The sequence below is a fragment of the Amphiprion ocellaris genome, chromosome 21, assembly GCF_022539595.1.
Source record: "Amphiprion ocellaris isolate individual 3 ecotype Okinawa chromosome 21, ASM2253959v1, whole genome shotgun sequence".
NCBI lineage: Eukaryota > Metazoa > Chordata > Actinopteri > Pomacentridae > Amphiprion > Amphiprion ocellaris.
Genome location: NC_072786.1, coordinates 11,443,045 through 12,019,760, shown reverse-complemented (window position 1 = coordinate 12,019,760; position 576,716 = coordinate 11,443,045). Strand labels below are relative to the sequence as shown.

The 576,716-nt window shown below is 39.2% G+C and overlaps 10 protein-coding genes and 1 long non-coding RNA gene across 38 annotated transcripts in view; 4 read left to right on the top strand and 7 right to left on the bottom strand.

Moving 5' to 3' along the window:
* pyroxd1 (pyridine nucleotide-disulphide oxidoreductase domain 1) overlaps window positions 1-8,479 on the top strand; it is a 9,409-nt gene extending 930 nt beyond the window's left edge. The window contains exons 4-13 of one of the 2 annotated variants that reach the window (XM_023289204.3): window positions 356-484; window positions 968-1,041; window positions 1,203-1,399; window positions 3,266-3,363; window positions 3,526-3,628; window positions 3,748-3,860; window positions 4,992-5,114; window positions 6,167-6,304; window positions 6,510-6,599; window positions 7,513-8,479. In XM_023289204.3, coding sequence (XP_023144972.1) covers window positions 356-484; window positions 968-1,041; window positions 1,203-1,399; window positions 3,266-3,363; window positions 3,526-3,628; window positions 3,748-3,860; window positions 4,992-5,114; window positions 6,167-6,304; window positions 6,510-6,599; window positions 7,513-7,671 — 1,224 coding nt within the window. In that variant the 3' untranslated portion in view covers window positions 7,672-8,479. Of the gene's footprint in view, window positions 1-355; window positions 485-967; window positions 1,042-1,202; window positions 1,400-3,265; window positions 3,364-3,525; window positions 3,629-3,744; window positions 3,861-4,991; window positions 5,115-6,166; window positions 6,305-6,509; window positions 6,600-7,512 lie in introns of both variants that reach the window. The other variant, XM_023289203.3, reaches the window with a different exon arrangement.
* A 3,807-nt stretch (window positions 8,480-12,286) lies between these two features.
* On the top strand, window positions 12,287-28,914 carry etnk1 (ethanolamine kinase 1). The gene is made up of 8 exons (XM_023289198.3): window positions 12,287-12,594; window positions 15,438-15,697; window positions 15,911-16,051; window positions 18,139-18,281; window positions 23,195-23,278; window positions 23,391-23,551; window positions 25,389-25,462; window positions 26,508-28,914. The coding sequence occupies exons 1-8, from the start codon at window positions 12,448-12,450 to the stop codon at window positions 26,578-26,580; spliced, it is 1,083 nt and encodes a 360-aa protein (XP_023144966.1). The 5' UTR covers window positions 12,287-12,447; the 3' UTR covers window positions 26,581-28,914.
* A 78,701-nt stretch (window positions 28,915-107,615) lies between these two features.
* Window positions 107,616-405,463, bottom strand: sox5 (SRY-box transcription factor 5). 14 transcript variants are annotated; one of them, XM_055006506.1, is made up of 19 exons: window positions 405,292-405,463; window positions 349,145-349,209; window positions 283,979-284,052; window positions 243,686-243,778; window positions 201,553-201,748; window positions 192,140-192,362; window positions 166,212-166,298; window positions 158,338-158,510; window positions 156,131-156,199; window positions 145,264-145,390; window positions 141,586-141,671; window positions 130,529-130,690; window positions 124,117-124,312; window positions 118,396-118,488; window positions 117,439-117,614; window positions 114,172-114,274; window positions 113,080-113,253; window positions 112,108-112,324; window positions 107,616-110,561 (listed from the first exon to the last, which is right to left on the bottom strand). In XM_055006506.1, exons 4-19 carry the CDS (start codon window positions 243,721-243,723, stop codon window positions 110,264-110,266), a joined length of 2,418 nt encoding a protein of 805 aa, XP_054862481.1. In that variant the 5' UTR covers window positions 243,724-243,778; window positions 283,979-284,052; window positions 349,145-349,209; window positions 405,292-405,463; the 3' UTR covers window positions 107,616-110,263. The 14 variants fall into 14 exon arrangements, with proteins under 14 accessions (XP_054862481.1, XP_054862482.1, XP_054862477.1 ...); XM_055006507.1 differs by having other exon boundaries at window positions 349,149-349,209; XM_055006502.1 differs by lacking the exons at window positions 243,686-243,778; window positions 283,979-284,052; window positions 349,145-349,209; window positions 405,292-405,463 and adding an exon at window positions 212,023-212,282.
* A 38,159-nt stretch (window positions 405,464-443,622) lies between these two features.
* bcat1 (branched chain amino-acid transaminase 1, cytosolic) lies at window positions 443,623-457,832 on the bottom strand. Of its 4 annotated transcripts, none has more exons than XM_035941138.2 (11): window positions 457,743-457,832; window positions 457,163-457,232; window positions 454,433-454,627; window positions 453,847-453,957; window positions 453,632-453,751; window positions 452,930-453,084; window positions 451,435-451,577; window positions 451,143-451,228; window positions 450,766-450,906; window positions 448,711-448,779; window positions 443,623-446,186 (listed from the first exon to the last, which is right to left on the bottom strand). In XM_035941138.2, exons 2-11 carry the CDS (start codon window positions 457,190-457,192, stop codon window positions 446,148-446,150), a joined length of 1,089 nt encoding a protein of 362 aa, XP_035797031.2. In that variant the 5' UTR covers window positions 457,193-457,232; window positions 457,743-457,832; the 3' UTR covers window positions 443,623-446,147. The 4 variants fall into 4 exon arrangements, with proteins under 4 accessions (XP_035797031.2, XP_023150409.2, XP_035797033.2 ...); XM_023294641.3 differs by having other exon boundaries at window positions 452,930-453,087; window positions 457,743-457,831; XM_035941140.2 differs by having other exon boundaries at window positions 452,930-453,087; window positions 454,433-454,578; window positions 457,743-457,799.
* Window positions 456,753-510,063, top strand: lrmp (lymphoid-restricted membrane protein). 8 transcript variants are annotated; one of them, XM_055006625.1, is made up of 39 exons: window positions 456,753-457,099; window positions 461,399-462,144; window positions 464,938-465,048; window positions 467,515-467,695; window positions 469,499-469,557; window positions 469,658-469,733; window positions 470,147-470,305; window positions 470,395-470,512; window positions 472,689-472,739; window positions 472,907-472,984; window positions 473,201-473,257; window positions 474,540-474,599; window positions 475,208-475,272; window positions 476,623-476,716; window positions 477,736-477,882; window positions 479,544-479,645; window positions 480,321-480,472; window positions 483,524-483,635; window positions 484,398-484,665; window positions 486,597-486,643; window positions 490,384-490,483; window positions 491,815-491,992; window positions 493,791-493,863; window positions 497,136-497,182; window positions 497,300-497,388; window positions 497,493-497,659; window positions 498,305-498,389; window positions 498,506-498,560; window positions 498,645-498,672; window positions 499,766-499,906; window positions 500,872-501,006; window positions 501,093-501,240; window positions 502,317-502,360; window positions 502,472-502,534; window positions 504,198-504,256; window positions 504,534-504,632; window positions 506,274-506,402; window positions 507,791-507,945; window positions 509,041-510,063. In XM_055006625.1, the coding sequence occupies exons 2-39, from the start codon at window positions 461,454-461,456 to the stop codon at window positions 509,181-509,183; spliced, it is 4,566 nt and encodes a 1,521-aa protein (XP_054862600.1). In that variant the 5' UTR covers window positions 456,753-457,099; window positions 461,399-461,453; the 3' UTR covers window positions 509,184-510,063. The 8 variants fall into 8 exon arrangements, with proteins under 8 accessions (XP_054862600.1, XP_054862602.1, XP_054862599.1 ...); XM_055006627.1 differs by lacking the exon at window positions 506,274-506,402 and adding an exon at window positions 507,203-507,229 and having other exon boundaries at window positions 493,788-493,863; XM_055006624.1 differs by having other exon boundaries at window positions 493,788-493,863.
* Window positions 510,064-510,115: 52 nt separating this feature from the next.
* Window positions 510,116-511,638, bottom strand: LOC111580116 (dynein axonemal intermediate chain 7-like). Its single transcript, XM_023287706.3, has 2 exons — window positions 511,212-511,638; window positions 510,116-510,391 (listed from the first exon to the last, which is right to left on the bottom strand). Exons 1-2 carry the CDS (start codon window positions 511,290-511,292, stop codon window positions 510,116-510,118), a joined length of 357 nt encoding a protein of 118 aa, XP_023143474.2. The 5' UTR covers window positions 511,293-511,638.
* Window positions 511,639-522,989: 11,351 nt separating this feature from the next.
* LOC129347865 (uncharacterized) lies at window positions 522,990-527,575 on the bottom strand. The gene is made up of 3 exons (XR_008600165.1): window positions 527,196-527,575; window positions 523,271-525,221; window positions 522,990-523,207 (listed from the first exon to the last, which is right to left on the bottom strand). It is a non-coding gene; the product is annotated as an uncharacterized LOC129347865 (long non-coding RNA).
* A 1,435-nt stretch (window positions 527,576-529,010) lies between these two features.
* Window positions 529,011-540,442, bottom strand: dnai7 (dynein axonemal intermediate chain 7). Of its 2 annotated transcripts, XM_055006773.1 has the most exons (17): window positions 540,384-540,433; window positions 540,080-540,097; window positions 539,736-539,820; window positions 539,501-539,589; window positions 538,787-538,891; window positions 538,366-538,503; window positions 538,084-538,218; window positions 537,885-537,988; window positions 536,449-536,607; window positions 536,216-536,363; window positions 536,052-536,142; window positions 535,316-535,479; window positions 535,075-535,234; window positions 534,737-534,951; window positions 532,899-533,057; window positions 530,978-531,091; window positions 529,011-530,128 (listed from the first exon to the last, which is right to left on the bottom strand). In XM_055006773.1, the coding sequence occupies exons 1-17, from the start codon at window positions 540,384-540,386 to the stop codon at window positions 529,853-529,855; spliced, it is 2,163 nt and encodes a 720-aa protein (XP_054862748.1). In that variant the 5' UTR covers window positions 540,387-540,433; the 3' UTR covers window positions 529,011-529,852. The 2 variants fall into 2 exon arrangements, with proteins under 2 accessions (XP_054862748.1, XP_054862749.1); XM_055006774.1 differs by lacking the exon at window positions 540,080-540,097 and having other exon boundaries at window positions 540,384-540,442.
* Window positions 540,443-540,446: 4 nt separating this feature from the next.
* On the top strand, window positions 540,447-542,566 carry lyrm5a (LYR motif containing 5a). Of its 2 annotated transcripts, none has more exons than XM_023282306.3 (3): window positions 540,447-540,590; window positions 540,745-540,818; window positions 540,896-542,566. In XM_023282306.3, the coding sequence occupies exons 2-3, from the start codon at window positions 540,774-540,776 to the stop codon at window positions 541,106-541,108; spliced, it is 258 nt and encodes an 85-aa protein (XP_023138074.1). In that variant the 5' UTR covers window positions 540,447-540,590; window positions 540,745-540,773; the 3' UTR covers window positions 541,109-542,566. The 2 variants fall into 2 exon arrangements, with proteins under 2 accessions (XP_023138074.1, XP_035809654.1); XM_035953761.2 differs by having other exon boundaries at window positions 540,499-540,590; window positions 540,748-540,818.
* LOC111576566 (sodium-coupled monocarboxylate transporter 1-like) lies at window positions 542,379-552,586 on the bottom strand. Of its 2 annotated transcripts, XM_023282305.3 has the most exons (17): window positions 552,090-552,585; window positions 551,194-551,313; window positions 550,914-550,979; window positions 550,769-550,820; window positions 550,625-550,692; window positions 550,329-550,367; window positions 550,001-550,116; window positions 549,504-549,644; window positions 549,207-549,336; window positions 547,586-547,674; window positions 546,948-547,057; window positions 546,774-546,841; window positions 546,499-546,585; window positions 544,689-544,900; window positions 544,382-544,485; window positions 544,194-544,282; window positions 542,379-544,120 (listed from the first exon to the last, which is right to left on the bottom strand). In XM_023282305.3, the coding sequence occupies exons 1-17, from the start codon at window positions 552,312-552,314 to the stop codon at window positions 544,040-544,042; spliced, it is 1,797 nt and encodes a 598-aa protein (XP_023138073.2). In that variant the 5' UTR covers window positions 552,315-552,585; the 3' UTR covers window positions 542,379-544,039. The 2 variants fall into 2 exon arrangements, 1 of the variants encoding a protein (XP_023138073.2); XR_008600268.1 differs by lacking the exon at window positions 544,382-544,485 and having other exon boundaries at window positions 552,090-552,586.
* A 1,647-nt stretch (window positions 552,587-554,233) lies between these two features.
* Window positions 554,234-564,981, bottom strand: slc5a8 (solute carrier family 5 member 8). Its single transcript, XM_023282304.3, has 17 exons — window positions 564,602-564,981; window positions 564,343-564,462; window positions 563,124-563,189; window positions 562,996-563,047; window positions 562,825-562,892; window positions 562,655-562,693; window positions 560,915-561,030; window positions 559,280-559,420; window positions 558,823-558,952; window positions 557,514-557,602; window positions 557,299-557,408; window positions 556,537-556,604; window positions 556,296-556,382; window positions 555,918-556,126; window positions 554,696-554,796; window positions 554,512-554,600; window positions 554,234-554,437 (listed from the first exon to the last, which is right to left on the bottom strand). Exons 1-17 carry the CDS (start codon window positions 564,833-564,835, stop codon window positions 554,318-554,320), a joined length of 1,839 nt encoding a protein of 612 aa, XP_023138072.2. The 5' UTR covers window positions 564,836-564,981; the 3' UTR covers window positions 554,234-554,317.
* Between the last annotated feature and the right edge of the window lie 11,735 nt (window positions 564,982-576,716).

Below are 576,716 nucleotides of genomic sequence, written 5' to 3'. Positions count from 1 at the left end.
TCTGCCCAGATAATCTAATTGCATTAAATATTTGTGACTGCAGATCAATTATATATGCAACAAATATAACACCATAATGCAGTGTAACATGATGCAGACAGTGATTTACTGCAACACAGCTCCATAAAAACGTTGTGATTATTATTTGTCTACTGTCGCCACCTTGTGGACGTGTTGTTACAATGTGCAGTCCAAGTTCAGTTTAACAGGGCTGACATTAAGACTACAAATTTGGCAGAAGATGAATCAGTTTAATGTCTAAAATAACACCTACAATTTCTGATGTCTAAAATTTCTAAAGAAACACCACTTACCTAAACGAAAATCTATTGAAACTTTTTGCTCTCTTCCTCAGTCTGTGGAAACCGCAGATGGTCGGGTTTTTGGTTATGAGAAGTTGTGTATCTGCAGTGGTGGCCGACCCAACCTCCTGATGAAGGAAAACCCTTATGTGCTGGGGATTCGAGACACAGACAGTGCCCAGGTACAAGCCAGTGTTTCTGGATGTTTCTGTGGTTATTGATGTGCAAATTTTAGATTCATGAGGACACTGAACTAATAAGACTTCAAAAGTTTGTCCAGACAAAAAAAAAACTTGTCTCTATTGTTATGTATTGTTCTCCATTTATTCCTCTCTTTTTCTTTGAATCTACTAAAGAAATATTTGCTGCTAGATACTACTAGACGCTAGCCTTGTGTACAATACTACATCCAAATCTTATCTACTGCAACTACTGTAGTATCTCAGATTTTTTTTTTTTAAAATAAAGGCACATCTTTTTATTTATATTTATTTATTAATGGTTTGAAATGTGATGCACATTTGGATTATTTACACACAGGGAAACATGAGATGTATGTGTGCAAATGATTGAAATTGCCTGTTAATTATCATAGTCGAAACGGTGACCTTTTGGTTGAAGATTACAAAACATGCTGATCAGTTTTTTCTCTATTTGTGTTTCAGGAGTTTCAGAAGCGTTTATGTAAAGCAAAGAGAATTGTTGTTGTTGGAAATGGAGGGATTGCTTTGGAATTAGTGTAAGTCCACCCCAACCAAAATGCTGAAATAGCACTGAAAAGAAAATGTTTATATGTTTTCTGACTGTAATTGAGCACTTGACCCTGCAACCATCACATATTGATTAGTTTTTCACACTGTCCATTCATCCATTCGATGTTAATGAACATGTATCGATTAGGTATGAGGTGGAGGGCTGTGAAGTAATCTGGGCTGTGAAGGACAAAGCCATAGGAAACACCTTCTTTGATGCCGGAGCTGCACAGTTCCTCATCCCATCCCTCGAGGCTGACAAACCAGAGGTAGCTGCTCCCTGCAAGAGGACTCGCTACACTACAGAAGAGCCAGCGCCTGGAGCCTCACAGACCTTCACAGCAGGTCTGACAGGAATTTTCACTTCCAGTTCCTGTGTTTCAGGGCGACATCTTACTGCACCATCATGCTCTTCTTCTTTTTTTAACCCTCTGAGCTCCAAAACCTGTGGCAGGTTTGAAAGGCATGTTGTCTTTCCAGAATTGCCAGAACTACACTACTTATCATAGTCAGAAAAATATAAAACAGAGAGCAGCGTTGGAATTTAAGCTGTCTGTGACCTTTCTTTCTTAGGAAATGTAACCAAATCTAAGCTTAAAATCTCGATATTTTGTTAAAATCCCTTTATTATACACGTTTCATTGAAACGTTTGCGAAAAATAAAGCATTCGCAATAACTAGATTCTGTGATGTTGAAAATGATGCCGAAACTGTCAAGGTAAAAATCAACATCTATGGTTTCACCTTATGTCTGAGCAAAAGAACTCAAAACTACTGCATTAATAAGACAGACATGATGGATGTTTTTGAAGTAGGTTCTGCAAAAATGTAAAGGTTCTGCTTCCCCTTAGTGCAACTGAGAAGCCATGACAGACTTGGCTACGATAAACAGTCTTGTGACAAAAATTCAGGGACTTTTTTTCCTGAACTGCAGGCTGTGCTTAAAGGGAGCAGATAGGAAACGAGTATGAAAACAAATTAACAATATAATAAGTATTATAATACTAAGAAAATCTAGAATATAAGTCTTTTATTTAAAATGCAACAAGTATCATAATATTAGAAAAGAGAATGTAATTCTTGTATTGTCATTGTGTAATATGCAACAAAACTAAGCAGCATGCTGTTGGTTCACTTACAAAACCAGGAATTTAAATAGAAAAAGCATACTAAGAAATGTGCAAATATAAAAATCTAGTAGAAAAATAGTATGTAGAAGTGTAGCCTCTGAAAACAGTCGTATAGATTATTGTTGTAAAGATGGCTTGTTGCACACTGCTGAACATATGTGCAATTCTAATGAAAAAATAAGCGTAATAGTGTACGATTGTAGCATACTATAATATTATACTTGTAACATACAGTAGTAAAATATGTATAGTAAGCACAGTCGTTATTGATGATGTCTCATTCAGCTCAGCCCAGTATTGTATTTTTTGTGTATGTTTTGTAATATTTTTGATCAGTCAAAGTAGTTTTAAAAGGGCATTTGGACAGTTACATGTGTTTTTCCTTCAAAAATGAATGATTTTAACATTCATTTTACTTGAGCTGATTTATTCTCTGGCCTTTTTTTTGGATTTGATGGCTTGTGTAGTTATAGATCCTCAAGTGGGATGTTTGCCATGTTACGCTGGAACTTGGAAAAATGTTGGACATAATTCCAGCATTTTTAGTTATTGTAAAAATAAGTAATCACAGATATTTAGCTTTTGTTCTTTTTTCCTTTTTGGCAAAAACTCGTCTAAACTGCAGGCTGTGTTTACACAGTGTAAAGAGACAAATATGGAAAGAAACTTAACATGTAAATAGGCCAAAATCTACAGCATGTAGAGTCCTTTTTATAGTTTTGGTAACAGCTGTGGGCACTTGGAAAAATATTGTACGTGTTGATTCCAGGTTTTAAAAAACATTTTAGCAAGATGAGCGATCAAGGAAGTTAAACTTCCGCTTTTTCTTTTTTATATATATATATATTTTTTATATATATATATATATATATATATATATATATATATATATAAATAACAATAAAATTTATGTCTTTATGACTGTGTCATACTGATTGTTGTGTTTCCATACAGGTGCAGGATTTTATATTGCAGTGAAAAATGAGCCCACAGCGAGAGACAATGTGACAGAATGGAGGAGAAAACTGTCAGAGGAGGACAGATAGCACTCAGATGTACTTTTGTGTTTGTTTATTCTCAGATAGAAGTTCACGAGGACATGGTTCTGGTCCTACAGAGCCTGGTAGTGCTCTGGGTCCAGACTGGCATGAAGGAATAGCTCTTCGAGGAGCCCAGCAGGTGAGACAGTTTGTGCACGTTTGCTACCTTTATGCATGAAGGTCGGTGTGTTTCTGTGGGAAGCAGCTAATGTAATGTAAAACAATCACTTTTGACCTTCTGTACTGTGTATATTATCTTCCTGTTCCAAAAAGTCTCTTCACTTGGCTGGTGTGTGCTCAGGTTTCCCGCAGAGTTTCAGTGGAATACCAGTGCGAAGTGGAAAAGATCCTCACCTCTGAGGAGCTCCTCAATTCCCCACAGCAAACACTAAGACCAGAGAGCGGTGAGAACTAGATTTGCTCCTCGGGCTTGTCCTCTAAATGCTCCCACCCCCCCTTTATTTTTCCTTTCTTTCTCCTCCTCCACTTTTTAATCCGTCTGGCTTTTCTTCTGTCTCAGTAGGATCCTGGCCAGTTTACATCCAGCTGACCAATGGCAAAACATTTGGCTGCGATTTCGTTGTCAGTGCCACCGGTGTCGTGCCAAACACCGAGCCGTTTCTCCATGGCAACAACGTAAGAAAACTCATCCATATGCAAACTAGAATTTATTAGTAAGTGTGCCAGTGCTGTGGGGATCTTCAGGCTTTGGGGACACTTGCTTTGTATTAGTATTAAACCCAATCCCACTGTTTGTCAGTCATTGTATTGCCACATGTCTGACCCGATATCATTAAGATGTCACAGTGCTATTGTTGATTTCATGTCTGCAGATTGCACACACAATTCCATGACAGCTCCTAATATGGGACAATATTTTCCTGCTCCAATTTTTGAAGCACATGAAAGGCTTTTGCCGATATAAATAAAGAACAAATGAGCTCTTGTGCTCCTAATTGTTTTAGCCGGGATAACAACACAGAGCCTTTTTTGTGAGATCTGCTTTTACCTACAATCTTATTTGTCTTCGTAATTGGTAAAGTGGATTTAATGCTCCTAGATGTCAGCACAGGACAGATGACCTTTCATTGGTCTGGTTTTTAGCCTCTGGAGGAAACCACTGCATCAAAATTAGACAAAGTTTTATTTATTTTTTAGACTTTATTTGACAGGAACAGTTGAGAGGCAGACAGGAAAGCATGGAGAAGAATGAGGGGAAGACATGCAGTAAAGGGCCGTGAGCTAGAATAGAACCCAGGCTGATGCGTTCATGGGTCACTCGCTCAACCAGTTGAGCTATCAGGGCTTCCCAAAAAAAGTTTTATTGCCAAGTGAACTCCCACACACAAGGAATTTGTCTTGGTAACTGAAACTTATAAATGTAACAATCTAAAAAATTTAGGTGCGCTAAGGAAGAAGTACTATATAAAGGCATAAAAATAGCTTCAGCCATGTTGCACATATTACAGGCGTTCTATGAACAGAAGGAAACATTACAGGTGAATTAATAAAAGTGGAATTTACACTCTGAAGATAGGTGGCATTATACTTACAAAACAAATTATATTATGAATAAATTATAATATTGCACGAGTATTAAAGAATTACACATAAACTATTGTACATGAATTGGATGGGTTCGAAATTAGTGTAAATTCTACTGTAAACAGTTGGTGTTTGACTTCTTTTGTCTGTTGTTCGTTATCTCCCTCCCTAATTCCATGTTACTTTTATATGAAAGCTTTACTTTCTGCTGTATGTGTTTAGTTTTCAGTGGCAAATGACGGCGGCCTGCAAGTAGACGATCATATGATGACGTCAGAGCCAGATGTGTACGCAGCAGGAGACGTTTGCACTGCATGCTGGAAGCATAGTCCGCTATGGCAGCAGGTAAACTAACTAATATTCTATTAATCTGTGTAGAAAAGCATTAGTTACTTTACACCTTGCTTCTTTGTAAGGTTATTAACGTTGTCCTTTGTGCCTGAACAACAAATGGTTTGACTTGAGACCTAAATAGAAGGTTGAGCAATTTGATTTGATTTTAGCAAAGTTGGATGTACCATCATTCACATTCTGCTTTTTAAATCAGAGTAAATCCAGTTGTTGTCCAGTTATTCCAGAACACTTAACTCATCTGATTCTGTCATCAATACCCAACCATCCCAACTCCAAAACCCACAAGTGTGTGTGAAAAATGTCTTTAAAAAAAGCACAGAAATGACGTCATTTTTCCAAACCAGAAACAGTAAAAACAGGAAATATCTTAAAATTTTCCACTGATCCTTGAACTGATCATGTGGTACATATAGTTTTTAAGGAAAATTAACCAATTATAATAGAAAATATAGTATAAGATTGTAATCACTTTATTCTACATGTCTTATTTAAAAAATATATCAAAAATAAACAGTTTGAATGACCAATTTCTGTAAGAAAATGCAAAATTCTGCACTTATTGGTACAGCAAAAAAAGCTCGTTAGGTACTGACCTGAGACCAACAGTCATGTCCCACGAATTCAGGGACTTTTCAGTGGAACTGGGCTGAACTGCAGGCTGTGTGGAGTATGGAAACCAATTAAAATGTACCTCATAAAATATCTGTAGTATGCTGAGCCACCATGAAGGTGACTTCTCTCTTCTTCTAGCAGCAGTTGTGCTGTTTCCATCGAAGTGCAGGACTTTATAATGCAGTAAAAATGAGCCCAAACAAGCAAAAACTGCCCAGAAACTGCTTGGATTTAAACACAAGTACTTGCAACCTTTAACTAAAAGAAAAAGAATAAACCTAATAATAGATTGCAGATAATTTCCTCCTCTGGCGACACTTTATTCAGGCAGTTAGAGTCTATATAGAAGATGAGAAGCTAAAAACATAATGTTATGCATTACATTTCCTCTATGATGTATATTAAAATGTCATACTGTGTGTTGTTTGCAGATGCGTCTGTGGACTCAGGCCCGTCAGATGGGCTGGTACGCTGGCCGCTGTATGGCAGCAGAGGTTCTATCAGAACCCATAGAGCTGGACTTCTGCTTTGAACTCTTCTCCCATATCACCAAATTCTTCAACTACAAGGTCAGCGCCGTTTTACTGCAGGACATTAAAGTTATTCAACTAATAACCAGTTTGTTAATCATCTGCTACTTTTCTGTAACTGTTTTTTTATTACCTTCAAGACCCATGAAGGTCATTTCCCCAGCGCCAGAGTCCCCTCTTTCTCTGCCAGTCGGCTCATTCCCAGCATGCTTGAACAACTTCCTGTCTTATGATCTGTCCTCAGGTGGTCTTGCTGGGAAAGTTTAACGGGCAGGGGCTGGGGCCGGACCAGGAGCTGCTGGTACGCTGCACCAAGGGCCAGGAGTATGTCAAGGTGATGACGTGGAAGGGAATCATGTTGTGATAACATTTTATTGCGTTGGTGTTGGTGTGTCTGCTGTTTTTATTTTGGCCGTCTATTGGGTCATTCCATCTCACACCATGAGGGGACAAACTACTGAACTCTGCTCTACTTGGCTGTCTGTCAGTGCTTTCGTTCTTGTCGCCCAACTTGTCATAAATAGTCAGTTATGAAAGTTCAACAAAAATAGCTTTTTTTCATTTGCTTTCAAAGAAAGTATTTCATATTTAAAACGCGTTCTGTATATTTTGTTTTGTATTCTTGTGACATGCGGCTACATATTTTGCAAAATGTTATCAGTCGTTGACTCCTGCATTTTTATTTTTTTTTGTTTAGTGAACTCAAAGATGGGACTTTTCATGATGATTAAAAATGTTTTTTTTCAGATTTCAACCCTCCAATAAGCAGAGATTATTTGATGTACTTGTCCAATATGGGAGATTAAACGTGCTGAAAGTGGGTCCACACCAATTTAAAAATAGATATATTTTGAAAAGCTTGGGAAATATCAAGCTCAAATTATACAGATATCTTTATAAATATCCATATTTTATGCTATAAGAATTTCAGGCAAATTGAACAGGAATAGTTGCAAAACTCTGATGATTTGAGATGGAATTACCCTATTTCTATTTCTGGCTTATTTACTGACAACAAAAGCAAGAATTTGTTGCTTTCTACGCATCTCAACTGAGCAATATTTAAAGATCACATTCTTTAGATGCTGTTTGTGGTGTCTGTGACATCTGAAAAAAAACATTTGCTATAATGACCAACATGGCTAGTCTGAGCTGAAATCAATGACATAAAATAGACATAAAAAAGAAGAGTCATTTGCAGATGTCTGTGAAAAAATAGAGGAATTAGTCCTGATTTTTTGTTCCAGGTGGTCGTCAGCGGAGGCAGGATGGTGGGAGCGGTGCTGATTGGGGAAACAGATCTGGAAGAGACTTTTGAAAACCTGATCCTGAACCAGATGGATCTGACGCCGTACGGAGAGGAGCTGCTCAACCCCAACATCGACATAGAAGACTACTTCGACTGAGCTTAGACTTTGGAATATCACTGCAGGCTGAAGAATTATGCAAGGTAGAGGACAGTGACGAGGAAGTCAGACCTGAAGAATGTCCAAAGAAACAAATCGTGCATTCTGTCACGTCTGTGCAACGTGAGAAATAGAGATTATTTTGGCATTTAGAAATCAAACATTTTATTTTTTTGCTATTAAATTATTTGCAGAACCACATGTAGTAAATTGCTGTTTGAATCATATGTTTTAAAAATTCTTTTTCACTTAGTTGTAATTTTAATCTATCTACATTTTAGCAGGTTTGACAAACTTGTTATATTTTTAAAGAATCGCCAAAATTACACCATTGATCAGAGCCAGAACCTGGAAAAATATAAAGGATTAATGTTTTTTTTACTCTCTCACTCTCTCACTCTAACCTTAAAATCGTGATATTTCATCCAAACCACTTTATTCTGCGTGTCTTGTTTTAACAAAGCACCAAAAATATACTGTTTGCTTTAAGCAGAATCTACAAAAAACAAAAAATCCTGTGCTCTTCGGCAGAAATATAAATCTGTTAGTGACTCCACTGCGACCAACAGTCATGTGACAAAAATTCAACAACTTTTCGGTTGAACTGCTGCCAGTGTTTGCAGCACAAGGCAAGTACAAGACACAAATGGAAACAAATTGAAGTTGTACATACATAAAATATCTATATGTGAAGCCGCCATTTCCTCCCAGTATTAGTAACACCTGTGGGAGTTTGAAAAATGTTGTGCAATGCTGATTACAGTTTTTACAAATAAATAAAATAAAATAAATTTTGTAAAATAAATCATCCAAGAAATCCAACTTTATTAGTGATATGCAGTGTTCTAACTGTGTCATATTACACAAAAGAGATCTCTGAGTTCTCTCTACTTCCAGTCATGGTTCTGCCGTTTCCATAGAGGAGAAAGACTTTATGTTTTGGTGAGAAATGAGAAACGCACACGACATACTGTGGATAATATATAAAATGCACCAACGCCCACTTGCTGTTTAAACAGCTAAACACATTTTTTTTGTACTCACAGGAACTGAATATGTTCAGTAATACTTACATGATATGAAGGAAAATCCTTCTGTTGCTATGTTGTTATAGAAACTCTTGATCAGATTTCAACCTGAATGGTAACTATATCTCCTTCTGTGCCTCAGCAACAATTGGCATTATCAGCCTCACACAATGTTATCTATTGTCCCTGGGATATGTTGCTTTTGGGGATGTTGCTATTTGAAAATACCCTGAAAGTGCTTCTTTTGAAAGGACAAAACACGTTAGAAGTGTAGTGAAAGGAGCTACCTCAATAGGCTGGATTTAGAAGACTAAAGATGACAATCATCCATTTCCTTACTTGCTGGTTTGCCTCCGGGCTTGTGTGTTTTTGGTGCCCATGTTGGTTAATAAAAGCTGCAACTTTGGTTTTTACTCACTAGAAATTATGGAGCGTGACTAAAAACATACATATGAGGAAACAACAACTGTGGAATATGCCTCTGGGTCCTTAGTGTACATCTGTGGAAGCAAGTCATCACACAGCCAAAGAAACACAGATATCATGCTCTGCTTCTCTTAAAAATCACTGCTGATGAGGTTTCCCTGGTCAGGACAACACCCTCCATTTAGCCTTACTAGGTGTACTTGTGTGGGTGGGGAACAGGGCATCATTTACAGCACTGGTTCTCACATTTTTTGCCTCTTCAGAAGCCATAAAATGCTTGCACATATCTCCCACAACACCCATTTTTCCCAGTCATTAGCAGTGATCGTGGAATCGACTAATAAAATAGGATTCAAGTTCAATTTTAGTGAAATAAAGGTCAACATCAGCCAAGTTTTGCTTATTTTCCCTACACAAATCCCATTAATTTGATTATTTTTGCTCCATTTTTCACCCAATGCCCTCTGCAGTCACTCCAAGTCCTCCCAGAGGAGCCGGCACCCCAGTTTGAGAACCACTAGTTCACGGGGTGAGTCGACACTACCCACAGTGTCACATGCATCAAGATAAAATTTAAATCCCTGTTTATACAGAGACGGCTGCTGGAGCGGAGGGCAGAACAATTGGGGCACTGAGATCCGTATGTTACCAAGCAACCAAGCAAGCCGGATCTGCTGTGACTCGGTGTAAAACAGACACGATCAAATACATCAGCGGTGTCACCCTCGATATACAACATTTCTACATTTAAAAGGGAAAAGCATTTTGGTTTACTGTATGGGAGTGCTTGTTTTAAAAGCAGTCATTAAATGGCTCATTGCACATAGATTTTGGACAGACGGTGCATTTACATGTTCAAGTTGTCATGATAGTGACTTGGCAAAATAACTCAATTTCCCTCCTGCATGTTAGTCAGAATTATATAGTCAGTTAGTCCACATCCAGGGTGTTTTTCTGGCTCTGAATGGACAAACTGGCATATGACAATATGACGTGAAAGCAGTGAGTCTGTGTTGCAAAAATCTATGCATTTTGCTGATATTTGTGACCATCTGAAAAACAATAAGTGTGTGTTATGTGTGAGTAAATGCAAAGCCAATGACAAAACTGGTTACATTCTTTCATGGTTTTTTTAGTTTGGATATTTTGATGCAGGTGATTTTCCTTTTGGAGGATGCCTAAAATACTACTTATGGTTCCAAAAGGTTTGTTCCACCCAAAATACTATTTTCTGTACAGGTAGTTTCAAAGGTTTATGTCGCCCAACTGGTACTTTCTGTCAAAATACTTCCAGTTTTATACCACCCGAAATAAGCATTTATAGTTTTAAAGGTTTATTCATCCCAAAATAGTACTTTAAATCCATATACTTACATTTTTAAAAAAAAATTCCACCCAAAATATTATTTTCTGTACAGGTAATTGTAGTTTTAAAGGTTTATTTCACCCAATTAGGACTAATGTTCAAGCATTTATAATTTTAAAGGTTTATTCATCACAAAATAATACTCTCAGTCAACGTACTTACAATTTTAAAGGTTTGTTCCACCCAAAATACTACTTTTTGTTCAAGAACTTAGAGTTTAAAAGGTTTTTTCTTCCCAAAATACTACCTCCCGCCAAAGTATTTATGGTTTTAAAGGTTTAGCACTTCTAGTTTTAAAGGGTTGTTCATCCCAGAATATTACTTTGTCCATATACTTATGATTTTACAGATTTATTCCACCAAATTAGCACTGTCCACGTACTTACAGTACAGTTACAAAGTTTTCTTTTACCCATTTAGTATTTTCTGTACAAACATTTACAGTTTTAAAGGTTTATTCCTCGCAAAATACTAGTTTCTGTTCAAGTACTTATGATTTGGAAGGTTCATTCAATCCAATTAGTACTTTCTGTCCAAGCATTTGTAGTTTTAAAGGTCTGTTCATCCCAAAACAATAATCTCTGTTCGAGTACTTATAATTTTAAAGGTTTGTTCCACCTAAAATACTACTTTGCATCAAAGTATTTTAAGTTTAAAGATTTATACATCCCAGAATAATACTTTCTGTTTGACAATTTATAATTTTAGAGGTTTATTCCATCCAGTTAGTATTTTCTGTCTGTGAATTTGGAGTTTTAAAGGTCTATTCATTTTGTCAAAGTGCTTGCAATTTTTAATTATTTTTTTTTCTATCCAAATAATACTTTTTGTCCAAGTATAGAGGTATAGTTTTAAAGGTCTGCTCCACTCAGATTTTAGTTTCAAATGTTTGTTTCACCAAAAATATTAGTCTGTCCACACATTTGTAGTGTTAAATGGTTTATTTATGCTTACAATTTTCCCACCGAAAAGGGTACATAGTTTCTTTTTTTCTTCTCCTTTTTTTGTGCCAGTGTCTGTGGGTTATAAAAATGTTCTCACTTTTGGTGTAAACAACTGGATGTCATGTTATCTCTCCCAAAAACAGGTGATTTCAAACAAGGGTCCTTTAAATGGGATCCTACAACTGGAGTTCTGAAAATGCACCCTTCGTTGCTTCCTGCAGGATATTCTCTGACATACACATTGTAGGTGCGGTTTAGGGGTATTTTAAGGTGAGTGCATGCTTTTCCAATACATTTCTACCATTTAAATATTAAGAATGAAGCAACAACCGCAGATATAAAACAGAAATCGATTTAATCAGCAGAAAACCTTTAGGTTGCCTTTAAATCTAGCTTTCTAGTTGCGTTTCTTTATGATTAAAAGGGCGGATTAACCTAAGTTACAGTGGATTTAGCCTCTCCATGTCGCACTATCTGGCCCTTCACAGCGCTGCCATTTAAACCGCTCAGACGTGACGCAACACGTAATTCATTCAAGTAGATTACGCATGTGACATCGGCGGGGGAGTGAGCGGCGAGGTGCGTTTGTGCATAACTGCTATGACCACCGATTTGATTTATTGATGTGTGGTTTTTAGTAATTTTGTATTGTGTTATTTTGTTTGTTTGTTTGTCTTGAGAGTCAAGGATTTTATTCTGACTGTTTCTGAACGTTTTTAAGTATAAGAAGATGGTTTAAATGACAAGCACCGCTCTATTGGTGTACGCCGTTTTATGATCAAGCGCTTCCAGTGAGTCACCCGGCTACCAGCATGCACCGGGGTGACATTTTTTTTGGAGGTGGGTGGGATTTTTTGAGAGGCGTTGCCGCAGCACACGGATCGCACCAGCAATATATACCCGCAGTTTCCTCGCCCGTTTTCATACATTGCGCATTTTTGCCGCCGACCACAGCAGCTCCCAGAAGTTTTAAGATATCCGAAGAAATAAAAAAAATAATAATAAGGACGCCATGGCTAACTACATCCACGTCCCCGACGAGGCTCCCGCTGTGCCCAAAATAGACGTGACAGTTGACGAGAGCGACTACCGACCCGGTGCATTGAAGCTCATCAAGGAGCTGAGACCGAGCTGGAAGCCGTCCGAGGTCAAAATGAAGGTACGGTCAAATTAACATTTTTTTGGAACATTTAACCGTTTCAGTTCTCGTTTTTGTATCTTTAATAGCCATTTCGTTAGCGCGAAAGACGTTTCAAATCGCGATTTTAGCTAGCAAGGTGCAAAGCTCCTGCTAGCTAATGTTTCTTACGTAGTTATATGAAACTAGCTAGCTGATTTAACCGCAAGCAGCTGAAAACAACGCGTTAATGTCGTTATAAAATTGCTGTGTAACATTGTCAGACTCCTTAGGGTTAATGTTTTGCCTTTGCAAATTGAATATGCGTCAGCTCGGCCCAAGATAACACACAGTGGGAGTTTCTGTTTGACTGCGAACCTGCTCCTCTGCATTTGGTAGGACCTGCCAAAGTGATAATATAACACAGGAGCTTCCTTGAATTGATGAGGATGGCAGGGAGGGTGTAAGACATAGTGATCATGGGGGAAAATGTAGGTTATCTTAACTTGTTAAAGGAACACGGGCAATTAAACGTGCATTGCTGTGGCTTTCTGTTCATTTGTGATTAAAACTAATCAGATAAAGGGTGTTAATTGACCCACCAACGTCAAAGAGGACTAATGACTAGACCTTGATCTATATGGGATTATTGGGACCAATGCACATACTGATTTACTGATATCGTCATACTAGCTGATATTCTCTTAGATGTATGTTAGATTTATGTTGTAAAGAGCATATAATAGTGTCATTGTTAAAACTTTCTAGCAATGTATTTTGCAAATTACATGAAGTCACCACTTGACTCCGCACTGCCATTTGCTCAGCTGTACTCTGCTACATGCGCTGCACAGAATGGAGTTGGAAGATGACAGTTTCTAAATCATCTCCAGCATCTGCTTCTGAATTATAATCTGTAACAAGAAGAAAAAAGTTTACATATTGGCACATATTGGGAAACATTAATGGCAATGCAAACATATCTGTTATCAGCTGATGCTATTATCTGGTTAACATATTGCATCATCCACACAAACACTTTGATGTACATACAACGTTGTTAACTTCTAGAAGAAACACAAATGACAAAAAGAGCATGGCTATTGATTTTTTGCATTGGTGGGTTAAAGAAATTCTTGTCAGATTGTTGATTAATGTTTTAAAGTGTGTGTGTGTGTGTGTGTGTGTGTGTGTGTGTGTGTGTGTGTGTGTGTGTATATGAGTGAAAAAACTGAATAAATTATACTTAAACTGTTTGTATCCTCTGCTGTACTCTGCTCCATATTGTCTCAAGTATCTGTTTTACTGTTTTTTCTGTTTCATGACCTGTAAGGAGAAAAAAAAAAGTTTTCATATCGGTGCATATTGGCCAGCATATACTCAAATACTCATATATCTGTGATAAGCTGATATCAGGAGATGATACAAGCTGACTGATGTATTGTATTATATTATCCAAAGAAACACTTTAACATGCATACAATAGTCGCAACTTCTAGAAGAAGCAGTGATAAAAAAAAAGAGCATTTTTTTTAAAATTTGTGATATAAAGTCATGCTGTAAGAGTGTTGAGTGGCATGTCAGAGTTGACTACTCAGTCGAGCCTGGCCGATATTCAACATATACCAACTTTTTATGAGTAAAAAATGGAGTGAATTATACTTAAGTTGATCGCATGCTCAGCTGTACTCGACACTGTTTATAAATTGTCCTAAGCATCTTTTTCTGGATTAGAATAGAATAGAATATCCTTTATTAGTCCCACAAAGGGAAATTTGCAATGTCACATATTGAAGAAGAAGAAAACGTTTACACATCAGCACATATTGGGCAACATTCACGCCAATACAAACATATCTGTTACAGACTGATATCAGCTGATACTATTAGCTGATCAATGCTTTACATCATCCAAGGAAACATTTTGACACCCATACAGCATTCTTAACTTCTAGAGGAAAGACAAATGACAAAAAGAGCACAACTCTGGATTTTTTTTTTTTTACATCTGATTTAAAGTAAGTAAACAAAATAAATTATAAATACATTGATCATCTGCTGAGCTGTTCTCCTACATATGCTGCAGAGTGTTGAGCCTATTGTACGAAATGTAGTCAGAGCTGCTGTGTTGGACAAACGATTTGATGGCACTGTTTTTTTTTTTTTTTTTTAAATAATTCACGCCCTTTTTCTGTTTTATGTATTCTAAGAAGAAGAAAAACTTTTCATATCAGCCATATGCGCCAGTGACACACTGATATCATCTGATAATATTGGCTTAATATTGTATTTCCATGTATTGTGTGTTATCCAAAGAAACACTTTGACTTGCATACAACATTGCAGCCTGGACAAACAGCCTGGAGGGATATTTTCCTTTTCAGTCACCAGCTGGGGGTGTGGCTCTGCTTAGTAAACACAGTGAGGATGGAAGCTCGTCACATGCTCAGACAGCCACCCTTTCCCAGTATATTCATCAATGAGAGCAAAAGTGGGAACTCAGCGAATGCCAGTCATTGCTTCCTTGTGCAAAATAAAATTCCAGACGGTCCTGGCGTTCCCAGTCAATCCCAGATTGAGTGAACAATTAGAGGTGGTATGTTGGCCTCTCATCAAAATCTCTCCAGCTTCACAGCAGAGACGACTCCGCTTAAATCAGCCATATTTTTCGAGGCTACATTAATTCCGCCCTCCTTTCCTGCAGTTTGCCAGATCCCGACTCCTCTCAGAAGTTATGTAATACTCAAAACAATGTAGGTTTTCAGGCAGAGTACTTGAATAGAATTGTGTGGATGGTCCCACTGTCATTTCACAGTAGACGTTAAGGACAAATTGTGATTATTCCCTGATTCACCTGTTCTCTACTTTTTTCTCCATGTCTACAGTTTTTCACAGATGGAATCACCAATAAATTACTCGGCTGCTACGTGGGCGCGGTCATGCGGGATGTGGTTCTGGTCCGTATTTATGGCAACAAAACAGAACTCCTGATCGACCGAGAAAACGAAGTGAAAAGTTTTAGAGTGCTACACGCGCACCGCTGTGCCCCGCGCCTTTATTGTACCTTCAACAATGGCCTGTGCTATGAATTTCTGCAAGGAACCGCCTTGGAGCCTGAGGACATCCGCAGCCAGCCTGTTTTCAGGTAATCGGAAAAGTGCTTGTTGTTCAGAGAGCACTCTTTTAGGTATTTGCACAATGTCATTAGGGGTGTGTCACCTATCACTAACATCCCGAGGCTTCATATGCAAACTTAACACACACAGTGACTCACAAAACAGCCTGTTAAATGTGCTTGACTGATTTTATGTGCATATTTTGGATGCGCCATTTCTGATTTTGTGCTTCTACCTTGCAGGCTAATCGCCCGGCAGTTGGCAAAGTACCATGCCATCCATGCCCATAACGGCTGGGTACCACAGTCTGACTTGTGGCTGAAGATGGGCAAGTACTTCGCTCTCATCCCAAAGTACTTCAAGGACCCTGAGCAAAATGCCAGGTGAGGTCACAAAGAACGCACAGAACGCTTTCTTAAGAAAATGAAGCTATAGTCACATGTTTGGAATCATATAGTATTGCCTCATGTATATTTCTGTTATCTCACAGTGGAACTTTTTGACTTTGTACCTCTGTTATCAGTGAGTCATGAATGACTTCAGGATCTTGCACTTGCATGACATGAGAGTATTCATTATCATTCTTTGTGTGTCCGAGGAAGTACGTGGAATTCCTTTCATCACCTCAGCGGGTTTATTTTACTGATGTGACATTCCTGAGAACTGATAACAGTGTGTGTATCTCTAAAGTGTAAAACATAGAAGAGCAGCCCCCTGTAAATAGAAAACATAATTTATTTATGCTGAAATGGACAAAAATGAGGTGTGCTGCATCACGTGTGGATTGACTTTTGGTTATCGCTTCTTCGGAAACTTGGCACCATTAATTTAAAAAAATGCTTTGGCAATAACAGCCTCCTTTGTTTATATTGGCACCAAAAATGAATACAAAACAAAGATTCACGTGTGCTGTTGATTTCTATTGAGGTCAGCCTAATGATAATAATACTAAAGGAGAAGCGCTCATGTAGTTTTAAGGATTTAGTCACCTGCAGCATCCTGAAGGTCACGTAAACTAAAGCCAAAAGCAGACAGGTGGACCGCCTTTAACCATATGGACTGAAGCTAGCTTTTCCCTTCTTGCTTGCAGTTTTTTTTTTCCATTTTCACCTCCCTGTGCCCTGATCATCTCCTGCAAGTGGAAAAAAACACAGAAGGCAGCTTTATTATTTACTTAGATTTTGTTAATGTTTTCCCATGTCTTAGTCATTTTAACCCTTTGAACCCCAAGCAGTTTTGGTGCATTTATTTTATTTTCCCATCGTCACATTTTTACTCAGTGTAGCCTCAACGGAACAATCATGGATGGAAGTAGAGAGAACTCAAAATGTGTTTGGGGCTGTCTAACAAAGCTATAATTCCAGAAATTATAAATACACGAGCTGAATTTCTGTATTTATTTTACACAAAACTGAAAGAAATACCTGGAATCAACATGTACAATGTTTTTGAAGTGCCAACTGGTACTACCAGAACTGGGGAAAAAAATGGTGTCTCTACATATTCTAGATAATGCACTGCTAATTTGTTTTCATTCTTGCCACTTCTCTATTCTGTGTAGACATAGTCTGCGGTTCAGCTTAAAAATATCTCAGAATTTTTGTCATGTGAGTGTTGGTCACAGCGGAGTGAATCATTGCTTCTTATTTTCACGTTTTTGACAGACACTGCTTAGTATAAATGATTTGTTTTTGGCTCATTTTTAAATGAGCCCTGTAGAATAAAGTGATTTAGATGAAATATGATTTGAAGCTTCAATTTGATTCAGTTTTCTGACAAATTTGCACACAAATGAGTAGTTCAAAGACCGTTGGAACGTTAAAAAATCCTTTCTGTTTTTTACAGTTTCTAGTTGCGAAAAGCGGTGTAATTTTGATGATTTTTTTTTAAGGGAACATACCTTTCAGTCTATTGAATTATATAGAAATTAACTAAAATATCTTGAATTGGTACCATATATTTGAATTTTGTGCTATTTATGGTGAAATTACTGTCACAATATACTGTAAGTTGTTGCGAATTAGCTCAAATTTTTTTTTAAGAACATCTTTTCCTGCAGTTGAAAAATGGTAAGGATTTCAGCTTTAGTAAATCTTATCATTCTTTTCAGAAATGTTTCCATTGTGCTCAAATTAGGTTCTTGTGACACCCAGCTTTTGTTGTGTTGTCACGCTTGGCATTATTGAGACTTGTGGTGTGCATGTATCTGCAGTGAAATGACCCAGAGATTACATAAATATGTAAATGTATGTACCCAGTTAATGTATTTGTCCGCAAAATGAGTATTATTTCTTATTCTCTCATCTCTACCAATGCTTTCTGTTTCTAGTTCCATACTCTTTTCTTTTCCTGTCTACTTTCAGGTTCCTCTTACTGATTTATCCCCCTCTATCTGCTATTCTCTTGATGCTACTAATACACCTACTTCTTCCACATGTACTCACTTTCTTGTCCTCTTTGCCCCCTCCAGGTTTAACATGGAGGTTCCCAGCCCACAGTGCCTCCGAGAAGAGCTGGTGTGGCTCCAGCAGAGGCTGTCGTTGCTGGGCTCACCTGTGGTTCTCTGCCACAACGACCTGCTGTGCAAAAACATCATATACAACGAGGCAGCAGGTGAGTATGAACTGCAGAAGTGCAGTCGTAGACATTACCCGTGTGACTGATTTGTGTCATAGTGTGATCTGCAGTGGTTCCTTTGCTCAGGTAGGAATGCATTACCTGGACTTCCTCAACCCTAGTCACATGCTTCACTCATTGTCGGTGTTTGCATCGGGCTGCAGGCGGAGAATTAGAACGGTCAGACAAGATAATCCAGTTTGTTGCGTGTTCTGTTAAGGCATTACACTGAATTTTTGCACAAATTTGGCACATGCAGTTAAATGTTGTCACTAAATAATGCAGAACGGGCCAAAACCTTCTATTTTGGGAATGCGAAGATCGATTAAATAAATGCAAATTAGTGCAGGAGTGGATTTGAATTTGTCTGATGAGTCGTTCTAATTCTTCGCTGAAAACTTAATAATGTAAGCTAAAACAGAAAATGTCATTGCATCATACCACATACTCAGTTTTATTGGCAGCACATGCTTTCTTTTTGGTGCTGTAGCCATTTTTTTCATGGTATGAATGCCAAGCAGCCTGTCCTCAGGTGAACTTAGTTTTACACTTTAATTAAAGCAGCCTGTGAGGCTAGTCAGGAATCTGTGCTAGTCATTGTCTTTGTAGCAGATGAATGACATGGTAAACGGATAAGAAAGACTTAACAAGCCGGGAAAAGAGGATAGTACAGGCTTATATATATGTATGTGGGAGGTGGGCGGGGGTGTCTAAGGGAGGGTTTATGAGCTGTCAGTCTCCTCGTCATTTTGTGACGAGGGGCGAGGCCCTTCTCACAGCTCCTTGTGTCTAGCCTTTCTCCCATAGGAATGACAGCTGAGGCTGTGGCTGCCCAGCGCCGCCCTGCCCTGGGGAGGCAATGGAGAGACAAACCTCACTCACAGTCGGCTCTGAGGGCCCTCGCGTAGTCTGCCCACTGCTCAGGCTAATCGGGATGAGCAGCAGTAGGAACCACGTACCTACATATTACCCTCCAATGCTACTCCAGTTGACACCTTATTGCTAGGCTACCTACAACACTGGTTAATACACAGCTGTTTTTACAGTTTACCCTTATTGTAAGCAACTGAGCACCATCCAAAGGCCTGAATTGCAAGGTTACTTGTCTTTATGCTGCAGTTTTTCCTCCCATAGCATCAATATTATCATCACTGTGAAAGTCATATAATTAAAAGAATATAATGGTATGGTATTCCATATTTATTTTGTCAATAAACCCCAGGAAAAGATCAAAACCAATGCTGAATTAACAAGTGTTACCTATGTAGCCGAAACACTATTTATAGCTTATTCCTCTGTGCCATACAGCTCCACTGTTGTCCAGGGACGGTTAAAATGCACCAGTGAGCTGCACTGGTTCACTCGGGGAAATATTCCATGATATTATGATCAACACACCCAATGTAGTTCATTTTGAGTCAATACTACATACACTGTCCTGCTGCTATAAATACTAAAGTGTGTGTTTATCTACAGCCTCTGTAAATTCACTTAGCATTTGCTGAGACTGCAGTTCTCAGCTGTTTTGGGACAACACTGAGCCTTTTTAAATGTAAGTTTACATTTACAACACCTTTTTAAAGCTCTGTCTATAGTAGGAATGAATAGTGTTGAGGCTGAGAAGGACAGGGAAGTTGGAAAGCATTAGGTGACTGTTAAACTCATTGATGATTCTGGTCTTTTCATAGGAATACTTGACATTCATAATACAGAATATCATCAACTTTTAACACTCTGAACCTCAGGCAGCTTGTTTCTGTCACATTTTTACTCACTCTATGCTCATTTTTTATTGCAATATAAAGTCCTGCACCTCTATCGAAACAGCATTTAAAAATGTCTTTTGTTCAGTTAGATGCAAAAAATCTAAAACAAACAAAAGCTTGAGTTGAATTTGTTTGACTAAACTTTTTTCACTGAGGAGCACATATATTTTTTTTTTGTTTTGAAAGTGTAATACAGGCGTCACCAGTGCTGGACAAAAATATCTTAAGTCTACAGACTGAAGATATTTTACCACTTACATTTTCAATTTATTTACATACGTATCCTATCTGCTCTGTGTAAGCACACCCTGCAGTTCAGCTGAAAAGTTTCAGAATATTTGTGGCATGATTGTTAGTCACAGTTGAGTCACTAATGGATTCACTGATGGGCCGAGCAGTGCAGCTTTCTCGATTTTTTTTTTTTTTTTTTTTTTTTTTAAACACTATCTGTTCATTGCAGTCGGCCTATTTTTGGAATTTTTTAAATGACACTTGTAGAACTAAGTGAATTTGATGTAATATGATTTTAAGCTTAGATTTGGACTATTTTCCTGATGGAACATGTGGCAAATTAGTAGTTTACGGACTTTCAGAAAGATGATTGTCTCTGTTGTGACAGTTTGTGGCTCTGATAAATGGTGTAAAAAACCCAGCAACAACATGGGGTTCAGAGGGTTAAAGCAGAAACATATTTTCTGCAAAGTCATGGGGAAATATTTTTGCCAAAGCACACGGACGTTTCTAGGTAACTGCAGCTCCCCAGGGACTCAAAGTGCACACCTGCAGAGTCTAATTTGAATCTGTGGTTCTGCCTATCAAAGAAATGTTGACTGGTTATATCCAGTATCGGTAGAATTCACCTCACACACCCTGCACGGAGCGCCCTCAAAGTTCTGAACATTCAGTTCTCACTAAAGCAGCATAAGCAAAGTACAAGTTAAGGTAATGTATAGACCTCATGTAGAGACAAGTCTCCGTGCAAAATTTATGCATGTTTGCAAAGTTAGTGTGGAAGTATTGGTGAATAAAAGCGAGAATCGATATGAATTTTCTCTTGGCCCAAGACCACTCCTACGAGTGACAACCACAGTGGAATGGACAGCACAAAAGAATCTTAGCTTCCAGCCATAATTATAGTTTTTCTGACCGCGCCCTCTCAGCCTGTCTAAAGCGTCGTCGTCGTCGTTAACAGTCACTGTCTTCCACTGCACTTACAACCTTTTGTTGAGCAGGCATGAAAGGAAACTGAATAGCTTCCATGCTGTTTCCTGTCACTTCTGCTCAGCTGTAGCTGCTGAAACCACTTTTCTGCCAAATGTGACAGCAAAGAGGCTACCACTTCCCGTACTGATGAAACCATAAACGTTAGAGGGGTTTTTTTCTCATTATTTTTCCGAAGACGCTGTTAAAAGTCTCAACAAGGGCTTTTCTTTTTGTCTCTCAGCCTCCATCACAGGCTGCTCGTCTCACTTTACTCATGTTTTTAAAGACAATAAAAAACATTTAACTCAGTCCCTAAGGACAAAAAAACCTAAAACAATTGCAGATGGGAAGCCTCTCATAGATTGTCATTAGCAGAAGCAGCAGAGATGTCACGCTATTGGACCCACGGCAGGCCAATAGGAAGGGAGCATTGGAGGGGGAGTGTTGTGGGAAGGGAAGTTTGAAGGGTGAGGGGGAGGGAAATTTGGGAGTTTTCGGCAGCACGGCCTGATGTTTCGACACTATGCGTGAGAGAAAGAATGGATAAAAGACAAAATGTGTCAGTGAGAGAGAGCGTGAGCATGTGTGAAAGATGTGTTTGCCCCAACCTTTTCATCTGCTGCACAGGGGGGCTATAGCCACTGCCCGGAGGTGTTCAGTTGTGTCCCGCTAGGACCTACACGCCGGCTGGTAACCCACCTCATAGTGTCTTTCTCTGTAGTCCAGCACCACCTGAGAAACTAATGTTCCATATGTTAGGGCAAACACATTAGTAGCCAAGGCCATTAAATGTACTGTTTTTTTTTTTCCAAAATTCTACTTCTTGTTCTCTGTAAGAGACCGGGCTTGTGAAAGTAAGGGTTTGTATTTTGAGATCGCCCGCTTTGTCGCTAAATGCCTCTTTTGTTCTTCGTCAGTGTGGACACCTCGCATTTTCAGTGGCCCACAAGAGACAGCAACACATTCTTTGACCTTCCCCCGCCCTGCTTGAACATCAGATTTACAAAATTATAAGCAGCTGTAATCCTCTGGCAGTGAACTAGACACAATAGACGCAAGCAGTCTACAACTGTATGAAACCCTTATTACCATCAGAGGACTGTAGAACTGTGTATCTAAGAGCTTTTCGATCGTTAATATCATCAGGTACATCAGGTTTTCTGCAAGTCAACAAATTTCTAAAGGAGTGTGTCAAACAGTGTGTTGCTGTACATTTGCTTTGGCACCATACTTTCCTGAAATCTGCTTTTTATTTCCTCTCTTTGTTCTTCTGCTATTGTTTCCTTGTTTTTCTTCTGTCTTCAAATCATACTTTAGACTTCGCCATTTCTCCTTTATTCTTTGCATGTGTCCAAAGCAAATATTCTCCGAACAGCCAGCTCAACTCCTGTGTGTGTGTTTCATCACGGTTTGCATGTTTTTCATCCTGGTTAATGTATCCCAGCTGCTTATTCTGTGGTTTCCTGGAAAAATACTGGTAACTCCGTCTTTATAGCCGATAACTAACTGTTAAGTTACCACCACCAAGACTCTTTTGCATCACTTATAGTTCTTAGCTGTAAACTTTCCCTAAATTACTTAAAAGGGGCTTTTATTGTGAATATACACATTTCTAATTCCTAAGTGTCTGCTTGTTTATGCATTTTTTTGTGGAAGAAGCATTTGTCAGCATTTCTCTCCAGACCAAAACCTCTAAATGTGTCTGTCTTAATTTCCTTTATTTATTTTGTTCTCTACATTCTACTTCCCTCAAAATGCGAACTCTTACTCCTTGCCCCTACAATCTGCTAAGTAGCCAGCCATTCCAGTCAGATATGATGAAAATTAGGGTATAAGATGAAAAAGCCTTGACATTCTGAGTTATCAAAGGGAAAACACAACACAATCATTTTATGTTTGCTTCTCGTGTCTCTCTCTAAACAACGCTGCGTCTTTTCCCAGGCAACGTAAAGTTCATTGACTACGAGTACGCTGGGTACAATTACCAAGCCTTTGACATTGGGAACCATTTCAACGAGTTTGCTGGTGAGTATAACTTTTACTGCTTGGTATGTTACAAAACAAAAGTGTGTATTTAGCATTTGTAGTTCAATTGTGGCTTTAATGCCCAATATTTACTGTGTTTTTGTGTTGCTAGGCCTGAATGAAGTGGACTATAGTCACTACCCAGGTCGGGCCTTCCAGCTGCAGTGGCTTCGCTCCTACCTGGAGGCCTATAAGGAGCACAAAGGTCAGGGCAGCGAAGTTACTGACAGAGAAGTGGAGGTTCTCTATGTCCAAGTCAACCAGTTTGCCCTGGTAAGTATTTGTATTACACAGCTTTACTTACAGCTTTATTCATTATTTTTAGACTACTGCGACCACTGTTTTCTACCTCTTCCTTTGTGGTTCTTGGGGGAGTCACACTGCAATTTGTTCTCAAGTTTGTATTGAACAGGTGTTTAGTAGATTCAAAGACAGTTGATAATTTAGTTTGGACTAACTGTTCACTTATGCGCAAAACAGCCTGTTAAAATTTAGAAAATTGTACTTCAGTAGCTCATATATCTACACATATTTCATGTACACTTTTGAATTATGATATGCTTTGTCATGTCCTTTAGAAGGTGCTGTAATTATTTACTCCTATGCTAAAATTCAAACAAAACTATCACCGTGGAAGGCCTACTGTGTGGGGGAAAAATAGCAGGTGGTGTAATAATTATTTCCCAAATTGAACATTATAAACTACATTCAATTATAGTGAGGTTTATCTGCACCTGTCTGGCCTTTATGGTTAAATCTGTAACACCAAGACGGTGAGTGACTGAGTGTATTTAGGACCACTGCAGCCTTGTAATGTACATCTATATATTCATATATTTAAAATATTTTTTTCAATAAATGGCAATTTTAACTAACACGAACATGCATAAGCTCAGAAAAGATGGCTTTTATCAATAACAAGTAAGTAAAGATGATGATTTTAACAATATATTTGCATTTTGTTTATAGTTGATGTGAAGTTGTGATCATACTGGCCGGCCAGTAAATGGCCCTTTATCCCAGATATGTTATCAGATGCCATTTATCAAGTGAGTGCCAATTTGCAAGGGAACTGTAAGACTGTAATCTGAAAATCATTCATGGTTAACTATATTTGCTCTCTTTGTGTCAACACTTGTTGAGGTGCCTTGAGGGCAGTGAGGTCTGATAGGAAACAGCTGGCAAAGCAAACTGGATCAGAAAAATACAACTCAGATGTTAAATTAACATTGTTGAAAAGATAGTAGCTAATGAGTTATATGCCAGCTTTGACATACTCTGTCTAGAAGTGATTTTGTGTTATGTTGTCAGGTTTGCTTTATAATTTCTCTACAGTGCCCTTTCCCAATAATAGTTCAAAGTAAAGTATTGAAACTGGACGCTTGCAGGGTGCAGTTAAGTCCGGAGGCCTTGTTCTGAGTCGATTTTCCAGGCTGCTTCCAGGTGTTGGGTCAGCGAGCACAGATTATAGAGCGATGTAGGCCATGAACTACCTGCTCTGAATACGGCAGCAGGATGTTTGTGGTGGTGCGCCCGCTGTACGGGTGGCACTCGGCGCTCTCCCCAGAGCCACACTCTGCTGCCTTGTTTATCGTCAAGAGGAAAAGCAGGGCAGCGTGGAGGATGGGCGAGTTGAGGCAATTGTGTTTCTGTGTCAGCCATTTGTTGTTGTTGCCATAGGGCTTCTGCAGGCTTTGTGTATGCTTGAGTGAGCTGTGTTGGGTAATTAGAAACGACATTTTGTTTAAGACTGCTGGAACAGGTTGCTCAGTTATCGGAGGGTTGGTGGTTCGACCTCTGGTTTTCATTTAGTCCTGTTAGCATTCGAGGACCTGGCATGGTCTCTCTGCTGCCATTCATGTTTGTTTTAATGGATGGATGAGAGGCACAATTTGTAAACTACTTTGCTAACCACCAAGACAAAAAGTATTTGTATTCACTGTTGTAGTTGAATACTGAAGATTTTTACAACATAATTCCATATGTATTGTGTAAATGTGTAAAATAAGTAAATAAAAACCACTGAATGAGAAGATGTGTCCAAACTTTTGTCTGGTCGTGTACATACTAATCATGTCTATCTCCTTCTACCTCTCTCCTCTGTTTCTAGGCATCTCATTTCTTTTGGGGTCTCTGGGCGCTGATTCAGGCCAAGTTCTCCACCATCGACTTCGACTTTTTGGGGTATGTTGCCATCTTAAATGAAACTTACAAACTCCATCACCCACTTCCTTATTTTGCTTTTGCTCTGCAGACTTCAGTGATTTAATCATATGTTTAACCCTCTGAATCTTGAAGGTATCTAGGGGATGTTATTTTTAAAAAATTACCGCATTGATCATAGCAAGAAACTGTAGAAACATGAAGAATTGACTGATTTTCTTCAGGGAATTTAGCCATATCTTTAAATTTCTTTAAAACCACTTTATTCTATATCTCTCATTTGTAATATTGCCAAAATTAAACACCAAAAGTTTGTTCTAACCAGCTTCTTGGCGTCACTGAAAAGCCATTAGTGCATCATCCGTTACAGTTTATCAGAGTCAGAAACTGTAGAAACAGATATGATCATCAGATTTTCTAATTTCCAGTGGTATTTGAACTACTCATCTAAGCTTAAAGCCATGCTGTTTCTTCAAAATCACTTTATTCTGCATATCTCATTAAAAAAAATGCCAAAATTTAAGTTTGTTCTAACCAGATTCTGTATAATACTAACAATTCTGTGCTCTTTGACATCACTGAAAAGCCAGTAGTGACTCAACTGTGAGCAGCAGTCATGTGACAAAAATTCAGGGACTTTTCTGCTAGGCAGTGTTTACACAAAACAGATAAGAGATGAGTATGGAAAAGTTTTTTAAATGTAAGCAGTTAAATATTCAGAGCCACTATTTTTTTAAGTATTGGTAACAAATCTGGGCACTTTGAAGCTTTTTTGTAAATGTTGAATCCAGGATTTTTTTCATTTTTGCAGATAAATAATTCAAGAAATACCAACTTTAGTTTGTTCTTTTTCTGATTTATGGTGCCATTACTCTGTCATACTGCATAATAGGCAGCTTTCAGACAGTGGTTGGGGTTCAGAAGTTTAAGAACAAAATGTTAAGTATCCAGATGGACATTATCTGGCATTTGAGGACACAGTTTGCTTTCTGTTTTTTGTTATTGAACTGGGTCGTTCATTTTTATCTCTTGCTGACGCTGCTGTTCTGTGTCCTTGTACTCTCAGATATGCAGTCCTACGCTTCAACCAGTACTTCAAGATGAAACCGGAAGCGACTGCGCTGAACTTACCAGAATAAAAAGCCCCAACCACCCCTCACCTCCTCCTCCTCCTCCAGCTCTTCCTCTCATCCGACCTGCTCTGCGGCTCCCACGACGACTGCAGAGCACCATCTAGAGGTCCGTGTTGAGAAGAGCCACGCTGAGAGTCCTCTTCAGTTCCCAGAGGTCCGGTCTAACGTCTCCATCTTATTTAAAGACCGACCGGACCATAGTCTTATCCATCATCTGCAGACACACCTTTGTTAACCAGGATTTAGCCCAAATTTGCGGGCGTGTGTGACAGACAGAATTAAGACCCGTTTTAATGTGAAGCCCACATGGCGAAATTATTGTGATGATTTTCGTTTCACTAATATGAACTCGGATATTAATGTGACATCATTTGTGAGCAGCTCAGATCACTGTAAGCAGCAAGGCGGACGAGAAATAGCAACATGTATGATAGGTAACCCCAAAAAAAATACAAAATCTGACTGCCTGGACACACCTTCCTCATTATGCACATGGACGGGGGAAAGCTTTGAGAGCCAGAGCAGTTAAAGACCAAATTCACAAAAAAAGTAACACAAATTCCGCTTTGTTTGCTGAGGATGAAAAAATACAAATGCCAACATAAAAAGGGCCAATGCTGCCCCGTAATCCCATGTGATACACCATGAAGAAAAAAAAAAAACAAAGCTCGTGGCCTGCCCTCGTGACTCTTGTTTCCACCCTTATTTTCTCTGTGCATGCATGGGTGGCACACCAGAATAGTCATGCAGCCATCGTTGCCGTGTAGCCGGGTGAGGGTAGAAACAGGGAGAGCATTCTTGTGTTTACTTCCAGCCTCCTCGAGTCGAGCCGCTCGATTCGAAGGGGGAATTTTCACTGTAATGTAGGTTTTGTGTTTTGTTTTTGACACTGCATCTCGCTGAAATTTGAACATTCCGCGTTCACAATGGTAGGATTGGTCGAGCTCTCCGTTGTAGGGCAGCAGCGTCGGGGTCTTAATTCACTGTAAGCCACGCTGTTCTACACAAGACCAAACCGCCGGTAACGTTTTGGAATCATAAAACACTGCTGTTCAGTTTTTGAACCGACAACTGACCATTTTATATACACGTAGACTCGCTAATGTGTGTTATTAAGTGTGATGCAGCCTTACTGACCGTCAGAGCCGCTGTCGGCGTTCATCTTTTAAATGTTGAGTTTAAAAGTTTGGAGAAAAGTGTAGACATTTGGGGCGAAATTTGGTTTAGCGAGATGAAACACATCGTCTTCTCTCAATACTTGCACTTGACTATTCACCTTTGAACCTTTGTGTTAATCGTAGATATTTTTCAAAGGAGCTTTAGGAAGCCTTTTAAAAATGAACACAATCTCTTGGTTATTTAACAAGCCTACACCAAAGTGCTGACATCCGTTTTTCTGCTTGCACACTGTATCATTCTGATGTAAGAGAGAAGAACACAGAGTTGTAGAAAGTGACGGCTTTTGTACTTTATTTACATCGAAGGTCTTTGAGAGCGTTGGGAGCACAAAAAAAAAATCACAAAATAACTAAAATTGCTTCACACAAGAAATGCAGAGAAGGATTTTTTTTCCTTGTTTACTCCAAAACAAACTGACAAAGCTCCATGAAGAGACCGTTGCCAACAAAAATCTGTGTTGTCCGCTCATGTTCACGCTGCTGCACTGTAGTAAGGAGTAGATATCGAAGGGTTCATCTGCCTGCGTGCCTGTGAAAGCTTTTCTTTTATACTGACGGTAGTGAATTCTGAAGTTCAGGCCTGTTCCTTATCACCCGTCTGTGGTGTTTTTCATGTCGGGGGATTTAAGACGGAAGACGCAGTCGGACCTAATGTTGGACTTATGTCCAAATAATACAGAACCTAGATGGGAAAAGGTTTAAATGACCGGTTTGAGTTCTGATGGTAGAAAAATTTTAAGCTGTCTGTGGAAGATTTTTTTTTCTTTTTTGTGTGTACGGTTAGACTTTAATTTAAGGTTTACACAACCTTAAATTAATGTACTCTGACAAATTCAACTTCACATAATCTAAAATACTAAAATTATACTGGTGGAATATTTCATGTAGGGTTTATTTTTTGACTATCTGGAACAAATGTGATGGTATTTAACAGTCTGTCTTTCAAATTTCTTTGGCCACTGTAGCATATGTTTATATGTACATTAAATGTAATAATATCTTTGCTTGTTCTCTTATGTGAATTAATGTACATAGAGGGAGTTCTTTTATTTTTTTTTGTTTTCTAAAAGTTGCATTAAAGTGAATTTTTTGCCCGGTATAAGAGGTGAAACTGGAAAAAAAATGTAAATATGCTTTGAAAAATAAAGTTTATTTACGCTTATGTGTGTTTGCCATCTTTTTAGTTTTATTTATTTAGCCTATGAGTTCAAATCATATTGTTAAAATTTAAATTTTATTTTAATTTATTTTATTTTATTTTATTTGGGATTTGGAGCTACTGGCTGTTAGCATCAGACCGTACTACGTACCACGTGAGTTCTCACACGTCATCGCGCTCTGTGTTTACATTCCTCCGAGGGCGGACGCAGAGGCGGCGCGAGTCCATTTATAACATCACTACGGCTCTTCAGTTCCAGCATCCTGATGCGTTTTTTCTCATTTCTGGTGATTTTAACCATGTAACCTTGAACACTACTCTTGCTTCCTTTCACCAGTATGTCAGCTGTCACACAAGGAAAAATAGGACAATAGACCTGTTGTATGCAAATATTAATGATGCATACTCAGTCTCCCCCCTTCCTCCTCTTGGTAAATCGGATCATAACCTGGTCCACCTGAAGCCCACATACACTCCACTTGTAAAGAGGCAAATTGTGACAACTAGGCAGATCAGGAGATGGTCTCCTGAAGCTGAGGATGCACTCAGAGACTGCTTTGCCACAACAGACTGGAGTGTATTGGTGGATTCATATGGGGAGGACCTTGAGGGGGCAGTGGGGTGCTTGACAGACTATTTGAACTTTTGTGTGGACCAGGTGGTGCCTGTTAAAACAGTGAGGTGTTTTGCTAACAACAAACCATGGATTACTTCTGAGGTGAAGAAAGTCCTGAATAGGAAGAAGAGGGCGTTTGGGAGCAAAAACGGTGAGGTGTTGAGAGATGTGCAGAAGGAGGTGAAGATCTGCCTAAAGGGGGCACATGAGGCATACAGCAAGAAGCTGGAGAAGCAGCTGAGTAACAACAGCATGTGGGAGGTCTGGAATGGTATGAAAACCATTACAGGCTGTCGCAGCAAGGGTAGTGTGGGCTGTCCGGATCTACAGAAAGCCGAGGAGCTGAACACTTTTTTTAATCGTTTCAGTCTCCCCATGACCACTGGCTCCACCCCACATCCCTCCTCTGCTCCTCTTGACCATCACCATCCTGCTCCTCCTGCACATGGCTCTCTTTCGCTCCCACGTACGCTCACCACTCCCACCTCGACCCCATCGCTTCCCACCATTACAGCAGTCCAAGTTACAACTGAGCTGCTACATCTACACCCTAGGAAGGCAGCAGGTCTGGATCAAGTCTGTCCACGGCTCTTGAAGACTTGTGCTGCTGAGCTTGGAGGACCTCTACAACAGGTCTATAACCTGAGTCTGCGTCTGGGGCGAGTACCCTCACTGTGGAAAACATCTTGCATCGTTCCAGTTCCAAAGAAGGGCCGCCCTCAGGAGCTGAATGACTACAGGCCAGTTGCGCTTACATCGCACTTGATGAAGATACTGGAGCGTCTGGTCCTGCAGTTCCTACAACCTCAGGTGCAGCTGGTAAAGGACCCCCTCCAATTCGCCTATCAGGAGAAGGTGGGGGTTGAGGATGCTGTCCTCTACCTTTTACACTGTGCCCTCGCATACCTGGATGTTGGGGGGTGCATGGTGAGGATGCTGTTCTTCGACTTCTCCAGTGCTTTTAATACGATTCATCCCAGCCTTCTCCAGGAGAAACTTAACATCATGGCTGTGGACCCCTACCTCGTTAACTGGATTACGGACTACTTGACCAACAGGCCACAGTTTGTTCGAGTGGGGGGTGGCAGGTCCTCAACACTGACCTGCAGCATTGGAGCACCTCAGGGTACGGTGCTGTCGCCCTTCCTCTTCACCCTCTATACTTCAGACTTTCGGTACAACTCAGATAAATGCCACATGCAGAAGTTCTCTGACGACACTGCAATTGTGGCGTGTATCAGGGGAGGAGAAGAGGGTGAATATAGGGACCTGGTGAAAGACTTTGTGGGGTGGTGTCAGCGGAACAACCTTCAGCTGAACACCGCTAAAACAAAGGAGGTGGTGCTGGACTTTCGCTGGGCACCCTCCTCTCTGCAGCCCATCGGAATTAATGGATCTGCTGTTGAGATGGTTTCCACCTACAGGTACTTGGGGCTGCAGCTGGACAACAAACTGAGCTGGTCAGCAAATATGGACTCTGTGTACAAGAAGGGGCAGAGCAGACTGTACTTTCTTAGAAGGCTGGCTTCATTCAGGGTCTGTTCTAAGTTACTGTACATGTTCTATCAATCCATTGTGTCCAGTGTCCTTTTTTATGCTGTTGTGTGCTGGGGGGGCAGCGCTAAGAGGAAGGACATCCAGAGGCTGAACAGGCTAATACGTAAAGCTTGCTCTGTGGTTGGACTGAGTCTGGACTCTGTGGAGAAGGTGCTGGAGCAGAGGACACTCTCTAAAATCAGGGCCATCCTGTCCAATGAGAGCCACCCCCTGAATTCGGTCTTCTCCCATCAGAGGAGCACCATGAGCTCCAGACTCCTGTCGCTGAGGTGCTCCACTGAGAGACTGAAGAACTCTTTTGTCCCACGTGCCATCAGGCTGTATAATGCAGCCATTTCAGGTAGGAGCAGGAGAGGAGTGCTGGAGATGTCCTGAGCATTGTTTTGCTGTGTCTGATAACTTGCACATTTCAGTGTTGTTTTAATTATTTATTGCATTTTTAAAATATGTACTCTATCTTTCATCCTTGTTCTGTGTCTGTGTGGATGTGAGCAACAGACTGTTGTAATTTCCCTCGGGATTAATAAAGTGCTTTGACCTTGACCTTGATTTGACAAATTTATTAAACACCAAAATATTATTTAATATATTTTTCTGCATTCACCACTTTTAATTCATTTTGAGGGGAACAGCGCCCCCCTGGCTGACAGTGTTTTAACAGCTTGTTACTGGGGTTAAAAATGGTATTGCAGCCTAACGGAGCTCTACTCGAGAGGAAAAGGAAAAAATGGTCTCCTTGTTTTAAAACTGAATAGACAAGACACAGAGAAAAACAGAAATTTAATTATGGAATTTTGAGTTAACCTGAAGAATTAACTTGTTTTTGCTTGAAATTACTATGAGCAAAAGTCAGTGGAAAGTTCTGCCTGTCAGCAAGCGTGACAAAGTGCAAGTGTACTTTTATGACTGAGCCGTTTTGAAATCATAAAACATGAGACACTGTTCATGCTCAAGTTACTCATAAGCGATTAATTGTTCATTGTCGGTGGCGTCATCTGAATCATGAGATAAAAATGAAGTCACTGTCTGTTTCTCTCGAGATGCCTTGTGATAAGATGTAGGTCTCCAGGCGAGGACGGTCATAAAAGGTCTGGATCTTATTAGACAATCTGTAATTCATTTAAAAATGAAATCAAAAACATGATTCTGTTCTTTGTTTCAGTACAAACATAGAAAATATTTTAGTTACCAGAATCAAAAACCAGACTCAGACGGTCCATGTACGGATCTGGTAATTGGACTTTCCGTTCTGAAACGGGTATTGAAAAACAAAAAACTAGTGGTTATTTGATTTTCGTTTTAAAATACAAAAATTAAAATTGAAATACAAGGCGTTTTTCCTTTTCATGATCAAAAAGGGATATACGATTTATTTAAAAAATGCTTTGATTTTCGTTTTATATTTAGAATAACAAGAAAGTAAAATCAATAAGAGACAGAAACGAAAAAAGGTCCGTTTTTTCATTTTCTGAGACCGGAAGTGGTCATCAGCAAGTGTGGAGCCAAACAGAGTACGGTGCATAGACCGTACATACATTTTTTTCGTGAGTTTTCGTGGTCAAAATGAGAGATCAGGTGAGTGATCTTAAAATAAATCAATATTGATTTTTTTATAGAGCGTTAAAGTTTTGCGAAGCCAGGGGGCGGGACTACTTGATTGACAGTCCGGTCTGGAATGATTGACAGGTCCTATGGAGGAGGCAGCAGAGACTCTGCTCTACTCGTTTGGATTAATTCTGATACAATAACTGTTGGTTTATTTATCGGTGGAACAGCACAACATTTTCCACAGACAGTTTTCCTGCCCGTTGGCTTGTTTTAACCAGTTTTCTACCTTCGGCTGATTCTACCAGCAGACACTGAAAGGACTCTGATAGTTCAGTAAGTAAATGTTTATTTTCGTATCGGTGCCGCTTTTAATGCACTTTATATGCAGCTTTAGTGTCAGATATAATGTGTGCCATGCACTCCAGATGTTGGTGGAGTTTGTTTCAGTGTGTGTTGACCAGAGAAGAAAGTTAGCATAGTAAATATTAGCTTTAATGTTAGCGATGCTAACCGAGCTAGCTGCTCAGTCGTAGCCTGATTAAAGCTAACGTAGCATCAAGCTAATGTGTTGAGTTTCATGTAAACAGCTGAAGTGTGTTGTGTTCCTGTTATGTGGTTCATTAAGTTCATAAAACTGTGGCTGGTTGACATTAATGTAATGTTCAGGAAACTTAAATGTGATTAAAACAGTAACGTTAATGTTCTAGTTGTCAGTAATCAGCTTTAATTTGACACTAAAACAGACTCTGATAGTTTTAAACGACATCAGTTTCATTAATTTGTTGAAAATGTCTAATTTGTTGTTGTAATGTTGCTGCTGATTCATTAAAAGCAGATGATCCGTGTTGAAGATACGTTTAGTTCTAGTATCAGAAGTACAAGAAGGAAAATGGAAGTTTAGTTCTGCTACATCAAAGATTTCAGGATTAAAATAACTAAGTGAGTCTTTATGCCTCAAACTTTATTTTTACAATAAAGAAATAATGAAATAATCACAGATAATAAAAATATAAATAGCATAGAAAACCTGAGAGAATAATTTCCTGAAAAGTCTGTGAAGGAAAAGCAGCTTTTTTATCCTGAAAGATCAGAATCAGCTCCAACATCTGCATCTGACAGCATCAAATCAACCAGAAAGAAAAGAAAAAAGAAAATGACTTCTTTCTGATCACATCTGTTCCGCTGCTCACAGTCTGCTGCTGCCAACATTCTTCACATTTATAGTCCACTTTTAAACTTTCACTCAAAGCCGCCAGGAGCTTGGTCTGTAAAATAACCGCCGTCTCGTTACAGAGTAAAAGTAGCAGTTCCTCCTTAAGGTCAGAGATTGCAGCATCTGACGGCCTCTTCAAAAGAAGACGTAGTTGATGAAGGCGTTCTGGAGCAGGACCAGAAAGACCACGACCAAGAAATTTTGGACGACATACTAAACTATGACGTTTTTGTCATATTTTGGACGACATACTAAACTATGAGGTTTTTGTCAATTTTTGGACGACATACTAAACTATGAGGTTTTTGTTAAATTTTGGACGACATACTAAACTATGAGGTTTTTGTTAAATTTTGGACGACATACTAAATTATGACGTTTTTGGTCGCATTTTGTACGATATACTAAACTATGACGTTTTTGGTCGCATTTTGGATGACATACTAAACTATGACGTTTTTGGTCGCATTTTGGATGACATACTAAACTATGACGTTTTTGTCATATTGTGGACGACATACTTTTTCACGGCCTACTTTACATTATTTCATCATATGGCACGTGTTTACAACATGTTGAAAAATCACATTTTTTTTCGACATAGTATACTATGGCGTTTTTTGCGCCAAAATTCATGATGATTTTTTTTTCAAAGAAAACCTTTCTGGAGTGTTTTTCACGGCCTACTTTACATTATTTCATCATATGGCACGTTTTTACAACATGTTGAAAAATCACATTTTTTTTCGACATAGTATACTATGGCGTTTTTTTTGCGCCAAAATTCATGATGATTTTTTTTTTTTCAAAGAAAACCTTTCTGGAGTGTTTTTCACGGCCTACTTTACATTATTTCATCATATGACACGTTTTTACAACATGTTGAAAAATCGCATTTTTTTTCGACATAGTATACTATGGTGTTTTTTTGCGCCAAAATTCATGATGATCTTTCTTTCAAAGAAAACCTTTCTGGAGTGTTTTTCACGGCCCCCTTTACATTATTTCATCATATGGCACGTTTTTACAACATGTTGAAAAATCGCATTTTTTTTTCGACATAGTATACTATGGTGTTTTTTTGCGCCAAAATTCATGATGATTTTTTTTTAAAAGAAAACCTTTCTGGAGTGTTTTTCACGGCCTACTTTACATTATTTCATCATATGGCACGTGTTTACAACATGTTGAAAATCGCATTTTTTTTCGACATAGTATACTATGGCGTTTTTTTGCGCCAAAATTCATGATGATCTTTCTTTCAAAGAAAACCTTACCATAGTGTTTTTCACGGCCTACTTTACATTATTTCATCATATGGCACGTTTTTACAACATGTTGAAAAATTGCATTTTTTTTTGACATAGTATACTATGGCGTTTTTTTGCGCCAAAATTCATGATGATTTTTTTTTTTCAAAGAAAACCTTTCTGGAGTGTTTTTCACGGCCTACTTTACATTATTTCATCATATGGCATGTGTTTACAACATGTTGAAAAATCGCATTTTTTTTTCGACATAGTATACTATGGCGTTTTTTTTGCGCCAAAATTCATGATGATTTTTTTTTTCAAAGAAAACCTTTCTGGAGTGTTTTTCATGGCCTACTTTACATTATTTCATCATATGACACGTTTTTACAACATGTTGAAAAATCGCATTTTTTTTCGACATAGTATACTATGGCGTTTTTTTGCGCCAAAATTTATGATGATTTTTTTTTTCAAAGAAAACCTTTCTGGAGTGTTTTTCACGGCCTACTTTACATTATTTCATCATATGGCACGTGTTTACAACATGTTGAAAAATCGCATTTTTTTTTCGACATAGTATACTATGGCGTTTTTTTTGCGCCAAAATTCATGATGATTTTTTTTCAAAGAAAACCTTTCTGGCGTGTTTTTCACAGCCTCCTTTACATTATTTCATCATACGGCACGTTTTTACAACATGTTGAAAAATCGCATTTTTTTTCGACATAGTATACTATGGCGTTTTTTTGCGCCAAAATTCATGATGATCTTTCTTTCAAAGAAAACCTTACCATAGTGTTTTTCACGGCCTACTTTACATTATTTCATCATATGGCACGTTTTTACAACATGTTGAAAAATTGCATTTTTTTTGACATAGTATACTATGGCGTTTTTTTGCGCCAAAATTCATGATGATTTTTTTTTTTCAAAGAAAACCTTTCTGGAGTGTTTTTCACGGCCTACTTTACATTATTTCATCATATGGCACGTGTTTACAACATGTTGAAAAATCACATTTTTTTTTCGACATAGTATACTATGGCGTTTTTTTGCGCCAAAATTCATGATGATTTTTTTTTCAAAGAAAACCTTTCTGGAGTGTTTTTCACGGCCTACTTTACATTATTTCATCATATGGCACATTTTTACAACATGTTGAAAAATTGCATATTTTTTCGACATAGTATACTATGGCGTTTTTTTGCGCCAAAATTCATGATGATTTTTTTTTTTCAAAGAAAACCTTTCTGGAGTGTTTTTCACGGCCTACTTTACATTATTTCATCATATGGCACGTGTTTACAACATGTTGAAAAATCGCATTTTTTTTTCGACATAGTATACTATGGCGTTTTTTTTGCGCCAAAATTCATGATGATTTTTTTTTTTCAAAGAAAACCTTTCTGGAGTGTTTTTCACGGCCTACGTTACATTATTTCATCATATGACACGTTTTTACATGTTGAAAAATCGCATTTTTTTTCGACATAGTATACTATGGTGTTTTTTTGCGCCAAAATTCATGATGATCTTTCTTTCAAAGAAAACCTTACCATAGTGTTTTTCACGGCCTACTTTACATTATTTCATCATATGGCACGTTTTTACAACATGTTGAAAAATTGCATTTTTTTTCGACATAGTATACTATGGAGTTTTTTTGCGCCAAAATTTATGATGATTTTTTTTTTTCAAAGAAAACCTTTCTGGAGTGTTTTTCACGGCCTACTTTACATTATTTCATCATATGGCACGTGTTTACAACATGTTGAAAAATCGCATTTTTTTTCGACATAGTATACTATGGCGTTTTTTTTGCGCCAAAATTCATGATGATTTTTTTTTCAAAGAAAACCTTTCTGGCGTGTTTTTCACAGCCTCCTTTACATTATTTCATCATACGGCACGTTTTTACAACATGTTGAAAAATCGCATTTTTTTTCGACATAGTATACTATGGCGTTTTTTTGCGCCAAAATTCATGATGATCTTTCTTTCAAAGAAAACCTTACCATAGTGTTTTTCACGGCCTACTTTACATTATTTCATCATATGGCACGTTTTTACAACATGTTGAAAAATTGCATTTTTTTTTGACATAGTATACTATGGCGTTTTTTTGCGCCAAAATTCATGATGATTTTTTTTTTTCAAAGAAAACCTTTCTGGAGTGTTTTTCACGGCCTACTTTACATTATTTCATCATATGGCACGTGTTTACAACATGTTGAAAAATCACATTTTTTTTTCGACATAGTATACTATGGCGTTTTTTTTGCGCCAAAATTCATGATGATTTTTTTTTCAAAGAAAACCTTTCTGGAGTGTTTTTCACGGCCTACTTTACATTATTTCATCATATGGCACATTTTTACAACATGTTGAAAAATTGCATATTTTTTCGACATAGTATAGTAAGGCGTTTTTTTTGCGCCAAAATTCATGATGATTTTTTTTGTCAAAGAAAACCTTTCTGGAGTGTTTTTCACGGCCCCCTTTACATTATTTCATCATATGGCACGTTTTTACAACATGTTGAAAAATCGCATTTTTTTTTCGACATAGTATACTATGGCGTTTTTTTGCGCCAAAATTCATGATGATTTTTTTTTCAAAGAAAACCTTTCTGGCGTGTTTTTCACAGCCTCCTTTACATTATTTCATCATACGGCACGTTTTTACAACATGTTGAAAAATCGCATTTTTTTTCGACATAGTATACTATGGCGTTTTTTTGCGCCAAAATTCATGATGATCTTTCTTTCAAAGAAAACCTTACCATAGTGTTTTTCACGGCCTACTTTACATTATTTCATCATATGGCACGTTTTTACAACATGTTGAAAAATCGCATTTTTTTTTGACATAGTATACTATGGCGTTTTTTTGCGCCAAAATTCATGATGATTTTTTTTTTTCAAAGAAAACCTTTCTGGAGTGTTTTTCACGGCCTACTTTACATTATTTCATCATATGGCACGTGTTTACAACATGTTGAAAAATTGCATATTTTTTCGACATATTATACTATGGTGTTTTTTTTGCGCCAAAATTCATGATGATTTTTTTTTTTCAAAGAAAACCTTTCTGGAGTGTTTTTCACGGCCCCCTTTACATTATTTCATCATATGGCACATGTTTACAACATGTTGAAAAATCGCATTTTTTTTCGACTTAGTATACTATGGCGTTTTTTTGCGCCAAAATTCATGATGATTTTTTTTTTCAAAGAAAACCTTTCTGGAGTGTTTTTCATGGCCGACTTTACATTATTTCATCATATGGCACGTGTTTACAACATGTTGAAAAATTGCATTTTTTTTCGACATAGTATACTATGGCGTTTTTTTGCGCCAAAATTCATGATGATTTTTTTTTTTCAAAGAAAACCTTTCTGGAGTGTTTTTCATGGCCTACTTTACATTATTTCATCATATGGCACGTTTTTACAACATGTTGAAAAATCGCATTTTTTTTCGACATAGTATACTATGGCGTTTTTTTGCGCCAAAATTCATGATGATTTTTTTTTTTTCAAAGAAAACCTTTCTGGAGTGTTTTTCACGGCCTACTTTACATTATTTCATCATATGGCACGTTTTTACAACATGTTGAAAAATCGCATTTTTTTTCGACATAGTATACTATGGCGTTTTTTTGCGCCAAAATTCATGATGATTTTTTTTTCAAAGAAAACCTTTCTGGAGTGTTTTTCACGGCCTCCTTTACATTATTTCATCATATGGCACGTTTTTACAACATGTTGAAAAATCGCATTTTTTTTCGACATAGTATAGTAAGGCGTTTTTTTGCGCCAAAATTCATGATGATTTTTTTTTTTCAAAGAAAACCTTTCTGGAGTGTTTTTCACGGCCTCCTTTACATTATTTCATCATATGGCACGTTTTTACAACATGTTGAAAAATCGCATTTTTTTTCGACATAGTATACTATGGCGTTTTTTTGCGCCAAAATTCATGATGATTTTTTTTTCAAAGAAAACCTTTCCGGAGTGTTTTTCACGGCCTACTTTACATTATTTCATCATATGGCACGTTTTTACAACATGTTGAAAAATCGCATTTTTTTTCGACATAGTATACTATGGCGTTTTTTTGCGCCAAAATTCATGATGATTTTTCTTTCAAAGAAAACCTTACCATAGTGTTTTTCACGGCCGACTTTACATTATTTCATCATATGGCACGTTTTTACAACATGTTGAAAAATTGCATTTTTTTTCGACATAGTATACTATGGCGTTTTTTTTGCGCCAAAATTCATTTTTTTTTTCAAAGAAAACGTTTCATGAGTGTTTTTCACGGCCCCCTTTACATTATTTCATCATATGGCACGTGTTTACAACATGTTGAAAAATTGCATTTTTTTTCGACATAGTATACTATGGTGTTTTTTTGCGCCAAAATTCATGATGATTTTTTTTTTTTTCAAAGAAAACCTTTCTGGAGTGTTTTTCACGGCCTACTTTACATTATTTCATCATATGGCACGTTTTTACAACATGTTGAAAAATCGCATTTTTTTTCGACATAGTATACTATGGCGTTTTTTTTTTTGCGCCAAAATTCACGATGATTTTTTTTTCAAAGAAAACCTTTCTGGAGTGTTTTTCACGGCCTACTTTACATTATTTCATCATATGGCACGTTTTTACAAGATGCTGAAAAATCACATTTTTTTTGACATAGTATAGCGTGTCGCTCTAAAAATGTCATAGAAAAGCCTTTTGTCCACAAAGCGTTGTTTTGTCCCGGCTGTCTGAAGTAGGTGAGGAGCAACACAAAAACAGTCCAAACGCTGGTTTCCAGAGGGTTAGAGAAGTATTTATTTGAAAGAGGAAGTTTACAACAACACAACATGTGAGGGGGTTAAAAGCAAATGGGTGTTAGTAAAATAAAAATAAATAAACAGAACTAAAAGTGAACTTCACGTTGACATTGATGGGCATTCCAACCAGGAACAAAGTAAAAGATAATCAATATGAAAAAAAACTCTTCCTGTTCACCTCTGAAAACCCAAAAACACACCACAGTAGCACCCTAAACTAAAACTACCAATGGGTTCCCTGTTTTCCTTTGTGAACAATTCAAAGGTCCCTCTCTATCTCCCCACACATCCACCAACCACTGGAACACATCTCCAAAGTTCTGCTGGGCCAGCTCAGCTTCCCCTCAGAAGAAGTGCTGCCACCTGCCAGATGAAGGAGCCTTTTGAGAGGCAGCTGGCATCGTGATTGGACTGTACTTTGGTCTGTTCCAATCCAGCTTCAGCTCCAGAGACGGGAGGCGGGACGAGTCAACGGAGGCCTGGTGGACGAAGGCATGCAGCTGAGTACAATCCAGAAAACAACAGAGGAGGAGTGCAGCGGCCCAGAGCCAGAACAAACAGAGTATGTCTCTTAGAAAACATCATAGTATAGCCTTTGGTATGAAAAAACGCCATCATATACATCGTATATTGTACAAATAACAAGTCAAAGGAAAGACATACATGGTAGAATTGTAGTAATTGTGGGCTGACTGATTAACTGATTATCAGTATTTTATTTTTTACTGATTTACAGTAGTAAATACATTTAAAAATGGTGCTACTTTGGCTCTGAACCTTTATCTACTTGTGGTCGCTCTGTCTTCTGGAGTGAAATAAAACTCCTTTAACTTAACATCTGTAAACAAAACAAAAACGTATCAACAAAGTTTTCTGTTAGTTTGTGTTCTTCTAAGTTTAACTCAAGATTTTAAATACTTTCATTGACTGCAAATGAATATCTACTCCAAATGTCTCACTAATAATCATTATCAGCCTTAAAAACCCACAAAACACCCCTCTATACTTGACCACACTTAGTACAGTCCGGTTCCCCCTTCTATAAATCTGCTTGGAATCTTCCACTTCCTGTTTGTCAAAGTGGCCTTCTACCTGGACAGGTTTTGTTGGAGCTCATGCAACAAACATTTTGGGTAACTGCACTTTAATATGGATGGATGACACTGAATTAGAGTCTGTTTTAATGAGACTGAGTTAAGATGTGTAGCTGTCATTAAATAGTAAATCATTTCTCAGAATTCACAGAGAAAAGTCTGAAATGTTTGCTAGGTTAGCGTCCCACATGTTCTTTGGCTCAGCTAAAGCTAACTCTCTCCAACTTCTGGATCTCTTGAGTTGCTTGTTGTTAAAATATCTTGCTAGAGGTGCTGAAGCTCAGAAAGTCTGAGATGTTTGTTCAGAATAAGCTCATTCTCAAGTCTGATCTGAACTGTCCTCTTTTGTTTGAACTTTCCCTAAACTTAAGAGTTAATGACAGAGCAGCACATCCAGACTCAATCTCATTTACGTAGAGATTAAACTTCAGTGTCATTCATTGATGTTAAAGTGCAGTTTTTCAAATGTTTGTTGCACATGCTCCCGACCAAACCAGTCCAGGTGGAAGACGATGTGAAGAGAAAGCTCCAGAGGATGAATATCACACATTTACATTGGAAATTAATGTCCTTTAATTAGACATTGTCATGCAAAAGTTGGATTTCCCTTTGTTGAGTGCTTTGTTGATGTTGGTTTCTAAATGTTTTTTGACACTCGGCCCCAAAGATTAAAACCTTCTACGGCTCACAAGCTACAACAATTCACACATTATCAACTATCTTTCTGACTAAACTAAGATAAAAAGTGAAAAACTGCCTGATTCCTGCATCATGAATGTAAATCTTTTTGGTTTTTATGACAGTAAACTGAATATATTTGGGTTTGACATTTTATAAACCAAAGCAAGACATGAATTACTGGAGAAAATGACAGATTAATGGACAAAGAAAATGTTTTCCAACATATATGGCTGAATTACTCCAACATTACAAGATACATACAATTTAAATTCTATTTTATTTATATAACACCAGTTACAGGTCAAATTGTCTCAAGACACTTTATATTTTTTGTCATACTTAAAATATGACAAAGTAAGAAATTTAAAGCTCTTGACTAACCCAATTTATTATTTGGTTTTTAAGAGATTAATCGACAATTAAAATAACTTTCTCCACTAAAACTAATAAACATGAGGTCAAATAGAAGGAAGAGTTTTAAATACTGCAGTCCCACGAGGACAAGAATAAAATTTGTCAACAAAAAGTAAATCTGCTGGTGGATTCCATTAAAGTCCTAATAAATGATAATAAAGTGTGATACTAAAGGATTGTGGTGCTGAAAATGTCAAAGTAAAGATATGAAGTTGAACATGTGGATGGAGGGTGATAAAAGTTGACCTCCCTTCACTTCTCTGGAGCGACTCCATGGATTTTATGGATGGTGGTTAAAGACCTGCTCTTCTAGTGGTCTTCCTTCTAGTCGCTGTAAAAAGTCAGTCCGTCCTGGCCGACTTCAACACCTCTTCATGACAACTTGTTCTGCCTCCGACCTGGTGGAAACTCCAGAAACTCGGGAAAACCTTTCGAGACTCGAAGAACTCGTGGAGACTCGAAGAACTCGTGGAGACTCGAAAAACTCGTCGGGTGGGGGAAGGTGTGGTGGGCGGTGGGGGGAGTCAGGGCGGAGAGTAGGTGGGGAGGTGGGTGGCGGCCTCCCCCCTCTACTCCCCACCCACCTCCCCGCCTACTCTCCGCCCTGACTCCACCCAGACTCCGCCTTGGCTCCGCCCATGTGGTCACTTAGGGAACTACGATGCCAAAGGGACGACGAATTTATTTCTTTTCATCTGATCTGTAGCTCAGTGAGTTAAGGATTTGCCTGTGGAGCTGCAGGTCGCTGGTTCAAGACCAGACCCTTCTTAAATGTTTTGAAAATCCTGACAAAGACAAAGAAAGAAAAAGGCCGGTGGTGGGTCTTGAACCTGCGACCCTCCACTTGGGAGTCCGTCTTCTTACTCCCTGAGCTATACGCTCAGATACTAATTCTTCTTTTTTTTGCGCATTTATCATCTATTTTTTGTCGTTTTCGAGTTTTTTTTTAACTCGAGTCTCGACTCGACCGTTTTTCTCAGGAGGTTGGACTTCAGCCTTTGTGCTGGAGGGTTGAACCCTCAGTTCCAAGACTTTACAAAGCCTCCACACCTCCCGAGTCCTCAGGACCTGAGCTTTCACACAGTCTGAGGGCTGAAATTTTCTAAGTCCCACAGTAGTTCTCTGTTAGATTGAACTTTCAGACAGTCTGAGGACTGAAATCCTCTAAGTTCCTGAGTAGTTCTCTGTTAGTTTGAACCTTCAGACAGTCCAAGGACTGAAATCCTCTAAGTGCCTGAGTAGTTCTGTTAGTTTGAACCTTCAGACAGTCTGAGGACTGAAATTTTTAAAGTTTCTCAGTACTTCTCTGTTAGTTTGAACCTTCAGACACTCTGAGGACTGAAGTTTTAAAAGTTTCTCAGTGCTTCTCTGTTAGTTTGAAGTTTCTGGTTAACAGAAGCCTTAAAACTTGTGACCATGAGTCTTGATTTCACATTTAGACCATCCATCTGAGTTCTTCTCAGACCTTCACCTGTGGGTTTTTTAGAAATCCTTAACAAACTTTGATTCTCTTCACTGAACAGTAAAGTTTGTGGAGATCAGAAGGTAACATTAGTTTGATCAATGCCTTCAACTACTAGTAGACTTTATCTGGAAAGCAGTTTTCTGAAATGAGTTCTTAGTAAATCTGTCCACAATCAAACCAAGAACATAGAAAGAGGAAATGTTTGAAGAAACGATGTTTTCATTTCAGACTAGAAAACGCTTAAGACCTTTATCTGTTTATGCTCTTTTTCACCCTTTTATTGTCTCTTCTGTTTAATTTGATCTTCTAAAGTTTAACTGGTGTCTTTTCAAATGTTTTGTCTTTAGTTTGATTCTTCTTAAATGTTTAGTTTTGCTCTTTTCTCACCTTTTATTCTTTTCTAATGTCTGATTTGATTTTGAAATGTTTTGTCTTTTTAATGTTTAATTGTTGTTTTTTTCAAATGTTTTATTAGCTTGTTTGAAAAATTCCTTTTTCTTTCCCAATGTTTAATTTTTTGATTAAATCTTTGTTAAGGTTTTTCTTTTTAAATGTTTTACCACATTTTAATGTTTCATTTTCTTTTTAAATGCTTCATTGTATTTTCTGTTTAATTCCTATTTAAAGTTTTATTGTCTTTAAGATTAAATTTTCAATTTAAACATTTAATTTTTTAATTAAATGTTTTGTCTTTGTAAAGGTTTAATAATCTAATTAAATGTTTTGTATTTTTTAAAAATGTTTAATATTCTTCTTAATTGAATTTTTTTAATGTTTAATGATCTAAAAAATTCTTTCTAAAAAAATTCTAATTCTAAAGAAATGTTTAATATTTTTGTTTAAAAACATTTGTTTAATTTCATAATTACATGTTTTGTGTCTTCCATTTAAATATCTAATTAAATATTTTGTCTCTTTAATATAATTTAATTGTATTTAATGTTTAATTTTCTTGTTAAAAGTTTTATTGTATTAAATGTTTTTTCCTTTGATTTAATTGCTTTTTGAAATGCAATTTATTTCTTTAATCTTTTTTGTCAAGATTTTAACCCCAACCTTAAAAATGAAATAAACCCTTAAATCACAATGAAAATACTTGTTGTCACAATCATGAGTTAGTCAATTATTCACTTTATTAATTCAACTTTATTTGTTTAGCACCTTTTACACAGATGACAAAACTAAACAAGCAAAGAGAAAAAACTATGATTAAAACTCAAAAACATATTAAAAAAAAGATTTAACATGGTAATAAAATATGTTGTGTCCAGGGGATGGAGGGAGTTTATTGAAGTTTTCTTGGGCTCATATGGGAAATCATTTAAAATATAAACTTGATATTCAGTCTAAGGAAACTGCAGAGCGACAGAAGAACCAACAATATCTCCTGTTTTCTCCTTTAATGAGTCGACTCTTCTTGTGCTTTCAGACCAAAGAACTACAGACTCTTCACAACCTGCTCAAACTCTTGGTACAGGACCTCACCACACGGGTCAAGAAGGTTTCCTTCTCCTCATTTCTACTCTGAAGCTCACCTTCTCCTGCTCAAACTACTGACAAATGTTTCTGCTGCTCTAAAGTCTGGTCTCCAGAACTTCCTAAAAACTCTCAAAGTCTCTCCTGCTGCAGGTTGCTTTGTAGAACCGTTGCAGAAAACCTCACTAAACCACATGGAGGGGCCTCAAGATAGTCGTCCAAATGAAACCGTACAAAAACCAAACTAGTACAACCTAAACGCTAAAGTCTCCTGCAGCCTACCAGAGAAGCTCTGAGAACAGAGAATCAGGACAGGAACTCTTACCTTCTGGACAACCAACGCTGGTTCTCAAACAAGAATACAGAATGTGTCTGACCAAAAACCTCTAAAGACTCACTACAGCCAAGATAAAGACACAACTCAGCTGCACCAAATCCACTAATCACTGCACACATTAGCACCATGTGCTAACTGTGGCTAAAGAACCACATTTACCAAGACAACTATCCAGTACAAAGCCCTAAAGCACACCAAGAAACACATTAAAGATGATTTTACTGCTGGAAGCTGCAAGCCAACGCCTAAAGAACAAGCTAAAGCAATGGAGCCAAACCCGGTTCAGTGGTGAAGAGAAACAGAGGAAATGTTTGTCTGCAGCTAAATAAAGCAGGAAGACACTGAGCTGCTCAGGTGTTCCTGATAACACCAAGCAGCCACCTGGACAGCCAATAGGAACACAGCTTACTGGAAGTCCAGAGGGCTGGGTTAGTGAAGTAAATTTAGTTTAAAGTTGAAGCAGAAAGTTAACAAAGAAAGTTGAAAACCACCTTCTGATACCTGAAATCTCTGAGTTTTCACACAAAGAACACCTGAACATGTCAAACTGGTTTCATAGTAGAACCATCATTGTAAAAACGTCATAGTGTGGTGTGTTGCTCAAAAAACATTACGACCCGGCTGTCTAGGGTCGCCAAGGAGCAACACAAAAACAGGACAAACAGTGGTTTCCAGGGGGTTAGGCGGGTATTTATTTGAAAGAGGAAGTTTACAACACAACATGTGAACAGAAAAATCACAAAGTCTGTCTTTAGTTCAGCTGAAAATATTAGTTTTTGTCTTTTTTATTGACCAAACTTTTTAGGAAGTAGATGAAGAATAATTAAAGCTCTCATGTAAAAGTCCAAAGTAAAAGTGGATCCTTGTGGAAAGTTTCATCTTAGAGTTTGTAAAGCTGTAGAGTTTTTAGAGTCACATGGATTGTTTTGACATTTAATAACCGAGTCCTGAAATAAAATTACAGTTGTGGATTTCTGTCATTTAGTCTGGACTAAACAAATAACAGCAGCATAAATCTCAAACGTCATTATGAGGAGTCTGGATTGAGGTTTCTCACTTGATAATGATCAAAATATGAAATTTAGGTTGGTTTAAAGGAATATTCCACCTTAAATCTTTGAATGTTGACCTAAAAGGTTGGTTTCAGGAAGTATTCCACCTACAAGGTCCTCAAACATCCACCTTAAAGGAACATTACACCAAAAATACTTGGACATGCACCTAAAATGTTGGTTTAACCGAGTATTCCATCCAAAATCCTAGACCAAAAAATCTTGGTGTAAAGGAGTATTCGACCTTAAATGTAGACCTAAAGGAGGGTTTGGAGTAATATTCTACTCTAAAATCTTCCAATTTAGACCTAAAAGGTTAATCTGATGGTATATTCTACTCAACATCCTGGAACATTTACCTAAAAGGTTGGTTTAATGGTATATTCCCAGAAAAAACCTTGAACATCAGGCTTAATGGTATATTCCACCCAAAATACCAAGAAGTCAGTGTAAAGGAAATGTAGACCTAAAAGGATTGTTTAAAGGAATATTTAAACGATTATTATCATTATTTAATAATCTGTTATCAGTCAGAACCCTGGCAAACTTATTTTCAGCAGTTTTTTAGTGGAAGTCACAAATAAAGGAGCTCTTGGTTTTTCCCAGCGTTACTGAGTCCAAAGCTGCTGTTTCAACACAGACACATTCACATGCATCCACAAACCTCTCAGCACTCAAACACCCACAGACAGGAGGCCGGCTGGACCGAGGCTTGGCGGCGTCCTCAGAACCATGAGTCGGGGAGTCGCTGAACTTGTTGGTCCGGTTTGAAGGCCTCCGTGTGGTCCAGTAGAAGTCCACGTAGTCGGTGTTGGCTTTGAACCGCAGCGACTGGCCACCATCAGGTGGACCTGCTCGTCCTCGTAGGGCTCCTCCTGTAGCCTTGAGGGAACCACAGGAACATTCAGTAGCTGTTGGAGTTCTTCCTGTCAGGCTCGTGGTAGAACGGCTCTGAAGAATCTTGTACTTGTCTTATCTGGAACAATCTAACAGCCTAAACTGTTAACAGCGGTGTAAAGAAGCAAACACACAGGCATAGATTAGGACTCAAACTAGATTTATTTTAGAAAACAAATCAGCTTAGAGGCATTTGTTCACACATGTGGCTGAATAGGAGGCCGTACAATCAGATTTGAGGTCTTCACTCTGTAGGTTGTTTGTTGGGTGAGACTCTTAGACCTCCATCAGCTGACGTGGATGTTTGATGGTCTTCCTCTCTAGTGCCAGATGATTCATCCATGAATTCAGCAGCTACAGACTGAAATGAAGCTCATGCTGCCGTTATTGAATTCCTGTTCCAGATCAAATGTTCAGAGCTCACCTTGAATGCAGCCGTCTGCTGTCTGATAGTTTTTCTCATTGTAGTCTTCAATAAAGACTTTTTCCTCATGTCAGGGGTCTGACCCTAAATATTATAATAATGATGTAAATTTAAATAATATTGTAGTTCAGAGTCATAAACTTTAATCAGCTAAACTTACATAATAAATATCACTGCACAATCAACCTGAACATTCATATTATTGAAGTAAATTTATATAAATCATGATATTCTAGAGTCTTAACTGGAATATTTCTAACATTAATCTTTTTGTATTGTGCTGATAAACAACAATAACCCGACTTTCAGATAATATTTATTGTCAGTGATTGTGAGACTAAATTCCTCCACATTCTGGAACCTTACCAGCTTTAGGAATAAATAAAAATAAAATCTGTTCATTTCCACATTATGCACATTTACTTATTCTTAATATCTCAGACTGAATGGTAGCTGGCAGTAAAAACAAACTCATCTGCTGGACTGAGTTTCCCAAAATGGAAACATGGACAGAATTTAACACTCGTATATCCATGGCAACGCTAACGTTTCTGCTTCTTACCAAAGTTCACAACACAAGTAAAGATTTTAATGTAAACTTCAGGGATGACTGCTGACCATAAGTATTCTGATCAATACTTCATGATCAATATCAGGACAGATGTTACAATTCCAGCTGTTGCATTAGACTGCAGTTATTCACAGAGAAATTAAAACATCACATTCCTCATAAAAACTAGATGGGACTTTTATTAAATAAAGTGTTGGTGAATAAACAGTGTAAAAAGTGCAAAGCAGCTCCATTAAATCAGGAGATGTGAGACTTCCACAGCATGGATCACCATCTGCTGTGTTGATTCATAGCTGAATGTCAGAATGAACTGAGATAGAAAAGCTGCTTTGAGCTGCAACATTACGGTCTGACAATCCAACACCATCACAGTTTTCATCTGGTTGTTTTGCTCCAACATGCTGTGAAGTTCAGTTTTTACCTGAATCAATACAGAGATTCTATTTTCAACCAAGACTGGAATAAAAATTAGAATGTTATGAGGTTATTAATGCAACTAAATCCTTTCAGATGGAACGATTTACTTCTAAGTTCTAATTCAAGTTTCAGTTGGAGCACATTGCATTCACAAAGAAAAACAGTGAAACCTTCATAGCAACATTTAATAAACCTAAAGCCTCCCTGTTGGCTCATTGGTGGAGTTTGTTACTGAGCATTTGAACCTTAAATCCAGTGAGACGACCATCTTCAGTCGAGGCCAGTCAGAGAACTTCAAGACCTTCCATCAGCTGGACCAGATGTGGCATCATCTCCCTCTGAACATCTGGATGACAGGAGAAAAGACACAAATCAAACACAGAAATACAATTTATTAATTTTCATCATTTTATAAAAGTAGCATGAACTTTATTAAAACTTGACAACATCAGTAATGAAAGTAAATGTTTTTATCTCGTGTTGAAGCTAAATTTAAAGTGAATTTTAATGACAGTTTATCCTGAGAGGAGTGAGAATGGAGCTTTTCTTTCCTTTTTAGAATATTCCCTCAAAACATTCTGTTTATTAGCTTTAGACACATTTTTCCTTACTTATTTATTTTTAGATACCTCAGACTGATACGCTTTGCTGGTTTGCAGATAATTTCATGTACAATGACAATAAAGATCTTCTATTATAACATATTTTGCTAAAACAAGAACTGCAAACCTTCTCAACCCTCTCAGGCTTCAAAATTCCAACTGCGACAAAGAATTATCTGATGTAGTTATTATTATAATCTTTACTGAACCAGCCCTGGAATTAATAAAAATCTGTATATGGATATGATTTTCTCTGATGGGACCACTAAAACTGCATACAATAAAGTAAATCTCTTCTGCTGCACACATACTACACTTTTGTATAACTCTGGATGTCAGAGTAAAGGCAGACAGATCCACCAATCAGCCACAACATTCTGACCACTGACAGCTGAAGAGAACAACATCCATCATCTTGTTGTAATGCAACGTTCTGCTGGGGAACCTTGACATTCATGTGGATGTTTGACAAGTACCACCACCTAAACACTGCAGGACAAACAACCCCCTAGTCTCCATGGCAACAGCAGTCCTTGATGCCAGCTGCCTCCCTCAGCAGGACAAACTAAAACTGCTACTACAGGAGTGGTCCGAGGAACACGACAGAGCTAAGCTGTTCACCTGGGTTCCACACTCCCCACATCCACATCTGATTGAGCATCTGTGGGATGGTCCAGGATCAGCCTGGTCTAGGTAGGACCCACCCTGCAACCCACAGAATCCACAGGACATCCCCAGAGGTTCTGATGAACCACTGGATCAGAGGAGTTTTAGTAGCATAAAGGGACCAACACAGTATTAGTCAGGTGGTCAGAATGTTATACTGTTATATTGTCATGCTGATTATATGATCAGTAAATGTTACCATCAATTATAACGTCCACATTGATCAGGAAAAAAAACAAACTATCAGTTCATTCAGAAACTGTGGGGTTAAGAATAAAAACACTGACCTCAACAGCAGTTTGTTTCAAAGCAGAACACCAGCTGGTTTTCACTAAAGAAGCTTTAAGAGCAACAGTTAAATGACAGTTTTGTTCTCATTAAGTTCAGAGTTAGACAAAATAATGTATACACATCAGGAAAAGAAAAACTTTTGCAAATATTTCATTTGTATAAGTACTTCTATACATATAGATACATCTTTCTAAGTTTGATCAAATCACGACAACTCTGTGTCCTGTTGTACGATGTTTTCCCAACAGATGGCGCTACCCTCATGAATGGAGCATCAACAAGTGACGTCTACAACACAACAGAAATGTCTGGAAGCCAGTAGCCACCACTTTGAGCACCTCTTGTAATTGTAGAGGCCAAAGATAACTGTTATTAATCTCATGATGTATGAATAAATTTGGTACTGAAATATTTATGCAAGTTTTTCTTTTCCTGATGTGTGTAAACATTATTTTGGCTGACTCTGTATAATGGGTTTCTGACAGGTTACCAGGCAACATCTTTTTATAATAATGACAAACATACCTACATTCTACAGGAGTGATTTTCCTCATGTGCAGGTAAAGATGTGTGAGGAGCTTAGAGATGACAGGAGCAGGAGTCATCCTCACTAATTCAGCTTCCACCTAGAAACAGAAAGACCACAAACAAAAACACTGACATACTCTCAAACGTTCAACCTCACAGCCTCAAAATATCTGTTTAGGAAGTGTTGTGTTTCTAAATTCTGCTGAAAGCATTGACAGACATTCTCTTACAAGGTTGTGTAAAAAGCAGCCTGTCCTCTGAGCTACTGAGAAATCTTCCTGAACAAAGTTTCTACATGTAAATCGGCTCAACAAAAACTAAAGCCTCAGTCAGAGATAACAGGTATCGCAAATTATAAACAACTTTCTTTGTTAACTCAGACTTTCTGCTTCAACCTCACATAAAAAGGGGAGTTTAACTCATCAGGTGACTGAAAATGAACGGCTTGTGCTGTTCTAGATCCAAAAGTAGGATGTTTCAACTCATGTTTTACTACAAATACATGCAATAATAAATAAATACAATGGCTAGTTGTTAGTTTATTCACTATTAATTTCACTTTATATACTGGATTGAACTTGAGCAGTGGAAGAGAGAAGGAATTTAATGAAATTATGGAGATTCAGAGAGGTAACGTTGCGCAATGTTAAGTGCGGTTTAATTCAAAGCAGCTGAATGTTAAACTTCAGTGCAGCTGAACGGGTTTCAGTTAACCTTAAAGTAAAACAACTTTTTAAAAAGCTAAGATACACAGCAGAGAAATACAGGTTGGGAAGGTCTTTCTGATAACGACGGACAGCTGCGACAGCAACTAACACAGGTGTTCAGCGGTAAGTTAGCCACCTGTGCTAATTAGCCCGCTAGCTAACTTAGCCGCTTAGCTAGCTAACGCGTCCGGACCAACTGCTCAAACACGACAAAACACAACTCTTCACAAGTCGCTGACTTAACGTACAACAAAACAACGCTACCGGCTAGAAGTATTTATCTTCTTACCGTGTTTTACTCCAAAAACAAGGTCAACAGCAGCCAGAGATGCTACCAGACGTACCGACCATAGATATACATAGACCAGACACGCTAGCGCGCTGTCTTCTATCTTTGGTCTGACCAATCGCTGCTCTCTGGCTCCGCCCTCTGAGAATCTTGTTGTCGTTTGGCTCCACACTTGCTGATGACCACTTCCGGTCTCAGAAAATGAAAAAAACGGACCTTTTTTCGTTTCTGTCTCTTACTGATTTTATTTTTTTGTTATTCTAAATATAAAATGAAAATCAAAGTTTTAAAATTTCGTATATCCCCTTTTATCATTAAAAGGAAAAACGCCTTGTATTTCAATTTTATTTTTTGTATTTTTAAACAAAAATCACATAATCACTCCCTTCAAGAAGGAAAGATCTGTCTGGACAAGCAGAAAAAAGAAGTCCAGACCAGTAAGAGAGAACTCAAGCAGCAGAGAAAATATCTGCAAAAAGAGAAGAACTCACTTCTCGAGCTGAAAAAAGAAGTGCAGAGAAACATGAAACAGCTCGAGCAGAAGACCTATGAGCTGCAAGACATCGAGGAGAAGCTCAAGCACGACAGAAAACAGCTGCAGAATGAAAAAAAAGCATCAGAGGAGATAAAGAACTTCAAGCTGAGAAGAAAGAATCTGAAGAGACGGAAAGTTCCAGAAGCTCAGAATATTAAAGTCAACAAAGAGAAGTCAGAAGTGGAGGAACAGAGGAAGATTCTGGACAAGAAACAGAAAGAACTGGACGAGGTGGAAGAGAAAATGAAGGAGGCTTATCTGAAGATGAAAGAGGAGAAGAAAAAAGTGAAAAAGACATGAAGACAAAACTAGAGATGAGCGAGATCCTGGAGCAAAAAAAAAATAGAAATCCAGGGAAAGATTGACGAACTGGAGGAAGAAAAGAAAAAAATAGAAGAGAATAAAAGACTCCAGGACAAGAAAAAAGAACTGGTGCAAGAAAAGACAGAAATGGAGGTGAAATATGAGAATCTGCAGAGCGAGAACCAAGAACTGAAGCAGCAGAAAACAGAAACAGAAGACAGAAATAAAGAGCTGCAAGAAGACAAGATGAAGCTGCAGGAAGAGATTCAAGACCTGGAGGTGAAGCAGCAAGAAAACGAGCAACAGAAGAAGAAGAAGGTGGGCTGCTGGAGCTGCATGTTCAGGAAGTCCTGAGGTGGACGAGGCTCATGAGCTTCCTCTGACTCATCCCTTCCTCTCCCTCCACTCCCTCTTTTTCTCCCTCCTTCAGCTCTCATCCTTTGTGCCTCCACCTCCTCCACCTCCCCCATCCTTCCTCCATCTCATCTTCACCTCTCCATCCTCCCTCCATCATCCAAAAAACACCCAAAGATCATATCTGACATTACTAAAGTAACTGTGCAAAAAAAATTTTCTTAAAAATCTACTACTGCAAAAGTTAGTCTGGAGTATCGGTACTGGTATCGGTATCGATATCAGCAATACTGGCCCTGTATTTACTTACAAATCTTGCAGTATGGCACACCACTACTAGAAAGAAAACATTTTAATCTCATGTTCAAGGAACATCTGAAGGATATTTATCATTTAAAATGATGTTCCTATGAGGTTAAAAGTGAACTAAGACAGAACATTTTTAACTTTCAAAGGATGTTTGAAGTATATTGTCAGATGTTACACGATAAACATTTTAAAAATCTGAAAATAGAGTTTTAGTAAAAAATTCCTCTAATTTGACCTATTATTAAAGGTGGGACATTTTGCCTACAATATTCTGCGGATGATTTGGAGATGTTGAGAAAGTTCCTCTACAAAATGCTCCCACAATCTTACACAATGACAAAGGAAGGACATTCTCAATGCAATGTTTGGAAAATGAATTGAGAACCTTTTTTTAAGGGTCTTTAGAGAACTTTATCCTGTCTTTGAGGGGAACATTCTTGGAACTAAAAGAAAACTTCACAATGAAAACTTACTAGAACTGCTAGAACTTTGTAGGACCTTCTCAGAACATTTCTAAAACATAAACTATCTAGGTGGGAATCCACAGTTTCCTATATAGGTACAGTGCAAGCAGGAAAAGGTGAAATTCATCTATTTAATCTGTTTTAGGAAATGAGAACTTTTAATATTCTAGAGCAGCGTTTCCACTACATTCATTTAGGAGTGGCGGGTCGCAATTCCTAAATCCTAGCCGCCGCTCCTTCAAATTTTTTTCTTTTAAATTGTGGCAAATACACCTCTGCCGCATGTCTCCACCTTCACAGCAGAGTTCTGCACTGTGTCGGGTACTCGCGAGTACCACGGTAAACTACAGATAACTATCTTGCTCAGTATCTACTCTTTGATATGTCAGGTTAATATGACGTTAATTACTCGTGAGAGCGCGGCCTGGAAAGTGACGTCATGTCAAGCACCCAGGCATCAGGTCAGAGAGTCAGAGGAGTGTCGTCTTGGAAAATAGGGCAGCGACTTACCAGAGAAAAGTTATTAGCTTAAGGTAACTCATAATAGATTTTACAAGTTAAATAGACATTCGCAAAATATTGATGACCAGCTAAAGTTACGTAACATATCGGTAGCTTCAGTTGGGTCCGGTGCCAACTCAGTGTCGCTAACGCGAGTAAACTAATTGATAGCATGAAGCTAACATCTACATGTTGTGATAACTGCTGACTGCCTTTTCAGATGAGCTTGTTCAAAGAGTTTTATTTTATTTTAAATTTTTACATTCAGCCGTTAAAAAGCTATTTTCAACTGACCATTCAACAAATATGTTGTAAAAGTAAAATCTGCAGTCAAATGTCATTTGTTTTCGCCACCACGCCTACCCGGAGAGCCTGCCACAGCTGCTGAAAAAAATCCTAGAGGAAACACTGTAGAGAATCAGTTGACTAAGAACAAAGTCTGGAGGTATCTGTAAGGAACATAGGAGATTCTGTACCAGAAATGGCCACATGATGGCGACACAATCCACACAAAGAAAACAGCAGGTCCCCAAACCTGGCAGACAGCTCACCATGGGGTACAAAAATAATCCCATTCTGCATCTATTATTTGTGATATTAATGCTTATTAACATAGATTTCTACTCTTGAAATGAAGGCGGCTCATTGATATGTCTTGTATTGAACCTCTACATTCAAAGCGAATAAGAAAATACTGAATTTGTGAAGAAAACGCCACATTGAAATCGGCTTAAGTTGCTTTACGACACTGAGCTCTGGGCCAGTTTTCCTTTGTGGAAGGTTAGATTTGGTTTTCATCTATGTGTCAAAAATAACGTCTAAATAAAGGCTATTTATTCAAAAAATTATTCACTATAAAATGGGATGTTGTAATGTGCTGCAGATGTGTAGTAAGTAAATAAGGAGTGCACACGCAGGCTTTAGCAGTACACGTTTACAGTAACCGAAACGTTAAATTGGATGTCCATTCATGCCTCACACCCCAAAACCAAACAAGTAATTTGTTACCACTCTCTGGAAGCAAATCAGGCCTGCCTTTCGTCTCCCTAATGTGAGCACTGTCTTATACAGTCGAACAATTACAACAGTGCATTATCCAACTCGCTGGCTGTAATTCAATTAACTTCCTCCCCCTGGCTTCATCCACCCAGATAATACACACATTAATTAACAACAGAATCCAATATCGCCTGTTCTGCGCCTCCACTTATTTTCATTTCCCATAAAAAGGTCATAGCAGCCACTTCCAACTGAAGACAATTAGTGTAAGTGTGTAGTAATGGATTACACTTGTATATCATCAGGGCTCGGAGTGTGTGACAGCGAGCGGTGAAGTAAAGCCGGCTGGTACTCGGAGGCTTCGGCCTCGGAGGGGAATAATGCTGACACAGCTGTGATGCACATCCATCAGAGGTGTCGTTTCACCAAACTCATAATACCGAATCTCTGGAGAGCATTTTTATCAACATGCAGAACAAAATCTTTGGCTGTTGCATTTCAGTGGATAGAATGTGGTTTCTTTCTTCAGCATATCTTTGCGTTTAAGCCCAGTGAAGCAGAAGCTGTTGGTTAGTAGCTATGTTAATGCAGCCATGTAGCTTTCCACATCTGCAACGGTAGGTGTGACGTAAAGTTCGTCATCCACTAAGATCCAACAAGGTGGTGTGGACAGGGCTCTTTCAGATTTGGGTGGATGACGAAATTCATGTTGTACAGTGGGCGTACATTAGCACAGGATTTCTGGAGAATTCAGAGCTTTCCAGTGTGTCCGAGCTCCATCGATGCACAAATCAAAGCACCTCCAGAATTCTCCAGCAACTACTTCAATTTCAACTCTTTAATGATGAATTATTTCCATTGATGTCCTTTGATGAAGCCCAGACTGTTTGCAGAGAGGGTATTTAATAGCAAACATTTCAGGCAGGGCAGGTGGAACAAAGTCTTTGGCTGTTACATGTCAGTGGAGAGGATATAATTTCTTTCTTCAGCATTTCTTTACACATAAGTCTAGTGAATTAGAAGCCGTTGCTATGATATTGCTATATGTTTCCACGCCCACAAGGGCAGATGTAAATTTTGCCATGGACTGAAATCTGTGACGGTAGTGTGGACAGGACAGTCAACGATTTGAGTGGATGATGATGGTGAAGCTGCTACGCTATTGCTAATGTGATGTAAATTTCGTTATCCATCCATGCCTGACAAGGTAGTGTGGACAGGATTCTCTTGGGTGTGGGTGGATGACGAAAGTTGTGTCTTACATGACGTATGTAATTAGACATTAGCACAGGATTTCTGGAGAATTTAGAGCTTCCCACTGTGTTTGGGCTCCATCAATAGAAACAAGTACACTAGTCAAAGCACTTCAAAAGTCTTTCAGCGACTACTTCAATTATAACTCTGTTAATGATGAATTATACAGGTGCAGATGGTCACGAATCCTGCTACAGTCTCTCTTCATACCAAACATTTGCTTTAAGTGTGACTTGTTCTCCTGGTGCCGACTGTGCATGTGGCAAAAAAAAAGTACTGCTCAAAACAAATGCTTGGTATGAAGAGAGATTGCACATTTACTTTCTCAGCCATCCACGCCTTTAAAAGTTACTATTAACAGAGTTGTAATTGAAGTAGAGGCTCCAGGACTTTGGAGGTGCTTTGATTTATATGTACTTTGAATTGATGCGGCCCAGGCACAGTGAGAAGCTCAAAATTCTCCAGAAACCCTGTGCTATCCTGCCCACTCACTGTACTTGACACATTTTTGAGAAAAGTTTCTGACATGGCGCTACAGTTTGATCTGTAAGTAAGTGTTACATCCTGAAAAAATTGCCCCATGTCTTTTTTGGTGTTTGATGTAGGGGCAATACAAATGTGCTTTAGTATAAACAAAGCTACAGAATGTCCACTGTTTGTTTACCAGCCTGTGCAAACGGACACAGAAAACATGAATTGGCCCATTGGAGTGTCTAGCCATAGAAATAGTCATGTAGTTGGCCTATAAAGCCAATAAAAATGATCACCTTTTACGATAATTTTACTGTCCTCCCTATGAGTTCTCTGATTTTCATAGGTAGACAGCTAGCTAACGGTGTGATTCCTCAAACCCAAGGCATAGCTATTCTTGTTAATGAAAATTCACTTTATTAACACCGCAAAATTGTAACAAAAGCACAGACAGAAATCAGAACATAACCAATACATAAACACACAACAGAAGAAGGTAAGTCACAATATTAAGAACCATCAAATAACTAATTCTAAGGCTTCATAATAAAAGTACAGCAACTATACTTATTGTCAATAAAGAACAAGGTCAGACAAATTATGTACTTACAGACAAGTACCATCCAAGGCCACAAAACAGCAGGAGACGCAGCAGCACACGGTTCCGCTCATGGCCCGTCCTACACTAAAATTCTATACAAAAATCCCCTGCTACCAACCCTGAAAGTTGACGGCATTGGTTCCTTTGGTTTGATACGTATGAAACTCCAGCTATCTGAATCCGTGTCTTTGCGACTGTCCTCAGTACACTGGAGTTTCATGGTAGAAATGCTTAATCGTGGCGTGGATTGCTTGTTTCTCTCATTGCGTCTTGTAGCATATAATACAGCATATGGGCATGTTAAGAAGGTAAAGAAAATGATTTTTAAAGGTGGGGGATGCATAAAATTCACAACTCACCAAATAGCAAGCAACACAAACACACAAAATCCCTCTGAAATGGATTCTGCCACAGTCACAGAGGAACAGAAAGCAAAACGGAACAATGGCAGGTTGTTGAGGGGGGCAGGGTCAGGGCAGTCTCAGTCATCCCCATTCAAAGCGGCAACCTAATTACCAGAGGAGAGGGAAACAGTAATTAGCAACGAGTCTCACCTCGTTAATCACAAAGGGCTCCTTCACTCTATTTATATCTGATTAATGGCTTGCTTAAGCACAGGGAGATATTTATGTTTCTGTTAATTGTGTGCAGCTTGTATCCTCTCAGCTCACTCCGGCATGCCGACACCCCCACATACACAACAGACACACCTCTGCCACACTTACCTCATCTCATTACCTTCTCATTACTACTTACTGTGTTGCTCAAACAGTCAAAGCTGGTAAAAGACTGTAATTTGTCTCATACCTGATTTGTTTCTTAGTCATAATTAACCTATTAGCCTGTATCCCTCGTCTACAGTTCATACTGACACACTTTTTACTTTTTGTTTTGGATATTAGTGACTCTCAGTAGACTTACCTTCACTTAGAGGAAGGAGGAGCAGCCGCTATTTGTGGAATCCAAAATTTACTCATTGTTATACAGAAAACACAAAAAATAGAAAGAGGAAAGACAAGAAAGCCTATATGTTGATGGTGCTTTGTGCCAAAAAGAAAATCAAGATGTGTCACATCTGGCTTCTATCTGCAGGAATTATATAGCATTGGGAAACTGGATAAAATCTATTACATTGAAGTGATTATTGTAGGGCTGGACCCGAATATCCAAATATTCGGTCATTGTGGTGGTATCCGAATATTTTGAGATCCGAATACTCGATTGAGATTTATTCGCAGTTACTAAAGTTAGCTAACATATCCTATGACAGAAGTTCTTCTGAGTCTCTGTTCTGCTTATTCTCAATCACAATTGTAGGTTTTTAGCAGGCAGCAACCTCCGAGGCTGAAAACTGAAGTCCTGAAAACTGCACTTCCTCGAATGACCACTTCAGACTGGAACTAAAGGTAAAGGTAAAGGTAAAGGTAAGGTAAATCCCCTTAGACCTCCATGTTAAAATGGTCAACTTAACATCAGAAATAAACATATTTATAGCTTGGTACAAAAACAGTTTTGGCCTCTGTAGCTAATTTCCCTCTTCGTGACAACTGTAAAAGGGGTGAAGTTTCATTTAACTTACCTGTTTAGATAATATGAAAGCTTAAACCTATTCAGAATTAAGTTGAATGACATGCCAGTACTATCAATGGATGTTTGCATGGCCTGTTTCAGCTCCAGTCACACTTTTTCTCTTGGCTCATTTTTGGATTAGCTTAGAAATCTATTAGTGACATTGTAAAGTGTTTGTCCATCTATATATACAGTCATTGGATTTTAGAAGTAGTGCTTGTAACTTGCTGTATTTAATAATTGTGGACACTTCACCATTGCACACGGGGAAGTAGACCCCGCTGAGCTGGGGCTTTTTCATTGGTATAAACTATGGACCAAGAACTAATTTTAGACTGTAGTTCCACTTGTGAAAACAAAAGGAAAGTTCCTGAGTTCCTCAAAAAGTTTTTTTGGGTAGCTGAGAAAAGTTCATTTTTGTGGAAATGCCCTGATGTATAAATATGATTCCATGAGAGCACAGAGAGATCACTTTTCCTCTCACCATAGCAACACATTTACCAGCTTATATATTTGTCTCTAGTTTCATTCTTTCTGCACTTATGTTTTAAAGACAGCAGTTTCCCTCAGTGAGCCCATAAGTGGGATCAGAATGTACAACTTCAAATGGAAAGTAAAACAGGTAATGTGATGTTACAACACTAATCTTTACACCGTATGCCTTTCCCATTTCTTAACATGAAGCAGAGTAGCTGCTCTCCTTCGCTAATAAAACAACCAAATATCATGTTGCTTGTCTTGTAAACTTGCTCTTTGCTTTGCACAAGCACCATGTGATGACTGTTCAGTGCAAGTAAACAAACATTTACAAGAACAAGCCTGTAATTGGCCCTTCCATCCTGTCTCCATTGCAGCGCAGGATCCGACAGCTTTGCTTCGACTGCAACGTCAACTTCCAGAACGCCAAAGCAAGAACAAATAGCAGTTTTTGTAATGGGTGTCACTCCAGTTTTTGAGTACGTAAATAATAGAACACAGACGTTTGTTGCATTGGTCTGTTTGGGAAAGTTTGCTTTGAGGACGTCCGTGAAGATGGTTTGAGAGAGATGTTCAGATATGTTTCAGTGATGCTCAGGAATACTCTGGAAAAGGTTTTTTTTTTCTACAAAACTGAACCGGATTAAGTTCTACAGGGTTCTTCCAGTGTGAGGACACACAAAGGTTTTGGCTGCCTTAGAAAGATCCAGAAGCTCATTTATTCCCCCAGACAAGGTCCACCTTTGTCATTAATGCATCTTATGTGTCTTTGAACTGGAGGAAGAAGCAGAAAAGGTAAAGGTAAGTGATTTAAACCATGAGTTAAAGTGATGTCTTGTACCTTCCCCTTCGATCATAAATTAGCCAAAATTCATGCAGCTTTTCTTGTGCACTTATTCTTTGCTTTGCACATTAGGTGACTTCCTACACCAAGAAAATAACATATTACAAGAATAGTCGCTTAATCGACCTTTTCATCTTTTCTACTGTGGTGTAAGATCAGAGTTCAACTCTGACATCAATTTCAAGTGCGCTAAGACAGCAGCGATAAATAGCAGTTATTGCTGAGCACATAGAAATTAGAACAACTGAGATTTGTTGCTAAGTGGTGAATTTTAAGATGAAGAGAGTGACGTTAGACAGCAAAGGAATGCTTCTCCTCAAGAACTTTGGGAGGGCAGGAAAATCAATTTCAGAGATGCTCAGAAGTACCTACTGTGGAATAAGTGTTTTCAACTCTGAAAATGACCCTGAAAAAAGTTCTACAGGGGTGGTTCTTCCAAAAAAGAGAGGTTTTGACCACCTTCAAAAGGCTAGCAAGTTCCCATTGATTCACTCAATAAGGTTCCACTTCATCTGTGTGTCTTTCATGTCTTTTAACTGTATAAGGACACAGAAAGGAAACCCTGAGCTGAAGTGATGTTGACCACTGAGCTTTTCCCCTTCATCATAACACACACCAAAACCGTGTAATTTGTCTTGTACACTTGATCTTGTGGCATTAGGCAACTTTCCACTGCAGGAAAATGAAAACTTACAGGAACAGCCCTGCAATCTGTCCTTTCTTCCTTTGTTTCCACTGCAGTGTAGGATCTGACAGCTTCGACTGCCACGAACAATGTATGTCTGTTACGTTGGCCTACATGATGAATATTATGTCAAACAGTGATATTACAGAGCAGAGGACTGCTTCGAGATGAGGACTTTGAGATGGCAAATAAGTCTACACAGGTTCAGGGATGCTTAGAAGGATCTACCCTGGAAATAGATGTTTTCTCTCCAAAAGGTGATCCTAAAAAGTTCTTCGGGGGCAGTGCTTGCAAAAAACAAAGATCCTGGCCTTCCTAAAAAGGCCTGCAAATCCCCTCCATGTGTCTTTTGTGTTTTTAAATTGTATAAGCAAGCAGAAAGGACAGAGACCGTGATTTCAATCATGAGGTTCCTGTCTTGTAGCTTCCCCATGCCAAAATAACCAAAAATCACGTTGCTTGTCATGTACACTTGTTCTTTTCTTTGCACAAGCACCACTAGGCGACTTTCCACTGCAAGAAACCAATCCTGTAACCGGCTCTTTCTTCCTTTCTGTTTCTACTGTGGTGTAGGATCCGACAACTTCGACGATAGCTTCAACTCCAAGTGCTGCAAAAACAGGACAAATGGCTAACGGTTAGTGGATGTAACTCCAACTCTCTGAGCAGGTAGGAAATGAACACTGAAGGTTTGTTACATGGATGTATTTGTGGGGAATTTTATGTTGAAGATGGCGATGTTACAGAGGAGAAAACTTGTACTTGTTGAGGTAATTGCACTTGTCCATCACAGCAGCTTTACAATGACACTTAGAAGTACCTTTCCCAGAAAAGGTATTTTCTCCCCTGAAAGTGACCCTGAAGTAAGTTCCATAGGTGGTTTTGGCCACCTAAAAAAGACCTGCAAGCTCCCGCAGTAAAAAACGGCCCATTGATTCACCTAGATAAGCTTCCACTTTATCATTCACATGTCCTTAAACTATATAAGGAGGCAGTAAAGACCGAAAGTGGTTCTAAACTACCAGCTGAAGTGACGTGAACCACTGAGTTTGTACCTTCCCCTTTGATCATAAAATAACCAAAAATCCTGTAGCTATTTGAGTGCTTCAATCAGCATCCAGTCCAGCACAACAATATTTCAGGGATGCTCAGAAATACCTACAATAGAATAGGCGTTTTCTCTTCTGAAAATGACACTGAAAAAGTTCTACAGAAACAGAGGTTTTGGCTGCACTCAAAAGTCCTGTAGTGAAACACCTCTTGATTCACCCAGTAAATGTTTCTCTTTAACCTCCATGTACCTTACGTGACTTTAAACTGTATAAGGAAGCAGAAAAGGTAAAGAGTGCGCTTCAGACCATGAGCTGAAGTGATGTTAGCCACTAAGTTTTGTCTATATGGTGAATTTTATGTTGAAGATGGCGATGTCGGAGAGCAGAAAAATCAACACTAATCAACATCGAGTCCAGTACAGCAGAGTTTTGGCATTCTCAGAAGTATCTATCCTGGTGTTTTCTTCTCCAGAAAAGACCCTCAGAAAGTTCTACATAGGCAGTTCTTGCAAAAAAAATACAGGCTCTGGTCGAGCTTTAAAGGCCTGCAAGCTCCCGAAGCGATGTTCAGCACTTCGGAAACCTGAACCTCTGAGTGAAACCCTGAACTACATGATGGAGAATCAATGAAGCGTTTGAGTTCTAAATGGAGGAACTTGTTATTTTGTTCTTCTCGCTATGATTCTTGAGATGATCTGTGCCTCCTCCATCTCCTCCTACCTCTGTCTGACAGGTGTAAAAGCGCAAAGAGAGTGTCGCATGTGGAAAACCAGTAAGAAACATCTGTTAACAGGCGAGCTTCTGATGGGTGCACTGTGTATTTCCATTCTCTCTCCCTCTCTTTTTCTTGCCATCCATCCAACATTCCAGCACAGCTTTGCCAGAGCTCAGTCGCTCGTTGTGATGGAAAAGGGAGGCATAATGGGAGAGGATCAAAGAGCTAAACGAGGGGCTAAAGATACTGAAGCAGATTAGCAGCGCTTCCCACAATGCCGACAGCTGCTCATAACCACGCTGGGCCTAAAGATATTGTTTCAGATTAGCGGCAGCAGCTACAATGCCCAGGCAGCTGCCGTCTGCTGCCCATAATACAATAGGAGAGGGAGGATCAGCGCACACACTGAAAAACATGTGTTATCATCACAAAGGGATTGTCAGCTTCAAACGCCTTACATCCCTCTGCCATCCCTCAGGATCAAACAGGCTGTTGGCTGGCAGTTATCACAGAGCAGCTCTCTTCTAGTCTAGTCACATCTATTCTCCACTCTTCTTCCCTCGCTCTCCTCTTCTTCTTCTTCTTCTTCTCGCCCCCTCTTTTTTTTTCTTTTTCTTCTCAGCAGGGCCTAATCTCAATCACCGTTATCCTCCGAGCCATCGCCGCTCATAATACGCTCCTGACAAATAATCAAGACAATCCCTTTTGTCTGGAGTTTGCTTCTTGCCTCCCTCCCCGTTTGGGAAACTGATCAACGACACAGGATCTCTTTCTCTTGACGTATCTCAAAGCGACTCATTGTCTGAGCATCTCTGACAACCTCAGAGGCAGCATCATAAAGAGCAACAACGTCTGAAACAGATAGTGCGGCGCTTTGTTTTCCTTTATTGTAACGGATGAACTCTCTAACTCAAATCGCCTCCAAACAGACCGGAGCTGAATGCTGATGTGAATGTGACACATTATGAGGCAACAATTACGAGAATTAGACGAGGATTGTTCTCGGAGAAGAAGAAAAAATGACAGTAATTCGCTCACATAGGAGATGTCCTCTCCCCTCGCGATGATTGTGTTTTGTTTGGTTTTTTTTTGTTCCACAGTGATTTCCCAAGTCGAGTGTACACACATAAAAATGAAGAAGAAGAAGCAATAGGACATTTTCACCTGATGCAAAGTGACGAATTCTTTAGCTGATTTGGCAGCTCGGTACACATGATCAACTGAGGGATGGAAAAGCAATTATTAGTCTTATATGACAGCTAATATTGTGCCTTTTTTATGGCTTTTTCATATTTTTAACACAATTTTTCACAGCATTTTAACTCCGCACACATATTATACATATATTACAAGCTTTGGGCTGCACAAAGGGAAGCATTTAGAGCAGCTGATGCAGTGCTAAATGAACATTAACCATCACGTGCATCCATAGAAACACACATTTCATCCACAGCATATGCAGGCGTTCAGAATTATTCCTGTTGTATCTACACCAGTGAAACTATTTTACACTTGAAGTGCTTGTTAATTTAAAAGTTTGAGTTGCAGTTTCTTTTATTTATTATTTTTTTTTTATTTTTCCCTTTTCGTTTCCAGCAGGCCGGCGTTTGATTTTGCCTGCCAAGAAAATAGTGATGAAGTGAATCACCTGAAAAAAGCAAGAGTGAAACCAGTTTATTTGAAAAAAAAAAAATTTAATAAGAGCAACTGATATAAAGTGTGGCTTTAAGAGACTTTGTATTTGAATTTGGTGTAATTTAAGATTTAAAAACAAGAATTTCTACTTAACTGAAAGGTTTTTTTAAAGTTAAATCAGGTTTGTATTGAGATTGCTGACATAAAATGATGATGCATTTTTTTAAAACGTGTGTTTTTCAATGTCAGAAAAATGTAAATTTGAGATGCAATCTGATTTATGCACCTGCTTTTTAGTTGTAGCTGATAGTATGCTTCATAAGAATGCAAGTTTCGGCTAAAATATTCATTATTTCATTACACTTAATCAAATTCAATGCATTTCTTTGCAGCATAAGCACACGATTTGTGTAATTTACTGTATGTATGATGCTGGAATTGGAAGCTGTGGCGTTGCTCATCTATTTGGAAGAGCTAGAAGGGAGGAAAGCCTCCGACTGAGGCTCCGTTGGGTCTCGTCTCGGCTCTTGGTTTTCCCAGTTTGTCCAGTAGATGCCAGCAGTGAACCATTTAAAACGACCCTCCGCTTCTCTCCCCCTTCTAATTCGAGGGCGCTCTGCATCGAACCGCTTTGGAGTTGGAGATGGTACAGATGGCTGGCCTAAACGCAACACTTATCCAGACATTTCACTGTTCGCAGAATGATATCAAAGTCAACTCAAAATGGAGGCTGTGCCATCAACTTGAAACAAATTCTAACACTTCCAACAAAATTGTATTGTGAGTAAAGTCGCCACGGAATTTGGTCAGCGTTCAGCACAGATGTCCCCCCTGTGTGTGTTTGCGTTAAATAAAAACTAGTGCTTCACATCCTCTTAAAAAATATTCAGCTGTGGATTTTCAGGGATAAATGCTCACAATTATAATGTTTTAATCCAGATTGGATTCAGACACATTTATTTATTTCAGAGCGTGAGAGTTTAAATCGTGCTTTAAAAACTGAAGCGCCCCAACAACAACAAAATGTCCTAAATTATGGGAAATAAGGGGGGAATAACTGAAATAGCAGCATCTGTGTTTTAGCCTGATGAAACCTTTATTAACATATATTTGGTTTTGCATAAAAATAATACAATTCCAGTGGCAAATAAAATGCTTTCCCATTTAGTTATTTATATGGTTTTTTGTTTTTTGTTTTTTTAGTTTTCTGCCCTTTTGTCCTCATCTTGACACGCGTTGCAGTCAGATCAAATTTCCCACATGGCCTCTCAGACCTGCTGTCGTTTCACAGTGCAAACGTCGCATCGCATTAATACGTGTGAATTAAAGAACACAAATTTAGGATGCAAAAGGAGACTATTGAGGGATAAAAGTACACGGGGGGGAGGGGGGTGAAGCATCTTTCTAGTGTGACATTACATTTGTTTAACTAGTTACCAAGGATACCTCTATTTATTTTCCATCCTCCAATGGCCCTTTTTCTCGCCGTCTTCTTTTTTTTTCATTTTTTATTTTACTCCGATCCATTAGTTTCCATTAGTTTCTCGTACAGTTTTTTAGGGGGGGTTAAATAAAACACTGAAAACACTCGCTGTACCTGCTTCGCACAAAACATGTTTACAGCCGAGAAACATTCACTCTGAATGTGTGTTTTTGTGCGAGAGGTCACCCACGTGTGTTAACAATAGGTTATTTCCAGAGGGCGGGGCCTCGGAGACCCCAAGTGTGATTGGCTGTGGAAGAAGTTTATTTTGGAAGGTGATGTATGGTGGATTTTTTTTTTTCTTCTTGTGCTTCCAATTAAATGTGGAATGCAGGACTACTGAAGGCCATTTGAAGTGTGTTGCGTTTGTCTGCGTTAACCTCTGAGACAAACCTCCCGGAGCAGGTGAGACGCCGAAACCTCGCTCGGTTCTTCGCTTCCACATTCGATTCCATCTGACCTCAAAGAGGCTGCGAATTATTCCTCACTTTCCCTGCAAATGTGAGTCATGAAAGACTCCTGGCTCCTTGTTTGCTGTTTGTCAGAGGTGTCTTTTGTCTGGATGTGATTAGAAAAAAAAAACAGCTTTGCGCAAAACGTGGATGCGGCCTGCTTTCAAAAGTCCCCTCTAGTTTGAACAGGAGACTATTCTAGTGGGCGTCGAAACAGGGAAAAAAGAGATGTCACCGATTTGCAGGGAAACTTGTACAACCGAGCCACAAAAACACAAATATTAGCACCCGGACTCAAATGTGAAGAGGAGGTGGAAATAAAAGAGAATTTAAACTTAATGAACATGCATTACTGGCATAGAAGTGCTTTCATCAGACTCCTTTTCAAACGTGTTTTCACATCCCCTCAGATGCAACATCACAGCACCAGTGAATCCGACAGAGAGGAGAGAAAGTCTTTATTTAGACTCAAATGGGTCTCATCTGAAATAATGAATATGTCCTTGAGAAAAACAAAGAGCCCCACAAAACAGGCTACTCTTCTACAGAGGCAACGGAGATGGCAGATAATTGTTTTCAAGTCTGGCACTGCTCTGTAAATGAGTTTGTTCTGTTCTGCGGGCGGCTAACTGTGTCTTTTCCTTCCTTTCATTTCTCTCTCCTTTTCACACACACACATTTATTGATTTCCTTCTCTTTGCCTTTGTTTTCTTGTTATCTGGCCTCCATATTTACCCTCTCCTTGGCTCTCTCAACGCCCTCTTTCACTTTTTTTTTGCTCAATCTCTCTCTTCTCCCTTTCTCTTTTTTCTTTCCTCTCAGTTTCTTTTGTCGCGCTCGGGCTTTTTACATCTTTGTTTTACTTGTTGTTCCCCTCTTCTTTGTGTTGTTTGCTCGCTAACAACAGAGGAATTCTCAGAGAACAGCTTACCTTGACTTCTGCTGTCTGGTCCTGCTGCATTTCTCTCCTCTTTAGCAGTCTGTTAGTGACAATGGAAGATTCCGACTAATGTTCAAGTTTCCTTCATGCACAAGCAAAAGCAGCTGCAGATGATGTTTGTCTAGAATCAAACAGTAAACAAGAAAGATGCTTATAGGAGATAATACGTCCTTATACAACGGAACACTGTAGAACCTGAGTGAAGCTCAAAAGGATATCAAACTGCTTTTCTACAAGTTATGTTTCTCATGCTCCTCTTTTTATTGACTGTTTTAGACTTTTTTTAAGGTTTAGATGTTTAATCAGGATATTTATATCCTCATAAGCAATGTCGATCTGCATCTTTACCATCGATGTTTCTGCTGAAATAATTTCATCATCTTTTTATTCTAATATGAAGAGTCAATAGAGAGAAAAGTAAACCCAGTCTGACACCAGATGCAACATGTTGTCACCCAAGAAATGTGCAAAAAAACTGTTTAAGACTACTAAATTATCACCCAACTCAGTTCAAACAGATATGTGATGGAATGTAACTAGTACATATACTGAAAAATTGTACTTAACTGCACATTTCTCATACTTTTACCCATGTTTCGATGTTCTGCAGCTTTAAACTTCAATTTCAGACTTCACATTACAGTTTTGCACCCACTTTCTGTCCAGAGAATATCACAAATTTGGTGAGTTTGTGAGAAAATTCTCTTACTTCTTAACCTAAATATACCGTTACTGTTATAAGCTTCTTGGATTAGTGGGAAAATACAAAGCTGAGCTCGTGAAAAGTAGATTAGTAGATTCTGTTACTTTAGATATCTAAAATGTAAACATAAGTGATTTTACTCACATACTTGTATGCAAACTTTTAGTTGCAGTGGAGTATTGATGCTTTTATGTAGATAAAGGATCGAAAAATGCCGTCCAAGACCTGGAAAGTCACCTTCCTACTCACTATGTAGCTAAATTCTGAAAAATAATGACAAAAAAATGTAGGTAACTGTAGTTCCTTCAGGTTTGCATGCAGAAATTGCAACTTTTAGACGTAAAGATATCTTTAATCAGCAGTGACTTACATGTAGCAGACTCCCTTAAACTCAGCCTGGATGGCAAAATATACAAATATGTCTGCAAACGCATATGACGCTAAAGGTAAGTTGTGCAGCAGGACAATAAATAAAGGCAAAGCTGTTGAAAAAGGTTCAAATACACATGTTTAAAGTAGAATATTTGGCTGTGTTGCTGCAGTTATGTCTCAATAATAGAGATTAAAGTATAAAAATTAACAAAAAACTGTCAATAAATTGGTAGCTCGAGTACCTATTAGTGGTTCCAGTTCAATCTAAATGCATATTTAAGGAGGAAAAAGCTCAAAAGCTGCTGTAGATTTACCATATTTCCACCATATTTCCAGGAATCTGAAGTCGCCTTCAAAGTCAGGAGTAGAATAGAGGAATTATCGCACTTCCTTCCTTCTCTGCATCCTTCCCTCCTTTCCTTCTCGTCCTCTTGGGTTTTCTATTCCCATGGTTCCACTCTGGGGAGCCCGCCGTCCCCTGAGAACCCCACGAAAGCCCTCTCTGACTGGGTAATAATGGCTTTCCAACAGCGCCTATTTAGACTGCAAGTTTCCATTAAATCTCACCATGTCATTACAGTTCATATTCTTAATTATGCAGCAAATGTCCCCAAGGGAATATCATGGAGGCCACTACTCCACAATCTGTCCATATGGCACTTAATTAAAAGTTTTCTTAAGAATAAATTGTATTCAATTCAATTAAAACTGTAATGTCATACCAAAATAATGGGCATAGCCTCCTACAACGTGCAGCTCAGAACACACACACAAAAAAAATCTTTTCTGTTTTTTTTTTTTTTTTTTTTGCAATGTTTGCAATGGGAAAAAAAGTGCATATCTCCCTTCCAAAAAAGCCCCCTAGTAGAAAATATGCAAAAAGCAAATATCACCAAAGCCTCCTACATGCCACCGAGCCCCAGGCAACAAGCGCGCTCGAAACACTCGAGCTATTTCTAGATTCCACTCTTGGAATTCACACCATGACAAATGAACCATTGGAGTTTGGAATTCCTATTTATCTGCCGCGCACAGAGGCACTTGATTTGGGTGTGAAGAATAAAGGAATTATGCGGACAAAAAAACAGACGACTTAAAGGATAAATGATAAAAAATAAATAAATAGATTGCGAGCCAAAATCGTTTGTTCTCATCTTGATTTGAGGGCGTTTTTAGGTGGGCGTGTCCTTAATTCTAAATAAGCGGCATCTTGATATCAAACACCCTTCGGTGCCACGGACGCCAAGAAAAGACCCTCTTTTTTTTTGTTGTTGATATTTTCGCTTCACCTTCCACTCGGAGCACTGAGTAGTAGATCAGAAAGCAACGAAAGAAGAAGGGAAAAAAAAGTCCATTTGGTAAAGTCGGCTGCTGTTCCCGGCGCCCCATCTGCTGAGTGTGAGATGCTGACTTCATCTGTTGACGGCAGTGGCTAAGGCAACCAGGGATGAGTTGATTTCCCTCTTTCACTGGTTGAGCAGTGAAGGGCCCTAAAGCGTAAACAAAGTGTTTTTCTTGTTCTAAACACAGTTTTGGCATTGGGTCTGGCTTGGACTTGGCATTGCGACATGGGATTGTGTGTGTGCGAATGCGCCGCTCGCTGCAACCTGAAAGACCCGTTTCGGTCGGTCGGTCGGTGGCCTCGATGGCAAACGGAAGCCGCCTACAGGTGACCGGTTTTAAAAAAATAAATAAATAAAAAGAACCACCTACCAGTCGGCAACCACACCCACATCCCTCAAATGCATCCTGAGTAATCTGCGCTGAAAGCTTCCTCTGAATGAAAACGACTGCGAGGTTGAGGGTCAGATCGTCTTGTTCCAGTCATTATGTCTATTTTTCATCTGCTGCCTACACACACAAATACTCACAGGGAAGAACACTGAAATCAATCACATCAATCCGCACATGAAAAAAAGAGAAAAACATGCCTTTTCTATCATTTTTCGACCATTCAACTCTCGTATTAGAGCCAGGAGAGGCTATTACAGGCGGCGCTTAGGTGGCAGATGATAGATTGTCAGTGTTATGTGGCCTCGACCTGCCCTCTCCCCTCTGGAAATGAGGGTTTTTCTTAAAACCTGGGCAAAGCATTTATTTCAAATGGCCGCAAACATTTCAACCGCTAGAGGTATAATTGATTTAACTTGCTGGCCGGCGTGCATGAAAGGAAAAGCAGAAGGAGGCCGAGAGAATGACGGAGAAAGAAGCACAAATGAATTCGTCCTCTTCCCCTCCCCGTGCGCGGCGGTATATGATAACTCACAACGTGGGCTCGAGTGAAAACATTTGCTGTCAGCAGCCAGTTTCGCTGCACTAAGCCAGTCTAACAGATGTGCACTCACCCAAAGACTTGTGCAGCTGCTGCTGCTGCACGTATATCTGCGGTTCAGGAGGGTTTTACAGGCACGAGAGTACGTGCGCCTTCGGAACTTTTAAAAAAGCGCCATAAATAAAGTGGAAAAAAAGCCTCCTCTCTCGTTAGATTTGATGTTGATTGCATTACCATATGAACACATTCTTGGCCATTGTCCTGCTCCCCGAGGGCGACTCAGGCTCAGTTTCTGGGCCGTGCTGGGCTGGACTCCAGAACTGCACTGCCCTGGGAGAGGCATTCGGGGCACTGGGGGGCATCCAGCGGCCCAGTTTAGCCTCTCGTTCTGGTTCAGGGCACCTGGGCGGCTGCTCTAACCGCCCCCTCGAGGTCCGGACATAACCGGGCTCAACCGCCGGCTGTTTGTTTAACCAGCACCCTGAAAGGTAAACACACTTCTAATGATGCTTGTGGCTCTGTTATTTTCCAAGAAATCTCTTTTGCTTTTATATTATTACATTTCAAATTAGATAGTGAGACGATCGGATTTGATAGATGTCAATGTTGGTTAGATGAGGATGCGTTTAACTGGATGAGAACTTAAATGCAGCAGAATTTAAGTGTTGTTTAAAAGTTTTAATCTAATTAGCCCAATTCAAATAATGAATTATTTCGAGCTTCAAGCAGTTTCTTGGTGTTTTTTTTGCTCGTCTCACATTTTTTACTCATTTTTAGGCCTAAAAAACATGACAAAGTTGAAAAGAATTAAGTAACTGTCACATTTTACCTCACTGTACGCTCATTTTTCACTGCTGTATGAAGTCCTGCACCTCTATGGAAACAGATCAACAATGACTAGAAACAGAAAGAACTCATAAATGTCTACCGAACAGTTAAAATGCCATTAATCATGAAAAAAAAAGCAAGTCATCTTTCTTTGGTTGCTTATCTTGCAAAAATTAAATAAAAAAACCTGGAATCAACATGTACAACATTGTTCCAAGTGCCCACAGCTGTTACAAATACTGGAAAATTGACTCCATATGCTACAGATATTGAACTGTTTACGTTTTTAATTCGTTTCCATATTTGTCTCTTTGCTCTGTGTAAACACAGCCTGCAGTTCAGCCCAGTTTTTGCCAAATGTTCCCTGGATTTTTCTTAGGAGAGTGTTGATAGCACCTTAGACACGAATGACTTCCCAGTTGCACAGAAGACTGCAGAATTTTTTGTTTTTTACAGAATCTGGTTATGGCAGAGGGTTTCTTTTTGGCAAATTTTCAAGTCAGACATGTACAACGTGATTTTGATGAAATATCACAACTTTAAGCTTAGATTTAGATAATTTTCCTGACAAAACCAAAAGTCGTACATGATACATACCATATAAAATTTTAATTCTGACAATTCTTCATATTTTTACAGTTTCTTGCTCTGATAAAAGGAGTATTTTGACATTTTTAAAAAGAGACGTGGAATAATGTGATTTTGATGAAATATCAGTTTTTAACTTTGATTTGGTAAACATGAATGTCATTGATCTGATCAATTCAATGACAATCAGAAATCTGTAAATCCATCAATTATCTGTTTTTACAGTTTCTAGCTCTCAATAATTGTGTAATTTTGGTGTTTTTTCAAAGAAATCTTGGGGGTTCAGATGGTTGATATGAATTTATGTTCTTTTCTTAAAGCAAAAATACAAAACAACTGTTGATTTTAGTCCTTAATTATGAAAATTTTCTGCTTTTCCTTATTACATATGTTAGTAACCTGGAAATCTGTTGGTTGTGGCTATATGTCCAAAAAAACAAGACAAGTTTACATTTTTTACAAACCGAATGATTGACTTGTCAGCAAAATAATCGTTCGATTACCAAACACATTTTCTTCTGCTCTCATATCTCCATGCAAAGACTTTGTCCTATTGGCAAACTTAACCGCAAAATAATGAGAAACACAGACACCGACACCGTCCATCTGTTGCTGTTAGATCATTCACTCGTCTGCTATTGATCGTGATATTACCTCAAAAGTGTGGCACAAAAAAAAAAAAAATTGCAACTTATCTCAGTCTGGTAGCTTCGAGGAGCAGCTTGTTTAACTGTTTGGTGGGAAGTATTCGACTGAATTACCACCAAGTGGATGGATTTCTAGTATAAAATGTGACTAAAAATCAACTTAGTTAGCAAATAATTGATCATTCAGTGGGATTTTGCACTAATTTAACTGGTTTTACCCAAAATTTATAAGAAAAATGTGTGTAATTGTGATGTTTTTTTCTTTTTTTTTAATCCACATTATAACAAGGCAGGAAAATCTCATCAACTGACCACTAAATAACCAAGCATTTAGTGGGATTTTTCACTGATTTCATTGGTTTTATCCAAACTTTTCAAAGCAAATGGGTATAATTGCGATGTTTTTTGAGTTATTTTTTAAAACCACATTATAACAAGACAGGTATATCTCATCAACGGACTGCTAAATGTTTGAAGATTTTGCACTGATTTCATTGTTTGACCCAAAATTTTTAAGTAAAATGTGTAAAAATGTGATGTCTTTAGACTTTTTTGGTCCACATTGTAACAAGGCAGGTAAATCTCATCAACTGACCACTAAATAATCAATTATTTGTGGGAATTTTCACTGATTTAACTCAAACTTTATAAGGAAAATGTATATAACTGTGATGCTTTTTGCTTTTCTTAGTCTACATTATAACAAAGCAGGTAAATCTCATCAACTGACCACTAGACAACCATTTTGCACTGATTTAACTGGTTTTACCCAAACTTTTGAAAACAAATATGTCTAATTGTTTTTGAGTACATATTAGAACATGGCAAGAAAATCACCATCAACTGACCAGACTGTGTCCGTAAGAACTGTACAACTGTGGAACTATGGGAAGACACCGTTGCACCGAATGCACAGAAAAACCGCCACGCACACAACACGACACAGCACACACGAGTGCCATCATGCATGTGTGCGTGCATATGCATGACTGACACGCACACACACACTCGCACGCTCTTTTTTTTTTTTTTTTTTCCTTCTCCGTCTCATTGGCAGCCTTCGTATCCCATCTGCTCTCCAGGGGGGCGGACTGAGAGCTAGTTGTCATTGTGGAACATCTCCCCGCAGACACACAACACAACACAACACAACACACAGCCCCCCAAAAAACTCACCGACACGCACCCACACACACACATACGTTCATGCGACTCCGGTCCAGATACATTCTTCTCTGCTAATTGACTGTCATAGCGGCAGGCGGAGATTAACTTCAGCTCAATCCCTGCAAGATGAAGGATAAAGGGGCCAAACTGGGCCGGGGTGAGGGTGTGGCGGCGGCGCTGGGAGGCTAATACCAGCACATCTTCCTATTTGTTATTGATATTTACAGCCTGTCGCGTCCTGCCGCCCCTCCTCTGCTCGTCACCCTGCCGGGATTAGTGTTAATGGCGGGCTTATGGAGGAAGCGAGCCCCTGTCAAACACCACGTCCCCTCTTCACCATCTCCCAGATTAGCTTTGTGACGGGCTCTTCTCTGCAAGACACAAGCCTCCGAGTGGGAGGAAAAAAGGAGGGAACTTTGTCTAAACTTCTCTTAAACTAGAGGGGGGGAGAGGGGCTCGTGGCAGTGTTTTTGTGTGTGTGATGAGATGATTCGTATTAGCTTTAAAAAGTGTGTTTTTTTTGTAATGATTGACTGCAGAGGCTTAAAACAAATCATGGCACCGTTTCTTTTTTTTTACTTTTTAGATAGCGACAATCCTCTGGGTTTTAACCCTGTGAACTCCAAAACCAGCCGGCGGTTGTGTGAGGCATTCTATCTTTAAAAAAATATTACAAAAATATTAAAATGACACCATTTATCAGAGCAGGAAACTGTATAAACAGAATTAGTTGTCAGAGTTTCAACTTTGGCTTGAGTGTTTCGTGTGTGCTTTAGTTTTGTCGGGAAAATGAAACAAATCTAAGCTTAAAATCACAATATCTCACTGAAATCATTTTATTCTATGTGTCATTTAAAAAATCCCTCAAAACAAACAGTTTGCTCTAAACAGGATCTGTAAGAAACAAAAAATTCTGCAGTCTTTAATGCAACCTTGAAGCCATTAGTGACTCAGCCGTGATCAACAATCACATGAAGAAAATTCAGCAACTTTTGGGGTAAACCTGCCTAAACTGCACATTGTATTTACACCAAACAGATAGGATACAAGTATGGAAACAAATTCAAAACATAAATATTCAAATACCTATTGTATGTGGAACCATATTTTTATTCTGCAGTATTAGTAACACCTGTAGGCACTTGGAAAGATGTTGCACATGTTGAATCTGTTTTTTAAGAATTTTTGTAGAATAATAAAAGAAATTCAACTTTCCATTTTTCTTTTTTATGACTAATGGCAATATAACTGTGTTACACTGCATAGAAGACATTTAAGAATTCCCTCTACTTCTGGTCATGGTTGTTCTGTTTCTATTTGAGGTGCAGGACTTTATATTGTAGTGAAAAATTAACGGACAGTGAGTGAAAATGTGACAGGAGCAAAGAAACAGCCCTAAACTGCTTGGAGTTCAAAGGGTTAAAAGACTTGACATGGTTTAACAACTCAAAGTGCAACTTATCGTCAACAACAACCCAACTATCACTTTTATCCTTCTATATGTGACTGATTAGAAAACATACATTCCAATTAAAAGATTTATGATCATTGTTAGAACACGCAGAGCATATTATGCATTGAGCTCTTGCTCTGACCCTGCTTCTCTTTCTGCAGAAACATCTCATTCTCATTACTGTCTTTTTCTTTGCTCTCCTTCATTCACCTGCTTTGACCTGTAGGATTACAGAGAAGGTGACTACAGAATGCTTGAATATGAAGCAAAACAAGTCAATATGAAATAAAATGATGTGCAGATTCTTCACCAGTGTGTGCAGTGTACTCTATCTAATAGGGTGTCCAAGTAGTATTTCCACATTATTTAAAGGGATTTTTTAAACATTATTTCCTCATTTATCATAGTTATGAACACAAGCTTTTAAGTCGAGTTAATAAAAAAGAAAGAAGTTGCTTCACTGTGAATTAGGTACAGGAAGACTTGAAATTCTAAACCTCAAGGTAAAGAGAAGTTCAGTTAGGCCATTTTTTTAGAATTTAAAATAAACGAGCATGAAAATTTGAGTTTAAATTGCACACGGTATATAGCTGATGCAATTATGTCAACTTAGAAAATTAATGTTTGAAGCTTAAAAGCTTTATCTAAGTCAGAAAATTATTAAAATGTTGAAATTATTATTAAAATATCTACTTTTTAGAGTGCATTTTGATGCTATTTTAAATGTTTTGATTCTGAGGGATTTAATGATAGAAAATAACATTCAGACTCATGACACATGAAAGATTCATTTTTTATGTGCTGCTTTAACTTGAAGGTACAAAAAATAAGTTGTATTACTGTTAGAGAACATTAGGAATCTGCTCTTGTGTGTAATGTTGTATATGTAAGATGACTTTTGCAGCAAGACAACAGCAAAAGTATACAGGTGTGTGTTGTGTTGATGACACTTTCAATGTTTGTTTTTTAACTGTCCTTTAGAGCATGTTGGTTTCCAAAGTGGGGTTTTTGGATGATTAGAAATAGCATAATTTAGCCACAATTGTTACAAAAGATCAAACAAATCTAAAATTAAACCACACAAATAAAATGAAGCCCAGCGTGGATTCACAGCACTCCAAGCAGAGCTCCTCAGGTCAATTTAATGTTAAGCCTAGCGGTAAAAATGTAGAAAATATTGCCCCTATATAAAACATTTTTGCTCTCTATTATGTCCCAGTCAGATCACTGAAGTCCCCAACTGCATTTCTTTTAAATGCTCCTGACATATCGCATTAAATTACCAACTTTTCTGCCCCATAACTGAACACTGGACCTGGAAAACATTGCCTCTTGATCCTAGTCTAATCTTTAATTACTCTGCCAAAGAACGGCAGAGTTGGGTGATGATCAGCGTACGTTTGTTAATCTGTTTATCTGTCTGTTAGCAACATTACTCAAAAACGGAATAACGGATTTGGATGAAATTTTCAGGGAAGGTCAGAAATGACACAAGGACCAAGTGATTAGATTTTGACAGTGATGCAACTTACAGTCCACGAATTTGTTAAAGATTTCTGCATCATTGGAAGATAGCGGCATGGCATCACTGTAACTATGACGACAAGTGAACACTACATCAGCTGCCTGCTGACAATCACATGATTGCAATACAACTACAAATCCACCGCTGCGGACTTATTGGGACTTATCTGTCGGAAATGACGCAAGGAACAGTTTATTAAATTGTGGTTGTGTTTCCGAGTCCCATCAATTCCTCCCACCCCTACATATTTGGGTCACACGATTCGGTATCTGTACAAAACATACACATGCATAACACACACCTGTGCTCAGTGGAAGGTCATTTTGTTTGTGAGTACATCTGTATTAAATGACCACATTCTAGAGTGCCGTGATTTCTGATCATCCAAAAACAAACTGTTTACTCTAAACAGAATCTGTGAAAAACAAAAAATTCTACAGTCTTTAATGCAATTTTAAAGCAATTAGTAACTCAGCTGTGACCAACAATCATGGAGCAAAAATTCAGTAACCTTTTGGCTGAATTGGACTAAACTGCAGATAGGAAACAAGCATGGGAACAAATTCAACTTTCTTGTAGGTTGTTTGCTTGTATAAAAGTGCTTCAAAAATTAAGCTGCTACAGGTTATACTTGAAATGTAGACTTGGTTCCAGTGGCGTCGCTATTTATTGGTCTCAAAAGCTTTGAAACAAAAGTTTTGTTCCATAGTTGGTCTGTATTTGCATTCATGCTGTCACTACTCAGGAACTGTGCAGAAGTTTTCAGCCTTGAAAGTAAAGTGAGAATCAATATTTACAGATTTTCTCACACAGTTTTTCAAGGTGGACAGGTTGATCCAGGACTCCTGCAGAACTTCATTCACTTGTGTGTCTTCATATAATCTCAGTGTGGCTCATAAGGTTCAGATCAGGACTCTGTTGAGGCCATGCCATCTGCTGCAGGACTGACACTGTTTTTTTTTGTTTTTTTTTATGACTCCGGCTGTATGTTTAAAGATTGTGACTGATGAGATGCCTCTCTGGTGATACTGACTGATGAATACGAATCTTAAGTGACTAAAGTTTTCCACAGTACAGTTCAACAATATGTAACATACAGAGAGATGACATTGAAGAAAAAACTTGAGCATAACTTTCAATTTGTAAACCGGTCTTGTGTACAGACTGCTTAAAAGATCAAAGTTTAAAAAGAAAAACCTGACTCTTCCCTGATTTCCAGCATTTTTAGAAGATAAAATAGGAATTTCTACTCAGGTTTGCATATTTAGACACCAGCATTTTTTTTTATTCCTCTTCAGCAACATAAAAGATATTGTATATTACTATAGGTCTGTTGATATAAACACATATGCCCTTCATGTCCTCTGGATATGTACACTGGGAAATAAATTATTTAAGGGAAAAAAAAGGTGGAATATTTCAAAACGTAAAATGCTGAAAAATAATGGACAGTATTTGTAAAATTATTTTACTTTTCAGCTGATTTAAATCCAGTGAAACTGTAATTTTATGGTCAGGCATTGTACCAGAATAAAAAATCTGTACGAGTGATTTTGGACAATTGTTTGTGGATTTTGGACAAGTTTTAGTCATTTTAGATCATTTTTGCATACACTTAAGTCATTTTGGATGTATTTGACCTAATTTTTGACACATTTTAGGAATTTTAGATAAGTTTTAGTCATTTGGAACATTTAGAAAAATATTTTTGACAAGATTTATGTCATTTTAGACTAATTTTGAGTCATTTTGAGAATATTCTAGTCATTAAGGACACAACTTGACTTTATTTTGGACACATTTCAGTCATTTTAGACTTTTTTTCTGATATTTTGGTTAATTTCAGATAAATACTGGTAATACTGGATGGATTTCATCTAATTTTGGACACAATTCAGACACATTTTAGGAATTTTAGATAAGTTGACAAGATTTATGTCACAGTGGACACATTTTGAGCCTACTTTTGTATATTTGTATTGATGTGTGCAGGTAGAAGCAGAAACGTGCACAGAAGGCCATGTTATTTTTACACCTTCTTTCTTCTATTTGAATGTTTTGGACTAATTTTTGGTCATTCTGGACAAATTTTTATGCATTTTTGAACAAGTTTTATTCATTCACCAAATTTTAGACACATTTTGGACACATTTAAGATATATTTTAGTCATTTTGGACTAGGTTTGGTTATTTTTTGATGAGATTTGGATAATTTTTTTAGTAATTTTGTTTATTTGCAACAATGTGCACAGCTGGGAGAAGAACAGTGTAAACAAGGAGGAATACCAGCAAGGGTTGCACAGTTTTTTTTTTGTAAAAAAACAAACAAACAAAAAAAACAGGATTCAGCCAGTGTACAGGGCTCAGCATGGGCACCCTGACTGGTCTGTGGCTATGCAGCCTCATACGCAACAAACTGATGCACTGTTTATTCTGACATTTTTCTATCAGAACCAGCATTAACTTCTTCAACAGTTAGAGCAACAGTAGCTCATCTGTTGGATCCGATCACTCCCCACATGCATCAATAAGCCCATGACCCTGTCGCTGGTTCACTACTGTTCCTTCCTTGGACCACTTTTGATAGATACTGACCACTGCAGACCAGGAACACCCCACAAGAGCTGCACTTTTGGAGATGCTCTGACCCAGTGGTCTAGCCATCACAGTTTGGCACTTTGTCAGATTCACTCAATTCTTTATGCTTACCCATTTTTCCTGCTTCGAACACATCAACTTTGAGGTCAAAATGTTCACTTGCTGCCTGGTATATCCAAGCCGCTAACAGGTGCCATGATGAAGAGATAATCGGCGTTATTCACTTCACCTGTCATGGTCATAATGTTATGCCTGATTGGTGTAAAATAATCTTTAATTCTGTGATTTTACTAGTTATCTGTAGTTTACCAGAACATGGAAAATCTGTTAAATAGTAAAACTGGTAAACTGTTTAAAATTGCTCACTTTGCAAGAGGGCATTTATTTAAAGTAAAAACAGAAAGAGAAAGTTCCACATTTCAGGCACCAAACTTCAAACCTCAGATATTTATTCATCAGATTCTAAAACTTTCCTCCTCATGTTTGTTCATTCCTTCACTTTTACTGTCTTCAATACGTTACAAGCTTCCTTTGCTCCCTTTCCTTTCCTCTCCTCCCTCTGTCCTCTCATCCATCCTCCATCAACCCTCCCTCTATCCTCCCCTCTTTGCCCTGCCTCTGCTCTATCCTTGCTTCCTAAATTGTCTATCCTCCCTCCATCCTCTCTCTATCTTCCTCCATTCATCCTCTCCTCCATCCCTCCATCCTCCCCTCTTTGCCCTGCCTCTCCTCTATCCTCCCTCTGTCCTTTCCTCCCTCCATCCTTAATCCTTCCATCCTTCCTCCCTCCACTAAACCCTCCCTCTTCCCCTTTTCCCCTTTTCTCCTCCATCCTTCCTCCCTTCATTCTCTATCCTCCCTCCATCCTCTTTCATCCTGCCTTCATCCTCTCCTCCCTCCTCTCCTCTCCTCTCCTCCCTCCATCCTCCCTCCCTCTGTCCATCCTCTATCTTCCCTCCCTCCATCCTTCCTCCCTCCTTCCATCCATCCTCCCTCCATCCTGGCTGTGTGGATGACAGCCGTGCTCTCATGGCATCTGTCTGCTGCTCCCCAGCTTGTCTGTGTGTGATCAGCTCCTCTCCAGCTCCTTCCTCCACACTTTATCTCCTTCGTCTTAGTGCTCCCTTTTTTTCACAGACCGCCGCTCCAGCCGCCTCGCTGCCAACTCACTGTCGCTGTTAACTCACATACCATCTTATGTATTGCCAAAGCAGATTGTGTTTGGAGGGCAAGCAATTAAGGGGGAGGCAAGCGCAAAACTGTAATGTAATTTTGGCTGCGATATTTACGGGGGAGAAAGGAAAGGAAAAGGGGAGGGAAGGCGACGGCAACGATGGCGATGGGGGTGGGGGGACAAGAAAGCACCGAGGAGGGCTTAAGCGGGTCGGACATCGCGGAGTCAACACCGTCGAGAATAATGATTTTGAGCTGCGATTTAGTGGGACGGAATCTGGCACTTCCCTAATTACGAGAGGCCAAATGTCAAGCCTGCTCGCTGTCAGCTTGGTGGCGGGCGGTGCTGCTTTCCCTCCTTCTATCGCTCCCTCTGTTTTCTCTTTTTCTCTCTCTCTCACGCTCTCCCTTTTTCTGCAAGTTTCTGCACGTTTTATGAATCTCATTAAAAGTCATTAAAAAGTGTGGTGAGATTTTCACTGCCTCCGCTCCGTGGCCCTGTAGTCCTGCTTTCTATCTGTCACAGATCTGAGAGAAGGAGGGGAAAAAAAATCGAGTTAGAGAAGGTAAACAAGAAAAGAAAAGGAGAGAAGGGCAAGGTTTCTAAAGTGGATTAGGTGGTAGGCTTTCAATGAAAAACTACTCTGCATTTACAGCTCCCATTTTGGCGGATGCTCCGATACAACGAGAGGTCGAAGTCAAGGTCTTCCTCGGCGTCGCTGAGTGGGAGAAACTTCAGATCCCGCTTACAAGCCGATACAAAGACCTGTTTTTTTCCTCGATTCAGGGGCAGGTTTGGTCGGGTCAAAGGGGGCCCGACCCTCCAGAGGAAGTTTCAGCTTTGAAAAAAAAAAAAAAAAAACAGAATGAGCCTCTTGCCGCCATTCAGGATGAAACACGTGGATGGAGGGGTGGGAAGGTGACGGCGGGGACGACGTAGAGCGATGAAAGTGTGAAGGAGAGGAGGATGAAGGCACTAAAAGCAGTTAGTCTGACATATAGCATTCCAGTCGCTACGCTGCCGGTCGTGCTCCCAATTACGCCGGTTCAATAGACGGGCTGAAATCGTGTGTGTTTGTTGCACTCCTGCTGCAGTGTCTCCTTCAGAAACACACTTTCACACCTACACAGGACGGGGAGGGAAAAAAAAAGCCTCCTGCCTCCGTGCAAAGACACAAAGGCGCACGATGTTGTGTAGCTAATTGAAGGTGTGCGGAAGGTAAGAGTAGCGGTGCAGAATGCCCCAGTGGTGGTGGTGGTCCGGGGTTTGTGTGCAGGAGGGAGATAGCGCAGCATTGTGGTGCGTCGTGGCGCCTCAGGCACCAGTGGGGGTCTCCAGAGGCAGCGTGGGCGGTGCACCGGCAGAGGTATGAAATGATTTGGAGAGGTGGCGCTGATGGTGAGATGTCAGTCGGAGGGGCAGGCGGGGGTTTGTCGAACAATGAGAAGCGAAAGTTGAATGAGTTTTTGTTGGGGTTTTTTTTGGCACTTTTGTTAGTTTTAGTGGAAACAGCATCAGCACAGGTGGGAATAAAGACGCTTCCCCGTGTTTAGGCTTTCTTTTTAATGCGAAAGTGAAGATTTAGAACTGAATTTCATGAGTGCACGAGGAGCTTCTTTTCATGTCAAACAGTTTTTGTGTGTTCCCGCAGATTTTTTTTTAGTTTATGCAAATGTATATAGACATATCTATGTCACAGTATGTGAATAATAGGATGCTCAAGCCATGGCAAAACCGAAAAAAAATTATTTTGAAGGTAAAAATCTCAAGAAAACCATGCTAATATTTCTAAAAAATGCACGTTTCTAAATCTACTAAAGCTTGCTTACCAAAATGTGATGTATTTCATTGAATATTTAAGTTTTAATTTATGATATTTTATATTTCTGTGGTTAAAAATCTCTGCACAAGCTCAAAAAAGAAGAAGAAAGTGGCACCAGCAAATTAATCTGGCATGTCTTTGCAAATACGGTTCAAGAAGTTTGTTGGTGTGATAACTAATTGCAGAATTAGATCAACCACTAACTTACCAGCCAGGCTTCTAATCAGTCAATACAGAACTCCGAGCTTCTCTCTATTTTCTTTTTAATTGGTGTTGCTGTGAAATTTTGGCATTTTAAATAGATTAGAGCTGCCACCAACGATCAATTAGTCTATCAACTAGTTTACAGATGAGTTAATTAACCAAAATGATGAATTTTCCACTAATTTAGCAAAAGGGCCATTTAATTAAAGTTCATTTTATTTTGACAAACTGTATGTCACTGTGTAATGTAGCACAGTACAAAATATAAACTAAGGTTTATGTAGAAAATGCAAACCTGAAGTATTAAACTGGCAATTCCAACATGATTAAGAAAAGAAATAGAGGGGTTTAGTCAGTACTGTAACTCCAAAAGAAAGTCAACTTTCTATTAAACCCCTTTACAAAGTGCAACATGGACAGCGTTTCTCCTTATTGTGACTTTGGAATCAGCATCGAACTCTATGAAAATATCACCAAATTCACGGCACAGCCAACAGTTTTAACTTGTCTTTGTTGGACGGCATCATCGTTCTACAAAATCAGGATGTTAGCGGTGGAATTCAGCTGTATTAAACTGCAGTATATGTGAGCACAGAGTGCAGCAGAGAAGTAAACGTATGTAAGTGTCTCTGCATTAAATGATGCCCTTTTGTTTCCCCTCAGGTGTTTGTGCATAGCATTAGGGCTCCTATAGTGTAGAAACCACCATTTTGTTCTGCAATAATTTGAATTATTCCAACACTTTTGAACCCTTCAGACTTTGGAAACTTTTACACCGAGTAGTCAAACTCGCATTCGCCATTGTCTAAAACTGCAACATAGCAAATAGCATTGATAATGTAGAAAAATTGTTGTTATATGACAACATCCATAGGTTAAAACTGATAATCGCAGCAGCTCTATAATGGAAGCAGCATATATGAAGTCAGAGAAGAAACAGTTGCAATACCAGCTTCTTGAAACCTTATAAACTAGTCATTGTTTAACTCTTCATAAGACCACAGTGACTCTAAATTCTAACAGTAAATATGTATATTATTTTTTTATTTGTTTAAAACTACATTTTTTAAGCATCTTTTTCAGAGAAACAGCAGCTTGCCCAAGAATGATGCCAACATGACCTCTATTTTAGCTTTAGTACCATGAACCACAACACTTTACAAGAGCTACCAGATTATAACATGAAGTCATAAAAAAACAGAGCTACAAATGGTTGTTATGTACAGAAAAAAAGACTGGACACACCAGGGTCTCAGAGGTGTGAATGTTTGACTTTTTTTCTTCCAACTTTATGCAACTGACGTGAGAGTGTTGGAAAATAGGCAAAGAAGTAACAAAACCTGCAGAAAGCGAAAAAACACAAATTAAATGTGGATCTTTTTCTTATTAGGGATTGAAAAAATGGCCCATTTCACTGAACCACACTTCAGTCACAAGCAATCGAAAGAGGGAAATAAGAAATGAGGGGTTGGGATTTATGAAGTCCACCTTTAAATCTGAATATGTTCTTTCTTTCCTAACTCCTTAAATGTCACCATTTTCAAGGAGGCCTGTACTACTGCAGCCTGGTTTCCATTCTGAGTCTAATTTTGAGATGTTTTTTTTTTTTTCACAGTCTTTATTCCCAAGACAGTAAATGTATACCTACCTACAACTGAGAGATTAGATCTACAATCAGCTGTTGTTGGGAGATTCAGAGATATTATAGCCTTCACCAGCACCTATTCAATTCAGTCTATAATGACATGAATTTTAGCAATTGGCTAATTCAGGTGTCAGAAAAAAAGAGAACACTGATGGGAACAGATGGCTTGAGAATGATGTCAAGATGAACTTGAACCGCAAGAAATTACTGCGGATATTGAACACGAGCACGAAGCAGAGGCACAAATGGCAGCTGCTAGAAAAAACAAAAGCAAGAAAAAGAAGAGGAACTGACTTAATGTCTACAACTGAGGTGAGATGGTGAATGAGAGTGTATTTAAAATAACAAGGCAACAACAAAAGGGCTGCAGATGTGAAAAGAGATTAATTAAAGGTAATTTTTGTGTGTGTGTGTGTTTTTGTTTCTCCAGTTTCAGCCCACCAGCTGACTCGCAGTCTGGTTCAGGAAGAACTCAAGAGCAATCAGAAAGACAATGGAAGAAATGGTATTTAATGTTTTCATCATTTTTTCCTGCTGCTATGTTTGACCAGAAAAACTTGAACAACCCACAGAACAGAAACTACGACTGAAGAGTTTAACTCGAGGCTTGAAGCAAATCTTTAAAGCAGATGCAATGTGTTTTTTTGTTCATATTAGCAATGGATTATATGACTACTGTAAGGGGTGAAAGGGGTCTATTGTACAGACAGAATAAGGATGATTCTGATCATTCCATCTCAAGCAAGAACAATTTCTGACTGACCGTCTCTTTCCCTAAAATCTTATAGCATAAAATATAGATATTTATTAAGATACTTGTGGAATTTTTAACTTAATATATCAAATAATTTCTGATTTTTTTTTAATTTGTCAGATTTGCTCAATCAATGTAGCTATTTTTTTAACCAAGTATTTCATAATAAAAGCATTCTATATGTTTAGTTTTGTATTATTGTGACATGCACCAAAATATAGTTCAAGAAAAATCACTAGTTGACGTCTGCATTTTTTAAAATATGTCCTAAAACGTGGGACTTTTCATGACAACTTAACTCACCCATAATCAGGGATATTTTGACCTACTTGTCCAATTTTGCAGAATCAATGACATAATAATATAAACTTTATTGATCCCTCACCAGGAGAAATTCACATGTTACAGCATGGATACAGATGAGGCAGAAAAAAGCAGGACAAGAAATTGCAAAAGTACAGGTGACAGATGAGGCTTTTAGGCTTTAATATTCAATAGTTCTTAAGATATTATTTTAATGTGATAAAAGTTCTAGAGACTGTGCTGGTACTACATGTTTTCAAGCTTCCCATCTTGTTTCCTAAGGTAGTTCTGGCATAGCTTGGACTTCATGTTTTGGGTCATTATCTTGCTGTAGAATGAACCCCTGACCAACCAGGAACATACCAGAGGGTACTGCATGGTGCTGCAGAATGCTGTGGTAGCTGTTTTGGTTCAGGGTAACTCTCACTCTGTACAAGTTACCGACCCTGGATCCAGCAAAACAGCCCCAGATCATCACATTTCCTCTTCCATGTTTGACAGTTGATGTCACACACTGAGGAACCATCCTTTCTCCTACTTGACGGCATACAAAAATCCTGCGTAATGAACCAAAGATTTAAAATTTTGATCCATCAGTCCATAATATCTTCTTCCAGTCTGCAGTAGCCCATTGATGGTGTTTCATGGCCCAGGCAAGCCTCTTTTTATTAGTCGGGCTTCTTAGCAATGGCTTTCTTGCTGCAACTCGGCCTGTCAAACCTGCAACTCCAAGACTTTTCTTCACAGCTGAAACTGAGACTTGCTCACTATGATCACGTTTAAGCTGTGCTTGAAGCTATTGAGCTGTGAGCCGCCTATCACCAAGTTGTTCACTCTGAAACTTGTCTTCTGATTCTGTTGTATCTTTGGGTCTTTCAGACATCTTTCTGTCAGAGTTTCCAACAGTTTCCGAGTGCCTTTTGATGGTAAAGAAATCACCTTGACTTTCTTCACAATTTCTCTGTAGGAAAGACCTACATTTTTAAGTGTTATGGTGGTCTGTCTCTCTTCTATTGTTAATTGCCTTTTCCTCGCCATTTTTATAGCAACACACTACTTTCTGCAGTACAATACTGTTCAAATAATCCTCTCAAGGATGTGGTGCCACAGTGTGTTCCAACACTACTTTTATGCAGACAGAGGGGGGCACAATCTTAGTATATGGTGAAACGCCATATCAAAACTAAACTGAAAAAACTCAAAATACGACAACACTTTCCAAGGGTTCTTAGAGAAGATGAGTGATAAATGCCACCTGAGGATAAATAAATGGCAGCATCACTGTACAAAGGTGCCCAATGCCCGTCGTTGCCAAGGAGATGGAAGAATTTTCCTTTATTCATAATGACCTGGATTTTGGGAAACAAGCTCACACTTCAAAGTAATGGAGTTCTTCCACAGCTTCAATGACAATATTTTTTCCAGCAGTCAAGATCTGAACAGCTTATCCCACTAAAAACACGAGTACTACAAAGATAGAAGATACTAGTGAAACATGGAATTAATGTACAAAATATTCATCATGAAAACTTTTATTTTGGAATAGTGACAATTGTAGGTGAACTAGTGTTGAGTTTGGTGCTTGAAGTTGGTGCCGCAAATAATCGTAATAATTATATATACAAATATAGATATATAGAATTTTTCTCCATTGATGCGAACAGCAAAGTTGTCTAGACAACTTTCTGACATCACGTACATTTTTCTGCAAACCAATTGATGTCAAGTTTAAGGTATCGCAGCCCATGTAGATAAATGTCAGTTGGCTGATATAATTGGCTGATATTGGTCTGTCGCAAATGTATTGATGTTTATGTTGTCTCATATGTCAGTATGGAAACTTGCTTCTAGAAATGTTTTTGGCAGGAAGCTTTATTTTAGCTCTTAGATTGTTCTTCTTAAAGGCAATATTGTTAAAATATTTTCCAAAAGTTGCGTTAAGAATGTCTTAAAAGAACATTCTCAATACAAGTATCCCTCAAAAAGCCTTCAGAATATTAGAGGCAAACCTTTGCTAATATGTCACATTACAGGAACCTTTGCAAAAACAAACATTTGGTCATGTGAGGCCTTGAGAACATCAAGAAAACACTTCATAAATATAGTTTCTGGAACGTTGGTTCTTAAAACATTTCCTTATTGTAGAACATTCTTCCAAGATTCAACCACAACATACTTGGAATATTACAGCCAAATGTTCTACCTCTGTTAATATGGCACATTAGAGGAGCCTCTACTAAATAAACATCCTGTCATCTGAGGTTTTGAGAACATCTTGACAGCATTTCTTGAATGTTGGTTCTTAAAACATTTCTCAGCAGTTGCATTGAGAACTTCCTAGACCAGGGGTCACCAACCTTTTTGTTGAACCCGAGAGCAACTTCAAGGGTACTGAGTAGTACGAAGGGCACCTTGTTTGATACAAACTTCCTCAATAGCAAACTTGCGCCATCATCTTTTAATAATAACAATAATGAAAATAACAATGTGTAAAGAGACTGTCTGATCACATTGATGTTAATTATTCCCTACAACAATTATTAACAATGATTTCTACAATCATGATGATAGGAGACACACACACACACACACACACACACACACACACACACACACACATATATATATATATATATATATATGAATTTTTTTGTAAATATCTTTCTTGGCAGTTTTGTATGAATCAGCATATTTGCAGTATTTTGTTCAAAATCACACCAGTTACATTTCTGTGAAAATTATCACTTCTAACATTTTTAAGAAATCATTAACTGCCATATCTTCAAATCATGCTTCATTTGTACAAACTACTACCTTTGCAACATTTCTGAACAATTCATGAACTCTGTCCCATGTTTGTACAAATTATCAGTTATGTAAGAAAAAAATCAACTCTTTCACATTTTGAAATGAATCCTATCACATTAGTACTAATCACCAGCATTTTTCACCAGCATTGCAACATTTTTAACAGATCATTCCAACAAATCATTCCATGTTTTCAACAAATTATTTTTCATATTTTTGTGTAATGGCACGGTGTTTTGAATGACAACATCTTACCTCTTTCTTTGTCTGTAAATGTGTGTTAGTGGGAAGCCTGGCATTGCAGAGCTTATCATGTCTTACCTTTACCTTGCAGCTCACAGTTCAGATGGTTCAGTTTCCCAGTGATGTCTGTTAAAAATGTAAGGGCAAGAATCCACTCAGTGTCCTCAAGCAGCGAGGTGTCTTCCCCTTTGGATTGCATCAACTCTTTGATTTCGGCCAACAGTGACAAAAAACGCTGCAAAACTGGTCCCCTGCTGATCCATGGGGTTTCTGTGTGTAGTAACAGGTCACCATGTTCAGCTAACAGCTCCTCCAGCAGCACCTTCAATGTCCTGGTTGTTTGGTTGTGGAGCCATTTATGATCTTCATGACACGAGTCATCACATGATCAAATCCGACCACTTTTGTACATACATATGTCCTGCTGGTGAATGATGCAGTGGTAATGTAGGAATGTTGGGAAGTCTGGATCACCTCTGCATCGTACAATGAAGCCTGCATGCCGACCCGTCATGGAGGAGCCCTGTCCGTCGTCATGGGAACAAGCTTTTCTAATGGTACATTTTTCTCCACGAAGAAACTTTTCGCCGCGTTGTAGATGCCAAAGCTGCCTTTAAGTCCCGGCTTTTCCTGTCCGTAGTGCGTATACAGTCTATGTGCGCTACCAGGTGGCTAGTTAGCATGGAAGCTTTGTGGCGGCTAAAGTAGCGTCTCTCCACATTATGCCGCTTTGCCGACGCAATAGTCGCCCTGCAAATAGGACACATACATTTATCTTTCACTGTCGTGAAAAAGAACTCTTTCTCCCAGTCATCGTAAAAATAATGTTTTCTCTTTCGCTTTTCTGCCGTGTTTTGAGGGTAAAAACCACATTTAGCTTCCCAAAGTGTCTGCGCCCGGACGCTTCAGCAAAGAGTGACGTGGTGGTTTGACATGCGCAGTGAACTTTGACTCGGACAAAGTTCATTCACACCAAAGACATTTTTGTTTTTTAAAAAAAAAAAAAATTGTCTGAAATATTGTAATTTGAAATCTGCCTTAATGTAAGTAGTTTTGATTAAAAATGAACAGCAACTATATTTTTTTTATCATATCACAGGCACACCACCTAATATGTCACATTACAGGAACATTTGAGACCTTGAGAACATTTTGGAAACATTCCTTAAATGTTGTCTCTTATAACATTCCCTGAAAGTTGCATTGAGAACATCCTAAAAGAACTTTCCCAACAGCGACATGCCTAAAACATCCTCAGAATATTACAGTAAAAATGTTGTATCTTTATTCATTTGTCACATTATAGGAAAATTTGAATTAAAAAAAAAACAAAAAAAACATTGAGAACATCTTGAAAACATTTTTTTGAAAGTTGCTTCTTCAATGTGTCTTGAACGGCGGTTCTTACAAGATTTCCCAAAAGTTGAATTGAGAACTTCCAAGAAGAACGTTCTCAACAGCAACATCACTAAAACATCCTTTGAATATCACAGGCAAACATCTGCTAATATGTAACATTACAGGAACATCGGAGGCCTTGAGAACATCTTCTAAACATTTCTTGAAGGTTGTTTCGTAAAACATTTGGCAGAAGTTTCACTGCAAACATACTAGAAAAATGGTCTCGACAGCTGCATCCCTAAATCATCCTCAGAACAGAAGTACAGGCAAACCTTTGTTAATATGCGTTACGGCAGGGTCAAAAAGGCTCAGGAGCAGGAAATGAGACTGCAGTCAGATTGACGTTTTAGCAATGCTTTATTTACAATCAGATGATTAATACAGGAACCGGAAAGAGAACTCAAACTCAGGAACTAAACTTAACCAAGAAAACTAAAAACCATCTAGTGGTACGGAGGATAACTACATGAGGATGAGAACTTAAACTACGGTTAACCCACGTATGGTATAACCAAGGCAGGAAAACAACTGAAAATACAATAACTAAACCCAGCCTAGACTCTAACTAATCCTGAACAAAGATCCCTAGACTAAAAGTATTTTATGCAAAGCATAAAACAAATAATATTAAGTACAGAACACAGATTGTAAAATTCAATGTGCAAACTGTTACACTAATAGTCTGGTGATACCAAGGCTTGGAAACTTAGCTGACGAGTAGGAATCAGTCCTTGGCCTGGCTTTTCTCAGCTCTCTCCCTTTTCAGGAACTCAACACATGGAAGGTTGTTGGCATCCAAGAGTTCATAGAAAGTAGGTATTTCTCCCAAAGTGTTCCATCCAGATGAAGCCTGTGGCTCCCAGGAAGAAGCTGGTGAGAGGTGGAATCCTCCATCAGAACAGAATTCAAGGTAGAGCGGACGACCAGCAGGCTAGAAGATTCCAGAACCAGAAGGCAGGAGCCAGTGTTCACTAAACATAGAAAACAGGATTAATCAAAGTCTAAAAGGCTGGTGGCAAAGACAGTTCTACTCCCCGTACTGACTGGAGATGAGACAACGGTCCAGCTTTGAATGATGGGTGCAGTCTGCTTTTATGGAGACTCCCAGAGATGAATCACTCAGCTTCCACCTGCAGCTCATCTGCTGATTATCATGCAACACACCTGCTGCCAGCTTCACCACGAACACACCTAGGAGAGAGAGAGAGCAGGGCCGAGCGAGGAGAGAGCACTACCACAACCCACAGCCTCAAGCTGTGGCTGTGACAATATGTCACATTTCAGGAACGTTCAGCCTCACAAGACAGGATCTTGTCTTCTTTGTTATCACAACCTGACAACATCCTCTGAATGCTCTGTCTTTGTTCACCTTTAACCTCACAGAAACATTACTTGAAATGATAAATATCCTTAAAATGGTTCTTAAAACGATCTTCTCCCAGTTCTCCGACCTCCTCCCACAGTACAAATACATGCTCAGGTTAATTGATAATTCTCAATTGTCCATAGGTGTGAATGTGAGTGTGCTTGTTTATCTGTATATGTAGCCCTGTGATAGACTGATGACCTGTCCAGGGTGTCCTCTGCCTTCACCCTAAGTCAGCTGTGATAGACTCCCCATGACCCCAATGAGGATTAAGCAGTGTATAGATAATGGATGGATGGATGGTTCTTTGAGCATTAGATCAAAATGTTTCCTTTAAAACATTATTAGAACTTATAGTAACGTTAGCCACTGTGCTTCTCTTTAAATGATGCTTTATGTATATTTTAGACCACTTTTATCTCCCAAAATACCTATTTTTCTCAAACAGAATGACCCAGAAAAGGATCTTTTTATGAAAATATTGTCACAAACAAGACACACATGTATCATCCAATTAGCCTGGCAGAGATCAGGCTCCTGTGTAGTCTGAGGCTGCCATGTTATCCATCCACACCACCGCCACCGCCACCAACATCCCTCTACTCCCCAACATCTGAGTGATGGCAGGAGGTTGGGGGGGGAGCGAGCGGAGGCGTGCGGGGGAACCCCTACTGGGCACGAAGACACAAGCCCACACACACAAACACATGCGGTCGCACTACGTTTAATACACACTTCCACGTCAGACAGAGCCCTGCAGTCCCACCTTTGACACTAAGCTTCCAGAAGCAGGGAACTCTGGCTCATCCTCGCTAACACAGACTGGCAGGTGAAGCTAAGCGCCCTCTCTTCTCTCCTCCACTTCCTCTCTGTCTGTCTTCTTTCCCCTTTCTCCACCTCTATTCTTTCACTTTCCTCTCCTATTTCTGTTTTTTTCCTCTCCTACTATATCCATCTGTTTCTTTTCTCCCCCACCAAACCACCTCTCTCTCTTCTTTTTTTCCCCTCTCTCTCCTCTCCTCTCTCTTTTCCCCGTCGTAAAGGCTGCAGGCTGGGGTTGAACTCATCTGTCAGGATCAGAAAGGGTCTGGAGTGACGGGAGACTCCTGTTTCAGCAAGATAAACAGCCAGCGCAGATCAAAATACTCTCCCCTGAACACACACACACACACACACACACACACACACACACACACACACACACATGCAGGAACACCTACATGCGATTCACAAAAGACAGAAAGAAAAAAAATTCACACACAGGGAGAGAGAAGGCGAATGATCCATCGACGGGGCGCGACGTCAGATTTTAGCTCCCTGTCAGCTTAGACAAGGTGCGGCATCCAAATTCAGGAAGGCACCTGGTTATTTACAAAAGTTAAATTCCCGCTAAACTTGGCCAGAGAACTCGTGATTGACGGCGACCGAGCAAAGACGCCGATAGAGATCTTTAGAGGAGACAAACATATTTTTGGATGAAGCATAGAGACATCTGTATTGACTGATATGTTGAGAAAGGTCTGAATATCTTATAAAAAAAAAGAAAAAACTTCCCTTCTTTTTTTAATATATATTTTTATTGCAGACGAGAGCTACTTCAACACTTGCCAAGATGACAACGGTTGCCCAAATGTTCTATTTGATGTTTTTCGAGCCTCAAGAGCAAGTGGGAGAGAAACAGTGATACAGAGAGGGAGAGAGGGGGGGGGAGAAAGAGGGAGAGAATAAGAGGAGAGAGAGAGAGAAAGGGGAGACTGAAAGCAAATGAGAATGAGAGGAAGTGGAAAAGAACATTAGCTGGAGTAGATGCCAAGTTCACTATCTGCCAGCCTGAGGTGTGTGCAGTCCCGGGTGTCGTAGTGGCAGCAGAGAGGGGGGAGGAGAAGGGAGGAGGGGTGAGGCAAGTGGGTGTCAGGTATGTCTCTCTCTTTTTTTTTCTTCTTCTATCCGAGGCACTCCAGCATGTGCTTTTTTGCTGCAGCTGCTGCTCGCCCGGATAACAAATCATTCCCTACAGCGCCTTCTGGTAACCTCGTCATTCCCGCTAATAACATTTGGAGATGCTAAGCTTGTAAATTAGCGAATCTGGACCGAGGAGATATTATTTATGCTTGTCTCCCATCCTGAAAGACTTGTCTTGATGGGTAAATTGTGTTTAATTCTTGGAGGAAGCCGTTTTTTTCTGCGCCCCAGCGTGAGATGAGATTAATCCCTTGACAACCTTTGCGGGCGCACTTCAAAATTGCTCCCAAATGTCAGTGCCTCGCCGCCGCCACCAGTAGTGTTGAGATTTGGTAGGAAGGCAGGGAAAGAAAAACCGAAGCACCGTGCAGAAACGGGGACACACGATCCGTCCCCTGTGCACATATTCTTTAAGTGTGTTTTCATTCCCTTCTTAGCATTCACAGGAGAAAAAAAACCAACACAAACTCGAGGCACAAGCCGTCGCCCGCCCACATCGCACAGACACACACCTTGCACCCTCCTATAGATTATGTTCTTGTTACACTGACACACACACGGAAAATAAAAACTGTATCACTTCGAAACTGTTTCGACAGCAGACACGCGTTCGCACACAGGGAGCAGTTGTCCTAACACACACACAACACTTACAGCTTGTTCCCCAGATTGCCTTTTACTAATTTGTTCCCTCCGAGTGAGAGTTTGCCTTTGATTTTATGTTTCTTTATGGCTCTCGGTGCAAAAAAAAAAAGAAAAAAGATTTATTCAACGAGAAGATGCGTCGAGAGGAGAGGAGGCCCCTGCAGGTTGGAGCTTTTTTTGAATTTAAACATCGGCTCCGGAGGCTTCATATCCCGTCGCCCTTCACCCTCGTCGGGTGATGGGTCTTGGTTCAAACCTCCCTGCAGCTTCCAGATCCCAAAGCTTGGGTTTCTAAATGACCCAAAGAGCGGCGGACATACCAACTGTCAACGCACATCCTCCTCATGTTTGTTTCTCGCCGTGCGGTCTCATCTTCATGCTTTTCCTGCTTGTTGTTGTTGTTGTTTTTTTTTTCATCTCCCCCTTAAATCACAGCTGGGATGGGATGAAGAAGGGGGGGAGAGTAGAAGAGAAATGCACATAATTAGATTGTAAATGCTTCATGATATTTGAGGACTTCAAAGGGCACAACTGAAACGATGAGCGAGTTTATGTGTGTTTACGCCTCTCCGCTTGACAAGCGCTCGTTGTCACGCCTGCTCGTTGCGTGTGCGTGTGCGTATGTGTTCTGCATTATCATTATCAAAAGGGGGCTGCTGACCCCTCTTTTCTACCGGCTTTTCGCGCCGGCGAAAACACTCTGAAGTTTTATTTCACACCAGCGTGCGAGAGGGTTCAGCAGCAAACCGCGGCGTGACTGAAAACAATGAGCTTTAATGTGTTAAAAATGAGTCGCAAAGTGCTGTTACTCCAAGTTCCACTGACATCTGACCGCAGCATTCATACATAAAATGACACGCGTGACTGTTTTCATGCAACAAGTCATTTCTGGTAATTACAGTTATTTGTGGCAACCATCCCTTACACACCAATTACACCCGTCTGGGGCCCTTTCAGCTGAGTATCTGAGATAGAGAGGAGGGAGGAAAGAATGGAGAGAGGGGCAAAAAAAAAAGCAAACAATTGTCACATGAAACAAAATTTGACAATAACAATTTTTTCATCTGTCAGCTTCCTCCTTCAACATCAAGTTAACCTCTGACCGAGGGAGGATTAGTCGAGTCTGCTGGTCGGCGTCCAGCTCAATTTCTGCAAAGGCCTCGGAGCATTTATTCTGCAGAACAACTTTGATGAAATATGTTTCGGGCTGGAAAAAAAAGAAGAAGGCATTAAAGTTGTTTTTGCAGAGCTTGAAGAGATGTCATTTAAACAGAACATAATCCATAAGCTGAATAACAAGCAGAGATGTTCGTTCTCTCGCGGCTTCTTCTCCCTGACATGGCTACATAATGTCTGTCTGTCGCCGTCTGAATGTAGGCTGTAGATCTGGCAGCGAGCGTGCAAACACACACACACACACACACACACACACACACACACACAGACGAGCAGAAAAGAGCTGTCCTCTTGCACGGTAGTGTTTATTTATTGGAACATTTTAGAGGCAACATACTTCTGTCTGTAAATTGACAGCTTGGCACAATACTGAAGGGAAAAAGATCACTGGACCGCTGCTTCGTCGCAAGACTGACTGATTGGCAACGATGGAGAAAGTCCCACTGTGTTCGGGGCCGATGACATTTTACTCGAGCAGAAGTACATTTAATTCCGCAGTTAGTAAATGTTACTATGCTTAAATAGAGGTTTGGTGTGGATGTTCCAAAGCTGTTTTCCAAAAGGTAGGTGGTTTCATTAGAGAGATCTTCCGAAAGCAAATTATGCTGGACAAAGGAGAGGGATTTTTTAAATTTTTATTATTTATTAGTGATTTAAAGAGCATTAACAAGTGGCACATTTACCTTTAAAAAGCCAACTTAAGAATATTCTATACAGTGCCTTGTTAGAATCATAAAAATAACACTTGAGAATCCATTATACACTTACCGAGGCGACTCCTGGTTACCTTGATTAATTTTTTGTACAGCTGCAGTTTACTACTGAACCGTGCTGCCCTGTAACTATATTTGTTTTTCTTAATTTCATTTTATGCCATGCTAATTGATTCAGTTTTCCTTTTTTGTTGTGTTTTTTAATGTTTTAATGCATTTCTTTGCTTAAGGTGCGATACAAATGAAGTTGCCTTCCATTACCTCACAATGCAAATTAAGTTGAAGGAGCATCTGCACCAATCAAAATGCTTTCCCAAAACTTAGCCATTAGATTGCAGGTTTCACAAAGTGGGATTTAAGATAAATTGGCATTGATGATATATAAAAACACAGCTGTAAGTTAAACCATACCCTGCAAAACAGGTGCAGTAAGAAGGAAAACAGTCCTATTGATTTTAGTGATGCACGGTGTCGGCAGCATCATCATCAATATTGGCCAATAAAGGCTTTGAAATGAATTATTCATCAAACAAACACTGACAGTGAGATAACACCTGTCAGGCTCATAAACAGTTTTGTTTAAAAATGTTGCATAAAAACAAATATGACATGTTTTAAGCGTAAGTTGAAGTAGTTTTCTGAATTTGCCCAGTGGAAGTTCACATTCAGAAAGCATTATACTTTATGTCTGCATCTGTGAGTGATTCATCATGGCAAGAATAGGCATCTAATATGTTTATTCCACTAGGAGAAGACTTGGAAAGATATTATGTTCTCTGTAGTTAAATGGAAGAAATATGTGCAAATGCAGTATTGGCCAAAATGAAATTATCAACATACATCGGCACAACTCCAATATTGTGCATCCCTTTTCATTTATTTAGTGCCATTTAATTGCCTTTTCAAAAATCTTTGTGATAGGGTGTCATTCAGGCAAACATGCATGTCTGATAACATCATGAAAAATCTTCAAAATAGAGATGGTTTTGTCTTTTTCTATTCACAACCTGTTTTGTCCTTATGCAGACTTTAAAATTGCCATTTTCAGTGCGGTACCTTTTCAACAAAAATGCGGGGACCCTTAGAATGTGCACAACAACAACTCCATTTAAAGAGCACACATTGAGATTTAATCAGTCTCAGATCAACAATTTGTTACTGACCTTAAGAAAAGTAAACTTTTTTTGCCATGCAAAGGCACCAAATACGATAATGTTCAAGCTAAAATGTTGTCGTGTTTTGACCACGATGGAATTATACTTCTGAGAAATGTGCAGTCACCTGGCGTAACAGCATGTAGTTTTTCTGGGTAATTAAACTTTAAAAAAGCCAGAGAAAGACAGAACCTCCTGGATTTATTTTGGGGCCACTAAAGTGCATTTTGTCCCTGTGCAATGTAAAAGTTTATGCAGCAGTATGTAGCTTTTGCAGACATGGATGAAGAACACAGGCGATGCAGTAAGTGCATTTACCGGTTACGGTTTTTAACAAATTCTGGGGTGTGTTGAATGCAACACCTTATCTTGCAGCTTCCTCAGAGAAGTTTTGAATCATCACTTCCAATAAAAGGTGAGAATTTCCAACTGATGACAGCGTCAGCAATTTTAACCTGTGTGTTATTGCATAACATCTTTTTACTGCAACTTTGAGCCTCGATATCGACGCCGAAGCCAGAATCATAAGCGTCCGTCTGGGGCTCCATCATTGTTGGTGAAGTTATCCCACAGACCTCCAGCTCTTGGCTCTGTGCTCTCTGACAGTGTTTATGGAGCTGTGTTTTGTGGTCAGTGTGGTCTCTGGCTCGTCCCCGAGGCCTTGTAAAGAGCCTCACCACAGGGCTGCTCTGCTCCCACCACAATACCAGAACTCACACATCTGCCGAGCAGCAGCAGCATGTCGCAGCTTCAGATTTATGTCCACAACCCGACGGGACATCAGGAAGACTGGATTTCTCACTTCGCAGCTTTGCACTGTTCCTCCGGCTCCGAAAGTGTTGTTTCAGTCGTTGCGGTTCAATTCGTGATCATAAAAAGCTTTTGTTGAAGGTGAAAGTGACTTGGATTTGCACACACACAATGATTAATCTTTCAAACAACTTTCTTTTTCATGTAAAAGAAGCACAATTTGCTTTTTTAAAAAACTTATTATTGCACCATCCATTATTTTGTCATCACTTCTCTTTTATAAAACAGTTGGAACGAAACTGATGATGTGAAAATAAATTGCAGTGATTGTGCATAATTGTCGGAATTTCCCTTTTGATTAATGCAACCAAAAGCCCTTTTCATTAACCAGAGAGCATTTCAGTTACATAAAGCATTCATTTGAATTCATTTAAAGGCATTTCAGAATAATGTTTCGCATTGTTAACGCGATCGGATTGGAATTTCAATGAACGTCAGTGAACATTTTTATTGTCCTGAATCTTTCTCTCACACATTCTTGAGCACACACACACACACACACACACACACACACACGCGTGCACGTGAGCAGAGATACTAGCAGATGATGGCTAACACAAGCCGGTTAAACAATCGCCCCAATCCTCCCCTTATCTTTCAGGAGTTATGGGTCTAAATCTACTCATAATACACAGCTCACTGAGGGTGTAATCCCTGGGAACATCGGAGTAAATCCACGCTAGATCCACTACATGCAGACTAGCGGTCGAAGCCAGGGCCATTATGGCGCGAGTGAAGGAAAAGTAGGAGGTTTAGCGAAAGGGCGCTAATGGGTCGTCTATGAATTCATATTAACGCCGAGCCATTAGGACACCTCCATCCAGGAAATCCCTGCGACCCTCTCGTGATAGAACAGCTGTCCTAAGTTTAAACTTTAAAACCGACAATCCCCTCCGCTGTCACGTCTCCGATCTCCAACATACCGCGGCTGGATTGTCCTGGATTTGTCCCAGTGGAAAACAATTCCACACGAGGCCCAGAGGCAGCGAGCCAAGCGGTCAGATTTGCCAAAAAAAAGCCAACGGAGGACAAATATATGGTGACAATCGAATGTGTTCTTTTGCAACTTCAACCTCTTCCAAAAATTCCAAAATAATCGAAACAAACAAATCAACTTGATCTCTACTGGGATTCAAAGTCAACTGTCAGGACACATGGTTGTCTGCTGCCGCTTTGTGGCTCGTGGCGTCTGGAAAGCATGCAAAAAAAGTGAGGAAGAATAAGTGGGCTTTTTAATCTTGGAGCAAAGTGAAGTGATGGGGCAATCAAATTAACTAAAGAAAAAAAAGCTTCTTTGCCCGCTCTCCTTCTATGTCCTTCTTTTCCCAGGCCCGAGCGAGCAGCCAACATCTTCGAGAGCAACCCGAGGCCCCTGGGCTCTTTGGCTCCCTGGCTGGACGACAGTTTCCTGGCCTGAAGGGGTCAGCGGTGGGCTGTCTGAGAAACTGGCAGCCATTGGGGCTCCAGAGGGGATGTTTTTCAGAAAAAAACTGGGGGTTGTGGTGGTGTATCTTGTGGCTGGTTGGCATCGAGCGGACACTGACAGTTTCCAAATAGTGTTGTTTCCTGCCAGGCCCCGCTGAGCTCTTACACATTACACTACTCACAGGAAAAGACCAGAGGCACTCGAGGCCTGGCGCTGCAAAGCCCCTGACAGATTCATAAGAAAACGATGGGGCGCCTTATTTATTTAGGGTGTGTACTGTAATGTTTTACAACTCTCAATACTCCAAACAATTATGCGTTGCGACATGGGGCTATGGAGAGCAGAATTCCTGGTAGAAAACAGACTTCATGAACGTTGTAATAAAGTGAGTTGAAAACTTTCCCAGAGTTTATTCATACCTTTATAGTCTATAACTTTTAGGATCCTAATTTTATTTGCATGCTACACATATGTTATGCTATGTAATTTTAATAGACTGATTTTTATGATTCTAAATTTGGATGCAACAGAATTGCTTTTACTGTCGCTGCCTTTTATGTTGTTGGGGAGGGTTTTTCTGACTACCCAATCTAATCTGGGTTATCTGAACACACTCTTGGATATTTGGTCCACTTGCAGGTTAATTATACAGAATAAAAACAACTTGAGCTGCCCTAAAGGGCAACTAAAAACTGCCACAGATTGCATGTCATGTTTACATCAAAAAGCTCATACAATCTGTTCAGGCTGCACTGTAAAAAACAAATCCTGTAAAAAAAAACTTTATACAAAATAAAAATCTGGCTGAAATTGAAATAATGTAACATTCAAAAACTGTTGAAAAACAGTGAAAATAATGGCAAATATCTCTAAATAGCGATATTTTTGTGTGAGTGGATTTGACAATAAAACAGTCAAATTTTACAGTCACACACTCTAAAAGAACAAATGACTATTAGGTAAAGATTTTTTTAAAATTGTTTTTGATGTGGACGTCAAGTACAGTTACAGCCTGATTTTGTTTCTGTTCAAAACTGTGAAAAATACCATTTTTCTTAAAATAGCCTTGACATATATAATTATCTTTTAATATTATTTACAATTTTAGCTGGTTTTTTTACAGTTAGCGTATAAATTAACACTTATTTCATGTAATTTCTCGAATTACCTGTAATTCAACAAAATAACAGACGTAATTTGTTTTAAAGATGGTTTTAAACAGTTTTAGAGTGTATCTTGTGTATTAATAATACCGTAATTTGTACAGCACTTTTTGAAGTGCTTCACAATGAAACAAATATCAAATTAGACAATTTAATGAAAACAAATTCAAAGAAATAATTTTAAAAATGATTTTAATCCTTAAGTGTAACAAGATAAAATGTGACTGGAGTGTAAAGTCTGGGGTCAAGACCCTTTAGTGTTATTTATAGCATGATTTTATTGGAGTAATTTACATATTAGGGATTAGAACCAACAAAAATTACACAAAATCCTACTTTACCCGACAATAGAGCATATTAAAGCTCAGACCTTACAGTGTTATTAATTATGGAGGACAACCTAACTAAAGTAATAATGTAGCCACGACCCCACAGTGCTATAAATTATGAAACTTAACCTAACTAATAAATATACATTATGTCCAAGACCCCACAGCAATAGTAGTTATGGAGATTAAATTTGACTTTGATTTGAATTATAGCTGCAGTTTTGACCCTGTAAAAATGCACATGAAAGCTGAACAAATCCAAGGATTCTCTGGATTTCTCTTTCATCAAGCTTTGTTTTTATTCGTTTTTATTTATGTGGCCTTAATGGTTACACACAGGATGATATATTTCCAACAGCAAGCATCAGATTATACAACATCCAATGATGCCCTGGTCTCGCTTTGGGAGGTGAAGAAGGAAAATGAGAGTCATTATGACTGTTGTTCTGTGGAATTTTTCACAGGTGATGAAACATTCAGGTGACAAAAGACGGATCATCTCTCATTTAGTTTGTTTGTTGTTATTGAGGCTAACTTTGTGTCAAGAGTGTTACACTTAACTAATTGTACGTGTGGGTGCAGTGTTGCCTCCTGATCATGTACCATCAAAGTTCTAGTTCACTATCAGTCATTAAAACAATATTGGCCAACATTTGTTGCTCTTCATGTCTGATGTATGACCATGACCATTAGTATGACATATTTGCACTAGTATGTTACCAAGTTGTGATTTTTGTCTTTTATTCTCTTCTTTCATTATATTTTTAATCTTATATAACTTGCTCTACATATGTATATATATTTAGCCCTATTTCTTTATTACGTCATTGTTGCACTGCCTGCTGTATGTGCCTTTTTATTGTCCCCTGGGGACAAATAAAGTTTTCTGACTCTGAATCCGAATGACAGTGGTGGAAGATGTCCTGTTATACTGCCTTTTTGTATAATATTGATAGTGTCTATAGCCGTGGCATCAAAATGATGATGGGGTGACTTGGTTCAGGTAGGATACCACTGAAGGCCCAGATGTAAAATGCACAGCCCACCATTGAATATAAAATAGCCCTGAAGACAGATTGAGTCAGCTGACAGCATTTTTTATTCCCTACTACTCCCCTTTCTTTCATTTTTGTCACCATACAGTTTCAGCCCGTTCAATATTCCTGCTTTGACTTATCTTTAAAGTGTCTTTTGTCTCAACTCTCTCAACCCTAAAACCCACCGTCATGTTGGCTTTTTCAAAAAGAATCACCATAATTGGACCATTTATCAGAGCTAGAAACTGTAAAAACAGAAAGAATCAACATATTTTCAGCGTTCAGATGGTCTTAGAATGATTGATCTGTGACGTTGTTGGATCAAAGTCACTTTATTCTACATATCTCATCTAAAATTCTGCTACAACCAGATTCTGTGCTCCTTGATTTAATACGAAGCTATTACTGACATGGTTAGTTAAAATTATGTGTAGTAAAAGAGCTTTATATTGCAGTGAAAAATTACCTCATGATAAGTGGAAGTTTGACAGAAGCAAAACAAAACAGAGACTTCAAGTTCAGGTTAAAACTCTGCTTGCTACTTTCCCTTTTCCTTCTCGCTGACATGTTTAATCTTCCTCTACCTCTCCTCTTATTCTTCTCTCCTTTCTTACTCCTAAGTCCCTCCACAGTGCTTATTGCTTTATCCTTTTATTTACAGCCGTCTTTCACCTCCCGCCTTTAAATGTCCTCCTTTACTTATTTGTTTTACCTCTGTCCTTTCTCCTTCCCCTCCTAATCCCCGTGTCTTCTCCATAAAGCCTTCTTACCCCTCGTCCTCCACTTATGTCCCTCTGCTTCTTCGTATTTCCATATTATCCCTGAGCTGATTCCCTTGTCCCCTCACTTGCAGCCTGTTGTATTCCCTGTCTCTCTTCTCATCCGTTTATCACTGGCCCTTGTTCTGTTAATCCCCGAGGGTTTTGTTTATTTGTGTTGGAGCTGCTTTTACAGCTTGTGACTGACCCCACCTATTTTCTCACCAGTCATTTGAACAGCAGGGCTGCTTTGCAGCTATTCCACCAATTAACATACCATTAGCATAATATTTGCATGTGTGCATTAGGGTGTTGATGGGAAGAGAAAATAACAGTTTTACAGGCTTTTTTTTTCTCCGTTTTTTTTCTCCATGTCTCAAAAAAATATATATTTCCTGGAATGACGTTAAAGCGCCCACTTCTTTATCTCGCTTTGATATTTGCCGCTCCGTGAACAACATCATGCTTTTCAAGTTTACTGTGAGAAGTTGGGCGGCTCGCGGTCGTGTGATTGGTCCACCTACACATCTGATGATCAGAATTTGTCATGTCACGATTTTGTTGCGTAAATGTCGATATACGTGCCTTTTATTTGCGTAAAGGCATTAAATAATGTAGATTTCAGCAGTGTTGCCGTCACATTTTATGGAGTGTTTCTGCAGGAACTCAAAGGTCAGAGGTCAAACAGGTGGGACATACAAATGAGGGTCAAATTGTGCCTAAAGTCTTATGAATGAATCATTGAGAAAGAACTGATCACAGTGAGAATTGAGGGGAAATAAACTCATTCTGTGATGGAGACAGACGGGGTGAAAATAGGCCAGCTGCTGCCGCCGTCGCCGCCGCCGATGATGATGATGATGATGAAGCCGGTGAGTGTTTCATGTGAGAGTGGCGGCTGAGCAGAGGGGCGTCGAGCCAGTTTCCCGGTCTTGTTTTTTTTTCTTTTTCGGGGGGGAATCAGCCCCGCGGGCCTCCCTGTTCCGCCGAGCGCCACGCCTGTCCCTCACACACCGCCGCTCTCAGATCTGTCACATTAGGGCCGTCGCTCAAACACTGACGGCGCTTTGTTTTTGTTTGCCTCGTGTCACGCTGATTACTCCGCTCATCGAGTGAAAGAAGAGAAGAAGTGCGGGAAGTTGCGGTGAGGTCGCAACCGGCTGATTAATATCTGCTCGGTCACCGGTTTCCTGCAGCTCTGTCATGTGACCAGCACATTATGCTTAAATCACTAGAAATAAAGTAGCAGCATGGCCATCTGCCAAAAAATATATATTTAACATACCATATGCTTGCATATCTATATTTTATTTTGCATCTCAGCATCATGTTACTTTATTTTTATGGTTTGAGTGCAGGCACTTTCTGATATGGGATTATTTTATGGAGTCTTAATGCATCAGCCACCTGATTTTAATGGCCAGCCAGCCACTTCCTTTTTTTTTTTTTTTTTTTTTAAATATTTGAAGAAAAAAAATTGCAGCTTAAGTACTTGACTCGCTTTTTTATGATACTTTCATGATTCCCTTTTTTTTTGGGTTTAATGATGCTGCAGTTTGTGTATACATTAGTATGTTAGACGGGGGATTAGCGGAGCTGCCAGAATCAAAGATGAAAGAAGAAACAGTGCTACCAGATAAACACATATTTGTGCTAATATCTGGGTTTGGGGCGAGAATTAATATAGAACTGTGGCCTTTTTTCACAGTTGCTGCCAGAGCTTGTTTTCTGTGAAATTATTAATAGCAGTTTTTCGGTGCACTTACAAAGCTTTATCAATAAGAAATAATAGTTAAAATAACGCAACATTTGCGATAAAGCTAATATTACTGATGTGTGTTTAGTTGCACTCCCTGCAGGATTCTTTTTGTGCACTACCTCCTGCATTGTGCAAACGTGCACTCGTGTAAATGTAGTTTTATATATATAATGTCTAGCAGGCCTGTTGGCCCTGGCTGCTGTGCTGCACTCAGCTCTCTAGCTGCTCTTGTCTCTGTATAATCCTCCTCCTCATGAATACATTAACGCCGGAGCCTTAAACTCAGCTTAGCTGGCGGCTCAGCGTCACAGCACATCCTATTACCGACTTTAAATCATTAATGTGACATCGTTTTCACTCAATTTCCAAACACCCACGGTCGAAAACTGCATATTTCAGTGAGCCGGTGCAGGCGAGAGGGCCAGTCACACCGAGCGCATGTCGAGATGTAAGTTTTTAACTGATCTACAGCTGGGGAAAAGTTAGCGCAGATGAAATCATATTTAAAACACGCATTCAAATGTAAATATGTGCTTATTGTAATAGAGGAACGTGGTTTAAGCTGAGCTGCAGCACACCTTAGGGTGCGATTTTAATCTGAGTCTAGCCACTGTTTGCTTCCTCCAGCATCTTTTCCCCCGAACTGCTGACAATAAAGGAAGAGAGAAAGAAAAAGAAAAATCTGAATCCCCTCTTTGCTCCTCAACTATTCACACATAAACCTTTTCTCAGGTTTTTACCTCCAGGCTGCCTCTGAAAAATTCACAATGCCCAGAGAACAACTAAGTCCTTCACTTACCGTAGGAGTCGAGGATCTGCCCCCATCCTGCCTCTTTATTGCATCAAAAGGAGTTTTTTTTTCTGTGTGTATGTGTGTGTGGAGTTATGGTAATTAGCAAAGCATGTTAGAATCATCTCCTCTGAGTGCATTTAACTGTTTTTATGCGTCGGACCGGGCGGCAGTGGGGGTTGATTGTGGGAACATATGGACACAGATGGGGGGACAGCGTTTTAATGGGTGCTCTGAGTGGGGTTTTGTGTTTTTTTTTAACCCCTTGAAAAGTGGAGGCTCGAACATCCTCAACATCCTTAAGCAAGCATCAATTAAAGATTTGAAACTGGTGGCAGCAGCAGCGGCGGCGGCGGCACAGGCAGCCGGCATCCGGAGCTTTGACGGGGCTTAAGGAGACAGTGAGAGTCTTTTTTTTTTTTTTACGTGACTCGCACATGTGCACACATTTCATCACTCACCCCTCCTCCCGTTTCCTCCCCCCATGTCCCCTTGTTGTGCTTAATTAGGTTATCAGGTTGCTAACGGCCCGTGATTCTTCTCCACGTCTCCCAGCTGGCCCTCTGATTGGAGGGACAACAAGGTGGACTTGGCATAATTAACACGTTGTTATGGAGACGAATGAACCGTTTCCGCCTCAAAACATGACCTTTTAAAGGCAAAAAAAGGCACCTTTTACAACTTGTGTGCATCCTTTTGGACCCACCATCAATATTTTGGCCTTAAAAAAGAAGATATGTTTATATGAAGGTGGACATAGTATAATAAAGACGTTGATATGGACATGATTGAACTGTTTACTCTTTAAAAATGACCTTTTAAAGGCAAAAATAATCTACCTTTAAGAACCTGTGTGCATCATTTCGAACTCTCTGCCGATATTAGTGCATAAAATATGTATGTATGTTTGTGTAAAGGTGGGCTTAGCATAATTAACACGTTGTTATGAAGATGATTAAACTGGTTCTGCCTTAAAAAATTAGCAAAAGGCAAAAATGCACCTTTAAGAACTTTTGTGCATCATTTCGGACTTTAAATCAATATTCCTGCATAAAATAAGGATGTATGTTTGTGTGAAGGTGGACTTAGAGTAATTAGCATGTTGTTATAGAGATGTTTGAACCCTTTCTACCTTAAAAAAGATGTTTTAGAGGCAAAAAAATCTACCTTTAGAAACTTTTGTCAATAATTTTGGACTCTCTGCTGATATTTCTGCAGAAAATATGTATGTATGCTTGTGTAAAGGTGGACTTAGCGTAACTAACACTTTGTTATAGAGATGATTGGACAGTTTACGCCTTAAAAATTACCTTTTAAAGAGAAAAATCCACCTCTGAGAACTTGTGTGCATAATTTCGTACTTTCCGTCAATGTTCCTGCCTAAAACAAGGATGTATGTTTGTGTGAAGCATAATTAACACATTGTTATAGAGATGACTGAACAGTTTCCACCTTAAAAATGACCTTGGAAAGGCAAAAAAATCCACTTTTAGGAACTTGTGTGCATCATTTCTTACTCTCTGTCCATATTCTTGAATAAAATAAGAACTTATGTTTGTATGAATTGGGGCTTTTCATAATTAACATGTTATTGGAGATGATTGAATAATTTCCACCTTAAGAATGACCTCTTAAAGGCAACAAATGCACGTTGAAGAACTTGTGTTCATTATCTCGGATCTCCATTAGTGTTCCTGCAAGATATAAGCATGTATGTTTGTGTGAAGGTGGACTTACTCTGCTTAAAACATTATTGTGTAGATGATTGACCCTTTTCCACCTTAAAAATGAGATTTTAGAGGCAAAAAATGCACCTTTAAGAACTTTTGTGCAGGCTTTTGGACTCTCTGATGATATTTCTGAAAAACACAAGCAGTTATGTTTGAGTGAAGGTGGACTTGGCATAATTAACACATTCTAAAGATAATTTGAACAGTTTCGGCCTTAAAAATGACCCCTAAGAGGCAAAAAAAAAATCGACATTTTGGAACTTGTGTGCATCATTTTGGATCTCCATTGACATTCCTGCAAGATATAAGCATGTATGTTTGTATGAAGGTGAACTTAAAATTAGCACGTTGTTATGGAGCTGAATAAACTGGTTCCGCCTTAAAAATGATGTCTTAAGCGCAAAAAATGCCCCTTAAAGAAGTTTTGTGCATCATTTTGGACTCTTTGTAGATTTTTCTGCATAAAATGAGAATGTATGTTTGTGTGGAGGTGGACTTTGCATAATTAACGCATCGTTATGGAAACAATTGAACTGTTTCCACCTTAAATGAGTTTTAAAGGCAAAAAAAAAAAATCCACCTTTAAGAACTTGTGTGCATCTGTTGATATTGCAGCATAAAATAAGGATGTATGTTTTTGTTTGTGCCATTGTGTGATTGCAAGTGTGGTGCAAAGAAGTGACCAGGACCAGCACAAGTTTTTTTTTTTTTTACTGAACACATTGCTGTCTTTATTAGAGCCTTGTCTGGCAGTAATACTGAAAAAAAGTGAACTTAGAACAGATGGTGGTGGCAGCCCACGGCTTTTTTTTTCTGTTTTTCTTTATTTCTTTGATATTTTTCTTCAAATTTTTTTTGTGAGAGCACTGCGACTCTTTGCTTTTTCTGTGGCATGGATAACATCAATAAAAGAGACAGTAGGGAGAGAAAAAAAAGAAATATACAACTTATATTACACTGTGTTATGAACAAAATATAAATCTATAACTCTATGTTATATTTACATAATTATCTTTCTTGATTTTTCAAGTTGAGATGGTAAGATATTTTTCGTTTTTTTTTCTTGTAATAACTTTGTTTTGAGCTCCACTCATGACTTTGATTGTCTTAAATAATATCATTATCACTTCTCATTGTCTTGATATGGGGGTAAGACCTTGCCAGCAGGGATGATTGATGCCCTAATGCCCCACCCACCCTCCTGAAATGGATCCCCTCTCTCCAGCATAGGGGTTTAAACAATGTTTATGTGACTATACAGCAAAAAAATTAAGACCCAGAAGCTCGATATGTAGCAAAAACACCTATAGCGAGAATAAATGATTGTGAGTTTAGGGGGGATCACTATGTGACGGCACACCTGAAGAGTAGTCATGGCTCCTGTAGCATCACGTGGAGCTCAAACAAAGCAAAAGGGCTCCTGATGAGATAAAGATACTGTAAAAGATTCGCCTGGTCACACAGTGGAACATCCTCGGCGGATCACGGTAAACACTGCTTTCCTATGATTTAGCAAAAAAAATAAAAAATCACTGCGATCACACAATATATGTACAGGATTTTAAAATGGGGGGAAAAAAAGGACAGCATAGGATTTGTTTGGTTGTCATGATAATCTCTTAATTTTCAAATGTTGCTCATGTGCATGTATGTGGATCCGAATCTAAAGGATGTTCCACTGCGTCTGGGCGGCCGGAGTAGTAAAAACAAGGGGACGGGGGTCTCTTTGTTCACAGAAAACAAAATTAAAAAAATTTAAAAAAAAGAGAGGAAACTTTCACATTATACATTATGATAATCATTACAAATAAAATAATAACAATTAATAATAATAATTCAAAAAAAGATGTTCTTCTTTTCCTCAGAGTCTGAGTGCTTCTTAGAAATGGGTTTGGACATGAAAAAAAAAAGAAGGGCTGGCCTCAAGCCCACCCGTCTGCACGATTAATACAAAATATCAAAGGAAGGGAACAAAAAAAAACTTTAGTTTAGATCTAAATACCTACCAGCTAAATAGAATAATGTTTCATTGACTGTCATAGTTTCATATGGTCATGAAAACCCAATAGAGGAGAAAAATAAATTATACTGTACATAACTTACTAAACTTAGGAAACGCTGACCATCCTTATAATTATTGTTAATAATATTATTAGACTAGAGGCAGTTTTGAAGAGAAAAATAATAAAATACAGTATTCAAATACAAACGGAAACACTGACTGGCTGACTTCGCCTCGGCTCCGCCCACTGGGTTACAGCAGGACGACGTGATTAGAGGGAAAAACACTGACGGACAGAACAACAGTTGTGTGTTTGTGTGCGGTAAATAATTACTTGCTTCTTTTCTTCTTTTTTTTTTGCACTAAAAAAACAAAAAAAAAGAAGCGAATGAGCGCACACGGACACACACTCATTTTTTTTTCTTTCCAGCTACCGATGTTGTTTTTGCCCTGGACGAGATCAGGAAAAATTCAGAGGGACGGAGCGAGAAGAAAGATTGTCTCACAACACAGTGCTTTCGTTTCTGCTCCAGAAGAGAGAGACTCCCCCACCCCTTTTTTTTTTCATTTGGGACAGTCCACGCTGTGCTTGGTCAGTCCTGGCTGGACCGTCCCATTGGATTCCAAAACGGGGGAAAGTTGGGGTTGGTCACGAAAACACAAGAGAAAAAAAAAGAGGAATCGGGGGAGGAACCGCTGACGGCACGCTGCGAGGTTGAAGAAAAAAAAATCTTTTTGTTAAAAATAAACGTCTGATGTCTTTCAGGTGCTTTACAACAAAAAAGGGGGAAAAAGAAATGTCTCTTTTTTCTATTATTATTCAAACTTGTAGCACAAAAACAACAAATCACATTCACAAGCCACTTATTGGCACCGTGTACCTGAGTGAGAATATTATAGAACCAAAGAACAAAAAAAGCTGTTTTTTTTAAAAGTGTCTCTTGATAATAAACAGGTCCGCCATCTTAAAGTGTCATCTGTTCGCCTTTGACAGGTCCACTGTTTTTTCATTTTTGAAATGTCTCCTTTTTTCTACAAACGGGGCTAAAAGGTTTGCTTTCTGAGAGCGGATTTTTAAAAGTTCTCCTCACTCGTGGCGTTACACTCCTGCAGTAGTACTCGAATATTCCTTCAGAAACTGGCTTCTCCACCTCCGTCCCAGTTCGTGTAACAGTCAGTGTGAGTGACAGGTCCTGTGCTTCAGTTGATTGATCAGATGCTGGTATCAGGACTCCGGTGGGAGACGGGGGGTAAGTTTGGCTCCGTTAAAGAGTCCATGTTAGTCAGGAGGGACAACGGGTGGCGTTTTTAAGGGGGGGGGAATCGGTTCTCAAGGTGATTGGCAAGAGTTTCCTTCCTGATTGGTGGGATTGTGTGATTTAAACCAGCAGTGATTGGCTTCAAAAGTGGGCAGCGTGGATTCCAGCGCCGTCCTATTGGGTGATGTGGTTCTCGTTGTCGCTGGTGTAGTCGGCCTCTTCGTCCTCGTAGTCGAAGTCGTCATACACGTCGCCGTTGCTGTCGTCTAACCGCAGCTCCTCCTCCTTGATCCGTGGCTCGTCGCCCTTCAGGCCAGGCATGTGGGGGTTCTGGTGGTGGTTGGCGTTGGGCTCAGGGCTGCTGGACATGCTCGAGTGCTCCGAGGGCATCTGGGGCGACGGCATCCCCGCCATGGACAAGGCGCCGGGGTAAACTACGCCTGCAGAGGACAGGGGCAGCTGGCCCTGCTGCCTGTAGGCACAGAGGGGGAAAGTTTCATGTTAGACTTCGATAATACGGAAAAAAAATCCCCCTTAGGCGGATGTTACCCCCATTTTTGGCTGGTGCACCCTTGATGGAGTAATTCAGCAACTGGGAAAATGCATTGTATGCAGAATTAAGGAGAAATCTGTTCATGACCCCTTAAAACTAGTTGCACTGTTAAATTGAGCGTTTTTTTTAAATTTCCTTTCTATGAACACATTTTAGAGAACTGACTTCACATGATAAGCAGCAAATATCAAAGGCAGATCTAAAAATAACACAACTGCATGTAGCAGAAATATGCTTTTTTATTTTCGTTGTCTTTTACAGTACTTGCTTGTGTTGCGACCCCTTCTGGGGCCTCGACCCCCAGATTGGGAACTACTGTTCTTGCGCTTAAGTGAGAGAGCAAGGCTTATTTTAAAAGACAAAATTACCAAAACAACATTAAAAAAAGTTAAAAAGATGGAGTATTTTTCGACCTAACACGCTTAACCCCCTGAGTCCCAACAAGTTTCTGAGCGTTTTTGGCTCCTGTCACGTTTTTTCTCATTGTGGACTCATATTAAGTCCTGCACCTCTATGGAGACAGAACAACCATGACTGGAAGTAGAGAGAACTCAGAAATATTTGCATATGTGCAGTATGACTTAATTATAATGACATAAATTTAGAAAACGAAAGCTGCATTTAATTGATTTTTGCATTATATTTTACATGAATTTAAAAAAAAAAAAACCTATAATCTATATATATATATATATATATATATATATATATATATATATATATATATATATATATATATATATATATATAAAAACATTTTTCAAGTGCCTACAGGTGTTATCAATACTAGAAAAACCAATTACTCCACAAACTATAGATATCTTGCTATTTACATTTTTAATCTGTTTTTGATTGACTGATTGCTTTGACTTATCTGCTCTTTGTAAACACTGCCGGCAATTCAGCCGAAAAATCAGCAATTGTTTGGCTTTTCAGTTGCTAAGTTGCTCCAAGGAGTGCAAAATGTTTTTGTTTGTAACAGAAAACTGTTTATTTTTGTCAGATTTTTAATAGGACGTGTTGAATAAAGTGATTTTAGATGAAATATCATGATTCTACAGTTAGATTTTCTCAGCTGAACCAGACGTCGCACAGGATCAGTTCCTAAAATGTCGATTCTTTGTGTTTTTAGAGGTTTTTCGCTACATAAATGTTGTCATTTTGGTGATTAAAAACAAAACCAAAAAAGATAACACGTTTAAAATTTGGCAGGTTTTGGGGTTCAGAGGGCAAAGACACCTAAAAATTACAAGAAAAAAGACCTAAAAGTTTATTTTTGTTTCTAACTGAAACAGCCACCATTCACATGCCCATCCTGACACAATATTCAATTAATTTCTTGCCTATATTTTATGTATAATGTAAATGTGAAACATCAAATTTGAGTTGAGTATGAAAATGAGTTAAGTCTTGATAGTGGTTTTATTCTGAAGAGTCTAAACACATATCTTGTCAGTGCCCTCACCCCACGCTGAAGTATTGCCTCATTTCTTGTCTGCGGGACCTCATGATGGCCTTGTACTCGCCGATGCGCAGCTTCTTGCCGTCCACCAGGCAGGTGCGTTTGGGCCGCGGCTTGTACTTGTAGTCGGGGTACTTTTCCAGGTGCTGCTTGCTGAGGCGAGCCTGCTCCTCGTAGTAGGGCTGCTTTTCCAGGTTGGTCATGGCTTTCCAGCGGGAGCCTGGACGGAGAGGCGAAAAGAAAGCATTGAAACAGAAACAAGGCGCTCCGCATCACATTTAAATTACCGCGAAACACCCAGATAAAGACGCAAGATTCAGCTAAAGACAGCAAAAGAGGAGGTTAATGAGGAGAGCAGCGGGGACGACAGGTACTCATCTCGGCTAATGAGGACTTCACTTAACCTGCTGTCATCTCTCAGCTCAGTTTCCGCTGCAGATTTGTGCTATCAGCGCCGCTGCATGTGTGTGTAGGTGTAATCTTGAGCGTGTCTTCCCCCCCCAGTGTGTGTTTCATATCTGGTCTGAATTTGCACTTGACTACTGTATGTTTAATGGGTAAAAGCTGTCAGCACTTGGCTGTTCTCTCTCTCTGTCTTTTCCCTGTCTGTGTTCTGCGCTCTGTTAGCAATCGAGAGAGAGAGAGAGAGGAGGCTTATTAAAACCAGATTTCCCTGTGTTATAAAACGCTTAGGAGCTCTTTAAAATGTCAGGGCCGATCCCAGCGGTCTGGGGGAAATGTCAGGCGGCCTCGCGCTGCTTGTTTAATGCATAATGAATTATATCATCATTTGTCGGAGCGGTGCTCTCCCCAGCCGTTCATTAACAGCCGCTTACACAATGCCACCGCTTGTAAGGAAATCAATATTAGTGTGTGTTTGAGGAAATGGGGGTTGGAATACAAGCATCTTTCCTTTTGCTTTGCTGGGTGTTTTTCCCCCCCTGTGTGTATGTGTGTTTTTATTTATTTTTTTACCGAGGATCTTGCTGATGTTGGAGTTGTGCATGTCGGGGAAGGCCTGGAGGATCTTTCGCCGCTCGTCCTTGGCCCAAACCATGAAAGCGTTCATCGGTCGCTTGATGTGCGGCTCACTGCTGCTCCGACCCCGAGCCTCGCGGAATATTCTGGAGTCAGACACGCTAGGGGAGCCTGAGAAGGAAAATAAATAAAGGTGTGAGGAGACAAAAATTAAATAGAGTCCAAAAATAAACATGAAGGAAAAATTTACATGTAATATTGTACATGTGCGTGCTTTTATACAGTATATTATTAAACAAGTGATAAAATTCAGCTCCTAAAATAATTTCAATGAAAAAAATACATCTTCTGCTCATCTTTCTTGAACCATGTGAACATCACAACTTGCCAGCGGGTTTAAAAGACATTGCATCTTTAAAATATTGGCAAAAATTACACTATTTAACATATTCGGAAACTGTAACAACTAAAAAAAAACTTTGGATTTTCAACTTTTGATGCTCCTTGAACTAAGCATTTGTGATGCACTGTTCCTTTGGGAAAATAACCAAATCTAAGCTTAAAATGTTTTATATTTTATCAAAATCACTTTATTCTACATGTCTTATTTAAAAAATTGCCATAAAGTAAAGCAGGTGCTCTAACTAAAAATTCTGTGCTCCTTAGTGCAACCATGAAGCTATCAATCATGCATTTGCAACCAACAGTCACATGACAAAAATTCAGGGACTTTTTAGGCTGAACTGCAGGCAGTGTTTACACAAAACAGATAGGAGACGAGTACGGAAGCCAATTAATAGTATAGACAGTAAAGTGTCTCTTTTTCCAGCATGGGTAACACATGGACACTTGGAATTATGTTGCACATGTTGATTTAACAATTCATTGTTCACCTGATTTAATGTTAAACAATCAAAAAAAAATCAACTGCACGACTTGATTGGTTTAAAAAATTAGCCTACAGTTAGTAAAAAATGTAACAGGAGCCATAAAAATGCCCAGAAACTGCTTGGAGCTCAGAGGGTTAAAAAAAAAAAGAAAATGGGCCACTTTTTGTCCCCCACTGAGTGTGTAAGTATGTTTTCCTACCGTCAGAGTCTCCGCTCATGGTGAAGTCCAGCATGGCATGGCTGAACTTGTCCTCCGCCTGCTGCTTCAGCTGTTGACTCAGACTCTCCAAGGCAGCTTTGTCCTAAACAAGACAAAGAGTCAGAGCATATGAATGAATGAAACCACAAAACGTGCATCCTTTCTCACCCAAACACCTGCTTTTAAATGTAACTTTTATCTTCTATTTCTGATTTTTATAGCAAAAACTGCTACAAATATCTTGATTCAGACGCCCAGTGAGAACGCGGCTGTTCCCTTTTGATCTGAAATAAATCTGTATATAATAATTGCTCTATCAGCGGATCCTGATACAGAGGAAGCGGACAAATAACGGTGGTGATTTCAGTAGATAGGCAGTTTGTGCTTTGGTTCATTTCGGTGTCAGTTTGTGGAAACGTTAATGTCAACATCAAATTGTTTGAGTGCTGTACGCCTGCATGCTTGAGCACACATCTGTGTGTATGTTTGCATGTGCAAGAATGTTGATTACATTTAGTCCTGTTTGGATGTTTACCGCTTTGTGTGTGTGTATACTGCATATTGCGTGTGTGTGTGTGTGTGTGTGTGTGCAGCGACTCCTGGCAGCCACCTGCGAGAGTGGAGTGTTGCGGCTTGCCTCTCTCTTGCAGAGGCCCCCGAGGGTCGACGCATTAGAGAGAGAGAGAACGAGAGAGTGCAGCGCCGACGAGAGCGAGGCCACGCCGCACGGCCCCCTGGGTATTTATTACAACCAATAAAAGGCTGATTTACTGAGCATTTACATGCTTAATGCAAGCAGCCGGCGCAGTCTGAGCTCCAAACTTGACTGCGGACGAACACACACGCTCGCACACAACATGCGCCGCGGCCAACGTTTTACAGTTTAATTATACGATTAGGAGCGCTACCCAAAACACTGTCGTCTTCTAAAACAACCTTCCAAAAAGTGTCCCTCTCCATTTACATGTGACCCCCGCGAGCTGGCTGGCTGCACGGAGGGGAGGGCAGAATGATAATGAAATGCATTTTCTCTGTTTTTTAGTCCAATAGAGTTTAATTGTTAGAGATAATTTCCCCCCCAGATTGGAATAAATAGACACGGGAGGGAAGAGAGGGAGAATAAAAGCCACACAGACACACGCGACTGAAATATGTTTTTTGAAAGCCATTTAAAAAGTATGTTATTTCTGAGTGTCTTGCGTTTTTCGTAAATGTACAATAACCTGGAATTATGGAGTCATTTTGTATGTAAATGAGGAATATTTTAGGAGATTTTCGCAGGGACCTCCTTCAGAAAGCGCGTGCCAGAAAAAGCACAAAACGCGTGTCACACATAGATTTTCAGATTAAATGTGCTGTTTAATGGCTTTATGCGGCATGTAAGTGTGTGATGAGCAGGGAGACGGAGTGGATGACAGCCTAGTCTGACATTAAGCCCCGGTACAGTACACGAGAAAAGTGGATTGAATGGCTGACACTGGAGCCAAGACACAAAGTAGCGACACAACTAATCCTGCGAGTGTGTCAGAGATGACACTGTTGTATCCGAACGCAGAGACGCTTCACGCAGCACAAAGCCAAAGGGGCCGAGGAAACAGGAGGTGGTGTCATTGCGATTTTTATTTCATTTTGTATTAGAAAAGCGGAATTTAAAAACATCAAGACTTGGAATTAAACTGACTTTACTTTATCAGCACAACAAATCAAAATGAAAAATTAGATTTAGATGCTTGGCTGTCTGAAATGAACGCAGGAAATTGATTTTATATAAGTGGAAATAACACATTTCCCCTAGATTTCAAACAGTTGTTTGGCAATTTGGAAAATGTGCTTATTTATAGAAACATTCTAGTTAAAAATATATTCCAAATAATGCTAAAAAATCATCGTAATACACAATTTCCGCTCATAACTTTTTCAGTCTCTTTTATTGTATTCTTACATATTTGCAGGCACTGACTTAACAAGAAATGACAAAAAAAATGAAATGAAATGGTATCTAGTATTTTATTTCCTCCTGCAGTGCATTAAAAGTCTGAATGACTTTGATATTGTGTGCGACAATCTGCAAAATATGCTCCTGAAAAGCAGCTATTCTCAACAGAATTGATCACATTCCTGGCCTCAGCTATTAAAAATACTGTATGTACATATATGGAAGCGTATTTCTGTAATTTGTCTACAATAAACCTGCTTTGAATACACAAATCAGTCTGTCGGAAACATGAAAAAAAAGGTAGAGAGCAAAAGAGACAGATAGAGCTGTTGAATGTCAGCGGTGCAGATGCTTCCAGCACACTGTTTCTCTTTATGAATGTGTGTGTGTGTGTGTGTGTGTGTGTGTGTGTGTGTGTGTGTGTGTGTGTTGCTTGCGCGTGCACCAGCTGACTCCCAATGTGTTTAACAAATAACCACAATTTAGCCACGCTGCCGAGGAGCCGGCGCCGTCATTTCACATTACTGTCTCCTTGACGCTCCGCTCTGCCACACACACTCACATACAACACACACACACACACGCATACACACACGCATACACACACAAACACACACATGCACAACAGCCCTGCAGTGCGCCTCGCAGACACACTCATTACCTCTGCGATGCCTCTGGTTTTTTACCTTATCTGGCTCTGTTTAGCTTCAACACATTTCAGCGGGTACATTGTACACCGATTTACCTCCTACATGGTGCAGCAGGGATGGCACATGGCAAGACAAATTATTACACACTGACAATGAGACGCTGCAGCTTGTGATGACTTTGGAGACTTGAGCGGATTAATGCGTTTAGTCCTCAGAATTTAGGATTTTTTATTCCCCTACTAAGATAAAACGCACTAATTTGTAGTTATTTCTAAGAGACTCGTACAGTTTTTTAGTGTGAATCTTTTGTAATTAATAGAAACAATCACATCACGATGATTATTTCACTACATGTAGCATGTAAACGGGTTATAAATAGCATCATTCCTGCCTTGACTTCTATGTAAGTGTCAGCTGAAGTCGTGAACTTTGAGAGAACACATGTTGTGAGAATAATATCTCGTGAAAACGACATACTGTCTTTGCTTGTGGCGAACGCTCTGCCGCCGCGTTACCGAGTGAGGTCACAGATTTTAATGTGCCATTTGTTATTAACCTCAATACAAAAAAAATAAGACTATTCAGCACCATAAAAAGCCTCGGGGCCAGTTGTCACACTCACGTTGCTAAGGTTACAAGAACGGTCGTGGCATGTAGATGTAACATAAAGGCGGGTTCTACCTTGTCTGAGCGGCCGTTGTTGAGGCTGAGGTTGCTGACGGCGGCCACCTTGGCGTCCAGGACCTGCTGCTCTCGCTTCAGCTGCTCCTTCATCTGCCGGGCCTCGGCGAAGGCCTTGGTCACCGCCTCGTGGTCGTTCAGGTAGGCTGTTGAGGACAGCGATGACAACAAGTCTGCTGAGACGCAAACGAAGACAGAAGAAGACACAAACAGAGAAAGAGGGTGATCAGTTAACCCTATGAAACCAGGCAATGTCTGGACGTTTTCTCACTGTGGGCTCATTTTACCACTGCAATATAAAGTCCTGTACATCTATGGAAACAGAACAACCATGACTAGAAGTAGAAAGAACTCAATGATATCTCCTGTGCAGTAACACAATTATAATGCTATGAATCATACAAAACTGAAAAGCAAAAGTTACATTTTTCGCTTATTTATTTTTTATAAAAATTGATAAAACCTGGAATCAACATGTAAACGAGTTCTCTGAGTACCCACAGGTGTTACAATACTAGAAAAACAAAAATGGTGACTCCACCTACTAGATATATTTTACTACTGACATTTTTAATCTGTATTCACACTCGTCTCCTATCTGTTACACAGCCTGCAGTTCAGCTGAAAAACTCCCTCAATTTTTGCCACATGACTGTTAATTGCAGGTGAGTTACTATTAGCTCCCCAGTTGTGTAAACGAGTGCAGAATTTTTAGTTTTTTTTTTTTACAGATTCTGCTTGTTTTCAATGCTTTATTTGTCTTGCATTTTTAAAAACATAACAGAATAAAGTGATTTTAATTTAATATCACGATTTTAAGCTCAGATCTGAATATGTCTCCCGAAGGAGCTGCACGTCGCAGATGATTAGTTCAAGAGCAATCAGGTTTTTTTCATGCTTTTAGTTTCTGGCTCTGATAATGGTGCAATTTCTGCAAAGATAACGAGCCTTTCAAACCTGTGGCACGTGGGGTTTTGGTGTAATTCCGATATTCATTCATTAGCAGCGACTGAAGATGCAGGTGAGACTCACGCTGAGCGTCTTTGTCTTCTGTGCAAATACAAAAATATTGCTGTCAAAGAAACATCTAGAACAGCATTCTGCTTGCGCTGTAGATGAGCAAATGGATGTGTGTTTATTTTTGGGAAGCTGGCAGGAGGTTTTCATCCAGAATAAATCTTCTCCTGAACCATGAGGTAAAGACATTAACATAACACTTGACGACGAGGGGAGTTTGTCGGGGCATTTGTGTGGAATGGATGTGTGTCTGTTTCCTCTCAGACTAACGCGCACACACACACACACACACACACACACACACACACACACACACACACACACACACACACACACACACACACACACACACACACACACACACACACACACACACTGACCACTTGACTGTCGAGCTGGGTGATGTGAGTCAGAGTGCTTCAAGCTGCCCACCACCTCCCCACCTGCCACGCAGAAAATACCACAAACACCCCTTTAAATCACATTAAAAACACACATGCAGATGTCTGACGGCATCTTTGAAGGGAAGGTGGCCAGATGACTCCTATTATGGCTAAAAAGTCCTGCTAATTTCAGAACATCTGCTCTGCCGGCCGAGCAAAGATCACATCCCCCCCTCTTTTTTTTGCTCCTCCTCGCCGCCTATTATTCATATTATTTCTGCAGCTTTAATCGCCGATGAGGCATCTGCTTTGGCTGTGTGTGCGCCGCTGCCGCTATCGCCTCGCTCTATCAGCCGGGTTAGTTCTTAACAAAGAGCCGCGGCCGGCTTATGAGGCCTTTATCTGCGCTAATCCGCACCGCTAATGCCATCTCAGGCCAGATTACCAGCTTCAGATTGGTAATGACAGAGCCGTGAACTCTTTCAGAAGTCATAACCGGAAAATCTGGATGTGAGCAAGGCCAAAAAAAATAAAAAATCGGGGGGGTGAGAGAGGACAGAAGAAAAAAGAGAGAGGGTGATGGAATCCGGTGGCAGTCAATTTTAATCTGTAGGGAGGGAGGGGACGGACAGATATATTCTTGTACACATGATTGTGTGCGTCGCTGAAACTGACAGAAATGCCAACCATCCAGACGAGTGAATGTGACCCAGATAGGGAGGGAGGAGGGAGGAGGGAGGAGGGAGGAGGGAGGAGGGAGGAGGGAGGAGGGAGGAGGGAGGAGGGAGGGCGTCTCTATTTCTTTCTTTCTCTTGCTCCACTCACAGAAGTTTTTTTTGTTGTTGTTTTTGAAATCTCCACAGAGGTCAAGGGGGGGAAAGTGTGTTTTAAAGATGAAGACAAATGCGTGATGGAGATAAGAGTTAAAGGCGCTGACAGCCTTCAGTTTGCTTCGAGATGAGTTGATGTGTGGACGGATGGACGGATGACGACTTTTGAAACATGCCTTCAGGTTGATAGGTGTCAAAAAACAGAAAAGAAGAAGGTGCAGCGTGGAGAAGTTATTGAAGCTTAAATTGGATGCATTTGCTCCTCAAAAACTTCATATTTTCCAGAATTGTCCCTTTTACATGGTTATATTGTTACATATTCCACAGTTTTACGTCATTATTCTATCTGCATCGACATGGAAGCAGCATTTTGACATAGTAAGAGGTTGAGATGAAGATTTTTTAACACTTTATAAACAATAAAACACTTCCAGCTGTTCCTGTTTTAGCAAATTCGTGAGTTGAAACACTGTTAATAGTATTTTTACTGACCGAGTTCCTTTTCTTTTATTATCGTACCTGGTTATGTTGCAAATGAGGCCTCTGTACCTAAGTGAGTTTAAATAAAGGTTGAATAAATTAATATGTTTGAGTTAATTTTTTTTTGTCAGTTTTGCCTTCGTTATTTAGTACAATACGGATGAGAAGAAAGGACAAGCGGTAAATATATGTCATGTGAGATACTTATTTTCTCAGTATCGTCTCATCTACTCTAGTCTTATTTTAGTTTAATTATTGTATTTTCTGTCATGTCTCATACTTAGAGTATATCTTTTTGCTGTTCTACAAGGGACTGCATTTCAAATTTTGTGCAATTTTTCTTTTTTCTAAGCAATATCTGGCAAAAGTTTGATCTTATTTAAGATAATACATCACTTTTTTCTTGTTTTTTTAGTAATTTTGGACAAAATCTTCATCATTTTGCATTTGCCCATTGGAGAAAGTTTAGCCATTTTGGGAAATTTGGCTCATTTGTACTTGTTTTTGGACACATTTGGAGTTGCTTTGGATGAGTTATGAGTCATTTTGCAGAAGTTTTCAATCAGTTTGGGCATTTTCTCAGTTATTTTGGCTAGAGTCATTTGGGATTCAAACCAAGGACTCACAGCTGCTGGTATTCACATCGATCTAGCATACATCCTGCTACATACACCCTACACCTTATAGGGTGTTTTAATCTTTGAAAAAGGATCATATTTTCGTCATTTTGGATATTTTTTTAGTTATTTTGGTTAGGGTCAGGCGGGTTTCAAACCGAGGACTCACTGTTGACAACATTTACATCAATCTAGCATACATCCTACTATTTATAGGGCATTTAAATCTTTGAAAAGGGATCATATTTTACAAACCTGACAAAAATTTAATAGAAATCTAATAGAAAATCAGTGATGTGACAAGTAACTGAAGCTGTTGTACCTTTTTTCCCATTGAAAAAAAAACAAAACAAGGACATATCAAGGCTTAAACACTTTACTTGAGCATTTTTATAACATTTAATGCGTGTATTTAGAATAAACTTATGTGTACATTGCTACTTTGAAATTTCCATTTCATATGTATGTTTATGTTCCTATTCAAATAACCCTAGAAGAAATCTATAATCTGCACCACCCACACACACAAACATAAAGCTCCCAGATCAAATCGACCCCCCCTCTGGACTCTGTTCCAATTTGTCTGCCCCCATCCATCCCCTCTGAACTTGTAACAGGAATCCTAATAATAAATGAAAACTTCAGTGGCAACAGATGGGAGCCATAACGACGACGACACGCCGGTCCCCAGCGCGCAGAAAAATAATTCAGCGGGGATCACACACAAACTTTAAACACTGTAATCCATTTTTCCCGAACAAAAAACATCTGGGACCGAAAATCCACTAATCTGATATTAAATCCGCCGATTTGTTGAAAAACAGTGAGATTAGCCAGGAAGTCAGAACGGAGAAAAAAAAAAAAAAAAAAAGACTAACTGCCTATTGCATAGATGCAGGAGGAGGAGGAGGTGGGATTGTGTTTGTGCTTTGTGTGTGTGTTGGAGTGTGTGTGTGTGCTGTCATTGTGTCATTAATGCTGGGTGTTTGTGCTGTCCTGGTTCATGTAAGAGGCTTGTCTAATCTCATTGGTGATACCTCCTGTCTGTCATGCACTCCCCTCTGTATTATTCCCCCGCTTCATTGCACTGGAAAAAAAAAAAGAAAAAAGAAGTGCTAATCCTCATCCCTCTCTCTCTCTTCCCTTCCTTCCCCTCCACTCCAATGTCTCTCTGTCTCTTTCAGTTCACTAATAAACACATAACAATAAAGCAGCCCGCGGGCAAAATAGCGACACGGAGGAAAAACACAAACACACTAATTATAGCCTGTTACATATGTGTAATATTTGAACTATCGGCGTCGTGTGAAAAATGGATTAAGAGGACAAAATAGTGATTCATTTATGTCACTTTTTTTTAAATGTATGTGTGCATATGGCCGGGTTTGATTATGGCACTGGCACTGGCACTGGCGACAATGGCAAAAAAAACAAAACGCTATTCTTGTCATCGCCACTGCTGTGTTCCCTAAAGATATTTAATTTTCATGATGGGAGCAATTTGTACTTAAATGTACACAGCAATCAGTGTGTGTGTGTGTGTGTGTGTGTGCATTATGTTTTAGCATTGTTGCTATATTTACCAAATTAGATCAGAAAACATTACACTTGAAATCATATAGGCCAGAAAACACAACTTCAAGTGTTGTGTTTTCTGATTTTTGCAATTAATTTAGTAAATGTAGCACAAATTATTGTTAAAACGGTGCTAATGATTCCTAAAAACTCAAGAAACAGTGTTTATTGCTAACGCTTTTAGAAATACAATACACAGGCAGGAAATCAGTACCTAATGACGTATGCAGTTCTCTGAGGAGTTTTTGTCATCGAGGTAAAACATTACAGAACATTCTTCCCTGAGACATTCATACAGTGTTTCCTGATTCCAAAGCAATGCAGCATTAGGAAAGGAATGTCAGGGTTCTCACAGCGTTACTGCTTTAGAAAACGTAAAGTTTGAGCTGAACACATCACTAGAACTTTGTAAAACTTTCTGCCTGGGAGAATGTCTGGCTTGTTTGTAAACTCTCTGAACGCTTTTTTCTAATCAACGTGAAACCCTCTGAACTCCAGGCAGTTTCTGGGAGTTTTTTTGTTTGTGCTTGTCACGTTTTCCCTCACTGTGGGTCATTTTCCACCGCAATATAAAGTCCTGCACCTCTACGGAAAAGGCAAAACCATGGCTAAAAGTAGAGGGAACTCAAAAATGTCTTTTGTGCAACATAACAGAGATCTGATGCCATAAATCAGAAAAATAGATAAGTCAAAAGTTCTGATTTCTTATTTCAACTAAAATTGAAAAAAAACTGACATCAACATGCAAGATTTTCCAAGTGTCCACAGGTGTTGGAAACATTGGGGGGGAAAGCTGTTCTTCAACATACTATCAGCCTTTTACTACTTGTATTTTGAAAATGCATTTCAGCCCAGTTCAGATGAAAAGTCCCTTAAGTTTTGTCATACGACTGCTGGTTGTAGTTCAGTCACTAGTAACTTTCAAATTGTGCCAAGGAGAGAATTTATTTTTTTGGAGAATCTGATGAGTGGACATGGTTTATTTTTAAATGAGACATGTAGAATAAAGTGATTCTGAAATATAATAATTTTGAGCTTGGATTTAGTTCAGTTTTCCAACAAAATATCATGGATGAGTAGTTCAAGGACTGTCAGAAAGTTGAAAATCTGGCAATTCTTTCTGTTTTTACAGTTTCTGGCTCTATAAAGTGCCTAATTTTGGCAGTGTTTTAAAGACAACATGCCTGTCAAACCTGTTAGCAGGTTTTAAAGTTCCGTTTGTTATTAAAATAGTAGCAGTTTGAAACTTCTTGTTGGTATGTGGCGTTATTTTGAGTTGCCCTAAGAAAACTGTACTGGCTGATGAGCCTTTCCACTATAGTTAAGTTGAGCATTATCTTAATAAGTTTTTCGAAGAACTTTGAAATGGCTCTTAATTTGTGCCCTAAGGTGCAAGAAACAGCTAGAAAAGATTTATTTAGGCACCATACACTTTGTTTCAAAGAACATTAGCAAAAATTGTTTTTTTGAGGAACCCTCAAAGGCGAAAGAACTCTCTTTAGCCACCATAAACAGGGTTCCCAAGAACCTTAGCAAAAAGAGGTTCTTTAAGAAAACATTTCTTCTTGATTAGATTTCATGTATGTGGCTTTGTAGAAAGATGACATCTCCATACTTCATTCTGTGTATAAAACTTTCTCTATACGGTCAGGCGAAATTGTCGTCAATAAGCACCAGACGTATTTGAATTTAGATACAACTAAAGATGTGATTGGTGTATTAACCTCACTTTACCTGTGGTGTGTGTGTGTGCGATGAGCACTTAAATCCACTTACCTATCGAGCTGACTCTGGTCGGCGGTCCTCCAATGCTGGAGGGGGCGACGCTGTGCTTCATGGAGCCGGCAGGGCCCAGCTTGGTGGCGGCAGCAGCAGCAGGGACCTGTGGGGAAGTTGGGGGGGAGTTGGGTGACTTGCTCTCGGATGCCTTAGGCTTGGCCGACAGGTTCAGTGGCTGTGCACCCTCACTGTCCTGCAAAAACCAAAACAGCACAGTTTCGCCCGCTGTGACCACCGTTGGAATTTGGAAGCGGGAGGCAGGGGAGGGCGAGGGGGGGAGGAGGAGGAGGAGGACCCCTCGCCCTCCCTCACGGAGACCAATGGAGGCTTTGACACGTGCTAATTAAACAGGAGCCCATGCACAGCGATCTGAGGCAAGCCTGGCGGGGGGAAACTGATGACGAGGTGCATGCCACTGCCTGTCTTCAAACAGCTTTGTGATACAATATTACATAGAAAAAAAAAAGAAGTAAAAAAAAAAAAGAAATATTGACATGTTTCGGTGAAAACCACTGACATTCACATGCAAAGTAACCGACCGGCAGAGTCATGCAAGTGCACACTCCACATGCAGCAAACACGCTTCAAACAAGGTCACTGACAAGACGTCAAACCGTTCTTTGGACAAAGAAAAACACCTTCCCGAGACCATCTTTAGAGGTGTGACACTCGAAAGACACTGTATCGAACATCGAACAGAAAAGAGGACTTTCTGTCAATTCAATGTGCATTTGGTTCATTCGAAACGGGTCGCAGTCGAAGATAACGGCCTCAAAGACGACCCAGCGAATCATCAATACAACTTTTAAAGGAGCCGTTTGTAGGCACCAGTGGTATTTGTTAAATTCCTCCTCACTCCGCAGCAACAACTTCAACACAACAGTAAGTAAAACCCGGCATGTGGACCACCGCACGACGCTGGAGGCTGTTATCACGTTAACTGTCATGGTAACATCGCCCCTGCTGATGACCTAATCCAATCAGGGGGGACCTCGGAGGGTCACATGACAGGAAGGGAGGAATTAGATCGCGGAGGGGCCAGATGTACGCCGACCACTCTGTGTAATTAAAACGCCGCAATTAAAAAGCCAGACACAACATGGGGGCAAGGGACAGCTTAATGGACTGGCAAGTTACAGATACACAACAATAGCGTCAAAACGGGGGCTGTGTTGGTTGTTTTGTTTCATGATTTAAAAAAAAAAAGAAACCTGAATTAACTCGCAGCATTACAGGTGTGCTTCTGTCGAGAAATTGAGACCTTACGACGGAACAGAATAGACACGTTATTTGTCTTTATTTTCTGGTCATTAGTCTAATTGCTGCTTAAACTGGCATACAGTGGGATCCAAAAAAAAAAAGAAGAAAAGGCGAGAAAGTATTGTGTGTGCGGCATATCCACTCATTAAGGCCGACTTTCCCGATTCCCACTCCTTGAGTCGTACTAAGCCTTATGAGCCCCTCACAACTCAATTAAGCCCTTCCAATTAAGCCCCCTACATACGTGTGTGTGCGCGATCGCCGGTTTGTGTGCGATGAGGCCTAACCGGATTGTCCTTCATTAGGGGGGTCTTTCTAAATAGATGGAAGACCCCCAAAGATGCCTTGAGTGAGACAATGGGCCGGAGAAGAAGAGGGAAAAGAAAGGAGGAAAAAAAAAACGAGCTGGGGGGATCTTCTCAATCCTGACCCATATTATGGTGGGCTTTGGCTGGGAACGCGTTTGAATATTTATTACAAATAGATAATGCCTCTTGTACAGTGGAATGGGGGAGTTTCCTCTTCGCGCCAAACCAAATCCTGCGGTGGGAAGGTGGCCAACCTGCATTATGCCAGTGTGGAGGAATTAGTTTAGACAGTGGAGCTGAGAGGCTTGGACCGACTTGTTTATGTGTGTGTGTGTCATTGTGAGACATTGTTCAACAAGCTCTAAATCTCATGACAGTGTGCTTGCTTGCGTGCGTGTGCGCGCGCGGTTGTGTCGCCTCTAAAGCCTCTCGGAATCTCGAATTAATACAATTGCTTTTGTGTCTCTCTTGGCTGATGAAACAGTCTCCAGCTTTGAGACCGAAAACATGCAGAGTGACAGCGAGAGCCAGAGGGACGGAGAGGAAGCAGAAGGGGAGTGATAATGCTCATGAACGAGTGTGTGTGTGTGTGTGTGTGTGTGTGTGTGTTTGTGGGCTGTATTTCACTTCTGCGGATGCCGACATGCGAAAAGCGACATCAGGGTTCTGCATCTTATCACGGGAGCTGACGGTTCAATTAACAGGACAAGTGTGTGTGCCGCTACCGTTTATCCCGGTCGGGTCTCGCTGTGTGTAGGTGTTTGTTGCCACGGTCATGTCAAGACCTTTAAATGTGCCTCCCTTTATTCATCCCTCTCTCTTTTCCTTTGCTTTCCTCTCCTTCCCCCATTCAGCTCCATATAAGTGGCTGTTCAGATATTAATTATATTGTCATATCAAATTCTATTAGACGGCGGAGTAAACGCATTCTTATCTGGCACCGATTCAACCTTCCTCCACTTCACATTTTCAACTAATTAGTGTATTTGGAAGGGACAATTGTGATTGTTTTCTATTTGCCTGCTTTATTTTTTTCCCTTAATTCCAGCAGGCCTGTTGCCTCGACGCTACCTGTCAGACTGAAAGACTTATTTAGCTTCTGAATTGTGAGAGTCAGTTCTGAATGTGTTTGATAAGAAAACACTGGTAGGCTTTTAATCCTCTGAACACCCCAAACTCACCAGCAGTTTTAAAATGCATGTTTTTTTTCATTCAGAAAAATTACACCATTTATCAGAGCGAAAATCTACAGAACCAGACTTTCTGACAGTCCTTGAACTCATCATGTGGGATTTGTAGTTTCAGCTTGATGAAAACCACTACATTCTACATGTTTTACTAAAAAAAAATCACAGAAAATACACTATTTGCACTAAACAGATTATGTAAAAAATTAAAAATTCTGTGCTCCTTGCTGCAACCGTGAAACCATTAGTGACTCTGCTGTGACCAACAGTCACATGATGAAAATTCATGGACTTTTCATCTGAATTGGGCTGAACTGCAGGCTGTGTTTACACAGTGCAGCTAGAAGACAAGTATGGAGACAAAATATAAATATAGATAGTAAAATATCTATAATATGTAGAACCATTACTTTTTCAGTATTGGTAACACCTATGGACACTTGGAAAAAGGTTCCATGCGTTGATTCCAGGTTTTATCAATTTTTGTAAAATCAATAATCCAAGAAATTAATTTTTTGACTTTTTTAAAAATGATTTGTGACATTTTAACTTTGATATACTACAAAAAAAAAGAGAATTTTGAGTTCTGTCTACTAGTAGTCATGGTTGTTCTGTTTCCATCGAGGTGCAGGACTTTATATTGCAGTGAAAAATACGCCCACAGTGAGCAAAAATGCCCAGAAACTGCTTGGGGTTCACAGTGTTAGGAGGTCATACTTTCATAGTTACATTAGTCTAATAGCGTGCATAAAGTGAATTTCTTAAATGTATCCACTAATAATGTATAGCACATTTTATATGGTCATTATGGGATGCATGTGCAATATGCAGTAATAAAAGACACATTCAGATCTTTCACTTACTGTGAGTAAAAGTGATAATAAATGCTTTTACTCCCTAAGTAAAAGCATGGCTTTTAAAATTTTAGCACCTGTCACGACTTAATAATAGTGCTGTTTATTCTATTCATTATATTGTTAGAATATTTTGTCAGATCAATTCATATGCAAGAAATATCTCAAAACGTAGACCTGATGTCAATGATGTCATTTGTAATGATGTATGAAATATTAATATGCAAGTTGGGATAAATAAAGTGGATTAAAAATGACATTATTTCTCTCTTAAATGCAGATAAATGGGAGCGTTAGGTATCATAAAATGGACATACTGAAGAGATCCAGATTGTACTTGAGTACAGTACTCAACTGAGTGTCCTTCAGCCTCTGCATGTACATGATGCATGTCAGTGAGTGGGCTACATATGGTGCATCATTGGGATCACACTACTGTATGAGTCTGTATGCATGCTTGCCTACATCTGAGAATCCACTCTTGCATATCAGAAAGCTGCATGTTAGCTGCAGTGATTTGTGTGTGTGTGTGTGTGTGTGTGTGTGTGGGGGGGGGGGTCAGTATAGTGTCTTGTTCTACACCTGTGTGTGTATATGTGTGTGCATTTTTTAAAAAGTGTGTGTGTCCGTGTCTCACCCGAGGGTAAAGCACTTAAGCGGTGTGTGCCTGAGTCCAAGCAGCTGTGAGCGGCGGCAGGCACTGGGTCTCTAAATGACTGGAGACCTGAGATAGAGCCCACAGGGGGAGCACACCTCTGAAATATACATGTCACTCGACCGGAGACGGAGAGGGAAGGAGCGAAGGGCCGCTTCGGTGGTCAGAAAGAAAGGAAAGGAAGAAATTTAAAAACTCCACAGAGCACTCTACTAATGTTTGTCAACTGCTCTGCGGTCAATCGGCCATTTTGGCTCCCGCCGTGGTCCGAGTCGGTCCACTCCCCAGTCGGTCACTCCCGCTGGACCGGTACAGGCCATTTCAACTCCCCACTTTCCCTCCACCACAAGCCACAGCTCTTGCCCAACTCCATATATATGGTAATAAAATGTGTGTGACAGTGGGGCGCGATGGTTGTAGTGTGTTTGTGGCTGATGGACAAGGAGGCAGGGGTCAACGACAAGCTTCAATCTGTGCCATGAGCTGCCCGGCCAGAGTGTGGATGCAGGGGTCGGTCAAGGAGAAAGCAAAGAAAAAGACGTAGTATGGGAATGTAAGGAAAGGAAACGGGAAATTTGATTCATGTGGCAGAAAGTGAAGCAAAAAATGAGAATTCAGATGGTCAAACTCAGTGGGATTTCGACAGCCTTGGACGAATCTGATTCTACGTGTTCGTCCTCACAGATCGTAGAGGTGGACTGGGGGGGTTGGGGAGGTGGTCAAAGTCCCAACGGTCCAAACCAGATATTCATAGAATTCCACTTGGATGGACACGAGGCTTGTCTTCGGCCCTATTGGGCAGCCAGCCGAGAAAACGACACGAAACACCAATACATCCTGAAATGTGTTGCTACCAGATAGCAGCTGGAGTTTTGTGATAAAGTTGGGCTGTTTGATTTGCGGAAGTGAGGGAGAAAACTGCAAGTTTTGTCAAGTCGGAGCTGCTCAGGACACTTGTTTGATTGGAAAAATGAAAAAAAAAAACCACAAAAAAAACAGGATGCAATGCAAACAAGCTCAGGACCACGTTGTCAGCTCATGCATTGTAGTGAAACACAATCTGGTTTACTCTCTCACACTGTGTGGTAACTTTAGCTAGAACAAAGTGGACACGGTTACTGTAATTAGGCTGCAAAAGTCATAAATGAGTCCAGAATATTGTATTTTCCTGAATTATCAGGAAGAAGTTAAATTTGGTTTCTATAGAAATCAACTTGTATCAAGGATTTTGAGGATTTTAAAGCACTCTGCTAACAGATTTCTATTGTATTTCAAGAAAGTAAAGCTTTAATTAAGAAATAGAAATAGTTTTGATGTCTAATAATAAAAATTGAATGCTATTTCCTTTAAAATCATAAAATAGGGGTTAACCCTCTGAACCCCATGCTGAAAGGCATGTTGTCTTTTAAAAAAAAAAAGTCAAACTTACACTATTTATCAAAGCCTGAAACTGTAAAATGAGAAATAATTGTCACATTTTCAACTTTCTGATGATCCCTAAACTAATTTGTGTGATATTTTCTTGGAAAACTTGACTAATACTAAGCTTAAAATTGTGACAATTCATGAAACTAATTTTACTCAACATGTGTCATTTAAAAAAATTGCCAAAAATAAAATATGTGCACTGATAAGATTTTGTAAAAAACTAAAAATTCAGTTTTTTTCTTTGCAACTGTGAAGCCAAGAATGACACAGCTATAACTGACAATCACGTGACAAAAATTCAGGGACTAGTCGGGTGAACTGCAGGCAGTGTAACACAGCCAATAATAGATTAGCAAACATTTCTATGGAGTGTAGAGTCACTATTAATTTTTCTGCTACTATTAACATTTGTGTGCACTTGAAAAAATACTGTACATGTTAATTGTAAAGGGACGTATAACTTTCTTACACTATGCTAAATACATTTTTGAGTTCTCTCTGCTTCTTGCCATGATTGTGCTGTTTTCATAGAAGTGCAGGACTTTATATTACAGTAAAAAAAAGAGCCTACAGTGAGTAAAAACATGGCAGTGGCAGGGTTCAGAGGGTTAATATTGACCAAGCAGCCTTGTTAAGTCCAATTTTTTGGTATTTAAACACACAAACATGCCCACACACAGGCAAACACACACGGATACGGTTATGTTTTTTGCTTACCTTGGTCTTGGGTGGCGGGGAGCTGCGGCCCTTGTCGCTCTGTGGGTGTGTGTTGGTGGGTGGGGAGTGTGTGCCCAGGTTGGCCTGAGGGGGGAGGCTGCCTCCGTGCTGCTTGGCCCCTGGAGAGACCTGCATGGCTGCCAGCTGGGCGGCATACAACTGCTGCAAGGTCCGACAGACAGGTAGAGAGAGGGAGACAGGCAGGGAGGGAAGGAGGTGGGTCGCGGGGGTGAGGAGGCGGCGGTGGGGAGGGAGGCATAAAAGAAAGAAAAGGGAGAAGAAAGGGATGACATGAATAAATGAATACTCGAGAGCGCACAAAAAAAAAAAAGAGAGAAGCTGGCTAAAAAGCTCTGGAAGAAGAGGCCATTAGTGGCTCGGCCTCTGTTTGTGTGACAGAGGGACATCTCTACTGTCATCCTCCTCCCTCCATCCTCACCCCATGGGAGAAGCGCTAACAGCCTCTCTGACAGGCCCAGAGATGGCCCATGTCCCCTCCAGGTGCATCGTGGGAGAAAGGCAAACATTCCAGGCTATCGAGGTCACGCCGGAGAGCCTGGCTCTCGCTCAAGGTGAAAAAAAGTGATGATGGAGGAGGAAAAAAAACGAGAGAGGGGAGAGATTTGTGAAGCTACATGCCAGATGGGACATGCCAGAAGTGTCTTGTGGCTCTGTGATGTTTTCAGCGACGACAATAAGACGCAAATAGGTAGAAAACGAAGATAAATTGATTCAATAACTGCTGCGCTGGGAGACACAAAAAAAATATCATTTTCCCTTATTCTTATTTATGTATTTAATTAATTTCCAATTAAATAAAAGCATTATGGTGTGAGCTGCTATGGTGTGAACATACTCTGGTGATATTTATGCAATACCATTGTATCACACAAAACAGTCTCTGGCCAGTATTTCCACAGCAACAGACACAGCGTAATATTCACAACTTGGAAGCAGCTTCAATATTCATAAACGCTTCTTTCTGTCTCTCTGTCTTCCTCCTCAAAATCATCCTGCAAAGCTCAATTACTTTCATGTCGGCTAATACAAATCTCCAAGACGCAGTTTATTTTTTTTTGTTTTGTTTTTTGTGTGTTGCTCAGAATTGTCATTCCTCCCTCTGAAGAGCAACAGAACGGTTGTTTTTGCGAGAAGTAACTGATGTGTGTGTGTGGTTTTTTTTTTAATAGTTATAATTGTTATTATTTATTTCTGCTGGAATATTTTTCTGGAAGACGACCATCCTTTTTTTTTTTTGAGTTTAACTTCCGTCCTTCTGTTGGCGCTTGGCTGCCGGCCACCGGCGTCAAACAAAGGCTGGTTTATGCAAATGGACAAGGAAGAGATGCTGTCACTGCTATTTCTCTATCCATCTCTCTCTGTCGGTTTGTAGCTCTCTCTATCTCTCTTGACAGCCACATTAGCTTCTGCTCTCCTCTGCTATCTTAAATAAAGACATTTATCTCAACAAGATGAAAAAAAACATTCAAACTGGCTGCAAGAATGCTCACACAAAGACATACTTTTTGGAAAAATGTCATATTTGAATGTGTAATCGTCTTTGCCCGACTGTCACTCACATGTGGCGACAACAATATTCACCATCCAACAATGTTTTCTGATTCTGCTGCTTTTATTGAGTTCCCAAACTTTTATTTTCACTCTAACAGCAGACACCTGCCACTGCAATGAGGAAAATTGTTGTTTGTAAGAAAAACAAACATTTCCACATTTGATTTCTTAGAGGCTTTTCTCATGAGTGCAGTAATTTCAAAAGTTTAAAAAAAAATAAGCAAGTGAACATTTCTTTTGTTAAAAATATCAGATGGCATAGATTAGAGTTTGACTGATGCTGAATATCTGAAGCAGATACCAACTTCAGGGGGTAAGACATTTTGCTATATTTATTGATATTGTACATATATTCACATATAAGTTAAGGTCAAATGCCCAAAGAGTCGATAAGGGTTTCTGATTTAAAGGCGAACTTTGTCAATTTAGCACATGAAAGTTTAGTATACTTGTCTTTTGTCAATCAGTTTTAGCGAAAGAGGGAAACGGGTGCCACGAAAAGTAGAGTTCGACCGATATTTTCTAGATTTTTGGATCTGATGCAGAGTAAAAATGTATCAGCTATTCTTTGTATCAACACATATGTTAGACTAATAGTGAGAAGGGAAAATGATGGATTCATGGTCAATTAACTTTCCTAGTAGCAATGTACAATGAAGACACCATTTGACTCTGCACCACCATCTGCTCAGCTACATGTGCTGCAGAGAGTACTGAGCATAACACTGGAGTCAGAGCTGCTCTGATGGACAAACTATGTGATTATGTCATTTTTAAATCATCTCAAGGATCTTCTGCTGCGACAGAAAGTTTTTATATTGGATGACAATTACGCCGATACTGATATATCAGTGATAGGCTGATACATGTGTGAACTGTAAACATGCTCTTTCACACATATCTATATTTGTACATAGTTAAATACTCACTGTTGCCCTGGTTTAAATGCAAGTGTATTTTATTTTGTATAAGCACTTTAAAAGCAATCAAAGTCAAATTTCGTGTTTGTGCTCACATACTTTTCAATAAATTTAATTGTGATTAAGAAGCATATTTGACACTTTCTATAGTGCTGATAGTGCTGCTGCTGCTGCTGCTGCTGCTGTGGTATAAATCAGTGAGGACCAGCTTCAACGAGATCAGATTCGCCGCCTTTCGCTCATTTCTCTTCAATTAGCTGCACTGTAGATCCTGCAGAGGAGGGGTGTTGGGGGGGTTGGAGATGCAGCCAAGCATGAACACCTCCTCCTCCTCCTCCTCCTCCTCCCCACTAGCCAAACCCCCCCAGCAAGTGGACCACAGGCGGTGTGTGTGTTTGTGTGTGTGTGTGTGTGTGTGTGTGTGTGCCATATTCGGACCAGTGGTTCAAAGGCCTCTTTATTTGCGGACTGAATTGAGTTCCATTACAAGGCCAGCTCCCGTCACTCAAAGCCTGCTCAATGGGCCGGCGAGCAATGACACACACACACACACACACACACACACACACACACACACACACACACACACACATAAACACACACACACACACACACACACACACACACACACACACACACACACACACACACACACACACACACGGTACAGAGGGCAGAGGCACTGTGGAACGCGCCCAGAGCGTCGCCACGACGACATGCATGTCAACAAACAGGAAGTGACAGCGCAAAGCCCCCTGGGGTGACTGGAGGAGCGAACACACACACACACACACACACACACACACACACACACACATACACAGTGTGTGAGCGAGAAGGTGGGGGGGGGGATGCAATCGTAGTTGCAGGATGAGACGAAGGAATTTGAAATGTCACTCACTAGCCAGGCGCACTGCTGAGCCGAGTGTTTGTGTGTTTGTGTGTGAGTCTCTCTAATCTCCTAATGTGAGACCAACAATATCTGCATATGTTTGTGTGCACGTGTCGACACCCCTACATGTGTGTTTGCGCTTATTGACGGGAGGTGAAAAGGTGACTATTGATGGTCTCGGCCTGAAGACGTCGGGTGACTGTTTGGTATTAGTGCTATTGACATCGTGTGTGTCTGTGTGCGTGTGTTTACCTGTGTGTGTGCGTGCGTCGCAGACACACAATAAGCCGTCTCTTGTTGTGCTGTTTTTCCTGTCATCTGTCAGCGGGGATCTGCGTGTGTGAATCTTGGTCAATAATCTGCAGCTTTAGTCAGATTACGAGCTCGCCTGATCTTTGTTGTGGGAGTTAACGGCGCTTCAGAGGAGTCTGAGCTCTATTGTTTACACGGACACAAAGACCATTGTATTGATCTTAATGGATTTCTCTCTACGTGTCTGTTTGACCGTGCATTTTTCACTTGTGGGGTTGTTTTTTTGACACTGAAATACAAAAAAAATAAAAGAAGAAAGCACCTATGGACTGACTGTGAGTCACAGGTGTGTGACACAAACACGTTCCTGTCTTTACATCTTCTTTTGTGATTTTTGTCTTCTGTTTTTGAGACTTTGTTGTCATCTAAACCTGTGAACTCCAAGCGGTTTGCGGGTGTTTCTTTTCTCTTCCTGTCACATTTTTACTCACTGTGGGATCATTTTCCAATGCAATATGAACTCCTGCAATCAACACGTGGAACATTTTTCTACACAGGTCTACTAAATACAAAAGAAAAACTGCGCGTCTACATACTATAGACATTAAACTCTTCACATTTTGTGTCTATATTACACTGCTTGCAGTTCAACCCAGAGCAGCAAAAAAGGTACAGAATCTTTGTCACGTGACTTTCAATCACAGGTGACTCACTAATGGCTTCACGGTTCTGCTAAAGAGGGCAGAATTTCTTTTTTTCTTTACATATTTTTCTAAGGCAAACTATTTATTTTGGCGAATTTTTAATTTAGACATATGGAATAAAGCAATTTTGATGAAATATCATGATTTTAAGTTCATATCTACTTAATTTTGCCTGACGAAACAAAGAGTGGAACATAAGTCGTTCAATGACTTTCAATTGTATTTAGTTTTATAGTGTTTTTTTTGATAGATGCCATAATTTTGGTGATTTTTAAAGATAATCTGCCTTTAAAACCCATATTTGATATTAACTGCAACCTAGAAACACATTAAAGTGGTCGAGTTTGGAGAAAAAGTTTACAATGCCTCCCTTATATCTTTATTTCAAACAATAATTTATTTTTTGACATATAACATCTCAAGTATTTGGGTTTTTTCTTTGGTGCTTTGCAAAAGGATGCTAAAAAAGAATTGGTTTTATCTTTACTGAAATCCTTAAAGTGAATCTCTGTTACTTCACTAATGTATTGTCAACTTTATTTTAGAAATTCATCTGAATTTTGGGGACGAAATGCAAAAATTGATTTCCAGAAATGCTATCTGGACTCATTCTATGTTAAAAATGTATTTTCCTTTCCTCAATATGTGCCGGGGTACAATTTGCTCACCTGTCACCATTCATCTCTGCTGCTTATTGGTTTCTCATTGATCTCACACTGCTATTACAAAAAAAATTTCCCTGCAACTCCAAGGAGCTTGTAAGACCTGAGAGGACAGATACGGATACCGGAGCGATTCCCACATCTGAGAAAACTGCTTTGCTGCTATCTGCCTCCCTTCCCGATAAGGTTGTGTGAGGAGAAGCTCGATTGATTTCTCGTTTACCTTCCCTCATCTGTTCCTCTCTCCTCCCTCCAACCGCCTGTCCGTTGTTCGTCCATCTATGTCTCCGGTGTACAGTGCGGTAATCCAGGACAATATGTTCCAACATCTGCCTCTCCATATGATGCCTGACCCACACCATTGACCCTCTTTATGCCACGCCGCACACACATTTTCTCTCTCTTTATTGCACATCCACACTTTCCTCTCCTCCACTTACCTCCATCCCCCATCATCTCTCTGTTTATATCCTTTTAACTGATCATCCTCTGGTACTTTTCATCATTATCGCCAATCTCTCTCCCTCTCTTGCCTGGATAAGTGGATTTTTTTTTCTTTTCATTTTTCAACCCTCTGTCTGTCTTTCTCAGTCCATTTGTGTGATGTGGATGGTATCAATGATATCTAGGGTCAATAGGGAGTCAGATTAACATGGTCTAATGCACAATGTCACGCTCATCCCGCAGATTAAGATGCTAAATGCCAACCTTGTACACTTCAAAGCCTCCATTGCCTTGAAAACCTTCTGTAGAGGATAATGTGTTAAGCTGCCATTGACTATAAGAGCTACTCTGTTGATTTCTATGGAGGATGTTTCAGACACAGAAAGCTTTAAATCATTGAGATTAATACATTTTTCTAAGAACTGCACTTAACTCGAAGCTGTGCTTTTCAGAGGTTTTCTCTCGGTCCTTCTTTCTTTCTGCGAGTACGATTTTTTTAAATGCAGTGCAAATGGAGCAAAAGTCAATTCTCCAAACTTGTTTTCGTGCTTTATTTGCACAACGTGCAAAAAAAGGCCAGTTTTAAATTGAAAGACTGTGATATAGATTCATTTGTATCATCTAAGAAAATAAAATTTCATAAATAGGTTACATTGAGGTCTAAATGAGAAGCTAAATCCTAAAGAGGTAATTCACACTCCAAACTATCAATAGTTTTAGGTTTTTGTGGTTCTTGGAGATGTAATTGGGGTTATTTTGGTTATCTGTTTGATTTTTATTAGAGTCCCCATGTCACAAATTGTGAGAATTTGAAAGACTTGTGTTAACAAAAGATGCTATTGAGTTGCATTAAAGGAAACTACAACTCTGTGTTTGGGGCTTAACCTTAAAAACTGAGACAGAAAGTGACTTGGAGGCCAATATGTGCAGATGTGGATGTTATAATTTACTGAAGTTAGCCCTGTATGATCACTGACATTGATGATTTGAGACAAACTTTTGTTTTTATGATGCTTTTTACTCTTAATCTTCATGTGAACTGTGATATGCGTGTATATAAACAACCTGATAAATTTTACTGTCTGTTTTAGCAATGAACCCTGAGCATTTTCTGTACATTTTTTTAGTTCCTGCCACATTTTCACTCACCATGGGCTCATTTTTTACTGCAACAGAAATAGAGAGAACTCAGAAATGTCTCCTGTAAGACAGTTATAGAAGTGTTTCCAATACCTGAATACACAGAGGTGGCTTTACATACTATAGATATTTAACTATTTACATTTTTAATTTGTTTCCTTACTTGTCTCCTATGAACACTGCCTGCAGTTCAGCAGAAAAGTCCCTGAATTTTGGTCATGTGAATGCTGGTCACAGCTGAGTCAGTCATGGATTCTTAGTTGCAAAAGAGAATGCAGAATTTTAGCTTTTTTCCAGAATCCTCATAGTGCAAATACTGTCTTTTTGGCAAATTTTTAAACAAGACCTGATGTAGAATGAAGTGACTTGATGAAATATCACAGTTTATGCTTAGATTTTATACATCTTTTCCAATTCTAAGTCACACCTGAGAATGTCAGAAAGTTGAGAATCAGATCCTGTTTTTTTTTTTTTTTTTGCACTGTATACTAATAAACTGTATAATTTTGGCACATTTGAAAAAGATTATACAGCTTTCACAATTGGTTTTGGGGTTGAGATGGTTCAAAAAAAGACCAGAAAAAGGGCATCTCTCAGGCTGTGCTGCCTCAGTTTGACGATACTCTTAAAAATCTGTGTATCTTCAATACATGTGCAGTACTAATGCAGCTTTTCTAGTAGCAGTTGACTTTTATCTTATTTTTCCTCTTATTCTTTACAAAGTTAATAGAATTTAACTCATAATCTAAGAGGAATGTACAAGAGTAAATTATGAAAACCAAAAAGAAAGATCTAAATGTGGTACTGGTTAGCTTCTGAACTTATATAGTGTCAGCACTGTGTGTGTGTGAAGGTGTGTGCAGGTAGTTTTTGTTCCCTACATTAGTACCATTATACCAGTGTCCCAAATGAGTCCATGTATTGAAGCCTGTTGAAAGTACTGAGGCACCAAAGGTCACGACCCGAGCCGGATTAAATTCCCTCCTGTCACTACATGAGATAAGAACCCAACTGTGACGTTCAAATGACTACAGTAAAAGTTTGAATCACCACGTAGGTACAAATATATGTGATGTTCGAATGCATGTAGCACGTTCAGGATCACGTTTCAATGTTCTCTTGAATGCAGCTGGAGTTTTTATTGTTCGCTGTATCTGAAAATCTTTTATTTTCTGTCCATATTTGTGTGTGTGCTTCGCTGAGTGGGTTCACCCGTGTCCTCTCAGCCAAACCACTGTGTTGCCGTGGCGACCTGAGGCCCGAGCTAACCGTCATGTCTCGTCTCTGGCGGCAGAAACACCTTCTTATCAAATGAGGGCGGCGAGACGATCCCCAAAGGAAATCCATCCACATTGAGACATCTGTACTCGTGTTAGCCCGGGCAAATCCGTTTTCTTTTCCCGACAAAGCCTTAATCTCAGCCGTGTTTGTGCGAGCGTGCATGTGGATTTCTTTTATTTTTTTTACTGGGGGGATTGTAAGAAAGAAATCTGCCAGTGAGATGGTTTTTTTTTTCTTTTTTTTTTTTGCACTTGTGTTCTTTCACCCCTCCCGGATGGTTGAAAAAAAAAAATCCAATTGCAAGGTGGACAAAGCTGTTCAACTGGAGATTTGAGCGAACACAGCTGAACATATGGACAGCTAGATTGAAGCGGCGATAACAGACAGAGGACATTATTCTTGGGCTAAACACACACATATACACACATGCGAGTAACAATGAAATCAGTGACGACAGCGGGGTCCGTTCTCCATGATAGAATTACACAGCTATTCTGTTCTCCCTGTAGTGTCTAGCATATGGGGCAGCACGTTTGGCTGACAGGTGCAAATGTATTACACACACTCCACCTGACCTTTAACCCGCGTTTTCCCGTCGTTTTTTCTTTCGCAAGAGCGAGAAGATGTGTTAATATACATGCAGCTGTTTCCCCCAGATACACGCGTCTCGCTTCGGTGTGTGTTGCGTTTTATGATAATGCATGTCAAGGAGGCGAGGGGTGGCCGAGTGCAGCTCGTATCGAGGCCGAGCCCAACACCGCAGCTTAATGTGTTTCAGACAGGCAGCTGAGAGGACGCCCGCACAGGCTCTTAACCCCTGGGAGAGTGGGGGCCTCCCCGGAGCCCACGTGGATCCGAGTGGAAGCGTTTCAGCGTCGAAGGGTTCGGCGGAGGTGAAAGCGGGTCAGGATTACCAAGTGAAAAGGCCACTTATTCTACATAAGCAGACGGGAAAAGGATCGAACTCGTCCTCCTTAAAAGTGGGAAAACAGATGTTGGCTCCTTGTTTTTTATGTTGTACCTTTCCTTCATTTTTCTGCTCTGTTTTCTTACTTCTTCTCCAGATTTATGAGACGGCAGAAGAGCACACAGCAGACCACTTTATCAAGCATATGAGTGCTTGTAGATATGGACTTCTCCTCTAAATTTTGATTGCTCAGAGATGCAAAAACAGATATAATGACAAAAAATGCGCTGATGCTCTACAAGAAGACTTAGTAGTTAACAGTGCTGAAAACATTAGAATGCGGCCATTTTCAGAGAGTAAGAAATTCTAATATCTCTGTATGGACTGATTGTTTATATATTTGTTAGGGTTACACTGGAAAAAGGAAAATAATGGGGTCATTGTTTGTTGTTGAGAAATGTTATCTATCCCCAACTCTAACTTTCGAGCAATGTATTTTACAAACTAGTTTACCATGAAGACACCGTACCGTTTGACTCAACTGTACTCTGCTACATGTGCTGCACACAATAGACTAGTAGACGGTAGACTAACATTTTAATTTGCATGGTGTAATATGGTGGAGTTTGCTGTGTAAACTTGATCAACATGTAGACTTTAGTACTGAAAACACCAAAGGGCAACCAATTATAGGGAGTAAGACATTCTGATATTGATATATTTGCCAATATTGTTTATATATGTTAGAGTTATGCTGAAAAGGGAAAATATTGGGGCTATTGTTTACTGCTGAGACCAGCCCCAACTTTTCAGAAATGTATTTTACAAACTAGTTTAGCATGAAGTCACAGCTTGACTCTGCACCACCATCTGCTCAGGTGTACTCTGCTACATGCGCTGCACAGAGTCCTGAGAGTGTTTAATTGGCTTGGTCACATCTGGAAAACAGATTTGACTAAAAAGATGTTGCAGTTTGCTCTTTAAACTTGTTCTACATGCAGAATTTAGTACTAAAAACACTACAGCAAAACCAGCAGTGTATTTCACAAACTAGTTTAGCATGAAGTCATGGCTTGACTCTGTACCACCATCTCCTCAACTGGACTCTGCTACATGTGCTGCACATGGCGTCGCAGATGCTTGACAAACTATGTGATGTCAAAATCACCTCAAGCATCTTTTTCTGTGTTATGTTCTATGAAAAAAGTATCATATATTAGACAGCATATACACAGATACTGATATTTGTATGTAAGACAAATATCGACCAATAATATAAGCTAACCGATATATCAGTCGAGTTCTGGAAAACACACCATTGAACCACAAATCAGAGTATACTTACTATTTTATACTATATAATTACTTTTTCTCTAGCTTTTATCCAAATATTCACACTTGTAGTCAACCCAAATGAACTCAATTAAGTTTTTAAAATTCAATTTCAATTAGATGACTACTGCTCTGTGTAAACACAGCCTGCAGTTCAACCAAAAAGTCCCTGAATTTTTGTCATGTGACTGTTGGTTGCATCTGAGTCACTGATGCCCTCTCAGTTGCACTGAGGAGCACAGAATTTTTAGTTTTTTTCAGAATTTTTCAGAAACTTTCAGAAAAGTTGTTTTTTTTTTATTTTTTATATTGACTCATATAAAATATAGTGTTTTGATGAAGATTTTCAACGTAGATTTCACAAAGGAGTGTCAGAAAGATGAAAATTTGACGAGTGCTTCTGTTTTTACCGTATCTGGCTCTGATAATTGGTCTAAGATAACATGCCTTTTGTACTTATTGGTAAGTTTTGGGATTCAGAAGGTCAAGAAAACTACCTGTAACAAGCATTAGTTCTCGGTGTTCGGGGGTTTGTGGAAAGATAGGTAAAAGTGAAACCACCAATTTGGTCATGATAGTAACCCGAGTCACATCCAAAGATGCTTCTGTGCTGTTAAAGAAGACAGAAATGTCTTCAGCATCACCGCCAGATCACTTCTAACAGTCAATCTGAATATTTCTGCCATATATCCTGCACCCTGACACTCACATCAGCAGCACTATCAACCCTTTTACTTCCAGTAGCAGGACAAAGCCGAGGGCCAACGCTACATTTGTCATCGTCAGATCATGAAGATCATGTTTTTGCAGGATGCCTTCAGTGTCCACACTCTGGCTGGAAGTGACAGCTGTGCTTCCCACCCCTGTGGCTGTGTTTGTGGTGTTGTGGAGCTCAGTGTGAGGTGTGAACACTGTCAACTGTGAGTTCTTGTGTGGATGCTGCAGTCTTACCTGGAGCTGGAGGGGTCCCAGGCCTGGTGTGGCGGCTGCAGCGGCGGCCATCGTTGTGGGGATGAGCTGGAGAGGGTAGGGGTCACCTGAAGGGAACCAGAGATCACATTTTTTATAGAAAATCTGTCGTTTTTGGTGCACCCAAATCCTCACATTTGTCCTCCCTCCTTTATCCTCTTGTTTTTCTCATCCCACCTCCATCCCTTGTTCTCCCCCGCCTCACCCCCCACCATCCACCCTCCACCACCACCTGAGTCCCTTTCTGCAGCTGTTAAAGCCGTCCTTTGTGTGCGCTGCCGGTAGGGCCCTAATGAAAAGCCTGATTGTGTGTCCTCCTCCTTAATACCCCCTGACAAAGAGCAGCGAGGTGAAGGGATTCTGATAAAGCCGGCCCCAGTACCGTAATTAAGAGCCGCGACTGCCGATTGCTGCTCTCTGCTCTCTCTCTTTTTTCACCCCGTTCTGCTGTTTTGTGCTGCTTTCCCACTTTCTTCTTCTTTCTGTAGTCACAAGTTACTCTCTACCACCTCTCATCTCCTCCACCTCTCCCTCTCGTTCCCCCTCTTCTGTCAGGAATGATAAATCAGGAGATAGATGGACGAAAAGGGTGGCGGAGATGACAGAAGTGCAGGGAGGTGGAGGAAGCAGGGGAGAAAAAGGATGATTCCAGGTTATTAGTTAGTAGGTGCAGATAGGCTGTGCTGTAATTACTCAGAGAGAGAGAGAAAAGAAAAGGAGGGGCAGAAAGGTCAGACATGAGGGGAAGAAGAGGAATATTGTGTTTAATTTTAGTCGTATTGTATAGACATGTTGCTTGGCGGCTCTGATTTCCATCAGGCGTTCATATTGGTGTTTAATCCAGGAAACTTGTTCCAGGAGAAACTTCTCAGGGCTCGACCTTGCATTTCTAACCCAAACCTTCAGCTCAGCCTCTCGGCTCATGCAAATTTGCATGTGTCCCAGCTTGGCATCAGCCTTCCAACATATTTTCCCATATAACTTGCCTCTTTTCCTTTATAAAAAAAAAAAAAAAAAAAAAAAAAATCAAAACAACTGAAAGCAAAAGCTGAGACATTCTTTCCTCCAGTGGGGAAGGAGGGAGGGCAGCAGGGATTAGAGAATTATTTCAGGACTGTGTATTCTAGGAGATTGGTCTTTTCTCCTTGCTCCCTAGACAAACATGAGCCCAGTGGATATTTATGCTCCTCCTGGGGGTCGCTGTAACAAAAGGGAGAATGACAGGGAAAAGCAAACATGTTGCTCTTGGCTCGGGGACAGCGACCCAGGCGGACCGGGCTGAGATTTCTCACTGATAAACAGACGAAAGGGGGAAACAGATCGAGGCGAGTGAGATACAAAAAGGCCATCAGTGTCACTTTGTGGACAGTTTTAAGTGTTTTAAAAATTCTTAAAGGGGCATCCTGAAAGCACTTTCTGGGGCTTGTTGCTCCTGTCACATTTTTTACTCAGTGTGGGCTTATTTTTCACTGCAACATGAACAAGCATGACTAGAAGTAGACAGAACTCAGAAAAGTCTCTAGTGCAGCATTACATAATTATAATGCCATAAATCGCTAAAAAGAATTACAAAAGTAAAATGCCTTCTCAATGAAAAGAACTTGGATTTTTCATGCATAACATGTTTCCAAGTGCCCGCAGGTGTTAACAATAGTGGAGCACATGCTATAGATATTTTATTTCACACTCATACTATCTGTTCTGTAAAAAAATACTGCCTGAAGTTCAGCCGAGTTCGGCTAAAAATATAGCAATTTTTGGTTATGTGATTGTTGGTCAGAGTGAAGCCATTATTGGCTTTTTGGTTGTGTCAAAGAGTGCAGAATTTTTTGTCTTTTACAGAATCTGGTTAGAGCAAATCCTTTATTTTTGGCCAATTTTTTAATAAGACATGTAGAATAAAGTGAATTTTCTAAGATTTGGTTAAGTTTCTATACAGATGTTCAGCTCAAGCACCACGGGAAGGTTTCTAGTTCCGATAAAGAGTGCAGTTTTGCTGATTTTTAAAAAAGACAACACACCTTTCAGGTTTAGAGGGTTAAACATGGAGGCAAAAGGCAAGTTTATTTGTCATGGGTATCATGACTAAAGCTGTAAAAATAGTTGTTTAATGTCTTATCTGTCTCTGAACATAGTTTTCTAAAGTCTGACATTGCTTGAGGCTTTAAATGTTTTAAAGAAAATCATGAGTTTGAAAGATATGCACCTTTTTTGGGGTATTTGTGACCTTTAAAAGTGCAATGCTGGATCTCTTGTCGCCCCTTTGAGTTAATTTGAGTCTCATATACATAAGACAAAAGAATCAGATGAATTTGGTACAAAGACTCCAAAGTGGGATAAAAATGATGTATTTAGGATGGCAATCGGTGGGAGATATAAGCTGCATATTTCATGCTTGCTTCTCACTTTGTAAGCAGGAAAAGTCTGTTTGAAAATGAGCTTTTCGAGTAAATTCTGCACATTTCCTACCTCTAAATGCAGGTCTATTATGCACAGCTTTAGTTTTTAACCTTCAAAAAAGAGCAGCTATCTTAAGCTGTAGCACGCTGTGTCAGAAGCACATAACAAATGCGTCGCCGTCCAAGTGTTTAAACAAGACAGCCACCGAGTGCACAGAAGTCCATACTGCGCGGGGTCTATTCATATCTCCGACGCTACGAAAGCGCCGTGAGAATATGTCAGAGCACAATGCTACACATGTCCTATTTCGAGCCGCAGCAAAACCGAAAACTACATCAACTCACAACAACTTCGAAAGTTGCCAGAGAGTTTTCTCAGGGGCGGCTTGGCCTGCCGAAGTGTGCCAGTCCGGTTGGAGTTGGCGGAGGCAGTGAAAAGACAAGCCCACTACTTGACAGGGTATTTACGTGGGCAGTGGGCGTGGGTGAAGATGGCACTAATTAAAATGGAATGGACTTGTTTGGGAAGCTGTGAAACTGTAAGTGGGGTGGTGGGGAGAGGGGTGGGAGCGGGACTGAGTGTGCACATATTCGTTTTTGTAATTTTTTTTTTCCCTGCAATATCACAAAGCGATCACTGAGCGTCTTTGTGTGTGCGTGTCTATGTGTGTTAGTGCGTGTGGGCTGTGTTGGAAACATGTTCTGGCTGCGTCCCGTGTTAATGTGAGGAGAACCTGGGGCAGGTCACATTACCACCCTCCCTCCCCCCTTCTGCTAACCCCCCACCGTGCATTTATTCCCAGCATCCCCTGGCAAGCACCAACCTCCCTCTCTCCCTCTCTCTTCTTCCTTTTTCCCTTCTCTCTCTCTCTGTCATGGTAAACAACACATTGCCACACAGCCGGAGCGTGATAGCCAAAAAAAAAACAAAAAAACATGTCCTGCAGGACGCCTTCATTTTGCTGCTTTTATATATCAAAAAATAGACAAGACAAAAGGAAGGAGCCAAGAGAGAGAGGGAGATAAAGAGAGAGGGAGAGTGTAAACAGGAAGGGTGTATTTGGATGGTTTTTCTATTAAGAGGGAGATGATGTTGTTGTAGGGGCAAGCTCGTCTTTTGGGAAACAACCAGACTCCTTGTGTGTGGGAAAAAAACGCTTCTACCTTGCTTGGTGCAAAACATGTGAAACATCACACATAAGCTACTTTTTTTTTTAACTCCCAAAGTTGCACCCATTTAGGAATGTATGTGTCGACTCACTGCAGCCAGGCTTGTAGTTGAAGCCAGGGGGCATTAGGAAGCCCTGCTGGGCTGCAGCCGCCGCCAGAGTCCGCTGGTCTGGAGGAAAGACGGGAATCATCAGCGGCGGGAGCTGGCCCTGGACCTGCTGATAAAGGAGGGAGAGGAGGATGGGGTTTTTTTGAATTTTGGAAAAGGGAAAAGGAAGGAAACATACAAAGATTAATACCTGAACATGCACTGAGAAGTAAATCCTGCAACAAGAAGAACATACGAATGGCATGACCCTGATTTCTCACAATCATATGCATTCAGTCTCATACACATACATTTACACATATGGAGCTCACATATGACATCAGTGAAGGAGGCTCTAAACGCAGCGAGTCATGAGGACAGTTCAGTAAACTCTAACAACAGCTGGCCCGTTTTTTGCCTTTTTTATTTGGAAGATAATGTTCTCTCTCCCCTCCATCAGCATCATCAGCGCACATATACACAAAAACGCACGGATACAACCCAGCGTCTGTCGGCAGAGAGCCATACGACTTCATAAGGTTTCCAGGATTTTAAAAGGAGACGCAGAAAAAAGCTCCTGCGATGGGTGACTTTGGCAGGGACGACAGGAGAGAGAGAGGAAGGAGAGGCAGAGAAGTAGGAGACAGATGGTTGCACTAAACAGCGTTCTGCCAAAAACAACACACAAAGACTTGCGTGTGATGGACTGACTGACAGTTTGAGAGGAAGGAGAGGAGAGGATGAGGAGGAGAAGCAGTGAAGAAGAGGAGGAGAGTGGAGAAAAGGTGAGAGGAGGAGGGAAAGAATGGATCTTATCTGGCTCAGGTTGTGTATCAAACCACACGCACGAAGGAAATTCAAACTTTAAACCATCTTCCGATAAGCAAATCAAATCAATTGCTTTTGCAACAATTGGGTGTGACAGCGTTACATAATCGGTAGATCAGAAGCAAACTATGCCCTCTTCGCTCTTTGAATTTATCTGTTTCTGCAAAGACACACTGTGGTGTTTTCATTGGAAACAGTTTTGGTTTTGAATCTTTGGGGATGGCAACAATACAACAATGCTGCGCCCACACTGTAGTGAAATAAAATGAGAAGTAGAAGAGGCCGGTCCTGCAATCCAATCAATTATTCAACAAATCTGCTTCTGTGCTTGTTCTTTTTAACCAGACTTTTAGTTAGCGGCTGACTGATACTACCAGCTGATATCAGCCAGTCACAAATATATTGATATTAGCATATTTGTGGTTTAATATGGGCTGATATAAAAGCTTTCTGGGGGTATTTGGGGTAATTTAGAAATGGTGTTGTCACTGAGTAAGTCACTGTCTGCAGCACATGTAGCAGAGTACTCATTGTAGACAGTTGTGCGGAGTCCAAGCTGTGTTTTCATAGACAGATAGTAACTAGTTTGTAAAATACATTACTGGAAAGTTAATACAACCTTGTCTTTTACCTGTTTTTTTTTTAACATATATAGGGACATGCAGACTTACCAAAATCTAAATGTCTTACTCCCTAAAATCAGTATTGGCTCCAAAAATCCAGTTCCTGTGGGGCTCCAATGTGTTATATATTAGAGAAGAAATGTTCTTCAGTGTATATCTTGTCAGATATGCATTGATATGAAACCCTTTTTATGCTGTTGTCAATAAAATAATTTAGAAAAGATCTTTGTGGTAAGTTAGAAATGGTGCTTCTGGGAAAGCACCGCGTGCAGCACATGTAGCAGATCACTCATTGCAGATAGTGGTGCAGAGTCCAAGTGTTGTCTTCACTGTAAGCTGCTTACTAGTTTGTAAAAGGCATGGCTAGAAAGTAAATAAAGAAGTACCCTTCATCTTTTCCCCTTCTCAATATAACGCTAGTATATAAATGAATAATATCGGCTGATGTATTGATGTCAGAATTTCTTACTTCCTAAAATCAGCACTGGTCCCAAAAAATCCAGAATTAGTCGGGCTTTAATAGATGCTATCTGATCAAATTTAGAGACAAAACATTCTTAGGCATGTATGTTGTCTGACATATGCAGATATAAAAATCTTTATACAGAATGTAATGCCGAAAAATGTGTGTGGGGTAACTTAGAAATAATGTCATGACATAGTTTGTTGGGCAGAGCACCACTTAGCACTGTCTGCAGCACATGTAGCAGAGCATTCATCACAGACAGTGGTGCACAGTCAAGTGGTGTCGTCACGGTAAACTACTAACTAGTTTGTTAGAAGACATTGCTGGAAAATTTATAAACATTTCTCCAGACACATATAATATTGGTTCATATACCAATATTTCAAATTAGTATTTTCTAAAATTGTTTCCAAAATTGGCACCCAAAAATTCCGTATCGGTTGGGCTCTAGTCTAGGATGACCCAAGACTATAGATTGAAAGGATAGAAAGAATATCAATATTAAAATGTTTTGCTTCCTTATTGGCCTCTAAATTCCAGTATCACCTGGGCTCTGATCCATAATATATGATATGCTTTGGAGAAGAAATGTTCTTTTGTGGCAAAACACATTGACAGAAAGTTAATCAAGATTCTCCCTTCTCATATATGTATAAATATATATAGAGAATATCAATATGTGAGTATTTTACTGTATAAAAATGGGCCTCAGTATCTTTAGAGCTGCTTGTTTAGTGGCAGCTGTTTCCCGCTTACATCAAAAGCACATTTTAAAAAGACAACAGTGCTAAACTTTATGCGCTAAATTGGCAGAGTGGCCCTTTAAATCAAATCCCTGACGGGGTCTTCAGGCCTTTGACCTGCACTCGTCTTGTTGCACGGCACTTTGCTCCCTCTTTGCAACTCATCTCTCTCAATCTCCTTCTGTCGCTCTTATTTTGCCAGGAGGCCAGAGAGGTAATGGTTGAATAGGATAATGGGCAGGTAAAAGCCGTCTGATGTGGAAAATTGATCTGGAATGATGGAAATGGCTAGAAATGACTGCACAATCATAAGGACGGTGGTTGGAGTGTAGATGCTACAATCAGGTAATATCTCTGAATGTAGGCACTTGAAGTGGTTAGCGCTTGAGACAGGTAAATGGAGACGAGAGGGAGAGTCGCTGTCGCTCAGTGCTAACAGCGCTTTTACAGTGTACTGTAAAAGTGTGTGCGCTCTTCCTCCCCCCTTCTTCCTGCTGCTCCTGTGTGTCGGCATGCGGCAGCCAGCAGCACTGTAATCAAACTATCACAGCGCTGGGGAACAGCGCTCTCTTCAAGCGGCTCCTGTTTCCCCCCTTACAACCAAAAACAATAATTACTCCACCATTTTGGTTAACCATAAACCATCGCACCGCCTGCGCCGCGCGATCAGAAGGGGGAGGCGTTCCAGCGCGACGCTCGGACAGGACCCCCGCGGGGACGAATCACAGACAGAACTGTTCTGCTTTGCCTTTCAGGCCTAATTGGACATATGCTGGAGTGGAGCTGGCTAGCAGTACTGTAATGTACCGGAGGGAGGAGAGGGAGAGGATGGGAAGAGGAGGCAAGTAGAGGAGGAGAAGTTTGCGGCAGCTGTAATACATACATACTGTACATAAACACATCACCGCGTACAGTAAACCGCATGACGTCAGTGTGTGCACAAGGATTTTTGCTTCCTTCTCTGAAAGTATCACAGAAAATCCTGCAGAGCATCCAAGTCTTCTCCCCTCGATTGCTGCCAGCCTGAACACAATAGGCGCTGCATTAATCAGCCTACAGAAGTGTTACACAACACACATTAGTCTGCACAATGGGATAAGAAGATCAGGCAGCAAAGAAAGAATAAAAAAAGAGGAACAAAAGAGAAAAAGAAAGAATGGTTTACAGAGAATTTTTCCCATTCGCTCCCATATGTTGCAGTTGATGCAGTGCAACTAGCTTTGCAACCTCACAGGGCGACACAAACACACCAGGGATCGACCGATTGTGTTTTTTTTATTATTGGTAACACAAGAAAGGCTGATATTTTGTGCTGATATGCATTAGATATAATGTTTTAACAGCATGTGATCGCAGAAAACCTGTCATTCATAACTAGGCTTCTTCATAAATAAGAGTGACTGTAACTGAATATGTAAAGTAGAAATAGAAGTGATTAAATTAGGACGCTCTTGACTGAGATTGATCAGTTTGATTCCTGCAGTTGCTTCTCTGTTTTCATAATCTTTCACTGTTTTATCACCAATTAAGGTTCATATCTTAAAGCTGTATTGATTATTGTTTTTAAGGCTCGTGTCAGGGTGATTTGTGGCTGCATAGCCTTAACCACTGTGAGAGAAGCTAATCTCCTGGTTTGTGTTTCTTAACCAGTTTTTTTCTGCTAGAGACCACAGAATGATACAGAGAGAGGAGGCTGCATCAGACCTGAAATAGTGCTTTTAATTTAACAATAACTGGCCAATAAATATGCCAATGCCAAATATAGGGACGTATATCTGTCACGATTATCGGCCTATCTTTAAAACACACTTCAGGAAGAACAAACAAGGGTCACTGAGGAGGATAAACAAGAAAATGCACAAGATTATATGTGTGCATTGGTGTCATATGATATCAGAGTGGATCGTTCTCCGTACATTCCTTTCCATTTACATTCCTTTACAGCTGCAAACTAACTTAATCTAATATCTCGCACATACTGCGATGCAATACCTTAAAGGGAGCTCTGTGTGTCGGCCGCCCAGTGATGCAAACTTTGAAAGCAAGAAGAAGAAGAAAAGAGCGGGAAACAGTGCATGTGTGCCATCCAAAATCAAGAGAATAAGAATCAGAGACAAAGAGATGAACTGACAGAAAGGAAAAGCTACTGAGAGAAAGTGAGGGAAAGAAAAAGTGAGAGCGAGGCCAGATCTATCAGACAATCTCCAGATCCTAACATAAAGGGGAAAAAAAGAGGCACATCTGAAACAGCGGGCGCTTTGGGGAATAATGCACTCCTCAGCTTCTCTTTCACATCAGGTCCAAAGCGAACATGAAAACCTACAATGCACACAGAGGAAAACATCACACCGCCGATACTGTAAGCTTTGCTGACGTGGAGAATAAGAGGCTTTTTTCCCCTCCACGTCCAAAAAGGGAACCTGAAGCAAACAAAACTCATCTGAAAAATTCCTCTAATCAGTGATAACTGAATGCAAAACAAAGAAAAATACTCGGAAGGAGGAAAAAAAGATTGCATATATATATATATATTTATATATAAAGACGAAGTGTGAAACTTTTTCTTGAGAACTTTCACAGGGGCAAAGAGGACAGAAAGAGAGAGAGAGAGTCGACAATTCGCCCTGGCGAGACGAATTCTCAGGAAATAAACAGCAGATAGAGAGAACAGAATGAACAAGAGAGGGAGGAAAGAGTGAGAGGAAGAGAGACGGCGAAGGGGAGCAAGAGTTGGATAATTGGCAGCGAGTCGAGGCTGCGTTCACCACGCGCCAGGCGGCACAGCTTGAACTTAAAGCGCCGCTGCGGCATAATGAAGATGTGGCCGCTAATTAACATATGGGGTGCGAAACAGGTTGGTTGGCACGCGGCACGCTAAAAACTCCAAGGTAAAGTTATTATTGGGGAGTAATTAGCTCTATGAAGTTAATGCGCCGAACAATAGCTGCCAGCGCCGCACAATATGGCTCGCATCTGAGCGCGCGAAAAAATAGCCCCCGCTAAAGTGCGAGTCCCACAGCTAAAATCTGTTGGCGACCATATGCTCCGGCAATTAATGCAAGACCTGGATGACCTATCGCTGAAGAGGGGACGTGCGAGCGATAGAACCAATAATTAATTTGGAGAGAGAGAGGGAACGAGAAGGAGAGAGATAGCCGGCTTTTAATATTAGTCCATTAACTTTCTATGGACAGAGGCTATTAGGCCAGTGTGCTGTGAAAGCAGGGGCATGGGGGACTGCAGGTATGTCTACGCGCTGAGGACTATCTGGTTGTGGTCCAGTTTGAGTGCATGTGTGCATTACAGCTTGCTAGGAAAACACAAATTACACTGGCTGCCATGTAATGGAGGTGATTAAACTATTACACAGGCAATTGGGTTAGCGGTTCCAATGCAAAGAATACGTTGGTGCTGCCGTGTATGTATGAGGTACACGTGGAAACTGATTTTAAAAAGTGCACTGTGTCATGTTTTCACATTTGTCTTCATGTTTTTGACAGATTGAAAGGCGCATACTGAGGCGGTGTTAGGGTGTGTGTCGGTGTGATTGAGTTACCAGTGCAGGATAGCCTTAATAGAGAGCTTGTTAGCCGCTGTCGCTGGCGATTCTGGCCCCCTTTAAACCAGTCAAAGCATCAGGTGGCTTTAGTCATTTTCTGATATTTTTTCTTTACTCTCTGTCTGCTTTGTTGGCTCCGACCTATAGCGACTATGATTCTTGATGAGATGAAAGACGGCACATAGCGGTGGCGCGACAAAGGCACTCGACGGTGTGTATGTGTGTGTTTTGCTTGGGTGAGTTTTGATTCATTAGGCAGGACACACTCCCGCATCCCTCTGTTTCAGTATACATTGTGTGTGTGTGCGCCTCGCTGCTATTCTATGAAAATGTGTTCTCAAGGTAAGCCCTGAGCCGCTCGGCAGGTGAGCTCCTTTCATCCCTGTCGCGCTTCCCCACGCGGAGGCAGCAGTCGTCCCCGGCAACACCGGGGGGAGCCTCCGAGACAAGCCGTTTAATTAGAACGAGACAAGACGAGAGGGAAAGTAAAGGGAAGTTCGAGAAAATGTGCTCACCCCTTGGAGTTTAACAAGAAGGCCCCTAGCAGGGGGTAGCAGTGTTGGTGTGTCTGCATGTCTTTATGTGCACACATGTCCCTGTTTGGGAATTTCTTGTGAGAGTGAGCTGCGTTGTAATGAACACAAAGTTTTTTAAAGTGAATGTCAGTTTTGTGGATTAGTTTAGTCACGATATGGGTTTTGGTGCAAGATTGAAACTTGGATTAGGTTGCTTATGCTTGAAGATGATTTAAGATCAGGATTAGGAGGCGTGGAGGTTAAATCAGGATAAAAGTAGAGGTTAAATTCAGAATTGAAGCCCAAAATCTACTGGCAGGTTTGAAAGGCATGTTGTCTTTTTAAAAAATTGTCAAAATTATACCCTTTATCACCAAAAACTGTAACGATCCAAGCCAAAAATTGTGATATTTCATCAAATCAATCTTTACATCTTATTTAGCATTTTTTCTAAATATTTTGTCTTTTTGGCAAAAGTAAACCTTTTGCACTAACCAGACACTATAAAAAACAAAAAATTCTGTGCTCCTTTATGCAATTGTGAAAATAGTGACTTTGCTTCACATGGCAAAAATTCTGCAACTTTTTGGCTAAACTTGGATAAACTGCAGGCTGTGTGTACACAGAGCAGATAGGAGGCGAGTATGGAAACAAACTACAAATGTTGCTGTGAAACATCTATAGTATGTACAATCACAATTTTTTTTCCATTATTGGTAACAACTGTGGACACTTGGAAAAGTGGAACAAGTGGTGCAAGACTTCATATTGCAGTGAAAAATGAGCCCACAGTGAGCAAAAATGTGATGGGAGCTAAAAAACTCCCAGACCCTGCCTGAGGATGGAAATTAATGGATCACAGGTGATGCTAAATCACGGATCATTTCAGGTAGAATTAATTAGCCAGTGAAAACATGGCCAGTCACTGATACTGAACACTCATGAAGGTCCACGCATGTCTGTGTGTGTTACTCATACAGTGCGTGTCATTAGCTTTGTGCTGCTGTTGCGTCTGCAAATGAACTTTCTTGCTCGTCAGCTCGCCGCCACATTCGGCGAGCGCCGTTGGCCTAAATAGCGGCGGCTAACATGCATATCGCCGGCTTGATTGGGGTTTCGGGGTGAGAAAAAATAGGAAACCGGACACGAGGACAATAAATAATTTGTCCTCCTTTCATGAAGGATGTGTGCCACTCTCCTCTCTTTTTCATGAGCTTGATTATTCGTTTCATTTCATCACCTCTTCCAAGTGGACGGTTGAAAGCATTCTTCACAGGCCTTTGGGGGTTTGGGTCTAACAAAGCCAAGGACGCAGACACACACAAACACACACACACAAACACACAAGAAGGGACAGCTGAACTCAGTCTCGTTAGGGGGAAATGCAATCACAGGGGGCTTATCATACAGACGCAAAACACACACACACACACACACACACACACGGCACACAACACACTGAACCTGGTGCCCTCGCTCTGGCAGGCCATTGTATTGTGGGATTGTGCGGACAATCTCTTCATGAATGATTAAGCAGTGTATTTCTCGACCAAGTCTTTGATGATGAGTGTGTGTTTGATCATCAGGCAAGTGTGCAGCACTCTCTCGTGATACAGCCGTGCGTGCATTCAGCGGCGTGCACATGTATGTACGTGCACTTTTTTTTTTTTTGACGTGCGCGACATACGTGAGCGTGTGCTCCCGTGATGAGCCCCTGTTGATTGTGTTGCCGCTCTTAACGAGGCTGCCTACAGCTGCCCCCTGCGCTTGTGAGAAACTATTGTTGGGCCCGTTCAATGGAGAGACGCTTGTTTGGGAAAAGGTTGCAAAGTCATGGGAAAAGAGAGCTTTGTCTCGGCGGGGTCGTGAGGGAGTGAATCATGAGCGGACGTGTTTATAGCTTAACACACACAGCTGCGGCGAACACACACACACACACACACGCACACACATGGGCGAAGAAGCATCAGCGAGGCACAGAGAAATCCTCAGAAACAAACATGTGCTCTCGTCGAAACGGGACAAAAAAACGCGAACAATTCAGAATTTAACTCGCACAAAGCAAATAAACACAGCTGCTTTCGAAAGAATCGCCGACACACGGAGACACACATCCCACACACATGCTATCACAAGGTCTCTTATCACACAAACTGTGTATGGCTAAACTCTCGGGGGGGAAAAGGCAATGTGTGTGTGTGTGTTCTTTCTTGGACAGGGTGTCTCTTTATGATACAAAGCCCGGCTTTCTCAGCTTAAAATTCAGTGTCATCTGCCTTTACAAAGGCCTCGGCTATTCGTTCCAAGCCACCTGGACCAAAATAGAGGCTCCAGTGTAGCGCCCAAAAGTACAATACCGCCATTTTAAAATGCTACATATATACACCCATCCACTTTCTCATCCAAATGGACTTTTTAAGTTCAGTTTTATTCTACTTTTTAGTCTATTTAACCCTCTGAACCACAAAATCCGCTGCTGAGTTTCCAAGTGTGTCATTTATTTTAAAAATTTGCCAATATTACACCTTTCATTCGAGCAAAGGAATTGAAGAAATAACTTTTTGACAGTCCTTGGGCTAATTATTCAGTTTGGTTGGGAATAATAGCCAAATTCTACCTTAAAATTGCAATATTTCATCAAAAATCACTTTGTTCTATATGTATTGGTTAAAAATTAAGTAAAAATGAAAGAGTGCAATCGAGAAGCTACTGAACAAACAGCTATTATATAAAAATTCAGGGACTTTATCATTTAGTTTTACTTTATAGTCTAGTTAATTCCCTGTCATTTGTTTTAAAATCGCTAAAATGAGACAAATCATTAGACCAATAAACTGAAAAAAATTAAAGCAATCATTAGTTTTGTCTCTTTCTGATTGTCCTTCAACTAATCGTGTGATTTGCTTGTGAAAATCAACTAAATCTCATCTCAAAACTGCAAGATTTAAGCAGCATCACTTTCTTCTACACGTCTCAATTCAAAATCTGCCAAAAATGAACCGTTTGCACGAAGATGCTTCTGTAATAAAACAAAAAATGATACAAACTTTGGTGCAATCGAGACGCTATTAGTGACTCAGCTGTGGCCAACAGTCACATGAAAAAAAAAATCATGGACTTTTCAGCTGAACTGGGTTGAACTGCACAGAGCAGGTAGGGAAAAGTATGAAAACAAATAAAAACTGAAGTTGTAAAATATCTGTAGTATGCAAAGACCCAAATATCACGCAATCTAAAACACGTCAACTTTCCTTACAATGTTGCAGAGTAAAATGGAGACAAATGATGGGACTGCAGAAGAAAGTTTTAAGGTAACTGTGCAAATTAACTCAAGTGATGATTTTATCTCACTTTATCAGTAGTACGACCATAAATGTGTTTTAAATATGGAGATGGAAGATCAAAATGTGTGCTAGCTGTGTTTGGGTGAAAGGAAAAATGCTTTTATATTAGTTCTTGGTTAGATTATATTCACCCTACTCCAGTCTCAGCTGTGTTTTAGGGGTATAATGTGACTTTTATTTGCCTGTGAGATGAAACATGAGAAAGATTTTAAAATTGTAGCCTTTTTTTGAGCTTCTTTCTGACCTCCTCTTGCATACTTCACTGACTGAAATGCTTAACCTTGGTTTGCTGCTGCTGAAGCCACCCAATCTACTGCTCTGTCTGTAAAAAAACGCCTCAACAATCACTCACAGGCACAAAGAAATAAACAGAAAAGTGCACTTAGCTGAGAGTTCCACGCACAAACTTTGATTTATATAATGATAAAGACTTAAAACACACTTACTGTACTTGCCAGCGCAGTATTTTTGATTTTTTTCCCCCAAGCAGACTGACCAATTTTAAGTGATTACACAAGTTGTGTGTGTGTGTGTGTGTGTGTGTTTGTGTGTGTGCGTGCTGGAGGAGGAGGGGCTACTATTACAAGGCAACGCTGAATCAGGCCCCAAATGCTGATGGCTGAGCGAAGAAAAGCTGCAACAATCACAATCACAAAATTGCTTTTGTGAGATACACATTCTCACAAACACGCAGTGATACGTACACAGGCATACATCACTAACACACACATGCACGCGCGCGCACACACACACACACACACACACACACACACACACACAGGCCGGCCTCACCTGGATTTGTTGCTGCAGGAGGTTGATTTTGTGTTGCTGCTGCAGAAGCTGCTGCTGTTGCCGGGCAATCTGAGGACAGAGCACACGACGTATTTTTAGAACGTATATACGGGACATGCATGTGTGCACACATGGGCACGTCTCAGAGGACCCGGCTGCACGACAGAGGGTCGATGCCCTGCTATGAAATATTGAAGACCTGATCTCATCTGGACTCCACAGCGTTGCACCGACACACTTACCGCCGTGTACACAAGCCCTGCTGAATGGACTGGGTGTATTGTTTGATTAACCCTCTGAACTCCACAACCTGCCAGAGACTGTGAATGGCATGCTATGTTAAAAAAAAAAAAAAAATCACCAAAATTACACTATTTGTCACTGCTACAAACTGTAAACTCAGAAAGAATCAATGGAGTTTGAACTTCCTGACGGTCCTTGAATTAATCATCTGTGATGTGCCGTTTAATCAGAAAACTTACCAAATCTGAGCTTAAAATTCTGATATTTCATCAAAATCCCCTTATTCTACTAGTCTTTTTTTAAAGGAAAAAATTGCAATAACCAGATTCTAGAAAAAAACAAAGAATTCTTCTATTTTTTGTGCAACTGTAAAGCTATCCGTCACGCTGTTAAGATCACGGGTCACATGACAAAAATTCACAAATGTTTTCGGCCGAACTGCAGGCAGCGCTTACACAGAGCAGATAGAAGACAAGTATGGAAACAAAATGAAAATGTGGATGGTAAACTATCTATAGATATCTCTAGGGACCATTTTCTTCTCAGTATTGGTGACACCTGTGGGTATTTGGAAAAATATTGTTTGATTCCAGGATTTTTTCATTTTTCTAAAATGAATAATCAAAGAAATTCTACTTCAGTTTCTACATTTTTGGTGATTTACAGCATTGTAACTGTGTTATACTGTCTGCTCAGGAGACATATTTGATGTCTTTCTCTGCTTCTAGCCATGTTTGTTCTGTTTCCATAGAGGTGCTGGACTTTACACTTCAGTCAAAAATGAGCCCACAGTGAGTAAAAATGACACAGGAGCAAAAATCACACAGCAAATGCTAAGAGTTCATATCTTAAATTAAAAGCACTTCTAGTGTTTTGCAAGATCATCAGCTATTTCTGTTCTTGAATTCAATCTGTAATAATCGATTTAAAGGTACTTTCTAGCTTTAGACGTATTTATTTACAGCTTGCAATGTCATTTTGCTCTCCGTTTACCATTAATTTTGCTTCCATTCTGACTCATTTTGCATAAAACTGCTGATAAAACATGATTAACTTCTAAACAGTGACTCCAGTGGCTCACGGAGAGGAACGTAGACACAGAGGAGTACAGTACTCAGGTACAGTAAACTGTCATGCTGTCAGACTCCTTCACTGTGCAGCAGTGCAGCCAAAGGCGCTGTAAGGCATTGTGCTTGTCACAGGTGATTTGTCCTTACAGCTGTATTTCTGTGTCCCTCTCATCGTAAACCCAAGCTTCCCAGAAGCAAAAAAAAAAAAAAAAAAAAAGCACAAAAAAAAAGGGAAACCCTTCTCTATGCAAATACCTGGCAGACTCTCGCCCGGGAGCTTGGAGTGTGTGTGTGTGTGTGTCAGTGTGTAAGCATGTGTGTGTTGTCTCTGCTACATCCGCTCCAACACTACATACCCTCAGCTGATTCCTGTGCAATGTCCCTGTGTTGGTGCTGCCAAAGGCGCATGTCTCTGGCTGCCTGAGCGCTATATGAGAATGTTTGTGTGCAAGAAAGAGGAGTGCAGAGGACGGAGAGAAATCCTTTGGGATTTGTTGCGTTTCAAGCCCACCTTCTGTTGTAAACCTTAGAAATCTGTGCCGGGATTTCTGATGACCATTTGCGATCATCGTGCTGAATTTTGAACGTCTGCAAATACCAGCGCGTGTGCCTTTTATTCGCTGTTTATTGAGCATGAAATTTCCTGGATTTTGTGCTGCAGTGTAACATGTATTTTAAACAGTATTGACCTTTGAAGTGTATATTTTGAGATGTGGTGAATCAAGACAGATTTTACGTAACTCTTGCTCATCTAACTGGAAACGAACCAAATGCTGCAGATGATTTTTTTTACAGATCTCATGCACTAAACTGACTGACTTGTTAGGATGGATGTTTTTTTTTTGCAGGAGCGTACAGCGTTTTCCAAATGAGGTCCTTCACATGCTCTTGTACCTGGTCCTGCTGCTGCTTGGCCAGCTCCATCTGCTGCCTCTGCTTCTCCATCTGCGAGGCGGCCAGCTTCTTCTGCTCCTCGTGGGCCGCCAGGAGCTGCTCCCTCAGGCTGCTCAACTGGCCAATCATGCCCATGAGCTGGCGCTCTTTCTCCGCCAGGCTGTCTGGGGTACCTAAAGGGCGAGAGTAGAGGGGGGAGGAGAGGTCAGAGGTGATCTGGTAGCACTTTGAAGAAGAGTGCAAGGCTTGGATAAGGTTACGCCATGAAAGTTTTTTAGTGCTGAAAGGAAGACTTTGAGTTTCTTCAAAGTCCAATTTCAGTTGATAAACGGTCAGTCTGCTAAAGATGATTGGAAAGTCATTGCTACACTCTAAAAACAGTTTGTATCAGTCAGACAACTTCTAATAACATTACGTTCAACCGACAAACTACATTGAGTTAATTAGCTTTTTCTCTACAATTAAAGCTGTTTTTAACTTTCCAGTTCTGTATGAAACTGTGGAATACTTGGACGTTATCGAGCCAATTTCATCAAGTTACTTCAACTTAAATTTAGCTTTATATCAGCTAACGCAGAAGTTTAAATGACAAACAGTGTCAAGTTAACACAATTAGCCACTTTATTATGTCAAAACAACCCATGAAAATACATTTTATCTTGTAAATATCCATTTAATCAGTTAATGAGTGCAGTGCTTTGGCTGTTGAACATCTATAAGTACCTGAAATATAACAACTCATACTGTAGCCTACAGGATTTTACAACAGCTGCAGCTAGGTCTTATTAAAATGATGCATGTTGAAAAAACATGAATGGAACAGGTTATTTAAAGGTTAGTAAGCCAATTCGATTGAGTTATCTCAACTTAAATATAGTTTCGAATCAACGAACACAGAAATCTGAGTTCAAGCTAGACACAATGTTAAGTTGGTGCAATTTTTCATATAATTACAGGTGGATTTTGCTATATTTTAGTCAGTTTATTGAGTAGAATGTTGTCCAAACTGCAACCAGGTTATATTATAGTGGGTACATGCTGAAAAAACATGAATGCAACAGGCTGTTCAGAGGTTATCAAACCAATTTAATTAAGTTATCTCAACTTCATTTTTTGTTTTCAATCAGCTAACACAGAAATTAGTTTAAATTACATGTAATATTAAGTTGATGCAACAATATAAGTTATTCCAACTGTGTTTGACTATATTTTAATGAGTTTATTGAGTAGAATGTTGTTTGAAATGCAACCAGGTTATATTATACTGGGTACATGCTGAAAAAACATGATTACAACAGGCGATTCAGAGGCCAGTGAGGACTGTGGGGGTGAAGTCAGAGGTCAGAGGCTTGCAAGAGAAGGAACGAAGGAGGAAGGAACAATAAAGCAGAGTAAAGCTATCCATGGCTTGTTGGTGGACTTAATATATGACCGATGAGGGGCTTCGAACGGTAGGAGGGAGCCAAAGGAAGACGCGTTTAGGTAAAGTTCGTTTGCGTAACGCCGAGTTGTAAAACCAGATGTTGACTCATTTTCCCGGGCAGCAGAAGGTCCGGCCATGATTCATCGAGTCACATCCATCAGCGCCTTTATCGCCTTATTGAAACAACGAAAATAAATCTGGCCGAGGGAATATTTGTAAACAGGGAAAATGTGGCGGAAAAACGCAAAAAAATCCGAGCTGCTAGCTTCATATGTTTAACAAACAAAACCGATCGGCGGCCAGGTTTGAAAAATTTACATTTCCCACTGAAGAACTTGAAGTTAAATCAAGGAAATTGTTTGATTTGCGGCGAATTACGGGTAAATCTGTCGAGCTGGATTTCTGTGTGAATGTGCTCAAGAGAGGAGGAAGGAAAAAAAACAGAGAAGAGAGCGAGGAGAGTGTGTCTGGTCTGTGTTTACCCTGCAGTCAGCCAACCTCCTGCTCACATTTAGCATGGCCTGACCTTTGACTCCGTAGATCCTGACATACCAGCTCCATTACACACACACACACACACACACACACACACTCACACACACGCACACACACACACACATCTACATTTACACAAACAGGCTTCCACACAAGGCCTAAATCATTCAACAGGATGTAGTTAGAGGGGGGCACAATCAGTGTGTGCGCTCATGTCTGGTCGTATGTACTGATGTTTGCCTACATGCCTTTGTTGTGTGTGTGCGTGTGTGTGTTCGTGCATGTGTGTGTGTGTGTGTGTGTGTGTTGGAGCAGCACAATCCCCCATTGTTCCTCCACCGCCGCTACCTTTAACAGGGCCACATTCCTGCACCAGTCAAACCAGATGAGGAAGAGGGGGGGAAAAAAGAGTAGAAGAAGAAGAAAAAGCACAACAGGAGATGAAAAAGAAGATGGGAGTGAAGGGCGAGGGAGCCGCTGACCTGCCCTTTGACCGCCTCGGGAAGGTGAGATCCATCCATTTGTCGTCCCTGTTGGTAGCCGACACCCCCCTTCCTCCCCCGTCCTCCCTCGCTTTCCTCCCCCCCCCCGCCCCACTCCTGCACTCCATCCATCCGCCAACAATGAACAATAAAGGCAACTGTCGGGAGCGCTGGCCGCTGGAAAAATAAACACGCCGCTGTCCTAACTCACAGACCCACCTTTGTCGAGCCAGAAAAGATTGTGTGTGTGTAGCCGAAAGCTGACCAAGACAAGAAAGAGCCTTGTGTTAAAAAAAAAAAAAAAATGGGGGGAGAGAGAGGGAGGGGAAAAGGGGTCTGGAGGGGGGCTGCAAAGGTGAAATGATGGATCAAAGGAGGCTCTTTTTTGCAGGGGTTAACCTCCCTTCACGCACACTAATGCAAACATAGTAAAATTCTGGGTGCAAGAGGGACATTCTGCAACCAGTAGTCTGGATGTGCAAAGAAAAGACTGTATTCTACACCTACACGCTGCTCTCAATACCCCTGAAGAACCCAAGAGAGCGGCGTGAGATTTAGAAATTCTCCAACACTCCTCTTATTTCCCTTATTTCCCTTCTCGTTCAGACTTTTCAGAATTTCCGCGGCCGCCCCATAAATCAAGCTCGCGTCGGCTTGTTTCCTCAGCTGCTGTGAGCGGAGCAGGTGGATCGATAACTGGTTTCCTCCATCGGTTTTACACACATTCCTCCTTAAGGCAGATTGCCACGGCCCCTTGCTTACCTACAAACCCTCCCCGAACCGACACCGGCTCTCGCGAACGCACTAACTCACACGGGGTAATTAACCAATTTGTAACAATGTAATACTTGTCACTGTGTTCGCGGCGCTAATTAATGACCTCGGCTGCACTGATAACCCCCCCTGGGTGAGGAGGGAGGGAGGAGAGGGGATGAGATAGCTGTGGAGGAAGGGAGGGAGGGAGGAAAGTAGAATAGACGGACAGAAGAGAGTGAAGGAACAAAATGAGAGTAAAGAGAAGAAGAAGAAGGAGGGAAGTCAAGCTTGCAAAAGGAGGCAGAAAAAGAAAGTTGTCAGGAACGTAGGACATATGTGAAGTATCTATAATATGTGAACTCTTTCAACACTAAAACCTGCTGCAGGGTTATATCTGAGCCACAACAGAAAGAATATATAGATTTTAAATTTTCTGATGGTCCTTGAACTTAACGTGCGATATCCAGTTCTGAAAGCTCAAAATCATGATAAACCAAAAATCACCTTATTCTACAAGTCTCAGATAAAAAAAATCACCAAAAATGAACCATTTGCTCTAACTAGATTATGTAAAAAACAAATAATTCTCTGCTCCTCTGCGAAACCGTAAAACAATCATAGACTCTGCTGCAACCGACACTCACTTGACAAAAATTCTGCAACTTTTTAGCTAAACTGCAGCAGACAGGAGACCTTTTAACCCCAAAAATGGCCAGTAGGTATGAAAGGGATGTTATTCTTTGAAATAAATACCAAAATTGAACAATTTATTACAGCAATACGCTGTAAAAACAAGATGAGTCATTGAATTTTTAGCAGCTTTACCTGTTGAACTAATCGTTATTTCAGCAAAACCACTTTATTCTGCATTTCTCACTTTGAAAAATGGTGAAAAATATACTGTTCACAATAGAAAGACTCTGCAAAAAAAAAAAAAAATAGAATTCGATGAGTGATCCAGCTGTGAGTGACAATCACATGGCAAAAATTCACAGACTTTTTGGCTGAATTGGGTTGAACTGCAGGCTGTGTTTACACTGAGCAGTAATACAACATCTATAGTATAGTCATTTTTTTTGTGTGGCTGTGCACGTGAAAAACATTTTACAAGCTGATGTTTCCACAGAGGCACAGGACTTTATGATGCAGTGAAAAATGAGCCGACAGTGAGTAAAAATGTAACAGGAACAGAAAATGTCCAGACTGCTCAGTGCAAAGCAGGTTAAGTAAGCTAACTATATGTATGTGGACAGGGACATTTACTTTAAATAATCAAATTAGTTAATATAATTAGGTCAATATCAAGGTAACTGAATTAAGAGTTTGGCTGAAGTGCTCAGGACAAACATGATTTGCAGTAAACTCATGTTTCCAGCAGCAATGTCTGTTATTAGTCACCTAAATGACTAAGTTTTGCTCCCCTCACTAGTCTACACCAGAAATAGTCCTCAGTTTGAGGCATTTTTAACATTTTATTAATGTAGAGCTTTGGTTATCTGTGGTTTTTAAGTTGTTCTACATGCGGGGCAGACTAATGTAATAATATTCTTTCCAACAATGTTTGACTGCTGTTAATTTGTGCTCAATTTGACGTGTTTTTGGACTTTGAAGCTCGTCCACTAGCCTAAATTCAAACTACTATTTAACCAACTGGGAAATTTGTTGCTGGGAGCACTGGCATTTTCCAACAACTTAACTTTACATGATTTCTAGCCCACAGAAAATAACTTACGATGGCTTCCTTGCTTCTCTATTCTATGATTTTTTACAGAGAATCTTCATATTCCTTACTTGTTGTAGTATTTAAAACACTAATAGAACTTTTCTTGTTGCTCCATAATGTTTTTTTTCCAGCATCACTGTTGGAAACATTGCTATATACCAGGTTGTTATGTTGAAGTTGCTTTTAGATTATGACACTACTTTAATGGCAAATATTGGTAATTTTGAAGTAAATAATGAGCTTTCATGCAAATCATAATTAGAAAAAGAGCTGAAGGAGCTTAAAATTGCATCATTTACAAGTTAAAACATGCTGTCTTTCTAACTGCAACACCTCAAGCAAACCCAGAACTCTCCTAGAGAAGCTGCTGCTACAGTACAAGACTGTGTGTTTACTGAATATACGAGTGCGTCTGTACAGTATGAATGCAAGTTCTGTGATCGGAGGCATCCAATATAAATATCTGTGGTTGTGGAGCTTCATCGCCACTTTCTAAACTCTCAAACTCTGCCAGGTCCACTGGCAGGCGCGTATTTACGAGCTTGTGTTGTGCCACCAAGTTTTAATCAAACTTTATTTTAAAAATGGACAAATGAGAAAATTATGCAAAAAAAAAAAGACCTAAACCAGCTCGATTTTCAGCAGCCTTAAAAATCTTTTCCCTGGTGTAAACAAAACATGGCTTTAATGAAGTGATGAAAGAAGCTGATGCTCATATTGTGTATGTGGAAAATGTCATAAAAAAAAGAAAAGGCGAATGAGGAAGTAATTTAAAAAGATTAACTGTCATCCCCTGTCACTCTTTCTAGTGCAGCAGGGTTGATGTTAATGACACTACACTGTGGGGATATTTATTCTAGCGCTGTGAGTTCCCATAAATGTGTGTGTGTGTGTTTTTGCTATGTTGAACCGCATGGGGCCTTTTACCGATGCTTCTCCTCAATAAGGCCGACGGAGCAGGAGGCGGTGAGTCACTTTGTTCCCCACAAAAAGCTCTTCAGTGGAATTCGATGGGGTAAAAAAAAAAAAAAAAAAAAAAAAAGCCAAGAGATGCGCTGACAATTGACAACACACACACATCTGCACATTAATGCTGTTAAAGCGACGCTTCTGGTGTTTTTTTCTCCCCAATCGCGACCACAGTCGGTTGTTACGTAAGCCGCCGCACACTCGTATGCACACATATATCGCTCCCCAGCTGTTGGTGTGTGGTTGCGCCAAGCGGGACGCCCCTACACAGAAATGTCAGCGCGACGGGGAGCTGGGAAAAAGGGGGTTTGATCAATGGAGCCCCCCTCTCCATGGCCACGCCGCTCCACAAGGCTCTTTGATTACATATTGCTTTGCTTCCTAATGAAGCTCAATTACTGGAGGAGAACGGCGGCTTTGCCCTGGAGTTACAGGGAATAATAGTCTCCTCTACCTCTCTCGACTTCCCTCACATCTTTTTTTTTCCCTCATTCACTTTCTCGTTCTCTGATTCTTGCTCCTTCATATTCACAGTGCAGCTCTCTTAATGTCTTTTTTTTTTTTTTATTGTGTCATTTCCTCTCTTCAGTCATGCTCAGTCTGTTTAAAAGGGTTTGTGTGGATAAAAAGGGCGATTAACACTGAAATTGACACAGAGCTGGACTTTTTGACATGTTGGGCAAACATACACGATGAAGTGAGCCTATCAGATCACTTTGTTTATGTTCACTTTAAATGAATTCTGTTCGTTTAGGTTGCTTTCAGTTAACCCCAGTACTGACCAGCGGGTTTGAAATGCATGTTATCTTTTTAAAAAATCTGCAAAATTACACATTTATCACTGCCAGAAACTGTTAAAACAGAGAAAATAATCAGCTTTTTAACTTTCTGACAGGCCTGCTAATCTGTAATGTGTCATTCGGTCAAGAAAATTAAAAAAATCTAAGCTGAATATCGCTCATCGAATTCATTTTATTCTACGTCTCAATTAAAAAATCACCAAAAATAGAATGTTTGGACTAATTAGATTCTGTGAAAAACAAGAAGTTCTGTGCTCTCTGTTGAAACCAGGATACTATTTGTGACTCAGCTGCAACCCGACAGTCACACTGCAAAAATTCTGAGAATTTCTGGATGAACTCGACTGAACTGCAAGCTATGTTTCCACAAAGCAGCAAGGACACAGGTGTAGAAACTAAATAACAGCATAAGAATTTGCACAGACATTCTTGCACTGCACATCTTTGCACTTTTAAACTTTATTTTTATTTTTTCTGTTAAAAATTTTGCCACCCTTGTATATATTGTAAATAAAACTGCTGTAACAATGTAAATTTCCCCTGGAGTGGGGAGAAATAAAGAACTTTATCTCTTTATCTCTTTAAGAACTAAACATTTCTACAGCACATAGAGGGACTATTTTTTCTAGTATTGGTAACAATTATGGGCACTTAAAAATGCTGCTTTCAGTTTTTTGTTTTTGTTTTACATAAATAATCAAAGAAATTCAACTTTTGCATTATGTTTTTTTTTGTTTTTTTTTTTTTTTAAAGATTTGTCCATTATAAGTATGGTTCACAGCACAGAAGTAATTTTTGAGTTTTCTCTACTTCTAGTCATGGTCGTGTTGTTTCCATAGAAGTGCAGGACTTTATAATGCAGTGAAAAAAGAGCTCACAGCGAGTAAAAACACAAGTAAAAAAGTAGAAAAGGGTTCAGAAGGTAAACCTAAGCTACTTTTCCTTGGATTTCACTGTTGCTATTAGACATGGCATATATTATTTTCAGTGTAAGTTAAAGTCCACTCAGAAATGCCATTCTTTTCCATGTAAATTATGCTATGCATATGTTAGGACAAATTATACATAAAAATTAGGGGGCATTCTGAGCTTTACTAAAACTAAAACTGATGGTATGAAACATGTTTCTAAACCTCTTTTCTCCTTTCTGTGGTGCATCAGAGGGTTAACTACATTTTAAAAAGTTCCCTTAAGATTAGTTTAGTTGTCATTTAACCGTACTGTACCTTTAATTTCTCCAATGTGCCCTGAGCCCATGGCCAAAAGTTTATCCTTCCAGTCCTTTGACAACAGCCTCTCAATGCTGGGGGCCTCTGTTTGGGAGGAGGAGGAGGGTGAGGGTGACAGGGGAGGACGGGGGGGAGGAGAGGAGAGGAGAGGAGAGGAGAGAGAGAGGGATTCAGTCGGCTGGCCAACATGACAATAAAGCTCATTTAAAGTCCATTTGCTGTAATAAAGGCAGCGGCAGCTCAGCCTAATGGCCGCATCAGCAGGAGAGAGAGAGAGGCGATGGAGGGAGTGGACGGCGGAAAAAGAGAGAGACGCTGATAATCGAAAAGGAGAGGAAATCTGAAAAACAAAAACAAGTGAGCGAAAAAGAGGAGGGGGGGAGAGAGAGGCAAGATAAAGAGAGAGACAAGTGGAGGAGAGAGAGGGAGGCAGAAAGAGAGAGGCTTTTTCCCTCTCACCTGCTGCTAGAGAATCATTAGCCCTGTGGGCCCTGAGACAAAGAGGGCCTTAATGCACCCGCCACAATGGACACATTATCAGCTAGCGCTTTGTTTTCAACACACACACACACACACACACATTCACAAAACCGCTGCACACACACTTGCCGAATCGCTAATTACAAACCTAACTACGTTCGCGAACACACACATGCACACCGAGCAGTGGGGGGAATGGAAATGTCACACAGGAGAGCGCACACATGGAGCGACTCAATCCAAACCATGCGCACATACATGGACTAAACGGAGGGAGGAAAGTGATGAGACAAAAGGGAGGGGGGGGTGAGGCGAGAGAGCGGAGAGAGAGTTATTTACCGGGAGCCATCTGCAACTTGGGATGCGAGGCCTTTGCGAAGGAAAAGAGGTTTTTGGGGAGATTAACCCCATCAGCGCAACGCAAACACACCAATGAGCTCATATATGTATACTGCTGACGGCAGGCGGGAGGGGGAAAAAAGTTTGTTTGTTCCTCGGATTATATTTTTTGAGTGATTTAGGAAGAAAAAAAAGTCTTAATCTTAAGTCTTAAGTGAGGAGAGACATGTCCGGCTTAATGCCTTCTTCCATATCTGCCACTTCTACACACCATCAAAACACACACACACACACACATGCACACACACAAAAAAGCAGCAACTTCTCTTTTTCTTGCTTTCTTGCTTTGCATCATGATGATGAGAAGCCACCTGCAGGTTTTGCAGGATTTAAGCATCATATATTCACACCAGCAGCAGCATGTCCTACATACTGTCCCTTAGTTGTTTGTGTGTTTGTGCACCTCCAGCTTCCCCTCGAGGCCTGAATCAGGTCCGAGAGCCTTCATGCGCATTCACACACAAGCCGATGCTGAACTTGAGGCTTTTATGCTCCTGCTGTCCTCACATTTGCAGCTACTTCTTAGCCACCAATAGGAGTTAGATAGTTAGTGGAGATGAAGGTAGAAGGAGGGGAATCTTCCTGTAAGAAAACAGCAGAAGAAGAAGAAGGACTCCTGTATTTTTTTCCCCCTCCATGACAGCTGTCTCACCATCACCCCAACAGGTGCTATTAGCCCCTGGCACTCCCTTCCTCTCTCTCCCTGTCTCTCACTCTCCTCCCCCTCCTCCTCTCTCCCCTCAACAATGACAGAGGCTTTTAAGCCAAAGAGCTTTGACAAGTGAGAGGGAACAACAAATGGCAGTGTGTCGCCTGTTCTCTTTTCTCTCTCTCCTGTCTCCCATCTCCTAGTTATTATTTTTATTTATTAACAGGGGCTGCAGCCATTGTCCCCAGTGACAGGCCGGGGCCACTTTAACTATTAATAAAAAGCCAAGAGGCTCTTTCATTGTGCGGCGGATGGCAAAAAATGGGAGGAAATGGGCAGGAGGAGAGCAAGAGAGGGGAGAGAAGAGAGGAGAAGATGCTGATTGATGTGAATGCTATGAGAATAAACCTCCTCTGTCACCTAGAGGTCGCCAACACAAGCACAAAGTGGGTTAAAAGGTACGCTTGGACGTCCTGAAGCTGCCTCCCTCGTGCATCAGCTTCTCATCATTGTGCAGCAGAACACTGGCAATTTCTGAGTGCATTTCATCCTTTTTTAAGGCATTTAATGAAATACGGCCGCCGGTTCCTGTCTCTCAGCAACAATAACAAATCGTCCGGCGCAAATCAATCAATTCTTGAAAGACTCTTTTCCGCCCTCCCAGGATTTATTCCATCCCACAATAGAAGCACACCTGATTTTATGTTCTGCAATATTCCAGGTGTATTTGTGAAAACAAAATTTCACCAGACAGCTGTATGGAAACACAGCGAGAGTCCACTAGCGATACTTAAGGCCAAAAATCACATAATAAAGGAGGACAAGCACAACACTTTCCATGAAAATCAGAGACGCTACTCCCTGTTTTTGAGTGACGTATGCTAGAAGAGTGTGTGTTGAGAGTCGCAGTGAGGTAAGCGGGTGGAGTTTGATGCCCACGCAGGGGTGTGGGTCGCATATTTGCAGGGTGGGGTGTTGCAGAGATGAGGGCGAAGGAGGTTACCCGCCTAGTTTTGACCAAAAAAAAAAGCAGGGGTGAGAGAAATTTGCACAAAACTAAACAGAAAAACAGAAGTTTACGCAAATGTGTCTGTGCTCATGCTAATAATTTAACCCCCTAAACCCCAAAAACCTGCTAGGAGGTTTGAAAAGCATGTTATTCTTTTTAAAAACTGCAGAAATTATACCATTTATTGGAGCTAGAAAGTGTAAAAACAGGATGACTCACTGGATTTTCAGCTTTTAGATGGTCCTTGAACTAATCACTCACTCAATCTAAGCTTAAAAGCATGAGTTTTCATTAAATTCACCTTTTTCTATGTATCTCGTTGAAAAAAAATGTCAAAAATACACAATTTGCACTAAAAAGATTCAGAAAATAACAAAGAATTCTGTACTGCTCTTTAAAATCATGAAGCCACGAGTGGCTCAGCTGTGACTGACGCGACATGACAAAAATTCAGGGAGTTTTGACATGAACTTGGCTGAACTGCAGGCTGTGTCTACTCAGACGGATAGAAGAAAAGTCGGATAATAAATTAAAACGGTAAAATAACGACAAAATTGGCCAAAAAATACATGGTTTGCACTAAGAAAATTCAGTACAAAAGAAAAAATTCTACACATCTCTTCAAAATCAGGAAGCCATTAGTGATTCTGTTATGACCAACAGTCACATATCAAAAATTCAGGGACTTTTCAGCTGATTTACAGATTACACTATGTAGAGTCACTATATTTTCCCCCATTGTTTATAACACCTATGAGAACTTTGATTCCTGCATTCTGTAATTAAAAATAACAATAATCAAAGCAATCCAACTTACATTTTTCTCTTTTTTTGATAATTTCTAACAGTGTCATACTACACAGAAGACACAATTGAGTTCTCTCTACTTCTAGCGATGGTAGTGCTGCTTCCATAGAGGTGCACCACTTTATATTGCAGTAAAAAATTGAACCCACAGTGAGTAAAAATGCAACAGAAGCAAAAACTACCCAAGAAGAGGTCAGCTTAACCGTTTCTATTAGCTTTAATGATGTTCAAAAATCCACGCTGTCTGAAGATAACGCATATATATTCTGTATTAGCTTGTTCCAGCTCCTTATTAAAGCTGTATGATGTTTACACTCAATAAAATATCAAAAACTCCCTCCACATTTCCTCAAATTTGGCTTCTTTGGGATATTCTGGCCCTATGATTGATTGGAAAGGATTAAGCAGTTTTTAAAAACCATGTTTCGACCGACCGCGAACCCCGCTGTTATATTTTCATGTGCACACAAATTCATCCGAGGTTCTGATTCGGAAACCTGCACGGCCAAGAGAGAAAGAGAGAGAGGGATTCTGGGAAAAAAAAAAAGAAGAAGAAAAAAGCGGAGGGGGGGAAAAACGCTGACAATAACTCTGGAATCGTCGGCTATTATTTTGGCTCATTGGCTCAAACGGAGTCAAGCTGCTGCCCCGCAAGCCGAGCCAAAACAACCCCGTCCACCTGCCGAGAGGGAACCAGTGTGTGCACGAGTGTGTGTGTGTGCGTGTGTGTGTGTGTGTGTGTGTGTGTGTGTGTGTGTGTTATACAGCGAGAACCCCATCCGGCTTTTGGATCCACAGTAAGCTTTTTTGGTTCAGAAGCTGCTGGAGAGAGCAGGAGAGAAAAGGGAAAGAGATGGGAGGAGACTCAACCTCAGTCCAGCTCGCAACCTCACAAACAATGCCGTCCCCTCTCTCCTCACTCACTTTCTATTTTTCACTCAGACGTTTTGCCCTGAGTCACCACAAGCAGCCAGCTCTATTTTTCCTATTATCTCATATTTGTGAAGACTGGAGACCTTTAGAAGGAAAAGGGAGGAGGGTGGAAAGAGAAGGAGAGAGAGAGAGAGAGAGAGAGAGAGAGAGAGAGAGAGAGAGAGAGAGAGAGGAGGAAAAGGGAGACAGAGAGCCCTCGGGTGCACAACAAAGGGTCCTCTGTGCCAGCGCCAGGCCCAGCCGGGCTCGAAGAGGAGGGTGGAGGATGAAGGAGGAGACCCAAGACGAGGAGGAGGAGGGCCCCACAGGAAAGGGCCCTGGCTTGGGACCCGTGGCCGGCGCTTATATCCCCGAAAAAACAGGCTCCACATTGACTTGGGCCTTGGCAGCCACTGGGAGGCTCCAGCTACTCCCCCTCCTCTTCCTCCTCCATCCTTCTTTCCTTCTTCATCCCCCCCCCAAAAAAAAAAAAAAAAAAACGAGCAGGGGTCAGCGTTGAATAAGCAATTATACAAGCACTGGTGGAGTTTGTCTAAGACTGCCACCCCTGAACACTGCAGTATTGAGATGGCAGGAAGGAGAAAACACAGCGAGGAGACAAGAAAAAGTTAGAAAAAAAAGAGCATTTGTTGCTGGTGGCGGCGATGAAGAGAACGCTCACATGTGATCTAAAGATTAGACTGTAACCACATTAAGGTAAATCACTGTGACAGTCATGTAAACACCTAGACAAGGTTATCTTAACTGAATTGAAGTCGAAGCATAACAGATCTAAATCACTTATTATTTAATTCATAGCCTTAATTGGTTGCTGATAACAGCTAAAATCTCGTCGTGTTTCGGGACAACTGGGTTGCATAAAGTCAGACTTTTACCTCGTAGTCTGGGTTGTGCACTGCGAGAGAATTAGAGACATATTGGTGCCACTTTGAGGATGGCTCGGCATGCAAACACACCTGCACAAAGACTAAAAAAAAAAAATTTAAGATAGCCTCAAGCTGGGCTAAAGCGTGAGATAAAAATGATCTGTCTGAATGTTTCACCTAAAAGAGCAAGATTCAGTGCTGCAGTGAATACTTCCCGTATTTTAACTCTCTAAACCCCAAAACCTGAGTTTGAAAGGTGTGTTATCTCAACAAAATCACCACAATTGCTCCATTTATCAGCTAGAAAACAGAGAGAACGTTGAATGTTAAGTTTTCTGACTGTCTGTGTTGGAAAATAGTCAAATCAAAGCTCAAAATCAAGATATTTCATTAAAGTTACTTTACTGTAGTCGTCTCATTTTTTAAAATTCGCTAAAAATAAACAATTTGCTATAATAAGATCCTGTAAAAAACAAAAAATTCTGTGTTGTTTTATGAAATTGGAAAACCATCAGTGACTCAGCAGTGACCAACATTCACATGACGAAAATTCACAGACTTTTTGGTTGAACTGCAGGCTGTGTTTACATAAAGCAGATAGAAGACAAGTATGGAAACAAATCAAAAATGTAAATAGTGAAAAATCTGCAGTATGTGTTGGAAAGAGCCACTATTTTTCTTATTTCTTATTTTTACAGTGTTGTTTACACACCCTGTGGGCACGTGAAAAAATGTTGCACATGTGGATGACAGGTTTTTATAGTTTTTGTAAAATCTAAGAAAATCATTCCTTCCAGTCATGGTTGTTCTGTATCCATAGAAGTAGAGTGAAAAATGAGCCTCACAGTGAGTAAAAATTTGTTTGGAGCAAAAACGCCCAGAAGCGACTTCAGAGTTCAGATTGCTAAAGCTAACAAAGTGTCTCATTTAGAGAGAAAAAAGGGAAAAAAAGGGTAAAAAGTAGTGTCACTATTTAAATAATATGAAGCCTTTTGTGTAGTAAATGTTACAACTTTAACAGCCTGGATCTTCTACATTATGGAGACGTTGAAAGAAACTTCAGAAAAGGCAGAATTTGGAAGACAACTCCTCACTTATTTACACCCTCTTGATACTGCAGCTTTTGCTTTACAGCCTGGCTATTCCCCTCGCACCGGCGGCGCCAACACACTCCATTACGAAATGATGTTGTTGATATTTTGATGATCAATTCATGTCTGGTTGAGCTGGGCCATGTGTCTGGACACATTTTCATCGATTCCTTCTAAAGACAGTCCAATCATTCCAAAAGCGATGAGGGCCTGTGCCAAGATTATGGGCAGTCTCTTGTCATTAAAAAAAAAAAAAAAAAGAAACAGGGGCACTATACGGCGGCTTGAGAGAGGAGAAAGAGATAGAGAGGGAGATGTATCAAAAAGCTTTTTGTCCAAGCCCACCTCGCACCACCACCTCCGCAAGGTTAGCTGCTAAAAGTACCAATTACTGGCTTGTTGTTGGGGAGAACGGCGCTTGGCAACAGTTGCCGCGGTGGCCGGGCCTCTGTGTAAACACTAAAATCCCTCTTCTCCTCCTCCTCCTCCTCCTCCTCCTCCATCCTCCTCCTTACTTTCTAACCCCCCCCGGTGCTCCCTGTCTCCCACTGAAGCAGAGGATCGCAGCAAGAAAAAGAGACAGAATGTGTTTGTAGAGCTCCGGTTCCCCGGTTGGTCTCGGCGTCCACAGCGACTTCTTCATTCAGAAGCTGCTCCAACTTTAGTTATTAATAAACACTCGGACCACGAGGAGGGCCACGGGGACACGTATACATTCGTGTGCACACTCAAAGTATCTGGCGTGTGCACGACATCAACTTCTGAGAGTTATTATTCACCTTGCGCTGTAAGTTTTCGAGGGTGAGGCGACGGGGGACATATGGTTCTCCCCCTGAAGTGCTGCAAAAATCACAAGATTGTCGCCTCTAAACACATTTCGGGGCGACACCTGTTAAACGGTAAGCGGCGTGCCAAAAAAACACCTAACAAGGGGTTTAATTTTAAAGTTTTTTTGGGGGAAAATGAACGACAAATTCCCTCTCTGGTGCAGAAAAATCCAAACAACAGATGCAGCGGGAGCTTTGGTTCTAATATTAGGGCTTGTAGGGATGTATAGCAACATGTTTCCATTAAACGCCACGTTTCTAAGAATAGGCCGCGGCACATAAAGAGAAAATTTACAAGGGTGTCAGTCAACAATTTAATAAATTGAAAATCCATTTATCTGAATACAGAGTTCTGCCCTTCACTCCACTGCCTTTCCCTAACAGATGGTGTTGTGGGTGCTTATGTCCAATTTGATTTGAACCAAACCCTCAGCCAATTTTTACACTGGCATGAAATCTCAGCGAGCCAGATCCACACACTGGCAGTCAGAAATAGCAGCGGAGAGGGCGCGACATTGTGAAAGAACGATGAAGGGCAAAATCTGGAGCGACATTCGAGAAAGTCGCAGAAAAACTTTCCTTGTTGTTTCGTTTTGTGTCAGGTTTTTTTTCCTTCTTTCCTCCCCCTCTTCCTCTTCCTCTTGCATGTTGTTTGTGTGCCGAGGCTGGTTGAAATTAGCGATGCTATCTTAAAGCTGTGTTGTGTTTTTTTTTTGCGTAAAGACAGAAAAAGAAAAAAAAAACGCTCCTTTCACACACACTCGCACAGCATTTTCCCAATTGCCTCTGTGACCTCCATTATCATTAAATGGTGCTTGATAGCATCTAGGCATTTGAATCCGCTGCAGACTAATTCAGCTCCGAGGCCCTGATAGCCGCTGCCACCGCACCTTATTAGGGACAAGCAATGGGACCCGACACAGATCCCATTTTCATTTTACTGCCTCATACTTTACCGGCTGAAGAGACCAAGTGTCAACTGTGGTACTGATAACTACCAAATACTGCCTGCTAATTGCCTGGTTAACAAACAGAGCCTCATGAGAGACTTTTGAATAGATAATAGAGCCTCGCATGCAACAATAGGGTCACTAGGGTGTGTTTAAAACCAAGTGGACTCACTGAGGATGCTCCAGCAAGTGTATTGTGTCAGGCAAAGACAGTGTATCTCCCTTTTTCTTGTATATTTTTAGTAAGTTCTGAGGTGATCCAATAAGTTCTGAGATTCTCTCATAGGCCCATGATGTAATCTTTCTGCAAAAGCGTCATGTAAATCACTGAAATTAGATTTTCAGCAATTTATTTACGTGTAAATGTGATTTACGGACTCCCGAAAGAGAAAATCTGACTCATATCGCTGCAACTATAAGTCACTCTGTATTCACGACTAAGTTTATTCACTGAGGTGCCTTTGAAAATCTGCTTCAGCAAATATGTCTTATCACGTGACAACACTGTAGCTTCTGATTTCAAAGAAAATCTCTTTCTTTTTAACTGAACATGAATTGTTTTTGAAACGATCTAATATAATGTGAGATGTTTTCATATTCCCAACAGGTAATCTTTCAACTAAAACACTTAAATGAGGCTGAGAACAATTTACTAACTTAAAAATGTGATTTATAGACTCCTAACATGGAAAATTCTGACTCATGACTGCAACAATAAGTCGCACTGTATCCAACACTAAGTCTGTTCACTGAGGAACCCACTGTGTCAGAAGAAATCATCTGATTTCAAAGAAAATCTCGTTATTTTCTCATACATTTTCAAATGTGACTTTTCAAATAATCCAATAAGTTGTGAGATCTGCCCAACTAAGCCATGTTTTATATCAATGACTTGTAGATCAACCAATCAGATCAGCTGCTTCACATAGGTCACGCTGTATTTAAAACCAAGTTTATTCACTGAGAATGCTTTTAAAAACTGCCTTGTAAGGTGGAAACATTTGATTTCTTGTAGATTTTCATCTCAGCATCAGTGACTTTTTCAAATTCTCCAACAACTTCTAAGATCTGAGGAAAATAAACCATGTAAATCACCAAAATGAGGTGTTCAGACTCTTAAAATTAAAAATAAAAAGCTGCTTTATATCAGTGACCTGTAGATCAACCAATTAGATCAGCAGCTTTACATGCAACAAGAGGTCGAGGTGTATTTAAAAAGACTTATTGTGTCAGGTGAAAACACTCTATTTTCCCTTTTTTCCTTGCAGAATTTGAGCCGAGCATCAGTGACTTTAGAAATGATTCCATAAGTTCATAAAGCACAGAGTGTAATCTTTCGATGTAAGCCGCTAAAATTAGGTTTTCTGCAGCAGTTTAGTTCCTTGAAAATGCAATTTACGGACTCCTGAAATGCAAAAATCTGATTCACATCGCTGACGTGTGGCTCAACTGATGACAAATTCAGAAAAAAAAAGAAACCTCTGGAAAGGCTGCTCTGTCAGCCTGGTGTGAGGGCGAACAGAGGGTTAAAAGTCGGGGCCAGCACTCCTTTAATGCACGCACATCTCTCCCTGTCAAAAGCATCCTGTTAAAGTGGGCCAAGGCATGTGTACCGGTGTGTGTGTGTGTGTGTGTGTGTGTGTGTGTGTGTTGTACACAGCGGTTCAGGCTGCTGTAATGGAAAATGACACTTGCAATCTGTCTCGTGGCAATAACCCCTCTTCAATGCTCTTGTCTCCAATCCACACACACACACACACACACACACACACACACGCAGACACACACACACACACGCAGACACACACACACACACACACACTCACTCTCTCGTGCACACTCGACGTCTCTGTCACCGCGGCAGCCCCCGGGCCGTCCTTGTCACTGCACAGCTTTATTGCATCACTTTAACGTGACAACAAAAGAAGACATTGTGTATCAGGCCTGCCGTGTATAGAGAAAAGGGGGGAATGGACCCACGCATTAACTAGACGGAGGAGCACAGATGCACAAACACAGCAGCAGCAGCAGCAGCAGCAGCGTTTTCGAGTCATGACATTTTTCGTCTGCCTGTCAAAGCGATGACAGAGAGACAGACAGAGCAGCAAGACTCTCCTGACACACTAATGCTGTTTTGCATGTCGGAAGCCTATTCAAACGGCGCCGAGCTGCGACTTTAACCTCCTCCCCGCTCGTGCATGTGAGACTGATGGGTGAAGACTGTTATTTCTGATGCTATCATAGTCTTGGCCGTGTGTCGGCTGCTTGATTGACAGTTGGCTTGGCATTAGAGTGGCTTTGCTTCGCCGGACGGCGGAGGCGGGACCCGCCTATTCCAGTTAACGCGAACACTGTTGACAAGCGCAAACAGACGCGCAACACACACTTCTCCCTCTGTTTATGTGTCTGTTTGAGTCTCGATATCCGTCTCTGTCTCTTTTTTGTCTTTTCTTCTCGATGTGTGAATGTTTGTTCCATCTGTGCGTCGATCGGGCCTGAGACAGAACGTGTTGTAAAAGTCTTAAGAATAGCTCACATTGTCCAGTGTGCTGCTCAAAGATAGGGGCGACAGACATGTGAGAACCATTAGACCAATGGCAACAACAGCACCAAACAGCACTGGAATGCTCTGCTGACTAGCATGTGTGTGTTTTGTGTTTGTACGCGAGTGTGTGTGTGTTTTCGAGCGTTTTGCGGCCCTGACCTGAGCCTTACGAGTCACTGTGCTCCAATTATTCGCTCACGTCAACGTCTCTCCCCGTAAACCTTTTCCTTTTCCCAAGTTTTCCTGGCAAGATTACATAGGTTTTTTTTTTTTCATTTAGGCGACTAGAAAAGTTTGTCAATGCCTCGTCAATAAGATGCTGCGGGTTGGGTCGCGTTTAGATCACTTAGCCATCTGTGGCAAAGCAGAACTCACAGAAATTAACAGAGTGAGTGAAAAAGCTGATTTTTTGTCCATTTTTTTTTGCCTTTTTCTGAAAAATAGACACAAAGGGGTAAAAAAGAAAAAAAAAGCGGGAAACAACATGCAGCGAAAGTCCAGCTGGCGGGAAGTCGGACTGCTGCTGCTTCTACGAGCATTTTGATTGAATAAAAGCAAAAATTTGCTGGAGAGACACTCGTGGCTCTTCAGCAATTTCACACATTTTACTTGTCGTGAGGAGTGCTGCAAAAACAGAGGAGCTGAAATCAGTAACCCCGAGGATGTCGTAGGCATGGCGTCAGATTATCCCGCCTTGAGACTTACAACGTTCTAATGAAAGGTGCTACTGAGTTGCATTTTGGGAATTATACCTGGGAGGAAGTTGTTTTTAGAGCTGCGACAATTAACCCTTTTAACCCCAAGCAGGTTCTGGCTTTTTTTAGTCCTCATTTTTCCTCACTGTAGGCGCATTTTTTTTTTTACTGTATCTACACTTCAATGGAAACAGAACAACCATGAGATATAACTCAAAAATGTTCGTTATAATCACATACATCATGAAAAAACGAAAATGAAAGTTGAATCACTTTGAGTACTTGGAAAAAAATGTATTCAACATACCCACATGTGTTGCCAACACGTATAAAAGAGATGAGTGTGCATACTATTAATATTTTATTGCTTCTGTTTCATATCTGCTCTGCACCTCTTGCAGTTCGGCCTAAAAGACCCAGAGTTTTTGTTATTCAATTGCTGGTCAAAGTGGAGTAAAGTTGTTCCAAGAAGGGCAACATTTTTTTTTACAGAATCCTTTTAGTCCAAACAATTCATTTTCGGAGATTTTTTGATGATGACACAGTTTTAAGCATATTTTTCATACATTTTTTAGAGGGAATCTCACGTCATAGATGAGAGCCGCTGGAAAGTTGAAAATCCAAGGTTTCTTTTTTTAATGTGTACAATTTTTGGCTCTGATAAAGAGTATCATTTTGGCAGATTTTTAAAGACAACATGTTGGTGGGTTTTAGGGTTCAGAGGGTGAAATCAATCACCTCACTATATTGATAATCAATTTATCTTTTTCAGTAGAAAGTATAAAAAACTTGTAGAAAAACAAGGCAGCATTTTCCGACACCAGTTTTATATTAGATTTAAAAAATTTTTTTTTAAAAATTCTATATATCAGAAAATGATTATCTTTGGGTTGTAGGTGTCATATAGGTCAATTAGAAACACTGATCATTTTTCAGGTCATTTTCTTACATATATAACAATTGTTAGTTGTCTCCCTTGTGTTTTTAGCATGAAGAAGTGAAAGTGTGGACTGCTTTGAGTTTGGCCATTCTAGATTTGTCTGTTTATTTACCTGGATTTTTATTCATTATTACACTAATGTGAATATTTGTGATTTGGTAAGTGCACTGGGCAACACCCCTGATTTGGAATTGGCTTTTTTTTTTTTAATTTCCAAAAACCGTGTTAGCATCCCTGCTGTAACTGTCTTGCAGAGAGCCAGCTGGAGCTTAAATCCACTCAAAACTGCTCATTCAGTTTCTGTATGTTCTCAGCGTAACCATGACTGGCATCTACCAAAACAATGATTAAGCTTTACAGTGGACACATTTAATAATCCAAGCAACTAATAACTGTTTAGGATGTTTATCAAATCTGCTTTTTATTACATCAAATCTGAGTTAATGTGGTCTTTCAAATCTTTACGAAAAAAAGATAATTACATCAATTTGGGGATGTTTGCATCAACTTCAGTTATAAATATCACAATTTTTTCAGCCACAGCTCCTTGTGTCAGCACTTATTTTCTTCCTGAACATTCCTGTCTGTGTTTGAGCCCCTCTCCCTCCTCCTCTTCCTCCTCCGACAAGACACCCATGACTCTTTGAGTGGGCTAATTGCCTTAACAACATTTGGCTCAGCGGCGACTGGAGACTACAGCGGGGGTATCATAACCTTGGAAATAACGTAGTTAGTGTAATTCAACAAACCGAAAAAACTGGACGAGGAGGGCATGATCTGCGGGTAAAAACTGGGGCAAAAAATACGGCTCAGCTCGCGGGTTACAAAGGGGGCTACAAATCCGAGCGTTCGTCTGTGTTTTCACAGCGTAAAGTGATACGGCGGCGGGGTTGGGAGGCACATAGAGGGCTCAATGTTAAGAGTTGGGTGTGTGTGCTTTTGGGCATAAGAGTGTGTCAGACGCACCGGCGTGACCTCAAGAAACAAGTGTCCAGTGTCTTAGTTTGGACCATCACAAGACTCATGTACTGTGCAAACAAACATGGGTTTAATTTGAAAGGAGGAGCGACAGAAGGCAGATAAAGACAGACGAAAACAATCCACGTTTCCCCTCACATTTTTGCATTTGTGCATATAAAAGCATCATCGCGGCGAAGCCCACTTACCCACCATCTGACGGAGAAGCCTGCAAACTCACATCTAAAGGAGCCTTAAATAGCGCCGTTACACACCACTTATCCGCCACTGATCATTGATATTCGTAGTTAATCATCATTTTACTCACAAATTTTTCAGCGAACAAGGATCCACGTTCTAAATTTAAGCAACTGTCAGGCGGAAAAAAGGGCTGTGAGCGTAGGAGGAGGGAGGAGGGCCGTGCCAAAGAAAATGGTGACGCATGCAGACACCAAACACACACACACACACACACACACACACACACACACACACACACACACACACACACACACACACACACACACACACACACACACACACACACACACAGAGATCTGAGATACATAAGGCCAAAGTTTTTTGCGGTAACACCTTAAAAAATGAAGCCACTCCTGACTGGACGCTACAGACGCCGCAGGATGGATGATTTGGAGAAAAGAAAGGAACAAGTGAGTGCAAGCAGGGTGAGGAGAGTTTGGCAACATGCAGTTAAAGCCCAAGCCAAAACAAACCAACCTCAGTGATTTTATGCACTTTTAATACTAAAGCCTGAGTGATTTATTAGTTATTATTCTCTGACAGTGGCCTATAACATATATATTAGTGTAGGTGCATTTGTCGTCCAATATGCACTTATTTGAGAACTTTATTTTTCCCAAACATAATGTAGAAGATGGAAGATGCTTGAGATCATTTAGAAATAGCTCCAACAACCTTACAGCACTGTCTGCAGCACATGTAGCAGAGTACATATCACAACTGAGTGAATGCACAGATAAGTTCCAATTGCGACCTCAAGATTGAGATAAAACCCAATGAAGGTAAGCTCTAAGTTATCAATATTGGCACAAACCTAAGCCTGATCTTTTCTAAACATCTGCAAATTGAAAAATATTCTTGATACATGCAGCATAATCAATCAATAACCAATTATTTGTAGATTTTTTGCAAAATCAAATACACTAGACATTTTGTCTGTGTGTCTGTGCTAATATTGCTATTTTAAGGCAGTGGCACATGATATGCACAGCAAAAGCAACTGTCAACATGTGCCATAGGGATATAAGAATGCTATTCTGGCTGTTCCAGGTTTGATTTAACATATTTGTGCTGGCCGGAGGTCATTAAGTGACACATAACTCTTTGTAATTGTGCCCCTTTACTAGCTAAACCCCCACAATGCCAACATGAAATTGTCCATTTCCTCTGCTCACTACAGTATTGAACAGCAAGTGACACAATTAGGTACTACAGGTAATCTGCAATACTTGTGTGAATTATTCGATTTGGAGTCAGTTGGGCTCTACTTACTACTCAAGTTGACATAAAATTGTCTATTTTGTGGCTTAAGTCTTTCGCTGGTTGTTGATTTAACTCCTAAAAACTCACCTGTGTGTATTGAAGTTACATTTTTAAAAGCTGGTACCAGGAAACTAATCCATTCTTGCCCTAAAATGCCCGTGATTTACTTCTATTCAGTTCTGCTAAAACAATACAAAACTACTCTACACTACACAATAGTCAGTTCTAATATTGGAGTAATAAAAATGATAACGAAAGCCCCATCCTGCAGACTAACAGGATTTGTTCCTTAGGTTTGTTGTGTATGAAACCCTAGAAGTTAGAATCTGTGCTTTTGAGACTGTCATTGGTACACTGCAGATTCCATTCTAGCATATAAACACACCATGTGGACAGATTAACAAGGTCAACAAAAAACCAACTAGATTTTCGCCAGAAGAAGTCATTTTGTGACAGGATTTTTCAAGTGTGGTATTGAAATTTTACAGCATTTCCCTTATAGGTTTGACTGGCAAAATGCTTAAAATGTGACAAAATTGGTGTTTTCAACTAACTTTGGTCCTGGAGCGTGAAAAGTGATTTACACAAGGGTTATTATACAAGAAGCCACCTCAAAAAAGTGAATGATTATGTCCTAATAAGTAAACATTTTATGAATTTAAAAACTTGAAAACAGCTAAATGGAGTCTTTCGTAGTAGTGCCTGGAATATTTTCATTTTGAGAGTCATAACTGCCTGTTAAATATCCTCAGTCTTTTGAACTTTGTGCTCCCACTTTATGATTTTCTGTCAAATATTTGACAGCCCCAAAACCAGGCTTACGTTAACCCTGGCAACATCCTCAGGGTTATTTTCTTTGACTTTAGAAAGCTCACGAAGAGCCGCAGAAGAGAACACAGGCGGAGTGTGTGGTAAATTGACCCCTTAACTAATTAAAATCTCGAAAATAGCTCATTGAGTCTAAAAGCATTGATATCTCTGCTACAGCAAATAACAACCTGGCTGTGTGAGTAAGTCTTTAGCAACCTTGACAGTGTATTAATGATCACTGCAGCATACAGTTGGTGACTTTTATAGCCACTGACTGCGATGTTTTGGAGAGGCTGCAGAAGCACACACCTGGGTTATAGACAAGACTGGCATACAACAGCTGATTTGCTTTGTCAGTATTACAATGAGCCAAGAGGCCAAGTGTTGGTGTTTGTGTACGTGCACATGCCATCCCATGCGTGTCTGTGTGTGTGTTTGTGCACGCCTTGCATCTGCGTATGTTTGGATGTTTGAATATGTGTGTGTGTGTGTGTGTGTGTACGTGTGAGTTTGTGTGTAGGTGACAACTCCAGCCCCAAACTGACTGGCATCTGGCGGTGGCAGTTGTTTTAACAGCTGAGCTGACAGCATTAATCCGAACGCACCCAAATCAAAAGGAGACAACACCTGTTCACTGCTCCTGAGCCCAGCCGAGGAAGAGACGCGAAGGGGAGGGAGAGAGGGGAGGAAGACGAAGTATGAATGGAGGCAGGGAGTGAAAGAGATGGAGGGGGAGTGATTAGAAGCAGGTGGAGAGAGTGACAAAGGGAGGGAGAAGTGGAGAGAGAGAGAGAGAGAGATGAGGGGAGGATGAGGTAAAAAAAAAATGAGAAGAAAAGACGATGAGAGCGGGCATGCTGCCAGGCAACACACACACGGCGCTGTTTCCCCTGAGCGAAGCGGAAAAAGGCAGTGGGCCAAACGAGCGGGGAGGGGTGGAGATGGAGGGATGGATGGATGGATGGATGGATGGATGGATGGATGGATGGAGGCAGAACGGGATCCAGAGGAGCATCGGCGAACAGAAAGAGTGCAGAGGAGATGCTTGTCTCCCAACATCTGGCTCAAATAAAGGCCTGCGGTCTCGGGCCCGACCCCCGAGGACGCCGCCACTTCATGCCCTCTGACCAGCCAGTCGGGGGTTAATTAATAAAGACCCTGCGGCTTCAAAGACACATGGAGAAGAAGGACTGAATGGAGAGTTTACTGGTGTTGCCTTCTTGTTAGATGACTACCTGACACATGAAAGACTCACTGACTTGTTGCTCTCTGGGTGACTTAAGTGCCAAAACTACCCAGAATTCACACCACTTGGGTATCTGTCCTGTGGGTGGTGATTACGTGGATTGTCCTCCTTGGTCAGGTCAAACAGACTGCTGTATTGCGGACACTCTGTGCTATATATGCCTGTTTTTTCTTCTTCTTCTTCTTCTTACCCGCACAGACAATCTAACAGGAAGCCAATACCGACGCCTCCAACCAAGCTGTTAAAGCCCCTTTACATCCATGTCAGGCCTTAAATCCTGCACTGGACGCTGCTGACATGAGGTTTCACATGTGTGTTGGAGCTGAGATGCAAAAATTGCACTAAGCAGATTGTGCTACTTTGCCCACAAGCCTACATGGATTATGGAGGGGAAACTTGGGGACTGTGACATCTTTTACACATGCAATATGCAGAATTTAAAGCAAAGATGCACATTTGCCTACATATATATATATATATATAGAGAGAGAGACAGTATAAAAATAGTAGTTTATACTGTAAGTACTTGAATCTCTAGGAAAAACTGCCACGGCTAATACGCTCTATCACAGAGCTTACTTACAGTCTATTTAAAGTGCATTATAGCCTACAGCTTACATGCTGCCATGAAGGTGCCATGAAAGTGCAGACGTGCACCTGCACTGCTATATAGGTCACATAAACATAAGCAAATGCATGCATATACATAGATTACTGCAGATGTAAATATGCATCATAATAGGTAAAGTCAATCTCACTTATATCTGCTGATTCCAGGAAATTTTGCATTGAATGCGATTATCTTGCAAGGCCTGGTATCGCAGTTGATTTGCTTATAATTTAGAAAGCATCTCTTTGAAACTCTATTCTCTGACTCCTGGAATGAAAATGAACATACAAGACTTTCTTCAGTTTTACAGGTTCATCATATTTGTATATATTCGTGCAGAGAACTCATTAAACACTAATCTAGGGAGTCTTCAAGTAGATGTCTGGTCAACATGCAAAATGTGAAATTGTACTAAAGCCAAGCACACTAAGAAAAAAGTGTTTCTTTTTGCTAAACATCTAACTAAAGTTACGCTAATCCAGTAATCTTTCAGGTAAATGATTAGGAACTAACTGACCTCACAATAAAGAATCTTAAAAAGAAAACTCATATACATGCATAGCTTAAATGGCATGAATGCTTAACTTATGATAAACTTGCACTTATTCCGCTCATTATTTTAAAGTTAACTCCGAGATGCCTTCATGCAGACACACTACAAAATTTGCATGTTAATGGAAACGTCTGGAAACCTTGCAGCAAAGTGATACCTTTTTATATTTCGTTATGGCATCGTGTCAAGATGAGAAAAAAAATCAAGCATTTCATTCCAAATATGCGACATCCACCTACTCACAAAAGTAACTGCTGCTATGTCGGTAAACTACTTAATGAAAGACTGTCGAAGTTGTCAGCTAACCTCTCGCAAAGTAAAAACGTTGGAGGGTGCAGTCATCTGGCCTTTTGAAGAAACTGGTTGAACTCCAAACAGCATTTTTTGCTTTTCCACAATGTTTCTCACGAGTTTTTTTTTTGGGTTTTTCGTGCTTTAAGTACCTCAGTGAAAAGTTTTCGAGATGTTTCGCCGCATTTCATATCCTTCTGATAAAGCAAATTGAGGGGACGAATGAAAGTCAGCGCACTCTGCACAAAAACTCATTAATCTTGCAGCCATTTTGCAGCATAAAAACATTCCTACGACTCTCCATGGAAATGGAGGAGAAAAGAGCGAGAAAGGGGGAAAAAATAAAGAGAAGAGGACGGAAAAACAAGTGTGCAAATGAAGAGAGTTTATGAGAAAGCTGAATAGATAAATCATGGATTCCGCTGATTTGGTCATGGGACGTGATGCTGAATGGGAGCGAATGGGTAGCCAGAACACTGGGGCCTGTCTAATATCTGGGAGGCCTTTATGCAACTCCAAATATATTCATATGCTATGCATGAAATACATCCAAAACGCAAAGAAATGCACATATATAAACCCTCCACCAGGTAGCCTCCTGCACACTCTGTACTGTAAACTGTGTCACAGCAGCTAAGCTATGGAAGCTGATTCATGAACCTCCAGCCTTTTGTCCTTAACTTAATGCCCCGCCGGGGGGCCAATAACACACACAGACACACACACACCTTCAGAAAAACCACAGGATCCTCTCTCCTCTGTCTAAGCCCCTTTATGCTCATGTATTGGACAAAAGCTGGGGCACTGCTTTCCTTCTCTTCCCCCCACCCCCCCCCCCCAAAAAAACAAAAACACACACACACATATGCATGCATACCATTCATCTCCTTAATATCGCTCATCTGGACTGGGAAGAATGGTAAGAAAAGGGGAGTTTCATCCCCACTGATTGTCTCGTGCAAGGCTCGGAGAGAGAATGCAACATTGAAAAGCGGGACTGCAAAACAATTCAATAAGAAAAAGTGACTTGAATGCGCCTTTCATCAAGCCAACAATGGCCGGCCCCACAATAGGCCTCAGGTTCGCCCCATGACGTTGCCTGTTTCTCATGCCACAAAAGGGGGAAAGGGAAAAAAAACCTCCCGAATTGACTCGATTTGAATTGTGAGCCATGTCCATGATGATCCCCCAACAAACCCTGCGAAGTTAACTGACACAATGACACCCGGAAAACTGCACAGAATGAAAAATAAAAAGAGGAATTGGAAGATAACCGATATGAAGCATGAGCTCGTTGCTTTAAAAGGATCTTTTTTTTTTTCCAGTATTGTGATCCTTCTAAGCAAAGAAATGTTTGATTTTTCACCACTGCAGGCTTCTTCTTCTCTCTTTTTCTCCACCAGGTCATGGAAATACGTGGCAGAGCACAAAAAAAACAACACATGGAGTTCAAATCTCCTTAGCGAAAAGGTTCAAGGCAGAGTAAGTCTCATAAGCATGATGTCAACTTCTCTTTAGCGTATGTTGACCGGGTATTTAGAGCGCTTTAATTGGCGAGCAGGAGGACAAAAATCTTGCTTTTTCTCGCTTCTCTCTTTCTTGCTTTTAGTGAATTGGGAGAGAGGAAAAAAAAAGAAAAAGCAAGAAACAATTCTCTCTTTCAACCTCCCCCTCTGTTTCATTTCACTCGCCTTCCTTTTTTTTCTTTCTCCCCAGTGTGAGAAGAATAATCGCGACAAACAATGGCTGTGAGAGTCCTGCTGCACTTCATGTTAATTTATACAACTAACTAATTACCAACAAAGGGTGGAAATCACATAAAGACGTTCGCCCGCTCCCACGCTAAGGCTGTGAACCTGCTGCTACACAGCAGTGTGTATGTGTGTGTGTGTGTGTGCGGATACACTTATGTGCAAGTTCCCCCTCAGGGACCTGTGCTTAAAAATCGGAGGTCCATGTGATGACTTGCGAGGGTTTTTATATGCCATTGTTGATGTTTATAGTGTGTTTGACGTAACCCCCCAGATAGCAGAGAAGAAGAAGGATTAAGCAAAGTGAAGAGGAGGAGGAGGAGGAGGAGGAGGAGGAGGGGAGCTGATGGACGGATGAAGAGAGACTGCCTCGATCCCTCCACTTCTCCGGCTCCTTTTTCTTTCCTCCCTTTTCATTCTCTCTCTCCTTCTTCTTGGCAGAATGTATCCGCCCTTCCCATTGTCACCCATTGGAGTGTACGGAGGCGTGAGGGAGCTCCGGCCACTGTGTGCTTGTGTGGCACAATGGCCTCGCCTAAGTGCTGTCCTATAAAATGCCTCAGTGCTCTCTAAAAGCAAGCCCTGGGTTCCCCCCACCATGCCTTGAAAATAGATGAAGTGCTGCGCGTGCGTGTACATGTGTCCGCCACAGTGTGTTGTTGTGTGACATCTGTCACTGAGTTGGCATTTTCAGTACGGAAACCATCGCCTCAGAGCGCCACCGTGCACGCTCAGCCGTAAAACACCATTTTGGTTTGACCTCGAGGTTGCCGGCGCAGCTGTAAACCTGCACCGTGTCCGCCGGCGAAGTTTGTGTGTGTGTGTGTGTGTGTGTGTGTGTGTGTGTGTGCACACGAGTGTGTCTCTTGTTTCTCCGCACGTGCTTCCAAATCAAGACTATAAAGTATGGAGGCAAAGGTCTGACCCCGGAGCTGCACCCCGGCTCAGCGAAACAACGACAATATTGGGATTTGTTGACCCTGACAACACGACCGCCGGGAAATACAAGTGACCATTAAAGACACACGATCGAGCTCAGTGCAGAGTTATGGCTTGTGCTGTCATTTATAGCACTAGCAGTGATTTTAAAGATATTTTCTTGAGAATTTCTGGATTCTGTTTTGGCATAAAGAAAGATTTTGTTAAACCTCTGACCCCCAAAATGTGTTTGTGTGTGTGAAGTTTGAAAAGCTTGTTATTTAAAAAAAATGAAGCCAAAATGACACCATTTATCAGAGACAGAAACTATAAAAGCATAAAATAATGACTGTTTTTTCAACTCTTACATGGTCCTTGAACTAATTATGTATCTTGTGCTGCTCCATCAGGAAAACTGACCAGATTTAAGCTTAAAAGTGTGATATTTCATCAAAATCGTGGCCAAAAATCAACCATTTACTTTTAGATAAATGTGTAAAAATCCAGTAATTCAGCAGTCTTTTGCACAACTGTGACTCCGTTATTGATTTGGTTGCTACCATCAGTTATGTAACAAGAATTCGGGGACTTTTTGATTGAACTGGATTGAACTGCAGGCTGTGTTTCACAGAGCAGCGAGTACAAGTACGGAATCAAAATAAAAATATAAGTTGTAAGTGAAATATCTATAGCATGTTGACAATTGGTAAACCCCATGAGGACCTGAAAAAGACACAGACATTCAACTTTAGTTTTTTTGCTTTTATGACTTATGGCACTCTGTGTCATATTGCACAGGAGAAATTTCTGACTTCTCTGTCCTTCTAGTCATGGTTGTGCTGTTTCTACACAAGTGCAAGATTTGCAGTAAAAAAAAATGAACCCACAGTGAATAAAAATGTGAGGCAAAAAACCATAAACTGCTTGGAATTCAGAAGGTTAACGGTACAACGTCTAAAGGTTCCTTCAGCTTAAAACACACACACACAAAAAAAAATCCGTACAGTAGCTTCACTCAAACACACACAGAGTTGTGGCAGAGAAACCTTTGTTTATTCCCGTTCCAGCTGAGGCTATAACTAAAAAGAAAGAAAACATAAAAAGTCCCAGAGGCCACGGAGCGCCCCAGCGACGGGTAGCTGTGGCTGGGTAGCAGAGGGTCAACAGACGGGTCCAGAGATGGAGCTCAGCTGGCACTTAATGTGTGAGCCACTTACAGTCGAAGCTGCCATGTAGCGAGACGAGGAGAGAAGAGAGAAGAGGAAGAGAGGAGGAATGAGGCTGAGTGTCTGGTGAAAGTCCAGGGCAGTGGAGGCACCACTCCAGGGGCCGCCGCAAACATCTGTGCCCCATTTAGTGATGTTCCTCCTGCTTTTAATTCCCCTAATTTTTCTTCTCTTTTTGGATGCACATAAAATCCATCCATCCATCCATCCATCCATCTATCTATATATCTCTGTCTATCTGTGAATGACATCTCTCTGGTGTCTCCTTTCCCACAGCTGGGCTAATAGATTACCACAGGGCCGTGCTCCGTGTCGCCGAGGTCACACGGGTTTAAACGGCGAGTCTGCAGGTGTGTGCGTGTGTTTTCACACTACACAGGTGTGTGTATACGCGGCGGCATCCCTCTCGGGCTTTAACACCGACTCTCCTCTCGACCCCACGCCTCCCGTGACGCTCTGCACTCTGCTCTCATTAGTCCACGTAATGACACATGCGACGCTCTCCAGCACGAACCGGCCAGACGAACACGCAACCGGCAGAATTTATTAAAGAACGCAGCAACATATATGTAGAGGCGTCCCTGGTAGCAGGTGGCCGGTGGGGTAAGGATGGGAGATGAATGGATGGAGCAAAGGGAGCAGTGGTGCAACGCTGGGGCCAGGCCATGAGGGACAGCACAGGCGAGTCATTTATTAAAGGGCCACAAACACACACTTTCACATGCATGCGACTAACACAATCCTCACTACATTCTCCTGCAAATGCATATGCAAATACACAAGCATACATGCTCCCAGAGGCTTTAACCGCACACACGTTGACCCAGTATCCGCCGCTCGCCATTCATCTAAGCCTAAGTAGAGCAGCAAAAAGTTCCTCAGTGCATGTGAGATGTCTTCGCTCAGGGGCTGCCTTTTCGATACGAGATGTTTATCGTTTTCTGACCCATTTCGTGTCTTTGGCGCCCCTTGTTCGCATCCCTCCTGGTGTTAATGTTCCTACACTTTGTGGGTGCGTATCATTGATCCAGCCAGAGTGTAAAAGAGAGAGAGAGAGAGAGAGAGAGAGAGAGGGAGCGGTAATATTCCAGGCCTTTCATAATGATTAAAGCCTTCATTAAATTTTCATCCCAACCTGCTGTTTGCTGCTAATGGCCTTTGTGAGCCACACAGCCAAACAATAGCTAGCTGGGCACAGAAAAAAGGGATTTCTATCTCGCGTTCAATACTGCCCCCTCGTCGTGCCCTCCCCTCCCCACCACTCTCCATTTCCCTCTGCCTCTCTTCATCTTCCCTTTTCTTTCTCTCTCTTGCTTGGCTTGGTTCTTTTCTCTTTTTTTTGGGTCTGGAGGCGCTCAGGCCTTTTGTTAGCGCGTTTCATTTAAACGTAAGGGCAGATAATGCTCCGGGTTGGTTTGGATGCCACTCCACTGTGGCACTGTGCTAATGGGGTCTGTGAAGACACTGCTCTTTCTCTCCTTCACTTTTCCTTCCTTTTACCTTGTGTCTTTCCCTCCCTCTTCCTCCCCCATCTCTCTCCCTCTCTGCGCTGGCTGACTCATAAAGATCCATTATTGTTGTTTTTTTTTTCCTGTGCAGCCGGTTCATGAGGTCCAGCGAAGCAGCGAACAACCCAAAACACACCTCAATTACAGCTCAGCTCGACAAACAGTCCAGTTTTTTCCTCTTTTTTTTTTTTTTTTTTTTTGCAAAATGTGCCACAACAGGCCTCTCTATCGACTGGAATAAAAACAACCAGACGGCGAGAGCTGACCAGCAGTCTCAGCTGCTTTTGAAAAAAAAGAGCCCTTACAGAAAAGCCTGGAAAATAAGGTTAGCACATCGCAGCTTGAAATGAAAGCCTGTTGATGTGCCGGAGGGGGAACGCAAACACATAAAACGCACCTACACTTAAAGGCAAATACACAACACACTCGCTGTGCTGTTCTTTTACCTCTCCGGGCAGGGTGTCACTCGGGCTCGAGTTCTGCGAGTTTTGGGGGATGTTTGAGTACAAAATTCTACAGCAGTGGATTTATAAAGCAAAGGAAAAGAATGATCTGATCTGGTGTTTTTTTTTCTGCTGAAGGTCTTGGAACACTTGGTTGTGAGGAAGTGAGGCTTGACCCAAGTTGGGTCCCAGTAAGTCTAACCTCAGGAGAGTTGGGTTTTGGCAGGCAGGTGTGAGCGATCACAGCAGAGCAAGTCAATAAATACAAAAAAATATAGTTTCTATTATATTTCAGGTGTGTCTGTGCTTGAAACGTCATGTCTCTTTATCAAAGATTTAGTTTATATAGTTCAGTTTGGTCCATCTTAGCAATTTTGGATCTCTCAAGACCTCAAATCTGCTTTGACTCACCCTCTGAACCAACAAAACCCATTAGCAGGTCTGAAAGAGATGCTGTCTTTTAAAAAAAAATCTGAGTCATAAACTATAAAAACTGAAACAATCTTCAGAAATTTAAGAACACTGTTGGGAAAATCAATCCAATCTCAGCTTAAAATCGTGATTATTCATAAAAATCACTTTATTATACATGGTAAGGTTAAAAAAGCACCAAAAATAAAGTATTTGCACTAAACAGATTCTGTAAAAAACAAAAAATTCTGCACTCTTTGGTGCAACTGTGAAGCCATGAGTGACTCATCTGCAAGCAACACTGATGTGACAAAAATTCGGGGACTTATTGGTTCCACTGCAAAAATATTTACACAGAGCAGATAGGAAACAAGTAGAAGAAAATCGATAATATGAAACCATTTTTCACAGTATTGGTAACACCTGTGCACACTTTCTGTGCACTACTTTTTATTATGTTTTGCAAAAATTTTTATTAATTCATAAGATTATAAATTTGTTACGCTGCACTAAATACATTACTGAGTTCTCTGTACTTCTAGTCATGGTTGTGCTGTTTCCATAGAGGTGCAGGACTTTAAATTGCAGTGAAAAATGAGCCCACAGTGAGTAAAAATGCCAGGAAACTGTTGAAGTTGAGAGGGTTAAACAGGCCAATCCATCCCAGCCAGCTTCATGAACCTGTTTTCAAACTGTCACTGACTTCCAATGCACAAGAAACCCCCACCAATAAAGCACCATGTTATTTATATTAACCCATCTTCCAAAAGGAGATGGACACCTGCTAGTGATATCCGTATCACATTATCACTATTACATGCATTTCATAGTGACATAAGCCCCCATTTATATGCCCAGTGGAAATTAGCATTGGCCGTGGGCTAATTTTATCTCGTTTCTTGACTCCAACTGTTAGCCCGAGGCTAAATCTGAGAATGAAATGTGGGGGCTAATCGAGCTAAAGCTATGTAGGCCCTGGGCAAGACTGCAGCTTGGCTTCCTCGACAGTGTGTGAAATCTTTATCAGAGGGCTTGAAGTGCACTAGGAGAGGTGATGCACTTCTTATTGGGCTGAAAAGACGCTTTTAATGTGAGCGTTTCCTTGAAATTGTAGCTGGGGAAACATTTGGAGAGTTGTTAATACACCCAAGTATGTTCACAGGCTTTTCACACACCCGCCACACAGACACACACACACACACACATACACGAACACTTGCGCACACATCTTATTTGTCAGGTTGTGATAAATATGCAAAGCGTGGTGGACAATAGGCCTGAGCAGCTGATGCTGTCTGTCTGTGTGCTGGAAAAACAAAGGCTCGCCTCTCATCTGAATGTGTGTGGGTTCATAACAGAGGGAAAGCGTGAGAGAGAAAACAAGACAGAAAGAAAGAAAGAAAGAAAAGCAGTGTAATAAAAGAAAAGTGCGGGGATGGACTCGCAGATTCGCACATCTGGCCTCTCCACCTCTTTCATTACTGACCTTCTGGCTCGTTTTTGATCAGCTCCTCCATCTTGCGCTGCTTCAGTGTGTCCACCACGTCGGCCAGGCTGCCCTTGCGTCTCTCCGGGGTTCCCAGGGTGCCGCCGGCCGAGCCTCCGTCGCTGCAGGGCCGCCCGCTGCCTCCACCCTCCTCTTTGCCCGGTGAGGTAGCATTGTGCTGGGGGTAAGGACTCAGTGAGCTCCCCTTAGTGCCATCCTGCTCCTGGAAGAAAAGGAAATTATTAGTTGCAGAAAATTTGCAAAAAACAAAGAGCAGAAAAAGGAAAACGAAGCATAGATCTGGGAGGAGCTGGCTCATTATCTCCATGCTTCTTTGCTACTCTTTGCTCCCTTTATTCTCCCCGTCTCCCCTTCTTATAGCCCAATGCTGCAACTTTCATCCCCGGCCAGTTATCTCAAGTTAGGGCATACTTCTTCTTCTTTCCTTCTTACGTCCTCTGGAATCTGCATTTGACTGACTTGGAGGTACTTGACAGAAGCGGCACATGAAACAGCAGCAAAAAGACTCCGCAGCACTCTTAAGTGTCAACGTTAACTCTTCATTACAAAGCCCTTCGATGGCGCGCTTTGAGGGACGTCCAACTTCGCAGCACCAAATCCCGCGCCCAAGTTTTTCTTGCTTTTTACTTTTTTGTCTTGAGATTCATGACAATTAATGCTGAAGATGCAACTTGCATCACAAACAAACACACAAAAAAAACCAACAAAGCTCTGGAGCTATGTCAAATCATTTCCATAAACTTATAAAAGGACTAAAAAAAAAACTGATTCTACTAGAGCATGACAGCAACAAAATATAATGTATACAGTTTAAAGTGGAGCCTTTTGCCAAGCTGTCATAAGGAATAATTATCCTGCTGTCGTGTGTATAAAGTTTACAGCCTTTAACACGTTCGGTTTATTGACGCTTTATGCAGTAAATACTATTTTTTTCCCCATTTAACTTTCTGCTTCTTCCACGATCTTATCTTCAGTTTATTGTTCCCCTTTCGAACGATTACCTAAGTTGGAAGCAGCAGCAGCTGAGTGTTAAGTAACTTTTAGAGTCTTAATCTTTGAACCAATAAAACCTATGTTTGTTTCTGCAGCCGGCATTATGAGGCCTAATGCTGGCTCAGCCCAATTAACAGTGACAGTGAGAGGGGAGGACGCCGGCGGCTTTTCCAGAACGCGATCTGGTCACACAAACATGCATGCAATAACCGCCGTAGGCGCTCCGAGGTGAACTCAGGTGGGCCATTCGATCGCAGAGACAATTGGAGCGGAGCTGCTCGGCCCTTTTTGCAGACAGCAGGGTCAATGGTCCACAGGGTTAATCTTTGGCTAATCTCACTACAGTATGGGGCATGCCACCTGGGACAGTGGCACACATACTGTAGGTGTTTGTCCCCGTGTGGGCGTCACATGGGGACATTCCAGCTATATTAATGCACATGGTGGCGTATTAAAGGCAGAGGTGGCTCCATAATCATTAACTCGCTGGAAGTGGAATTTAATACCGAGATCACAGTCCACGATGAAGTCATCAGATGACTCCACATTTGAGCCGTTCGAGCAGACAAGTCACTTTTTTTCTTCTGTGTTTCTACTAAGAAGGTATTCAATATTGAGGATGCTTTCATTGTCGGTGGTCAAACGCTGTAGGAGAGGTACAGCGGACCATTATCACTTGACATTTTCGACACTTCACTGGCTCTCTCTCTCTCTCTCTCTCATTCTCTCTCTCTCTCTGAATAAGTCAACACACTCAATAATTCACTAATTCTCTCCTTGGCATTCTTGCACATGCATTGTAGCAGAGGGACAGATTGTGGCAGCAATGATAAGGCTGGAACAGTTGCACATATATATATATATAAATATATCGATATATGATGGGGGTGATGAGGCTGTTAAAAGACTTCTCCTCTCACCACCTGATCAAGTGTTTTTTTTTCTTTTTACTCTCCTTTGTCACTTCCTTCCTCCCCTCACCCTTTCTCCAGATTAGGGAAATCTCAAGACTTCAAAAAATGAGCGGATTTTTTGGGCGATTTTACGAGTTGCGTCAGGCGCCGGCAATGACATGCAAATGCGACGAGACAGGAAAAGGGAGAAGCATGTAAAAAAAACACAGTCAAAGAAAGAAAAAAAGCAAGAAAGAAAGAGAGAGTGAAGAGATGTTATTAGAGGAAACCAGAGAGTTGACAGAGAGATCCGCGATGGAGGAAAAAGAGGGGAGCAAGGAGGGAAAGGCAAGGCGTCTTGAAGGCAGCGGTCACACCTGTCACATCCCATTTATCTAATCCAGCGCCTACTTAAAACAGCCGCACTCTTTCTTTCGAGAAAGATGTCGCGCAAACAAAACAAACAGAACAAGAATATGGGAGGGAGAGGATAGAGAGAGAAGGGGGGAGGCGGATGGATGGATGGAGTTGGAGGATCTCTTTGCAGAAAAGCTGCCAGGGAGATGTCATCTGGCTGCGTCCAACAATGAAGGTCATTTCCCAATCAGAGGGAATTAACAGGGAAGCTTCTTCAAAGACCATGTACATTAGAAGGGGCCTGTGACATTATTTATGTGTAAAGTCAGACAGACAGACTTTTATCCCGAAGGCAACTTAAATCGCTTCAATCAAACCTCTCTAATCCCAAGTCCAGGGATCAAAAAATAAAAACTATTGTAAACCGATGTCACTCATGCTTCCTGGTCACAACCCCCCCCTCCTCCTGCTCATCAACATGCATTTATTCATGAGTACAAACAGAAATTCTGGCTACTGTAAACTGTTCATGCCCTCCTTTCTAGGTGCATGTGTGAGAGATTTTTTTAAATTTTTGCCATATATGTGTGACACCACGATCGCCCGTAGGTGTGTGTGTGCTGGTAAAATGTGAGCGTCTGCATATATATATATATATATATATATATATATATATATGTATGTATTTATACGCGCTGGATGTGGCAAGGCTGGCGAAGTGTGGGCGGTTCTGCCTTTAGTTTGCAGATGTCAATTCTCTTCCAAATGACTGGAACAAAGTAAAAATTGCGCCTCACTCTCTTTATCCTTTTACTGCCTCTGCAATGGAACCGAATTAAACAACTTTTGTCTTCTTAAGCTCATCTGTGAGGGGAGGTTGGTTTAAAAACACTTAACTCTTGCCAAAAAAAAAAAAAAATGCTATTTTTTCCTACAGCCAGCACAGATGCCGCTGTTCATGTTCTCTCCTCTTTTTTTTCCTCCTCCCTCTCTCTCTCTTCTTGCCCGACTGAAGAGGAAACTCTCCCTTCTTTTTCTTTTTTTTTTTTTCTGTGCCATAGCCTGACATGTCTCGGGCTGTGCAAGGTGTAAAAAAACAATATTTGATGCTTGGCGCGTCGCTGCGGATCAAGGCATGGACAATGTGGCAAGTAGGAAGAAAACTGGAAACAGCTGCTCCACTAAAATACATGCACACAAATACACACCAGGAGAATGTCACTGATCGCTCCTGCAGGGGGGCGAGACTCAGCTCAGCGCCAGACCTGCCAATCTCGCCGCCATATACACTTAACGCGCACTGCCAAACGCACACACACTCGCGAGCAAATCCCTTTACATGCCACGGCTAAACACAGACACTGTCAGTTTTGACTCGGGGGTCCCTCAGGCTGGGACAAGCCGGAGCACAATACTTCTTCTGCTCCGTGTGTTCCAAAAATTTTGACCCACACATTTAAGAAAAAAACAAAAAAACACTGTGGCACATAGATAATTATTCAGAATTTATATTAAAAAAAAAAAAAAAAAAACGCCATTAATTGTCTATTGAAGTCATTGTCCAGGAATTACACACTTGCCCTCGTCCTTATCTCAAAAACACGCCGCTGTATTTTAAATAGCAGTTTGGCTAAAATGCACGACAGTGTATTTTACCACGACCCCTCACTGTTGACAGGCAAGCGTGTGTTGATTCATTAGTGCATCACTGGCATGAGAAATTAAGTGTGACCACTGTGTCTCAAGACTGCTCAATGGCTGTGTTAAATCTGTCAAATTCACATGAACACACACACACACACACACACACACACACACATAATCACACATACAAATTATACACACGCAAAAAAAAGAAGAGGGGAAGATGGAGCTCGTGGAACGAAAAATGAATAAGAAAATTAATGCTCGATGAAATATCTTTATAGTTTTTGCATCTCGCCTGCTAATGAAATAATTAGTTTGTCCATTAACACATTGATGAGAGAAGATGCTTGACGTGAAAACATTTTTTTTTTTTTTGCAAGGATCTGCAAACATAAACATAAAAAGACGGTTTAAAAAGAAAGCAAGCAAGGGAAACAATAATAATAAAAGAAAAGTGTCCTGGTATGATAATTCTGCAACTTGATTGGTTAGTCGAACCGCTGCTAGAATCCTTCCCATCATGCATTTGAACTTATCCAATCAGGGGTTGCACCTATGCAACTTTCACATTCATTAAAAAAAACCTTTTTTAAAGCCAAACTACATTCATTTGCACACCATTATGAGCGCCGCTATTCTGCAGTCATGGCTGGATAAAGAAAACATTTTTTTTCTTTAAAAAAGTGAATAATCTGATCCCCTTTTCAGTTTTTTTTCTTTTTTTTTTTTCCAGTTTTCCACTTTTGAGTGTGCAGCTGCAGGTAAAGCGGCCGAGCCAAAGCCGAACAGGCAGGCGGAATGAAGAGGTCAGTGTGTGGCTGAGCGCTTCTCCGCCACCGTGTTAATTTACTATGACAAGATAAAGCTGTAATCTTGCCTCACCCCCTTCCTTCCTCCCTGCCTGCCTGCCTCCTCCCCCCCTGCTGCCTCACTTCCAAGTCAACCAATGAGCTGTTTTTTTTACTGCCCTGAGAGAGAGAGAGAGAGAGAGAGAGACCCCCAGCTTTCCTCTTCTTGTAAATTTCTCTTCACTCTTCATCCACTGACAGTCAGCTGAAGGGATTGGCACTGTTAACCCTCTTCTCAAACAGAAAAAAAAAAAACTTAACACACATCTTACAACATGCCAAGCAGTCAGCCGGATAAGCCCCGTATCCCACCCTCTGGTTTAATAATTCACATCAACACATCACACGTCAACAATCGCCCCGTTTTGCTGCCCATTTTCCACATACAAACACAAATATATAGCATTGTTGTTTGTTAACTTTTCACCAGATAACTCCCAGCGAGTCTTATGAGGACTTTGGTTTACAGTCAACACCTGCCACATTCACAGGGTCCACCGTGGGAGGGGCCTGCAGGCTAATCAGCGGGGCTAATTACAGAATTAGCTATCCATTACAGCTCCTAAGCACTGTTTCATTGTTTTACAGCATGTGAGCATTTATTGTCAGCAAGCACAGAGGAGGAGGAGGAGGAGGAGGAGGAGGAGGTGGAGGGTGGGGGAAAGGTCGGCAGGCGTTATCTGCTGCTGCGACAGGGTGTGTTATCAAGGTGAGGGCCAAATCCTCCAACAGATGAGCTCAAATGTTAATCAGCATGCTTCTCAGAAAAAAAAAAAGGCAACACGTAGCACCCTACATGCAGCCATGTAATCACACTTATGTACCGAACATGCACTGTAAATCACACCACATGTGTAGAATGTGTAATGAGTTCCATGCAGGAAAAACAAGAGTCATCTCTAAAATGCACATATAGCGATGTAGCTCACATGTCAGCTAACAGACGCTTGCAATAAGCCCCCCCCCGTATACAGCACACACCGGCCTGTACCAATATTTAACATGAATCACGCAGAAAGATGCAATTCCGCTGTACAAATACACACTCGCAAACACAGAGCCATACATTCAAGCGCCGCCGCACAATGTCACACTTCATCCCCAAGAAAATGACTCACTCCAATGGCTCACATTTTTTTGCAGTCACGCAACTGTGCATCAAATGGGCTGAAGGCGACGGCTGGTGGCGCGCGCATAAAAACAGCAAAAACATGTGTGCACCCAAACACTAGCCTTGAACCTTTAAAAAGGAAAAACAACTGCTTTTTCACTCGCAGTCAATTTCTGCCTTTTTAGGATTCTCTTCACCAAACAAGTATCTACGTATTTTGCTTCTTCGGTGTGAAGAATCGCCATAAGAGGAGTAAACAACATACCAAAGTCAAAGGGGAGCTTCAGATCTAGTCTGCATCTGCATTTATTTTATTCAATATGCAGTAAAAAAAACTGTTTACTTGCTTAGAAATTCCATAAAGCAACACAATTCTAAATATTTTGAGCGTATTTTGTTCCTGAAATTACTTTATAGACCAATTTCAGAAGCTGACAAACACACAAGGTCAAGGAAGTTAATTTCCAGCTGAATGCATCCGCGATATAAAACATTTTTCTAGCAAAAGGTTGTAATTTATATCTGCTTTTCCAGCTCACTTAGTCAGTTTGTGCAAAAAGATGGAGGGTTTGCACTAACAGCACTCAGCGCTGATCGTCCCATTGAAAACGCTGGAGGATAGGATTAGCGTGAACATAATCTGATCTGGGGTCTGTGTCCGAGGGGTCACTTTCCACCTCAAGCCTCTCAAACGCTCATAGGTGGACAGGAAATCAAGGGCAGGAAGTCAGAGATGAAGATGAAGGCCAGAGCCAATGTCAAAAGCTGCAGAAGGTGCAGACAGGTAACTTTATTTTCAGAATGAATCCAGAGCGTCCATCAATTTTTAAGACCGTTATAATGGAAAAATATTGTTAACAGTTTGAGTTTTTTGTCTGTATGTCTTTTCAACCGAGGGCAAATATTAACATTAATGTTTTATTAATGGAGAAGAAGACAGTGTCACTGTTCAAGTGAAGAAATACTCACATAGTGCATCTAAAACTAAGGTGATTATCTTATTTATATGTTGTGCAACTGTACTCAACTTCCCATAATGCTTTGGGGGCATGTAAACATAAAATATTATAGTAAGTTAGATTTAGACTGTATTTGTTTACATTTTGCACAACTGGATCCATCAAAAAATATGCCAATTTAACCTCCTCTTCGCGATGTATCAATGAATGCACAGAAAACCTAAGAAGACTTTAAAACATGGTGATTCTACAGCAAGTTCTGGAGTTACAATAAGCAGATTTAGGGCTTTTTTTTTTCCAAAAATATAGGATCACGTGGAATTTACGCAATCAGATCCATCAAAAAGTTGCCAAAATAGCTATTAACACTACTTGATTATGATGTACTAATGAATGCACAGATAACTATCACTGCATCACTTTGACACTCAAGAAAACGTTACTACATAACGATTCTAAAGCAAGTTTTGGAGTTACAATAAGTGGACGTATGGCTATTCTATTGCGATGGACATCAAATGTAGAGTCATGAAGAATCTACACAACTGGATCATGTGCCAAATTAGTTATTAGCACTTCCTGTTTATGATGTGCCAATGAATGCACAGGCAGCACTGCATTACTTTGACATTTGAGAAAACTTTAAAACATAATTATTCTGAAGCAAGTGCTAGAGATAGATTTTAGCCCCAAATCTGGTTCAGATTTAGCTATGTTGTGATTTCAAGAAAGAATGTGCTTTTCTATGCAAATACTGACAATTGGATGCTAATAGAAAGTATTTTATCAAGGACAGAGATGTGAGTCCATTCTTTTGGGTTATCAAGTTTTAATAATAGGGGTATTTTTTCTATTGTTTCTAAGCAGATTTATAGGCATTATTTTTAAAATGGGCATCAAATGTAGGGTCACATGGAATCTAAGCATGTTTTCTGTGTCAGGATGTTCAAATGTGACGCAATTGTGATTTGAAGAAAATTTATTTTTGAACAGTAACAATTGGGTGTGATAAGTTAAAAAGAACTAATAGCGAGGACAAAATTTAGTTGGAAACCTTTTATGGAAAGTTTCCATCAAGGACAGAGTTCCTCAAATAAGACAAGCAGCCATTCTTTTTGTTTCAGAAGCAAATCTAGAGCAAGTTGTGGAGTTGTACTAAGCAAAGAATGTCAAATTTTGGGTCACATGGATTCAGTATGTTCGGATTTGACTAGGTTGTGACGTAAATGGTGACAATTTGGTTCAGCAGATTAAAAAAAACCTAAGAGTGAGGGAAAAGTTAGGACGAAGATTCTTAAATGAGACATGCAACAGTTGAGTTGGGTTCAGAAGAAAATCCTGGAGCAAGTTCTGGAGTTATAAAAAGCAGATTTCTGGCCATGTTTTTGTGACAGACATCCGATGTAGATCACATGGAACCTAGAAAGTGTACGAATGTTCAGCATGACTTCAAGAAAATGGGATTTTTGGATGCAATAGGTGGCAATTTGGGTGCAGTGGGTTAAAAGGAGCTACAAATGAGGTTAAAATAGAGTTCCTAAATTTAGACGTGTGAGTATTCTAGAGTGTTCAAGGCATCTTTTTTCTGTAATTTCTAAGCAAATTTGTAAATGCAAGAAAATAGATTTTTTTAAGGCAAACACTGACAGAGTTCCTCAACCAACCATTCTTTTGAGTTCAGAAACAAATTCTAAAGCAAGTTCTGGAGTTATAATGAAGAGGCTTCTTTATTCTATAATTTCTAAGCAGATTGAGGGTCAATTTTTGTGACATACTGACTTGTAGTTTTAAGAAAACTTTTTTGATGCAAAAGGTGGGAACTGGGTGTAGTGTGTTAAAAAGAGCTACTAATAGAGGGACATTACTTCTGAAACCTTTAAGAGACAGTTTTAACGAACAACAAAGTCCCAAAAATGAAACATGAGACCAATCTAGTGGGTTCAGAAGCAAATCCTAAAGCAAGTTCTGGAGTTATAATGAGGATTAATCTTTTTTTCTGTAATTTATTAGCAGATTTGTGGGAATTTTCTGTCAAACTTAGTTGTAACTGCAAGAAAACTGAGTTTTTGATGCAAAAGTTGATTAAAAAGAGCTATGAATGATGGAAAAGTGAGGGCCGAGTCCCTCAAAGCAGACGTGCGACCATTCTTTTGGGTTCAGAAACAAATTGTAAAGCAAGTTCTGGAGGAGACTTTTTTTCTACAATTTGTCAGCAGATTAATGGACATTTTTGTCACAAATTTAGTTGTGACTTCAAGAAAATAGAGTTTCTTTTAATGCCAATGGTGACAATCGGGTGCTATGGGTTACAAAGGGCAACTAGTGGGGGAAAATTTTACTGTAAAACCTTTGTTAGAAAGTTTACAACAGGGACATATCACCACTGGCGACTATTCTAGTGGGTTCAGCAGCAAATCCAGATGCAGCAACTCAACAAACTGCGGGTCAAAGAGGCTGAAAACGTCTCACCAACCCGTTTCGACCCTTCGTCTGCTCTCAACGCCGCTATCGAGGTGAGCGCTTTCACCCCAAAGAGGTGAGACCGAACAACAACAAAACTAAAACAACCAGAGCCTGTCCTCACCATGTTGGGGGGGCTGTCCAAGTTGCGGTTGGGGGGCGAGCGAGGGGACACCTTGCCGCAGTAGGAGGCCAGGGGGAGATGGATGACACCACCCAGTCCTTCGCTCTCCTCATCCTCCACTCGCTGTCTGCTGGTTGCCATGGTTACCTCTCCATCTGTCCCCCCATATGGAGAGGCTGGTCGCTTGGAAGACATCCTGGAAAAAAAAAAGAGGAGATAGAAAGACAAGAGAGAGAAGGAGAAACAGGAGGAAGAGTGAGGAATATTCAAAAGATGATATAATAGGTTGACAACTGGAGTTATACGACAGGAAGAGGTTTCTGTGGATAAACTCCTGGACCAAGTTTGAATTTTTCACTGTCGTGTAACATGATACCACAAATATATCTTCCAAATCCCATTCATCTCCTCAACCTGCACCAGTTTCCTCTTTCCCTCTGTTTTTCCCGGACAAGTTTCTTTTTCTTTTTTTTCCCACTCCGAGTGCATCTCCTCCACAATATCCCCCCTTCAGTTGTTTTTTTTTTTGCAAGCACCCGGCTTCTTGGCAGACCTTCAAACACCCTCTCAGGTCTTACAGTATGTTTACCATGGGGGCCATTCAGCGTTTTCCAAAAAGGACGGGGACCATTACTGCAAATGAAGCCCGCTTGCACTGGCATTGTGGGAGGAAATGACCACATCTTGACAATAGGCTTTCAGAGAGAAACACAGATTGAGAGGCGAAAAAAAAACGAGTGTGAGAGCAGTATGTACAGTGACAATAATATGTGTTCATGAAAACCTCTGGACAATGGAGGAACTGGAAGGAAAATAGCTAGCAACGTGACAGCCCCGCTGTTTGCATTTGTTACCGCGGCTTTGTTCCCCTTGAAAAGAAGGAAAGGATATAAAGCCACATCTATTAGGTGAACTCTGTCTCTCACAAGGTAAATTTGCCTCCCTGTACTTCAGCTGAATAGGGATGCAGTGACTATGTGGCAATAATAGAATTTAATGTGGTTCTCAGCATCGCCTGAGTGCTTTCAGATGCACTTGTCAGCCTTGAAGCCACTGCGACTATGACCCTGGGTAATAGGCTGCTAACGCTCAGTCACACAGAGGGATGGAGGGATGGAGGGTTGGAGGTGTACAAGCAGGAAAGGAAGCAACAGGCATCTGACTCTCAAACTCCTCCAATTCCGTCTTTCTCTTCTGCACATTCTCCTCTAGCATCATGTCTTCACCCCAAATCTCCCCTTCAGCCACTTTCCTCCCTCAAAGTCCTCCCCTGGCCCTCTAAACTGATTACACTCTAGACTCTTATTGGATTTTCTCCGGACTGTACATCTGGCATTGTTCCTCGGAGGAGCGCCGCCGCTAATTCATTGCTTATTTACCTTATGACAGTGGAAAGGTAAACTATATGGAGTGAGGCTCAGCGGAAAAAGACGTGCAACATGCCGCTTCGAAGGTTGCACTCGAAATCAAATGAACTCAACTGAAGACAAAAAAATGCACCATATGAGGTGTAATTTAATTAGTTTTAATTGTTTTTTGGAAGACTTTGCCAGCAAAATTCATAAATCTTGCAATAATTTCAACTAATTTTTCCATGCAAGCTCCAAAATGTCAAGTTTTGTCTTGTTTGCTGGAGTTTCAATTAGCTCCACGGAGCTTTTAAAGGTTCTACACTCCTGTTTCATCCACTTCATTTGAAGCTAAATCAGAAAACTGCCGTTTACAGCTTTTACTAATACATCAAAAAGCTACAATCTCTCCATTTTAATGCCTTCTTTTTTCCTTCAATCAAGGTTCGAGTCACTGAATCAGCTGTGACAACGAGTGCAGAACAAACACTGGGAATCAACAGGAATCTGCAACTCATTTCTTTATCTGTTCATCAGCAAACACTGCAGCCATAAAAAGGGAAGATTTGCCTCGATGACAAAAGACTTCAGAGATAAAAGTGCACGCTTAATCCTGCTGATATTAAAATTAACTTTTATGATGCTCCGAGCAGAAAGCTGTGCGAGCGTCTGAACCTGTGAACACTATCCAATGCAAGCGCCGGCCCAGCTGTACAAACTGCTACACACATATGTGCACAGAACATACATAGAACAGAACACTGCAGGTCTGTCTTCATTACTACCTGTTTACTTTACCTCCTTTCACTCTCTCACACTAAGGCCTTTTGTTTCACACACACACCTCCCCTTGTATCCAACCTCTGCAGGGCCCATAACGCACAAAGTCAGTTTTTTCTTCTTTTTTTTTTTTTTTAAATCCTCCGCTCACAGAAACACCTTTTGAAAGCGGAGAGGATTTTAATTTTACAGCTTTACTATCCCGGCATTTAACCACAGTAGCTGACATATCTAGATGGACTCCAGAGACAAGAGTGGTTACACATTAACGCGTGAAACAACATAGGTGTCCAAAAAAAAACCTCCACATAGAGAGGACTTCACTCTCATGTCATCATTGTTTTCTTCTTCTTCTGCCCCCTCCAGCTCTGCTGCTGCTACTATTACCTCAGAGGTGGGTGTCTGAATGAATGGAGGAGGCCGTTCGCAGCTCCTCTCCGGCTATAAAATCCCTTCTCCCCCCCTCCTGTATTGGCCTTTGAAGTGGAATTACTATACAACTGGGCACAGCGGGGTGTACAGGTTATGCCGGCTACTTCATTTAAAGTTTGGCAGAGGGTGGCACGCCGGTTTAGAGGCTGTCTGCGAGGATTTGTTTCAAAAAAAAAAAAAAAAAGCTTGAATTAAGTTGATGAATTAGCAGGAGGGGTCACAATTAGTGCGTGATTTTCTGCAACAATGAAAAATCTCCCACAGTCTGGCTCCTCAATTGAGACGTGCAACCGCTGTTTGAAGCAAATCCTGAAGCAAGTTTTGGGTTTTGTTAAGTACATTTCGGACATCGAGATGTTGAGTCACCGTGTCAGTATGTTCACATTTGACTGAGTTCTGACTTAAAGATGTAGGTTTTCTTGTCGCAAAAGGTGGCAATTTGGGTGCAACGGGTTAAAAAGAGCTACAATTGAGGAAAAAGTGAAGATGAAGTTTCTCAAAAAAACATTCTTTTGGGTTCAGAAACACACCCTAAAGCAAAATCTGGAGTTAAAATGAAGTGTAGTGTATATTTCTATCATTTCTACACAGACTTATGGCCATTTTCTGTAATAAACTGAGTTGTGACTTCAGCAAAATCAAGTTTTTTGATGCAAAAGTTGGTTAAAAAGAGATACGAGAGTTCCTCAAATTCGGCGTGAAACCATTCTTTTGGATTCAAAAGCAAATCCTTAACCAAGTTCTAGAATTATAATGAAGAAGTATCTTTCTTCTGTAATTTCTAAGCAGATTTATGGGCATTATTTATGATAGACTGAGTTGTGACTTCAAGAAAGAAGGAGTTTTTTGACGCAAAAGGTGGCAATTTGGTTGCTTTGGGTTAAAAAGAGCTACAAATGAGGAAAAAGTGGGGATGGAGTTTCTACATTTAGACGTGCGGCCTTTCTTTTAGGTTCAGGGGCAAACTCCTCTAGAGTTATAAGAAGGAGTAGTCTTTTTTTCTATCAATTGTGGGCAGATTTTTTGCAACTAACTGAGTCATAACTTCAAGAAAATAGATTTTTTTGATGCAAATGGTAACAACTAGGTGCAGTGGGTTTAAAAGACCTAAGAGTGTGGGAAAAGCGAGGACAGAGTTCTTAAAATTAGACGTGAATCAATTCTTTTGGGTTCAGCAACAAATCCTAAACCAAGTTCTGGAGTAATAATGAGGATCTGTCTTTTTTTTTAATCATTTCTAAGCAGATTTATGGCCATTTTTTTGTGACAGACTGAGCTGTGACTTCAAGAAAACGGACTTTTTCGATGCAAAATGTGGGATAAAAAGAGCTACGTGTGATGAAAAAGTGAGGACAGTTATCTTCAAATTAGACGTGCGACCATTCTTTTGGGATCAAAAACAAATCCTAAGGCTATTTCTGGAGTTCTAATGTCTGCGAGGATTTAAAAGAAGAAACATGAGGTTGCGTTAAGTTGATGAATTGGCAGGAGGGGTCATAATTTGTGTCCTATAAGGTAAATTTCCTATAACAACGAAAAATCTGCCACAGTCTGGGAAGCAACACCATTGCAGCTGAAATCAAAAATCTCTTATTTTTGACCCCACTTTTTTTTTCTTTTTGCAGAAACTGATCACACACACACACACAAACACACACGTTAACAGCGCTAAGCTGAGATTAGAGCGCCACTTCCCCTTGGCTTTTTGATGATTAGTGGCTCCTCAACTAAGTCCCTGCTCATATCACATATGTCCACCGCCGCTAAGTCACTAATCGGACAGCGACGGACGTCCATTAACGGGCAGGGGCCAAATAATCGCCATCAGCGGTTGGTGTTGGTGGTGGTTAGCCGACTTCCTGGCCATCACTTTACTGTAATCAACCATTTCATGTTGGCACGTCAGCAACGGCGAGCTTACGCAAGCATGTTTAAATACACTCAGCCGGCTTAAATATAAATATAAATATGGCTGCTGTGGCATGCAAAAGACTTCGAGAAACACTTTTCAAATGAATTAAGCGCAAAAAAAATAATTGTTTAAGCTTCAGTGAGGGGAAAGACAAAGCAGCCATCACTGAAATGTCACGCTATCACACACACACACTCGGCTCTGTTCACTCTGTGTGTCTGGCTGCTAACATAATCATGGTGCTAACTGCTCTTGTTAACTCCTCTACTCAGAACAAGCTTTCAGGGAGCGTGGGAGCCTCCTCTGGAGAATTCCACAGTAAAGTGTGCGGCTTCCTCCTGCATATGCATGTATGCACAAATTCCCCTCTTCTCCTTTTTTAAATTGCAGCCCATTATTTTCAAATCTATAGCAACAAAATAGAGGCTAATACCAAAAGTGCTGCCAGGAGTCAAAGTGACATTTCTTTAAGGGCGCTAAGAACCGGCCGCCTGTCACTCAGGTGAGGCGTCTATTTGGAAAAGCGAGCCATCTTTGAAATTGTGGCATATCAGGATTGTGAAATGCGCCTTTTTAGATAAGGCACCCGGGGCGTTTTTTAGCGTCCGAGGAGCCGACCGCAACATTTACATCCATGTGACACCTCAGGCAGGAATTTAAACAAATGTTTTCCCTATCACTTGCTTTTATAGCCTCTTTTTATCCCCTCCACCTCTTTCCTAGTCTCAGCTTTCAAAACAATTTCTCTTTCTACCTTCGTCTCTCCACTGTCACACACTATTGAACTTATTTTAACACCGTCTGTCCTCCCTCTCTCCCCCCTTTTTGCCTCCCCCCCTTCGGTGTTGTCTTACTCACTGTTCCCTCTTTACACAATCAGCTGTTTGTAAGAATGTCGCTCCATCCCTCTGTCCTCCTCCCTCCCTCTTGTTTCGCTCCCTTCTTCTCGGAGCTAGACTCTTAAGGATATTGCCTAATATCTATTTATAGGTTGTCCTTTGGAACGGTGGGAAGAGTGGGGCAGCGGCGGAGGGGAGAAGCCGTGATGGAGGGATGAAGATAAAGGCAGGGAGGTCGTGGATATTCCCTTGTCTTTTGATTTTTAGACTTTGTGAGCAAGTTTCAGGAGAATTTAACAAGCAAGGAGCGAGAAAACGAATCAAAATTTCAAAATAAAAGCCTCCCATGGCTTTCTAAGTTGGAACAAACGGCGTGTAACGGTTAGAAAATGTGAGCAACTCCTGCCCTGTACATACTCACACACACTCTTGCTCAGACACACCCTTACTCACTTACTTACACATAAAACACACAAAAAAGCGCAGACACACAAACACAAAGCATCCTCTGTGAGGTGCCCTAAATCGGCGAGCGGCGGCCCGAACCGTGTTTCCTGTCCGGCTTAACCACAAAAGGCAATAACACACAACCTAATGTCACCGCTGTTAATCACACACACACACACACACACAAAAACACATGACTTTTTTTTTCCTCCAGCATGTGCACAAGAAGGGGGTGGGAGCAACACGACTAACTCATGTGGCCTCTGGGACAACCTCTTATTTCATCCACCCCAAAGCTTTAGTCACCGGCGAGGCATCACTCCACAGAGTTTTCAGCCTCTTTAAGACCTTATTTATGTGTTTTTTACGTGATTTTTTTCTTTAGGTCAGAGAAGTTTTGAGGGCAGCTCATGGGAAAATCTCACTGAAGGGGGGTGAGAAGAGACAGACGGCAAAGAGAGGAAAAGTGCATCCGGTGGTGGACGGACGGCGGAGAGCCCCCCCCCCCGGTGTGTTTTCCTTTTTTTTTAAATTTCATTTTGCGAGGGGAAGAAGAGGCGCCGCTGCATAATGTTTATTGAGTGAGGGACAGTGTTGTTCCATTGTTGTGCCAGGACACTATTTGTGCTGCATTTGTTAAGCAATCCATAAAGGAGTCACAACATTTGTCTCACTGTCAGCGACTTGGCCTTCCCCCTGCAAACCAGACACACATTCTCTCACATAAATGACAACACATGCACACACAGAACAGAAGCACCCAGCTGGCTTTCTTTCTTTCTTTCTTTTTCTTTTTTTTCTCTCCCTCTCTCTCCCTCCTTCCGTCCCGCACTTTGAAAACCCAAATGGTCTTTTTCCTCTGACCTCCCCCCTTCTCCCTCTCTCTCCCTCTCTCTATCTCCCCCCTCCTCTCTCTTGCTACCTGGAAAGACAGAGGTTTCATTGTGGCGCTCTGGGAAGGAGAGAGCTGACACTGTCTCCTATTGTGGCCCGGAGAAGACGGTGGTGTTTTTTCGGAGTGAAAGAGGCAGAAATCGGCGTAAGACAAGCTGCTGGGAATGATGGATGGTTAAAGGAATGGAAGAAGAAGGGAAGAGCGGCATCCCAGGAGGAAGATACAGTACGCTGCGGAGTTTCTGCCGCTTTGTTGACAATGAAATACCTCCCCGTGACCTCTAACCTGTCCCTCGTGACCTTGTGTCATATGACTGAACTCTACGGGGGGGGGACGACACTTTCCCCACTTTTAACTCCATCTCTCCTGCATCCATAAACAACAGCAACAACAACAACAAATCCAGCCTCCTTTACTTCCCATTGGCTATCGGTGCAGCTGATCGCACTGGGGTGGGAGGTCGAGGGAGAGAGTTGGAGGTGTGGGTTTGCTCTGAGAAAAGGGGAGGAAGTGGGGGAGGAGGGGGGGGGCTTTCTCCTCTGGTATTTCTCTGTCTGTCTGTCGTTCTTTTCTTTTCTTTTTTTTTTTGCCTCCCCTTCCCTCCCCTCTCTCCGTGGATGGAGACACGGTTATCAAGGCTCTCTGGGGACGGACAATATGGCCCAGACAATGGCCTCCAGTCCAAGGTGGTGGTGGTGGTGGTGGAGGGGGAGACGGGGGAGAGAGAGAGAGAGAGAGAGGGAGAGGGAGAGAGGGAGGCTGGGACAGGGCCACAGGGGAAGAGAGGGGCAAGAATGGCGCATTAGTTTGCAGAGCACGGACACTCTACTCAATTACTCCACTCTCTCTCTTTCTGCTTCAGACACACACACACACACACACACACACACACACACACATTCACAGCGTTGCGTCAAACACACACACACACCACTTTAATCTCACCCTTTTAAATGAAGTACAGCGACACTTACACTGGAAGCGGCACTGCTCACTTAAATTGGAAACAAGTTATCGTCGGGCGCAAGAATTTTTTTCGCCTTTAAAAAGAAAAAAAAAATATTTCCTGTGATTGAAAGCCACTAAATATTCTAATAAACAGGAATAAACAGGAGCGGGAGCATAAATTAGTCGGTCCGTTTTAGAATCGCTGTGCTGCAGATTGATACGGAAGCGGTATATTTTATAATTTACATCTTAAACTGATCTGGAGTCTGTTTCTGCACAGGGAGCAGCTTTTAATTACGTGACCTAAAATTGCCACACAAAAAAAAAACGCGTCGAATGGCTCTCCTGCTTCTCGCTGCATCTGACTGCGTCCCTCCTCAAACCGCTCAAAGTGTTGACACGTCCACTGTTGACCGTCTCCCCCCTCCATCCTCACCCCCTTCACCCACCACCACCACCTCTTCAACTGCCCTCCCTCCACCACACAAACACCACTATAAACTGAAGCAGGGGGGGAGGACAAATGGAGGAGTGTGAAAATCCACCACTGCCTTTAACACCACATCGACAGAGATCGACCCTCTTCCTCCCCCCCCAGCCTCCTCCTCCTCACCCCTCCATCTCTGGCACTTTTCTGCAAACCTTCCTCTTCAACTAAAACCTATCTATCGGCAGAGGAATGTGTCAGTTTGACCACATCGTTTCTTTTTTCTCGTCCACCAAAAGCAGCTTCTTCAAATGTCTATTTGTCTCTTCTTCTTCTTTTTTTTTCCTTCTGCTAACTCCTTCCCCATATTTCCCTCTCTGTGTTTTTTGGTTGCTTTGGCTTCCTCCGTCTTTCTCTTTCTATGTGTATATTTCTGTTCTGTTTGTGCAAACAGACGAGGCCGAGCTAGCGGAGAGGCAGTCTGTTTTCCAGTATTTTTTCGGCTTTTTCGGCTGGAAAGATTCTGATGCGCGGCAGAAAAGTGAATGAAATCGCGAGAAACCCAGGCTGTCACTTCAGCTGATATAATAATACAAATCACAGAGCACGACGACGGCAAGTAGAAGAAGCAAAAAAAAATCATTCAAGTTTGAGTAAAAAATGCAAGTTTTCCAGCAGGTGACAGACGTTTAAATTACAGCAAAGGTTTCTCACCTATGAAACAGATATTTACTTTGCGGGTGAACAAGAAAACTGTCGCAGAAAGTTGCTCTGAGTGGATTTTAGCAGCGATAAAGAGGAAGAAAAGTGATGAAGAAGCATGAGTGGAGGAGGCGAGCGGACAACTTACAGAGTCGCAGGAACCGAGAGCATCGCAAACCGCCGAGTCGAGCACACACACACACACTGGCGACTCGCGCACACACACTCTCCACTCCGCTGAGAGACTAGCGCACACACAGACACACACTCGAAAACACACACTACTGAATGGGAAGACACCTCCTCATAACACACCCACACACACACACACACACACACACACACTCCACGGCCAGAGCCCACAGTGATGGAGTGCATTACTGGAAAGCAAGAGTTTTAAGCGCTCTCCTCCTAAGTCATTGTAATCCCTGCATTTATCTCCATACATTCTGCTTTTCGGTGTAATCCTCTAAATTTTTAATTCCTCCTAGCTGTTGTTATCTTTTTTTTTCCTCCTCTCTCTCTACTTAACCACTTTGCAGGATTGGACGGTTTATTAAAAACACATTTTTTTTCTCACCACCATCACATCTAAATGTGTTCTTAATTCAAAAGGGGCCCCTGAAATCCCCACCAACACCACCACCAGCGACACACACACAACAACCCACCACCCCGCCGACCCCAGTTTATCTCAGAACAAAAGATTAGTTTCATCTAAAAAAAAAAAAAAAGAAAAGAAAAAACCAGACTTTAATGCAATAAAAGTCAAGCAAGCGAAGGCAGAGCAGAGTAGAGGAGTGTGCGTCCGTGTTTGCATATATGTGTGTTGGTATTAAAACGTTTGGGTATTATAACATAATCTGCCTCTTACAGTATTAGCATCAAACAAGCATTATTGCACAGGCAAAAAGCCACTTCTTGTGTGTTGACAGTGTCGCGCAGAGGGGGGAAAAAAACAGGGGAGGGGGGCAAGGTTAGAGGGTTCACACCTTCTAAATGAAGCAGGCCTGCACAAACACAGCACAGGAGCACCGTGAGATTAACATTAGCATAAGGCAAGAGGGGGAAAAAAAATCAAAAAACACAACACCATGCAGATTGACAATAGGATTACTAAGGGTTTGCATGTATTGAATTTGGATTAAGTGGAAAATAGATAAACCAAAAAAAAAAGAGGAAGACGAGGGTCTAAACATTTCAAAAATGTTATTTTTCATGCGAAAATTAAAAATTAATAAATTTCCTATGCGACTTGTTGATGACACCTTGTTTTTTTTTGTTTCTTTGCATGAGGCAGGAGACATGAGAAAAGCTGACAGGGAAAGCAGAAGTAAATAAAGTTGTGGTGAGCAGTTGAGATGACATGATCACACATTGTGAGTTTGACACACACACACACACACCTCTTTCTGTCTCTATGTATATATATAAATATAGATATGAGCTTCTTTATTCATTCTCTTTTCACACACATTAAAACACAGCTTCTGGTAGTTTTATCTACGCAGGTTATTGAGCAGTCATTTCTGCGCGTCTCTCACATGATTGCATATCTCTTAAAAAAGAAAAAAAGTATAGGAGTCAATCATGAGCTGACACACACACACAAACACACACACACACACACACACTCTCTCCGGACAGTTGTTGAACACACTCGTACGCTTCTATATCCACCTTCCCGTCCCAACTCTCCCCCTGTCATCTGTGTGAATACATGCGAAAGCGTCACGTACCTGTTACACTCCTGAGGTAGCTCAGGCTCAGTGAGCATGCTGGAGTAAGGGTCCGTCTCTCTCGACAACAACAACATAAAACAGTCCCACAATGCTCAGACGGACAAGGTTTTTTAGTCTCCCCCAAAAACACAAGCCGGGATAGAAGTGATCCTTCAACCTCTCACACACACTGCTGCTGATTCTCTCTCTCTCTCTCTCTCTCTCTCTCTTTCCTCTCTGTGTGTTCCTCTCTCTCTCCACTCACACACTTTCAGCCTCACACCCTCTCTCTCTCTCTCTCTCTCTCTCTCTCTCTTTCTCTTTTGCCTCTGTCCCTCCTCTTTCTCCCTCCCTCGCTGTAAGCTGTGAGATCTAGGCTCAGCTCTTAAAGGGCCAGCAGCAGCAGAAGCCTCTTCTCTGTGACTGGTTGTGTGTCACAGTGTGTGTGTGTGTGTGTGTGTGTCTATGCAAAGGGGAGGGACTATTTGACCGGAGGGCTCATCACTCCCTCGGTGTAAATGCACAGCAGTGCTGCCCCCTTCCTCAAGTCCGAATCTCTCTCCTCTCTCTCTCTCTCTCTCTGGCAGAGGCAACAGATCATGTAGACCAGAGCGCTACGAGCCCTCATGCTCTTTTATTATGCAACATGAAGGGAATTAATCAATACGGAGTGAACTGTGCTGAACTATACAATCGAACACGCAGTCCTTCTCTTTCTGTGTTTTTTTTCTGTTATGTTCTTACGCTTTTATGCTACATGCCCTGACTAAATGTGATGCTGTTTGTGTCTTCTACCACAAACAGAAACAGTCATTCATATTGAAAAGAGTGAAACCAGCTATAAAATCCAAAGACTTTTAACTTTTAAATATATATAAGAGAGAAAAGCAGCAAAGGTGCTACTCTGATAAGCCAGAGTTTGCATTTATTTTTGAATTATTCCTCTAAATTCCAAGCAATTTCTGGTTGTTTTTGTTCACTGTGGGTTCATTTTTTACTGCAGCATAAAGTCCAGGTCTCTTCTGCAGCAGTTATCAAGCCACAAATCTTAAAAAGAAGACACCTCAGTTAATTTTTCTTGATTATCGGTTACTAAAATTGCACAAACCTGCACAACTTTTTTCCAAGTGCCCACAGGTGTTACCAAACTGTAAATAATGGTCGCTCTGCATACTATAGATATTTTACTACTTATATCTAGAGTGCGTTTCCATGTTTGCCTTCTATCTGCTCTGTGTAAACACAATTTGCGGTTCAAAAAGTCCCTGAGTTTTTGTCATGTGATTGTTCCATGCGGCTGAGTCACGAAAAGGCTACACGGTTGTTTCAAAGAACACAGAATTTATGTCTTTCACAGAATCTGGTTAGAACAAACGGAACTTTCAACAAATTTTAAATGACATGTAGAATAAAGTGACTCTGACGAAATATCTCAATTTAAAGGACAGATTTGGTGACGTTTTCCAATGGAGCAATAAGACTATCGGAAAGTTGAAAATCCAGTGATTTTTGCTGTTTTTACTGTATGTAGAAATGTTAAATTGTGCAATTTTGTTGATTTAAAAAAAAATAACACACCTTTTAAACCTGAGGAGCTTTCTTGGCAACATTTTGGCAGAGTTATTTCTATTTAATAAAAAAGAATACAAGAATCATTCAGAAACAAGTTGCTCTAAGGTTGCCATGTAGATCAACCTTAGCTTCCATGTACATTCTCTACTAAACTTTATATAGATTTACAGCTCAGTTCAGCACAAACACTCTTCCACTTTTCTCACTGGCTGCATACATACATATTATCTGTACTAATGCCTCGGACTCATCCATGCTTAATTGGTTAAGTTGTGTTGTTCCAGCCTCTTTCACTGTCCCTTTGGTTCCACCATGTTGGGAAAGTGAAGCGGTTTTGTGCTCAACTTTGATACACATCGTGCTTTTCACATGATTGGCTATGCTAACAAAATAAAGTAACACAACAGTGGATGTGAAACAAACCTTGAAACAAGATTAATATAAGGTATCTGAAGGTTAAAGCGTTTACATTCTTTAAGGGGCTGCTGAAAGAAACGCTGTGCAAAAGGTTAAATCACATATAAAGTAGACATTCCAGACAAGATGCAGCGTTCCTCTGGGAATCAAACTGTGGCTATAGGGTAGCTGCTAAATAACATTTCTAACGCATCGAAAACAATGTTAATAAGAGGTTACTTCATGTTATTGCTATTTGCTGTCATAACAATTTAACACTGATGTGCATGTAGGGAAAACCCACTTACCCCATGGCTTCTGGCCAAATATCTAATCTAATAAACCCGACTTCATGTCCTCTTTCTCCATCTTGGGACAAATGTTACTTTATCACTCCAACAAGTGAAAAGCAGCGTACTGTATTAAGCCGTTTCTATCTATTCATACATCATTCGGTTTAAACATTGCTACGTTAAGACTTGCAGACGTTAGCTTAAGCACAAAGGGCGTTAATATGATATTTCTATGCCTTTTATTAAAGCAGAACAATGTCAAGGATGAGCATTGTAGGTATCGGAGAATAATGCCCATCCTCCAGCCAATCACAGTCAGGTTTTTTCCTCCTATTATAACGAACGAGACGGAATAAAAGCTTTAACTGGCTTTAATATCCTTTCTCTATTCTTTTGTTTTGATGCAGTGAGATGCAGACGTTTGATTCCGTGACACAGACCGGTTTTGTTACAAGAAGACAGCTGAACACTTTCAAACAGAACATATGCTGAAGCTCACATGCATGAATGAACGCATGCACAAACGCACACAATGCGCGCACGCACACACACACACACACACACACGACTTGACTGCGAACCTTCAACTGATCAACCACACCCATTGTGTCCTCAGGTGTGTGCACTGTATGCGTGCACGTGTGTGTCGGTAGTGCATGCTGCTTTCAGCCCTTAGTGCTGTCAGTCACTATTAAGGGTGTGTGGTCTACGTGTCACACATACGGCCAATCCAGCTATTGTTCTGGGGAGCGCAGAGCAAAGCAGAGCTGACAGACTGCCACTTCTGTGATACTTTAACACACACACTCAGACACTGACACTCTCACATGGAGGGAGAAAGAGAGAAAGCATACCCCATCACTGTATTTACTGTAGACAAGCAGACACCCACTGCAGCCACACAACATGCAAACACTGTGCAGCATTAATGCAACGTTCATGCAGATACGGTGACTAGAAGAAGTAATCACCTGCCTTAGAAGTTTTCTCCTTTTAAAAAATCACCTTTACCATGCAGAATGGTGGTGAATACTAGCTTTTAAATCCTTCAGAATGAGTCATAGGTGTCTTAGTGGCCACTGGTCACATACGGTGCCTCTATAAAATAGTTATCCGCCATGGAGGTGTTGTCCTTTTATTGCTTTTTAACATAAAATCACACCAACCGTGTAGAATGGTAGTGAATACTAGCTTTTAACTCTTTCAGAGAAAGTCATGAGTGTCTTGGTGGCCACCGGTCACTCGGCTTTCTAGTGCACTATACAACATTATTACAGTGTTTGTACACATGCAGTGGCAATAAAAAGTAGTCACACACGTTGGAAGTTTACTCTTGTCATTACTTTTCAAAATGAAATCACCCCCGCTGTGCAGCATGGTGGTCGATACTAGCTTTTAAATGATTCAGAATGAGTCATAGGTGTCTTGGTGACCACTGGTCACATACACTCTCTATATAAAGTAGTCATCCGCCATGGATGTGTTGTCCTTTTATTGCTTTACAACATTAAATCACACCCACCATGCAGAATGATGGGGAATACTAGCTTTTAACTCTTTCAGAGGAAGTCATGGGGGTCTTGGTGGTCACTGGTCATTCAGTTTTTGAGTGCACTGTGCAGCATTATAACAGCATTCATACACATGAAGTGGCAGTAAAAAGTGAGTAGTTGGAGGTTTTCTCCTGTTTTTGCTCTTCAACATAAAAGTCACCCCCACCATGCAGCATGGTGGTCGATACTAGCTTTTAACTCCTTCAGAAGGAACCATGGGTGTCTTGGTGGCCACTGGTCACTCACTTTTTGAGTGTACTGTGCAGCAGTATTATAGCATTCATACACATTCAGTGCCTATAAAAAGTAGTCATCCAGCTTAGAAGTTCTCTCCTCATATTGCTTTTCAACATTAAATCATCCTCACCATGCAGCATGGTGGCATGGGTGTCTTGGTTGACTCAGTTTTTGAGGACGGCCTGCTCAACAACTACTTATTTTCACACACACACACACACACACACACACACACACACACACACACACACACACACACACACACACACACACACACACACACACACACACACACACACACACACACTCATATTTTGCATATTCCTTCCATTTCTGAACTAATCATTTAACTATATTGATACATAGGAAAGGACTGAAATTGAAAATGTTTCAATAAACTGATGATTTACAATTTTAGCAATAGCAAAAGTGCAGACATGAGATGCATAGATCAAACAATTATCTGAAATTGAGTTAAAATTGTTTTGCAGTCATTACAGGGTAGAGCATGCAGCGTAAAGCAAGAGAAGTTTTAGCTTGGACTTGAAAGTGAGTTAGAGTCAGAGCTTGTCTCATCAACTGACAGGTTATTCCAGGTCTGTGCTGCATGAAAACAAAAGGATGGAACTAAGTTTGATTTACATGCCCAACTTAGACCATCCTGTGTCCATATAATTTTCTTTTTCAGCCATTTGAGTTGCAGAAACACATCTAATGAAATAATATTCAACCAATGACTGTACTGAGTTAGTTGAATTAGTCTTACCTCTACAATCAGTGGCATTTTAAATAACTAATTACTTAAAGACTTGTACCATAAACAGCAGTTTGGGACTTTTTTTTTTAAAAGGGGGGAAATCCTGAATTCAAAGTGGAGAAAAATGAGGTTATGGAGGCAATTTAGTGAATTTACTACAACTTCATTTTTGCTTTAATTCAATCAATGCATAATTATTATAATTATTATGTAAACACATCTCATGAAAACAGTGTTTACAACTTATATACTAAATAAATAAGGATCATTACCTTGCAATCATGCATTTGATTAAGTGGTGCAAAGGATATATCATGGCCAGTAATTCTCTTCTATCCATCCCCTGATTTATGCTTTTCTAGAGCCTTTATACAGATTTGCTTGCTGTGTGTGTTTTTTTTTTTTTTTTTTGTCTTCATATAGAGTAGTTATATCCAGAAGGATTGATTCACCAGTGACTGGACCTTCCAGATACAGGTGTCTTTATACTACAATCACTGAGACACATTCACTGCACTCAGATTATCTCCATTTCTTTGACTTTGTGACTTCAATCACCAGTTGGCTGCATTTGAATTGAATTAGATGAGCCACTTTAAAGGGGACGAATAATTCTGCAATAACATATTTTACATTTTATATTTATAATTAATTGACACGACTTTGTAGAAATCTGTTTCCACTTTCATATGAGCCTTTTGTTGTAAATTCTTGTCAAATAAGCCAAATTAAATTGACCATGATTCAATATTGAAAATTTGTTGAAAGAAAGCTGAAAGAATACTTTTTATAAGCACTTTGCTGGTGAAATCTGATGCTTCTTAGATGTTGATGCTGTAATCTCATCCGAGACCTCCGAAACAGCAGCTGACAAAACAATTTCTCCACAAAGACCATTATGTAAGCTCACCAGGAGATTTCGATTGTAGATGTGTACCCAGTTGTCACAGAAGTTGGTATGAAAATTACATTTTTTGGTGCACTCTAAGGACATCTGTCCACATGCTTTGTCAAAAGTTGACACTGAAAATTCATCTTTAACCTTGGAGTTTTCTATGAAGTACCACGTTTCACAAAAAGGCCAGTTATAGTCGTCTTACTAAATCCAAGGCAAAGAATGAACTTCCACTTTGAACATCCTTGAGAAGAACTACAAAAGAGTAAAATAAAATACATAAATTTGAATTTGTTTAATCTCAAAGATCGAACCCTGTGCAGTACCAAGTGGTCAAAAGCAAAGTTAGAAAGTTCACGTGGAACATTTCAACCCACCACTGAAAAACAATAGTAATAAAAAATACATAAAAGAGACATCATACCATTTATCAGAGTGAGAAATAGGAAAAACATATTTTTAATTTATAGTCACTGTATTACTTATTTCATTAAAATCACTTTATTCTACACGTTTCATTTAAAAATTCACAAAAAAAGCATTTGTTCTATCCAAATCCTGTAAATAATAAAAAAAAAAAAAAATATTCTGCACTCCTCTGTGAAACTGACTATTAGTGACTCAGCTGTGACCAACAGTCAAGACAAAAAAAGTAAGAACTTTTCGACTGAGCTGGGATGAACTGCAGGCTGTGTTTATATAGAGCAGAAATAAGATGAGTACGGAACGAAATACTAAAAATGTAAAACGTGAAATATCTATGTTATGGAGAGTCACAATTTCTTTTCTCCAGTATTGGGTACATCCATGGGTGCTTGAAAAATTGTTTTATATGCGAGTTTCACATTTTTGAAAAATAAATAATCAGAGAAATTTAGCCTCATTTTATAACTTTTTATGATTTAAGGCATTATAACTTTGTCATACTGCATGAAAGATGTGTTTGAGTTCTCTCTACTTCTAGTCATGGTTGTTCTGTTTCCATGGAGGTGCAGGACTTCATACTCAAGTGAAAAATGAGCCCACAGTGAGTAAAAATGTGGCAGGAGCAAAGAAACCATCTATAAAGTGCTTGGCATTTGGAGGGTTTAATATTCCACTCAGTGCAAATAACAATTTCAAAACAGCAGGAAATTAAATGTGTTTTCTGCAAGCTGAAAGCCACATAAAGTGTTTAGAAAATGAGAAATATAAAGTTGTCATCTCAAACCAGCCACTTTATATAGTCATGAAATATCAATAAATCCATCATCCTCAATATATTAACTTCACTGTTCTATCAATTACTTATTAGATATAAAGTTTGAGTCAGTGCCAGCTCTTTGTAATATGAATTAAAGCTTTTAATAGCATCTGATAACATTACAGATCTGACCTTAGTTGACTGGTTGAACAGTGGGACGTACTGTACAACAAATTGTGCTGTAAGTTTCTGATTAGTTTTAGAAAGAAGCTCAGAGTATCATGAGAAACAACAGAAAACCGATATAACTGGAATTTATACAACTACCGACGTGCACATGAATATGAATACGCCCATGTAGACAAAGAACCCTCCTTCTGCTCCCCGCAAGACAGCAATAAGAATATGTCAACAGCAACAACAATCAGTGGCATTAGTTTTTTATTTATGTAATCTAATTCATGGTCAAATGGAGAGAATACACTGGGAGAGCTAAATCTAATCGCATTCCCGACTAAATTGAGGCCCGATTGAAAGCGGCATCTCTCCTTGACCCTGTAAACAGCTGGAAAAGCAATGATAACCTCATTTGTGCATTACAGAAACTTAATTTCTCCATCATGCAGCTGAGTCGGCGGCGATCGGTCAACATAACGGAGCAGCGCTGACCTGGGCACGCCCCCTGCCCTGCTCCCCCTCCCTGCTGCAGACGGCCTGGAGAATGGGGATGAACCTCTCGCTTGTCATATTTTCAATAGATGTGCATGGCATTACTACTGACACAATAGTCACAGATAATAGCGCTCCTGAGAGTCTTCTTGCCATGAACTTTGCTGTGATTAGCTCCGGCTTTGACAATGGATTCTATAGTAGGCACATGCGATGCGAAGAATAATGAAAATGCACAACAATCAGCCTACCTAAGCGCTGCACATGGAGAAAAGTTTCTCCTGGAGCTCCTATCACTCAGCCCGAGGTCAAGGTTTCTCAGGAAGATGTGCTGCAATGAAAGAAAGTTCACAGGTGTGTAAGACAGGATGCAGGGAGGAAATATAAACAAGCATGACACGGGGTTCGAATGGACAGCCTGCCTTCCAGGTGTGAGGCATCGTCCGCAATTATCATGATGCTGAAGAATCGAAGAAGGCCAATGGAAGGTACTGCGACTCGAAAGGGGCTTCGTAAGTGACTCATGAGTTCGTAATGTGGCATGTTCGAGAGATAAAGAAGAAGAGGGTCTCAGAAAAAGACAGGATATGTGACATAGCATCGCAGTGAGACAGGAAAAAAGAAAACACCCAGGAGGAACAGAAAGTATTCACAGTTCCATCTCCGAACAACACACACAGTTATTCGCAAACACACACAAGGTCCATTACAATGAAGCCGTTGATGGGAGGCCCCTGCGTCGGGACCCTAACAGCTGTAGTGCATTAGGGACCGAGCATGAGCGAGGGCAGGGAGAGACCGGCAGTAAACAATCCCAAAGCCTGAAGAATCACACACACACCATATTATGCAAATGCAAAGGGATACACACATCGGACACAATGTGGCAAATCAGTAGTTATGGACCTAAGATGGTTTTCTGGGGAAGAGCAAGATCACATCTCAAAAATGACAGTTTGCATTTAAATCGGAGAGAAATGAGCATGCAAAAGGAGTTTTGTTGAATATTGCTGCGCCGTGTTGCTGGGAATCAAAGTTCTAGGGGCAGAGTGGTGCAAAATTTGGCAATGTTTTTTTGAGATTTTCAGTCATGCCTGTGTATGCTGCAAGACAGAAACAGTCAACAATGTAGTTATGAATGAGGGATTGATACTCATGATTGATCACTAAGTCCAGGAGGTTCACTGGACAAAGGTCAAGTCCTAATGTAGGAAGATGTGAGCTTTTCAGGTAGCAAAGTAGACATTAATACTATGAAGGTTGGTGTGATGCACAGTGGTGCACCAAAGCTTGTATCTGGTCACAAATTAACATTTTATCTGTTTTGATAGCAGCAATTGTTCTGCTAGTTTAACTAAGCTGTAGTTTCCACGTAACATTTAAAGAAATAGCAGAATTGGACAGTTCATTCTTGACTAAGAATACAGCAGCTGGCAAAACATTCATTCTGGGACTTCTGACTATATCACATGTCTTCATCAGCAGAACACCTCTAGGACTTCTCATCCATGTTGGCGGAAACGTTGGGTTTGACAGTTCATTCTTGACCCAGGAACAGCCACTAAGACCTCTATATTAAAGATGTCCTTCAATACAAGCATACTTTTGTTTTGCTAACATATCCAAATGGTGTTTTTTTATATGCTAGAAGACACATCATGAGGGAAATTAGCAGACAGCACCATGGTTGAGTATTTCCGCCTTAAAATCATTGACGTAGAGTCAAAAACATGAACATAGACTTTTGGGGATTCTTACATAACAAAGAAAAGAAACCAATCCTGTCAGCTTGTACAATCAGGCTTTTGTTGTCAGTATTCTTGTTAAGGATAGGTTTATTATGTGAACATATATGGCAGCCAGACAATTAAGAAGCGTCAAACATTTTGTGAAAAGGTTGTATTTTATCCCAAACCATGATATTTTCTTGATCGTAACCCAAGTAGTTTTGGTGCCTAAACATAACCAAGCTTGTAACATGCAGTCATCCAAATCATGATATTTTCCTAAATCTAATCAGATGGTTTTTGTGACTAAACCTAACCAAACAGCAAGTAAACACCAAATAAAACTTAAGAATTATGGTCCTACATTAGAGTCTCTTGGGTCAAGGTTTGGTTGGTGACCTGTCAGTACATACAATGTGTAGCTTTTTCAAACTGGAAGCCTTTGTTGCTACACCATAGGTGTGAAAACACTTTAGTTTTTAGGGCATTTCTTTCAAATGAAAGTGCAGTTGCGTTGTGTAAGAATCTGAATTTTGTGGAAACAAGTGAAAGGTGGTAAAGCGTATTGTTGCGTCTAAGTTGTTCCAAGGCATGAATGGAATATTTTCATGGAAAAAAACTTCTACGAATACTGATTTTGATACATAAAAACACATTTTTTAGAGATTTATCGAATGACTTTAGAGGAACTTTAACCAACTATATATGTTGTTAGTTCATGCATTAAAGAACAACTCATGGAAGCATTATATTCTGCAAAATAACACCATTTAACTATGTCTACCTTAATCACAGCTGGAAAAAATATGATGATGTAATGTGATCAACATTAGGCATAGAAATGCACACATTTATTGTGATTTAAGTTAAAATGACTAGGACCCTGTATCATTGTTGCTAAAATATTAATTACATGACTAAGCTTTTGGTATGATGTGAGAATGGTTTAAAAATTGCAACACTGACACAGTTAAAAACGGGAAACAAAACATTGGTCTCTCTAGTTAAAATCTGATGTTTTTTTGACCCCAGTCTTCTCCAACACTAGTTTTGTGGCTCTCTAATGACATCACCTGACTTTCTCCTCTGCTGGTTATTATTCCAGTGGCTAGTAAAGGGTTTTTGTCACTTTAATATAAATAAATGTCTTGGGGTAGTTGCAGAAACAACTGATTCTGGTTGTATTTCTTTGGAAAATGGAATCGAAACTGCTCCACTGAAGTTCTTTCAGAATGATCAGGAATGAATTGCTAATTTCAATACTGACTGATAAAAATAAAAAACAAAAAACAACAAAAATTAAGTAATTTTCAGTATCATTTAACATCTCTCTGGTGATAGTAAAGGTTTATTAGATGTTGGTATTTAAATTGCATTAAGATATTGAATGCAGCTAGTTTTTGCAAGACTCGGCATAATCACTGCATTTTTTTTTTCAAATTCAGAGATTAAAATGGCCCATTTAGGCAGACTTTTTTCTCTTTTGCTGCCAGTTCTTTTCTCATTTGCAAGTGCTGCTGGTGCTCACGTATGTATGACATTCCATAAGAGTTTCATAATGGCGAATAAGTATTACTCCATGGAGGAATATTCAAGTTGATCCCATGGCTGCTACTGGTGTTCCAATAATCCTCCCTCAGGATGAGCCACCAGAGGAATAACATTGGACCGAGGAAAGCTTATGTCATTCAGCAGACAGTTATAACTTTGGCACCCACAGTAGCTGAGCTGAGCCAGCATTAATACATTAATGACACCGAGACACAACAAAGGAAAGAAAGCCAGATGGAAAACTTGACTTGTGTCTGTGAGAAAAAAAAAAAAGCATGAGAAAACCGATCCAAAAATAGTTCTTACTGTTACTCCGCGCTATTGACATTGTCGTATCAGATATCATGTTCTCGGTTACATCCTAGGACGGCCTTTCAAACGTATCTGATACGATCAACCGTTCGGGATTGAGCATGAAGGCCTGCGGTGTGAGAATGACACTTCCTCCTTCCACCTGTCTCCCTCTCAGTCTCAGGGTGAGCTCGTATATCAATACCTCTGGCATCTTTTCTTCTTACCTCTCTCTCTCTCTCCTCTTTCCAGGGAGAGGAGAGGCCGGCGTGGAGAGGACGCGAGCCCCTGTGAAGTGGCTTTATCGTGGGAAGACACGTGCAGGCGGAGGACCCTGTCTGAAGGCTGAGTGGCAGGCGGCAGAAGCCATTAAGATAGAGCCGCTATCTCTTGCTGCCAGGGCCCTCTTAATAGAGGCAGGGGCTCAGGCCGTCCACACACACTCCAGCACACACACACCTTCCCTCCTCTTGCGGCACTTGAACTGACATGCGGGGACACGGATGTAGACATGTGCGTGTTCATTTACACTCGCGAGTGACTCTTTCTCTTGATCGCTGCGTCTTTTTTTTTTTTTCCATCATCCCGAAACCCATCAATCCCAGCGAGGGAAAGAAAAAAAAACGGAGCAGATAAATGGGCAGGTAGACAGGCAGAGAGCAGGAGACAAACAAATTGCTGCCTCTCACACTTTTGCGCACCAAAATACAGCAGTGTTGGTAAGGTGAGGTGCACCGGGTTCACTGTTTTGGAAGATCCAGGTATGAGTAAGGCACTAGTCCTTACTGAACTCTCAGATATTTTCAGTTTCATGCACAATTTCTCCAGTATTAGCATCATAAACATGGAGGCACTAGTGGAATCTACACTGTAGAGTTCTAAATAAACATTTGCCATTAGTTTATGTTTACATTTTGCATAATTAATCCTTAAATTTACTTTAAACTGAATAAATACTTGTTCGTTTGTGTCCGTTGGTCATGGCATTGTAAATACAGTATAAATTGCATGGATGAAGATGCAACTGCACTGGTAAGTTTTTCTTTTCCTACTAATTAATTTTAAGCTCCAGGAATCACCCCTACAACTCACAGTGCAGCTATTATTTAGTGGTAACCTTTATTGTAGTCACATTTGTTGATAAGCGTTCTCATATACTTTCAAGATACCTAATGGGCAAATATATAACTAGGGGTCAGCTCACCCAAGTGGGAAAATAAAACTATAGTTGTATCAGATCATGCAAAAATTCTATGTGTTCACATTTTGAGATGCCTTTCTCTTAGCTCTCTGAACCACAAGCACTTTCTGGCTTTTGTTTCATTCCATTTTTGATCAATGTGGGCTCATTTTTCACAGCAATATAAAGTAATGGACCTCTATGGAAACAGCATGGCTAGAAGTGCAGAGAGAACTCAAAAATGTCCTTTGTGAAGTACAGCAAAGTTATAATGCCACAAATCCTTAAAAACATAAGTGAAAGTTGAATTGAAAAAAACTTGGAATCAACATGCAACATTTTTGCAAGAGCCCAAAGGTGTTGCTACAAAGATGACAAATCCACATGCCAAAGACATATTACTACTTAACTTTTTCATTTGTTCCTATAGTCGCCCCCTATCTGCTTTGTGCAAACACAGCCTGCAGTTCAATCTAGTTCAGCCAAACGGTCTAAGAATTTTTGATATGTGACTGTTAATCACAGCTCAGTCACTACTGGCTTGACGATTGTGCAAATAAGTGCAGAATTGCTTGTTTTTCACAGAATCTGTTTGGTGGATATGGTCTATTTTTGATAAATTTTTAAATGAACCATGCAGAATAAAGTGTATTTAATGAGTTATCATGACAGAACACCATGAGACAGTTGAGTGGTTCAAGGGATGTTGGAAAGTAGAAAATGTGACATTTTGGGGGTTCAAGGGGTAACATTAGTGTTTGGTAAATTCCAGATGTGAATGTGTGTAACTGTAAATATGATAAATGAAATAAATATGGGTTTGCGAATAGTATATTTTGACTTATGCAATTTATTCAACCCAACGCTCCTGTGATTCCTGTGAACTCATAAAACTCTTATACAAGTGCCTTTCAGGAACTTGGAGATTATGGGGGAGGCATGGCTTTACATCAGCATCAAAACACATTGCTGTTTTCTCACATCCGTGGTCAGTAATGTGTTTCTGTCTTGTTTGACTGATGCCACAGTTCATCAATTTACTCATCCATCTTTTGTGACTCTCTTGATCAGAGCTTTTTCTCTGCCTCTGCTCAGGGCTGCTGGACATGTAAAGCGCATGCAGTGCTCATGTTAGAGACCTTTCCCTGCCGTGCCCCCACAGCGAGCACTCAGCTCGAACCACTGTGGAAAAAAACAAAAAACAAAACAAAACAAAAACGCAGCACTGTAAACAAAGCTGTTTTCTCCACCGACAATGCCTCGCGTGAAAAATTAATTAGCGATCTGTACTCTTTGTGCGAATCTTAACTCATTCCTAATTAGCTCCTCTCCTTGAAAACATCAAGTCAGTTAATTATGGCTGAGGGAAAATAGACTGTTTCTGGTGTCACTTATTTATTAGTAATCTTCGGCGCTGTGAGGGAGTGAGCGGCTGGAGCAGACAATGTGAAGAGTGAATGAAAGGGATTCTGTGTCACGGCAGGGTTAATGAAACACTAGGCTGGGAAGATAAATAAAAAGTGAATGATTGACAAAAAAAGAACAAAATGACCAGACATCTTTGGAAACACACACATATGCACATGTGCAAACACAGACGAGTAAGTATACAAAAAGTGCTGCAATTGTCCCGCAACTACAGACAATGGAGACTTTTACTTCTTTCTCTTCAATTAAGAGCAAACTAAAGTCTGACTAAAATCCATCTGCAGAGGGAAGAGAATAAGATATCTTTGGAGGGAACAATCTGTTGGTTCTGAGCAGTGGGTGAGCATCAAGGCTGTGGCTTTCAGTGTCTGAATGAATGGCAGAAAAAGATGGACATTGCCTTTATTCCAACACCATAACGATCATTACAAATGTCACTGCTGCTTGGTCATTGGCGTTCCTTTCTAAGCATATCCTTTAGAAGGTTAAAGTCACGCTACTTGTTGCCAAAGAACAAAGAACAACATGGCTTTCATGCTATGGAAAATTGACTGAACTTACTTATGTGGCGCTTTTCAAACTGAAGCTTCACAATGCTTCAAATTCACTCACGCAGACATTCACACACCAAAGTATTGGTCTGATTGCCGGGGATCAACGGGAGGTTCAGCATCTCGTGCGTGGAAAAGCACCAAGAGTGAAGGATGAGGCAGAAACTTGCAGATGTAGTTGTTAAAAAGGTGAGGTAGCTATTGATGCTATTGATTTGACAGATTTTGAGTCTTGCATTGGCGCTTGTCGCTAAGTTATCAAATCAATTCAAATCTTTCAGTCACACAGCAGGAAAAAAATGTGCAAAAATGCAATCACTTTGCAAAAGAGAACAAAATTGCAAAACATATTAAACAACAGAGACAACAACCTGTAAGATTGGTTTTGGATGAAATTAAGAAAATGCTGAAAATCAGCACCATTGAGAACAAAAGTCAATGAAAACTTGTATATCTTGAGCTCCTTCTTAAAAATGTAAATGGAGGAGGAACATTTTTATGCTAGAAGATGCACCTTCCTCTCATTTTCTTAGTGGCATGACCTCTTAACTTCTCGTGAGTGATAACAGTTGACTACAGCTGGTGACTCCTGGTCTTTACAAGTGTATGGAAAACTTTTGTTCATGACTGTACATGCTTCCACTTGGGCAAATCTACCACAGATATAATGCTAGTTTTCATTGCAACACGGATGTTGATGTCAACTGATGTATTCTATACATCCTTCCTCAATTAAACTATTATTTACCATTAATACAAAGCAAAAATTATGCGCAGTTGAATGATTCCAACTCAGAAATAGTAATATTACAACTTCTTGGCCCAACACTAGATGTACTTTTTGACTCAAATTTGACTTTAAACAGTGCAGTGAGTAAAGTTGTGCAGTGATTTGTCAAACTAAGACATTTAAAGGTGCAGTATGTAATTATAATCCAATACACTCTTTGTCAAATTCAGGGTCTGCTTGCTGAAAAACTAGTCCATGCATTTGTAGTTTCTAGGATGGACTACTGTAACTCCTTATGATCAGGATGTTCCAATAATTCTCCGGAAAACCTTCAGCACAACCAAAATGCTGCAGCTAGAGCATTAGTTTATCTTCATTGGCTCCCTGTAAAATCTAGAATATAATTAAAAAACCTTTTCTGCACGTACAAAGCCCTTAATGACTAAGCTGCAGTGCATCTTAAAGATACAATGGAGTTTTCAAACATAAAATTGGAGGCAGATCTTTCTTCAATGAGGCTCTCCTGCTGTGGAATCAGTTCCAGGTTTGGGTTCAGGAAGTAGACGTCTCCCTTAGCTTTAAAATTAAGCTTGAAACTTTATTTTTTGAGAAAGTTCTTAGAGTTGCTCAGGCGACCCTAAACTCTCCTTTAGTTATGCTGCTGTAGGTCTAAGCTGCTGGGGGACTTCCCATGATGCACTGATCACCTGCATGTCACTAACTTTGTGTCTTCTCACTCTCGTAGTTTGTGTTTCATCCAATCTGCAGGTTTCTGATCTGCAGGTACTGATCTCACCAACCGTCTCAGTGTTTAGTGTTCTTTTATGCATTGCTGAACTGTTTTCAACCTACTGTCCTGTTCTCTCTCCTGTTCACCCTCAGCCTAACTGCTCGAGGCTGATATCTGCCCTCCCTGAACCTGGTTCTGTCGGAGGTTTAGTCCTGTTAAAGGTGACTTTGTTTCTTTCCACTGTAACCAATGTGGTTGCTCAAAGGGATTTTTTTGGACTGTTGCACTTTCATCTGTATTAAAATGTTATTCTCACTGTATTATGTTATTAGTTGTTATTACTATTAGTCATTATTAGTAGAGTTTAGAGTGTTCCTGTACAATGAGAGATTAATGATGCCGTTGATTTTTTCTTTCAATATGGTGGTTACAGGCTGGTTTGTTTACACTCCTTTGTACATGCGTTTCTGGTGTCTTTAACATATTTGTCACAATATTTACCATTTAGCAGTTATTTTAGTTGGCACATTATCACAAAACACAAAAATGATAACATTAGCAGCAAAATTATGACATGACAAATACATCTAAATATTGATCAACTCTTGTTTCGTTCAAAGCTCAAAAATGAGCCGTGATCCTCAACTTTCCACTAAAAACATCCTTGCAGTGCTCAGAAAAATGAAAAAGTCAATTATAACTTAATCTGCGGATGAAGATCAAAAGCATCAGAGAAACTACTCATTACTGAACGCTCCTAACTGACTATTGCATTAATGTAGATATTCAGAGTAACTTAGTGCATCTAAACATACTAAAACACTCAAAAGAACAACTTTAACCAGTGCAAGGGCTTTGATCTTGATGAACAGATGAATTATCACTGGTGAATAACATTTTTGACTGGTCAAACTGGGAGTTGATTCCTTGTCTTGCTGCATCACGGCGATAAGAAACAGCAAAACATTTTCTTTTTAAATCAGAAAATACAGCAGATTATCACTTTTAAACTCCCTGAGCTTTGTTTTTACCCCCAGGTGTTGATGTTCTCTCCCTCTCTACCTCCTCTTTCTCTTTCAATTGCTATCTCTCTCTCCTTCTACCTCATTCTTCCCCTTCTTCTTCTTCTTCACATCCACTAACCCCCCACTTTCTTTCTACCCCACCTCAAAGCTGTCAGGATGTTGCCTCCCTGGGTCTGAGGCTGAATGGGGGGATTTGGCACCGTTCCCCCTCTCCGTGCTCGCTGCTGCAGCCTCTTTTTCTTTTTTCTTTTTTTTAAAAGAGCGCATGTTTATGCACCAAATCTCCGCACTTTGTGTTTTCTCCACGTCAAGGCACAAGCTCAGCCCTGGATTGATGCGGCCTGGCAGCCCCCTGTGTACTTGCTCTGAGGGAGAAGGAAAGGGGGACGACGGAGAAGAAAAGAGGGAGAGAGCAGCATAAGGAAAATCTAGAGTGAAGAGGAAATGATTTTCTGATTTTCTACACAGGCTTTGTGGTCCTGGAAGGCTGTTTATATGTGTGTTTTTTAAGTCCATTGGTGAGAACAAGAGGAGAGAAGATTGAGCTATCCACTGCCTGAGGGGTTCTGCTGAGCGTATATATTTAAGCCCCCCAATGTTCCTTTGCTTAACAATAACGCCTACTAGTTTAATTTAATTCTGTCATTTTTTTAAACTAAATAATCCACTTCCATTTTCTATGTCACAGCTGGAGAAATAAATCTAATCTTATCGCATAGCAGACTGGGTGTGAGGTTTAGAGTTTTTCCTTTTTGTTGTCATCATCAAAGCTAAAAACATAAAGAACAATAGATGCAGAAGTGTGTGTGCAGTTTGCAGAAGTGCAGGTAGGGCAAGAGGACACCACTAAACTCCAACATCAGGCGTGTTTTGTGGTATTTTTGTGTAACCGTGCATGCTTTTGGGAAAAGGCTGGCTTGAGATAAGACATAAAAGCGACACAACATGCCAAAGTAAAAGAGAATAGAAGGGAAGAAAGACAAAAATTAGACAACAGAAGAAGTGCTGGTTGAGGTTTAAGGCTACTAGCCAGCTGGCCTGTAGCCACTCCAGTTGTGGTGAGCTTCCTTAAACATCTCACAACCCCAGCAGCCTCTGTAAATCAGCATGCAGCCTTACACCCACACAGCATCATTACCAGACCACAACTCACCACCTTTTCACAGAAGCCATTTACATCAGATTTCCATAATGATTAAATGTATAGCCGGTGTACATGCCTCCTCCAAAAGCCTTAAACACTACCACCGTGGGCACATTAAACAACTACTTTTTGAAACTGTTCTTTCATTAATACTGATGACTATTGGGTGTGAATTGATTCGAAAAACACAACTTGCCACCATGCACAACAGAGGAGCCTTTTCACACCTTGATGTTTTGCCACTTTTGCATCTATTTAGAGGAAAGGAAAAGATGGTACATCAGCCGTGTATACTTTTAACCTTGAAGAAGAATAAGGAACAAACAGAATTTTTGCCATCTATGGGAAAAAAAGTCTTCAGATGCTGCTTTCAAACAGGCAAGTTGTATTTATTCTTCTCTGTAAGCTGGTCTTTAACATGTTTCATGCTGTCCGGAGGTGAAAAGAAATGGAAAAAAGGTATCACTTATGCTACGTCATCTGGAATTATGCACACTACCTCTTCTTTTATAAAGTCAACAAACACCTTACACAAGCCTAATACTGTTTTCTTGATTCTACCATTTCTATTAACTTTTTCTAATGCAATAGGTCACAATGCACATAAAGTTATGTTAGAGAGATACGGCTCTTGTTGTCTTCCAGTTCTGGACCACAAACCCAGAGCTGGAAGCATAAAGCTATACAGACTGAGAGGAGACTCACTGATTAGAAATTTTTGCCAACTTTCATCCTGCATCATGTTCCTTAGGTCCATGTTTTGTGGCTACGAAGCTGATTCCAGACATTTCTCTTTCCATAATTACTCCCCTGATGGATCCCAAGGTGTTCCTAGGCCAGATGAGATGTGCAGTCTTTCCAATGAGTTCTAGGTCTACCCCCAAGGTCTAGAAAGGCATCCAAATCAGAGGCCAGAACCACCTCAGCTGTGTCCTTTCACAGCGGAGTGGTGACTTCACTCCACGCTCCCTCCAGATGTCCGAGCTTCTCACTCTATCTCTAAAGGCCAATTCATGTGCATGCAGCCAATAAGTGGCTCGGTTCATACTAAAATAGGTGCACATTGGTCTGCTATTGGAACAGTCACATTTTCCTCATACCAAAGAAACAGAAAAACACAGAGAAACACATGGGTCTATAGCAGCTGGCTGCAGATTACGCAGTACTACTGTGTTAACTTGATTATTCCCGAGGTATGTTAAGCACAGTGTCTGAACAAAGCAAGGGATTTTTGGACAAATTAGATCTTCCTACCATGTTTGGGCTCTGTTGATGGAAAGCAAGCACAACTCAAAGTTCCTCCAAAGCCCTGCAGCTGCTACTTCAATTACAACTCTGTTTTGATAACTACTAACAGAGTGGATGTGGAAGAACCTCCTCACAAGGTCTCTCCTCAAACCAAACTTTTGTTTTAAGCATCTCTTGGTTTCCTGACACATGTGTAGTCATAGTATGAACCCACGCGGACTTGGGTGGATTACAAAATTTACACTATGTGTGCTCTTGCAGACAAATCTTAGAGAAAGCATGAATTGGTCTTTAGGCCATCATCCTACGGAGGAAACTCTTGGTTGTTTGTATCTACAATCTCATTCTTTCTACCCAGAAAGACCCAGAGTTCAAAACCACAGATGAGGGTTTGAGCATAGACTGACTGGTAAAATGAGATTTTTGCCTTCAGGTTTTGTTTAATCTTAACCATAACAGTCCTGAGCAATGCCCACATTATTGTTGATGCTGTCCATTTTCAATTCATCTGTCTATCTAAAGCCCGCCACTCATGAACAAAATCCCAGCATATTAAAGTACCAATAACTGAATAAATGCTTATGTTATCTTGTCTTTCTGGTGTATTCATTCTGTATTTATTTATCCATCCTTCCTTGCATTTCTACCCATGAGTCAACATCAATGCCCACTAGAATACGAACAGGTTACTGTAGCCCTGACCCTTGACTCTTACCACTGGTTTCCTTTAACGTTAGCGCTTATGGAATTGTTGACACTCAACCTACTGCTGCTGCTCTCCTGAACTCCCTCTGGACTACAGCTTCAACGCTACAGCCAATTCATGAAAAACAACACCGTGTACAATATGCTCCTACATTTGTCTCGAACAAATGTCATCGCGAGTGGTACATTAGACGACGACACCACCTTATGCTTATTAAATTTCAACAACATACTGCTGTTTTTTGCTTTTATTTTACATTTTTATCTAGCGTTTCTGTCGGTTCAACCCCACCACCACCACTATGACCCCTCCCCGAGTTCCCCCCTTATTTCTCACTGTGGGAACACACTGGCACACAGATGGTTAAGCCCACCCTAGTGATGAGTGGGAAGGGTGTGTTGAGGAGGGGGGGCGAGTTGCTGCAGATGGCACAGAGGGCATCGCCAATCAGCCTACATGCGCACACACACATGCATGCATACACCCCCACACATCTACACAGGAATATAAAAAAAGGGGGGATAAGAAAAAGGTAAAGGAGTTACACGGATATAGATGAAGGTGTGAGTGTTGTGCGTCCCCGTGAGTGTTTGTGTGCTTGTGTATGTGCGACGGCTGGCGTTGATGTAGCGTGGCACACAAAGCCCTGGCATCTCGCTGGCACCTCTGCCCACGCCGTGCCACACTGAGAGGCACAGCGAGGCCTGCCAGAGGGGCTGGCAAGGCGGTGCATGTCTCCGACTTGGTCTACATCTGAGAACATGTCTCTGAGGTATAAACGCTGTGTCTTTCTATGAATTACATCTTGGGTACCTTTCCCTCTAAATACAAATATGTATATGCTGCTTTTGAAGGTGTGCGTCTGCATACGCTGTGACCCGACCGAATAACGCACACAGACACACCAGCACACACACCGGTTCCCCTCTCATTAGGAAGACCCTACCCCGTGTCTCTAATGGTTAAGCCTTTGATATGCAATGACGACTAATTCCCTCCTGTGTTCCACTCTCTGCAGACAGCACAGTCATTAGACCACGGACATGGACACACACACACACACACACTCAGTTGTGTTTGAGCAGGAATCTAATCATTTAACCCATCCAGAGGTTCTGATTCTCATCCGTCTTCACCTTATGTTATGAATTGTCTACCGGGGGACTCGCTCTCCTCTCACTTGTGATGTAAATAGAGCGATATTTACATAAAAACATTTGAATTTATCATTAAATATTGCTCTTCTTGATGTGGAATGCATCTTTCTGCTCTTTTAAGGCAATAAGGTGAAGACTAATTTGCTCGTTGCAGTGTTTGTCTTGTATGCATAAGTTATTCCGTCATCAATCTCACAGTGTAATGAGGGAGGAAGAATACAAACATTGAAATGCACCTTTTATTTTTTTAAAATGGGGACAAACAGCGTGCAATCTGCACTGCAATGCAAACAATAACCTTTGTTGTAGGGTTGGAAGATATGTTCAAAATTTCTAAATGTCCCACAAATTGATTATTTCAGTGGGTAAAATCTTCCTCCTTACACTTTCAATCAAGACACGTGCAGGATTGTTGTTGGCTTGTCCTTGCAGAAGAATCTATCCGCAGTTCTGCACAAATTTGTCCAAAACTGACAAATTCAAGTTAACTGATAAATGAGTCTGTTCTTAACACAACGCTGTCAGAGATCCAACTTATTCCAAGCAGGTGCCATGTTATATTTCCAGATCTGAGGCTTCTGGTTTTAGGCTGTCTTTGTCTTTACTCATAGCTGCTAACTAGCCTTTACTGAGCGGATCAGCTCTACAGTGAGGAGGTGAAGAGATAACGATGTAGCTTTGCATAAACTGGTCTTTATTTCCTTTTATGGGGCAGCGAACAAGGTGCACAACATTTGAATAACTATAATACTGAAATATCTTCACACTTTGTGGCCGATGACAGTAACTTTATAACCTCTGTTGGCAAACACTTCATAGTGGCTACAACTACAGTGCAACACCACTCAATCTATCAGTCCATGTCAGTGCACACTTTGAATTACGCTTTCTTTTAGGTTCAATATTATACCTATCCCAATCTTATAGATGGGGTAAGGAGCTTGGAAATCTGGAGGGAGCTTGGAGTAGAGTTGCTGTTTCTTTGCGTCACAAGGAGACAGCTAAGGTGGTTCTAGCATCTAGGTGTTTCCCAGGCACCTCGATTTGGAGGTTTTCTGTTCACATCCAACTGGTAGGAGACCACGGGGTAGACCCAGAACTTGATGGAAGTATATATCTCATCTGGCCTGGAAAGACCTTGGGTTACCCCAGAAGGAACTGGAAAACTTTGCTGTGTAGAGTAATATCTGGAATGACCGACTTAACCTGCTGCCATCACAACCCAACCACAGATATGTGGAAGAGAAGGGGATGGATGGACAATCCTTTAGGGCAATGCTAAGCCCAGTGATGGTGCCCCTGGAAAACAATGTCATGGGGAACTGTGAGCACTGGGATTAAAATAGCTAATTCAGAAGTTGCACTTAGCGTAAGGGTGGATAATGCCTCGTGAAATGTGCAGTTTACCCAACTATTGTCCATTCAGTGAGTCAGATCTCTAATTGTAATTTCCAGACTATAGTAAGGAAAGTAACATCATGGTATCAATGTGCGTGTTTGGACATCTACTGTAAAGAAACTTTACATTTCCAAAATAGTTTGAGGTCTAATTTGTTATCTTCTCTTCATCTTTGAGTGGTGAGAGTTTACAGTGAAGTAACTCCCTTCCACGACCCGTCATTGTGCATTACATGCTGTATGTATGTGCTCTGTATCATGTATTGTAAAAATCCATTATTTGTACCAATAAGCCTGCACTATATTTTCTCAACTTTACAAAAAATCATGCAGAAATTTGTATTTTTAAGCCAGTTATCCACTATGTTATCCACTAATTTATATAATTGGTGGTACGGTTTTCACACGGGGCTCCACCTCAGGCGTAAAAGATTACTGTATCATTACCTATTGATTTATTCAGTCCTCTCTCCACCACCTCTCTTACTCTCCAATCCACCACCAGTGTTTTCCTTCCATCCGTACATCATCACTTAACCATTGCCCTGATCTCCTTGCCTCCTCTCTATTGTTTAATCCTTCCCTAATCCAACCTTCTTCTCAAATCACTCTTGTTTCCCCCTCTTTCTTCTTCATCCACTCAACCCCAGCCTTTTATCACTCTCTTACCATGTCCTCAGTTCATTCTGTAGCTATTAACCTGGTGAACAACCTCCTCCCTGCTGACCTCAGCCAGCTAATACTCACCCACAAAGTCAGCTGGAACACCTCCCTCCTCACTTCTAACCCTGTTTTAGAATTCCTTCCCAATCAGCCTTTGTGGCACACAAACTCTGTCTTTGGTTTTATTTATTTATTTTTTTCTATGTGAAAGGAGTAGTCAAAGAGTCAGTCTGCATACATGTACAGGAAGTACAAATCCAGATTTCAAAAAGCAGCGAGGCTGCGAAAAAGCTGGACAAACAACAAAGTTTGGAGTTTGAACTCTAAATCTCTCTTTAAAAAAGGCATGAAAACTGCAAAATTAGCTAAAAAAAAAAAAAAACAATGCTTAGGCTCAATTTAAAAAAAGCAAATTAATGCAACATCTTGCAACAGTCTTTTTGAGTTCTGACGATTTTTAATGAAATCATGTTCAACCAACGAATTAAACTGAGTTGAGGGAATTAACTTTTCCTCTACAATCAAAGATATTTTTAGTTACAAGGCTTAACTGTCTGAAATTGAACTCAAAGTAGGAAAATTTAAGTTATCGAGCTTATTTAATTAAGTTACTTAAACTCAAATTTAGTTTTAAACCAACTAATACTGAAATTTAAGTTTCAATTACAAACAATATTAAGTTGATGCAACTACCAACATTATAATGCCTATCCAACCCATCAAAAACAACTTAAAAGTTTCATCTAAATCGGTAGATTAAGTATATTTAATGGTAGGTATATGCCCCTTGAATCATGTTTTAAATAGCATAAGTGAAGGGAAAGTGTGTGTTGAATAGTGCCACAGAGTCAGACAAGAGGCTGCTATTAGCAGAGGATGTGGAAAGGTTTGAAACTGACAGCAGGCTCAGAAATGTGACCATTAAAGTCCGACACTAGCGACGGTTGCCACAGTTACCACTTATCACCACTGCGTCAGTAGGTGAGAAGCCGAGACTCTGGTCAACTGTGGAGCGCTGACTCTGTGTTGGACTGGGATTTATTTATTTTTTGATGGCAAAAGGTGATGACAGGATTTACCCCGATGTGGAAACGGAGCCAAAAGTGTAACTGGTGAGGAAGTCATTTAGTGAGATTTGATTGGACGACCTCGGTGCCAATCCAGATTTCCTTGGCTGTCACTGAGAGCTCGGTGTTTTTTTGAAGTTGCGTGGTTTCTTTTATTAATGGAAAATACTGCGTTTTTTTACGTTATGCTAAGAATAGAAGATGAGTATCATCCTGCTCTTTCTCGGGTCTTAGAAAGTGAGACAAGAGACAACATCTTCAGAAAACAAAGCAAAGAGTGAGGTGTTACTTGGATTTGCAGCCATCAAAATGCAACACTAGTGTGGACTAATATGCCTTTAACTGTTTTTAGTAAATGTTAGTACAGCGTGTTAGTTTTTTCTTTTTATCAAGGTGTCTTTTGGCACAGACTGCCAGTTATTGCTCTAAACTGCTGTATCCCTTTATAATTAAAGAGTTTTCAACAAATATTAAAAATTTTGCCCCTTTATCCTCAAGAACATCGTCTCATTTTATGATTTTGGATTGGTTCAGTTGCCTTTTTCAGTCAATATTCCTTTTATCTCCTCAGTACTACCTGATTTAAAGGAGCTGCTTTCAGAATGCATCTTAGGCTTCGTCTTCGTGTAGACAGATCTTTTTGTAACAAAGCTTTTTAATGTGTTTCTGCTATCGTTCACTTGGAAATGCAGTTTTAGATAACTGGAAACTGACATGTTTCAGGGAGAAAATATTCAAAAACTGCTTGCAGTTTTGATGCATGCACAAGGAGAAAAGAAGACTTTTAAAAACGATGGCTCAGACACCCATGTTTGCTTCCTGATTGGGTCTCATCAGTCACTACGTTTCTTTTCCTGATTTGACACATTCACATCAGGTCACTCTGCAACTAAACAACCAATCATTTGCTTCTTGTTTACACCTGCAAAAATGCTTATTTAATGTGAATAGTCATGTCATGTATGTTTTCATGTATTTCAGAATAGATTATATATGATAGACATACTAGTATAATAGATGATGGATTATTTCTGAAGCAATTCTTAAACATGTCAATGGATGGAGATTGTTCCCGTTTTAAATCCCCATTCTGAAATCAAGCAACTATGCATGGACAAGGCAGTAGTACTTTAAAAGTTTTAGTCTGAAACAGGAAGCTGGGGTAAGACAATCTACACAATAATGTACCTACAGGTGATTAAAAAGCTGACAGCATTTGATAGGAAGTGTACAGGAGCAACTGACAGGAAAACAATGAAGAAAAGTCATGTAGAAACCTCTCATGTTGAAAAATGAAGGCAACTAAGAAATGCCAAAAATCAATACAAGTTCTAATCCTGAGTCTGAGTTAATTTTTTGCCTTGATTTCTGTCATATATGTGTTGTTTTCAAACTATTTTCATATCAACATCCTACTATTCTCTCATCCTTTTTTCTTCTCCAAACAGAAAGTGTGAAAAACTGCAGCTCATCAAATGACCACTTGAGGCTGTTGCAAAAGTGAGTCAATCCTCATAAACCTCAATATTAAAACTGTCAACTTAACAGCAGAAATAAACATCTTTACAGCCTGGTACAAGAAGCAGTTTTGGTCTCTATAGCTAATTTCCTCATTCATAACATCTGTACAGTGGTTGGATTTTTACAGAACTCATTTTGAATGATATTAAGGCTTAAAGTTAACAATAACTAAGGGCGTGGGAACTTCAAATTACTATGGACATATGCATGGTCTGGCTTCTTGGCTTATTTTTGGATTATCTAGGAGTGAGAAGGAGTCAGGTTCAGCTGAACTGCTACCACAGCAAGCCTCACAACTGCTCATCATGAAGGGTTTTTTCATCTTCATATACAGTCTATTTAAAAAAATGTGCTGTTTGAGTAGCTTTTTTTATTTTGATGTGCAATATATGAGAAATCACATCAAACTGCATTTCATTTAGCCTTTGTTGCTCAAAGGGGATATCAAACACAGAAAAACTGTTAAGAGGGACGCTTTCTGGTGCAGTGTGATCCATTGCTGCGAACATCCAGTACAGACATAAAGGCTGGAGAGCAGATACCTCTCAGTAAACACTGACACAATGGCTGCTTAATACTATTGTTTATGACACAGCGGCGTTTGGCACCGAAGCAGCAAATGCGAGCGCTCATGTCAACATGTGTGCGTACTCGCATGTAACTGCATGTGTGTACGCTACAATACCGGGGCTGCAGTTAAGTGAGTGAATGCATTAAAAAGGGCTGTTGGGGAGCCCAGCTCGCTCATTGCCCGCGATAATGAGGATGTTTTCTGTCTTCAGTTCAATCAGCGCTCCCGGCTCTCTGAGACGGAGGAGCCTAGCAGATGCACGGCACGTAGCAGATGTGTGCTATTGGAGTGACATCTGAAAGTAAAACTCTAGAGCCTTTTTACGACATTGTGTGCTGCTGTTTAGATGCCCGCCGATTTCCTGGCGCCGAGCGACGGTGACAACGGCAACTCGGGGAACAAGCAAAAAGGCGCAAAAAAGAAAGAGGAGAGAGAGAAAAGGAAAAAGGCAAGGAGTAAAAGGGAGGAAAATCTTTGGCAAGGGCCTCGTGTTTGAAGTGATTTGGAGAGAGATGACATGCGAAATTAGAGAGTAGCGTTTCGCCCTCTCCACTTTGACTACACATTAAACGCAACAGGGAGAAATTTTTTCCCCACAAAGATAAATGGCGCAGGGGCGCGCCGCGGTCCCTAAACAACACAGATTACCTTGTCTGCTCGCTTTCAGAATCTGTTAGGATTTCAAGCTGTTTGATTAAAGTTTTGCTGCCGTTTTTTTTTTTTTTTTCAGATGCAGGTACATATAACTTTCCAACTATTCAGTTCCAACTTTTTTCAAAAGCCCAACTGGAAGAAAAAAAAAACAAAACTGTTTTTCTCTTCAATCACATCTCGGCCAATCAAAAACAACTCCTTGGCCAAAAAACACTATATACAAAGCATTTGTTGTGTACAAAAGGCAAGATATCTGAAAGAATAAATGGCAAATACTCATGCAGGGATGGCTGTTTTTCTTTTATTGTATACTATCTAAAAGGGGAAATGTTTAATTGTACCAATAGTATTTGTTTGGCTCCTAATCACAGGATATGCTGCTGCTATGTGGAGCCATGTTCAGATCTTATATGTGTGTTCAGCCTCATATGGCAACATATTAGAGCCATACGGTTTCTTATTCTTCACTAAACTGCTATTTACTATTCATTATGGTATGGATTTCACAGGGGTCAAATCAACAAGACAACTCCGGCAGTAATTACTTACAAACAAGATGCTTAAGTAGGCTGCTTCTTACAATACCACGCAACACTTTCCTCTGTTTAAGGCCTATTAAAAACTGCAAGGAAACAGAATATTAATAAAAATGAGAGCACATGGGAGATTTACGTAAGCATCTGGAGTCCTGAGTGGATGCAGTAATATGTGCGAGTGGAGAATCGAGGCAGCGTAACTTATCGGTCAATGCAAGCAAGAAGAGCAAGCAGAGGAGAGTTTGCGAGCTAATTTAGATTTTGTGTAGGTGAATGTTAAACGAGATTAGTGGGCACACAGTCTGCATTCACATATTTTATTTGTGCCTTTGAGGCCGATGCATTGTGCAAGCGTATATGGTGTGAAGCTGATCTAGAGGGAGTTTTATTGTTGTGCCCACGGGAGCAGATGTCACTGGCACTTACTCAATACTTTCTCTCATTCTGTCTGTTTGCTCCCTCGCTGTGTTCGCTCTCCTCCATCTCCTGTGTCTGTTTTCTATCTGTCTCTCCCTCTTTTTTTTTTTTCCTGCTCAGACCAGATGGAGAGATGCTCCGCTCCAAACCTTTTCTCTCACTCAGGATCACAATGCTCACTAGTCATGTGATCCAGCCTGTTATTTCCTTCCTCTTTTTTTCCCTCCATAAGTTCTCCCTCATTCTCAGTGTCCTTTTCCTCCTGACAAAGCCAGACAAAGGCCTTTCATTTTCCCCCTAGCCTAGCTTGTCCTCCGTGTGTTTGTACTGTACCAAAACCGGGGCTCCCTTTTCTCATTGTGTTCCAACCGCAAAAAAAGAAGGGAGTCTAGGGGCCGCGAGGGGCCCCTGCTTCGTGAGACGAGGGCGGGAAGGGTCGGCGCTGCGAGCGAGGGAACCGGGAGGGGAAGAAAGAGCAAAAAGCGACAGAGTATATTATTTCATTAAGTGCTTTGGAGCTCGACGGGGATTGAGGGAGTAAAACCTCGCAGCTTCGAGTGTGACAAGGGCGCGACCTCCCACAACCTGGGAACTTTATCCACACATGCTTTCATCTGATACTGAAGGGGGGGAAGAAGAGGGGGGAGGCAGTGTGAGAGCTCTCAGTCACTGGCGCTGGGCTGGCTGGATGGCTGAGGGTGCTAAGCTTTTTAGTCAGGGCCCCGCTGAACGGAGGAGGAAGAGGTGGCGAGGACGACGAAAAGGAAAGGTGGAGGCAGGGTAGGTGAGGAGAGGGTGAGGAGGTGGTGGCGGGGTGGGGTGGGGGGGTTCTGCTCTGAGCCTCCCGGTAAGACAGAATTGGGCATTGTCGCCAAGCAGAGTAGAGCAGAGCTAGCCCCCATTCTGTTGATCTGAGCAGGATCCCGGAGAAAACAAAACTGCATTGTTCCCCGCAGATGGAAGCCAGTGTCTCCTGGGTAACAGCATTAATCTCCCCTTTTCTCCTGCTTCCTCTCTTGTCGGGGCCATAATCGGTGGGCTCCTTTCAGCAGCCGAGCCAGCCTCAAAGCCCAGGCTCCTAACTAGCCTCCTAATTAGCTGCAATTACAATGAAGACAACATGATGAGATAATAGAAATTTGCAAAATAATGACATACCACGGGAAAATATTCCTCCTCCCCAAGCACCATTTTTTTCCCTCCGGGAGAGGCACAATGGAGAGCCGGGGCCCTTTTCTGAAAGCGGGGAGCTCAGAAAAAATGGTGGCGCATTATGTGGCATAGAACCCTATTGTCTGCCTTCTGGTTGCTTCAATCAACAGGCCATTGTCTGGCTGCTTAAATCAAAATGACTCAAATACGGGCTCCGTAATGATGCCCTCTCAGCAGCGCATACTGAACACAGAGACAGACTGAGGGAGAGAGGAGAGGAAGAGGAGGAAGAAACAGGAGAGGAGAGGAGGAGGAAAGAGGAGAGGAGCTAATCGTGTGGCACAGGAGTGAAATAATTAGGTAAGCAAAAGGGGAGAGAAAAAGTCGCCGAGATCAGAAGGGATCAGTGCGGACAGCAGTGATGGACGGATACAGCTGTTTTCATCAGCTCTTGTTAGATCAAATTAAATATTAGAGTGCAAGAAAAAACAAACTGAAGCGGAGAAGAGGAGAACCAGGAGGAGAGGGGGAGGAGACAGAGGTAGACAGCAGGTGGTAGTCATGCACAGAGCAACATTTTTAGCAACTCTGATCGGCAACTAGGGACGTTCGAGTTACTTTGCAAGTTCCATGTGGAAGGAAAGAGGAACCGGTGGTGTGTTAGCCATCTGCGTTTCTATATATTATGTCAAAAATGAGCCTCGATCGTGTCTGTCTAACGAGTAGCAGGTTTCCTTTAGGATTTCCTTCTTCCCTTCCCTCAGAGGAATGTATGTATGATGATGTCTTTCGCTGATATCAATGTGTGGAGTTCAACCGTCACGTCTAGGTTGAGGAAGGATCACGGCTCAGTCTGTCAAATCATGCAACTGATGCTGTGAGCATTAATGGTGCTATAAGATCTATTTTTTAAGGAATATTTTAGGAAAAAGACAGTCTGGTTTCCAAAAAAATTACATTCTTATACAGCTATGCAGCATTCTAGATTACGTTTTGAAACATTTTCTCATTTATGGAAAGGTTTAAAGTTTTAAAGTCCATTAGAGGTGGTAGAAGGGAACATGGAGTCATAAGTTAGCAACTGGACCTCACCAAGGAGATCAAGGCTTCCGTCTAGTGTGAAGGTCCACTATTCTTATTGTACATGTCCAATGGATACATCATTCTTCAACGATTCCCTTGTATTTTCTCTGAATTGTCAGCCATGCAATGCACTCTGATAGCGTTGCAATGCATTTCAAGAGAGGCACTGTTATCTCCTCATTGGATAAAGTTGAGGTCTGGGCTACTTTATGCAAATCAGGAGAGTCAAGCTGCCACTTTACACCTCTGGAAATTTCTGAAAAACGTTTAAACTAACTGTTGGTGATCTAAAATGACAACTGGTTCAACAACTGCACTGAACTGTTTCTGTGCAGCATGGGCTGCATGCTTCAGGTCATTGGCTACAAAACAAATCTGCTCTCAAGTCGCATCCCTCTAGCAGACTGCATCAGATTGTTCTCCAGGATTTCCCTATATTTTGTTGCATTCATTTTACCCTCTACTTTTACAAACCTTCCAGGGCCTACTACTGAAAGCAACCCCACATCATGATGTTGCCACCACCACGCCTCACAGTAGGGATGGTGTATCTGTGATTATGTTCAGTGTTTAGTGTCTGCCAAACATAGCATCTAGTCTGATGATCCAAAAGCTAAATTTTGGTCTCAAATGACCAAAAAACCTTCTTCTAGTTGACTTCAGAATCTCCAACACGGCCTATTTTTTGCCTCAAATGTTTTCAGAAACACATTTTGGTAAGCTGTTTTTGCAGTATGTTTCCAAACAAGCTACCATGTTGGTGTGAAATCAGGAGTAGGCAGAATACTAGTGATGCATTCATCCAATCAGGTGCAGCCAAAGTTTGTGTGGTTGTAGGAGCACCAGTCAATCATCTGTCTTGACAATGTGGAGTAGTACACTTGTCAAATTTCTACTGTTAGGAAATGGTGCTGTTACTTTTGACTTTGTGGTTAGGTTAAGGTACCAAAATGTCTAGTTTAAGAGTTTTTATTTTACACCTGTAAATTTATAACAACCACAAAACCATATAGGACCTTTAACCTGGACCACGATCCTTTTCTAAACCAAGCAGCTTTGGTACAGTAAACAATCATTGACTGAAAACGCAACTTGACACCAGATGAAAGCGAAAGTCTGACCGAGATTTGAGTGAAAAAATAAAACTATAATTATGGTCACACTCAAGTCTCCTGGACTTTGTTCCTCTTTGTAAGTGCAAAATCATGGCTCTGCTGCCATTAAATGAGGTAATAATGTGACTACTGAGTCTGTTAGATGGTAGAGCCTGCAGCATGGGAATGATCCATGGTAACGGGGGCCATTTAAGGCCCTTCTAGGTGGACTTCGAAAGGTTTTCCTTGTGCCTGGTGGGCTTCCTTTGGGTGGCCTGGCTTCCTCCCACCATCTAAAAATGTCCATGAGAGGCTATTTAGTGATTCCAAATTGGTCATTAGCATACATGGTTGTCTCTTTGTGTTACCCTGGTGATGGACTTGTCCAAGGTATACCCAATCTCTCGCCTGAAGTTAGCTGGGATGGACAACAGATCCCAAGAACCCTCTACAGGATAAAGAACTTAATAAATGGATGGATTATTTTAGAAAGTCACCTCACCTGTCTTCAGACTCAGCGTTCTTCATAGCCCTTAACATCTAGCAGCTTCCCGGCTCTGACGAAATCTGTCTGACGCACAAAAACACAGCCAGACTGACATATTGACGGACAGATAGGCGGACAAACATGCAGACAGACAGACAAACAGCACACATATGGACAGACAGACAGACAGACAGGCAGAGGGACATAAAAGCAAAGGTTAATATTCGGGACTGAGAGACAAGAGAGCATTTGTGAGTTTCTAACAGTATGTGAATCTGTGCATGAATGTTGTGTGTAGCAGCAACAGCTGGAAGCTTGTGTTGTGCAGTTTAAACACCTGAGGCACACACACACACATACACACACACACACACACACACACACACATACACACACACACACACACACACACACACAAACGCACACATACTGCAGCTGTAGTAGTAGATTTTTGAATAAATGTGAAGTTTACAGTAGAGAAATGTATGTATATGAAGTTTAAGTGTGCAGTGTGTGTGTTTAATGGCTACATCACTGACTGAATTCAAGTAATTAATGCAGCTCTCCAGTAGTTTTAATCCCTGTGGGTTCATTACAACTTATTACTTTTGCCCTCTCACACACATATACACATGCATAAAACAAACTAACATGCAAAAAAAGTAACCAAATTCCTCCGGGAATCACAAAGTTTAGCCACATTTGGGAAGCTTCCTGAAATTTCACAGATGTCCAAATACTGTAGATTACACATCCATCAACACAACACCACTGATAGTTAACTTTTTCAGCTTTTCACCCAAGAAATATGGAGACAGTTTACTGGTCAAAGGAGGTTGACATTGTTGCTTTTCAACATAAAATCATGGTCAGTTCAACTCTATTTCGTGTCAAAGTGAAAACTGATTTCTGCAAAGTAATGTCAATTAATTAAACAAATTAAAATGTAAAGTAAGAAATTTGATAAGTATTCACTCTCTTCAAGTCAGCGTTTGGTTGATGTATCTTTGGTTATAATTACAGCGGTGTAGATAGGTCTCAATCAGCCTTGCACATCTGGAAACTGCAGTTTTACTCCATTCTTCTTTGCAAAACTGTTCAAACCATGTCAGGTTGCACAGGGGTTGTGGGTTCTTATCAAGTCCAGCCACAAATTCTCAGTTGGACTGGGATCTGGGCTCTGACTTGGCCACTCCAGAACATTCACTCGGTTGTCCTTAAACTATTTCTGTGCAGCTTTGGTTGTATGCTTTAGGTCATTGTCTAGAAAACAAATCTTCTAAATCTTCTCCAAAGTCACACTTGCAGACTGCATTGGGTTGTCCTCCAAGATTTCCCAATACTTGGCATTCATTTTACTCTCTACTTTTTTAAACCTTCCAGGACCTGCTGAACACTTCCCCACATCATGATGCTGCCACCACCATGCTTCACATCATGATGCTGTCACCACCATGGTTCACATCATGATGCTGCCACCACCATGCTTCACATCATGATGCTGCCACCACCATGCTTCATACCATGATGCTGCCACCACCATGCTTCAGATCATGATGCTGCCACTACCATGCTTCATATCATGATGCTGCCACCACCATGCTTCACATCATGATGCTGCCACCACCATGCTTCACATCGTGATGCTGCCACCACCATGCTTCACATCGTGATGCTGCCACCACCATGCTTCACATCGTGATGCTGCCACCACCATGCTTCACATCGTGATGCTGCCACCACCATGCCTCACATCATGATGCTGCCACCACCATGCTTCACATCATGATGCTGCCACCACCATGCTTCACATCATGATGCTGCCACCACCACGCCTCACATCATGATGCTGCCACCACCATGTTTCATATCATGATGCTGCCACCACCACGCTTCACATCATGATGCTGCCACCACCATGCTTCACATCGTGATGCTGCCACCACCATGCTTCACATCATGATGCTGCCACCACCACGCCTCACATCATGATGCTGCCACCACCATGCTTCATATCATGATGCTGCCACCACCACGCTTCACATCATGATGCTGCCACCACCATGCTTCACACTATGATGCTGCCACCACCATGCTTCACATCATGATGCTGCCACCACCATGCCTCACATCATGATGCTGCCACCACCATGCTTCACATCATGATGTTGCCACCACCATGCTTCACATCATGATGTTGCCACCACCATGCTTCATATTATGATGTTGCCACCACCATGCTTCACACTATGATGCTGCCACCACCATGCTTCACATCATGATGCTGCCACCACCATGCTTCACATCATGATGCTGCCACCACCATGCTTCACACTATGATGCTGCCACCACCATGCTTCACATCATGATGCTGCCACCACCATGCTTCACATCATGATGCTGCCACCACCATGCTTCACATCATGATGCTGCCACCACCATGCTTCACAGTGGGGATGGTATGTTTGTGATGATGTGCAGTGTTTAGATTTGGTCTCAGCTGAAGAACCTTCTTCCAGTTGACTTCAAGGTTTCCCATGTCTCTTCTGGTCAAGTCCATTTGAGATCTACTAGGAAATTTTTAAAATAATAATTCAAATGTAGCTTCCCAAATTTCTTGTTAGTTACATTACACTTCTCAGTTATTTTGCTGTCAGTTCTTTTTTTAATTTAAGCACTGTACCAGTGTGTTAATGCACTTCAGAGTGGGTTCACCTTCATCTGCCCAAGTGTTGCCTTCAGAGCAACCTAATCACATTTTTTATTCAGGTATCACTTTCTGTAAGACATTTATGGTGCTGCATTTAAATCCAAGAGAAACATTACAGTGCATATGTTTTTGAATTCAAGGCTCATAGCAGTTTGACCAGGTTGGATCTAAGTCAACAGTCAAACCTCATAACGGATACATGAATTCAAACACACATAACCCCTGGTTGCATTGTCTCAATACTATAAAGAAACTGCTGCTGTGAAGTAAACTATGTAGTTTAAAAAAACTACAACATCGTTAATTTTCAAAAGTTATCTTGGGTCAAAAGAGGAAAAAAGCAAACAAAAACTCTTTGTAATTCAGTCCTGTTCATCTAACTGAAACAGTTCACAACACAACAAAGGTCCACTTGGGGATTTCCAAGTTATCAGTTCAAATCGGTTCAGTTCACTTAACAAAAAGACACTTTGGGATTTCCCAGTAATTCAACATTCCAACTCCAAATAAGCAAATATTTCAAACAGTTGTCATTCACTTATAACAGAAAAAAACCCAGAAATCCTCACATCTGTTATTGAAGCAAATGAAAAAAGGCAAAGAGGAGTAAGGACAAAGAATTCAAAGACTTTAATTGATTAATTGATTTATGGTTAACTTGAAATTTCATTTTGTCCATTTAAAGTATTTTAATTTCAGCGAGAGTATGAAAATAAAGTTTACAGCTCCTTTAGCGTTGTGTCTGACGTTTTTTCTGCTGCAACTCAACCACTTTTTTTTTTGAGAAGGACTACAGACTAACAAACATAAAAGCATTACAACAATCATGTTTCACATTAGGGTACGTTTGAATGAAGCAAATACTTAAGTTGGAAAAGTCGAAAACTTCAAGTTAAATTTTCTGAAAATAAATTTGCAGGAATGCAAACTGGTCATTTGAGGGTAATCACATTATTTAAGGTCATCAACTCAAGCAATAATGTATTCTTATTGTATTATTATTTATTATGTTATTATTTCTAAGACTATAAGGGTGATCGCCACAAACTACAGTTGTCAAAAATCTGCAAAAGACAAAAGTAAAAAATACCATCCTCCTTCCTCTCTGAAGCCCTTCCAATGAACTTCATACCATCTCAGCTGATCTCACAAACCACTTTGAGGAAATTAAAGCACTGCTAGCTTTGTATTCAAACTGATGAACACGCTTTAATGCTCTGAACCTCTGAATCTACTGTGATACTTCTTATTATTTACAACAATATGACTTTGGCAATCGCTAAAAGCGGCAGTAGGCAGAAATCTGCAAAAGGTACAAATAAAATAAACATGAAATACAAAATGCAGTCATCCCATCTAAGCTGATCTGGACGGAAGAACCCTGTGATTGGTCAAGATGAGGTGGAGATGACTGGTTTTCTCATAAATCACAACATGCTAAAAGGTTATCATGGCTATTTTGCACTATGACACCAAACTTAAGTCTTGCCGACATCAGCTTTAACGTATGAAATACCTGCGTTACAATGCAATCAGTGCATACCACAACTCACCTTCATCCATCAATAATGATTAATCTATTATCAATTAATAGTGCAGTTAATCCCACTGAAAAACACAGGTATCAATCAGGAGGGTGAAAGGAGGCAAACTTTAAAACCAGCTAACTCCCAAACCTCCTCCTCCTCCCAAACACAGAGGAGTCCCGCGGAGTAATTAGCTCGTGTCAGATAAGTTGACAAGCTCGTTAACACGCCGCATCATCCGATACCGTCGCCTTTGTTTGTGTAGGCTTCTGAGAGGAAGTTAGCGGCCTAATTAGCATAATTACAACTGCTGATTTATATGGCTGTAATTAGCGAGCAGATTTCTGCATGTTGTGGTCTGATGGAGATGAGCTGCTGTAAAGGAAGACGAGATTCCTTCACACTGCGCAGAGCGATTTCTCACACACACACACAAACTTTCTGTCGTCACACATATTTTGACAACGGCGCTTAGTACACAAAGCAAAAAGTAAATACATGATTAGGATTTAATGGACGCATACAGCGGCCAATTCTGTTGTTACCGCCGATCTGATGCACACGGCTTCTTCACCTGGGTTAAATGACTGCAAAGGTGAATGAGTTCAGTCTACACACATTACCAAGAGTCACATCATCTATGAAACCACTTTGTGGAAATAAAAGCAGCTTTTGAGGCAAACTGGAGTATGTGCTTCAACCCACCAGCAGGCTAGAAATGTATGTTAAATTTAAAAAAACTACAGGATTTATCAGAAAAAGACACTGTAAAAACAGAAAAATAATCAGATTTTGACCTTCGTAATGGTCCTCGAACTACTCATCTATGGTGTGCTGTTGCATCAGGAAAATTAACTAAATTCAAGCTTAAAATCATGATATTTTATCAAATTACTTTATTCTGCATGTCTGCTAGAGTTGACTTTTTTTTTTTTCCAATTTTGCAGTGGCTGTTGAACTAAAAAAAAAAAAAAACGACGACAAAAAAGAAAACAACAACAAACATTTCTGAGATTTTCCAGTGGTCCCTGAACTGCTCATCAGTCACATGCAGTTCCGTCAATAAAATGATCCAAATCTAAGCTTAACCTAGTGACATTTCACCAAAGTCACTTTATGCTACATGTCTCTTAAAAAAATGCAAAAAACAGACAATTTACACCAATCAGATTCTGCAAACAATAAGAAAATCTGTGCTTTGTAACCCAAATGAAAACCTACTAAAGACTCAACTGTGACCAACATTGATGTGGCAAAAATTCAGGGATTTTTGACTGAACTCGGCTGAACTGCAGGATTTGCTTACACAGAGCAGATAGCAGAAAAGTAGGGAAACTAATTAAATAATGTAAAAAGCAAAATATCTATAGTATGACGAGATGCCATTTTTTTTTGCCAGTGTTAGTAACACCTGTCGGCACTTGTAAATGTCATACGGCAGTTTTTTTTTTCAATTCTTGCAAAAACAAATAATCAATGAAATTCAACTATACTTTATTCTTTTCATGATTTAAGACATTTTAATTATATCATGCTGCACAGAAAACATTTGTGAGTTCTCTCTCTTTCTAGTCACGGTTGTTCTGTTTCCATAGAGGTGCAGGACTTTATGTTGTAGTGAAAAATGAGCCCACAGTGAGTAAAAATGTGACAGGAGCAGAAAACGCCCAGAAACTGCTTTGGGTTCAGAAGGTTAAGAATGTGTGTGAGAGTCCACACACACATACAAAAAGCAAAAGCTGTGAATCCCAGTTGGGGAAAAGAAAGATTCTAGAAAATGAACGCACACAAATTCACACCCTCTAAATAAAGTTCGAGCTGATAGAGTGGGAGAACGAGAGCGAACAGGCAACAGAGAGGCACGACCCGTCTGACAAGTTGGCCTTAATTACAGAAGACGTTCACAGTAGGACGGTGAATTAGTGCAGTTACCTCTCATCACTACTGTAAAACCCCGGGGTCAGCAGATTACCAACACACACACGTATACTGTACAGACAGCTAACGCACACAATGCAGGGAGCCGTCAGGCGATCTTAGCAGCTTCCTGGGTGACACTGGGTGAAATTAGGGTCAAAATTAATCTCTGGGCCAAACCAGCTACAACAATGTGGCGGACAGCATCCTCTGGAGACTGGGAGAGTCCTGGTGGCACAGCAAGCCAGCCTGTCTTTTGTGGGTCTTTTCACGCTGGTTCATTTATCAAATACGCTTGAAACTGACGAGAGAAGGGAATTCTATCGTCGTGCTGAAAGATTTCTTTACGCCTGTTATAAAAAATACATATTTTGTTGAAGGTACAGTATGGAGACGGATGCTGCATTTGAAAGCAGAGTTGCACTTCCAGTCTTTGACACAAGTTTTCAGACGTGTAACATCATAGATTCAAAACACGGATTTTGTGTAAACAGCAGACATACCCTGGCAGAATCTGTAAAACATCTAGCATTCCTTAATGAAAACACGAAGGGTCAGAGCAAATACAATTGTGTGGTGTCTGACCACTAACCCCAATGAAAAGTTTTTTCCGTGATCAAACATATATTTCATAAAAAAAGGACAAATATTTCACAAATTTTGCCATTGTATGTAATCTTATGAGCACAATTGTCGACCTTTAACTGGCATTACATTTACCTACAATGCGTCTCAGGGATATGCATGTGTTTTAAATTATGCTTTTTTTATTTGTTTATTGGATATGTAGTGAAACATCCTCTCATTTTGCCTGCACTACAATTGTATGTACATCTAAATGAAAATAAATGATTTGATTTGATTAGATTTTTATTGTCTGCTTTTATCCTCTAATTGATTTATTTTTTTCATTTTACTTCTTTGCTTATTTCTTTCACTTATTTACTTTTATTCTCATTTTTTTTTTGCCTTGTATTTATTACTTACCCTCGATTTTATTTTATTCCACTTGTTGCTTTCCTTACTTGGATGTGGCGTTTTTGGGTTCTTTTATTATTGTTTCTGTAATTTATCTGGCAGATAGGAAACAGGTATGGGAAATAATTAAAAATGTAGGTAGGTAAATATTTATAGAATGTAAAGCCACCATATTTTTGCCAGTATTAGTAACACACTGTGGACATTTTTAAAAAGGTTGCACATGTTGATTCAGAACATTTCTCAATTTTATGTAATATACACTACCGTTCAAAAGTTTAGGGTCACTTAGAAATGTCCAATTTTTGAAAAAAAATCTTTTTTTTTCTGCGAAGATAACATTAAATCAATCAGAAATACATGGAATATCTCCATAGAGGTACAGAGGAACATTTCCAGCAACCATCACTCCTGTGTTCTAATGCTACATTGTGTTAGCTAATGATGTTGAAAGGCTAAATGATGATTAGAAAACCCTTGTGCAATTATGAATAAAAGTGTGAGTTTTCATGGAAAACATGAAATTGTCTGAGTGAGTCTAGATTTTTGAATGGTAGTGTAAGCGATCAAAGAAGTTATTTTTTCTCTCTCCTGCTGTTTCCACAGTGGTGCAGGACTTTATATTGCAGTGATAAATGAGCCCACGGTGGGTAACAACGTGACAGGCACAAGGAAACTACTCAGGGTTCAGAGGGTTAAACTGATTACCTGATTATTACATTTTTTTAGAATATTAGTCCATCAACTGACGGATTTATTAGCTAATCATTTAAAAAAAATTATTACCCTTCTGACCCTCTGGAGGAATCCTGACCTTCGGCTTGGGACCTCCTGCCAACAAACCACAATCAGAGCTTGTTTCATGTCAGCTGAAGTCCTTACCTGCTTCTCTTTACTCCACAATATTTACACGTTCATGAGACACAGCGTCAGCAAACAAATTACCCTGATTTCCAGCGAATTCACCGTCAAACTCACATACTGTATACAGTGTGCATCTGCTGCGTGCCGCGGGTCGACGGACTGGGATGTGCGTGTGTGCTGTTGTGTATTTGCTGCGCATGTGCATGCAAGTTCTGGATTGACTGCATTAATTAATGCAGTGCAGATGAGTCCCCTCTGAGCTGTCTAATTAGACATTAGCATGGAGATGTAATTACCTGAGAGGGCTCAACACGTTTCACTTAACTCCTCTCCCTCCTGCATGATAGACTGAGCAGGTAGAGCTCACACTGACTGACTGTGTTCGCGTCAGGCGATTTTACGGCGTGTGCAGGTGTTTGTATGTGCACCATCTCCTTCACATACATACGGCAGCACTAGACTGGAAAGACCTAATTGATTCTCTACTAAAAAGAAAAAAAAAAAGGCTTTCTCCCTCTTCTCTTCTTTGTCTTCTTGTCTCAGCGACTTTTTTCTTCTCCACTGTGATACATTATAGCTAGTGGTTCCTTTTTTTTCTTCTTCTTCACGCTTTTTTCCCCCATCTCTTTCTAGTTTGGGTCGAAAGTGCATTAGGCCTCTCTACTGAGCGACATGGGTTCGATTCTTGATCAATATCCGCCACTCTACTGGCAAACACACACACCACACACACACACACACACACATGCGTGTACACCCACACAGACACACAGACACACAGACACACAGACACACACACACACACACACACACACACACACACACACACACACACACACACACACACACACACACACACACACACACACACACACACACACACACACACACACACACACACAGACACATACAGACACAGAAGAAAAAAAAAAAGATGCCGCTCTGCTCTTCAGTCTCCAAAAGCCTGATTTCTCTCTTGGAGAGGAGAAATACAAGCCCAGATCTGTGAGATGTGTTTGCCAGCATCGCCATGGCAACCATCACTGCCAACCTTGACACTGGAGTTGCATTGTCTGGGACCCTGACATTAGATAAATAAATTACACAACCTTTGTCGCAACACACATGCACACGAATGCAACAAAAAATATTCTCTTTAATCTAGAAAATCCAAAATTGAACATGCCATCTGTATGTACAAACACTTACACTCGTCTTGTACATAACAAATTGCTATCCTCTTTGATAAAAACAGACTGCTTCGGCCGAGCCCAGAGGAGAGCATCGATATGATTCGTAAGACAACAGATTGTGAGAACCCCGTGAACTCCGATACAGCCTGCAACACACCTCTCAGAGCACCAGGAAGAAATCTATGGGCCGCTGCAAGCATTGTCTTCTTATCTGTAGATGGTTCTGTCCTGTTTCCAATGAGGATCAATAGCATTAGCATGTCTGACAGAGAGCGAGACAGACAGAAAAAGATGTTTACTGCAGCTGCAGACCTTTGGCCAGAAGGACAATTTTGTTTTGCAAGAGATTAGCAACAATGAAAAATAAAAACTTGCCTTGCAAACTGAAGCTACAATTCATGGTTTGAATGACACATGCGTTTAATTCTAAACTGATCCATTCTAGCATACTGTATAATACAAACCAATGCAAACTGACTGAGGTGTGTGCATGTACTTCCCAGTTTGACACCGTTTCATGAATCCGGAAGAAAAGATGATCAAACTACTGGATAACTGCCTCCTGAACACAGAGTGAGCAACAATTACAGCCTCTAAAATGCTAAGCTTAACTCTTAATAGCAGGAATATAACTAATAAACATTCCGCTGTAGCTCATCCTAGCACACGATTAACGTGGCCTTCACTTGCTAGCTGCATGCAGTCGAGCAGACTGATGAATCTGTGTCAGATCTCACACCAGAGATCGCAATGAATGTTACTGTAGGAACACTTAAAATGAGTTGAACCTTGAATGAAAGCAGAAAAAATGTCAAGGATGTCGCTTCTGTAGCACAGATAACTTTCAAGATTGGCCTATCAAGTACAATAGTGATAACAATGTGCTAGTTGTACAGCCAGAGAGCAAATGTAAAGGCACTTGCTTCATCTGGCATTGGGTTGAACACGAAGTTGTGTTTGTGTTGCACAGAGCGTACCCCTGTAACGCATGTGCAACATGTGCAAAGAGTCAAGAGTCAGGATGTCACTTGACACTGTGCTGTCAACACCAGGACCTGCGTTGTGTTCGCAGCCACTGGAAGTGCACATTTGTAATTTATCAGTGAAGTTGTGGAGCATTAAACCATTGTAATATGCTGGAGAAATGATCTACTCTTGATAGCAACCATGCTGATTAGCACAGCTGCAAATATATCATCAATATCTAATCTGCCAGTGGGTTTGAAAGACATTTTATCTTTAAAAAGTCGCCAAAAATATACAACTTTTCAGGGCTAGAAACCGTACAAACAGAAAGATTTGTCTAATTTTCAACTTGCCAATGAACTACTCATTTGTGATTTGCTGTTCATTTGAAAAACTTTAAAAAGGAAAGACTCTGACCAGAAAACCTAACCAAAATTAGGCTTAATTGCATGAAATTTTCTTAAAATTACTTTAGTCAACATGCTTCAATAAAATAAAATTTAAAAAAAAATCACCAAACCAAATATTTTGTTTAAACCAGATTCTGGAAAAAAAGATATTCTGTATGTACTGGTGCCTGCAAATACTAGTCGTTTGAACTGCAGGCCGTGTATACACATAGCATATAGGACATAAGTATGGAAATGAGTTAAAATGTATATAATAAATATTAATAACATGTAGAACCAACAGTTTTTTGTAGTACTGGTCGCACTTTGGGCACTTGGAAAAATTATGTGCATTTTTTTTTTCATTTTTGGAGAAGAAATTCAACTGTCGTTTTTTGATTTTATTTTATTTTTTTAATGATTTCTGGCATTATAACTCAGCTATACTTGCCAAAACACATTTTAGAGTTCTCTCTGCTTCTAGCCATGGCTGTGCTGTTTATACAGAGATGCAAGACTTTATATTGCAGTGAAAAATGAGCTTGCAGTGAGTTAAAATGTGACAGGAGCAAAGAAGCACAGAAACTGCTTGAGATGGCAGGGTTAAAATAAATAATGTAACTGTAACTCACAAGTGTCTGTGTTGACAGGCAGAATACGAGAATGAACAAGCGGAATACTGACAGATATCTTGATAATTTGTTCTGGTTATTATTCATGACACAATAGTATAAACACAGTCTGAGATGGTCTATTATGCACAACAATGGATTTTTCACAACTGTCCTTCAGCTGATCAGGCTGAGATGAATGGAGTAAAAAGTTTTGATTCCACAGCGCTAAAGTTGAGATGTTGTTGCCTGTAGCTTGGTGGCTAAGGGAGAGTGCTAATGGAATCATGAAGCAGCTTATCATGTGAATGAGAACAATAATGAGGAGACAAAGCAGAGGCAAATCCATTGTAAGTGAGGTGGAATTATGTCGGCTCAGTGGATTATAAAAGGCCTTGATCCAGTGGGAGTTGAAAACATGCTGTCTGTTCTCACACATAATAAACGCAAATACACTCGTACACAAATCCATGCACTGTGAAATGTCAGAAACATGCAAGCATTAGCGCACACTAATACAAAAACACATGCACACACATATGCATATTATACAACTGCACACAAACAGAAATAGGCACACAGGCACAAACGTCAAACCTTGATATCTACTCGTGCTGCCAGATAATTGAATTAATTCAGCCGAGGAACAACTTCACAGATTAGTGACTTAACTTTTCAATAATAAGAAAAAACTCAGCCACGCGTGATAATTACATTTGTCTCAAATGAGGGCAGCCGTCGAAATGTATCATGTATTGCCATGCGTCTACAGTTTAACCCAACACGCTCGCATGCACACACACAGACACACACAGACACCTCCCCTAAGTGGCTGAGAGATAAAGACATTTTTAGAGTTAGAAAAAAAGAAAAACAAATGAGGGAAATTGATGGAAACAATAGGACCAATCACACAGGTTTTACAGTGTACAATGGAAGGAGTACACCCCAATGTAACATCACTGAAATGACTGCATCAAAATTGCATCACCTCTCAACAACTGCATCATTTTTACGTTAACAAGCGAAGTATTTCCTCTTATTAACAACTGAGACAATACTGAAAATACTGGGCCCAAAGTAGAAACTCAATGCAACAAAATGGAGCACACGTGTTTTGGACCTTTGGGCTTCATGTCTACATCATGGCTACACGTTGAAAAGAATTGCCAGCGGAATTGAAAAAATCTGATTGTGAAACTTTACAAAGATGGAAAAGGATAAAGGAACATCTGTGATCAACTAAAAATCACCTGAAATGAGGTATATAACAGTCATAGTACCACTAATCAGTGCTGCAGTGGCCGTCCTCCTAAAACGAATCCACAAACAGTGAACTACCTGCTCAGTCTAGCTCTAAAAAAACTGAGCTAGATTGAGCTGCTTCAGACTTGGCACGGTAGTTATTAATCCTACAGGACAGAGCTAAAGGCTGCATGTCTGCATCATGGCTCCACATGGAAAAGAATTCCCAGAGGATTATATAAAAAAAACTGGTTGAGAGACTTTACAAAGATGGAAAAGGAAACAAGCAGATCTGTGACCAACTAAAAATCAGTTGATACCTAGTTGTACTAGGAATTAAGAGATAAAAAAACAAACCATAGTACCACTAATCAGTGCTGCAGTCATCGTCCTAAAATGAGGCTATAGACAGTGAACTACTTGCACAATAAAGTTCTGAAAAATAGTAGCTGCTTCGGACTTAGCGCAGTAGTTATCAATGGCAATCAAGTTTCTCTGACAACTCAGACAGTGTAAACAATGTTGGATAATATCAACCTCTACTGATATCATCTGAGAACAAAAGACGTTAGCTCTTTGGCACAAAACTGCAACATGAAACTTTGCTAGAGAACATTAGACAGATTATTAAAAGAAGCCTTTAATCAGATTAGACAAAGATAAATTTGCTCAGTTCAGATGAGGTCCAGCATGTTTGATGTGAACCTGGCCAGGACTACCATGAATGCATAGCCCTGTGAATGCATAGAACTACCACAGTTCAAGAAAATCAAGTAAAACTTATCTGATTTCAGCTTCTCAAATGTGAATAGTTTCTACTCATTTTCCTCCTCTATGACAGTAAGCTGAATATATTTAAGCTGTGGACGAAACAAGACATTTCAGAACATTGTCTTGGGCTTTGAGGAGAGATATTTGATATTTTTCACCATTCACTGACATTTTATAGATAAAAAAAACAAACTGATTAGGTGAGGAAATGACAGATAGATTAATCAACAATGAAAGTGATTGTCAGTTGTAGTCATAATATGTTTGTAAAACAAAAAAACATGCATAACAGGGCACCAGATCCATGACAAAGCCAGAGTCCAATCAGAAAGCGATCTACATACATCCAACAGTCCAACATCAGTAGCTGATCCCACTAATGGTCTTGTGGATGGTCTGTTGCCTGCTGTCACCATGAACCTTGAGTTTCCCCACTATAAGCTCTCCTACTGAAGACCGTCAGAAAAATACTGGTTTGTTGAGATCAGACTAAACAGAAAGTTCGTTTAGTCTCTCGCAAAAATAGCAAATACACATATGTATGCACACTCAGTCACATCCAATCAAGAGCAACATCTACCAGTGGACAGCCAGGTAGGAAGGGGAGGCGAGAAAGGTGCGATGTATATTTCATGGCCCCAAGACACCGAATTCTGAAACTGCAAAAACAAGCCGTAAAAATTCCAGAGAGTTCATTGAAAACCGCTCCAGTTACCCTCCGCCTCCCTCCCTCTCCATCCCTCTCTTCCTCTCCTATTTCTGTCTATTGTCAGTACAAAGCATCACATTCAGGCCCCAATGACTCCTCTTATGGCAGTCAGTGGTAGGCTTAACGGACAATGGGCCTCGTCGAGACAAAAGCCAGTTTATTAGGGCTGAGGAGTGACGGAGGGAGACAGACATGAGTGAGAGAGATGGAGGGAGAAAAGAGGAAGACGGAGGAGAGAAAGAGTGGCGTTTTCCATTGTGGCTGGACTCACATCTGGTGGCCATGTGTGACCGGAGCAGCAGGGCTAATGATGGGCTTCCTGAGGCCAGCTCAATTAGGCCAGGCCTCACCGGACTCCCAGCGAGAGAGGCAGAAAGAGAGATGACTATCGACGTGCTGGTTTACTATTTGTGTGTGTTTGTGTATATGAGTCCATCTGCACTATATACACTCGCCTCCTGCTTGGATGTGTGCGTTCTTTCTGTACTAATGTGCATTTTTGTTTGAATTTAATTCCCTGCAAACACCGCGCTCATCATGCTTAAAGCCAGCTGACACCGCTCCTTCATGCAAAAACATGCACACCTCCTCCTGAGCAGCCTAAAACTAACTAACAAGCTGTAAAGCCATTAACGGTTAGGGCACTGCTTTGATGGCCCCAACACAGGATTTCCAACGCACTTTAAAATTACACAGGGTGGAAGACAAAAATGGCAAGAGCTCGCAAACCGTGTTCTCGGGCATGTGTGTGTGATGTCTGGTGTGCGTACAAGTGAGCATCAAATCAGATGGGCTCCTGTGACAGTAGCATCCTTTATTATTCCTGCTCACCCCAGAAGACACAGGCAGAAAAATACAAACCTAATAAACAGCAAAGAAGAGCCTGTCTGTCTGTGATAATAAAAGGCTTTATTGGGGAAATTTGATGCCAATTCTTCCCATTATCACGTGTTACTGGTCAGATGTGTATAATTAGTATTGCATAAGCAACTGCACAAACAAGAACTGGGGCCATTTGGGGATTTCAGTTTCAGCAAAATGATAAAACCTCATAAATATTCGTTAATATTGTAGACATGATGCCAGTCTGCATCCTCTATGAACGGTATGTGTTGACGAGTTATGATAACATCATAAAATCTTGTTTGGTATCAAGATTTTCAGTCTACTGCTGATAGTGAAAGAACGGAATTCAAGCTGTTATCATGGGATCTAATTTTCAACGTGATATAAGAGTTTGTTACAGATTAGGTAGATTTATAACCTATTCATGCAACTTTGTCATGGGTTTAAATCCAGGTCCAGAGTCTCCTGACAGCACTCCATGCACAGTTGTTCAGAATTCAAGCAGGATTTGTCCTACAAGCCTGTAATGTCATTAGTCCTGAGATTTTAAAACTGTGATGTGTGGATGGAAAGGGCAGGTGCATGCCAATGCTCTGAAAACAACAGGACGCTATTTGTTCACTAGGATGGAGTTGCAGTAGAAGCTGTGATGCACAACTCTTGAACTTCATTAAGATACTTTGAAACTCTGAGCACCACTTCTTGATGCAATTACAGTCAAAAGGACCTCTTCTTAGCTTAAATTAGTCAACTCTGAACACAGACATGGTACTTGTATCATAGATTCAGTGTGACTTTTGGTATCAGCTTTGACATAATTAAATAATGGATGTGTATAAGATATCCAGAACTTTCCCAAGAATCAGCAAACTCCAGCAAAACCACTGACAGTCTCAAAATACACCGATTCCAGGAAACCAAGCCTGCACAATTCTGAATGGGGCTTTCCGTGTCATTATTCCTCCTCATAAGTGATTTCTGCTTTGAACATGAATGGATGACGTACTCAAATATAACAACTTTGCCAGTGGGAAGTAGTAGAGAAGAGTAGTTTTATAAAGTTTGAGCAGAGTTGTAGGTTAGCTGGTGTGCTCAAGCCGCCGCTATCATGGAGGGGTGAGTGGCAAGGAAGCAACTGTTTAGATACATCTATTTTAGTGTAGAAATGCATAGGTACTAAGTAACTACATAAGTAACTTTGATCCACAGAGATGAGTTTTGAGGGGTTACATCAATAACCAGAGAAGGACTTAAAAGTAACAGTTGTCTATAGATCAATTGATACACTGCAAACAGGAGCTCAGAAAAACTAACTGGCACACATGTAATGGCGCCTTTATGCAACTTTTACTTTCCAAATGTTTGGAAGGTCTCCTTAATGATCTTTTTTTTTCAGTTTTTTTTGTTGGCTTTATTCGACAGGTTAGTAGAGGTAGACAGGAAAATAGGGAGAACAATGGGGGGAAGACCTGCTGTAAAGGGCCATGAGCTGGAATCGAACTCAGGCTACCGCATCAGGGTCTATAGTCCCTGTTTATGCGTTGCCACCTCAACCAGTTGAGCTACCTGGGTGCCCCTTAATGATCTTTTTAATGTCCAATATCATCTTACCTCACCTGATAAAGATGTGGTTTGGGCAAGGTACCAACAGCATTTGCTTAAGTTTTGACATAAATCACAAATTTGGGGTTAAGGTATCAGCGATCAGAGATCTTGGTCACTTTTTTCACCTCTTTGTCCCCACATTTTCACTGCCCAGATATGTAATACCTCCACCAGGTTCTGGCACCCAGGAGGTATCCCAATCAGATGCCTGAACCACCTAAGCTGGCTTTGCTAGCTGCGAAGGAGCAGTGACTCTGCTCTGAACTCCCCCCTGATGGCCGAGCTCCTCGCCCTATCCCTAAGACTGTGCCTAACCATCCTACAGAGGAAACCTATTTTGGTCACCTGTGTTTACAGTCTCACTCTTTCAATCACTGCCCAGAGCTCAAGACAATAGGTGAGGGGATACAATGTAGACTGACTGGTAAACCGACTGGTAAAGTTTCCTCTTCGCTCCAACGGTCCGAAACAAAACACACATTACAACTGAAGCTGCACCAATCAGTCTGTCCATCTTATGCTCTATATTCCCATGACTCATGAACAACATCCAGAGGTACTTAACCTTCTTCACTTGGGGCGGCAACTTTCTCCCAAACCAGCGGGAGAAATCCAACAGTTTTGGAAAAAGAACCATTGTATTGCTGTTTTTATTCTCAATTTTTTTTTTTTTTTTTAAATCATTATGGTGCTTTTAATTTCCCTTTGTTGCTCTCTAAAGCCTCTTTTGGGCCACCTGTGCAGGAAAAATCCTGTTTTGAGGAGTAGATGCAAATTTAGCATACAGATCAGGGATTTCTAAAGTATAATTTCTTCCCGTTTCTTTCTAAATATCGACAGTGGTCCTATTCTGTTGATGACTTTCTGATGAAGTTGATGAAATAATGTGAGAATTGACAACAGCAAGTTCACTCCAGGTTTGTGTGCCTGAGAGGGAGTCTGGTCAGCGAAGATGAACTGAGCCTCACAAACACTCAGTCTATCTTCTGCCCACATCTCTCCCTCTCAAACAGTAAATCAATGGTAGTCAACTAGAGTGTTCGATCCCCATCCGTTTTCAGTTGCTTCTTTTGTGTGGCTTTACAGGCGGTTTCCGTGGTTACGTGCGCTCCCTCCGTGGAGGGGAAGTGGTGCTTTAGCTGGAGAATCACAGGTTTCAGTCAGACCATCGCTGGCTGGTGTGGGCACCATCAAAGTTGATTATCATGTGTCTGACTGACTCCAACCTCCCAGAGCTCAGCTATCTGTATCAGCGCTGTTCCTCCGGTGTCTGTCAAAGAGCTGGAGGAGCAGTAATACCTGCCGTGGTTAATCGTGTGTGTGTGAGGCGCTAAGTTAATGACACCACCACCCCTGCCATTGTGGCTTTCAAACTTAATAACTGTGATAAATGTTTTGACATAATGTGCAGCAAAAAAAGGTAATGTAGGCCCTGAGAACAGATGTGATTATGAAGAAATTTGGCTGAGTTGAAATGGAAGCAGAAGGTTCAAATTTCTTATGTGTAGATATTGAAGTCGTGACTGTTCATTGCTGAATTAAAGTCAAATTGTTTTGCTTGTAATCTAACAAATATGGAAAAATATGGTAGTATTAGTTTTAAATCCTATAAACATTAAAGTGAATCATTAAACTGAGAAGTTTCTGGGTGTTTTTTTGCTCCTGATACATTTTTACCCACTGTGGGCTCATTTTTCACTGCAATTTAAAGTCCTGCACCTCTATAGAAACAGAACAACCATGACTAGAAAGAGAGAAAACTCAGCTGTGCATTGTGACAGAGTAAGAAAGCCACAAACCAGAAAAAGAGAAAAAAAACTTTGATTATTTATTTCACAAAAAAAAAGAAAAACCTGAAATCAACGCGTACAACATTTTTCCAACAGGTGTTACCAATAGTAGAAATAAAACTGGCTCTACAAACTACAGACATTTTACTTCTTAGATTTCAGTTTAATTCTATACTTGTATCCAATCTCCTATATTTAAAAGAACCAAAAGTTCAGTCAAGTAGATCCTGAATTTTTGTGAGGAGTTTGAAGCAGCAGAGTCACTAATGGCTTCACCGTTGCATCAAGGAGCACTGACTTAATCTTTTTTCTTTATTTTTTTAATCTTTTGCAGAATCTGGTGCAAACAGATGTAGAATAATATGATTTTAATTAAACATCAGGATTGTAAGCTTAGATTTGGAAAATTTTTCTAATCGAACCATACATCAGAGATGAGTAGTTCCAGGACCATTGCAAAGGTCAAACTCTGATTTATTTATTTATTTTTTTTAATCCACTTTTTGGCTCTGATAATTGGTGTGATTTTGGTTTTTTTCCCAGAAAACCATGCTTTCCAAACCTGCATGCAGGTTGGAGCTGAGAAGATTACGTACATTACTGAGGTACTTGTGCTTTACTTGAATCTTTTCTTTCAAAGCCACTTTCTATTTTATTACATCTGACAGCTTCAGTTAATAGCTACTTTACAAATTAATAGTTTTGCACAAAAAAAACATAAGAAGAACTTATAAAATATAATGCTCTGTTATTTAGTCAAGACATCAACAGTTTAAATTCAGTCATTTAGAGGATTTGTGACTGCATTTCTCACTATTTTCAGAATTTTTACCAAGCAAAGAATTAATCAATTAATGGAAAATTGAATCAGTAGATGAATCGCTAATAAAACTATTGATTAAAAGCAATTGGACACACAAAAAAAATTAAAAATGAGTTCCACCACATTAACAGTAAAATGCTGATTTTACATTAATGTACGAATAATAGCAATCTACTGACATAATACATATAAATATACCAGTCACATGACATATTTTTCTGCATTGAGTACATTTAATTATGTAAACTTTAAATGCAGAACTTTTACAGTGTAGAGTTACTGAGAACAACAATGGTCTGTTTAAAACGTCCCTCTGGGTATAGAATGGTTATCTTGAAATTGTAACTCTGCAAATGTCTTGAATAAGTGCCAGTATTTTTTAATGTAGCATTGAATTTACTGGTTCATTCTGTAGCTTAGCAATATCAGCTGACAAACAATCGGACTTTTTTGTTTCTGAGCTGCTGATCACATCACACGATCCTCATGACCAAACTCTGTGGCAATAAATGGAGCTGGAGATGAGAATATATACTTTGTTTTAACTCCGAATATGATCGATGGAAGAAAAAAAAATGGCTCTACTTAAAAGGACAATTATAAAATCTGTAGAGTATGACATAAAGAAATTGTCATAAATCTATTTTACCACATACAAGCAACTCAAAGTAACTAAGTTTGGTTTAAGTATCAGATCTAAAGGCTAATTTATTGGAGAAGCAAGTGATAGTTCAACTGAAATAGGTAGTCAATATTTTAGCTGATAGAATTAAAAGTTTTTTTATCATCTTTACATTCATTTATCAATCAAAATTTGAAGCAAACTTGTTGCTCCAAGGTGTGTGTCTTGTTAAACATGCTAAACCGGCACTCTAAATATTAGTATTTTGGCTGAAAAATGGAGTCTGCATAATTTGAGTCATGACTTCTAAAAAAAAAAGGATGTTCAGCTAACAAACAATATTAAGTTGAGGGAATTAGCATTTCCAATACAATTACAGGTACTTTAATTACCACTTCCTTAAGAATTGGTAGCATAAAGACAAGTTTTTAAGCTGATTACTGGAGAAAATATATATATATATATATATATATATATATATATATATATATATATATATATATATATACATAAAGTTTTTTCCACAAGTATGTCTATGTTTTTAAAGGAAAACTTTAGTAATTAAGTACACAACACTTAATTACTATAATTTTGAAGACAATTTTTTAAGTTCAGTTTTATTTAAAAGAAGGTATCCCCTATGTTAAATAGGTGGGAGAAGGGACTTAAAATCCTGTTAGTAAGCTATCAAGCCAATTTTATAGTTAATTCAACATGAATATAGTTTTAAATCAAGTAATGCAGGCATACGAGTTGAAATTGCATAAAATATTAAGTTCATGCAACATTATTAATTCAACTGATTAAAATAATGGATAGTGATAATCTAATTCAGTAAATTGATTAAGATTTATTTCTTGTAAATATGCATTTATTTCAGTGGTCAGAGGAGGACCCTTGACCCTTTTTAGTGAGTAATAAGCTTTTAATTTACAAGCTGCTTTACAAAACATGAGAAGGCAAGACTGAAACATTAAAGAAAAAGTAAAAACTGTGAAACCTTAAAAAGAATATATCATAGATATGTTAAAATATTTCTGTGACAAAATATTTTCTGTTATTCGCAGGACAACCACATTTCTCATTTGGCTCTGATAGCCAAGAAGCTACAGATACAGTTTAAGCACAAACACAAGTTTGAAAAAAGTGGAAACATTATAAGCTCCTGATACACATGGAAGATGACAGATACAGCTAAGGAAAAAACTGAGGAATTTCCCATCTCTTGAATAAAAAACTCCCATGATTGGCTCATCGTGACACCTACACAAATTATTTTCCATTAAGGACAGCGTGACTGGCATCACACACGGTCTCTGTCATTCTGTTAGAAAAACAAACAGAAGTTGAAGGAAAAATTGAGTTTTCATTAAAAAAAATAATATGTCCAGATGTAAATATTAAGTATACTTGCAAGCTCTGTCCAAACTAACAGTGTGCCAATCTGGGCCTTTGTTTAAGTCAAACGCATCCATCAAGCTTCAGTTACAGTTAAGAGCAACATGCATGTAACAAGCGTTTGTCAGGTAAAAGTTAAAAAAAAAAAAAAAACAACACACATTTGCTCTGGATCTCATGAGCTCCACTGTGTCCTTGAGTGTCTCAGAGCCAGGGGTGCCAGGCAGGATCCATAGAAATATCATAGAAATTCCTTTTTGAACCAAGACACTGACTGTAAGGGGAGTTTGTTAAACATTGTTGGGGCGAACTAAGTAAAAATCTGAACTATGAGACTTTTTACAATAATTGATTCCCATATCTGAAGGGTCTAGATGCAGAATAAAGTTTTGAGATGTAGATCTGAGCATGTAGGTGGATGCGATGTATTTATGTGATGTTTAACGGTTATGCATATCGGTCATTATTTGTCACAACGCTGGAAGCAGACACAGTCCCTGACAGCAGGAGATCTGCTCTGCTGGTCATCAAGGACGAACTGAACCTGATGTCATAAAGCAGCAAACCACTGGCACCTCAGACCTGCTCTGTCTCTGCAGGAAATGAGCGGGTGAATAAGCAGATGGAGATAATTACAGACCGAACAATGGCTGTCATTTCTTTCTACATCAACCTCCTGGCCCTGCCCGCCCACCGACACAACACACTTTTCTGTAATCCGGGTCCACTTGGACGCTCGGATCCGAAACGTGCCAGAGCGGCGTCACGCATCCATTCTGTTTCTATCCCTCAGCTCTCCGCCACCGCTGCCACAAAACAAAGCGTGTTAACCTTGAGCTGCGAAAAACAGCTTTCTGCTGGCATCTGAGGAGATATTAGGAAGGTGATTAAGTGAGATTGATGGTACTTTAATTCCCTGACAAAAATAATGGCTCCTTCCTGTTGTTTAATCTTCAATCTTCATTACATGGGGGACACTCGAGAGAGAGAGAGGTTTTTAGCCAAAAGAAGGCCATGCTAACAAAGGACACCATCAAGGATGCTGTATTTGCACGTTTAATCAAAATGAATTGTAATTGAAAGTCCAAAAGAGGGCTTGGGAATGCAGCAAACTGGAGCCTAAAATTTTTTTTTGAAGGAAATTCTTTTTGAGGATGTTTCTTTGGAATTCAGAGCATTTGACACGATGTAATTAGCAACAAAATCGTGAAACACTCGTCTGCATATCATTGTTGTGATTTCTATTATGCGGATATTTCGTACAGACTTGTGGATTTTGCATCTTCCTATGACCTTGGACCCTGGAAACCCTTTTAAAAGTTGCTATTTCAAAAGAGAACAAAAAAATAAGGAGAAAAAGTTGCTCAACTTGGACAAAGTTGTTGTTTTTTGTTTTTTTTTTGCAGGAAACAGTGAGCATTTACATTTTCACCCAGAAGGTTCGGAACAAGGTTTAGGTGCTGTTACGTAAAAAAAAAATGACCTTTAACCTCCATCTTGTGCAAAACAAAAATTTTACAGGTTCGATTCTTACTTTTTTTGGTGAACAGAGCGTCCTTGAGCGAACCGACGAAGCCCTATCGTTTTCCAGAGGCGCTGTTCCGAAGCTGACCCTACACAGTGACCTCCTGGTGGCGAGCGGCTAGCAAACACTGCATTCTTTCCTTTGGGTGATCAATTCTGCGATGGAAAAAAAAAAGGGCCGACGGATGCAACCTCGCTTATTCTCTCCTACAGGGAGGTCAGAACACGGGGTCAGCTCAAGAGCAGGGATTCAGTGTTATGCTCAAGGACACTTCAGCAGCAATGGCGGCGGCGGCGAGGACGATTGGGCGAGTTGCAGCAGAGTTCCTTGAGTCCAAGGGCGGAGTCCTCGATCGCTTCAACACCACGCTGCTCTCAAAGAATCTCAATGAGTAATCTGAATTCAGTATTAACAAGTGGATACAAGGCCTCGCATTTAAAGGCCATCTGATGAAATTTAAACAACAGAATAACTACCTTTCATCGCCTGAAGGTTCCACAGCACACAGGTTTTTTATTTTGCGCAAGTCCGTAATGCGCATGGAGTCTTAAAAACGACAACAGACAGAAAAGTTAACTTTGAAAGCGGCGAGAGGCTGCATTATTAAACGCAATATGAAAAGGGGGAAAAAAAAAGAGTCGGTAAATAAATAAATAAACACCAAATTGGTCAAATTCGCCGCTCACTTCCAGCCCTCTTTTTTTCGCGTCCTTCTCCTGTATCTCTTCCCTTTCAGCTCCGTTATTTATTTTTTTGCCACGGTGGCCCTAATGATTGAGTGCAAATAGATGGACTGTCAATGCAACAAGCAGCGCATGCAGATGAAAGGGGTCCCGCCGAGTCGCACCGACATTTTGACACCATATCTGTGCACGTATAAGCGAGCCGTCCGTCGCGTGGGCGTGTGTGTCTTTGTGCATAAATACACGTGTGATGAATTGACTGCAGACTCGTCTATAGCCGTCCCTCTGTACAATAGGAACTATTGCAGCAACAGAAACAATCCTTTTAATCTAGTGCATCTTCCGCGGCGTCTCAGTCTGATGTCCGACTGCACAAAGAAAGGTCAGGGAGGGCTCGGTTTGGGTGGGTGGAACAAACAACTGGGATTTGCCATCTCTCTTCCCGCTAACCCTCCCTCTCTCTCAGTGGCTTCAAGGTCTGCTTTGGCGTACAGTTACAGTCAGTTTGCTCACCATCAAAGCCGACCCAAACTTCTAAGTTCCCTAATAGACTTATGTGTGTGCATGCTCCATGTTTTGGCGGAGGGGAGGAAGAAAATGAATGATGGGGGGTTTTTAGAACTTCCTAACAATCTCGCTGCGCCAGGAGAAAGTTAACCAACATTCTTAAAAAGTCCATCCGATCTGTCATTCTCCTTTTTTTCTTTGTTCTTTTGCTGTTTCTTCTCTTCATCTCTTTTCTTATTTATCTATTCCCTCCTGTCATATCTGCCGTCTGTATCTCATAATTCCGGCGTTTAATAATCATTCCTGCTTCCGTCCTAATCGAGCTCGGTGGAGTTTATCAGCGAGAGAGAGAGCGAGCACAAGGGAAGGGGGAGAATATAAGGAATTAAAAAGGAGGAGAAGGAGGGTGGAGGAAGGGGGTCAGTGGAAGTAGAAAAAGAAGACATGAATGCAACCCCTGTTCCCTTTCCACTGTCTCCAACGAGGCCTGAGTAAACAGGACGTACAGCTGCACTCTCCGTCGCTGTCCGTCTTCGGCCTCCCTCCTCAGTTTCGTACCAAAATGACAATATCTGCAACTTCTGGGCGGCAGCGACAACAAATATCTCGTTGCCTTCTCCATCACATGGCGAGGAGTCATGATAGTTGGCAATCTGGACACGCAGTTCCCCTCAGTGGGCCCTAATCCCCCTATTTCTTTAAGAGAGAGAGGGAGCAGAGAGGAGGAGAAAGGAGGCATTGTGGCTCGAGACAGTGCAGTAAAAAGAGGAGCGTACAGTACCAAATTGAGGTCGCGGCAAGACAATGGCTGCCCTTCACTGGCTCATTCACACACGGTCTCCACACAGCTCTATCAAACGCCTCTTTCTTTTCTTCTTTCCCCTCCTCTGTTCTGTTCTTTCTCTTTTCTTTCTCTCACGTCCGCCTTTCTTCTCCTCATCACAGAGGGATGGGGGATAATGAAACCCCGGCTCACCCAGGCTGTTCTGGGGCCCGATTCACAGAAGAGGAGCTCTTTCTCTCTTCTCTCTCTTGTCAATGGGCACCTTCTCATCTTCTCTGTTCGGCGCCTTCAACTGGCTCCACCCACCGCTTTTGTTTTGGAGGGAGAATGTATTGTTCAACAGGATGTGGTTTTGATCTTAGCATCCTTCTTGTAAATGGGTGTCTAAAGAGTTATATCATTTTTGTATTCTGCAATTTTATTTGACTTTGTGAACCCCAAAACCTGCAAACAGTTTTGAGGGAAGAATGTATTGTTCAACAGGATGTGGTTTAGTTTTAGGATAGAGTCTTCGATATCTCGTTTTGAACAGATCTTGGCATCCTTGTTTTAAAAAAACCCACCTACAAGTTCGAATTTTTTAATTTTTTTTTAAATAGCCAAAATGTCACCATTTGTCAGAACCAGAAACTGTAAAAACAAGAAGAATCGTCATATTTTCAAATGCTTTTGTTTTGGAGGGAGAGTGTACTCTTCAACAGGATGTGGTTTTGTTTTAGAATAGTCTTAGATATCTTGTTTTGAACAGATCTTAGCATCCTTCTTGTTGTCATGTATTCTACCGAGTATACACTTCGTAAATTGCAGTTGACTGTCTGAACCAGAAAACCCTCCAAACAGCTTTTTTAACTTAACAATATCAAGTCATTTATCAGAACTGTAAAAACAAGAAGAATCATTGGACTTTCAACTTTTTGACAGTTCTTGAACTAATCCTGTGAGACTTCCTGTTTCCTCTGCCTAAACAATTAAATCTAAGTTATCATCTGGATATGTCACCAATATCTCTTTTTTCTACATGACTGGTTTAAAATTTAGCCAAAAGTAAACTGTTTGCAGTAACCAGATTCTTCAGGATATGGTTTTGTTTTAGAATAGAGTCTTCTATATCTTGTTTTGAAGAGTTCTTAGCATCCTTCCTGTAACATAATTGACCAAGGATACACTGAGGTGTCTGAAGAGTTGGATAAAACCAGCCAACAGATTTGAAATATACTTTCTTTTTTTTAAATTAGCCATTATTGCACCATTTATCAGAGCCTTAAACTGTAAACTGCATCTTGTTTTGAACAGTTCTTAGTGTCTTCTTATAACTGGGTGTCTGAAGAGTTATATCATTTTAGTTGTCATCTGTTGTATTTCAGCCTCTGAACCCCAAAAATCTGCCAACGGGTTTGAATTATACTTTGCCAAAATCACACCATTTATCTGAGCCAGAAATTATAAAAACAATAGTGGTCGGATTTTCACCTTTTTCAACTAATCATGTGTGACTTTCTGATCTGGATAAACAATCAAATCTAAGCTAAACATCGGAATATTTCATCAAACTCCCTCCTTATTTTACACATAGTATTTAAAATGTAGCAAAAAATGAATGAGTTTTCTGTGCTCCTTGGTGCAACTGAAAAGTTATTTAATGACTCATCTTTGACCAACAGTCAAAGGGCTTTTCAGGGCAACTAGGCTGAACTGCAGGCAGTGTCTGTAAATATGAAAACAACTTTTAAAAATTAAGTCATAAAATATCTGATGTTTTGTGAGGTCACCATTGTTTTGAGTATTGCTAAAAACCTGTGGAAAGTTGGAAAAAAGTTGAAAAAAATGATTGTTGAAAAATGTTGATTCTGTCCATCCATCTATCCATGGAATTAATCTCCCAGAGTCAAACTGTCAAAGCATGACTCTACTGTAACGTACTGAAGCAAACATCCTGAACTGTAGCAGAATTTCATACGAGTGCTTCGATGCACTGAGCATCCACTCACAGTGTGACAATTACACAGATTTTTTGGACACAATTACATAACTGTCACTCCCCGTGAAATGTGACTTCTTGCTTTTTTTCTATTAGAAGATCAAGCATGTGGGGCGATGGCATATTCTTGGAAGTAGCGTGTCATAGAAGTTGTTCCAGTATCTCAGGGCACCGGCTAATAAATAAGACAACAGCTATTATGGACACAGTTTTTTCACAGGAGTTCAAATTCCAGTTCACTGTGAATGCATGTATAATTATTTGAATTATCTGAATATGTTTGTTCGATTTATACTTCAATTAAACAAGTTTTAAATATATAAGAAGTTCACTTTTTCCTTGTATGCACTTGAAACTCTTATATGTTTGTCATTCTGGGTAAAAATTGACATTGAACTTTTTGGTCTTGGGTAACTTCTGTTTTCTTGATGTGCGGTGTGAGCTGCTAAATAAAGATATATGTATTCTAAATTGGACAGTGCACAATAACATTTCTTTCAAACATAAATATGCAGAAAACACTGTGCATTCAGTTCATACTTAGATGCTTTTGTCCAGTACATTAATTTTTTGACCTTTCGCTTGCCTGATTGAATATTTTCAGACCAGCTGTTGCAAAGAAAGGATCATTCCAATATAGAGCCAGCTCTGTTTTTACAAAGGGTATACAAATGTCTCATTGACTCGGTCACATATCCTATGGACTGCTGCAAAGAAGAAGAAAGGACTGTGAAGAGTAAAGTATATTCTTTCTCTGCCTGGGAATGGTTTCATGGAACTTACGATTCTACAGAAGTCTGAGAATGCCATTGCACAGAAACAAGTTAACGAGTGAAGAGAGGGCAAAAGCACCTTCGGGCTACGTGGGTCACAAAGGCTGATGATCCTCGATCCTAATTTGGCTTGGCAAACCTAATCGTTCAAAATTGATCGAACACAGAAACTATAGGAAGCCTTTAACCGGTTTATTGCGAGACAAGGGGGAAACAGGGATTGGCATTGTTATTCAAACTACAGCGAAATTGTTGTCTTCCGACCGCATGTAAGCAGAAGGGCATCCGTTGCCCAGAGGGTTGAGCTCGTGATGGTGTTAAGGTGACCAGTGTTGCATGGTGAAGTCCTTTGATGTTCCAGTGCTCTTCAGTGAAAAACAATTCTCATTTAATGGACAAACCATGGTGCAAACTCATGTTCAGCATCATGATACCAAAATCATGACCAAATAGAACCAAAACTGAGATGACACCATAGTAAAAAACCTAATAAGTGCATTGCAATGCAAGGCAGTGCGGGGTGTGAAAAAACATTTTCATATGAAAGTGGAACTGCAGAAACTCTTCATTAACATCAGATCTTTACACCTTCACATGTCACAAAGCTGCTTATGAAAGCATAAATCCTTGCAGAGATAAGAGGGAGCAGCACTTTAGTGCTCATTTTAATCATCCTTCCTCACTGTTTCAGCAGGAATTCAGCAGATCCTTTACAAATGGTGTTTTCTTCTTCTCCCTAACTCATATTTTGCCTGCAGTTAAGTTGAAAGAAAAGCAAAGTGTCAGAGAAAATTAACACTAATCAGGTCTGAGTGCAGATTGTAAAGAAAATAAATAAGAGATGGACCACAGCACATGTTTAGGGTCAAAGTTTTCACCTTATTGGTTATCAGAAATGGCACAGTATTCAAAACATCTGGCTGAAAACTAGAATCAGGCCACCATGACAAAGACCTCTGTGGCAGTTAATGATCTCCTGACAATAACTGAACCACAATTCCAAAACAAGGACAGAAAAAACAACAGCTAATTTTCTTTGATTTCACAAAAAATGAAAAAAATTCTACGTTAAAATGAACATGTACAACATTTCTCCAAGTGCCTACAGGTGCACTACAGATTTTTTACTACTTACATTTTAATATTGTTTTCAGGCTGGCTGCTCTGGTTAACACAGCTTGCAGTTCAGGAAAGTTCAGCTTAAAAAAGTCCCAGAAATTTTGTCATGTTACTGTAGGTTGCAGCTGAATCACTAATGGCTTCTCAGAATTTTCAGTTGTTAGCAAAATTGGATTAGTGCAAACGGTCTATTTTTGGCAAATTTTGAATAAAGTCATTTTGACGAATTCTAAGTTGAGATTTAAATAACTTTCCTGATGGAGCAGCGCGTGACAAATGAGTAGTTCAAGGACTGTTTAAAAGGAAAAAAATATATTTTTTTAGAGTTTCTGGCTTTAATAAATGGTGTAATTTTCTTAATTGAAAAAAAATAACATGTTTGTCAAACCAGCTGGCAGATTTTGGGGTTTATAGGGTTTAAGTCAACTCGACAGCTGCTGCTGATGTGCCGCAATGTGATGACATTACAGAGGAAACAAACAATCAGTGCAGCTGATTCACATCGCTGCCATTCTTTGCGTTGCTGCTTAACATACACAATTTAGAACTGTCAGGCCGAACGCAACGCCGCTAACTGACAGGCAGGACACAACACACAACAGGTGGTCGGGCAGACAGGCGACTAATGGAGGCGATTGTGGATGTAGTCAGAGAGGTGACGCTCGGGGGCCCACAGGGAGCAGACAGCAGGCCTGACCTCCAGTCTTACATCCAGCACAGCCACTCTCATGCTGTAATTACCTGTCACACTCTGAGCAGCGGCGGATCTGTGTGTGTTTTGGAGGAAGGGGTGTGGCAGGAGACAGCACTTGCACTTGACCCTACATGCAACCCAACCCTGTGTTTCACATAAATGACATGGAAAAAAAAAGTGCAGCGACGATGAGGACGCACACACCTACCTGAGACCCTGACTCCCCCCGGCCCTCTCCCTTTCTGGTTCCCGGTAATTACCTGTGGGGCTTGTGGAGGGGCGGGAACCATTGTGTGCCGCCGGCGCAGCACTCAGGGAGATGTGGGATTGATGCGCACTCAGCGACCTCTCTGATTGGGGTTAACAGCAGCCTCATTTGCATGAGGAGATGGGGGCTTTCATTAGCTACAGCAGCAAGACCTCAGGTGCCGAACACACATACCTGCACACGTGACCGCACACATCAAACACACACAGGTGCTGGGGATTTATTATTTAACCTTTCAGACACGAGGTTCGGCTGTTTTTTGGTGTCTGTAAAGGTATCATCACATTTAACATGGTGCCTGAACTTACACAGGACAAAACATCAACCCAAAAATCTGAATACTAAAAAGTGTGAGTAGAGAGTTTGAGAGGAGCTGGTAGTGATTGTGTAACACTTGTGTGTGTGTGTGTGTGTGTGTGTGTGTGTGTATGTGTGTCGTTCAACAATGAAGGAAAAATGTGTCCTTCAAAACTCCAGTGAAAGCTCCGTCATTCGAAATTTCGTTCAGCTAAAGGATGAAGTATTACTCAACATTAAGAAAGCTTGTTTCTGACTGAAAGCACCAAAATAGTGATGGATTATGTCTCTTACACATTAATTATTGCTCTCTGATAATAAGACGATCTGTGCTCCAATTAAGCAGTTCATTTTTGGCCATGTGATGATGCTTGTTTCGATTATTTTGATTCCTGGCCAACGCCTGACACCAACAGTGCAAAATGAATTAATAAAAAAAACTGTAAATTTCTGAAATTCCTGCGATTTTTGACCAACAAAGTCCAAATAAGAGTTTAGAGGTGGCATCAAACACAGAATTTTCACACTGATTGAGTCCCATTTGGGGTGACCATTCTTTATCATATCGTTTTTTGTTGTTATATTAATTTTTGCCAGTTTCAGTCATTTTTACTCACTCTGTTCCATGTCTGCTCACTTTACCACATACACCAATGCAAATGTTTTTCCGTCGCTGATTACTTTCATTTTCAGTCATTGTTTTCTGTTGCTTTCATTTGCTGTTACCTTTCATTTTTATTTGCTGTTTCTGTTTACTTTGGTTTTCAGTCACTGTTTGCCTTTGTTTTAATGCAAAGCTACTTTGTTAAGTTTAGGAAAAGAACATTTTTTGAGTTAAAATACACTTGAACAAATAGTTTTCAGGCACTTCTGTTATTTTCACTTGCTGTTAGCTTTCATTTTTGATCACTTTCTGCTGTTTTCAGTTGCTTTTTTGCTTTTGTGTACACCACACTACTTGGTTAAGTTTAAGAACAGAAGTTTGGGCTAAAATGCACCCTTTAAGCACCGATTACTGTGATTTTCAGCCATTGTTGCTGTCATTTCCACTTACTTCCACTCATTGATTTGTGTTACAGTTCAGTTTTGTGTTCAGTTGCTGCTTGCTGTTGTTCCAATGGAAAACTACTTGGTTAAGTTTAGGAAAAGAACTTGGTTTGAGTTACAATACACTTGTGAAAATGCTTTTCAGTTGCTGTTTACTTTTATTTTTACTCCCTGTTTTCTGCTACTGTTCATTTCTGTTCTGAGCTGTTTTTGTTTACACTACAAAACTACTTGCTTAAGTTTAGGAAAAGCTCGATTTTAAATACACGTGTGCAAACTCTAACCACAAAGCTCCGGTTGTTTTCAACATTGGCAGAGTGTGATTTGTCAGTAACAGTTGTAAAATCACATTTCACAATAACAAACTGTAGTAAAGATGATAAATAGCGACTCAGGCCAGATTCCGTGTTTCATCCTTTAACCAGTCCTTCTATCGGCACGCTTCGATCAACTAATCCTTCCTTTTCTGACGCAGAACAACGCTGGAAAATAGGACAGTGGGGTATTCTGACAAGTCACTGTGCAGTAAGCCACTATGACGAGCATATGTTTTGACACGTGTGCCATCAGTGTGCACTGCCCTCTGCACATCCAGCACCCACGAGGCAACATTTGGAATCACTTTGATCCTTTACTTTTCCGCAGTGATCTGCAGGAGAGTAAGAAAAAATCAAAATGGAGACGTTTTTGGCGACGCTTACTAAGCCGTGTGCAAAATGTTCTTCCATAACATCCCACAGCGCCATTTAAAGAATTCCATGAGACAAACTGTTTTTTTTAATTTTACCTTAACCAGAATGAGCTTGAGCAGGTTTTAGCTCTGGCACCAAATTCTGGCAACGTTACACAGTCCCTCGTTGAACTGGAGGGTTTGAAAAATGAAGGTTTTTTTAGAAGTAATACAAACGCTCACAGAGAAAAAGGCGTCACAGACAATATACGAGCGAAGACAGCTCAGCGCCGATCTGAAATAGAGTCACGCTACAAAGCGGACACTTCGCTCAGTGACACCTACAAATGCTTTCTGCGTCGCGCACACACACGGTCACACACACTCTGGCCTGCGCTGTCATGTATAATTCAGCGTGTGGCCGGGTGGGCAGATGCCTCATCCCCAGGGGGTCCCATCATGCCATTGCAAGGATGAAACATTTAACAGCACAGGACAAAATGGAACACGCTCAACAAATAAACAGGAAAAGGTTTTTTTTTTTTTTTTTTTTTTTTTTGGGAAGAACATCCAGAAAGCAGTTCAGTGCAAACACACTTATATTCTGCTTTAACACACAGCCATTAAAATTTCTTGATAGGGAAACTTCTAAATGCAGTGAAGGCATCTTTTTTTTTTTTTTTTTTAATCACCATGACCTCCGAAGACACATCTGCAGAGAAAGCTGGGAAAAAAACTCTCCTTTTAAAGGCAGTGACACTTAGTGAAAACAAATGGCCACTTGGCTGCACATGCACACACATACCGGTCATTAAATGAGTCACCGAGTGCTTTTACAGCAGCCCTCTAAGTGAATATCTGCAGGCAAACAACAATATGGACGCATAATATCGATATCATATTCAGCGGCGTGATGGGACGGAGAGGAGGAAGTTTGTGTGTGAATGTGTGCCAGTGCTTGATGGAGCAAAGAGGAAGAAGCTCTATGAGTGTGAGCAGATGCTGATGCTTTGAATATGTGTGTGTGAGGCAGCGTAAGAAGGTCTGGAGTGAAGCCAGGCGGCTGTAGACTGAATATTAATGCGTTGTAACCTTGACACAGGAGGAGCTGCTGGTGCTGGAGAGGAGCCTCCTGTGATGACATAAGACAGGAAGACAGGAACTCCTACCTGATGTAACTCACCGAGGCATCACTCCTCACCACACCTCCTCCATATTTTTTTCCTGTTATTTGAACTGTTTTCTGCTCCCATCTTCTCTTTTGAGCCGGGTTCTGCTCAAGGTTATCCGAATATTCAGATCTCAAAATGAATATTCGGATACCACCGTAACGACCGAATATTCAGATATCCGGATATTCGGGTCCAGCCCTAGTGTCTAGATAATTTTCTCTTTTGCTCCTGTCACATTTTTACTCACCATGAGCTCATTTTTCACTGCAAAACATGATGAAAAATACAACTTTGACCAAGCTTTTAACATGTAAAAGTGATATTGTCCTTAACCTAACCACTTAGTTTTTTGTTGTTGTTGTTGCTTTAACCTAACCAAGTCCTGATCTTCTAGATAAGGGGTGTCAACTCATTTTAGGGGCTCAATTTGATCTCAAGTTGGCCAGACCAGTAAAATAACAGCAAAATAACCTATAAATAACAGCAACTTAGTAAGCAAAACAGTACATTCTGAAAACATTATGAACAAATGAATATTTTAAGAAAAATATGTGCAATTTAAACAATATTATGCCTCAGTTTATCATTTACACATTACAGCTTACAGATCACAGTGTCTGCAACGGCACAAAACATTTAGTCGCAGGTATCTGGAACTGAACAATGTAGTATTTAAAAGATCTAGAAATTATTTTAAATAAACTTTCATTTTGACATCTATGTAGTAATCCTGACTTCCTGAACTGGCACACCACACAACTAAAATGGGAACTATTAAGGAAAAGGTTAAGTTGTTCCCCTGCCTTGTAAATGTATTAAATCTATACATAAAAAATACATAAAAGTTGTGATAGTGAATGAACAATAGGGTTCCACCAAACCAAACACTTTTGTACTGAAGCTGCAGACTGACATTGACTTACTGTATTTCTACAGTAAGGATTAATTTTCGCCCATGTAATTTTTAGACTTTGCAAAGTCATCCCACCGGCCGGATCGGACCCTCTGGCGGGCCGGTTTGGGCCCACGGGTTGTATGTTTGACACCCCAGTTCTAGATGAAAGTCCAACATCTGGCTCGTCGTATCTGCCCACAGCATCCGTCGCTCCAACTGTTACCATTCATCATCTATGTGAAACGCCTTGCCATACATTCTGATCTGGCTGTCCGCTCTTCATTTGCATAAAACTGAAAGTGTCGGCTACTTTTTGCCAACAAGGAGCATTAAGAGGGAATCCGGTATCTCCAGAAACTTTTAGAATACTTTCAAACTAACCGTTCTAAAATGACGACAAATTCAGCAATTATGTGGCTTTTTATCTTGTCTCAAATGTTTCAAACCTTTTTCGTAATAAAAAGAGAACGTTTCCAAGCGAATCGTCATGTTGGTCCGGTTTGAAATCCAGGAGCAGAAACCCTCAGAATACTGGAAAAAAAAAAAGAAGTGGCTCTACATAGTATAGATGTTCTATTACTCGTCTCCTACCTGCTTTGTTTAAACACAGATTGCAGCTGAACTGAAAAGATCCTGAATTATTGCTATGTAATTGTTGATTGCAGCTGAGTGACAACTGGCTTTACAATTGCACCAAAGATTGTGGATTTTTCGGTATTTTACAGAATCTGGTTAAAGTAAAGGGTTTGTTTCTGGTCAACTTGTAAATGAGAAATGTAACAGATGACATCTTCAAAAGTCTTGTTTAGTCTACAACCCAAAGATTACAAAGACTTTCATGTCTGGGTTAAAAAAAAATCAGCTTCTCCACCAGCATTATCGACTCTTGTTGTCTACTCTACTTCCCCACCCTTCATCTTTTTATGTATTCTAACTCCTCCTCAAACCACATATCCTCCATACCTCCTTAAAACTTCTCTTTAGTTTCATACCTTACTTTCATCCCTCACTTCCTAACACTTCTCATCTCTCCTATCTTTTAATCCTGGCCTACTCTGTTCTCTCTCTCGTCTCCTGTCCTCAGCTTTTGTTCATCTTTCTCTTTCCTATTCCCCCTCACCATGACTGTCTTCTCTTCCTGCCTGTCCTTCCTCTAATCCAACTAAACTTCCTCACATTCCTCTACCGCAGATCCTCCCGTTGCTTTACCTTCCATCCTCTCCTTGACTCCCTAACATCCCACTACTTTTTTCTTCCTTTAACCTAACCATCTTCAAACACGTCGTTCACCTGTCTCCCTGTATTGTTTGTCCCTCTTTTATTCCCCCTTTTACTTCGATTTGATTTTATCTCAACCCTTACCTTACACTTCATGTCCACCACCAAAACTCCTCTATCTCCATCCTTTCATACCCCCTCGTCTTGTCCATCCCTTTACCTATTCTCACTTTTTTCCCCTCCTAATCTAGTCTTTTTAACTCCCTTGTATCTTTTAGCCTCTTCATTTTCTTCTCCAAAACCTCTGCCTTTATCTGCTCCCACCTCAGGTCTTCCCTGTCATCCTCCCCTCTGCCCTTGTCCATCATTATCGTCGCTCTCCTCCCATTCTTTTCCCCTTCCTTTGCGACCGTATGTGATTCTGGCTTCGCTATTAAACTCTCTCATATCCTGTTTCGCTGTCTTTCCATTCTCTCTTTCTCCTCCACCTCCTCCCTCTTTTTTCTCCCCCTCCCTCTCCCTCTCTTTCTCCCTCTTTCAGCTCACTGCCAGGCTACCACAGCCCAAACTGTTCAGCTGCAACTGTTCCAAGCCCAATAATTACAGCTTGTCAGAAAGAATTAATTTTCTCATTTCTCATAAAGACGTGTAAAAAATTACCATGTTATTATAACGCCGCCACTCTCTTGAGGCACCGACGAAAACCAAATTTAATTTCGGAAATTCTTCCCTCGCACATTAAATTAAACACATAAATAAGAGTTTAGGAATTGGGGGAGTGGGGGGTGGGGAGTGGTGGGGGTGGATGAGGTTGTCGGTTAGGGGGAGCATATGTTCGTTAGGGCCGGCACCGGCTCTGGGTAATGGCCGTCGTAATGTTTTGATGGGCCCCGGCTATTGGTAAGCACCAATACATTTGCATGATCACCGTCGCGGCAGGCAAAGCGAGCTGCCAATTAGCTCTCGTGCAGCTCTGGACAGTGCTGGGAGAGAGAGGGAGAGGACAGGGGATCTGTTTGGCATAAGAAATACACAGCGAGATATGGGGAAAAACAGAGCTAATTAACAGCCACGTATGGAGAAAAGCATATTTACTGCAGGGAGACGCTCTAAGGGAGGCTTTTCATGGAGGATAATATCTGTTTCGATATATGTTAAAGGAAACGTTCATGACTTAAAGAAGAGCAACGTTCTCGGTTCAGTGGTGCGAATCCAAAACACATGGCGACCGACCGTGCATAGAGATGCACCGCTAAATAAAATTACTTCATCATTTTATGTTACAATAACATTTATAGCAGTTTTTCTTTCATTTAAATGCAGTGAAAACATATACACACTGACATATCAGTCACAACATTAAAACTGCTGAGAGGTGAAGTGAACAACACTGATTGTCTTGTTTCCAACAGCAACTGTCAAGTGGTGGGATGTATTACAGTTCCACAATTTCAGTTAGCAGACGAATTTATCCAAAGCGACATACATCTGAGAGTAGATACAACAGACGCAAGGATCTAGTCAGGAGAAAACAACCTGGATAAGTGCCATAAAACAAGTTCAAGTGTTAGGCAGCAAGAAAACAGTCAGCTCTGTAAGTTGATGTGCTGGAAGCAGGAAAATTTACAAGCGTGATAATCTGAGATGGTTAAATGAAGCGTTGTTTTTATTTTATGTATTTGACCTTATTTTACCAGGTAAATATGATCACAAAAATGCTGGTTGGTCACTACCGCGGCCGAAATCGATCTGACTGCGACAGCACTGATGTAATTAATAGCGCAGAGACTTAGGTAGTGTCTGAAAGTTTTGCAGATATCCCCACATAGTTCACCACATAGTAGTTCCTAGATAGCGAGTAGGGGATAAGTGGATGATTTCAGACACAGCAGAAATGTTTGAAGCAGGAAAAGCTGCCAGCATAAGGATCTGAGAAGTTCAAACAAGGTGTTGTGAGATGCATACCTATAGAAAAGTGGTCCAAGGAAGGACAACCAGTATATGGAAGTAAGGAGTGACATTGGCCTGTGTGATTCTATGCTGAAAACCTTGATGCAGCTATGATATAAAGGTGTCAGAACCAAGGAAATGCAACTTTTGTTGTAATTTTTGGTGATTTATGGCATTATATTTTGTTACGCTGCACAAAACACATTTTTTAGGTCTCTCTGCTTATAGCCATGGCTGTGCTGTTTCCATAGAGATGCAGGACTTTGTATAGCGAGAAAAATGTGATGCCCAGAAACTACTTCTGAGAGTTAAGAGAAAGGGAGCTGGTTAAAAGAGAAGGATGTAGTTGGAAGGAAAATAGAAGAGGGGAGCAGTGGTTGAAAGAAAAGGATTGGAATAATAGAAAAACGCCCAGAAACAGCAAAGGGTTTAGACGGTAACAGAATGATCCAGTTGACGGTTGATTTATCACCTAATGACAAGTCTAACACTGTTTGGTGCTTATGAAATGCACAAGTGAAATACTAGAAGAGTGAAGTCAGATGTTGTAAAAGTGCGATGAAAGTGACGTCGATCTCCAGCTCCTCTCAGTTCAACGGGGAACTCCCACAGTGTACAAACTCGCCCAAACATAGACGAACGAGGTGTCCCCTCCAGCTCCCCTCCCTCAGTACAAAGACAGGGACTTTCCCTGCCTGCAGCACCCAGAAAAAGGTCACCCCTGGTCGACACACTCAGCAGACAGAGTCATGGCTGATCTGACAAGGCTGCGACAAGCACTCGTGCACCCGAACACAACAACACGAGCACACACGGGCCACGGTCAGCGCGAGCAGTGCCAGCTAAATCTCCTCAGCAGAGCAGCAATGAGGCCGCAATCTGTGATCATGACACTGCCTTGACACACACTGTCTGGACTTCTTCACACGCAGACAAACACACAAACACACAAAGAGCAGGGAGACACTATCGCTCCGTTTCATGGTCATTTGTCTTGTATCTGGTTTTGTTATCGTTGCTCGTCCTCTGACTCCAGGCCTTGTGCTCCACACGACACCATGCACTGATGTGAAATCCACCAGTCAAAATCACTTCTTAGTAAAGTCTTTTGATGAGTAGTCAAAGTTCCAAAGATACAAGGGAGTGAGTTTGCAGAAAACAAGGGCTTATGCAGTTTAACAACCGAAGAAACAGATATGTTTCAGTTTGGCTGCTGGCAAACTCAGTGCAAAGTGAAATTGACCAAAAACAGGAACTCCATCATGTTACAACTAATTTGTTTAACCTCTTAAATCAGCACCAGAAAGCTCTGCGTGAAACCAGATCTGAATCCCATCCAAAGCAAAAAAACCTTGATCAAAAACCTTTAAGATGCCACTGTTGCACGATACGAGAAAGCTTCCAAACGGTTCACAGTTAACACAGTTACCAAAGAGGGTTTTGCAGGTAATATGCAACACCATTTACTACTCTCGAATTTCCAACCCAGAGCTGTATGATAAATGCAAATGCACCAGTTGAAACAGAGATGTCACATGTGGAGTTTTCTGCAGCTAAAAACTGACTTGTGGAGCCCTACGTTAGTCCAACTGTCCACTTTATTAATGAGGACTTCCAACTAAAATGTCGCCGTTCTGCAGAAAATATTGACATGGTATGGGTAAACTCCTAAGGCAGAAATGCCTAAAGTCTGTTTAAATCACAATGTGGCCTAGTTCTATGTAAACCAACCTGCAACTTGAAGAAATACCCTAAAAACCCACACAATATGTGAACAATCCACTCCCATCATCTTATCCTCACCCCAACCAGTCGAGGCAGATGGCTTCTTTCCCTGAGCCTGGTTTTGTCAGTCATTTTATTTTCCTCCCCGTTAAGAGTTTTGGGTTGGTTTTGTTTTTTGGTTCCTTCCCACCGTCACTGACTGCTCGCTCACAGGGAATCCAAAGGAAACTTTGAATTGTTGGGTTTTCTGTTTAAAATTTGTACCGTCTTAACCTTACTATGTGAAGTGCTATGACATGACATCTGTTGTCAAGTGGTGCTATATAAATAAAACTGAATTGAATTGAACAACACTTACAAAACATCACAATAATGCATTTGGCTAGAGCCTCTCACCTTGTCTAAACTGCAGAACATATTAAGCAAACAAAAAAAAAGTAAAGTATTTTTTTATATACACAATCAGTGTCTAAGATTAAAGAATCCTGGCAACATTAAGTGGACATAATCAACAGGTTACAGTGGTACATGAACCTGGTCATATTTGTGCTTTGCATGAGGTACAAAGCACCTTTTAAATGGAATGAGCTGTAATATGCAAACTCAGATCTCCATCTGCTGCCCCCTGAAACCTTCTACTGTTGCATTACAAAAGCGCAATTCAACCCGTCATGTTGTGCTCTTCCCCCCCGTTTCTTTTTTTCCCTTCACCATCTCCAACAATAACAAACTCACCAAGATCACACGTACTGCCTCCAAAAAATCCTCGGCCCCCTCACTTCCAGCTTGTCAGATTTGAATGACAGAGCCACCGCACGTCTTTGCAAAAAAGTAATAGCGAGTGACACCGATCACCCCCTCACTTTGGCAGAAGTTTTGTCCCATCTGCCGGTGCAGCTCTGAGCAAAAACTAACTCGATAGCACAGAGCGCTTGCATTCACAGATTGGGGTTGGGGGGGTCTAATGTTATATGTTGGTCATCTGGATGTTTTGTGGCGACAGACTTGTGAAAACAAGTCTCCGTCTGGGACAATAAAGACTTTATCTATCTGCAGGATGCTTGAAAGCTGCAATCGTTCGTAGCACTTAGACACTCAAAACCTTCATTATTGATGTTTGTTCATGATGCTTGTACCTATTTTTGGTCATTCTTGTCATTATCTGGCCTTGATTGTGTCGTGTCGATATGCTGATTGCCTGCTTGTCCAGTTGTGAATGTTTTTCCGATTATTAATGTTACATATTGGAAAAAATTGAGATTTTAATGAAACCTCTTGATTAAATGTAGTTTTTAGGTAGTCAACCGCAGTTGTTGTGTTAAGCAGTGCACCCGTATGGGTGAAAGTAGAAAAAGAAAGTTTTGCAGCCGAGAACATCAATAAACTTGTTGCATTTGTAAAACTGCTGGTATATAGACCAATATAAACCATTGTGATTATAGATTCTGAATTAAATGTTTACTGGGGCACGGAATAAAGCGATCTGATAGCATGTGTATTCACATGACCCAAAGCATTTAATCAGAATCAAACTTTTTCTTCCATACACTAATTGATTTGCATCTTATTCACCAGAAACATAACAGAAGAAGAAGAAAAATATCTATTTTTTCAACTTCATTGAGAAAATTCAATTAATTCAATGAAAGAAAATGACCAAAATGGACCAACATCATGTCCTCGGAACTTTTTTTTGCATTTCAGCTGTTCTCCTAGCACACAAAATCCTCCTCCTTTACTCTAAATCTCAAAACCTGCAGACTGGATTGAAAGGTAGGTAATTTCATGCGCAAACTTGTATCCAAGGAGAAAAAAAAAACAGATGACAAACTGCATGAAAGCAGCATTGTTTTTCTGACTTTTAATGCTGAATTTAGAACTACAGATGTCTCCCAAAGATTTAAGAGATCTCAATAACAAGGTTACTACTAAGTGGGATTAAGCCAAACCTCATAAATGTATTTAAAACTGTTAATGTACCTGAGTTGAAGATGAAGCCATCTGTAAACAAGAAAACATATAATCAGTTGGAGCACTTACCAGTTATTTGATGAGAAACCCGAAGAGGAGATTGTCTGGAAATCAGCCGCTCTGTCCACTGCGCCGCTTCACTCCTGGACACAAAGAACAAAATACAGCTTAATTAGTTAATTGAACAATATTCATATCATCTAAATGCAGACACGCATATTAAAACTGTTGAGATGTATGGCAAAAAATCTGAGAGAGTCAGGTGGGGACTGGCACGCTTTTGAAACTATAAAAAAGGTTGCTTTTTCTGTTTTATTCCACCTTTTCCCCTTAAACCTAACAGTTCTGTCATAAATTTTGGCTGTGCAAAATTTATGACAGTGCATTTATGTGCATTCCAATCCAATGTGTATTGGAATGCACATGCACAGTATACATCTACTGTATAATAAACTGGATGATGAAGGTTTCATTTCAGTCGATATGAATAATTAATGTCAATTTTAATGATAAATTAACCACCTGATTTTTAATTTAAGCACTTTAGCCTATTTATTGAGGCACACAGGTAATAATGTTAGCTTTTCAGGTTAAGCTTCTGAGTGAATGATCTGGATTCGGGATTAACTTCCGCTCAGACCCCTACGTCAACATGGTCAGCACTTGGACTGCCATGGTGCATCGTTTAGGTGGAAAACACAGAATTGTGGGTATTTTTATATACTTGGGGAGTTTGTTCATGCAACCAAACTTTGAGCTTTCGATATGTGTTTTCATGGCGAGTTGCATCAATAGCAATAACCATTATCAAATAGTTATTGCTATTGATGAAGTGTCTATCACTGGTATATACTGTTGCCACTTTATTGCCCTGGCCTGGTCAATATATAAGTTTGCTTTTCTTTTAATCATTTTAAACTGTCTTTTATTCCTATTTTTATCAGCCTGTTGAAAAAAAACAACACCTTTAACCAAACTTCTGGTGTGTCTAGACACATATTTGGTATTTAAAGTTGATCTCTGGATCTTTGATTATATTTAGCTGCTTTCCACAAGGTTTAACACAGTGATCTCATTAGTGTGTGAATCTACGTATATGCTTTAGATAGTAATGTTTGCATACATATATCAGTCCTATTATTATGTACTTTTGTCCAGTTTTATTAACAACAATCTAGTGATATGACTTTGGAAAAGGCAATAACTGTAAGCAGATGGGGAATAAATGAGAATGATCCCAAAAAACAGAAATAAATCTGTTTTACTACAACATTACATGTCTCTTGCATATGTAGTAACACAGTTTATAATGCATTCAGCTTTACACTGCATATGTAGCACTAGAATTACACTGCATTGCATTTTTTCATTATTTAGATATATTTTTCTATATGTCTAGTTTTTTTATCTTGATTTTGAAGCCACTGGATGCTAGAAATTCCTTCCGGATCAATAAAGTAACTGTTCATCTCGATCCAGTATCGTGCTGTCTGTGCTTGTACACAGCTGTAAAATTTGCTTTACTGCCAAAACCAAATTTCCCTTTGGGGACAATAAAGTATATCTTATCTTATCTAATCTTATAGAACATTACGGCCTCACAGACTCTCATGGTCATAAAACTTTTCTGTCAGTTGGTAATGAAGTGTTCGGCCTCCGTTTTACAAATCATCCAACGCCCGCGAAGAGCAGAGTGCAAAGAGATAATCAGGAATATAAAGAAACAAAAAAAAAGTATGAAAGGATGAAAAAAAAATATGCGGGTGGCAAAGCAATTCTAGCTTAGAGAACCTTTCCTCTCTTAATTCTTCCTCCCTTTGCTCTCTCTGACCCTCCTCCCTACATTCCTCCCACCCTCACCCCCTTCATACCAGAATCCGTCTATAAATATCAACAAGAGAGTCTATAGAAACTACATACACACATACTGTAAACACACACACACACACACCAGCCAGTCTAAACCAATGAGCACAGTGGCGTATTGTGCCAGCAGAGCCAATACACACTTCCACGGCCATTACTCCCCATGGAAACAGGCGAGTGCGTTCGCACACACATGTGATGTTGACGTTGTACCCGCACAGTGGCTGCCTTAGACAATAAGCTATTTCAGGGCCAAATCGCTGACAAAAATCCATTTTTCCACCCCACTAAAAAAGATCAGGAATGAGGGAGGGAGAAAAGAGAGCGGGATAGAGAGAAAAGCTGAAATCAAATAAACAGTGGCGTACATCTCTCTTAAGCTGGATTTATCTCTGTATTTTGCCATCATTCTAATTTATTCCCCAACCTGCTTACAATTACTGCCTTTTCAAAACTCATATCGCCGGCTTGTTGTTGTTCTCAGAGAGATTGCGTGGTATCTGCAAATGAATGAGCGGGGGACTTGCATAAGGTGGAAAAGCTCCTAGTGTACTTTTGTAGATTATCCACTTGATACCGATTCATTTTCTCCCTCTCTTGTCACAGTTTTGTAAAGGAGGCGATGTAGGACAAACACACAAATGCACGCACACACACACACACACACAACACAGTACTGTAGAGTGTAGAGGAAGGGAGTGGGCTCATCATCTTTAGTTGTGATTACAACACTTGGCAAGCTCTCCCCTGCCTGTTTGCCTGCCTATTGCCTTACAAATGGATTAGTAAGCCCTGTTCCATTTGTGTGTGTAGCTTCTCTGAGATTTAGGCTGACTTACAAATAACACCAATCAGATTTGGGAGCAGCCGTTGTGTAGTCATCTTTTTCTTTTTTTTCCCGAATATTGAGCGATGTGATTTGGGGACAACACTATAGTTTGGAAAAAGCTCGGCGACTGTGAGATTTCACATGTCTCGTAACAAGGAAGTCTGCCTGCAACTTTGGGAGTTAGTCAGCGGTTAATCCATGGGAGGCCTGTTCGCTCATCCCTGGTTTACATGTAATACAGAGGACAACTCTGATCTGAGACACAGAGAGAAACTGAGGTATTTAGACCGACGAAAGCAGGCAGGGTTTCAAATAGAGATGATTCACGGCAGAGAACACCTGGAAAATGAAAAAGTTCATTGAAAGAAAACCGACTCTTAACGTCCACCTACACGTCTTGTGCAGATGTATTGATCTAAAACAAATGCTACTATAAAAGGCGCGTGTGGCCTGATATCTCGGTGTGTGTAGGTTTGATTTATTGTGTGTCAAAGACTGCGAAAATGGTTCTGTGTATGAATGTGTTAAGATAAAAGTAAATAGAAAAGAAGGCAGACAGAAGAACGGATGCTAACAAAGAAGTGGCCCCGTTTATATTTATTATTTCAAGTGTCTGGTATCGCATGAGATTGAATGGGATTTAATCTACACATATACACATATGTCTTGTCTGGATTACAAATCTGATTGGAATCCAGTTTGTATAGATGATCAAATTTCTCGTCCAAGAGCTGTGTAGCTGCTGAGACAAACAGCAGAAGAAGAATTTGGTCACATTAAGAATTAGATGATAGATAAGTACTACAACAGCCAAGTTCACCTGATGTAAATTGCTTCCCAATGCCAGTTTACAGCACCTAAAGTCCGTCATCTCTACTGGATAATAAAGCTATGACCATTTTCTCACAGTCTGGGGACATACACAGATCAACCACAATATCAATACCAACATCAATCACCTTAATTAAATTAAAAATCCCTGTTCTTACATTTCCCATCAAAAGGTTGACTCTAGAAGTCACCTAAATCAGTCTAGAGGTATAGGTGATACCACAGCTCACTAGTTCTAGACTTACCAAAAAAGGTTTCTAGAATGTTATTAAGGTCACTTTAGTGTTCTTCAAAGAGTTGGAGTCACATTACCTAAGTACAAACACTATTTAGCTGCAAAAACTTGAATTCTAGTAGCTATCTTGTTGAGTAAGTCGCTTCCTGATGCCGGTTTTCAACACGTAAGGGCCACCATCTTTTCGGACCAATAGGGTCTGCTGGGAAACATTGGGTCCTGGCATATTTATGGATGTCACCATCCAGCTAAACCTTGCTTCAGACCATGCACATCCCCTTATGGAAATGGTACTCCTCTAAAGATTTCTCAGAAACAGCTCGAGGAACATGACAAAGAGAAAAAAAGTGAAGACCCAACCTCCAAATTCCTCAGATCACAGTACGATCAAGCATCTACAGAAAGTGCCGGAACAAGCTCGATTTACGGATGCCCCAAAATAATATTTTGCTGCCAATGTCCTGGTCTTGGTCCACAGGAAACCTCCAGACATCCCTTGTCTATGTCCTCAAAGCTGTTTTCGCAGCAAAAATGGAAGCTAGGCTATATTCAGCAAGTGGTTGTAATGCCATGGCTGATGAGTGGACTAAGTTTACTGACCTCAGCAAAGTAGGACTATACGAACAATAGATGAACAAGAAGTGATAACCTCAGCCTTAATTCACATCATGAAAATCATGGTTATGGGAAATTGCCATGTTGTAGCAGCAATTACCATAAATCACAAGTATACAAAGAGGTAGGCAGACTGTATATTCACAGCAATAATATACTGAGTAGTTTGTCGACAGCCTCCATGTTCCATTTCCAGCTCAGGGTGCTGTTGAGTTCAGTCACTGAGTAGAATAGTTGTAGCAGTTGTCTCTATTCAATGCCTCTTAAGAGTTCAGTGAGTAATGCATGTGTCATGTAACATTTATCTGCCCAACCATTTATACGTGCACATATGTGTCGCAGCTTGCATCAGGTCGCGACACGCCTCCTGTATTGTTGCTCCCTTTGAAATCACTCAAGCTGCTTTTTTTCCTGAGGCGTTAATTAGACATTGAGAACGACATTTGTAATTCTGAGGGTAATTTCAGCTTCAGTCATTACTATGGGACAAAGACAGTACTTCCAAACATAACATTCTGATGTACTTCCACTGAGGGAGGAGCAAAAAACATGAACACATCTTGAAAAAATGGTTGCATCTGCAGCTTTTTCTGGATTAACTGTCCTCACCAGAGAACGTTTTTGCCAAACAGCATTTTGTTTACCTTCAGCAGCAAAGATGGAAGCAGTGCGACGCTGTTCTGTTGAAGTCATACGGAAAGTAGAAAACTTATTTGTCTTGAAATATTCTCAAACAAGTGCAGTTTTGTGTTTGAGCTCACCAAATAATTCTTTTTTAAAAAGGTAGATGCAGTTAAATAAATGCAGATTTTTAGATTCTTAGAAATTAGATGATCTGTACTAACCAAGAAATGTCTTTCCTATATTTTTATATCGACATTTTATTTGGCTTCAATACTTGTGTCCTATCTGTTATGTGTAAACACTGCCTGCAGTTCAATCCAGTTCAGCCAAAAAGTCTCAACATTTTTGTCACATGACTGTAGCCTTTCACTCATGCCGTGGACAAAGATTTTTTTGTTTTATACACAATCTGATTAGAGAAATTACTTTATTTCTGGAAAAAGATAAATAGAAAAACGTCATTTGAATGAAATCAAAATTTTAAGTTCAGTTAAGTTTCCAGAGGGAACAGCACATCACAGATGAGCAGTTCAAGGATTGTCAGAAGGTTCGAACTCCAACAATTCTCTCAGTTTTATTCAGTTTCTGGCTCTGACAAATGCTGCAATTTAAAAAAAAAAAAAAAAAAAAAAACGCCTTTCAACCACACTGTCGGGTTTTTGGGTTTGGAAGGTCAAGCAAAAACTCAACAACAGCAGACACACAAAGGACAACACCTGCATGAGTTGATTTTGGAATGAAATCTGAGGTTCTAATTTCTCTATACAGTAGAAGAGGTGAGGTATAAAGCCTTTGGAGCTATTCAGAACATGATATGTGCATTGAAACTCTGAGCGCTTATGTTCCTTTGAGCAGGAATGAAACTACATTACAAATACTTATCGATACCGTGTCCCTGCATGCTGAAGAATGTCCCTTTGAGAAAAATATGCTTTTGAGTTTTATCATCTTCTATTTGGGCTGATTCGGGTCAGTCCATCATGGGTGAGGGACTTCTTTACCCAGGCACTAACTGCATGTCAGACAATGACTTCTTTTCTACAAGCGAACCCTGTCACACGTATGATTTTAGTGTTTTTTAGGTGCAACTATCTGGTCACAAACTCTCGTCTAGCATTTATAAAAGCTTAGAAAAATGAGAGCAGCATTTATTTATTTATTTATTTTTTTTTTTGCCGAGAACAAGGAGGTAGCATATGGGAAAAGTGAGAGTGCGTGTGTGTTCCAGTGTGTGTACACATATGTGCTTCTGCCGACCCGAGAGTACAGTTTGTGTGAATAAAGCTCTAAGCTGAGCTTCCATTAAGCCCCTTTCAACACAATGCCTTTCTCTCTCAGAAACTCTGTCTGATGGAAATCTGCTTTTGTTGCCGCAGTTCAATGTCCCTGCTATCTCCTGATGGAAGGAGAGAGAAAGGAAGGTCTGAATGGACCTCTATAGTTTTATGTTCCAGACACTTCACACACATGCAGACACACACACACACACACACACACACACACACGCTTGCCAAATAACACACAGTCCTTGCTGCTCCACAATGAAATCAATGCTCTCAGTTTTCCCCTCTGTGCATGGAATCTCACAGTGCCAAAGGCTTCTTGTGATCAAACACCACATCATGTTCTGCAACTTCTGATACTAATGCTAACACAGTACCGCTTTTGTAGTCTGGTGTTGCTGTTCATTCACATTGTATTCACTCGCAATAAAGGGTGATATTTTTGATGGATGTGTTTTTGTTATGATTTCTTTGTTAAATGGATTTTTTTTTTCATTTTCAGTTGGTTGCCAGGCTTTTTTTTCCACTTTTCTTTCCTCTGTGATATTTTGTTTCTGATCAGATTACTCCCCCTATTTGCCGCCATGCTACCCTCTATTAATATTTGTTTTTTTTTAAAAAAAAAAAAGTCATGCATCACTCAACTGATTACTGACAGTTGCACTGGACAATCAAATCAGTGATATAAAGAATGCAAGAAAGTAAAATAAAAGGTGCAAAAAAAATGAAAACTCTTCCTGAAAAGTTACATTTACAGGGACTTTTTAGGTTTTTTAATATTTTTTTTCTTTTGTAAATTGAAGCTCACATGAGATTTTTTTGATTGTTTATTGTGCTGTGTCTACGATCATACTTGTAAAGACCCTTTATGACATGCATTTCTTTCCGCTAATCTCACGGCAGCTGAACATGTCGGCTTGGCTTCATGTCTGAATGAGCATACTTTTTGAGAAACATTTCAATGTAGCACAAGTTTGAACTTCATATTGTTGCATTAATAGACAAGTCTGCACAAGCATGTACTTCCAGATGTTCAAAGAAATTTTGGGAAGGCTTCCCCTAATTGGATGAACACCTCTTTGTTGAGTATATATACAAGTATATAGTCTGTGTTGCTACACACTTTCTAAATTACCCTGATAAAGACGGTACTAAAATGCCCTGGTATAATAGAGAATTTTCTTCCCATTCAGTCAGCTACTGCTGATAAGTTGGGTTACACAAGTGAACATATGTTAGGAAATATGTTTGGTTTAAACAGGAGTTCTGGGCTGCTGCTCCCAGGGTTACCGTGGGATCAGGAGTGTCCGAGGATAAAGCCTGATTGTTGAGAAAGATAAAGACCGCTAACAGAGTGAACGGCGAAGGGAGGGACCACAGGACGGTCTCGCCAAGGGCTGCCACGCACACGCATGAAGGCACAAAGATGTGAACACATTCAAAAGTCAGTGAACCCAACAAACACACACATGCATTATTTACAGTAGCTCCGCATAAGCTTGCTGCAGTAGTTTTGTGCTAAAAAACAAATACACAGTGTTAAAGAGGGGTGCTGACAATATGATGGTAGGGAGATCACAGGACTGCTGGCTGATTATGTAACCAGACTTTGTGGACATGCCGACTGTCTCTGAAACAGTGGAAGTCAGATAAAGACTGAAGGAGAAAAAAACATTCAGAGAGAACCTATGAACTGGTGATCATTTACAAATATGCATGTTTTAAAAGTTTTCTGTGCAACATTCAGAACCACTGGATGTCACTAAAGCACCGGCATCTCAGAACACGTCAACCACACCTCCCTTCACGTTGTGTTAACCAGAAAAATTGTGTATATGAGAGTAAATAAAAAATAATCCAGCCACATACATTAGCTCATGCTAGCATTGTAAAACTACACTGAATGTTCGTAGCAAGCTGTTGTCAACTTCAGTAACGTTATAACACTTCCTCTCTGGTCCGCTTCATGTATGTCTGTTTCCACAATCAGTTGGACCAGAGCAGATCCATGTGTGGAAACAGACACACAAAGACTGGAGCACAACAGACAAGAGTGTATGAATCGCAGAGCGGAAAGGAGTGGACATAATTTTGGGAATAACAGAGATAAAAGGCTTTGTTTTAGGTGCCGCCTGAATGCTGGACTTAACTTTCGCTTTTAGGCTTTTTTGATTGGTTGGTTGGTCAGTTGGTTGGTTGGTTGGTTGGTTGGAGTAAAAATACTACGTTTCTGACAAAAAAGTTATCACTGAAGTACTACAATATATTGACATTTTGAGCAAAGTAATAAAAATATTTGTAATATTTAATGCACAAAATATACAGTGTAGAAAACATACAGTGTGGAAAAAGTGTAGAAAATCTATATTGAAAAAATAGCAGGCAAAATGACTTGCATATATCTAGTATGCAACAAGTGACTTGTAAATCTAAAGTCTCAATATAACATGAAATTGAAAATATTTTTTAAAAACTACATGACCTGCTCCTCTAGTACAAGTCAGGAACTGACTAATGAAGCACCTGATAAGGGACTTCAACCCTGGTCCCTCCAATTAAAAGCCGGATGCCCTGCCATCTGAGCTATCCAGGCCCTGAGAGTTGGAGAGGCCACCAGTTTCAAGGAGAGGGACTCACATGCACAAACACATTAACATGAATGTGCAGTTGTGCCACATGCCACAGCATAAAAAAACAACAACAAAAACAGCTTGGATTAGAACACCCACACAGCAAGTGTGACTTTAGACACTGCCAAAGACACCATAACCCTTCTATATCATCACACAGCAGATATTTGTTTGCTGCTTTAATCAAGCTATGTTTATGTTCAAAATCATGCATATTGCACCTTAAAATAAAAGTGTGTTTCTATTGTAAAGATAAACAGTTAGAGATGTAAATCTACTGGCTGCTACTGTTTTGGTTTGCATTAGATTGTAACTATGTGCATCTGCATGTAATCCACAAAGACACAAGGAGGCACACACATGCAAATTAACAGTGATGCACACAAAGCTACTTAGAAGACAGTAAGAGTGACATGAGGAGACTCGAAATGAAAATAAGTTAATACATGCAAACACACACAGTGACCTCCACAGCTGAGTGACTGAAAGCATCTAACTGGATAAAATGTGAGTGATTTGATTGAATTAGAGACAGAATAGAATGGAGACAGATAGGCCTGCAACCTGCATCACTGTTGTGTCACCAGGGTCAAAGACACCACTGGAGGAGAGCCTGCTGGAAAGCAAGCAAAGATCAATAAATTCCTGGAAGGAAGGCAGTATTTCCTGGTTAAAGAATTGTATATAAAACACACCTTTTGTGAGTGCACCACCTGGGGCACCACAATTATAGCCAAAATGATAATAAAGATGATTTTGCTTATGACTGAGGTCACCGTTATTTATCGTGATTATTCATAGAGTTTAGGGACAAAATATGTTTGTGGCACTTTCACATTTACGTAGAATATTGTGTTCAATTCAGTGTTGTGCTAAATTACTGCTAATGTACATATCTTTGTATCAACACTAGCATCAACAAAGCCTACAAAAGAATAGCAGCTTTAAAGAGTTTAGATGCTGCAACATTATGCTTCCAATATAATAAATAAAAGCACTTTTAATTTTTGTTATTTTCCAATTCACCACCACAGTATTTGAGATTGGAGTCAAATTCTCAGACAGATATTCAAAATGAAAACTACCTTCATGGCCACATAACACAGTATTAAAGATGTGTCTTTTGGTTATGACGACCCAATGACCCTTTACAGACCTGTACCTTTAACACTAACACCAGACAAGACAGAGATGTACTGTACAAAGACACAATGTGTGTGTGTGTGTGTGTGTGTGTGTGTGTGAGAGAGAGAGAGCAGCAGCAGTTGTAGCATCTGTGAGGGTCACAATGTTGAAGTCCAATCTTGTTTTATCAGATTAATAGTGGCCTTCTCAGCATGCCTCCGTGCACACATACACAAGCAGTTGCACCACATCTTCACCACTTAATCAAGTTATTCACAGCCTGCCGCAGTACAACACACTCACACCGACGTTACACACCGACTCCAGAACGCTATCACAAACACACACACCAATAGACACACATAAGGATGTAAAAAGCAGCACTTATTTGCTGCAAGTAAGGACATAAGTACATGCGCACACAGTCTGTGACACAGTTATTAAAGGGTAAAGGTCAAAGAGGGAAGATGTCATTGAGGAGGATCACTTCAAGCTTCCATTACAGTGGAGAGACGGCTCAATGCCTAATAGAGATCATTATATAAGCCAATAAATGTGCATCTAAATGAAGTAACTTTGCTCTAATTAGTTCTGAAAGGTACAATTGAAAACCGTCAACAGTAAAGGACTTGCATTGTGCCATAGACTGCTCCATCCTCAATTTAATTTATGTTCAAAACAGCACTGTTGCAGCAATTTCATTCATTCCTGCCTTCATTTAAAATGGATTATGGCTATAATGCTGCATTCTGTAAATGATAGTGTTAACAATAATAAAATGTACTTTATTTTCCATGGGCAAATTAATGCCCTGGAGCACATTATATGAAATGAAGGCTGGTCTAATACTATACAGACAATGCACCATTGAATCCAAAGATATCATGCTGAACCACAACTTACTGGAACAAATGTACTTAGCAATTATGCATCAGTGACATCAGGGTATTGTATTGTTGCATGGACAAGGACGCATCTCAGTACCTTGACCCCTTCTCAGAGCCGACCAATAGCTATTCAAACCAATGGTTCCTTTTAAAATACAACATCACTGCTTTTCTTTGCCAAGTCTAAATCAACCCAGGTAATTAGAATTCTATAAACAAGGAAGAATGAACCTTTTCTATGGCATCTTTGTGAGGTAGAATAGATAGGTTACATTTCTGATGGATGTCAATAGGAACACCAGATACAGAGCTCGGAGACCTTGTGCAGACCTTGGAACAAACATACAAACATTTTAGGGAGGCAAACTGATTTGACAAACATCGTACAGCCATTATGTCCTGTTTTCTAGGGCTCTCAAAACAAAACATTCATATCGGTGTCTTGTGTGCTTCGTCATATACACGCAGAAGTTCATCCAGAGAACTCGGCAGTGGATAAGAAAGCCGCATCCTGGAACATTGGATCAATGCAATCGTGTTGCACACATAGAGGCAGTCATTCTCTTTTTCCAATGTTCGCTCAATACATAGAGTTCCAGTGTTCCGTTCTCAATGCCATTTTTCTCTCTTTTATAAATTTAATGAAGATCACCTGGCCTAACCTGGTCTTCGCTGCCTTGACCTCACTATGTGCCCTCACGTGTCCATACTAACTGTGAAAATGCAAATATAGAATCTGTTGTTCGACTTGTTGGTCTCATAGATGCAATCAGGTCAAGTTTCTCATTTTACTGAATCATTTGAACAGATTTTAAAATGTAAATGTGCACCACTGGAAAGCACACTTGAGAAGACATCGGCGACTCTCGTTTTGATAGATGTGAAAAGTTTAGAGAAGCGAAAAAGACAACAGGTAGAAAGATGAATATTTCAGCAATAATACACAAAGGAAGCCTTGTGGAGCATTTTGAGATTAGAATTCAACAAGAAAACAGCAGCTTATTCTGAAAAACACATCTATATTTAGTTGGGTGTTGATTATTTTAACCACTGTGTTTACCTGACTCTAAAAATTCCATTGCATTTATTAATGTTTAGATTTACCAATTAGTTTTATTGCTGAATTAAGCAAGTCGGTCTATTCTGTTGAACAAGTCAGAATCAGCTGAAGGTACTTTATTTGCACAGGTTGCGACAAATCAAACTCGAATCACCGTAAACTTGTGTTACTTTAGTTTAAGCAAATACAACAGTGCACTGTAGTATCTAAGAACAACAAGAGTAACAATGCATGTTAATGTTTACGATGGAAACAAAAGCTTGCCTCAAGTTTTGACACCTAAATTTGCAAAAAGAGACTTTGAGTGGATGTCACATTATAACCAAGTTGCCACGTGGCAGATGAGACTGAAGTTCCAACAGAAATGCTACAGCTCCTTTGGATTTACATGATTCAGGTGAATAAACAGGTTCACAGAACAGTGGTTAGTTTGTAGGTTTGTCTTCTGCTAAAGGTGTTCCCAAATCACTTCAAAGACTCGTGGTGAGACTGATTTGTTATTGGCAAAGTCAAGAATGAACTCTGATTTTCAATTTTTAAGGAAACATGCCCAGAAAAATATTTTACATTTCCACATGAGCTTGCAAACTTCATGTAATCAAAAGGTCCAAACTATGCCAATACATGGCATATCCAAAAGTTTCAGATAGATATGTCCACATTGTCTAACTTCTGTCTGATAATAATGTAACTGATCAAGTTAAAGCTGATAAAGGTATAGCACTGTGCCTATTAAAGTCAAAAACTGTAACTGATTTCAATTTGTTCACCATTAAAGTTTTCTCCTTGCGCAACAATAAAGTGATTCTGCCTCACTTCTAACACTCCCTAGAAGTCCTCATATGCAAACATGTCAAGCAATATTTGGAATGACCACCGTCAAAACAGTGACACTTGGACTTCAATGTCATTTTGAGGATAAGGAAGAAGTTGGGAGACAATTCTGGTGAGTAGGGTGGGTAGAGAATGATCATAGTGTCGCTGTGACCAAAAAACCTGTGCCAAATCGCACTAAGGCTCAGGTCTTTGCATTGAATGTTCTCCCTCAGACACCTCAGGATGTTACAGAAGAACCTTCACTCACAGTCTGACCCTGAAGGATTAATTCCTGTTGTACAACCACATAAATGTTGAAAAAAATCCCACAGCATACTCCTGGTGCTCTCCTGACCAAATGTGTCTCTTTCACTCTCCTTTTTCTTCCCTTGACGGTAGCTGCAGACTCACCTCCAATTACCAGTGATGATCAGCCACATGAAGATTAAATCATCTTGCTGGTGACTGACACAGAATGAGATCTTTTCTTCTCTGCTCCAGTTTGTACCAATGGAAAAATCACATAACTGCACTTACCAGTGGCTACAAAAAACATGTAACATAGGTCCTGGTGTCATGAAATATCCTGACTCACATCCCTGCACGATGACTGTGAATAGTCTCAGAACTTTTTGATCAACTTTCATCCAAAATATGCCTTTGTTTTCCTGTTTTAGGCAACATATTTATAGGGAGGGATGTTTAGCATTGATCTAGCATGAACTACAATCTACCAATTTGACATTTTGGCATCATTAAGCACCATATTCCATAATTTTTATGCATAAGTTCCAGCTTATTTGGAACCAGTTTCAACATCATTCCAAGGCACGCTATTGTAATACATCTGTGCTCGTGAGCCAATCGTAAGACCAGACTAGTCACCTTTGAATGGAGTAAACACAGAGCTTTGTGATGGCCAAAGAGCTATTTGAAAACAAGTGATGTTGTAGGATAAATGACTAAAAAAGAGATTTCAGTTAATGGCACAGATGATTCATGAGGTGATACTATAGGTGGCGTCCTGATGGGCAAACAGGTAGTGAAAGATTAGTTTAAAAAAAGGCCAAAGTGCATTGGTGAGGCTTGTTTTTCCTTCATTCTCTCTCCACCTTTCTCTTTCTCCCTTTCTCTGACAGTTGCTGTAGCACTAACACCGCCTCCACAATTAGCGTCTTCTCACCAACTAAACACAACACACACACACACACACACACACACACACACGAGCGGTGACACCCCAGGGCCCTGCACATCCCAAACAGCATAATTAGACATCCCCTAAACAAAGCACACACTCTGTAATTACTCTGCAATGTTACATAGCACAGGGGACTCAACAAAAGCCATTTTCCCTGGATCAACCAGTCGCGCACACATGCACAGTCACACACAGACACACTCTATACTCTTATCCCATGTGTCCGCGACTGTGTACATTTATATTGATTTGACTGGGTAGTGAACTCCCACTGGCTGCTGTGTGACTTGTGTGTGCATACTGTATCTATAAGCATGTCTGCTTACATACATGCGTGTACAGCTTGTGTTTGTGTGCCTGACCTCAACGGCACATAAAAAGGCAGCACAATTGAATTTCTTCATCTCATCGCGTTGCTCAAGTCCAGCGAGGAAGCCTTTGCTAAGTATAGAGCGAGGATTCACCCACACTCATCCAAGCACACTCCTTCCTTCTCCTTCCTCTCCCTCTATGTCTTGTTGCTTCTCCAGAATGACTAATTTCTCCAGACAGTGCGACAGCGTAAACACAATCCCCGACACTTGCGCCGATACCGTTCTTGACAGGACTCCCCTCAGCTCCACAACAATCTACAGCCACCAACAGACGCCCCCTCTGACACCCACACACTCCTTCCACCCCTTTATTTTTTATTTTTTCCACTGCCATGCCCCCGAGTCGGCATAGATATTTCAGTCCGGCGGCATAAAATTAAATCTCCGTGCCAAGCCAAGTAGTGTGAAATCACATTAGATCTTAATCAGGCGCTATTGTGTTAACCTTGTTGGGGTTTTTGTCTCTTTTATTATGGGTGTTGGGTTTTGTTGTGTAGCGTTGTAATTTAGACAGTATGTGTCATGATGGTGCGAATATCAGTATCTGATAGTGATCTGTATTCCAGGAGAGAAGGCTTACCTGCACTGTAACATGCTGCAGAAACACTGATAAGTGAGTGTGAGCTATCCACAGTGCAATCCAATAGTATTTACTGTATAATTCCAGTTTGTTGATATTGGAATCACCATTTTCTTTTAACCTGTATTTCAACATGAGGAAATTATGTCCTATATTTCTTCAAATCCCACGGACCTGAAGCCAAAAAATGAATGAATTAGTTCCCGTAAGTAGTGATACTACATTGGCACAGAAAATAAATAAGTAATGAAATTGTTCCTTTTCTAGTGTGAGGAAGCTTGATGATGTGTTTGACCACAATATCTTCTTTAAGTCTGTGGAAACGCCTTTTTTCACCTGTGCAATATTGTCTAAGTTAGGGATGATTCTGAAAAACTAACATTTGTAACATCTACAATGGACTATTGTAATTGCTTATTATCAGAATGTCCCAATAACTCTCTGAAAAACCTCCAGAAGATCCAAAATGTTGCAGTGAAAGTATTGAGAAAAACTAGTAGGAAAGTTCATATTTCTCCATTATTAGCTTCTTTTTACTGGCTCCTAATCAAATTGAGAATAGAATTTAAAATCCTCCCCCGCACACACAAACCCTTAAATGACAAGACTTCATCTTGCCTTAAAGTCAATATAGTGCCAGATTATACCAAGAGAAAGTTTTGTTCTCGGATGGAACCATAACTATAAGACTCCTCTGCTGTGGAACTGATCCTTAGTTTGGGTTTGGTACAAGTGTACAGGACAGAATATGAATAACATTTCATTGAAGTTGTTCAGAAATTAATTCCAAATCAGGGACTTCTGAGGTCTTTTAAGCATTAAAATGAGATTAATCAAAAATGAAACCAAAATCCTAAAGTTGAGATCTTACATTTCTGTCTATGTGACAAGTTTGTGTCATCTGTTGCCCCATTAATTCCCCTTTAAAGAGTAACTGAACATTACATTTACTTTCTTGGTTACTAAATGACACGTACAGTCACTTTATTATATTATATTTATCCATCAGCTGATCCTGGTTCCAGTTTTGTCTATTCAAGCAAAAGTTATTTATGTTTTCCAAAGAAAATCCAATAATTCTGTTTCAGAGATCGACAAAAAATAGTGATATTATCATTTAAAATAAACACTGTGACCACTGCAAGATTAGTAAAGTCAGCATTATTTTACTTTTGAATTTCAGGTGAGTATTGTCAAACTAGCATGTTGTCCTCTCTCAGTAACAAGAGTCCAAGAAGAATGAAGGTGACACAATGAATGGTTTCCATGTGATGAGCTGTTCTTTAATGGGGGACACCTCACTTGGCAACAAATACAACTCTCCCTCTAATGATGTCCGTTAGACTTAAAGATCCTCCTGTTCTTCCTTATCTCACCACAACTTAATAAGCAATCAACACAACTTAATAAGTCTTTTCCATCACTGAGTTAACAATCTGAGACTTATTGAACTAGTCCAACAGGTAATAAACGGTAACGTAAAACCATAAATCCTACTGTACTGTGGTTGGTACTGTTGCACCCAAACATTTGTGCAGCTATTATGTGGAAATATGTGGAGTAACTCAACTAATTTGACAAAAGCAGACAAGCAAAAAAAAAACTGAGCTATGACACACAAGACAAACTAGTTTTCATGCTAAACAGTGAGTAAAAAGTCATTTATAAAGTTTCAAACTGTGAACTAAATGTAGCAATACGTAAAATTTTAGCTAAAGGTAATAGACGAAGGGCTAAATGGTCAAAGCGATATATATATATATATATATATATATATATATATATATATATATATATATATATATATATACACACACATAGCTGATTTCTGGGAATGTTTAACTTTTAATTGATTAATTGAAGTTCAAAATGTATCAGACTGAAAACATTCTAATCTATTAGACGGAGGATGAGGGACATACTTGTGAGAAAATGTATTGCTGATGTTGATGGAGTCTTTTGCTATGTGGTGAGATGGAGTTACAGGTGTGTTTGCTGACCGCCCATAAGGGCTCATGCTAGAACTAAACTAGGATTTTCAACTTTCTAGCATTCATGAGCAACAGGACTCTGATTACATGACATTATTCAGGTTTCAAGTTCATCAAGTTCATCACGTTGATCCTATGATGAGATTTTAAGGTTATTTTAAAGAGCAAATGGTCAAAACTCAAGAATTCTTTCTGAAAAAAGTAATATTGAAAAATTCTCTCGGGTGCTCAGATAGCTCAACAGGTTAAGCGGGTCACCCATGTACAGGGGCTGGTCCCCGACGCAGCGGCCTGGGTTCGATTCCTGCTCACGGCCCTTTGCTGCATGTCTTCCCCCGACTCTTCTCCCTCCTTTAAGTTTAAAAAAAAAATCTCTCAAGCACCTATGCTTGAATATCAGTTCTTCTGTAGACACAATGGTATTTACTGCAGTGATCCAATACTAAATGGTAAGGCAACCAAAGGAAGGCCTCCACAACACGATCTGGATTGACAACATGAAATTCAGCAGTTTTCAGACACAGAGGTTTCAGTAAAAATAAAGAGCTGTCTGACCATCACCCAGAAGCCACGACATGCTGATGACAAACCTATAAAGCGCTTTAAAAACCCAAATAAAGCACTTTAAGCACCACATGCATGCTATTACAGTATACACAGTAACACAAACCTATCTTCAACAAGAAACTAGTTATTCTTTGTGTCTAATTCAAAAGAGAGAACACAACGAGTGCTTGTGATAGAAACTGTCAGCTACTAAAGCTGGTTGAAACCTGAAAAAACTTCAATGTTGCGATGATGTAGCCTTAAAGAGGAATAAAGAAAATCTTTTGAGTGTCTAGAACACCAAATAGATTACCCATGAACTCTTAATTTACTTTAATCCAACTTTCACCGACCTCGGAGCCAATATTAGACGATCAAGATGTTTTGACTGCAGCTAGAGTGACGTTATGGTAAAGAATCAGAAAGTAAAAAAAAGATAAAAAGCGCATTTTCACAATGAAGAGGTTGCTGGCAGTATAGAAAATTTTCATGAGTTGTATATATATATATATATATATATATATATATATATATATATATATATATATATATATATATATATAGCTGATTTCTGGGAATGTATATATATATATATATATGTATATATATATATATATATATCAGGTGCTCTATCATTATCGTGGTGCTCCTGTTCCATCTCATATTACTTTTGTAAAGCTTGCATGTTACGCATGTTTTTTGTTTTGTGAAGGGTGAAATGCGCCCACATTTTTGAGGACTTCAGTCAAACTGTTTTCTCTATGTTGGTCATGTTTCATTTGTTGAATTTACTTTTCCTTTGAAAACACCGCCTCCGCTCTGCATCCACCTCGCTCTGTTCAACTCGCTCTGCAGGTGGAGTCATTTTTTTTTTTTTTTAAACAAAACTTTATTTCGGCCAGCCAGCATTGAGGTGGAGTATGGAGTAGACGGCTCCGCGACATGGCGAGTGATGCATGAGTCACGCGACACACCGAATCGATAATGAAATTTGTTGCCAACGCTTTTAATAATCAGATTTTATCGATTCGTTGCTGCAGCCCCACTTAGAATATTTAAACTTTCCCCAAATATTCAAACTGTACTGTGTCCAGTACTTTTCATTTGCCTGGTGGTTGTGATATTATCTCAGCCCCCTGAGGGAAAGTGTCAGAAGTCCAAAGCTGGAACCGTACACCAACTAAATTACCTCCCAAATACTATTCATCTTGTCTAACTGAGGATCTGGAGGTGGTGCAGCATCATTTGAAAATAAGACACCTTGAAGTCCTCTGCATGCAGTTTGGTCCAGCTGGACAAACTACAGAGAAAGATGTAGAAAGGTAAGCTTCGCTCTTTTTTTGTTGTTTTGGGAACTGCAATTTTCAAAAGAATGAACTCTCTTCAAAAACTACCAAAAAACTGCTATATTTAGGAGGAGTAAAGTCTAATTTAACAAATAATATATCACATTATGTACATATTAGTAGCATATGCAGGCAAAAAGTGAAAGTTAAATGATATCAATAATAACGTCCTTTATCATATTTTAACTTGTTTTTTTTTGAGGCACTTACAGTTTAAAATCCAGCTCCATCGCAGGTGAGAAAATACGTTTATTTTAAATTACATTTCGGTATAAATTTAACTGAGAGTGCAGTTTAGTTGTACAGCAATGTAATTATTGTGGAGACTCGGTTACTCTGTGCTAACATCCATAGTTTGGGACACTATGTTAAGATAAGTGACATGCACTGTACATGCACTGAGTTAGTCCAGAAGTTTAGATTCCCACCTGACTGAGATATCAATTACAAATATGAATCAGAAGATGTGCAACTTTACAAATTCACCACATGCAGACACAGCTGTAGAGGACCTGGTGGAGAACGAAGGGGAAAAGCCTCTTTTCCAGCCCTCTGCTCTGACATGGCTCACCTAACACGCTTTAGCTGATCACATTGCAGCAGAACAGGACAAGAAAACATGAAAGGGAGCAGTGTGCATGGTCAAGAGCAGCGAGCCAGCCTTGATACACAAACAGACGCACAAAAACGTCAAACGTATAAAGGCCTCTGCGGGTGAGTGAAGGCCTGTTGACGAAGTGTGTGTTTGTCCCAGTATGGAGGTCGAGCAGCACTCAAGGCAATGCAGCCGAGACACTTCCTCGTTTTCTTTTCTCCCCCATTTGACTTATTTCCTCCTGTTCTTCCTCACCTTCTTCTTCCCTTTTCTCCTGGTAACAAGGGACACTCCATCAATTTTCATAGTTCTGCCTCGCCCAGCCAATGCCATCTGAGCGAGGAACCGCAAACAGACAAAAGGACAGAAAGAAAAAAAAAAGTGAAATTATTGATTTGATGTCAGTGTCAATTAGAGGGAAGAGAGGAGAGGAGCGGCACAGAAAGAGGGAATGGAGAGAGAGCAAAGAGATTGAAAGTGAGCTGTTGGCATCACAAAGGTAAAGCTAATGGAGAGGACAAAGTGGAAAAAATTCGAATGTAGACGGACGAAGAAATGTATAACGGCCAGAAATTATTCCAGCTATAGAAATGTTCATGTGATTGTTAGAGCGGTATGTGTGTCTGCTTGTCGCTGCTAGTGACGATGAACACATCATTTCTGTACCGATGCACACTGCAGCAGCATCGCACACAAATACAGAAACGCACATAGGCAGTGAATGTCAGAGGGTAATATGGCAATCAATAATCTCTTTTCTTTGTAGTTTTATTTTTCTATTTTTTATTTAGAGCTCTTTTTAGGTCCGGTTTGTCATTTCAAAATAACACAGAAAACACTATGCATTGTCAAAAAAGTGACTGCTTTTTCCACTACAAATAAGCATCTGTATAAATTACTTCTCTAAACTCCACTGGTGGGTTTTAAAGTGTTGTTTAGTTTTTTTTTCTATGTCAAAATTACACTAATTATCCCAACCAGAAACTGTAAAAACTGATATTATTGATATTTCGTCAAAAATTGCTTTATTCTCCCGAAAATAAACCATTTGCAGTAACCAAACTCTACAAAAGATCTAAAACTCTGCACTCCTTGACACACACGTATTGCCATTATCGACTGAGCTCCAACTTACAGGCATGTGACAAAAATTCAGGGACTTTTTTTTGGCTGAACTCGGCTGAACTGCAGGCAGTGTTTACAGACAGCATGTAGAGTCACCATTTTCTTTTCTGTGTCGTTAACACCTGCTGGCACCTGGAAAAATGCTGTACCTGTTGAATCCAGGCTGCACAGTGGCTTGGTGGTTAGCACTTTCGCCGTGCAGCTAGAAGATCCCCGATATGCGTCCCCGCCTTCCCACATGTGCATACGTGGGTTTTCACCAGCTACTCTCACTTCTACCCACAGTCCAAAAACATGCTGAGGTTAATTAGTGGTTCTAAATTATCTCTAGGTGTTAATGTGAGTGTGACTGTTTGTCTCTATATAAGCCTGTGATAGACTGGTGACCTGTCCAGGGTGTCTCCTACCTTCACCCTAAGACAGCTGGGATAGACTTCAGCCCCCCGCAACCCTAATGAGGATTCAGTAGTGTATAGATAATGGATGGATTGATGGATGGATGTTGATTCCAAGTTTGTTAAATATTTGTAGAATAAATTATCAGAGTTCTGTTCCCATAGAGGTGCAGGACTTTATATTGCAGTGAAGAATGAGCCCGCAGTGAGGAAAACGTGACATGAATGAAATGTCTTGGAGTTCAGATGGTTAACTGTTGTTGTTTAGAAGATTTCATAAGTCAGTCTGGTTGACATTCAAAAAGTAATCTTATACTAAGAATAAAATGTTCTGATCTCTGCTTCTATCCACTGAATACAGCCTATTATAATAAGAATGCCTGCTTAGGAATGAATAGACTTTGAAAACTTACCTAGGTGAGTCTAGTCACAACAAACTCTAAACCCCTTTGACACTAGACTTGTCAAGGAAAATGTAAATTTCACTTGCACAAGAGTGAGAAATTGACATATGAAGTGTCTACCAATCTAACAATATGTTGAGCATGATGAACTCGCAACTTTCAAGGTCCTGAGGGAAAAAAAATCTTATTTCCAGATTTTACATCCACTTGACACTATAATCTTATTTGTGTTGCTCAAGGACCCTACAGCGGGCGACATACTGCTGTTGTTGGGGGCTGCACCCAAACCGGTGCAAGCTATTTGAGCTTTTCATGCATGCATAATAGAAGTTCTGCCTGAAGAAATTGTGAGTGACAGGTATTGAGGAAAGAAGACGCCGTATTGATCTCCAGCGCAGCAGCCGAGGTAGAAGGGAAGACGGGAAGGAACAAGAGCATGGATGAATAGGTAACCTGTGGTAGAATATTTTCACCAAAACCCACAACATGCGAGGTGCAAACAAAAGTTCCGCTCCTTTGTCCATGAACGGTGGTACGGTCATATGCAACAGGTGTCAGCAGTAACTTTCACGAGTCTGGACTCCACAAGACGTCACATAGGCAACATTAGGAACCATTAGCAACTCAGCTGCAACCAAGAGACACAGGAAAAAGAAAATCAAGGACTTGTCTGCTGCCTATGGTATGTAAAATCACCATTTTTTCTCAGTGTTGGTAACACATGCACTTCAAATGTCATTTTTTTCTTTTTTTAAAGATATAAGATATTAGAATTGTGCCATATTGCACACAAAAACTATTTTTGAGTTCGCTCTACTTCAAGTCATGATTGTGCTGTTTCCATAGGGGTGCAAAAAAGAGTGAAATGTGACAGGAGTAAAGAAAATTAACATCCAGAGGGTCAAACCAACTGAAGAAAGTCTTGACGTGAGAAGAAAATGTCCAGAAAAGCTCAATCATGTAGGAGTTGCATTTGGTGGTAACACATCTGGCCACACATCAGGAGAAGATCAGAGCTATAAAATGAAGAGGGTTAACAGAGCAGAGGGAGAAAGTGGTGGGGGTGGAAAGGTGTTTGGAGGGGTGAGGGTGAGGCAGGTAAGACTGACTTGGGACTGGGTACAAGTCAGTTACAAGTCAGTCTTGGGACTGACTCGGGACTGAATGACAAATGTTTGTGCATATGTGTAGGAGATGGGAGGGCAGGGTTAGGATACTGTTGATTTTTCAGAGGACACCATGCTGCATGTCACTGCACATTACTGTTGCTTTCTGCAAACATTATGTCGAATATGAACCAATTTCTAACCAGACTCTACCTTCCTCAGTGCAACCAGGAAGCCAGAAGTAACTCAGTGGTGACCAAGTCATGTGACAAAACATTCGGCTGAACTGAAGGCTGTGTATATACACAGGGCAGATAAGAAACAACTAAAAAATGTATGTAGTTAACTACAGTACGTAGATCACCATTTTGTTCTAGGAATGGTAATGCATGTTGGAAAAATGTTTATTCTTGGTTTTTAATCAAAAAAGTTCTACTTTTCTCTTTTATCAAGGTTCACGACATTAGAACTGTCTCATAGTGCACAAAAGACATTTCTGAGTTCTCTCTACTTCTAGTCATGGTTGTGCTGTTTCGTTTAGAGGTGCAGGTACACTTTATATTGAGGCAAAAATGAACTGACAGTGAGGAAAAGTGTGACACGAGCAAAAAAGAAAACGTCTAGAGGGTCAAACCAACTAAAGAAAGTCTCGACATGTAAGATGAAAACGTCCAGAAAAGCTCAGTCATGTACGAGTTATAGTTGGCAATAACGTATCTGGCTACACATCCAGAGAAGATGAGACCTATAAAATGAAGAGGGTTAACAGAGCAGAGGGAGGAAGTAGTGGGAGTGGAAGGGTGAGTGGAGTTGAGGGTGAGGCGGGTGAGACTGACTTGGGTACGACTAGTGGAATGACAAATGTTTGTGCATATGTGTAGAAGACGGGAGGGCAGGGTGAGGATACTGTTGTTTTTTCAGAGGACACCATGTCTCATCACACACACACACACACACACACACACACACACACACACACACACACACACACACACACACACACACACACACACACACACACACACACACACACACACACACACACACACACACACACACACACACACACGCCGCGTGTCACTGCGCATTACTGTTGCTTTCTGTGGGCGCCGCGTCCAGACAATGACAGGCAGGCAGGAGCCACGGCATAATGAGAGAGAGCAGGGGCCTTCGCTTCCACACACACACACACACACACACACACACACCAGTACGTGCACACACCAGTACGTGCACACACAAGCGCAGAGGGCAGTCGGCTTCACTCCGTCCCCTAGCCTCTCAATTACCCAGCAGGCTTTTAGTGCCACTCTGCTCCACTACAGCAAATTACCCAGGGCCCTGTCTCACTTAGAGACCTGTGACTGTGTGTGTTTGTTGGAGGGTGTGGGTGCTTGACAGAGAGAGAGAGAGAGAGAGAGAGAGATTGTGGCTCTGAAACAGTGGCTGGAGCCCAGCGGAGGCATGTGAAAAGCTAATAAAAGTGTTTGAATGCAACTGCCATTAGGCTAATATCTCTCCACAAGTAAGACACACATGCAGGGAAAGAGAGAGAGAGCCAGAGAGAGGAGAGAGGCGACAGGGTCGGCCGCGATGCCCTCTCTTAGATCAAATGTAGCTCTCCGGCTGGCTGAGAGCGCTGGCTTTTTATTGAATGACATATTAAAGAGTTGTTAGCTGAAGAATACTGATACAAATGGCCACTGATGGTTGTTTAATTGCATCACAATTTGGTGCAACTTCCGTGGGGGAAAAAAACGCTACGTTTCTCACCTATGCCGCCTCTCACACCTCTGTGTTCATATCAACACTTTTACTCTCGTTTTGATGTGAAGAAAACGAGGTCGCACAGAGGAGGATGTTGACCAGTTGCAGGTTATTGATCCATCAAGCCGCACATTTTGCTCAAGAAGGAGTATCTTCAAATCTTGGCTCCTGCACAGTGATTTTATCTCAAAAAACGCCACCAATGCACCATTTTTGCACCATTTTCACTCTTTAATCTGGTTGTAACCTTTAACAAAGACTAAGAGAGCAAAACTGCAACCTCAAAACCAACCTTTTGTACTTCATTTCAACCACTAGGTTCATTATTAGTGTTCTCAGTGGTTATATTGTGCAGCATGCGTTTGCTGCAGTCGTTGGCGTGACTCCAGCAGCCTGATCTACTGCACTCGTTTTGTCAATTTATGGATTCATAAAACTAATTGAACTAAGCTCAGAGTATTTATCTCCCATCGTTTTTCAAATGGTTGCCACGTCGTTGAAGGTGAGTCTCCATTTGTTTCCACCATGACAACATGACAAAAAGTGTGTCATTTTGGAAATAATGTTAATTAGGGCTGCAGCGAATGACTGTTTTGGTAGTCGATTAATTTATCGACTATTGAAATGAATAATCCACTTTTTAGATTACGACTGGCACATTTACTTAAGGCATGCGTTGCAGCTTTGAGTTTTTAAGTTCACACACGTGCTAGCTACCAAAAAACACAATAAATATGTTTGTTGTTTGCTTTTACAGTTTCCAGTTCCCAGTTTTTTAAAATAATATTTATGCAGTAAAGTCATTAAACCCGACGGCTACGTAAAACAATAGAAATGGCCACGATTAAGCCTTTTTAACTGTCCAGTGTCTTTTTAAGAGCCAAACCAATATGTTACAGATATAATCGGAATCAGTCTATGTGATAAACACCAATATGAAAGCATTCTTTTAAAGTCTACAACACCAAAAAACATACTTGGGATACGAAAATCAGACGCGTGATGCTCTCAATGAACGTGTCTGTCAACGTGATCCGATCCCTTAATATGTCCATCAACTTCACTAAGCCTTTCAGAAAGATCTCGACAACTCTCTTCATCTGCCATTATCATTTCCATGAGTGCACTTGCATGTTTCATGGCATTTTTTCTGTTGTAGAACCAACAAATCTTAGTCTCCTAAGTTAAAAAGAATGGAAAAAATTGAATACTACATCACGCCGAGTTCATTGTTTTCTTCAGTATAAAAAATAGTGTTGTGTCATAGGTGTGAATTGTGAAGAGATACGTCTGAACAACAGTTAGCATTGTTTGGCCTTCAACTTGAGCTGCTGTGTTTGAGATCAGAGTTACTGACAAATAAAATAAACAAGCCCCCACCCCAAAAAAAAAATGTTGCACACACATTCTTTGACACAGAAATTCCAACAAAATGAAACTAAAAATTTTCACTTAACTCGACTGCGGCACGACGTGGAATCACATAAAACCCACCTGCAGCACGCATCTAATTGAGCAGATTGGCATCACACTGACTAAATTGCCAAGGAGATGATTTGTGCCAGAATAAGATAAAGACAAGTGAGTGAGTCAGACAGAGGAGGCACGATGTGTGTGTTTGTGTTCTGCAAGGCATTGTGCACACTTTTTTATTTTTTAACAGCCTTGTTAGCTGCTGCGCGGCGCACCGAATGTGTTTGTGTTTACGCGTGTTTGCGTGCGCATGCGCCCGCTACTGTACATGCTTTTACTGCAATGAGAGATGTGTTAATTAAGCAGCAGCTCTGCCCTGGTGTTGTGGTGAGAGACAGACCGAGAGGAGAAAGAGAGGATCAAAGCAGGGGTCTGTGGCCAGGGGGCCCCCTCTGTGCTTAGATGAAATGCGGCGGCTGGAAACTTTAAAGACTTCCTGCCATTAGCCTGGACCTTGTCCCCTTGCAGGCCTGGACCTCCTCCTGCTCCCCCAAAAACAATGACAGAGAAAGAGAACAAGAGAGGAGGAGGAGGGAGGATGAAGTACAATGACCATAATGACAGTTATAGAAGTGTAAAATATCTACAAAGAAGAAAGCTATTTTCGCAGCACAGCTTAAAAATAGCAACTGATTCGGAGCCCACATGCCCACAAAATGCACCTCTAAAAACAGTAAACAGTAGATGAATCTATTTTAATGTTGAGTTTTTGCAGATTTTTTTTAAAACGCCAAACAATTAGTCAAAAAATAAGTAGCAGACTGATCAACAATGAAGATTAATTGTAGCCAAATGTGGTAAGAGACGTAACTAGAAAACTGTCCGTGTCATCACCTCTAGAAATGTCCATACAGCTGATCACATCTGAGATCATAAAACAGTCGTTAGTACGCTGAGCACAGAAGTCTCACTTTATATGGTTCAATAGCCTTTGCAACACACTTCTCATCACTTCTTTTTATCGTCGATATCATTATATCGTCTATCGTTTTGTTTTTTCTTTAGATAATGCAGTTTTCTGACAATAGAAGGAGGTGATTGTTTACATGACAACAACTAACTCATGAGTTCAACTGTATTAACTTACTGTTGCTTGCTGTTTCATTTATCACTACAATATAAAGTCCTGCACCTCTATGGAAACACCACAAATATGTCTTTAATGCGATGTAGAAAGCCTTTTATGTCATGAATCACAAAAAAAAAGAACAACACAAAGTCCCATTTCCTTCATAATTTCATCACACAGAATGAAAAAACCTGGAATCGGCTTGAAGATTTTGCCAAGTGCCCACTGGTGTTATAAATACTGGCAAAAGTGGTGGCTCTACATGCTATATATATTGTACTACTTACATTTACAACTTCTATATACAAGGTGTTTATCACACTACGCTGCACATCAGCTCTAGAAAGATGGTGAGTGTATCTTCCAACAACTTCCTGAAAACTTGCTCCTCTGTATAACATTTCTGAACCATGCTGCATTTATTTTATTGCTCATGTATGTTATATTTTGCTCTCAATCTTTGTAATGTGTTTCCATACTTGCCTCCTATCTGACTATGTGAACACTGCCTGCAGTTCAGTCGAATTCACCGATTTTTGTTCACGTGACTGTTGGTCAAAACTAAATTAGTCATGGCTTCTCAGCTGTGCAAAGGAGTGCAGGTTTTTTTGGTTTTTACAGAATCTAGTGAAAACTGTTTGTTTTTGCCTAATTTTTAAACAAGGCATGTAAATGAAAGTGATTCTGATGAAATATCACAACTTAAATGCTTTAGATTTGGGAATGTTTTCCTGATGGAACTGCATGTCACATATGATGGTTTAAAATCTGACAGTTCTGACTGTTTTTAGAGTTTCTGGCCCTGATTAAAGGTGCAGGTTTTGTCATTTTTTTCAAAGCTAACATGCCTTTCAATCCTGGCAGCAGGTATTGGGGTTTAGAGGGTTAATCTTTGGACTGTGTCGCACTTTTTCAGGTATTTGTCATGTACAATTTTGCTGTTTTCCAACTCAAAGAAAATGAAAAATAAATGTTGGCATTTTCCAATTGTCTTCTTCAATGAAAACAACCTGAAGACAGCATTACCAAAGCACACATCAGTTTCACTCTTTTCAGATTTAGCCAGTAGTCCGGCATATAACTGATAATCAATGTGCATTTTCACGTACTTCAGCCATACGAGAGTTTCATTCTTGCATAACCTGAACTCTCCTCCACGCTTGAGACAGTTTGTGTGTGTTTATGTGTGTGTGTTTGAATTCTCGGCTGCCTCAGAGCAAAAAGAACCTCCACCTGGGCTGTATTAGAGAGAGGAAGTGTCTTTACTGTCCTTCTTCCACACACAAAATAGATGAACGCACACACACAGCCTCTGCAGAGCCGGGGGCACGATCTGACCATCTCTCTGGGCGGCGGTGAGCATAGGAAGCTCACCGAGGGCTAACGAGGGAGGATCAAAGAGCGCATTACCATGCCTCCCCTCTTCCCCTTCGCTCTCCGCCGTTCACAAGCAATAAGAGGCCCGCCGGCCGCCTGTCCTTGTGCTTGTTAGGCGGTGACAATAGGACGTGCCCTGAGCCAAAGGAAATGAATTATTTACCCTGCTCCCGCTTGTACTCTTGAAGAAAGAAAGAAAGAAAAAAAAAAAGCCCTTTTCTTGTTTTACCACTGAACTCCCGGTCTCTTGTATTACGCCTTGTTCTGCTGCCTCAGATGTTAAACGCTGAAGATGTGTTTCCAGCTCGTGCAGAACAGAACAGAACAGAAAAAGGGGGCGAAGGGATGTGTGTTGTGTTTCAAAAACGCTTTTCCTTAGGAGTTCAGGGGCATGTCAGGCCGTCGATGTCACGCTGAAGGTAGGTGTCGAAGCTGGGGTGTGTTTTCCAGCAGACAAGCATACGTCTGCTAATTAATCTGATTATAAAGAGACAATTAAATATGGCGATGAGACTTCATATCCCGCGACCCCCCGGCAAGCCGACACCGCTGCCCCTCGCCGAAGAGCTGACAAGAGCTGACGATGGCTGACACGAGTGCAGCGTGCGAGCGAATACTTGAAGCTACTTTCTGCACAGTACAATATGCCCTTGGTGAAGTGCTTCCATAATTATTTCACTTATTCCCACACGTTCTCTCCACCTTCCCTCCCCTTCCCCAATCACTTTTTTTTCCTCCCTCATCATAATTCTTCATCACACCCCCTTCCTCCTCCTCGTCTTCCTCTCCTTTCTTTCCTCATCTGTCCGCCCCTCCTTATTTTCTGTCTGCGCTTATCTTTCTTCCTGGCCCTGCCTCTGTTCTTAGGAGCCATAATGACCGTCTTTGAAACAAGGGGGGAGTAATGGTCACCTTGATAATGATGATGGTCGTGCCCGTGAAGCGGCGCGAGCAGCAGAGGCGGAGCGTAGCCTGTCAAGCGCCGGACTCACCTCGCTTGTCCCGATATCAGAGCGGAAGCTAGCGAAATGGTAAAAAAGAAGAGAAAAAAAGATTGTTCTTTTCTCTTTTTCTCTTATTTTCTTCTTTCATTCTCCACTCCATGGTTAGATCAATACTTGGAGACTGGAGGCCGACACAATGTGCTACAGGCTACACTGGGGCCTGTGTGGGCCCTAGACAATCCATCTCTATACACTTCTTACTGGTGGGGGGGGGGACATGAAAGCGCCTTCATTAGCCGCGCCAAAAGACTCATATATTTCTCACAGGGCATAAAAGGCCATTGTAAAAACGCCCTCTGTTCCCTTTCAAACATAAAACGTGTCAGACGGCACAAAAGGATTCCAGTCGTCACAGAGAGCGAGGATCATTACTGAACAAGTCGGCAGAGGAAAGAGAAGCAGGACCGTGCAAAGTGAGCGGAGCGGTGAGAGGAAATCATGATTAGAGGAGTGCAGCAAGGAGGGAATAGAGTGAGAGTTTTTGAGCAGGCTAACAGAGGAGGCTTGAGCTGGATGAAGGGAGAAAAACGGCCGTGAGGAACAAGGAGAGGGACGTATTTCCAGGTTACACTTGCTTCAGGCAGCTCTGTGTCTTTTTCTTTCTGACGTCCTGTGTGTACAAACCTTGAGTTAGGGGAACATCTGCTCTAAAAGCTTCTTTCTGGAGTCCTTGGGCAGATAATGACTGCACTGCTAGTCTATTATAAACCACACAGGGCCTTGCACACCGTTGTCCCAGCCGCTCCCCAAACAGTCGCCACAATGGAGCTGGCTTGCTGGATTTCAATGGTCCCGTGTCCACCCTGCCGGCACCCATCTGCAGGGAAACTGACCCCATGCATGACTGGCAAAGGAACTCAATTACTGGTAGGGTGCCACGGTCAAAGCAGTCTCAGTTTCACAATGTCCCAACTGGCATTGTTCGGGTCGCAAATCACCGCGCGCCGCATGCGAGGTTGTCCCTCATGAAATAGAAGTGGAATTCAGGCGCAGTGAGTTCTGCGGATCTTGAAAAAAAAAAAGAGAAAAATGGCACTTTGGATATCAGCACTGAGACCCCTGACAAAGGAGGCTGATTGATATTGACCTCCGCCATATGCTGTACAACACTCAATGCCGTATCTCTTACACAAGCTCTCTTTATGCGATGAAACGCAGACAGCAATGACCCCCGTGATCCGCGACCATTATGCGCACAGGATTCTTTTCAGCTTCTAACGTAAAATAGCAAAATGAGTCCGCAGCCATGACCAGGAATCGACGCAGTGGCGGATATTTAGGCTGCAGAATTAGAAAAAAAGGTGAATAAAAGAGGCGGAATGAAAAGACTTGGGTAAAAATGAAGAAGAGCTAGATGTTTATCTGCATAGACACGACCGCATTCCGCTTTTTGTTGGATCATGCGTAACAGGAATCCACGTATTAAAATACAGTGCTGTTCTCCATTTTTTTAGTGAGCTTTTATCAGCGCTTTCTGATGATGCACAGGAGAATAATAAGCACATTAAATAATATATAATTCAAAGAAGTAGAACTTGAGATTTAACTCGATTTTTTGGGGGGCTAAATTTGCACCCCAGAATATAAAACATGTGGAAAACTCGGCATTTAATGATGCTTAAATTCTCCTTCTGTTCCTGTTCTGTGCTCCTGGTTGCAACTACTCTTCTATGGATTGACCTATTTAGAAATTACTGCACTGATAACACAACAAAAACAACACTTTAAGGAGGAGGAAGGAGGAGGAGGAAGGGGGTTGGATGTAATGAAATAAGTTCCCATATTTGTACCGGAGCGGATCAACTTGTCTGCGCGGCTTAAAAGACTCATTACATTATTAAGCCACGCTGCAAGTTGATTTGTTTTCAAGTACAACAAGGCTTGCTGTGCTCAACATTAACCACCCACGCTGAGCTACGGGTGAGTGTGTGTGGTGGAGGGTGGGGGAGGAAGAGGAGGGGGAGACACCGACTATCACAGCAGACGTGTTCAGGATGGAAAAGCCACTGGTGACCTGCGGTAGGGGAAAAAAGACTGGAGTATTAGTCCAACAGCAAAGATTACATGGTGCTTACAGGAGGTCAGGCTCCAGAGAGAGTACAGAGGGGAGGAAGGAGGGAGCGAAGGAGGGAAACAAGAGAGTGGAAGTGCTTCGGTGTGCCGCCATTCTATTACTGGGGTTTTCTGTAGGAGTGGGTGCGAGCGATTTAAATACCAGCTGACCTGCAGGAGCTGGTAGCTGTCAAAATGTGAAAGCTACCTTTAAAGGTTAAATAAATTTTCACTTAAGTCAATTTCTCCTCATGGGTGCAGCTTTGCGGAATTTTATCAGAGAATAAAAACTCTGTGCAAGTCAGTCAGTCTTTGCAAACTCTCCCCATCATATAAAGTCACCCTGATTGTGCAATATTAGTGTGCAGTCCTGCTTCTGCCACATTTTCACTCACTGTGGGTTCATTTAAAGTTCTGCACTTCTATGGAAACAGCGCAACCATGGCTAGAATCAGAGAGGACTCAAAAGTGTATTTTCTGTGCAGTAATAATGCCAGAAATCATGCTAAAAGAAAAACTAAAGTTGAATTTCTTTGATTTTTTTTCACAAAAATTGGGAAAAATGGAATTAACATATAAAAACGTTTTCCAAGTGCCTGCATGTGGTACAAATACTGGGAGAAAAATTAAACCACAATATACTTTAGATATGTAACTATTTACATAATTAATTTGCTTATTCTCAGTGTAAACACTGCCTGCAGTTTGACCTGGTTTTGCCTAAAAGTTCTAGATATTTTTTTTTGGAGCTGAAAGTTGAATTTCTATGATAATTTGTTTTATAAAATTAAAAAAATATAATCAACATCTGGAATCAACATGTAAGGCATATTTCCAAATGCTAACAGGTTTTACCAACACCAAGGAAAATGATGGCAGTATATGCAATATTTTACTCTACAATGATGCATTACCATGCTGAATGTATCTTTCAACTACTTTCTCTTCTGTTTACGCTTTTCAGGCCATGCTTCATGCCTTTAATAGCTCAAGCATCTTTTATTTTCCTCTCAGTCTCTCTAATTTGTTTCCATACACGTCTTCCCATCTGTTCTGAGTATACACAGCCTGCAGATCAGCCGAATAGTCTGCAGATTTTTGTCACATGGCTTCTCAATTGTAAAAGTGTTTTATCTTATCTATCTATGTTGAATGAATAGATTTTGACTAAATACAATAATTTAAAGCTTAAACTTGGTTGATTTTTCTTGCTCGTCACATCTGATTAGTTTCAGGACTGTTGGAAAATTTGACAACAGTTAATGTTTTTGCTGTTTCTGGCTCTGATAAATGGTGTAATTCTGACAGTTTTTACATTTTGGGGTTCAGCGAGGTAAATTACAGATTCAGTCCTACTGATGATGCCTCTTGATAAAAGACACTGATGGGAAACTGCACTGTTGCTGCACGCTGTGATAAAAGGCAGCCAAACAAGCAAAGAGGATGAACATGGAGTCTTGTTCATGGGTCAAATAACTTATAGTATAAAGTGCTGCAAACAAAATATAACTGAAGCCAATCAGACATCTCTAAAATGCTACTATGTAATAGATAAAAATCAAAAAATTGGTGCAAAACATCTGCAAAGTCTTATATGTTTCTCACAGAGCAGCAGATACATTCAGTTATACAATATTATACTGAATATTTCACGACAAAGGTCATTTAAAATTAAATAAGGTTCACTTAAAATTACATTTTCATTTATTTAAATCAAAATATGGACATTTCTGTCCTCAGAATTACTAAATCTATAAAATAATAATGATTTTTACCTGATTTATACAGTGATTAGATAGTGTAAGTTCTGTTCTCTAAGTCAATAAATAACAGTTCTTATGGGAAATATTTTATCTTCCCCAACAAGAGAAACTTGATGCAATATAACAGCACATATATTTGAACACCGTTTAGATTTTTTGCTTGATTGTTGGTTTGTAAACCTTTAAATAAATGCATAGATAGGTCAGACTCAGGTAAAACCTTCTGGTTTGAGGCCAAATCACACACAAGCAAAGCAAATAATAAAGGTTTTTCATTAAAATTCCATACGCTGTTGCCTTAAGTTTACTCTTTTGCTGTGTTTGTATTTTCAGTTGACTTCTGCTTGCTGATGCAGCCGCCACAGAACACCTGACAGAGACCATTCCAGCAGTGAAATGGTTTGCCGTGAAGCACCTCTTTTGATCCAAGCGGGTAAAAAACAACCATCAAGTGGTCATCGGTGTAACCAAGCAAGCACGGCACAGCAGCCCGTCAGCAGCCTCCCGCACTGAGCGACGCACAATCACTTCAGAGCTGCTAAAAAGCTTTAAAAAGAACGGGTTAAGAGTGAGCAAAAAATAAAACCCATCAGGTAGGGATCAGCAGGTGTTCCTTCATTATCGAGGTCTTTCACAAAATAGCTAAAACAGTCCTTTTCATTTAATGAGTGGCCCTGATCCAGCCGGCCGGAGGAAAAAAAAATTTAAAAGGCAGATTGTGTGTTTTGCTTATACTTTTTCCTCAAGTTTCATCTACGGGGATTGTGTGCAGCATAAGTCCATGTGACGAAGAAACACGCAGCAGCACGTGTCCTGCCGCAGCCTTGACCAAGGAAAATTGCATTCCTGTTGCACTTATGTCTGGTCATGTGGCTCTTTATATTGCCTTCAATACAGAAATTGTAAAGACTCCCTAGCATGTAATTCATATGTTAATCTGTTGTACTGAGGCCGACATTAGTTCTGACATCTGTGGGAGTTAATCTGATAAGAATTATATAAAGTTCAGTTCAATCTTGAATACACTGTTAGGGCACTTAATCACATTAGAGGCAGTTTGAGCGATGCGACTGTGACTGCAGTCCATGTAAAGTGAGTCCAAGTGTATCTGAATACTGCATTCAAAGTGCAGGGAGGCACAGCTGATGGAGATAACTTATCTCTGCCAGTCGGCAAGGGAATACTTCTATCACTTGGCTGGAGCATATGATTGCAGGTATATGCAGATTCTATCGACGGCCGGGTTGAGTCGCGAGTATGGAGGCTTATCAGGAGTTTGCAGGAACCGGCTCTCCTACGCCACAATCCACAAACACCTGTTGAAAAGGAGCGGCGATAAGAGACAACGGCAAAAGCATTCTGACTGAAGAGTTCGCAGCAGAGATGTTCATCGCACAGAAATAAACGATGGCAGAAGTTGTCATCTAAAAAAAAAGTTCCTTTGCTCGGAGGAGACGCCGAGCAGTTGTGATAAACTTGCTGCTGCTGCTTTTTCCTCTGTCTTGTTTTAACAGGGGAAGGGGGTGAAATGTTGAAAACCAGACTAGCTACATCGAATCTTTGTGAAGATTAGCAAGCGGAATGCACATGTGCTCTGAGGGAGGTTCACCGCAATAATTACTGAGCACTCCCGGTTGCATCTGCCTCATGCTAACTGGTGCTAAGCCAACCAACAACATGCACCGAAAACAACAGTCCCTCTCTGCTGGCACTGCTGCTTCTTTTTCTTTCTGTTTTTAATAAAAAATAAATAAAAAATCTCTGCCTTTTTCTCTCTCTGGCTCCATCTGTCTCTCTTCCTCTATCATCTCTTCATCTTTATCACATATTTTTTTTCTTTCTTTTTGCTCCTGAGCGCTCTTTCTTTTCTCTCCCCTCCTACTCTTGTTCCCACTCCTCCTCGTCTCTCCCGGCAACCCGAGGCCATGTGGTCCAGGCGAGGTAGCAGGGTGACAGAAGCCGGACCCTTTGGTGTCGCGAGTTCCTTATCTCACTTACGAGGTGACGCCGCGCATGTTTGTGTGCGCGTGAGCGGGGCGCTGTTCTCGAGGGCAAGGCGAGGTGTGAGAGGATGATGCACTTGATACACTGTGAGGAGGAGGAAGGAGTGAAGGGGGAGACTTCCAGAGGGAGGGAGGGAGGAAGGAAAGGGAGGAAGGTGGAGGCCGGGACTGAGCTGCTTGCTCCGAGTACGCCTCCTACTGGACCTCGGTTTAGTCATCAAACAGCCATCATGTGGTTCACACAGGCAAAAATATATATATATTTTAAAAAGTGATTTCGTGGAGCGGATTTTTATCTGCTTCAGAGAAAACCTGGGTGACATGCTTGCACCTGTTTTCCAGCTTCATTTGTCAGCTTCGTGATGCCTCTTAATAAAAGGCACTGATAGGAAACTGCACTGTTGCTGCAAAAGAGGATGAACATGGATACGGAACATGAACTGCGCTTTGGTTTACAAAGAAATCTACACCGAAAACCAGTAAATACTGTTCATAATAACAATAGTTTCCTACTGGACCTTGGTTTAGTCATCAAACAGCCAAAAATTTTTAAAAAGTGATTTCTTTGTGGGTGAAATTCTTGCACCTGTTCGCCTGCTTCATTTGTCGTCTTCATGACGCCTTTTAAAAATAGAGAGATTGACAGGAAACTGTAGAGAGATCAGGTAAAAACAGTGTATCTGACTTCTAAAGATTGGTTTCTTATATAAAAACTGTAAATGCCGTTAATAATTACTATACTAGTTTCCTGCTGGATCTCGGCTTAATCGTCAAACAGACATCATCTGGTTCACACAGGCAAAAATAAATAAAGTGATTTCTTCATGAGGATTTTTGTTTGCTTTAGAGAAAACCTGGGTGAAATTCTTGCACCTGTTTTCCAGCTTCATACGTCATCTTCATGATGTCTCTTATTAAAAGTCACTGATCGGATCTGCACTGTTGCTGCATGTTGTAATAAAAGGCAGAACGCAATATAACTGGAGCCAGACATGGCCAAAATGCTACTATGTAACAGATAAAAATAAAAAAAAATTGGTGCAAAACATCTGCAAAGTCACATATATGTTTCTCACAGAGCAGCAGATACATTCAGATATACAATTTTACACCTAATATTTCAACACAAAGGCCATTTAAAAAACTAAATAAGCCTTATTTGTAATGATATTTTTATTCATTTAAATCAAAATATGGACATTTCTGTCCTCAGAACTACTAAATCTATAAAATAATGATTTTTACTTGGTTTATACAGCAATTAGATAGTAAAAGTTATGTTCCCTGTATTGAAACTACCTTTCTAATCAGCAGAAAGTTAATAAGTAACAGTTCTTATGGCAAATATTTTATTTTCCCCCACAAGAGAGAGACTTTTACAAACTTGAAGCAACATAATAGCACATATATTGAAACACGGTTTAAATTTTCTGCTACATTTTTGGTTTGCAAACTTGCTTACCCACCGACTGATGTTATCCCATCAGGACGCATCTTTAAATGAATCATAAATAGGTCTGACTCAGGTAAAACCTTGTGAATTAAAGAGATTGACAGGAAACTGTAGTGAGATCAGGTGTTAGTCTTGGGTAAAAACCGCAAGTTGGTTTATAGCAGAAATCTACACCAAAATCAGTGAATGATATTACTAATTACAATATTAGTTTCCTGATGGTGGAAGAAGCACATTACATTAAATGAGGTGAATTTCACACTGCAAAGTTTAATTGCTGGTAAAAAGGGATCAACCAATATGAGTTTTGCGTTTGGGTTTTTATTTAGTTGTTTTTTTATTCAGGGTCGATACTGATGATGAGGAATTAAGGGTGTCAATAACCAATATCTGGGTCCGATCTTATATCAATTTTCAGTTATATTGTATTTTCCATCCAGTCTTCGTAGTTTAGCCAAAAGGTCCCTGAAATTGCAACACAAAACTTTGCTGAAATACCTATTTAGTTATGCTGAATTAAAAAAGAACTGATTCATCTTCCAAGTATATTTTATTTTACTCTCAGTTTGTCTTGCAGTTTGTTTTCATACCCGTCTTCTACACCGCCTGCAGTGCAGCCGAGAAGTTCTTGACATGTTCTCATGTAACTATTGGTCAGTTTGTTCATTTATGTTTCACATTTGTTTAAATAAAACTGTAACATTTTCAAGAATATTTTGTGTACCTCTCAGTGTCTCTAGTCTGTTTCCATACTTGTCTACTTGTCCTGTTTCATGAGCTTATTCTTTAAAATAATTCTGTTAAACCACGGTTCAAAAGCAATGTCTGATTTTCATTGGTTAATTTTCATAGAATTTTTATTTATTATTACTTTTGTCAGATTCAAATTATTTCTGTGACCGTTGTGGGTTTTTCTTTCATTAACCGAGGGGTACCAACAATTTTGTCCACTTGTGTATATCCTTACGTAGTTTCTCATCGTGGGATATTTTCTTGTTTTAATTCATAAAGATGGTAGAGGGAGAAACATGTTGAGCACAGTTCAATGGAGCCTTTCTGTCCAAAATCAGCAATCTAACAATCATGGCTGCTTAATTCATAGAATTACCCAAATTACCAATCATAAACTACAGAATGGACGCTTTGAAATGATTGCCACATCTCTGCTCTCCTGCTGTGACTAGAAGCTTTCGAGTATGAGGGCTTCGAAACGGCCGTAAACACTTTTGCCTTCAGACGTGGTTCGACAGTCAGCAGCGTGTTTGGAGCGTAATGACACCTTAAAGCCCTTAAATGTTTTTCTCCAATGTGGACTACCATCAGCATTTAACTGGCCATTTTGATTGATGATTTTTTTATTTTTTTTTGAAAACACTCAACACAAAGTGGAAAACACTGGTCGTACATTGTGAACAAGGACAAGTGCTGACTTAGATTGATCTCAAGTGAATCTGCTGTATTGCACCGGTTTTTAAAAATATCACCTGATTTCGTTTTAGCCTTTTAAATCTGTTATTACTCATCAGTCCATTTTTTTCAGTTGTATACATTTTTATAGTATTCTTTAGCAAAAATTTTACATTTTAGTTAATTTTTCGCTCTTGAAATTTCAGTTCTATTTAAATTTTTAATTTCTAAGGATTTTGAGGAAACGGCCGTTGTCATTCTTGTTGTGTACCATGGTTATTTATGTTGTTTTAGTCAAATGCATGATTATGCACTGTCAGTGCCACCTTGTTCTGCAATAATACAACAGACTAACTCTCGACAGTTAATCCATTTTGCATTTCCAGACTGTTTCCTGGAACAAACGACCCACAGTGGTATCATTTACTCTCTTGCTGTGCCTGCTCACCTAGCATTAGCATCTCTATGGCTACCAGTTCCTCTCCATTGCAGAGCAGCAAATAAGTCAAGAGTTGGATTCTTTCACTTATACATGTCCACCTATATCACCCTGTAGAAAAATTTAAAAAGAGATCCATAGAAAACCAGCAGGCTCTATAAGGGCCAAAAAAAAGCATCAGATATTATCAGAGATATTTGTTCAAAACCCAGAGAATACACATATGTGTGTGAGACATTTAGGAGGCAGCTTCCAGTCTGTTTAAAGAAAAAGAGCATTTTAAACTTAAACTGCACCAGAAAATACACATCAGAAGAAATGTGGCCAAAGATGATGCCTTTTGCCTCGACAAACATGGAAAAGTTGAAGTTATGCTCTGCAACTTTATAGCGCAACACAATCTGATAATAACAATGGTAGACCTTCTGACTGAACTTTTACCACTCTTGTAATAATTTTTATAATTCGTATGATCTTATGTATCGATCCTAAATTATTTAAATGGTAGGAAACCTATTAAATTTATAGATATGCAACAATAGTTGACTTGTGTGCTAACTTGTTCACAAAAACACTGTTATCATTCTTTGTGTTTAGCTTGAGAGGGGAAGCTAAGATGTCTGACATACGACAAATCAACCAGGAACATCAAATAACACTGTCAAAGAACTAATTGTAGTGAATGCAAGATTCTTCTAATTAACAATAGCAAACAGGTCAGCTGGTTAATCGACCTCTAAAGAAGATACAGTTTAGGCAGTGGAGGATCAGAACCTACAGGCTTCGCTTTGTGATTCCACAAATGTATGCAGTCACTGAGTAACACTTTCCACTCACATTACTGTTTAACCTGCTGAGTCCTAAATCCAAAAGGCATGTTAATATTTTCAAAACATCACCAAAAATACATCCCGATAGCACAAAATTGGGAAAAAAGTAGACTTTTCAACTAAACTCCTCATCTGTGACGTGACGATTAATCGTAACCAAACCTAAACCTTAAAATCGTGATTTTTAATCAAAATCATTTAATTATACATGTTTGCCAAAAATCTGCCAAAAATAAACCATCTGCACTCATCAGTGCAACAGGGTGGACTATATTGACTCAGCTGCAACTAACTGTCACGTGACAAAAATTTCAGAACCTTTCGGCTAAACTGCAGGCAGTGTTTTCACAACAGATAGATAGATTAAAAATATAAGTAGTAAATTATCTATGGTATGTGCAGTATTTCTTTTCTATTAGTGGGAACACCTGTGGACATTTGAAAAGATGTTATACATGTTAATTCAAGGTTTATCATATTTTGTGAAGTAAAGAAATTCAACTATTGTTTTTTCTTTTTTCTTATTATTTATAACATAACTTCATGATGCTGTCCAAAGACCCTTCATGAGTTCTCTATGGCAGTGAAATTAGTGCAGTGAATTAGCCTACAGTAAGTAAAAATGTGACAGGTGAAAGTAGCGCAGACACTGCTTGCAGTCCTAAAGGTTGATTTTGATATGTCAATGAAAACTTTAAGATATTAGTGGTTTTCAAATCGTACTTTTCACTTAATTTTGGCCTTGTTTTTGTCAGTTGTCAGTGCCTATTTTTTGTCATTGTTCACAAAAACAGCATATACAGTCATGGAAAAAAATGACTAGATCACCCTTTTTTTCTTCAATACAACTAAAGGTACATTTGTTTGGACAAATATAATGATAACAAAAATGGCTCATAAGAATTTAAGAGCTGATATCTAGCCATTTTCCATAGTTTTCTTGATAATAACCAAAATCACTTAAGTTCTTACATCAATAGCTATAGTATTGTTCTGCCAAAAACAGCTTTTAGGAATTTCATGTTTTCTTTTCTGTCTGTTTTAGTCACATGATACCCCCAGGAGTTAGTACTTGATTACATAACCATTGTTTTTGATAACTGCAGCCACGCATCTTGGCATGCTCTCCACCAGCTTCTAACATTGTTCTGCTGTCACAGCAGCCCATTCCTGTTGCACTAATTCAAACAAATTTGCTCTGTTTTTGGGCTTGTGGTTCTCCATTTGGCATTTAATGATTTTCCACAGGTTTTCAATTGGATTCAGATCTGGTGATTGAGCAGCCAAGGCATGGTTCCAATGTTCTGGTTCTCCATCCAGGCTTCAACTGACCTTGTAGTGAAACAAGGGGCATTGTCTTGTTGGAAAATCCAGACATTCGAGGCAGGAAAGAGTTTTCCAGCTGATAGAAGAAGATTGTTTTCAAGAGTAGCTCTGTACATGACCTGGTTCATTCACCCTGTTCCACGCTTACAGAAACAACCCCAGATCGTCACTGATCCACCTCCATGTTTTACTGTAGGGGCAGACAGTCTGGTTTGTAGCTTCTCCAGGCTTCCTCCTAAACAGTAAGTTGGCTGGAGTGAGCATCAACTGAAAATTGGAGTCATCACTGAAGAGAACCTTAGCTCTATAATCAACAGTCCAATCCTTGTGATCCCCAGCAAAGAGTAACCAGGTTTTCCTCTGCCTTTGGTTGATGAAGGACTTCATCCTGCCCTGTGTGACTTCAGACCAGCTTCAAGAAGTTGGTATGAACTGTCCTTGCTGAACAAGTCACATTTCTCCACAGTACCCACTCATTTTTAAGGTCCCTGGAGGTCTGACGATGATTCCTGACACAGGAACGGATTAGTGCACAGTCATCTCATGGGGTAGAAAGATGTTTCCTGCCACGACCAGCTAGCAATTTGGTGGCACCATGTTCGGTTTGTTTTTTCCAAGTGTAATGAACGGCTGTCTTGGAGATCATCCATTTTTTTTGCTACCTGTCTCTCATTCATGCCAATTTCCAGCAGTGCCAAGATAGCTGCCTTTGGTGGCTTTACATAATTCTTTTGTTTTAGGCATTGTGTGAGAGCTGACAACTTCTGAGTTCTGCTACGGCTTGAATGTAAGCAGGAAACCACTCTAGGCCTTTGCATGTGCAGTGCTGCTTATGACATGAAATAGACTCTTATGTATCCTGGGAATACAATTAAGTTTAAGTATGTCAAATAGGACATAAAGTATTTTGTAATCAGCTGCATTTTTTGCCGTGTTTATTGTATTCTTCAGTTAATAGACCTTTAATGGTACCAGGCATTAAAATGAACAAGAAATTGAAGAAACCAAGGGTGGTCTAATATTTTTTTCCATGACTGTAGCATCTTTCTTTTGTCCTCAAAACAAACAATGTCAGATTATGCACTTTGGTAAACATATAAACAGCATATCCAATCTACCGTCACTAGTGCAGGTACATCCAAAGACCTCACAGCAGACTTCTGTGGCTGAATGTTCTCCCCTCGGTGAGTGGGGAGGCAGAGGTCTTCGCCTGCCTCTGCAGCCTGTAGCTGACAGACAGAGCAGAATGGCTTGACTTTTGGATCGCAGCCCTGTTGTGCGCGGCACAGACGCCGAGCAGACATTGCACAGCCGTTGCGTGGACGTGGAGGCCTCGGGTCGCCGCTACACTGTTATTAAAAACAGTGTGATAGCATGTGGGCTGTTCCCTCTCCTCTCCGTTTCTTCTCTCTCTTTTCTCTCCTCAAGCATGATCTATCACTCTTTCTTGCCCTCTTTTCAGCAACAGAACTACTCCAGTTATCTGTAGCTTTCTTTTTTCTTTGCTTTTTTATTCCATGCTTACCGCCAGATCCGTACATTTTTGGCTCTGTTTATCTATTGTGCCTCTTTCCAACATTGTTTCTCCTCTTTTTCTTGTCATTTTGTCATTTGTCATTCCTAAACTCCCCTTGACTTTCCCAAAGATCTTATCCCAGAGAGAGAAAAAAACAAAACAAAACACAGCCTTGTGAGTCTTCTTCATCTGAGTTGCACACCTACCACCCACCCACCCCCAAATGGGAGACAAGTATTTTTCAAAGACGCTCTCTTGGAGGTCCTTGAAGGAGATGGCGGCAATTCTCAAGGTTTTCAAGTAAACTGTGGCGAAAAAACACACACACACACACACACACACACACACACACACACACACACACACACACACACACACACACACACACACACACACACACACACACACACACACACACACACACACACACACACACACACACACACACACACACACACACTGTCAGTCAGGGTTACCAGGTGAAACGGCAACTATTGGGTACCAAAGGCTTTTTTTTCTGCTCTTTGAAGTGAAAGGTGTTAAAAAAAAAATCATCTGTTTTGGGCCGTTTTCAATGCAGGGTACACAAATGTACATTTGCAATCACGTGCAAACACGTATATACAATCCAAACTATAAAAATTATTAGCTGGAATAATGTTTTTTGCGCATTGAGTCACTAATATGTGCAATAATCTGTTCTGGACAAGGTCTTGACTGGCTTGTGTTTGGGAAACAACAGCAACAGACGCCAACTATCTGCAGAGATGTGATGGCTTGTTCTAGCGGAGGCAACATAAAAAAAAAATCCTCATTTCTCCCTCATTTCCCTCTCATTTCCCTGTTCACTTTCCCCTGAGAGCACCACAAAATGGGTTCTATTACAATACCCATCACAAGGCCCTTTTTAAAGAGTGGATACAGATGAACACGCAGGTATTCAGGAGCCAAAACATTCACATTACAAAGACTTGACAGAAATGCGTGCGTTCAGGTGAAAAGACTCATATGCATAGGCAAATTGCATGCAAAAAAAAGTCGGTCCCAAAGACCAGGTCTTCAAACCAAACAACAGATGAAACAAAGTCACAAACACACAGACAGTTGGAAGCAAATGTTGTCGGTGCAGCATTTAGTCCAAAAGTTTTCCATTCTCTGAGTTGGTAAGTCAGACAATGGAAAATACAAACTAGAATGACTGTAATACAGAAGATTATTTCATATTCTGAACCAGAAATCTGAATCTGGGTCATAGTGAGGCTACAGCCAATCAAGTACGCAATAACTAAAGTTGTGTTGAGAAACTTCTTAGTGTGTTTTAAGGGCATAATATCCTCATGAACATGGATGTTGCCATTCTGGAGAAAGGCTATTAATATCAAGCTGGTTGAATGTGCACAGGACAAGCTGTAATAGTGTTGTAGGGATTAATTCAAACCAGTTTCTTGGCTTCCCATTTAAAGAGCCACAGTCGTACAGACACCAGATTTTTTTTTTTTCTTTTTGGAGCACTACACGGAATAATTTCAGACAAAACATTTCTTCTGTTACAACTGAATAGTCCACCTTTCATAGGATAATGGAAAAATCATAGTAAAGACACAGTGAAGAAGTTAAATTAGTTCATGGGAGCAGACTTGGGCACATTCAGACTTACTTTAAAAATACAAGTGTATCTATGATGCATGAGATTGTGTGATAAGAGACATTATGAAAATTTTACATTTTGAAAAAAGAATTTAAGAGCAACTGCTAACTTCCTAAACTTAAACAAGGAGTTTAGAAGCCTAAATTTCAATTGCAGTCATTTTGCAGTGTTAACAAAAGTAAACAGCAGCTAAAAACTTAAAAAAGCAACACAGAATAGCAATAGTAAGACCAAGAAATGGACTTGAAGTCAAAGTCCTGTGGTTTATACCCTTCCCTGATGTCCTTAAAAGTTTAACTTTGTGTCAAGGCAAACTGCCGCCTTTGAGCAGGCAACTTCTTAGAAAAGGCCACAGGTGTTAGCAATGTGAAAATCCAACGAGCAACAGGAAAGTGGTGATGGACTCATCTGAACATAATGTGACAGCACTGTATTTTTACCATCGGTTACGGACGTTTTAACAGTCAACAAGGATTTGAGTTAGTTTCTCTGTCCTGTGTTCATTTTAGGTATACAGGAACTTTCACTAGAGCAAAAGAAGCCTCATATGTTCATTTTCAACATGAGCACAACATGGAAGGAACCTGCAACTCTGTACATGTAATGGCAACAGATAGACTCCTATGCACATTGGTTTTTGTGCTCCTATGAGAAAGTCTATGTCACTATTTTGTCAAAACAGTAGGAAACTGGTACCTTGGCTCGCCATAATCACACCCTGTGAAATCCTAAGGATGTTAGAAGTCTCAAAAGTTGGTGAAATGTTGATCAAAGACTGTAGTCTAAGTAAGAAAAATGGATATATCCATATATAGAGATTAACAGGAATTTTCTAGGGTCCCAGTAGCACCTTTATTTCAAAAAATAGCACTTATCCTTTTTAAAGGACCAGTAATTGAAAAATTGGCTTCTACTAGAGCCATTTATTTATGTGGATCTGCTGGAATCAATTCTGTCTGTGTTCTCACCAAATTTCACGGCTCTGGGAGGTTTTTATCTGGAGGTATCAAATCCTAAATATGGCTTCCCAGCTTTTAAATTCAAAACAGGTGTGAAAAAATATGAAATCCTCAAAACGGAACTGAATTGTTGAACACATTTGTGTAAATTGAACAAATTCTGAGCCTTATTTCCTGACTTCTATCTAAACTGCCGTGGACTGACCCACTTTGTTGCGATCGTGATTATGACAGAAAGTCAGAGGCAAGACAGTCGGACGCAAATCCAGCGAATCGGGGAGGAAGCAGGCCTTAGAGTGCTTCAAACAAAAGAAGGACTCTGAAAAGGTCCATCCACTGCAGACCTCATTACAGGTTCAAGAGGTGCAGTCACACCCTCCACTCCAGCCATCCCACCACCCAGGACTGGAAACCACTCCATCCCCTGCTTCCCTGATACTCGCTCGTCCTCGCCATTCTCCCTCCGTCTCCTCTAGAAGGGACACGTCAGATGTAAACAAAGCCCGACGCCAGCCACTAATTAAATAGATGAGCGATATTAACATAACCTAAAAGCCCAAGCCAATTGTACCCCCCCGCTCTTCCTCCCTTCACTTCCCTTTAATATCCCTCCTCCTCATCCCTCCATCCATTTTTTTGAAATATTTTTTTTTCCTTGTTGTTGTGATCCGGGCAGTGAGCGCCAATTGTGGGCAGTGTAATTACCATTAGGACAGAAAAGCCTAGCGTGTCTTTGATATGGTAATGATGCTTCATGTACACCCTGTACACCCCACCACCACCACCACCACATCCACACACACATGCATCCCCACCCACCAACACACACACACACACACTTCCAAATAATCTCACCCATGAATATCAAGTAGGGCAACTCGTCAACACCTGATAGTGACGGCTGCAGTTCTGCACGAAGCGCTCAAGGGTGACGGCGGAGCAAAGAAAAATAAATAGTGATGGAAGTGAAAGGAAGAAGGAGCGGATTGGGTGATGAATAAAGGGGGCAAGGCTGGGGGCAGGGGGTGGCGTATGAACATAAGTGACAAAATTACAGAGACAGACAGAGAGGGGGAGGATGTGACAAAGGCAGGAAGAGGGCGATAAGAGCGAAAAGATGATAAAATTGAGTAGAAAAGGAGGCGCAAGGGCAAAGAAGTGGGCTTGTCAAGGCAGTGCAACCTTGGTTACTGCGAGCTGCAGGACCGTCGGCCTCGGCTTTAATTATTAATTGCACTTGTCAGACGTCATTAAGTCCTCTTTAGCTTCTCAGTGTTGGTCTGACCGGACAAGAACACCCCCCTGCTGCCAGCATTGTTCTACTGACATTTTCTTGCCTTTTTTCCTCATCATCCTATTTTTTTCAGTTTCACCCCTCCACCTCTGCCTCCATCTCTTTCTACTCGCATCCGCCCTCTCTTTTTCTGACTCCTGCTCCCTTCCTCTCCATCATCTCTCATCCTCTCTGTCCAGGCTCTGGCCTCCAGCCCGCTGATGGAACGGGAACAAACCGACTGCCCAGCATCCCTGCTGCCTGCCTCTCATCCCGACTACACACACCATCCCTCCGATGCCTCCATCCGTCCAAATCCCGCAGCCTTTCCCCCCCCACCTCACCCTCAACACCACGAGGCCCTGGCCAGCCACACAAATAGCCATGGACCTGGATCCCAATGAACAAGAGAGCGTGACAAGTCTCATGGGGGACACAATGCACAATGTCAGATGCACACAGTGTCCTGTACATTCGCTGCCTTTTGCTTTTTGTGGTGGTTAAAAAAAAAAAAAAACGATGCCATTGGCTCAGCAACAGGAAGCCCATGCCAGCTTAAGAAAAACTTGGATTCAACACAAAAAAAATGGCCCAATTACACTTCAAAACAAGATACAGTATACGCAGCATGTAATCACATGTAAACTTGTGTTGTACACTAAAACCAGCCTAATTATGCATCGGAGGATGGATGTGCATTACAGTGCCTTTATAGTGCAGGTACTGTGTGCTGGCAGACACTCCAAGCATTGTGTGTCACAACTGGTCTCCTGGCAAACAGCGGCTTTGTCAACGTCCATACATTGTGTGCAATTTGGCCCCAGCTCGGGAATTTTACTCCCTGCAGTCATCATGTAATTTATTACAGCAGTGTATTCTGACTTAACCCGCTCTCCTCTAAATTATGTATATGGACAAGTGATGCCAACTACGCTTCGGAAGAAACAGAATTACTGCCTAAGTAAGGAGCTTCAAGGAGGTGGATGCTGCCTGAAAGTGCAGAAATTCACATCAGTTTAGATTACTAAAACACTCTGATAAAGGCTAGAAGTACTCCACAGATCTAGCAGCATCCTCCTCTAACAGCGCTGAACCACATATTGTATATAAAGATGGACGAACCTCCTGTGATGTCACTCAAAGGTTTCCCAAACATGGATCTTGAAACTTTTGGGTCTTTGTACCTTATCTGTGTATTACAGCTAGTTTTACCAAGGCACGCACTGTTTTGTGCAGTCTGGAACTTACCACTCCATGTTATTATAGCACCTTAAACTGGGATCATCGCAGTCTGTTGTGTAAAATGAGTTTCTACCTGTCTCAAGCTTGTTTTTATTCGTGCATGACCCCACGATGCAACTGTGCAGAGGATTGTGGCTCAGAATGGCCAACAGTAAGACATCTTGGTACTTTTGGCATACTGCTTTTGACATGTTATTCATTGGGACATAGTACATCTTTTTCTGAAATACTGTATAATACCCTTAGTATTGATTAAACATCTCCGGTTCATAGACTGTCCTGTAATGGCACCATCTGTCACTTAAAGCAGCCACACATTTAATTATGCATAACATTAAGTCTTAATACAATTTAAACATGTGAGTTATATATAAAAAATGTATTTTTTTTTCATATTTTAATTGTGTTTTCACTGTGGAATTTTATAACTGTGTTTTGTACTTGCTGCTGCCTACCTTGGCCAAGACTCCCCTGAAAAAGAGGTTCTTAATTTCAATGGGATCTCTCCTGGTTAAATAAAGATTAAAAAAAAAAAAAAGATAAAAAATACAATTATCAGTATTAATATGTTAGCACATCTCTTCTCTCTTGCTCTAAAAAAATTAATATTTAAAAAATAATAATAATAAGCATACTCAGACAATAACAATTTAACAGATTTATTTTGTTTATTTGACACTTTCTTCTGAATAATGTTAAAAATAAAATGATAAAAAGTCTGAATAACAATTAAGTATTGCTGCTTTTGTAGCTCCTGTGTTGCCTTTTGTCAACTACAGTCAGTTGTTAAGCTTTCATACTTTGTATAATAAAACCTGAGGACAAAGTGAGGCTTTACTGGACACCACATGGAATAAACTGCAATCAAACAAGCGAAATTTAATACATTTCCTATACAGAACAACACACAATATAAAGCTCTGCTGCAGTGGAGGAGTTGGTGGACGTGAAATAGGCTGAAGGTAGGCAGACCTCGCTGCTCTCCTTCCCCCGACACGGCGGCTCCCCACTGGGACTCGGAGAGCAGAGGGAGCCCCGGTCGATCAGAGGGGAGCCCAGATGGACCAAGACGCACACACACAAACCCTCGCATACACACACACTCGTGCACACACTCACTCAGTCACTCACATGTCATATGTTATCCCATCTGCACCGTCACCAAGCTGCCTGTAACCCCAGGGCCTCATGGGCGATATCCACAGACACACACAGACACACAGACACACACACACACACACACACACACGACACAGTCAAGCAGTCGAAGGTTACGACAATGTGCGATTATGTGCACACACGCTGCAGAGGTGTTCCCTTTGTGTAATTGAAGGTGAAGAATATGCAGCCTCTTGTTTGCCAGAGTGGGCACCACTGTTGCAGCAGAAACTTGCTGTCCTCTATATGCTTCCTTTCACATCAGTTCCACATGTAAGCGCTGTTGTGTATTTGTCCTATAGAAACCGACAGATGCTGAAGTCCGTAAACACACGAACATTTTTCGATTATGTTCCACAATAAATGTACTGATGGTGAGTAAATAAAGGCAAAGAAGTGCCTTTTTTTTGTTTGTTTTTTACAGCTAACAAGAGGCGATCACGGCTGTTGCAGCACAACTGGCAGTTTTTCATTAAATACAATAAAGAACAGAGTATATTAATATTTAACTGGACAAAGAACTGTAAACTGCAACATATATTCAACATTTTAAGAGAATTCTAGTTTATTCAAGGTTTGGTGAGACTTAGTTTGGTCAAATTTTATTTGGATTGAAACAAAATCATATTAACCAAATGAGTTTAGGACATTTAGAAATGTGACATAAATGCATCTAAAGTGTCAGCACATTAAGATAAAGCAGATCAGCCAGTAGCATTTCTTTTTTTAGATAACTTAATTGACAACCTTTCTAATTGTCTAACCATTGTGAACTACATATATCTGGTAATTATTTTATTTTTCTAAATACTACAATGTGCACAATACCTGAGTTGTAGCAAAATTTCAATTTTCTTGATACCTTACTTTTAGGAGTTATTAGAATTGTACCTCCACCAACCAGTCAAGTTGCAGTTTATATCCATGTCTGTCCAGAATTTACAGTTAAGTTACAGTAACAATAACAGTTTCTAACAAAAATGCCTTTTTACAAGTCACATCTTTTTAATTTACAAAAGACATAACATTTATCACACGTGAGCCTGCCATCTTCACTACTCGCTCATCCTGACAGATTGTTTTTGCTTTAAAACACCATTAAAAAATCAGTTTGGCTGCAGCCTCTCAATACAAGCAGCTGAGCAAAAAGTTTCCCCGACTAAAATACACACAAAGTTGGAAAAATATTATTTTAATCAGCCATTTGATGTCATTTTTTTGTACTTTACTTGGGTTATCTGTGCTATTTGTTTCAAAAGTTGGAATACAGTTGAATGTTTCCACAACTTGCAAGTTGGTTTTGTGACTAAAACATTATTAATGACAGGAACGTTGGACAACAGCATGAAAATAAGGCCACATTATATGAATTTACTTCAAAGCTTGGAAGAAGTAGTGAAGTATGTAACTCTTAGAAAACGATGCACAGAAAATCAACCAAATCTCAAGTGAAAATGTCACTATTGTCTGCTCAAACACACTAAACTCTGATCGCTTAATTCACCACAAGAGACTGAACTACAGGGCCCAGAATGTACAATTTACATGTCTGGAACAACAAATGCACTCACACACAGACGCCTTTGTCTAACAGAATGAGACCAGTAATCTTTCCTCCACTTATCTTGGACGCGTCAGCTAAATGGGAAGTGAAAAGTCAAATATGAGATGTCACATTTAGTTTACCTCCCTGCCGACTCCCTCCATCCCTCCCCTTCATCCCTCTATTCTCTCTCCTCCATCCATCCACAGTTCTGCTCTGCACATCTCTATTTGATTGCATCTTGACGTACACACAAGGAACACTCGGCTCGCATCTGGTTGTGCATCGGCATGTTGAGTTAATGGATTTTATACAGAGCATGGAGCGTTTAATCGGAGTGTGGAGTAAAGGAGATCTTAAGAGACTGACGAGAAGAGAGAGAGAGGGACGAGGAAATGAAGGGAAGGAGACATTAGATGTGGAATATAAATCAATGGCAATTAATTCTTCCAGTCATTACATATTGCCCTGATCATTCACTCTCTAGTGTTTTATAGTTTTACAGGTGGAAAGTCAGTTTTCTCATGTCACACCTGGCTGCCATTTCAACCAGGTGAAAAATTTCACTGTTGTTTTAGGCTGTAAGTGACTTTTAGTGATGGTTATGTATGTGTTGGAACAAGTTCAACCCTTAAGGAACCAGAATCAGACTAAAAACCAACGGTTTTGTCATTGTATGCCTGTTATACGATTGAGAAAACAGATCACACATATAGTGTTAAGGTCACTTCATATTTAAGTAAATGTTTCTGGTGCTGTCTTCTTGTTTTTAGATCATCTGGATCCATTTAGCTGTTGATGTTATTACAATTAAAGTCCTCCTCCAATGAAAACCAAGTCTTTTTACCTTGTTAACATGTCTGTGTTGAGTTTTTTATCTGCTAGGAGTCACATCATGAGCAAAATAACCAGCCAACACCACAGCTAAGTATTTCCACATTTAGACTACACAGTACAGATGACACTCTCAAAAACAAAGAGTCAGATTTGTCAAGTGTCATATGTTAGAAACCAAAGGAACCAATCACGTCAGCTTGCAGGTTGGAGCCTTCCATATCATTATACTTCTTCAAAAATGGTTTGGAACATGTACGGCTGAATTACTCCAATATTACAACTTGCCATTGTGTAGCATTGAGTAGTTTGAGCAAAGCTATAGGTGAGCTGGTGTGCTCGAGCTGCAACAGGCGATGAAGGAGTGGATGGAAATTGAAGTGAGGACTTTATAGGTCTACAAATATGGACCCAAACCCCATCTCCACCCTGAGGCCTGAGCACTAAAACCCAACAGACTTAACTGACGTCACAGCTGAGTTGTTTCAGTAGGTGAGTTCATGAAATGGTATTAAAAGAAGGGATGGGATTGCAACAGCTCACATTGTTTAGAAAGAAAATGCATAATCTTTTAAAAAATAAGTCCATTTGGACTCCATTTGCAGTCTCATTCACTCCTCAATTGATAACCTCCTGTTTGTGACTTTACAGTGGTTGTATGAGGGTCAGGAAAAAGCAGCTGGACTTGTTTTTCTGGTTGTTGAAGATGTTTTGTCTCTCAGAGGGGGCTTCTTCAGTTTGGAACTAATCAGTAATGAAGAAGCCTCTTAGACTAGATGGTAAAGGTCTTCAAGAACTAAAAGGAGAAGTCAGTGGCATATCACTGAACCTCTTTAGATTATCAAGACCTGGATGCCTGAAAATCTACATAGACAAAGTTAAACAAACGACCAAAAGTCAGCTATCCATCAGATGCTATTTATTACAGATAAGCTTCCTATTGGATTTTTTCCCTTCATCATCCATGCTTTCTTCTTGTAAATATTGCGGGGGTCAGAAGAACCACATTTAAACTGGACCCTAGTAGGTGATACTGGCCTCTCCCAGATAAACTGGCATCAGCAATATCAGCCAACATATGAGAAGGTTTTTATACTAAAAAATCTGTATTGGTGTCAGGCCTCGAAAATCCAACATCTGATGGGCTCTAGTTTATCCCTCATCAGTTTTGCTATGAACTAAGGGTAAGTCGTTGTAGACATGCAAATTAACAGAAAGGGTGCATAATAGCGCTGAAAAGTCCATATCAGCGTCCTCATGCACGAAATTTGACGTTTTTTTTAATTGAACTGAACTGAATGCAGTGCAAACGTTCCTCAGAGTCCATGAATTTGGACATCAGGATTGGCCCTTTCTAAAGAAGGCAATGGTGTAGGTCAGCATTAGCATTTTAAGGCAGGATGAGGCTATTTTTATGCTTTTTACACTTATGATGCATGCCTAGAGAGAAACTTGAACCTTAAGTCGTGGAAAAGTTTCAGAATATCAGGTCAACTCCAGCTTCCACTAAGGTCTGGAGCATGGTCGCACTCACTCAAACTGTAAAAGCTGATGTTAATTACTGTTAGGAGGACACAGATTACTAAAAGACTCATGAAGCAGCAGCACCTGAGATGAAATGACAAATGTTGGGGACATTGGCAGTAATGGAGTCCAGCAGCATCCTTCTTTAGAACCTCCATCTGCCTCCTAAAATGCACAATTCTGTCAAACCTCATACACCAGTTTGTGATACTGTTGTACATCTTGTGGTTAAGTAAACTGAAATTCATTGTATAATCGGTGGAGAAGCCCAGGTATAACTTTATTCCATTTTTACGAGCAGAAATATTATTTTAAATGAGGTTTGCTTTCACAAAGTTCATCAATCAACAACAGAAAACGTAGAATCAACTGAAGTGATAATTAATCAGGTCAATAAGACTAAACAGAGTCTTGTTTAAAAGCTGGAAAACTTCCGTCTCCTCTGCACGTCTGAGCAATTGTCTCAAACTCGGTTATTTACATCGCAGAAGCACTTTGCAGGTGTAAAAATCACTGCAGCGCGTTGAAAAGTCCCTCTGGAGACTCCGACCGACGGGAAATTGCAGTAAAGAGTTTAATTGTAGAATTGAGAACACCGGGAGGTATAAATTCTTTCACCGGCACTCTGGAGAGCATTTTTCTTTGTTCTTGTCGGTGGGAGAGATAACAATTCCTCCCACCGTTAACTACCTGCCTGCCTGCCGACCGGTTTCTGTTGTGTTTTTTTGCCCGTGTTTTGTTGTTGCTAATAGGCCTAATTGGCCATAACCCAGGAACCCACAGAGGGAGGAAGGGAGGGAGTAATGAAACTACCTGCTCTCTGCCTCGCCTCTGTTCTCTATCTCACTTTCTCTTTCACATCAAGGAATTCCACGGAGGAACAGAAGGCGCATTAAGGAAAAAAGGGCTCAGACAGTGAATGTGGCCTCTAGCTCTTTGCACACATGTTCAGGTAACAGTGGAGGGAATAAGGTGCACAAGAAAAGACCGATGGCGGGAAAAAGAGGACGGAAGGCGCGTGCAGAGCAAAGAACAAAGCCAGGTAATGTTTATGGATGACGATCTTTAAAGGCTTGGCGTTTAGCGAGCAGCACTTTGATACTAAAAAGACCCCTTGATTATCACCAGGTCAGGCTATAGAATGTGCGCTCTTGATGTTTAATTGATGTGGCTGTTTTGTGACGGTTTCATACGTCACGCTGCCGGTTTGATCTCAACACTATGCCATATCGTATGGACCTCGCAGAAAAACCATTGATGTGAGATTCATTTGTTCTGCGTTGGCGATGAGCGCTGCCCTATTTGATCTGCTCACATGTGGTTTAATCTTTAACATCATTCAATCGCTGTGTGTGTCTGTGTTCTGCTCATCAGCACGTTATTGTGTTTTTCTACTGTCCAACGCTGGGAGTATGACTGTTTGGCCTCAAAAACAGTTTTGTTCTAATGAAATTACCAATAAATTATATTGAGTAGAGGGAATGAGCTTTTCCACTGCAATCATTAATATTGTTCATGACTGGTGGCATAAACACCAGTTTGTAAGGTAATCAATAAGATAATTTTATTACCATAATTAAGAACACCAGTTTGATTTTTTTTTTTTTTTTTTTTTTTTTTAAAGTTGCTGCAATCTTGCATATGGATCAGGCAAATTTTATCAAGTTATCTCAATATGAATTTAGTTTAAAGTCAACTAATGCAGAAATATGAGTTCAAAACACAAAGTATTAATGCAACAATAATGCCAACTTAATCCATTAAATGTTGAATTTTCTTTCTGGTGGTCCATGACCTACTCATCTGTGATGTGACCTTCCAAATCTAAATTTAAAATCACAGTATTTCAGCAAAATCGCTTTATTCATCACGTCTTATTTACAAATTCACTAAAAATAAAATGCATCCGGTAACCACATTCTGTAAAAAACAAATAATTCTTCACTGGCAAAACCATAAAGCCATGACTTACTTTATTGTAACCAACAGCTACATTACAAAAATTCAGGAATCTTTCAGCGGAACTGGGATGAACTGCAGGCTGTGTTTATACAGAGCAGATGAGAGACAAGTATGAAGCAAATTAAAAATGTAAGTAGCAAAAATTCATCAAGAATTTGCTTGCACTGACTAGATTCTGTATGGGACAACTGCACAACTGTGAAACAATGTCCGATTTGTCACATGACAAAAATTCAGGGATCTTTCAGCCAGGTTAGGCCCAACTGCAGGCTGTATTTACACAGAGCAGATAACACACAGGCATAGAGGCAAATTCAAAATGAAACTAAATTTCTATAGTATGTAATAAGTTAGAGTGTTGTGGCTCTATAAACGTAACACAACACTACAGTGAAAGACCTCTGTGGCCTGTGTGTAAACGCTGTGAATCATCCTGTGTTGTGTTAATGCTCCTCTGAGATAAAGGCAGCGAAGCCGCCCTGCCTGCACTCTGAGGGAATACTCTGAGAACAGTATGTCAGTGGGCAGATTGTTTGTATGTGTGTGTGTCTGCCTGTGTATGTGTGTGTTTGGAGCAATGGGACCTGAAGGAACACCGCGAGGACAATCTGTCGCCCCTCCGCCTGGGCCCTGGGTGACAGATGATGTGCTCCCACTGCTGAGCTTTGTGTATGTACGCATACATGTGTGCGTTCAGCAGGGGGGTTTGACCAAATGGAGTCGGCTCTCCACACTAACAATAGCTTCATTCCAGCCTTGTTCTCAGAGGTTCACTCAGAATGAAGCAGAGATTGTCCTGCGTTAAGCTTCCGCACACGTCTCAGTTATGTGCATCTTAATCATGATGTCTAAACTCACAATAGTCTGTCCAATTTTAACAATTACTCCTCGGCCATCTCTGATTTGCATAGAATTTTTACAGCATGAAAAACTGTATATCTAGAAAGATATGACTGAAATATTAGCTCGATATATCAAATATTTTTCAAGAACTGTTAAAGATAAAAGTCTGAAACTTTCACTGTTGTTTCTAATCATATCATTGACTCGGAATCCACAGTGTTGGTCAAGCACACCAAATAGTCTATGAATATGGGTGACTTTCATTATGAAAAAATGTAATTTTAAAATAAAATACAGGAAACTAAGAGTGAGTTGCCCGGTGCACCTTTGAGATTAAACCTTATATAACCGAAACCCCAACGGCTATTTTGAAAAGACATGTTGTATTTTTAAAAACTGCCAAAATGACACCATCAGAGCCAGAAATTGCTCATCTGTGACCTCTTTTCACTGACAAAATTAACTAAATCTGAGTTTAAAATTATGCAGTCTCATTAAAATTGCTTTATTCTACATGTCTCAGCAAAAATAAATGCTTTGCTCTAATCAGATTGTTAAAAAACAAAAAAAAATGCTGTACTCCTTAGTGCAATAGTGAATCTATGGCTGTCTCACCTATAATCAGCAGTAACACGACAAAATTCAGGGTCCCTTTAGCTGAACTCAGCTGAACTGCAGACTGTGTATATACACAGAGACAAATATGGAAACTAATTAAAACTTTAAGTAGTATAATACCTATAGTATATAGAGCAACATTTTTTTCCACTATTGGGCAGCTGGAAAATGGTTCACATGCTGATTCCATCTTTTTTTCTATTTTGGAAAACTAAATAATGAACTAAATTCAACTTTTGTCCTTTTCTTTTTGAGAATTTGTGGCATTAAAATAGTTTTTTGAGTTCTTTCTACCTCTAGCCATGGTTGTGTTGCCTCCATAAAGTTGCAGGATGGGCAGCAGCTGAGCACAACCCTGTAGAACTGGACACTCCCGTAAGAGAAATAAGGAACAAAAAATAAATCAGTCGAAGGCAAATTATCTTGTAAAGTTTGAGAATATGAGGATAAAATCAAGGTAAACTGCACTTTCAGTGTGTTTATATGTTTTCTCCCTGACAACCTTATGCAACAATCAACAAATAAGAGAAAAAGTCCAACACAGAGGGACAGCCAGCCACTGACACCTACGGCCAACTGCATGTCTTCGAACTGTGGGAGGAAGTTAAAGTACCGAGAGAAAACCTACGCAGGGAGAACAGCCCAGCAGCAGGTTACAGCTTCTGGTTTCAAGGCAACAGCGGTGTTAAAAAGTGAGAAAGCACCAAGAAAGCCCCTCCTGAGAAATAACACAGCAGCTATACTGAGGAGAAACTATGAATAAAAGCACTGTTTGCCATAAGTTTTCCACAAAGTCAGTCAGAAGTAGATCCAAGTTTGATAAACACTTGTAAAGAAAAGTGTTTCATACAGATATACGGATATGTTGATCTGTTAGTAAGATATTTGTTGGATCACTGTGACATTTTGCAGCAGTATTCATGTTGGCATGAAACCTGCTGAGTCTAGTTACTCCATGACCCTCCTAAGTCATCTGAAGTGTATTTGTGACAAATTAATGAAAAAATGAAGTTTATATGAGGTAGATCTTAGGTGACGAAACTATGAGAGCAGATAAAATTGACACATGAACTTCTGATATTGTTCAGGCTCATTTGTATCTCAAGAGCTGATGATTTCACACAAATGAAGATCAATGCAGTGAGAGAAGAAGAAAGAGGATTTTGAGATCATAAACTAGCTAAGACAACATAAAGCCGTTTCTTGAACTCAAAAGCTTTAAGAAAACAGTCAAAATCTCATATTGATGTTGCACAGAGTTTAGTTATTACCCCAAAAAAGGCTGAACAATGAAGAGACCTTCTTTTGAATTTTTCTTTCTCCTGGGGAGAAAAACCTTTAAAGAATCGAGAGCTGTCCGGAGAAGAGCATCAGTCTCTGCTGGACTTCTACACTGAAAGGTAACCTGTCGAGTTTAAACCACCCGAAGCACACACAAGCAAAGTTTTCACGAGCAAAGTGTTGTTTCTGTAATGTAAATCTATGCATATCCAGCTAAAACGCCCGTAAGCATGGATGGGATCGTTTTTGCATTTTCGTGTCTCTACTCATTTTTCATGTACTGCACCTCTATGGAAAGAGCAGAAAACTATTTTTTTTTTTTGCAAAATTTTGATTTATCTGTAAGAAAATTCTGTAGACTAATCAAAAGAAAAATAGTCATTAGTGGTTACTTAGATGTAACTCGACACTTTTGCTTTCTCTGTAAACTCCTTCACTAAATCTCAAGCAACCAGTTCCCCTAGAGCTCCGCTGCAAAACTAGCCTACAGCTGCACAGTGCAAAGTTGCAAATTGAGGTAAATGCTTGCTTGAAATAAAAAACAATTCTGCAGAAGAGCGGAAAATCCCTCCTACAAAATCAGAAAGCTTTGTTGTCATTGTACCAAACAGTACAACAAGATTTCCTGTGCAACACCTAAAAAAAACGCTATACAGACAGACACACTCTTGTAGACACCTGCACTTAGATTCAATAAATAGCAAAGTTTAAAACATAAGCACATCAGCAGCACAATAAGAACTCAGTAGGAAGTGTATAAAATATTGCACATAATGTCTACAGTTATTGCAAGTTGACAGGATCGGTTCTTTAAATTTGTTACATATTTCTAGACACCAGCATGCTGCAGTTCCAGGGTTAAAATGCATATTTTTCTTGTCATATGTCATCCAGCACATAGAAAACACCACACAAATGTGTTAACAAGGGAGAAAAAAACTTTTCACTCTCTTTGTACACTTTAAAAATATGTTTGGGACTTCCAAAAAGGTCTTGGTGACATGAGCATTTGATGTATTTGTAACTTTTTTGGATAAAGTCATTCACACATGATCATACAAACTCAAGTTAAACAGTTATTTTTACAATGAATAACATACCACGGATGCACTCTGCACAGGAAACTGCTGTCTTATTGCCGTGCACAAAGAAGGAAGCTGTAATTCTGAAATGCAGAACCCCAGAATTCCAGTTCCTCTGTTTAACATCAGCTGCATGTTCGCTTACATACTGGAAGTTCTTTGGAAAAGGTTAAAGTCTGTCATCAAGCCCTCGTTCTTGTTCTTGCTGTCGTTTTGCCCTGAAGCAAGTTAACTTGGAGTGACGCCAGGGAGGGGATCGTGGCAGCTTTATGGGAAATGTGGTTCTAATTTTGGGAAAACCAAAAAGGCTACACGGAGCACCTTTAAAAGCTGACCAGAGGCAAGAAAGTCCTTATAAAACACTAAACCCTCCCAGTCTACTATCTCTCAGCTGTGCGTGGCTCCAGCGACCACAATCCGGTCTTCTTACTATTACTCAGCACTGTATTTACAGTGAAACTCATGGATAAACTCACCCTTTGTTCCCAAGCACTTAAGATCTGACGTGTAGCGTATACACACGGCAGAGTGAGGCCGGTGTGTGTGCCAGCGGCGGCATGTGTGTGTCCGTGGTTGTGTGTGTGTTTCGGACAGCCGTTTGTCTCTTAAACTCAAACAAAAGAGCGCACATCCTCCATCACGCCTTTATCTGTTTATGCCATCAGCTCCTCAGCACCCACAGGCCTGTAAACACACCAACCCACCCACTCTGTGACACACACACAGTCTAAAAACCAGGCAGTCAGGTGGAGGCCAATGCCCCACATCTTCTCAACGTATAAGTCCTGGTGTCCAAACCACATTACTGTACAGGTCGCATGATTTAGACACTACAAAATGCACTTAAACTCAGAACATTAAAACCGCCTGCCGAATATTGTTCCGATCCACCTCGTGCTGCCAAAACGGTTCTAATCTGCTGAGGAATCAACTCTGAAGACCTCCGAAGGTGTCCTAGAGTACAATGCACAAGACGCTAGAAGCAGTAAGTCATGTAAGTTGCAGATGGGGCCTCCATGGATTGAACATGTTTGTCCAGAACACCACACAGAGATTCGATCAAGTTGAGATCTCGAGAATTTGGAGGCCAGGTCAACACCTTGAACCTTTATTAACTGTTCTCAAGCCAATCCTGAAGAATGAAAGAAGCGACTGCCATTAGGGAATGCTATTGTCGTGAAGGGTGTAAGTGGTCTTGTGGTCTGGTACGTGTCAACGTAACATCTAGTTGAATCTAGGACCCAAGGTTTTCCAGGAGAACATCATCCAAAGAATCCCCAAATTGTCCTCTTCCAGGTAAACAATCCAGACCTAACGGTCCACGTGACATCAAAGAAAATGTGATTCTTCAAACCCGGACACCTTCTTCTTGCTCCCTGCTTTCTCTTTTTTTTCTCAAAGAACGGAAGTACAGTGACTTACAGAGGAAATATCTTTGAAATGCCATCATGTTGTGCATTTTTAGATTGTTTTTAAGCACACAAATAAATTGTTTGTTTCCGAGTTTGCTTAGCTTGAGCTGGACCTTGAGGGGCAAATAAAGTATTTTGAACTGACTTTAACAGCTTCATACAATCCTGCTGGAGTTTCGGCTCACTGTATTAATGTGGTACTTTTAGTTTTTTTTTATCTTCATTTCAGAATTTTTTGGGGGGGAAATGTTTGTCTCATCCAAGACATCTTCAGCGGAATTTCACCCTACTTTATGCTTATTATGTATTGCACAACTTTAGAAACAACTATGCAACAATTTTCTTTTGAAGCTCCAAATGATTCTATTACAATACAACTTAACAACAATCCTAGTACTAAGAAACACAAAGATCTGTCCACTGCATCACTCATTCAGATCTTACTGACAGGTTTCCTTAATTCTTTTGCTAAGATGACAGCCAAGGTTGAGGAATGTGAGTGTCGTCTTTCAGCAGATTTCTCAAAACATACTGGGCTGAATTTCATGAAACTTGGTGGAAAAGTAAAGCATGTGGATAGAAAGAACCCATTCAATTTTGGGGTGGATCAATTTAGTTAGAACTGCGATATAGGGTATTGGTCTTGAAGGACACATTTCCTGGGTGCCCATCTTGTTCGAAAAGAAAACTTATTCATCAAAAGTATACAAAGAACACTTCCGTCAGTCAGTTATGTCTGCATGAAAGGATGTTTGCCGTTGGACTTTAGATTTACAAGTCCTGGATATTGGAGTTTTCTTGAATGTACCACTAAAAAACACTTTAGGAAACATTCCCTGCTTGCTTCTGCATTGTTACTCAACAACAGCACAACCAGACGAGAAAAGAAATTGTGCTAAAATGGATTATAGATCATCAACTGACAGTAGAGGTTAAATAAATGAAACAAAGTACAGGGAAATTATGGGAAGAGTTTCTGCAAGAAATTGCAACTTGGAAGATGATATGTTTCCCAGCAAGACACTGACCCAAAGTAAACAGCTAAAGCTACACAGAAATGGTTTAAAGACAACAAGGTGAATGTTCTGGAGTGGCCAAGTCAGAATCAAGACCACAAGCCAACTGAGAATTTGTTCCTGGACTTCAAAAGGGCTGCTCACATACAATCTCCATACAACCTGGCAGAGCTTGAGCAGTTTTGCAAAGAAGAATAAGGAAAACATGCAGTGAGACCTATCCAGACTGGCTCAATACTGTAAAAGTGGCCAAAAGTGTTTCTACTAAATACTGATTTGAAGGTGGTTAATAATTATGCACCACTAAAAAAAACACTTCTCCGTTTCTACACTATTACGCAACAATAATGCAACTCTGACCTGCAAAGAAACTCTGTTATAATGCAATATTCACCTCAAGACACTTTCAAGCCACTGCAAGTCCTCAATTTATGAATGGAGACCAACTGAAAGGCTGCATTTGAGGAGCAGCAGCATGCAGTTGAACTATTCACAGAAAGTGTGTCTGTCACATTGACTCATGGTACTGACCTGCTCTCCCAACCTCCGCCGCTGACCCAGAAGTTGCACAGGAAACCAACACACAACAAAGTGACCCAGCGCTGGGGCCGCTGACCCCGTTAGCAGTGCCGCGTTCGTACCCCAATTTCACTCAGCTAACATTAAAGACAACTGGACTTGATGGAAACTGGACCAAACCCAAGGACTCCATTCTGAGGCTGCCCGCTTGGCCTTGTTTCCTGGACAGAGCCGAAGAGCAAAACCCATATGTCAGACAATATAATGCCCTGTGAAGCATACCACTCTAGTGGTATCTGACAGAAAAGGGAAAAGGAGCGCACACACTGACACACACAGTCTGATTTGAGGACAGGGCTTTCTGGATGGCCGCTCTGGCAGATGAAGAGACAGCAGTGACATAGAGTCTGTTTCAGTCAAAAGTGGCTGTTTTTGTGTTAGTGCATGAGCCCACACACATGCATGCACAAGTCTGTATGTGTGCGGCATGTTCTTTGGTTTTCATGTGTGGTCGTGAGCGAGGTCAGTGCTCTCCACTGTCCTGGCATTGTTTCTGGGATATACTTCACTCTATGCACACACTACTCCAGTTATCTCCTGCTCTTTGTCCCTCGTCCAGATGGCATGTTGGTCTTTTCCTCTTCTATTCTGTCCTTGTGGTCCCTCAGTACTGAGTCTCTGGGCTTGCAAGAGCCATATGTCCGAACTAAACTGACCCAACTCACACCTCGAAGTCTATCTGTCCGACAGTCTGTCAACTTACCTGATTTCTGTGTTGGATGAGCCATTAAGGGACAATGTGACCACGGGGGTATTCTCAACACACAAAATAGATTTGGTATTTCAATAGTTAATGCTCCATATGTCTCTTTTGTCTCAGCTGTCCTTTCCTTTCTCCCTCGGCTTTCATTTCCCAAACAAACAATCCCACTCTCCCTGCGCTCCATGTGCTGAACTGTTCATCCTTTCGGGCCCTCTCACCTCTCCAGATCCCAGTTTACCAGTTCGGCCCAGTTTATGCAAGAGTTCAACCCCAGCAATGGAGAGGAAAGAAGTCTGAACAAGACACGGAGCATCGATTGATTCTTGAGTTCTGACCCCCTTATTAGCAAAGCCTTTCAGACAAGTGATTGTCACTGCTGCCAGTTATAAAGACAAACAGTTGGTAAGATACTTATTAATGTTAATTCCATGGCTTAACTTGTCCAGAAAGACGCTGTTGTCAAGTTTGTCTTACTCTGTTCGTCATGTTTTCATAAAAAAGATACTACTTGTATTACACTGTAACCTCACTGTACAGAGTTACCCAAGATTTCCTGCAATTCAAACAACTGATTGCTGACAAGCTGATTGTGTCACATCATGTTCAACGGTCAAAACCTCCAAGTCTATACGTTATTCATATTAGATCATGAAATACAGCAAATTAACTTTTACTTCTGAGTTACGATCTTTTGTTTTTCCCTAATCTTTTTCATTTTAGGGACACCAGAACCCCTAAAATTAAATTTCAATGTAGGTAAAGTGGTAGCAGCGTGTACAGTACAATTCAAAGTTCAGTTCATCAGCTCAAAAGAAAAGAAAGCAGATCCTTGGTGTGGGCGCAAATTTATCTATGCATTGAGTTGCGTTTGAGGATAAATTTGTTACCAAAGGTTAACCTATAAATGTATGGTGTGAGTATGATGACAAAACTTTAAAAGCTGCCACATAATAGTAATTAAACAACAAAACCGGTTCACTCACAGGCCCATAGCTGCAACTTCAGTTTCAGTGGTAAACATGTTATGTTTAAAGACTGATCTTGGGGCCAGATCTTGCCTGTGGGACACTTGTTGGCAGCAGATGGTTTGGCCCACACAGAGCCCCGATCCTACCGAGTCAGGCTGGAGATGACATGAAGACATAGAAGCAACTGAGGTGGCTTAAATCCACAAGTTCTCCAAGATGCCTGGAAACTAGGGTCGGGTGATAGATTCAAATAACTTGAATAATTCCAATTCCTGTTTATCACAATATCAAGATATGTGCCTCCTTTTGCTGTAACACTGTGTAGCGGTGAGAAATAGTTCTGTGGAGTCATAACATGCTCTTTGCTTGGAGACGTAAGCTTTGCTAGTCAAACATACTTGAATAATGGCAGCAGCAGCAGTTGAAAAAATAATACCAAAGAAAAGTAGTGATTTACTGATATGGAAGTGGTTCAACTCACATGTTGCACAGCTAAATACCAAATTAACCTGAATATAGGATGACTTTAATTATAAGACAACTCCTTTTCGAGGATAATAAACACTTTCACACTTGTCCAAAGGGAAGGTTTCCCTGAGATGTCAATAACCCAAGGAGAAGAGAGTCCTTATAACTGATAGACATAGTTTATTTAACCTCTGTTTACTAGCCACATGTAACGTTCTGCCTCCAGCTGGACTTTGGTGTGTAAGTCCAATTAAAAAGTCCCAGACTGGCTTTAATTTCCATTTCACCGCTGTAGGATTGCAATTTCAAGAGGTACAAAATTTACATAGTGTATTAATTATCAGAAAATATCAGGTAAATGACACAAATAAGAAGGTGATTGTAGCCATTTTCAGACAGGGGATGTATAACTCTGCTGCCATCACTAATGTGTTAAAATGACAGCATACATGTGTCACTTTAAGGTTAACTATGGCTTCTTTCAGGTATACGACCACAGTAAAGGAGAGAGCTACAGTGTGCATGTGACATTTGCCATACACATGAGACAAGTTGGATAGTACATCAAGAAACATGTACAGTAAAGTAAAAAATATCCCAACAACTAAGCAGAATCTGTGCAACAAGTGATTTAACTGTAGATAACAAACTCTGACTGTTGAATGAGTGACTTGCTGTTAAATCCTGATCGATCATGTCTCCATTTCAGGGGTAGTCTTTGATGCTAAGCAATGAATAAAGTTACCGATGCTGCTGATCTGTTGTTCCATAAATGCATTTCTTGATTTAGACAAGTCATTTGGACCCTGCTGCTGTGTGACAATGCAGGTAATTTAATTCACTCAGAGGAAATACTCCTACAAACAACCGGAAGCAACAAACTAAACTTCAGCTTCTGAAAAGAAAGCCCTGGATTACATTTATTATTGATGAATGTCATTAATCTGAGTTCTAAGCTGATTTTCATTGACATTTCAGTTTGTAGCCTAATAGCTGTGAATTTGTACAGCAAAGTCAATGAGAATTTTTTGTTATTTAAGTAGCGAACTTTGTCTTTTGTGCTCTCTGTGATATTTATGGACCAATGCTGATACTAGAGGATATTCTTCTACACATCGCTACACACAACTCATAGAAAGAGATACAAAAATGTGAGCACGTGCCTCATTCAGACATGAAATCGACACATTCAGACACCCTCAGCCTAATGGAAAGGAATGCATGTCTGAAAGAGGCTTGTGAATATCAATGATTCTAAGCTCATTCAAGGTGCTCCTGCAACTCTGAGGGAAAAAAATAAATAAGAGTTTAACATGCTTCATCTTTACAGGTAGTAAAGATATATAAACTTTGGCCAGGGGGTTAATCTGGCCTGTTACACTGGGGCTGACAGTTTATTGTATGTACACCTCTTGATGAATATTGTTAGTTTACCAAAGCAAAATAAAGCAAATAGGGAGCTATAGAAACTGCCCAGTAAAGGATTTTTTTTTGCATTTTTTCTGTTTTTTTTGACTATATTTAGATTGTTAGTCTCGGTTCCTGGGGAGTTCCTGACACCATCTCAAATAGAAGCGAATTTCCTGGTATGTTTTGCATAGTGTCCTGTTGTATTTTGTATATCATTAACAGGGAGGGGAAAAAATCAGTCTAGAGCTTCCTCTTCCTTATATTCCTCTCTTAGGTTTTATTATCATAATCAGGGATCTGGGAATTTTGCTTTTTATCTCATTGTAGTTCTCGTGGTTTCCTCACTGATGCACATTAGAACTTTAAACACTGTTAAAAGCGCTGTTAACAGCAACATAAACTGCTTTCCCTCTATACCCTGCATGTCAGATGTACAGATATGACGATTGCTGGCTGCCCACTGGCCCCACAGAGGCCAGCTGAAAATGCCGATTGGCTGGATGCTGACTGTGTAGTCATGGAAACTGACTCCAGCCCTGTGTGTGACCTCATGAAGGCCGCATGAAAGCTGGGTTACAGAGAACAGAGAGAGGAAAGTATCCGTGTGTGTGTGTGTGTTAGATGGGGGGAGGAAAAAAGAAAAAGAAAGGGGAAAGCATCAGCGACACTGCCACTCAGTTTAACATGAGCTCATTTGCCTCACTTTGAAAGCAGTCTCCTGTTCGCTTAAATACAGTACAGTGTGTGTGGTATGAAGATAGAAGCTGACCTACAAGCGTCCCCAGAGAGGTGGCTCTGCAGCGGAGGGAATACCCATCAGTGAGACATCCAACTCTGGCAAAGAGGAACAGAAAGAGAGAGATTTAGCCACAAGTCCACATTCAGAGATAACAGCCAGACTGACAATAACACAGATACAATGCAGCAAGAGAGGCTTTACAGTGGAGAGAGCAGAAAAAGGAAAAAAAGAAGAAGCGTGGCACAGACGACAACATCTGAAGGAGAGCGGAGTGAGGAAATAATAGGAAAATCAATAACTATAAGAGGAAGAAAAGAGGGAGGTGGGAACTCCTAAAGACGAGAAGGAATAAAAAGAAAATGATGTGAAGAAGTACAGTAGCTATAAAACCGAGGTGGGCTAAGACAGAACTGCAAGCGTAGGTCACAAGTTCAGCACTTCAATTACCCAGTTGAGAAATGTTTTTTTTGTTTTGCTCTTGTTCCTTTATTATGCCACAAAAAGAGCTGCAGCGTTTTGTTTTGAAGACAAATAAAGTCGTATTTGCCAATTAAAAGTTGACATCACAGAGAAAAGTGCTTCTTTAGTTCTTAATAATTGTTTATCTAAGTCTTATTTCAGCAAGGAAAAAATGAGAAGCTACAGTGTTTAGCCGTTTGCTTAGCATAGGATTGTGATTAAGGAAACACAAGGAATAACCTCATGGAGTCTTCATTTGGTCACCTAACACATTCACAATGATGACCAGACTCCAGGATGTCATCGCACATCCAAAATAAAGCCATGACTCATCATAAAACTAAAAACATCTGTTAATCACTGAGCTGTGGGGGGTTTTGTTTCTCTCACACGGAGCCCAAGGACTCCTATTTCTGGTCTTTGTGCTCAGCTAAGCTAACCAGCTGCTGGCTCTATCTTCATATTTATGGACACAAAAGCAATATTGATTTGCAACCCTCTTCGGTATACAAAGATCATCCACAACATTAACCCTCTGAACCTCAAAACCTACCAGCAGGTTTAAAAGGCATGTTATCATGAAAAATGATGCCAAAATTATACATTTAATCAAAGCTAGAAATGATAAAAACAGAAAGAATCGTTGAAATGTCCATTTTCTTGTAGCTCCCCTTCAGTACAGTTGGGGAAATCAATCAAATCTGCATGTGTTAATTAAAAATGTGCCAAAAATAAGCTCTTTCCTCCAACCAAATTTGATGAAAAGCAAAAAATTCTGCCCTCCTCAGTGCAACTGTGAAGATATTAGATACTGAACTACAACAAATAAACATGAAAAAAATTCTGCAACTTTTAGTTTGAACTGCAAGCAGTGTTTACACAAAGCAGATGGCAGACAAGTACAGAAACAAATTCAAAATGTAAATAAAAATTCACCTGGAGTCATCACTTTTTTAATATTGGTAATACCTGTGGGCAAGTGTACATGTTGCAGCTGTATTTTATATATTTTAAGAAATTCTTATTTTCTTTTGCCTTACTTTATTACTTATGGTTTTGTAAGAGATAAGATAAGCTTATATTAATCCCACAGTTGGAAAATTTGCAGGGACAGCGTGTCTGAAACATCAGTAGAAAATAAGAAAAAAAATATACAAAAATACCTAACTACTGATTCCTTCATAAGTGGATCTTGAGATATTGCACAGATAGCACTGGATGTGGAAAATATTGCACATACCAGTGGTATTAGACAGATTTGTCTATATGTAGAAAAGAGTTTTTAAATGCATAAAATATCCACAATGCACAGTTTTGAATGTATGACTATTGAACCAAAGAGAGTATGACAGTTTTTCAGAGAGCAGTGCTGGTTGTAAAGTCTGTAACTTAGTTGTACAACACAAAAAAAATATTCTAAGTTCTTTTTACTTCCAGTCATGGTTTTGCTGTTTGTAAAGATGTCTTATATTGCAGTAAAAAAAATGAGTCCACAGTGAGAAAAAATGTGATAGGAGCAAAAAAAAACAAACACATGGACAGGTGAAGCGAATAACATTGGTCGTCTTGTTATGATGAAATGTTCAGCTGGCAACCTTTGGGTCCTGGTATCCATGTGGATATTAATACATTAATATCTCAATAGCAACAGTTGACCAAATCCCACTTCTGCCTTGTGTATCTTGATACTTCATTGTTTAAATGCTTCCAAAACAGTAAGTACCACCTCTAGTGTTTCATTAAGTAGCTTTAAGCTCATCCACGAACCCATAGGAGGCTCGAAACCCAACACACGTCCAAATTTTCTCCCCTTCAACTGTTGGCCTTAAATTCTGATATTCTGACAGAGGGGACTAGTTTCCATATTTCCATTTTTTTCAAAGCTGTCTTAATAAATGAAGAGACCATCACTTTGTCCAATATTAACTGTTTTGGATTGAATACATGCAATATTTCCAGATGCTGCCTCACATCATTATAGACCAAGAACACTTGCTATGGCAACAACACTCCCCACTGTCACCCTCCGTCCAAAAAAATCTGAATGTTGAGACCTCTACTGTCATTTTCTTCTCACTTTTGTAAGTTCTCAGGATGTCCCAATGAAGTGCCTTCAATCCAGTGTAAATCATTTCATATTTAGGCTGCTGACACCAAGTCCTATGGCGTTTTCTTAGAGAGGACATCCTTTAAGTACAAGGTACTATAATCCATCCAGTGTATATGCTTGACAACTCAATAGCTCTGCAAGGCATAAAAAGTGCATTCAGCATCCGCTCTACAAGCTCCAAAAGACAAAGAATCATCCTACCACATCATAAAAGCAGCTCATGGAACACAACCAAGAGCCCAAGATGTTGACCCAGGCTCCAATTCTAAAATCCTGATCCAATCCAATCGTCTGCAAACCACAGCACTGAAAGAATCTATTGCCAGTTCCTCAGAAGTCCTGTCCAGGTAGTTTTATTGTTGTAGCTTATTGGTAAAATAACTCTATTCTATTTGAATCTGGTTTAGTCCAACTTCATCCAGTATAGTCTACTTTTGACCAACATAGTCTAGCCCAGTTTGTCCCATTTCATCCCAGTCTGGTCTGTCCGGTACAGTTCTATTCAAAAAAAGCCATCTTAATGAGATCCAATGGGAAAAGACAAACTAGAAGCTGTTATTGCATAAAGATATGATTGAAAATAAAGTGGGTGGAGTTTGTCTGTAACGTATTAGTGGTGTAGTGTTAGTGGGTGTGGCCACAGCGGCTCACCTGCAGAACGCAACTCACTTGTACATTCAAAGGTGGAAGAAATACACTTATATGGACAAATTTGTCATCACCTTAATTCGAAGAGACATTGGGTGCTGCCGCCGAGAACAGGGACACAGCTAATGAAGCCGAGGACAAAGACAGCTCATTGCCTGTGTGAAAAACAAACTGTGGGTAAACATCCAGATCAGTGGATCTCCTCTTGGCAGGCCTCAGCAGCCTTTCTGCCATGTCCAGTCGCAAAACCGCCACCCTCCTCCCCTTGTTCCAGCACAACACCTCCCTCTTAAACATCAGCCATTAGATAAACACACACACACACACACACACACACACACACACACACACATACAGTTCCATTTATTACTCTTTAAAAAGGTCATCGTTTTCTCTGGCTAAGCGCCCTGTGCCATTGATAATTTTATGCATAAACAAATGGCAAATTTGTGCCACATAAATATGTATTAGCAATTAATAATGGTGGTGTGTGTGAGGGGACGCCAGGTGCATGCCGAGTGGGGCTGGCTGGCTGCTGGTGGAGCCGCCGAGCTGGACTGGTGGCTTTATTTCTGCTAGCTGGTCTCCCTCTCCTCCAGTGTAGCGGCACAATGACCACTTAGGCGCACACCAGCAGCAAAGACACACAAAAAGACCTCAAATATATGCAATACACTCAGGTATACATTTGTGAGAATAATGCGTGCATAATAAACAGGAAGTTAAACCTGCGCGCAGTTTCGGCATTAATTCAACCCATTTATGCATTTATGCACATGAAGACAAGGCAGACCTGATGGCACAGCAGGCTTAACATCCTGGTGGGAAACAATGTAAATCTATTACTGTACATGTCGCAGAACCACTGAGGAGCAACGAATGCAGGCTACAGCTGTTGAGGATGGTTGTTCTGTAAATATTTTCATCAAATACAGTACTGGTCAAAAGTTTTAGAATGCCCTAATTTTCCCAGTTTTATATTGAAATTCAACTAGTTAAAGTCCAATGAATAGTTTTAAATGGTACAAAGGTAAGTGGTGAACTGCCAGAGGTTTAAAAAAATAAAATAAAAAAGTAAGGTTACCCTAAACTGAAAAATAATGTACATTTCAAAATAATACAAAAAGGCCTTTTTCAGGGAACAAGATATGGGTTAATAACGTGAAACTGTTCTGCAGCAATGGAGGTTGGTCAAGTCTTGAAAGTTGGTCCTACAGGTATCCCAGATTTTCTTGATTACTTACAACCCACTCTGTGTGCATAAAAGTAGTGAGTGAGGTGAGGATAAGGCAAGTAACAATAGAAGAGGGACAGACGGTCATAATTAAAAATATAGGAAATGCAGGAAATCTTTCCTACAGAGAAACTGCAAAGAAAGTCAAGGTGTCAGTGAGGACAGTTTTCTTCACCATCAAAAGGCACTCAGAAACTGTTGGAAACTCTGACAGGAAGAGGTCTGGAAGACCCAAAGCCACAACAGAATCAGAAGACAAGTTTCAGAGTCAACAGCTTGGTGATAGGAGGCTAACAGGACAACAGCTTCAAGCACAGCTTAGTAGTGGTTGTAGTAAGCAAGTCTCAGTTTGAACTGTGAAGAGAAGTTGCAGGTTTGACAGGTTAAGTTGCAGCAAGAAAGCCATCAGAATTAGAAAAACAGGCTTGCCTGGGCCATGAAACACCACCAATGGACTACTGAAGATTGGAAGAAGGTGTTACGGACTGATGAATCAAAACTGGAAATCTTTGGTTCATCACACAGGATTTTTGTATGCCGTTGAGTAGGAGAAAGGATGGTTCCTCGGTATGTGACATCACAATGCATTCTGCAGCACCATGCAGTACCCTCTGGTATGTTCCTAGTTGGTCAGGGGTTCATTGAACTGCAAGATAATGATCCAAAGCATAAGTCCAAGCTATGCCAGAACTATCTTAGAAAAAAAATCAAGATGATAAGCTTGAAAACATGGAGTGGCAGCACAGTCTCCAGACTGAAGCCCCATTGAGCTGGTTTGGGATGAACTGGACAGAAGAGTGAAAGCAAAGCAACCTACAAGTGCCACACATTTATGGGAACTTCTGCAACAGAATAGGGAAGAACTTTCTCAAGAGTATTTGATTTCCATTGTGGAAAGAATGCCACATGTTCAGCTGCTATATCTGCCAAAGGTGGCTACTTTGATCAGTCAAAAGTTTAGAATACATTTTGGTTTCTAAATTGATTTTTTTTTTTTTAAACTTAATTTATTTGTTCTATGCTTTCATTTCAGTACAATGAGACACTAACATGCATAATTTACAATATAAAAACTGAAAATATTGGGGTGTTCTAAAACTTCTGACTGGTAGTGTGTATCCATGAATTTGAAGAGGAGAGGTCGTCACTGAGTGTTTATTGAGAAGCTTATTCATTCAGATGAAATGAATTAAACTAAAGCGATGAATGTATGAATTTGAACTATTTGAACTGCACCTTACACACCTTTATTATACTCACTATAATCTAGAGAAACATTATTATACATTTCATCCGTCTAAAGTTCACTTATATTTCTATGATTCTGTGCAAAGCTGAAAATTCAAAAAATGTCAACAGCGATCTACTTTCAAAATGAAATGTCCTTGAAAGGTTTGAAGAATTCCTTTATCACTATTATTGGGGTATTAAGCATTACAACCAGCCGCACTTTGGAAGTGGTTGTTGACCAAAATATCTATTTTTTTCATATGATGGTATAACAAGAAAGTTTCAGAGCTACACTGAAGTAAGACAGGCGAGGTGAACAACATTAAGTATCTCACTGCAGTTTCACCTGTGAGGCAGTAAGTGAACACTCGGTTGTTGAAATTGGAAGCAAGAAAATGAACAGGCAAGAAACGAAAGATGAGAATGAAAGTGTGACAGTTTAATCTCTGCCACACTTCAAAACTGCTCAGGAAAGGTTTGAGGAACATGACAATGAGTTCAAGGTGTTGACTCAGCCTCTAATCGTACGTGTCCACAGGGGCGTTTTTTCTTGCATGGAAATGCACGGCATCTGACTATCGCCCACTTGGTGAGCGTGCACTGACAGCCCTTCAGACTTTTAGACAACTGGTTGCTCAGTTGCAAATTTCTCGTTTATTACGAAAACAGTTCAGCAAAAAAAAACAAAAAAAAAAAACAATTGAGGCAAGAAACAAGCTATGTGGTTGCTGAATCTGTCCTTATTTTAGTTCAACAACGGCCAGTTTAGACTTTTAACAAAGGTTTCGTAAGGTGTTGCACCTCCAGTCCTTGCGCCTCATTTGCATAAAGTGGACTTGACTTCTACTTTATACAAATGAGCAGCAGGCAACTCAAGAGTGATGCACCGTAACACAACCAGAATGCAACATGGGTCATTTCGCATAGACAATGACTAGGAAGCGAGAAATTGACAGATCCCGTGGACACACCTTAATCGAGCACATGTGCAATGCAAACTCTCAACTTCCAGGGCTTTCAAAGATCTGCTGCAAGCTTCCTGGTGCCTGATACCACCTTAAGAAGCCTATAGAGTAATCAAGTATATTCCAGGTTCTGCATTAGTGCAATACAACTTCTAAAAGATATCTAGAGGCCATAACACAGCAGACATGCCAAAGTTTCACACTTTAAGCAACTATCTGGTCATCTTTACCCAAAGTAAGTTAAGGAAAAATTATGTCCTCAGAATGGTTTCATGGACAAAGGTAGTAAGATTGCAATTTCTGATGGCTTTATATCATTTTTGCTAGAGATAAGGAAAATACATGACATAGAACTGCCCCACCAGAACTGGACTTTGTGTGTGTTGATTCTTGTATTATACGGCGTTGCAGCACGGGCAAATGTTGGAAGATTTGCAACTTCTATTGGTGATTTTGGATCATTTTTGCAAGAATCACTTGACTTGAAACGTCCATATTGGTTTTCATATCAATCAATAAACATGCAAAACATCTGGCAATAAGTCCAAACCAACCAGAATTGGACTTTTATGGCACGTTGGTAATTGTATTCTGGTAGCCACTACAGTGAGACCACAAAAAAGCATTAAATTACGGTGTTAAAGTGTAAATCTGATGAATATGTCCGACCTCAGCTGAGTTTTAATGACAAATTGTAAAAATCGATAATCCTCAGCGAGTAGATCCACCAGATTCTGGATACAGATTAAAGAAAAACATACATTTCAAAAAAGAAACCGGCACAGCAGACTGGAGACCCTCAGTTTAAAACAACAAAGCCGACCTAATCGCTCAACAAAACAAAAAAAATTGAATTACTCCAGTTTATCAAGGAGTTATTTTGTTTAAATCGTCAGTCACATCTGAAATGGCAACACTTTGCTGTGAAATCAGTCCACTTACAGAGAAAAGTAACTTTTTCATGTTGAGTTCAACTTTACGGAGCTTTGACAACTGAAACAAATAAAAATTATAGTATGTGGACACTCCATTTTTACATTATTGGTAACATCTGTGGGCACTTAAAAATGTTGTGCAAGTTGATTCCTGTATTTTTCCAATTTTTGTAAAATAAATAACCAAATAATTTCAAGTTTAATTTTGCCTTATTTATAATTGATAGTAATTTAGGTGTATTATATAGCACAGATTACATTGTGACTTCTCTCTCCTTCCAACCATGTTTGTGCTGTTTCCGTAGAAGTGCAGGATTTTACAGCATCGCAGCCTGACTTGATGCACAAATGGGGCACATTTGCAACTTCTGTTAGCGATCTGGAATCATTTTCTCCCTCCTGGATTTCACATTGATCACATAAACACACAAAATATCCGACAATATGTCCAAATCAACCAGAACTGGACTTTTACGGTGAGTTGTTAATTGCATTTTAGCATTAACTTACAGTGCAAATCTGATGAACACATCTGACCTCAGCTGAGCTTTTAGGACAGCAAAGCCAGCGAGGGATATTTAAAAAAATAAAATACTGTGGGGGAGTTGCAGCGGCTGTGTGTGTGTGAGTCCGTCTGCATATGTGTGTGTGTTATGTTGTCCGTCTGGCGTGGTGAGAGCAGGCTGGCTCCCCTGTAGAGCACAATCACTCTGCTTGGCTAAACACAATCACACAACCTCAACCCTACTCTCATGGCCCACTGAGGAAGAGAAGAGGCAGCCTACATGGATATATATGCATGTATGTGTGTGTTTTTTGTTTGTGTGTGTGTGTGTGTGTGTGTGTGTGTGTGTGCGTCCCCTATGGACACTTGCAGGACAAAAGGCAGCCCCATCTGTTCCATTGTCACAGGGCCTTTAATACGGATCAGATAAACATGACATTTGGGATGAGCGGCGAAGCTCATGTTACAACGCTGACATCACAACCCTGCCTACTTACTGTGTGTACATGTGTTTGTGTGTCACTTCCAGAAAAAAGCAGCGCACATTTACCTGCATATCTAATTTTCACAATTATTTTCAACCTCCACCTGCCTGCCTGGATGCTGTGCGATCGTACGAGATGTATAACCCGTTTCTCAGAGGTGCACGGCGGCCCTGACACGCTGGATCTGCAGCGGCTGTGTGGAGGATTAGCGGCCCATTGGCCTAATCAGAGGAGGTAATCAGACTATACTCTATCATGACAACAATCAGTCAAGAGAGACACACATCTGCCTATTGAGCTCAGCTCTAATGCCATAATAGTGATGAAACATCTGGTCATTTGGGGGCTCAATGCAATCAAGAAGAGGGATTGGGACAGTTGCAGATGGCAAACCTATAGTCATTATCTGTGTCAGGCAACAGGCAGAGAGATGTGCACAACACACAGGTTCCCAGGCCACATGGATTCAGCAACAATGAGTTCACACTGTGACAACTCTGGACCTGGAGGGAGAATGAATTTTAACCAGAAACACACTAATTTCCATGTTATAGCTGTACTTATTCATATGCAAATTCATCATGCCTTGTACACTGTCTTATCAGACCTTTAATATATCTTTGTTTTTATCCTTGTTGTATTTTTTGTAATTCTTGTACTGCTTCTTTCTTGCCTCATCTGTATCCAGCGGCTGCTGTAAAACGTGATGGATTAATGAAGTTTATCCTGTCTTATTTTATCTTAAAGCAACTTGTTGGACTCTCATTTAATAGACAATAACAGAAATGGATATGCACAACCGCCTTGAATGCGTATTTTTGTTTCCTGAGTCATTTTCTGACTGTAAACTTAGTAGACGCATTGTTTTTTTGTGTGTTTTTTTAAAAAAGTGGTTCAAGATTACTTGATTAATCCTATAAGCTAATCTTTCACTGCAATATGCAATTCTACAATTTCATACATATAAAGTCCTGCACTGCTATGGAAACAACACAACCATGACTAGAAATCAAGAGAACTCAAAAATGTCTCTGTGCAGCATAACAAAGCTATATTCTCAGAAATCATAGAAAACTCACTGATTTTTACACTTGTCTCCTATTTGCTGTTCGTGAACGTAATCTGCAGTTTAGCTGAAAAGTGCATAATTTTTCAGTTTTTATACAAAATCCAGTACAAATGGTAAATTTTGGCTCATTTTAGTGCAAATAAAACAAAGAAAGAATGAAAACATGAAATGTATTTCCTGTGCAGTATAACACAGTAATAATGTCATCAATCATGCTAAAAGAAAAAAAACGAAAGTTGAATGTTTGATTATTTCATAAAAAAAAGTTAAAAATGGAATCAGCACACACAACATTCTACAAGTATCCCCAGGTGTTGCAAAAACTGGAGAAAAAAATTAAACCTCGACATTTGATTCTTAGATATTCCCATTTTTAATTAGTGTCCACATTTTTCCCATCTGCCCTGTGTAAACACTGCCTGCAGTTCAGCCAAAAAGTCTCTGAGTTTTTGTCACAACTGTTGGTCACAGTTGAGTCTATCATGGCTTCAGTTGCTCTGAGGAACATAGTTTTTTTTTTTTTTTTTTTTTTTTTTTTACAGAATTTGGTTAAAGCAGATAGTTTATGTTTTAGAATAAAGTGATTTTGAGTAAATATCACAATGTTAAGCTTGAATTTGGCTAAATTTTCTGAGCCTCACAGATGAGTAGTTCAAGGACCATCATAGAGTTGAAAATTCAGTGACGCTTCCTGTTTTAACAACCGGTGTAATTTTGGCAAATTTTCAAGACAAAATGCTCTTGAAACCTGCCAACAGGTTTGCAGGTTCAGAGGGTTAATGACACAAATAATATTGAAAATAATTATTACTCAAGGCACTTCAAGTTGCCACAAGTTAATTTTCATACTTAACATGGGCTAAATATAATAATAACTGAAAATTTGACCTTAAAGCTTGCAGCAATCAGGAGCTGTGCACAAAAGCACATGAAGCCACCAGTATTGTTTTTAAAGCAAAGAAAATGAAGCACAAAAAAAATAAAAAATGAATGATCTGGTTATTGAAAACACTGCAGCTTTCAACAACCAAAGGCAAACATGGAACTCTGGCTTTGCCTCTCGTTGACTTGTAATCTAGTAGAATTACCCAAAACATCAGCACAACGTGATCAGGCTGCAGATAAGAGCAAAAAAATATATATTTCTACCTGTATCTTCATTATTTCTAGGCTGTTTCTGACTAAATGAGAGTCTGATATCACAAAGTGGACTCTGGCTTTATCACACCTTTGGGACAGATGAGGTTTAGGTGAAAGCAGACACCGATCAGTGAATAAATGCTTTGATTGGCGTGATTTGAAGTTTTAAAAGGTCTGAAATTTCACATTATTCACATGTAATAGTAGATGTAGTTTCATATGTAGGGTTTGATTCACATTTGACTTTTTTACTGGCATGAAGTTCAATAAAATGTGTGCAGTATAGCAACATTATGTCATAAATCATAAATTACAAGAAACAAAAGTTGCATTTCTTTACTTATTTATGTTACAAAATATTGAGAACACATATACAACATTTTTAATGTGCCCACAGGTGCTCGGTATACATTTCACTATTAACATTTTTTAGCATATACACAACCTGCAGTGCAGCCCAGTTCAGCTGAAAAGTCCCTTAATTTTATTCAATTTCTTTATTGTTATTCAGAGCCCCTAATGGCATCACAGTGGTGCCGAGCAGCAAAGAATTTTTAGTTTTCTACTGCAAGCAGATTATCTGTTGGTCATTTATTAATGAGACAAGAACAATAAAATGATATCCCCACCCTCCTCATCCTCACCCCAACCAGTCGAGGCAGATGGTCGCCTTCCCTGAGCCTGTTTCTGTTGGACGCTGTTTTTTTTTTTTGGTTTTTTTGCCTTCCCTGTTCTAGGGTTTTTTCATTCCTTGCCACTGTCAAAGGTAACTTCAGATTGTTGGGTTTTCTGCTGTCTGTTTATAATTTGTAACCTTACTATGCTAAGCGCTGTGAGGTGACATGTTTTGAATTTACACTTTATAAATTGAACTAAACTGTATTGAATTTTGATAATTTTTTAGCTGAGATGTGGTCACCTTCAAAGATGATGACATGAGCTCAATATTTTTAAATTTCCATAAAACATCGTGAGCCAGATAAGGCTTCTCCTGAGTTTAAGAGGGATTCGGCTACTACAGAGGTTTCCCCGGGTTTTGTTTCCTTTGCCCTGCCCTCTCAAACCAAAAGTGCAACCAACCACCACCACATTCCACGCTGTCTGAAGCTGTGGGCCAAATTACCTGACTATGCACGCACAGAGAAAACACACACACACACACACACACACACACACACACACACACACACACACACACACACACACACACACACACACACACACACACACACACACACACACACACACACACACACACACACACACACACACACACACACGTGTCCAGCATAAGTGAAAACTGACCCCTGCTGAATCCCCCTCAAGGATTTCGCGAGTGAATGCGTTTGTGTGAATGTGTGCATTTCCTCTGTGGCTGCTGAGACACACCGAGTCCAGTTCTGGTGGAATAAAAGGGCCATTGTTCACCAAGGTGGTCCCAGCAGGACCTCCAAGTCCTACCCTCTCTCACACACACGCACAAACAAGCATATACATACATATACAGTACACACACTGACTCACACACAGCTTGTAGGATGTCAGACAAACACACACTACACACACTCCCCTCTGCCTAATCATAGCTTTCTGTTGGAGGGTGGCAGTTGCACAGAGGTAAATATTTGGCTGTGGGATGTAAACGCTGGTCTGTGTAAATCAGTCGTGCACACACACACACACACACACACACACACGCACACACACACACAATCATGGCAGTCTGTGTAATTCAGACATAGCTGCTTCCTTCCTGTGGGGTGATGATGTTTAGTCTCCCCACACCGCAATCTGATTGGTGCGCTTGATCTCGTCCACTTCCTGTTTAGGAGAGCAACCCCGACCTCTCCTGGCTCTGATCTAGGATCAGCATTCGTCAGATGGATTCGTGCGCGCCACATGTAGGAGGCTTGATAACTAGTCTGAGATCAGATCTGTCTGCTGAGCGGCTGATTCATCCCGACCGTCTGCGTCATCTGGTCACCCGGAGCGTGAACCGATGAATGAGGTGGACTCCTGCAGCAAACTGTTGCATCACTTTCGGATATTTTTTTTTCTTTTTTTGGTGTGTGATAATGTTTTATCTTTAAGGATGCACACTCTTGTGATGTTTGCTGAGGTTTTGTGCAGCCTTGGTGAGTTTCTTTTAGCTTTAGCACAACTATCAAATGGATCTAAACCCTCTTTCTGGGCGTTTATTTTGCATTCATCACATTTTTACTCAATGCACTATAGACGCTAAACTCCTTTATTTATTTTACAAACCAACCCTAAAAACTGGAATCAATTTGTACAACTTTGTTACTTTGCTAGTATTTTCCATATTTGTCTACTTTATTTTGTTTCCTGCTCTGCGGAAACACTGCCTGCAGTTGATCCAAATTTTGCAGAAAGGTTACTACATTTTTTAAAAACACAATTGTGGGTTGCTGTAGAGTAGCTAAAGTGCTGAGGAGCACAGAAATCTTTGTTTTTTTATGGAATCTGGTCACTGTAAACACTTTTATGGACATTTTTTTTTTAGAAGAAGAAGACATTAAAATTTGGTGATTTGGTTGCCTGCTTAGACAAAACCAAAAATCAGGCACTATTAGTTGAAGTACCTGAACAAAAGCTATTTTAAAGAAATGAAAGTTATTTTAAAGATAACACATCTTTCAAACCTGTCTGCAGCGTTTGGAGTTCATAGGTTTGAAGCATGATTTCAGATGAAGACTGAACAATTTGTTTTTAGTGTTTTACAATTTCTCATCAATATAAATGTTATGATCTTAAAAACGTGCCTTTCAAACTCACCTGCAGGTTTTTGGGGTTCACAGGATTAAAAGAAAGTGTCATTTTTCTGTTGTGATCACTGTTTTTGCTTTTAGGATCCACATTCGTGCTGCTGTTCCTGTTGCTGAGGCTTCGTACAGCCTTGGTGGTTTTTTTTTGTTCTTTTCGAGAATTATCACAACTATTAAACGGCTCTTACGTACAGTCACACACACAAAAGACAGTGTGGTCAACCTCTTACTGAAAAGAAAACACAACCCAGAAATGTTCTTCGTTTGCATGTGTGGCGTGAATGTTCCTGAAAGCTACTGGACATTAAAGGGAACATGATACCTCGCAGCTTTCTATGCAATGTAAAGCTTTTTGACAGCCAAGGCCGCTCGGCTTTTAGTGCATTCTAACGGTAGTTATTTAAGGGCATTCAGAGCAAAATAATAACATATTCAGGTATTCCATGACATTCTGTGATACTGCATTGTGTGGACAACTCCAGAGTAAGTACGTGGAAAATAGCCGCAGTATGTTACTTTCATTTGACATCCACACAGTCATTCACCGTTATAACAGTTGTCAAGGACTGCACAACTTATTACAACTAACATTTTTCACAAATCCTGCAAAGGTGATTGAAGTAAAAGTCTTACTGATTCTCTGCTTTAAATATAATCTGCAGATGAGCAATTTCAGGCCAGTATTCCTATGAATTACCTCCATATTGGCCAATTTTTGCTCCTTATTATATCCATCTAGTGACAGCGTTTAACACAGGGAATAGTGCGCCCTTTTTATGCATGAGGAACAAAAGAAGAACTGGTTTGCACAAGGTGTCATCCACCCATTTTGAAAGCAAATGTGGTTCTACTGTAGCTGTTTCATGTGGTTATGCTCAAAAGGAGGATGAAGGGCCTACTGTCAAAGACAAAGGGGAGATGTGATAATCTATATATGAGGGGAAACAGTCTCTCTATGTGGCATTCACTGTGTTGTACCTGGTTGAAAACACAAAAAGTGACAGAAGTAATTGCATAAAGAGTGAAAAAGGAAAGCTAGAAGGTACAGTACAAAATCTGTTTACATTCTCACCTCCATATACCGGATCAGTCATTCCAAAAACTGCCCATGAATGCTGGATTATCGATTGACAGCTCATGAACAGTGCTACCACCAGCCACCACGTATACTTCTGTATAACATCCAGACCAGACAAAAGCCTTTCTGCAAGAAAACAAGCTCAAAACTGCCGCTTTTTACCCATGAAAGGAGAAGAAACTGATCACATGGTTAACACATTTATCGATTTAATGCTGCAAGTATTTTTATGTAAGACATGAGGAGCAGAAAATCTTCAGATTATACAGCCGAGTTTATCTTGAGTCAGAAATGTACGAAAGTGACAGTACAAAAGAGCTTTTGTGTACAGTGTCTATAAAACTTCTGTAAGGTTTCCCCTTTTTATTACTTTTACACATTGAATCATGGTCAATTGAATTTTTTTTTCTGACAAGAATTCACAAATAAAATGACTCTTTAGTGTCAAACTGAAAACAGATTTCTCCAAAGTAATGCCAATTCAATAAAACTATAAAACATAAAGTGAATGACTCACCCCCTTTAAAATGACTAACCCAAATCACCGCTGGAGTAGCAAACTGGTGCTAGAAGTCACACTATTACTGAAATGAAGATCATCTGAGTGCAGGGAATGTGTCTCAATTGATTGTAGTATAAAGACACCTGTATCTGAAGGGTCCAGTCACTGGTGAATCAGTACTCCAGGATATGACTACAACATGGAGACAAAAGAACACTGCAAGAAACTCTGTGAAAAGCTTGTTGAAAACCATAAATCAGGGGATGGATATAAGCAAATTCCTTAACTGAATATTCCATGGAGTAGTTAAATCCATCATTTAGAAAAGGAATGGATGTGGCACATCCATAAATCGGCTTAGAGCAGGTCGTCTAAGAAACCTGACTGTGTAAGAAAAAGACAAGTGAGGGAGGCCACCAAGACACCTATGACTCCTTCGAAAGGAGCTCCAAGTTTCAGTAGCTGAGATGGGAGAAAGTGTGTGAACAACGGTTGCTCGAGTGAAAAGAGAAAACCACTGCTGGAAAAAACTTATTACATCTTGACTAGTGTTCACCAGAAGGCATGTGAGAGACTCTGAAGTTAACTGGAAGAAAGTTCTTTGGTCTGACGAGATAAAATGGAACTTTTTGTCCATCTGACACAAGACATCAAACAAGGCACATCATCACAAAAACAAGATCCCCACCGTGAAGCATGGCAGTAGAAGCATCATGATGTGAAGTATGGTAGCAGCATCATGGTGTGAAGCATGGTGGTGGCAGCATCATGATGTGAAGCATGGTGGTGGTAGCATCATGATGTGAAGCATGGTGGTGGCAGCATCACGATGTGAAGCATGGTGGTGGCAGCATCATGATGTGAAACATGGTGGTGGCAGCATCATGATGTGAAGCATGGTGGTGGCAGCATCATGATCTGAAGCATGGTGGTGGCAGCATCATGATGTGAAGCATGGTGGTGGCAGCATCATGATCTGAAGCATGGTGGAGGCAGCATCATGATGTGAAGCATGGTGGTGGCAGCATCATGATGTGAAGCATGGTGGTGGCAGCATCATGATCTGAAGCATGGTGGTGGCAGCATCATGATGTGAAGCATGGTGGAGGCAGCATCATGATGTGAAGCATGGTGGTGGCAGCATCACGATGTGAAGCATGGTGGTGGCAGCATCACGATGTGAAGCATGGTGGTGGCAGCATCATGATGTGAAGCATGGTGGAGGCAGCATCACGATGTGAAGCATGGTGGTGGCAGCATCATGATGTGAAGCATGGTGGTGGCAGCATCACGATCTGAAGCATGGTGGTGGCAGCATCATGATGTGAAACATGGTGGTGGCAGCATCATGATATGAAGCATGGTGGTGGCAGCATCATGATGTGAAACATGGTGGTGGCAGCATCATGATGCGAAACATGGTGGTGGCAGCATCATGATGTGAAGCATGGTGGTGGCAGCATCATGATGTGAAACATGGTGGTGGCAGCATCATGATGTGAAACATGGTGGTGGCAGCATCATGATGTGAAGCATGGTGGTGGCAGCATCATGGTATAGAGCATGGTGGTTGCAGCATCATGATGTGAAGCATGGTGGTGGAAACATCATGATGTGAAGCACGGTGGTGGCAGCATCGTAATTTAGCCAAGAATCTAACCTGAATCACATCACTTATTTTACATTTTTACATTATTTTGTAGTGCTCCGTTTTCACTTTAACATGAACCTTTCTTGATAAAAAGGTCAATGTTAACAGGCAATTAAAGGAGAAACTGTTCGGTGTCACTTACATTTGGATATAAAGTAAATGAAATCAGGAGATTCAATTAAAAGACATGGGGCACAAGCTTGGAATCAATCTTGCCTAAAAAAAAAAAAAAAAAAGGTACACTAGACTTACATTTAATATTGCTGTGCTGTTGCAGACCAAAATATTCTCAAAGCTTTCAGATGGAATGTAATTTATAGCACAAGTGTTTTTATTCAGTGGTTTGACTTTTTGGTAAAATGTGGTCACTTTATGAGAACAATGTAAAAGCAGTAGTGAAAAAATAACACTACCCACCACCCCATCACCTCTCTCTGCTCTGCTGTCCAAAAATAAAAATCTGGTAAGAATGACAAACCTCTTTCAGAAGAAAGGGGAAGCAAAAAAGCGACATGCTACAAAGAAAAGCTTTGAGAAGAACAGGAAGGAATTGAAGACAAGACATGAAAATGTGATTTTGCTATAGATATGCTTCTGAGAAATGACATAGGAGGTCAGAGAAACAAATACCAAGTCACATTAACACCAGCGGTCTTCATATAAAGCAAAACTGAATTTTGATATTTCTACACAGGTTGGTCTGTAAGAAAAATGAGGTGAAGCTTTCTCTAGTGCTCTAATCAAACTGAATAAATCAGGAAAGAAAAACAGTCAGTGATAACTGAAAGGGATAAAGGTATATTTTCTAGAAGATTCATCAGCCACTGTGTTTGCTCGTTTAGTCATTTTTAATGAAGCTACTGTGGGAACTTATGCAATCTGCCTGGACAAAGAATTATCTCTTTTATTAAATTACAGATAATATTTAGTAAAATCACAGAAAGCCATTCTTTATGTTGGTTGCTTTACAAAAAAGGACTGTACCTAATGTCCACATCAAAAATCTGTGCTTTTATAAATAGTAATTAATTCTTTTAAAACATTTCACCATTAAATAATACATACAATAGATTTCTTTTTTTAAAAATTCTGTATTTAAATCAGCAAAACAAAAATATTTTACAGATATTTGCTGTTATTTGAAAGAAAAATTATGCTTATTAAGGACTAATAGATACTTTTCAAACTTGATTTCACTGTTTTTTTACAGATACTTAATTACAGATACTATCTAGTGAAAATCGGAGAAAAAAATAATTTACATGAACCATTTTAAAAAATGGTAAAAACTGGAAATAATGTCCACATCAAAAAGTTGCATATTTATGAATGGTAATTCAAACTTTTACAATATTTGACAATAAAATTAGACATTTTTTACTGGATTCAAATCAGCCAAAAAATTGTTATTTTAGAGATATTTGCCATTATTTGAAAGAAAAATGTATATTAAGGACTGAAAAATAAAGTTACTTTACAGATTTTCACAGTTTAGTTAAATTACAAATATTATCTAGTGAAATCTGACGGAAAAATAATAAAGTAATAATAATAGTAATAATTCACATTTCAATCATTTTTTAAAAAACAGGTCAAAACTGTAAATAACATCAACATCAAAAATCTGCATTTTTTATAAATGGTGACCTATTCTTCTACATTTGACCATAAAACTATATTATTTTTACTGTATTTTAATCAGACAAAAATAGTCATTTTAGAGATACCTGTTGTTACTTCACAGAAAAATTCTGCATATTAAATTACTTTTATTTCATACATTTTTCTTGTACTGTCTAAATACTATCTAGTTAAATAAGAGAGCGATATGTCACCTATTTTTTAAAAAAAGAGTGCAAACTGTCACTAATGTCTACATTTAAAATCTGTCTTTTTATAAATGGTAATTAATTCTTTAACATTACAACTTTTGACAAATATTACACTACTTTTACTATCTACAAATTAGCAAAAAATAGTGATTTTTACATATATTTTCTGTTATTAGAAAGAAGAATGTGGTATAGTTAGGACTGAAAAATGCTTTAAAAAAATACATTTTTAAGTTGTTATAGTAAAGATTTATGCTGTTTGGTTAAATTACAGAAAATATCGTCAAATCACAGTAAAAAAATTGTATAAATTTACATGTTGACTGTCAGTTAACTCTTCTTTTACAGTGTGTGATTGTTTTACTGCATTTAAATCAGCTAAAAGCATATTATTTTAACTTTTTTTGTACATTATAGTATTCCATTGTGTTTTTAACATGTTATTTTCTGGCACTCTATTCTGGACAGCAACTCTAAAAACCAAAAAAACTGGCTCCACGTGCATCAGACTGACATACATTCCTCTGCATGAAGTCCAGACATTAAATACCCACACATGCGAGCCAATCAAAGGGTCCCATGTGGTAAAAGCGAGACAAAACCTCATGACGCGTCCTTTTAACGGCCGAAGCGTGTCACAATCAATTTGCCACCAGAGTCGGTTCTCCAGCTGCAGTCCGTCTTTGATATGACCTAGACGGTCACTGTGGAGGAGGTTAGTTGTGGGAAGCACTTGTTTGTACTTGTTAGACTTTACTGTTTGTATTTGCCTTTGACAACTGTGGGCTGACACACACATACACACACACACACACACACACACACATATTTATATTTATCCACACACACTCACTCAGTGCACGGTTCAGTAGGAGCAATATGGACTACAGAGCATGAACTATGGATTTGTGCTTTGCCCTTATGACCCAATCAGTGAGTTATACATTATTTTGTGCAGCAACTTCTGCAAATTCTGCTTTAGGTGAAGTGGAAGAGGAGAAGTGGCCAGAGACGCTCCTTGCAGGCAAAACATCCAGTCAAAATGTCCTTTTCTCAAACCCTTCAGGACGAGGCAACTCTAAAAATAACCAGATTACCTCAAATTTGCAGTTGATCATTTTGCTCCCCAGGGGTTGAATGTGATTTCTATACATTTTTGAGAATCTCTGGACATTTCCAGACTAAAGTATTCAGCTTGCATGCTTGAAATGTGAACCTCTAAGTATTAGCAATAAAAATTCTTGGTTTTCTCACAACAATGAAGGACGAACCCTTTTATTTTTGGACACTCTACAAGTTCGTAGCACCAAATCGATTGCAAGGTACTTCAGATTGGTACTTGAATTAGTTCCATTCAGTTTCGCGTGGATATCTGTGGCCTCCAGAAGACAAAGGCTGAGAATTTTCATGACCTTCCTGACTCAGTGTCACCAGGTCAAAGTACTCAAACTGAACACCAAATACTGAAGCAGGACTCGCTGTTCAGAATCTAAATGGAGTGAATCTGCAGCATGTAGCAGCGGAGCTCCACTCACTGGTTACTGAATGCACTGTTGCTGCTCAGCTGTGATACACACCACATTACTTCCTCATTATGGAGCTTATTAAGAGACCACAAAAGCAACCAGATGCAACCATAATGTGACCATATAAAAATGCTTGTGCAGGGCTTTTTAGCACCACTGTGTGGAGTATGACAGGTTTAACCAGCAACAGATTGAACAAGCTACTGAACTGAAGACAAGAAACAAACAAGCAACAACTATCAAATGAGCCAAATTATTAATTTCAGTTATTTCTGCAAATGTCTGCATTTGTGCAAGCTGTGTTAACTACCTGTTGATCTTCCACTTTTCTATTTGTCACTCAGTAGTTCCTCTCTGTAAGCTATATACAGACCAGGTCTTGCTTGAATGCAGCAACAAAACAGGAAAAGAAAATGTAATTTTATTTAGATACAGCCAAAGAACAAGATGTAATGTAATTAGTATCTATGTTTTATATGTTTGGCTTACATATCGACAGGAGCAGGTAAAACATACATGTTGTACATGCATATTGATTCCAGTTTTCAAGACAATAAAAATGTCTTGAAAACAGATAAAAAAGTAATCAAACTAATGACTTTTTCAGTGTTGGGCTGCACAATTATGGCATTTTGATCAGTACTGAGATCGTGATATGATTAGTTACTGATTTTAGGGACAAAATATTTTTCACATTTAGCCCTGTGAACTCCAAAAGCTGCCACCCGGTTTGAATAGCATCTTAAATTTTATTTCAGTTCACCTAATTTACAGCTGTAAGTTACTGCAGTGCAGCTTTGGACAGCATTCTCAGCAAAAATTTGCTTAAAAAGAGTGAAATTTCAGCGTAACCTAAGTTAAAATCAAGTGACTTTATCTAGACGAGTATTCTAAACTTCAATAATGCAATCATATTCATGTAATTGTAGAAAGTGAACTGAATAGCATAGCATAGCATAGAATTGAATAGCATAGCATAGCATAGAATTGAATTGAATAGCATTGAATTGAATTAAATTGAGCTGAATAACATAGCACAGCATAGCACAGCATAAAATAGCATAGGATAGCATTGAACTGAATTTCTTCATCTGTCATTGTACATGTACACAAAAAATATATATTCAAACCTATTCAGGTGCAAAACAATAAAGTGCAACAAGTCAGGTGTATAGGTAATAAATAAACTAATGAAAATGCATCTGAAGAAATTCTAAAAACATTATTTAAAAAGAAAGAAAGATTCTAAAAAGGCAAAGAAAAAGAAATGCATGTGTACAAGACATTCGTTACTGCACGTTTCAGGTTTTCCCTGTGAGTGCAGTTATCTCAGTTGGCTAAAAACTGTTTTTCAATCTGTTAATCTGAGTTTTTATTGTCCTGAGATGTCAACGAAGCCAAAGTCGTGATTAACATTCGAATGGCGAGATCTGGCGACCCCCCCAGAATCGAGACAATACTGGGAGGCAAAGTAAACCCAAAATAAAAAGGAAAAGGTCGTGCACAAGCTGCTCCAACCGCCTACCTGTTGCAGCGTTTCCCTGTCACACACGTGGACACGCACATTTTTCTCAAGCTGAGCTTTGACAGCGAGATCGAGAGGAGGAGGGAGGTTATTAAAAACACTTACGGCTGTCTAGGGTTTGACAGGGTGAGTAAAACACACCGAGCTCGGATCACCTCCTAGTGTCCACACAAACACGCACACTTAGTGATGTCTCTATTCATTTAGGCTGTCACACTCACACACCCCCAAGAGATCTCACTTCCTCTGTCAGCCGATAAATTACAGCTCTCCTTCTCCCTGTCTGCCTGTCTCTTCCTTTCCCTCCGTCTCTCTCGCTTCCATTTTGAGAGACAGACGGTGACAAAGACGCATGTTTGGCCTCTTGTCTTCAGGATCTCGACCTCCAACACAAAACCGACGTCTGAAGACATACGCACCAGATGTGCTGCTTAATGTCTTAATGTGATTACATGTTCCACGTGAAGCGGCTTCATTAGGGACAAATATCATTTGCGAAAGGGGGTTGTGTGGGTCAGTGTCCTGATCTGCCTTCTGAAAAGACACAAGGACTGTCTTAGAGTTCAGCTGAATTTAATATTACTGTGGACAATCAGACCAGAAGCCACCTGACTGTCCACCGAGCAAATTGGCCGAAACAACACTTTCTTTGCCAAATATGAAGACGACATTTAATTTTGTCATTAGGGAAAGAACATGCTGTAATCTCACAGGACCGGCAATACAGCAACATCTTTGTCTTCATCTACTGTGATCAACGTTTACATATTACAAAATGTATCTGCCATAGAGGCCTCGTTGTTCCAGCAGTGCTTAACAATGAGAAATACTCCACAACCTTTAAAATCCATGGTCATGCTAGCAGCTGTGTGACACTGACTTTAACCCTCTGAATCTGCCTGAAAGGTTTGAAAGGCACATTGTATTCAAAACATTCACCACAACTGGACCATTTATGATATTCAGAAACTGTAAAAACACAGAGAATTGTTGGGCTTGAACTTTCCAGCGGGCCTTGAACTTCTCATCCCTCACGTTCCATCAAAATATCAAATGTAAGCTCAAAATTGTGATAGTTTGTTATAATTGTTTTATTCACACTAAACGTGTCAAAAAGTAACCATTTGTGCTGACTGGATTCTGTAAAAAACTAAAAAATTGTGTACGTTTCAGCTAAACAGCAGGTCGTGTTTACAGAGAGCAGATGGGACATGAGGGTGACAATAAATTTGCTTTTATGATTTACAAGAATATTACTTTGGTATGTTGTACAGAAGACATTTTTGAGTTTTCTCTACTTTTAGTCATGGTTGTGTTGTTTCCATAGAGGTGCAGGACTTTATATAGCAGTGAAAAGTGAGCCCACAGGGAAGAAAAATGTGACAGGAGCAAAAAACATCCAGAAACTGACTGTGTTTCAGAGGGCTAACTAAAGAGCGCTACTTGCTAATGTACAAATTTTGCATCCAAATAAGTCTGAAAATTACGTTACTCTTTACTTGAATTCAATGCAGCTCCTCCAGACTGACACATACATCAAAGCACAGCTGAGAGTGAAGGGAATTTTTTGAGGGTATTTCATTATAAAATTATGGTAATTAACATGCAGAAATATCCTTCATTAAACATTAAAAAGTTCAAAAACACGCCTGATATAACGTAAAAACAATAAGGCCATAAAATGCATTTTAATGGAAGACAACTGTTTTTATATGTTGTTCTGTTATTTTCTGGTAGTGTTTCCTCCGAACTATTCTTTTTTTTTTTTTTTTTTTTACAGCTTTTTTGCAGTGTGGTCAATAATAGAAGGAAAAATAGAGCACTATCATTTCATGTGTTCTGATGTAGGGCAAAATAAAAATAATGAAACGAATAAAGTCAAACCCAATCTGATTTAAGACAAAAGTAATTAGGAGAAATAAAAGCCTGAGCTAACTGGACCTGTTGTGCCCAATCAGGCTGAGGCTGAGAATCAAAGCGCCGGGACAAATTCACATAAACTGACAGTTCAAACTAGTGAAAGTGAAATGAAGCAACCAGGTTGAAACAGAAACAGATGTCTGCAGTTTAACAAGACAGCCCTCACTAAAGAAAAAGCCTAATGTTGTCATTTTTTCATCACAGAAAAGGGAAATTTCTCCTAAAAAAAAATGCACTAAATTTTTAAAGCGTATAAATACTTCAACTGTACATATATTTCTACGACTCTCATACATATACGGATATAAACACACATCCATAAGTGGAACAAGAGCTTTAATTCTATCTGAGCATGGTAACAAATGCTATTTAAAGGAGATTAATTCCACAAGAGGATTATTCTCCACATTAGAGATAACAGGAGGCAGGATGGGGGCTGGTGGACAACATTTGATCTCACAAACATCTCGCTAATCCCAGGTGTAAAACACGGCGCTGTTCAAAAGACAAACGCATGTGTGTTTGCTTTTGTGTTGTACGTGTGTGTGTACCTGCTCTACTTTAAGAGTGTGTGTTTGCTGATACATTCCTGTAGGCCCAAACATCAGCTGTGCCCGCCGGCATCTTTCTTATGTCATTATCGATTGATGTCAGCTTTTACTACCGTTGATCGTTGACTGACATATCCAGTTCATGAAAGAGCTTAAATCTGCTATTCTTAACATGTGGCGTCAAGCAGGAAAGTCCTCCGTCGTGCAGTAAGTGATGTGATTTGTGTTTTTGGTAGAAGCTGAAGCCATTTGTTTTCCAGTTAACAGGACAAGAGCTGGGTGGTTCCCATGAACGGCAGTAGTGACCACTGACGTGTAGAGCGGAAAAAAAAACACTACAAGATGCAGAAACTGAAAGCTGGGAAGTCTTTGGTGTGGTCGGTAAAGAAACTAGACTTCTGCAAAATCTTTGAATTTGTTTCTAGCCTTTAGAAAACATAGTTTGTGATGGGAAATTTTGGCAAATTACAGGAATGCAAGTTTCTATTTGCAGTTAGAATGTTGACACTTGTGCATGTCCCTTCAGATAGTAAAAAGTCTGATTTAAACTTGGAAAATCCTTCATGAAAAGCTGCAGTTCCAGCGTTTGCAACAACTGCCTATACTACAAAACAAAGAAAAAATAGTCAAACAAAAAAAGGATTTAATTATGTGTAAATATCAGTGAAGTGTAGTCATAAAACTTCTACTACCTATCACTTCTAAAAAACATCAAAATTCCACCATATAGCCGAGCTAAGAACTGTAAAAAACAGAAAACATCATTAGATTTTCAACTTCCCGGTGGTCCCTGAATTCATCATCTGTGGCGTGTTGTTCCATCGGTAAATATAAGCTTAAAATTGTAATATTTCATCAGAATCACTTTATTCCACCAGCATCTGCAATCCCACAACCCACTGATGGGTTTCAAAGGCATGTGACCATCCCATAATCACTAGAAGTACACCATTTATCACAGGTAGAAGCTGCAAACACACAGAAAACTGCTGGACAGTCCTTGAACTAATCATGTTTGACTTACGTGTGACAAAAATTACCAAAATGCAACCTTAAAATCATAATACTTCCCAATAATCATTTTATTCAGTTAAAAATTCAACAAAAATAAACTAATTGTGACAAATTCTGTAAAAAGCAAAAGATTATGTGCTACTTGGTGCGACCATGAAGCCACAAGTCATTTAGTGGTAACCAACAGTCGTGACAAAAGTTCAGAAACATCTTGGTTGAACTGCAGGCAGTGTAACACGGAGCATATTAGGAAACAAGCGTGGGAACGTAATAGTGCCACCTTTAACTTGCCAGTATTGGTAACATCTGTGCAATATGCTGATTCCATTTTTTTTTATGTTTGTAAAACATATCAAAGATCATATCGAGGAAATCTGATTTTTGTTTATTCATTTTATATGTTTTATGACATTCTAACTGCGTCATACTGCACAAAAGACATTCTTGAGTTCTCGATTAAAGTTCTCATTTCCATCAGAGAGGTGCAGGACTTTACATTGCAGTTGAAAATGAGTAAACAGTGACTAAAAACGTGACAGGAGTGACTAGAAAAGCACTCAGAGAGCGCAGTACTCTGCCAAGGCTGCTCAGTCTTTGTATCATTTCCAACAGATGAACTCTTAACTAAAAAGCGACCTTGTGCTGATCACAGGCATGTGCTATGCACGTGCATGTTATGTATGGATACCGAATTGTGTGTAAATTACTCTTATAAAGGTCTACTGATTAGTTCATCACTTTTGGCAAGCCTTTGTTTTGCTAGTGTTAAAATAACCGTTCTCTCCAGGCTTTTATTTTGAAGGCGTATTTTGATGTTATGGGCTTTCATTTTGTCACCATTCCAGTGGCACAGGAAGCTATCTAAAAAAATCTCAAAATATCTGTTTATCTAAGAAGCGGTTTCTTGACATGACGAAGACACTGCTGAAAAGTCTGAAAATTCACATAAAGATGAAAGACACCTGTTACACACTGTTGCTTTCTAGCAAAGGATGTGTATAAACTTAGAAGCACCTAGCTGCAATGGGGACAAGCTCTTACGTTGTTTCCTGAAGAAAGCAGTGAAGGACAGAAAGGTGAATTTGTGTTCAAAATAAGGCTGATGGCTGGACGTAAATAAAGGCTTTGTGAAACATCAGGAGCTTCACCACTGTCTGGCTGGGGTTTGCTGCATACATGACCTATATATGTAGCGCGTGGCAGGAACTGATTGGACTCAGAAACACCCCCACAGTTTAATCAATTATTCCTTGCATGATTTCCAACTGAAATCATGGTCATCTTGTAGTAGGATCGCAATCATGTGATCGTCGGCAGTTAACTGACACAGTGTTCACCTCATGGTTGCAGAGACGCCATGCCGGCAGCTATATTTAGCAATGGGAAAGCCTTAACAAAGACGTGGATCCAGACTATAAGTCGCATCATTGTCAAAATCTAATCACTTGGTCCTTGTGTCATTTCTGACCTTCCCTGAAAATTTCATCCAAATCCGTTAGTCTGTTTTTGAGCAATGTTTCACACAGACAGATTTACAGACAAACATACGTCGATGGTCACATAACTCCGCCGTTCCTTGGCGGAGTAAAAAACACCCAAACTGACTAGGACAATGTTTCGGTGACTTGTGTTAAACTCATTTTGGTAATCATGCTCTTATAAATGTTGGTTATGCTTTATAATGTTTACTGAGTCAATCACAATTCCATTAAATTTGCCTAAATCTGCTATTAGTGCTTTACTAAAAGCTCCTTTTACTATGTACAACAGATACTGACATTCCTTGATTTCTTTTTTAAAAAGGCACTAATCTCAGATTGTTAAAATATGAAAGGGGTACTGAAAAATTACACATAAAAAAACGTGTTGTTCACCTGAACAGATCAGTCACTCCACATCAGTAACGATGCATGAACCATAAGATCATTCAGGCTTTAAGGTACAGATGCTGTCTAAGGTTGTGGGTTTACTTAAATTTGCAAATATTCTTTCTATTTTTATCTCTTACTCTCACAAATTCTTCATGTTTTCATCAGCTCATCGCTGAGAAGACATGCAAACACACAAAGAGAAACAAATCAGACTTCTTATCACTTGAACTGCTTTGTCTGTCGAGGCAGAAGTAATCAAATCAAGGATCTTCCCGTTTCTTTGCAGTCGGTTTCTCTCCGTTTTCTTTCCGTTTCTCCCTGATGAAAAGTTGAATGTGATGCTGTTTGATGCTTATTTCAATTTATTCCAAACTCCATAAAAGGGTTGAGACAGTTTGGATTCCTCCAGTTGAACTAAACAGTTTGAACACAATAGAAAATACACAAATAAAAGTGATTTATTGAAATTTGAAACCTCCAGAAAACTGATTATGTGGTTTTCTAATTCAAAAAAACTATTAAAATGACTTAAAAACCTACTTTAAAACCTACTGTAAAATATCAATTTTACATATTTAAAAACAAAGTTTTTTGTTAAACTATTGTGTTTTTTTAAACATATTTTCCCTGATTTGTTGAATCATAAACAATGACTAATTTTCAAGTTTTCCATTAAAAAAATTTGGTGGGAATTTGTTGTTTTACAATGCGTGACCACAAACATTACACTATTTTTTACTGTTTTTAAATCAGAAAAAATCTCAGCAGTTTTCGGATATTTTCCATTATTTAAGAGAAAAATTATGTAACTGCAGCAACAATTTTTAGATATTTATCATTATTTCAAAAAAATAGGTGTGATAAGGATTCAAAAACATATTTTTAACTGTTATTTTACAGATTTTTCCTGTTTTGGTAAATTACAGATAATGTCTGTAAAATTGCCAAAAAAAGTTTTAATTTGACTGTAAAAAAAAAAAAACCTGTTCCGCAGATTTACTGTATTTAAATCAGCTAAACATGCATTTTACACATATTTGCCACATTTACAGATATATTTGCACTCTTGCTAATTCCAGATTTTCACAATTTTTGAAACAGATTTTCTTTTTTAAATGTGTACAGATGATGTTACTAGTTTTCAGTCACAATGTCTTTGGCATCACCTTTGTAACTAGACTGTGCAAACCTCTATTAAACTGAAAAAAACTCCAACTTGAAAATCAATTTTCCAAAGTGATTTAATCTCTTGCAAGTTTTTGTCATTTTCATTTGTCTTAATTTAGTGGAAGGACTGAAATGGCTAAATAAATGTATCTAAAAGCATTTTTTCGTTTGTTTGCTACAGTAGCAAGAATTCAGCGGCTAAAGGCCACCAGTTAAAACGGAGAAGAAGGCCAACACACATTTATCCTAAGAAGCACGAAAATAACAATTTCACCACATCCACTGTTTCCAAAGGTGGTAGTTAGCACCCAAAGGCACCTTTGTCAACTCAAATAGCGACATTTTGCAAACAGAGAAGGAGAAAAGGCACAACAAAGGAGCCTGCACTGTAATGTAAAAATAATTTTACGGAATGACATGCAAATACGAAAAACACAAACCTCGGCGTAAACACGAGGTGGCGAGATGTTTGGACAGGCTGACTGCGCACTCCTCCTCCTGCCTGCACAGAATCTGCAGCGCAGCCTAATCATCGTCATTACAGCTGTTTGAAAAACTGTTTCCAAACAGGCAATCAAAGTCTGTCTCGATAATTAGCGAAGGGGGGAAGACGTCTTTGTGAGCCGCTCTCCCTCCTCCCATTGCCACCAATCTGAGAACACAAAATCAGATCCGTCTCCTGTGAGAACACACACACATTTAAAAAAAAAATAAAAACCTGCACATGTGTTTGCATGATTCCTCGTATGTGTGTGTGTGCGTGCACCGATAGCACTTATTGTGCTGCTGAGACAGCTTGACTGAAAACAAACTGACAAAAAACATTTGAAGCAGAAAAAAATGAGGAAGGGGGGGTAAAGAAAAAATAAAACGCGCACAACACACAACAACCTGTCAAGAGCGAAATGCCTCTAATTTTTCTGTCATCTGCCAGCCGTTTAACAAGACGAGAGCGCTCTGCCCCCACACTCCTCCATCAAGCCACAAGAGACAAGAGATGGAGGGAGGAAGAGGAGGGGAAGGAAGGGAAAAAAAGACAAGAAAAAAGAGACAGACAGAGAATCGGATATGTCTTTTTCCTATCTGAAATCATTCGAGTCACTTAACCTTTCCTTTCTCTCCAGGTTGTGATATTTTCTCTCCTCCACCTCAGACAGTGGAAGAACAAAGTGTATATTTGTAAGTGTCAGGGGAGGCAGGGTAATAAGCACTTAGCCACTGGCCCAGTCTCTCCCAGACCAAACGTCCTGCTCTCTGCCTCTGGCGCTCTCTAAGGGGGAAATGGTGTTTATAGTAAAGCTCCTGTTCGCTTTAATATGGTACATTACGCTGATGCTGCTGTCAGCTCACATGAGAGCACAAAGTGTGTGTGTGTCTCAGCATGTCTCTTTTCTTTCTTGTACATACATTTCTGTGCACATATGTGTACAAACTCCTTGCAACTGTCAGCTTCGTTCCTCTCGCTCCTCCAGCAGAGCTGAGCATCGGCAGAGACAGGCGGCTAGACGAAATATTTAACTGTCGCGTGTTTAAAAGAACAACAGATGCTTTGTTCTGCTAATTAGCACTTAGCACAGAGAGCAGCTACGGTGTTGTTGTGCGTGTGGATGCATGGGTGGGATTGTTATCCAGACTCAGCTGGAGCTTTAAGCAGCCGCTCTTGACTTGCCAAGTCTGCTCCAATGGTTGTTCTTCGCCGAACCTGGTGGTACAAGAAGACCTCCAGCCACCAATCAGCAAGAGCGAAACAACTGCAAATATGAGTCAGTGTCACCTGTCTGTGATGGAAGATGGGGATATATTTTAGGCCATTTTAACAGCCATTAACCACCACAGAAGTCTTTGTCATGATGCCCCTTTCCTCGGTAAAAACCCCTCAAACCTTTCTGTTTGTCAACGCACAAATATCAGTCAGCGTCAGCTACAATGAAATTCTCAGCAATGTGATGAAAGATGCTGATATTTCTTAGGTCTGTCCAACACTTTGCGCTAGAATAATGGGTCTTAATGAGAGATGCCAATTTACACAATTTTCTTAACCGAAAGTCTGCATATAAAGTAAAGTACACGTAATTCCAGATGCTGATAGAGCTGTTTTTAAACATGGACACATCATAAATTTGCAATTGGGCTGTAGAAATGCTATCCTAGCAGATTCCAGCACATCTTGAGCACGAGTTTTTCCCGAAAGCCCTTAACTGCCACAGAAGTCTTTGTCATGGTGCCCCTTTACTAGCTATACCAGCTCAATGCTCTCTGTCAGCAGTCAGCTATTTATAACGAGGGATGGTGATATTTTTTGGCCGTTCTAACAATCTGTCCAGCATTTCACTTCAGAATAATGTGTCTTGGATAGGGACGCTAATTTTAAACTTTTTTCTTAACCGAATGTCAGCAGCACTATTAATTAACAATCAAATAATTAGCAGATTCCAGATTGTCGTGAGTACCTAAGTTCTGTCTGGAAACCATTAACGAACACAGATGTCTTTTTTATGGTGCTCCTTTACTAGCGAAATCGGTATACTGCTCTCTGCTTGCCAACACACAACTACAAATGTCAGTGTCAGCTGGATTTAAACTGTCAGTAGTCTGTGAAGACAGATGCTGGTACTTTTTAACAGTCTGTCCAACAAGTTGCTGTGGAATAAGGTATCTTGATTCAGGATTCCAATCAGTCAGCAGCATTATCAAGCAATAATCGACTAATTAAGTAGACACAATTCCAGATACTGTTAGGTCTGTTTTACATGTTACATTATCAACTCAGCTATAGAAAAGCTATCATAACAGTCCAGCTTGCCTTAAGTACATGAGCTTTGTCCTGCAGTCAATAACATGGACGTCTTTGTCATGGTGCCCCTTTACTAGCTAGGCTCCCTCAGTGCTCGTTGCTTGCCAACACAGAAATGGCTCTTGCTGAACAGTCAGCGACTCGAAATATCATTGTCAGCTGGATTCAAACTGTCAGCTGGATTCATATTGTCAGCAGTCCCTTGTTTGTGACAAAAGACACTGACGTCTTTTTTTTTCCAATGGCAGTTAACATCTAATGCATTTAAGTTGAACAATCAAACATTCAGTGTTCTCACCAGTACACGACACTATTCGTTTACTGTAAAGACCAAACCAAAGCTCACATGGCAATATATGAACGATTTGTATATTAGGATTGGGAATCTAACTGTTTCCATAGCAAAGACCAGAATTTCTGTAGATTTTTATAACAAATACAAATAACTGAACAAGATAGAAGTTTTTGGTACCGGCTGTCCAATATTTAGAAGAAACTAACATAGGTTTATCAGTTTGTCAGATGAAAAATGAGATGCCACAGTAGTGTTTTTTCAGCAGAAACTTTTCTGAGTTACTCCAGTGCAGCTTCTACTGTTATGCACAGAAGTCCTCATAATATAGAAACCCTTGGCAATCGTGTGAAAGATTTATAAAATGACCTCAAACGTCTTTTCCCAAATCTATCACTGCAGTGAAATCCCCACCTAAATCTCTCTATTAGCTGATGGAAACAGGTCTACAGTGGAAGTCTGACATTTTGCTTCTGAGTTATATCATCCTACAGTGACTCACTGTATGAGGAGCACCGGAGTGATGACCTTAAATTCCTGAATCAATTCCGAGTTCAAAGCAGCGTGACAACAGCGGTGCAACCTAAAATGATCACATAAGGAAGAAATGCAGGGAAAAAGACAAACAGAAAAAAAGACAGGATAGATATTCTCACTAGTCCTCTGGAATGCAGTTGGGCTTGAGGTACAGAGGACGTTTGGTTGTGGAATGACTGCAATCCATTAGGAAAGCACAGCGCAGCTCAGCCCGGTCCACTAGTTTTGTCCTTATATAGGGCAGGCTAGCGGGGAGTCGTATAACACCCAAGTCAGACTAAGCCGAGGCAAAACATAAATTAAGACAGAGACGAGGGCCAGTTTTGTGAAAACAAAGGCTGTCTGCTCCAGTTCTGTCATAGGAAACAAAAAGAGAAAGAGAGCAAACAGGGTCAAAGTCATACTGTATACAATATGGATTGTGATTACAAGCAAGCACACTTTCAGATCCTTCTGTCGGTGCCGATTTTGGTGGCGAAGATGCTCCTTTTGATAACAGCGGCAGGAGAGGAGGGGTTTGCTGTGTGTTTGTGCGGCAGGTTGTTGTACTGCCATTCACCCTCCTCAGCCCAGAGATGCTTGTCTCCGCTGCTCTCCTCTCCTCTGACACTTAATCAATGCACTGGAAGTAGCCTTTCACACACAATCTAATTATATGGAAATGAAGGGAAACCAGGGGGCCCTATGCTAAGTGTGGCAGCACACACATGCATTGATGTGCACGAAGGCGACAGACAGACGAGAGGGAAGGTTGGAAGCAAATGGGCATCACGTTAAGTGGGAGTCATATCAACATTAAGGCTGTAACCGTAGAAGGAAAAGAGATATATTTTTCATTTTTGAACAATTTACTAGTATTTTACAGATGTTCTATGTTGTGGTAAATTAGAGATAATAATATTAAAAATCATGAAAAAAAAAGGAATTTACACGTTAGAAAGTAAAAGGTAAAAAAGGTAAATAATGTAAACATTTTAAAATCGGTATTTTTACAAATGGTAATTTTTTCCTTTACATATTTGACCGCAAAATTATGTTGTTTTTTTTTTTTAACTGTTATTGCTAATGAGCAAAAATATTATTTTACAAATAATTACTATTTTGTTAAATTATATCTAGAAATATCTAGAAAAAATGTAGACAGAAGTGTTAATTTACATGTTCACCATAAAATAAACTCGTTTTTATTTAAATTAGCAAACATACCATTATTTTACAGGTATTTGCCTTATTAAGAATTGAAAAATTGTGAATAATTCTTTATTTCTTTAGAAATATTTTCTCTGTTTTTATGAAATTATAGATATCTAGCAAAATCACAGAAAACTCCAGTAATTTAATATATTCAATGTATTTTTTATTAAATATATTAATTTGTAGAGTGATAAAAAATAAAAATACAGGTCACAATTATGAAAAAAGAATTATGAAGTCGACATAAAACACATCTGTATTTTTAAAAATGTCAACTGCAAAAAAGACTATTTTACAGATATTTGCAGCTGTCCGAAAGAAAAAAATATATAGTTTGTTATATTTTAATATTATATACATCACTATATAACGTTAGGATTGAAAAGAGTAATTTTAAAAAATCTTACATATTTTACCTGTTTGTTTAATTTTAGTTAAAATTAGATAAACTAATTTACATGTAGATTGTAAAAACAATAAATAAGTTGTCAGAATTCAATGTGTGACTGCTAAAGATATCATCATTTAACGTTATATGTCTTCATTTTTCACTGTTACTTACAGTTATAAATGCTACAGTATTCACTATTTTTTTTATCTGTTATTTCTGGCACCCTTGCTACCAGAATGTCACATTTGTTTCCACAGGATTCGTTTTTACAGTGCACCTCACACATAAGGCTACATATCATGAGTATTGTATTGTTACTGGTCCCTGTCGTGCTGTTTCTGTCCATTAATCAGTGTCTGACACGTGCATGGAGTTATAATCTTGTGCTTGAGTGTGTTTGTGTGTGAAGGTGATGCTTCGGAGTAGGGTCAGGGTTAACTCGGATAATAAATCAGCCTTGTTCAGCTATTAGAGCTCAGATGCTGCCCAGGCATTTGTCTGGGGAATCATCCATAAACGGTGACTGCTCAGCTCTGAATGCCTATTCATACCGTCGCAGCTCCCCGTCTTCCCTCTGCTCGTTCTGGGAGTCAGAGCAGCAGCATACATACTGTATTGTTGGAGGGATATCATGTCACGCTGCCAGGAGAAACTTGGTAGTTACTACTGCTTCCTTATTAGCAAAGAAGGAAAACAAACAGGCTTTATGTTCTTTTCACGCTCACAGAGAGATCTGACTCACAAAGATACATGTATTACATCTAAATTTTTAATTAAAGCTTGTATCTCATCCAAAGTTTGGGCATGCTAGCAGTAAGGTTTCGCTGTTGTAAAATCATTACTATTACTACTGATGCATATATATGTATGATATTATATATATATATATATATATATATATATATATATATATATATATATATATATATATATGTATAGATATATTACTGGTACTATCATAATTTTTCATGCTCAAGAGTGTTTCTTAAAGTTCATTCAAATTCTACAAATTAGGACTGTATTTAAAATTTAATGTGTGTTAACTAGGGTTTATTTATGGTAATAAAATGTTTAATTTCAGTCAACAATAATGATTATAATTTTTAAGTTCCTATTTTTAATCTAAACAAGTAGAATAAAAGGTTTAATTTCACCTAAGTACACAGGTAATGATTTTGCTGTAAACACAACTGTGGAAAACAAATGTAAATAATTCAATTGTTACACAAAAATTAAAATAAACAAAGATGAAGAATGATAGACACTTCAATGGACACATTAACCCTAAGAATCCCAAAACCTGGCAAGGTGGCAAGTGTGAAAGGCAAGATGTTTTGTAAAAAAATAACAAAATTACACTAGTAATGCGGTATTTGCTTGAAATTTTTTACAAAGTCAAAGCTTAAAATTGTAATATTTCATCAAAATCACTTTATTTTAGTGGTCTTATTTTAAAAAAATCCCAATAAAATTACTATTTTCAGTTTAAAAAAAAAAGTAAATTCTGTCTTTTCTGGTGAAACTGGGAAGCAATTAGTGACTGAGCTGCGAGTTATGTGACAAAAATCTTTTCGGTTGAACTGCAGGCAGTGTCTACACCAGAGCAGATAGAATTAAATGGAAGCAAATTAAAAATGTAAAATATTTATAGCATATAGAGCAACTATTTTTTCCCCAGTGTCAGTAATAATTGTTTGCACTTAGAAAAATGTGGCACATGTTGATTCCAGGTTTTTCCATTTGTGGTAACACGATAAACAAATTTTACTTTTTTTTTATTTTTAATGATTTCTGGCATTATAATTGCATCATACTGGACAGAAAACATGTTTGAGTTCTTTCTACTTCTAGCCATGGTTGTTCTGTTTCCATAAAGGTGCAGAACTTTATGTTGCAGTGAAAAATGAACCTACAGTGAGTAAAAAAAATGTGACGGGCTCAAAAAAACAGCCAAAAACTGCTTCAGAAGGGCAATATATTGTAATAAAACAAGAAGCACATCAACATGGCTTTTTCTGTGTGTGATGGAAACTGAAAGTAGTAACACACATCCAGAATGTGCTATTTGGACTTTAAATGGACCAGAAGTCGAATGTATAATGAATATAATGCTTCACTATCAAACAGGCTTTATGTTCTGTGGAAGAAGACTTACAGTTCGTGGTATTCAAATATATTCGCGAGCTACTAAATTAGTTCCACAAACAAATTAAATTGGTCGTCAGGACGTCAGCTGATTGCTGTTATGATAAAATTAATAATGTTTATCAAATAAGCAATAATGACTTGCTGTTCCATCTAGAAATATCTCCAAATCATCCAATTTCCACCCCCATCACTTAATTCTGCATGTCGTTATTAATAATTTGCAAGAAATATATTGTTTGCTCGAACCACACTTGGTAATAAACTGAAAAAAATCAGCATCTGTCAGTGCAAATTTGAAGCCATCAGTGACTCAGTGGTGACCAAATGTCATATGACGAAAATTCAGGCAGTTTTTGGTTTAATTGCAGGCAGTGTAACACAGAGCAGATAGAAAACAGGTATAGACACAAATTCAGCATTTAGGTAGGAAAATATCTATAGTATGTAGAGTCACCAAAACAGAAAGTGTCACTGGATTTTCAACTCTGATAGTCCTTGAACTACTCATCTGTGAGGCGCCATTTCGTCAAAAAACCTAAAGCTTAAAATCGTGATATTTCATCAAACTCACTCCATTCAAAAAAAGTTTGCTCTGACCAAAATCTGTAAAAAAATTAAAATTTAATTAAAAATTCTCCTTTTTTTTCTGTGCAAATTTGAAGCTATCAGTGACTCAGTTGCAACCAAATGTGATGAAAATTCTGACACTTCAGCTTAATTGCAGGCTGTGTAACAGAGCAGATAAGAGACAAGTATAGAAGCAAATTCAAAATGCAAGTTGGAAAATATCTAAAGTATGTAGTCCCCAAAACAGAAGAGTCACTAGATTTTCAACTCAGTGACGGTCCATGAAATACTGCATATTAAGCTACACAGACTTTAATGTATTTGTAAAGTTGAGCATCATATTTGCAACATCTGTAATCTGTAGAATACTTTCAGAGACTGTCACACATGAATAAATTTCAGACTTTTTTTTGTTTTTATAGTTTCAGACAACATCACTGGACGCTGCCTCGGCGTCGTTTCAGTGTGCTGATGTCAGAATATGTAAAAAGATGGAAGACAGGAAGGATGGTGATTGAGTCGAGTAATCTGACAGCTGTCAGTTGAACCTATTTCAGCTCAGATACAAACACACAAACACACACATGTCAATTAGGGGCCGTGGTGAGCTGAGCAGTAGTGAGCTGATTGGGTCACATGTTTCCTCCCTGCAGCCACTGTCAGCTACAGACCGACAACACAGCCGACATCACCTGACACACAAACAAAGACACACGCAGCGTACAGTCAGGAGAGGGACAGAAATAAACAAAGCACAGGTGCAAAGCCTTTCAACACACTTACAGACTCACACATGTGCAATTACACACACACAGACACACACACACACTTGAACAGAAACCGGCGGAGCTGCAGCACTTTGTACAATAATAAAAGTTGAGTTTACGACAGCAGCTCAACAAGGCACAACAGTCCTGTGAGGAAACCGCTGACATGTCGCGACAACATGCTAACACGGTGATAAGCAGGTATACTGTTCGCCGTGTTTGCCAACATTTGCTAATTAGCGCCAAACACAAATGGAAGCTGACAGGAACGCCAAGAGTTTGGCAAGTAAACAAACAAGTCTGGTCTGATGGTGGCACCAGATTAACCCTCTGAACCCCAAAACACATCGGTGGAGTTGAAAGGCAAGTTGTCCTTTAAAAAAATGCCAAAAGTACACCATTTATCAGAGCCAGAAACTTAAAAAAGACAAAAACAGGAGGAAATGTTGCATTTTCAACTTTTCAGAGAAATTTTACCAAAGGTAACCTTAATATCATGATATTTTACCAAAATGACTTTATTTTATGTCATCTTTTTTAAAGAGAAAAATAAAGTCTTCAACCAGATTCTGTAAAAATTCTGCACATAACTGTACAACCGTGAAGCCATCAGTGACTAAGGTGTGACCAACAGTGACATGACAAAAATTCAGGGACTTTTCGACTGAACTGCAGGCAGTGTTTACACAGAGCAGCAACACAAGTATATAAACCACACACAAAGAACTAAATTTAACCTCATACAATAAAAATTTCACATTCTGAAATGAAAGATGTTGCCTTTTTTTTTTTTTTTTTTTTTAAAATACCCAAATTCTCAAATTCATCAGAGCCAGAAAGAATAGGAAAACAAAGAAACATTAGATTTTGGGTTTTCAGACAGTTCATGAAACTGCTCATCTGTGACTTTTGAGCTCATTAAAATCCCTTTATTCAACATGTTTTATTTTTTAAAATCACTCCAAAACAAACTGTCTGTGCAAGATTTTGTAAAAATAAATAAATAAATTATTTTAGTGCTGCTCAGCACAGTCAAGAAGCTATTAATGACTCAAGTGCAAACAACATTCATGTGACAAAAATTCTGAGAGTTTTCAGCTGAACTGCAGGCAGTGTTTGCATAGAACAGCAACACAACTAAGCAAAACTCACACAAAGAAATAAATTACAGATACATTTACCCACATGTATAAAAAAAATGAGAACAAAGGAATGATCTCCCCTTGTTGGACATTAGGTCTCTGAATCCCAAAACCTGCTGGTAGGTTTGAAAGGCTCACTGTCTTCAAAAAAAAACAAACAAAAAAGAAAAAAAATCACAAAATTAAGGGATTCATCAGAGCCAGAGAAGAAGACTATTCACCTGTTAAGGCTAACATCCTGATATTTCATTAAGTTAAAAACTAAACCGTTTGTACAAGAAGTAAGGAAACAAATAAAAATGTAAGTAGCGATATCTATAGTATTTAGATCCACTATTGTTTTTGAAGTCTCTGTAATACCTGTGGGCACTTTGAAAAATGTTGTACATGTTGATTCCACATCTATGGCATTTTTATGACATTTTAAGGGAAACAAACTGTACTAAACACATAGTCTAGTCATTGCTGTGTTGTTTCCATAGAGGTGTTGGACTATATTGCAGTGAAAATGAGCTAACAGTGAGTAAAAATGTGACAGAAAGTACCCAAAGTCCATATGTGCCCTCCTTTCACAATTATAAATGTTTGTTAGGGTTTCATTTATAAAACTATCCTTTCAATTGGTGTTTTTTATTCAGTCTAAAGCAAAGTTGTGGATGAACTTAAGAACAGACCAACCAGGCTATTCATAGAACCGTGCTGCTGTGGTCTGGCTCAAAAGTTACAGAAGTTCAGAGTCAATAATGAGGCGAGAAAAACATTCTGAAAGTCCAACACTGGACAGCATTTCTTAAATTTCACAGCCTCGTCATCTGTCGTTCGTGTGTCCAGAGTCATGAGTGGAACAAGAAGTCTGCAAGTTTAAGGCCTCTCCACGTGAATAATCAAGAGACTTTGCATCACGGACAGGGCACTGCATCTTAGAGGTGGAATATCATTAAAACCGAGCTGCAATTTGAGGAGCGAATGCGGCGAAAGATTGAGCGAGAGCAGCACAGTTTGCGTCCAGCAGTGACGGACGCTGGACCACATCATTAGAACAACACAGATCAGAGACGGCGAGGACAAAAGAGACGAAAGGAGCGACACAGGAAGAATTAAGAGGACATGGGCAGCAGAACGGAAGGGTTGTGATAACAATACAACAAAAGACTTTAAGAGAGAACAAGTGATGCACGCAGACAAAGTGATAAACTGTGTGTGTGTGTGTGTGTGTGTGTGTGTGTGCGTTCATTATAAAAGTGTTCTGATTGTTTTGGCGTCCTATCAGGTGGCATCAAACCGGCGTGCGATCTGGAGGGGGAACTACAAAGTGGATCCTGGGGCCCGCAGAAAGAAGCCTTTTTGATCGCGCTAATTAAAAGCCATTTTGTTTAAAACAAACAGACACAAGTCTAATTGGCTCTTTTCCATAAGAAAGGGGAGGATGTTGAAAGTGGAAGAACGCATGGAGGAGGGAGGAAAGTGTGTGTGTGTGTGTGTGTGTGTGTGTGTGTGTGTGTGTGTGTGTGAGGTAGATGCTGGATCAGAGGGAAGCTGTGCTCAGTCTGGCACCGAAACACACATGTAAACACACTTTATATTACTGTGACCCACTATTAGGGATTCCATTAACAGTCTACAGTAAAAGAGAGAGTCTGTGAGGAGATAACAGGTGGAGGAAACACACAAAACCTCGCACAACAATTCAAAGAAGAACTGTTGTTATGTCGAGCATATGGTGGAGTTAAACGGACACTAACAGTGCTATTATTCTCTCTTTCTACAAGAGACAATCGAGTTTAAGTCTTAAAGCTGTTCTTCTACTTCAAAAGCTGAGGGGCAGCCGACTGGCTTTTAATAGCTTTTCATTTCTGTTTTTTCACTCTGTAGGCGTGAAGAGACAGAAAAGAGGCACAAATTGGAGACAACAGCGAAAGCTCTCACGGATTGAACTCTGACAATTTCTCATGTTTCATTTTTAATGTGAAATCATCTGTCACCTTACGGAACAGGACTTTATTTCGCTGTGCGCTCAATCCACCCAGATGCAGTTATTTTATCTTTTAAATGAAGTGCACGGCTCTCCCGCCATTGCGTCGCCCGAAATAACAGTCAGGATCGAAGGAGACGTCGTCTACAAGAATTACTCAGCTGGTGTGGCTGTGATTATAGACACATGGGTGCAGGTTGTTGCTTTCTTTAGGGGAGATTTACACTAGTAGTCAATGATTTAACCCTTGGAACCCAAACATTTTTCTAGAATCACCAATCTACACCATTTACCACCAACTTTCTTGAACTAATCAACAATGACTTGCTGTTCCATCTTGAAATGTATTCAAATCTAAGTTTAAAATTGTCAAATTCCATCAAAATCACTTTATTTTGAATATTACATTTTAAGATTTATAAGAAATATATTGTTTGCTTGAACCAAAATATGTAAAAAAAAAAAAAATAAAATCTGCGTTTTTCAGTGCAAATATGAAACTATCAGTGACTCACTTGTGGCCAAAAGTCCTGTAATGAAAATTCAAGGATTTTTTCAGCTGAACAGCAGGCAGTTTAACACAGAGCAGATAGGAGACAAGTCTAGAAACAAATTCAAAATGTGAGTAGGAAAATATCTATAGTATGTGGAGTCACCAAAACAGAAAGGGTCATTGGATTTTCAACTCTGCGATGGTCCTTTAACTACTCCTCTGTGAGACACCATTCCATCAAAGAAGATAACAGTTTGCTCTGTTAAAAAAAAGAAAAAAGAAAAATGCATATTTCAGCGTGAATGTGAAGCTATTAGTAACTCAGTTATGGCTAAATGTCATGAAACAAAAATTCATCTGAACTGCAGGCAGTTCAGTTGTAACAGAGCGAATAGGAGACAAGTCTAGAAACAAATTCAAAAATTAGAATTATTGTACATATAGTATGCTATACTAGTATAACACTGTATAGTATAATATGCAATATAGTGTATTGTTTCCATGGAGGTGCAGGACTTCATATTGCAGTGAAAAATTAGCCCACAGTGAGCAAAAATATGACAGGAGCAAAAAAAAAATGTCCATCACCCACTTGAAGTTTAGAAGGTTAAAGCAATTGCTATTCAATTAAAGTTGTGCATTTTGCGAGATACAAAACACTGCTTTCATTCAGATATCTATTGAATTCACAGGCTTTGTATCCAGATAACTATATGCAGATCATGTGGTCACATAAATTCAGCTAAAATAAATCTGTGGACCATGCAGAATTGTGATTCTGACTGCAGATCTTGATTCTACCACAAAAGTTCATCATATGATCTTTTGGTGATTGCAAATGCCTAATTAAAACTTTAAAACATGTTGAATGGAGAGCTGCACACTTACCTAATGAACAAAACAATTCTAAAACCAAAGAGTCTGCCGTTTTTTTACATGAAGGTAGATTGGAATGCTTCACCAACCCCTGAATGAGTCTCTTTTTTGTCTAGCTCTGTTTGTTTTGCAGTTGTTTAGTGCAGTCGTAAAACTGAGCTGGAGAAAAAATTGATTGTTTTACTTAACTAAGACAAAATCTTCACATTTGCATTTCATTTTTCCTCCACTGAATGCGTGAAGATATTATAAATTCTGAAACAGAAATTCAGCAGGCAAAGATGAGTTGTTAAATGCAACAAAGTCAATATTATTACATATGAAAATAAATCAGAACTTCTGTTTTTCTTGACATCCCAGTGCATCAACTCCTCGAGGAGCAATCGCATTAATACACACTCTGAACACATGAGCACATGCAGACACACACACCTGAGGCTGAACACACAACAGATTGTCTCCCTCCATGTCTGAGTCATCAAATCATGGCCTGCAGCTCCTCTGGTTCAATTCACTCTCTTGCGCTGAAAACTGACTCAACTTAACCGAGCAGGACTCGACTGGCTGGTGAAGTCTGGAAAACGCAGGACTCGGTTTAACCAACCAAACGACAAGATGTGATCCAGTTTAACCGTGCTGTAAGAGATGTGTATCACACTGATGCTACAGTCAATATTAGAGTTTCGGGAGTGTGTGTATAAATGTGGGCGCTGGGAGGAAGAAGGTTGTGAGAGTAAAGTGATGGATTCCTGCTTCCTTTGCATACATGCATGAACAACACAAGTGGCACCCAAAGGCTGTTTGAGCCCTGAGAGCTGGAGGGGATTTACCTCCAGCCTAAACGTGCTCTATCACTGCCAAACAAATTCTCCTGCAGATATGAACACACACAACAAAAACACACACTGCTGCAGCCATTGCACATCAAGCGTGTGTGTGGGAACCTTGCAGAAAGTCAAACACCTTCATATTTTCACAGCTTTTTCGGTACACCTCCGAGTTTCTACCAACCATAAAACACATTAAGGTTGGATTTTCACCATATGGGACCTTTAGCATCACCAAATCCTCTTCCTTTGTATCTACTTTGCAGTAACATCCAGAATGCAGCAGTAGAACCACCTGCGATAGTCACCTAGACACACACTGTCATACGTATACTGTACGCAAACACAAAATGGCCCACTTAACATCACAAAAGCAAGCTACTGACAAAAACACGCAACACACGTGTCGTCTTTTCCTCACGCACGGCCCACAAAAAAGGAGAAGAGAAAAAAAAAAATCACAATCTTCCGCGATTGTGTTTACAACTACAACAGAGAAGCAGGGCTGTTTGAATGGCAGAGGCAACGGGGGCCAATTTTAACAACGCACACAACACACTACATTAGAGCGGCGCTTTCCCCCGTCTTGCCGCAACACAAACATTCACTTATCTATATGATAATAGGAGGGCGCAGAGCTCAACGTGACAACAAGGGAGAGAAACACTGCACAATGTGGCTCGACGCCTGCAGACAGACTGATCTGAGATGTAATCTGCTCCGAAGAGAATAAAAGAAGAAGAAGGAGATACGCGTCTTCATACGCGAACACAATTTGGAGTTGGATGGATTGACAATGAAGCCGTCAACAAAAAAGCGGAGACAACAGCCTATTGTTAGCGAGGGGTATCTCTGGAAGAGATATTGATGCTGCAAAAAGGGGATGAAAAACATGGAACAGTGTGATACAGGAAGTACTGACAGCTTTTTACAATTGCAGCTGGTTGAATGTAAGTGGAGTGTGATTGTAGACTTGACATACTTTGGATGAATTACGATGCTTTCTCTCTGACGTTCAATGCATGTTCGAAGAAATGCTTCCGACTCGATGTGAAGCAAAGAAAACAAAAAAAAAGTGGGGAAATGATGTAAAAAAAGTGGGTGTTTGTACCTGCTGCGTGTGGGTTGTTGTGTTTTTATACGTTCAGACCTGAATGTGTCTATTGAAGCTGAAGAGAATAGTTCATCTTTCTGCTGCCTTTTTTTTTTTTTTTTAAAGTAAGATAAGGTCAATCGATAAGTACACAGCTGGTGCTAAGACATGTTTAGCTTCGCATAGAGAGTGTAGGCAGGAGGAAACATGTCGTCTGGTACTGTGGGAAGGGGAGAACACTTCTAAAAACACCTGAAGATTAAAGAACACATGATATTTTGTTAAATGTTTGCTGTATTTAGCTTCTCAAATGCCCAGATTTGATGCTTATTGTTGGGTTTTCAACTATTACTCAAAAAAACAAGCAATTTGAATCCATCTCTTGGGTTTATGGGAATTTTACGAGGCATTTTTTGCTCATTTCTAACATTTTAAACACAAAAACAATGAAGCGATTCATTGAGAAGATGATCAACAGAGCAACCAAGAATGAAAGTTGTAATCTGAAGAGAAAGAACAACCCAAAACCTCAACACAATGACTGTATTTGTAGATTAAGGTGCTGCTTAAGTGCATATAATGTTGGTTTTTAAGATGATCATTATGTCAAAATAAGCATTTGTAGAGCACATAGCTGTCCTTCAAATGCTCCTGTTAAATACATAGAGCTCATAGGAATAGCCACATTGCAGCGAGTGTGAAGTGAAATAAGGCAGATTAACTCAAACACATGAAGCTACAACATTTTTTGCTGCGTGATACAAATAAAAACTTGCATTGTTCTTATTGTCCATCACTAATCAAATCAAGAAAACCATTCAGAGTGCAGTACTCCGCCAAGGCTGCTCAGTTGTTATATGATTTCTATCGGATAAGTCCCGATAAGTTCGCCACGTTCCTTGGTGGAGTAAAAAAGTCTGTCTGATAAAAAATATTTTGCTCTGAGTCAAGTGTTCTAGGATACACTGAATTGATTTGACACAAAGACACAAAGTTTGTTGACATGCAACCGCCACGTGTGAAAAGCAAATTGGATTAAACTAAAGCATTATAATACTGTCAGCTGTGTTACTCCTTTATCATAAAATGAACCAACTTGACTGCATTATAAACACGTGGAAATAATACAAGTTGTACACAACTGCAATTAAAGCTACATTCTAAAAATAACCGGGACAGCAACTTCGTTTTAGTCATTAGAAGTTCCTTCAGCAAACTTTTCTCTAAGTTGAGCACTTTAAGGTTCCTCCAGGAAACACTTTAAGCAAGCAGGATTCTTTGAACATCCCCAGAGTTACTTGAGGCTCCGCTAATTTTAAGAGAGTACACTGCAAAAAAAAAAAATTTACAAAAAAAAAAATTGAAAATCTAGCAGCAAGCATTTCAGAAGAAAATATGTCAGAAAAAAGTGGAATACTGTAACTGTCAAAATGGTGAAAATAACAGCAATTATCTGTAAAATCATTAATTTTTTTTGCGGATTTCAATATAGGTTTTTTTGATGTAGACATCACTCGGTGTCGGCCAGTTTTGTTTTCCCGTTAACATGGTAATTAATACCTTTTTGCTATGACTTTACTAGACAGTATGTGTAATTTATTACACTTTTTTTTTAAATGCAAATATCTGTAAAAATAACAGCACTCAAACATTGCAAAAGAATAACGTACTGTTTGTAAACATATTTTTTAAGGGGACAATATTTATAGTTTTAGCCTGTCTTTTGTGTGTGTGTGTGTGTGTGTGTGTGTCAGTTTTTTTGCAGTCAACATACAAATTAATACTTTTTTCTGTGATTTTACTGTATTATCTCGAATTTAACAAAACAGAAAAATAAGTTTATTATAGTTTTTTTTAAAGTACACTATTTTCACCCCTTAATATACATAACTCTTTAAAAGGCAAATATCTGTATTTTTGCGAGTTGAAATGCAGTTTTAAAAATAGTGTAATTTTGCAGTCAAACTCAAGACTATTTTTATGTTTGGGACAACGGATGGAAATTAGCACTTGTGCTAAATCCGGCTTATTTACTGCAACCTTGTGTAAACTGATGAGATTCTATGTTCATTAATGTGCATTGTTCTGTCCAAATAAATAAATAAAAATTGTAAAAAAATACAGATTTTATGTGGCTATTATGTACAGTTTTGAACAGTTTCTTTTTTAATGGCTAATGCAAATACTTGATTTTAATAGTTATTACATGTAATTTACCAAAATAGGACAAATCCAAATTTCTAAATTCTTATTATACTTTCTTTGTTTTCAAAAAACTGCAAAAAACCTGCTTAAAAATCTGTAAAAATAACTTCAAAATAAAAGCAAGTTTCTGTATTTTTTATCATTTATATGCTTTTTTAAAACGTGTTATTTTGCAGTCAAGCGAATTGCTATTTGTAAAAATACATACTTTTGATGTGGTTCTTATGTACACTTTTGGTCAGGTTCTTCTCTATGGCTAACATGTAAATGAATACCTGATTTTTATAGTCATTATGAGTAACTTAACAAAACAGGGAACAATAATTTCATCTAAAATAACAGTTAAAGGTGTTGGCAACTTCTTTTTTTGAAGTTTTTTACTACTACTATTAGAATTATTATCAGGCATATGGGTTCTGTAAAGTATCTTGAGACAATCTGAATTACAACTGGCCTTATACAAATAAAATTGAAATTGAAACTATTATAATACCTGCACATAGTCTGATTTTAACACTGAAAAGCTTAGACACATTTTGCTAAAAAGCCCGTTTTAGAGGTGTTGCAGGGATATTTGAAATTGAACCGACTGTTTTAGTTCAATGCTCTCATGTCCAAACTCCAGCTCACTTTTTAAAGCAGATCTATGCTCATCTACAAAGTTCTCCAAATATTGACCTTTCTCCCTCCAGCCAGCGGCCTTTGCTCCAGAGGACAATGAACAATCAGGGAAAAAAAACGGAAAAAGAAAGGAGAGAGAAAGAAGTGAAGTGAAATCACAAAGGAATTACACTTTCTCTTGGCTCATATGATCTATTATTAATCCAAATTTTTTTTTGTGCACGGACCTTTAAATTTTTGGGGGGGAGAAAAATCACATTGAGCAAATTAATGAGGTAAACGTAATGATCTGAGATGATCAAAGGATATCAGCGTTGGGCAAAGTATAGCCACCAATTAGTAAAACAAGCGCAGGAAAAAGGGACTAAAATATGCACCAACGCGCCTGATGAAAAGACAGGGTCAGAGAGAGAATGGACTAATTTCACAAATGAAACGCCGAGACAAGGCCTGCATGTGTGTGTGTTCCAGCAGGATGGGGGAGTGTATGCGGGTCATGTTTAGATTCCCCCTGGGTCTCCGAGCAGCGAGAGGCAGCGAGGTCCCATAAGAGCAGCAGCAGAGGAGCTAGCTTCACTTTGATAACAATAATAAGGTATTTCTTCCTCTCTCTCCTCGTCTCAGTTTTTTTATTTTTTATCCTGCTTTGGCACAATGAGCACCGCCGCTCTCGTTTGATCCATGAAAGATGCTTGTTATGTTTTTTTGAAGAGTTTGATGCACAAAGGAACAGGAGGGGGGGGGAAATAGTAAAAGTTTGGAAAATAGGCGGCCTCTGTCCGACTTGGACTTGGGTTCATTAGGAAGGCCTCGAGGGGTGCTCTTCTTTTTGTCGGTTCTTGTTTTGAGTTTGTTTTTTGGGATCTTTTTCGGATGACAGCTACTTGACCCACTGATTGAGTAAAATGTTACATAGCAGGGGTATTTCTGCAGGATTTACTTTGCTGTTGCGAGCAGCACAGACTCTTAAAAAAGTCCAACAATGACAGAAGAAGTTGGAATAATTGTTTGCCAGAATCACAAACGTGTGGTTGACCTTTACTGTGCAGGTTTTACAATAGTGTTGGAAACAGGATGAGCCTATAAATAGTCATTCATTCATCCACCTTCATTCACTTAACAATGGATTTATTTATAGGACACTAACTACTGAGTTGTGTTCTCCAGAGCAGCTGAAGCATTGTTTGGTCAAATGTGATATATTACTGAAAGTCTGTAAAGTTAAACACTTTTGATCACTTATAACAACTGGTATATTTGATATTCTGGTTAATTTAGTCACAAAAAATATGGTGATGTTTGAATTTTGCATTTATAAGCACATAAACACTTAGTGAATGGCTTAAAATATATAATTTAGTTGTTAAAAGATTTGAACTGCAAATATTAATCAGTAATCTGACATTCGATTCATCGCTTTGAGTACTTTTTTAAGCGAAAAGGTTTTTTTTTAAAAATCGATTTTCTTTACTTTTCTATGACTGCAAACTGAACATCTGAATTAGAAGAAAAGTAATGATACAATATAAGTGGTTAGGCATCGTGTTGACAGCTTATTTCACTTATTCTAAGTCTTCTAACACATAAAAAATGCCATATGGACACAATAGCAAGGTTAAAAACGTGATTTTCACCTTAAAACTAAAGATGTAGTTCATAGGTTTGAAGCAGATTTGCAGGTTAAACACACCATAATTTCTCTGGACTCCATTTAGTTTCCACTCAGAGTGCAGCAAAATACACCAGTTTTGTACTGAATGTAACTGTCAGACATTCAAGTCATGAAACTTACTTTTAAGGGAAATAGTATACTAACGGCACCATCATTGTTTCTTTTGACATGCCGACATAATTACATCAGAGCTCTCCATAAGATTTCTGATCCTATAATATGTGGTTTAGACTGATTAGCTCAAAATTTCATGTACATTTTATGAACATTAGTATCCACTTGAAAACACTGTGATCATGATGACAAAGAATAGGGATGCAAATTTTAGACAGCTTTTAACCCTTTAACGCTGATCATCGCAAATTTGCATCATATCGCTTGCATTCAGACTGCAGCCGAGACAGCATATGCATTCCCAAAATGTTGGTTTGTGCATATTCAATACATACCTAGGAACCTTTTGCAAGCACTGGTGTCTCGTAGGACCATTCAGAGTGGGACCTATATGGTTATATATCTGTTATTATTAATATATATATCTATATGTCTATGTGCCATAGACAAATTAGCAATCTCCATTTAATTTACCATCAGCTTGAAAGCAAAAACACAAATAATTAACTTTTTATGCAATTGTAAATAAATTCACGCATCAAGGGGTTAAAGCTGGTAGTTGTCAGTGTTATCAATCAATAATCAATTAATTCTTAACAACAAAAGCACTCAGAGAGCACAGTCACCGCATAGGCTGCTCAGTTGTTGTATGATTTCTGACGGATAAGTCCTGATAAGTCCACAGCAGAGGATTTGTAGTAGGATCACAATCATGTGATCGTCAACAGGCAGCTGACGCAGCATTCATTTGTTGTCATAGTTACAGTGATGCCATGCCGCTATCTCACAATGATACAGAAATCTTTAACAAATCCATGGATCCAGACTATAAGGCACATCACTGCCAAAATCTAATCATGTGATCCTTGTGTCAATTCTGACCTTCCCTGAAAATTTCATCCAAATCCGTTAGTCCATTTTTGAGTAATGTTGCGCTCAGATAAACAGACTAACAGATGGACAAACGTACGACGATCGTCATAACTCCTCGGCGTTCCTTGGCGGAGTAACAATAATTAAGTAGTGCAGACGTCATTAAATATGCTGTACACGTGACATAAGTCGTTAAAGTACTTTGATTGCATTAGCCACTTAGCTATAGGAAATCTTCCGAATGGAATATTCGAGTGGGAAGCCCATTAACCACCACAGAAGTCTTTGTCATGGTGCCCCTTTACTAGTGAAACCCCCATAATGCTCTCCATTGCCTATAGTCCGACGACCACCTCCTCAGCTCACTGCAGTGTTAAACACATCAAACAAGCTGCATTTTTACATCTTATCAAACAGGAAGAGGCTCCACCTGGTGGCAAATCCAGGTACTACAGCTGATCTACAACACATTTTCTGCCTTATCGGTTAATATATTTTTAATTTGCTAAATTAATAGCAGCGCTGATTGTATAGATAAGGGACATCCTCATACATGGGCTACTGTGGAAAACACAGATGGCAGCAACTCCATGCCTGTGACTGAAGCCTTACCAAGTCCAATGTATTTCCAGATACACCAAATATTTATGGGCTGCTTAAGTGAATAAATGAACAAACTCTCTGTGTTACATTGCGCTTTTTCCAGTTGAAGATGACTAGAAGGTGAGTGGATTAACAACATTTCTCATAATTTGAGTCAAGTGAGTGATAGTTTTGATATTTTAACAATTATTTTTTGCAGAGTATTATTTATAATTTAAAAATAAATATAAAGGTGAGAAAAAATGCGAGATTAAAAAAGAAATACTTAAGATTACAATGACTACAATTGATGCTCCAAGGCCACAAGTGAGAGACAAATTGAACTCAAACTGGCTTCTGGCATTACATTGTTAATTTAACCTTTAGAACAGTGGAAAACACACAAATACCGAAAGCTACAAGTGCCATCTAGTAAAGATTAAAGCCTGTACTAAGCTCATGGAGACTTCTGTATTATATCACACTTTAAATACAAGTTTCCTGCCTCAGTCTTTTCTTCTACTACTTGTTCTCACCAGCGTCCTTTCATCCCGCAACATACACAGCAGATCATCTATTTTTTAAGGAGATTTGCCATCTTTTAAAGTCAAATATTGTAATAGCTCACTTACTAAAAGCCTCCGTGGGGAACAAAAGCACACAGCACATTTCTCAATTTAATAACAATGGATCATTTCGTGCCGACAAAACAGTGGAGACGCAGGATGAGGCTGGGGAGAGAAGAAGATAAGAGGAAGGGGGAAAGTTAACGGCTTCTTCCGATGAATTTTAATCCTGACCTTGAAATAAAGAGACCGGGGGGTGTGGATGTGGAGGGGGTTGTATTTTGGTTTCATCCTAATTTTTTATTCTTGGTTTATGCATTTTCCTAAGCCTTTGTGTGTCTGTGTGTTGGACGGAGATGATGTTAGGACAAGCCACTTAAGCCCATTACTCTAATAATTCATACATCTTGGCAGCGCACTGCTCAGTCTTATCCAAAGTCTGCAGAGAGACGCAGAGAAGAAACAGACAGATCATAAGATAGACGATAGTGAGGAAAACAAAATGTGGATATAAACTAACAAGCGAGAGAAAGAAAAGTAGACTCAATGTACAAAATTTGCATTTAAGTGTGTACTTAAATTTTTATGAGGTTGATTAACCCTTCAAACTTCGAGCAGTTTCTGGGCATTTTTGACTCCTGTCACATTTTTACTCACTGTGAGCTCATTTTTCACTGCAATCTAAAGTCCTGTACCTCTATAGAAATAGAACAACCATGACTACAAGTAGAGAGAAACAGAAGTCACTGAATTTTTGTCTTATGACTGTTGGGTGCAGCTGAGTGAGCTGTCTTGTTACAGAAACAGCTTATTTATTGGTGAATTTTAAAATGAAACATGTAGAATGATGCAATTTTGATCAAATACAACAGTTTTTAACTTAGATATTGCTGTTTTTCCCATAAGAACAGAAAGTCACACATGATTACTTCAAGAACTGCCGCAAAGTCTAAAATCCAATGATTTTTCCTAGTTTCACAGTTTCTAGCTCTGATGAATGGTTTAATTTTGGTGATTCTGTTTAAAAACCAATATGCTTTTCAAATCTGTGGACACTTTTTGGAGTTCAAAATTGTATTTCAATGAGCTCTGTGGAAACACAGCCTGCAGTTCAGCCAAAAAGTGTATGTTTTATTACTATAAATGAGACACATAGAATAAAGTAATTTTGAGGAAATATCCCAGTTTTTCACTTAGATTGTTTGCTGTTTTTTTCCAGTGAAACTGAAAGTCACACATGATTAGTTGAAGGACCACTGTAAAGTTGAAAATCTGACAATTTTTCCTAATTTTACATTGTCTAATGCAGATAAAATGTGCATCTATATGTGATTTTTTTTTTTTTTTTAAATAACATGATTTCAAATGTGCTGACATCTTTTGGAGTTTAGAAACTCTATTTTAGTGTGGCAACCATTAATTGCTTTTTATAGCCAAACCAAACATTACAAGTCAGTGAATTTTTGTCATGCAACTGTTTGTTGTAGCTGAGTAACTAATAGTTTAACGACTGCAACAAAAACTGCAGAATTTTTCGTAATTTTTTACAGAATCTGGAGCAAGCAGTTTATTTGTGGTAACATTTTAAATCAGATGTAGAACCAAGTGATTTTGAAGAAATATCCTAACGTTTACATTAGATCTGTTTGTTTCTCCTGACAAAACTGAAAATCACACGATTAGTTCAAGGACTGCTGGAAAGTTGAAAATCAATGATGATTCTTTCTCCTTTTAGGGTTTCTAGCTGTGATAAATGATGTAATCTTGGTGACTTTTTAAAAAAAGACGTCTTTCAAATCTGCTGACAGCTTTTGTGGATCAAGAATATATTTATTGCACAGTTTCTACAATTAAACCAAACGCTACTAAAATTTGCACCATACTGGAGGACTGCTCCTGCTTCCACTGAGCTGCTTTATGTCATTACTCCATAAGTAAGTCACACAAACACACTTTGATGGAGTGCGAAGGGAGGGATATGCTCTAGCAAGCCGCCACATGTTGGGAGATTTGTTTACAGCTTCCCGTCTTGTACGAGATCAACACCCCGTTCAGGCAGTGACACTCTGACGTGCAGCTCTCTCACCTGAGCCCTCCGCTAATATATGTGTGTTCAGACGTGCACGTGTACAAGCACACCTCATCAGTCGCATTGGGAAAATACCTCTCAGAGACTGACAGATGTCTCTCTCCGTCTGACTCTTACCTGTGTCTAACAATGTGTCTCGCTCTGTGGGCCTCGGGACACACAACCAAATAAACCCTGCATGTTTGTGTGTGTGTGTGTGTGTATGTGTGTGTGTGTGTGTGTGTGTGTGTGTGTGTGTGTGTGTGTGTGTGTGTGTGTGTGTGTGTGTGTGTGTGTGTGTGTGTGTGTGTGTGTGTCTACACAGCGTACAGTACATGTCTGTGTTTTCATCACTGTCGAAAACGGAGCGGAAACCAATCCCTGATGCTACGGACCGATAACAATATCCAGCACTCCCACAATAACAAACGGGGGGCAGCAGCAACTGATACTGTACGACTGTAAATAGCAGACGTACTTCACATTCAGTGCAGACGCTGCATCGCTCAGCAGCGGCTGCAATTGGTTCTTCAAATAAAGCGAGCGCAGAGTGCAAAGCGAATCCTGAATGTAGAATAGCTTGCAGAAGAATGGTCTAATAATAAAAATCCACAGCCATGAGCGCAATATGTCAGAAATAAGAATAAAGTCACTTTATCTGTCCCATTTGTCATGTGGCATAAAAAACAGGAGTTAGATCGCTCTAATGGAGAAAAATGATTTTACCTCAGTGTTCTGTGGGTCACCTCGGCCCCCACTAATGGCCTAAGACAATACTGTTCAATAAAACAAATGGTCCGGCAGTTTGTTTTAGCGCTGAAAAAGCAGATCACAGTGGCGCAGGGGCGAAGCCTCTAAACCAACAGGACGGAGGTTTTACGGTGGAGTCTCTTCAGGCTTTAACAGCTTCGACTTTTTACGGCAGCAGTCTCCTCCGATTCCTTAAATCATCAATGAACAAGGAGAAGAAAAGTTTTGCTCTAAACTCTTAATGAACTGGCACAAAGCTGGAAGAAGTTCCTGCAACCAAAGACGCGCACACACACACACACACACACACACACACACACACACACACACACACACACACACACACACACACACACACACACACACACACACACACACACACACACACACACACACACACACACACACACACACACACACACACACACACACACACACACACACACACACACACGCAGCACTCAAGCCATAAAGGCAGCCATTAGCTGGCAGGACGCCGAGGCATGTAAGGCTTGTTAGAAGGGAAAAGGAGGATTTACACACGGACAAAGGGTGTGAACTGGACTAGTGGCTCATTATAAGGTCATGTAGTGTTGCGTGGTGTTTCAGGATGGAGGCAACATGTGTGGAGAAAATTTGCCTTTTCGTGTCCCCTATAGACTGAATTCTGATATAAAGACTCCCATATTTTTGTTACATAGTTGGAGAAACACTATTAATCTGATTTTAACCCTTTGCTTCTTGCTCCTGTTAGAGTTTTACCCACTGTGCGCTCATTTTTCCTGCAATATAAACTTCTGCACCTCTATGGAAACAGAACAACCATGACTAGAAGGAGAGAGAACTCAATTTTTTTTTAGTGCAGAGCAAAGAAATTATAATCCTACAAAGAAAGACATGAAAGTTTCATTTCTTTTATTAATTACAGTTACAATTACAGTCTAACGGTTGGCAAATTTGAGTGATGTTGACGAAATACTCAAATTCTGAGCGTAGATTTGGCTATTTTTTCTGACAAACAATAAAAAGGTGACTTTACAAGCTATTGATCGTTTACTACTTAAATTTTTAACATGTTTCTATAGCTGTTTAGCCAAAAAGTTGCTGAATTTTTGTCACACAACAGTTGATTACACCTACCCTCACTAATGGCTTCACAGTTGTTTTTGTTTTTTTACAGAATTTGGTTACTGTAAACTGTTTATTTTTGGCTAAAACATGCTTTTCAAACATGCCAGCAGGTTTTGGGGTTTAGAGGGTTAATATGTTTTACTCTTAGATAAAAGACAACTGCAGATGAAGCACTGACTTTTGAATGTTGATTGTAATTTGCAGTCTTTTACTGCTAAAATATTATGGAGAATACGATTAATTAATCTGCCAGTTAGTCAGTCCAGTTAAACACCATTTTGAGATAATCTGCGATACTCTATTACCAGCTCATGCGGCTTGTAGACAAAGCATTACTGCAGACCTGAAATAGCACATTAAGTCTACAATGAGTCTACAGTTAGAAAGGAGCTTTGATGAAGAGGTTATTGAGCAAAAGACCACGGGAAAGTTGGAAACTGATGATGATTCTTTCTACTTTCATAGTTCCTAGTTTGTATAAATAGTTTGATTTTAGGAAAACATATGTTACAATTCAAAATTAGTGAAGATTTAGTGTTATTAGATGAGCTAAGATAATATCTATATATAAAATCTATAACTGGCATAATGCAATTAATGCAACGTCAGATGTTATTGGGTAAAAGAAGATTCTGCTATCTGCTGATAAATGCTGATGTTAAATTCACTAAAACTTCAGGTATTGCTGTTCATTTTTTCAGCAATTGCCAACATTTACCGAGCTGATTTTTTAAATTTAAAATAAGTGCACTACAGATAAAGTGTAGATTAACGTAAAAAAGAGCAAATTAAAATCAGTGTGATGTCAGTATTATATGAAAAAATCCACCATTCAACCACTTCTCTGAGGCTGTACTCGCTGGTTCTTGGAGCTACATGCTAATTTCAACATGCTAAAAAGCTCACAACACCAACGCTAACATGTTGTTAGCACCCAAGTTTCACCACATAGCTTCAAAGTAAGTTTACCATCATACCATCACATGTTAGCACCTAAACATTTACATACAAATGTCTGGAAAACTTCTTAAAACCCCATTCAGTTGTTGTATTTATGATACATATTTTCATTTCTATCAGATACTCTGCTCTAAAATACAAGTTACAACCCAAACAGCAACACCAGGGGAAAGTCTGAGCAGCACCAAAGTCATGCAAAGTCTAACAAAGAGACCAACATTGCCGACCCAACACACCTAAAAAAGAAATACTTCAGTCCTTTTCATTGCCCAACAGAAAAACTGGTGCAGCAGAACTCCAAAAACTGACCAAAATTCAACAATCATATAACTGAAACAAAGAAGAAAAACAACTTTGAATTAGGGTTAGCACTGAAGCTGTAATGAAACCAACTTTAAAGGTATTTGTGGACTTTACAGTCGATATATGTTTACTGAAGTCACATGTCCTGGGTGCTCATTAAAAGTAGTAATAATCAAGTTTTTGGATTTAAATTAAGTGACCACAATCCGAACAGCTGAAGTTTTAACTGAGGTCAAAGTTGAGGAAACCAAACATTACTACCTGGGCGTCAAACTTAAAACACAGCTTATGTCTTGAAAAAAAGACTATTTTTTCCTGCTACTCGTCATTCTGTCGGGCTACTACAAGTATCAGAGTTTATTAGAGCTCATCAAAGCAACAACTGTACAATAAAATCCAGATTAAAGAGCTGCTTTTTGCAGTGGACACACAATTTAGACGGACATGACAGCACACTGACAGATCCAACTGTACTTTATCATTTGCAAATATAGAATTAAAGACAATTTACAGTCCTTTAAAAAAGTTTTGCATTAGCTAATAGATGCCAGAGATGCAGATTTAAACTCACTGTGGAAACATGAATGAATGCAACAGACCAAATCTAAGTCTGTGTAAATATTAAAGCATTCATGTCATGTCTCACAGAGAACTCCCTCTTTACTACCACTCCATCCACTCTCTCTCTTACTCCTGCTTTTCAAGAGGCAGGGTGATGATTGGCGGAAAAAATGCCTCCCTCAATCCAATCCCTAATCCCCACCAGGCTTTAAAACATATGAATGGAGGAGGACCGGTGGCGGCGGCGGCAACGGCGACTCTCTCAGAGTGTAATTTTCTGTGTGCTGCAGCAGCAACGGTGGCAGAAGCAGCGGAGCGAAGGAGGATAAAGCAGAAAAAAAAGCGCTCAGCCGCGACTGTTCTGAGCGCTCAGTGGCTTCAGAGAGCCAAGTCAACCCGGCCAGCGTGCCCTCGTTGCCATCGCTGCCACAACTTGTGCACGGCGGGAGCCATTTCTATCTCTGTAATGACTTACCGGATGCTGCTGGAGTCGGTCTTTACTGTGACTCTGGCTGGTTTCTCCCAGGAAGGAAAAAAAAAAAAAAGAAGGCAGGGAGGTGATGGAGGTCGGGGAGGCTGCTGCTGCTGCTGCCGTTCCTGCTGCTGCCGCTGCTGCTGCTGCTGCTGGTGATGGTGGTTTGGGTGCTCACATTGATTTGTGTCACTTCTCCGTCTCCCTCGCGCCACTCCACCTCTTTCCTGCTCTCTCTCCTCACTTCACTTCACATTACACACACATGCATGCACACACCAAAAGATTTGGGAAAATTACACAAAGCTCAGGCACCAAAGGGGAGGAGACGTCAATTTGTTGCCTCTCCACAAACAGGCAACCGAGCCAGAACAGTACAACAAATCTGGATCTGGAGTCCCCCACCAAAAAACACTTGACAACTTCTAACGCACGATGCGACAAAAGGGCTACACCGACGTAAATCTCGCACATTTTCTTAATGATGCATCACAATGAGGAGAATTCAGCAGCAGGCGAGGAATTAACCATTAACAGGATTGGGAACATGGAGGATGCCCTGCAGCGAGATGCAGCTGCGGACTGTCAAGAGGAATAACTTTTAATGTGTCAGCATCGCAAGTTGTTATGCATGTCAGCGCCACACAAAGCTTTATTATCCTTTTAACAAGAGCTGCGGGAGCAAGCCAAGTTTCTGCTGGCTGCAGTGATCGGCTCCACTGAGCAAGTTAGCAACTAGTTTCCTTGTAGTTGGCGGTCTTATGGCTGCACTGCTCAAAAGGAGATAATGTGCAAAGCGAAACTGTCAAAGTTAGAAGCTGAATCACAGAGAGAGCTTTGTAGGGTTTTTCAGTTGGACTCTCAGCTTAAAACTTTATAATTTCGGTTCTTTCTCAACACTATCAACCATCAGTGGTGTTTTACTGGAACTCATATCCCAGTAAAATCTCAAGTTTGAGTTTAAACAAGCTCAGCTATACTTGGCAGTGGATTCACTTAAACTTGTACTTACTGGATGTAGAGATGTGCAGGTATAGGTGTGCCATTAGTGTCCAATTTCACACTGTTTTCTCCTCTCCTTCTGCTATCTACGTGTTACAGTTTTCAAAATCCCCTTCGCTGCAATAACCAAAAACAACCTCCAAGCTACGAACTACTACACAAAAAAAATCAAGTTTTGCATCATGCATATGACAGACCTGCTGTTTTATAAATAAAATGGCCTTTTTATTGATAGTGTTTGCCTCCCTGCGTCAAAAACTACTTCCCTGTCACAGTTTTGAAGGGGCACCATTGCTGCATCCCTGACTTAGCTTCAGAACAGATGACTGCTACTGGTTTATGAGTGTCTTCTTTCCTCCTTTAGCAAAATAATAATGGGATGAAGCAAAACTAGACTGATACAAATGGAAAATTTATTTAATATTCCACAGTGTCCAAGCGACACAATTTAACCAAAAATAAAAGTTAAGGCACAATGTTTTGCGGTTCCGGTCCATACATGCAGCATCCCACATCCATAGACAATACTGGACAAGACCACAGAATGCATGTAAAAGATGTTACCCATTGGTTTGGGAACTGCAACTTTAAAGAGTTGAGTTTAGCTTCTGGCCATCACCATGGTGCTCTATTGCAACCAAATATAACAGGCAAGCTGTAGATCTAACTGCAGAACTTGTATATCATATAACTTACTCTAAATGGGACCATAATTTATAAAATAAACACCACGCTGCATTCAAAAGGTCTTGAAACTAGAGATTGAGACCATAAACTCATTGGAAAAAGGTAAGAAGTCAGTGTATTTTCTCATAGACTTTTATACACTTACAATACTTTGCAAATATATAGGCAACGTTTACCTTTTACATGCGCTCTATGAGCAGGACAGACTTCATTCTGCTGTGTTACTGGTTGAGAAGAAAGATCTTTTGAAATTAACTCAGTCTACTCATTTACCTCTTTGCCAAAAATTAAAAATACAGAACATTTTGATGCTTAAAAAATTTTATTAAGTCAGTTTGGACATGACAGGCACTCTTAAACTATTAAAATTATGTATTTATATATAAATACGTTGTTCTAAATAGTTGTCTTGAGTCAATAATTGTATGAATTATTAGGATTTGGTTTTTTCTTCTACATGCAGGCTGTGACTTTTAATACATGTTGAGAATGTTCAGTATCAATTAAGAAATAAATACTTTCATAAAGATTAATATCTCTGCATATTTCCCTTTACCAGCAGTGGTTTCAACAGCAGGAAGACAGCGGCAGTAATAGAGGACCATGTACATAAAAATACACTGTACTTGCAGCAAATTTAAATGAAGCACAGCTGCAATTAACCGCAATTCCTTCAGGAGCAAAGTTGCAAGTTGTACTTTTACTAGTTCCCGTAATTAATTAAAGGCCTAAAATGGCTTTGGTTGAATTGTTTGCAGCGTTTGGAGCTAAAAAAAGTGGATGAAAATTACGTTTTAACTTAAACTGGGGGTGAGTTGTTTTAGAAATTAAAGGCGAATTGTGTTTGGCGCAGGAAACACTCACCTTTCTGTAGGTATGGCTGTAAAAACCGCTAATAACCCCCGTCCTGACTAATCTTCTCGTCACTCTGCAGGAAATACAGGTGTGTGTTTTGCGCCTTTCGCAGGGCCCGCCTCCTGCTTTCCAATTGGGCGTCACAAGTCGCATCTCGCTCACTGATTGGCTGGTGTAAAAACACATGGACTGTGCATGGAAGATGCATGCCTGATCGGAGATGGGACGTATTTACCTATTTAGAAGGCAAGAAATTACTGGTTTTTCTTTTATTACTATATATGCTTAAGTTAGTCTTCATTTTTTCATTTTTTTTTGTAAAATTTTATTGCAATTTCTGGCCAATTCTGTATTTGCTTATATCTTTGTTCAGCCTTAAGGATAAGATAAGATAAGATAAGATAAGAGATAAGATAAGATAAGATAAGATAAGATAAGATAATATAATATAAGATAAGATAAGATAAGATAAGATAAGATAAGATAAGTGATTTTACTGAGAACTCACCTGGGAAATTCACATGTTCTGTGTGCAACATCAGAACTACTAATTATTGCTAAAGCACCAGTAACTCAGAGAAAAAACAAACAAGATCGTCTGCTACACCCTCCCTATCTCTTCATTTTTAAGTATAGCTAGAAAGTATGTGTACATCATAGCCAACAAATAATAATCCACCCATAAATATTGCGCTCAAACCTTGAAATCAACTATACATGTACTGGAACTAACACGAATAGAGAAAAAGAAGTGAAGTCACGCAAAAAAACAGTGGCAGAGAATCTCGCATTGGACTGAAATCAAACAAAGTTACATAAATTAGGTGAAAACACAAATAAACGAATGTTAGACTGCACTTTCCAGGTCACTCTATTTGTAAGTGCAAGAAAGGCTAACAATTACAAAGGGAGGCACCAACATACACTAACCTATTTCACCGTTTCAAAACAGAAAAACTCAGATTACAATAAACACAAGTGTGACTTCATCATCTGTTTGTCATTATTCTTCTATATCTTCACATAGCAGATAGTGGCTTGTTGCCAGATTAATGGTATATTAAGATCTTGCATTTTGCACCATCACATGGAAGATTTGTATTGCACAAGACATGAAAAGATGCCTTGTTTGTTTGCACCTATTTAGCAAACATAAAGACAACTAGGCTCCACTTATTCACCAGGCGACAATAACTAGCAGGAATTTCACCCTAATAAGAGCCTGAAGAATGAGTGGGTTGTGTTGAAAATCATACAAACAACTGACAAATTAAAAAACCTTGAAACAAGTGGTGACACATAACAAATGGAGGTTGGAGCAAAGAGCGACTGGTTTGATGCAGTGCTTGAACCAAAATTACAAAGTGCCATTATTAAAATGACAACACAAAACGCTAATTAACTCCAATACAATCGGAGGGGCTGAGGGTTTTGGAGGTGCAGGAAAAAAATCTAATCTCCTCTGTAGCTTTCTAACTGCATATTGTTTTTCAACAGCTTCCAGTCACACTTTCTCTGAATCAGAATTAGCTGTATTTTTTAAGAATATAGTGCTCTGCTCCAATATGAAACTTTCTTTTACATACTATTTTTAACGGTAACTTTGTTTTTAACTTTTTGACACTTTACAAACTGTGTCTGTTTTGTTAAATTAAAGACAATAACTAGTAAAATCACAGGAAAAAAGTAATAATTTACGTTACCCGTTTAAAAAAAAAAAAAAAACAATAAACAGAACAGGCTAAACCTGTAAATAATGTCCACATCAACAATCTGTGTTTTTACAAATCATAATTCATTCTTTTACAACATTTGATCATAAAATGACACAAATCTGACCTTATTGAAATCAGAAAAAAAGTATTACTATTTTACAGTATTGTTTTTTTTATTATTTTTAAGCAAACGTATGTATGTTAAGGATGGAAAATGATAAGTCTTTGTACTGTTATTTTACAGATTTTCCCAGGTTTGTTAACTGATAGAAAATACCTAGAAAATTCATAATTTACATGTGGACTATTAAAAACACAAGACAAAACGCTACACAATATCTACATAAAGACATCTATATTTCTACAAATAGTGATTTATTCTTTTACAACATTGAAATAAAAATTTCATATTTTATACTGTATTTTAATTGACAAAAATATTTTACAGGTATTGGCTGTTGTTTAGTGGAAAAATTGTTTGTAATAATTTTTGAAAATTTTTTTTTTTTAAATACAGATATTTTCTGGTCAAAACGTAACAATTTAAAAATTCCAAAACAAAGCAAAATGCTAATAATGTACTTAAAGTCTGCATCAAAAATCCATATTTTTACAATTAATAGTTTGTTCAGTATGACCATAAAAAATGCAGTTTTACTGTATTTAAATCACCTAAATGTATATCATTATATATTATATATGTCATTATTTTCCAAATCTTTGCAGTTTTTGTTTTGTTTTGTTTACCATTTTTACAGTTATTGAATGTTGTACTGTTCTACCATTTTAAATGTATTTTTTCTGGTACTCTTCCCACCAGATTTGCTCCTTCTTTTCTCTTTTGTTATTATTATTTTATTTTAAATTTTTTAATTCAATTGCAGTGTTTCACATACTAAAGAGAATATAACAAGCATAATTTAGAGACGGTGTTTGACTCCATTATTTACCACAGTCTAGTACTGTCTGCAGCACATGTAGCAGAGCAGATGGTGGTGCGGAGTCAAGCAGTGTCTTCGTGGTAAGTTCCAAACTAGTTTTGTGATTGCAGGAAAGTTAAAACCAAAAATCTAATTCATCCCGGTCAATAAAACTCTAATTTATGTGAAAAATATAGATGGATATATCAGAATTTCTTAGACCTTAAGAGCCAGTATCAGTCCCAAAAGCTCTAATGTAGAGTTTAGGACAAGAAGCTGGTGTGAACCTCAATAGCATGTATTAAAAATATGTTACTTTCCTGGTGTTAAAGGGATTCAGTATTTACAGACAGGAGTCTTAGTTGAGTAGATGTTTGCCTTATGGTGGTCACCAGCTCCGGATCATTGTTTACCAAGTTTTTTATTTACTCCTGCATCAGTCAACCTTATGAAATGATTCACCCTCTGCCTCACTCACTGTACCTCGCCCTTCCTCTCTCTCCACCCATGTATGCTTACTTGTTTCTAATGTGTGTTTTGCTGCCCACTGTACCTTGTAAATGCCACATTATGCCTGCGCGGGGAGGAAAAAGGGCTCAGGGGCAATCAGCAAAAGCGTGGGGGCAGATCGGACGCGCTTCAAAGGCTGTCAAAACTATATTATATGGTTGATCCCTGTCCAATTCGCTTTCACAGTTCAACAATTGCCGCACGTTTATGCCGGAAAACAAAGGCGCTCATTGGCGTCTAAAGTTAGCTCACACGAGAGGCGTTGTCTTGGTGTGTGTGGAGGCTGGGGGTGGCGGTCAAACAAGGGAAAGTCTGGATAGTGTGACCGCATAGGTCAGGTTTGACACACTTTATTATTCATTCAGTGTCTGTCCTCAGCTGCGCTTAGCTCATCAGTACACACACACACACACACGTACACGTACACAACCTCCCCTAGGTGCGGCTTTTACTGCACATATGCGCCTGGACGATGCACAAATGTCAAGAGCAATAACTGGGATGTCACTCCGAATCCGGCCTCCTCTCTTCAGTGTTTAGCAGCTCGGTAGCTCAGGGAGCAGCTCTCTGTCTCTCTCTCTCTGTGTGTGTGTGTGTGTGTGTGTGTGTGTGTGTGTGTGTGTGTGTGTGTGTGTGTGTGTGTGTGTGTGTGTGTGTGTGTCCACCTGTGATTTTTCTCAATTCAAATCAATTGTTTCTCTTCAGTTCAGCCACAGTTGCTCAAGAAAGCGTGGTATCATGTCATAAAATGTCCCACTACGCTGTAAAAAAATTAGCACTTTTCACATTTTTTTTTAACAATTTAAGGTTATTTTACAGATTTCTCCTCTTTCGCAAACTTAGAGATTTTTTTTTTTAATTTACCAGTCTTACTTGTTTAAAATGTCTATACAGTGTTTTTCTTAAAGGCTACACTGCAAGAAATGTTCTATTTTCAATAGTTTTTAACACTAATTTCTAAAACAATTTAGTCTTTTGCAGATTTTCATTTTTTGAATAATTGCATATAATAAGTAGCAAAATTATAGGAAAAAGATCTTAATTTACATGTTAGCAGTAAAACAAAAAAAATAACTGTATTCACATTTTAACTTTTATAGAAGAAAAAAAGGCCAAAATTGTAAATAATGTCCACATTTAAAAATCTGTATTTTTTTTAATAGTGATTCTTTCTTTACAGCATTTTGACCATGAAAAATGTACTTTTTTTTACTGTATTCCAGTCAGCTACAATATTATTTAACTGATATTTGCAGTCATTATCTTAAAAAAAATAAAATATGTATATTAAGAATTGAAAAAATTGATAATTACATTTTTGTGATGTGTGATGTGATCATTATCGATAGTCTGTTACTTACAATTAACATGTAAATCAATATTTTTTCTGTGATTTAATTAACACTTATTAAACAAAATAGGAAAAATCTGTTTTAAAAAAATGTAATTAAGGTTTTGATCATTAATATCTCGAAATGTTCTATCAAATCTAGTGTCATTACAATGTCAAACACTGTAAAAGATTTTTGATGTGGAAATTATTTACGATTTTTGCAGTTCTTGAGAGTTTGCATGGAAATTTTGTAAAATAATACAAAAACTAATTTTTTAAAAATTATTTACGATGTCATGATCATTAATATCTAAAATTTCTCTCTCAGATAGCATCAAATATCTGTCAAAATGATGTTCTCGCTGATTTAAATACAGTAAAAATAATTGCATTTTAAGGTCAAACACTGTAAAAGAACAAATTACTGTTTGTAAAAGTAAACAGTTTTTGCCTGCTACTTACAGCCAACATGTACATCTTTTTTCTGTGATTTAATTGACATTTAGTCAACAAATGTTTGTTATCAAAATCATGTGGAACCTTTTCTCTGATTCTCTAATTCTCCACATAGTTTTGTGGATATTTGTAATAATTTGTCTTCATTTAAATGATTAATAAATTTATCTTAACTTCCTCTCTTTCCTATTTTTGACATCTCAGCTGTTTCCACCAGTTCCTTTGTAGGCAGATTTTTATGATGCTATATAACTTTTATTTTCTTTTCAAATTTTCAGTCTGAATTACTGATATATTTCACACATTACAGCATAAAAAATGACATTGTCTTTATACCTTAATCACATCCCCATTAGAGAGCAAAAACTCTGTAAACGTCTATGTTGTGTGGTAACTCATGTTTTTTCTCTGGCAGATATTTGGCCTGAAAGCTTTGCAGCAGGTCTTTGATATTATTACCGGGAACAAAAGGCACACGCGCACATACTGAGCATGTATTACTCTTCGCCTGTAATTGCTTTGAGTATAGCTTGTAGTACAGATACCTTCTCGGGATTTGGCAGCTTGTTCCAGACCCCTGGGGTCTGAAGCTTAAGAGTCTGGCCAAATGATACCCTGCTGGGGCAACAAGGATGGGTCCTCGCCCCACACTCCTGCACACCGCGGGTCTCCACAAAAACTGCTTTTTTTGAAGACTGAACCAAACCGATGACACGACGAGGCTTTCACAATCGGTCCTCGTTGGCTAGAAAAGCTGCATCAATCAGTTCAGTGAAAACACATTCTTCTCATGAAGTGTGTTCATTTCTCCTTCAGGATCAACATGTTCTAATCTTGAAGGACTTGTGTTGCCGCTTTCTTCAAGGTGAGTGTCAGTGTCTCGGAAACTGAGGAAAATAAGTCAATCCACCAGTTAAATAACTTTTTATAAAGAAGAAGAAACCTGAACTGCTCAGGGATCAAGTGGATTTATGTGGCTTCAATTAGCTGCAGACAAAAATGTGATGTTCCGCTTTTGTTTCGACTAATATCATCCCTATATATTAACTTCTCAAGATGATGAAGTTATTTATTCTGGGCTGTTGTTGACACCTGCTGCTGTGACGCTGAGGCAGGAAAGGCTGAAGTAGTGACGATACAATCCATAATAGCCAAGACTGATTGGCTCATTATTCCCTTCAGTTAAATGATGACAGGACATTATTAATGCCCATAACTTAAGATCATACAGCAAAAAATGTTGGGAATATATCTGATTATCATCCAAGTTATAAGATCCCCCTTGGTTGATTTATTATTGTCACATATTCAGAACTTTTTCCTGCAAAAGAGACTTTTTCTGCCCTAAAATGTCTCACATGTAACTCTAAACTGCTGTTTCTTGCAGAATGTTCTTTCTTGCAGAATGTAAAACTACTTGGTACAGAATAATGAAAAGTTTTCATATTGGAAAAAACATATATATATATATATATATATATATATATATATATATATATATATATATACCAAAACTGAAAATTGCAGAAAAAATCTGTAAAATTATTATACATTTTAGCTGGTTTAAATACAATAAAACTGTGTTTTCTTACAATCAACATAAAAATTAATACTTTTTTCTGTGATTGATTTAACAAATTAATTTAACAAAACTGCAGAAATCTGTAAACATTTTTTTACCTATTCATGAATAATATCTCAAACTTTTCATTCAAATAGCAGCAAATAATGCAAAAATAAAAATTGCAAAAATAGTGTAAGTTTAAGGTCATAAGAACAAATTACTGCGTACATTTTTGGCCGCTTACAGTCAACATATACATTTTTTTTTTCTGTTATTTTATTACAATCTATTTAACAAAACAGGAAGATTCTGCAAACTTTTTTTTAGCATTTTCTCATTTTTGATAATTAATATCTCAAATGTTTCATTCAGATAGCAGTAATTATCTATTAAAATATATATATTTTGCTGATTTAAAAACAGTAAAAAAATGGTGTCATTTTTAATGTTAAACACTGTAAAAGATTTTTGATGTGGAAATTATTAACAATTTTGGCAGTTCTTTAGATTTAGTGTGGAAAATCTGTAAAATAATGGTAAATTATTCCAGAAATTACTGTAATATATATTAATATTTTTTACAGTGTTGCTTTTAAATCAACATATGGTTTTATAAACAGGATGATAATAATAATGATAATAATAAAAATTATTTTTAGAAATTAATGGAGAACATCTTCTGAACCCAAAAACCCTCTGCACGGTTTGAATGGCATGTTACATATCAAAAATTGCCAAAATTACACCATTTATTTGAAAAGAAACAGTAAAAACTGAGAGAATATTATTTCCACAGAGGTTTAAGACTTTATATTGCAGTGAAAAATGATCCCACAGCAAGTTTAAAGGTGATGGGAGCAAAATAATAAGAAAAGCATTCAGAGAGTGTAGTACTCCGCCAAGCCTGCTCAGTCGTTGAATCATTTCAGTGGCTGAAATCTTGAAAAAATTCATGGCAGAAATCATGACACTATAGAATGTGCCCATTTAATATAGATGTACCAGTGTGTGTTATGCATGTGTACATTATGTACAGATACTGAATCATGTGATCTAAATGTGTAACAGGCAGCAGGAATTGATGGGACTCGGAAACACCCTCACAATTTAATCAATTGTTCCCTGTATCATTTCGGACGGATAAATCCTGATAAGTCCAAAACGGTCAATTTGTAGTAGGATCACAATCATGTAATCGTCAGCAGGCAGCTGATGAAGTGTTCACTTGTTGTCATAGTTACAGTGACGCCGTGATGCTATCTCACAATGATACAGAAATCTTTAACAAATCCATGGATCCAGACTATAAGCTGCATCACTGCCAACATCTAATCACTTGGTCCTTGTGTCATTTCTGACCTTCCCTGAAAATTTCATCCAAATCGGTTAGTCCATTTTTCAGTAATGTTGCTGACAGACAAACAGACAAACCAATGCTGATCGTCACATAACTCCGCCGAGGCTCCGCCTCCTTGGCAGAATAATAATAATGACTGGTTAGGGTTCAAAGGTTCAGGCAGGTCCAGCTGTATCTGTCTTTACATTTGGGCCTGTCTAATCATCATCAGTTCTAGAAAGAGTCATTCATGTACTAATATCATCCAAACTGGACTTTAACTCCGGAGCTTCTCCCAGGCTCCCATTTACAGCTAATAGTAATTAAACGCTGCTGCGTGGTTATTAACAAGGTTCAAGAAATGAGACCAGATCACTCCTTCTACTTCTAACTGTCCATAAATCTCTGCATGATCTGCAGAAATCTCAGAACTCAGGTTCTCAGAAAGTAGTGGCTCTAAAATAGCCTGCAGGAGCTACATTCACACCTACTTTTATTCTCTAGCTTTGTATTGTGTTAATCTGTTCTTACTTTTTCTAATGTGAGTCCTTGGTCTTAAAATTAGCTTTAATCTTGTTTTGTTTCCACAACGACTGCACAGCTGCACATAATCTGTTTGCTCTGTGTGCCTTTATGAGGCAATTTGGTGCAAACCCTTTTTTTCAAAGCATTTTATATATGGAATAAACCTGAAATATGAACCTGAAACTTAACTACACATAGATGCAAGCCACAATCTTATTGTTTTGCTGATACTGTGTAGAATCTGTGAGGATGCCATACTCTAATATTAGAAGTATTATAGATAAAACTGCAAGAAATGTAACACCGGTTAATACAATTTCAAATAAATACATAAAATTCTATGTCACTTTTATGTGTCTGCAGGTATAAATCACATTCTGCATGTGGCATTTAGCTTAAATTCCAATGATATTACACCCAGAGGAAGGATCATGTATGAAACATGTCAACATTCTTACCTCCTGTCATGCAAAGTGTCTCCGCAGCAGCTTCTCACTCACATAGCTCAGCCTTAACCTCCCTCTAGTGACTGCAAACCAGCATTACAGCAGCAATCTCCCTCTTTTTAGGAAGCAGCTCTCCCTTTCAGCTTACACTGCTGTTTCTGCATGTACACTTTCTGCTAGACAAATATATCATGATATATCCATCCGCCGGCCGAGCTATTCCAAGCCTGAGAAATGACAGAGAAATGCAGGAAGTCGTTGGAACATAAACAAGGCGCAATGGAGGAAGCAGAGGTCAAGGCGGCGCTTCCTGCTCCAAAAGCACCTCGGTGTGTCTGCAAGCCGACACCAGGCAGCCGTGACACTGTGGAAGCAAACTTCTCTTATTAGTGTTATTGTAAGATGCTAAAAAGCTGCTTGCGCTGCATATTTACCTCATCGGACAAACTTAGAGTGCAGTTTGAGGAAGTGTTTGCACAAGCATGCATGAGCCAACAGCTACAACTTTATATAGGTTTCATTTTAAAGTTCACTTTTTATGAAACACAACTACTTAAACTTTAGCTTTTCAGTGAGTAAATCATTTTGATGGGATTTGTATCTCCTGCTATTTGTTTCATTTATGAATTGTGCTTACATTTGGATTTAATTTCATCTAAAATTGTCAAAAACAGTCTCTCACACTGTAAAAAAAAGTTTCCCCCCTTTTAACATGTCCAGATGTTATTTATAAGCTACACTGTAAAAAAAAAAATTGAAACAGTTTTAACTGCTTTTTTAAAAAACAATTTACTAATATTTTACGGATTTTCTATTTTTTGGTAGATTACAGAAATAATAAAATAATAATAAATTGAATATCTAATAACATCACAGAATCACTAATTTGTTCATGTACAATTTTTTACCATAAACTTGAGCTATTTTTTCATTTTTTCCTACTTTAAACCAGCAAGAATATCATTATTTTATTGATATTTTTAATTTTTTAATTATGCAAGTTAAAGAGTAAAAAACAGTAGCTGTTTTACAAATTGTACTCAGTACCTCCTAAAAAGTATTAATCGACATTTTAACTGTTTTTCACATCAGAAAGTTCTGTATTTAAAACTATTTAAATTTGCATTTGAAACGCTACAATATCATTATTTCACAGATAATTTTATGTATTTTTTACACCTTTTGAACATTACAGTTTGTTTGTTTTTAAATACATTTTAAATTTTCACCCTTTTTAAGCATATTTTTACAGTGCAGTTTAATATTGTGCTTTGTGCTTTGATTAATGTTGACAGATGTTTTATTTGGGCACAAAAATATGGTTGGAATTTGAAAAAGCTAGCATTTGGTAATTTACTAACACATAACTAATCAAAATTGTGCGCTGCATTTGTTATTTTAGAGAATTACTTCATAGTGTATAAACCAAGAAATAGATGACCAACTGTTTCATCTTAATCTGTAAAATTTGCTTTCAAACCGATTAAACAGTAGCACAAAGTGTATGTCTTCAGGTTCATGGTGTTATATCTGAACAGGGTTGTGCAGATGTAGCTGTAGGTTGTGCAACAGAAGCATATTTATAAGTATGCAAATTGGACTGAGTGGCTAAACTGCAGCCAACTTTGATTTCCTGTGTTTTTTTCATGTTTAATTAGTATTTTTGCAAATGAATACAATCTAAAACCTGTTCAGAGTCATTTGGGGGTTATGAAAACCTCCATTGTCAGATGTCCAGTTTGGATTAGATTCATTTGCCAGCCAGACAAAACAGCAGCATCTGGCCAACATTATTATAGCATATCATAATGAATTCATAATCTGGTATTATTGAAGCATTTGGTATTATTCTCAAACTCAATTACAGTAATAGGAGTATAATTATTTCAAAGGGTTTACAGTTAGGGCAACTGGTGTTCTCATTCTCACACAACCATTAAAAAAAACACCTATGTTTCCACTGAAACTCTGAATAACCCATTTCAAAATGTGCTCACTCAGTTTTTCTGTTTCATTCTGCCATTTCTTTGCAGCCGTTCCAGCTTTTCGCTGCCCACACTGCGCTTTGGACCATAATGCTTGCTGTATTCCACTCGAAACGTCTTATCAACACTTCAGAGAAGATGCAGTGTATCAAAATTTAATGGAAGACATATGGTATACATGAGAATTATCTCAGCAGCAGGCTCAGTGTAGTGTGCACACAGTAGCATCTGTATCTTAATAGTCTATCAGTGGTGGTGAAGGGAGAATATGAAAGCGCTGAGGGATTTGGGAGAAAGGATATGATTGCATTTAGGTGCCATCAAGCAGCTTGCTGGATCCAGGGGAATGCCTAATATATGTCTGTATTTGGTCACCAGCTTACATCTGTCTGCTTATGGATTTATGGCTTGCAAACTATTTGGGAGGGGAAAAAAGGCGCCTCTCGACAGAGCCAGTGACTAATAAGTAAAGCTGACAGGGATGGCAGGCAAACACACACACAGCCGCGGATAGACACAACGACAAGGCTCGGCGACAAGGAACAAAGGAGTCCAAATCTGACACATTCTCTCTGACAGTAGGATAAAACTCACTCACCCCTCGAGCCATGCTTACTAACGCGACACACATGCACCATTTACTTCTTTTTCTGTCATGCAGAGTTTTTGTCACAAACACGCACACGAAACAGTCCTGTCCACACACTGAACCTTATATTTAATCTCATCCTTAGTAAACATAGAGATACAAAAAGCTTAAATTTGTGTCTGCAGTGCATGTAAGAAAAGTAGTTTGGCTTGTGAGTCCATAAAAATGCGGCACTTTGACTGTCTATGATTCTATTTTAGTCACAGGGTTATATTGTCTTGTCCATTTTTAGCACATCTTTCATACATAAACGAATAAAAACCTCTATATGTGCGTGTGTCTGTTCTTTACCTTTCTTGACAATTGTTTGTCCAATCTACTTCACGCTTGGTGTATGGCTGAGAATTCATGGAACTACAGTGTCAAGTGTGAAGTAGTTTGGATGAGACATTCTTACGAAACATCAAAAAGAGAATCAGCAGTCAGTGGCTAAGTTAGGGCTGAAGCGGTTGACTGACATGATGGATTGCTGCCATTGTACCAGCTGCAACCTTCACAGTTTGCCATTTAATTTCACTGTATGCAAACTAATACCTACCTACTTATTACTACCACAAGTTATAGGGTTGTATTGTCTTAGCTGGTTGCATTTTTAACAAATCTTTCATACAAAAACTAATAAAAATCTCTGTATGCATGTGTCTGTTCTTCATGTTTATAAAAAAAAACATTTGTCCAGTCTACTTCACACTTAGCAGGTGTATTGCCAAGAATTTGTAGAAGTGCAGTGTCAGGTGTGATGTAGTTTGGACGAGACGTTCTTAATAAACGTCAAAAAGAGAAACAGCAGCCTGTGACTAAGTTAGGGCTGGGGCGATTGATTGACGTGATGGATTGTTGTCATTGCACCAACTGCAACCTCCACAGTACAAGTTTGCCATTTAGTTTCGATGTATGCAAACTCATACCTGCCCAACTGTTACTACTAGTAGTCACAGGGCTTTACTGTCTTAACTGGTTGCATTTTCAACAAATCTTTCATCCATTAACGAATAAAAGTCTCTGCATGTGTGTGGGTGTCTGTTCTTCATGTTTCGAGAAAACCGCTGGTCTAATCTACTTCACACTTGGCAGGTGTATTGCTGGGAACCCGAGAAAGTGCAGTGTCAAGTGCAAAGCAGTTTGGAAAATAGATTCTTGGGAAACATTAAAAAGAGAAACCCAAAACAATAGTTGGTGACTACGTTAAAACTAGGGCAACGCAATGATGTAATGGATTCATCTGGAGAACCTCCAATGTGTAAGTTTGCACAAACGACTTCTAAAAAGTACATTTATACAGGTATATTGCTAGGAAGTGCAGATGTAATTTGGATGAGAAATTCTTGAGATACAATAAAAAGGAAAAAGCATGAACCAACAGTAAGTGACTATGTTAAGGCTGGAGCGAAGCACTGACATTCGATAGTGGATAATTGCAAAATGGCTGAACCTTCATTATGCTAAATTTGCGCAAAACACTATTAAAAGTCATTTAATTTGACACTGAACTACATTTAAACTCTGTTGTGTGTTTGCCATTTTGTTTTACTCAATACAAACCAAGTGGTTTTGAATGCAGGCTGTTTTCAACAGTAGGAACATGTGGCCTGAAACTTTGTGATTGTTCTACATACAAAACTTCTTTCAGAGCCATTTTTGTGAGAGAATAAAAGCACCTTCATTGACGCCTTCTGTTTTCCTTGCAGTGTTCCAAAGAGGCATACTTTGAACAGGCACAGCATCAGGTTTTATGAACAAAGACTGAGGCAAAAACAATCAGGGAATCACTGAGCTGTAAAAGAAGCAAAAATTAGCAGATATTTGCAAAATCTAATGAAAATGTAGATTCATAATTTATGAGTTTAAAGCTATTGTAAGTTCAGGTTGGATTTGCCCACTGGTGGACAGGTAATCTAAAATGTGTTTACCTGTGCTTTTTTGCTAAAGTGATGCTTGAGCAGCACGACTGAACAAAAGCCGTGTGTCACAACCCCCCCAAAAAAGCCAAAAGATAGTAAAAAAAAACTCTGCATAGGTGCGAAGAACTGAATGGTTGGTTGATGATTCACTGTGTCGCGACATGAAACAGATGCAGTCATTTGAACATAAAAATATTGAGCTTTTAAGATCAAAGCCCCATATTAAATGCTGCCAGTGTGGTCCACGACATAGGCTGAGTGGATTTGAACATCTGGGCAGACGTGGTGCGAAATAACAATTGAGACTTTAAAATATGAGGGTGGAGACAAGTGGGGGCGTCGCCACTGGCAGAAAGATGAAATAATGAAAGAGGGAGGAATGGAAGAAGGTGTAAAGGTGAAGAAGATGTGAATTGTGGTGGCGGGGTAATGGCAGATTGTGCTTGAGAGAGGCGGTTAATCCCCAGAAGCATCCTGACGGCAGCTGTTCGGTACAGATGGGGACGAAGAGATGCTGAAACACACACATGCACTGTGTCAAACAGAAAAAAAAGCAGCTCTGTCGAATGTTGGAGCTCTGCTCTAGCACCCTCGAGGATCGGGCTAAACATAAGGTGAGGGAGCTGGGTTGTGTTCCATTATTTCCCACCATACAAAGGCCGCTGGAGCCGTCATCAGCTGTTTAATGAATACAATGCTCTTTCTTCTCCCGTCTCTCAATATGTTATTGACAATTTTTCTGTCCATTTCTACAGAACAGATTTTGCACCAAACCACAGAAAAGAAGTTTGAATCTCTGAATATATTTTGCCCACTAACTTTACAAGACTTCCAGAGCCTGCTGCTGAGAAGCATCTCCACATCATGATGCTGCCACCACTATGCTTCACATCATGATGCTGCCACCACCATGCTTCATGACATGATGTTGCCACCACCATGCTTCACATCATGATGCTGCCACCACCATGCTTCATGACATGATGCTGCCACCACCATGCTTCACATCATGATGCTGCCACCACCATGCTTCATGACATGATGCTGCCACCACCATGCTTCATGACATGATGCTGCCACCACCATGCTTCATGACATGATGCTGCCACCACCATGCTTCCCATCATGATGCTGCCACCACCATGCTTCACATCATGATGTCTCCACCACCATGCTTCATATCAGGATGTTGCCACCACCATGCTTCACATTATTCTGCTGCCACCACTATGCTTCACATCCTGATGCCACCACCACCGTGCTTCACATCATGGTGCTTCCACCACCATGCTTCACTTAATGATGCTGCCACCACCATGCTTCACTTAATGATGCTGCCACCACCATGCGCCACATCATGATTTTGCCACCAGTATGCTACAAATCCTGATGTTACCACCACCATGCTTCACATCATTATGATGCCACCACCATGCTTTACAGTGGGAATCTTGTGTTTGCAATGATGTGCAGTGTTTGGTGTCCCCTCAAACATAGCATCTAGTCTAAATGACCAAAAGGTTCAATTTTGACCTCATCAGAAGAACTTTCTCCCACATATTTTCTGTAAGTTATGTCACTTTTGTAACATATATAAACAGACGTTAGAGCAGAAAGATTCTCAAAAAAAAACTTGCAAGTTGCAGTATTATTATTACTGACAAACACTATAATTACAAAAGCTAAACTAACTGGCACACAAAATGTTCATATTACATAAAATATCCAACTATCAATCACATGATTAGCGGAAACATAAACACAAACCTTAAAGTTGATTATTCACAAAAACAGACATTGTTTAGAAGGAATTTTTAAGTGTTTTGTTATAGTGTTGTGTTACTTATTTGTCCTGACTATAAACTGTAGTTTTTAAGTTGTCAAATTAAAAAAAAGTTAAGTTGCTCCACTTGAGCAAATAACCTGAAGTCAAGGTGCAAAAAATTGACGTTATCAAGCCAATTTCATTAAGTTACCTGTATGTGAATTTAGTTTTAAATCAGCTAACAGGGAAATTTAAGTTGAAATAATACACAATATTAAGTTTATGCAATTATGCACCAATATATTACCCAACCCATCATAAAATTGTTAGCAACCGAAAAGGTTTGTCTAAGTTGTATAATTCGATTTCTTTCTTTCTTTCTTTCTTTCTTTCTTTCTTTCTTTCTTTCTTTCTTTCTTTCTTTTTCTTTCTTTCTTTCTTTCTTTCTTTCTTTCTTTCTTTCTTTCTTTCTTTCTTTTTCTTTCTTTCTTTCTTTCTTTCTTTCTTTCTTTCTTTCTTTCTTTTTTATCTTGCAACTGTGTGTGGTGGGAAAGGTCACTCAAATTACTTTCCAGAGATTGAAAAATACATTTAGTCAAACAATTAAAAGCACCAAGACTGTGAGCAATGGAACTATCAATATCTAAATTTGCAGCATTAATTGCTGACCGAACCGAAACTTTGGCCTCCATCATGCAAGTCTGATGCACTTCTCTTCCACACGGTCTGCACATTTTCAAGTTCCTTACTACATAATGGGCTGTTTCTTGCACTGGGACTGAATTGGTAAATTATGCACTGTTGAAATAAACACACAATGTCTCTATAGAGATACTGGGCTGATTAGATACATTCTACGTTGACCTTACCTGACCTTTTGTCTATCAGTGTCTATTTAGAGAAACTAATGAACTGTACAGTGGAGTGTTAGATTGGATGAACTTTTCACTCTTGAAGGTAGCGGCTGGAGACGGTACATGTGGATGTCTTATTAGATATGTGAGGCATCTGAAACATTTCATCCCAGTGTTTGAGTGTTAGAGTGACTGCTTTGTCTTTGTGCCAGGCCTGACCTGTACTTTGGCATGGAGAGTTTGCTGCTTAATTGGCAACACCGTGAACAATTTTAGGAAAATATGGGGTGAAAACAAACAGCCTTTTTTATCAGTCTTACGCGTTTGACCATTTTTAACCCAGATGTTGTTTTTTTCATGCTTTCGGCGCCGTTACCTTGTTAATCTATCATCACCCGCTCCATTTAAAGGTGTAGGATTTATTGTCAGCTGAGACGTGGAGGTGAGGTCATGGCGTATCGGAGTGGCGCGCTCTGTGACAATAGCCATTGTTCCTGGGACCAACAGGAAGTGCCTGCGTGGGACTTCCTGCTGCAGATAGTGTACCTCAGGAGGGCAGAGAGGTGTGTGTTTGCACATGGGTTCATGTGCATGTCACACCGACGATTATGTCTTTGTTTCTTTAGCTGATGTCATCTCCCTTGTTTTGTCTGTCTCCTCTTCTTCCCCTCTGCTGCAAAATTGTGTTCCTTTGGTTATTTTTTCCCTCTTTGTTGATTCAAAATAAATTGTGGTGCAATGCTGTCATCAGTTTTCCCTGAATTTCTATTAAACCCCCAAACTTTGTGAAAACAAACCGAGTTGTGAACTCTTTGGTTATGTTTTATTTATATGCTGAATTATCTATTTGTTCATTTTGGGTTTATGCATGTTCTGTTGTTCAAAAAACGTTTTTTTTTTATGTTACTTGAGCAACTCCCAACTAGCTGAGCATGTTTGTGTGAAGATCACATAAGAAGTCGGAGGTCAGAGGTCTGAAATCTGTTCAATGAAAATAATTTCTGAGTGACTGTTCGCTATAAAAGCTGTTACATTTGTGCTGGACAAACTGACAGACAATTCACTCCCATTGGAAGTTGCTCGCTCTTATTGTGTTCCAGCATCGAAACATTGTCAACTGAATTTGGCTTTCTTGACAAGAATTTACAGAAAAGATTCTTTCATGTCAAAGTGAAAGCAGATTTCTGTAAAGTAATGTAAGTCAATTAAAAATACAAAATGTAAAACAAGTGACTGCATAAGTATTCCCCTTCTTGAAGTCACTATTTAGTAGATGCACCTTTTGCTGTAATTACATTATTAAGCCTGAGTGGGTAGGTTTCAATTAGCCTTACACATCAGGACATTGCAACTATATCTCATTCTTCTTCGTAAAACTGCTCAAGCTCTGTCACATTGCAAAGAGATTGTGAGTGAACCACCTTCCTCAAGTCCTGCCGCAAATTTTCAATTGGATTGATGTCTGGGCTTTGAATCGGTCCTTCCAGAACATTCACTTTGTGTTCTTTTTATGCATTTCAGCATAGTTTTGTCTATTCCCTTCGCATCATTGTCTTGCTAGAAATCTAATTTTCTCCCAGGTTTCTGTTCTTCTCAGATAGCATCAGGTTGTCCTTCAGAATTTCCCTATACTTTGCTACATTAATTTTACCCTCTACCTTTACAATCCTTCCAGGGACAAGAATGATGATGCCACCACCATCCTACTTTACATCATGATGCTGCCACCACCATGCTTCATAGTGGGGAGGGTGTGTTTGATGACGTGCAGTGTTTGGTGCCCGCCAAATATAGCATCTAAAATGATGGCAACAAAGCTTAATTTTGGTCCCAACTTATCAAAGAACTTTCCTCCGGTTGACTACCCCATGTCTTCTGATGAATTCTAGGTGAGATTTAATGAGCTACAGTGTCTTTCTTTTTTGTCACTCTACCATTAAGCTTTGAATGATGAAGAACAGGCAGCAGTTGTTGTATGCACAGTCTTGGCCTGTTCACAGAGTTGCTTGGAGTGTTCTTTTGTCTGATTCACCAGTGACTGGACCTTCCAAGATACAGGTGTCTTCATACTGCAATTATTTGAGGCACATTCACTGCATTCAGAAGATTCTCTAGCACTATTTGGCACCAATGATTTTTAATTAACTGACGTTACTTTGTAGATTTGTATGTTTCCCTTTGACATGAAAGTGTCTTTTTTGCAAACGTTTGTCAAAAAAGCCAGATCAAAGTGACCATGACTGAACAGCAATACAACAGGAAAACTTCCGAGAGAGGTGAATACTTTCTGAATACTATTTTCCACCACAACTTACATGGTTTCCTCCTTTGCTTGCACAGAATAAAAGTGAAGCACCTACATGACATCTACAGGGGTCTCAGCTACTGACCCAGAAGTATTGATTGGGTGATTTACAAGTCATAATACATTTAGTTGAGAAAACATGTTTGAACAGCCTTAAAACGATTATATTTAAATGTTAAGGAGGTCAGTATGGATGCTCCAAGTCAAAGAGGAGCAGTCAGGTGCTGCATAAACACATAAAAGAGGGTTTATGTGACTGTGATCATCTCCATGAGTCCCCTCCACCAGTTAAAGTCTAAAAAACAGCAGAGAACAGCATCATTCTGCTTGGAAAAAAAATCTGCTTGCACCCAGTAAAATTGCCACTTAACTGCTACAATATCACAGTGTTTGTTATGTTCCGGCCCAACAATGGGACCTTCCGTACCTCTTTCTTCCTCCCCCTGTAAAATTATAGACACGATCAATTTTGATAATGCAAGGGAGCAGTGGTATCCGGTGGAAAAAATAACCATCTTGATTATTCCTTCTCATGGAGAATTTTTTCCCCCCCTACTCTGTACTTTCTTTGCTTTTTCCAAGGTAATGGTAACAATTTTCTCTTTTCAGTCTCACTCGAGGCCTCTTTCTCTTGTGGAGTTGTTGATTTTTTTTCTCTATTTTGCCGCAATGCTGAAAGCCTTTTGACCCACGAAGTAGGGTTTTGTTGACAGATTGATGCTTTCACACAGTGACATTAGCTGAATCGCCGGTGTTCAGAGGCCCGCGGTGCCACTCTGGAACAAATGCCCTGGAATTTTCCCAAATAATCCCCCTGTGTGCCTGTCTGTGTGTGGTACAGCGTTGATCTCCAGGGAAAATGGAAAGCATCTATCTGTATAACTGTCTGTTTGTCAGTCTGTCTGGCTGCTTTTTTACTAATAGTTGTCTTTATCAAAGGGGGTGAAGGGATAGAGGTGCAGTAACCTTTGATCTGGAAAAGGGGTGGAGACGGGCCCGGGCAGGAGACGTGGATTTTGTGATGACAGCTAAGGTATTAACACTTGGTGACACTGGTGCAACATAGTATTATACCCTGACAGCAAGGAAAGAAGAGGAGAGGGAGGAAATCAAAGAAAGGAATGGAGAAAATGCACACAGGAACTCATCTGTACATTTAAACCTGCATTGGTTAAGAGTGGGATGTAAAAATACACCTATTGCCAAGGATGAAACTAAAATACAGAGCACAGTCTGTAACTACATGTAGACAAAGAATCATTTTACCCACTAACTTTACAAGACTTCAAGGGCCTACTGTTGAGAAGCATCTCCACATCATGATGCTCCCACCACCATGCTTCACATGATGCTGCCACCACCATGCTACACATCATGATGCTGCCACCACCATGCTTCACATCATGATGCTGCCACCACCATGCTTCACATCATGATGCTGCCACCACCATGCTTCACATCATGATGCTGCCACCACCATGTTTCACATCATGATGCTGCCACCTCCATGTTTCACATCATGATGCTGCCACCACCATGCTTCATATCAGGATGCTGTCTCCACTATGTTTCACATCATGATGCTCCCACCACCATGCTTCACATGATGCTGCCACCACCATGCTTCACATCATGATGCTGCCACCACCATGCTTCACATCATGATGCTGCCACCACCATGCTTCACATCATGATGCTGCCACCACCATGCTTCACATCATGATGCTCCCACCACCATGCTTCACATGATGCTGCCACCACCATGCTTCACATCATGATGCTCCCACCACCATGCTTCACATGATGCTGCCACCACCATGCTTCACATCATGATGCTGCCACCACCATGCTTCACATCATGATGCTGCCACCACCATGCTTCATATCAGGATGCTGTCTCCACTATGTTTCACATCATGACGCTCCCACCACCATGCTTCACATCATGATGCTCCCACCACCATGCTTTACATCATGATGCTGCCACCACCATGCTTCACATCATGATGCTGCCACCACCATGCTTCACATCATGATGCTCCCACCACCATGCTTCACATCATGATGCTGCCACCACCATGCTACACATCATGATGCTACCACCACCATGCTTCACATCATGATGCTCCCACCACCATGCTTTACATCATGATGCTGCCACCACCATGCTTCACATCATGATGCTGCCACCACCATGCTTCATATCAGGATGCTGCCACCGCCATGCTTCATATCAGGATGCTGTCTCCACTATGTTTCACATCATGATGCTCCCACCACCATGCTTCACATGATGCTGCCACCACCATGCTTCACATCGTGATGCTGCCACCACCATGCTTCACATGATGCTGCCACCACCATGCTACACATCATGATGCTGCCACCACCATGCTTCACATCATGATGCTGCCACCACCATGCTTCATATCAGGATGCTGCCACCACCATGCTTCATATCAGGATGCTGTCTCCACTATGTTTCACATCATGACGCTCCCACCACCATGCTTCACATCATGATGCTCCCACCACCATGCTTCACATCATGATGCTGCCACCACCATGCTACACATCATGATGCTACCACCACCATGCTTCACATCATGATGCTACCACCACCATGCTTCACATCATGATGCTCCCACCACCATGCTTCACATCATGATGCTGCCACCACCATGCTACACATCATGATGCTACCACCACCATGCTTCACATCATGATGCTACCACCACCATGCTTCACATCATGATGCTCCCACCACCATGCTTCACATCATGATGCTGCCACCACCATGCTACACATCATGATGCTACCACCACCATGCTTCACATCATGATGCTCCCACCACCATGCTTTACATCATGATGCTGCCACCACCATGCTTCACATCATGATGCTGCCACCACCATGCTTCATATCAGGATGCTGTCTCCACTATGTTTCACATCATGATGCTCCCACCACCACAGATAGTTTTTTTGGCCAATTGGGTATGTGAAGCAAGCTGTAAAAGCAACATTTAGGACCTCCTATAGTGAGAATCAGTGTTTTTACCTTGTTAGCATGTCCATATAGTGTTTTTTTGATGCATTTTGAGGCCCACATTGTTACTTGAAAAATAGATATTTTAAAAAAATGTTAAAAGTATATTTTGGTCCGAAATTTCTTTTGCTTGGCTTAATAAGTGTCATCAACATATAAAATGAAAAGGGTTCATTTCACATATTTGCACCGTGAAGAGAAGCGTCTTGTTTTAATTTATCAACTCCATAAAAAGAATGAAATTCAAAGTGTAGTTTTTTTTTTCAATGTCATGTAAAACTATTATGTTTTATCTATAGGTCTTTCCAATTTACATTTTAAAAAAGTTTTAACTTGCATTTTTATGAAAAACTAATGAATTGTCTTCATGAATCATGATCTATGAGTGGTAAGGAACACCATTGCACGAAATATTGATTGAAATGGTTAGTAGTGGAGTTAATAATGAGATATAAACAATGTTTATTGGGATTTTTGGTTTCTGTCAAATTGACCAGGAGCATCATTGCTGTTCCTGAGAAATGAGGGTTAAGCAAACGTCAAAACTTCACATTTTGCACCTTTTTCCACTGTGATACCTCAGTATGTGCTTAAAAACATTAAAAAACACAACTACAAGTAGAAGGAGAGCAACAAAATGCAACAAAAACAGCTGAACATCAGCAACACAGTCACACTGAACCTGCAAACAGCGTCATGAATGTGTCATTAAAAAGCATGGCGGTGTGAAAACACAGTCGTGACTTCAGCTTCTGACTGCGGCCAGAGCAGGCTGAGTAATGTTGTCTTTGCATACACATTCAAGGTATTGTCAAGCCTCGCTAGCGGTGGGTCACAGCTGAGGGGAGTTCAGAGGGTCCAAGACCTGCACTGCCAACCCCCCGTTCACACAAACACACACTCATATGCTGAATCGTCAATGGGGCCTTTGTGCGCTGTTGTTTTTTCAGGGGAAATACTCTCTTTATTCCTCTGTGGGGAATATAAAGCAGTGATCACCTAATCACACAGAAACCCAGTCAACCACACACACACACACACACACATACACACATAGAGGCTGAAATACAAAAATACATGTGTTCATCCACTCTCACACACGTTTGCATAGACACATGTAAATGATCAGACACTCTTAGCGGCACCAACAATGGCTCATTTATGTCCCTCTCTGCTCCACACATTCGTACTTGGCAGGCGGCTGACGGCTCTGTTGTTTCAGCGACCTGCAGGAGAAGTTATGAGCTCTTAATTTACACATCAGGAAACACACCTCGTTCTCTCTCTCACACACACACACATATACACTCATTGTTCTGGTTTGAGCTGTTTTTCTTTTTGCACACAACAAAAGCCAATAATGTGAATATTTTGAAAAATGGCTCCAGGAAATCTAACTACCTTCCCAGCTAGGAATGTTTGGGTCCAAATTGTTCTGAGAAGGTTCAACTAATGTTTTTAGCAGGAAGGTTTTTTATTTTTATTTTTTATTTGATACAATGTTATTCTTAAAGGTAGAATAACTAAAGATGTCTAGAAATGATTACATTTGTATGACCTGATGTTCTCAAAGTGTTGCAAAGAGAAAGTTCTTCATTTGTTACCATTGTGGAACAAACAAAGAATGTTCTCAACTAAACATTCAAAAAATGTTTTAATAGTATTAGGGCATAATGTTCTAACAGTGTTATTGCAAAAAGTTTTATGGCAGTTCTTACCTAACATTTTTTAAAGGTTTAAGGGAATGTTAACCTACTTTTTAAGAGGAAATTTGAGAGAATTTGTTGAACAATGTTACCACAAAAGATACTTCTAGTGTTTTTAAAGACCGTTATCCTACTCTTTAATATTGAAATTCATGGAACAAAACAAATAAACAAACAAACAAACAAAAAAGTTTTGGTAATGTTAGAAAATATTGCATATTTTAACAATGTTTTCACCAAACATTTTTAAAATGTAATGAAAACATTACTGGAACTCTTGGGAACTTTCCTAGAACTTTTTAAACCAAACAAATTCTACCTGGGTACAGCATAATGTTCAAACAATGTTATCAAAAACATTTTAACAACGTTTCAACAGAAGGCACTTTAAGTGTTTTTAAAAGCATTTCCTTACCCTATAATAACAACATTCTTGGAATCAAAAAAAAGAAAAAATCTTACCACTGAAAACATTTTAATAATGTTAGGGCATAATGTTCTAACAATGTTATCATCAGAATGTGATCCCACCTTTAAAAACATCATTCTGGGAACAAAAAAAAAAACATAACTACAAGCAAAAAACAAACAAAAAAGCACGTACAGATGTAAACATAACTACAACTTTACAGAACTTTCTCAGAACTTTTTTAGAACATTTTAGAACATAACATTCAAGAGCATTTTAACAATATTACCAGGAAGGATATTTACATTTTTTAAGTTCTTTATCTTAACCTACAATATATATATGTACCTAATAACATTCTTGAAACTAAAACAAACAAAAAAAACACTTCCCACTGAAAACATTTCCTTAATGTTAGAGCACCTTGTTTCACCAGACATTGTAAGAATGTTTTCACAAATGTGATCATACTGGGAACGAAAATAAAACTTCGTCCTGAAGGCATTAAAAGAACTTTGTTAGAACTAAAAACAAACAAACCAACATGTTGTAAATGTGGTAAAAATATTAGAGCATAATGTTTTTACAGAATGTGATCAGATCAGCAACAAACAAACATCCTGATTAAAACATTCCTACAACGTTGCACAGGAATACTCTACGAATGCTTTAAGAAAACTGAATTTAAAGCTACGCTAAAGCTTCAGCTGCCCTGATGCTCAGTGTGATATTATATCAGTGTGGCAGCAGCAATGTATAGGGATGTCATACAAAAAGCAGAGCCAGAAGAGGAGCTGTAGACCCCTCTAAAGTAAGAAGTGTGTGTGTTGGTGTGTGTGTGTGGTACCCGCTGAGTGCCGTGGTCTCCCATGGGAACACAAGCCCAGCTGAGAGTAAATGGCAATTACTATGTTTAACTGTTTTATCCGCTCGGAGGCAGCCATACATAGCAGATCCCACCGAACATCATTAAAACACACTTAAATACCAACACACACACACACACACGCACACACACACACACACACACACACACACACACACACACACACACACACACACACACACACACACACACACACACACACACACACACACACATTGTCATGTCACGTCTGCTGGCTTATTCATGCCTGTCACATCATCATTTACTCAACCATGATGGAGTGATACAAATACCGGCAGACATATTTCAATATTCCACTGGAGCAAATTATGATATCTGATTAGCGAATGATGGAAAAGGGCGTCACACACACATACATACACACACACACACACACACACACACACAGAATTCTGCATCACACACACATCCGGAGTTGGTTGTAAATCCATGACTTACAGCTGATGGATGGACCCATCAGTTAAGTGCTGTGATGTGGTCAATTACCGGGATGATTTGTGACGCCTGTGCAGTTAGACAGGAAGCTTGGGACACGGGACAATGTGCGGCGTTACATGCAACGTTTCAGTCATATTCAGCTGTGTGAACGATTCTTAAAGGTTCTATGTGGGTCATGCAACAAAAACCAATCATCTGACGCCCTCAGTATCAGTGGATTTTGTTTCATACAATAACGTTAGTATATTTAGGAAAGCCATGCCAAATTTTACCATCAGAATAAAAAGGTTTTCCAAGATACAAGCCCTTGAAGTGCATTGGAGTGGGATGAAATTTTGCACTTTCTACTTTGCATAGTTTTTTCCAGCTTTTTTAGACAATAACATGCCTATATCATGGCTAGAAGATGACCTGGTATCAAAGTGTGCATAAAAATGGGACCTTTTATCCGATATAGCCTGTTTTGACAAACCACCTATCACACATGCTGATACAAGCCTAGAAACTTTACCCAAAATGCATTTTTAAAGGTTTTCTGCCATGACTTATTGGGAAAAATATAACACATCCAGGATACTAATGCTTGTTTCTGTTAATTGATGTCATAGATATAAAATGAATGCAGTGTTGCTGTGAAACTATGATGAATCCTAAGATATTGATGCTCAAATTTGGTTATAGAAAAGAATTGCTGTGAGCAGAAACATGAATTAGAATATGGCACCTGGAGTGAATGTAAAAATGATTTGCCTCATTATGTGCAGAAATTGCCTCATTTTGTGCAAAAGATTCCCTTTTTGTGCAACAATTGTCCTTTTTTGTGCAAAAGTTGCCCCTTTGTACACAAAGAGTCCCCTATTTGTGCAAAAGTTGCCCTTTTTGTGCAAAAATTGCCCTCTTTTGTGCAAAGGTTGCCCCTATTTGTGCAAAAGTTGCTCTTTTTGTGCAAAGTTGCCCCTTTGTACACAAAGAGCCCCCTATTTGTGCAAAAATTGCCCTTTTTGTGCAAACATTGCCCCTATTTGTGCAAAAGTTGCCTTTTTGATGCAAAAGTTGCCTTTTTGACGCAAAAGTTGCCCCTGTTTTTGCAGCATACCCATGTAGTGCACCACAGGTTTGGTCTTTCTTTGGAAATCTTCTTCCATCAGCGGTAGAGATCGTCTCGACTTTCATGCCTAGAGCGACTGGAGAGGGGCTTAACAAAATAAAAGCTTTGGCGTAGCCACCAAATCAAATGTAAAACTGATTTGGTTGCAGCTTTTAACTGAATTCAAATGGGCTTTTCACACTGTAAATTGTCATGTGTCTGTTTCCTGTATATATGAAGTTATGCTAGAAAACGTAGCGCAAACTTTTCACCCATCCTCATCTACTTGAAGGCCTGTAATTTGGAAAATATTCATAATCTGAAATTCAAATCCTGTATTTTATATGAAATAACTCACATGCAACATTCAAAATACACTGAAGAACACTCAATGCCTCAAGAGCACCAGTTTCCCTTGACATTTTCTAACTTTGAAGAGTTTTGTCTTAATTTAACACTTGAATTCAATTCAAACCTTTGTCAGGGTTCAAATAACTGTAATTTATTTAACAAAGACATACTGCAAGTTTACACCAAATTTTTCTGGGGAGTTTTAACCCTCAGGGTTACCCTAAGTTGTAAGAACTTGTGTCTTGAAGTTCTAATATGGTCTGAAGATAAAAAAGAGATTTTTTTAGGTTTAATTAACACAAAAATAGCAAAACTTAATGGAAAAAGCCAGAAGAGATGAGTTGATTTGACTACATTCCTTTATGATTTTTACAGCATAGTTGCTTCTCCTATATTATTACTATACTAATGTTCCAGATCTTGCATAATTCACCTCCAAGAATTTCTGGTTTACACTCACAGTGATTTACAGTCAACAATATTAAGTGAAACATCTCAAAAATATTTAGAAATAGAGGGAGAAAAAGAGGCGACTGACAGAGGAATAATTCAAAATAGTGGCCTCTTCTGCACGTCAACCCCTCCAGCAAAATGCATTTATGGATTCTGCAGCCAGGTCTCAGAATTCTTATAACTAGCTTCCATTCAGTAGAGTGCAAAACAAAGCAAACCCTATTTAAAATAAGAAAGAATAATAACCTCTTCAAGAAATTGTGAATAAAGAAAACAAATCAGTAAAACATACACTGTTATGTAATAGGATGTGGTATAAATATATCATTTTATTCGTGTCTGCGCTTTGGTGCTTGAAATACTGTAATATTTAATGCTGTTTACATTTATGCTTGTTACAGTAAAGCAGCTCAAGTAGGAATTTTGTGGAGAAAAAAACAGACATTGAAGGAGGCAGAACAAACAGAGGAGAGGTACCTTCTCCCCACCTTAATATGAGCTGGCATTTGACAGGGATGTGTCAGACGTGTGTGAGTAATGAGAGAGAATGACTGTGTGTGTGTTTTAAGTGTGTGTTTGTGTGTAGCTGCTGCCGTGTTGGTATTTGCTGTTGCTCCGCACACAGACAGACAGACCGACAGACAGACAGAGAGTTGTTCATTGGCCAGTTGGGTGCCGTGGTTGCTGGGTTTGGCAGCACCGAGGCGGTCAGCATGAAAATGGGTGTCGCTGCATATGTGCGTCCGTGCATGTGGGAGCGTTGTGCGTGCACGTGACTCACTCCCACCTGCAGGCAGACAGAGCAGTGCCAGCCGCCAGGCCCGGAGAACATTACTCACCAACAGCACCGACGTCTCCGTTTGATGCACACATACACAAATACTCAGCTGAATAATAAGTAGGTGTCCTGCATTCCAAGGCAAAATGTGCCCACCTGCGAATAAAGCAGCGCAATTCACCCACAGGGACAAGCCGTAGGAAGGCAAACGCATATAGTGACTTTTATTTTAAGTGTGCTTTGTGTCGGAATTTACACATTTTGTAGCTTCAGTTATCGCAAATATGTCTGACTGCACAGAAAAGCTACTTATTGGACAAAATTAGAAAATTTCTGTGCAAACGTTGAACCTTTTGTGCAAAAGTTGCCCATTTCTTACAAAAGTTGCCATTTTTTGTTCAAGAGTTGCCACTTTTTGTGTATAAGTTGCCCTTTTTATGCAATTTTTATGTGCCCATTTTTTTTCCATTTTCTGCAAAAGATGTCCCTTTTGTGCAAAAGTTTCTCTTTTTTATGCAAGAGTCGTCCTTTTTGTACAATAGTTGCCTTTTTTGTGCAAAAGATGCAACATTTTGTGAAAAAATTTTTCTAATTTGTGTAAGTTGACTCATTTTGTGCAGAAGTTATCCCTTTTGTGCAATAACTGGCCTTTTCTGTGCAAAAGTTGCCCCATTTTGTGCAAAAGTTTCCTCATTTTGTGCAAATGTTGCCCTTTTATGTGCAATGTTTGTCCTATTTTGTGTAAAAGTTGTTCCTTCTTATGCAAAAGTTGCCATTGTTGGGAAAAAGTTGCCCTTTTTATGCAAATGTAGCCCATTTTTGTGCAAATGTTACCCGCTTTTGTGCAAAGGTTGCCCCGTTTGTGCAAAAGTTGCTCTTTTTGTGCAGAAGTTGTCCTTTTCTGTGAAAACATTGCCTGTTTTTGTGCAAAACTTGCCCCGGTTTGTGCAGCATACTGATGTAGTGCACCACATGTTTGGTCTGGAAACCTTCTTCTATCACTTGGAGGTATCTAAGTGATGCATAAAGGAGGCTGGACAAAGGGTAAATAAAATAAAACACCAAATCACACAATAAAGGTACATTTTTTAGATTTTGAAGTACAAATCCCTGCTTTTTTTTTTTTTTTTACCAGTGTTCCATTCAGTCTTTATTCATCCTACAGTGGGGAAATTTGCACTGTTACAGCAGCAAAGGGGATACTGCAAACATCTAAATAATATTGTTAGTAAAATAAACCAAACATAGACACAAGTAGCTGATATAAGTGGTATTGCACAGATACCACTTATATCTGCAATATTGTGAGTCGAAATACTGACAGAAGCTGTTCCCTGCTAAAAATGCAGACACCACTCCCTTCAGCATGTATGACTTTCCTCCCTTTTTAAACTTCCTCTCCATTAAAATTTTTCGTCTTGTCAATAAGGTGAGCATGCTAAACCTCCAGATCTCAGAAGAACTAAAAGGCAAAGCAAAAACATACCTTTTATGAGTGCTTTCTTTTAATTACAAGGACAAAACCATCAACCTAAAGATGAGTTGGCAGGTAAAAGTAACAGAATCCCACAACAATGCACAGTGCAAATGTTTCATGCACTTAAATTTAAGCGAGGATTATTTAAAAATGTATTTAAAGCAAAAAAAAAAAAGGATCAATATGTTGTACAATTGTGACAAGTACAAGTACTCAAGTATTGCACCAAAGTATAATGAAGTGTTGGTTCTAGTTGCATTTTTAGCAAAACAAAATTGTACTTTTAACTTCATGGCACTTATTTGATTTGACTTTTGTCACTTTGTAGAAGAAATTTAACAGTACCACATATAAATTTAACACATACATTCTGATGCGATATTCTGTATTGATATTTTGCTAAGTTCTGTCTATTTTTGTTCAGTTTAGACTGACATAAAAGTCATATTTATGAGCTACCCAGCAGAAAAACTACATAAAGCAATTCATTTGCCTTTACCAGCTGCATCCTTAAAGTGCTAAACCCATGAATGTATCAAAAATCATAATCCAATAACATATATTACTCTGACATATGGCATTCTGTGTCGTGAGGATTGTTACTTTTGGCGCTTTTGGTATATTTTGATGTTATAGCTTGATTGCTAATTGATAAGTGCATTGATTTTCCTGTTTCAGTATTGTAGTATTGGTATTTTAATATAAACACAAGATCTAAGTACTGCTTGCACATCAGATTCAGTGTTCTAACAGAGCTTTTATGTCTTAAGGCTGCAATTTAGGCCGTGATTTCATGATGGCTGACAATGTAGACACCTGAAGTCCCTTAAACTTGCATTTGCTGCATTCAAAGTCCACTTATCTGACCACTACAAATGACGCAGGCCCTAAAAGCAGCAGATTCAGTTAGCACTCAGCGATGTGGAAACCCGACCGACAAAATGGCAGATTTTTCTCTTGTTCGGTGCAAAAATGAGACTTCAAGTGTGCCTTGACAGCAGAGGATCTCCATTACAACGCTGGTGAGAAAGAAAACAGCTTTTTCACCACAAAGCAAATCAGGCTTTGGCGCTGAAGCTGTGTGAGTGACACTGATCTCCGTGTGCATGTGTGAGCCTGATCTTCATCCATCCATCTAGCCATCCATCCATTTACTCTAAGCTCTTAAGCAGTGCTGCTGTTTAAAAAGTCCCCTAAAACTCTAAGCCAAGAGCGATAACATGAGCGGCAGGAGGATAACGCTGATGTAATGTCAGACGCACACAACTGACACCCAGTGTTACTCTCGTGTTAACAAAACCCATCACGGTCTGTCTGTCCGTCTGAAGGCGCGCTAATCTGCTCTTAATCACCAGCTCTTATTTACAAAAAAAAGTATTTTTTTTTATTATTATTAATGCAGCAGAGGGGGGGAGGTGAGTGAGGCAGAGGAGGAGGAGGATGGTGATAGTGGTGATGATGATTTTGTGATTAAATGATGCCATCGTTGTGTTCGTGGATTAAGATGGGCATGGAAATAGATTAGTTCTGCAGTGGTTTTTCATCATGATTGGCAGCCCTCCAAAAACTCACTCCTTCTCCCCTTTTATTTTCCCAGTTTCTGCTCTGTGAAGGGGCTTGGTGGTGAGGTTTTGTGGGCAGACAGCACCACCAGCTGGAGAACAAAGACCTGGCATCGTTCTTTCTTCTTCCTGGTCCACATCACTTCACTTTTAGAGCATCTGAGAGCAGAATTGTGCAGCAGAGAGGGGAGAACTCTGCAATATGATGTGCACAAATTAGTGATAAATTAAAGGAAATTCTGCGCAAATGAACACGAAAACATGCACAATGCAGATGCACTGAGAGTATAAAAGTGATGCGTTTCTATTATTATCAGCAAAACAACAAACAGGAGAATAGATTTTCCAACAATGATACTGCAGATTTGCAAAAAAGTATGCAAAAGAGCAGAATCTGATCCAGAAATCTCCTAGATAGAAGAAATTCATGTCATTTGTAATCATTTTTGCATCCAGGACATGCTTTACTCTTCTATAAGACAGAAATATTGGAGAAATTTTAGGTCTGAGGGAGAGAACTGGCAAAACACAGCAGCTCCATCACCCTCCCTTAAATTCACAGAAGAATTCAACACAAACTTTCAACTCCACTGCAGAGAAACTCAGAATATTCCAGCAGCAACATGATGCAGTTTGATTACAGACTTTGTTAAAGCTCTACTCCGGCTACTGATGGTTTCCGACGTTTCCCATGTGGCACTTAAAAAATATTAGAAACCACAAGCTTCTTTTAGATCTTAAATAAATACAAGATATTTCTGGACTGTCGTCATTGTTGGTATAAAAATGTAAAATTCTGATGTGTCCCAAATGGAAAACCTGTCTGCTGATTCCAGTCACTGTTGAACATTTCTACAATAAAACATTTACGTGGATCAAAAACAGACTTTCAGATGCATTTTTCTATTTGAAAACACATTCTCTTTTGCAATATTTGCACACATCAAGTTGTTTACACCACATACTATGTAATTTTGCACATTCTAGGGCAAATTATGTGCACATTCCTGCACACTGCAAGTCTTTCTATGACTTTTTATTGCTTTGCTGCATTTGCTCTTGAAATGCTTTCTTTTGTTTAAAAAAATCTGCTGATCCTTCTTTAAAAATGTTCTCCTTGTCAGAAATGAGTGCACCAAAGCACCACATTAAATTCCCCGTATGTGCAAACCTACTTGGCAATAAAACTGATTCTGATAATAGTTTTAAGATCCTTTACTTTTCTTGTGATTTACATAAAGTGTGGTATTAATTCATTTTATCTATCAGCGAGGAGAATTTCCTGTGTCTGCAGTTTTTTCCGGATTTATTTTACTTTAAAACAGGCAGATTTGAAACTCTAAATGACCTTTTAAAGTAGGCTGTATTTCAAACACTATTAACAATATTTCTGCAAGGATTCAGGCTATAGATGGACCAAGTTTTCTTTTCAGTGATGCATTTCTTCTTGCATAATAGCTGAATATCAGTTTGCACCTCCAGAAAAAAGTCTGCATTTTGATCTTACCACCATCAAAACTAAAGTTTTCCATCAAAAGGTGAAGATTTTGCTGGAAAAATGTTGCTGTAACTTCACTTTCTGCACATTTGGCCGCAGAAAAACAAAATGCAACAACATTAGGATGTTTTTTCCTTCGTTTCCATATACAGTAACTGTGTGAGGGTCTGGAAAAAAAAACAGACACTGACCACTCCTCTGCCCTTCAGCATCGGCGACCAGCTCCTCTCTCTGCTTCCTCATTAGGATTCTGAGGGAAACACGGAGCAGAGACAAAGAGACACACACAGTTTGATTCTAATTGGGTGACCCAAAGCCACTGATATCATCTGCTGTGGTGTGAGGCCTCGGATCCTCCCTGAGCCACGAGGAGACCGGAGGAGGAAGGTTAAGGGAAAGACAAATAGAAGACAAACTGGCCCGAGAACGAGGCGAGGAGGAGAAGGAGGAGAGGAAAGAAATGCAACAACAACAAAAACACAAAGTGGCGCCGAGTTCATTAATTAGAATTTCAAATTGGACAAACTCAAGATGACAGCGTTGCGCTTGTCAAATCAGATCATGCCCCGGCAGGGTGAGAGAGGGGAGAGAGGGAAGGAGGCACAGTGCTCAGAGCCAAACACCACTCTTAGGATCTGAATGGATGCCATCTCCCTCCCTCTCTCTCTCTCTCTCTCTCTCTCTCTCTCTGTCCCTTCTCTTACTCTTTCTCTCCATTTCCTCTGATTATGCCGACCGCCTCCCCTCCGTCCCCGCGTGAATGTCACGGCTGCCTTAACAAGAAGTGACAATTAAAACATCATCGCCGTCTCCAGGCTGAATGGGACTGAGGCCTGCCGGGTCTCTGCTCTCTGCAAAGGAGGGAAGGATGAAGTGAAAGGAGGAGCTGTAGGGGAAGCAGCTGAGAGATAGTTTGGCAACATATCTGAACTCTTAATGCCAATAAAGCTCGATGAATTGAGCCGAGAAGATTGATATATATACGTTTGGATGCTTGTGTGTAACAGATACGGCACACATTATACCCACTTTAAATGACAATGAGAAAGCTTGTGATGCTGCCAGGAAATTTTAATGAAAATTTATTAATATGAGCCATAACTTTTCTGTCATTTTACACAATCAGCATATGTTTATATGCTTGCAATTACTGCCTCAGAGGATCATCTGACAAGCAATCAAAACTTAAATATCGATGAAATAACAACACAGATTTGCTGCTCTGAATATGAGTCCTGATGAAAGCCAACGTGCCCCTCAAACGATCTCACCTGTCGAGATGATATTCAGATCAGATTAGATGTCATTTTAATGATCCCTGTGGGCAAGCAATTGAGTGAGGGACTAATTTATAACAAATGATTACTGAACGAACTGCATTTAATTGCAGAGGAAGCATTAAGAAAGCTGGAGAGAAGGCGATTCAACCGGTGGCCTAGATTAAGCAGGCGAGATGGTGTTTGGCATTTTGAAAATCAGTGTTTTTGTGTGTGTGTGTGTGTGTGTGTGTGTGTGTGTGTGTGCGCGCGCACGCGTGTGCGTGTGTGCATGTGTGTGTGTGTACATGTCAGGCTCTACACCAGCTGTGCCACTGCACACAAGGAAGAAGCTGCCGCCAAAATGAGCTGTCTGCATAAAGAGCCAAAAATCATCCAGCACACCACTGGGCATCCCCTCACACGTGCACATAAACATATATGCATGTGCACACATGGAACCACACACACACGCACACACAATATGCACAAAAAGAAGTATAGGTGAGATTAATGAGGCGTGAATTTAGCGGTGGACACAAGTTACCTCTTGAATTTTGTTTTTAAAGTACAGCTGTGTATCCAGAGTGATGCTTGTGTGTGTGTGTGTGTGTGTGTGTGTGTGTGTGTGTGTGTGTGTGTGTGTGTGTGTGTGTGTGTGTGTGTGTGTGTGTGTGTGTGTGCACAAACAGCCAAGGGCTCTCCAGTTTGATGGCTTTCTGTTATGACTCCATTATGCTGATGGCTTTGGTTCGTTTCCAGGTTTTCTGTGTGTGTGTGTATGTGTGTGTGTGTGTGTGTGTGTGTGTGTGTGTGTGTGTGTGTGTGTGTGTGTGTGTGTGTGTGTGTGTGTGTGTGTGTGTGTGTGTGTGTGTGTGTGTGTGTGCGTAGGATGACATGGGGGGAGGAAACACACTTGCACGCCACAGCATCATTAAGTATTGTGGAAGCATCTCTGCAGAGCTTGGCTCCGACTCCTGAGAGGATTCTGGACTTGGTGTCCACTTGATTTCGAGTCGTTGCCTCATCGACTAAACTCTCTGGACTGAACCAGGCAGCTGTACGACAGCAAACAATGTGAGAGGTTTGTTGTTAGGTTATGCTGCTGAATTTGAAATTTGAAGTCTGCTCAGATGTTTACTGGTATTTAAAGAATTTGTTCTAAGTTAAACAATGTTCCTGTCATTAGCAAAAAAAAAAAATATTGCTTTCTACTTGTTTCAAGCAATTTGGGATAAAAATGGGCATTTAGTAGAATATTGTCCAACTTTCAATTTCCGATTCCAATATCAACCGATAAAGACAGTGATATATGTGGGCTTGGAAATAATTCCAAACTACAGGCACAACAAGTTTGTTACTGCAGCCACACAACTTGTTTACATGTTTCACGACACAGGTTGATGATGTCATCATTTGCACACTGGTAAATGGTGGCGAAATCCAGGCATTATTTTATCAGTTGTCATGATCGGCAAAAAAAACGATAACAATATTGACAGATATTATATTTTTATGCCAATATATATATATATATATATATATATATATATATATATATATATATATATATATATATATATATATATATATATATATATATATATATATATATATATATATATATATATATATATACATATATATATATATATATATATATATATATATATATATATATATATATATATATATATATATATATATATATATATATATATGGAAAGGGTTTATGATTAAATTAAAATAAACATATTGCATGTCAAGTTGGGAATAATGTTATAGTGGCCACAACTGCATGATGTACTGCTAAAAGAGAGATAGTGATTGGTGAAAATCTTGATTTTTTTTTAATTTGTGATTGGTGGCTGATATAAAGTTGTAGATGTTAGAAAGAAAAAACTTCTGCCAATCATTAAACCCCTCCCAGTTTTGCAAGCCAGTAAGAATTTTACTGTTTGGTCCAGCAAACAAACGTCGTCGAGTTAAAATTTAGACAGTTCAGTCCCCTCACTGCCTCCAAGTGAGTCATTCAGATTGAGCAGCTGCATCACACATCAACCAGGTCTATTCAGTTATACTGCACTATCTACTATAGTATACTATGGAAATTTAGCTCTATTAAAATACAGCTAAATTTCCAATAAAGCTATACTCATTCACATGTTTGTTTCTGTTGTTGGACCAAGAAATAAGTATGAAATAGTGATCGAAACACAGCCTATTAGGACTACAAGTTAACCAGCAGGCTCTGCAGGGAAATTACTGATTTTATAATTACAACATCGTTTGACAAAGTCATCAAACACGAGTTACAAACATACTGTGGTTCTGGTGATATTTTTATGTTAAAAAAAAAAAAAGAGAAAGTGATTAGCAATAGAAAGTCTTGTTTTTATACACTCAAGCTGCTGTTTTAGTCTGCAATGTTAATCACAGCAGCAGAGAGCGTCTTCTTCCTGAAGGAAGCATGGACAGCTATAGACACTAAAACGATATACAGTCATAGTGAAATATAAAAATTTTAAGTATTTTGAGCAAAAAAACTAAAACACATATTCTGGGAGACTTTTATTAATTTGCTGAGAAGTAGAACAATCAGGGACCTTTAATATTTAATTCAATATGACATCATCTACACTACTGTGCAAAAGCTTTAGGTACTTTATATGTTCAGATTTGTAATAAAATATTATCAGGGAAACATGCGATGTCGTAGCAGTTTCATTGTGCAGCAGGAAACCAGTTGCAAACATACACCCAGGGTCATAAAGAACCATTTCAATGACAGCAAATGGTAAGTGAAACTATTCATGTCTCTATTTCTGAAAGCTTGCTCACTGTACTTTCAGCGCTTAAAACGTGCACAGCCTCGTCAATGTTTGAGATGCAGACTGTTCTTGTCCTTTACTGACACTTTGTTCCTCTAAAGTTCACAGTACAGAAATAAGCCACAGTACATGCACAGTACAGTGTGTTTCATTTAAAAGCTCTTTCTCTGTGAAGACAAGGCCTTTTGAACCGAACATCCTCCACATCATAAAAACACAAAGGTCAGATGCATGTTGGAACACGTCTTCATATATTTGTATGCTTTCTGCACCTCTACTGAAGCAACAGAACAAGAAAAACTGCATTTTTTTCAAGTTGTGCAAAAGTAACATTTCTTGATACATGGTAAGACCTCATACAGGATCTATAAATAGGAATAGCTGTAATACATGGTACGGTTTTATACTTTGCTTTCATATTATAGTGACGGTTAGAAGAGACTGACAATACTCTGGTGTCTAAATGTTGAATGTAAGGCAACAGATTTCTTAATACATAGACTGGAAACAGGAGCACCTAACCTGAATTTATTCAAAGGTACAAAATCTGCCAAATTGCACATCTAAAAATCAAAAATTCATTTGTTTCATTTCACTGTCTTCCATTCCTCCTTATGTAATATGTGTTGAATCATTTTATTACCCCAGAATATCGACTTTTTTGTCACTTTCTTGTCTCTAACTCATTCAGAATACAGCCGCTTGGCTTTTTACTGGTTCTAGCAGACATGAGCACCTGATGCCTGCTTTCCTTCACTGTTCATTTTTTGAGTTCATTTTAAGATTTTATCATTGATCATTATCATTGAACTCTTCCCCTCTTTGCCTCAATTAATAAACTTTAATAGGTCTGTACAGCTTCTGAGGAAAACACATAAACCTAAGCTCTGTGCATAAATGTTGCCAACCTACGACAAACTACCTCATTGTTGAAAATAGCTCCTGTAAAGGGACTAAAACACACCTAGCATGTCTACTTGGATGGAAACCTGCTTCCAAGATTAACTTTTCCTCCTGAAATCTCAATACAAATGCAAACATGTGACATAATTTAGGGAATTCTGACACATACATGAGCTTTTCCTAGTTTTATCTTCAAACCTGGCTGGTTGCTGGTCTTTATTATTGACCGTGCTGATGTTGATCATTGACATTTGGCGTTCCAAATTCACCTAATTTTAACTGTGGCCACTGTGCTTTCCTTAATTGCACAGAACATCTGGTTGGATATAAAGGGTTTTAGACCACAGTGGTGGTGTTTAGCAGCTAGAGGTCCTGCAAGACAATGTACTTTGAAGGACTGATGGTGTTTCTGTACTCACTGCTCTGCTACTGAAGGAGAAGGGAACATTTTGTGCATAGAACTGGACCTGTTCAGGCCAGGCTTGGAAACCAATAAATCTGCAGTTTTTGGTGTCATGGTGATGGTATTTCACCACAACAAAATCAATCGAAAGAAAAGACCAGGACAGGCTGGACTGAACGTTCAAATCACCATACGATCGGTAAAGCTAATGTAGCTAATGTGTCCACTACCGGTGATCAATTTCTGTATTTATGTTACACTGAAGACAAGCATTTATGATTCACTTAAAGAGTAGCTTTCTCTGGAAAACCGCAGGAAGCTGCACCCTGACATATTTCGATTCCCCGAATCTCTACAGAAAAGCTGAAGAGGGCAACATTAGCAAACCACTGTAATGGGAAAAATGCCAGGTTGAAATAAACCAGAATTCTCCTCCAATATGCACAGAAAGGTATATAACCTTTTCCTTACATTTGAGCTAGCTGGTGATATAAGTAACAACATGTAGCTGCTTTAAAATCCATTTTAAAAACAGCCTTTTTAGAATGTGAGAAACTTTTAGAGACCATCGTCTATAAATTCACCTTCCCACACCAAAACCCACAGGTTCAGGTGCCCTTATCACTTTTCTTTAAATGTTAAAACAAAGCTTTATCCTGGATGTTGCTTGCAAAAGGAGGCGTGAAGCTATAGAACAAACCATGTTGGCGGAGTTCCTGTAAGTTATTGTGCAGTATTGCATGAGACATTAGCCTACTTTTGTTAATTACTTTGGACAGTTGTGTGTTTGCCATTAATTTAGAAGGAGGTACAGACTCATTTTGGCCTCAGCTCTGCAGAATATTGCAGTTAGATTTAAAATATTGCATATATGTCACCCTGTCGTACATTTACAGCGTGTCTTTGGTTGTTGAATCACGTCTTTCCAGGCTTCTTCTTCGCTGCTACACCAGGAAAGCCCAGTCAGAAGGTGTGCGTCCATACTGAAAGAGAAGAAAAGTTCAGGAAAAGGTGAAATAAAAAAAATAAAAACCTCACGCCACTAAAACTTCTCTGCTTAATTGCGAGCGAGAAACACAAATGAACTCAAATATCCGTGAGCAAATCTGCGAACACAGCACAACAGAGGAAGAGAAGAAGAAAAAAAAAGAAAAAGGGGAAGTATAATAAAAAATCAAAACAAAATGTTCCCCCAATCCGTGACAGCCACGGAGACAAATCCAATTATTTGTGTCTCATGTTGCAAATTTGTTCTAATGGTCGAAGTGAGAAAGTAAATAAACGCCTGCGAAGGGGAAACAAAAGAATGTGATTTCTAATTAACTTGAAAGAGGAACAGCAGGGCGACTTAGTAAACCCATCTTTCATCTGCTGCCTCAGACCATCGTTTGTTTGTTGCACAATGTTGTCTTCGAGAGGGGAGGAGTGTGTATTTATGTGTTTGTGTCTATGCGTGTGTGTACATGTGGTGGTGGTGGGGTAACGCTGTACTGCTTCCCTCCAAATGAAATGTCAACAGATTTAACAGCGTCGCGGAAGGAGCGCAGCGTTTTCCAGCATTTTGTCGATTTTATTGTTCATTAAGCTTCGCTGGCCCCCCTCCCCTCCTCAAATCTTCCTCCTCCTCTTCTTCCCACTTGTTCAAGGCTTCATTTGCTGCATCTTGACTTTGAAGATCACAAAAGGCTGAGGCAGTAATTGGGTTTGTGCAATTACAACAAGCCTTAATGAGAGAAATCCAGGAGTTTGTCTCGGCCCTATCTGCAGCTCTCCACGCTCCGCCATTAGGCCGCTCTCTGCCACTTTACTCTCTGTTATCAGGTATAAAGATGCAACACGTTCATAGCATACGAGGCCCGGGTGATGGAGGAAGTAGATATGCTAATCGGTGTTACCCCACACTGACAGAAAAGAAACCACGGAGAGCACAAAAGAGGGAGACAAAGCAAAAGAATAAGACTAGTTGGAGAGATAAGCCACACAAACTAATCAAAGTGTTTAGAGGACACTTAGGAGATCAAGAAATCTGAAAATTAAACACAATACAGACGCTATCTGCTCATATAGAGCAGCAAGGAGGCTCTTGTGGCATCCAATTTAAACCCAGTGAAAATCAATGATTCTCCTTTGGAAGAAACTGAAAATCCTGCAGATTTTCCAGAGTTAAGAATATATTCAATAGTGTACAATTACTCTGGCACCATTTAATAAAAATATCTTAACTTTCTATAAATAAAATACCCTTTCTAAGTGAAATAGTACATGAAATTTTGAGTATTTAGCTTCTTAATGTTTGTCGATGAATAGATGGATAGATAGAAAACAATAATGAATTTCACGGTTTCATCTATTAAATCAAAAGGAAATGTTTGTGAAATTTAAGAATGCACTTTAACATTCTTTTTATGTCAATAAAAACTGTTTAGAGTCGTTATTTGATTTTTTATAACAGTCTCAATCTTTCTCATCATGACATATTTCAGCTGTTTTGGCTTCACTGGAGGGTTTATGTTATGTTATGTCTCACCTCTGAGAGACTGGAAATGACATAATAAAGAAGTCAACTAGTCAGGATTACTTTGGCTTATATTTGGCCTGATACATTCAGGGGTGTTTGACAGCTAAAACGTAGCTGCAATGTTGAAATCAGGTCTAACACTGTGGAATAAAGGACTTGCAAACTGAGCTGAAGGGACATACATAAATCTATTCAGAAGCTGTAATTTTGTGAGATGGAGACGTGAGAAGCCTGCGCTGAGCCAAGAACTCCCTTGCATTTGCTAGTATAAGTGAGAGAGAACGGCTCACATTCAGACTCACACCCCAACTAATAGGCTAATTGCACAGCACAATAACGGCAAGTCAGCAATACACTCATTAACACAAATCAAGCCTTCAGCAAAGAGCATTATGAATCTGTTTAAACCTGCAGTGCTGAGTAGGCTGTAAATGTGACATGTTTGTGGACCTTGTGCAATATTGCCACGGCATTACTCATTCCCTAATAAGATATTTCACTTATTATGTGCTTACAGAGACATAACGCACATGGAGGGTGTAAGATAAATAAGAACCAATGGGGGGGTTTGTTCAAAATGTAACAACTGAGTAACTTTATCTCATTGAATTACGTAATAATGATTCAGCTCCATAATGCAATTATAGGCACCAAATGATGGGAGATTTGTTAGGTTTTGCCTTGCATCTGCTGTATTTAGTGTTCAGTTTGCTGACATTTCCATTTATTTGTAATTTAGCCCAATAAATGCTATTTACATTGCATTTCATAGGATGCAGTTCATCCACATTTTTCACGTCGCTGAAGGCTTTATTCAAAGTAAGCTATTAACACATGAAAGCAGAATCCCGAGGGTGACGGCAGTGTAAAGCACACAGATGCTTAACCAGCCGTTACTGAGCTATAGGGGAAACATCTGGCGTGTGTGTGTGTGTGTGTGTGTGTGTGTGTCTGTATATATTCATGCAAGTGTTTGTGTGCCCACCAACCTGTATATCTGTGAGTTCCTTTGCGATCCGTGTAGTCACCTTTGCATCCTGATGGGGGATATGCAAGTCCTAAAACATACAATTTCAATAATTTCTTTAGCTCTGTGAATCTGTTTGTCATAAAAATAAGAACATAGTGAATATTAAGTTAACATATAATTTATTTCAAACAAGAAACCACAAGATTATGACAGTCTGCTAAAGATATAAAGTGTCCATGTGGTCACAAGAGACTGTAAGGTTCATTATTCAATACAACAACCCTCTAGAAGTTAGAAACTATTCACATTTAGCTGCTTTGCATTAAAATAAACTATTTTAATGTGGAAAATAATCCAATAAAGACCGTATAACTTTTTTAATAATAAAGAGAAGGGTCCAACTGCACTCCTCTCTGTTCTGTTGTATGATGTATGTGACCTTTAACTTATTTAAGTCCACCAACATTTGTTACCGAACAAATTTAAAAAGACTAGCTAAATTTTTACTGTTATTACATCTACAAGGCCTAATTTAAAAGTTTGTTCTGACTTGTATAAGGGAAGGACTCTGCTGGCTGTCTGGTTACCGCTGCTTTTATTGCTATGCTTGAAGCAAAGTGATGCAAAACGAGTACACATGTAAGTAACATTAAGACAACACGACTTTCAGTATTAGACTAATGTTAACTTATCTCATGTGAACTGCGTGTCCCCAGAATGTGTTTTCTGATTTTTTGTTGCTCAAAATCCTGCAAGGATGGTTCATTTGACCATGACTGTGTAACTCCTGGTTTTAGTCATGTTCTAAACAGGCTGTTTCAGTGTCTGTAGGTTTAAATGCAGCCGAATTGCTTATGTCCACGCTCCCTTCAGGAAGAAGACTCTCTCTGTTTCTGTGGTTGACAACGTGGAGAACCGTTGACCAACACGGCAGCAAGCACAGATGTGAATCAGTGAGAGACCAGGACTTTCTATTGCTTCTAACTTTCTCTTTGAAGGATCATTTGACATGAAAGCATTGTTGAATTCATTGCTCCCGCTGTTTATATCTCATGTATATAGTGAGTTTGTGAGGTCCAGGATGGGAATGGCTCTGAAATGATTGCCAGTTAACATGTATTCTCAATGTGCTTGTTTTAGTCACTAGTTCACACTTGTTCTGCTGTCTGACAAAAAAAAAACATCAAAAAAAATGTTTAAAAAAAAAAAAAAAAAAAAAGACCAATTCAGCTGTATTAAAATTCAGTTTATGTGAGCACAGGGAGCAGGAGAGAAGTTAAAGATTTTAAACACTGGCTGAGTTTGGGATGAACTGAAGCAAGACAGCAGGCAGTGAGGGGACAGGATTTGACGTTTGAACTCGATGACTTTTTACTTCTCAGTTTCTAAATCTCCATATTTTTAAGACATACAAAACACACAAAAAATGAGACCTTTAATCTATTAATGATATAATACATGGAAATTTGCCTTGATACATCAGTGATTATTTTAAAAACTAATATTGATGCATTTTAATATTTGTTATATACAGTATGGACTATATCAATTTTTTACATATTTATCATTAGATTTCTATCACAATTACTGTCATTTCTCCTCAATACAGGCTCCAACCATCGTGCAGTGATGATACCCAAGGTGCTGTAGTTGGACTCTTTAGAAATAAAATGGGGCTGTAGTCACAAAGTCCAGCTGTCTTTAAGTTATGATGCAGAGGATAACACAGCCAACCTGGGTGACTTATTACAAAACACTAAAGCTTACTGTTTTTCTTTGTTTACAGTGTTAATGTTGGCGGATCATAAAATAAAGTCAAACACAGACCTGCAGTTGTCTTTTTTGCCCCAAAATAACACATAGGATTAAATTTATTTACTTAATTTACTGTAAATTGTCAATGTATGTCATCATAAATGTCCAAATGACATCCTTTGTTTGTTGAAACCTTGAGAAGCGAGTGATGCACCGCAAATACTTTCATTTAAATACAGATTCTCACATTAATTTATATGTAATCTTATGTGACTGAATTTGCTTGATATTAGTGCACAGACAGACACGTAGAGAATACCTGTCCCTGGTAGACAACGCGTCCTATGGGGCAGACCATGCAGGCAGTACCACAACCGAACATCTCTTTGACTCGCTGCTGTTTCACAGCACAACAAAGCTGGTCCATGGTGATGTAGCGCTCTGTCACTGCAAACTCACCCTGAAAAATATACCAGGAGGAAGTTTGAAAATGCATGTTGACCTTTGAGATATTGTCATCAAAAGTACATTTGTTTGTCCATTTGGGTGTAAGAAAAGCTCATGATGACATCTGAGTGAAGGAAATATTATCAAGATTAATTTGTTTGGTCATTTTCTGAACTATTCAATTTAAAATGCTCTTTAATGCATCAAGTATGCACTTAGACTGTATACATGTGTGCGTCTTTTTTTTACCCATTTCCTGCTCAGTTCCAAGATGCTCCGTCGGGTAACTCCGGGGAGAATTATACCATCCAGAGGTGGAGTTGCAAGCTCCTCATCTGATAATAATAATACATTATTTAATACAATAAGACAAAAGCATCTGAGTCAAACTAAAAAAAAAAAAAAAAGTTTGTCCTAAAGCTGTAATGAAGCTGTTCTGCCACTAGAGGTCACATTTTTAAAACGTTTCATGTCAAAACACTGCAATCCAGAGCTACTCTCTAATATTAGAAGGTTTTTGTTGGGATTCTAATTGATTAACCTCCATTTTCATTGATCCAGTGCAGGAAGACGTTCATGGTTCCTGCCTCAGTGACCTGGTGATCGTCTCCGTACAACCACAGAACCTGCTGACACCCATAATCCACTGCTTCATACTGGGCATACAGAGAACATCCGTAATTTCTGTAGAAATCCAAAATAACACCTGCCGTGAATGTAGTGACGAGGTATTAGTATTCCTCTACTGTAATACTGTGTATTAAAAGTGAGAAAAATAATTGATCTCATCTTCAAAAACATCGCCTGTAAAAGATACAAAAACTTTTCTTTAAGCAGAATGTGTAAGATTAAATTCAGAGACCACTTAATTTAATTGAATTCTTGGATGCAAGTTAAAGCATCTAACTGAATGATTTAGATCAACTTTTTAAGTTGCAAACATGATTTTAATGAGTTGGATTGACATAATAATGCTGATAATTACATCAACTTAATATTATGTGTAATTTAAACAGAATTTTTTGTATTATTTCATTTAAAGCGAAAGTCTTGTTGGGTCAACTTAATGAAACTGGCTTCATAACTACATTTTTCTTTACCTTGAGATCAAGATTTCAGGTCACCTCTAACACTAGTTAACACTGAAGCAACTTGAATTTTGTTTTTTTAATCTGTCGATTTAAAAATTTGTGTCACTAATAATTGTAAATAAGTACTTAACACTTAAAATGTTCTTGAACAATATTGTTAAATATTGTGGAAAAAGTAGTTCACTTCATTTTATGAGTAACCAACTTTTAAACATCCCCATTCTCACCCTAACCGGTCGAGCCTGGTTTTGCTGGAGTTTTTTTTTTTTTTTTTTTTTACCTCCTTGCTATTCTTGGTCTTTTTTGTTCCTTTCCACTGTTGCTCATAGGGAACCCAAAAGCAACTTTGGATTGTTGGGTTTTCTGTTCTCTGTCTATAATATATAAGTTCTTTAAGTGCTGTGAGATGATATGAGATATGCTGTGAATTTGCGCTACATAAATAAAATTGAACTGAAATTTGAATTGACTGCTACCAATCACTGAATAATTAAAAAAATAAAACAAAATTTGATTGTAGAGGAAAAGCTAAATCCACTAACTCATTGGCGTTTGCTGAATAGAATCTTATTACTTTGAAACTGAATCCAAACGCTATTTTTAGAAGGTGCCTGTGTTTAAATGATTAAGATAAGGGTATAAAATGAAACAATATGATTCATTTCGTATCAGAACTAGAATTACTGCCTGGTGGCTGCATACCTCCTCCAACCCGTAAAGTTGAAGTGAGATATTTGTGTGAAATTTTGTCATAACTAGGGTGTCAGTTTTTTATTTTTGTCCAATAAATGCATTTTGGAAGGTCACTGTGACTGTTGACCACCAAATTCTAATCATTTCATCTTTAAAACTTTAAAACACTTAAGTCAAGTTTGAAAAAAAAATCCCTCAAGGCGTTGAAGATAGCAATGACTGATGAACATGTATACATTTATTCCTACTCACCCTCCCATCTTGCAGTCTCCAGTTCCTCCTTTCCAGGCCCTTGTATATTTGGGATCGGCCCACAGAGAGACAGCGTCTGTGGTCTTGAAGTAAAACCCAGCTGGAGACAAAATCACATAGAGCAAGGCACGAGTAGGCTTCTTTATACCCAGAGACTGCTGCAAGGGACACATAAACACAAATGAAAAACAGTGTTTTTACCATGATTAAAACATGTTGTTTTTAATACACTAGAAGACATATTATGATATAAAATAAGCAGTCAACACCATTGATGAGCTTTTCACCCTTGAAAAACATGGATTCAGACAGACAGGGTTTCAGAAAACCTCAGAAACCCATGCAGTCCACTTGTTGGTACATTGTCCGTATCACTATTCAAAATCAGTTTCTGGTTCAAATATATATGGCGGAATTAGTCTAATACTGCAATATGGAAAGTCACAGGTGAGCTGGTGTGCTTGAGCTGCAAAGGGGTTGATGGTGAAGGAGGTGTGAACGTCATAGATCCATGAATTTTAAAGGAAGCATCGGTATAGAGTTACATTTAAGCCATTTTAAGGCAGAAAAAGGGATTATTTCCATGGGGAAAAAGCAAATAAATATGTAACTGTTCAACACAGATGAGTTTATATGGTTTAATCAATGACTGAAAGAGTACTTTAAACTTTCAAAACCTTCAACTGTCTCCGTCCTCCTCACCTCAGTACTAACAAATGTTGGTCTGATGTACAAGCTGGCAACATCTGAGTGAGGAACCCAGTCCTGTTCGATCTCCACCAGTTTCCTGATGCACTCGAGAAGCTCTGACTGGTCAAACGTCTGGAAGATGGAGACAGAAAGATCCTTATACTTTCATCAACTCATCCATCTGTTCATTCATTCACTACTTCATTAAGCCATTTTCTGTTTCGTACAGGTAGACAGGTTCTCCTGGCAGAGTTTGCCATGCGGTTCATGTTGAGCATCGGTCTGAAGAGACGCAGTTGGTTGTCGTCCCCACGGTAAGCCTTCAAGCCTTCGAAAAGCTGGTGAGAAGAGAGAAAATGCAAAAAAACATCACCAAACTAAATATTAAACTCCAAGAGCTAATATCTTTTCTACTTATCTCACCATTAGGATGAGATTTGAGACTTTTAAATTACTTTAGTAATAGTGAGTCCACAATTCTAGCTAAAATCTCCCATTAACACCTCCAATATTTTGTTTTTGAGTCAGATTTTCAATTGAAAACACTTCAAATTTTATATAAATGGACCATATTTTTAAGAAAAGATGGCATAAAATTACATATTTTGTTCCACTACACTTTTCAGGAGATGATTAGCAAAATTACAAAACCATAAAGCAAACTGTTGCAGGTTTATTTTGCAGTATAAACATCTAAATGCTTAGGCAAACTAATTCTCAAGTCACACAAAATCTTTAGTTTATTTGTTAAACTGGATGACAGAAATGAATAAAAATGTGAACTACAGGTAGTCTGAGGCTGTTCAGTGCTACCTGAATGGCATTCTGTAGTGATGTACTGGCTGGATGGAGCGTCAGGTTCCCAAAGGGCCTGATAAACGGAGCCTTCCAGCCCTCAGTCGCTGTCCACTCTATGGTCAACATGTGGTCGGTGAAGACGGATCCAAACTCACCAACATCTGGTTTAGTTTTCAGAGAGGAGGACAGCTGGATGACCAGGTCAGCTGCCTGGTTAACAAACATAACAGAAGGGTAAAGAATCTAAACGTTGTATCAGACCCTTAGAATCCCAAACAGGTTCTGATCATTTTCGCTTTGCTCCTGTCACATTTTTACTCACTGTGGGATCGTTTTTCACTGAACAAAGGGCTGCTAGAGCTACTTCAGCTTACGCTAAAATGTCTCAGCCATGAGCATCACCAAATATTTTTCTGTTGGCTGCAATAGTGAACAAAATAAAAATCCTCCTGCACGCCCAGCGTCTGAGGAACTGAATATGTCATCCAGTGTTTACATCTATTTGTTTACGTTGTCTGACAAACTCGCCAAAGTTAAAAACAACTGAAATGCTGTGAATTTGGCAATGTATCTATGTTAATATATAAAATCTTTAGAAAAAAATCACAAAGTTGAAAGAGATAGAAAGTTCTGCTAAAGTACGTTCAACATATGCAGAGAGGGTCTTCTTCCTGAAGTCGATGTGGACAGAAGCAGTTCAGCTGCATTTAAAGTCAGAGACACTAAAAAAGACCATTTAGAACAGAATTTAAACAAGGAGTTACACAGTCATGGTGAAATGAACCATCTTTGTGATATTTTGAGCTGAAAAACAGAACTTTGAAAATGAATTTGCTTCAGGGGACCTTTAAGGCTGTCTCTGCCAAGAGGCCCTGAGCTTTTTAAAGATCCATTATCACCATAAACAGGACAGACATTCTGTACTACCCTTCTTTATGATGTCTTGAGCCTGTTTAGGTATTTGTTAATAATTCTCTTGGCTGTTAAGTCTTTGTCGAAGACGTGACAGAAACCAGTGATTGTTTGCAAGTCTATGAGGTCATGCAAGAGTTGATGTTATGTTAGATTATACTGTGTTTGGCCAGCAGGGGTTGCTGTAACATCAACAGTGCGACAAGGTAACTCAAAGATTGGACCTCAGCCACAGTTAATTTCTTGTAAAAAGGCTGCAAAACTGAATCAGTGAGACCAGGACATAGAGGAAAAAACACTGCAATCAAAAACAAAGTGATGTTTTTTGTCATTCTCTACTGACTAGTTTAGAGGTCAAAGGTCAGTAAACAGTATAATCAAGTTAAATCTGAGTGTCTGAGTCCATTGTGCTCCAAGATACTGATGTGGTACAACAGTAACAGCAGGTAGAGTGATATTTATGAAGAACTTTTAGAAAAGAAAGTGATTTCAAGACTGCACACTGATTTCCATGATCCTTCCCTTAACAAGACACCTCTTGCTGGCCAACAATTAGTTATCTGTTAGAGGGATTAGACTGTCGCTTTATCTCCTCCCTCCTCCAGCAGAACCATAATCCCAGATTACAGTACTGGGAAGCTGTGAGCCACAACAGTACAGCAATGTGGAAAACATATAGTCTACTCCAGTTTTTCTCTCAGTTAATTTACCTTTTATCATTATTTTCAATGTTCCATCTGATACCTAAAATACACAAGTCTTCTTTTCTGCTCTTCATCTACACCTTCTCTGCAGAAAAACACAAATATCAACCTTGAAATGAACATATCTGGACAACTATTTTGACCTTTCATACAATAACGGCACAACTGAAACTGTGACAGAGCTCACCGTCCTCAGAATGACCCATAATCCTTCTTCGCTGGTACCTTTGTTCACACACACACACACACACACACACACACACAGTCCAGTCAGTGTTTGGCTGGGATTACCTGGCTATAAATATGAACATGGCTCTTCAGTGTGTAAGAAAGAAGTGAAAGAAGGAAGGAAAGATGCAACTAAAATGCTGCAAGGCGCTGCACTCAAATGCTTTTGAACTACAAATCCATCAAACTGTCATGAGGGAGGTTTGATGATAATGTTTGGATGGTTAATTGAGACACTTTTCCCCATAAACCGAACATTCAGCACTCGTTTCAGTTCTTTCAGTGGATCCAAAAGTTGGCAAAACATCCCCAAAGCTACAGCCAGCACTTGTCCTGTGTGTTTATGTGTATGTCTGCACATGTCCACGCTAATCTCCACCTGCTACCTACTGCTCAAGTGTTCAGGGTCAGAAAACAAGCAAAGCTGCAGCGACTTAGTGTGAGCTGTGAAAGTGGATTCTGCTGAGCGGGCTGCACAGGAGGAAGAAGAAGAAGAGGACGGGTGGACGCTGTATCCCCTCCACCCACCTCCTCCAGGAAAAAAAATGGCAACAACTGGCAGACTGATCTGTTTGGAAGTGAGAGTAAAATGAAAAACCTGAGAAGACCCACTGAGGTTGACAACAAGTGGACTGGGATGAGTTTTTCACGTGTTTTTTAAGTCACAATAAGAACACCATTGCATGATTGTGGCTCTCAAAGCCTGTGAGCTCTGCTCTTTAACACGAGGATGAGCAGCAGTCCTGGGATATCTTCTGTGTGGACCAACAGGGGGGATTTTTGAGCATCAAGAAGCCAAGGAAACATCAAGATGCTGCACTTGGAGCAGCTACTGAGGGTAGGTGCTCAGGTCTATTATATATCCGCAACCACAACGCAGTAAAATAACTGGTTTGGTTACCTTGAAGCTTGGAATACTGGTGTCAGCCATCAGGACGAGTGAAAAGCAGCTCCTTCTTTGAAAACAATGTCTGTAATGTAAACGATACAGTGAATGCATTAAAAATAAAAGCACCTGCATGAAAGAACGTGTCAGCAATGCATGAGGAAGTGGAAATATACTGAATAGTGTTAAATATCTGAGCCCAATAAACTTCCTTTTTCTCACTTCATAATATTCATGAAGTGTTTACTGCAAATCTCTATGACTTTGCATTACACTGTCAATTTTTTTCCTTTAATTGTTTTTCTTGTGTGAAAATAATTGATCCATGATAGATTTTGATAGTCTCATTACAGCTCATCACAATAGTGCGTTTGATATCCCAGTTTATTATGAAATATTACTTTAAATCTAAAAAATGCAGGTGTAAACAGAAACTACATCAATGCACATGGATTTAGCAAAGGTTAAGAGGTGCTACAGTAATCTTCTGCAAAGAAGTTTCACGAAACTGCCTATTTTAATTGTACGCTACTACTATTAGATTCACTAATATAAACCCCAACATGCATCATTAGTCACCTTTAGCATACGTTACCTTCAGAGCAGGAGAGGCGTCTGATCACTGGGATTCGAATCGTACCTGCTAAACCGCTTACTGATCGCTCAGGCTGAAACCAGTCCTACTGTACCAACACCAGAAATCAAATGAGTCCAGTTAATGTTCAGCGAACTCAACACGAGCTGCTAACGTGGATTGAGGCTTCAGTTGAATATTGAGCAGGAGGGTAATCATTTCTTACATTCTAGTGAGTTTTTATGCACCAGTTTGGGCCTTTTTTTGCATGAATTTATGGTGTAAGTGTCTTTATTTATGTGAGTAGAAACACAAAATTCATGCACCAGGTGAAAATCCAAAATACAATGGAATATGTTTGGATCTTCTCCATTTTCCACAATAGTTTTAGTGGTTACATTAATATTTTTTTGCAGTTAAAGAATAAACTCAGTGCTGAAGGCAAAGAAGAAAACAAAGCCCCATGTAAGAGGCATTGTTGCATCTATTAGTGATGTTATGGAGGCTATGCTCACATTATAGAGGTTATGCGCAGCCCATATATTTGGCACAATATCATAAAAACAATCACAATAACAAATTATGTTTCTGTGGAACTTTGCTGAACCACATTCACAAAATATTTTACACAGAACGGCAACAATAAAACATTAAAAAGAAACATTAAAAACATTACAAAAGGCAAAAAAAATCAACAAAGATTATAAAACATAAAATATTATATAAAACCTGGTCTGTGCAGATGAGTTTTTAACAGCTTTTTAAACTGAAGGAAACTGTCTTATTTTCTGTTTAGTTTTATGTTATTTTATTTCCTGATTCCTACAAAATCATCCCAAAACACACATAACTTACATAGCTTGTATATGTGGTATGTTATGACTGTGCAGAAAGTTTTGAACATGCACTGTCAGAGTCCAGAGGTTTCTAAATTAATTAAAATGACTTGATTTATCATTGACAGGAGTAGATGTACAGTGAAAGAAGTTACTTGAAAAAAAAAAGACGCTAAGAGGACAAAAGAGTAAATCCAGCCAGTAAGTGTGTGTGTCGACTGAGCAGGGACAATAATAAATAATAAGTATAATAAATGAGAAAAGTTGATTCACAAGGGAACTTATTCAACCTTATTTTAAGTTGGAGTATAGTTGAATATGGAAGTAAGGCAAGTAAGAAAATAAAACATGCAGGCAAACATATAACACACAAAATCTTAAAAGCAATGTTTGCAAAAAATAAAATAAAACATCAATTAGACCTTTTAGAACTTAAAAACAAGTAAATAAACAAAAACAAGAGCAGCTGGAAGTAAAATAAAATGAAATTAAAAGCCTAGAAATAAAAATGAGTCCAATTTTAAAGCATTCTGCAGGTTATTCAAGGTTACAGGATTGTCACAGTGAGTATAACTGGATTTTTAAAGCTCAGTAAAAACAAGGACCTGCAATACAATTCAATGATTTGGCATGTATGTTAAAAACAAACAAACAAACAAAAAAACAAACAAACAAACAAAAAAAACAACACACATTTTAGGCCAGTAGTGACGTAATGTAAGGGACTAAAAAAATACAAAAACAAGTAAGGATGCCATGTCATATATATATATATATATATATATATATATATATATATATATATATATATATATATATATATATATATATATATATATATATATATATATATATATATATATATACATATCCATATGTAGATCCGTCATACCAAAACAGACCTTTTGTTGTCATAATTTAGCCATCAGTTTGGACATATATTATTTAACTTCTCTTAACGAATATCATAAATTTAGTTCTTTTCTGCATTAAGAAGCAGTTTATGCACACTGAATGCAACTGGCAATTGCCTTTATTCTTCTTCTTCTTCTTCTTCTTCTTCTTATTATTATTATTATTATTATTATTATTATTATTATTATTATTATTATTATTATTATTGTTACATTTTGAGTTTAAGATCTGTGATGCATGAATTTTGTGCTTTTCTTAAGAGATTCCCACTACAAATTGATGCAAAAATGCTGCGAATTGGTGAGTAAAATTAGAAAACGAACTGTTGGATGCTCTACGTCAGGTTTAGGCTGTTCCAATGGGTGCCGTGCCCCCCTCCGGCCGCACGGAGGGGGTACAGACTCATTTGTCGGAACCACCGACACCCACTGAGTGTTTCGCGCGCCCAGCCGGAGCTACCTGTGCGCGTGCTCTGTATGTGTGGACACTTGGACAAACATTTCGTCGAAGACATTTGTTCACAGAGGACCAAAAAGGTAACAGAAAATAGACATATTGCTCTAGAAAGAAAGGAGAGATTGAGAGAGAAACACACTATAGATGTGCTTCTGCATTTTTGTAAAAGTTGGTGTTCAGGTGCATGTTTGTATTTTCATAAATTCGTACTCGAGTCGGTGTCGAGAAACATGTAACTGGTCCAGGAGTTTGTAGCTGCAGCTGATTTTATCTTCAAAATATTTTAGGAATGTTTTTGTGAATAACGACTATCTCATTCTACAAAATTACTGTAATAAATTGAATTGCGACATTCGTTGTAGTTGCACGGGGTTGTTTTAGGGAAAAGCGAGATATTTTGTGCAATAAAATCTATTGTGTTAAGCAAACCTGTAGTTTGATTAGGTCATTTGCACACCTGTAGCCTAAGCAGGTGATGCATTGAATTTAAAAATTGTTGAATACAGCAGCTTCTATTGTGTCTTCTGTGCTAATTATGGTCACCAATTAAGCTCTTAGTGAGATTATAATTTCATATTCCATCTATTTGCTTTTATTTTTCCTCTCAGCCCAGTTTTATTCTTGTATTACAGTTCTTAACTCTCCTGTCACTGACAGCCACTAAATCTTGGCACTTAATATTTTCCTGGATTTAGCTGGCTTAAATTCTCACGTGTTATTTTTATACTTGGTTGCTCCACACTGAAATCAAAAAATGTACAGTTATTCTCTGTAAATTAGGTGTCGAATGATATTCAAAGTTAAACTCCCCCACCACACATACATTTTTGTGACCAAGTATTTCATATAAACAAACGTTCTGTATGTTTTGTTTTGTATTCTTGTGACACGCAGTTATGTGGTTAAAAAATGTCACTAGTTGCCTTCTGCATTATCAATTTCTTCATCAGTGTGTGCTTTAGTGTGAGACTTTTTAAAAAATATTTCAGCTTGCCCATAATCAGGGATTATTTGATCGACTTGTCCAATGTTGCAGCTTCTGAATCAATGACATGATGAAAAGTTCATGTTTTTATCTTAAATAGTTCCCACGGTATTGTTATTGAAACATCTCAAACTTCAATGCGCTGAAATTGGGTCTCAGGAAACACTTGATATATTAATATAAAATTCCACACGCAGTATTTTAAATGTCTAAGTTTATGATTAAAAAAATTTTCCAGCAAACATAGCACAAAATTTAATGATTACAGAGTGATTAACCCTGTTATATTTCCACACTACATTCTGTTGCCTTCAGCGTTAGTCCAGCCAAGCAAAACAAAATAAATGTGTTTGTTATCCAGTACACTGTGGTGTTGGTCATCTCTTAGCAGTAGTTTCTAAGTGTTTTCATATTGCTACCTCCTTTTGACTTCATTTTACCAAACTTCACTTGCAAATAGATCTTTTCTGCTTGTCTCGCCTCAGACTGCAGCCTCTCCGCTAGCCAGGAATCCATCTCTGCAGCCTTGCCCTCAGCAGCATGGACTATTGCACGCCTCAGCCTTCGCGTCGTCACAACCCCGTGGACAGCATCTGCCGCAAGCTGCAGACCATCCAGTGGCGCGGTGATCGAGAACCCAACTCGCCGTTCCAGATCCCAAAACTCTCCTCAAGCAGCTACGACAGCCCACAGTGTGGCCTCAGGCACAACCTGGAGGCCATCCTGAAGAAAGGGGCTCTCCACAGGGACGAGGGGGAGAGGGGGAAGGACAGGGTGAGGGAGAAGGGAAAAGGGAGAGGAATGGGGATGCCGAGCTCTGCAGCTTCCCAGAAAAGCAACCTGGGCCCCTGTGTTCCTCTGTCCAGCCCTTCCACCCCTTCATACAACCCCCCTACGCCAGCTAACATCACCTACACTATCACTAGCACGCTGGGAGAGAGGAGAGGTGCTGATGGGAGTGATTTAAGACAAGTTAAGACATGGCAGAGGTATAGTTCGACACCCACAGGCCAACCCAAGGACTCCCCTTACTTTACGTTCACACAAGGACCTAACTCGGTGCAGTCTGAAAGGCAGAGCGAGAGCCCACCTTTGTCTCGAACCTTCACCCCAAGTAACAGCACCCTCTCCTACAACCTCAACTTCTGCTCTGCGGACACGATGAACTCGACCGATTGCGAGCTGCCCTACCCGGCTCTGGTTGTGAAAAGACTGTCCATGGGAGATGGAGGTAAGGAGCGAGGAACACAAAATGATTTTAAAACTGCAGGCTGATTTTAAAAAATCAAACAAAAAAACAGTTAAACCAATGTTAAAGAGCAGCTTTTTCAATCATCTTTGAACTAAGGACCTCGTCAGCAGGTGCAGGTTTTGCCACTCTTTCCAAGATTCCAGAGGTTTATTGTCATGTGCACAGAAACTAGGCTGTTACACTGTACAATCAAATTCTTATTGTGCTGATCCTCCTTAACCAATTTCCACTTAAGGAAGTCTATGAGTAATGGGGAATAGCTTGAAAAATATGGTGTGTTACATCAAAAAGAAGTCACTGAATTTGATTTTGATAAAGTCTAGTTTTTAGAATAGACTGTGTATAAAAACAGACATAGCTTCTGTAAATCTTTGCTTCTGGACTACTCAAGTTTGAGTAGCGCCTCAAATTTGCCGCTGCGTCCATTGCCATTTCTTTAAACTCATCATATCCGGTGAGTGACAGGTGGTTCCAGTAGTCAAGGATGCTATACACGCCCATTCGGTAGTGGTATCACAAGAACAGCCTGCAATTTGTCAGTTTTACTCTAAATTGGACCATAATTTACAAAAATAACACCACGCTGTATTGAACTAGACTTGAAACTAGCAATTGAGACCATAAACCTATTAAAATGCTTAATGAGACAATAATTAAGTAAGTAGTCTAGTGAGAAGTAGCATCATTTTCTTCTAGATTTCTGTACACTCTGACTACATTTTCCAGGTTAAAGAAGCTCATACATTGGTTTCAGTGTCTACATCAACCTTTTATATACACTGATCAACTACAACATTAAAACCAACTACATAATATTGTGTAGGTCTCTCTCATGCAGCCAAAACCACTCTGCATCCAGAACCTCTTGAAAATATCTGTTAATTTGTCGACTACTGCTTTGAAGGCTCGAGTTGGACGCTTTGTCCATTGTGATTTTGTTTTTTATTAGTATTGGGTGGATCTGAGTCAAGGATGCTATACACGCCCCTTCGCTAGCGGTATCACAAAAGCAGCCTGGATTTTTGTCAGTTTTACTCTAAATTGGACCATAATTTATAAGAATAACACCATGCTGTATTGAACTAGACTTGAAACTAGCAATTGAGACCACAAACCTATTAGGAAAATGCTTATCGAGGTAATACATCTACTGAGAATTAGCATCATTTTCTTGTAGACTTCTATACAATCTGACTTCTTTTTGCAGGTTTAAGACACTCACACATTGGCTTCACTTTGCGGACCTAAAGCGACATTCAGACCATCCACATAATATTGTGTAGATTTTTTCCCATGATGGCAAAACCACTGTGTCCAGAACCTCTTGGAGGCATTCCATTAATTTGTGCACTACTGTTTTGAAGCCCTCAGTTTGGCACTTTGGCCATTACCATCTTTTTTTTGGAACAAGAGTTAAAAAAAAAAGGATCTGACTTGGGGACATGATCAACGACCATGTGATGGCAAATTGTGGATCACAAGCTAGCCATGACCTGAAACAAACCTGCATTGTTGTTTAATTTGCTCTAAATGGGACCATAATTTAGAAAATAAACACCATGCTGTGTTGAACTATACTTGAAACTAGACTTTGAGACCACAAACTTGTTAGGAAAATGCTTAATGAGGTAAAAGCTATAGTGAGAAGTAAGGTCATTTTCTCATAGACTTCTATACAATCTGACTTCTGGAACAATAAGAGAAGATGCAGGTTTAAGCCAACTTTGCACTGGTTTGACTTTAGTGTCTGCGACCAGTTCTGTTGGTTTGTGGACTGTTTTGAACCCTTGACTGTGGCACTTTGGTCATCTCCATCTTGTTTTTTTCCATCTTTAACGCACAACAATTAACTACGTGACAAGAACAAGGTGGATCTGACTCGAAGACACTATGTAGTAACCACAAAGACATCCATTTCTACAGAGATTTTTTCAGTGCAAATATCTCATTTAAGACTGTACGGGTCTGTGTTACTCCAATCACTGTGGTGTTTCCCTGAGTTACAGTGTTTTTGGTTCAAAATTCCTTCTGCATCTCCATGGAGCCACAGAAGACAACAAGTTAATCAAATTTTGAGAACCACTTTGCATGATTTATACTTCATGAAATGATGTTGCTACAGACTCCTCACATTTTCCTTTGCAGACTGTTTCAATGCATCTTTGCAAACCACCTAATTGAAATTCCTTTACAGTCAGAAGGGACAGAAGGAGCGATTATAGGGAGCTCTTTCAATGTACACATGAACCATTTCTTTATGTCTTAAAGAGCCGTGTCAGGTTTTGACTCTCATGTTTCATACTCTGAATCTCTGGTAGTTGGTCAGTTATCAGTAGATTGAGCAACAAAGCAAGCATGCAGCCAAGCAGTGTTGCAAGATAGGAAAAAACAGTGAGAAATGAGTGAAAACTGAGACTCAACAGCTCATTTTTAACAAATTCTCCTTAAGCAGGTGAGTCCAACATTAAACTAAGTGTGTTTTGTTATTTATCAGCTGAAACTAATCAAGATGTTTCCAATTTTTTTTTCGCCTTCCAACATTTCTTTTTTGTATTTCATGCGATTATAGTAAAACATAACAAATAGAGTAATAACTTTGAAGGGAAAAGTTACCAGTTGAAGCCTCCAACTGACTTTGTGGTTGTTTCATTTGGCCTTCATGCTGTTACAGTGGCTGTGCCTGAAGGGAAATGCATCATGTGCTTTATTTGCTAGACAACTCAGTACACTTTGTGTTTGCTTTGCGTCTGTTGCATATTCATGCTAATTCAGGACCTTCAGCTGCTTCTGAAACCAGGAAGGAGACGATGGCAGAAATCAGCCTGATCTGTGAGGAGAATCTGCTCGATACCATCTTTCATGCATGTGACACCCAGCGCAGAGGTACGCCCACACATTTAAACGCAGCAGTTAATGACGAGGTCACGCATTTGACATCCAGCTGGCTGAATATGGAAATAGTGATGAATTGTAGCTCGTCCTTGATTGTTTTTATGTTGAAGGCTGAAGTGATTCCCCTCAGATTCGTACAGTTTCTTTTCTATCTTCCTCATATGCCTCCTATCATTGGCAACACTGATCTTCCTAATTTAATTCTCTTTAATTTATCTCCAGTTCTGTCTAATCCGTGAATTGATTTGTTTCACATTTTTAATGCTTTTCCAGGGATATTCTGTGTTTTCTAAGCATGGTAAATGTTTTTCTTGGGGGAATCATATTGCGCAGCACAAATATAGGCTATTGGATATATAAAGCCGTAGAAAACAGGTGGTAATTTTTTATTTTTGGATTTTTTTCAGTTACTTTTTCTCCCTTATTCCTGCCACAATTTAACCATTTTTGAATTGTTATTTTTTCCTTTTAGCTCTGGATCTCATGATAACCAAGGTTGCAGTCTATTCTTCTGTTTGTGCTATTCAAGTGGTTGTCCACCTTCGTCTATGTTGACGTGAAACTAATTCACACTGTGGCATTTGAATTGAAAGATAAAATACAAAAAACTGCACTGGTCTTTAAAAAATCCTAAAATAGGATTCAGCTTTTGGCCTCTGATTTAACTTTTTTGAAATATTTTCTTTTAAAACTAAAGTATTGCTTTTAAAATGTTGAAGATATCCAACTTAACTGTTTTATTGTGTATGAACAGAGTATGTAGACATATGAAAATAGTCAACACACTGCTTGGAGCCTTGCAGGTTGTTGACTTTGAGTGAAAAATGTGCTCATTGGTTGTGAAAAATGTGCCCAAGGCCTCTTTAACACACACAGCTTGACATAACAAGCTTTCTTTCCATCAGATAGATTAACAAAACCTAAAACCTCTATCAGAAAAAATGTTTGTCATGATGGTGGTTATCAGTTGTCATTGTTAACCGCATTTTCTTTATCAGTTGCTGTGCACATTCTCATAAAAAGGGGCCATATTACGCATAATTTGACTCATATCCTGCACAAAATGAACCGATCGCTTGCCTCTTACTTTAGTCACAAGGTTCTTCTAATGGATATATGTATTGCAACTGATAAAAGACAAAATGCTGGTAGAAAACTGTTAACTGTGTGAGTTGATATATTTGTTTTGTGCCTTGGTGCACTCTAATACTGCCTCTTATTTCTGACATGACAGATGCACGCTAGCGCTCTTAAATTTTAAACTTCATACATTTAAACATGATTCTCAGCAAGTCCATTTAGGTTTGACATTGTCCCATAATGAAGGACATGGAAATCACCTAGTTTTTACCCAAATCAAAGGGAAATTAATGTTGTTGATGGCTAAATGATAGTAGACTAATACATTTTTTAACCTGTGGGTAATTAGCTGCATTGCTAGCTGTGTAAAACTGATTTTGCATCAAATCAGGACTAAGTATAAAGATATGCTTATGTATTTTCTGCATCGTCAACTGAATGCATGTAGATTTCTGTGGCAATGCACCACAAACAGTTTGTGCTACTGTAAATTGACAGCTTTGTTGAACAACATAACTAACATACAGCTCAACAGGTTAGCAGATATAATGTATTTCTTCAACTAAAAATCTGCGTCGTTAAAAATGTGATCAGATAAAGAACTGGTGAAAGGGTGGTGCTTTATACACCTGATTTTAGTGCAAAACTCTGGACAGAAAACACGGACTTTAGGCTCAACATACCTCGCTAAGCCATTAATCTTGTTTTGTAATACACCTCTCAGGTGCAGTAAAATGCTTTCTCTTACCAGTGCGCTTAAAAAAGCTAAAGGAAATTTAGAAACATATATGTGCAAATAAGATAAGACAAGCATTATTAATCCCACTGTGAGGAAATTTGCAGTGTTACAGCGGTAAAGAGGATAGTGTAAACATGTACGGAACATCAGTAGAAAACTAAAAATAAACAAAAAAACATACATAGGCAGTGATTCTTCCAGTAAAAGTAACAAGAATATGCAAACAAACAACTAAAATACAGCAGAACGTACAGAAAAATTGAACCAGTAGCAAGTAGTGGACACTGTATCCTTCAGATTGAATGCATTTTGTGTCAAAGCAGAAAAATGTTTCACTTTTTCAGCTGCTGTTCAGAAGCACTGCACCGAAATGTGTGAAACAAACTCTACCAAAAAAAAAAGTTAACTGTCGCCATGGTTACTGCTTCTGCTGCCTACACCTATAACCACTATTTGTCACTGCCTGTCTGGGGGTGTTTTGATGAAGAAAATTCTGTTGTTGAAAATGGATAAGAATGTTGTGAGGAAGTGAGCAGTGTCTGCGAAGTCATGATCACAAAAAAAATACATATCCCCACACCACAGTATGTGTTTTACGGGGTCCAGTCTTTAAAGCTGTTATGCTCTAATCTTTCCAGGTAAAGTGTACGTGTCTCATATCGTGGATTATCTACGACACACAACAAGTCGCAGCTCAGAAGACAGCGGATTGGAGGAACTCTGCAACATGCTGGACCCAGAACATAAAGACGTTTCCATTGATCTGGACACGTACCACGCTGTCATGAAGGAGTGGATCGACGACTGCCGCAACAACGGGTACTCCATATTTAGAAACAAGAATACCAGGGTTTGGAAGGTTAGCTGCAGTGTCAGTTTTGGGCAAAAAAACTAATATTTTATGCACATGGTGTAAAATATTACACAAAGTCTTAGATTAATTGGTTGCTGGAAAGGACACAAGCTTTATTCTGTCTTTTTAAAACCTCGTTGTACTTTAGAAACTGGTGTGGTTTTAGAGGTGGAATATTTTTTAAGCAGAGTCGTGGAAACTACACTGTTTCCTGCAGTGGGTTTCATTTTTGCCAAAGTGACTCATGACCGGATTTCACTTTGATTTTTCATGTTTTTGAGAACCTTTCTTCCTTTTCTACGTGGGCTAACTTTCTGATCTGCATTGTGAGTAAATGTTGCTAAATTGGCTCAGTTTATTTTTCCGTTGCACCGTTTCCAGTCTCATTAACATGGCCCAAGAAGTTAAGGACATTGTGTTTTTCTTTGTAGCCTGTCAGAGAGGAGCCAGTCACATTTTCTGTTTGAGTTATGCAAGTAGCTGTTGTGTAGGTGGGTTGTGAATAAGATGAGACGTTACTGGTGAGATTTTATTTACCCTAAATTTTAGCAGAGTTTAGCAGAATGTCATTTTGTCTCCCTCACCTCTGCTTTGTTTAGACGGATATTTCTGCTTTTACTCCCAGTGCAACCATTTCAAAATGACTCTAATTCAGAAATTTTAGTTAACCCACTGAACATCAAACCATGGTAGGTTTGGAAGACATCTGATCTTTAAGAAATTGCCAAAATTACACAATTTGTCAGAGCCAGAAACTGTAAAAACTGGAAAAAATGTGATATTTTCACATTTCAGATGATCCAAAATCTAAGCTTAACATTTTTAAAATTTCATTTAGAAAACTGAATTTACATTTCTCAATTAAAAATTTGCTAAAAAAATAAGTCATTTGTATTCACAAGATTCAATAGAAAGTATAAAACTCTGCACTCTTCTGCACATCTGCCTTGGCTATGAGTAACAGTCACATGACAAAAATTCTGGGATTTTTTTGCTGAGCTGCAGGCAGTGTTTACACAGAGCAGATAACAGACAAGCATGGAAACCAATTAAGATGTAAGTAGTACAATATATTTTATATAATAATGTATTTTTCCCCATTATTGGTAATTTTTGGGAAAATGTTGTACGTGTTGAATCTGGGTATTTTTTCAATTTCAGGAAAATAATTTAAAAACCTTACCTTTATTTTTTTTCTGTTTTATGATTCATGCTGCAAAAATAATACAATTTTCTGAGTTCTCTCTACTTCTAACCATAGTTGCGCTGTTTCCATAGAGGGGTGGAACTTCTAGGATTGCAATGAAAAATGAGCACAGAGTGAGTAAAAATGTAACAGAAACAAACTTAAAAAAAAAACCAAAAACTGCTTGGATTTCAGAGTTAATAATTCATTCATTTATGTCTTCTGTGGTTTATTGAATTTTGACAAACCTGAGAGAGACATTGCATCTGAATCTGAGTTCATAAGTTAGCAAGGAATGGCTGTATTTCTGTCATGATGCAGCTTGTTACGAACATATATGTATTTCATGCACACACACTACTACAACTTTCAAATGAGAAAGAAAGCTCGCTTTTCTTTGCTGCCAGTGTCTGTTTGAGGGTGAGATTCAGATTGAGCTGAGAGCTGCCAGTTCTCACAAATTAAACCGTTCCAACATATTTTCAAGAGTCCAGAAGTATCGTGGAATCATTCCATGAAAAAAATCTCGAAAATAACATATTTTTCAGCATTTTAAGGCTTTGATTTCTCTCTCTTACCTCAGGGAAGAGCTGGCAGACGACGTCACTCAGGACTCAGTGAAGCTCAGAGACAGCCTGTCTGGTAAATGTTCATATTATCACTCAGATGTTTGCTTTTCATTTCTTCTTGTGTCATAAATGCATCCAGTCTGAACTTTAATCATGCATTTTGTTTATTTAAGCCAAGAGGTCGATGCTGTTTAATATGACGTCTGGAAGCTTGGAGGCCTTTGGAGGGGAGGCGTCCAGAGCAGAATTGTAAGTGATGCATGAAATATTGAGTTTTGTTCGCATTTGAATAAATCGGCTGTGCTGTTGACTGTATTTGTGAGCACCCACACATGCCTTTGATCGATAAAGCTAAGTTGCATTACACTTGTATGTTTATTTATGCTATACATGTACTCTTTCTACTTTATTTTTTATGAGATTTTAGACATGCAACTGATGTTTTTGCACACTTCCATTAAAGATCCTTTACGTTTTTGCACACTGGAAATTTTGTACACTGTTTATTTTACATATTACAGCTATCTTTATTATCTCTTCTAGTACTAGAAATGTTTTATATTCATTGTCAGATGGTTTTGACTGTGGTTGTTGCTGATGTCACGAGGTAATTTCCTGCAAATGCGTCAATAAGATATCAATTTCTGTTTGTTTTCCTTTAGTGAAACATCAGAGCTGGTGTACTGTGTCACCGACCTCCAGATGAGCAACCAGAAGCTCCAGGAGGAGGTGAGGAAGCTGAAGCAGGTAGTGGAGGGGATGGAGGAGAGCAACCAGAAGCTAGCGGAGGAAAACGAGGAGCTACGTGTTCAGGCCAGAGTGTAAGATGCTCTTGCAAATACGATGCAAGCAAATGCACTGGAAATTGTATTTTATGTACATGTGTTCATGCCTGTTTTTCCTCTAACAGTAACCAGCAGCTTGCACAGAAGGAAAAGATGCTGAAGGAGGAGGTGGAGGAGATGAAAGCGACTCTGAGCTGCACAGAGGAAGGCAGAGCTCGAGCCTCTGCACACAGCAAACATGTGGTACAGTCCAGTAACTGAAAAATTTAACCATGTCCTGCTTTTCTTTTCTATTGTGTTGCATTGCCAGAGTTTTTAGAGAAGATTTTTCTCCTTTCTAAAAGAGTTTATGTGAATCTTATACTCAGCTGACTGCTTTGACTTGTAGTTTGGATAAGTTTCAGTTGTGAACAAAAGTTTACATACACTTGGAAAGACCATATGTGCCAGCTGTGTTATGCCTGTATGTTTATTTATGTTACGTAACATGTTACCTGAGATTTTATATATGCAAGGCATGTTTTGCACGCTGCACATTTTCTGTACTGTAAATTTTGCAGATTACATATCACTATAACTCTTATCAGTTGCTGCAAATCTTTAGTAGGTTTTAGTACTTCTGTGAATAATTTATGAGCCAAAAAGGCTTTACGTTCATGCATATAATAGCAATCTTGCACTCCCAATGACTCCTATAACTCTTTATCTTCTGTGATGGAATCTAGGATCTTTATTAGCAGTCTTCTGGAAATGTGACAAAGTCTGCTAGTTCAAAAATATATGTAGAGTAATGCTAATATTTGGTTAAATATCCCTTGGCTATTTTCAGCTCAGTTGGGTGCCTTTGGAATCTGTCCAGAAGCTTCTGGTTGAATCTTTGACAATCCTCTTGACAGAATTGGTTCAGTTCAACAAAATGTGTTTGCTTTCTTCATCACAGTCGTCAGATTCTCAGTTGGGGTTAAAGTCAGAGATTTGGAAAGGCATGTCTAAAATCTTTATTCTAGCCTGACCATTTATTTCCATTTCCAGAAGATCTATAGTACATTTTTAAAGGAACCAAAATGCCTGATTGTTCTTTGTGACAAAGATGCATGTTTTTCAGTGATCACATACTAGAAATTTAAAAGTTATAGGTGTCTTTGGAAACTCCACACTGTCATGATATACATGGTCTTTACAAATGTATGTCTACTTTAGTTCACAACTGGATGTTTTCCAACTGAGTACAAGCCTGGATTTCAGATTCCCAAGACTGAGTACAAATGTCACCGGAGTTGGGGGTTTTAACTTTTAAACTTTTAAAAAGGTGTGTGAATTTAGCACAAATCTGAAGTTCAACCACCAGAAGAGTCAACAAATGAGACTGAAAAGACAATTAAAACAGGGGTTTGCAATACTACAGCAATGCAAATCTAACTGATCAGTTATTACTGATAGAAAAAAAAAAGGATTTTGTGCAGTGTTGATGTACCGCAGGCAAAATCTGCCACCTTTGGGTTGTGGCAACACCTGCTTTGTTCTCGCCGGTCAGAGTTAGCTCTCCTTAAATGATAAAGGACTTCTTCCTGTGCAAATACTATCAAATAATGGATGAACTGTGTAGCCTATGAACTGGACAACAACAACTGTAATTCTGGTTAATGTAATTTTAAATTCGTCATATGTTTACCAGCAGGTATGCATGACTTTTGTAATACTACACAGTAGATAGTTTTTTTTAAATGGAACATGTAGAATAAAGTGATTTTGATGGCTTATCAAGATTTTGAGCTTAAGATTTGGTCAAGTTCAATGGTATGGCACATCACATGATTCGTTCAAGAATTGTCAGATACTTGAAAAGCCAATGATTTTTTTTCCCCATTTTCTACAGTTTTTAACTTTATAAACGGTGTCATTTGGGCAATTTCTTAAAGATATGTCAAACATGCCAAGGCTTTGGGGTTCAGATGGTTAACCAAAATTCCAGGATCTGTGTAGTTTTTTAAAAGTCGTTCTTGGAGTAAAAATATATCTAAGAGAGACAAAACACTCTTTTGAATGAATACTAATATGGGTCAAACTATGGGAGTAGGTCTAGAGACACTGAGTTGAAAATCCTGCATTTCTTTCTGTTTTTGCAGTTTCTGGCTATAAAAAAATGGTGTAATTGTGGATTTTTTTCCTTTCATTTGAAACTCAAACTGAAATTGTTGGGTACCTTTAGTGAAATGTTGCAAGCTTTGAACGAGTCCAGACGCCAAGTAACATTTAAGTTTAAACAAAATGTCAACATTTCTTCACGCTGTTCCATGAAATCTTTCCTTATAAATTTTAATTTACCATATTTTTTTATGTCCAAGCACTCAGAATGTAACAAAGCAGAAAAAAAGGATGGGACTATGTGCATTATATTGATTGATTTTCTACTTTTCAGGAGAGGGAAAACCAGAGTCTCATTGCCAAGATTGCTTCTCTTCAGGAAGAGGTACTGAACTGACATTTGGCAGAACAGTAGAAATCAGTGACCCGACTTCACAGGCATCAGTCCAACTCACCAATAGATTCACAGATTTGTTAGAGAGTATATTTTTGCACGTTTGTTCATGAGAGAATGTGACCGGCTCTCCTAACTCCCATCTGACGGCTTCCCAGAACTTCAAGGTCACCATGGAGACGGACGAGCTTCAGAAGAGAATAACGGAGCTGTGTGACATTAACGCTGACCTTCAGGTACTTTTAGTGTCCGGTCATTTTTAGATTTTGCTTGGTTATTACATCGCTGCCCTCTCACACACAGTGTCTGCTTCCCATCGCCTCAGGCCCTTTTTTCTTTCTCAAACGATGACCTTCCAATTGAAAATCTGCCTCAGCCGTGTTAAAAATACTGTGTTAGCCTTGCTGTACTTTCTTTTTGTCATTATGTAACTGCTCTTTCCTTGTCCTCAGGTGCAAATTCACTCTTTTGATGCTGTCATTAGTGAAAAGGAAGCTGCGATACTAGAGGTCAGTGCTGTAACTCATTTAATTATCCATTTTACTGCTGCATTGAAGCTGTTTGTTGCAGCTCTGATCAGTCTGTACCTGAATTTACTTGAACGCATTCAGAATTTGTGATTGCTTCAGCTGCTAATTTTCACTCTGATAGATTAAAAACCAGTATTACTACCTCGCAGTCAAGTTCCAGTATATCCTTTCTAAGTTACGATATTGAATAATGATTAGAAAAGGGTTTTTGCAAAACATTATGAAATCACAGTGAAGTTTACCTTTGGCCTTTTGGATATTAAAATTATCCTGTGAGACAGTTGTGTGAATTATCTGTCTTAACTGGTGTCTTGATTCTGTTTTGCATTTTGTAAGGTCACAATGATTGTTTACTACACAAATTTAACCAATTTTTCTTTGAGTTCAGTAAAAAATTGTGCTAGATTTCACTAAATTTCCTGAAAGACTCCAAAGATATTAAGTAATGAGTGGCATTATGACCAAAGATGTGTTTTCTAAGTCACCAAAATGCATCAGTTCATCCTTGAGTTCACTTGAGAATTTGTGCCGGATTTGAGTAAATGCCAAGAAACAGTCTCTAAAATATCGTGTCATGAGATGTATAATGGCCAAAAATTTAGTTTCTGAATTCCCAGGCACCAAAATTGCATCAGGAAATCCTTGAGTCCAAGGAGAAAATTTGTGCCATACTTGACAAAATTCCTTTGAAGCATTTATGAGAATGTTGTACAAACAACTATGCGACTTGAAAATGTCTCTGACAATAGTTTTCATCCTCACGTATGGATAAAAATCTGAATCAGAAAGCCTTTTTTGTCATTTTATGCTCTGCATATCATGAAAATGGAGGTGCTGCTTCACTTCTTGTAGAGAAATTGCAAATATTGAAGGGACATTTGGTAGTCAAACAATTAGATAAATGTAGAAAAATGTTTTTAAAAAATGTAATATAAAGCAGACTACAGAGATGGTTCACTGTAGTAATTTGAATGAATTGCACCGATTTAATTAATGTCGCACCAGTGTCATCTGTAATAAGTAGTAACCTTAATTATAGTATTGCACATTAGTAAATAACATAATATCTAACAGATAATGTACATGTATGAATATGTTGCGTGATGAATAGCAGCATGACGAGTGTGAGAAGAATTGCATTGATGACTTTCTTAGCGTTTATTTGAGTTTAATATCTGGATCAAAGCAACTTGCTCTTGTTCTCTGTTACACTTTTCTTCAAAACTGAAACCGATCTTGTGTTGCTTACTTCCTTCTGTAGAAGAGCCGACATATAGATGAGCTGAAGGCAGCAGTCGAGGAATACGCCTCCATCATAGAGGTCAGTACGCTGAACTTCACACCGTCATTATTTCTGTTTCTATGCATCAACACCTCCCACTAGTTTCTCACAGATGCTCTTTTGCTGCTTTCAGTTTCCTGATCGCTTTGCTTCATGCTAGTGAGGCCATTTTTTATGCTGCTTGTGGCGTTTTGGGTTATGTTCATGAGTAGGTAGTATTTGTCATGTTTGATCCTTTTGTTAAATGAGATTGTGTTGGAAAATAGCAAAAAAATGTATATTTTATGCAACTCGTGGAGGAAAATACCAAAGAAATATGTATTTTGATTGCAAAATATTAAGGCTTACATTGAATTTAAAACACTGACCATGAACTTTAGTGGATCTTAAATGTGATGCATGACATTCTAATTTAACAAAGGTAAAATATCAGTATTTTTACTGAACAAACAACTCTGAATGTCCAGCGTGTGACTCATCAACAAGCTTGTGAGAAGCAGTTTGGTTGTTCTGCTGTGGGAATAAACTCACCTGCTGTCTTTCCACACACCGTTCTTAAAGTTTGCTGTTGTGGAGAAAGTGTAGCTGACCTATAAATATCTGATGGGGTGGAATGAGTCATGGTTGTTATCTGTTGTTGACTCCAGCTGCTGAGGGTGGACAAGAGCAAACTGGAGAACCAGATGCAGATGATTCTCCCAGACCTGGCTGGGTAAGTGAAGTCAAATTTCTTTTTTTCTTTTGTTTTTTTTTTTTTTTAACCAAAGCTATCAGGTTTCTTGAAGAGAAGCCACTCTAAGCCAAAACTTCATCCTAAAAAACAAAACTTTCTGAACTCTAAGCAATTTCTGGGTGTTTTTAGTGACTGTGCGGTCAGTTTTCACTGCAACATGAAGTCCTGCACCTCTATGGAAACTGAACAACCATAGGCTAGAAGTAGAGAAAACTTTTTTTTTGTGAATAGCAAATTTATAGTCTCATAATCACAAAAAAGAAAAAGGAAAGTAGAATTTCTTTGATTAATCATTTTACAAAAATGGAAAAAAGTCTGGAATCAACATATGCAACATTTTTTCTAGTTCCCAAAGGTGTTACCAATACTGTAAAATAAAATGTGACCCTTCATATTATAGATGTTTTACTGCTTCCATTTCAGATTGTGTCCATACTTGTCTCCCACATACTTGTGTAAACACAGCCTACAGTCATGTAATTGTTGGTGGCAGATAAGTCAGTCATGGCTTCACAGTTGCATCAAAGAGTACAGATTTTTTGTTTTTAAACCGCATCTCATTCGTGTATGTAGTTTATTTGTGGCCACATTGTAGAATAAGGTGAGTTTAATGAAACATCATGATTTTAAGCTTGGAGTTGCTCCAGTTTTTGGCGGAACAGCGCATCACGCACGACTGCAGTTCAGCCAAAAACTCTCAGAGCAGCTGAGTCACTAATAGCTTTACGACTGTGCTGTAAGGCCCAAATTTTTTTAGATTTAAAATAAGCTGGTTAGTGCACAGTTATTTTTTTTGAAAATTATTTATATATTTTTTGTAGCATAAAATGATTTTGATGAAATTTCATTATTCTAAGCTTAGATCTGGTTAATTTTCAAAACAAAATGAAACGTAGCAGATAATGAATTCAAAGATTGTTGGAAAGTTGAAAATCCTCTCTTTGGTTATGGTAAATAGTGCAGTTTTGGTGTTTTTGTTTGTTTTATTTCTTGAAGTTAACATGGTTCTCAAACTTGCTGGCAGCTTGAAGGATTCAGGGTTAAACGGGATTGATTTGTATAATATAAGCTAGAATTCTGGCTCATTAAACAGGAAAATTCCTACTTTTCTTGTCCAAAAAATGTGAAAGCATATGGTGCTGTTACATAATAAATGCCCACAACACCCCTTCATTTACAGTCTTGCGAAAGCACCCAGCAAAAATGTGTTAGATTTGAAAAATGTAGGCGTCTGATAAACACTTTGCTTTGTTAATGACTGTTTAATAGCTTTATTTTTAGAACATGTTTGCACTCCGCCTCCATTCATATTGTCATTATCTCTCTCAGGGCGAGTCTGTCTTTGTCGGTGGCTTACAGGATGAACCAGAGCAGTTTAGGATCCCTACAAACAGAACTGGCTCTGGCACAGTCACCACTGGAGGTCAGCACTCCCCTACTCTGTCTACTCACCTTTTCTTTTATGTTCTTCTATTTTTTCCTCACTCGTTCTTGCTCATATTGTCATGCTTCTGTTTCACCTGATCCTTCTTTTTCCCACATGTATTCTCATTTCTCGGTGCAATGTTTCCACTTTTTGATTCCTGTCAGAGAATTCATGGCTGCTGCAGAACATATAGACTGAACACACAGGCTCGAATGCATCCTTACACATAAAAACTTAGTCACACCAAGCAGCCAGTTGAAAAGCACAGCTAGCATTAGTTGTGTCATGTAATATTAGTTTATAGTCTCCGTGATCCTCAATGCAGTTCTGAGAAGTTTCACACCTGGAGGTGATTTAACGCACAAGATATGTGGTGTTTCACACATATTCCTCACACAATATGAAATCCTGTCTGAACATTTGATGCAGCAATATTTTTTTTCTTAAGTCTTTTTATGGAGAACATATCGTTTGGGTTCACATCAACATTTACAGCCAATTGTTTAAGAAGCTGATACGGGTTTGTTTAAAATATATATGCATACACACACATACAGGCAAAAGTATATAAATAGAAATTGGGTTTGTTCAATGTCTGCATGTTTACATGCTGCTGTTATAAGTAATTTCCTGTGAGAGATTAATAAATTATTATTTTATTCTAAATAAAGAATAGTAATTGAAAGAAATGGGAGATACTAAGAAAATAATGGCAATAATGACAAAAGGAAAATAGGAGCAGGGGAAAAAGCAAGCAAGATAGAAAATTAAGGAGAAGAGAAACAAAGAATGAAAAAAAATGCAATACATGAATACATTTTTAAAAAACAGTAAAAAAAAGAAAGGTTTTCTTTTTAAGAATAAATGTAGATGCACATACACGTAAATACATGCAAATTAACATGACAAAAGTAAGTAAATAAATAGAAAATTAATAGAGTATTAGAGCAATATACAGGAATATTTTTGACAGTCTTTTTCTCATCTGTATTGAAATGGATTGCCCTCCTCTACAGACTCCCCATGGAGTCGAGCATTTGTGCACTACGATGAGCTTCGCCTCCCCACTGGACGAGACTCTGGACAGAGAAGTTCTGCTGATGCTACAGGGACCGAGTCCTGAACACATGGCTTTGGAGTTCAAAAACCTCTTAAATAAACTGGTAATCAATTATATATATTGTGTTTAATTGTAATGTTGACTGACGCTAAATGTCACTTTGTTCCAGTCAATACAAACCAGCATGACATTAGCTGTAGGTTATGTTAAAAACCAAATGTTTAACTTGAATTGCGTTGTTTTGCAGTGCATTTTATTGTTTCACCCACTACAGATGGAGCGTACTAAAGGATAAATAAGAATATAGCAGTTTGTCTTCACTGTAAGGTGGTTAGTATTTACACTTGAATCTCCACTTAGGCTCACATTAGAGGTCCAATATGGTAAAAATCCATTTGAATTGTATTTTGTAAGTCTTTAAAATGTGAAGGTGTAAAATAAAAGCTGTGAGAAGGCCCTCAAAATTTACAAGCTAGTCAGAATTATGTTCATTTTCTACATAAAAACTGAGGAACCAATAGGCTTGGAGTTAAAATTTTACAGTCCACATGTTATTTGCTTTCTAGAGCTGCCTCTACTAACACAAAAATGTCTCAGCCACCAGCAAAGCACACCAAATGTTCTTCTGTTGGTTGTGAAGGTGAGAACAAAAGTCTTCATGCACTGCCAGCATCTGAGGAACTGAAGGGTTACTTACATTAGGATTACTAATGAAGGATTACTTTCACTGTTAAAAGCAATATCTTCACAACAATATGAAAACCCATAGTGTTAGCACATGTTGCTGTTGGCTTTGTAAAGCTACGAGATGTTCAAAGATGGTGGAAACTTTAAGATGACTTTAAACCAACGACTGAGCTTCCTTCTCTCCTGTTGTGCCTCAGTTCAACTTAAACTCAGCTGCTGTTTACATCTAGCAGCTTCTCTCCTGTCTTCTGTGCTCACATACTGCATTTTAATACAGCCAAGTTCTCTTCTCTCCTACATATTTTTCTGTTTCTGTTATCAGACAACAGAACAAGCATGAAATAGTGGCTGAAACGCAGCCGGTTGAGGCTAAATGTCAACCACTTCAGAGACATTTCCAAGCTGCGATGTTCTCTCCCCAACATCGTCTGACAAACTCACCAAATATATGAGTTAAAAGCAACGGCTGCACTGTGAATTCTGTGAAATTTCCATGTAGAATGATCACTCAGAGAAAGCTAGGAGCAATACAAAGTTCCTGGTCTCACACACTCATTCACATCTGTGTAAGCTGCCATGTAGTCAACCATGTATTTTTCTCTACACTGTCGATCACTGAGTCTTCTTCCTGAAGAGGGTGTGAACAGGATTAACTGAGCTGCCTTTAAAGCTACAGACACTGAAAGAACTCATTTAGAACAGAACTAAAACCAGGAGGTACACAGTCATGGTGAAATGAACCATCGCACAATTTGGACACATTGTGGGGTCCATTTAAGGAACTCATTTTTGCTCCATCTGATGGTCTTTCCATTGAGATGAAACATTGTAAAACTGTAGGGTAATTGTTGAGGTGCACAAAGGAGTGATGATCATCTTAAACATCTAAATTTAGATTGTTGAGGATCTCTTTTGAAGTCAGAACATATAAAGTGGTTTCTTACTCGCTCTCTAAAAGCACTTCATGCGACCTTTGTTCTTGCCTCAGGAATTTATGCCGTACGTTTGCAGGGTTTTTTTTAGTTCTGTCTACAACCATGTCTGTTTTGTAATATGTTCTCTCTTTATGTGTCTCAGAAAAAGGATTTCAGAGAAGAAACCGACTCTGTCTTATCTACAGTTAGAGGCTTGTTTGAAGACCACAGGGAGCCGGGAGGCAACACGGACTCGAGTCTTCAGGTCGGATTCACTTTCACACTCAGATTTGAAGAAAAGTTGCAGATTACCAGTGTGCTGAGTTCCTGTGTGTTTGCATATGAGTTGATTGAAGTCTGCAGAGGGCCTTTTTTGTAGATTTTTTTTTAACATATGAATCATAAAATTATATAACATGGTCTCTATCTTCCACCTGTTACACTCTCTTTCTCCATCTATCACTGCCTATCTGTTCTTTCTGTCCTTCCCACCCACTAATGCCTCCTCTCCAGAGATCTCTCACTTATATAACTCTCCAACAGGCCCCATCCAAGCGTTGCTGTTTAGTCAGTGTGTTGTACCGTGAGCACAACCCACTCCCCTCCTCCCTCCCTCCCTCACTCATTCTGTATCTCTCTCTCTCTCTCAGTTTTTTCCTAGTTCCCCCTCCTCCTGCATTGTTACCACTCTGCATTCATTAGCCACGTACTGCCATACAGCACTAAACATACCAAATGAGACAGAAATCATTAGCGGACCTGAGCTTGTTGCGAGTCTCTGCCTTCTGTTCGATTTTTAATTTTTTTTTTTTTGTGCCAGTTAGGTGTCACAACTTTTTTTTTCTTTCCCTGAGGCGTTAAAAAAAACATCTATTCAGGCTGTGCAGTGGCCTCTCATCCAGGCGATAGACTGACCCCTCGGCCCCTCGTCTTCCCACAGACGGTGCAGGCCGAGCTGGACACGAGGAGGGCGGACTGGGTCCTCAGCCTGGACCAGCTGGCCCAGTACACGGACTCGCTGGAGAAGGAGCTGATCAAAATGGCCAGTAACATGAGGAGGTCACGCACGGAGATCCTCCACCTTTCAGTCAGGTGAGTTGGCCGTCTGTCGCTGCTTGTTCTGCGAGTGTGAAAATAAGTGGGGAGTCGGATTTTGTGTGAGCAGCTGAGTTGTGTGTTGCTTGAAATTCTGGTGCGAGAGCAGAGGTGGATGAAAGATAAATACCAGAGGAGGATGCAGGAGAGTAGAATCGCAGCAAGTCTTGTGGTGGATCATCAAAGACGGCTCGATTTTTAAGGTAGGAAAACGTTTTTATTTGAGGCGGAGTTGCTCTTGAGTAGGAGTGATCTCATTGGGTGAATGAAACTCGGGTAGGAAGAGCTAAAAATTTAGTTCTAAAGCCGGCACCACTGAGGAAGACATTAGTGAGAAGAGCTCGAAACTGATTAAGTGATTACTAACTGAAAAAATACAGCCCAGCCATAATGAGCTATCAAGGTTAGCCCAGCTGACCTTTCAAGTCTCTGCAAGCTTGTTAGTGTTTGCAGCACTTCCGAGATTTTAATTGCTACATGGTCATAAACAAATAACAAAAAAACTATTTACTGAGCTCAGCTGAAGAGGATTTTATGCAACAAGTGAAGCTGTTTCTGCTACAGTTTGTTTTGATTGTGAGTCCGATGTTTGTAAAACTTAATTAACCCTCTGAACCCCAAGACATGCCTGTGGGTTTGAAAGGAATGTTATTTTTAAAGAAACTGTCAGAATTACATCATTTATTGCAGCAAGAAAATGCAAAACACAGGCTTAATTTTTAGATTTTCCATATTCTGATAGTCCTTGAACTCTAAGAAGTCACACTTGGATGTGTGATTTGTTGGTTTTCACAGGAAAATCAACCAAATCTAAGCTTGAAATCTTGACATTTCATTGAAATTACATTTATTTGTGTTTGTTTATGTCTTGTTAATGAAAATCTGTGAATCTGCTGTTGAATACGATTGATGCCTGTGAAGTCAGGTCACTGACTCTGACTGAAAGGAGAAAAAATCTTGGCAATGAGATTCTGGTTTCTCTCTCCTGAGAAGAAGACAGTCAATCAATATAATACACGTAGTCCATCTTATTTTCTTCTCATTTACATTCTGAGTGCTCAGACTTTAAAAAGTCCTAAAGTTGTTATTATCTTTGTAAGGGAATATTTTATAGGAATAGTTTGAAAATGTTGCCATTTTATTTACTAATATAGCTTAAATGCTATTTGGAAAATAGACTTGCTCATAACTTGCACCATTTTCTTGAAAATTACATGAAAAAATTACATATTGCATATACAGTGTAACCATTGATCTTCATAAGCATTAGAGCTCTGCACAGGACAATTTTTTCTGTCCTGACATCCAAACCCACTGTCAAGTTTGAAAGGGTAAAAAATGACAAAAGATACACCATTTATCAGAGGTAGAAACTGTAAAAATAGAATTGTTGTATTTTCAAGTCTCAGATGGTTCTAAATTAATTATGTGTGCCATGCTGTTCCATTCTGTCGGAAAACTTGACCAAATGTAAGCTGAAAATCATGATATTTCATCAAATTCACTCTATTCTACATGTTACATTTAAAAAGCCAGAAACAAACCTGTGGTCCTTAGTGTAGCCGTGAAGCCATGAATAACTCAGTTGCAATTAATAGTTACAAATTCTGGGAGCTTTTGGCTAAACAAAGTTGAACTGCAGGCAGTGTTTACACATGACAGATAGGAGACAATGATGGAGACATTTTAAAAATGTAAGTAGTAAAAGGTCTACTATGTAGAAAAAGCACTTTTTGCAGTGTTGTTAACACCTGTGGGCACTTTAAAAGTGTTGTACATGTTAATATAGGGCATTATTAGTTTTTGTTAAATGAATAATCAAAGAAATTCATCTTTTCCTTTTTTTTGGTCTGTAGCATTATAGCTGACTAGCACTGTAGTCCACTTTTCTCATTTAAAAAATACCCATAAATAAAATACTTACACTAATCAAATGTTGTCAAAAAAACAAAAATTCTGTGCTCTTTGATGCAATCGTGAAGCTATGAATGAGATAGCTGTGACCAAGAGTGAGGTGACAAAAATTCAGGGAGTTATTGGCTGAACTGCAGGCTGTGTTTACACAGGGCAGACAGGAAACAAAGACAAATTTATTTTTCAACACCTGTGGAAACTTACAAAGACATTTACAAGATTTTGTGGTATTATAACTTAGAACTGGACAGAAAAGATTATAGAGGTCTTTCTGCTTCTATTCATGGTCGTGCTGTTTCCATAGAGGTGCAGGACTTTATATTGCGGTGAAAAATGAGCCCACAGTAAGCAAAAGAAACACTAAGAAACTGCTTGATGTTCATAGGGTAAATCTACATAAATAACACCACACACTGCTCGCTGTCGAACCCCTGCATGTCTCAGAGGTGGGTGTCCCTACTTTCCAGTGCTCTTGTCTCAGTTGGCCGCTCACTGAATGGGAGAATGACCTGTTAATCATCCTGACCTCTGCGACCTCAGAGAGCCCGCCTCGCTAGGTTTGGGTCTGGGCCATTCCTGGATTTTAATCGTGTGTTTGTATGTGTGTGCATGGAGACGGCCGTCCCCTCAAGATATATAACAGAGCTCAACTGGTGCAGCATCAGACCAGAGAAGGAGAAACTGGTCGGGCTGTCCGGCTGGGATTTACTGGTTGCCAGGGTGAGAGGATAAAATTGAAGAGAGCTGATTGTAGGTATACAGTTCTGCCTTCTGCGTTGGAGTTTTTGAGATAATACAGGACTGGATTATAAAACCAATCATGGTTTTGTTGTAGGATGCATGTCAGGGTCTGTGTGTAGTTTAATACTAAGGGTCGGATCTAAAACACTGTGAAACGAAGGAACCATTACTGGGCCAGTCGGAGAACTGGCGCTGGTCACCCTGGGCAACAGAATGGGACACTGCATGGGCCTGCGGATTGGGTACAGTATGTCCACTGTACTGTCTTCTAGGATGTCTGTGCATGAGTTTCTGCAACTCTTTCATAACTTTGCATGTTTATTTTCTACATTTTTCAGCAAAAATATGAATCCTCGAGGCGTTATGAGCAGGCTTTTGTGTATTTGCATGCAGGGTGCAGGAGCAGGAGAACCAGAAGCGGCAGCTGTGTGAGGAGCTGGAGCAGCTAAAGACGCCTCAGGACAGCCGAGAGGCCTCATGCCAGACTCCTGCACCAGAAGACGAGGTCAGAGAGCCTCGATTATGCTGATATTTATTCACTTAAAAAACAAAACAAAACCAGCAGATAATTTGAAACTTAATCTGTACATTATTTTTAGGATACTCAGTTAAATCTGCACCATCTGGGGCGGTGAACAAGTGGTCACCTACATTGTGTAAATCTCTGCTCCATGCATGTTTTTTTTTCCATGTATTATCTGTTACTGCAGTAGGACCACATCAGATGGTTTTTGCTTGGAGAGCAGCGACTGAGCTCACACTGCATCCAGACAGATGGAGTATCTGTGCTGGTAGAGAGCTGGAGTGTGAGTTGGTGGCTAAAGTGGACATGTGCACCCACAGAATCAGATGCGACCGCACACCTACGCGCCGCTGATAACACAAAATGCACTGACGCATGCTCGAATATTTCCATTACAACACCATTGTTCTTACTGCACTGAAAAAAAACAAAACAAAAGAATGAGCTTCGTGCTGAGGTGGACACATTTGCATACAGTACCCTGTGTTTCCTATGCAAAAAAGGAACTTCTCAATTTGGAATAATTTATTCACTCTAGCTCTGGATTTGGAAACAACCATTTTGAGTTTGTAAACAACACAAAAGCTTCTCTTCCAGGAGGATGTTTTTGCATAATAGCAATTAATAAGCTGCTTTTTGTTGTTGATAATGTAAGCTGGTTGTAAATTTTGAGCAGCTGTACAAAAACTTGACCGCAAAGACCACATTTCACCTTTGCAATAATTTTGTATTTTTTGTGTTTAGCCTGGAGATGAGTTGGACTGGGATGAGGAATTTGCCCTCCAAGACTTCCTGAAGAACGAGCTGGCGGAGAGAAACTGCAGGGACGAGCGAAGAGACAGTCGGCCTGAAGAAACGGTGGTTAAGCTAACGGACAGAGGCGGCGAAGAGGAGGATGGGGAAGAGAGGTGGACGGTGGTGGATACAGCAGGTGAAGGAGAAGTGAGGGACACGTCGACTCCTCTGGCTGCTGTCTCAGTGGAGGCCCAGTCTGGTCAGGAAACAGTTGGAGGTGAGTGGGGTCACTCAATGTAAAACACTGGTGTAGCTGCGCAGGTTGTCCAGATTAATTGTTCTGACATATCTCAAAGAAAGTTGAGAACGTTGAGGAATCTTCCTTGAGCCTTTAATATCCAGCATCCAGCAAAATTAGCCCTGAATGTCTTCAAGCCAAGTCAAATAGAGCTAAATATAGTTGCATATTTTTCTGGCTCTGCTTTTGACCCCTGTGCTCACTCTGCTGCCAGCTCTGCATGAAACTCAGCAGGATTAGCAGTGAAAGACCAGAGAAAGCCTCATGTAGCAAGAATATGACTCAGTATGCTCTGAATTTTGCAAAAATTTAGTTTGAATAGTAAATTTTGCTACTTTAATTGTTACTGAAACTACCTTTATTTGTTTATATTGCCGAGGAGCATAAATAGTCGTTTTAAACTTAGTCTTTTTGAACTTACATACTCTGCTCTCTGTAAACACAGCGTGCAGTTCGTCCTAGTGCAACTTAATAGTCCCTGAATTTTTGTCACGTGGCTGTTGGTCGCACCTGAGTCATTGATGGCTTTTTGGATTTGCCAAGAGTGTAGAATTTTGAGTTTTTTACAGATTGTGGTTAGATCAAAGTGTTTGTTTTTGACAAATTTTTGAAAGAGATGCATCATGAGATGGCCTGAATCTTTCTGTGTGTTTTGACCACAGAATCAATTGCCATTTTCAGAGGATACAAAAGTAAAGCTTCAGCTTGTATACGTCTGAGCCGCATCAAAAACCATCTTGAATAAAGTGATTTTGATGAAATATCCCAATTTTCTGCTTGGATTTGGTTGTTTTTTCTTAACGAAACCAAAAGTCACATAGACTGACTGTCCAAAAAGTTGAAAATCCAACAATTCTTACTGTTTTTATAGTTTCTTGCTGTGATAAATGGTGTATTTTGGAAATTTTTGCAAATTTATATGCCCTTCAAACCTGCTGGTGGGTTTTGGTGTTCAGAAGGTTAAGAAGAGATCAGAAAATTCCCTTTAATTTTATTGCATTATTTTATTTTTTATTACAGTCAAAAGTCCCTGTCAACTAGCTAAATGTTATGTCAAGACTTGCACTAAATGGTGGTCCACTTTTGCACATATGTGTAGCTGTACATAGTAGTTTTCCTTCTCTAACTTGTAGCTCTTGTTTAATGCATGTGTGTGTTTTTGGTAACTGCTTGCTATGTAAGTGAAATTCTTTGCATGCATTCACGTACTTGGGCTGTAGATCTGATTCTATGAATTCCCACATAGGTCCATATGTAGCATTAGTATATAGATTTGGCAGCATCCTGCACCGCGCTTCATAGGATAAATTCCATACATGCACAAGGTTTTTCCCAAATCTTATTGTGTCTGAATGTTGATTTGTGTGTGCTATACAGTGGATTATATAGCAGTAATCCACGGGAGTCACAGGGCACTAACTCAGCCCAGCACACACACTCGCTGTGAGGCCCTTTGGAAGCAGACTCCTGCCTTCTATGGTTGTTGTGGCCCTTCAGCTTCTAAAGGTTGTGCGAGAGAGCGAGTGTGTGCGTCAACACTGTGAGAGAAATCTCCTCTTCCTCAAGGTCCTTCTATGGCCAGGTGCACGACCGGTCCGAGGCCACGCACTGAGCTCGGTAATCCTCCATTCCTCTGCCTGCATGAGCGGTTGGCAGGCAGAGAAACAGAAAACAAGAGTGCAAATGTGGTCATTAATGCCACCTTAGCCATGCATGGTATTTTAACCCTCGGCTCGATTCCTTGCATAATAGACAGTCTGGCCTTTTATGGTAAAGGTGCGGTTGCTTTTCTAGATGGTCATTAACCCCCTGGAGGAATGGGACAAGGCTTAATGATCAGCTTCTTTGTTTTGTCCTTTTTCAGCCTTTCATTTCCTCTCAGTTTAAGTTTCTGCTTCACTCTGTTACAGACTCTGCCGCCTGCACAGAGCCAGAGGTGACCTGTCAGCAGCTGCAGGTAAATTCAACTGAAATGAAACAAGCCTGTCATTCGTTTACATGCATTGATCTTGTTCTGCATTTTATTCATTGTTTTAGAAAATAATTATTTGTGTGGCAGCCTTTAGAAAGCACAGTTACAACTGTACAAGTCAACTGTCAAAATAGACAAATAATCAAGCATACAAACAAATAAGATCCTACGCATGCAAAATAACAAGAAAAAATAGTTAATTCAAGGTTTTTGTTTTGTTTTTCATTTTATTTTTGTCATACACTTTGAAGACAACAGCTGTTGCGCCGACTGTTCCTTCTAGTAAAAAGAAAGGAAAAGTGTAAATCTAGGCTTGTTTTAAAGCAAATTACACGCAGCACACCACAAAGTAGATGCAGTTTTAGAAATATTTCAAAAATGCAATCAATCTTAACTTTTAAAGACATTTAGACCATTTTATGCATTTTTGTTTTTTCATACTTGGTTCACTGCAACAGGTTTTTTTCCTTCCTGAACTAAGAATCTTGATCAACTTTAGACTGTCGCATCACTACTGTTTCAGCTTCTTTAAACTGGCTCCAAGTATGTTTTAGGATATATTTCAAGATTATACTGATGACTTTTAAGGCTCTTCATGACCTCTCTCGCACCTATATCTCTGACTTTTTAGAGCACACTTTAAGATCTTATTGCAGAAGTTGTTGGTCTGTTCCAGAGAGCGTCTGAAAAAGGAGACAAAAATCTGTTCTCTTTTTAACAGCTTTTATTAGCAAGTCTTTCTTGATTTTACAGGAGTTTCTGTTGAGCTTTCAATAGTAAAAAGAGCTCAAATTTAAGTCAAATCAGGAAAGGCTTATTGACAAAAGTATGAAGTTGAATTAACTGATTTTCGTTGAGTTTGAACTTGCTTTGAGCTGCTTTTTCTTTATTTCAATAATATTTTTTTACCTTCTCTGACATGTGATTGATATCAAATGTCACATGACATGTTGGCTTTTATACACCAAGCCGTGTGTTTATCTGTTTTATTTAGCTGATTTTATTTTGAAAAGTGCGTTATAAATGAAGACTATTATTCTTATTATTGTACTTTTACGAGCTTTAAGGCTCTTACCGTTTAATTTAATAAATAGAGTACTCAATCATGAAACAGTTAAGTTCAGAAAATGTTTTTCCCTTCATTTACTGGATGGTGCATTTATATGAAGTTAATCTCCAATCAAATAAGTATTTTTTACTTATGGGGGGCTGTTGACTGCAGTTCTGTAACTGTGTAACATGACACCAGGCTTAAGTTGCTCTTTTCTTGATACAAAGAAATTCTTTGTATCTGCCAAACCACATCCTTCAGTCTTTGGACACCATTTGATTGAATTAATTTGTGATGGTGCACACATGATTATCAGAGGATTAGACCATTTTATGGGAACCCATATACTTGTTAGTTAGTACTGTGACTTCAGGAATATGAGTGCGTATTAGGTTTTCATTCTGTTGTGGCTCCAGTGATAGATGGTTGAAAACAGACTAGATTCATTAAAGAAGATGAATAAACTTTGCCATTGCATTTGGGATGAAGCTAAACTGGCTGGTGAAAAATTATTAAGATTAAATTGACATATGAAGAACCAAAAATGTCAGTGCTACATGTATGAATACAAATTGAAATATTGCAGCTAAAGGTACATTTCACCTGCTCCATAGATCTATTTCATTATAAAGAGACTGTCTCATCTTTATAGTAAAAGATGACTTTCACTGAACCACCAAATATGAAAAAATGCAGATTGTGAAAGAGAATTACTCTGCTGGCCATCTTCCACCTTTCACAACTGTTGCTGATGTTCTCATGAACCAGACAGCAAATGATGTATGATGTAACTGTATGTTAGCAGGAACAGATTTGAAGCTCGTTTTAACTTCCTTGGCTTATTGAAGTTTCAAATTTCTTATTTGGCTATTGTTGCTGGGAATTTAATCATACATTTTCTGTGCAGTTACCGTAAGGAAGTAGGAAGTTTTTAAAGTTCTGATTAAAAACTTCAGCAATAAATACATCATGTGGTTATTCAAAATTCTTGTGTGGCATATTTTCACCAATAAATTTGACCTTAGCCTTACAGATCAACATTTTAGGTTGCTGATGAATGTCATTAAATTCACTCTTGCATGATAATTAGTTTGAAACTTGCAGGAGATGGGAGTTGCAGGGTTATTCATGCTAGTGCACATTTAATCTGTCACATTTTTCACACTTCTCACACGTTTTTGTCACACCTGTAATGCAGTTACAAGCAGCAGCTCGTGTGCAAACTGTTCCTCTGAACCTCAAGCATTTTGTTTAGAAGTAGAGAGAACTTCAGTGTCTTCTTGTCAATACAGGTTAAAAAGTTAAAATCAAAAGAAAAGAGTTTTTAAAAAGTTGAATTTATTTGATTCATTTTACAAAAACTGAACAAACCTGGAATCAGCATGTGCAACGTCTTTTCATGTGCCAACAGATGTTACCAATATTTGAACCAAAAATGGTGAGTCTACTTACTATAGATATTTTTCTACTTACATTTTAATTTGTTTCTATACTTGTCTCCTTTTTGCTCTGTGTAAACACAACCTCCACTACAGCCTAGTCTGGTCAGAAATTTCCTGAATTTTTGTCATGTGACTAATGGTCTCAGCTAAGTTATTAATAGCTGTATGATTATGGTGAAGAGTACAAAATTTTTTGCTTTTCACAGAATTTGGTTCGAGCAAACTGTTAATTTTTGGCGAATTTTTAAATGAGAGATGTTGAATAAAGTGATTTTTGATTAATTTGGTTTAGTTTCGCCGCAGAGTGGCACATTGCAAATAAGTAGTTCAAGGACTCAAAGAGAAAATGTTGAAAATCAGATGATTCTTTCTGTTTTTAAAATTTCTTGCATTAATGCATGGTGTATTTTTGGCCATTTTGTAGAGACACCATGCCTTTCAAAACCAAGTTTGGGCTTCCAAGGGTTAATGTGTGCAGTGTGTCATTTGACATATTACGTTTCAGAGTTTTCAGTTTCAGAGATCAGCTATGTGAATGTTCTTGAACACAACAACAGCTCCTTGATTTCTCTTTAACTGTTCTGAGGTAGCTGCCAAGAAGGTTGAATTCTGTGTTTCTGCTACCGTACAGTATAACTTTAAACACTTCCTTTCCTTAGCGTCTGCACTCCTTCCCTTCTCTTTCTCCTTCGGTCATTTGCCTATCAAATATTTCTTCACGTGTCATTATTCACAGCCTCAGTTCACAGGCAGCAGTGTGCATGTTTGCACTGGAGCTGTCTGCTTCCTTATATAGAAAGGCAGTGATGAAACCTTAAGATCACACTGAGCTGAAAGGGAAAAAGCAGCAGCTATAATCTCAGTGTCTTCTTCCACTTTCACGATCTGCATTCTGCTCACTCGCTCGATGTTTGATTAATTTCATGCCTGTGAGGTTATTAAAACTAATTTAAACACTCCATCAATGCTGTGTGAAAGAAGCGAAGTTTGCTTTTGAATTCCTGTGAGGATGACAGTAATTGGGGGTCTTTCCCAGAACCCATCGCTGACTCTTTGTGTTGTCTGTCAGCTGCAAGGTTTTCGTTGACTTCTTATGCAGTGTCTCTGACAGAGGTTTGTTTCTGTTGACCGATTGTGCTGCCTGCTGTTTTGGTTAATGTGTGTTGCCTATTTGATCTCTTCACCCCTTTTGCTTTTTTCTGAATATTTATGGGTTGTATGTGTGTTTTCAGGAAGAGGCAGCGATGCCATTGAGCGCCCACTCACAAGCTGTCAGCAATAAAAAGCCTGAGGCGGATGCTCTCCCTGATCTGTCCCACTCAGAGAACAACAGTAAGACCTCCTCCTCTCTTTGTGTCTCTGCAGTTCACTCTCCGTTGATTGCTCACCGTCTTTCTGTTTCATTTTCCTCCCCCTCCCCTGACTGTTAGTTCTGCTGTGTGCATTTACAACTTAACCAAAGAGTGACTCACTTCCTGACTCACTCGGTTTTGTTGTTTGTTTAGAGGAAAAAAGATTTTTACTAAATATTTCAAAAAATGAAGGTCAAGCTCTTCTAAGTGCTGCATTTGGAACATCACTTTTGTTGTTTTGGTTGTTTGAAACTGCAGGACTGTTGTGTAAAACTTGTGTAAAAGGCACGAGAACAAGCATTTTTATTAACTGGATCAGTTGGTTTTTAATATGCTTTGTATTTAACCCCCTTGACTCCCACGTTTTGGCTCCTGGGACAGTTTTACTCACTGTGGGCTAATTTTTCACTTTAATATAAAGTTCTGCACCTCTATGAAAACGGAACAACCATAACCACGAGAGGAGAGAACTGAAAAACCTATTTTGTTAATTATGACACAGGTATAATGCCATAGATTTTTATTTATTATTATTTTTAGATTATTATGAAAAAATGTAATATCCAGAATAAGCATGTACAACATTTTTCCAAGTGCATACAGGTGTCATCAACAAAAAAAGTGATTCTACATACTATAGATGTTTTACTATTTACATTTTTTTGCTCTGTACAAACACATTCTGCAATTCAACTGAAAAGTTCCTGAATTTTTGTCGCATAACTGTTCATTACAGCTGAGTCACTAATCACTTCACAGTTGCACCATGGAGCACAGAATTTTTTTTTTTTTTTTAACAGAATCTGGTTAATGCAAACTGTTTATTTTTGGCAAAATTTTTTAAATGAGACAAGTAGAATAAAGTGATTCGCATCAGGATTTTAAGCTAAAATTTGCAGTCTAAATGTCTCTCTCACTCTGTTTTTACAGTTTCATGCTGTAGTAAATAGTGTAATTTTGATAATTTATGCAAAGAACACAGGCCTTTTAAATCTACTATTGGGATTTGGTGTAATGATTGCTGCTTATTTTCTGAATTATACATGAACTACACAGAGAAAAACATTTTTTTAAATATTGAAAATCTGTTATAATTGCTGTTCTGCAGAGGCATAAAATTAAATATTACAACTAATGTTCATGTTATTTACATGCAGATCACACTGCACCAGTATGTTATGATATTGCCATGAGCAAATGACAACAGATAACTCAGTAATCTGTAATTTTGCACTACAATGACCATCACACACTAATACAGCTTCATACTAAACATTTATTTACAGCAGAATTTTCTTCTTGTGCTGGCAGGTGCAGAGGTTTGTGAGGGTGCAGAGTCTCAGTCCGGTGGTCCGACCCAAACTCTGAGCACAGAGCCCAACCAGGATCAAACCATCAAACCTGCTAACACCCCTCTCGCAGAAGGCGAAATGGTTTCTCCCAGCAGCACATCACCTGGACCGGATGAGACCAATACACAGAGTGAGAGGTGGGTGAAAAAAACATTGCTTTTCTGCCTGTTGTACTGTTTTTTCCCCCTTTGGTACTACCACTAGGGGACGCCAGAGTAAGGAATTTTTGCACAGTAATCAAACTTGTTTGTTCACTACCGTCTGTAGAACCTCGTATCAAGATTTACAGTCGATTTCCAATGTATGAAGTTGAAGTCAGTTCTCGAAAATGTAACTGATTGAGCTGTTTGATGTCATCTGGTTGTTTCTGCTGAGAGAGACAGTGAGTGATTTGCCTTTGTGACATTTAATGAGTGGCACAACAGGTTATACAATTTCCTTTCTAATATGCCCTCTGATGTATTATTGTTCCCCATGACACATGTAACATGTCTGACTGATTAAACAGGATTTTCCAAAATAATGAATGCAGTAAGTGGTTGGCAAGAAAGGAACAGGGAGTTTACTCATCACTGACAGCACCAAAACCACCCTGCATGTTGTAAAGGCACCTTGTTTTGAAAATATGGCCTGTATTACACCATTTGGCATAATAAGAAACTATAAAAACAGACAGAATTGTTGGATTTTCAACTTTCTAATGCTGAAGTACTCATGTGTGGCTTGGTTGTGATGGGAAAAACAACCAAATTCAAGCTTGAAATAAAATTATATTTCACCAAAATCACTTCGTTTTACATTGTTCATTTAAAAATTGGCCAAAATAGTTGGATTTTCATAGCTGAAGTACTCATTTGTTCCTTGGTTGTGATGGGAAAAACAACCAAATTCAAGCTTGACATAAAATTTTATTTCTTCAAAAAACATGGCCAGAATTAAGCCTTTGAACAACTCACCTGCAGCATGCAGAAAAATAACCAAATCTAAGCTTAAAATTGTGATATTTTATCAAACTCACTTTATTCTGCATGTCTCAATTGCCAACAATAAACTGTTTGCAGTAACCAGGTTACAGGCAAATATTTTGGAGACGTTGACACATGCACAAAATATTTAATGATTCAGCTGTAACCAACAGTCACCAGACAAAACTTCAGGAATTTTTCAGCTGAACAGCAGTCAGTGTTTACACAGAGCAGGTAGGAGACAAGTATCAAAACAAATACAAATAATAAAATATCTATGGTGGATGGAGCTACTATGTTTTTTTTCCCAGTGTTGGTAACACTTGGAAAATGTTGTACATGTTGATTTCATTTGTTTTATTTTTGTAAATATGAATAATCAGAGAAATTCAACTATATTTTTATTTTATTTTTACTGATTTGTGGTATTATAACTGTCTTATATTGCACATGATTAAGTTCTCTCTACTTCTGGTCATGGTTGTGCTGTTTCTATTAAGGTGCACGTTTGTTCTTGATTAGGCTTTATTTCTTCCACAAACACACCTGTTCAGCTGCTTCCTGAATCAGCTCATCAGGAGGACACAAAGCAGAAGCCTCCAAAGTTAGGAAAGGGAAAATACCCAGCATCTCATGCTAATTTTAGTGAATTTGTTGTTAAGTGTCATCAATAGCCGCAGTTGTCACGACTGGAGTCACCATGCTGCTTTCATCATTTCCTTATGACTTGGGCCACATTTGCTAGTCAAATCAGCGTTTTTCTGGCCGGGGGAGGAGGGTAATTAGTATCTTGGTGTTTTGCATAGACCCACTCCACCTACAGAGAGATGCAAGCTGATCCTCGTCTATTTCTCCACCTCGTGCTGCAACAGTTGTCTCATTAGATAGCAAAAAGCTGCATCCAGTGTATAAATCTAGTGTCTGAAAATGGACAGTGCTTGAAATTTGACCTTTCGTCTGTGGTCAGCAGCCAGCCGAGCGTTGAAGAAGAAGAGAAAGGAGGCGACGGGGACTCGAGTGCAGGCGATATGAGTCGCTCTAAGGTTAGTAGCAGATGGGGAAGTTTTTTAATGTGTAAAGGAGTGCAGTTTCCTCTATTGTCTGCTTCTCCTTCCTCATTTCAATACTCTCTCACTTTCTGTTTGTGCATTATAGCTGACTAGAAGTAGGTGTGTTTTGAAGGAAGGTGGGAGAGGCCAGGAGGGAGTCCTCGGCCTGGGGAAGGATTATAAAATTTAGAGAAATGCAAAAAATGTGGCCTTAATCCACATTAGTGTTCAAGTCAATGACATGAGGAGTAACAGGACTAACTACTGCTAAAAACTTCAGTTTGCTCATCAAGGTTACAGTTAAAGTGCTCTTGATTTGGTAAGTTGACTTCAGGCTTCCTAACAAGCCGACACAATGCTTTATTAAATGGTATGAAAATATCAACTGATGTTACAGCAGGTTGAGTAGGGATAGAATTAATCAGTATTTTTGGTACTATTTACTCTATTTGGCCATTTTGTTGATTAAGTTAAGAAAAATTACTGTAAAAGTGAAAGTTAATATCACAAGTGAGCAAATGTCAGCAATTTTCTGTCCGTTAATTAATCTTAACAGTGTTTTTTCTGTGTCTGGTCTAATTATTCTATAGAATATGGTTTTCTTATGCTAACTATGTCTGTTTGAACCAAGAGAATTTTTATTTATTTTCTGGCTGTGTTGTGATGCTGTTTCACCTCAGTTAGCTTTGCATCCTGCTGCCATATCGATCGTCTTATTTAGTCTCTACCACAGTAGTTCAGTAGTTAAACAAATGTTTTGGTAATGATTAGAAAGCAACTCCTGACTTTAATTTGAAAGAGCAGAGCGCTACATAAGAGACCATTTATTTGGATATATTCAAATAGTAGTTTCACTTGTAAATTAAGTAATTTACATTTTATCCATACGTATGTTGGCATTGAGCAGTATAGACAAAATCAACCATATTATTTATCCCAAATTATTACACTGAATATATATATATGCTTTTACTATATTTGTCAATAACTATCAAACTATTAATATTTGTCTTTCAAAATATTTAGCCTAAATTATGGCATTATTACTGTTTTTTTTACAATATTTACAAATAGGGCATTATTAATATTTTTGTTGTGTTTTGCCCCAAATTGTCACACTATTAATTTTTTTTGCAATATTTATCCCAAATTATCACCCAATTAATATTTTCACTATATTTATCCCAAACTAGTACACTATTAATATTTTTACAGTATTTTTCTAAAATATTGCACTATTAATATTTGTATTTTTGCATTATTTACCCAAAATTATTGCACTGCTAACGTTGTTTGCGATATTTGTCACTATTTTTTTTAATATATTTCCTGAAAGTTGCACTGTTCATATTTTTTTTACAAAATTCCAAAATATTGCCCTATTGATATTTGTACTTTTTGCAATATTTATCCCAAATTTTCACCTCATCAATATGGTCACATTATTTATCCCAAATTAGTGCACTGGTAATATTTTTACTGTAGTCTTCGAAAATCATTGCACAATTAATATTTATATATTTCCTATATTTTTTTGGTATATTTATCCCAAAATATAGCACTATTAATATTTGTATATGTGTAATACTTACCCTAAAGTGTTGCACTACTAATATTTTTGCCATATTTGTCCCATATTATCGCTGTATTGACATTTTTTTTATTTTCTCAAAGTTGCACCATTCGTATTTTTAAAATATTCATCCTGAATTAGTACGCAGTTTATATTTTTCCAGTATTTATCCGAAAATATTGCCCTATAAATATTTAGATTTTTTTCAATATTTACCCCCAAAATTATCACCTCATTAATATTTTCACTATGTTTATCCCATAAAAGTGCTTTAATATTTTTGCAGTATTTTTCCAACATTGGTGCATTATTCTTACTTTTATGCTAGATTTTTACAGTATTTATCCCAAAATATTGTGGTATTAATATTTGCTGCATTTAACCAAAATTATTGCACTACTAAAATTTTTACAGTATTTATCCCAAATTATCTATTAACATTTTAAAATATTTTTCCTGAAAGTTGCACCATTAATATTTTTCCAATATTTATCCTTAATTATTGCACAATTTATTATTTTACAGTCCTCTTCTCCAAAATATTGCCCTGTTAATATTTGTATTTTTGCAAATAATTTTCTTACATTTTTGCCCTATACGTTTTTTTACAGTATTTTTTATTTTTTTTTACAGTGTTTGTAATTTTGCTGATATTGTCCCACATTATCGATCTGTTAATATTTGTACAATATTTATAATGAATTATTGTTATTACTTGTAGTTTCACAATATTTATTTTTTGACAATACAAACTCGTGTTCGGTCCAGTGAGGCTAGTGTGGAGTAAAAAACAGTAATTTCATGTACTTTTATGCTCTCACGTTTGAAAAACTTACTGACACATTTCGTTTTCATGTGTTTTATTGCTAGGGTTTTTCACAACAAAATGATAAATGCTAGTCATGACTAATTATATCTTACATTTTTATTATTCAGTTTCAGGTAATATTTTTTTTGGTGATTCTACAGGAATAAAAATCAAAGTTGTTGTTTGCTGCCTTATTGTTTAGCAAAAACATGAGCCTATAGTAGAAATTAGCAATATTTTTGAGCAGATTGTTGAATCAAATCAATAAACAATGTGTCAGATACAAATATAAAAGCAGTTAACAAAACCTTTTAAGGGTTTATAGAATCAACTTAGCAGCTACCACTTCTGCTTTGGCTAAAAAATGGCATTGAAGTCTCTCTTTTTTTTTTTATAAAAAGCATGACTATTTTGAGTCGTGTCAAAACGGATATTATGTGCACTCATTACACAATATCCCGTTGCACTGCTCTGTGCTCTCACCTTGCTCCATTGTGTGTGTGTGTGTGTGTGTGTGTGTGTGTGTGTGTGTGTGTGTGTGTGTGTGTGTGTGTGTGTGTGTGTGTGTGTGTTCACATCGCTGAGTGTGCACGCAGTCCGCCTCCACTACTCAGCACTGTGCCAGTGTTAACTGAGCACACACTTCTCAGCAACACACACACTTGTAGAGCTGCAGAGCTCTCCATGTGGCTCCATATTATATAAGGAATCATCCCAATGTTTCTCTTGCACACTCTGTAGAGCTTAGATTTCATTTCACTGCCATGGGACAGGTACGCTACACGCATACAGACGTACATGCTTCTTTCAATGGTGTCTTGTGATGCAGGAGAAGGCCTCCTGTGTTTTTCTTTAACCCCCTCTGTTTACTTTTGTCCATCTCAGAGCTTAAGCCAGGACCAGTCTGCAGACAGATCAGCAGCTGAGGACAGGTGAGTGTGCAGCATCTCATAAAACTAGCGTAAAACCTACTAAGGGTAGAGACTTAAAGGTTTGCTTTCTTTGCATGCCGTCGTATTTCCGTAAAGTAACAAGTGTGTATTTTCCAGCACGAGTCTGCTGCCTGTGCTGGTGGAAGAGGAGGAAAGCGTGCAGGACGGTGCAGCCGAAGCTTCAGCAGCTGCAGTCAGCATGGCCGGTACAATGAAAAGCTCTCAAAATCTGTGCACTGCAGCTATTTGTTTATGCGTTTTTACATCTATGTGCAACTTTACCCACCCACTCACCAACTCTCCATTTCAGGGCTCACCAGCAGTGGGCCGACCACCCTCTCCGACAGCAGCTCAGGATTTGTGCAGGCCAACCAATCGGGAGGCAATGTGAGCGGCATGACCTCCGACAGCAGACATTTGGAGGTTAGCGAAGCCAAAAAGGAGTCCCTCCTTCGTGTCAAAAATAAGAGGGAACTGGTAAGATCTGTAGTGCTACCTCCTTGTAGTTAATGCACCAAGAATATACCTCAGTATTGTTGAAGTCAGTCATTGATTTTTGCTTTTACTGCTTTTAAACCAACATTTATTGCAAATTTAATTCTGTTTTAATTCAGGGTGCAATTGTAAGTATATTATCATATGTTTTTGCTGTTTTTAACACTTTGATTTATACTGGATAAGATAAAGAATCTGAGTAGGTGTGATGAAACAGCAGGATTAAATGGAGATGCTGCCAGTAAGATTACGTTTCTTTATCTCTGATGACACTGTGCCAATGGTGTCTCATAACTTGAAGAGAAATGTTGTCTTTCCGGCTATGTGAGTGCGTGACCTTGTGAGCGAATGAAAAGAGCGAGGGAGGAAGTGGGAGTGCATAGTTTTGATTTTAGCTCCACTCAGGATCAGATCATTTGCAATCAAGAGGTGAGACTAAACTGCCGGCTGCTTTGAATCTTCATTATTCGATTCCCCTTCATTATGTAAAGACTAGACAGCGAAGAGCAGTGAAGGAGTGAATAATAAGATGTTAAGGGGAATGTGAGAATGGATGGATCAGATTTAAATGCAGAGCAGCAGGAGGAGGAGGAGGAGGAGACGGTAATATTTGTGCGGACTTTGCAGGAGTTGTCGCGCAGCATGGAGGCCATCGAGGAGCACAAGGTTCAGGAGGACCAAAGTGAAACCAGCAAGGCCACTGAGAAGGAATGTATGTGCAATACATGTTCATTGTACACTCAATATTAGCAAATATAACAGGATAAAATAGTTGTATATTTACTCTTAAACTTTCTTCTCTCTATGATTTACCTGCTTTCCCTCCAGCTGAGATGTCAGTCATCTCTGACAATGGCGACAACTTAAAGGAGGACAGAAACAGGTACAGCTGCAAATGATCATCGTAACACAACTTTAAACTCATAATTGTTGCTTACTTACTTCTTATTATTGTCTCTGTCTGCAGCCTTTCACCCAGTGACAAGGAAATTGAGGTATGTACATCACCAGATATGTGTTCTGTAAACCAATGATGTGTTTAGCCAAGTCTTTATATTGCTTTGTATTAAAAACTGCAGAATTATGAGAATTTCGTGCATTTGAAATCAGAGTTATACTGGACACACATGATACATAATAAATCACGAAGTCAGGCTTTTCAAAGATCATTCAAAGTTAATGGATTTCTGTTAACCCTCTGAACCACAAAACCTACCAGGGGGTTTAATAAACAAGCCACGTTTTCCAAATCACTAAAATTAGACCATTTATCAGAGCCAGAAAACCACGGACCATTGATCCATGATGTGAGCTTCCATTAGCAAAAAGATGCAACTATAAGCATACCTTCGTGACATTTTATCGAAATTGCATAATTCTACAATTCCTCTAAATAAGCCATTTACATGAGCCAGATTCTGTATAACAGAAAAAAAATCTGTGCCAATCAGTGCATTAGTGAGTCAGCTGTGACTAACAATCATCAAATATTCAGGAACTTTTGCTGAACTGCAGGCTGTGTTTACAAGGAGACAAGTATGGAAGCAAATTAATAACAATGTATCTAGTAATATATATGCAGCTTGTGTTTTTTCCACTGTCAGTAGCATCTGTGGACACTTGACAATATTTTGTACATGCCAATCATAGGTTTTTCCAATTTTTGCAAAGTAAATAATTCAAGAAATTCATCTTTGTTTCTTTTTTTGATTTATGACATTATAACTTTATTAGACTGGCCAAAGGTATGTCTGAGTTCTCTCTACTTCAAGCTCTAGATGTGCTGTTTCAATAGAACTGCATGTCTTTATATTGCTGTGAAAAATGAGCCCACAGTGAGTAACAATGTGACAGAAGCAGAAAATACCCAGATGCTGTTTAGAGGGTTAATCCCAACTGAAGTTTCGTGATTTAACTGCCTTTTCAACCAGCACAGTAAGCTCTCTTTTAATGAGACAACTTATCATCAAACAAGGAAATATTTATCATGTCTGCAACTGGAACCATTTACTAGTAATGCTTATGTCTAGCCATGACTGGCAAAACTAAACTTCATGAACAGTAAAATAAAGCATCTCTCTTTTGCAGGCGGAGTTCCAGCGTCTGGCTCTGGGGTTCAAGTGCGACATGTTCACTCTGGAAAAGAGGCTCCGACTGGAGGAAAGATCACGAGACTTGGCTGAGGAGAACGTTCGCAGAGAAGTGTCCAGCTGTCAGGGATTACTGCAGGTCTGTTCAGCTTCCCGAGCTTGAACAAAATACTCTTTTTCCGAATCTAATTTATTTCTATTCTCAGTCTTAACCCTATGAGCCCCAAAACCCCACCAGCAGGTGTGAAAGGCGTGCTTTGTTTTGTTTTTTTCTATAATTGCAAACAATACACCATTTATTAAACGGTAAAAACAGGACGAGTCATCAGATTTTCAGGTTTGCAATAATCCTCTTGCCTCTACTCATGTGTGACTTCTAGTTTCTTTAGGAAAACTAACCAAATCTAAGCTTAAAATCCTGGAATTTTATCTTCTTTATACTAAGACAATTCTGTCAAAAAAGCAAAACATTTTGTGGTCCTCTGCAAAATTGGAAAGCCATTAGTAACTCACCCAAAATAAACCATTTACCTTAACCCCATCCTGTTAAAACCTAAAAATTCTGTCCTCCTTGGCGCCACCAAAAAGCCATGAGTGACTCGCATATGACCAACAACCATGTGACCGAAAAAAAATTCAGGAATTTTGCCTTAAACTGGACTGAACTGCAGGCAGTGTTTACACAGAACACATATGAGACAATATGCAAACAAATTAAACATGGAAGTAGTAAATTACACAAATTTGTGCTGTTTCAGCTAACTATTACGCAAGACATTTACAGACAGTACACAAAGGTTCTAAAGATGTGTGGCTATGAAACCACAGTAAATGTAGTAAACTTTTGTTGCACAATATGTTGTAACACAGACATACTACTTGAAATTGCAAGAGTTTTGCAATAAATTGTGTAATTATTTGCTGACCTCAATAAATGGGCTGCATTTTTTAAAAATCATAATAATGTAATAGAATGAGTAGAGGAAAAATCCTGCACCATGTATTTTTTCTGCAGCTTCCCTGTTATCAAGAGAGATAGAAAATGTTGACAATAACTGTGGAAATACGAGCCTTCATCTCTCTTTGCGTCCCTTTTCCTCTCAGGCTCTGATTCCTCTGTGTGAGGACGACAACCAGTCCATGGAGATCATCCAGAGGCTCCAGAAGAATCTGGATATTCTCATCCAGTCCATGACCAGAGTGTCCAGTCGTTCTGAGATGCTTGGAGCTATTCACCAGGTCAGCTGAGGACTGACAAACTAATTTTTTATCTCTAGCTGTGAGGACAATAGAGCGAACTGTAATGTTGTGTTTGGGAATCACAGGAGAGTCGTATCGGTAAAGCGGTGGAGGTGATGATCCAACATGTGGAGAACCTGAGGAGGATGTACACCAAAGAACACGCCGAGCTTCTGGAGTTAAGAGAGACGCTGATGCAGAACGAGAGGTCATTTGGATCTCAAACAGAAAGAGGTTGGACATTTTATAGACACAGACACTCAGCGTCTGTCCGGATGCACCATACAGTGTTGTAAGGCTGTTCATTTTGCACTGATATTCAGTATTATACATTTGATGGTCTGGTATGCTGAATACCAAATGCTCACTGGGCCTTGAAATGCAGAATTTATTAACCTTTCTGAACCTCAAAGCCCACCAACAGGTTTAAAAGGTTGTTGTCCTTTGAAAAATCACCAGAGTTACACCATTTTGTCAGAGCTAGAAACTATCAAAGGAGAATCATCTTTGAACAAATCATGCAACCAAATCTGAGCCTAAAATCGTGATATTTCAGCAAAATAGCTTTATTACATGTGTTTCATTTTAAAATCACCCAAAATAAACAATTTGCACCCACTGGATTCTGTAAAAAACTAAAGATTCTGCACTTTTTGCTGCAACTGTGAAGCTATTAGTGACTCAGCTGCAACGTGACAAAAATTCAGGAACTACTCAGCTGCTTGCAGTGTTTATACAGAGCAGATAGGTGCAAATATGAAAATAATAGAATATAGAAAAGTAGTAAATATCTATAATATGCAGTCATAATTTTTTCTACTTTTGCTAACATCTGTGGGCACTTGAAAGATTATTGCACATACTGATTCCATTTTTTAAAACATTTTTGTAGAACATATAATCAAAAAGTTTAACCTTGTTTTTTTTTCTTACTTTTTGATTAATGGCTTATAAATGTATTAAACTGCACAAAGCCATTTTTGAGTTCTCTCTGCTTCTAGTCATGGTTGTGCTGTTTCCATAGAGGTGTAGGACTTTATGCTGCAGTGAAACATGAGCCAACAGTGATGAAAAAGGAACAAAGAAATGCTGAGAAATTGCTTGGAGTTCAGTGGGTTAAGTCAATAACGGCTTATGTTCTGTAGCTGTGATCACAGAATACACTGTTAACAAATAAAATACAGACTCAGTATTAATTATTAGCCTATGTTATGGAACTGCATGCATGTGTTTGCTGTATAGACAAAGTCTGTGAGTAAAATGTGATTAATATTGTAAACACAAAATGACTAATGCGTTCCTCGTTCCAGATGATTTCCGTGGTAAGAAACAGTCGTCATCACAGTACTACAAGGTGGGTTGTATTATTATTACATCACTCTCTATTATGCAAGATTTGTATTGACTTTATGTGTTAATAATGTAAATATGTATGTGTTTATTTCCTCCATGGACGCCCTCACAGTCAACATCCCGGCGGGTCAGCATAGCAGCAATTCCTCGTGGAGGCAACATGCACTTTGACATGGTGGGAATCAGCTTTTAACTTTTCAGTCACGTCACATTGTAGCATTATGTTGTCATTTTAAAGGACAACAACCACAGCTGTGATTAGTGGTACTGTGGATCATTTTATACCTCATGATTACTATTTTTAATCGGCCACCATCTTCCCATATCCTTCTCTATTTCTGTGAAATCTCACACTTTTTTTCCATGTAGAGCCATGATGTAAGCATGCAGATAGACACGGATCATAGGTCCAGAACTGAGAATGTTCTAAGGTCATTTTATAGCCATGTTCATGCACTAAGACTACTTGGAAATCACAGGTGTATTCAGTATCTAACTTGCATGTCAATGATCACAGGTGTATTAATTTTAGTATTTAGTTTGTACTTTGGGGTATTTTCAATAATATTTCTATAGTATTTGTTTTACAATAGTTCATAAGAGGAAGTAGCGTCACCATCTGGCAACTTAGAACAATGTGATTACTAAAAGGTGACACGATTTTTGATTTTTTTTATGTTATCATGATGTTGCAAAACAATTCACACTTCTCTTGGTTACTTTGTTTGCCCAAAGTGTAGATTTTTGTCAAATTTCAAAAATATGTCTGAAACTTTCAGTTCATAAATGATTAATTACAAAGCATCACCTGTCGCTTTCTGTTCACTTTTATTATTCACTGCTTTTTTTTTTTTTTTTTTTTTTGCTAAACTGTGTGTACCATCAAAGCAGTGTGAAACCATGAAATCTGTTAGATTGTGGTTAAACTACACATTAAATGTCAAACCACAGTGAGCCTCAATATGTAGAAAACAGGACAGATTCAACCCTCTGAGCCATAAATCTGCTGGCAGGTTGTCTTTTTAAAATATTGCCCAAATGACACAATTCATAAGAGAAACTTTAAAAACTGAGGCAATTGTTAGATTTTCAACTTAACAGTTCTTCAACTACTAATCACTGATGTGCCGTTACTGGAGAAAACTTAACCAAATCTAAGCTCAAACTCCTGACAATTCATGAAAATCACTTTATTCTATACGTCACAGTTAAAATTTGCCAAGAATAAATGATTTGCTCTAACCAGATTATGTAATAAACAAAAAATGAGAAGAAATTAGTGGCTCAGCTTCTAGTCACTTGACAAAGATTTAGGGATTTTTCACCTGAACTGCAGGCAGTGTTCATACAGAGCAGACAGAAAACATGGAACCGAAAAGATTCAAAACACATGTTGTAAAATATTTGTAGTTTATTCAGCTACCATTTTTGTCAGTGTTGGTAAAACCTGTGGGCATTTGGGAAAAGTTGTACATTGTGATTTAAGGTTTTTTCAGTTGTTGTAAAATAACTAATAAAATAAATTAATTTCTTACGAATTATGGCATTGTAAGTGTGTAATACTGCACAAAATACATTTCTCTCTACTTCCAGTCATGGTTGTACTGGGTAGGATTTTATATTACAGTGAAAAATTAGCTTTCAGTGAATACATTGCTCATAAGCAGAAGGTTAAGTGCTATTAAGGGTTGTAGAATTATGCATCAAAACAAATAGAGATTCTAGTCAGTTGAGTGATAATTTGTGGAAAAAGTGGTTTGTGCTTGAAGTTGTACAAACATGCATTTTTGTTTACATCATTATGATCCGAATTATTTGGTTTTTTTTTCCCAACACAGTCTAAAACACAAGACGGCTCAGAGGCTGAAACAGAGAGGCTGACCAGGCGATCCCCGTGGTAGGTATTTTATTTATCTATGTTTTTATATATATATGTATGTGTGTGTTATATTTCCTAATTTCTGCATTATTAGATATCAACAGTATTTATTTCACATATAAAGGGTGTTGTAGTTAAATTAAAGGCTGTTTAAGTGGCTCTGTGTTTAAAACGCACCATTGCTTCTAACATGTGGGTTGTTTTATTGAAGCTGTCCAGGCTTGTTGTACGAAGACTTGAGGGTTCTTCTTGTTGTTGTTGTTGTTATGCCCTATGTGATAACGGTGGTTTGCAGGAATGTGGCAGGGAAGAGCACAGCGCGTCCTCCTCTAAAACGCTTTGTTAGCTCTGCGGCATGGGTTGACACTGAAGAGCCCTCTCTGATGATGAAGGGGTAAGACATGCCAAGGAGACGGAAACCATGCTGGCTGCGTCACACGAGTCCTGTACAGCGGATTCCGATGCATAAAGATGGCAGCTTTCAGGTGTAATATCATCACTGTCTGCCACACAGTGCACTTAATGTTCACTGGAGAATATAGGAATCTGTTAAGACCGCAGTAAACGTGTATTTTATAGTGTTGATAGAAGATTCCTGCAAATATGCACCTTCTTGGAAGAAATGTATGTCACATTTTCTGATTTCATTCCAATTAGTGTCAGATAATCAACAGTAAGTAGAGTGTGTAAAGAAGCACTGATAGGATGTGCGGATATTTGGGGAAACATGCAAACCAAAGGGTGACATTAGCTGATACAAAAAGAGGGAAAATCAGCGATGAGGATGATGATGACACCTAACCACACGGCCGCCATCTTTCATGCATCTGGTCCATCTCCCTTTGCATGGAAAAGTGTTTGTCAGACGTTTCCTTTTTTCAAAATCAAACACATTTTTGCTGTGTGTCTTTGCAAAAAATGTAAAGTAATTAGTGCTGTGGACTTTTTTTTAATTCAGTGGCACCGTGTGCTTTCACGTTTGGACAACGAAAGTTTAACGAGCCAAAATTATGGCTTAGGTGATGAAAAATCAAGCACTTTTAACCCTCTGATCCCCAAAGCCTGCCAGCAGGTTTTAAAAGCATGTTACTTTTATTTTAATTGCCAAAATAATGCTTTTTATCAGAGCTAGAATCTGTGAAGACAGAAAGAATAGTCACATGTTCAACTTTCCAGTAATCCTTGAACTACATCATCTATGAATTGCCATTGTGTTGCTCACCTTAAAATAGAGATACTTACAAAATCACTTAATTCTGCATGTTTCATTTAAAATTTCACCAAAAAGAAACCTTTTTGCAATAACCAGATTGTGTGTATATATATATATATATATATATATATATATATATATATATATATATATATATATATAAATAAAAATTAAATTCTTAATTAAAGTATCTGTAATATGTAGAGCTAACATCTTTTATTTCAGTATTGGTAAAACCTGTGGGCATGTAAAAAATGTTTCTGCAAACTAAATAGTCAAAGAAATTAAATGTTTCTTTTTCTATGGTTTGTTTTACTGTAACTGTCATACTGCACAAGAGACATTTTGAGTTCTTTCTACTTCTAGTCATGGTTGTTCTGTTTCCATCGAGGTGTGGGACTCTATATTACTGTGAAAAACGAGCCCACAGCAAGTAAAAATGTGACAGGAGCCAGAAAAAAGGGGGGTTCAGAGGGTTAATTCTCTTCAAATATCTGAAAGGTTGTGAAAGTTGCTTTATGGCTTCATGCTATAATATTGGAGTGTGTAGTTTGCATTGCTGGGAGTGCATTGTTATATTGCAAAAAAAAAAAAAAAAGGATTTCAAACATAATCAAAAAAAACCTTTTCTGTGTTCAGCAGGTAAATGTAAATCAACGACCACTTCAGGGGTGTCTGCATCTGCCTGCTTACGTTCAATGCATATGCATGATACTGTATGTGCATCGGTGCATGGGCGCACAAAATGTGGTTCTGTAGCTGATGCCTGTCCGTGAATGTGAACTGTGTGTTTGTGAATGCCTGACCCATGCATGCCCACAGGACGGCCTGCAACAACACAGACTGCCGGTCAGAGGACGAGCAGAAGGAGGAGTCAGTGGCAGAGAGGAGGAGGTCCAGTCTCAGTGAGCTGGGCAGCAAACTCACCTCCCTCATTCTGCCCCTTAAGACGTTAGTCCAACCAAATACCCACCGCTAGACGTCTGTAGCGACACTGTCTGAAGAGTTGATCACTTGGCTGCACCCAGGTTCCAGTAGTTGTAACTCTACTGCTTTCTCACGTCATCTGTGGCACTAAATAGTCATTCATTTGTAGTTTATTTTAGAGATTACACTGAAAATGTGTATAAAACTTTGGCATTTTGACACCAGCGACAGATAAGTCAGACTCAGAATTTTTGCCATTTCAGAAATTGATGTCAACTGTTCAATCACCTAGTGTATATTATAACAAAATGACTGTTTTTGAGTCATGATCAGGGTGGCAAACAGCAAAATTTATTAAAAATAACACTGAGTGAAGCTATGGAACCTCCTGAGTGATGAAACTCTTCCATTACATGGGTCTATGCTGGACTAGCCTCTTCGCTCCAGGGGCTCAGTGGCTTTTTTTTAATCATGTTAACAGATCAAGTTTATTTAGTTTTTTTTTACTGCAAAAGGGCCAGAAATGAACAGTTTCCTTTCACCTGTTAACCAGCTTGAGATCAATGTGTGTGAATGTGACCAATGATTCTGCAAACTTTTGTTTTTGTTTCATGCATGGATCTCAAGTTCTGACTTACTTGTGCAAAAAAAAAAAAAAAGCATTTATCAGTTTCATCTTTACCGGGCTTCTGTCATTTACTAACCATTTTAACAATTTTATGTGCAAATTGTTTAGGACTCTTGGGCTGTTTTCTTTATTTTTGACTGAGTTTCTCGTTTTTTCTCAACTATCCTTCCTCTTTTCCTCCCTCCACATGACTCAGGAGTCAGGATGAGCTGTTTGTAATGCTGTAAGTGTGTAGGGAGGATTCTATCTCTATGCAGCCAAACAATAAACGCATGCAAAAGGCCTGTATTTATCGAGCAAGAGTGCCAATCAAAAGCCACTCACAACTTTGCACCGACTCCCGTAATGACTGTGAAGTGATTTGAAGCAGCACTCCTACTCTTGACAGGTTTCAGGCCAAAATTGTCGGCTGCCTTTGATTAATAAGTGGATGCTCAAATCCACCTCCATGCCAACTGCTATTAACAGCTGCTTACAGCTTTTTCATTACGGTGATGATGTGAATGGTTCAGCATCTTATATGAAATGGGTGGTAAAAAAAAATGCACTTAATTGAAGCCAACTTTTAATTTCAGCTAATTTCTTGCCTGCCATCCATTGCATAAGTTACCACAAATGACGCACATATTTTAAAAAGTGGCACTACCCTCCGATGACTTTTATCACAGATCATTTTTGGTAACTTCGCTCTCTGGTAACATTTCTCATTTTACTCAGTGTCCATCCATCTCTGCTGTCCCTTTGTCTGTTTATCCTGCAGTAACTTTAATTTTTGTTCTTTTAGCCCGAGTCCTTCGTCCAGCCCCACGTCCACAGACCCAGGAATGGCTCAGTCTCTGTCCCACAGTCTGACCAGCTCTCGGGCAGCGGCGGCAGCAGCAGTGGCCAGAGGAGGCAGGGGGCTGTGGCTCTGGTTGGCCATGGTGGTGGTGCTAGCAGGTACGCTACTTTTGCTGGTATTGGTGGTGTTAGGATGCATTTTTATTTTCTGTTTTGTAAATATTGCTGACAAATGTCAAACTGGCAGCAGGAAAATTGGTTTTTAAGCACTTTCATATCTTGGGTCATTTGCATCCTAAAATAGCATTGCTTGATGGTTTATATAATTTTTGAAAATATTAGCCATTCATAAATGTCCAAATTGTTCCTTTTTTATTGCATTCATATTTTAGTGTAGTTGGATACATTGAGCTTTTTCTGATATACCACCATTTATACCATATAAACCAAATAGACTCACTTCTATGTCATTGTGTCTGGCTTTAGGCTTGTAACAGTGACACAATGCTGCCACCATGAGGTCACGCTGGAAATTACAACGCTGTCCTGTATATTTTGATCCAGTATACCACAATTACATATACGGTGAAAATCACTTTTACATTCTGTCACCAGAACACTGTTAAAGCATTGCTGAAGAGTTCATGTTATGCGAACCTAAAGGTTCATTATTTTAATTTTGGTGTCTGTTTAATCTGCATTAATGTACAAAAAAGATGTCTTTTTTCATACTGCAAATTGCTGAAGTCTCTCTCTAAAGTCGCTGAATTTTTGTCATGTGACTGTTGGTATGTCACATAATTTCACAGTTGTGCAGAGGAACACAGAATTGTTAGTTTAGTTTTTTTTCCAGAATCTGGTAGAAAAAATCAAACAGAATTCTTTCTGTTTTTACAATTTCTGGTCCTGATAAATGGTGTAATTTTGGCATTATTTTTCTTTTAACCCTTTGATGCATAGACCACATCAGGAGATACCCATTTTCCATTGGATTTGGGTCACTTTTGACCCAGGTTATGCATCAAAGGGTTAAAGACATCAGGACTGAGTTTCAGAGGATTAAAAGCTAGAACTGTAGAGGAAAACCAGGAAGATGAGTTACTAGCTGACAAAAAAACATGAATTTCACTGGTTATTGGTCACAAGTAAGCCAAGATATGCATTTAAGGGGTAAATCAGTTGAGTTTGATTTTTTGCATAGATGTTTTTCTAAGTCTTGGAAGTAATATTTCTGTCTCTACATTTGTTTGGCAGCTCTCCTGGCTCTGCTGGCCAGCCTGGTGATGCAGCCTGCGGTGGATGCGGCCCCTGTGGGGACGGGGGACTCCTGGATGACCATCCAGCAGCTGCTGTGGCCCTACACGGGACTCCGTCATAACGGACAGCCCCCCGTCTAGCCCGGGTCCTGCTGGATGCTGCTCCCGCCCATCGGCCCTCTGCAGAGATTTTCTGCACACTGAGGTTAGAGATGGAAAAAGAAAAGTGTGTGACTCCTGAGCAGAGGCTGTTGGTGTGTTTACTGGTGCCTGAAGATTCCTAAAACGAGACTTTGCAATGGCAGCACAGGCCAGGCTTCGGGGGAGTGTTAACCCCACGGAGGATTTTATGCATCACATCACGTTTGCTAAACTAGTTAGTCTGTGTGTATGCATGTGTCTGTGTTTACGAGAAGCAGTTACAGATCACAGCAGCCGGCATCCTTCACAACGGGCCGCTCAACTTCATGTTATGATGCTGTCAGTGTGGCTGGCAACCATCTACCTGGATCATCGTTCAAATCAGGGTGGATCAGACATCAGAGCTGGCACTAATCATGTCACTTAATATAAGAATGATAGCACTGATGTGTTGTTTTAATGAGCTGCTCCAACTGTGCCACTCAGCTTTTTAAATACATTTCATGGATCCTGGAGACTGCCAGCCTTTTTAATGGGATTTTACATTCATTTCCTCATCGGTCGCAGAGGACATTTTATAACTTTTAAGTCTAAAAACACTGGTAATAAACTTTCATTGTAAGTGTTTTTAAGTGTTTATGAAATCTATATTTATGAGTTTGCTAGTTTTGAGTGAGAAGATGTGAATGTTTATTTTTGTTAAGTTATAAATCTGCATCGTTTCAGTCTCAACACCAAAGGGTTGTTTTTGTTTTTTTAAATTATGTTTTTCCTCTACAAGTTCTTGCTGTGGTTGTCACCGTTCAACTTCATACACTTTTGTATGTCCCAAAGACGATGCGTGGATCTTTGCACAAATAAAGTAGCCAATTCTACAATAGCAGATGTGTGTTCTGACGTGTATTTAGATTCAAATGTCTTTATTTTGTAATTTAGGAATACATGAGGGGTCTGGTGGCACACAGCAGGCTCTGCACTGTGTCCACAAACAGATGGTGTGATTCTCTAGTTCTAGCTACACCACCAGGGCTCATGCTGTCCTGTAACATGTGGATGAAGGTGGAGTGGAACTCGCTGCTTGGATGATGGTCTGGAGAAAAATCTTCACTCTCCTCTGTGATCTCCAGCTTTTGACTTCTCTGAGCACCCAGCAGGTAAAGACTCCAGGAGTCCTCAGGTACAGGGGCGGAGTCGAGGTGCTCGCACACCTGGCAGAGGAAAGAGCACTTTTAAAAGGTCCAAAAGAGAAATTAAAAGTGGCTGTTTGCCGTTTTATCTCAGCTCTGTCCTGTAATCTCACCATTTTTGTTGCGTGACCTCATCCTTTTATTCTCCTCAGTCTGTAATGATCATATCTGTGGTTGTATAACCTGCTGCCACTAAACTGAAAACATTGAATTGTTTGACTTGGTGCCAGTGCAGAGGTGGTTGGAATGAGCCTCCACATGTAGCTGGTGACTCATTTTTTTTACAGGAGGACACACATTATTTATATTTATAGCTGTTTATACCGTCCTCTGACCAACAGATCGCAGCAGATCTATCACTAGTTACTTGAAAAAAAAAATCTGGCAGCAATGGTGTCAGAAAAATGGAGCAATAATGTTCAAAAAACAGTTTAAATGATGATGTAAAGCAACAAATTACTATTTTTTTATGTGAACGCAACGTACAAATTTGTCCTTTTTTTGCAGTAAACATGTATATTATAGATACTATTTGCAACTGAATAAAATGGCAAATCTGGAAAATTAGAGTTGAAAAATCATTGGCCATTTGTCAGTCCTGAATATAATTTTTTGCTGATTTAAATATAGTTAAACAGTTTGATTTTACAATCACACACTGTAAAAGAAAAAAATACGATTTGTAAAAACACATATTTGATGTGGGCCTTGAACAATTTGGGCCATTAAAAAAAGTAGTAGTTAAATGATGATTTGCCGTTTTTCTGTACATAATAGACTTTTTCTAATATAATGCTACTAACAGGGAATAGGCTGTGTGTGTTCGTATGGGTAATATTACCTGCATGACCAGATGTTCGGCTCCACATTTAGAATTCCACTTGCTCCATGAGAAAGCGCAGGCAGAAGCAAAGAGGGCCATCTGTTCGTAGGCAGCATGTTCTGTTAGAGGATCCTGAAGAGGACAGAAACCGCACAGAACACTTTAAAATGCACTGAAAAATAGTGATATGCAAACACGTATTAGCTGTAAATGTGAGTCAAAAATAGTTTCAGTTTACAATAATTTATGATCCGTTTACGAATACATTTTCATCTTGTGGCTTCTCCAAGTTGTGTTGGGTAAATACAGGAAAGCATGTAGCACCATATGATGTAATAATTTACTGAAAATGAAATAAAAATTGGACTTATCCTGAAAGAAAATGTAGTAAAACCGAATAATGCAACTTCAACCAGGTGTAATAAGTGTTTATGACTGGTTATGTATATTTATGTCGTGTAGGTGTTATAAATTCTTATGTCTTCTCCCTTTAAATGATGTGTTGCTGAACATTGTTTAGCTGAATTTTGGCTCTTTCCACGAGGCAGTATTTTGTTGGTAGTCTCTGGTACATAGAATTAAAAGGAATCACTGGGGGAAAGTCAATCGGTGGGTCTCTAGTGCTACTCAGATGCTTGCCTGACCTGGAAATCAGAATTCCTACATAGTGATTTACCACCAGAAGATGCTGTTGCATGATCAGTTTGAAAAAAATAAAATAACTGACTTTAATGGTAATTCATTGTAGTGGTAAGAAGAAAGAAACAGAACAGCCCTCTTTCTACCTGGGAACAAACAGTAGGCAGGAAGTGAGTGATAAAGCAGATGTACCTGTCTTCTCACAAAGACAATATAGCAGACACAACATAAATACACATAGACATAAATCAACATTGATTTTTTTTATAGAGCGTTAAAGTTTTGCGAAGCCAGGGGGCGGGACTACTTGATTGACAGTCCGGTCTGGAATGATTGACAGGTGCTATGGAGGAGGCAGCAGAGACTCTGCTCTCCTTGTTTGGATTAATTCTGATATAATAACTGTTGGTTTATTTATCGGTGGAGCAGCAGAACATTTTCCACAGACAGTTTTCCTCCCTGTTGGCTTGTTTTAACCAGTTTTCTACCTTCGCCTGATTCTACCAGCAGACACTGAAAGGACTCTGATAGTTCAGTAAGTAAATGTTTATTTTCGTATCGGTGCCGCTTTTAATGCACTTTATATGCAGCTTTAGTGTCAGATATAATGTGTGCCATGCACTCCAGATGTTGGTGGAGTTTGTTTCAGTGTGTGTTGACCAGAGAAGAAAGTTAGCATAGTAAATATTAGCTTTAATGTTAGCGATGCTAACCGAGCTAGCTGCTCAGTCGCAGCCTGATTAAAGCTAACGTAGCATCAAGCTAATGTGTTGAGTTGCATGTAAACAGCTGAAGTGTGTTGTGTTCCTGTAATGTGGTTCATTAAGTTCATAAAACTGTGGCTGGTTGACATTAATGTAATGTTCAGGAAACTTAAATGTGATTAAAACAGTAACGTTAATGTTCTTGTTGTCAGTAATCAGCTTTAATTTGACACTAAACAGACTCTGATAGTTTTAAATGACATCAGTTTCATTAATTTGTTGAAAATTGTCTCATTTGTTGTTGTGATGTTGCTGCTAATTCATTAAAAGCAGATGACCCGTGCTGAAGATACGTTTAGTTCTAGTATCAGAAGTACAAGAAGGAAAATGGAAGTTTAGTCAAAGATTTCAGGATTAAAATAACTAAATGAGTCTTTATGCCTCAAACTTTATTTTTACAATAAAGAAATAATGAAATAATCACAGATAATAAAAATATAAATAGCAGAGAAAACCTGAGAGAATAATTTCCTGAAAAGTCTGTGAAGGAAAAGCAGCTTTTTTATCCTGAAAGATCAGAATCAGCTCCAACATCTGCATCTGACAGCATCAAGTCAACCAGAAAGAAAAGAAAAAAGAAAATGACTTCTTTCTGATCACATCTGTTCCGCTGCTCACAGTCTGCTGCTGCTCACATTCTTCACATTTATTTTTTATTTTTATTTTTACATTTCACCCACAGCGTGCTTTAGGGCAGCCAGGTTGGACTTGATGTTTGAAATACTGACTGACAGCTCAGATTTAACTGTCTGTAGTTCCATTTTGATGGATGTTAAACTTTCTCAAAGCCGCCAGGAGCTGGGTCTTTAAAATAACTGCCGTCTCGTTACAGAGTAAAAGTAGCAGTTCCTCCTTTAAGGTCAGAGATTGCAGCATCTGAGGGCCTCTTCCAAAGAAGATGTAGTTGATGAAGGCGTTCTGGAGCAGGACCAGAAGGACCACGACCAAGCAGCCTTGAGATCTTAGACAGCGTCTCCCTCAGGTGGGTGTCAACAGTGTTCACGGTCAGGTTTGTGGTAATCCTGTCAAAAAACAAAACAGAAAAAAATCTAGATTATAAATCAATATGTAACCAAAGCACTCTGTGTATAATGCCATAGTATAGGATGTAGTTCAGAAAATGTGAAAGTATAGTATACTTTTCAAGAATAACATAGTATGACCTGTAGTTCATAGTATAGCATGTTGGCAAAAAAAACCAACTGATTATTATGTGGTTGAAAAAGTGCAAAATGATAGGATGTTGCCTAAAATTGTCATGTATGATATGTGGTTCAAAAAATGTCATAGTGCAGTATATTGTCAAAATAGTATGTTTTTCAAGAAAACATCAGAGTATATGTCGTCTAAAAAATGCCATAAAATAATATTTCATTGCACAAGTAAAAGTATAGTAATTTTTAAAATTGTTCAAATTCTTATATGTTGCTAAAAAACAAAAAAAAAACTAAAACAAAAAAAAAGTCATAGTAATATGTCAATTTATAAAGCCTATAGTATAGAGTGTCACCCAACAAACGTCATAGTATAGCATGTCGCTCTAAAAATGTCATAGTATAGCATGTCACCCAAAAAATGTCATAGTATAGCATGTCGTCCAACAAACATAATAGTATAGCATGTCGCTCTAAAAATGTCATAGTATAGCATGTCGTCCAAAAAACATAATAGTATAGCATGTCGATCTAAAAACGACATAGTATAGCATGTCACTCTAAAATTGTCATAGTATAGCCTTTGGTTCAACAAACATCATAGTATAGCATGTCGTCCAAAAAACATCATCGTATAGCATGTGGCTCAAAAAACGTCATTGTATAGCATGTCGCTCTTGAAACGTCATAGTATAGCATGTCGCTCTAAAACGTTATAGTATAACATGTCACTCTAAAAACATCATAGTATAGCCTTTGGTCCAAAAAATGTTGTTTTGTCCCGGCTGTCTGAAGTAGGTGAGGAGCAACACAAAAACAGTCCAAACGCTGGTTTCCAGAGGGTTAGATGAGTATTTATTTGAAAGAGGAAGTTTACAACAACACAACATGTGAGGGGGTTAAAAGCAAATGGGTGTTAGTAAAATAAAAATAAATAAACAGAACTAAAAGTGAACTTCATGTTGACATTGATGGGTATCCCAACCAGGAACAAAGTAAAAGATAATCAATACAAAAAAAAATCCTCTTCCTGTTCACTTCTTAAAACCCAAAAACACACCGCAGTAGCACCCTAAACTAAAACTACCAATGGGTTTCCTGTTTTCCTTTGTGAACAATTCAAAGGTCCCTCTCTATCTCCCCACACATCCACCAACCACTGGAACACATCTCCAAAGTTCTGCTGGGCCAGCTCAGCTTCCCCTCAGAAGAAGTGCCGCCACCTGCCAGATGAAGGAGCCTTTTGAGAGGCAGCTGGCATCGTGATTGGACTGTACTTTGGTCTGTTCCAATCCAGCTTCAGCTCCAGAGACGGCAGGCGGGACGAGTCAACGGAGGCCTGGTGGACGAAGGCATGCAGCTGAGTACAATCCAGAAAACAACAGAGGAGGAGTGCAGCGGCCCAGAGCCAGAACAAACAGAGTATGTCTCTTAGAAAACATCATAGTATAGCCTTTGGTATGAAAAAAACGCCATCATATACATCGTATATTGTACAAATAACAAGTCAAAGGAAAGAGACATACATTGTAGAATTGTAGTAATGGTGGGCTGACTGATTTACTGATTATCAGTATTTTATTTTTTTACTGATTTATGGTAATAAATAAATTTAAAAATGGCGCTACTTTGGCTCTGAACCTTTATCTACCTGTGGTCGCTCTGTCTTCTGGAGTGATTTGATTGGTTATACGTCACGAATAAAACTCCTTTAACTTAACATCTGTAAACAAAACAAAAACGTATCAACAAAGTTTCCTGTTAGAATTTGTGTTCTTCTAAGTTTAACTCCAAGATTTTAAATACTTTCACTTACTGCAAATGAATATCTACTCCAAATGTCTCACTAATCATCATCAGCCTTAAAAACCCACAAAACACCCCTCTATACTCGACCACACTTAGTACAGTCCGGTTCCCCCTTCTATAAATCTGCTTGGAATCTTCCACTTCCTGTTTGTCAAAGTGGCCTTCTACCTGGACAGGTTTTGTTGGAGCTCATGCAACAAACATTTTGGGTAACTGCACTTTAATATGGATGGATGACACTGAATTAGAGTCTGTTTTAATGAGACTGAGTTAAGATGTGTAGCTCTGTCATTAAATAGGAAATTATTTCTCAGAATTCACAGAGAAAAGTCTGAAATGTTTGCTAGGTTAGCGTCCCACATGTTCTTTGGCTCAGCTAAAGCTAACTCTCCAACTTCTGGATCTCTTGAGTTGCTTGTTAAAATATCTTGCTGTAGGTGCTGAAGCTCAGAAAGTCTGAGATGTTTGTTCAAAATAAGCTCATTCTCAAGTCTGATCTGAACTGTCCTCTTTTGTTTGAACTTTCCCTAAACTTAAGAGTTAATGACAGAGCAGCACATCCAGACTCAGTCTCATTTATGGAGAGATTAAACTTCAGTGTCATTCATTGATGTTAAAGTGCAGTTTTTCAAATGTTTGTTGCACATGCTCCCGACCAAACCAGTCCAGGTGGGAGATGATGTGAAGAGAAAGCTCCAGAGGATGAATATCACACATTTACATTGGAAATAAATGTCCTTTAATTAGACATTGTCATGCAAAAGTTGGATTTCCCTTTGTTGAGTGCTTTGTTGATGTTGGTTTCTAAATGTTTTCTGACACTCGTCCCCAAAGATTAAAACCTTCTACGGCTCACAAGCTGCAACAATTCACACATTATCAACTATCATTCTTACTAAACTAAGATAAAAAGTGAAAAACTGTCTGATTCCTGCATCATGAATGTAAATCTTTTTGGTTTTTATGACAGTAAACTGAATATATTTGGGTTTGACATTTTATAAACCAAAGCAAGAAATGAATTACTGGAGAAAACTATCAACAGATTAATGGACAAAGAAAATGTGTTTTCCAACATATATGGCTGAATTACTCCAACATTACAAGATACATGCAATTTGAATTCAATTTTATTTATATAACACCAATTACAGGTCAAATTGTCTCAAGACACTTTATTTTTATATTTTTTGTCATATTTAAAATATGACAAATTAAGAAATGTAAACCTCTTGACTAATCCAATTCATTATTTGGTTTTTAAGAGACTAATCGACAACTAAAATAACTTTCTCCACTAAAACTAATAAACATGAGGTCAAATAGAAGGAACAGTTTTAAATACTGCAGTCCCACGATGACAAGAATAAAGTTTGTCAACAAAAACTAAATCTGTTGGTGGATTCCATTAAAGTCCTAATAAATGAAACTAAAGTGTGATACTAAAGGTTTGTGGTGCTAAAAATGTCCAAGTAAAGATATCAAGTTGAACATCTGGATGGAGGTTGATAAAAGTTGACTTTCTTTCATTTCTCTGGAGCGACTCCATGGATTTTATGGATGGTTAAAGACCTGCTCTTCTAGTGGTCTTCCTTCTAGTCGCTATAAAAAGTCAGTCCATCCTGGCCGACTTCAACACCTCTTCATGACAACTTGTTCTGCCTTCGACCTGGTGGAAACTCCAGAAACTCAGGAAAACCCGTGGAGACTCGAAGAACTCGTGGAGACTCGAAAAACTCGTCGGGCGGGGGAAGGTGTGGTGGGCGGTGGGGGGAGTCAGGGCGGAGAGTAGGGGGGGGGGGGGGGGGGGGCCCCCCCCCCCCACCCCCCCCCCCCCCCCCCCCCTACTCTCCGCCCTGACTCCACCCAGACTCCGCCTTGGCTCCGCCCATGTGGTCACTTGAGGAACTACGATGCCAAAGGGACGACGAATTTATTTCTTTTCATCTGATCTGTAGCTCAGTGAGTTAAGGATTTGCCTGTGGAGCTGCAGGTCGCTGGTTCAAGACCAGACCAGTCTTAAGTTTTTTGAAAATCCTGACAAAGACAAAGAAAGAAAATTGCCGGTGGTGGGTCTTGAACCTGCGACCCTCCACTTGGGAGTCCATCTTCTTACTCCCTGAGCTACTCGCTCAGATACTAATTCTTCTTTTTTTTGCGCATTTATCATCTATTTTTTGTCGTTTTCGAGTTTTTTTTTTAAGTCGAGTCTCGACTCGACCGTTTTTCTCAGGAGGTTGGACTTCAGCCTTTGGCTGGAGGGTGGAACCCTCAGTTCCAAGACTTTCCAAAGCCTCCACACCTCCCGAGTCCTCAGGACCTGAGCTTTCACACAGTCTGAGGGCTGAAATTTTCTAAGTCCCACAGTAGTTCTCTGTTAGTTTGAACCTTTCCACAGTCTGAGGACGGAAATCTTAAAAGTTCTTGAGTAGTTCTCTGTTAGTTTGAACCTTCAGACAGTCTGATGACTGAAGTTTTAAAAGTTTCTCAGTACTTCTCTGTCAGTTTGAACTTTCTGGTTAACAGAAGCCTTAAAACTTGTGACCATGAGTCTTGATTTCACATTTAGACCATCCATCTGAGTTCTTCTCAGACCTTCACCTGTGGGTTTTTTAGAAATCCTCAACAAACTTTGATTCTCTTCACTGAACAGTAAAGTTTGTGGAGATCAGAAGGTAACATTAGTTTGATCAATGCCTTCAACTACTAGTAGACTTTATCTGGAAAGCAGTTTTCTGAAATGAGTTCTTAGTAAATCTGTCCACAATCAAACCAAGAACATAGAAAGAGGAAATGTTTGAAGAAACAACTTGATGTTTTCATTTCAGACTAGAAAACGCTTGAAGACCTTGATCTGTTTTTGCTCTTTTTGATCGTTTTGTCTCTTCTGTTTAATTTGATCTTCTAAAGTCTAACTGGTGTCTTTTCAAATGTTTTGTCTTTAGTTTGATTCTTCTTAAATGTTTAGTTTTGCTCTTTTCTCACCTTTTATTCTTTTCTAACGTCTGATTTGATTTTGAAATGTTTTCTCTTTTTAATGTTTAATTTTTTTTTTCAAATGTTTTATCGGCTTGTTTGAATTTTTTTTCTTTCCCAATATTTAATTTTTCGATTAAATCTTTGTTTTTCTTTTTAAATGTTTTACCACCTTTTAATGCTTAATTTTTGTTTTAAATGCTTCATTGTATTTTCTGTTTAATTCCTATTTGAAGTTTTATTGTCTTTAAGATGTAATTTTCTAATTAAACATTTAATTTTTTAATTAAATGTTTTGTCTTTTTAAAGGTTTAATCTAATTAAATGTTTTGTATTTTTAAAAATGTTTAATATTCTTCTTGTTTAATTGTATTTTTTAAATGTTTAATTATTGAAAATATTTTATCTGTAATTTTTAATATTTGTATTTTAAAAATTTTGTTTAATTTCATAATTACATGAGTTGTATCTTGTTTAATTATGTAATTCAATATTTTGTCTGTTTAATATAATTTAATTGTCTTTAATGTTTATATTAAACAGACAAATTTTTTTCCTTTGATTTAATTGCTTTTTGTTATGTAGTTTATTTCTTTAATCTTCTTTTTCTGTCATGATTTTAACCCCAACCTTAAAAATGAAATAAACCCTTAAATCACAGTGAAAATATTTCTGTCACAATCATGAGTTAGTCAATTATTCAGTTTCTCAATTCAACTTTATTTGTTTAGCACTTTTTACACAGATGACAAAACTAAACAAGCAAAGAGAAAAAAACCTATGCTAAAACTATGATTAAAACTCAAAAACATTTTTAAAAAAAGATTTAACATGGTAATAAAATATGTTGTGTCCAGGGGATGGAGGGAGTTTATTGAAGTCTTCTTGGGCTCACATGGGAAATTATTTAAAATATAAACTTGATATTCAGTCTAAGGAAACTGGAAACTGTAGAATAACAGAAGAACCAACAATATCTCCTGTTTTTCTCCTTTAATGAGTCGACTCTTCTTGTGCTTTCAGACCAAAGAACTACAGACTCTTCACAACCTGCTCAAACTCTTGGTACAGGACCTGACCACACGGGTCAAGAAGGTTTCCATCTCATTTCTACTCTGAAGCTCACCTTCTCCTGCTCAAACTGCTGACAAATGTTTCTGCTGCTCTAAAGTCTGGTCTCCAGAACTTCCTAAAAACTCTCAAAGTCTCTTCTGCTGCAGGTTGCTTTGTAGAACTGTTGCAGAAAACCTCACTAAACCACATGGAGGGGCCTCAAGATAGTCGTCCAAATGAAACCATACAAAAACCAAACTAGCACAACCCAAACGCTAAAGTCTCCTGCAGCCTACCAGAGAAGCTCTGAGAACAGAGAATCAGGACAGGAACTCTTACCTTCTGGACAACCAACGCTGGTTCACAAACAAGAATTCAGAATGTGTCTGACCAAAAACCTCTAAAGACTCACTACAGCCAAGATAAAGACACAACTCAGCTGCACCAAATCCACTAATCACTGCACACATTAGCACCATGTGCTAACTGTGGCTAAAGAACCACATTTACCAAGACAACTATCCAGTACAAAGCCCTAAAACACACCAAGAAACACATTAAAGACGATTTTACTGCTGGAAGCTGTGGGCCAACGCCTAAAGAACAAACTAACGCAACGGAGCCAAACCCGGTTCAGTGGTGCAGAGAAGCAGAGGAAATGTTTGTCTACAGCTAAATAAAGCAGGAAGACACTGAGCTGCTCAGGTGTTTCTGATAACACCAAGCAGCCACCTGGACAGCCAATAGGAACACAGCTTACTGGAAGTCCAGAGGGCTGGGTTAGTGAAGGAAATTTAGTTTAAAGTTGAAGCAGAAAGTTAACAAAGAAAGTTGAAAACCACCTTCTGATACCTGAAATCTCTGAGTTTTCACACAAAGAACACCTGAACATGTCAAACTGGTTCCATAGTAGAACCATCATTGTAAAAACGTCATAGTATGGTGTGTTGCTCAAAAAACATTAGGACCCGGCTGTCTAGGGTCGCCGAGGAGCAACACAAAAACAGGACAAACGCTGGTTTCCAGGGGGTTAGGAGGATATTTATTTGAAAGAGGAAGTTTACAACAACACAACATGTGAGCAGAAAAATCACAAAGTCTGTCTTTAGTTCAGCTGAAAGTATTAGTTTTTGTCTTTTTTATTGACCAAACTTTTCAGGAAGTAGATGAAGAATAATTGAAGCTCTCATGTAGAAGTCCAACTTATTTTGGATCCTTGTGGAGAGTTTAATCTTAGAGTTTGTACAGCTGTTGAGTTTTTAGAGTCACATGGATTGTTTTGACATTTAATAACCGAGTCCTGAAATAAAATTACAGTTGTGGATTTCTGTCATTTAGTCTGGACTAAACAAATAACAGCAGCATAAATCTCAAATGTCATTATGAGGAGTCTGGATTGAGGTTTCTCACTTGATAATGATCAAAATATGAAATTTAGGTTGGTTTAAAGGAATATTTCACCTTAAATCTTTGAGTGTTGACCTAAAAGGTTGGTTTCAGGAAGTATTCCACCTACAAGGTCCTCAAACATCCACCTTAAAGGAACATTCCACCAAAAATCCTTGGACATGCACATAAAATGTTGGTTTAACCGAGTATTCCATCCAAAATCCTCAGAGACCTGAGGGGCTGGTTAAAAGGAATATTCCACCTAAAACGTCAAATATAGACCCGAAAGGGTGGTTTAGAAAAAATCCTTCAATGTAGACCAAAAAAAGTTAGTATGGAGGAATATTCCACCTGAAATGTAGACCTGAGAAGTGGTTTGGAAGAATATACCATCCTAAACATCCTTAAATGTAGACTAAAAGACGGTTTGGAAGAAAATTCCACCTAAAATCCTCCAATGTAGACCTGAAAGGTGAGTTTAATGGTATATTCCACCTAAAATTCACTACTGTAGACCTTGGAGGTTGGTCTGATGGTATATTTTACCCAACATCCTTTAACATAAACTTAAAAAGTTCATTCAAAGAAATATTCCACCTAAAATCCTTCAATGTAGACCAAAAAATCTTGGTGTAAAGGAGTATTCCACCTTAAATGTAGACCTAAAGGATGGTTTGGAGTAATATTCTACTCTAAAATCTTCCAATGTAGACCTAAAAGGTTGATCTGATGGTATATTCTACTCAACATCCTGGAACATTTACCTAAAAGGTTGGTTTAATGGTATATTCCCAGAAGAACCCTTGAACATCAGGCTTAATGGTATATTCCCCCCAAAATACTTGTAAATATACCAAGAAGTCAGTGTAAAGGAAATGTAGACCTAAAAGGATTGTTTAAAGGAATATTTAAACGATTATTTTCATTATTTAATAATCTGTTATCAGTCAGCACCCTGGCAAACTTATTTTCATCATTTTTTTTAGTGGAAGTCACAAATAAAGGAGCTCTTGGTTTTTCCTGGCGTTACTGAGTCCAAAGCTGCTGTTTCATGTCATTCCGCTGTTGGTACCCTTTTCCACTGTTTGTGGGATTGCCCACCTATTTTGCAGTTCTGGGATTCAATTATTGATAAGCTCTGTACAATTTTTAAGTGTCATTTGAACTTGAGTGCTCGAACTTGTCTCCTTGGTCTGGAGGACGAACTGCCTATGCGATTTGGTAAGCGAAAGCTGTTGCATATACTGCTACATTGCGCTCGAAAGCGCATAATGATGCATTGGATTTTGGATGAAGCCCCCTCCCATCATCAGTGGCTCCAAACGGTTATTGCCATAATACCAATGGAGGCTTTCTCCACTCTGTTGATGAATAAGCCATATGCATTTTACAAGACCTGGGACCCTTTCTTAGACTACTTGGACTTCTCCTCTGCACGAAGACTGCGATCCGGCTTACTGTCAATGGCTTGGCCAAAAGAATGTTAAAGTCGCTGCGGATTCACCAATTTTCATTTTATTTATTTAATTTCTATGTTTTTGTAACGCTCTGCTTTGCACAAAATGTTCAATAAAAATATATATTAAAAAAAAAAGCTGCTGTTTCAACACAGATACGTTCACATGCATCCACAAACCTCTCAGCACTCAAACACCCACAGACAGGAGGCCGGCTGGACCGAGGCTCGGCGGCGTCCTCAGACCCACGAGTCGGGGAGTCGCTGAACTTGTTGGTCCGGTTTGAAGGCCTCCGTGTGGTCCAGTAGAAGTCCACGTAGTCGGTGTTGGCTTTGAACCACAGTGACTGGCCACCATCAGGTGGACCGGCTCGTCCTCGTAGGACTCCTCCTGTAGCCTTGAGGGAACCACAGGAACATTCAGTAGCTGTTGGAGTTCTTCCTGTCAGGCTCGTGGTAGAACGGCTCTGAAGAATCTTTTACTTGTCTTATCTGGAACAATCTAACAGCCTAAACTGTTAACAGCGATGTAAAGAAGCAAACACACAGGCATAGATTAGGACTCAAACTAGATTTATTTTAGAAAACAAATCAACTTAGAGGCATTTGTTCACACATGTGGCTGAATAGGAGGCCGTCCAATCAGATTTGAGGTCTTCACTCTGTAGGTTGTTTGTTCGGTGAGACTCTTGGACCTCCATCAGCTGACGTGGATGTTTGATGGTCTTCCTCTCTAGTGCCAGATGATTCATCCATGAATTCAGCAGCTACAGACTGAAATGAAGCTCATGCTGCTATTATTGAATTCCTGTTCCAGATCAAATGTTCTGAGCTCACCTTGAATGCAGCCGTCTGCTGTCTGATAGTTTTTCTCATTGTAGTCTTCAATAAAGTCTTTTTCCTCATGTCAGGATGTGGTGAGACTCTTTCTCAGTCTCTGCAGACGTCCCTCATTGTGCATCTCCAGAGAAGAAACAGAAAAACTGGTCACTGCTTCAGCATCACAAACGCTCTCCAGCATTTAGAGTGTTTTAGGAATTCATTCATTGTGTTGTGAACTTTGAAGGAGCAGAAACTTTACAGCTGCCAAAGATATGAGCTTCAATTCTGGATGTTTTAGGAAATGAAGTTCATCAAATGAACACTTGATTATTGCTGATAACTATCATTAAATTACTGAAGAAATCTGACATAAAAACCTGTAAACTCTCAGGCAGCTTTTGTTAAAGTTTGTCTATAATTTTATCATCATGTTCTGGAACCAGGACTCTGCAGAAGTTTCTTCAAACAGATACTTGTGTGTTTCTATTTCAGGCCTCAGGTTTGAACGTACAGCAGAGGATTAGAAAGGAGTGATTTTAATATTTAAATCAGTCCAGTAAATGTTTGGCGTGAAAATTATTAAAATTTTGATTTAGATACATTTGTGTCAAATAATATTGTAGAGTCTCACTTAAATGTATCCAAATGAGTTCAGTGTATTTACATTTTATAGAATATTTGATTTCTTAATCTCAATACTGTAGGGTCTGACCCTAAATATTATAATAATGATGTCAATTTAAATAATATTTTAGTGCAGAGTCATAAACTTTAATCAGCTAAACTTACATAATAAATATCACTGTACAATCTTAACCTGAACATTCATATTATTGAAGTAAATTTATATAAATCGTGATATTCTAGAGTCTTAACTGGAATATTTCTAAATTTAATCTTTTTGTATTGTGCTGATAAACAACAATAACCCGACTTTCAGATAATATTTGTTTTCTGTGACTGTGAGACTAAATTCCTCCACATTCTGGAACCTTACCAGCTTTAGGAATAAATAAAAATAAAATCTGTTCATTTCCACATTATGCACATTTATTTATTCTTAATATCTCAGACTGAATGGTAGCTGGCAGTAAAAACAAACTCATCTGCTGGACTGAGTTTCCCAAAATGGAAACATGGACAGAATTTAACACTCGTATATCCATGGCAACGCTAACGTTTCTGCTTCTTACCAAAGTTCACAACACAAGTAAAGATTTTAATGTAAATCTTCAGGGATGACTGCTAACCATAAGTATTCTGATCAATACTTCATGATCAATATCAGGACAGATGTTACAACTCCAGCTGTTGCATTAGACTGCAGTTATTCACAGAGAAATTAAAACATCACATTCCTCATAAACACTAGATGGGACTTTTATTAAATAAAGTGTTGGTGAATAAACAGTGTAAAAAGTGCAAAGCAGCTCCATTAAATCAGGAGATGTGAGACTTCCACAGCATGGATCACCATCTGCTGTGTTGATTCATAGCTGAATGTCAGAATGAACTGAGCTAGAAAAGCTGCTTTGAGCTGCAACATTACGGTCTGACAATCCAACACCATCACAGTTTTCATCTGGTTGTTTTGCTCCAACATGCTGTGAAGTTCAGTTTTTACCTGAATCAATACAGAGATTCTATTTTCAACCAAGACTGGAATAAAAATTAGAATGTTATGAGGTTATTAATGCAACTAAATCCTTTCAGATGGAAAGATTTACTTCTAAGTTCTAATTCAAGTTTCAGTTGGAGCACATTGCATTCACAAAGAAAAACAGCGAAACCTTCATAGCAACATTTAATAAACCTAAAGCTTCCCTGTTGGCACATTGGTGGAGTTTGTTACTGAGCATCTGAACCTTAAATCCAGTGAGACGACCATCTTCAGTCGAGGCCAGTCAGAGAACTTCAAGACCTTCCATCAGCTGGACCAGATGTGGCATCAGCTCCCTCTGAACATCTGGATGACAGAAGAAAAGACAGAAATCAAACACAGATCACAGAAATACAATTTATTCACTTTTATCATTTTATAAAAGTAGCATGAACTTTATTAAAACTTGACATCAGTAATGAAAGTAAATGTTTTTATCTCATGTTGAAGCTAAATTTAAAGTCAATTTTAATGACAGTTTATCCTGAGAGGAGTGAGAATGGAGCTTTTCTTTCCTTTTTAGAATATTCCCTCAAAATATTCTGTTTATTATTGGCTTTAGAAGCATTTTTCCTTATTTATTTATTTTTAGATACCTCAGACTGATACACTTTGCTGGTTTGCAGATAATTTCATGTACAATGACAATAAAGATCTTCTAACTTTATTTTTATTTTTATTTTTTCTGTTAAAAAATTTTGCCACCCTTGTATATATTGTAAATAAAGCTGCTGTAACAATGTAAATTTCCCCTGGAGTGGGGAGAAATAAAGAACTTTATCTTATCTTATCTTATTATAACATATTTTGCTAAAACAAGAACTGCAAACCTTCTCAACCATCTCTCAGGCTGCAAAATTCCAACTGCAACCAAGAACTATATGATGTAGTTATTATTATAATCTTTCCTGAACCAGCCCTGGAATTAATAAAAATCTGTATATGGATATGATTTTCTCTGATGGAACCACTATGGAAGCTGTAGTAACAATTAACTATCCTTTGAAGGGAAAGATTAGGTCTTCTTCAGGTGGATAAAAAAAATGCTCTCCCTTAAAAAACAAAAAAAAATGCGTACAATAAAGTAAATCTCTTCTGCACTGCACACATACTACACTTTTGTATAACTCTGGATGTCAGAGTAAAGGCAGACAGATCCACAGATCAGCCACAACATTCTGACCACTGACAGCTGAAGAGAACAACATCCATCATCTTGTTCTAATGTAACGTTCTGCTGGGAAACCTTGACATTCATGTGGATGTTTGACATGTACCACCACCTAAACACTGCAGGACAAACAACCCCCTAGTCTCCATGGCAACAGCAGTCCTTGATGCCAGCTGCCACCCTCAGCAGGACAAACTAAAACTGCTACTACAGGAGTGGTCCGAGGAACACGACAGAGCTAAGCTGTTCACCTGGGTTCCACACTCCCCACATCCAGATCTGATTGAGCATCTGTGGGATGGTCCAGGATCAGCCTGGTCTAGGTAGGACCCACCCTGCAACCCACAGGATCCACAGAATCCACAGGACATCCCCAGAGGTTCTGATGAACCACTGGGTCAGAGGAGTTTTAGTAGCATAAAGGGACCAACACAGTATTAGTCAGGTGGTCAGAATGTTATACTGTCATGCTGATTATATGATCAGTAAATGTTACCATCAATTATAACATCCACATTGATCAGGAAAAAAAACTATCAGTTCATTCAGAAACTGTGGGGTTAAACCTAAAAACACAGACCTCAACAGCAGTTTGTGTCAAAGCACAACACCAGCCGGTTTTCACTAAAGAAGCTTTAAGAGCAACAGTTAAATGACAGTTTTGTTCTCATTAAGTTCAGAGTCAGCCAAAATAATGTATACACGTCAGGAAAAGAAAAATTTTTATAAATATTTCATATGGATAAGTACTTCTACACATATAGATACCTCTTTCAAAGTTTGATCAAATCACGACAACTCTGTGTCCTGTTGTACGATGTTTTCCCAACAGATGGCGCTACCCTCATGAATGGAGCATCAACAAGTGACGTCTACAACACAACAGAAATGTCTGGAAGCCAGTAGCCACCACTTTGAGCACCTCTTGTAATTGTAGAGGCCAAAGATAACTTTTATTATTCTCGTGATGTCTGAATAAATTTGGTATTGAAATATTTATGCAAGTTTTTCTTTTCCTGATGTGTGTAAACATTATTTTGGCTTACTCTGTATAATGGGTTTCTTACAGGTCACCAGGCAACATCTTTTTATAATAATGACAAACATACCTGCATTCTACAGGAGTGATTTTCCTCATGTGCAGGTAAAGATGTGTGAGGAGCTTAGAGATGACAGGAGCAGGAGTCATCCTCACTAATTCAGCTTCCACCTAGAAACAGAAAGACCACAAACAAACACACTGATATACTCTCAAACGTTCAACCTCACAGCCTCAAAATATCTGTTTAGGAAGTGTTGTGTTTCTAAATTCTGCTGAAAGCATTGACAAACATTCTCTTACAAGGTTGTGTAAAAAGCAGCCTGTCCTCTGAGCTACTGAGAAATTTTCCTGAACAAAGTTTCTACGTGTAAATCAGCTCAACAAAAACTAAAGCCTCAGTCAGAGATAACAGGTATCGCAAATTATAAAGAACTTTCTTTGTTAACTCAGACTTTCTGCTTCAACCTCACATAAAAAGGGGAGTTTAACTCGTCAGGTGACTGAAAATGAACGGCTTGTGCTGTTCTAGATCCAAAAGTAGGATGTTTCAACTCATGTTTTACTACAAATACATGCAGTAATAAATAAATACAATGGCTGGTTGTTAGTTTATTCACTATTAATGTCATTTTATATACTGGATTGAACTTGAGCAATTGAAGAGAGAAGGAATTTAATGAAATTATGGAGATTAAGAGAGGTAATGTTGCGCAATGTTAATTTAAGCGCAGTTTAATTCAAACCAGCTCAATGTTAAACTTCAGTGCAGCTGAACGGGTTTCAGTTAACCTTAAAGTAAAATAACTTTTTTAAAAGCTAAAATACACAGCAGAGAAATACAGGTTGAGAAGTTCATTCTAATAATGAGGACAGCTGCTGCAGCAACTAACACAGGTATTCAGCGGTAAGTTAGCCACCTGTGTTAATTAGCCCGCTAGCTAACTTAGCCGCTTAGCTAGCTAACGCGTCCGGACCAACTGCTCAAATACGACAAAACACAACTCTCCACAAGTCGCTGACTTAACGTACAACAAAATAACGCTACTGGTTAGAAGTATTTATCTTCTTACCGTGTTTTACTCCAAAAACTAGTGACGTTACGAGATGTGCCGAGGAATCGAAGCGTGTGCCGAGTAATGGAGGGGGTGTGTCCACGAAGCGCGTATCGAGGCTTGCTTCATTTAGGGGAGGAGCCAAAATGATGACGTTTGAACTTCGCAAGCCGGTCTTACCGCGTGACTGGTTCAGGAAGTGGTTCGCAGGTTTGACGTGTAATTCAAAATATAAAGGGCAGTGAAACGCAATGGATTCCCCGTTCACATTTGTTGGATTTTTACCTGCTGTATCTTTGCATTCAATCGGTTTGAGACTCTTTTTTATAGAACCAGCCAGAAAGAGAAGATTCTCCTCTGTCTGGGAACACTTTGACCTGACTTCTCCTAATAAAGTAGGCACATAACAAGTGAAGTGTAATATGAATTACTGTGACAACACCACACACCGCTTGTTCTAATTTTTTCTTTTTCTGGTATTTTAAAAGGTGAAGTGTCTGTTGTGTTCCAAGGAGCTAGAGAAATATTGTCCAAAAAAAGAAGCCACCCGAATCCCAGCACTGTGGAAAATTGATATTTTTGAATAAAAACAAATAAAATGTTGTCCCTACTTTTGTTTTACAGGTTGTCACTGGTACCACACGCACAATCACAAAACAACAAGTAGCAAAAGCACAATAAATGTTATTTATATAGCCCTTACTACAATTAAAAATATCTAAGCACTTTACAGAAAGCCATCAAGCAGTCAAGCTACAAATCTCAAATCTCTCCCCAATTTGTTTCCATTTCCCCCTCTGTTCCTGCTATCAGGAAAAGCAGACACTATGTTAAGTATATTACTTGTTTATTGGCATTATCATTTAAGCACAATTCAAAGCTTCACATAGCAAAGCCAGTGTGTCACTATAAGCACTCTGCCTGTTTTACTTTTATTTGTCCAGTTGATGGCGCAGTAGAGCAAATGAAGCACCATGGAGCTTCGAACCATGAGTGAAACAATTGGATGGAAAGCCTCAATGCTTCATGAAGCTTCATCTCGCCATCACTACTTTCTTTTTAAAATCATGTTAACAGATCAAGTGTGGCTGGCAACCATCTACCAGGATCATCGTTCAAATCAGGGTGGATCAGACATCAGAGCTGGCACTAATCATGTCACTTAATATAAGAATGATAGCACTGATGCGTTGTTTTAATGAGCTGCTCCAACTGTGCCACTCAGCTTTTTAAATACATTTCATGGATCCTGGAGACTGCCAGCCTTTTTAATGGGATTTTACATTCATTTCCTCATCGGTTGCAGAGGACATTTTATAACTTTTAAGTCTATAAACACTGGTAATAAAACTTTCATTGTAAGTGTTTTTAAGTGTTTATGAAATCTATATTTATGAGTTTGCTAGTTTTGAGTGAGAAGATGTGAATGTTTATTTTTGTTAAGTTATAAATCTGCATCGTTTCAGTCTCAACACCAAAGGGTTGTTTTTGTTTTTTTAAATTATGTTTTTCCTCTACAAGTTCTTGCTGTGGTTGTCACCGTTCAACTTCATACACTTTTGTATGTCCCAAAGACGATGCGTGGATCTTTGCACAAATAAAGTAGCCAATTCTACAATAGCAGATGTGTGTTCTGACGTGTATTTAGATTCAAATGTCTTTATTTTGTAATTTAGGAATACATGAGGGGTCTGGTGGCACACAGCAGGCTCTGCACTGTGTCCACAAACAGATGGTGTGATTCTCTAGTTCTAGCTACACCACCAGGGCTCATGCTGTCCTGTAACATGTGGATGAAGGTGGAGTGGAACTCGCTGCTTGGATGATGGTCTGGAGAAAAATCTTCACTCTCCTCTGTGATCTCCAGCTTTTGACTTCTCTGAGCACCCAGCAGGTAAAGACTCCAGGAGTCCTCAGGTACAGGGGCGGAGTCGAGGTGCTCGCACACCTGGCAGAGGAAAGAGCACTTTTAAAAGGTCCAAAAGAGAAATTAAAAGTGGCTGTTTGCCGTTTTATCTCAGCTCTGTCCTGTAATCTCACCATTTTTGTTGCGTGACCTCATCCTTTTATTCTCCTCAGTCTGTAATGATCATATCTGTGGTTGTATAACCTGCTGCCACTAAACTGAAAACATTGAATTGTTTGACTTGGTGCCAGTGCAGAGGTGGTTGGAATGAGCCTCCACATGCAGCTGGTGACTCATTTTTTTTTACAGGAGGACACACATTATTTATATTTATAGCTGTTTATACCGTCCTCTGACCAACAGATCGCAGCAGATCTATCACTAGTCACTTGAAAAAAAAATCTGGCAGCAATGGTGTCAGAAAAATGGAGCAATAATGTTCAAAAAACAGTTTAAATGATGATGTAAAGCAACAAATTACTATTTTTTTTTATGTGAACGCAACGTACAAATTTGTCCTTTTTTTTGCAGTAAACATGTATATTATAGATACTATTTGCAACTGAAGAAAATGGCAAATCTGGAAAATTAGAGTTGAAAAATCATTGGCCATTTGTCAGTCCTGAATATACATAAATATTTTTTCAAATATAAATATTTTTTTGCTGATTTAAATATAGTTAAACAGTTTGATTTTACAATCACACACTGTAAAAGAAAAAAATACGATTTGTAAAAACACATATTTGATGTGGGCCTTGAACAATTTGGGCCATTAAAAAAAGTAGTAGTTAAATGATGATTTGCCGTTTTTCTGTACATAATAGACTTTTTCTAATATAATGCTACTAACAGGGAATAGGCTGTGTGTGTTCGTATGGGTAATATTACCTGCATGACCAGATGTTCGGCTCCACATTTAGAATTCCACTTGCTCCATGAGAAAGCGCAGGCAGAAGCAAAGAGGGCCATCTGTTCGTAGGCAGCATGTTCTGTTAGAGGATCCTGAAGAGGACAGAAACCGCACAGAACACTTTAAAATGCACTGAAAAATAGTGATATGCAAACACGTATTAGCTGTAAATGTGAGTCAAAAATAGTTTCAGTTTACAATAATTTATGATCCGTTTACGAATACATTTTCATCTTGTGGCTTCTCCAAGTTGTGTTGGGTAAATACAGGAAAGCATGTAGCACCATATGATGTAATAATTTACTGAAAATGAAATAAAAATTGGACTTATCCTGAAAGAAAATGTAGTAAAACCGAATAATGCAACTTCAACCAGGTGTAATAAGTGTTTATGACTGGTTATGTATATTTATGTCGTGTAGGTGTTATAAATTCTTATGTCTTCTCCCTTTAAATGATGTGTTGCTGAACATTGTTTAGCTGAATTTTGGCTCTTTCCACGAGGCAGTATTTTGTTGGTAGTCTCTGGTACATAGAATTAAAAGGAATCACTGGGGGAAAGTCAATCAGTTGGTCTCTAGTGCTATTCAGATGCTTGCCTGACCTGGAAATCAGAATTCCTACATAGTGATTTACCACCAGAAGATGCTGTTGCATGATCAGTTTGAAAAAAATATAATAACTGACTTTAATGGTAATTCATTGTAGTGGTAAGAAGAAAGAAACAGAACAGCCCTCTTTCTACCTGGGAACAAACAGTAGGCAGGAAGTGAGTGATAAAGCAGATGTACCTGTCTTCTCACAAAGACAATATAGCAGACACAACAGAAAGTGAAATGAGCACTGGGAAAAGGAGATTTCAGGAAGATAAAAGCAGCTTCAGGTCATCTTTGCTTCAAATTGTGATGTGTGAAAGATTCCTGGTCTATGAGAAACAGGAGCAGGACTGGATCCACATGTCTGGCTGCTCTGACAGCTGCTGGGATGCATTTGTTGGAACCTGGTTGAGGCAAGTCTGCAGCATCTCCTACCCATCTCATCCCCTCACCAACACTCCCATACCTCACATCAACTCACACAAAGCCCTCAAAACTGAACTGAGCTGAGATACTCTGAGATGTTTTTCATGTTTCTGCCTGTGAGTTTGTATTCTGTTGATTTAATAGGCCTTGGTGCTATTGCTGAGTTCGATTATGGGTTTGGTTCTATATAACCGTATTTTAAACAATGGAATCGAGTTGTTGGCCATGTTTGTGTTCTGTCTTGTGTGGTTTTGTATGTGTGTTTCTTTTTATGGCAAGGGGAAAATAGCTATCCAGACTATCCCTCTCATTTGTTTAGTAAAATCTCTTTTAAAGTGACAGCTCCCTGTTTGGTGCCCAACTGCTTTGGAATAATAGTGATACGCTTATGCTACATTACCGGTAAAACTGATGTTAGAGTATCAGTCAGGACATTTACTGTGTTCTTGATCAAGTTCAGGGCAAATTTTATTGCATTATTAGGTGCTACAAAGCATCTACCCTGTCTTATGATAGAGCTGGAGTTCAATTTAAATCCGCTGTGCAGTTTGTATAGATAAATATGATACAGACATGTTGCTACCCATCTGTGAAAGAAAAATAATACTGATATTTTTGGTTTTTAGTGCACTGATTGCCGAAAAATGCTCGGTAGACTTAGAACAATAAAGATCAAAATTGCAGTTGTTTTATACTCACATACCTGCAAAACTCAGTGGTGCTGCACTAGAACACCTGTTAAACATCACTATATTAACACTGTATGCTAACATTAGCATGTCCAGTAGCTCAAACAGCACAGATAGCCATATAAATACAGGCTCAGCTCAGTGTCTTGTTCTTCTATTCATATATTCAGGCAGTATAAGGTTCAGACCTTGCCGCAGGTGCTGACATATTTGTCTGTGTACTCATTGACGAAGATGTTGACCCCAGCGTTGATCATGGCTTTCTGCAGAGCGGAGATGCTCATCCACTTTCCCATGATGCGAGAGAGGCCTTGGTCTCGCTCTGACTGCAGCAAACACTGATTATCCTGATAAAAAAATGGACAAAAACTGTAACAGTCGAGCAATATTTAAAAGATTATACTACTGTTCAAAAGTTTGGGGTCACTTAGAAATGTCTTTATTTTTGAAAGAAACACTTTTTTTCAATGAAGATAACATTAAATTAAGAGTCTGGACATTGCTAATGTGGTAAATGACTATTCTAGCTGGAAACGGCTGATATTTAATGGAATATCTACATAGGGGTAATGAGGAACATTTCCAGCAACCATCACTCCTGTGTTCTAATTCTACGTTGTGTTAGCTAATGGTGTTTAAGGGCTAATTGATGATTAGAAAACCCTTGTGCAATTATGTTAGCACATGGATAAAATTGTGAGTTTTCATGGAAAACATGAAATTGTCTGGGTGAGCCTAAACTTTTGAACGGAAGTGTGTATATTGAAGCCAAGTTACTAATATCATGAATAATTCAACAACAGGAGCAACATGCAGTACAAACATGGTGACAGACTCTCCACCTTATATACCTATATATGTATTTTGACTGTTAGTTAGTTGCAGAAAAACAGGCAAAACACACAACAAAGATGAATTTCACAAGTTTCTAGCAACAGTACATGCAAATATAATTCCTGTAACTTCCTGTTATCAATAGGTGGTGCTATGACACATTTTTTTGAGTGTGGATGTCTTCAGACCTGGACTCTTGTCCAGCACATGAAATTTGGGCCAGATATGATCATGTGCAGCAGAGATATAAACACTTCAGTAGTCATGGCGAGACATTGAAATTTGCGGCGTCGCCACAGACATGCCCTTTGACAAATGAGTCACCATTTTCTCAGTGAAAAAACATCTTAAGGTTTATGTCACCACATTGGGGTTAATATGGTCAACTGGCTAACAATAGTACAGCAAAGTGTAAAATATAATTTCCTGTTACCAGCAGGTGGCGCTATGCCTGTGTATATTTGCATATGGATGTGATCAGGGCAAGACTCCGATCAAACGTAAAGTTTGAGGTAGATTGGGGCATGTACAGGGTAGTTAAATAGCACTTCCTGTTTCATGGTGAAGCATCAAAATTCAGGGATGCCTCTGGACTTTTGTGGAAGATTTTGATAACTTTTCATCTTTAATTATATACTGGCCAGATTTGAGGTGTCTTGGAGTTACCCCCTATGAGGAGTTTGCTCTTGAAAATGATCAAAAATAAGCGAAAATCTCAAAGTTAATGCAAATCAGTGAACTTCCTGTTTGGTTTAGGGTATGGCTGCCACTGGCTTTTTTGTGCGCCCTGACATGTTACATATGCCTACCAAATTCTGTAGATTTGTGGCCATTTTGCCACACACATGCGTGCATCCCATAAAATATAAAATGTTTGCCAGCTCTGATGTGTGTGCAAATTTTGTGCAAAGTTTTTGAGCATGTTAAGGCCCTCAAAATGCAATTCAGGTAAGGTACTACACACTGTAAGTGCTCGGGCCTTAGAAAAAAAGTCACAATGTCATAAATAATGAGGTAGAGCTCTTAAACGAAAGCGTAGTGTATGTTGTGCAAGAGAGCAGGTGTGTGTGTGTGTGTGTGTGCGTAGACCTACATGTTATTCACATACGTACATTAGTCCAGTGGGCTGCACAATGGATAACCGTGCAGTGAAAATCTGATATTGCAGCAGCACTACTTTTCAGTCTCCTACCTGAATAGTGATGCTGAGGTCGATCAAAGCCCCACTGATGGTGAAGATGGCGGCATCTTGGCCCAGCGGTCGCAGCTCCCAGCTCCGAAAGGGAAGGTTGGCGTAGGTTTTCTGCATCAGCACAAAGGCTTGGAAGGAGTCCATCTTGAAGGAGATTTTAGCCTGGGCTTCGTCATAAGAAACATCAGTGATGCCGTCCATCCGCCACTGCTTCTCTGGATGAGAAGGCAATTTCATTTTCATCTATATCTCCAGCTATTTATACTACTTTTGGCAAGATCTCAAGGTTCTTGCTTATATTGAATGGGAAAAACAGTGTGTGTTGCTGTTTGTTCTACCTGCAGCATCCCAGCGAGCTACTTGTGGAGTCTCCAAAAACACAACATAGTCAGGAAGCATCACAGATGCCCCAATAGGAGGGAAGATGAGAGCGTCACTGCTGCCTAAGTCAAATTTCTCTGTAGGATAATGGAACATCTGTAGCCCTGTGTCCAGAAACTATTAAAAAAAACAACAGACATGGAAGGTGAGGGTGTATGAGGTCAAGTTTAGCAGCAGAAAATCCAGTTTTCTATTGACCTGTCGGATTTCCCAGCCGTTGACGTGGAGAGCCTGAGGCGGGAGGTGAAACACGTCGTAGTAGAAGACGCCACCGAGAGGAGTGAACTGCATCAGATCTACCACATGGACAGCCTGGTTCATCAGTGGGAGCTGCACTGAGGGACAGATCAGGTCGCCTTCAGCTGAGGAGAGAGGAAAAACAATGGTTCAAGATAGAAGAAGAGCTTTTTTTTCATTTATCTGCAGGTTTTTTCACTGCAATATAAACTCCTGCAACTCTTTGGAAGTAGACGGAACTCAAAAATGTCTTTAGTACAGAATATAAGAAGGATTTTTGTCTTTGGGAAACTGATTTACACCAAAGTCTGTGAGGAGTTTGCATGTTTTCCATGTCCCTGCATGGATTTCTCCAGGTGTTCCAGCTTCTTCCAAGCAGCCAAAGACATCCCCTTTAGGGTAACTCCTCTGAACCTCGAGCATTTTCTGTTTTTTTCATTACAATATAAAGTTCTGCACTTCTATGGAAACAGTACAATTCTTCCTAGAAATAGAGAGAACTCAGGACTCTTTTTTTGGGCAATATAAAAGAAGAATCATTGTCTGTGGAAAACTGATTTACCCCTACTTTTACAGCAATTGTTGATATGAGCAAGTCTTCATATGAGAAGACATATGAAGGATCAGTTTAGTTGTTATACTGTTTGTTTAAATTTCATCTGTGGAGCTGCTTTTAGTTGGAAGTTGGACATCTTACCTTCAAGTGCCTCCATCTGCGTTTGTATGTTGCTTTGTTGGACTTCTTCAGGCAGTGGACTGTCTTTTCTTGACTGCAGACTGGTTGCACTCTGTAAGATACACAATAAGAATGAAAACATCACACAGATTATAGGACACCTTACCAGGAACTTTGATTCTTACCTTCCTTCCTTCCAACCCTTGGATGGACTGAACCTCCTCCTCCACTCTCTGCGACTGAGGGTCGCTGTCTTCCTCCACCTCCCTGTTTTCTTTAGTCTCCACCTGCTCAGCTAAGTCTTCTGGAGTTTCCGCTCCCCCTGCAAGAGACCTGAGATCAGACAAAGAAAGACAAGAACATTAGAACACAGATCATGGTGTAAAAGTAGCTTCAGTTTGAAACAAGACTGTTAAACCTGCGACTGGCCGTTTGTATCCTCAGGTGAGTCATCCTGGCCAGCATGGACAGGTGGTCGTAGTGTGTGTGGAGGATTCGAACAGCAACGTCGCTCACCGCCAGCTGCTTGGGAATCTCAAATCCAAAGCCGACCTCCTCGAAGTTTAAACCTTTAAACCTGAGTGGAGCAGTTAGAAACAGCGTGTGGGTTTTGTCCAAGTGTTCCACTTTAGTCACTTTAAATCACTCAAATTCACTTTAAATCACCGTGCCTTGAAATGTGTAAATACTATATATTGCATTTTAATTTCATTTAGTATTGTATAGATTTTAAAATTAGAAGCGTTTTTTTCATAGTATTGTACAGCAAGACTTTCAGAGTATATACTAACCTTTAATGTTAATGTTACTAACCTGCCTTTTTGTTATTTATGTTGTTGTATGTAAGCTGCTGAACACTTGAATTTCCCTCGGGATTAATAAAGTATCTATCTATCTATCTATCTATCTATCTATCTATCTATCTATCTATCTATCTATCTATCTATCTATCTATCTATCTATCTATCTATCTATCTATCTATCTATCTATCTATCTATCTATCTATCTATCTATCATAAAACCTACTTCTACTTAGCTAAAAAAAAGAGAAAGAAATTAAAGTTTAATTTATTTATTTTACAAAAGAAAAATAGAATCAACATGTATGACATTTCTTCCAAGCATCCACAGTTGTTGCAAACACTGGAAAAAGGGGGTAACTCTACTAAATTGTTTCCATACTTTTTTCCTATTGGTTCTGTGTAAACCCTGGTTCAGCCAAGAAGTGGCTGAATTTTTGTTACAACTGTTGGTTGCAGTTTAGTCACTTAACTGAGGAGTGCAGTTTTTTGGGTTTTTTTTTTTGTCTTTTACTGAATATGATTTTTGCACATTTTTGCATGAGTCATCCAGAATGAAGCGATTTGGATTAAATACCACAATTTTACACTTAGATTCTGTTAAGTTTTCCCATGCAACTGCACTGCACATATGAGTACTTCAGGAACCATTGGAAAGTTGATAATTCTATGACTGTTTTGTGTTTTTACAACTTCTGTCTCTGATAAATTAAATCATTTTGCCAGTATTAGTTAAAGATGACATGACTTTAAAACCCACTCGATGGTTTTGGGGGTCAGAGGGTAAAATGGTGATATTCTAAATCGACCATATGTGTGTGTGGTGTGTGTGTGTGGTGTGTGTGTGTGTGGTGTGTGTGTGTGTGTGTGTGTGTGTGTGTGTGTTAGCCCTGTGATACACAGCTAGCATAGTCTCTAGCCCCCTGTGAGCCTCTATTAGACACATCTAATGTCTGGATGGATGGAGTCTTTAACTCGTATCCATCATAATTCTCAGCTGCAGACTCCTGAGTTTCTTCAGTTTCTTAAAATGCCACAGTTTTACACACAAACCTGGGATTCTTCTTGATGTTGGCCCAGAGACACACTGTAACCTTTTCATCTCTGATCACGGTCTGCATGTTGCCTGTCTCGGTGTCAATGTTGGAGCTGGCTCTCTGTGACCACAGACACACACAAAAAATGTATTGCACATTTCATATAGTGGCAAATTTATAATGTGTCAACACGAGTATAGGTGTGTTTCTTGTACCTTCAGGATGTCCTCAGTGGTGAGGCGGTGTTTAGAGTGGATTAACTCCTGCAGGTTTATGAGAGCCTCCTGGTACTTCTGGTTCTCTTGTGGGTCTGTAACATCTTTTAGCTGACCTTCCAGCTCATCGACCAGCTATAGAGAAATGTTTTCTGCTGTGTGTGTCTCTTTTTAACCAGCCATTATGTTTATTAACAGTTGATTATTTATTTGTATCCCCAGCTTATGCAAATTAGACTACATTTTATTTTCAGTGGTTAACTTATTAGTGGCAATACAGACCTGCAGAGCGAGGTTACACTGCTTGAGCACAGCTGTGATGTTCACCTCTGGATCGTCTCTCCACAAGCTGATATATGTGTTAATATCCTGCTGCACTGTCGGATCTGGAGCTCCATCACAGCGCATGTATCTCTCCCACTGGACACAAAGCGAACACTGCAGGTTATTATCAGAATGTTTGATCAGTTCTGTACTGAGTATGTCATTTGTTTGCTATTTTGTCTGAACAGGGACAAAAGCACAGTACTTTGTCTTTTTCCATGCTGACATGTACTTCAGTAGAAATCAAGCAGTATTGCATTATAATCATTATTGTTTTGTTTGCCCAAGAGGAACTCATCACTGTTAATGATATGTGTGTCTTAAAAAGATCTTTGTTGACAGATTCTCTCTGTTAAAACTGTCCAACTCAGAAACACACCTTGGCCGTCTCCATAGCATCTGTTTTCCATTTGGTCACTGCAGTATGATTCTGCTCCAGTAGATGGCGCAGTTCATTCAGCTCATCCTCTCTGCGCTGTTGGTCCTGCCAGCAAAACACATCTGTGAACCACAGACTGTCTATAAAACATGTAAAAACCTCATCTATACATGAAAACTCTTTATAGAAACACACACATTGTACTTAAGAAAATGCACAGTACTTCAGTAATAATTTCAATTACTTGGAGTGTTTCTGTTTTATTTGGGTTTATGGCTCCAAGGCAGATATTGTACTTTTTACTAACAGCTTTAATTACTTTTCAGATTATCATTTTTATACTCTTCCTGTCCAGTGTTTTTACATGTGGTGACTGAATATTTTCTCATGAAGTAAAAGATGACGTGTTTCCTTATGGGTTGAGAACATACTTCTACTTCTTACGATATACCAAATGCATCCTAACGAGGCTGAGAGGGGGCTGTTTTTCATTAAAGTAGATGTTTTTCTCTTTTAAAGCTGTATGGTTCTTGAAAGACAGAGTTGTTACAAACATATGATGATCTAATAGAATATGATGCATCGCTGTACATTTTATAGGTAAAATTAGACATTTACATCTGTATTAGTACTTTTTCTTGAGTAAAGGATCACAATACTTCTTCAACCACTGCCTTCAGGGTTTCTCTTTTATTACATCCTCTAGAATCTTACCTTTAGCTCTAACCTTTCTACCTCCTTCTCCTTTCTCTCCCTTTCCAGTCTCTCCTGCTCTTCTCTTTCTGCCTGTAGCCGGGCCTCCTCTGTAAATCAAAAGCAGGCATGATACAGACAGCACCACCAATTTCGAAGCTCAAAAGTGATTAACAAACTGATGTTGCTTACTAATAAGCAGTGCCTAATTTTGCTGCTTAAAGTTGAAATCAACAGAGTCAAATATCTGGATTACCTTCCTCTCGCAGCCTCCGCTCCTCCTCCTCTTGCTGCAGCTTTGCCTTCTGAGCCTTGGTCAGCTTTCGGCCCTTTTTGGACGACTTCAAGCCGTCGAAACATCACAAGTGAGCATTTAAAAATGACAAGTCATTGTTCAATCTGTACTTAGAAATGAGTTCACTGCTGAGGAGAAGGTGCAGTGACAGTTTACTCCAATATGATCATATGATCATGACAATTAGAATAAAGGCTCGTCTGGAAGGTGATATAGTAAAATATTTGTCATCCTGCATGTATATTCAGCTTATCTATGGTTCTAAGTATCAGAGAGGGAATGTGCTGACTGCCTTTTGCTCATACCTTGCTGTTCTTGAGTGGCTGTCATTCACAGGAGAAAACACAGAGAGAAAGTTACAGAGTGGCATGCTTGAAAACACAGATTCAGAAAGAAAAAGAAAGAGCTAAAATTAACAGTTGCTACTGCTAACTTGAAAGCAAGGTAGCTAACTGCAGGGCGGTGTCTGCTTCTATCCTAAAATTAATTTTTAACCTCACTTCACAAGTTTAGAAACTAATTTTCTATATATAGTTAGTTACATTTAAATTTTTGATTAATATAATACGGTTAAAGGTGGCTTATTGGAAGAAAATGGCAGAAACTCACCATGTTAACGCTAAAACAAACTTTCAAGCGTCTGGGTAACGATAGAAACCATTGCGCATGCGTACTTGTCTGTTTTGTTTGCGACATAACGGATCGACTTACGGCAATATGTGCAAGTGATCTATCCTCTATTCAGAGGACAAACAGAAAGGAGATAACTCTTTATTGTCGTGCTATTTAAGTTAAACCACCAACAAAATAACCTGCGTAAGTATTATTTCAATGTAATTTAAAGTAGTGTGACTGTTAGTACAGATTTGTGATAAATATGAGGTAGTAAATGCTTGCTATTTAGCAGTTGGCTTATTCTGTTGTCATAACCAGCATCTGTTTCCCCTCTCACGCTTTGTTTTCGTTTCAGAAGTGCAAAAACGAGCCTTTATTTCTGACATGGCCAACCCTTTAAAGGGTGAGGTTATCAGGCTGTACAAAAATGTAAGTTAACTCGTCAGAAACACACCAGTTTCGGTGGTTTTGCAGAGTTTTTAGCGTGCTTCTCGTCTCCCAACCAGCTGCTGTATCTCGGTCGTGAGTACCCGAAGGGATCCGTCTATTTCAGGGAGCGTCTGAAGTCAGCCTTCATGAAGAACAAAGACGTGACGGATCCTGAGCAGATCAAGAAGCTGGTGGCCCGAGGAGAATTTGTTATCAAGGAACTGGAGGCTCTCTATTTCCTCAGGAAGTACAGGGCCATAAAGAAGAGATATTATGAGCCTGAAGAATAACCACACACAGCTTCAGATCATCTCAATGAAATACAAAGGAAACAGTTAACCATAGTGCACTCTGTGTGTCAGTAATGTATAGTTACTCAGCCCTTCACTTACATACCACTTGCAGAAATCTCAACAGCTGCTCTTCTGCCTCACAGGTGAGATGGAAAACTCATCTCTGACTGTTATTGGAATAGCAATTACAGAAAGGGCTTTGTATTTTTATACCAAAAGAATGAACTTCAAGACCAGTATTTCAAATCCCAAATACTGTAATATGCTAGTTTGTTAGATTTTCTGCCACAAATGGTCTAGTTTGGCAGATTTAAAGTGTTGTACTCGTGAACATTTCATCAGAGGGGTGTCCTATTAAGTGAGATGGATGAGTCTGTATGCTGAGTTGTCAGTGTCACAAAGGTGGCTATCATTTACAGCTGGCAAGATCACCATGGCAACTTCACCAAGGAGGTTGTGTTGCAGCACCACCTTTCACCAATTCTTTTTCCTGACCATACTCTCAATGAGCAATATTGATTATCAGCTCAGGGAATACATTATATCTGCAACCCTGTTGAGCTGTAAGTTAGTGATGCCACTGAACAAAGCCATGCAGTTGCAGCCGTGCAAGCTGTTGCTATGGAAACCTACATTCCTTCAGTCGGTGGTGGATAAAATGCACAAATATGTTGCGTATGTTTTGCTGCCAAGTCTGTTTTAACCTTCTGGTAATGCAGCTGATACAACACAGATTAGAAAACTGATAAGTCACGTATCCTTCATTATGAGACTAAATGCGCTTCTTGATTCTGAAGTTTGTGAGCTTTAAGAACTCTAATGTGTACCTGTCATATTAGAAATGAGCAGCTACATTGAGAGTGCACTTAATGGTAAAATAAATATATGAACTGTTTTCTACCAGCATTATACTTGCCTTATTTGCAGCAACAGTCCTTGGAATGGATAATATAATCGTACTAGGTCTCCATTGTAACAACCTGTTGCTTTTGACTGAGGTAGGCGCACAACATCAGTCCATTTTGAGTCAAAAGACACATCAGAGGTCCCCTTTTGTGGGACCATGAACAGAGACTGATAAAGAAAACCTGAGTTAACAAAGAAAGTTGATAATCGTGAAACTTGCTTCATATTTCAACCCTCGGCTCAGTTAATCCAGTGGACGGTTGGATTGTTATAAGGATTCAGAGTGAACACAGACAGCTGCATGGTCTGTATTAAACTGGAGGGATGTAAAAAAAAACATCCTGAATCATGTACACTGAAACATTTGTGTTATGGAATTTATTTGAGTGTATACATTTGTGAATACATGGTCAAATTTCTTGAAAAGTGAATGTACACGACTATGTTTCAATGCACTATTACACAAAAAAACAAGTGTTACAAAAATGTACATTTTTTAAAAAAAACTGTGAAGCCTTGTGCCATAATAAATAACCAATATCAAACCTGCTGCATTTTTTTGTACTTTTTGATTTTACACTTAACTGGTCCATGCATTTTTAATCAATCAACTATACACAAGTACTTGCAATTATTTTTCTGTACTCTTGATGTGGTGATGGAGCTTTGTTCTGTCAGAAGCACATTGCAGATATTTTTGTGAAAGTGATGCTATCATTACAATCACTCTTAACTAAAGAGCAGTTTTTGAAAGTACGACTTAATAATTAATAAGCAAGACACTACAGGCAAAAATATTCTCCATCTCTTTCCTCCACAATGACAAATTAAAAGAAAACGTGTAAAATGCACCTTTAATTGTCCGTTACACTAGATTTTGACTCGTGCACATTTATGCAAATCAGTGCATATTTAATGATGTAATAGATCATTTTTATATATAAACATAAAACTTAAACATGTAATTTAACCAATAATTGTCTTAATTTTGCACTGACATTCTTGCACTGCACATCTCTGCACTTTTAAACTTTATTTTTATTTTTTCTGTTAAAAAATTTTGCCACCCTTGTATATATTGTAAATAAAGCTGCTGTAACAATGTAAATTTCCCCTGGAGTGGGGAGAAATAAAGAACTTTATCTTATCTTATCTTATCTTAATCTAAGTGCTTAGGTGGGAAAGTTTCATAGTGGCATCTATTAGTTTAAATAGAGGTTTCCAATTTTAAAAAATGTGTAGAATTTATATGAAACCTTTTAATTTCGTTGTTTTTTAATGAGCTTTTTCTTATAATGAGCCAGAAATTGCCGCTTTCATAGTATTTCCATACAGCAGACTTTTAAGATTTATTCTTATCTTTGCTTTTTCAAGGTTTTCACAGAGAAATCTGTTCATATATCCTTCACAATCTGATTTATAGAACATATTTCTAAAAACATGATGAAAAATGCTTTTATTTGCTGGCCGTTGACAGTATTTTCAGAATTTTGGACGGATGAGAAGAGCTATCCCAAACTCCCTCTGTGCAAAAATTGCTCTCTAATATAAAAAAACAAACAAGCTTTTTTTTTTTATCCAGTGTTTAGATTTCTGAGCTGGAAATGAACACAAATGAGGGCATATTTAGACATATATCACCTTCTCTGCAGATTAATGCGCAACATTTTTTAAAAACTTGTAATTTTTTTTAAAGACAAACAAAAGAACAGTCTTGTGGTAAAAAAAAAAAAACTAACTAGGGGAGCTTAATGATTAGATCTGGCTCTATTCACCTGCAGTTTTTCAGTGCTTCTGTTTCCCAGTTTCAGGTTGAAACATAACCTGAACAAAGCGCACATATTGTTCTCCTGGCCACAGAACTTCACTCTCACACGCTCTAGATACTAATTAAACAGAATGCAAGCCATTTCAGAAGAGAGAGAAAATATCTTTGACGTAGACAAAATGCTACATTCAAATACCACAGATATGCCAAACAGGACCATAAAAAGCAGACATTTTGCAACAAACTGCTACATTTCATGTGCCTGATTTGCTGTCTAAGCAGAACTCAGTCTTTGTGTCCTTTTTCTGGTCACACTTGCTTCTTTTTCTGGTGATCTGGGGAAGAAAAAGGCAGAAGTCAGCAGTGGTTAGGAGCCTTTTGATGCCTTTTCATTACAACTGCACTCACGCTGTCTTTGAGAAACTTGTACAGTTGATAAGTAAGTGCGTCTTCTTTCATGAAAGTCAGCTTCGGGTCCACCGTCTCATTCCAGCCTCCTGTAGCATTCAGTGGAAGAGAAAACAACAAAAAGGGAATGAGATCTAGTTTGCATACACAGTAGGGGTGAACAATTGGGGCAAGGGATGCTTATTTACCTGTCAGGAGGCTGACTATCACTCCCACAATCAAACATGCTAGAGTTCCAACAATACCAAAGTAAAGGTAGGAAATAGACTGCCAACCTTCTGCAAGCTGATGACTGGTGGTTAAAGGAAACAGTGCGTGTGATTACATCATAGGCTTTAGCTATTTTGCAAAATATGACTCTGAGCACATCTGAAACAGTTTTGAATGGGCCTTAATTTGCAGTATTTTGAGTAAACAGTGCCCTTATTTCTTCAGATTTGGTCGTCCCATCTGGTTTTACACTTGCTCTAACACCACCGCCAGATACTTGCTTACATGTCACTGCTGTTGTGCGACACAGTTGTGGCAAATAGGGTCGGTTGTGTTGGCGGAGCAGTGGAAGTCCAGTTGGGGCTGGTGGTGAAGTTACAGCCGGCGGTGGTCAGTGGCAGAGGACGGGTCATTTCTGGGGTGGGAGGGGAAAAGAGAGCCCCGAGGCACACACACAGCGACGCCAAAACCCCAGAAACAAGGCCTGACACGACTCCCTGTGGGAAAATACACACAACAAATACATTAAATACCAGAAAACTCAGATGGACGGACAGACGGACGGATGCTTTATTCATTCCCTTGTGAAAATTCAAGGTATCCAGTGGCTCACACATGTTACATTCAAGAGAAATAAGGAATAACCAATGTACAAAAGAGCGTGTAAATCATGCTGGTTGAAGAAATAAGGTGCCAAAATTACTGATATTTACAACAAAATTGATTTTGTTTTTGAATGCCTTTATTGTGTATCTCTGATTTTATTTGTTTCTAGTGCTTTTATTGTGTATTTTTGTATTTTATTTGATTTTAGTGATTATGTTGTGTATTTCTGATTTTATTTTTCTTGTTCTGGATGTACAGCACTTTGGTTCAATCTGTGGTTCTTTAAAGTGCTAGACAAATAAAGCTGGATTGGAATTGGATGGAAAATTGGAAAATTGTTGCTATCTACAATTAAAAAAAAGCAGATATTTATTTGCCTATGAGTCATTACAATTTTTGTGAAAATTAGGCGTGATTTAGCAAATGTTTCCAAGAGTTTGTTTTTTTTTGGCATATGGCAATTTGAGTCCATGCATAAACAACGTCTCAGCAACTGTTAAACATAAAAGCCTGAAATGTTCGCTGTTACTTGTCATCATTTCATTGATTCAGAATCTGCAATATTAGAGAAGTAGCTCAAATAATCTCTGATTGTGTGTGAGTTGAAATATGAAAGTCCCATACTTGAGCTTAGATTAACAAAAAAAATTTATAAAGCAAAAGGCAACTAGTGATATGTTTGAACCATATATAGCTGCATGTCACAATAATAGAAAACACGTCAAATGCTTTTAATCAATTATTTGATCACAAAAATGAAAAAAATTATATATTTTTGTTAAACTTTCCTAACTGATTAAGCTGCTATGAGAAGTTTTACGACAAAACAAATCTACTGGTAGACAGCTTGATCAAAGTAGAACAGAGTTCTCTAGTCTCAAAATGATTCTCCAAAAAAGAAAGAAACTTTGATGTATTGTACATTTTTGGATCCTGCTTTGTAGACATAAACCCTGCTTTGGAGAAGACTTATTGTGTAGTTCTGTGTAATTTCTTTGGGAATTATCCCTGAGTTAGGTCTTTTGGATAATACAACAAAGGCCAAATACATAGCTTGGTTGGAATTTTAGGACTTTTCTAGTGGGAAATTATCATGGCTTGACATATATTTGATGGTAATCTGATTATGTTTGCAAGACTTTAGTGGTAAATTTATTCTTATGAACACTGTAGAGACTGTTGATTTTCTTGCTTTGTGCTCCACTGGGAATCAACTTGGCCTTCAAGACTGAAGTCAACAGCAAATGAGAAATGTGTGAACAAAAAGCACCTGATGGAATGATCCATATCCTAGTGAAGACTATTCTGAAGACATTGACATTTTAGCCATTAAATGATCAGCAAACAGCCAAAAGTAAGCAAGTATGGCAAAGTATCATTCATTTGCTTCTGAGCGAATGAATAACTTTGCCATACTTAGCAGGTCCATTTCTTTGTTGAGTAACTGAATGAGGTCATATTTAGTACAAGATTAGGAGAATGGACTTACTTTGGAGTTGACAAATGGGCAGAGGACACCCAAAGTAAACACACCAAACATAGGACCTTGAATGATCCCAGAGACGATAACAACTGCCTGTGTAAAGGAATACACAAGTTCAGTATCAAAAAAACATCTTACGCAGATGATGATCTTTTCTATATATGTAAGAAATAGATTTGTATCCCATATGAACAAAGTTTCTTTCCCAGAGTTACAATAAATGCATTGTTGCTATGTTTGTTGGCCAGCGAATTGTTCACTGTTTAACAGATCTACTCTACCTCCATCATCCCTCCCATTAGAGATGCCAGTCCAGCCATGCCAATGAATAAAAGCCCATAAAACAAACCTGCAGAGATTTTAATCCAAGAAAATGTAGTTAGCAGAATTCTCAAATATCAGCACATAAAAATTATTCATGCAGCATATACAATAAACAAGGATAAGCCACTTACTCAGCCCTTTGGACAGGATGGACAGATGTTTCGTAGACAGAGTTGTGTACGGTTTGATCAGATCCACCAGAGTCACTGCAGTCAGAGAATTGATGGTGCATGAAACTGTGCTGGGGGTGAAATAACAGCAAAAATAGTTAAATATATGATATAATACTTTAAGGTGCTAGATGATAAATGGGGCTGCACAGAGGCGTAGTGGTTAGCACTTTCGCCTTGCAGCGAGAAGATCCCTGGTTCACGTCCCGGCCTTCCCAGGATCTTTCTGCATGGAGTTTGCATGTTCTCCCTGTGCATGTGTGGGTTTTCTCTGGGTACTCCGGCTTCCTCCCACAGTCCAAAAACATGCTGAGGTTAATTGATTATTCTAAATTGCCCGTAGGTGGTAGTGTGAGTGTAATTGTTCGTCTGTATATGTAGCCCTGTGACAGACTGGCGACCTTCACCCCAAGTCAGCTGGGATAGACTCCAGCACCCCCTGCTACCTTAATGAGGACTGAGTGGTGTATAGATGGTAAATGGAATCAGGAAACGATATTCTGATATTTCACTCATGAACACGAAATGGCAAAGCTTAAAATATCAATTGCATGTGTTGAACCTGTCGAGTGAAAATGTAAGAAATGGTGAGTATTAACCTTAGAGTGCCGCTATACACTCCTGCAAAATACAGTCCAGGAAGGCCTGGGTAGCCTTTCATAATGTCCATCACCAAATAGGGCATCATCTATTGGAAAAAAAAAAGGATTAGAGATTAATGTTTATGGTAGACAGTAGAAATACTACATTGCAAATACAGGCCCCAAAGTAGAACCTTAATGGAATAAAAGTGAATCCACCCGTGATCACCGAATGAAAACTGAGTGTAGCTGTGATTTCTAGTTAGTCTAACTGCATGGACATGGTTGTAAAATGAGCTGTGAACACCAGAACTTTCTCAATTTTGGAACCAGAGGCTGTTTATCTTCAAGTTGGTATCAGATTTTGCACAGCGTCAGTAGAAAAAAAAATGTGTGGGAGAACAGACAGAAAAACACTCTTGCTCTTTAGCACAAAATTGAAAAAACTAACTTTGCTAAACAAAAACATGCTGAGGAATGTCTGGAGAACACTTATTGGTCACTTATATGAAACGTATCAATTTCAGCTCTGATAGGGCCCATTGTGAAGTTTTCCATAGGCCTGTAGTACAAAGCAGGTTCTACATATCCAAGCTATTTTAACCCAACAACAGTTTTACAGAAGCAGTTCCATGTAAGGTGGTTATCAACTCAGTAAGTCAACCAGGGTATCTGAACCTGGCTATGAGTACATTTGCATGAAAGAGACAGAGCTGGTAGATGATAATGACTTCATAGTCCCTATAGTGAAGCACGGAGGTGGGAGTGTAATGATATGGGGCTGTATGAGTGCAAAGGTGTTGGGGAGATGAAGAAGGATTGATTCTGTCATCAAAAATAAAAGCTAATTGTTAAGACTGCAGTCGTGTATTGTGTTTTGCCTGTGTTCTATGTGTTTCTTTTATATTTTCCATCAAATATGCAAATCGGGCTGCACCGCACCACCGACAGGATTGGTTCGCCGGAAGGACGGGTCAGTGTCGGATTGGTTGGGGCTACCAGGAAGGCCGCAATATAAAGGCGGGAATGATGTCGTGTCTGGGTCGAAGGGTCAGAGGGGATGGCAATCCATCCTACCCTGCTTCCAACCATAGACTGTATATACAGTCTGTGCTTCCAACTGGCACACATCAGCACACTTCGTTTCTTAGTGGTCTGTGATTTGGAGAATATAGTATTATAGGAGTGAGCCGCCACTTTTGTGTTAAACTGTTTTCTCCTGTTTTCATAAGGACAGGGAGGCAATTCTGTGTTTTTCAGTTGCCAATTTTCGTTTCGGTAGGTTAGTCTTGGTTAACAGATTAGTGGGGTTTTGGTTTCTTATTTTTGGTTTGGCTCACTCGGGATTAGAGTTACACATTACCTTTGTTTTGTTGAAACCACATCCTTTGTTTCCACCATTTATTGTAAATAAATATTTAACTTCAGTGAGAAAACGTGTTGTAGCTGCTTGGGACCAGTGGAAGGATGGCACTTTCATGTTACGTTCACACTAATATTCCAAGTATTGAAAAACAATGTTGCATTTGAATCTCTGTAATGAAAGCGAAACTCAGTTGCACGGAGTTCCATATAAATCTGTAAGCTCTTAATTTTACATCAGAGAAGCACATCCACAGTCACTTTCTGTGTGTGCTACCTGGTCAGAGGCAGAAACCAGTCCCGCGGTGAGCGGATCACAGTTCTTATAGATTGAATAAAGGCAAAATCCAGCAAACACTGAGGATAGCATGATGCACATCAGGCCCAACAGGTTGATGTACATGGCACTGGAAAACAACAATACAATACAACCAGGTGGAATACATGAACACAACTATATAAAAGTGTAGCATAGCAAACAGAATAAACATTTATCACAACCTTTCCTATGAATCTGTCAAATGTGTGAAGAGTTGCTTTGGTCTAAATCCCACTCAGTCAAAATGTGACTCACACTCTGGCATGAGTGACGCTCTTGCAGGAGATGTACGTCTGAACCTGAGCCTGGCTGGTCCCGTAGACGCCGCTCCAGCCAGCCACCCCTCCAATAGTGAGGGTCCAAAAAGTGTGTCTCCTCAGAGGGTTTGGATCAAAGCTGGAGAACCACATTAACAGGATGATTTTCAAATTGATATTCTGTTTCTGTTTTCTAAAAGCTTCAGTAGAAGTCAACTGGACTTTTTGACATGACTGTAAACACTGATCGGGCATAATAGCATTATGACCACTGACAGGTGAAGTGAATAACACTGATTTTCTCTTCATCATGGCTAGACCACTGGGTCAGAGCATCTCCAAAACTGCAGCTCTTGTGGGGTGTTCCTGGTCTGCAGTGGACAAGATGTCAAATGTCTTCAAGAACCAAGCAGAAAAGTCCAGTTGACTTCGACTGAGGCACTCAGGGCTGCCATGACCTGGATAACTGCACAGACTTTTTCATCTCATACTCACTCCCAAAAGTTCATTCTTCCTCCTTCCTGGGCATCTGACAAGACAGTGCTGACTCCTCCTTGTAGCATCACAGCCTTGATTATAACAGACAGGTTGCCTGCAAGCATCACTCCAATCTAGCAGACACAGTGAAGGCTGTATTTGGTTTGTGTTGCCAGATCTGCTCTATTTTAGTTCCTACTTTTGGAATTAATTACACAGATTTGTTGCTATTTCACATAGATGCTGCACTGCTCCACTGAATTAATTAAATGTGGTTGTGATTTACATAAAATTACAACAATTTAAAGAATCTGCTGTATGATAACAGCAAATCCAGACCTCCTACCTGGAGCACACAAGTCCACACTACCGCCTTCATCCCACCCTGCAATAATGGAAAAACACAAGAATGTGGGCAATTTTCTTCAAATTTTATCTCAGAAAGTCTAAGATTTCCCAAGTACTATTTTAGATGTCCATAATGCATGATTAAAAATTGGTTGGTCTAGCTGAAAGACCCTGATGATTTAAAATGGCATAAGAAATTAGTCAAACACTTTCAGTTAACCCTGGAAAGAACTCAATTTCTAATACTTTTGAAAGTATGTTAAATGAACATGTACAGGTTTGTCTTTTACTAACCAATGTGCAGTAAATAGTACAAATGATGGCTGTAGAAATAATTCCACCCCACAGATCCACACCAGCACCTGTAAGCAGAGAGCAAAAAAGAAGACTGATGTGAACTGTGGATGTCACTCACTGCTGCGACGGAATACAACATACCTTGGTTTAAAGCAAGAGCTGGAGCATAAATGATCAATCCATTGAAGAGCATCTGTGACAAAATACATATGCATATATATACATTTAATTAACACAAATAAAAGACAAACACCCTCAAGTGACAGCTTTGTGGTTTCTTACTCACTGTTTGAAGCATGAAGAGCAGAATTCCCAGCAGGCGGATTGTTCTGTTGAAACGCAGCTCCAGATACTTGGCAAGAGACAAAACAGAGAGAAGTTACTGATTATTAAATGCAAAGGAACCAACAATTAGACCCTGTGGAAACTGCAGCTGCGACTGCTCCTCTTCTCTCTTTTTCTAAGGGAAAATGTTGAGTGAGAACTCAGTTTAAATAAGCAAACAATTTCGCAATGTACTCTTACAATTATGTAATTTGTCATTTATCAGATACAGTGTGACTCACCTCATAGATGCTTGTGAAGCCCAGCCTATAGAAGAATGGCATAAAGATCTCAGATGATACAAATATGGCCACAGTGTAGGAGAAACACAGGAGTACAAAGATGCCTCCGTAATTGTACACCTACACGAGAGAATTTATTTAGATTTCCTAATAAAACTGGCAGACAAAAAGTAAAAAAAAAAAAAAAAACACACAAAAAGACAATCAGTAATGATGAACAATGACACACAAACACAAGGCTTTCTTTACAACGGCAGTCACACTGGTAGACGTTTGTACACCATGAACACAACAAAAAAAATGAGGGGGAAAAACATAAAAGCAGTAATATTGTGGTTGCTCAAGTGGCAAAAAAGGAAAATATGAGAAAAATAACCATCTCATTAAAAAACAGAATAATTTTCACATACATTTATTTTACATGAAAGAGCATGTCTATTTTTTTTTCTTAAATTTTTTCTTGACTTAACTACCTGTTATTTTATTTCCACTTCAGTTTTCTCAAACAGCAAACTTTCTGAGTTTTGTCTACAGTACAACTGAAAGAGTTCATCACCTTTAAGAAATTCAGAGGTTTTCCACTTTGTGTGGATTATGGATCTACATTGCTATCTTTATTCAGAAGCATAGTCTTTCAGTTTGGTAGCATAATTTCTTCATTTTACATCCAGATTTTGCTCTCTGGAGTAGCCCCTTTGAAAAACATCTGCATGTAATATAAGAAATAATGCTCTGAAACTGAAAGACACACAAATGTCTTCAAGTAGTTTCCCTGTGGTGTGATTTCTGAATGAATATTAACATGTGCATTAACAAAAAACAATCCAGCAACAAGGGAATCTGCAGTAAAAAAAGACTTAAACCTCCATTATAAGGAGCAGCTACTGCTGTCATACCTCCACTGGGTTGGTGAGCAGCGTGACGGATGTCATGAAGGTGGTGATGAGGGATGTAGAAACAGGCAGAGCCGTCAGTTTCCTGTTCCCAGTTAGGAAATGTCTGGAACCACTTTGGTCCCTGCTGGTCCATCCTTTATAAACACCGATGGCAGCAGACAGAACCAGCATCCCACCAAACACCAAATAGTCGGCCACAGCGAAGGATCCAACTTCCCCTGGCATTTTAATACAGCAAAAATGTGCAATCAGTCCTCCTTGACTCACTGGAAATCCTGGAACACCAACCTTTTCACACTAAACTGCAGGAAAATAAACTCTCTAAGAGATCAGTTCAGAGTATTTAGATCAACATTTTATTTTAACAGATTCTAAGCGTAAACCTCACAGCTACAAGAGCTAGACAAGAGAAGAGCAGCTTGTCTCAGAGTGCTGCTCCTTTATAGATGCCAGTAAGTAAAGATCATCCTGTCTCTGGACATAGCTGTTAAGACAAACCAGTTTGGATTGGTTTGGCTGAAGAACTGCCCAAAGACAAATTTTAATCAGCCATTGCAACAGACAAAGTCCCAATGATTCAATCAGTATTTTTCCATCAGTGTCCGTACGTCATTGGGTTTAGGTTAATGTTTGAAAGAATCACGCCAATAACACAATAAGTAATCTCACATATGTTTTCACAGGACTGGTTGCACACATAATTTGAGTGTTTATTATGCAGAAAAATCGGTAAATAATTTTGTAAATAATTTTATTTTAGATTTTGATAATTATATTATTATATTAATACAATATTTTCTGTTTTGATAAATTGCAGATATTGTATATCAAAATCACAGAAAAAGCATCACTTTATATATTAACTGCAAAACAAAATTGGCGTTTTGCATTTGATTCACCGACAACTGATTAAAGCTGCATTTTAAGGTAATATCTGAAGGTGACCTTTTATTGTCACGTGCACATGACAATAAATGTGACTAGATGTTCTAGTCACATTTATCTGATATTTGGGCTTTCAGCCACATCTGGCTGTAGATTAACTTTGTGGTTGACAATTTTTCCCCAAATGTTTCTGAGCACATTTCACAAAATTTAACAGCAAACAATTTACGATATTGCGGTAAGTACTAGTTTGGTGAATTCAACCTTTAAAATCTTAGCTAGGACATTAAGTAATACTTTGTGTGAAATACTTGGCATGGTGCTGAAAGTGCAGCCTCCGGTTCTGTTGACAAACTTACTGGGGCCAAAATGAAAGTGGAGGGGGTAAGAATATTTTGAGTGAAATCATTCTTTAAAACCATAAATTGTGCATTTAAACCATAAGTTGTGCACTTTAGTGGTCATCTATTGCGGTATAAAAAATGCTCTAAATGTACAGCTGTAGAAGAAGTGTGCAGCCCTGAGAGTGGAGCCTCCAACTCTGCAGACACCCTTCTCAAGTTTAAGCCTTTTCTAACCATAACAACAGAAAAGAGACTTTGAACCTTTTCTCTAAGTCAGAAAAGAAGAACATTTGCATGCTGGATTTGTATTTTGTCATGAAAGGGAAAATGTAAACACATTTGTCTGTCCATCCGTAGTTAGATGGTGGAAGAAAACTCACATAGACATGGAAAAACTTGCAAGTAAATTGAAATCTGGAATCCTCTGGCACTGCTGATTCACAGCAGAATCAACAATGCCCAGAAATCAATATTGCTAAACTAAAATTAAAAGCAGTGACAGTTTGCATTTTAGAGACACCATAATATGGACATTTAACAGGTTTATGATTTTAGAATGTGTTTACATGATTTAATGTTCAAAAAACACAAATATTCTGATTCATTCCCTTTGGCCATTAGCAAAAAATTTCATTTGTGCTTTTCTCATTCTTTGTTTAAGTGCCAAATTAGCCATTTGCCAGGTGTTACACAAATGTGTTACATGGTGATGTAGATAAGTAGCAGAACAAAAGCCTAGACCTAGTAGGCAGGTAAGGAGCAGTGTTTCAGGTAAGAGAGACTTTGTAACTTTGCAGACATTTTGCATGCAAAAAAAGCAACTATATGGCACACTGAAGGGAAAAAAGATAAAACACGAAAAAAAAAATAGATAAGGGCTCTTTAACAAAAAACCCCCCTAAACAAAACAAAAAAAACAGTCACACTTTTTTATTGATGTTTCTTATAGAGAAAAAGACATTCAAACCACAAACTTATATAACAAACATTGGTTATATTTCATGAAGGAACATTGCTTTTGGTTAAGTCCAGCTCAACATCACAGAAACCAGGATTAGTATTGCCAAATGTCTTCTCTCTGTCCTTTTTCAGGTCAAGCTTTCCTCTCCGTCTCATGATCTAAATAAGGAAGAACAAAAACTCAGTAGCTGTAATTAGTCTTCTTGACATTTGCTCACTACTGCTATACTCACCCTGCCTTTGAGAAACTTGAAAAAGTGATAAAGAGTTGTGTCTTCCTTCGCTAATGTCAGCCTTGATTCCACTTTCATCTTACAGCCACCTTAAATGAATATGAAAACACAACAAATAGTGCTGAAAACCTTTGAACTCGGTAGATAACAACCAACAAACCGTATTGAACAAAATGTGATTTACCTGTAAACATGCTGATTATCAGTCCCACACTGATAACTACTATGGTTCCAATTGGACTGAAGTAAAGGTAGGACAGAGAGTACCAGTCTGCCAGCAGAGGCCTGGAGGAAATAGTACAACAGTTACACAAATCAACAACAACATTAGAACAATGACGATGACAGGGGAAGTGAATAACATTGAGTATCTTGTCACTATTGCACTTGGTGAGGGCTGGGACACATCAGGCAGCAAAGAAACAGGCAGGTCTTGAAGTAAAAATGGGCAGTGTAAAAGAGTAAGACCAAACTGTAATGGTTACATGTCTTTTTTTTTTCAGAACGTCAGTAAAATGACAAGTCTTGTGGGATTTTCCTGGTATATGGCGGACCCCAAAAGCAGTTCAAGGAAGGACAACCATTGAACCAGTCACCATGGGCATCCAAGGCTGGTCTATGTGGTTTAATCCCACAGAAGAGCTACTGCAGCACAAACTGCTGGAAACCATAATGCTGGCTAATATAAAATAGTGTTGACTCCTATCCACCATTCAGAGTTTCTACAATGGCCATATAAGAACTGGATGATGGATGAATGGAAGAAGGTGAAACACCTGATGAAACATGTTTTCTGTTGGTTGTGCACCATTTACCTGGAGATGGAAAGAATGCAAGCCAGTGAAATGTAAATGTGTATGTGGAATGTGATGCTCTGGACAGTGTTCTGCTTGGAAACCTCAGGTTCGGTTCTTCATGACACAGTTATTTTGACGTGTATCTAAACATTATTGCAGACCACATACACCCCTTCATGGCAGCAGTATTTTCTGATGGCAGTGGCCTCTTTCAGCACTGCAATCATTGTTCAGGAATGGTTTGAGAAAAAACCTGTGGGATGTTCTGGAAAGACAAATCAGATCAATGGAGTCGTCACGTTGACTTTTGAAATGTATAACTTTGATGCACATACAGTAGGTGAGTTTTTTGGAGCTCAATCAACAGCAGGAGAATAATTTTTAGAGATCTCAGGGGGTCAGAGCTGACATACAGGTGATTTTAATGTTGTGGCTGATCAGTGTGAGCAAAGTAGACCATGTGCAATTTTATCCTCATTTGGGTGATAACAATTATAAACATGACAGGTTTATTCAGAGTTGGGTATCATTGACTTCATAGTACTATTGCAACCAATTTGCAGTCTTTATTTAAACTGAGGATGTTAAATCTGGCAAATACATACTTACTTGCTATCAATGTGCGTTGGTGCTGTAGAACTTGGTTGTGTTGGGAGAGCAGTGGAGGTCCAGTTAAAACCAGCCGTGGTGGTGAAGTTACAACCGTCAGTGGTTAGTGATAGCGGTCGGCTCATGTCAGGAGGAGGAGGGTAAATCTGGGCACCGATACCCACCCACAGAGACACAACCAGACCTGATAGTAGACCCGACAACGCTCCCTAAAAGATACTTTAATCAGCGAAAAAGTTCAAATGTGCTTTGCAAGCTTCAAAAAGGTGCTTATCTGGCAAGTTCTAAAAAATGTAGAGACTGTAAGATTACAGAAACTGATCGTCTTAATATGAATGTAGTAAAAAAGAAACTACAGCTGAATAAGGACAGACTTACTTTGGAGTTGGCACATGGACAGATGATGCCCAATGTGAACAGTCCAAGTAAAGGACCTCCAATGATCCCAAATATACTGATGGTTGCCTGTAGAAAGAGACATTCATTCTTATTAAAATTAATAAATCCCAGGTAGTTTTTTTTATAAAAGCATATAAACACCAAATGTACTCGTTGATTAATAATTTTCTCTTTAGTTGTCCAGATTTTGCAGTTTAAGATATCACCAAACCCACTCTACCTGCAAGATTCCTCCCATGAGTGAAGCCAGTCCAGCCATCCCAATGCATAAAACCCCATAGAGAAAACCTGAAGACAGCAACAGGTTACAATTGGACACTGAAACTTTACTAGCGCCGTCACAATATCAGGTTTTCAAATAGAATCAAATGTATTTATATAGCAAAAAACAATGAGTTGACCAAAGTGCTGTACATGTTCACAGATGGGCATCAAATAATCATGTGCAGACAGACGATCTAAAAATATAAATGTATAGACAATATAAAAATAGTAAAATCAATCAGTAAAACAAAGTAAAATAGTATAAAAGAGAGGATAGCAATTTGTAAGATCAGTTTCTAAACTAAAAATCAATATGAAACCATTAAGAGCAGCAAAAAGCATTTCAAAACTTGTATGTCTTTTAGGTTTTCTTGTAAAAGTCAATGAAAAAAGATCATTTGATAAAAAGAGGATGGAAGCTACAGCAAAGGCTTGATCTCCCTAAATCTATATACTGTGTTTAGATATTGTGATATCAAAAGGAATTACCCTTAAACTATGAGTGTAGGGAGTTGAAGAATCTGTATTCACAACTGTACTGTACTGTATGTTATTGTTGGTGCCAGATTATGCAATACTGTATATACATGATGGCAATATTTAATTTTTTTAAATATCACTGTTATCGTCAATACCGGTGTGTTGCTGCTTAGTTGTATCAGTGTTTACCAGCCACCTCATTCAGTTAAAATATGACCCACGATTACTACCCACGTACTCAGTCCTTTCGAGATCCATGACAGATGTTTCTCTGAGATGTTTCTGTACGGTTTGATGAGGTCCTCCACTGTCACTGCAGCCAGAGCGTTGATGCTGGAGGACACAGTGCTGGAAAACCCACAAGCAATTCAGTCAAAAAGAGAGAAGCATCATGCATATATTAGTAGCATGAATATAAACTGCAAATAATCTGTTGCAAGTACAAATATTAACCTCAGGGATCCACTATACGCTGCTGCAACAAACAGTCCAGGAAGGCCGGGATAGTCTCCCAAGATATCCATCACCAAGTATGGCATCAACTACAGAGGAACAGTGATACTGGATTAATAGAAATGATCAGTGACGTTGATCACCATCTATGCATGCCTACATAACCCTGGAGTAGACACTGAGGTGGAATTTCCAAAATGAATCTGCAAAAGCATTATGCTTACATGTCTTAACCCAGGTTTGGAAAGACATGTTATCGTTAAAAAAGTGTCAAAGTGACAACGGTTATTAGAGCCAGAAACTGTAAACGCAGACAGAATTTTCAGCTTTCCAACAGATTGAACTTCTTGTCTGTGACGTGGACTTCCATCAGAAAAATTAAACTAAATCTAAGCAAAAAATATTTAATCAAAATCACTTTATTTTTAAGTAAAAAATTGGCCAAGAAAACATTTTTAGAAATGGATTCTGTAAAAAATAAATGAAAATGGGTATGTGTAAAATTCCAGGATCTTTCAGTAGAACTGCAGGTTGTTTTTACACAGAGCAGGCAGAAGACATGTATGGAAACAGACAAAAAATATCAGTAGTAAAATATCTATAGTATGCCTAATCACTATTTTCAGTCTAAGAATTTGGAAAAATGTTAAATATGTTGATTCAGATTTTTTTTTCCAATTTTCATTGAATAAGTAATCAAAAAGAAATTAAATAATCTTGTGCCAATTTATTTTACTGCACAGGAGACATTTTTGAGTTCTCTCTACCTCTAGCCATAGTTGTGCTGTTTCCACAGAGGTGAAGGATCAGTGTATATTTGTATTATTGTTTTTATAATATATTTTTTAATACTTTTTATTGTAAATGCCAAAAAAATTTGAACCTTTATTGTAAATATCAGTAATTTTTGTACCTTATTTCATCAATCAGCATGATTTGCATGTTAATTGTATGTTGTTTTGCACATTAGTTCTTTATTTTTCTTAAATGTAACATGTGTGAGCTACTGAATAACTTGAATTTCCCCAAGTGGATGGATGGATGGATGGATGGATGGATGGATGGATGGATGGATGGATGGATGGATGGATGGATGGATGGATGGATGGATGGATACTTTATTCATCCCCTTGGGGATATTCAAGATGAATCAAGTATCAATCTCTATTTACTTTATATTGCAGCATTAAAATTTGAAAAATCAGCACACAGTGAGTAAAAAATGAGTCGAAAACACCCAGAAACTGCTTCAAGTTCTGAGTTTCATTGGATTGATGTATCAGGGGTTTCTTAAAACCCTGAGCTGTACCTGATCCGGAGCAGAGACCAGTCCGGTGTTCCAAGGGTCACAGTGTTTGTAGACTGAATACAGACACAATCCAGCAAACACTGAGCAGAACAGGATGGACCACAGGCCTAACAGGTTGATGTACAAGGACCTGGATGAAGAAAGACACACACAAAAAAAAGTCATACAAATGTATTTAGACAAGAAGTTCCAGGTTTTCGGTTTAATTTACTGTAATATTGTATTCTGTGTGAGATTTCTGTGTTAAAAAATACACAGTATTCTACTATAGACAATAGGTGGCAGCAAGTTTGCAATTTTAAACAGAAACAAGTTTCTTGCATGTTCCACTGTTGTTGTCTCTACTACAATGTTTGATTGCATCTTTGGTAAATAAAAATTTATCATTGAGGAGCCAAAAAATAAAAGAATTGTTGTCATGTTTATGCGGTTCTTCATAAAGTAAACCAGGACTCACAGTCTGGCGTGAGTGATGCTCTTGCAGGAGATGTATCTCTGAACCTGAGCCTGGTTGATCCCATAAACACTGATCCAGATAAACGTTCCTCCGACTGTTACAGTCCAAAAAGTGTGTCTCCTCAGAGGGTTTGTATCAAAGCTGGAGAAAAAAAAAGTGGAAGATAAACTTTATCTAAATCAGTTCGGACTGAGGAATGGAAATGAAACTGAGTGTGGAGCCTGCTTTCATAAAATGGATTATCAACTACTTGACAAAGAGGCCACAGTAAGTAAGACTGAGGAATGCAGTCTCTGGAAGTTTGGCGACCAGCATCGGAGGTCCCCAGGGAACTGTATTATCCCCTTTTCTCTTCACCCTTTACACGTTAGACTTTACCTATCAGTCGTCATCATGTCACATCCAGAAATACTCTAATGATACGGCTGTGGTGGCCTGTGTGACGGGAGGGGATGAGGGAGACTACAGGAAGGTCATCTGGGACTTCACGCACTGCAGCAGGTGCAATGGACTGATGCTAAACACGTCCAAAACGAAGGAGATGATAGTGGACTTTGGCAGTGGAAATCGCAGCATCTACCAGTTTGGATTGACGGTGAGTGTATCGAGGTGGTCACTACCTATAAATATCTGGGTGTCCACCTGGATCACAAACTGGACTGGTCAGTGCATGCTAATGCAGCATACAAAAAGGATCAGAGCAGGCTCTACTTTCTCAGAACACTGAAATCTCTTGATGTCTGGAATGAGATGCTGTACCTTTTTTTTATCAATCAGTTGTGGCTAGTGCTGTATTTTTTGCTGTGGTGTGCTGGGGAAACTGTATGACGGTCAAAGAGGGGAATCGGTTGGACAAGCTGGTCTGGAGTTGTGTGTCAGTGATGGTGAGGGGTGTGGACTCTGTTGTAGAACTGGTGGAGAACAGAATGAGGAGCATGATGAAGTCCATCCTCAGTAACAGCAAGCACCCCCTGCATGAAACTGTGGCCGCTCAGCAAAGCAGCTGAAGTGTGCGTCTCCTTTCTATGTGCTGCAGGACTAAGAGGTTCAGGAGGTCATTTGTACCGACCGACATAGGACTGTACAATGGACCTTGCTAATGTGCACTTTATTGCTATTGATAGTAGCTTTTAACATGTCATTTATCTTTTTGACTGTTTCTGGATGTGTCTGAATGTATGTTACATACTGTGGGCTGGTGGACACCTGAATTTTCCCTCTGGGTATTAATAAAGTATCTTTATCTTATCTTTATCCTATTAATTTCCATTAGCTACCATTTACAGGTATTTCATTTCCAGTGTTAAGAAGTTGATGAAAATTTGCTGAAAATTCTAGACAGCTATTGCATTTTGTATAAGACTGTAGATTTCAGAGAGCCCAGCATCTGATTATTGAAACACTTTGTGATTAAGTTTTTCTGTCCCATGGAGGGAGAAAGACAGACGAAACAAGATGTTCAGTGTTTCTGTACAAGAACACAGCAGATTGTTTCTTGGAGCTGAACTAACAGAATTGCATTGGTTATCAGCTGAAGGTACACCTGTTCCAGTAGCTTCAAAAAACGATCTGTGCTGCTGCTCCTGACAGTTTAATTTCTCTAAACTTCAACCTAATATTTCCACACATACTCACTCCCATAAGTTGAGTCTTCCTCCACGCTGGGAGTCTGAGATGATGCTTATGACGCCTCCTTGTAACATCACAGATCTGATGATAACAGCCAGGAACCCTGCGAGCATCACACCGAGCTGGAGGAGAGATTTAAGACAAGTTTTGGTTCTAATTTCACTCCATTTGTAGCACTTAAACTACTGTACATTGATGTCATATCAAATTAATATGAATAATAATGCTTTATTCCAAAACATGTGGGGCAAATCTTGGCTGACATGTTCTGACTTTTCCAGTTTTTGTACAATCAGGAATCAGTTTCTTGCTGATCAACCTTTCTGTACTCATCTTAAATTGGACACTATTTAATACTTAATTCTATAAGAGTGAATTTTATGAAAATGTTTTTATTCAGTTGAACTATTGCCATATTTTAGTGTTTAAGCTAAATATTTTAACGATTATCAACTACTCTCAGCTTTCTGTTGTTTATCTGTTATGTATAGCTGAGTTCATTTGTTTATCCAAAATGTTAGAAATATCAATTTCAAGCCATACATTTAGCTAGTCATTTAAAAAAATTTAGTCACCTTTATTTCAATTGTTGTTTGTACTGTGAAAATACATTCATAATTTTGTGAAATTTTTTCCGTATTTTTGAAATAGATAAAAATATCAATACAATCACAAAAGTAAAAAAAAAACCATACAAATCTATAACTTAAAAACTATAAAATTTCATTTTTTGAAAAGATTTTTTGACATACAAAGACTTCATAGAATAACCGATAAATTATGATCACCATATGATGGATTGTTGCCTCATCTCCAGTCAGTAGGGGGAATAGAACTGTCTTTGCCACCAGCTTTAGGACCTTTAATAATCCTGTTTTCTGTGTTTAGTGAAGCTGACTCCTGCCTGCTGTGTTCTGGGATCCTCAAGTCTGCTGGTCCTCCGCTCTGCCTTGGATTCTGTTTCTAACGGAGGATTTCCACCTCTCGCCAGCTTCTTCCTGGGAACCACAGGTTTCAACTTGGATGGGACACCCTGGAAGAAATGCCTACCTCCAATAAATTCATGGACGCAAACTTACCTTCCATGTGTTGAGTTCCAAAGAGGGAGAGAGCCAGCTAAAGCCAGGCCAAGAACTGTTTCCCCATCCATCAGTTAATTTTCCAAGCCCTAGCATCACCAGACTTTTAGTGTATTATTTTGTATATTGAATTATTACAACCTACGTTCCGTACTTAATATCATTTGTTTTTATGCTCTGCATAAATAGCTTAGTCTGGTGATTTCTGTTTCAGAATTGATTAGAGTCTAGGCTAGGTTTAGTTTTTGTATTTTCAGTTGTTCTCCTGCCTTGGTTATACCATACGTGGGTTAACCGTAGTCTCAGTTTGTCATTCTCGTGTAGTTGTCCTCTATACCACTAGATGGTTTTTATTGTTTCGTTTAGTTCCTGGGTTTAGAGTTCTATTTCCGGTTCCTGGAAATATCATCTTGTTGTAAATAAAGCATTGTTAAAACGTTTATTGACTGCAGTCTCATTTCCTGCTCCTGAGCCTTTTTGAACCTGCTGTAACACTATTCTTAATTAAATTGTAATTTCATTTCTTTTTCAGGTGAAAAAAAACATTTGGTCACTTGCAACCACTTGAAGGTTGACACATGCTGTGAGTTTAGCTCTAAATTCCTCTATAATCTGACATAGTAGTCACCAACCACTTGGTATGCAGCTTTGTCTGTCAGAATCCTACCTGAAACACATCAGTCCACACCACTGCCTTCAGACCACCCTGGAACAATCACCACACATGAGTTTATTGAAAGACAAAACCCACAAACTGGTGTCAAAACTTGCCATAGAAATTAAGGATTTTTTTTTAAGCAGACAACGCAGCTCATCCATGCAGATTTCACTACATACCACAGTGCAGTAGAAGGTACAGACCACTCCTGTAGAAACAACGGCGCCCCACAGATCCAAACCCGTCACTGCAGAGAGAAGGAAGGTGGTCACTGAACTGGATGAAACCAAGTGGCTTCAAGTGTCTCCTGCAGGAATGTTTAAAGAATCTGAGGACTGAAACCAACATACCCTGGTTTAAAGCCAGAGCTGGAGTGTAAATAACAATCCCAGTGTAGAGGATCTGTGACAAAAAAGATGACAGATTTATGTTTTTGCCTACAAAGTCAAAGATTTATAATTACTGGTTTCTTACTCACTGTCTGAACAACGAAAAGCAGCGTTCCCAGCAGACGAGTTGCTCTATTGAAACGCAGCTCCAGATACTTGGACAGATGACATAAAAATATCAGAGATACAAGCAAGGTTTTTGGCTTGACAGTTCAAGCTGGTACATTTTGATTTAGATCATGTTCCATATGGAAAAATACTTTATTCCCTCCTGCTCACCCTATCAACACAGAATTTGTTCCATTTTATTTTAGAGATTTTAAAGCATTTTACAAGTACACAAAAAATATCATTAAAATTGCAAAAGTGAACTAAATTTACATCTCTAATGTCATATAACATTAAAGTAAGATCTATAAAACAACATTTTATGTATAGTTATATGTAAAAAGTCACATTTTACCTGATATGATTTAAAATTCAGTTGTAGTTGTGTTGACTAACGCAAATTTTTCAAAGGTAAATCTGTTCACTTTATAGCGGGACAATATTTTTTTAGCAGTAAATATCTCTCAGATATACAAGATTTTACGCAAAGATACAGGTAAAAACTCATGTTACACTTTATATGATTCTAAATCACCGGTGTATGATTGTAATAATATCACCAGCCAATTTCATTGTCACCTCAACTTGATATTAATTTTAAATCACCTAACGCAGAAAATTGAGTTTAAATGACACACAATATTATACGTACCAAATACCAGGTTTTCCAAGGTTTAAAAGCTAGTTTTACATACATACATAATTGTTGGCATAAACACAAGTCTGGAAGCTGATTTCTCATAAAAATTAAATTCTTTAAAAAAAAGAAGTACTAAGAAGTTGTTCACCATAATTATGATCGTGAGTTTTTAGGTTAGCAAATCAAAAGCAGTCAAGTCGCTGCAGTATTGAGCATGTAGGGGGAGAGACATGAAATAATTAAGTCCTGGTAAAGAAAAATTGGATTTTCAAGCCAGTTTCATCAAGTTACCTCAACTTAAATGTATTTTAAGTTGAACTAACACAGAAATTTGAGTTTAAATTACACACAATAATAATTTGATGCAATTATCAATGATATTGTGTCAATCCAACCCATCAAAATAACATTTTCTACTCAAACAGTTTATCTAAATCAGTAAAATAGATTTTTTTTAAATAATGCAACCATGCATTTAGTTACATTTCTTTAACATTTTTTTTTAGACTTCACAAGGTATTAGACATATTTCATGCCTCTGAAAACCAAACCAAAGTTACCTCATATGTACTGGTGATGGACAGTTTGTAGAAAACAGGCAGAAAAACCTCAGATGTGACCAACATCGTCACTAAATAGGAGAGACAATAAAATGCAACACTGGCTCCATAGCGGTACACCTAAAGGGGGAAAATATCAATAAATATAGTCGTGTTTTTTAGGATTTTGAAATATTTTGAAGATTCTAAAGCAGGTAAAGTGGAAAAACTGGCCTCATTTCTGGTGTTCAGTGAGCCTTATAGGTGTTCTGTAACTTACCTCGGCTGGATGGGACAGCACTGTGATGGCTGACATGAAGCTGGCGGTCAGGGACAAGGAGACGGGCAAGGCAGTCAGTCGTCGGCCCCCCATTAGGAAATCCCCGGAGCTTCTCTGTTTCCTGTCCGTCCAGGCGTAGTAGACCCCGACAGCAGCCGAAACCACCAGCATGAGGGCAAACACCACATAGTCTGCAGCCACGAAGGATCCAGATACCCGAGAGTCCTCTGACATTTTAGTAGCAGTTGGACCGAACTGAAAAAAAAAGAAACTGCTCAGGGAGTAACTCTCATGTGTTTTGCACTCAGGGACAGACAGTCCTCTGTGACTACATGGACTTCCTGGCACATCACCTCCTCACTCAGCACAGAGCTGCAAACTGAAACCTTTTATACCTGCAAGAGAGAGAATGAAGCTGACAAATATCTGCCACAGCAGCACCTTATAACCGCAGAATCACGTGCACAGAGGGGCATGTTTGCAGTAATTGTGCTTTTTATGATTATTTCTGCACTTAGAAAACCTGCATTCAATAGATGGAATGGAACTAAATAGCAGAAACAAAGGATCCATCAAAGCGAAAACTGTGTCATAGATTCAAAGCAAATGAGGTCACTGACGCACAAATATTCCTACAAACTGTATGAATCATGTTAAAGAATAAATATTTAACTGCAGGTGTAATGTGTAAACTAGTTTCTGATAAGGAAGAAACTTAAAGAAGAGCAAAGCAAGTGGAAAGTGGTTGAGTAAATTATGATTTTAAGTGGGAAAAGGTTGTGAAAAACAATTTTTCCCCTGGATTTGTGAGTCATTTTGTGGTGAACGTGGTTGCAGGGCTGCCAGTCCATGAAAATGTTTTAATACAATTAAATTTTTCTAAAGATCTGTGGTGCCCTGTGTGGTTTCCACTTTCACTGGTGCATGCAGCAATCTGTATTTTTAAACACAAAGTCTGATATGCAGACATTCAACATGTTTTTTTGCTTGTATTATTAAAAATAATAGGTGTTAACATATTTTTATCTACATATCAACACATTGGTGAAGTCAAGTGTCATTCAAGTTTAGTTGGTGTTACTCGGTGTTACCTGGTCCCCCTAAATACAGGCCACTTGGCCAAACGGACATGACGTCTGTAGCTTCTCAAACATCCATGATGTGCAGGTGAAAAAGAAACGTCTGCTGATACTGACTTGCTTAATAATAAATTTATTATGAAGAAGACCAGTATCGATCAGACAGAGGAAGGATTCAGCCAGTATGAACCTTCATTCCAAGCTCACTTTTATAGGTTTATGGTTGTTTGTGAAACCTCAACCTATGATCTCTGTTAGTAACAGAGCCCCACTGACCAAACAAAAAACCTAATGGTCAAGGCCGAGGCATAGGATCCCCTTCTAAATCAACAACATTTAAGTATCTAAACATTCCACAACATATAAAACACATTCCAATCTATTTATGATTAACACACGTCTCAATTCAGATACTACATATATGAGACAACACAGTCTCAAAAAATAAGAATACACAGCCGTGATTACAATTGGTCATATGAGAGTCACACACAGAATAATTATGACCTGCCCTCCTGTCTACCTTAGCAATACAGCAAATTTGTGGAGTATGAGAGCAAAAAACCTGTTAGGCAGCTATCTTCCCATAATATCCATCAAACAATCCAGACAGGAAAACTCCCTCACAGAATCACAGAAATAAAATTAAAAAATGTCCAAAGTCAGGCTGGTCGACCCATCGCACCTTTCAGTGGACCTTCACCTACCTAACACCACTTTTCCTAGGCAACGATAAAAACAGAACACACCTGAGATCCCAATGTACTTACTTCATAGCAAGAACATCATACCAAGTACAGCGTATTCATCAGTGTCACAGAGTACAATATAATCCAACAAAATTCAATACTGCAAAAACATATAAGAAAACGTACAAATATACCAAACTGTCGCTCCTCAGCAGCAGCTCCAGTTGTAGTGTGCTCTTGATAGTGTCTTCAATCAACATGTTTCTTTATTATATAGGGTCCTCTGTCCTTTGTCATCGTTCATTATCATTGACCATGTTTGAGTTTTTCAGTCCAATTAGACAACCATCTTTGAATCAGCCTCCTAAGTATTGTCCAGGAAAGAAAAAATCACCCACCACTATCTTGGACAAAACATCAAATACATCAAGCATCAAATACAGTATAGTATATTGTAACACATTGAAAAATTCAAAATACAGTCCATAATATGAATTTCCACTACACATTTCAATTTCCCCCTTTTAATCACACTAAGTCTCATTTGGAGGTCAAATATCTCCGCTCTAAGTAACATCAAAAATAAATGCTAGGAATGTAATGAAATCAAACATTCACAATGGATATTTCTCAACTACTTCACTTTCCATCACTACTTCCTCCTCATCTTCGCTAAGGTCATTCCTACTTAGCAATGGCATGTGGACGTTATCTCCGGGCATCACAACGCCAACCCATCTTAGTATCATAGCCTTCGTAAAGGTCAACAACAGTGTACAAAACCAAAACATCACTCGCAGTGATAGAAGAACAGCTACCAGAATCTGAACCAATATAGCTCCCACTGGTCCTAATTGGGCCAAGCATTAGCAGACCATCCAGCTCCTTTCAATGGGCCAAACGCATCCCTAATAAGTTGCAATGCATCTATAACACCAGTTACATTGTCAGAGGCATCAGTAATCAATGTATAACAAGCATGCCCAGTTAGGTTCAAAGCCACACATAGGCCACCTTGTTTGGCCAAAATGTAATCAAGAGCCATGTCATATTTTAACGATGTCAATCTATTTGAAAGATATTCAAAACCTCTTATGGTCTCATTCACAAAACCCGGTAGGGTGTAGGTAATACTATCAATATGATCAGCCAAGAATGTTACACCACACCACGGAAATAGTTCTATACTCCACTTCTCTCCGAAACTTATCCTCCAATGGTAGGACTCCTAATTATGAAACTGTGCCAATCCTCTTTTCCTCCTACTTCCAGGAATCTCATCAGATTGGATCTCATCCGGTCCCTGTCCTTTCTGGACAACAAAAACCTCATAGGGAAGTTTCAACTTTGCCACCTAACAACATCCAGTCCACCCATATGGTAGAAATATGTATGCCTTTTTCCAGGGGTGGGCAATTAATTTTCACACAGGGCCACATGAGAAACTTTGACGGTTGTTAAGGGCCGGACCAATACGCTTACAGCTCTGCTCAATATACACCTCAATAAAAACAGTAAATGAAACATTACAATGGTACAATGAAAATGTGGAACACAGAGCACAACTATTTAATGAAAGATTTAGTTTTTTCATTTAAACTATGATTGCTGCCTATTGAGTTGTAGATATTTTTGATGGTGTGACTTCCTTCAGTGTGGGCATGTGGATGAGAATGTTGCCCTCCAACTGGCTTGAGAGAAACTTCAGCTTTCTCATAAAAGCAGTCACCAGGCTGTACATTTCATGTGCAAAGAGGCCCTTGCCTTGCAGCTTGGTATTTAGTTCATTCATTAATGCAGTCACATCAACAGCAAAAGCAAGGTCTGATATCCAGTCTGCATCTGAGAGCTCAGCGATGTCCCTGCCTTTCTTCTCACAAAACTCTTGAATCTCTGCTCTCAGATCCCAAACTCGTTTAAGCACCTTGCCCAGGCTGAGCCATCTGACAGCTGTCTGGTAACCAAGGTCACCATGTTCACTCTCATCTCCTCCAAAAAGACAACAAACTGTCTGTAATTCAATGCTCTTGCCCTGATGAAGTTAACTACTTTAGTTACATCAGTCACGTGGTTGATTTTTAGCACTGACTTACACAGCACCTCCTGATGTATAATACAATGCAAAAATATCAGTTTCTGTTCTGGGTTTATTACAGTCACTTTATCTTGCATCCGTTTCAAAAGTCCAACATTTTTCCCTGTCAAATTTGGACAGCAATCAGTTGTAACACCAACCAAATTCTCCCATTTTAGTCCCAGCTTGTTCATGCATGTATTTACCTCAGTGAACAAATCACTCACCGTCGTGGTTCCCTTCATTGGCTGCACAGCTGCCAGCTCCTCCGTCATCTCAAAGGTTTTTGTTAGTCCACATACAAAGATGAGTAACTGGACTGTGTCACGAACACCACAGCTCTCGTCCAGAGCCGAGGAGAAAACGTCAAAATCGTTCACTTTGTTGTGCAGCTGAAGCTCCAGATTTTCTGCGCTGCTCTCCACCCGCCTCATTACGGTTCGTCTGGAAAGGGCCACATTAACGAACGCTCCTTTTTTTTTTCCTCCGGACATATAAACGCTGCAGAGTCCACCAGACTTTCTTTGACAAACTCGCCATCAAAGAATGGCTTACTGACATGCCTTTATGTGTGAGCTTTGGTAAAAAGTCATTGCTGCTTTAGCAGTTTAGCTAGCAAACCTTCAGACATCCTCCCCGCTCTGCATCAGTCAAATGTTTGTACTTCTCCGCCCATGTTTGGTCTCGTAATGTCGATTAAGATTATAATCCTTGAGCACCGCCATCTGTTCGCCACAAACTAGCCCACAGCTTTACCTCTGACTTCAGTGAAGAAATACTTGGAAGTCCATGTCTTGTTAAAAACTCTGCATTCGGAATCAATCTTTCTTTTTTGCCGGTAGCTTCCCCGGCTGAAGCTGACCAACAAACCAATCAGTGCATAAACTTTATGCTAAGTACTGAAAGCACGCGCTAAAAAACGTAGGGTCGCGCGTGACCTTACGGCCTAAGGTCACGCGCGAAAAAACGGTAATTTAGCAGATCTTTCAAAATAAAAGCAGTGCAGGCGTACTGCTTGCATGTATTGTGATGATATATATTTGCATTGACTTTTAATATTTCCCAATGACCTCATATGGGCCAGTCACGGTCATCCGGTGGGCCGGATGTGGCCCGCGGGCCGTACGATGCCCAGGTCTGGTATAGGATGTAGTTCAGAAAACGTCCAAGTATAGTATGCTTTACTCAAGAATAACATAGTATGGCCTGTAGTTCATAGTATAGCATGTTGGCAAGAAAAAAAAAACAAAACATAGATTATTGTGTGGTTCAAAAAGCGCAAAATGATAGGATGTTGCCTAAAACTGTCATGTATGATATGTGGTTCAAAAAATGTCATAGTGCAGTATATTGTCAAAATAGTATGTAATTCAAGAAAACATCAGAGTATATGTCATCTAAAAAATGCCATAGAATAATAATTTCATTGCACAAGTAAAAGTATAGTAACTTTTAAAACTGTTTGAATTCTTATATGTTGCTAAAAAAAAACAAAAAAAAAACTAAAACAAAAAAAACGGCTGCAAAGGAGCAAAGGACCGTGAGCTGGAGTCGAACCCAAGCCGCTGCATCAGGGATCAGCTTCTGTACATGGGTCACCCACTTAACCCGTTGAGCTATACAGGGGCCCCCATTTTGTCTTTTTAAAGGTTTAATAATCTAATTAAATGTTTTGTATTTTTTTAAATGTTTAATATCCTTCTTGTTTAATTGTATTTTTTAAATGTTTATTTCTCGAAAATATTTTAGCTGTAATTTCTAATATTTGTATTTTAAAAATTTTGTTTAATTTCATAATGACATGTATTGTATGATGTTGAATTATCTCATTCAATATTTTGTCTGTTTAATAGAGTGAAACATTAAATTACATTAATTTCTATTAAACAGACAAAATATTGAATGAGATAATTCAACATCATACAATACATGTCATTATGAAATTAAACAAAATTTTTAAAATACAAATATTAGAAATTACAGATAAAATATTTTCGAGAAATAAACATTTAAAAAATACAATTAAACAAGAAGGATATTAAACATTTAAAAAAATACAAAACATTTAATTAGATTATTAAACCTTTAAAAATACAAAACATTGAATTAGATTATTAAACCTTTAAAAATATAAAACATTGAATTAGATTATTAAACCTTTAAAAATACAAAATATTGAATTAGATTATTAAACCTTTAAAAAGATAAAACATTGAATTAGATTATTAAACCTTTAAAAATACAAAACATTGAATTAGATTATTAAACCTTTAAAAAGATAAAACATTGAATTAGATTATTAAACCTTTAAAAATACCAAACATTTAATTAGATTATTAAACCTTTAAAAAGATAAAACATTGAATTAGATTATTAAACCTTTAAAAATACCAAACATTTAATTAGATTATTAAACCTTTAAAAAGATAAAACATTGAATTAGATTATTAAACCTTTAAAAATATAAAACATTGAATTAGATTATTAAACCTTTAAAAATACAAAACATTGAATTAGATTATTAAACCTTTAAAAAGATAAAACATTGAATTAGATTATTAAACCTTTAAAAATACAAAACATTGAATTAGATTATTAAACCTTTAAAAATATAAAACATTGAATTAGATTATTAAACCTTTAAAAATACCAAACATTTAATTAGATTATTAAACCTTTAAAAAGACAAAACATTGAATTAGATTATTAAACCTTTAAAAATACAAAACATTTAATTAGATTATTAAACCTTTAAAAATATAAAACATTGAATTAGATTATTAAACCTTTAAAAATACAAAACATTGAATTAGATTATTAAACCTTTAAAAAGACAAAACATTGAATTAGATTATTAAACCTTTAAAAATATAAAACATTGAATTAGATTATTAAACCTTTAAAAATACAAAACATTGAATTAGATTATTAAACCTTTAAAAAGATAAAACATTGAATTAGATTATTAAACCTTTAAAAATACAAAACATTTAATTAGATTATTAAACCTTTAAAAATATAAAACATTGAATTAGATTATTAAACCTTTAAAAATACCAAACATTTAATTAGATTATTAAACCTTTAAAAAGATAAAACATTGAATTAGATTATTAAACCTTTAAAAATATAAAACATTGAATTAGATTATTAAACCTTTAAAAATACAAAACATTGAATTAGATTATTAAACCTTTAAAAAGATAAAACATTGAATTAGATTATTAAACCTTTAAAAATACAAAACATTTAATTAGATTATTAAACCTTTAAAAATATAAAACATTGAATTAGATTATTAAACCTTTAAAAATACAAAACATTGAATTAGATTATTAAACCTTTAAAAAGACAAAACATTGAATTAGATTATTAAACCTTTAAAAATACAAAACATTGAATTAGATTATTAAACCTTTAAAAAGACAAAACATTGAATTAGATTATTAAACCTTTAAAAATACAAAACATTGAATTAGATTATTAAACCTTTAAAAATACAAAACATTGAATTAGATTATTAAACCTTTAAAAATACAAAACATTTAATTAGATTATTAAACCTTTAAAAAGATAAAACATTGAATTAGATTATTAAACCTTTAAAAATACAAAACATTGAATTAGATTATTAAACCTTTAAAAATACAAAACATTTAATTAGATTATTAAACCTTTAAAAATACAAAACATTGAATTAGATTATTAAACCTTTAAAAATACAAAACATTTAATTAGATTATTAAACCTTTAAAAATATAAAACATTGAATTAGATTATTAAACCTTTAAAAATACAAAACATTTAATTAGATTATTAAACCTTTAAAAATACAAAACATTGAATTAGATTATTAAACCTTTAAAAATACAAAACATTTAATTAGATTATTAAACCTTTAAAAAGACAAAACATTGAATTAGATTATTAAACATTTAAAAATACAAAACATTTAATTAGATTATTAAACCTTTAAAAATACAAAACATTGAATTAGATTATTAAACCTTTAAAAATACAAAACATTTAATTAGATTATTAAACCTTTAAAAAGACAAAACATTGAATTAGATTATTAAACCTTTAAAAATACAAAACATTTAATTAGATTATTAAACCTTTAAAAAGACAAAACATTGAATTAGATTATTAAACCTTTAAATATACAAAACATTTAATTAGATTATTAAACCTTTAAAAATATAAAACATTGAATTAGATTATTAAACATTTAAAAATACAAAACATTGAATTAGATTATTAAACCTTTAAAAAGACAAAACATTGAATTAGATTATTAAACCTTTAAAAATACAAAACATTTAATTAGATTATTAAACCTTTAAAAAGACAAAACATTGAATTAGATTATTAAACATTTAAAAATACAAAACATTGAATTAGATTATTAAACCTTTAAAAATACAAAACATTGAATTAGATTATTAAACCTTTAAAAATACAAAACATTTAATTAGATTATTAAACCTTTAAAAATATAAAACATTGAATTAGATTATTAAACCTTTAAAAATACAAAACATTGAATTAGATTATTAAACCTTTAAAAATACAAAACATTTAATTAGATTATTAAACCTTTAAAAAGACAAAACATTTAATTAAAAAATTAAATGTTTAATTAGAAAATTACATCTTAAAGACAATAAAACTTCAAATAGGAATTAAACAGAAAATACAATGAAGCATTTAAAAAGAAAACTAAACATTAAAAGGTGGTATATGTACATATAATTTAATTGTATTTATTGTTTAACTCTATTAAACAGATAAAATATTGAATGAGATAAATCAACAACATACAATACATGTCATTATGAAATTATCAAAATTTTAAAAATACAAACATTAGAAATTACAGATAAAATATTTTCCATAATTAAATATTTAAAAAAATACAATTAAACAAGAAGAATATTAAACATTTAAAAATGCAAAACATTTAATTAGATTATTAAACCTTTAAAAAGACAAAACATTTAATTAAAACATTAAATGTTTAATTAGAAAATGACATCTTAAACTTATTAAATCTTTTTATTAATAAAACTTTTTCAAAGTTTTATTATATTAACTTTTTTCCTTTGATTTAATTGCTTTTTATGTAGTTTATTTCTTTAATCTTCTTTTTCTGTCAAGATTTTTAACCCCAACCTTAAAAATGAAATAAACCCTTAAATCACAATGAAAATACTTCTGTTGTCACAATCATGAGTTAGTCAGTTATTCAGTTTATCAATTCAACTTTATTTGTTTAGCACCTTTTACACAGATGACAAAACTAAACAAGCAAAGAGAAAAAACTATGCTAAAACTATGATTAAAACTCAAAAACATTAAAAAAAAACAACAACATTTAACATGGTAATAAAATATGTTGTGTCCAGGGGATGGAGGGAGTTTATTGAAGTCTTTTTGGGCTCATATGGTAAATCATTTAAAATATAAACTTGATATTCAGTCTAAGGAAACTGCAGAGCGACAGAAGAACCAACAATATCTCCTGTTTTCTCCTTTAATGAGTCAATTCTTGTGCTTTTAGACCAAAGAACTACAGACTCTTCACAACCTGCTCAAACTCTTGGTACAGGACCTCACCACACGGGTCAAGAAGGTTTCCATCTCATTTCTACTCTGAAGCTCACCTTCTCCTACTCAAACTACTGACAAATGTTTCTGCTGCTCTAAAGTCTGGTCTCCAGAACTTCCTAAAAACTTTCAAAGTCTCTTCTGCTGCAGGTTGCTTTGTAGAACTGTTGCAGAAAACCTCACTAAACCACATGGAGGGGCCTCAAGATAGTCGTCCAAATGAAACCGAACAAAAACCAGACTAGCACAACCAAAACGCTAAAGTCTCCTGCAGCCTACCAGAGAACCTCTGAGAACAGAGAATCAGGACAGGAACTCTTACCTTCTGGACAACCAACATTGGTTCACAAACAAGAATACAGAATATGTCTGACCAAAAACCTCTGAAGACTCACTACAGCCAAGATAAAGACACAACTCAGCTGCACCAAATCCACTAATCACTGCACACATTAGCACCATGTGCTAACTGTGGCTAAAGACCCACAATTACCAAGACAACTATCCAGTACAAAGCCCTAAAACACACCAAGAAACACATTAAAGATGACTTTACTGCTGGAAGCTGCAAGCCAACGTCTAAAGAACAAACTAAAGTAATGGAGCCAAACCCGGTTCTGTGGTGCAGAGAAGCAGAGGAAATGTTTGTCTGCAGCAACATAAAGCAGGAAGACACTGAGCTGCTCAGGTGTTCCTGATAACACCAATCAGCCACCTGGACAGCCAATAGGAACACAGCCACCCGGACAGCCAATAGGAACACAGCTTACTGGAAGTCCAGAGGGCTGGGTTAGTCAAGTAAATTTAATTTAAATTTGAAGCAGAAAGTTAATAAAGAAAGTTGAAAACCACCTTCTGATACCTGAAATCTCTGAGTTTTCACACAAAGAACACCTGAACATGTCAAACTGGTTTCATAGTAGAACCATCATTGTAAAAACGTCATAGTATGGTGTGTTGCTCAAAAAACATTAGGACCCGGCTGTCAGGGGACAAACATGTAAGAAACATGAGAACAGAGAGAACCCAACCAGTAGGTCACAGTTTATCATCATCTAATCATCTCCTGAAGTCCATATGGTGAGAGACATCAGTATCTGGTTGTTAATTTACCAGAGGATGCTTATAATCATGCTGATGTGGTCTGTACTGTACAGTATTTTAGTGACTCAATAAATGCCTAAGTTGTTTTTTTTTTTAAAATGCTTTTTAGTTTTTAATAAACATTTAACAGCCTATATGTAATCAATAAATGGCCTTTGTCTATCTGAAGAAAATTTCACTCAGAACTCTATGTTAACAGTACTAAATAAATCAATAAATACATGCATACACACAAAAATAAGTTAATACATTAACTGTGTCAAGATAAGATTTAGATTTTTAAAAAAGTTGTTTATGTTTTTGCAGAATCCAGTATTGCTCACTGGTTGGTCATTACATTTTATTAGTTTGATTTCACTGTTTAAAATGATGCCACCTCTTTTCAGACAGAACCTGTGATAATAAAACAATACAAAATTTTTAGTTCCGTGTTAATAAAGCACTTAAAGCTTTAAGTATGGCTAAATGCTTTTTTCAAAATTAAATATATCACTCCTTAGGTGGTAGTGGCCCCAAGTTCAGTAAAGTTGGAAAGATATTCACAGATTCAGACTTCCAGCATCAATAACTCATTAGATATAGGTTGTCAAAACATAAACGGTGCCTCTTTCCCATTGTTGCAAAGCAGACAATGTGCTACAAGCCCAGTTTTATCAAAAGTAGCTGTCTTTCAAGCTACAGGAATAACATTGGTGTCTATGGAGTGAACAGGGTCCGTCTGCAATTTGCAAAACCACTGCAACAGTAAAGAGAGACAAATATTCAATAACTTCACTCTTATACATTGTAGTGTCACTAAAATCACTGCAGCCTTCAACTGGCTCCTGTTGACAAAGTGTTTTAACAGAAATGTAAATGCTGTAATTTGATTCTTTTAATGAACCATGTAACTTGAATGGATGTGATGCTGGTGTGACCACAGTGCACACGTCTGATGTTGCTCACAGTGGTCCAAGGGACGCTCAGGGAGTTTGTGTGTTTGCTCAGACTCAGGAAAAATTACAGGGAACATTGGACTGGGGTATCTCTGTCAGAAAGTCCAGGACCCAGAGACATGTGGCGGTATCCCGGCCAAGTAGGAGGAGTTTCTCCATTAGTCTCTGGAGGATGATGGTATTAAACGCTGAGCTGAAATCAATGTACAGGATTCTGGCGTAGGTGTCTTTATGATCCAGATGAGTGATGCAAGGATCATGTGCCGGATGGAAGTGATGTGCTGGTAACCTCTCCTTCCTAGATTAGTTGAGTAAAGAAAAAAAAAAGTTTATTGTTCGTTTAAACATTAAATGTTCACAGTACTAAAAAATATATTAGTATTTTCAATATTTCACTGTTCAAGATTATTTTTATTACTAAGGAAATGTAAATGTAAATTATGGAAGCCCATTTCCGGCACTTTTTTCATATGAACAAGAAGACCTTTCTTACTTTAAAATGATCAATACAGGTTTAATCAGTCTTAATTCCTTTCCTTCCACTCTTCTCTTTCCTCCTCCAGCCTGGTGGTGCAGCTGGCCAGAGACCTGCAGACTGACTTCTATCCTCACTTCCCCGATTTC

Bases quoted from the DNA above. Each gene is read 5' to 3' on its own strand.
- sox5 (XM_055006502.1), bottom strand. From the start codon at position 212,099: ATGTTGTTGTTGTCGAGAGAGACGGACCCTTACTCCAGCATGCTCACT. The intron at 201,749-212,022 runs GTACGTGACGCT...TTTTTTTTCCAG, and splicing joins CTACCTCAGGAGTGTAACAG to GATGTCTTCCAAGCGACCAG. The intron at 110,562-112,107 runs GTGAGGGCACTG...CTGTGCCTACAG, and splicing joins AGGCAATACTTCAGCGTGGG to GCAGCAGGGCCAGCTGCCCC.
- LOC111580116 (XM_023287706.3), bottom strand. From the start codon at position 511,292: ATGGCCCTCTTTGCTTCTGCCTGCGCTTTCTCATGGAGCAAGTGGAAT. The intron at 510,392-511,211 runs GTAATATTACCC...TTCCTCTGCCAG, and splicing joins CCGAACATCTGGTCATGCAG to GTGTGCGAGCACCTCGACTC.
- slc5a8 (XM_023282304.3), bottom strand. From the start codon at position 564,835: ATGTCAGAGGACTCTCGGGTATCTGGATCCTTCGTGGCTGCAGACTAT. The intron at 563,048-563,123 runs GTGAGTAAGAAA...TTTTTGTCACAG, and splicing joins TGCTTTTCGTTGTTCAGACA to ATCCTCTACACTGGGATTGT. The intron at 557,409-557,513 runs GTTAATATTTGT...TGGGTTTTCCAG, and splicing joins GCGTATAGTGGATCCCTGAG to CACTGTGTCCTCCAGCATCA.
- lyrm5a (XM_023282306.3), top strand. From the start codon at position 540,774: ATGGCCAACCCTTTAAAGGGTGAGGTTATCAGGCTGTACAAAAAT. The intron at 540,819-540,895 runs GTAAGTTAACTC...TCTCCCAACCAG, and splicing joins TTATCAGGCTGTACAAAAAT to CTGCTGTATCTCGGTCGTGA.
- dnai7 (XM_055006773.1), bottom strand. The intron at 535,235-535,315 runs GTCAATAGAAAA...TTTTTTTAATAG, and splicing joins ACGGCTGGGAAATCCGACAG to TTTCTGGACACAGGGCTACA. The intron at 533,058-534,736 runs GTAGGAGACTGA...TTTTTTTATCAG, and splicing joins ACCTCAGCATCACTATTCAG to GATAATCAGTGTTTGCTGCA.
- LOC111576566 (XM_023282305.3), bottom strand. From the start codon at position 552,314: ATGCCAGGGGAAGTTGGATCCTTCGCTGTGGCCGACTATTTGGTGTTT. The intron at 549,645-550,000 runs GTGAGTATGAGA...GTGGTTCTCCAG, and splicing joins GGAAGAATGAACTTTTGGGA to CTTTGATCCAAACCCTCTGA. The intron at 546,842-546,947 runs GTAAGTGGCTTA...AAATCTCTGCAG, and splicing joins CATCCTGTCCAAAGGGCTGA to GTTTGTTTTATGGGCTTTTA.
- lrmp (XM_055006624.1), top strand. From the start codon at position 461,454: ATGGACTATTGCACGCCTCAGCCTTCGCGTCGTCACAACCCCGTGGAC. The intron at 480,473-483,523 runs GTGAGTTGGCCG...ATTTGCATGCAG, and splicing joins ATCCTCCACCTTTCAGTCAG to GGTGCAGGAGCAGGAGAACC. The intron at 497,183-497,299 runs GTGAGTGTGCAG...TGTATTTTCCAG, and splicing joins AGATCAGCAGCTGAGGACAG to CACGAGTCTGCTGCCTGTGC.
- etnk1 (XM_023289198.3), top strand. From the start codon at position 12,448: ATGGCTAACTACATCCACGTCCCCGACGAGGCTCCCGCTGTGCCCAAA. The intron at 16,052-18,138 runs GTGAGGTCACAA...TGCCCCCTCCAG, and splicing joins GACCCTGAGCAAAATGCCAG to GTTTAACATGGAGGTTCCCA. The intron at 25,463-26,507 runs GTATGTTGCCAT...TTGTACTCTCAG, and splicing joins ATCGACTTCGACTTTTTGGG to ATATGCAGTCCTACGCTTCA.
- bcat1 (XM_023294641.3), bottom strand. From the start codon at position 457,192: ATGGCTGACACCAGTATTCCAAGCTTCAAG. The intron at 454,628-457,162 runs GTAACCAAACCA...TTTGTTAACCAG, and splicing joins CCAGTATTCCAAGCTTCAAG to GCAGCTGACCTGGTCATCCA. The intron at 453,752-453,846 runs GTACGAAACAGA...TCCATCTTCCAG, and splicing joins CCAGGAGAACCTGTCTACCT to ACGTTTGACCAGTCAGAGCT.